This window comes from Podarcis vaucheri, assembly GCF_965113315.1.
Source record: "Podarcis vaucheri genome assembly, chromosome: 6".
NCBI classification, from domain to species: domain Eukaryota; kingdom Metazoa; phylum Chordata; class Lepidosauria; order Squamata; family Lacertidae; genus Podarcis; species Podarcis vaucheri.
Window position 1 is genome coordinate 49092208 of NC_138764.1, and position 576716 is coordinate 49668923.

The following is a 576716-nucleotide window of genomic DNA, read 5'->3' on the forward strand; positions in this document are numbered from 1 at the left end:
TACATGAAATTCATCACATCCACAAGCAAATTATAGCATTGCATACATTTAAAAAAGTGACCAGGAGGCTATGGTTCAGCAAAATAAAAGAGGAGAGAGAGAGAGAGAGAGCAGGACACGAGGTACCCAACAGAGTCTAACTATGCTTGTTAACAGAATGAATTCTCTTGTATAGCTTTTGCAAAATAAGTAACCAAAATGTCGTGACATATGCCTAACTCCCAGCATAAAATCACAATAGCGCTGCACTCTAGTTGGTAGCTGGTACTTCATTATTTTTAACAGGGAATATCCCTATTTCTCCTACACTTTATGAATAACAAGATTGTATTAATTATGCATATACAGTAGCTGCAAGCAGATTGCTAGTTTCTTCATCTCTAAGTACTTGATTAAAAAAAAGAGACAGAGAGAGCAAACAGACCATTCATACTCTTAAAAGAGCTTAGGCTTTTTCTGCAAACCACCAAAAAACTTCAAGGGCCCTACATTTTCCAAAGGGAAGGAACAAACATTTGTAGGATCTTTCACCCAGGCTGGAAAATGGCTGGGGCAAAAGAAAGGTTGAGGCAGTGGAAGAGGGGGGAGAGAAAAGATCAAAACTTGTTAGGTGCCTGCCTTGTGTTTACCATTCAGTGGCTTGACTTGCTTAATACACACACACCCTTTGTAATGCTCTCCATGCAGCTGCTCCAGTAAACAGGAAACTAGCAGTAGCTGGAGTGCCCAGCTTGCTGTTTTTTGTTTTAATTTCTGAGACAGACAGACAGACAGACAGACACACACACACACACACACACAAATTCTGACTGACTGCGATGTCTACTTTCCAGTCTTGACATTGAAAACACACACATAAGTTGTCTCATTTCTTGCACATTCCTTCCAAAATGACACACTACTGAAAACATCAAATGGGAACTTGCAGGGAACAGGGATTTTAGAACCAAGTAGATCAAGAAATTGATGCTTTTGAATTATGGTGCTGGAGGAGACTCTTGAGAGTCCCATGGACTGCAAGAAGATCAAACGTATCCATTCTTAAGGAAATCAGCCCTGAGTGCTTACTGGAAGGACAGATCGTGAAGCTGAGACTCCAATACTTTGGCCACCTCATGAGAAGAGAAGACTCCCTGGAAAAGACCCTGATGTTGGGAAAGATGGAGGGCACAAGGAGAAGGGGACGACAGAGGACGAGATGGTTGGACAGTGTTGTCAAAGCTGCCAGTATGAGTCTGACCAAACTGCAGGAGGCTGTGGAAGACAGAAGTGCCTGGCGTGCTCTGGTCCATGGGGTCACGAAGAGTCGGACATGACTAAACGACTAAACAACAACAACAACAGATCAAGAAAGGCATCTTCAGTGCACAGGGATTTTTTTTTAAAAGGTTAGTTGTGTTACTTACTTGAATTAAAGACAGCAGCCATCATCAACCTACACTGGTCACCTTTCCTGCATGCAGCAGCAACCAGTGCTATTTTTCTAGAAAAAGAGGTGCCGGAACTCACCAGGAACGCCTCCTTTGTTGTCTTATGATGGCAATGGCACCCACCTGAGAGGTGCCAGAACTGAGTTCCAGTGAGTTCCACCTGAGAAAACCCCACTGAACAGCACATAAAGGGGTGCACTGCTGGTAGAAAGCAACACAGTTCATACAGTGGGGTGGACTCTCCTCAGCCACCCTGGGAGGGTCGTAGCTCAATGGCAGAGCATCTGCTCTGCACACAGAAGGTCTCAGGTTCAATCCCTGACATCTCCAGCAAGTTTTGGGACCCTGTCCAAAACAGCTAGAGGGCTACTGCCAGTCATTATAAACAGAAAGGAGCTAGAAGGATCAGTAGCATGAGCATAGGGCAGCTTCCAATGTTGTTTCTGTGCCTTGCACAGTCATCTTTTATGCAAGGTCTTCTCAGACTTTCCTCCTTCCAATAGTGAACGAGGATGATGAGGTGACCGAGAAACAAGAGGGAGGCATTCACATGCTCAGGGGAAACTGGGCTGCCATGTACTGTTTACAGAATACAAACATACCTTAAGTGGATGCCGACACCACCCAAAAAAACTCACTGAAAACAGAGCATCCTAATTAGCCAAGTAATATTGCCATCCAGAAAAGAAGGAATGGGAACAGAGAAGGATGGGGCAGAATGGAGTATCCTGAAGCAAGGCATGACTGGCCCCCTAAACTCCACAAGTTTAGTATACATGGCAACATTTCATTGCAGCCAACACTTATTTATGTTCAGTGCTAAACCACAACTCTGGAAAGAAATGCCATAAAGTTGCACCTTCGTATTTCCGTGGGTCTATACAGTGGTGGTGAGACATGGGTGGCGCTGTGGGTTAAACCACAGAGCCTAGGGCTTGCCGAATCCCCACGACGGGGTGAGCTCCCGTCGCTCGGTCCCAGCTCCTGCCCACCTAGCAGTTCGAAAGCACGTCAAAGTGCAAGTAGATAAATAGGTATCGCTCCATCGGGAAGGTAAACGGCGTTTCCGTGCACTGCTCTGGTTCGCCAGAAGTGGCTTAGTCATGCTAGCCACATGACCCGGAAGCTGTATGCCAGCTCCCTTGGCCAATAAAGTGAGATGAGCGCCGCAACCCCAGAGTCAGTCACGTCTGGCCCTAATGGTCAGGGGTCCCTTTACCCTTTACCTTTATACAGTGGTACCTTGGGTTGAGAACTTAATTTGTTCTGGAGGTCCGTTCTTAATCTGAAACTGTTCTTAACCCGAGGTACCACTTTAGCTAATGGGGCCTGCCACTGCTGCCGTGCCACCGCCGCACAATTTCTGTTCTCATCCTGAAGCAAAGTTCTTAACCTGAGGTACTATTTCTGGGTTAGCAGAGTCTGTAACCTGAAGCATCTGTAACCTGCAGCCTCTGTAATCCAAGGTACCACTGTATACCTATATGGATGGTTTATATGCCTACAATAGATGTTTTCTAACTGCATCCTTCTGAACCTTGGGAACTGGTTGCAGAACTGGGCATGGTAGAATCATCTGCTGACAGCAATACTGAGCAGAAGCGAGTTACAAAACAAACTGCAGACAACAATTAAAGTATCTCTGTATCTGTAGTGCTGCCTACCCCTTAGGGTTATAGCACTGTGGGACCCAGACTTTAAAGAAAGTAACAGGCTCGGCTGCTGGGCCTGTCCTGTGGCGTTAACTGGCGTCAAGATATTCCTCAGACATGCATCAGTAATTACGTTCTGTGCCGTAATGATGCTGAGGAATTGCTAGAGATGTGAGACTTCAGTCTTACAAAGCCTGTTTTACCACTTGGCTTCTAATTACTATTTGGGAGGCCATGAAATCAGGATGCAGATCTCTGTTTCAAGCTTTACTCTCAATTCTATGCATGCTTACTTGAGAAAGTAACCCCTTTAAATAGTATTTGCTTTTGAGTAAGTGTGCATATATGGTCATGCTGTCAAACTCCAAAACAGAATGATTACATTTGACAAATCAGCCCTTATTCCCAACCAGCAAATTACTCCAGCTACTGATATCAAAGACTGCAAAGTTCATTGAAAATTTGCACTTCCAGGTTCCAAATAAAAATGACAGTTCAGGAGAGTTCCATATCCCATTCAAAGATAGTCCCTTCCACTTTACAGTATAGTGGCTCAAATTCCCACTGAAACTGCTATGTGGACATAAAGTGCTAATGGCATTATCTGTATAGGATGACACCGTACACGATACACTGCGTGTGACTATAAGCACACAAGCTGCTGCAAAGACTGGTCAGTACCTGCCACTACTGTATGTCCAGCCGTCAAGAGGAGTCCCTTACCATCCAGCCTGATGCTATCCTGTAGGTGGCAGTCTCAGCAACAGGTGAAGAGTGGTGCTTAATTCAAGTCTCCATCTAAGGAAAAGCTTGCTGTATTACTCAGAAGTATACTACTTAAGGAAAGTTGCATCTCCATAGTTTCATTTTCAGGAGTTGAAATCTTCATGACGGACCCATTTTTTACTCTGTGCTTTCTTTGTGAGCAAAGTCAATAAACCCCGGATGCAAAACTATGTAGACAATCATAATGCATGTAACTGGTGTGTCCCAGAAAAAGACAGGCAAAGAATCCTATCCATAATAAGAGCCGCTGAGGAAGTGCTGCTGACCAGATCTGTGGGTTCATCTCACTTCCCTCCATGCAAATATATGTGTGTCAGGACATGAACAAGAAACCAAATACTGCCTAGAGCAGACATAAAATCAGCACTCTAATCTAGACTGTATAGTCTACAAACCATTTGAGGTTGGTTGGCTTGTCTGACGCATAGCTGTTGTGAATTTCAGAGCCAAACTACACATGACATTGAAACATGATGGTTGTCCCTGCCAATCATTTCCCCTTTTTTAAAAAAAGTGTAAATGCCAGCTGCTGGGGGACCCAATCAGGATTGACCATAGTGCAAAACTGGAGGGCAGGTTAACCCTTTTCTCCTGTGCCATGATCCCAATGTAGAAGCTATTGGTCATGAGGAGGAAACTCCCTCTTGCCACAATGGATTAAACACACACATACACACATTGCAGTCCCAGTCTTGATTAGACACTCCCACCTCAGTGGTGCAGCAATAAAACTGCTGCCACATTTGCAAAGCTAAGCAAGATCTGGTATGGTTTCAAACTGGATGGCGGACTGTGTTTAGATTCCTGCATTGCAGGGCGTTGGACGAGATCTTCCAACTCTACAATTCTATGATAATTCAGATACATGCATGCAATGTTAAATCATGTGATTTAATATTACAGGTATATTGGCTCCTTGTTAATATTTTCAGATATGCTTTTTGGAGGGAAGGGGGAATGATATTTTGCACATTCTCCACACTTTAACACAAGTGTTTTAATGAAGCAGGTTGCATATAGCACTCCATGTGAGCCACATAGCCCTTTAATAGTGATTTCAGGAAATTTAACTTGGCAAGCACACAGTTGTCTTTTTATATCTGCTACAAGCACTGGCACATTGATACGACTGGTGTTTTTGACCACTTGAAAGGCAGCAGCGTGCAGTGGACTGGACAAGTATACCCAGCAGAACGGCTCGCTCCAGAGGGTGCTCACATATTGCATGGTCACCTCACCTCAGAAGGGAAACTGTAGATCTAGAAAAGGTTCAGGAGAAAGGAGGCAAAGCGATCGAGGGGATGGAGCAGGAAAGGACACAACATTTGCGAAAAGAAAAGGAGGACATGCTAGAAGTGCATAAAATTATGAAAATTATGCATGGTGTGGAGGAAGTGGATGGAGTAGAGTTCTCCTCTCTCTCTCTCTCTCTCTCTCTCTCTCTGCTGGACAATTTAGGATGGACAAAAGAAAGAACTTCACACAACGCATAGTCATACTATGGAATCTGGTTGCCTATTGTGAGAAGAAGATGCTAGACTATCTAGACCTTTGGCCTCTTACCTCAGGACGCTTCTTAAGTTTTTTAATGCACCACTTGTGGTCCAGATTCCAGCTCTATTTTTCTATAGTCCTCCAGCAATTTGCTGATAAATCTCAAGAGGACAACCATTCCTCCTAAAAAGAAATGTGTCACTATAGGGAGGGCTTGGGAAGACCCCAAACCGGTATTGCTCCAAGGACTTCCACCATCCTAGTCTTACCTCATCAACCATGGTACCACAAATGTCACGTTGCCCAAAAGGGCATACTCCACAAGCAACATGCCTATGTATGGGGCCACAAGTGATAAAAGCACACTCACAAAGGTTTTACTTAGACATGGGCTACAAAATGCAGTTGTGTTGGTCTGCATGAAGATAGCAGAGGCTTTCGGTGGAGCCCCTAACAAAAAAAGTTTAACTTTAATATTACTAACATAAAATGGGTGTGTGTGTGTGTGTGTGTGTGTGTGTGTGTGAGAGAGAGAGAAAACCTAAAGGAAGATATTCTGGGTTCTGTATGTTTTACTCCTGAACTGTTTCTTCTGCCGGTCTTCCTTCTCCCTCTCTCTCTTCCAGTTCCCCAAAGCCATAAATCACATCCCTGCCCCCACCCCAGCTGCCCTCTACAGTCTTTCCCCCAACAAAGATGCAGGCTGCCTAAATGAAGAACAGTCTCTCTTTAACTCGGCTTGAATATTTGCAAGCGTTTTAGGGAATCAGGTAAAGATTTCAGCCTCTCCAGACAGTGTCTGGAACACCTCCTTTGCAAGACTTCATTTAAATGCAATCTGCGCTCAGCGTTTCCCACTGCCACTGAGGTGTGGAAGTCTCGCAGAAAGCAAAAAAACGGTCCAAGTAAATCCTTACCCCAAAAAGCAGAGTAGAAAGACGAACAGATGACACAGACAAGTTTTAAAATAAAATAAAAGCCAACTCATCTACATTGGGGTGGGGGGGTGAGAATGTCACAATTTGGAAAATGTTAAGCCTATGACATAGTGTGCATCACTGGATTCAGATTCATACAGAACATCATTCTGTGCAGCATTGGCAGAAATGCAGGTAACTGAGGTCCCTACATAAGGCTTAATCTGAATAATAGCCCCCCCTCCCCCCAAAACAGGACTCAATTTCATAGTGCCAGGACAGAATTTCTAGTGCCAGGTCAGAATCTGTGAACACGTGGTGTGCCTCTGAGCATGTTCAGAGTGTGCCCCCCCAAAAAAAACAGCAAACAAATGCAATTAGTGTTAAGGAACAGGCATTCCAAATGGTATGGCATTCTAATTTGCCTGAACCCTGGACTCTTTTAGAAATTCATCCCTGCTTTTAATGTGAACAGTGGAATGACAGCCTGCCCTAGTATGTCTGAATTAATGCCAGCTGTGACTCTTCCCCCTTAACCTATTGTTCTCCAGATTTGACCACAACAGTGTTTTAAGTAGATGCCCTGTTAGGAATAGGCAAGAGTGTTTAAATTCTAGCACTACTTTTCAGTGGTTTTTATTCCAAACAAACAATGAAACAAATAAAGATCAAGAACAAATGGGACAGAACTGGAATGCTCAGCTACTGCTTCTGGGTTTTGATTACTTAAATATTTAGATACTGATCATGGATATATATATATATATATATATATATATATATATATATATATGCAGGTTTTGGTGTCTTCGGGTGTCTTCCCGTGTAAGAGTCGGGGTGTCTGTGCGACGTTTCGACGAGGTCTCACTCGTCATCTTCAGGCTGGTGCTTTCGGCTTCTTGTTACTGGAACAGAGCAGAGTCTGGTGTTTGAGTTCCTATAAATACTGTTGAGGGGTGTGGTGTATAGCCTCCAACGTTCTGGGCAGAGAGGAAGTTCCTAGATTAGTGTGCCTTTTCTTCTTTTGTTCCTTAATTACTTGAGGGATATCTTGGGTGATTTCATGAGTGATATTCTGAATACCACTGGGTGGGTCATTAAGTGTAGATTAGTTGCTAAAGCTTTCGTGTCTTGACCTCTTGAGCTTGTGAAGAGTTTTTCTGAGAAGATGGCTGTGCTGCATTTAGTTGTGCTCTGGCTTGGCTTCGTGTATAGGGGCGAGCTGTGGTTTTGTGCCTTGTGCCAGCCAGATCTGTGTAGGGATTGCAGGGGGGTGCAGCATCCGGAGGTGCCACTATAGTTTGGCTACTGGATGGAGTCTGTAATATGTCTGTGGAGAGGGTCTGGGTTTGGGTCTGGTGTGGTTGATTGGTGACGGCGTTCTGTGTGCCTCTGGTTCTGGTGTCGGTTTTTGTGGGGAGGGCTAATTTCCAGATGTCTGGCAGGCGGGACGTGTCGTCACGCTTGTTCATGTTGTGAGGGTGTTTCTCTATCTCGATGGCTTCCATGATTATTCTCTTGTGGTGATGTTCCATGTTAAAGAGCAATTTGGAATCTGCAAAATTAATTTCGTGTCCTGTTTCTTTCATGTGTTGGAAAAGAGAGGAAGTTTTTTCTTCTTTTTTGACGGCATTCTTGTGTTCTGCGATACGTGCATTTATTCGTCTGTTTGTTTGTCCAATGTACGTGGCTGGGCAGACTTTGCAGGGTATTTCATAGACCCCTTGGTTTTCCAGCTGGATTTTGTCTTTTGGGTTTCTGAGGATATTGGCTATTTTTTGGTTGGTGCAGAAGGCTGTTTTGATATTGTGTTTATGGAGGATTTTGCTGATTTTGTCTGTAGTGCCCTTGATATAAGGAAGGAGGGCCATGCCATTGTTTTCTTCTGTGTCTTGGTTTTTGGGGGGTGTTTCTTTTTGGATTAGCTTCGTAACCCTGTTTTTCTGGTATCCATTGGCGATTAACACATTTGAGAGATTCTGTAACTCAGTTGTCAAGTGGTCTTTGTCAGCCAGGTGTTTGGTTCTGGAGATGAGAGTCTTGGCTACGGAGTTTATTTGTGCAGGGTGGTGGTGTGATTGTGCATGTAAGTAGCGGTTGGTGTGTGTTTTTTTCCGGTAGATAGTGTGTCCTAGGGAGCCATCAGGTTTTTTGTAGAACTCAAACACCAGACTCTGCTCTGTTCCAGTAACAAGAAGCCGAAAGCACCAGCCCGAAGATGACGAGTGAGACCTCGTCGAAACGTCGCACAGACACCCCGACTCTTACACGGGAAGACACCCGAAGACACCAAAACCTGCATTCCTGTACCCGTGAAAATCTACGAAAGCATATATATATATATATATATATATATATATATATATATATATATATATGAAATGCATTAAGGTTCCTGTAAGAAATTGCTTAAGAACAGGTATGCAACTATCTGAAAGATGTCCAAGGGATGGAAAAATAAAACTGTTGATACTGTAAATGGGGCACCACTCCCACTCTCTGTCTTGACCCATGTGGTCTTCCTGCTCTTTTCCTCTCTCTGCTGCCATCTAGCAAGAAGGTGGCGCAAGGTTCCCCCCACTTGCCTTGTGTTCCCTGCACCCTCCCAGGCAATTGTGTGGAATGGGCCAGAGAGACAGGACTAGTGGGCAAGGAAATTGGAAGCCCACAGAGGGAAGCTTCCCCCAAAGACCTCCAAAACCTGGAGTCAGCACTGCTGCATGCGTGGTGTGGGAAAATGATAGGGGAAGTCCCTCCCCCCCCCATAATAATACTAGAACTCAAAGGGACTTGCAATGAAACAGGCAGTGGCAGATGATTCAGGACAGACAGGCAAGAGACATGCAACACCAGATCATTCAGGATAGATGGAGAAAAGGATACAATTTTCATACACAGGGCATAGTTCATGTATGGAAGTCAAAGTAAGAAGATGACCACTAGAATGGATGCCCTTAGAGGATGTCATGGAGGAGAAACCCACGTTTTCAAGTTCTGATGGTCATGTAGAAACGCCAGGGTCAGAGGCAGGATGCCAGGGAATACCAATTGCCTGAGAGCAGAAGGAGGCTCTTGCCTTCATAGAGGCCCCTGGCTGGCCTCTGTAGAAAAGAGTGTTGCTGGATTAGGTGGACTCTTGACCAGATCCATCAGGCTTCTTCTCATGGCAGGAGGTGAGAGGAAAGCAGCAGCTCCAAGTGTACTGCCAGGAATCTAGGCTAACATAACCAGAAATACACCCCTGCTCAGTATTTGACTAATCTTCCTCAGGGCTTCATCATCATTTCAAACCCTAGTCCCCAGGCTTAGATGTAAGCCGGCAACCAATCCAGTGAGTTGGAAATATTAAACATTCATCCAGAGTTGCACATGATGCACTCCCTCATTAAGGTTCAAACACATGGCCTGTTAATATGTTTGGCCACGAATTTCATCCAATCTTAGTCATGAAGGTCCTAATACCCTTCCTTACTTTTGCTTTCTCATCCACTGCTATCTCACTACCTTGTCACTGGCTGATTTGCCCAAATATTGCAGAGAAGCTGCAAAATGTACCTTCTTTTTGAGAACTGTAACAGTCAATAAAGGTTTTTCTAGGTATGTCACTCAAATCACACAAAGGAGAGAACTACGTGCTACTATTTCCTCCGCAACTGGAACTTCTGGGGACTGACTGACTGTGTGGTAGAAACCTATACTGTACTATCTGACTAATGCTATAAAAAGCAATGGTTCCCAACCTTTTGGGTATGCTAACTCACAATCCAAACTTACTTGGTATGGCAACCCATTTATTATCAGATGATTTTTGGACCTTAGGAACAGATAGCTGGACTGAGCAAAGTGGGAAAGAAAGTTATGTATTGTTAGAAAGTTAAGTAATGCATTTTTGTCTTCATAGTTTGGATTCTGGGTAATCTTCCCCTATGTGCCTAAAGCATTTATTTATTCATCATACCACACAGGTCTTATAGTAGAATTTTAATATCATTTAAATAGCTAGTGGGTTCAGCAGACCACATCTTAACTGCAGCAGCCTTCCCAACAACCCTTTGGATGTAGGTGAACTCCAAATCCCATAAGCCAGCAAGGCCCATGATCACGGATGATGGGAGTTGGAGTCCAGCATTTGGGTGAGGAAGACTGAATTATGGCAACAGCCAATGAGTACCTGATGATATTAGCTTGCACACGATCCCATTCTCTGCATCAATCATCTTGGAATTAACTACCAAGTCCGCTGCTCACAACTTGCAACATGCACTTCATTCACTCAAAGGACTTGGAAGAGATTGGTGGTGGAGACTCAGATTTGAAAATCACAGACCACCTGTCCATTTCAAGGCAAGAAACATCATCTCTATCCAGACATCCATACTAACAAAGCAGGTTTGAGATATATTGCAAGAGCCTCAGAGCAGCACAGTGGTGATCGTGAAACTAAACGGCAAGTGCAAGCAATTCTGGTCTCAAGGCCACCAAATGCACCGCCTGAATGGCTGAGATTTGATCTTGTATCCATTTCCAAAACTTCTAGTCACTGCACCAGATGGATACTTGCCTATGGTTCACTGGTTTCCAAGAGCCTGCTCTGCATCATCTGAATTTGCTCAGGAATATGTTGCTTTAAATAGCAAATCTAGCTGCCTTTACTAGCACATGCATCATGGGACCGAAGCCTCAGCCGCAACACTTGGAACTGTGTAGCCAAGGAAGAAGTATACAGTTATGGGTCAGTAAGTACAGCCTCCCAGAGCTCTGATTTGCAAAGACTGCTCTAGTTTGACATAATAATTCCAGCTCCTTATTCAAAGCTGCCAGCCCCTCGCTGCTTCTCTCTTGGGCACACTTCCCGCTCTAGGATCTATGCAGAGCATTAGCTTTTGCTGTGAGGTAAGCAGCATTGTGTGATAAGCACAAACTCAACAGCCCTGGAGGCCAGTGGTGGGCAGTGGGGAGGGGAAAGGGCCCCCAAAACAGCACAGTTCAAAACTGCACGGTTCGGACAGAAGTCCAGCTCTCTTTTTGCAAAAGGGTGTGCTTCAGATATTCAAGTTAAAATAGAAATAAGCTCAATCCTTTAGCACTCCCACCATACTTTTAAAGCTGAATTCACAAACAGTGAAAGCTACGTGGAAAACCTTTACTACTATGACAATCAGTCTCAAGATGTTTGTTGTAAAGCGTGTTACTTTGCGTGTTTCCTTTGAAAATAATGAGGTTTATTATTATTGCTACCACAATTTTATTAGAAAAGTGCAAAGGGAAAGTTAGAATTTGCTCGTGTTCTGTCCAAGGCAGAATGTCAAGACAATTTGCTACAGGCAACACTCCGCTCTGGTGAGCCATGCTGCCGCTATGTATCTGTGTCTTTAAGTGCAGCTTTTGTTTTTTTCAGATTGCTCCCATGGGAGGCCTGATCTGGATTGATTTCCTAGCAAGCAGTAAAGGATTAAAGCTTCCTTACCTTCCCATGCTGGAGAGGTCCCAACTAGGACTGGGACTTTACTAAGCAGTTTAAGTGAAATGGTGGCATTTTTTTATTTTATTTTTAAAAGGCAGAGATATTAACTAATATCCTGTTGAAGGTAAAGGTACCTCTGCCCATACGGGCCAGTCGTGTCCGACTCTAGGGTTGTGCGCCCATCTCACTTAAGAGGCCGGGGGCCAGCGCTGTCTGTAGACACTTCCGGGTCACCTGGCCAGCGTGATGAAGCTGCTCTGGCGAACCGGCACCAGAGCAGCACACGGAAACGCCGTTTACCTTCCCGCTAGAAAGCGGTACCTATTTATCTACTTGCACTTTTAGGGGTGCTTTCGAACTGCTAGGTGGGCAGGAGCTGGGACCGAAAGACGGGAGCTCACCCCGCCGCGGGGAATCGAACTGCCAACCATGCGATCGGCAAGCCCTAGGCACTGAGGTTTTACCCACAGCGCCACCCGCGTATACTGTTGAACTTGATTCTAAATAGTTCATATATACAGCTCCGGTTATCATTCTGAGTCAAACTATGCATTAACAACATTTTTATCATCATCATAATCATTGTAACAATAACTTATAACCAAAGGTCTCAAGGTGACTTACACGGTAAACAAGCAAATCTTGAAAACAAACAACAACTAAAAGTGACCACACTATGTATCGACACACACCCATAAACTTATCACAAGTGGTCACCATAAAACAGCAATGAGTGAGGGACCAATAGCTATCAACATACAAGTGATTGAGGACATAGAAAAATGATGTTACACTTGGAGTTAGGTGTACCTTCCAGGTGGAGTTTGTTCCAGAGATGGGAAACCACTGTAGAAAAGGCAGTGTGGTGTAGTGGTTAAGAGTAGTGGACTCGTAATCTGGTGAACCGGGTTCACTTCCCCGCTCCTCCACATGCAGCTGCTGGGTGACCTTGGGCTAGTCACACTTCTCTGAAGTCTCTCAGCCCCACTCACCTCACAGAGTGTTTGTTGTGGGGGAGGAAGGGAAAGGAGAATGTTAGCCGCTTTGAGACTCCTTAGGCTAGTGATAAAGCAGGATATCTCCTCTTCCTCCTCCTCCTCCTCCTCCTCCTCTTCCTCTTCTTCTTCAATGGGAGCAGTAACAACTGTTCAATCATATGTCTTCCCTATTAATGTAAATATCCCTTCTTATTTTTAGATCATAGGGGAGCTGAACTGTCCCAGCCACTTCTTCATGCTCTGTCACCCCAAGCCAGCTCCTATATTAGAAGCTGGTCAGAATAGGAGAAACGTGCCTGGGATGATATATATTATTATTATTATTATTATTATTATTATTATTATTATTATTATTATTATTCACTTCTTCCCAAGTGACTCAAAGTGACTTACAATATAGAAACATATATTAAAACTAAGTTGAAGAAAAAACCTAAAATGTTCACAGAGAGAAAGAGAGGCAGATTCAACTCAACTGGTTGGATATTAGTGGAGTTGAAAGACTTTAGAGAAAAGGTGAGAGAGATGACATGAGAGACGTTTGTAACATCATGCATAGCATGAAGAAAGTGGATAGATAAAAGTTTTTCTGCCTGTCTTATAACACTAGAACTCGCAACATCCAATGAAGCTAAATGTTGGAAGATTCAGGACAGATAAAAGAAAGCTACTTCTTCCTGCAGTGCCTAGTTAAGCCTTGGAATCTCACTCTCACAGGACGCAGTGATGGCCACCAACCTGGACTGCTTTGAAAGAGGACTGGACAAATTCATGCCGGAAAGAGCTATTGATGGGTACTAGTCACAATGGCAGCGATGCTTCTGAATACCAGTTGCTTGAGATCACAGGAGGGGAGAACACTTCTGTGCTCAAATCCTGCTTGCAGGTTTCCCACAGGCATCTGGTCACGGTGAGAGCAGGATTCTGGACTAGATGGGCCACTGGCCTGATCCTGCAGGCTCTTAATATTGCCTTAACACACCCCACTAGAAATATGAGCAGAACAAGAGGCTACAAACATACTTAGGTACCCTCTAGATTAAGATCCAAAGGCCTAGGTGAATGGATATGTTTCTGCTGAGTGCCTTAAAACAGATAATGATGGCACTGGGCTTACGTCCCTGGAAATAGCATTTGATGAATGGGGAGCCACCAATGAGAAGGTTTATTCTTGTGCCACCACCCTCATATCTCCCGTAGAGGAAGGTACAGATGATAAACACAGGGTTGGGGCTCGCTCATGTAGGTAGAAGTTGTCCTTGAGGTACTGGGATCCTGAACCACAGGAAGCTTTTTAAGTCAAAACCAGTACTTGGAATTGAGCCCAGAAACCAATTGGCAGCCCATGCAGTTGTGCCAAGATTGGTGTTATAGGCTCAGAAAGCCTAGCTCATGTCGGCAATCTGGAAACTGCAGCTGGGGCAGCTGCCAATCAGTCTTCAAAGGCAGACCCACATGTTACACATTGCAGTAATCTAAACTAGAATATGGGAAGGTTAAGACTTCTGAGGGATGGTGAAATTCACCTGTTAATATCAAATTTCGAGATTCTTCATTCACATTCTCCAAATAAGTCAAGACACATTAACAAATTCCATTTCTTTTCCCCCAGTGTTTCCCATCAAATATGGACAAAATTTAAACACGCACCTACATTCCACATACAAATCCTCCTTCCTGTCTTTTTCAGACTTTGCATTTTGCGAGGAATTCCCCTTCTCCTCCCCCTTCATATTTCTTTAAAGTCACAGAATTCCACAGTTCAGCTCTTTTCTCCAGCCTACTGCCAGAGCCAGTTATCACACAATATCCAATCCATCAGGAAAGACTGGATACTCCTTTTTCTGCCAGAAAATTATCAGATGGAGACACACTGAGTTTTCCTGATAGGATAATCAGCAGACTGCTTAGTACCATGACCCACCTATGCCTTGGGGTGAATCCAGCTTGGATTTCCCCCCACCCTCCATCATATCCAATCTGGAATTTCTTACTCTGTCTCTCTTGCTGTTGTGCAGCAACAGAGAGAACTAGCTCCAGGAGTGTCAAAATTATACCTCTCCATGCTTTCCCAAGAAAACTCAAGGCTTGTAGTGAAAACGAATCACACACAGCTTGTGGAAAGTTGCTTATATCAGTGTTTCCCAACCGGTGTTCCGCGGCACACTACTGTGCCGTGAGACGTTGGCTGGTGTGCCGTGGGAGGGAGGCGGGCGAGTCGGGCGGTGAGAGGCGGCGGTGGCGAGGATCCGCGTCGAGCCGGGGGCGGCTCCGCGGTGGTGGTGCCGAGCGGCGGGGCAGCGCGTGCAAAAGGGAGGAGCGCGAGACAGCGGAGGAGGAGGAGGCCGGCATGTCCGGGCAGCAGCAGCAACAACAGCAGCAGCAACTCCCGGCGACGGCTCCTCAAGCCCCGCCTCCGCCCCCTCCTCCGCCCGCTATCGCCGCCACCACCACAACAGCCGCCGCCGCCGCCTCAGTTGCCGCCGTCCCTCAGTCCCTCGCTCTGCTGCCTCCTCCCACCCCCAAAGCTTGGAGGTTCCCCGGCAAGGGGGAGGGAAAAAACTTTCACTTTCGTGCGTCCCTCCCGGCGTGACGCTGCGCGCTGACGTCACGGGGCTGTAATGGTGGTGTGCCGCGAGATTTTTTTCATTAAACAGGTGTGCCGTTGCCCAAAAAAGTTTGGGAAACACTGGCTTATATGATAATATTGAATACAAAATGTAAGTTGTTTGATGGGTTTTTTGTTTTGTGCAAAAAATGTACTACTACACGTGAAAAGAAGTAGAGCAGTCCCACCAAGAAGTCAAATTGTCAGCCCCAGGCATTGAAGACAGCACTATCTACACAAGTAGCACTTTACAGCCATACCCTAGAAGCCAAATGGAATCTGTTCCGGATGTCCATTCGACTTCCAAAACATTCAGAAACCAAGGCACAGCTTCCAATTGGCTGCAGAAAACTCCTGCAGCCAATAGGAAGCCCTGCAAGCCGTGTCGGACGTTCGGCTTCCAAGGAACGTTCACAAACCAAAACACTCACTTCTGGGTTTGCAGCATTTGGGAGCCAAAATGTACAAGTGCCAAGGCATTTGGCTTCCAAGGTATGGCTGCAGTCGTTTCCCGGCTAAAACCGGATCCAAAGACAAAGGGTGGCATCTGACTAAGTTGTACTCAGAGTAGACCCATTGAAACCAATGGACTTAAAATTAGTCATAATAACTTATTAAGTAATTGGCTAGTCTATTCTGAGTATGATTTAGTCAGATACCACCAAAAATAGATGTTCCACAAGCATTCAGAAGATGAAAACATACCAGTTGCTGCCCTGCAAGCCATCATATGGTGATGTCCGGTTACATTTTGTGCCTTACCAGAATGCTGATTTTCTGAACTCTCAGTAATTTTGCACCTCCTGTGCCCCAGAACCACCCATGCTTCCTGCTGGAGTTTTTCTTTTGTGGCATTTTACTCATACTGTTTCCCAACTGATCACCTGTAGACAAGAGAGAGAGAGCGAGAGAGAGAGAGAGGGGAAGAAAGAACAAGGGAAAGGGTTTAGCACCATTTGGACGTTTGTAATTCATGGCTCAATTATCCTGGGTATTAGCCCTGCTTTTGCATCTGCCTGCTTTAACCGCAGCACCTCAACCCCAGTCTGGCTAGTTATTTTGCCAGGGTTATAAGGGAAAGCATGCTGCAGTTGCTAAGCAACTACCCGTCACTTCCTGCCATTGGAGAAAACAACAGCTTTGGGGCATGTAAACAGGGGGGTGTTGAAGCTAGAAGGCTGCCTCCTGTACTGAAGAAGCAAAGCCCATTTTCTCCTGTTCATGCACATCTGGTCAGCCTTCTCTGTTGACAGGTGGTGCCAAACAGGGTATGCAAATGACACACAGGCTTCCTGGGGCCATCTTGCACAATATGGCATCTGCTGGAACAATTGCACACCTGTATGCATGCAGATGCCTGGTGCCATTTTGCCTGCTGCTTCAAGACCCAAGCTTTGGGTCTAGGTGGAGCATATTTTGCTCCTGAGCCTCGCCCCAAATTCACCACTTGAGGTCACAATATGGCCATCCTTGCATTCACAGAACCAGATTACAAAGAAGATGCAGAACTGTCTCCTTACTAGAGTGAAGGCTCTTGTTTGTGTGACCTCTTGACAAACACAGGCTTCTGGGATTTAGCCCAGAATGGCTTCAACTTTTATATATATATATATATATAGAGAGAGAGAGAGAGAGAGAGGGAGAATCCTAAATATACATGCTCATGGTTTTCCATGGGCAGAACGAAAAGTTACAGCTGGTGCTATTAGCTAAGAGAGCCATTTGATTAGGCTCCAAACCTGCACTCACCACAGGCAACCCCTTTCCTACTGTGCAGGTTTTGAGAGAAGGAATAGAAAAACTCATGTGAAAGTCATGAGTCTGTATTTGGTTATGGTCTTTATATAAGAGGAAGCTTGCAAATGAGGCTCTATATTATTATTATTATTATTATTATTATTATTATTATTATTTATTTATATACCACCTTTCCAGACTGGAACTCGAGGCAGCTTGTACAAATTAAAATAACGCTGATAAAATACAAAAAGCTAAAAGCATATAGAAGACAATAGTTAATTAAATAAAGTTAATTAATAGAGTAATTAAACTCTAATAGAATCAAAACCACATAGAAACAAAACTATTAAAATGCAGATAGTAAAAACAGTGCAGACTATTAAAAAACTATTTAAAAACAGTCTGTTCCCCCAAAGGCCTGTTGGAGGAAAACACAATGGCAGACTCCCCCATTCCTAAAAAGAACAAAAAACAATTGTTACCCAGGTTAGTCTCCAAGCTTAGAAGAAACACAGTTTCTCTGGCAGATTGCAACAGAAATAAATAAAACTAGGCAGCCTTTCAGGTGTGTGTGCTGGGTAAAAAAACAATAGAAGACAAAGAGCCTCTGCATCTTAAAGCTGCAGGACCATGGCTTCACCACCAGCCTGCTTTTTTACACGGTGGTGTAGCCTGAGGAAGCATTATGGAGAACTCAAAAGCTTGCATACTTATTTTGTGACATTCTTCAAGCTGCTCTATGGAATATCCTTTGGAATATATTGTCTCTTGGTTCCATTTATCAAAAGGACAGGAAGCCTTGTTTCAAATACTCTTCATTTTAATTTGTCTGCAGCTCTTCAGTTGGGTGGGACATAGAGACAACACCGATAAAATAACAGAACTAGGAATGACGCTTTCCAAAACAGTTTCATTTTCTTAACTGATGGAATTAACAATGCTACTCCGTGCTGAAACTTGGAAGACAGGAAGTGTGTTTGTAGGCAGGAAAAGGGACCCCGAATACAAGGGGATATGCAATAAAAGCTTAGACCACCATCACTACTGCTTTGCTCACTACTCCTGCACTATAGTAGCAAATAATGTTTACCAAAAAACACACAACCCCCCCCCCCCCCCCGCAAATAGACGCTACACAGAGCACGCAAACTGCAGGGCTTTGGACCTTATTAAAAAGATCCTCTTCCGCAGCCTTGGTGGAGTCACCAATACCCACTTAACCCTCCACTGCTGGAATCTGGACATCCTAACAAGGGTCTGTTTCAAAGAAACGGAGCCAATCATGTTTACACACCTATAAAATACACAAAGCAAACAGTCAAAGCAAAGCCCCAGTTCACAGGGGCTAATCACAGAGCAGACCTGTGTTATTAAAAGACTACCTTCGGAGCTTTGGACAGCACTGCTGCTGACCACCCCTAAATGATTCCAGTCTACCGTCCAAATACAAGAGGAAAAGTCTTGTTCCAATTTTATCCTTCTCGCTCAACCATTTCTAAATTATAGCGAAGTGGAATGAGAACGTACTGACTTGTCTACATTCCAGCCTGCCACAGAACAATCTTGTGTGGTGTTGGTTCGCAGGGCTTTTCCTTGAAAGCTGTGGTCAAATTATAAGCAAATCTTCTTTAAAAATAAAAATAAAATAAGGAGGAATGGGTTTGAGCTACAGATATATAGATTTAGGACTTGGCTTGGGATGGGGAATGCGGAAAGGATGTTGATAGGCCAGATCAGTACAGGAACAGAAAAGTGTGTAGGGAAACATGGAATATTTGCTGTATGAGACCACAGTCATATACCAAAGTTGGGGTCCATCTTTTTTGTGGTTTTAGGACCAGCATGCATCATATCATACATGTGAGGCAGAGCCTTTTCATCTTTACGTTCCTGTAAGGGGCCATTCCTTGGCGGTAAAGCATCTGCTTTACATGCAAAAGATGCCAGGATCAATAACCAGCATCTTCTGGTAGAACTAGGAATGTCCCCCATCTGAAGTCCAGGAGAGCTGCTGGCTATCAGGGTAGACAATACTGAACTAGATGGACCAGCGACAGGCGGAGACCCACCAAAAACCACAGGCGGGAGAAGCCTGTGGACGTGGGATTCAGCTGCCACCTTTTGCGCCTCCCCTACTCGCGGGGAAACCCAGTTTTGGGGATCCGGAGCGACGTGGGGTGAGCGGCGCGGTGCTTCGAATCGACTGCTCTTTTCACGGAGTGAAGCCGCATTGCTGTTGCCGGAGAGCGCTGACTTTTTCCTGTGGACAATTGGACTTTAAACAACTACCCGTGAGTAGAACGAAAAATTGGACTTTGAAACATCTTAATTTGGCACCGAAGCGGGAAGGTTCTAAACAGGAAGTCCGCCTTCCGCTTTTGTAAATAGATTGAAGCAAAGACATTGCAAGCTAAAGTCTGGAAAATCTTTTGTAAAGGACTAAATCTCCATCGGCTAAAACTACTAAACCCCGCTTGGAAGCAGGAGAAGAGGGGGGAAAATCTTAAATTGTTTAAGCCTGTAGGAGAGAGAGTAAAGAAAGATAAATTTTCACCGTCTTGAACCTGGGAATGGGGTGCCAGGAAGATAGACGTTTTGGGAAAGTTCCCTGACTGAGAATAAAACGTTCTTTGACAGATAGTTAAAAAAGAGAAACATATTGATTCCAATGTTTCCTTTTGCACTTAAAAGGAACAAAAACGAAAGTAACTTTGTTGCTGGATCGGCTTTCAAAAGGACGGATACAAATAGAAAACGTTTTCCTCTAGAGGGAGCTTTTGAAACTGTTGTTGGAGTCGATCTGGGGAATTCTCCAGCTGCAGAGATTAAAGATCGTGAGAACCAGACATTGACCTTGAACAAGAATGTGGGCAGGAGAAGCCTTAGTGATTGCTTTTTGCAAGACAAGTGCTTTACTGGAACAGCTACATGAGAAGATGGATTTGATGACTGTTGCAGTTAATAATTTTGGACAAACAGTGAATACCTATATAGAACTCACTCAGGAACCGAACCAGGAATCTGCTTTGACAGGGCAAGTCGTGCAGAAGACAAAGGAGGAGGTTGTTGTTGAACCTCAAGTAATACAAGTGGAAAGAGTCGCGGCCTTGCAGGAACATAAGCAGGAACATAAGCTGTTGTCTTTGATGACTGAATCTGGAGAAAGTCAGATTTGGAGAGATGGAGTCTCGTTTGGTTTGGAGATGGGAAGTTGGATAGACCCCCCTATGCAGGGATGTTCTGGCTTCTGGGATCTGGTTTTGGGCCAGGGGGAGTCTGGAGTTGTGGGGGCCTTTAACTCTGGAGGGACTTTGAAACATGCCTTCAAATACCTTTTGGATTTTAGTGCTGACTATGGAGAATGGGCTGACCTGTCAAGAAGGGATAAACTCATTGTTAGGTTGGAGTTTCCCCAAGATCTACTCCTCAGCGATAAAGGAAGGAAATTGAGAACAAGACCAGCAGAAGACAAAGTAAAGTGCAGGTATAAATATGAAGAAGACCTGCAGAAGGGACATGGAAAAGAGTTAAGAGCCTCGGATAGAAGATCACCAGGTTAATGGACTAGATGGAATGGATAGAAAGGACTGACAGAACCCGAGACCAGGAAGATTGGAAGAAAGTTTAAAAATTCATTTAGAGAATTATTGTAAAATTAATGAGTATTAGGAAAAATGTTGGAATGAAAATATTTGGCTTTAGTAGAAATGCTATAAGGAGTTATGTATAAATAAGTTTTATGTTTTAGGGCTTTTTATGGTAAGATAAGGTTAAAATAAATCAAGACAATTTAATGACAGAATATAGTGAAAGATGGAAAGGATTTGCTGAGATAATTAATAACTAGAATACAAAAAGGGAGGTGCGAGGAGGTCGATGAAACAAGTTAACGAAAGATAAAGATTTGGGAATATTGGATTTGTTTTTAATTTTTTGTTTTTGGTTTTGATGTATTGTGTGTTCTGTTCTCTTTTTTCTTTTTATTGACTTGTACTGTTTAACTCCTTTTTTGTTTTTGTTTTTTTCCTTTTTCTTTTTTTCTCTGTAATTTTAAATTCTCAATAAATATCATTAAAAAAATAAAAAAAATAGATGGACCAGCGACAGCTTCCTTTACACAACTTAAATAAGAGATTACAATCCTGGCCAGACATGGGCTTCTTCTGGATTTGTTGGTGCATCTTCCTTCTGTTCCTTACTCACTTTGGTTGGCATTTTGCTGCTACTGAACACCACAATTTCCTCTCACACAAATTTCATTGGGAACATGGCCCATCTGAGAAAGGGAAGACAATGGAGAGAGTTTCCCCCTTATCTGGAGCCCCTCCAGACATCCTTTTCATTGCTCATTACCAGTGATTTGTGCTCTCTATACTACCATGGCCATCACACATGATCTCATTTTCAAAAGTATTTGAACCTGCAAAAAGTTTTGGGGGCAGTCATATTGTTCCATTTCCAAGTTAGTGCCTATTCTAAAAGTCCCTGCCGGAATTCCACAATTTCCCCTACCATAAATGTTCTGTTTGAGGCGGGGGTTAGTCAGGGCCGTCTTACCCATAGGCACTAGGGGTGCGGGGCACCCAGGCGCTGGGCTCTCAGGGGTGCCAGGCCGAGGGTCCGGGGCCCGAGAGTTGAGTCCGGGGATGAGCCCACCTGTCAGTTGCAGTGCCGCAGTGGGCTCTTCTGGGGCGACCAAGTCAGTGAGACGCTGAGGCGGCCAGCCGGCCAGCTCTGCCCTCCTGCGCGCCTGGGACTGGGCAACCTGGGGGGTTGCCTCATATGCTTAAGATAGCCCTGGGGTTAGTCCAACTTTTGTGGTGCTACAATCCCTCTGGACAGCAATAATACAGTCGAATTGGGGAAGCATCATAGAACAAGTAATAAAGCAGAATAAATCCACTGCTGGGGAAAAATGAAAACATTGTCCAGTAGCACCTTAGAGACCAACTAAGTTTGTTCTGGGTATAAGCTTTCGTGTGCATGCACACTTCTTCAGATTATTTTAAATCCACTGCTATTATTGTGTCAATCACACACCCGTCTGGAGGAGGCTCTGATCTTATCCAGGCAAATAATAGACAACAGCACCACTTAAAAAGGCAATGGTCAACTGGTGCAGGGCTGCAGGCCACATATTACAGCTGCTCTTTCTCTCGCTCCCCACTTTCCTCCCCGGCATTTACCACTATCTAAGCCAGCCACCTCAGGTTCATGACATGGGGAAGTACATACAGCTAACTTGTACTGTGAAATTCTCAAGGGAAATACAGCACACAATAAGGCCTCTGACCTTTACTGCATATTATAATCTGTGGGTGGGGAGTGGGAGTTGGGACCCAATTAATTTGCATTAATATAGACAACCAAGCACCCATGTGGTAGAAATCCTTACCATGTGGTAAGTGAACCACCCTGAAATCTGAGTGTGGGTATAGGGTGGTATACAAATTAATAATAATAATAATAATAATAATAATAATAATAATAATAATAATAATAATAGGATAATCTATATTTATCTATGGCTTCCAGTCAGGCAGATAGAAGCAATCTTTCCAGATGTGCTTTTGAGTCATGTCCTTGGGAAGTAGGGCTGCCATATGTCCGGACTTTCCCAGACATTACTGGAATTTCAAAGGCGGAATTGACATCCGGGGGCAATTTCCAAATGGGGGTGCTTTGTCCTGGATGGTAGGCAAGACAATCGCAAAATATTGTTTTTGTAAAAACAAGCTCAACAACTTTGGGGTTTGTGTTAAAAAAAGCTCAACAATTTTGGAGTCTTCCTTTAAAAAAAAACCAGGGTTCCTGGTTTTTACTTTTTGAAATATGGCAACCCTATTGGGAAGGTGTTTCTGGTTGTACCTTTTTGAATGGTTGGTGTTCAGGGTAGCTAAATTCTCCTTTGGGAGGAGAGAGTGATGCTATCATATGGCGCCTTTGTGATAACATTCTAAAACACGCATAGGTTTAGCAGCCATTATGCAGCCACAGAAGCAAGTGCACAGGTGACTGAAACTAGTCTCAAAAGCAGCCTGAGCACCACAAACTCTCCCTATAAATATCTTATTCCCCGGATCAGACAAAATGTGGTTTGAGGCTCCACCCTGCTCGGATGTCAGACTCTTGCTTCAGGAAGCTTGGACCTTTGTCCCCATATAACAAAGGGTTTAGGTTCTCCCCAGATTTTCATGGCCAAGGCCAACTTATGATCAGTTCAGGCTTCTCTGCTTGACATCTCTCCCACTCTCTTCTAGAAGAGCAGGACAAAACCCTAAAATTCAGGAACACAGAGCAAGTAATATGAGCTGCACTCTGTATGCTGATTCCCCAATTGCCCCTGGCTGTGCAACGTCTGTGGGCAGAGATCAATGCATAGTGAACACAGGCAATAAGACATGCCAGAAACAGATCCTTTAAAACACTCTGGGAATTGCAGGTGCACCATTAGTTACAACTTTCAAGCAACTTCTAGCAAGCATTAGCAATACAGTACTAAGAAGGGATCCCACACTGTACATTCAAACCACTCTTATACCATGTTGGCAGTCATGGCTTCCCACAAAGAACCCTGAGAACTTTAGTTTGTTAAGGGTATTTCTCCTAACAACTCTCAGTGCCCTGAAACTGCCGCTCCTGGGATTCTTTGTAGGAAGTCATGGCTGTTGATGTGGTAGTGCTTTAAATGTAAGGTGTGGATGTGACCTTTTGAATGTTCCTCATTCAGGCTGTGTGCACATTACTGCCTTAAAACATAGCTAGGGCATTCTCTATTCTCAATTTGGACAGCAGCTGGTTTGTGGGGAAACACAGTACTTAATAGGAAATGACAAGCTAGATATGGATTGTGGCTAATGCCATGCGCATGCTGCCTCCCAAACCAGTGGTGGGAGCATGTTGGATGCAGAGTAAATGCGAGTAGTGTACACAGCAGAAGAATTCTAGGAAAAAACCTGGAAGGGTTGGATATGGGCTGTGCATTCCCGATTCTGTGTGTGCTTTTCAGACCACATGCAATTATTCTTCAAGAGCTCCTCCAGCTATGAGGTTGCATTTAAATGCCACTTGTGCAAGTTTTCCCCTCCCCACCTTTTCCAGCTTATTATTGTTTGATACTCCTCCAAGTGGGAGGAGGTTCTGCAAACAACTTCTCACACAGCCAATTTCCTTGTAAGGGGAATAGTGGGGAGTTCCGATGATATTTTTTAATCTCCTGTTTTATTTAAGCATTGATCACACGAAGGCCACCTCAAAACCTTGGTTTATTACCCCTCTTAAGGCTCCCAAATTATTTGAATTCCTTAACTTCTTCGGCTCATAGATATGCCTTTATAAAGCCAAGATTCAACACCTTCCCATCGAACGTGCTGAGAAATAGATTTTCCAATGGACAGATATCGCTCTTATGTGATTGTAATTGTGGGGCACTGGAATCGTTGCATCACATAATCTTTGATTGTGCTTTTCACTCATCGGCCAGGAGCAAGTTTCTTGATCCATATCTAAAGGGAATCGCTGATGATTCGAATGAAGCCAAACTGAGATATCTACTAAATGATGAAGACCCCCTAAGATCACTCACGGTTGCCAGATTTCTGATCAGCGTCCTATCCCTAAAGAAGAAAAACAGCTCCTGTGCAGCTCGAATAACCCTTTTAAACCACGATCTATGTTTTAGGATGTAACTAGGTGATACCACCACTGATGTCTTTTATTAACTTATGAGCAGAGGGCGATGTTTATGTTGCAAATTTATTGTAATGTATGTTGTTGGTCTTTTGCTTATTTTGCCTTGGTTCTTGTCTGTTTTCTGTAAGTTTTCGGCTGTTTTAAATTTGGAGGTTTAAGTATATATATGTTGGTGGGAAACTGTCGTGTGACGGGCCAATGGCCGTAATAAATATCAATCAATCAATCAATCACACGAAGGAGGAAGCAGCCAGTCAGGCAGCACTAGATTTTTAAAGCACCCATCCGTTACACAACACACACACACACACACACACACACACACACACACTGCCCAAGCACCGGCCTACACCTGTGGACAGCCTCCCCTACCCACCACCGCAGTTTATCCTTGCTGTGCGGCTGCTTGGGGGTGGCAGGGGCAGGCACAGCACACATGAAAAGCAAAGCAGCCACATCAAATGCATTTATGGTTATTGGCTTTTCCACAAGATTGGCAAAGCGGCAACATATGCTAACAAGCCCAGCATCAGAAGCAAAAAGGCCTTATCACTTGAGTAAACTCATTCTGCTCTGTTCCAAAGCAAGGCTCCTTGTGTTCTGCTCCTCCCCGTTATTCAAAAGACTTCAGTTAAAGCAGCAACACCCCAAGTTCCCTGCTGGGTTAGCTTCCTGTATACCAAATAAATCAAGTCTGATCTGACCACTGTGACAAAGAACTACTGTTTCAATTTTAAAATGGGGGGGGGGGGCGTTGGAGAGAGAATAAACAGGCTAAGCGCCAATGCATTTTCCAGGGAACCCTTAACAAACAAACAAAGACATGAACTCAGGAGCATAGCTTTTCATACCGCTGCAACATGACTGTGACTGTCGTTATAATCTCAGATTTAAAAAGGGTACTGCAAATACAACGCTGGATTCAGCAATGGTCTAGCAAAGTATTGCAGCAGAATTAAAACAGAGAAGGGGTACGTCTCACATGAATAACAGCAACTGTTTGAAGCAGTTGGGCATATGGACTGAAAGCTGCAAAACTCTTCCCATGTTGGGAGGGGAGCTTTGGGTCAAATTAGATGCCACTGGGCAGCCAGGGATGATGTTTCTGTTGTGGAGGTTGGGGGTGATTAAAAAACACAATCCTCCTGTCAGACTGGGAATATCCCCTCCCTCACCCAGTTTAGGATATTCCACCATTCTTCAACAGAGTTTCTTTTCTTTCATCAAAGTAAGCGGCTCAGGTATATGTCAAACAAAGCTTCAATAATAATAAAGAAAATCATAACACAATGACATACTATCTGAGAGAAACTAAAACAACATCATGAGGCAAGAATGAGCCAAGAATGACAGTTGGCCTCTCTGACTGAAGTTAACTGAACACCCGAAGGGAGGGGCTAATTCCAGAGCACAACACAAAAGCCCTGCCCACCAGATGCCAGACATTCTACTATTCAAATTAGGCCGCAGTGTTTTCATAACAGTTTCATATGCAATGCCCATTCTGACATAAAAAGCCACAGTGGGCAAGGTGGTGGTGGGCCCTAATTATTATTTTTTAAACCCATGAAATGTATTGCATAGGTCTGGGTAAACCAGGCCATGCCTCTCCAACCACTTTAACCCACCACACTCTATTGCTTCAAGCAGTTTTACCCTCTTGCCTGGCACATGTCACAGCTGGGGAGAAAATTACCTGAAGTGACTGTATGCATAAGGTACATTTAAAGCACAGGGCTTCCCCCAAAGAATCACGGGGACTGTAGTTTACTCCTCACAGAGCCACAATACCTAGCATACAAACTACCATTCCCAGGATTCTTTAGGGGCAGTCATGTACTTTAAATGTATGGCAGGTATTGCAGTCTGGGCGGGGGGGGGGGAGAGAGAAGCCTTTGATTTGCTTCCTTCAGCCATGCAATCCACTCCACATTTTGAGGAAAGCAGTTACCAAAAATAGATGTAAGGGACTGGATGGAGCACAGCCTTGTTTCTCCTGGTTGCCTTGAGTTTGGTGCAGTGACTATGGCCATTGTAGGGAAGAAGCCCACCAGCTGCCCTGTATCTTAGCAGGGCAAGAAACTCAATTGTATCACCTGCAGTTTGAATTGGGATTACAGTTTTTTATCACTTTAGTTCACCAACACTTGCTTGACAATTGTTACTGTATCTATTGCTCTATGCAAAAATCACCAATGTATTTATTTTGACCTTATTCTTCTCTATTACTTACAGAGAGAGAGAGAGAGAGAGAGAGAGAGAGAGAGAGAGAGAGAGAGAGAGAGAGAAATAACTACAGTGGTACCTCGGGTTAAGTACTTAATTCGTTCCGGAGGTCCGTTCTTAACCTGAAACTGTTCTTAACCTGAAGCACCACTTCAGCTAATGGGGCCTCCTGCTGCCGCTGTGCCACCAGAGCCTGATCTCTGTTCTTATCCTGAAGCAAAGTTCTTAACCTGAAGCACTATTTCTGGGTTAGCAGAGTGTGTAACCTGAAGCGTATGTAACCTGAAGCGTATGTAACCCGAGGTATACACATACACACACACACTTGCCAATTCAGGATTACACTTTGTCCATTTGAAGGCGCAGGCCAACTCTGGTCCATAAAATGGCATTTGTCATAATACAGTCATACCTCGGGTTGAAGTAGCTTCGGGATGAATATTTTCAGGTTGTACTCTGCGGCGACCCGGAAGTAACGGAGCGTGTTACTTCTGGGTTTCGCTGCTCATGCATGCGCAGACACTGAAAATGGCATCACGTGCATGCGCGGAAGCAGCGAAACACGACCCACACACACGCAGACACGTCTTACGTTCGCTTCGGGATGCAAACGGGGCTCCGGAACGGATCCCGTTTGCATCCAAAGGTACCACTGTACATTTGTTAAGGTACCACAAGACTCCAGACTCCTTGCATCTCAGCCACCCCACCCTGCTGCTACCTTTCTATCATTAGAGAAGAATGTCAAATTATGAGGAGTGAGTGAATAGTTGGAGGAAAAACAGTTGTGTTATTACTTCTAATTGGCAGTGCTTCTGAACATCCCTGGTAATAAATATAGCATGGTCTGTGGCATAACCAGCCTCATATAACTAACATGCTTGACTAATTAATGCAAGAAGGGGTTAATGTCATAGAGTAGGCTAGGCTGGACCACTCCCCCTCATATTGGGAGGAAGGTAATCAAGCCTATTGTTGTAATTCAGTCTACCAGAAAAGCTCAACACGTGAAGAGATTTTGAGCTGGTTTCTGCAGCTCGGACTGCATGGCTCTTATAAGCCATTCTTGTGTTAGTATATCAATAATTTAGAACTTTCATTACTGTAACTAAGCCAGGTTTTACTGCCTGTGCAATGTTTTCTGAATGTTATATGGAAAAAGCACATGAACTTGACCTTTGGAGAGTTTGAAAGTAAACCAGGCTTAACTTACCAAATGTGGGGGGTTTTCTATACTAGGGAAAGAGGGAAACTTAGGAGCACATATTTAAAGGTCTAACATACTATATTTCCATGCTTTTGTGATTTTATATCTCTCCTGGGGTTCTCTCACCAAACAGTACTTGCCCAAATCTGGATCTTGGCATCCAGAAAGTCTCCTTTTTTAAAAAATAGAACTACCATATTTATTATTTGCCCACCAACAAATCCTAGGCACTCCCAAATTGCAATCAAAGCAGAAACCCCATATATTGGATTTAGAACAAGTATGTTTCCTGTTAGTAGGGTTACCAAAGTTGTAAGGCAGAACTGCAGAAAGTTTTGATATATTTCACCCATTTTGGATTGCCAGATGTAAGCTTGTAAACTGCAAGTGGTATGAGGACTGTCTGAACCCATCAGCTACCACTTGAATATAAAAGCAAGTCTGGAGTCTCCCAGTGAGAAAACTTTATTTCTTCATCTGAAAAAGCCTATATCCCCCATTTTCAGTTACATAGATCTGTTATGGGGTGGGGAACTATCTAGTTCCATTTCATCCTTGTTCTCCATCCATTAAAGGATGCTTCACCTAGAGAGGGAGAAAAACTGAGTATTAGCTAGTTGTTGTATTTTTAGAGATGGGAAACCATCCATTTTGTACTGCTTCTTCCCAGAAAGGCTGGGTTGCAATTTGAAACCCAAGTACTTGAAAGGGCCTCAGTTGAATGTCTGCTAACTCCTCATGCCCTCTACTTTAAGACTTTCAGCAAAGGCAGACAAGGGTTGCATCACCAACACCACCAGCCCTTCTCTCCCCCCCCGCCCCCCCATTTGCATTTTTACATCTGGCCTGATGGTGAATTCTGGGGAGCTCAAACTTTTTGGTTGGCCAACAAAAGATAATGTAGATTTCGTGGGGAAAGGGTACTTGGGTTTAGAAAGCATGATTCAACACCCCTCAAATGAGCCAGTTCAGAGCTAATTAACACACTGATTGACATCACTTGGTGTCTGTCCCATCATGTGATAGTTGCAACAAAATGTGTCAACCATCTCCATTTAAAAATCTGTTAGAGGCAATAGGATATGAAAGCTCCGCCTGCAGCTTCTCATCTGTAATGAACATTTCACACATGCAAGGCATCACGAGGCTGCAACCTCTGGTGAACATTCACATGCGATTTAGATCTCAGGTTGCAAACAAATGGAGTCCTCAAGCACAGAGAAACAGGATCTATAATAATTTCTGTTCTAATCTTCCACTTTCCTGTTGCTCAGTGCCATCGGATATTTTATCCTTCTACTAGACAGATTTCCAGGTTCCATAAACTTGTTAAAAAATAAATGATTGAGTAAAAGTTGTCGAGCAGAGGGAGGGAGAAGCTGTGTGTTTGTCATCCTCCTCCTATCCTACAAAATGAATTCATCTGACATTTTTTTCTGAACAGCTGTATGCAAGAGACATCTAGGGGGTAGAAAGGTTGTAGTTTGGCACAGTAATAACCATGCCTCTGTATTCCAGAGAAAACTGGTTTTGATTTGACTCTCAATTATGAGCCTTTAGAATTGCACTCCCATCACCCGCAGAGTATATTTTTGCCTGATCTTTTCCTAACCTCATAAAGTGCAGTTAAGGCAGGCTGTGCTACATAACTGTGCATATCCGTTTCAGCTGCATAATGAGAAACATACTGAAAGTCTATAGACCAAGGCAAGGAAAGCCTAACTTCAGGCTTTACACTCTGAGTAATGTTTGCATTACCTGGTACTGAGGCATTTAACAGGCTGGATTATGATGAAGCCTAGCTGGAAAACTTCTGAAGTAGTTCTCTCTCATCACCTCCACCCTCTGATGGAAAACAAAAGCCAGCAAGGATTTGTTGATTCCATGAAACCATACTTACTTGAAGCCAAAATGTGTGTGAGAGAAAGAGGAAAACCCAGTTGTTAGGCAAAAGATTTTAGAAGCTAAAAAAGCAACATGGCTGCAATAGAACCTCATCCAATAAATTAAGGCCTATGGAGCAAAGTGATGGATAGATTCTCTCTCCCATGATGCAGCTCGGTACATTCCTCAAGTACCATTACTGGTAAAGTTGAAATTCGTTTGTCAAAGGATTTTGCCAGAAATTGTAAAATGCCTTTTCTCCTGACCTTGGTGGAAAAGGCGCTGTAGGTACAAAGGCTAGAGACAGATTTAGGGGAGCGCAACAGCTTCAGCCGCACTGGGCGTGGAGCCACAACTATGAGGTGGAATGGAAGGCAAGTGTAATTACCAAATAAGCAGAGCCAATCAGAGAACAGACAAGCCTGCAAGCAAAGACACTTCTAATCTGGGTAACTGTGTGGCGGGGGTGGGGGTGGGGACTAAAGTTGCCACCAACAGGGGATGGAGGAAAACTTGATTCAAGCAATTAATTTATTTGTTTATTCCAAAATTCAAGTCTTCCCATTGCCTGTCATTAAACCATAGTTGTTGGTTTAAAAAAAAACCCACATACTGGTTGCAAAACAGAAAACAAAAACTCACAGGCATCATTAAGTTAGTTTATTTAAAATATTTGCTCAGCGCTCTTCATCAAAAGATTTTATGGCAATATACAAAAGTGTGACTAGAGGCTAACTTCAGTCAGGTGAGAGGCTTATAGTCTTCTATGCACTCTTTACATGCACCTACAGAATCATATAATTGTAGAGTTGTAAGGGACCTCCAGGGTCATCTACTCCAACCCCCTATGATACAGGAATCTTAACTAAATCATGCATGGCAGATGACCATCCAACCTCTGCTTAGAAATCTCCAGTGAAGGAGAGTCACCACCTCCCTAGGGAGTCAGTTCCACTGTCAAACAGCACTTGCTGTCAGAAAGTTCTACCTGCCTGATGTTTAGTTGGAATCTACTTTTTTGTAACTTGAATCCATTGGTTCAAAGTCCTACCTTCCAGAGCAGGAGAAAACAAGCTTGCTCCATCTTCCACGTGAAAGCCCTTTAGATATTGGAATAAGGCTATCATATCTCCTTTCAGTCTCCTCTTCTCCAGCCTAAACATACCCAACTCCCTCAACCATTCCTCATAATACTTGTTCCCCTGACATGTGATCATTTGGGTCACCCTCCTTCTTAAATTGTGGTGCCCAGAACTGGGCACAGGACTCCAGGTGTGGTCTGAGCAAGGCAGTTTAGAGCGGTACTCTTACTTCGGGACACTGAATTATATGACAGGCTGAACCTTTCAAAGCTGCACTGATTTTACCACTTATTTCAAAACCCGCTGATTTTTTTTCCTGGTTTCTTGGTGTCCGGCATTGCCTGGGAATTCTTTCTGCTAGTCAGTGTATAATTGGCAATAATATCAACACAAGCAGTGCCAACGCAACTTGGAATGTGGGTGTTTTATGGTGACAGTCCCTCCATATGAACACTGCCTAGTCTCTAGGACTTGTACTATTTGAAAGAATATTGGCACATCCTACCTATAGAGGATTACAGAACACTTTACATGCCATGTTTGAACAGAGAGAAGGGCTTTAGAATGCTGGATAAGCAAGATCATGCACAGGCTGAACAGGACAGTCAAGGTTCAAGGAGAGAGAGAGTGCAAGATTTAAGCCTGTAATCCATATTCTCACCTACCTACATACACGTCCCACTGAGACATTACTTTGGGTGTTATGAACTACATACATTTGCATGGAAAGCTGACCTAATAAAAAAGTTTTGCAATCTTTTCAAAATAAAGAAAATGTGTCATGATTTTTTATAAATTTTTATTTATAAAAATTTAAAGGAAAGCAAAGGGGTCGTTCAAGATTTTTGGGAGAGTTCCCAAGAAAGAAATACACACTCCCCAAACATACCACTTGTGTCATTTTTGCAAGCTTCAATGCAAACACTAGAATGACACAAGAATGGGGGAAGATTGGGATGGCAAACTCCCAGCTCATAGGCACGATGTGGCTCCCAAATTATTTCAGCTATTCAGCCAGAAGGAACTGAAAGTTATGTAGAGTATGCCTTTTTACATCACTTTTTGCTCTTTTGCTACTGTGGGTAAGGGATGGGAGTTTCTTGCTGTGGATGCTTGTGGGCAAAAAATTTATACTACTCAAGGTGAGTGCCTGGATGGTTTGGAAAATGGGGGTCAGTCCCACAGAGTCCTGTGGGCCCTACTCCCAGTTAAGTTTCTGCAGGATTGTATCTGAAGGCCAAGGCTACAGTCCTCCACACATTTACCTGAGAGTAAGCCCCAATGAACTCCATGGGACCAACATGAATAAAGATCCACAGGACTGCTCATTTTATGTTTACAAAGTTGTGTGTGTGTTTATTTTTATGGAAAGGTGGGAAAGGGGAAAATACTGTTCCACCCCCTTTGCCAGATGACAACTTGGAAGACTTCAACCCTCTGTTTTTGGTTGCCACCAATCCACAACCCACCAGGAAGATTGCTCTGCCTGCTGCTACCTTAGGATCCAAGCCATTCAGTTTTACCTAGCAATAGGGATTTGGTTCATGAATATGAGAGGGTTGACAAAACACAGTGATACCACAGACTATGCATATAGTTGAAGAAGAAGAAGAAGAGTTTGGATTTGATATCCCGCCTTTCACTCCCTTCAAGGAGTCTCAAAGCGGCTAACATTCTCCTTTCCCTTCCTCCCCCACAACAAACACTCTGTGAGGTGAGTGGGGCTGAGAGACTTCAAAGAAGTGTGACTGGCCCAAGGTCACCCAGCAGCTGCATGTGGAGGAGTGGAGACACGAACCCGGTTCCCCAGATTACGTGACTACCGCTCTTAACCACTACACCACACTGGCTCCTAGTTGGTGAAAAAGCAGGAGGGAAGAGCACTTCAAGATAATCAGCATTCGTGAAGTTTAGTAATACATTAGTAATCAGCCTTTGTGGACTAGGAACACGTGAGATTCGAGATATTTCTAGATCCCCAAAAGAGCAATTATGAGAGTTAAGATATATTCTTAGCTTGGATAATGGTTGCCTATCCCATGCTAAAGAAACTCTGAAGTTTGGAGAAGATATCTCCTTTTGGCCACTTGATGCTGACAATCCCTCGGGCAGCTCACCAGAATGTAGGAAGGACTGAAAATGCACAACTGTACCAATACCTCACACTAGGCAAAAAAAATTAATCTAGCCACGTCAAAAAATATAACCATTTTAGCATGACTTACAAGGGACTGGACAAATTCACGGAGGAGATGTTTGATCAATGGCTACTATTCACAATAGCTATATATTATATCTCTCGTATCAGTGTCATTATGACTGTGAATGCAGCAGAGGAGGGCGTCAAGGTAGCTACCGTTAAGTACCTAATGCTGAGTTAGGAACATCTTTGGTCTGATCTAGCAGGGCTCTTCCCTTCTTATTGACCTGGTTTAAGTGCATGAAAGCAAGCCCAATTGCTTTTGATAATGTTCGTATCTAAGGAAAAAACATTCTTAGGATCAGATCTTTGTGAATCATATCTCACCCCAATAGCCACCAGCGTCCAAAACAATAAACTTGAATCTAGCAGGAAGAGATGCTTGTGTATCTTCACATTGTTTGAGGTTCCTACATAGCAGCAGAAGATTTAAATTTACCCAAGACTCCTATAAAATACTTTTGCAGATAAGCATTACTTGCATTGCCTTAAAAACCTGCACAGGAAAGCTAGTTGAATTCTCTTTCTATAGTAACACATACACCATTGTTGTCACTTCAAGTGGAAATATACATTTACAGTAAGGTTATCTGTAAATATCCTTATACCCAGTCTCTTGAAAGTGATGGGGAAACTCCCAACAGCCCAACCCTCTGTATGCATCCTGGAAAGTCAGCTCTCCCAGGGATGACTCCCAGGTAAGTATAAGCAATTGATAGGTTGGGTGATTAACCTGGGAGTAATTACTTCAGTTATGTCAGGATGGTTCGTATCAAGAATAACGATTTCATCTTTTTTTCTGGTTCTGTGCCTTTAATCCTGCACAGGGGCGGAAATCAAATGGTGTTTCCCACTTGTCCCCATGGAATCTTCATGCCTGCAAAAGCTTTACCTGTTTGCTTTCTGCAGGCCTAAAAGACATAGACTTGGATCCTAAAATAAGCTAATTTAAAACTCTTAATGGAAAATCCATAGTTGTTTTTCTTTTTATTAACTGGTTGTTGTGAGTTTGGCTGGATCAGTGAGTGAATGAGCGGCCTGAGATTTTGATGAAAACAGCATTAACATTTTCTTAATGTCCGTGAAGGTAATTCACTTGCAGCGGTGGGGGCGGAGTCCTGGTGAGGAATGTTGCAATAAACAGCACTTTGCCATTGGAATGGGCAGGGGAGAGAGAACGGGAGTCAGTTGAAGCTGGCTATACCCTCTCAGGGGGCTGCCCAACCTGATATGGAGGAAATCTTCTGCCAGAAGTAGGAATGCCTATTTGCTATCACCTATGGTTATATATTTGAAAATAAATATTACAAAGGTTGGGTGAGTCTAGTACTTCTCGTCCATAGGAAACTATGGAGTCAATGGTAACCCATTTTACCTGGGAGTAAGCCCCATTGAATTATCTAGGACTGCCCTCTCAAATCCAGATTAGGCAATCACTATGTGTGGCTGGGGTCACCCAAGGCACCTGATGACAACCCACCATGATGGGGTGGATCCAAATGATCCCATTTGTTTAACTTGGGTCCCACTGAAAGTTAATTGTGATTTCATTTCAGTTCTATTGATTTCAGGAGGACCTAACTCATTCAGTTAGCCTGGACGCAGCCCAATGCATTGATACAGCTTGCACGATCTTCCATCGTCTTCTAAAGTAGATGGGAAGGGTGTGGGTGGGTGGTTGGAACTCAAAAACTGCTGGCACAATGTTCAGAAAGAATTCAGATCAGTTAATTAGAAATTGGCCTGTGTAGCTAGAGGTATTGAACACCACTCAGAAGAAATTATTCCAAAAGCTTTATGTAAGGAGCTTTTGAGATGGAACTTGGCTTCATGTAGCACGTTCCTCATCTCCTCCTAGGGAAAGTTAAAGGACCTTCAGAGAGAGATGGAGATGGCACAAGCAGATGGTGACCAGAATGAGTCAGGAACTTCAGGATGTAGCTGAAGCTGTACTAGTGTTTCTCTGCAAGAGTCAACGCTTCATATAGGACAACCTTTCTGAGTCCTGGAAGAAGGATGAGCTCCAGTTACAGTCTATATGCATTTCAAATCTTCTGCAAAACATGCTTCATGGACTCAGCGTCTGCCTGTTTAACTAGGGAAGCACCTATTTTCTCATAGAATCATAGAGTTGGAAGCGACCACAAGGGTATTTTAGTCTAGCCCTCTGCAATGCAGGAATATTTTGCCTAACATGGGGTTCAAAAGAATGACCCTGAAATTAAGAGCTCTACTGGGCTGATCTATCACAGCAGCATCTAGAGAACTGCAGGCTTCCAACCCCCTAGAGCAGGGGTCTGCAACCCGCGGCTCCGGAGCCGCATGTGGCTCTTTTACACCTTTGCTGCGGCTCCGGGGCGGATACTAGCGAGGGGAGGAGGCGCATTGTGCGCCCTGACACTCCCCACTGTGGCGGGGGCTGTACTGGCTGTGATGGGGGCGGTGCGTGCGTTAGTCACGCACCGTCCCGACGTCACCTTCCCGCCCGCCCGCTACATTGTAAGGGGCATGTACGCTGGTCACTGCATTGAAAGGGGGCATGTACGCTGGTCACTGTTTTGAAGGGGAGTGAAGAAAACACACACACACAAAAGGTAACTTGTTAATTTAACGTTTATTTCTATGAGGAGGAGTAATTCTGAGGGGTCAAACAAAGAAATAATAAAAAAGTTATTTTTATAATGACGAGTTTTGCGGCTCCCAGTTTTTTTCCTTCGGAAACAGGTCCGAGTGGCTCTTTTTGTCTTAAAGGTTGCAGACCCCTGCCCTAGAGTAAAGGAATGTATTTTTTGAAATATATTTACCGATAAGGTTTTAATACTTTACTCTACTGCCCAGCTATTCCTTCAATGCTAAGCAGCATGGAGGGAGCAATTTTGCCTGCCTTGAGAACATTTGAGGGTGGGCTGGGGGCATAAACATTTTGCCCTTATCAACTTTGGTACAAATGTTCACCTTTTAGGAATGTTGTTAGCTTGTTCCAGTGTCCTGGGAATTCTGCTATTTTTTTAGAAATCAAATTTTATTAAACCTTTTTATTAAATCTTACCAAAAACATGTGGAAAAATACAAAACAGCAAACAGTGTTGCAGATAGTTGCATGTGACGAAACTAGGCCAAGTTTAGGTTGACAAACCACAGTTCTGTTTCCACAAGGATAATAAAGTGCACATTTATTAACTGCAAATTAATACAGATAAAGTTATTTATGCAGAAATAATATACTTGCTGGATGCATTTCAGCCCTTATTTCAGCAGGAGCCATATTTACTTCTAAGTAAACATGTGTAGGATTGATTCTGCTGTTTGCAGAAGTCGGGGAGGATCCTGGGCCCAACTCAGGCAGGGTTTGGGCTAGCCAATGAGACGGCAGGGCAGAACTTATTTGAAAGTGAAACAGGACTCCATTAAAAAACACACGTTTATATCGTTTGAGAAATTCCTCCAGATTTACAAACAAGGGGTTGGATCCAGAACAAGATGGTTGCATTAGTTCCCATTGAAATAAATGGAACTTAAATTTAATTACACCATGACTATCTGGTTCCACTGATTTTAAAGGGATGTAAATTAATCTAATTTAAACTGCAATCTTATATTAAGTTACCTGGGATTAAGCTCCAATGGGATTAAACTCAATAGGATTTACATTAGTCTGTGTCTATAGGATTGTGGTGTTCATCTGGATCCTACCCAATGGTTGTTGAGTTAAATGTAAATTACACTAAGGCTGCATATATACACTGAAAGCAAGACTCTTGGGAACTGTAGTTTATGCCCACAGAACTACAACCCCAGCACCCTCAACAAACTACAGTTCCCAAGATTGCTGGGGGGGAATAATGTGCTCTAAATGTAGGGTATACATGCATCCTAGATACATCCGAAACTATCAATGGCTGAGTAAGGACATGTTGTCCTCTTGAACCAGCCTATTACAATATCAGGCGCAATTACTCTTAATTGAGCCAATCATTTCATACACACACATTGATACTGTTACATGCCACCCCAAGTGGTGTGATATTTGAGGAGTTCCAGGCACTTACCTGGGGTTGTATTTCCATTGGGAAGATCAAGGCACAGCAGAGACTAGTGTCTTTAAGAAATATGGTTTATTAACACACACTTACACCTGGAAGTCTGCAATGGAGGGGGTGCAGAACATTATACCCCAAGAGTGCTTCTTGTTGCCACTCTCCTAGCTTCAGAAAGCTGGGGTCCAATGCAGCAGTCTTTCAGGGTTCTGGGTCTCTTAGTACAGCCTCCTCCAACCAGCACCACATAGAATTCCGGCCTATGCAGCAGCTCATGGCAGTCTCACCTTTGTTCTCCTTCTTCCCAGCATACCTGGGAAAAACCCAATCCTCTGTCAGGAGTGGATGCAGGAGCCAGGCCCTGTGACCAGTACGGCTTCGCAGGACTGGGGCCTTCCTAAGTTTGTTCTGGAGAGGCAAGGCGTGGCCACACAGGTGAGGCTGCTTGGTAACTCACTGCTCCTGGTGGCAAGAGCCGGGAAGGGGTATAAGGTCAGCATTTCCCTTCGGCTCTTTGCCACAGCAACTCGTTTCCTGCCTTGCTGCGTTTGGCTTCTTGCTTCCTGATCCTCGGACCTCGGCTTCTTGACTCCTTGCTTCTCAACCCTCAGACCCCTGGCTTCTGGACTCTGGTTCCTGCTCCCACCCCCCCATTTTGCCCCCAGTCCCGATGTCCTCAGCCAGAACTTTGATTGCCTGTAGGCCAGACCATGACAGCCTCCTGCAAAAGGACACATTTTTCTGATGCTCTGATCCATGGGGTCATGAAGAGTCAGACACGACTAAACAACATAATAGGGGTATTTAAAATGATAGCATCCTCTTTTGCTCTTCAAAATATGGCAACCCTAGGGGAAAGCCCTGACTCACTGGGGTGTTGAGTTGGCTACCCTGACCTGGTTTAGCTGGCCAGTTGAAGCTGTTTCCCAGGGTGTGGCCATTGGCACATGCTGACAGCTTCTAGGAGCCACAAGTGAGAGACGAGAGCAGGGCCAAAGGCAAACAAACTGTGCCCCACCAGAAGCGCTACCCCTCCCCTAACACCCCATACATTATTGGGTTTAGGGGAGCCTCCCCTCCCCTCGGTTTATAACAATACATAAAGGACTTTGCTGAATAACTTAAACCAACAGGGAAATAGAGGCTCTCTGTAAAACTTTGCTGTGCGGTGGATTGTTCACATTCATGCAGCAGTGGGAAGGATTAAAAAAGTAACTATTTATAAAAGATGTAGTGGTTTTTCAAAGCCATTTAGTAACTATAGCCATGTAGTATTAAAGCAGTTATGCAATATTCAGGTGACTTTAAAAAAAAAGAAAAAGAAATGAATCCTGATTCTCTAAATGTTTTTGTAGATAGGATCATAGGAAGCTGCCTTAAACGTGTCCAGAGGAGGGCAACCAAAATGGTCAAAGGCCTGGAAACGATGCCTTATGAGGAACGGCTAAGGGAGCTGGGCATGTTTAGCCTGCAGAAGAGGAGGTTAAGGGGTGATATGATAGCCATGTTCAAATATATAAAAGGATGTCACATAGAGGAGGGAGAAAGGTTGTTTTCTGCTGCTCCAGAGAAGCGGACACGGAGCAATGGATCCAAACTACAAGAAAGAAGATTCCACCTAAACATTCGGAAGAACTTCCTGACAGTAAGAGCTGTTCGACAGTGGAATTTGCTGCCAAGGAGTGTGGTGGAGTCTCCTCCTTTGGAGGTCTTTAAGCAGAGGCTTGACAACCATATGTCAGGAGTGCTCTGATGGTGTTTCCTGCTTGGCAGGGGGTTGGACTCGATGGCCCTTGTGGTCTCTTCCAACTCTATGATTCTATGATTCTATGATTCTATTCTATGAAGTCAAACCAGTATTGTCTACACTGACTGGTAGCAGTTTTTCAGGATTTCAGACAGGGAGTCTCTCCCATGCATGTACACGAACATATTAACACACAGAGAGATCTGTTTTGAGACTCCCCCCACTACTAATGCTGACCAAACATCTGTTCTCATGGAAACTGTATCCAAAAGCCAATGGCTGTGATCAGGAGTTCTTGCTAGTTTCAGGAGCTGCCTCTCAGTTCCTACTTATGCTCCCGTTTCCATAGAAATGAATGTTAGAATGGCAAAGACAAGGAAAGGGAAAGGAAGTACAATACAGGTTTCACAAAGTTTGCCCTCTGGAGAACTGGCTGGAAACATAACAAGCTGATGAGTAGAACTGGGATGCCTGGAGTTGCCTTTCAAACAGAGCTAAAGCTTTCGTCTCCACTGTCACCACTTACCCAAACAACACAATATTGATATTATTTATTAAAAGATCTTCAGTCTTGACTCCTAAAACAGCAAGAGGTTTTTTAAAATCATCATCAACAACACACTAAATGTCATGAAACAACAATGGCAAATTGCTACAGCAGGAAAAAACTCAACAAATAACAAATGAAAAAGAAACCAAGAAATAGAAGCATTGGTGTAAAACACCCAGGCAAACGGAACAGTTTTTCACCAGGCAACCAAACGATAATAAATTGTTTGGGCAAGTCTGTGGAGGAGCAGGTGGTGGTTTAAGTGCCCACGTCCCACCCCAGTTCCAAGAGATGTTACCTGTGCAGAACTTATTTCTTGTCCAGACTACTTTGGCAATCATGCTTTGGAGATAGCTGAGAAATTCTATTTTTGTCCCTATTTTTGAAGCAGGGAGAGATGTTGAAATATCAACTGAGTAGTCAAAGATCTAGCCATTAGCATATGGTGTGTGTGTGGTGTGACAGTGGCATAGCATGGGTTGCCAGAGCCCAGGGCCATGTGGAGGGGGTGAGAGGTAGGGAAACGAAGTATGCATGTGCATTCAACTGTATTACCCAAGAGATTGCAGCCACAGAGGTAAGAAAAGAAGTGTTGTTCTGTTGTTTGGAGAGGTCACTTCCTGGTTCGCATGGAGAAGTTGTTTTCAATGGAGCCCAGTGATGGAAGTGCACAGTTGTATTCAGGCAGCACTGGGTGTTGAAATTTTGCACCGCTAACAATTTTGCACCTGGGGCAACCACCCCTTTGGGCCACCCTGATGCTACGCCATTGGATGATGATAATTTACCTTTGGCCTTGTCAAGAACAGTCAGCAGGGGGGAAATGTCTGTTGCTGGCCTTTGCCTGATTTCTGCCTATTTGCAGGAAGCTTTTGACTACTGAAAAATAAAATCGCCCATCTACCACCTCATTCTGCTGCACATATAAACAGGACTGAATCTGGCTGATCCCCACTGGTTACTCCTTTCTAGTATGAACTGTTTCCATTTTTATTCTGCTTAACTCCCCCTTCGCCTCAAGCAAACCAATCCTTTTATCCCATGGCTGCTGCTTTAGTTTAGGAACTATTAGTGTGGGTATTAGTCAGACTTTTTAAAGAATCCAAGTACCCCCATCTACATGCTTCTTGATCACCATCTGCAACATGCTTCTGGGAAACTTCCAATAATTCTACTGGGCTGATGAGTCATTGCTTGCTTTGATAAAGAATCCGGTTGATTTTCTTGCAATGCCAGATTTGCATGCACACAGTTTTTTTAAAATGGGACAACTCATAAACCCCCGATCTTCCATGCTAACATGCAAAGGTCACTAGGGTGACCAGGTGGGATTTCGGCAGCTGTAGCTTGCATAACATGTGGAAATTCTCTCTTCTGCACACCTTAAAGGTGCAGGAGCCCTCCTAGATGGAAAATGTGGCTCAGAAATTTTCAAAATTAGTCTTTAAAAAGCCATAGAAGCGATTGCATGAATCTTACCTTTAAAATATTGCATTTCACAATATAGTGCCATGGTTATTTTTGCTTTTCTACAGTTGGGCTTACTTCATAGAATCATAAAAGTGTAAGTTGGAAGGAACCATGAATGTCATCTATTCCAACCCCCTGCCATACAAGAATATTTTGCCCAATGTGGGGCTCGAACCCGCAACCCTGAGATTAAGAGTCTCATGCTCTACCAAGGGAGCTGCTGCTGCTGCTCAGTTTATTTATCTGTAGGCATTTATATCCAACTCTTCACCAGGCAGCGCCCCACCCCCGTGGCTTACATTCAGCATAATACAATTAAACCAGGCAATACAGAGGTTGGAAACCTTGGGGGGGGGGCTGGGCAAATTTGCAAACTGGAGAAACAGCTGGGAACATCATGCACGCACCACACTGCACTCATCATCATCATCATTTTATTTGTATGCAGCCTTTCCAGTTAAAACAATGCTCAAGGTGGCTTCCAATATGAAAAGATTTACATAGTTACAAAAACAGCAAAGCAGTCATAAAAATAAATAAAACACATCAAAACTGCATAACCTAACAGAACAGTTTCCACATAAAGATACAAAAAATAATGTCAATAACAGCAAAACTCCCAACAAAACTTTCCCCAAAATAACCCTTGCTGGGCGGCAGCAGCAGCAGCAGTTCTTATGAAGCCTGCCAGGCCCCGCCCTAAGCCAGGTGGAGAGAGGCAGGAATGGGGCCCTCAGGCTTCCAGCGGATAAGACCTCCCTCACACACATTCACCCCCCATTCCCAGCAGCGATGCGCCTCGAAAGCAATGTTTTCTCTTTGCCCCACAAGCCTCATTCTTGGCGAGTGCAGCTGGGGAGGCAAGAGTTAACCCCCACTTCCTACCTGTTAGCTCTAGGAATTGGAGGTCCACATTAGCCACTGAGAAAAATGGGAGGATGGACCAGATGGGCTGTTGGCCTGATCCAGGAGGCTCCTCTTAAGTTCTTAGGAAGGTCATCTCTCTTCTGCAGCCATTAGGCCTGGCAGTCTCTTCAAAGAGGAGTCTTCTTTGAAGCCCAGTTGCAAGGAGGGTGTTTTCAGCAGGCAGGGTGTGGTCATCCCTCCCAAACTCTCTCTCCTCTGTGGTAACTGTACTTGAAAGCAGCTTTCTATACAGGGGTCTTATGTGGTGTGTGTGTGTGTGTGTGTTAACTCTCCCCAGTTTTAAACACAACCTTGCACTGCAATTAGATTGGGAGGGGAGCTTTCTCTTTGTTAAGAAATGAGGAGAGGACCCCACAGTCACCAGGGAAGGTCTCTGTGGGTGCCATGTTGACATAACCAATGTATATAAAAAATGTGTGTCAATGAGACATCAAAATGGACTCAAGGACAAATGCACTGAGGGGAAGGCATTTCACACTGGGGGGTGGGTGGGAGCATGGCACAGAAAAGGCCTTCTCTTGTGCTGCCACCCCACAAGCTTCACAGAGTAGCTAGCAGCACCTTGCCTGCAGAATGTAACACCTGGGCAGGTCTACACACGAGGAAGTGCTCCTTCAGATATCTGAGGCCCACGAGGTTTGGGGGCTTGCGTGTCAACAGAAGCATCTTGAATTAATGTACAATTTTGTTTGTATAACGCAGCAATGCCTTAATGCAACCCCCTTTCATTTTTAACAAGTTTACCGTTACAGGTCCCATCAGATATGAAGTGCTATTTTTATTATGATCATCCCCATTTTACAGCTGTACAGCTGTGGCATGATACAGCCATATGCCCAGCGTTGCACAAGGATTTGGCAGCTGAGGTACGAAACCCCATCCATATTGTGCAAGTACCCAGAAAGTTTGCTCAGTATTTTTCCTCCCAGTGGAAGAGGAGTAGGCCAGCATGGCATTAAGGGGATTTAAAATGGAACAAGGCATGGCAAGATCGGGTTTCAGATAGACTTGAAAAATGTCCATCATATTTAGCCACATTTAATTAAGAGAATCTGCAGAAAGCTGGGGTTAGGTCTGTAAATATCCCAGTCCCAAACATGCATTCCTATCTTTCGGCAGTGATCTTCCTCCTCTTTCCACTTTGGGAAGCTGTTTATGTTGAAAGGGAAGGTTGGCTCCTTCCCAGCCCATCATGTGTATCCACTTGGTTCTCCTTGCAGTGAGCTCACAAGGCTGAATTTGGCACATCTCTTTAATCCTTCTGGTGGAGGCTGATGTCACCAATAAGGGCTTCTTTTTTTGATTTCACTGCAGCACCCGACCATAAGGGACGCGGAGCGCAGAGGAAGAGGAGGCCACGTATTGCCAAATACCTGGAAGGAAAGCAAACTAGCTAGCAAGAGAGATGCCTGGAACAGAGCTTCAAAACACAAATCATAGGCGTTGCAAATGTTCCCCTTTATGCAGGTTTCCAAGGAAGAAAAACGACCCTCTTCAAGGATTACACTTCAGGATAAGAAGGCTGGAGTGAGCTTTGTTTTCCTTCTCTGAAACTGCTGCTCTTGTGGGTTGCTGTTGTCATTTTTTTGCTTGCTCATGGTATCGATTGGCATTTCCAGGACAGAGAAGGAAACTGGTCAGTGCATGAAATGGTATCAGCTCGGGAAGGGGTCAAAGATCTGTTAGGAACAGACCCTCTTCAGTATTTCTGACTTGGAGAAAGCAGAAAAAGTACATCCAAAAATCCCACTTTGACCCTGAGATGCTGCAAAGGGGCACATGGACAGTGGAATTCTGTGACTCCTTGGATCCACATCCTCCTGCAAGCATTTGCTCCTCTGCAAACAGACCCTGGAATCCACAGCTGACAAGGATGTGGACAGGAAACTCCAGCAGCATAGTTTTTGCAGGGTTCACTACACTTAGCTCTGCCTCCTGCAAAGTGCTGCTTGCACACTTTGGCCCCAAAAGCGATATCCTGGCCCATCACGTACAAACCCCTTGTGGTAAAAAGCAGCTCTTGCTTGTCAGACATTTTCACAGAGCACAGAACCCTGCTGGGAGCAAACCACAGTGGCCGATGCAGCCTATTGCAAGACACGCTTCTCACTCTCTCTGGTTTCACATGCAAAGTTGCTATAATAAATGTTTTTAAAACACCCACCCATCCACCCCAAGTGAGGGAAACTGCAGAGTGCTTGTGCCTTTCCTATGGAGGAAGTTATTAAACAAGGAGTACGGTCCTCCCCCACCCTCTGTGATTTCCAATACAGTGGATGCTCGGGTTGCGAATGTGATCCATGCGGAATGCACCTTCGCAACCCGCAGCGGCGCATCTGTGCATGCGCAGGTTGCGATTCGGCGCTTCTGCGCATGCGTAAAGCGCGATTTAGTGCTTCTGCGCACGTGCGACTGCCGAAACCCGGAAGTAACCTGTTCCAGTACTTCCGGGTTTCGGCAGTCCGTAACCTAAAAAAACGCAACCTGAGGTATGACTGTAATTGTTAATGCCCTCATTGATTTCTTAGGTTCAAAGTAGAATTCTAGAATCACAGAATTAGAAAGGACCTCAAAGATCACCTAGCTCCAGGGTGGAGTGACCTTTTCTCAGCTGGGGGCCACATTTCCTTCTGCGCAACCTTCCAACGACCAGGTGACAGTGGCAGATGGAGCCAGAGGCAAAAGTGGGCAGATGGATGGATTTTACCTCTGTACAGCTAGCTACCTTCCACACCAGGTTTCCTCCACCTCAGCCCTCCAGAAGTTTTTGGCCTACAACTCCCATGATCCCTAGCTAGCAGGACCAGTGGTCAGGGATGATGGGAATTGTAGTCTCAAAACATCTGGAGGGCCAAGTTTGAGGAAGCCTGTTCTACACAAACTCAAACGCCCGCTTTGTCCTCCATCTAGACAAGGAAGAGGCATTGTCAGAATTCAAAGACACATTCCAGCGAAAGCCCCCAGGTTGTGAATCAGGACCAGTTAGTGGCCTGGGGAAAAGTGCTGAGGTTCCCTACCCCTGATGTGCCCCATCTCTCTGTTCACTCTTGAATCAAGCCAAAAGCCCATCTAGTCCAGCATCCCATGGCAAAAGGAAATCCTCCTTAACGCTTACTTGAAATCTCCTTTCTTGTAATTCTGACTTGATTGGTTGTAGCCCGACCCTCTGGAGCAACAGGAAACAAATTTGCTCTGTCATCTATGTGTGAACCCTACAAATATTTGACTATGGTTATCATATTGCCTCTTCATCATGTTTTCTCCAAGCTGTCAAACACATCCAACTCCTTTGACCTTTACTTGAGGTCCTACAAGGAAAGTTACTTTAACAATGCAGGCACTGCTGTAAATCAGAGAAAATGAAACTCCTCCTGTGTTTGAATTTTGTCCATCTACATCATGCATCTAAAAGTTGATCACCCAAACTACCCCATATGCTAATGATGATAAAAATAATAACATTGGAAATAAACACCAGGAAAGCAAAAGATTTATTTTGAGCAAGAAAACTGCCAGCCTTTACGGTTTTAAGGAATTTTGACCCCAACTGTACCAAACTAATTCAATTACTGATGGCTCACACAACTCCTAAATGTAATGTGTTGTGTTATATATATATATATATATACACACACATACACGGATGGAAACGCTTTTTTAAAGGGATCTGTGGTGGTGAGTATCTTTTTCCTTCTGTGAATTCCATGCCACCTACCGGGAAAAAAAAATTAAAACTTGCAAGTTTCCACCGCAGACAGAGTGCTCTGCAGCCTTTGAATGTTACCTTTCCCTGGAAGCCTCAGTAACCACGCATAGCACAGATTAAATCAAGGCGAGTACAAAGCTCCGGGCTGTATCGTTTCCTGGGGGCGGGGTGGGGGGAAGAGAAAGAGGAGGAAGGAAGGAACATTACTCCGAAAACGCACATAAATTCGCTTTCTAAAGATCCATAATACAGATCACTCAGGGGCTCTGTTCACGTTAAGAAGACTGCCCCCTTTTAAACAAATATACACCTTTGAACAATATCACCGAACTTTAATGGGCGTGTGCGCGCTTGTAGTTTATATTAACTCTGGGTTTGAGTTTTCCTTCTTCCACTGTTTTTTCCCCAGGACACTGACCTACCCTTTAATTGTTTGGTGATAGGCATGTAAGGGGGAGGGGCGTTACTTGTTTATTGGAACAGCACAGTTTAAAAAAAAAATCAACCCTGGCGAACAGTTTCTAGTCCCCCCTAAGGATGTATCCAAACAGGCAGCCAATCAGCGCTTACACAGCTTTTTCAGCTCGTCTTTTTTAAAGGGACAGTAGCAAACGGGTTATATCATATTTAAAGCGAAAGGCACCGACATTTGCGGGGTGGGGGGAAGCTGGAAAAAGCTCTCCCTCCCAGTTTCTCAGGAGGTTCTAACTTTAGGCTTCAGGAGAGAAACGGACCGCAAATGTGGGTCTTTAGCTGTTAACAGGGATGGGGAGATGGTGGCGAGTTATTGTTTGAAGGATACAAGGCGCCTTTTCCTGGATCATAGATAGCCCCCAGGCATCTCTGAGGTTTTTCTTCGGGGGTACGGGTATCATTTTAAAACCTGTGTTTCAAAGATCTCCTTAAACGCTGCCCCCTCTCCAAAACTTCCTCAAACCTCCATCCAATTCTCTGTGTCTCTCCCTCCCTTAAAAAAATAAATCTGGGGAGGTCGCGCTCCCTCCGTTTTGAGGCATTTTGAATAGGTCCTTATGTTAGGGCCATCCTGGTGTAAGAACATTTTTTTAAAAAACGGCTTTAGTCTGGTTTCTGCAAAGGTGGGTAAGACACGACACCCCCTTCTCTGCAAGGAGAAACAAAAATAGCCTCGAGCGGACCAAAGGATCTGGGCGGGAGGGTGGGTGGAAGAGATGGGGAACCGTAGGAGTATGCAAAGGTGGTCCAACCACGCCGCTCCTGTTCCTTTTTACTAGGACTGGGAGTTAAGTCCCGTTGAGCTCCGTACGGCTTACTTGCTAATAAAGGTGTTTAGAAGCGGGGTACAAAAGGTGAATGAATGAATGGACCCACGGCCATCAGGAGGCCCCGTTTTTAAGATTCCACTGGCGAAGCCCAGATCCCACTGCAAACCACAGATTCGCGCTTCCTTGGGAGTAAGCCCCACTGAGCAAGGTGGGAGTTACTTCTGAGTAAGTAGCACGCCTTGAGATGAGCCTCTCGCTTTGCGCACTTCTGTGCTGCGATCCAGCACAGTCCCAATCACACACACACAAATGTACTCGGGAGCTGAAGGGGCTTGAGGATCGCAGCTTCAGCCTGGGCAGCGCTATATGAAAGGTAATGGAGGCGGGAGGTCGGGAGGCAGAGGAAGGCGGAGAAACTGGGGCGGCCGAGAGCAAAGAGGATGGAGGGAGAAGCAAAGGGCAGGAGGAGAGCTAGGATAGGGATCGAGCGAGGAAGGTGCAGCCACGGGCGCAAAATGGGGCGCCGAGGGGGCTGCTGGCTGGTGCGGCGCGGGATCAAACGGCGCGCGGGGTGCAAACGGCGCGCGGGGAGGCTGGGGCGAGGAGTGCGAGCAGGGCGGCGCATGTGGGAAAGGTGAATGGTGCGAGCGAGACAGCGGGAGGGCGTCTGGTGGGAGGCTGGGATTAGGGGAGGGTACCTGGGTCGAGGAGGGAGCCGGGTAAGGAAGGCAGCTCAGCCCCTCGGCAGCGGCAGGAGGAGGAGGAGGCGGAGCCGCGGAGGCCCTCCCTCCAGCCAAGGGGACCCTTTAGGAAGCAGCCGGCGCGCGGTTCTCTCCACCTCGTCCTGCCCGGCAGCATCTCCCCCGGTGCCACCTTAAACTCGCCGTTCGGGGGCGGAGCAACCCTTCCCCCCGCAGACCGCCGATTGGCCGGGGAATGTATCCATTGTGGAACGTTGACGCCCGCCGCGTTCCATCCCTAGTGTAGCCACGTTCGGTTGAGCCGGGGGCAGCCGCGGTGGCGGCAGCAGCAGCAGCAGCAACAGCAGCAGGAGCAGCTGAGGAAGGAGCCGGAGCCGCGGAGAGGGGCAGGGCGATGGGGTCGAGGCCGGGGCTGGGGCTTTGACAGCTGAAACCGGGGAGATCGGCGCGGCGCCAGCGGCGGAGCCTGGGCGAGCCACAGCTGAGGGAAGGCGCGAGGCTTGGGAGACCGAACGGCAGCGGAGAGATCCAGGCGGCGGCGGCTTCGGTTTCGCCTCTTTCTTGCTGCGGACCATGTTCGCCAAAGGCAAAGGCTCGGCGGTGCCCTCGGATGGGCAGGCTCGGGAAAAGTAAGCGCCCAGGCACCGGAGGGGACTCCCGGGAGCAGCCGCGCATGGTTTCCTCCGACAGGCGTTCTCGCCGTCCCTTCATTGTCTTCGGGGAGCTCGGGCATCTGGAGGGGACGGGCATGGAGGCTGCGATCCAGGGGTGGAAGCGGGGTGGTTCGTGGCGGGGAAAGGATCTCTCCCTACCGCGGTCCCGCCGCTTCGTGGTGGAAGGGAGAGCGGAGGGTGCCGGATCGGAAAGCACGATGGAGGAACGCATGCACCGCGTCCTTTTGTCTGAAGTGTCTGTCCGTCTGTGCAAGTGGAAGGGGTGAAGGGCTTTGTCCAGGCGATGAGCGATGGGTAGGCTTCCCCTTGGCCCTCCCACTTCGCTTCTAGAGTTTGCAAGTTTGGGCAAATCGGGGGGTTGGGTAGAAGAGGATTTCGGGGTGGGGGGGAACCCCTCTTAGACCCAGCTGGCCTTCCCCCAAATCTGTCCAGGCACTAGTGGAGAAAGACCTCAAACCCCCCTCCCCACACCTCGCTTTGGGTTCCTGGAAGCTTTAATGGATGGCTGGGGGATGCTGCTGGCTGCCTTGCAAATGGGGCATGTGCCTGCAGAAGTTGCATTTTGTTTCCTGCCCTGAGCTAGTATCAACTTATCTCTGAGGTGGGATGGGGGCTGCGCGGGGCGGGAAGGAGAGCGCTCCTTGCTCTCTGCACTGGAGGCAGGAAGGAAGTGATATTTCTTCACTGCCCTGCTTTAAACCTGGGTTCATCCCCACTGAAGTGAGAGGAAGCTCAGCGTGGAAGTGGGACAATCCTATAAAGTCTTGTTCAGCACAGTAGCCGCTTGCTCCTTCTCTACCACTTTTTCTTTTCTTCCGTCCTTTTACAGGTTAGCTTTGTATGTGTATGAATACTTGCTGCATGTAGGAGCACAGAAATCAGCACAGACCTTTTTATCAGAGGTGAGTGGCTCTGTTTACTTTTGACCCTCTTCCCTCACCCCTTGTTTTAGATGGCCTTTGTTTTCAGAAGCAGGCACTGTAGCCTCCATTTTGAATTTTTTATCACCTTTTGCCATTTATTGCTAGTTGGGCCTCAGAGGCTGCTTGGGGAAAGGGGAGGTGAAGTGGGGGCTGGGGGCAGAGGAAGCATCTTTTTCTCCCAGTGTCTAACCTCTTTGCACCCTTTGCTGTTTACAGATCCGATGGGAAAAAAACATCACACTAGGAGAACCTCCTGGGTTTTTACATTCGTGGTGGTGGTAAGTGGGCTGCTGCTTTCTCTTCCCCAAAATAGAAACTCCTATGCTTAACTGGCTGTAAGTGGGAAAGAATGTCCCAGGCAAAAGTTTTGGAGTGATCTTGTGTTCCTGCGTTGAGAAATAGACATAGTTGAACTGTGAGCTCGTCTCTTCATCCTAGTTAGGATTTAGTTCAGCAAGTGTTGGAGAAAAAGGTACTGAAGAAAGTCTTGATCAGTCGTTGTACCTGTTTCCAAGTCATACAAAATAGATGTTGCTTGAACTTTCCTTTATCATTAAGCAAGGCAGAAGGGGAGGTCTAGCTCTAGCCTTTAGTTCCTTATGTATGGTGATTCAGAGTGCAGCCATAGGACAGTTATGTGTTGCTGTTTGTAAGAAAATATATGGAGTACTTCTGCAAGTTACACCTATTGCACTGTTTCTTCCCCCACTCTTGTTATGATGCTAAGATGTAAACGTGTGACAGGATAGATCAGGCGCTGATATTTTTTATAAATGTGTTTGCCTTCTCCTGAAACGTTTTCTTGGGAAGAGCTTTATTAGTCTTGCTGATAGATTTCTAGTTTTACTTAAAAAGTTTCAAAGAAACACTGGCACTTTCCCCTAGCTTCTGCACAGAGTTCCTCATCAATGCTACTTGCTATGAGGTTGTCTCTCCCTTGTGAATTTATCTCAGAGACGCAGATAGTCCAGTGGGCAGCTTCAACTTGACTGGAGCAGCTGTGCCATTGGTAGTGTGATGCTGGGTGATAGAAACATTTCTTACACCCCGGTTCTGAAGGGCAATTCTTGACAGTAAACCCCATTGATACCATTTGCATGTGACGAAGTTACTATGCGTCTGGGCAGTTTGCTAGTAATGCAGAACAGGACGCTTTCAATGTATGTGAGACAGGCTTGACGCCCAAAGATGGAGAGCTGAGGGACACATGTTGCTTAGGTAAGCGGTGCAGTTTTTGGATTAGGCTTGTGGGTTGGTTTGTAGTTTTATCTGAGTAGAAGAGGTTGAGGTAGCGCATGGAGTTGAAGGCTGCTTGCTTCTGAACCTGTAGAGCAGGAGAGCTAAAAGGTTTTTTATTTCTCTTTCTAGTGTGTAGTTAGCAGAAGCTTTTTTTTTTTTTGTCAGAACATTCTCTGTCAGCTGGCCCAGGTTAATGCTGTTTGGATTGTTTCCCAGTCTGTTACAGTGCTTGGGGTTTGTGCACAGTGTCAGGCGTCAGGCTATGCAGTCAGTACTGGTCAGAAGAAGTTGAGAAGAAAAATGTTAGCACCTGGAGTTTTTGATACTTGAAAAACAACCGCCGTGCAGGAGCGCTTTGGATATTTTCTGACACCCCACATTATTTACCTGAATGCCTGGGGAGACTGAAATTGTTCCGTTTTTTTAAAAAAAGATTTTATTAAAATATTTTTATGGACAACAGCATAACATCTGTTTTCAGTTCATAGAGTCCTTTCTACATGTTAGTTACATTCAATGTGAGAAATTTCTGTCAATATGCATTGTGAGGTTATGGGGGAGAGGGGAGAGAAAGTAAAGGGGGTGTTTATATTTTTATTCTATTCCACTCTTCCTCCAAAGAGCTCAAGGTAGTGTATGTGGTTGTCCCATTTCTCCCATGTGTTTCTCACAAGGACCCAGTGAGGTACGTTAGGCTGAGAGCCAGTGAGTGGCCATGGTAGTGGAGATTTTAAACCAGGGTCTCCTCATGACACTCTGCCCACTACATGGCACTAGATTAGTCAGCAATTGTATAAGTGACTGCAGCTAACATGGGGAGGACAGTGAGTTTTATTATCTAAGGGGCTTCCATTATGGCGGTGCTTATATATGTGCAACATCCAAGACAGAAGATGAAATCAATGTTGTATTGACAGTATGGCATTTAATGTCAAACTGAAACAGCTCTAATGGATTGCACTCTGGTTTGGAGGATGGCTTCATATGTAGAGGGAGATGTGTTCGGGTTTAATGGACCAACACAACAGCCGGAATTGGACGCATTCGGTTCTAGCAAGAGGGCGATTAAAAGTGCCGTTGAATGTGCAGTAAGTGTGTAAGAGGTCCAAAAGTAAAAGTTCAGCCTGAGCATAGAGGGGAAACAGCAGGATGGGCTAGCCCTGGCAAGATGAGCAAAAGTGAATGGTTGCAGAAAGAAATCTCTTGAAACAAAAGAGCGAGTCTAAATAATATAGGGAGCTTGAATGTCCCAAAGCTAGGAACACCGGTAGTTGTCTTATAGTGAGTCGGACCATTGGCCCATCTCTTCCAGTGTTCCAGAGCCACTAACTGAGACTCTCCAAGTTTTTGGAGGGGGGCATTCCCAGTCCTAATTAGAGGTGGCAGGAATTGAACCCAGAACATTCCTCGAGCAAAGCAGATGCTCTGCTAATGAGCCACGGCCCTTCCCCAAGTTCAGCTTGTCTTTGGACACTTTTGCAGGAATCTACACATTAATAACATTTGCATCCCCAAATGCACATCTTGCCTGCCTCTAGTTGGATGTTGTTGGAGGTGGAAGTCTCAAGTGGAACAAAGGTGATAGACTGAATGCTTCTCCTCCTCGCTGCTGAACTGTTGGCATGGCTAGACTTCCTACCAAACACTGTGTGGGGTGTTGTATATTGTACAGGTTCATAGTCATTGTCTCCTCTCTTTCTCTCTCTCTCTCTCTCCTTTGCCCTACAGTGTATTTTGGGACCTTTACTGTGCAGCTCCGGAAAGGCGAGATACTTGCGAACACTCGAGTGAAGCAAAAGCCTTTCATGATTATGTGAGTAACTTAATTTTTAATCCTTTTGACTAGAAACTCATGGGAATACGGCAAATGGGGAGAAAAGGGTGTTGCCACTGCTGCCATTCTGACTTGGTTGAATAATATTTTATAAAGTCACAGCTATGTGAATCTAGTTCAGATACTTATCTTGAGTACTTTAAGGTGGTGCATATTGATCTAGTTACATCGCCATGCATCTTCCTAGTGGCACGCAGGATAAGCAGGGTGAAGGAGAGATGCAGTGCCGATATTTATCATGTTGAAATCTCATTTGCAAACTTTCTGACATAAGTGAGTGGCTGTATTTGAATGTGGAATGCTCTTTCTCCAGGAGGAGAATGTCTCTGAAAGCTCATCGGGGCCTCTTTGTATTTATGAATCTGTCGTAAGGCTGCTGTGCAGGGCAATCCTGTGCGTTTTTACCTGGAAGTAAGCCCCACTTACTCCCAGGTAAGTGGGCCTAGAACTGTAGCCTTCGAGAGCCAATGGACTCGGTTCAAAATACCAATGCAAAGGTTTTCCCCTTAAGACTGCAATGCAGACTTCATTATTTCTTTAATTTTGAATTTTTGTATGGGCTGCGGGTACAAAATTGACTGTAAGAGGAAGAGTGAAGTATTGTATGCAGGGATTGAATCGAGGTGGAGAATCTTGCATTTTTGTTTTTCGATGTGATATTGATTACCCCCAAATAAATAGCAGGTGTATGTGATATGAGCATCTGGAGTTTGCTTTGTTATAGTGGAAGAGGTGGGGGAATTGTTGTGAGAGTAACTATAGAGCTACAAGCCCCACGGAGGATAACGTTAGAAGCTGTTTCTAGTGACCCTATCCTGTTAGAGGGGACATTGCCCCAAGCTAACTGTTCTGGATAAACTTTGACTTGTCAGCTTCTACCTGTGATGGCAGAGCATGGATTCCCAGGAGGATGTAGATTTTGATAGTTCATAAAAGGAAAGGCATCTTGTCCTTTTTCTTTTGCAACACACAGACTGAAGGATTTGTAAGGAGATGAGTGTCAATGGAGAAAAAGCAAGCTGCCGAATGTTGTCCACGTTTCCATTGAGCTGAGCCTCAAAATAATATGCAGGGTGAGAAGCTGTGGTCTATGGGGAAAGTGAGTCGGAAGTGAGCAGTCTGGTTAAAAAGTATTTACTTGGAAAGAGACCCCATTGGTTTTAATCAATTTCTCACATGATTCGTAAGTTAAGATCATTAGGGGAGCTGCTCCCTCCATAGCCTTCTGCCTCTCAGTTAATAGCTACAGTGTTGCCTGAATTATATGGTTCCTTCTCAGACCAGCTCCCTGGGAAAAAGGGTTCACTAACACAGGGAAGAGTGGGATAATTCGTCCATTGCTTATCTCTCTGGATGTTGCTGGAGCAGGGTAAGACCTGACAAAATAAATATGGTTTCAGAGTTGTTGTTCTGGTAACATATGAACTGGGTCCCTGGTTTCTGTACTGAGGATCACAAACTCCAGGACAATAGCTCTTCTTGATGATATCTAAAGCAGCTTTTAGTAAAAGGTTTGAGAGCTTACTGTAGGCAGATTTCCTAGGCTAGAAGAAAACTTCGAAAATGTGCATTGCTCTGTATTTATCATGGACATTCTTCTTCTGCAGAATCAACTTTTGAAAGGAGAGTTTCATATTAAATCCACAACCTACATTTTTAATTTTATCTCCTCCTGATGCAGCCATACCAGGAATATAGAACTATGTTTCCCAGAAAATTGGCAGATGGCCGGGCATTGATCTGGTTTTGTGTATTCGATTTGACCAAGTCCCCAAAGAGATCCTTTTGCCTAATGATGAACAATCTTTAGAAGATGTTTTTCTGACTTGTTGATGGAAAGCACTTGCTTTTGCGTGAAGAAGAGTAGGCTTCTTGACAGCATGAATTAGCAGGAAACTGTCTGTCTTGAAAGAAAAAAGCAAGGGAGAGGGCCACAAAAAACTTTAGCCGTAGTCTCTGTGGCTGGTTTCATTGCAACTCTGTGCTCTGATTTGTAGCCTTCCCATGGAAAAGCAGTTGTACTTAAAGGGGAATAAAATAATCTGGCATTTTTATTTATTTATTGGCCTGGTTTGTTTTCGACAAATGTTCTCTCCCCAAACAGTTTGCACCAATAAAAATAAAAAATAATGAGGAACAGGCTCTTACAAACTAAAAAGACAGGACACATAAGTGAAGGAGAGTGGAGAAGAAAAAAGATAGAGGAGGAAGATCAGCTGGACCATGCCAGAGGATAGTTGTGAGCTGTGAGCAGGTGGATGCATCTACCTAGTTGTGGCCAGGCTGATCCTCCCTTGATGCTCTCGCTCTTAGCCCTCTGGCTGGTAGCAGAAGCCAGATGGTTTCTCCCAAAATACTCTGGGATAGCTCAGTTGGTGGAGCATGAGACTCTTAATCTCAGGGTTGTGGGTTCAAGCCCCGCATTGGGCAAAAGACTCATGCATTGCAGGGGTTGGACTGGATGACCCTCGTGGTCCCTTCCAAGTCTATGATTCTATGAATTCTGCAGTCCTAGGGAACTTAACAGTTGGAGCAGAGCATTTCTGGCAGAAGAGGGCTGGGAAGCAAACTCCCTGCGCCTGCTTCTTCTTAGACCAATGGTTGGAGCCTGGCCCTGGTGCTCTTCTGGGGAGGGGGGAAGAGCGTACAAACTCTCTGCTTTCTTGTAGAATCCGTGGGCAACTAGACTGCAATTTAGGGACAGCCCCAGCACTGGTGATCCCAGTGGAGGTAGATTTCCTCCTCCTTCAATCAAAGTTAAGCCCTCTTAAGAGTAGTGAGAAATGAATGCCATTCACCTGAATGGGAAGAAGTACTCTGCTGCCATAAGGAATATGGCTCAGTTGGGGGCAAAAACCTGACTTTGCTCCTAACCCTGGGTCTGTTTTGTTTCCATCGTGTGCTCAGAAGCAGAAGTTTAATTTGCTTTTGTGGCAGAAACTTAAGAGGCCATGTTGTGCTATGGGGAGGAGCCCCGTATCCCTGCAGTTTGGTGGATGGGAAAGGAGTTTGCCCCTACTTGCTCCTCATTGGTAGCTCTCAAATAGGACTGTCGCCGTGAAAACTGAGGCGGAACACACAGCATCCCAGTTAGAGGTGGCCTCGCCATATTGCTCAGTGTGTGGCAACTTCGCCACAAGACACTGTTTAGATTTCAGAGGACTGCAAGTGTCAAGCCTGCTTCTGATTATTCTTGAAGTGTGTCTGTATTGTTTTGAGCCTCACTTCTAAAGGAATAGAACTTCCACTGACACCAGTGGGGACTTAAGCATGCGGGTGGATACATTCAGAATTAGGATCTTCATCGCTACACGTAGTGACAAATCAGTCGCTGGATTTGCCATTTTGGATTGCAGGTTCTTTCTTTACTTCTTCTCAGGTCTCTTTTTTGGTTGGGAAGTTGCTTCTGAGTTAAGGTTGTCCCCTATGAAATGTGGCTTAACGTAGTTTTCTAATGATGTTGGAATGCCCTCTGTAGGTCTTGGATGCAAAGCATAAGGTGTGGAGGGATACTGCTTGCATTCAAGATATAGTGCTGCTACATTAGCAGCAGCCTTATAATAGTGTCTGAGGATTTACGGTATTTAGAGAAATTAATCTTTTTTAGCTGGGTAATAATTCTAATAATAGGCATGAGTGCATTAGATGATTCGCATAAACTTCTTTAATACATGTTGCTTTAAGCTTACAGCAAATAGACGCAATCCTGATTGTTTTGTTTTGAAAAATCTTAGTGTAATACAGTTTCGTAACACTCCTGAGTAGTACTTTACCTTTTTAGTTTTACGTATTATGAAGACCAAAAAGATGTTCTGTTCCTCCCCCCCAGCTCCCCCCTTCTTTTCATTATACTCATTATTTGTAAAGGGCTGTTGGTTTTAAAGTAGTTGACTAATCTGTATTGTCATGACCATGTTGCTTTTAATCATAGATGTATCAAGCTTATAAACGTGGTTGTCCCCCCCCCCCGAAATCTGTAGCTCACTTCCTATAATGAACTTAGCAAGCCATCATGGATGAGATATTGGAGCGTGTTGTGGAGACGAAAAGGACAATTTCTCATGTATGGGAGCGTTTCGAAGAGGATTCATTGGACTGAGGCTATTAAAGAACATTGAACTAGTTTCCCCCTTTTCCTAATCTTCTGAATTACTGCCCCTGCGCAGAACATCTGGCGTTGAAGTTGGACCGAGTATCAAACATGGAAGGGCCTTGCCTAAGAAGTCTTGCTGATCAGTTTGCTTGTTGGCCTTGTTATATGTAGCCAGGATGTGTTCCCACCTTCTTCTTCTAAGCCTCTGCCTCCATGTAACATAGTTTAAACGACAAGCCTTCTTAACAGCTAATGAATGAACGGTGACTCATTCAGAAAGGCTCCCAACCAGACTACAGGATAGTTGGCTGCATGATTTGGATTGACACAGTATGGAGGTTTTAATGGAGACTCCAGGAAGAACATGCAGGATTGCGAGAACATGTTAATAGCTACTGCTGTTTACGTTCTAAAAAAGATTTTCACTCGGGGGGCCTGTGCAAATCATGATCAGAATGGACAGATGACTAATGTGGTAGATGGAGTAAAAATAAACTGCTATTCTAGGTTGTCGGTATGATTGGTAAAAATTCTCTTACGCTCTTGATGGCTTTTATATATATATAGATGTGCATGACTTGGATGCACGTATTTTGTGGATTCCTTTATTCTCTGCACCAGTAGAGACTCTGTACTGAGGTTGATCTTTCGTCTTGTGTCACAGGCCTGAAAGCAAAAATATTATCTTAAAATTTGGGAGAGTGCCTAACCTATTGTGTATAGAAGACAGTATTCTGCGCTTGGAGAAATGCATTTAAAAGCCTGGCATCATTTCCTTTGCATGCTTCTTTCCCATTGTTTATGGTTGAGGTGTGGCTACTTGGACGTATAAGAAGCAAATCTCTCCAGATCAGTAGGCTTGGTGAATACATGCTTCAGAGAATGGGAGACCATGCTTCATTAGCAGCCTGTATAACAGCACTTCCATGCTGTGTAACTTCCATTTCATTTCCCAATATAACTATATGATAATAGAAGCAGCAGGAGCAACAAGCAATTTCCCCAAAGAACATTTTTAATATTAAAAACAGCAAAAAGTGTTCGTTCTTCTTGGTTTTTCTGCGTCTTAATCGATTCATAAGAGTTCTGAGACGGTTGACCTGTACTGACTGCGAAAGGAATTCTTGAGATTGGGACGCTGTGTGCTGAATTCTTGCTAGCAGCAATGTAGAATGGTACTATGTAGACCCCGTACCAAGGGGATGGGTGAATAATCCTTACGCTTTAGAGACTGCACAAATGCTCCTCTTCCACATTTCCCTGTGAGCTGAACACCAAGGTATTTCTTTTTCCTGCAAATCACAAAATTTGCTCACCACAGGGGAACCTGGGACCAATTTTGGGGCACAAAGCAATTAATGCTGTGAAGATAGGACAATGGCAAGATAGGTACATTTGAAGGGGATTTTTGTGAGACGAGGAAAGGGGGCTATATCTTGTCTGGTTTGTGCCATTGTTCCACTTCTGTAAGAGAAAGTCCCAGGAAAACTTGTATTTCTTGGCTGACTTTGTGCAGAATTACGCTAATTTATGTTTTTGGTTGCAACATATTTTTGCAGAAGCACGCGTTAAAGTCACTCGTTAAAACTTGAGCTAATTTGAAGCTGTGTAAACTGGTACAAAGTTGACTTTAAAACAGAAAACAGCTTATTAATTTTATACACTTGGTTACATTTCTCCCCAAGTCTTGGGGTAGAGTAGAAATTTGATAAAACTGTGGTGCTTTTAATGTGGTGGTTCAGTGGTTTGAAATTTGAAAAAAGAAAAAAGAAATGTCTAGGGGGAAAGGAGAGAAGAGAAATCCAAAATGTGCTTCCAATTTCAGTGTTTCTGTGCGTTTCCAAACGAAAATGTTATACTCTCTCTAGAGGTTTACTGCTGTTGGCACGCTTGCCTTTATCTTGCTTCTAGGCAAAGCCCCTCCGTAGGCGCACTCATATTACATTGTGGCAGTGTTGCCAGACACTCTTGTTGCAGGTTTTATTGTGCATCTTCTGAGCTGGTGAGCTACAAAGGGATTGTACAGCATGACAGGGAATTTCAACCACCGCGTTATCTTGGAATTGGCCGATTGATGATTGCAGTTCAGCGTTTCAACACTGTGAAAGCCAATACAATTTGAGTTAGCTGTGATGACTGCCAGTTTAAATACCGCAGTGAATTTCTGTCAAATAGCTAATACACAGAATGGGGAATTGCAGAAAACTTGATCACTAGAACCAATTTAGTCGATTTTGGCCTCCAGCTACAGAAAATGAACTTAAATCTAGTTGACTGTCGCTACATACTTTTTGTGGCATTATTCTGTTTGCACATGCTCCTCTGAGTGTAACTTCAAGGGAGAGTGCAAAAATTCAGAAACTGTTTTCAACACAATCCCCTCCCATTTTTAAAGTTGCAAGCTGGCTGCTCCCTTGGTGATATTAGTCCTTTGGAACCACTCCCTAAAAACTTTAACATAATATTTTCAAAATTAAATATTTTAAGAATTACATTTTTAAAAGTTTTATACAGGGCATATTTTGGTCTGGCAGCATATGCTGTTTATCTGTTTGCTCTAGCAGAAACAACTCTTCTCTTAAAAAAATTCTAGACTTCTTTTCTCTCTTCTTTAAATACCTGCTAACTGTGTGTTGTGTCAAACAGTTAATTATAATCTAAATAATTCTTTGCTTCATTTATGCAAAAGCAGTAGGTGTAACATAAATATTTTTTTCTACATGACTTAACCTTAATTGCTGGGAGAATGTGACAAGAATCCATTTCTTCAAAGAGGTTCTTCTCCCTCATGACGTGAAGCCCATGTTCATTTTCAGATTCTCACAGCGGCCACAACTGTGGAGATCTGTTCCATTAGAAAGTGGCTTGGCAATCCTGACAACTAACAGGTATTAATTTCTTTTACCAAGAGTAGAAGGGTTTCTACATAGAGTATATTCTGCTTTGCTGGAGCATAATCTTACTTCAACATACCTGTATTATTTCTCATCGTTGTCAGCCTCCTCGTGGCCCACTAAATAGCTCTTACATTACTTTTTAAACTGAGATTTGCAGCCTTCTCCATGGCTTGATGGATAGTTTTTCGAAAGTTAAAACATTTGGTGCATAACTGGGGATGTTGGCTTGGGACTCCAAAACCAAAGAAGTGTCTCAGCTGTGCCTGTGCCTTAAGCTCTTTTCTCCATCTGCCTCTGCCTTGTGATTACATGTTCACAACAGAGAGAGCCTTCATGGTGGTGGCTCCTGCTTTTGGATTGCCTTCACAACAGGATCATGACAGATGCTGCCATAATCAATCTGGCGAAACGTCTGAACTTCTTCACCCAAGGTAGCATTTTTGTCTGGGAAAACACGATTCTCTCTCCAGATAGTGATGCCATTGCTAGCTGTTTGCAGCGTATTGAGGCTGTGTTTAATGTTTATGCACCAAGCCAGTGGTATTGATAAACTCTCACTTCTCCTTCCTTAATTTTTTAAAAACATGGTAGCTGAACATGGGAGTGCCTTCCTTTGACATGTGTCCTAATAAAAACCAACCTAGCAACAACTCCTGCACCAAACCTCCTTGCACTGCTGTGCACAACGTCTTACGTTTTAATTTTTGTGCAATATGAAAGGCTACTGTCAGATTATGCTCTTGCATTTTCCTTTAAGTTCAACAAAAGGGTTAAGGCATATGATGAGAAGACATTGTAACCTTCAGGTTTCTAGATCTCCTCAAGCCTTTAGGTTTTGCATTTGGTTGCTGGCTGGTGCTCGCTGTATTCACAATAAATTCATCAAGGCAGCATAGGATGGAAGGTTTTGAAGAATGGTACTTGAACATATCACTAAGGAAACTTTAACAATGGACTTTTGTAGGATGAGTATTTGAATGTAGAGCTCACCATTTCTTGTGGGGCATTTTCCCTTCAAACCTACTATTGCAAGTGCAGGGCACCTTTTTGGCTCCATGGGTCAGATCTTTATTTGGATCAGCCTCACAGGCCAAATTTGATGGGTGTGGGGAGTCACCCATGTGCCATTCAACTGACATCACAACAAGATCAGGAGCAAGGTGCTTTGAAATCCCAAAGTCAGGACTTCAAAGCACCTTGCATGCTGCTGCTGAAACAAAGTTAGTTCTCCCTTCATATTAGCAGGTGATTTCATGCAAACCCTTTCTGAGTCAGGAAGGTATCTTCATGGAAACCCCTGCTAAAAGTATTGGCACTCTTTTGGAAGTGGGCTCTTTCACCAAGTCTTCGGAAGGCCACTCCCCATATTGTTCTTTCTCCATGGAGAATAATTTCTACATCAGAAAAAGTAACCCGTGAGGCAACTCTTGTGCCCATTTGAAATTACTGACAAATAATTCTGAAAAGAAAACTGAATAGTGAGCGTGAAATAAATAAGTAAATAAATACAGAGCTGATGTTTATTATTCATAACGGAAGCCATTTGGTTAAATTAACAGGTCACAGGTTTATAACAAGCCAAAATAAGTACTTACAGAGCTTTATTATGGATGTCTTTGGTCTTATGTTGGCATCTTTGAATTTGCCCAGCCCTTACTTAAATTCCAAAGAGGAATAGATCGTGTAACGTGTTCCTTCACATGGCTGGAAGAGGTGGGTTGCATCCAAAACTATCAATATGTGAGTGAAATAAACATCTGTTTGCACGGTGAGACTTCACCTTTGTCTCCTCTTCACACTTTTACAACTTTCAAAATCTCCAACAAGTTGGGAGGACCCTCTGGAGCAGATTTTGGGGTCATATGAGGGACTGCTGATGTGAGGGAGGTGGAGCCCTGTTGCAGGAGCTGAAACTGGATCCATCAGTCTTGGATTCCACCATATGTGCAGAATATTTCCACTGCACTGATTACTGGGAACTCAGAGAAAACAGGTAGGAAAGAGCCCACTTAACCTGAAAACAGCCCTGTGAATTCTTAGAAGCTTTGGAAGCATCTGGGATTGTCTACTAAGAATATAGGGATCTATTTGCAATGTTTAGGTTACCCTCATCCTATTCAGATGTTTTCCCCCCTCACTTGATGTTGGGAGTAGGCTCCAGTTTTGCATTCTGCCTCTTCCTTATGCTTCCTCTGTTCACCGGATCACAGGGAGAAGCAATTTATTAGAACCAAAAAGGTATTATGTCAACAAAGACTGAACACACATTCCTGTGCATGTTTTTCTCAGAGATCACCCTTCATTTCAGTGGAACATACTTACACTATTAAGCCTTTTAAGGGACTGGGAACTGGTGGCTCACCAGGCATTCTTTAACTCCAGTTCCCATCAGCCCCAGCTGGCATGGCTAGTGGTCAGGGATGATGGGAGTTGGAGTCTAAGAACATTTGGAGGGCTACAGCTTCCCTGTCGCTAGGATACGTGGAGATATTTTTCAAGAGAGCATTGTTTTTCAGCTTAAGGTGCCTAAGGCTGCTTATACAACATACATTTTAAGCACATTACTTTCCCAAAGAATCCTGGGATCTGTAGCTAGTTAAGGGTGCTAGGAATTGTACCTGTGTGAGGGGTAAGCCATTGTTCCCAGGATTCTTTGGGGCAAGCCTTGTGGTTTTAAACGTATGCTGTGTGCACAGACTTAAGTTCTCATTGTGTTTAATTTTTTTCAGAAATACGTCCTAAACTTAAAAGCAACTGCGCAGTAAGACATACTACCAAAAAATGGAGCTATATACACACTGGCAGTTATTAAGCTATGACAGAAGTCTCTTCCAGGGGTAATATAGGTTGTCAACCCCACAGTAGCACTGGGTGTTGGATCTTATTAGTTAGAATACCAACCTTTCCCCCCTTCTAGCATATTAGGTTCCTGAATTATTTGCTTTTCCACTTCATTCTTATACAAATAGCGCTGGAGGTATTCACGCTCGCCATCCTCAGTATCCATTTGAAGCCCTGCTCCTATGACAAGTTCAAGGGGTTCGTCCTGATGTACAAAGCCTTATGCAACTTGCATACAGGGCACAAGAAGCTGCTTATACTGAGTCAGACCGTTGGTCCATCCACCTCAGTATTGTCTACACTGACTGGCAGGGGCTCTCCATGGTTTCAGACATTTTATCAGGAGGTCTATTCCTCACAGTGTAGGAACTGGGCCTTCAAGTGTGACAGTATCTCCCCTGGGGAATTCCACCCCACATCTCCATGGGGTGTCTTCTTCTCAATAATCTTTATGCATATTGAAGACCTTCCTTTTTCCAACAAGTTTTTTAAGTGAAGATTTTCATCCCAGTCCTTTTCGGTGCCACACCTGAAATTGTTTTTGTGCATGGTTGTTGCTGCTTTAATTGTTGATGAGTTTATTGTGAAATTGCTTTGGGATCTTTAATGGGAAGCGATTCGTAAATGAAGTAAACAGGAAAACATCAGGGAAAGTATTGAGTGTTTGTGTTGGCTGTTCTTACTGGTGGAATGCAGGAGGTACAACTTGACCTGAAAGGGTAGATAGATCCTTCTGCTGTAGAAGCTCTCTTGGGCTGCTTCAAACACTTCTTTTGGCAGGGTTAATTCTTGTGTAATAGAAAGCTATTTGGTATTTCAGTGGATTCCTCAATAGGCCCGTGAAATCTAAATGGCGTGATAGGCTTTTCCTAATCTAGAGTCATGGGAGCAGCTGTATTTGCAAATATATCTGAACTGGCTCATAGTCAGAGGCGGAATTCCCATCTTACCCCTGAGTGGGTCTATTCCACTCAAGGGATTATGGGGGTTGGACCTCCTTCCTGCTACAGTTCTTCTTGCTGTGTCCCTGAAGTAAATGTATTTGAAAACAGAGGCAATGGAAGGAGGGCAGTTGAGTGACCATAGATCAATGTTAAAGCTGAAGGGGAGGAGCTGTAGCTTAGCAGCGTTGAGCACTTGGTTTGCCAGCATCAAGTCTTTGGCATCTCAGGTTGAACTCTGCTGGCATGCTTGGAGAGCTCAAGGCCTTGAAACACTGCTGCCAATCAAAGTAGGCTGTTGTGAAAGGCCGACAGACACTATATTGGTCTACAGAGATATATGGGCTGACTCAGTACAAGAGAGCTGCATATGAATTCTTGAAGTGGTGCATTGTCAGGTTTCCTGTAAATTTACCCAAGGGGGGAGGAGCTGGCTGTATGCAGTTAATCCCAAAGGGGAACATGGGTCAGTGCTTGTCCCTTGGGTTGCAGAGGGCAAGTGCATTTTTGCGCTGTACTTTAAAACCTGACAATGAGAGAAAACCAAAGCTATCCGTTTCCTAGGAAGGAATTGTAGGAAAAACCAGTACTTTTTTTTTTAGCCAGAGTGCAGAACTGGCACCTCTCAGGTGGATGCTATTGTGAGCCAGGAGTTTCCCTGCCCACTTCTTGCCTTTATGTACTTATGAGAAGCCCAAAATTTCAAATCAAAACAAAAGCTGACCAGTGGGTGCAAGTCTACACTTTTCTTTTTTTAGATCTATGACTCCTCCTAGCTCCTAGCCACTACTAGCCACAATTGGTGGGGCCAATTCGTATTTCCTTTTCTTCAGTCCGCCTTGTGTGTAGTGGCAGCTGGCTTAAACTTTCCAGCCAGGCCTCTACTATTGCATGTGTGTGCATTTGCGCAAGGGCCATTCCGAGTTGCCTTACTCATCCGCCTGAATCTAAGAAAACGAGGGAGGTGGGGTGCATTTATTTGACCTTCACCAGAACCACGGGCGACCCCCTAATCAGCTAGGGAGACAGCTTGCTGTAGTTTTTAGCACCTCTATGGACTAGCTGTTGTCAAACCCGCATCTGTTGAGGGCTGTCCTGAGTCGCCTTACTTCGTGGTGAGTTCCAGCGCCTATTTTTCTTGAAAAAAAGCACTGGGGAAAACCTTCCTCAAAAATACCCTTTCAGTTTTGCTCACTTTTGCTATTTGAAATAATAGTTTTAGCAAATGAGCATTAAGCAGTGTTCCTCCAATATAGCAAATTTGAGGGTGCCCAGATACACTTAGTGGGGGGTTACAGCCCATCCCAAGCTCCATTGCTCAGGAGGAAACTGTGGTCTTCATTGTGGAAGTCTCACCTTTTTTTTGGGGGGGGGCGGACCCTCTTGTAATCCACTTATTCCAAGACAGGCACTTAAGTGCATTTGATTTTGTCCTTAAGAATGAACTTCTGATGACTCTATTTTCATTAATAATGATCCATGGCTGATAAACCAGTGGCAAGATAATGACTTTACTATGTAAAAATAAAAATGCATCATTAAAGCACACTCATTCATCTACATTCTTGGTATAAGGTTGGGCTGCTTTAAAATCTTTGATTGTCGCTTTAGAGGCAAGTACCTATTTGTCGTTTGAGTGAACTAATGTCCCTAAAGTAGGAGTTATTCTGGCATTCTGCAGTTGCATAGGAGCTACAAGAAGGGATGGCTGTTCAAAAGCAGTTCTTCCTTTTTTAAAGTTGATATTGACAAAACCCAGGAAGCATTAAACCAGAGGTCATGGCAAAACGCTTACGCTGTAGTCTCTGTGATTGGGGAGCCTAAATATTTATCCTGGTCTGTCCCTAATGAAAACAAATTGTCAACAGTTGTTCAGTAACTGACTAAATTAAAATCTGTAATTAGTCAATTAGATTAAAGAGTTGGCACAACCTGATTGTATCATGCTGGTTAGGTTATTAAGAGAAAGGGTGTGATTTTTAATTACTGCATGCTAATTTTGACAGTTTCAAATGGAAACAGACGTTCCCCCCCACTACCCCCACCCCACGATGTGCTGCGTTTTTGTGAAATAAGGCAACAAAATGTAGTTTACTCTCAACAAAAGACCTGAAGTTTCTTCTCTCTAAATTCAGTGAGAGCTGAATTTCAGCTGGGAAGACCCTTGGATAAGGAATGCAGAGTGGGGTTATTAAATTCTGCAATTCCTATTTTTAAAAAAGTCTATTGACAAATAGGGTATTTTTGCTGTAAGTGTGAGGGCTGGTACGTCTGTTTTTGCAGAGTTGGGATGTTTTTGTATTTGTCTTAAGGAAGTCTGGGCTGTAGACTTTGCAGATTGAAATCAGCAGTAACTGCTGAACTTATTTGGGGGCAGAAGAAGCACTGTTCTGGTGGGTATAGAGAGGTGTGGAAAAGTCGGGTGTCTGTGTATTGGAAGCTGTGTTTACGATAGATCCATACACTGCTTGCAATCTTGTGGGTGTTGCAAAGAGCACTTCCTGACACAATGACTAGAACTCTCTGGTCGACAGAGGTCTGCCTTGGCCGTTCCCTCTTTTTCCCTTTCTTTGTACTCTTTTGCTTGCTGAAATCACTTGTAATCTGCTCTTGGCATGGGCCGCTTGTTAAAGAGCCCCCCCCCCAACAGGCTAACGGATGTGTAGCTCTGAGATGCTAGTGACACAGAAGTGAGTCATCCCCCCTCCCAATTCTTCCTCCTCTTTACCTCCCCCCCTCCTTATTGTGCAGGCTTTGATCACCATTAGAAAAGGGAATGAAGGTGGTATTTATTTAGGGGGGGGGGCGGTGTTGGGAAACAGAGCCTTTTGCTGCAAGTGTAAAACGCTCTTTATTTTTCTTCAAGATATGCTGCTCGTCTGCTTCTCTCCATGCCCCGACATATGACTGCAAGCAAAATCTGGTGTCTGGACTGCATGGGTTGTGGATTGGCCTCCCGGGTGCACTGAGTGTGTTGGGGGTGGGGTGGGGGTTGGTGCCTTTGTGCTGTGACCCCCCCCTTCTTCCTCAGAAAGAATAAAGGAGGGGGGAGAGAGAGAGAGAAGTTTTGTCTTTGAAGGGGTGTGTATGTGTCTTTAAGGGGCTGACAGATTTGTAGCTCTGAGTAAATACAAACCTTGTAAACCTTCCTTCATTTCCTTTCTGTGGTCCTTTCTGAGGAACAAAGAAACTCAAAGCAGTTCACATACAAAAGCTAGGGGAGACTTCTCCCTCCACTGAGGAGCAGTCATAACAAGGGCTCCTACCCCAACAGCAAAGAGAGGAGAGATTTTTGTTAATAGGGAGAAGAATTCAGGAGAAATGGTTCTTTGCAGAAGCAGGCAATTAATGAATTTTGCTAGGCTGGTGCAACATGTGTGACTCTGAGTAGGGCTTTCCTGTTCGGTTGATCATTTCCTTCCTTACCTTGGAAGCTTGGGTTTTATCCTACCTTTTTGTAAAGTACTTTATGTGTCTCATTTAAAAGCAGTCTCTTTTGATCTCCAGATAACAACGGTTTATTCAGTTTTAGGAAAACTTGATATTTAAGTGCGCCTGCTTGCACTTCAGTAATGGCTGCTTTAGAGGGATGAAATGTAGTATTTGGGCAGATCAAACTTCAAATTAATCTAAAACTGTGCTTTGTTTACAGGAGTTTTCCAGGGTGGTGGGGTCTGCAACATGCTCTGTCGGTGGCATCATTTATCTTTTGGGTGGAGAGGGTGCAGTATTCAAATAGTCAGAAAATCTTGGCTTCATCCAAGGGGGTCATCTAGAAAGGAAATACTGATATTTGTAGTTTTAAGATGCAAATATTAAGGCATTGGTTGCTTAGATCTCTAGAACAATTTGGTTATACTTGGGGCCCACTGAGATGAACAAGGAAGATTAGATATTGACTAATTAAGGCCCACTGAGTCACACAACTTAGTCTGGATCCCATCCATCCATTGACACTTACAACTTTGAACTTTTGCAGCAGAAGTCAAGTTGTATATGTTGCAACTCACGGATGCAACAAGTAGTTGCTCATCTTCTTGGGGGACGTGGTAGTGGAGGAGGGAACACAACAATGTTAATATAATACACTAAGAAGCACTTTCTAAAACTGAGGAAAAATTACAAAACATACAAAAGTTAAAATACTAAAATAGTTGGTTTATAAAGTTAAAACTTTTAAAAAGATTATTAAAATTGTGTGGTCTGCGAAGCTCCGTGGCCAGCTGCCTGACCTACCACCATCATACTAAAATAGATTAAAATTACCTCAACCTTCTAAGCATTTGGGTAGGCTTGTCTAAAGAATGCTTTTAGCAGACATTGAAAAGAGTACAGGGAAAGGTGCCATCTTGATCTCAACAGGCAAGGAGTTCCAAAGTGCAGGTGCTGCCATACTAAACTATTGAATTCTTACAAATGTAGAACCAGTATTAAGTGGCACCTGTAGTAGTGGAAATACTTGGAAAAATATTAGTGAGATTGAGATTGCTAGCTCTTTCATCAGAAATCTTAGAGGACCCGTATGGGTCTTTAGGGCTTAAAGATCCATTTACTTAAATTTGCATATGAATAAAACCAAGCATTTTGAAGGGACAGCTTTTTTTAAGATGAAGCCTGCATGTGTCACCAAAGACACCATTTTAGGAGATGCATACCCTCTTTTTACTGTCAGAAACAAAGAAATAAAAAACAATGGTGCTTGCCACCTGTGATGTTTGTATTTGTTTTCAAACTAATTAAAAAAACACTACACACTTAGCTGAGGATACCATCTTAATTGACCAGAGATTGCGCATGTATTAATAATTGACCAATTAATTGGTTAAACGTTGCAAACCTATACATCGCATGTGAAATATCATTTTATAGAAAGAAAATGAGAGAGAGTGGGAGGAAGATAAATAAAGACAACCTCCTCCTGGAAGTGAAGTGGAGTGGTGAGGCACTACTGTCCACACGTGAGGTTTTGTGACTGAGTTTTCTAGGTCAGATTATCACATGTTGAGGGGCCAAGGGAATGAGCTGCAACATTTAAATGCAAACTCATTAAGTTTGTTTTTTAAGGGACAGATGGTACAATAACCAGTAGCTTTAGCTGTTGCCATTTGCAGCAAATGGTCTCCAAATTCTTGTCATGTATAAGCAGATAGCTTTGGTAAACACACACAGTGGACATGGGGCAGTCTTTCGCTGTTGTTGCGTTAGCCGAATATCTGAAAGGAAACGGTGTTAGAACCTGAAATTATTCACAGGAGGGTTTGGCTCCCGTCTTGGCTGCTTATGAAATAAGTTTTGGTTTGTTTACTTACTGACTCAGTATACAGTTTCTGAAAAGAGATAGCAAATTTGAAGCCATGCTCCTTTCCCATGAGTCAGCAAGTGTGTCATAGCTGCCATGGTTGGGGTAAGATTCAGATAACATCTGCTGCTGCTGGCTGGCTCCTTTTATCAGAGCTGGCTGCAAAACCTGCTCCTCAGGTTTTGAGTAAACAGACAACAAACACATGAATGTTGCAACCAGACAGCATTTCCAGGACCTGGAGCTGGCTTTCTAATTGGGTTGAAACCACCATCATGCCAGTAGCAGAATGCACCGAGAGAAACACCCAGGCCTTAATAAATATATTTTAATGGGGGGTGGGAAATGGGAGAGATTACAAATAGTCTTTGTCTAACAAGGCCGCTTTTCTGGAATTTGTGTGGCCAGGTGTCACAGCGGATCCAGAACCGAGGATGTGGGTGGAAAGAGAGAAATGTTGTCTGTGTGTGGCTTTCTCTCCCTCCCTCCTGTTTCAACCGGGGAAACACAAAAGACGAATGTGCTGGCGGACTCGGAAATGCGCTGCCTCTTTAAGCTGAAATGGCTGTTGGTTTACTGCTAACTGTGGGGGAGGGGAGATGCGTTATACCCTGGTGACTTGATGATAGGGAGGTCCGTGGCAAGCTCTCAGCTTAAGCCCTGACACAGCAGGCTGGGAGGAGCAAGGAGGAGAAGTAGCCGCTGCCTTGACAATTCTGCACACTTTGCAGCTAGCTCTTAGAGGCGGCCTCGGCTCTTTGTTGGCGGCAGCGGAGCTCGGGTTTCTTCCTTGACCAAGAAAGTGAAAAGATTTGGGCTGCAGTTCCCTGGGGAGGGAGAGATCAACCCTGTAGGAAACAAGCCTTTCGGGTTGCAAACAGGCCCCCCGAATGCCCCTGCTGGAAGGCAGCGAAAGCAGTTTTATTTCTGGGGTTTAGGGGCGAGGGTAAGCCCCCCCCGACCCCCTAATCCATTATGTCCTGTGCCTTCCTCCTCTTGCAGATGGGGCTGAGTGGGTTTTAGAGAGATCTAGGGGTGCTGCTGGTCAGTGCACGCTGAACCTGGCTCTCTTGAGGGTGCTTTTCTGCAGCCATGCAATTAAGCAGTAGCCTGGCAATTGTAGGTGACAAGGAGTTGACCTGAAGCATTCAGTATCCATGGGATTGTATGCAGGCGAGTGAGCTGGACGGTGGAAGATGGATGGAGGGCTCAGTCTCCCCACTGCACCCAGGGCTGACACTGGGCAGGGTAGGGGAGTTTCATCCTCTGCTTCATCCCAGTGTAGAAATCCGGGGTGTCGCTGTAGGAAGGATGGAGCCCCCCTCCCCCCCCACGAGGCTGATAATTTATAAAAAGAATTGTTTTATTCGCACAATAGTAACGTTTATTTACATGGTTGTCTTAGAGTCCTGTGCTCTTGTCTAATTGGTGGGTTTGGGTGAAGTAGCCACCCCGAACACTCTGTCTCCATGAAGGTCAGCCATGTGTCACTCTGCTCTTCCGGCTGCCACCGCTGCATAAAATTATGTCGACACACAACTAGCTAGATGAAAGCAGGCAGGTTTGGGCTGCCCCCCACAATTCCTTGCTATAGCAGGTTGGAGGCAAATTCCACAGGGGCTGCATTTTGTTGTGCCATTTAGAGGCTGAATTTTATATGGCTCCACAGTTGTGGCAGAGCAAAGCTTTTGACCGTTAAAACAAGTCTTCGTTGGTAACAACTGCAGAAACAAATCTTCATGTACCTTACCTGTTTTTAATCTAATTTTATTGAAATACAGAGATGAGGGACTTTGGTTCAAATCCTGGACTGGTGGCCTTCTGGGGAGATAGGGCAAGTTTTGAGTTTCCTTGGTGGCCTGTCAGCAAAATGGCAATAGCAATGCTTCACGGGAGTTCTTGTGGAGTTGAGTATAGATATATAGTAAGTCAGTGTAGGAATTAGAGTGTCAGACCCTGACTGTGAGACCTCGAGTTCGAAATGTCATGAAGTTCACCTGGGTGACTTCGCACTCTCGGACTAACCTACCTCCCAGAGTTGTTATGAGGATGAGATAGGTGTGAAGGAGAAACCATGCACATTTCCTTGAGCTCATTAGAGGAAAGGCAGGATATAAATGAATGAATGAATGAATGAAGACAGAAAGAAAACACAGATATTTTTAGTTTTCCATATAGTATTACTAGTTGACAGGGCAACCAAGGAATAGGAAAATATATATATATTTGTTCAGTATTTTTGTTGTCTTATGTTAAGCCCCCAAGGGGGCAAATAGGATGCTTAGCAGGGGAGTTCATATGTGCCCTTGAGCATTTGCCACTAAATAGCTGCAACCAGTATTCATGTAGCTGGGGTAAGGTACCCTTATGATCAGAATGCTTGGTGTCTGAACAAATGCTTATTTTAGAAATTTATGGTGAGGGACAGTTTTGGCACCTGTGTCTTCTTGGGCAGTTGCAGGGCCCTTTCACACCATAAGAGCTCACTACTGATGCGTGCCATGCTCCCCATCAATTCTCAGAGCGGTTTAATAATCCATCCCTCTTCGGGCATAACTCCCGAGGAACTGTAGCTCTGAGAGGGAGGAGGGGGTCTCCTAACTACTTTCATCAGACAGTGTTAGAAACTGAGATATGCAAGCTAAACTTAAACTTAGGTTATGGAGTGTCTAGGCGTGCTTTTTTATAACAAGCTGCAAATGAATGAATGCAACTAAAATCTTAGGTACATTTTTCACATGCTCCTAGTCCTCATCTTAAGACTGCAAAAACACCCAAAGCCATACTTCTCTTGCCCACCCCCCTAATATTCATATGAAGGTCACTTCTCCAGTCCTTAGAGAGAAGATGGAAGCGGGGAGGCAGAAAAAAGCCCTCCTTTCCTTCCAGCAGTGGCAGTTTTAATCTGAAATCTTGGGCGCAGTCCTGCGCTTAGAGCTCAGAAACTGCTCACACTAATGAAATTGCCTGTCACAAAGTGCACCTAGAATAATGGGAGTTTCGAACGCTGCTCTCAGAACCATAATAATAATAATAATATATTATTTATACCCCGCCCATGTGGCTGGGTTTCCTCAGCCACTCTTAACAAACTACGGTTCCCAGGATTTTTGAGGGGAGAAGCCATGACTGTTTAAAGTGGAAATGAGCACTAAACTTGTGGTAGATTTCCAGAAGTTACTTTTATGTTGTCTGAAATAGCACATAAAATATGGAAATCATCAGGTAAGGAAACACTGGAAAATGGAATAAAGTGTTGTCTGAATGCAGCCTATGTCTACAGAACCAGGCCTACAACTAGGTGGAGTGAGGCTGCCACCTGAGGCAGCAGGTCCTTGGCCTTAACCCCCAAGCCACCCCTCTATTTCCACCTCTGTTGGAGGAGAGGCCATTATATAATCTGCCCTAAAGAGCAGCAGAGGGTGGATGCTGTTCCATTGCCAGTGTTGAAATCGGGTTCAGCTGCTTCTGTGGGTGGAATGGGGAGGCGCCATTTTGCCCTTTGCCTCAGGCAAGCAAACTGTCCCTGCATTTTACACCACATAACTTTTTTTAGTTATCACCCTTGCTTTGAACCAGTGATCTGTTGTTCCCCTTCTGTTCTGGTTAATGTTCTAGTTTTTTTTGGGGGGGGGAGATAAAGGTTTGGGGTTTAATCTCTGATTTGGAACGGAATAGGGAGGGTAACTGATAGGGAAAGGAAGGTTTTGTACAGAGGCATTAAGCCCTCTTTGGATCTGTAGGACTGGCTGCCTTCGTTACTCTTTGTAATTCATGGAAATTGCCATGAAAAGACAGATGGTTTTTAAAAGTTGACTTCTGTCACTGCTTTATCTGTTGGGGCTCCGTCTCCCTTCTGGAGAGCAGCCTCAGCTGGTTATAGGCAGCGGTGATGGAAGCCGTAGCGGTACAAATTGAGGTTATTGACACTATAAGTCTTCACTCTTTTTATATCTCTAGATTTTCTTTTTGGCATATTGATGATTCAGTCCAGACACAGGTTACAGAATCTACATCCGTATACTGTTTGCTCTGAGGCAAAATGCCCAAGTGAGCAATGGGGTTTGTCAAACTGCTTGGTGTGTGTTTTTTTATTTTTTCCTTAAGAGATACAGTGCACAGTTGGTATGTTCAGCATGCAAATAGTTGTAATATGGTTTGGAAGGTAACTGCTTGGGGCATAAGGATTAGACTATAGAATCATAGGTCTTGTAGCTGGCAACATTTTTCTTGAACACGTTTTGAAAAATTTTGATGCATCGTTTATATAATGAAAGTTTGAAACTTTGCCATGACCATATTTTTGGAGGTACTTTGAAACCTCAGTCTCTGGTTTAGTTTAAAAATATGAATATTTAAATCTAGCTCCTCCCTTCCCAGTGAAAAGGCTTCATTATTTGACAGCCTTGATTCAGCAATGGTTTAATTCACTGATGTGTATGTGGTGTTTGGCACGTTATTTATGAACATAAATAGGGTTGTTTAGTTTACTTGAAAAAACCAAAACAAAACTAAAACTTCTGTTACACCTGCATAGGAGACTTGAGTTAGTTGTAAAAAAGCTAATTTGGCAGTCCTCTAGGAAGTAAGAGGCAAAACCATCCTGTGCAAAAGTGTTATGAATGTGCTTTGTCAGTGTAAGGGTGGCTTTTTTATAAAAAAATAAATCAGTGTTTTAAAAGTTTGTTTTTTTAAGAATAAGACTCCAAGATTCTGAATGTAAAATTCATTTTAGCGTGTAGATGTACATGTATGAGAGTTGGTGGAACGTACTGTGTGTGCTTTCTGCTTTGCTTGAACCCAAGGACCCTTCTCTGTGCCATCGGCCACCTCTTCCATTCCAAAAGAGAGAGAGAGCTCCATTTTGCACATGGTTTGATGGTACTGTTGGCGGCGACCGGCCATGGAGCATTTTTAATTTTAAGCGTGAGTGTGGCAATAAATCTATGCCTGCTATGCTTGTTAAAATAACCGCCTTGGCTTTAAAAGTAATATGAGGATGGGTATGAGGGTTGAAGAGAAGTGCTGATGAGAATAGTGCAAGTGTGTGTGTGCTCTCTCGTGTGTTTGCAGCAGCAGAATGGGGTTTTTTGTGGCATGGAGGGTTGCCTAGGCCTGAACAATAGAGAGGTAGCTGCAGCTTGGGGAGTGGAGGACCTAGAGCAGATGTAGAGCAGCCAGGCTAGAATGTGGAAGGAGGTGGGGGAGGGCTTATTTGCATAACTGATTGTTGCCCTGGGGATTAAGCAGGGGGAAGGGAGGCAGTGGGAGTACAAAGAAAAACACAGAAGATGAAGAATATTTCTCTCTCTTTCTCCCTCTCTCTCTCTCCCCCCTCCCCCATTTCCCTTTACAAGTGCTCTGTCAATTCTACTTTTGGGTGCTGGCTGTTGCCCACGCAGCTCACTCATGCCATCCTGCTGACATACACTTCTGCTGGGTGCATCACCAGGGTTGTATTCCATTCTTTTCCTTTCTCTCTTCCCCCCTTCTTTCCTCGCAAGAGAGGCAGGAGGGAGGTGCACGATGGGGATGGGTGTGTTTTTTTATTTAAAAAAAAACAGCTCCTGATGCCTGCTGTAAAGGCAATGACTCGGCAGCCTGTAATGTTAAGATAAAGTCCAAAGGAAGACCTCTGGCTGTGTCATGAGCGAACACTCTGTGCACCCTGCAATATTTGATCTTGTGCATTGAAAATTAGCTAGGCTTTTTTCTGTCGACACTCTTTCTTGCTTTTCACTTTTCTTGCTGTGCCTCTTTTTAATTGCGCGCGTGCATGTGTTTTTGTAAAATTGTTTGCGTTTTGGTTGAATGTAGACGTTTCTAATTTATAAAGAGTTACTGCTTTCTGCCCTCACGCCTTGGAGCAAAGTATATATATCTTTAAACTACCACTGTCTTGCCTGCTATGCTTGTATGTGAATCCTGCCTCACGGGGGTGCAAAAGCAAGCTCTATCATCCGGCTCCTTTAAAAAAAAACCTTAAATAAAGTCAAGCTGTCAACACAGCGCAATGTGGATGAACAGTGTTGCTTAACTTTGCTCGCACCCTGGTGTGTGGCTTCTGTATTTATTCTAAAAGATGCTTCTGAACTGTAGCTTAGTTGCACAGCAATTCATGGGGAAGTTGCAACCAATTGAACTTTGATGCTGGCGTTTTCTATTTATTTGCCTATCGGGCACAGGTGTTAAAAGTAAGAAACTTCCAGGTTTTCTGCTAGCAATTGTGCAAAAGGCCTAATAGGCTTCAGGCTATATATAGATGGCATATTGTTGGATTCTTATGAAAATGCTGAGCTCCATTTGCTGTGGGGTCTGCTGGCATGCATTTTTTTTTTTGGGGGGTGTAATTACCCAGGTGGCGCTGTGGGTAAAAGCCTCAGTGCCTAGGGCTTGCCGATCGAAAGGTCGGCGGTTCGAATCCCTGCGGCGGGGTGCGCTCCCGTCATTCGGTCCCAGCGTCTGCCAACCTAGCAGTTCGAAAGCACCCCCGGGTGCAAGTAGATAAATAGGGACCGCTTACAAGCAGGAAGGTAAACGGCGTTTCCGTGTGCGGCTCTGGTTCGCCAGAGCAGCGATGTCACGCTGGCCACGTGACCCGGAAGTGTCTTCGGACAGCGCTGGCCCCCGGCCTCTTGAGTGAGATGGGCGCACAACCCTAGAGTCTGGCAAGACTGGCCCGTACGGGCAGGGGTACCTTTACCTTTAATTATTTTTACACAGTCCAGTATGTAAGGGACTTGCATTGTAAATAGCCTATTCTTGGTACTTCGGCAGTTGGTAGGGCTGCTGTTGGAAATCAGTCCTGTGTCTCCCCATAGGTTTTCCTGCCCCATAAGCAGCAGGCACTCAAGTAGAGTGTCAGTGGAGAAACTTGAAGCAACACAGGACATGGGCACAAGGAGACTGGGTTAGTGTGCTGGATTCCCCAACTACAGCTCTGCTTCTGCTGCAACATCTTGTCCAGGGGAAGTTTTTTCAGCCTGGGGGCCACAATCCTTTTTTCAGCCTGGGGGCCACATGCCTGTGGTGGGTGGGGCCAGAGCTGAAAAGCGAGCCATGCAACAGTTGTGACTTTGGTACAGTGGGCTGTGCACCTGCCATACAAAGGCCAAAGGTTTCTACACACTGTATCTTCTCATTCTGCATTCAGACAAGCAAAAGGCTTAGTCACAGTTCAAGAGCACATTCCATCTGGACAAAAGCAGCTGAGGAGAGTGTATGCAGCATAGCTGGCGTCACATGGAGCAGGCTCTTGATTAGCAGAAACCAGGCCAGCTCAGGGGAACCAGGCCTATTGAGCACAGCAACTCTTCTCAATAGGTCTTGCCCCTATGAGGCAGCTGCAGAAACTGAAGGTCCCCTCTAACAATTCATCGTCATCCCACCACCACTCCCTGGGCTCTGATCCTTCATCCCTTGGGGGTTCCCTAGCTGGTGCCTTCCACATTCCTTTGTGTCCAGTCAGTCCATGACATCTGGTTGTGCGTGCTGGCCAGGACGGGAATGGAGGAGCCATATTTGGCCACTGCTCCTGAGGTTCCCCACTGCTGAAATAGCTTCACCTTAACATATATTGTGGTCCTTCCAGACCCTTCTCGAATGGTAGGATCTCCATTGGTCACACGACCCTGGAGCTCTAGTTCAGTGTTTCCCAACCACTGTTCCGCGGCACACTAGTGTGCCGCGAGATGTTGCCTGGTGTGCCGCGGGAAAAATTAAAAAATTCGAAAGATTTTTTTTTTAAAAAAAGTCAAATTTTCGATTGGGGCGCCGTCACTAGATGACCCCTGGGGTTCCCTCCCTCCCTCCCGCTCTGCGCCTCCCTCCTCCTCCTCCTCCGGGGAGGCCCTTCCTGGCTCTCGGCCAAGGCTTGGCAGCTGCCACTCACTCGCTCGCCCACCCGTCCCTCCATCCCTGCACCCGGCCTCTCCCCCTCCGTCCCCGGCGCGGGGGCTGCCGGGACCCGTAGTCCCCTCGCCCTTGGGCTCCGCGCCCGCGCGGGGTGCACGAACTACGTTTCCCAGCGTGGCCTGGCGGGCCGGGCGTTTTGTTTGAAGCACTCTTCTCCCGGCCATGGAATGAGCGCGGCGGCGGCGGCCGGGCGGGCAGGGGCTCTTCCGCGCAGACCCCGCGCAGCCTGCCTGCGCCCCCGCGGAGATCGGGCGGCAGGATGGAGCCCGGGGATCCCCGCGGAGGCGGAGCGGTGGAAGCGGAGGCTGCCCCCCAGGTAGGGCTGCGTCGGGTGTGTGTGTGTTTACTTTTGCAATGCTGCATCCGCGCCAGAGGGGACGCATCGGACCGCGGGGAGACCCCTTGGCGTGCGTGCAAGGCAATGCATGCGTGCAGGCGTTGCATGGAGTGCAGTGCAATGCAATGGCAACGCGGCGCCCTGCATGCATGCATGCAGCTTCCACCGGCGCTCCGGACTTGGCAGGTGAGGGGGGTCCCCAGCGGGCGGCAGAGAGAGCCGGGAGGGCGAAGGGGAGCCGGGGGGGAGCAGCGCTGCTCCCCGAGCCGAGCCCGGGGGGAAACTTCGGCGTCGTTGCGCCGGGTGTTGGAAGCGGAGGCTGGCGGGGGCCCCTCACCTGCAAAACCTGGTCGCCTCTCATATATTTCGTGCATTGCATTCATCGCCCGCTTTCTCCTCCAAGGAGCTCCCGGGGGCGCGCGTGGTTCTCCCCATGTTATCCTCGCAACAACAGCCCTGCGAGGTGGGTCAGGCGAGTGGCCCAAGGGAGCAACCAGGGATTGTCCTGGCCAGGTGGGGTGATTTGAACCCTGCTCTCTGCCCGGTCTTCGTCCTCATTTAGCCCCCACATGTGCATGACTGAGGTTTTCCCCCCTCGTCTTGGCTATGGTGTGAGTCTGTGCTGTTAATTAATGGGGTTCTGCCTTCGGAGAAGATGAGCCAGCCCTCAAGGAGGTGATTATGTAATTTGCTAGCAATTCATGTCCCTCCCGGCGTGACGCTGCGCGCTGATGTCACGGGGCTGTAATGGTGGTGTGCCTCGAGATTTTTTTCATGAAACAAGTGTGCCTTTGCCCAAAAAAGGTTGGGAAACACTGCTCTAGTTAATAGGGGTGATTGTTTCTGAGAATGGCGCCCTCTGTATTAACTTGTTCATATGCTGCTGCATTTTATGCTGACTTTGTGAAGGTCTGAAAAGCTGCTGTGATCAATTCCATGTAAGTGCCGTGTTGCTCAGCCCGTGCACCTCTGTATGAGTTGTGCTGAGCTAATGCATTGTAGACCACTTGGATAAACCGAATGAAAAGCAGTTCAGAAATCTTGAATAATAAGCACAGTGGCCCTTCATGAGCCTAAGCTGCATGCACATGGACTACTATTTGTCCAAACTGGGCTCCTGGCTTCTGGAATGTATACAAAATGACTGCAGGAGGCCACCTGCAATGACATTTGGCACCTCTTGTAATCACATGGAAATATTCTTCCAGTTAATGAGCCAGATCCTGCACCCTCCTTGCCTGGTATCTTCTCAACCTTTCCTGGTATCTTCTCAACCTTTCCTGGTATGCTCCTCAGTTTCAACAAATCATGACTCCCCTAGTTTATTTTGTTTGTTTTTGATGCTGTCTTGAGCTGTGGGAGCCAAATGTGGTTAGTCTTGAGTGGAACTCATGGGAATGGGCTTTATATAAGTTATTTGGTGAACTTTGTTGGCAGAAGAATGAAGTAAAAATATTTAAAGTAAATGTGTTGTTTGCAGTGAATATACCTGAGATTTTCTCCACAAACTACACAGTAGCCAAGAATGACATATATCTCCCTGGAAGATCCCAGTTAACTGAATGGAGAAAAGTTGTAGGGAAAGGCTGAGGAGAATAGAGGGGGTTCATTTTATGTCCTTGCAGATCTCTATTTGCATGTTTGTCATTCGCGCTATGTACACAGTTGAGCAGAAAAGGGAAAACTCTTATTTTTCATGAAAGTTTTTCAAGTGGCTTGTCTGTTTCTATTGTTCCTTTATCTAAACAGCAACCCTGAGTCCTTGGTGACACTTTATCTGTGTCCCAGGTTTGATGTTTCCTTGCTGGTGGAAGCATTAGGTGGGGATCAGCAGAAAACCATGTTTACTAAGATAGACAGATACTGATGCTGCTTATATGTATGCAAATAAACAAACTGAAAGTTTGTTTCTTGAGTTTCTTGACCGCATGGTAGGTAGAATACAAACAGCTTGCTTGCAGGAGTCAGTGTGTATCTGTAAGTGGGATTTTGAATATTGGTATGTTGTAGATTTTAATCCAGGGTTTTGGAAGCCTTTTTACCCCAAGGGCCACAGGGATAGTGGCCCAAATCTGCAGGTTGCTCACCTGTCCCATTAATCCCTTTTTCAGAGGTCAGGAATGATCAGCTGATAAAAGTTGCAAGATTTCTATCAGGGACCTCATTGAATGCAGTGGTTTCTTGTTACCTGATTATGCTGTGGTGGACCTGGCCTTAGGGAGTTGGCCAAACTTGTGAGTCAAGACACAGGATGGGTACCTGACCTATAGCGGTTCATACCAATGCTGAGAGAGAGGAGGAAATGGATGGGTGACAGGTTGGATAGGAAGCAAGGATGGGTAAGAGTAAAATTGTCTTCCATTTTTCAGGTTGAGGTTAAAGGTGTGTCCTGGACCCAAATAGGTTTAGGACTTCTGTTCCAGGCCATGAACACAATGACTTTTTGTTTTAGACTAGGTAAACATTTCACATGCCATTCCTGCCATAGTCTCCTACCTCTTCTGTTGACATCTGCTTCAGCTTTCCTTGTATTGCTTGCATGCTAAGGCACATGTCTGCACCAGGGGCACCATGGAGGATGTTTCTCTGATTTTCTTTTTACTGCTATGGCTTCCTTTTATTTGGCTCCAGAGAGAGTGTTATGCTCTAGGGAGAACCTCTAAGTGTTGCAGTATAGAGTTGTATAGAGGGATCCTTGCCAATGGAAGAAAGGTCCCTCTTTTCATCTTGGAATTTTAAGTAGGCCTGTTCTGAGGCCACATGTGTATTTAGCAGAGCATGTGGAAAAACAAGGCCCTGGAAAAGAGGCTTCATTGCCACCCCCCCAAGTTCTCCTGTTTGCAAATGCTATATGAGTAATAACCCAATTCCATGAGAATTGATGGAGGCACTGCTTGAAGCATCTGTTCAGACTTAACCAAGATTCTTTAGCTCTTCTGCTGTTGCCAGCTTTCTGTCAAACATGCTACCTTTGGGGTCAATTCATACTTCACATCTTTGCATGTGCACATGGGATATTATAAGGTATAGCATACAGTACTTAAAATATGTTTTCAGTCTTTTTGTAGAGAGGATTCATCAGTGACATTTTAGATTTATTGGGGACCTACTTGTTTGGTTCCAAACCACATATTGAAATTGAAGCTCTCTTTGATGTTAATGCTACAGGGTCTGAATCCTGCTTTTGGTAGCTTAGTGTCCTGACTCCTGATGCCCTCAAGCTTCTCCAGTTGTCTCAGTGTGCCAGTTGGGTGGCACTGCCAGATGATGGGCGCATAGCTGGTTCACAATAGGTTAAGCTGCAATAAAGCCCCGTAATCTGGTTTACTGTCATCGACACTTGCCAAACCAATCTTGTAATTACAGCAGAGTTGTTGCAAAGTACTTTCTGTAGTAGGACGCGGGTGGCGCTGTGGGTTAAAGCCTCAGCGCCTAGGGCTTGCCGATCGAAAGGTCGGCAGTTCGAATCCCCGCGGCAGGGTGCGCTCCCGTCGTTCGGTCCCAGCGCCTGCCAACCTAGCAGTTCGAAAGCACCCCCGGATGCAAGTAGATAAATAGGTACCGCTTACCAGCGGGAAGGTAAACGGCGTTCCGTGTGCTGCGCTGGCTCGCCAGATGCAGCTTTGTCACGCTGGCCACGTGACCCGGAAGTGTCTCCGGACAGCGCTGGCCCCCGGCCAATAGATGTGAGATGGGCGCACAAACCCCAGAGTCTGTCAAGACTGGCCCGTTCGGGCAGGGGTACCTTTACCTTTACCTTTACCTTTACCTTACTTTCTGTAGTACAGGAAGGGCCTTACAATAGCACCATCTCTGGATGAAAACCAAGTCTTCAATTTATAGATGTAAAAGTCTGACCACAAGAAATGACTATATCATTATCTTCCTGGGTCTTCAGAAAACTCTAACCCTGGATGGATTTGAAGTCCTTTTCTTCAGCCATAGCTGAAATCATGCCACCTTGAGGATTCCCCTTCTGAGACTTGCAGCAGGTAGTAAGTTGGTGATGTGTATCTCCTTCGCAGTATGCCGATATGGATTGTTGCTTAATTAGTGACACTGACAACAACCTCATTAGAGAGAAAGATACCCAATGCACTACCTAGGAAAGAACAAACTGCCATCTCTGTATACTTCTCCTGTATCAATTGCACATAGCGTGGGTTTTAAAATAGAGTGAACTGATGCAGATGCAATAATGCCAGACTTTGGTCACATATATATATATAGTGCTTTTTTTCTTTTAAAAATGTTTAGGGGTACTCTCATTTTCCTACTCCTATTGAAATACTGCCCCCAATGAGGCCAAGCTTAGATTCACAAAATGTTTGGGGGTATGTGTACCCCTCCGTCCCCTACCCCCTGAAAAAAGCACTGCATATATGTGTAGGGATAGCAACCTCATCTTCCATGATTTAAGTTTTAGGATTTAGTATCTTTGTCCATTGCCTTTTGCAAAACATCTCAAACTGACTCTCAGGATATCTCTCCCCTTCCCTTCCCTTCCCTTCCCTTCCCTTCCCTTCCCTTCCCCTCCCCTCCCCTCCCCTCCCCTCCCCTCACTTTGGCTTTGTACACCATTGTGTGGTATGTTAGCCCTGGTGTCAACTATGCTTAATGTAATTTGGATTTAACTTTAATGTAGGTCTGCAAACCACCCTTAAACTCTGATTTCAATTTCAAAGCATGGTTTAGAGCTATGTCTGTGCTGGGCCAATGTGTCTATAGTAGAAATACCTGTTTTTACTGCAGTGATGTTGAGAAACTGTTCTCTATATAGCAAGAGGTAGAGCTGTCTAATGCAGAAGAGTCATATATATATATGTCTGTGCACACGCTTGTGCTTAGGAAATTATATATTTAGAAAAGTAGAAGATGGGAAGCAGATTTAAATGCAAATGGCACTGAGCAAACAGTGGGACAGCTTGAACAACTGGACGCGATGATGTGAAGACATAGGATTGCTCAGCTTCTTTCTTTTTCTTTTAAAAATCGTTTTTATGGAAAGATTTTCATGGATAACAAAGGATTTGCCATGATATTTTATGCTGCCCTAGAATGCATCAGGTTGAAGTGTGTTTTAGAATTTTAAACAATAAATAAATACCTGTGGAGCTGAATTTTCAATACTTTACTTTTAGTGTTTTCCCTTCCCATCCCCATAACTTTCTGGATTACAATAATTTGTTCATTTGTTTATTAAATTTGTTACTAAATTTGTATATTGAAGATCACAGGGCAGTTGACAACGGAAAATACAAAATGAGAACACAAAATACATAATAAAACAGAAACAAGTCAATAACCCCCCCCCAAACTCTTACTCTATTTTAAGGGGAACCTAATGTTTTTGGATAAAGAAAAATGGGCTTCTTGCTTTCTGTTATTACTCCCTAATTTATTGAAGTCCATTTTTTTCAAAGCCAGAGTGTGCACCCAAGAACATCTTTTTACATGATACAGGAAATGAGTTGTATGAAGCCGCTCCCACGAACTGAAGATCCATGTGAGTTTATAACTTGAAGCCATAGTCTTGTAGGGAAGGTGGTACTGTGAACCAGAAGCTGCTTTCCTTTCTGAAATTTGGTCCTGTGTAGAGGTGGGACTGCAAGAAGCCATTGTGAGGAGAGGCAGCCAGGTGGTGGGAAAAGTGTCCCAACAGGAAATTAGCTAGTTAACTTATGCTAGACTCAGCTGGCCTCTGGACTTGATGATCACTTAGTTTCAGTGTAATAATAGCACTTCCCAGAGGCTCAGTGTGGTTAAACAAGGCAGCAGTGCACATCTTTGTTCATTTGTACAAGGTGTAATGGAGCGGATATTGATGGTGTCGAAGGCTACTTTCACATGGCTGAGATGAGCCCAATACAGGTGTCCCTGCTATGTTAATAAATTGCATGCCACAGTGGAGACTGGGTGGTGGATATGTGTTGGTGGCTGCTTCTGGTCCTCTCCTGTTAATTGTTTTCCCATTTTGTGCCCCTTTTTTTAAAAAAAACTTCATGACGTACGAAACGAGGAGATTCTTACATCAACATGGAATGAATTATACCTGAAAGTAATGCTACTTAAAAAACACACAATTGTCTTGATTAAGAAGTTTCTACCTTGGTTCTTCCATCTCCTTTTCTTTCCCCACCTCCACCCACAAACAGGAGTTGAATCCGGCAACCAGGCATAAATCACACTCATAGCATGCTAGCATCCTGCCCATCTGGCTTTGACGATCACAAGGTGTAGCAAAGTGGTTTTTTCATCCCAGATCCTCAACTGTGACTGAGTCACCTCTTTGAATTAGGTGAAGCCTTCTAGCACATGATAAAGCAGGCCTAAAATAGGCTTTGTTTGCTGGTTTCTTTACGTCCCCCTGTTTCTCTGCAGTGGGAGATCCAGTTGGGGCTCTTCAGAGGAACTTGCCGAAGTCTTGGTTCTGCTGTGTGATGCTGGAACAAGAATAGTTTATCATCCCCACCCACCCCAAATGCTCCTTCTTTGTGACACGATCACCCATTTAATTTTGTGTAGGAAACAAAGCACTAGACCAGGTTTTTGCCACATAATTCTAAACTCTCATAGAATATGTCTGCTCATAAGGTACATTTGGAGATAATGGGAGGAACTTCTAAAAAGAGCCTTGTGCTGCTTCCAGCAAGATAATGGTTTGGAATATGTGAGCCACAGTGGAAATTTGTCCTCTAAATTGTGTCTGGTAGAAGTCTTTGAGTATAAGTACAATGAGACCTATTGTTATGCACTGGATGATATTGAATTACGTATATTTGTTCTTTATTCTTGGAAGATGCAAACAACAACAACAACTTGTGTCTTTTCTCTTGGTATACTGTACAGTATATGCAAACAATTCTTTGTTACTCTGATGAAAATCATGACTCATAATCAGTGCTTTTTTCCAAAAAAAAAAAAAATGTTTAGGGGTACTCCCATTTTCCTACTCCTATTGAAATACTGCCCCTCAATGAGGCCAAACTTAGATTCACAGAATGTTTAGGGATATGTGTCCCCCCAGAAAAAAGCACTGCTCGTAATAATGCTGTATGTGACTGTCCCTCATATGTACATGTGTTTTATTTCTTTTTAGCTAATGTTCATTTTAAAAATCTTTCGAATATTCTTTGATACCGGTTTTAAACTGGTCTTTCCCCTGGTGATTTAAATTTTATATGTATGTAAACAGCTAAGAAAAAACAGTTTACATACATATTCTTACAATAAAGCAGCATATAAATTTACAGATGGGTAGCCGTGTTGGTCTGCCATAGTCAAAATAAAAAAATTCCTTCCTGTAGCACCTTAAAGACCAACTAAGTTAGTTCTTGGTATAAGCTTTCGTGTGCATGCACACTTCTTCAGATACACTGAAACAGAAGTTGCCAGATCCTTCTATATATAGAGAAGGTGGGGAGGGGTATAAATAAAAAAAAAGTCTGCTGAAAAGAGAGCTTGCCTTAGACATTTTTGTGTTTCGCATGGGAAATAATGTGCACGCATTTATACTTGTGTACACATACTCTCTTTAAAAATAAGACCAATGCGATGACCAGCAGTAGGAAGATTGTGCCCTGTGGAGTCTGCCACGCAGAACACCTCATCTTGTTCCAAGGTTAGGGCACCTCCAGCTATAAACCTAAATATGCTCTTGCACTGAGAAGTCACAAACTGTTCTTCAGAAATATTTTCTTAACCGCAACTGTACATGAGATCTTTCAGTCTGCAGGTGATTACCTAATCTATATTATGAAGGGGAAGTTCTTTAGGTTCCCCCTTTGGTATCTAATTAGAGGACCCAATTACCTACCTGTCTAGCTGAAGAGCATGGCCTACTTTGAATAGTTTGCATTTTAATCTGCCTTTTCAAATAAATGTTGTGATCAGACAGGTGCTTGATTCCATTGTGAAATCAATTAATGCCACGAACGTATTTGCAACATTGCTGCTCCATTTTTCTTTGCACATTGGGGCTGAATTTGCCACGGGCTTCAGAAGAATATCTCAGGTTTCCTATCTACATGCTGCTTCCTAGACCCACAGTGTAGATGAGGTGTTGCTGCTGTAGTAGCTTTGCCGCATGTTGATATTTCTGAGGAGCGAAAGGCAACTAAAGCTAGTTTTTTAAATAGATGTGTTGATGCAGGTTGATATGTTTGGAAGCTTTTTTTTTTTTGACCATCATTATTAAAATAAATTGCTGTACTGTAATTGATCTAGAACATTTGGTATTGGCAAACGTCTGGAGCCTGTGCTCTGTCTGTGTTCCTAGTGTTGTTCATCGCTGGATGTTTTCTTCAGAGTATTTTGGGACTCGGGCTTATGAGCTGCGTTGCAAAACCTTTTGCTGGAGCCAGGTTGGTGTTGTGGCATGTCCAACAGCATGTCTGTCCTTACCTGCAGCTATCAAGGAGTTTTTCAATATTACTTATATAAGGCTCTGAACTTTCGATTGCTTCACTGTACTGCACAATGGATTCTCTGTCAACGTGCCAGCTAATTAATTTTAACTTTTAATGTTGCTTCATCTCGGCATGCAGTTGGCGCTGTCCATTTTTAGTATTTGTGTGTTTCCTAGCTTCCATTCTCTCTGAAGTACTGGACTGCATGTTCCTCCTCCTTCTCCCACCTCCTTTGGCAACTTGTTGTTACACAAGCCAAATCCCTGTCCGTTCTTGGAAGTTTGTTTTATTTTTCTTTCAAAAGGGAGATTCGCTAAAAGTAACTGACGACTGCGGCACAGCCTGGTTTGTGTTGTGTTTTTTTTTACCCCAAAGCATTCAGGGTAAGCGAGTATTTTGGCTGCAATATGGAGAAGAGAGGAGGTGAAGCGTGCACTTAGCATCATCTGATGAAAATAACAGGCTATCGCTCCTCAGTTTGCTGCTTTGCGCTGTACGTGCCTTGCAGAGAATGATCAGGGAGGTGAAAACCATATTGTTTGGCTCTTCAGTGCAAAAGTGCTCATTCATCATTCTTGTGAGAAACACACAATATGATGTAAATGCAATTTTAGTCTTGGTTTTTTGGTGGAAGGGCCACGGAACATTTATTAACAGTTCTGAAAATTGAAGTATTTTGTCATCTTCTCTTCTGCTGTGCAGTATTTCACATGTGTTTGGGAAGAATAAGGACCTATAGAAATATTTCTACCTAATCTTATCTCCTGGTTTGTTTTTAAAGTACCATGGTTTTCATCTTGGCATAATGGAGTTTTCAAAATTTCTAGGGTCAGGGACAATGCTGAAGAGCTTTTCTATTATATGGGGTATTGCAGCTTTGTGCTAGCGGGTGTCGATATGCATTTGTAAACTTGGCAATATAACATTTGCACTTTCCCCTACACTTAATAAATCCACACTTGATTGGAGAGGGTTCATTGAAGAGGCTCTTCATGTATGTAGGAGATTAGGAATATAGGGCAAACAGAGGTGGTATGCTGTGTAAAGGCACACTGACACAACGAATACACTGGCAGTAACAATCTGCTTTGCTGGATGAACTTCAGTAAGTCCAAGGCAAGTGTTAGACTCGTGCACATGCAACCCCCCCCCCCACACCTCACCCCTCCAAAAAGAAATTGTGGCAGGAAAGAGGACAACAGCAGCTTTCCCTTTCCTAGGAAAGAGGAATATTGGTATATTACAAACTCCAGTAAATTTCAAAGCAAACAATCTACAAAGCATAAATTATGAAGCAGGATTGTTCAGCTAACCAGAGTTCATGGTGTGGCAGGATTCCTGGTTTGTGCAACATCATCATCATCATCAACAACAACAACAACAACAACAACAACAACAACTTTTTATTAATATACCCCCCAAAAAAAATCTGGTTGGGTTTCCCCAGACACTCTGGGCAGCTTCCAACAAAAGATTAAAAATACGTTAAAACAGTCATTAAAAACTTTCCTGAACAAATCAACGTTACTTTAAAAAGAAACTATTTTTTGCAGTGGTCCTCTTCTCTTTGGACTTGCTGCAGCTCACCACTATACAAGAGTTTTGTACTACTGATCCTGGTTTGGTCCTTACTGATTAGCACAATTTTTCACGTACTGTCAGTTAGATGTTTCTTTACTATCTGACTTTGCTCTTTTCTCAATGAGACCCCCCTCCAGTGAGTTGTGTGATCATTCCGTTGTTTCATAGCCTGTCTCTTATGTACTCAGTGTAGTAGTTCTGCTTGATATCTTCACTTTACGTAATGCTACAACACTTCTGTGAGGTAAGGAATGTACTGGTGCTGTCACGCCGAAAATGTTGCATCAAAGAGCAGAGACGGCAGTAGAACTTGTATTCAAAGTTGTAAAATAAATCTGCCTCAAAGCAAACCAAGCCAAAACAAAACATCCTGAGCCCATGGTACCTGCCTACCAAATCCATTTGGAGACGTGAAAAGTAGCAGTAGAGGAGCATTGAAGCATTCTTCCCAGTTTTACTGATGTATGTTTGGAAGCAGAGAAGTTTTTTATAACCAGGTCATCACTTAACCTTTACAGCATTAACTTACCCTATCATCCTATGTCCTTGATCACAAGCATACTCTTAAACATATAATCTATGCGCCAAGTTTGCCCAACAAGGACATGGAGAGAGCGATTCTCTGTAGTTGCTCCTTGGATTTAGAACACCCCTTGTCTCTGAATGCTGAAGCTTTAATAATATTCAGGTTCAATGGTTATCACTTGGTTAAAAGATGGTTGAGTAAGAATCTTGAATTACTGACAGTGTCAGTATTTGATGTTTTAGTTATATATGGTGCCATTATAGGGCTGGTTTTCAATTATAATAATTAATTTAAAAAAAAAACTAAATTGAGGGGGCTCATCTATTATTTTTATTATTCAGTAAAATAGTTTGTGCTAGTTTAAAATTAAGATGCATGTTCCCACTGGCAACCAAGATTCAGATCTAAACAATTTTTCATTTTTAGTGGGTTTTCTTAAGTCTTACTTCCCTCCTTTCCTTAGGACAGCCTTATTCTTAAGACAGCCAAATGCTGTACTGCTAACTGCTTTTGAAACTCATCTCTGATTCAAAAGTGGCTTGCCATGCGAGGAACCCCAAACTTCCTTGGTCAGTAAATTTCATGCAGAGTTCTTTGGATTCTGTCTACAATAGTTATGCCACATACCCAATCCATTTAAAATCCATAAATCCATGCCAGCACATTAATTCATTTTTTAAACTGGTGGTGGAGGTAAATTCCCATCTCTGAATGCTCTGCATTCTACTATAAAACCCTCAGGAATGTATCCATTGAGAACTGGAAAATGGCTACCATTGGACCATACACAGGCTGGGATTACAGCTTTATACCAACTTTAACAGCTTTTTAAAGTCCCTGCCAAGAATAAACTTAAGTTTTAAAAATTGAGAATATGTTGGGCTTGTCTGTGTAATACTGATTGGTCCAGGAACAATGACTTTTGTCAAATAATCCCTCTCATTGGTTTAGGTTGGAAGTAGCTGGCAGGTCAAAGGGATACAGAATTGATGCCTTTTGTGTTTTAATCAGGTTACAAGGGGAAGCTATTACAGATAATGAATTTTGCCTGTCCACATGGTTGTAATACAAGAACCTAAATGTCTGTCAATGTAGTGAAGGTCAGTCTTCTTTATTTCTGGTTGTAAATTTTGCCAGTTACAGATGTTTAGTGTTGATATACATAGCTAATCAAGTTCCAAAGCCAGTTGGCAGGGTTCAAAAACGAGGGTCTCTGTTTGAAGGAAGAGAGAGAATAACTATAAAACCATCATCTAGGTACACGATATATGTAATTACTAGCAACTAATGGAATAAGAGCGGAAGGGTCTCTTTCAGAAAGCATGTATTGGTAAAAAGGCCCAACAGCATTGCATCTGCATCCAACTTTGTCTATGGTGTTGATTTTGCCAGGGTACTTTTGGCAGATTTCCCTCAAAATTTATGTGCATTGGGGATGGAGATATATTGCTGAGGGAAAGAATGGGAAATTAAGCCTTAAGTGTTTCTTATCTTGTGTCTAAACGTCTTGCCTTTTAAAACCACCCTTGCGGAAACATGAAATATTTACCTCCCCCCAAAATTCCCTGTGCTCTCGTGTGTGCTTATGAGAGAGAGAGAGAGAGAGAGAGAGAGAGAGAGAGAGAGAGAAATGAGTAGTTCCATTTTCAGGATCTTAGACCTTTCCAAGTGGGCCCCCTCCACTGCTGTTCCAGTTACTATGGGCAGTTCTACACGTCACAAGGTAAATGTTTGGTCTGTACAGGTGTTAACAGTGGTGTTTCCTGGAGCAAACACAGAGTGTAGATGACATATAAATGCATCTGGGAATCGTTATGATCATGACATGTTCACATTTGCATGTTCACATTTGCTGGTATATGCAGAGCAAACACATTTGTCTCTTAAATATGGAGCTTATTTTGCACCACAGGCACAAGTTGTTTCTGTATCCTGAGATGTATTAAATGGTAAGAATTTTCATCCGTACCTCGGGACAATCTGTCTCCTGTGCAGTCTCTTTTTCTATAGTAATAAACTGATGGGAGCTGCTTCTTTTTCACATCTATGATCATTTCCTATTTGCCTTGCTGAGTTCTAACCTGTGTGTCTTCCGCTTATTTACAGCTAGAGGACATAATAAACTTTTCAGTGATATGAGAGAATGGTGCAGGAGAGGAGGTTGGTTGCAAAAGTTGAAGCTTGCTCTGAAGTGAAATTGTCCAGTGAACAATGGAGTAATGATGAAAGCAATTTAAAGAAAAGGGATCCTTAATTGACACAAAGAATGGATTCACTGTATACCCTGGAATGTACAATCCGTTCCACTCACTCATGGTTATAGTTTAAATGGGAATCTTACTGACCACCCCTGTAAATTTACTTGTCCTTGTGGCTAACATCTTAACACTCCTCCCTTCTAAATCCCCAGTGATGTCGAGCAATGGAACCTCTTCATCATCAACACCACTTGTTGACTAGGTACTTTGGGTCCTTTCTGCTTTAACCTTTTGCCCCAAATGACCACATTTGATGATGGGGAGTGGATAGGACAAAGGGGCATGGCAAGAGCCAGTGGTGGGTGGAAACTGGGCTGACCATTCTTTCCCTCTCATGGAAAGGAAAGGCTTAATTTTCATAGGAATGACAAGAATGTGGTGCCGACTCTGCACATGAGCTGTCACCCCCATCACAGTTGCATGCTCCCCCAACAGTTGTCTGGCCAGCTGAGGGAGCGTGATTCATACAAAGGTGATGGTGTGTAGGGGCGGCCCTACCTGTGCATCCTTCCCCCTTGTAAATGGATGCCTGACGATCGCGCGTGCCAGGGAGACCACCAAGTAGATGCTCTGCCCAATGGACTCTGTGGTCAGGAGCAGGAAATGGTCTGTTAGATGAGTGCAAGATCAAAATTTGTCAGGCAAGTGTGGCAGACCAGATTGGTGGGGTGGGTAATCTCCCAGTGGTGGCGAAATCAATAACAGGTGACAGTTTGGCAGCAAAATACCTGTTGGGGGGGACATTCAAGGGGGCTGAATGGAAGATGCAGGACTGTATGTTGGCTGCAAGTCCACCTCTATGTGAATTTACAACAATACTGGCTTTCCTGTCTTGCGTGCTTTTTTGGCACTTTGCTCCTTGACTGCTTAGTCCTTGCCGAAACAAAACAAAATACAAATTGGTGGCAAGATAGTTCAGAATCTATGGCTGGAATTGCCTGGTATTTACGATTCCAGAACTCTCAATTTTGTTTTGTGTAGTCTGTGGAATTTGAAGTGTATTGGAGGTTTTTGTGTGTGTGCAGAATTCACAGGGGTCTACTTGGAACTGAAGAGTATGCATGCCTTGCCAAGGCACTAACATGCCTAGGAGAAAGGGTAGCTTGGCTTCCTTTTTGCTTTTTCAATGAAAGCACTGCACCGTTGGCTTGTTCACTAAAGCAACTGTGCATCCTTCATATGCTGCTGATTGCATTGGGTTTCCTTTTGGCCCCCAAACTGGCTTGTGTGTGAAAACACCAGAGCTGTACACAAAAGAAAGATGACTGGATCTGATCAAGTGGTTTTAAAAACCACCACTTGCACGTAATGATTACATGCTTTCAAACCTTTGATGAAAATCCTCTTAGTGACGGAGGGAGCAGGAGGAAGGCCAAAAGTGAGCCTGGTTTGCACATCAAACTAAGCCCTGCTTTGGCTTTGCACGAAGAAGCAAATATGCAGACTGTCAGACAGGAGGTTGTGGCCACTTTGCTCCTCTGGTCATACCACCACTCTACTGAGCTAAGTCATCCAAACCCAGGCATGTGGTTTAGCTCTCTCCAGACGAATCACGCTATGTAACCAAGGCATCCGAGAGAGCTAAACCCACAAGCCTCAGTTCTGATGACATACGAAGCCAAATTGTGGCTTGGCTCAGCTCGGCAGGAGAGTGACCATGGAGGAAGGAAGCAGCAGCAATCTCCTTCTCCCCAGGAATTCATGTATTTGAGCTAGGCTATAGTTTGTCTGAACTTGATGTGTGAACCAAAGGAAAGAGTGTGTGTGGCACATTGTGGTGATGTGTGTGTTCTTGTTCTCTGGTGTCCTGTTTCTAATGGGAGGGATTGTGGCATAGGAAACACCAGTCTTCACAAGGAAAAGCTGCCAGGGTAGCAGTCCCTAGGAGAGGGCATTGGAGCTATGAATCCTGGGTTCAAGTCCATCTCAGCCACAGAGTCATGTTGCTTTGGATAAGTCACCAGCTCAGCTCAAGCTTCTGTAAAATTGGAGCAAAGATTTCAGGGGCCTACCTTTTTATGAAGCTGTTATAAAGCCCTCTAAATAAAATGTAGTAGGAGTATTAAACTCTCCAGAATATTTCTTGTAAGCAAACAACCTGCATGTTTATGAAAATATTTCACTTTGATAAGCTGGTACTTCCAGGGATGAAACAACCAGCATATGTGTCCCCTACATTTCTTTTACAGTGTGGGAGACAGCATCTATTGACCATAGCAAGGGAACTGTATATCCTGCCAGAATGGGCCAGGGCTCCGTTATTGATTGCTTTACTCATGGGAGCCTAGATGTTTGGTTACTGCTGCACAGCTTTAAGGCTTATTTAATGCGTGTGCAGCCTAAGCCAAGGCAAGTTTACTTGGACATAGCCCTGTTGAACTCTGTTACTATCAAGGAAGCATGCATAGGATTGCAGCCTTAATGTACAATTATAATTGGAACAGTCTGCCTTGTTTAAAGATTTCAGTTTTCCCCACTTTTTGGGGGAAGGAGTGAGTATAACCAGGGAACAATGTGGCATTTGAAATACTTTCTAGACAGTTGCTTAAAGTTGCATGATAAATTTATTTGGAAATGGAACTGCCTATTCTTTCAAAATATTTCAAGTCAGGCAATTGCATGGTTAATTTTAGCAGTGTATTTTGTCTTACGTGTGGCTGCTGGTTGAAGGCCCTCCCCCTCCCCACCTGCCTTGTGTATGTGCCCCCTCTCAAGCCCTTTCTAAAGAGATTTTACTCTGGGAATACAAGAGTATTAAATTGCCTTGTCTGCAGACCAAATGCTGTTCAAACACCAGTGTCAAATTAGCACATGAAGTTGGGGATAGAAGGCCGTTATCTCTCCTGTCCTGTATCCTCTCCCCCCCCCCGCCACCCCAAAAAGTGTAACTTTATTCAATATTAAGTGGATTTTTCTTACTGAGTACTAAAGGATCTTGCAATAGGAGGGTTGCCTTGTTAAAATCTGCCGGGCAATTTCTCGAAACATTCCGTATCTGTATCCCTTACATAATACAGTTTGGCAGATGACCAAGTTCAGGTTAAGTGTGCAGTTCAGTGATAAAATTCTAGAAAACACAGGCTGCAGTAGCAGATGCCCCACACCACTTCTTTTGAAAGCTTGATTCCAGTATCTCCTCCCCGCCCCTGTTCTATCACGCATTCTTTTTATTATTTTACTTAATAATGATAGAAATCCCTTCATAATTCTCCGTGTAGTACTGCCACATTGTTTGCTAGCCAAAGAGATATTACCTAAGGAACCTCTAGTTCAAGAAGCTTCCTGCAACGTGGGAAAAGAAGACGGATGCAGATTCCTGTTCCAAACTTTGGAATTCTGCTGTCTGGATTTTATTGTCTCTTTCCATCTTGGAAACCTGAGGAGCTTCTGCATGGAAGCTTCTTGTGGTCTCAATGCAACACATGCATGCAGGATTTTGTTCTCATCAAAATTCTGTCCCATATCCCCTCCTCCCAAAATTTAATCTAGATTTACTGGGTTGTATTCAGTGTAGGAAAACACTCTCCCGCTCTCCTCTACACTGCACACCCCCTAAGCCTGTTATGGAAGCTTCATCAACCCTCCAGAGCAAATTTGGGAATGGTGGGAGGAAGACAGTGGGCAAGCCCCATTGCGCTAGCGCTAATCCTTTCGCTAGTGCTAATATTTGGGGAATGTCGTTTGTTGCTCCTGCAGGTTTTTTAAACTTGCTGGATTTTTCATGGAAAGTATAAGTCCACGTTAAATGGGAAAATAATATGGGACAGCATTTTGATGAGGCCAATGTCTTGCGGATGCTGCACAAAAGTTGCATGTGTAAGCAGCACTAATAAACTGCAACATGGAAGCATCCCTGGTGTCAACCCAGGAGCTCCTCAGAGTGACTGGGAGAACAGATTCTCATCAATTACATATTATCACACATTGATGACTATCATTAGTTCAGACTTTTCTGAATATCACTGCTTATTGGCTTGGCTGCACCTAGCATAAGCACCAAGATTGCAGGATTGGTAAATGCAAAAAAAAGAAAGGGGGGGGGAGAGAAGGTCTTGTGTGCAGACAGGAAGGAATCCTGTGCAGGCATCTCAGAAAAGGTTCCACTGCACAGAGGTCAATGCGCCATCAACTGCCGCTGTTTGGTAACTGCCAGGAGTCAGCAGAATGATTTCAAGAAAGGTCAAATGAGCAATTGTGCTGTCGCACACCACCCAAACCCTACCAGAATCCATTTCTTCTGTAGGAAGAAGCAACGTCTGTTGATCTGTTTCAGCCAAAGGCATTCATCCACGTTTGTGGACACACCATACAGTTAAAGCACATAGCTTACCCTCAAGGGTATTTAGAACTGTACTTTCTTTAGGTACTGGGAATTGCAGCTCTGTGTGTAGCTCTGTACTGTTCTCAGTGTTCCAATGTGCTTTAAATGTGTGGTGCTTGCACAACCAAGTCCCCCAGTAGTATTCCAGTATTGGGTCCAACAGTACAGATGGGGGTTTGTTTGTGTGTGTGTGTGTTAGTCTTAATATTTAGATACTGCTGATCAGAATGTCTACCTCAAACTACCAGGGGAAATATCAACCCAAGACGTTTCATGCATCTGCTTCATAGTGATGCGTATGAGATCTGCTTGCCCTTTATATTTATTGACCACTGACCTTGCGCTGAAAATCTATGCTGGAAAATGAGGTTCCAAAGCAACTTAGGAACAGCGAGAATAGGAGAGTGGGAACAAGCACAGCTTATCTGACCCCTGGTGCTAATTTTACTTTCTCCTTCTACCCACATCCTCTTCTGCTGGCATTCAGGATATAGGCCAAGGATGTCTTTCACTTGCACTGTTTCCATGTTGGCGTTTTCTTTCTTGAGGTGTGACAAGTTGCCTCAGCTTTTTAAAATTGGCTGTTGTGAAGTAGGAATTCTTATTCATCCTTGCTCCTTGCTTTTTCAGTTCTGCTTTTATTCCTGACTGTCCATTCCTCAGTGCTGCTTAAGCGCAAAGCAGTCTATACACTTTGAGACCAAGGTAGTTCAAGAACCCCTTCTATAAAATCCTCATTCCCTATGTGCCTTTAAAAACATGTGATGAAGCTCTGCCTAGACTTGACCCTGCTTCTTGAGGAAAGGCAGGTATCCACAAGAAATGGGGGTATTTCCTTGGTTACGACTATTCAGGTAGGACTTTTCCCAATTCCAGTATTGTAATTTCTTCTTTCTAGATAGTTGGTTTTAACTTCTTTAACTTTTTGGTGGTTCGATAGTAATTCGTTGGCCAGCTGCTTGAGAGCTCTGGCACTACAATATAACATGTTAAGCTTCTGAATTGGCAATTTGAGAACAAACATGGTGGTGGTGGGGAATAATCCCACATGTAGTCATGGTTTGGGACCCGACAGGAAGGATCCAAGTCTGGGACACAAGTCACGCTGCTTCATTATTGGTCTTAGCAAGCAATTTCTCTTAAATCCTTAAGATGCACTGTTTGTGGAGGCTGTTGTGGTACCATCACCGATCCCCAATTGCTCGTTTTTGAGCATGGAAGCCGCAGGGTTTTGCAGTGGTTTTGATTTTAATAATTTGCGCTGCCTGATCATGCTTTCACAAATGGTCAACCTTTTGGATGCTGAGCAGCTCTTTGCCACACATAAGAGTAACTCGCCTTGAGTTTGGAGTGTGCTGCCTTGCGTGACCCTTTATGAAGATATTTGGAGATAGGAAGAGAAGGGGGTGGGGGGGTGTCACTTGGCAGTGGGTCCCTTTTAGGCAACTGGAAGGTGTTAGTGTACAGCTGACCATCTGTCCCACTCAGCATAGCTTTTCTCTGCCTTCTGTTTACCACAGAAGGGCTTACCCATGCTCTGTAATATGCAGACACGAAATTCTGACCACAAAGAATAATAACATCCCATTTTTTGCTTTGTTCCTATTTCATATTCACAGCAGACTCTTCTCTCTCCCTCCCCCCCAGCCTGTCCTCTCCCCCCCCCCCAATATTGGCAGGTGCATGTAAAAGTTTGTTGGCTGTATATTTCTTTTATCCGTCAGTAATTTTCTGTTAAATTCTAGGAAAGCAGCCAGAGAGTTTTAGATCAAATGCAGAAGGATGGTCTCCCCCCCCCCTTCATTTTGTTAAGCAGACAATAAATCCAACTTTCTCCGAGCTGCATTATTATTAGCATAACCTTCCTGAGATAGTTAAAGGGTTAAAATTATGGGGAAGTTCAGCTAGCACTTGCAAGATATGGTTGCCTTAGCAACAGGCCTTCTAATCTGGTAGGTGACCTGAGAGACTGTGGAAGATGCAGGGGTTGGTTTGGCATTTCATTATTTCATGAGGGCTGCAGCTCTCCAGCTGGCTCATTTCTGAACATAAAGCTGCTGTTCTTGCCACTAGAATTACTGGCATTCCAAAACAAAATCTTCCAAAGAGAGGGAAAAACCTGTTTTGGATTTCACAGACCAGTGTGGAGAAAGTCCAGCTAGGCTTGTGGCTCAAGCCACTATCCTTTTTTGCAAACCAGATTCCTCTCACCCCCTCTTCCCCACCTCTCAAAAGGTGTGAATTTCTCAGTTTCTGCCAAAGATTCTTCCTTATTATCACAGAGTGACAGCCTGGAGAAGGAAGGGAGGTTTTATTCCTTGTTGCCATTTTATTTATTTTTTGGTTGCTCTTAAATGAAATGTTAACAGTCAAAATGCCAAACAGTTTGCCTGACGGTGCCAGTCATTTACGCTTGCATGCATGGTTCTTCTGAGCTGATGGTCATTCCTTTGAGTTGATAGGGACAGCGCTTGGGCGGATAAGGGTATGTGCATTTCGATCACAACGTTCAGTGATAAGTATTTATCCCGTCAGGTTGTCGGATATAAGAAATAGGTAAAAGGTAAAGGGACCATTAGATCCAGTTGCGGACGACCCTGGGGTTGCGGCGCTCATCTCGCTTTACTGGCCGAGGGAGCCGGCGTACAGCTTCCAGGTCATGTGGCCAGCATGACTAAGCCGCTTCTGGCGAACCAGAGCAGTGCACAGAAATGCTGTTTACCTTCCCGCCAGAGCGGTACCTATTTATCTATTTGCGCTTTGACGTGCTTTTGAACTGATAGGTTGGCAGGAGCAGGGACCGAGCAACGGGAGCTCACCCCATCACGGGGATTCGAACCGCCAACCTTCTGATCTTCAAGCCCTAGGCTCTGTGGTTTAACCCACAGCGCCAGCCGCGTCCGTATAATAGAAATAGGAGAGCCACATAAACTTCTGTGGGAGTGCAGTTGAGAAAGAAGGAAAGAGGAACCTGGTTCATTTAGAGGGTGTTCACACGAAATGACCATCCCCTCTCCATAGTGAACAATGGAGTGAGAAGGACCATGTGGATTGGCCCAGCCACTGACATGCCACGTGCTCCTCATGCATGTGGTGGAAGCACCTGCTTGCCCATCTGTGCATCCTAACAGTGTTCAAAAGGGTTGTCCTTGCTTATACAGGGAGAGAACTCCTTCTGGTGGGGAGGAACACTCATTGGGCTAGAGTCCCTCCCTGCATGGAGGAGTTTTCCCTGCATACTGTCAGGGCTAGAGTCAGATGTCGGTCAGGATGGAGAAGCAGAGTCAGGTGTCAGTGAAGTTGTTGTGTACAACTCAGCAGCACTTCCCAGCAGGTCTTGCCCCTACAGAATAGTTGCCAGGGCTGAAGGTCCCTGCCTTCCACCCTTTCTAAGGCTCCTCCTGTCCTGGATGTTTCCCAAGCAGTAGCAAACTGTTTCTGCCCACCTATGATCCAAGCCTGCTCTCCTCATTATCCTGTGTGTTGTTGGAGACTAGAGGGAAGGGAAGCTTGTTGCAGCCAGAGATTCTTCAGCAGTCTCTTGACCCCCACCTCTCTGCTTCAGTCTCAGAGTTTGAACTATTCCTCCTCACAGGTTCCTCCTGCTCACTAAACCCTGTTGTCCCTTCAGTATCCAGCTCCTCCTGCCAATCTTCCCACTCTCCTCAGCATCCCATCATCAAACCCTGGGCTCTGGGATTTCCTTTGGGGGTTCCTGACTGTTGCCTTCCACCATTCTTCTTCTTCGTCCAGTCCCTGACACATACATCGCTACCCAAGGAGAACCCCTTCCCACACCATTCCTACCAAGTGTGCTGATGGTGACACACGTCAACAGTGGAGGATGAGCTAAGCCGCATTTCTTTGCCACCACTGGAGAGGTGTGTATTTGTGTGTGTGTGTGTGTGTGAGAGAGAGAGAGAGAGAGAGAGGTGTGAATCGTGTGTATTGCTTTCTAGCAAAATGGGATTTGGTGAACTCCCAAATGGTTAAGCCATTTCCACTAGAAAGGAGGAAGACAACATTCGGTACAGTGGTACCTCAGGTTAAGAACTTAATTCGTTCTGGAGGTCTGTTCTTAACCTGAAACTGTTCTTAACCTGAAGCACCACTTTAGCTAATGGGGCCTCCTGCTGCCGCTGCACGATTTCTGTTCTCATCCTGAAGCAAAGTTCTTAACCCGAGGTACTATTTCTGGGTTAGCAGAGTTTGTAACCTGAAGCGTATGTAACCCGAGGTACCACTGTATATGGATATTGTTGGAACTCGTTGCTGTGAAGTGTTTCAATGCAGAAACTTAGATCTCATATTGATAGTCAGAGTGTCCTTTAGGACTGGGGAAATAATTTTATGATTGGACAGATTGGCTGGCAAACATGTCATGTCCATCTCTCATTTTGTTCCCTTCCTATCCAGCTTAGAGGAGTGGCATTTATCAACTTTCAAAGGGTTATTTAATATGTTGGCGTGATCTCTTGGCAATTAAATTCACCTGGTGCAGCCTTCCCCAAGCTGGTGCCCTCCAGATATTGTTGGGACTCCCAACTCCCGTCAGCCTCAGCCAGCATGGCCAATGGTCAGGGATGATGGGAGTTGCAGTCCCAACAGTACCTGAAGGACAGCACTTTGGGAAAGGTGGTCCTATTGTATGTATCTGCTGTCAAGCTCCTTTAAACAGGATTCTACTGGGGAAGGGGCAGTTCAGAATCAGGCTGTAGAGTTGCCCCCAATATTATGTCAGATATTTTTCTTATACACATATTCGTCCTTTGAACTATTCTTCCACGGACCAAAAATCTTGGAATTGGCCCTTCATGCAAGCTATAGTGATCGTGCTGCTATTCAGTTTCTCCCAAATGGTATTCAAGTAACCCTGGAATGGCTCTGGTCCTTTGATGGCTGCTTGTGTGGAGAAACGGAAAGGCACTTCTGATTTTTCAGCTACTTCAAGTAGCTGTGAATTTCTGGTGACAGGGTCGGTCCTTAAATGAGTAAGTAGATGGAATTTGCCTTAAAGTATTCTTCCCATACATCAAGCACTTTCTCATTTTCTACATAGGTTGTGCCTTTTGCCAGTTGCTCCTAACTTCTACAAGGCTGTTGTTGAGGATTCTTATATAAAGAATATCCCCAGTGCTGCTTTGTCAAGTTTGCTTGTCGTGAGAATAAGAATCAATATTCATACTAATGTGCCTATTGGTTTATTACACCCGATCCTTAATTTAATTTCCTCCAGGCCAGCTTTGAGGGTTACCACTTTGGGATTTACTAACAATATCAATAACAATAACAATAAAAGTAATATATTATTATTTATACCCCACCCATCTGGCTGGCTTTCCCCAGCCACTCTGGGCGGCTTCCAACCGAATATTAAAAACAATACAGCATCACACTTAAGCTGCTCGCACTTTCTTGCTTTGTGCACCTACACCTTGCAAAGGTAAGTTGTGTAATTCTAAAGCTCGCACTTGTAGCATTCGGAATATTGACTGACTCCGAAAGGACTTTCCTCATTTGTTCTTTATTTTCCAAATCAGATATTTTAAGTAGAGCTGCAACATTTTGTTGTGTAGATTATTTCAGTTGACTTAAAGTTAATCCTATTGGACATGATATAGTACAGTGGTGCCTCGCAAGACGAAATTAATCCGTTCCGCGAGTCTCTTCGTCTTGCGGTTTTTTCGTCTTGCGAAGCACGGCTATTAGCGGCTATTAACGGCTTAGCGGCTTTTAAAAAAAGGAAACAAACTCGCAAGAACTCGCAAGACGTTTCGTCTTACGAAGCAAGCCCATAGGGAAATTCGTCTTGCGGAACGACTCAAAAAACGGAAAACTCTTTCGTCTTGCACGTTTTTCGTCTTGCGAGGCATTCGTCTTGCGAGGTACCACTGTAGTAGTAGTAGTAGTAGTAGTAGTAGTAGTAATAATAATAATAATAATAATAATAATAATAATAATACTGTCTTTAAATATAAGTATTTTTAAAATCTGCAAGTACCTTCGTAAAAGACGCAATCTTTTCCAGTGGTCCAGAAGGTCACCAAAAGGAAAGAGGGAGGGAGGTCAGAGCCAAGTGAGTGCATCCCTGAATGAGACCCCCTAGCCTGACAGAGGCTGTATCGCCTTCCTCCCTTGCCTGGCACTTCCAAGGTCTAGGCAGCTGGGTGCAGGAGGCAACGCTGCACGGGCTGGCGCTGGCACTAAGAAGCTGAGTCGAGGGGGCTTGCCAGGGGATGGCGGGGGGGCTCATGGGGAGCTGAGTCCAGACCAAGGCCACCAGAGGGGAGGAGAGAAGGGAGGACAGCCAGGGAGAGAGGGAGGGTGGTAGGCCATTGGGTGCCTTACGTGCGTTCTCATGTGGTGGAGAAGGAGACTGGGGCAGCTCAGAACAGTCAGTTGGGGCCCCCCAAACTGAAGGGATCTTGGCCCCTTAGAGTTGGTGCCTGTTATCTTCCTTCTCTCATGCAGGAGGAACTCCTCTTCTAAGATGCTTACTAACACACACTTGTTCACCACCTAGAAACAGAAATCATGCTTACTGATTCCAAAATGCCATATGCAGATTTATGCAAATGTAATTGATTGACTAATTGAGCAACTAACACTCCTACAGTTAATCAATTAACATTCTTTAGTTAATTTTTAGCTTTGCACCAGATTTGCATGTCTTTGCTGGTGCCCAGTTGGCCACTGGTTGTTGTTTTTAATGACTTGGTTTTGACCTATAAATCTCTGGATGGCAGCTCCTTGGCTCCTTGAGATAGTGAGGGACAGGGTTTTCGCCGTCAGAAGAGCTTGAGCTTTTAGTCCTAAAGTTTAATTGAGAGCTGTTACTGGCAAGGGTCTGGGGCAGTAAGTTCTGGGAATCGTCTTGAGCTTGGCAGAGCCTGGCCTTGCGGCTCCTCAAAGCAGACTGAAAGCCGCCAGCCAGCTCTGGAGTCCAAGAAGTTTAATTCTGTATCTGTTTGGGTTTGAATGGAGACAATGGCTTCCTAACCCACTAAAGGGGGTTAATTAACGCAACCACCCAACTACTGCTGTTGCGAATGGTCACTCTGTTAATTTTGCATACATTTAGGCTTCAGTTGAATTTTAGCTACTCCTTGATATTTCATGACTATTTGACTCTACAATTCTCCCTCCATTACTCGTGAACATATAATATAGACGCGAGGACACTTTGTGTATTGGATGAAGTGGACGAGCTCACAAAAGCTTGTGCCTCAGTAAATCTGTAAGTCTTTAAGGTTCCACAAGACTGTTTTACTGCAACATGCTAACACGATAATCCCTCTGGATTCTGACATGTGTAAATCTTTCAAATTAAGCATGTCTGCATATTTTCTTATTGGGAGTAGTTCTCTCTTTGCAACTCATGGGTAGGCATGAGGACGAAACCCCCCCCCCCATTTGCCATTGCCCCTGCGTTTAAAGTTACACCTGCAGGTTTAAGGGACATAAACGTAACAACAGCTAAAATTTGCAGGATATTGATTTGTGTCCCTAAATATTTTTTGCACAAGTGTGTTTCAGTCACTTAATATGTGTCTTAATATTTATGTTGAAGGTTTAGTAATCTATAGAGTTATTTTTGATTTGAAACAAGTTGGAACTTTGAATGTGCATAATGTTTGTGAAATTTAGAATGTTTTTATCAGGGTATGGCAGCTAGATGGATATCAATAAGCAATATTTTGCCTTATAGTTGTGTGCAAACCCAGGTTTGTGGTGTTTATCACTTCAAACAAACCATGAACTGTAAGCCAAGAACAAACCTTAGTTGCAGTTTGTAGCTTGTAGCTTGTTTGGAGTGAGCTTGTAGTGCTAAGCCCAAACCATGCCTTGGCCCCTAATAGCACAGTAGTAACAGGATCAGGGGGAGGAGAGAAACAGCCACAATTTTAACTAAATGCACCAGTACATTGGTTGGTTCATGTTTTGCATTTTGCAGGCCTTTGATTATGAAGTTTCTGGTAGATTTTTCAGATTTAAGTTAGCCTGTCCACTAAACTTCTGCTAGGTTTTTCAGTGATGTGGGTAAGGGTTTTAGAGAAGCTGCAGTAAATCTAGGTACAATTATCTTGCAGCCCAGTGCCAAACAGCTTGTGATGCAAAAATCTGTAATCTTGACTCAAGAAAAAAGAATAAATTTCTATAGAGGAAAAACTTGCATCACCAAGTTTTGTTTCGTTGGAGGTCACAGCTGAAATTTACAGCCAGTCCTGAAATGTTACCCATTTCAGTACCAATGAATATGATGTCAGCAAAAGCCACTGGCTGAAATGCTGCAGTGGGACAAACTGCAGCAGTGAGACCTGTAGCCAAACTGCAGCAAGGTGGACAATTGCAGTGTGTGTGTTATTTAAAGTGCCAATGTGCCAAATCATGTTGCAGCTGTACATGCATGAAAATAAGCAGACCACTCCCTCTCTCCCTACATATTGTAATAGTAGTAGTAATTATTATTATTATTTATTATTATTAATTGCAGTTATCATCTCCATACCACATTGCTCACTTTTATTTTGATTCATTTAGCCCCTCCCCCAAAAGTCATATCTTCTGATTAGTAGCAATATGTCCTTAAGGGGTCTGCTTTTAATAGTATCTATCTGAAGGCTGAGAAGTACCAGATAGTACCTGTTGGCTATCCCAGTCAGACCCTGTCTGCCCTACTAAGGCTGAAATAATAACTCAACTTAAGTTAAGGTTACCAGACGTCCCCGATTCCCGGGGACAGTCCCCGGATTTACAAATCAGTCCCCTGACAAAATCCATCTATTTAGTAGGAAGTTGAAAACTGTCCCCGGATTCATTGAAAAAAATCTGGTAACCTTAACTTATGTGGGAGTAAGTCCTATTAAATTCAGTAGGACTGATTTCTGACTAGACGTGGTTAGAATTGTTCTCTGTGTGTAATGTCATTGGCTCAACGGTTTCTTGCTAGTTGACCCATGCAAATAGACATTCCATATCTTTAAAAGTATCTTGCTGGAAAGTTTGGGTCAGGGTTCCTCCTCACCCCAGGATATTATTAGTGTTCAAGAGTTATGATGTGCTCTTCTCTGTAACAGAAGGGAACCCATCTTAGATAACCCACATGCCAGTTACCGTATTTTTCGCTCTATAACACGCAGATTTTTTCTCCTAAAAAGGAAGGGGAAATGTCTGTGCGTGTTATGCAGCGAATGTGTGGTCCCTGGAGCCGAAAAATAAGGCAAAAATCAAACCGCGCTTCAGGGAGAAGGGAGCTCCGTGAGACAGGAAGTTGCTGCTTTCCTGCATTCTGCCTCAGGGTCTTACTGCCCACCCTCCTCTGTTTCGTTACTGTGTTTGCTCAAACGGAACAAAGAGCAGGGAAAGCCCCTCCCCTCCAGGCAAGCAGAGGGGAAAAGCAGACTGTCGCTCCTTCCTCTCTGTGCTCCGCTCCTTCCTCTCTGTGCTCCGGTGCTGCTGAAAACATGCAGGTGGGAGAGAGAGAGAGAGAGAGAGAGAGAGAGAGAGAGAGAGAGAGAGCTGGCTGGCTTGGGTGGGTGCGTGGGGGAAACTTTTGCCTTCCTTTCCTCCCTCCCGTTATACCCCACTCCTGCATTCTTAGCCCTTCTGTGTTTTTCCTTCCCTCCCCACTTAAAATGTGGTTAAAAAGCATGGATCCACATGGATCCTAAGGATTTTTGCACTGGGTCACCCCAAATTCACCATCAGAGCACATAGCATGTCCATGGCTGCAGCCTGCCCCCCCAAATCATGCACCCACTGTTGCCTGGGGCTGCAACGGTGCAAAAATGTGGTTAAAAAGCATGGATCCTCAGGATCTTTGCATTGGGTCACCCCCAAATTCACCACCAGAGAACATAGCATGTCCATGGCTACAGCCTGCCCCCCCCCCAAATCACGCACCCACTGTTGTCTGGGGCTGCAATGGTGCAAAAACGTGGTTACAAAGCATGGATCCACATGGATCCTCAGGATCTTTGCATTGGGTCAGCCCAAATTCACCATCAGATCACATGTCTGTGGCCACAGCATGAAGCACAAAAATGATACATCCACTGTTTCGTTCAGAATATTTTTTCCCTTGTTTTCCTCCTCTAAAAACGATGTGCGTGTTATGGTCAGGTGCGTGTTATAGAGCGAAAAATACGGTATTTCCTGGTCGGAATGAAGTTGTTAACCCCTCCCCCCTATTGTCTACCAGTTTCCTACACGGAGCCCAAATTTGGTTCTTCAGTCCCTTTTAAACCTTTAGCCCAGTTTTCTATGATGTTGCTGCTTCTCCATAGTCCAGAATTCAGCAAGATTTTTCTTTGTCCCTGTGGACATTGCAGAGTGTTTTAGCTATAATAAAATTGTGGTTTGCCTTGTCCCATTTAACTAACCTTTTCACAGGTCTCAGGAGCTTTCCCTATTTAATGTTTGCCCAGATCCAAAGCACACCCGAGTAAAGGGTTTGGTGTCCTTTGAATATTTGGAAGGCTCATAAGCATTCATTGGTCATACCAATGAGTTTTGAAGTCTTATTTGTATTTCTCTGGCATAAACCCTTGCAAAGAATTGAAGTCTGCCCTGGTTAGGTGGCCAATAGCTGACATAACTGAAGCATCAGGGAACCATGTCCATAGAGTTTATGGTCCAGACTCTTATGAGAGCAGACTCTTTTGGGGGACATTTCTAGGACATCAGCCAAGACAACAGTCAGCACCAAGCACTGCTAGGTGGAAAGTTAGGTTTCTACGGACACAGTCTTTTAGTTTTGGTTTGAAGTACCTTCCTGATGGTGGAGGTTCTCCATCCCAGACCTGCCTTGTGTCTAGTGTTTTGCTTTAGTATGTGAACTTCAGTCATCAGCGCTCCGCTTCCTTGGAAGAAAGGCAGGAAACAAACAATAAATAAATTGGAGGTGGTGGTTGTTGTTGTTTTGTTTCTGCCGCCTGGCATCCCAGAGAAGAAATTTTTTTTAAGGGTTTTGCAAAATGAACAACAGCACTTATATTTCACAAACAACATGAATAAGCAACAAAGGAAAATAAATAGTGTTCCATCCTTCAAACATGGAAAGCCACTGCTGAAATGTCTATGTTGTTCTGAGAAGAGGATTTCTCAGTACTTTTAGGATTCTTCCTCGTTCAGATTAGAACAAATCTACTTTTCTCTTTAAAATCTCATCTCGGCCAAGAAATCACTCAGGTGATCTTAAGCCATTCTCTCTCAGCTTTTCACCTGCAGTATAGGGATAATAATACTGATCTACTTTGCAGGGAATAATTCAGCTGATCTACAACTGAATGCTTAAAGCACTTTACAGTGTATTCAAAGTACTATATAAATATTAAGAATTATTACAAGAGTAGACTCAATGCACAAATTTCATTTTGTGATTTATTTCAAACAATAATAATTAAACTATTCTTTCCCTTCAAGTGGTTTTTTAGTTTATTGGCTTGGGCAGTACAGAAGCATAACAGTAAGCATACTGTAAGGGTTGATATTACCCCACCCAAAAAATAATAATTCTCAGCCACTGCAAATGGCTTTTCTAATAAAAAAGACATGTATAAACTTTAAAGAACTTGACTTGAGCTCATACTCACCACAACATTCACTAATAATGTGAAGCAGGGAAGCTGAAGAGGAAAATCCCCTTTCTGTGCCCTGCAAACCCCAGGTTAAATAGTTCATGACCTAATTATTTTTCCAAATCGCGCATATAGCATGATTTGCTTGCTTTGGGCTATGTCATTGACCTACTCATATGTGTTCATTGGTTTTGCTGTTTGCGGCATCTAAGTAATAATGTGTTATTTTGAGTAATGGGTTAAATGAGGAGTTGAAACATGGAGTTTAGTGCAGCATGGTAACTCATCAACAGGGTAGGTTAGACTCAGAAATGTTTAGTTGTCCAAAAACAAGAATGAAGCTTAGAAGCTGCACAGGGATTACAAGCTCACCGTTCAAACCCAATACTTCAACCTAGTAGCAATGCATATGGTAAGTGTGCCATTGTTAAAGTCAACAGTTTGAAGTCGTACCATACACCTAAGTTCTATTCTGCCTTTGGTCCACGGAGTCAGGGAGCAGAGAGCTGTTACAGCGCTGGAGAGGCAATGGGAGTGCAGTCCTCAGCATCCCTGTTTCTGAAGAAGCCTCCTTTTACAGCAGTGGAGTCTCTAAGGCATGAGTATTCACTCTGCCTTCCATCTTATTATATGCTATTTCCCACTAAGCAGGCAAGTGTACAATGCACAAGTCCACTGCTAGTGGGAGCAGTCACCCTCAAATTCATATTCTTCCTGCTTCCTACAGGCCATTTTCGCTCCCAGTGTTATCTGTTACATAAAGCCTTGAAAGGATTAAAATTTTATGAGTAAACCCTGTTTCATCATGCGAGCACACACAGCCTAGTTAAAAACAAAATTATCGGAGCACGGAACAGAAATAAAGCACATTCCCGTTACACTGGGTTTGTTCCTGCAAAACTAATTTTCTGCCCCAGTATAAAATACGTAATCAATAGTCAGTATAAATTGAGTATGCTATATAAAGCTAGGCAAAGTAAGTGAATGTTACCAAAAGCGTGCATGGCTGAGCCATAATAGTACCTATTTTTACAAGACAAGTGTCACTGGTACAACACCCTATATAAACTATATACCATATGGTGTTGTGCAATGATACTTGTCTTTTGAAACTAGGGACCAATATTTTATCAGGTCCTTGTGGATGGGAGTGGGGAGTGTGAATATGCTTCTATCATTTGGATTCAAGAGTTGGTGTGCCTTTCAGTCTTAGCTTCAAAATTTGTGCTTCCTTGTTGCTAAAAAGCACACTTGTAAAATGTCAGAAGATCTTCCTCCCAAATACTAATTTTAAGAATCTCAAGCAGTATATGCTAGCAAAAGTTGTATCATGTACTAAAGGAAAATATAAGGTATTCTGCTAGCCAAAGAAGTTATTCTGAGGGGTACGTTCTAACAGCAAGCACACGCAGAAGATAGGAACTCACCTTACAAACTAGGTGCCGTTCGAGTGTTTGTGCAGATTTAAATACGTTTATTGGTGCATATCACTGACGTTCCATGCATGTTACCTTGACATCTGCTGCCATTAAAACAATTTATTTCCCACAACTCTGGAAAATTTTAACTTGATGAAAGTAGAACTTCACCCTATACACTAGCAGAAAAACTCACGAGTTAGTTGGGGGAAATGGGAGAAAGAATACCTTTCAAATTCTGCACTGGCTGAGCCTTGTTAGTAGAAAAGATTAAAAATGAAAAGTATTGCTACTGTTCCTGGGGCCCTGTAAACATCTGCTGTGTTCTGCAAATGAACAGATTGATTGCTGACTTCACCTGGCTAGCCGAGTCTCTTGGTAAAGACTGAGTCAGACTCATTATTATGCTTTCATGCATTGACGTAAGAACCTCTGAGTTATGAATGTGGTGGGACCAAGCCCATTGGCTAGGGCCAGGCTGCAAGACAACAATGAGGCGACCATATGCAACGCTCCAAGCCCATTTGAATTCCCAGTCACTCTGTGGGTGGGTGTTTCCCAAATATATGCAGTCCTTTTAACTCACAGTTTTATTATTCTGAGGCGAGTGACACTTGGATTTACAAAGAGCTGTATTCAGTCCTTTTGCGGAAGCATCTGTGTTGAACCTTACAGTTTCAGCTAATGTCCCATTCCTATAAAAATATTTCAGGGAGATGAAATCAACTGTTTAGGTAGGGCTGAAGAAAACAGCAATGCCAGCAGCTGACCATTCGGAAATCCTAAGCACATGTCATAAAGAAGCTCCGCTTAAAAAAATTGGTAACCCAAATGGACTGGGTCAGACAATAATGGACACCATCTCACTAAGTCATACTCTGAGTATGACTAATGCTGCATTCAAACATGGGGTGTATTAAATTTAATTCACACCACTGGGCGTGGTGTGGCACAAGGACTCAATGTCATTGGGGATATTGCTACTCCCTCACCCTTTGGGGGCATGGGTGCTTCTGTTCTCCCATGATTCACTGCCTGGAATGCCAAAATTCTGCCCAAAATTTCATTATTTGAACAAAGCTCCTGCAATATTAGGAGTCCCTAGGGTTTCCCCCACCCCTCGGAAACAGTTCACACAAGTGAGTACTAAGCTTTCACTAGATTTTGCCAGATTTCCAGACGTAGGGTTTTTTGTTGCTGCTGCTGCATGAAAGACCACGTAGAACAGACATTAACAGGCAAGGAAACATTGGGGAAAGGAAAGGAAGTGTTGTCTGAATGCAGCCTAAGTTAGGTCTAGTGGGCCTACCAATGTTAGTGGATCTTCTCAAGAGTATGATACTTGGATTTCAGCATTGCTTATTAAGCTGAGAATGAGTGTCATCTTTCCATTGAGTTACAAGTTTTGGTGCTTCTATCAGAGCTTGTGGAAGCCACAATTTCCATCTGCATCTGAGCAGGAAACTGATTTTATTTCCTGGTAAGTAAGCCGTATTAAACCACACTTTTCTTGTTTGGATATAAATAATATGGGTAGCAATATGATTCTGCTGTATCAATCCTGTGGGACCTTTTCAAAACCAACAAATTTATTATGACATATGCTTCTGTGGCTGAGTAATCCACTAAATAGTGGACTACATTTTGTAATCCATGAAAACTTGTGTCCTAATAAAAATTAGTCCCCAAGGCGCCACAGAATTATTTGTCATATAAATAGTATTAGTAATATTATTAGTGTCCTCCATTCAAAACAGATGCCTGGTTATTGGAAGGTTTTCTTGAAGAATAATGTGCACTGGGCTAAAACCCGTGGAGAGTGTGTGTGTGTGTGTGTGTGTGTGTGTGTGTGTATGTTTGTGCTGTGTAAGGACTCTGAGTTTGGGGTAATCATTTAGTCCTCTGTATGGTTTTTGTATGAAATACTTAACACTGCATTTGCCTGAAGTGCAGAGAGTTAATAGGAGGATCATGTGTGAAAAGGGCTCGGTAGATGCATCTTTGTGAAGGGAATAGGATTTATGATGGAGATGGAGAACCTGTTGACAGACTGTCCAGATCAAATGCATGACAAACATGGTGAAGAAAGAACCCTTTGTTCTCAGCGTCCTGCATTTTTTACCGAATACAGTTCAGAACACAAACTGCTTACTGAAGCAGACATTGAAGCTATAGAGCATGTGCTTGCACACACACACACACACACACACACACACACACAGTGATCACTGTTCTTCCTGGTGAAAGTTACCTGGAAAAAAGAATTAACTACAGCATTTGGTGGCAGGGTGTGTGTGCAGGGAGAGAAGAAATTAAATCTTGTATGCCCTCCTTTTTAAATATCTCTGTTCTAAGTAATGCTTATTTACCAGGTGTCTTTTAACTGGCCGTAACAGTTCAGATGGGTCAAATAACGCTGAGCTGTCAGTGTGAGAAGTTAGGTGTTGCATATCAGGCTCAGAGTGCTACTCGGTGACATGCTTTGTCTCTGGCTATTTGCAGGAGTGGCAGTAATTCAGGACAAATGCCCTCCTGGGACTCCATCTGAGACCACCAAGCTTGTTTTCCCAGCAACCTCTGTCCCTGAAAGGGGAAAAGGTAGAGCATTGTTAAGCCACAGCAATCCATAGCCCTCTAGGTACTTGCTAATTTCAGTGTTTGTGTTCTGGCTGTCAGGACCAGAAGCACAACAGTAAGTTGATTTGTTTTATTCCCGGTTATTGGAAAAGATGAATGGTAGCATGTCACCGAAACAAGGGAGGATCGTGACGTTAGATATTATCTGCTGGGGAAGCTGAGGGAGAATTGAGTAAAAATGAACTTGGCACATCTGAACGCTACAGGACTTTTTCTTGCGCCACGGAATAAGGTTCCAAATGACTGAAATGAACCACCATAAAATCAACAGAATGCAGCAGTGTGCCAGACATCAAAGCAGCTGCATACAGTTTTAGCACATCATGCCCTAGGTGCCATTAAGTTCTTAATGTACCAGCTCTACCTACCTTGATTGACTGCAGGTAGATGTTGCTCAAGGCCCTTTTCACACACCACATTCACCTGTTTTAAGGCCAGTGCAGGGATAGGAGAGTGCAGAGAAGATCTAAATATGTGCTGCTTTGGGTGGGGTCATATCTGAATCTGCGCCAAGCAGTGTTAGAAACTCAGATATATCAGCTAGGCACCAAATGACTCCCTATTATAGTTGCCAAAATGGAATGCCTCGCTGCCATTTTGGGGCCAGACTACTCGAAGGTCATATTTTTAAATACGACTTTTTGGTTCCTGAAATGCGTTTTGATTGTGGAGATAAAATATAATGGATAGAATTCTACAGGATGTGTTGCTAGTGTGTGAAAACAGTCCAGATCCAAGCATCCCCAGGCAAGTGGCTGATAAAGTAAAGGTAAAGGGACCCCTGACCATTAGATCCAGTCATGACCGACTCTGGGGTTGCGGCGCTCATCTTGCTTTATTGACCGAGGGAGCTGGCGTGCAGTTTCTGGGTCATGTGGCCAGCATGACTAAGCCGCTTCTGACGAACCAGAGCAGCACACGGAAACGGCGTTTACCTTCCCCTTGGAGCGGTACCTATTTATCTACTTGCACTTTGACGTGCTTTCAAACTGGTAGGTTGGCAGGAGCAGGGACCGAGCAACGGGAGCTCACCCCGCCGCGGGGATTCGAACTGCCGACTTTCTGATCAGCAAGTCCTAGGCTCTGGTTTAACCCACAGCGCCACCCGCATCCCTAAGTGGCTGATAGCTGGATGCAAAATGTTCCTGGCGCCTGGCAGATTTTGAATGCTGGTGGCAAGTGAACCTGAAAGAGGCAAGTTTGGGAGCATTGTGCTTAGACATGTCTCAGATCCTCCTTCTGGTGTTACAAAGGGGTTTATCTGAGTTTTTGACCGCTGTTAGTTTTTGAAAACCACAAATCCAGAGGAGCTACCCGAACAACATTAGTAGGGAATTGCCGCATGGGAAATAGTTTCATTACTGAATGCAGCAAACACTTGGCAAGATGAAGCACAGTGAATGGGCAGTTGTCCTGAAGCGGACTCTTAATAAGGATCTTCAAATTACTTTTTGTAGAAGCTACGGTTCATCTTCTCTAACAGAGCAGTATTGTGGCATATGAAAAGCCTTGCTCTTTGATGACCAGACTTGGGAGGTTGCTCCAGAAGAATGCTGAAAGTCTGCTAGCTGAGGTTATGTGCATTTTCTGCATGTATATAAAGTGGTGGGTTCTTACAGATATAGTAGAAGGGGCCTGAAAGCATACTTCATGCCATTGTCACCCAGTCTACTGACAGGCGTTGTGCTACATTCGTCTTTTCCCTATTAAAAATGGGCATATTGTGCCAATAGCAGGAACTTATTCCATGCAATTAAGTCTGGGAGTGTGGCTGTCGAAAGATTGCCTGGAAGGTTCTTCCCCTGTGAGGTTATAGTCCCCCACATTCTGTGATTTCCACCATAAAAAGCTATATTTTGTGAGATAGATGGCATGATCTCAGCCACAGAATTGTACAGTTGGAAGGGACCCCAAGGAATCCTGCGCACAGCCATCCCTGGGTGGGCTTGAACCACCAACCTTCCGGTTAACAACCAGTCACATTGACCCACTAAGCCACAGAGATCATCCATCTCCACGTGGAATCTGAGACTCCAGTTTAGTAGGATATAGCTTTCCATTTAGAACCAGGGCCTCCACTGTAAAGAAGCCACATTATACAGAAGCTGGAAAAGAAGAAGCATTTCTTGCTGTTTTTGTCTGTAGTTCTGTGTTAATGTGTTATGTGAATTGCGGCTCTCATGACACTGCAACACAGACAGTACAGAAAATGAAGAGGAGCAACACGCCCCCCTCCTTCCCCATTTATATGTAATACACAGACATAAGACGCATGATGGAGGACTTGGATATTGATAAACACTATTTATGTGACTGAATTCCCCCCTCACTTCAGATTAATAAACTTTCTACCAGTTCTATACGAGTGCTCAATTGCCCTTAGTTCTGTCCTGTATTTGAGTTTCAATTTATTCTCCTGGAATTGAGAGGTAGGTGTTAATATGGAGACTAGCTGGCTAGATTTTTGGCAACTCTGAGGCACTGAGGTCTTGTCTGTATGCTACCTTTTTACAGTCTTTTTTCCATGTCCCCTTCAAAACCTGAGTTAACCTGGTGAACTACAAGCCTCTTGAGTTCCATATACTTCAATAAAAGCCTGACGTTTTTAGCATTGAGACTTGCCTGAATATCCCAAGAGTTAAAAGCAGCATGTTCAAAATTGCTTTCTGATTTATTATGAGCTGGTAGATCACACCGTTTAGCTAATCATAAGGACTAACGTGACGCTCCCTCCCATGAAGAGATTCTGATTTCTGACCCAGTGGCAGCTGACGCCTGGCAGTCCTGCAGGCAGCAAACTCCACCAGGCTCTGGCCGGATACAGTTAATGGCCACTTTGCTCATGAGATGTGGTCCAGCTTTGTGCTGCAAAGTACATGTAGGCATTTTTGTATTGCCCCTTTGACACTTGAAGGAGTTCACCGGGTTTCAGTTGCGAAAGGGGAGTATTAATCCATGCGAGACATAATGCTAGCCAAACCGGTGTACCTGCTTAATAGGGCCTAGCAGAACCCCAAGGAAGTTACTGCTTTAACAATTTATCCAATGGACTTATTACAGGTGCTCAACTGTACTTGATTCACCCTCCGTGTAGCTCTTCTAAAAATAAATAAATCAGAAACTATCTTCAAGCACCTTTGTCAACTGGAATTCAATTGTATCTGGGATATAGTAGACAGTTGCTTTTGAAGAGCAAATGGCAACACTTTTGAAACATGAACAGAAAGATGAAGATCACTTTTTCAATTAGGGTGTAATTGAAAATATATAAGGAAGCTTAAGTGCAACTTGAACCGCCTTTATTGGAGTTTAGCCAAGACGGATGGAGAGGGGTGCGCGCGCGCGCACACACACACACGCACGCATAGCCACAAAAGTGAAGCAATAAAAGAGTAAAAACATAGATTCTCTCTCCTAGCAGAGATTTGTCACCATACAATCTTAACATCATCACATGGCTTACTGCTTCTGAACTTGGTGCCTATTTACATGTTTTTGTATCAATTGCCGTTTCAGATTAAGACTACCTGTCCAAACCTCAGGAAAAAGGATATAGGATTGTTGTTCTATCAAGTGTCGAAACTGAAGCAGGCATCCAGTTTTGCTCATTTACCAATGAGGATTTTGCTTGTTCATTGAAGAGGTGTGTGTGTGTGTGCATGTCTCCAAAGCCTCTTCACAGGACACATGCAAATATTTCAAACTACTCCCATGGGTAGTTTCACATGCATTATCTAGTTGTAATCTTTACAACAACCTTGCAAGGTAAAAAACCTAATTATTCTCCATATTGTATGTGGTGTAGGCGTGGGAACTGGTGCTGAGAAAGTAGCTTGCCTGGTGTGTTCATGGTGGAGATGTGATTGAACCAGAGACTTCTTGATTCATAGAATTCTAGAGTTGGAAGGGACCACGAGGGTCAACTAGTCCAATCCCCAGTGCAGGGATCTTTTGCCCAGCGTGGGGCTTGAACCTGACCTGAAATCAAGAGTCTCATGCTCTTTTCCATTTGTCTCCTGCAGGAGGAGCAAGAGCAGTAGCAGCTCTGCACCATCCGTTTGGACGCAACCTGCTTTTCGGTGCTATCTGGTTAGAGAGAGCATGTGTTGTGTGCAGCGCCCTGTGCACAGCAGCCTCGACTTTGTGGGTTGCCAGATTGTTCTTCTAATTGTGCTGCTCAAGATTTAAACGAGAGGGTTTGTGCAAGGACTTGCTGACAGGCATTCTCCCTGCAGCAAAGGGGCGCCGGGTGCAGTGTTTAAGCCCGTCCGTACCTTCTCAGCTCCTTTCGACAGCCGAACAGCTTCCAGACTGTAAAGCCTTCTCAGTCATCATGGAGCTGGGCGATATTTCGAGCAGAGGGTGACCTGGAGGTGAAAGTCTCAGTATCCCATTACCAATCCCATGAGCCGCCCGACCACCCATTCTAATAAGGTCTAATACACTTGAGAGTCAAATTGCGGCAGACAGAGCTGGAGCAGCTTTGCTTTCTGAAAACCTCTGAATCATACCTAAAATAATTATGCATCCAAAATTGACCGTTCTTCTTCAGAGCATTTTTTTTTTTACATAAAGCCTCGAGGCAGTGAACATATGTGGAATGTAAATCTGAGCTAGTCTTTAGTAGTAGTGAAAGTAGTACAGTTTTTCCACTACATGCTCTTTCATACAGATTATTTAATGGTTTCAGCGCAGGCAGCTTCTGAGCCAAAACGATGATTTCCCTTTTTCGCAAAGGGGAAGCTGGCCTATAAAAGGCCAAATGTATCAGAACAAAGTTAACACGGAAAAGTGTCATCCCTGAGTTGGCAGACCATGGACCTCCCTGAGGACTGATTTTGGCTGGAAGCCTGTACTCATTTACCCGGGAGTAAGTCACATTGAACTCGGCCCGAATTAATTCTTAGTCAACATGTACAGGCTGTACTGTTATTCCTGCTTTGATAAAACCACCTTCCTTTTCAGTAGCAGATGAAGTGACTCCCCTTGTCTTTCAACTGGCCATCCTTTCCCTTTAAACACTTAATTGCTATCTACAGGGGAGGCAGAGAAATTGCACTTCTGTTGTAATGAAGGCATCCAAGAGGACAGAATTAATGTAGGGTGTTGAACCTTAAACCCCTCGCATTTGCTAACAAGCAGGCTTCCCTATAGCCTTGCCTGTGTTTATGTGTAACGTGTGTTCAGAGGTTAAAAGGAGTTTGTTCTATGGCTAATGTCAGGGAAAAGATTACCTCTTATTCGTGTAGTCTTATCTTTAAAGGAGAGCTTCTCCATGCAGTTCTAGACGTAGGACTATCCAGAAAACTAGGTTGAGGGCTTTCTAGGAATCTCATTAAGGCAAGAGACTTTAATTGATCCCTAAACAATATCCTAGTGTTTGGGCACTAGAACAAAAGGCCCTCTTTGCACGTTAAAGTGAAATTAATATCACCATGTTGCAGTAGCATGAAGCTAATGACTGTCTATGTATTTGCATCCATGGTTGGATCCTGGTGTGATGTTTCTTCACCCAATCACCCACACTGTAAAATGCTTAACTGGAAGGAACTTTCCTGTCAATTGAATTAATCTTCTGCTCCAGGATACTCAACACGCCTACTGTGAAAGGGCATTTGCAAGGCCCAAGGGATTGTGCTTTTTCCTCTCTCCTCAATTGAAGATGCGGAAATTAAAATGTGTTACTAGAGGCTTGGCCTTGGGTATGCCCATCAAGAGGAAGATGCAGACAAGGAGGAGGTCCTCCTGCTCACAATGTCAAATGGATTATCTCTCTGCAGGAAAATGGGGGCAGCAGTGGCAAACGATGTTGAAAGGGTGAATATGTATCTTGGTGTAAAAACACATTCAGCAAACACAGTTGCCAAAAACGGCACAGAATCTAAACAAATGCCCATTGGGGCTCTGTTTATAAAAAAAGATCAATTACTGTAGGCATGGATGTGGTACATGCTCATAATGTAGATAACAGGAGAAGTGGTAACTAGGGTTCAGGTGAGAGGTTCTCTGGTATACGGTGTCCACAGTGTCAAGCTCAAAGCAAAGGCTTGCTGTTGTATGGGGTGTACTTTGTAAGCTGTCAGTAGAAGTATGGCTATAAAACCGTCAGCTAACAGGTAATTTTAAACAGACTTGCATTTGCAGCTTTTTTTGAGGTGAGGCAAGTAGAATGATTGACCACTTTTCTGTTGCACAGAAAGCTCACCTGATGGCAGGTGTTGTTCTTTTACTCTCCCAATGTAACCAGTCAAAGGCTAATTGTAAGCCTTCGTACATTTGTGTTGAGTGGTCGCAGCTACTGACAGGACCCTTTTCGGTTGCTAATTTTAGGAACGTTGTCTAGGAAGATGGGTAAAAGCTGTCACCTCCAATTACACAGAACTTCCCTACTAGGTGCCAGTGGTTTGAAGTTCTTGTCAACTGACCACAGGTGCCATTTGGGGGGGGGGGGATAATACTCTGAGGCACAGCATTCCCAGGCCTTTGGGGATGGGGATGGGAAAAAGAAATGATGACAAGACCCAAGCACGGGATCAAAACGGCCACAATGATTACAGACGTCAGTAGGCTTTGGCGTAGCCATTGGGTGTGTATCCTGAATCGGCCAGCCCATTTGCTGGGTGGTTATTCCTTCAGGGTTGATCCTGGGTTTCTTTGTCTGTCAGGAGAGAGCGAGAGCGACCACACCGCCTTGCTCTGTGTCACTATACAGAAATGCTCCTGGCTCATTTTTTAAATGAACAGAACCATTCTTTTAAACGATTCCTTTGTTCATTTGCATGCTGCTATTTGTTTCTAAATTATATTTAATAATGCAAGCTCCTCCAGTGTAACTTGCTTTGACATCTTGAAGTGTGATGAAGGGATTGGAGGGGCTGGATGAAGAACTGGTAGACTAGGTTCAAATTTCTATTCTCCTCTGAAGCTCACTACGTGATCTTAGGCCAGTCACCATCTGTCAGCCTAACCAACCTCTCTCGGTGCTGTTGTGAACATACAAGGGAGAAGAGAATCATATCTACAGTCCTAACCTTTTTGGAGGAAAAGGTGGAATTAAAATGTAATGAATAAATATAAATCCGATTTAGCACTTTATTTAAATTTGTTATTGGTAATTTAGGGCAGTATTCAACTAACATGTTCCATCAATGCAAGGATTTCTGCTTATGCAGCTTCGACCCCTCACGCCCCACACATACCCCCACCCAATCCACATCCTAGAACAGATTTAAGGGTTGTACGGGGGTAGGGGGGGGGAGAGTGTCCCGTGGTGCAAGCAGAAATCCCTTTGCTGAAGGATCATTTGTGCAGAACTACACTGTATAAAACCCATTAAGGGAAAACTGGCTTTCCTCAATAATGATACATAACTTCTTTATTTCTATCAGGGTCTGGAACAAGGAGCCCAGTTTAGGGAACATAAATATATGATAAATCCAGAATCAGGCACCAAGGGGCGAAAAACAGGAACCTGGTCCTTCTGTTAGGGTGCTGTGATGGGTGCACAGTTCCCATCTCTTTACAGCCACTGAATCTGAAGGGCTTTTCCACACAGCTGGCACTTTTAAGAAGTTGCACAATAAATTCATGCTTTTCTCATCAGTTGAGCACAACCTGGGCCTAAGGTTGTTCTTCTGCTCCAGAAATATTGCAGCTTGGGCAGCATTTAACTGCAGTTGTCATCTGGGAAAAGGTGATATTTATCATGCTCACTACTGTTACTAGCAATAACATTGACAGAGTATTTCTAAAGAGAACAAGCGAGGTGACTCTGTGGTGTTCTACATGTTTTGAAAAATGTGCACGTGATCAGAGAGCACTGAGAGCCAGCCTGGATGGCCAGAGTTTGGCCATTGAGACCAAGCCTCAGGCTAATTGAACTTCCTTCTGCCTCTGATATTTGCACATTCTGATTCCTTGTGAATTTGCAGGTTACCAGCAAGCCATAGTTTTGCCTGTTTGGGATTTAACAGTAAATTGTAGTGTGCTGTGAACAAGAGAGACTTTTGGGGGGTGGGGAATTGAAGCACATGAGAGAGGGCAGAGGGAGGACATGAGTCTGAGGCGCTAGATTCTGTTACGTACGAACCAAGCTATAATCACTGAAAAACACCAGACTTTTTTTTAAAAAGGGAGTTCACCATTTTGCTTCATCATATTTATATACTGCTTAATATGCAAAGTCCCTAAGCAGTTTACATTAAACACGGAAAGATAAGGAAAATAAAAATGTGAATGGTATAAGAAAAATGGTGATTCTGTTGAAAGGTCGGTTTCATAAGTTTAATTCTGGAAGCTGTGTGTTGCTTTCTCTTACATGGGAACACACTTCTTGACATGTGGAATAACTCAGTTGGAAGAGCATGAGACTCTTAATCTCAGTGGTAGGTTCAAGTCCCATGTTGGGCAAGTTTCCTGCATTGGGTTGGACTAGATGACCCTTGCGGTCCCTTCCAACTCTATGATTGTATGTTTTACTTACCGCCCGCCCCCCCAACATACAGGGAAGAAGGCTCTTCTCTCCCTCAAAGACAGTACAGTGGTACCTCGGGTTAAGCACTTAATTTGTTCCGGAGGTCCGTTCTTAACCTGAAACTGTTCTTAACCTGAAGACCACTTTAGCTAATGGGGCCTCCTGTTGCTGCCGCGCCGCTGAAGCAGGATTTCTGTTCTTATCCTGAAGCAAAGTTCTTAACCTGAAGCACTATTTCTGGGTTAGCGGAGTCTGTAACCTGAAGCATATGTAACCTGAGGTACCACTGTATCAGTGTGTGTTAACTTTTGCTCTCTGCAACCTTGAAAGCCAGAAACTTGTTATGTCTTGGAACCATAAACGGGGGTTCTGGGGAGTCTAAGGGAGTCTATAGAGGCTAATCTTAACAATTACAGGCAAGCAGATTGCTAGATACCAGAGGACCTCATTGGCCTTAATTTGCCCTTTTTAATGAGACTTTGGTATGTTGACCTCATTTTGTTTCTGTCATATAACTGTTCTGCCATTTGACAGCAGATTGGGCAAGATAAGAATATGTAAGCAGCCTCCCTGTTCTGATGACAGTTTTCTGAGACTTTGCACTTCCCTTTGTGTGCTGTGAGCTTGCTTTTCTTTAGTGGTTTTTAGAGCGCTGTTTTTCTGTTTATCCTCACTCATATTGCATTGGTGTGTTGCCTGCATGTTGCAGTTAGGACAGGTAATGAAACTAACAAAAATGTGCCAAAGTTACAATTATAAGGTGTATTTGCATGCAGGCCACAAGGTACTGGCTTGATGCTTATATTGATAATAGTTTAGTATTTACGTTTGTGTGTGTGTGTATATGTATACGTGTGTGTGTGTGTGTGAGAGAGAGAGAGAGAGAGAGAGAGAGAGCGCGCACTTTTGGGTTTCTAGGAACATTCATTCTGCAGTATACAGACTCTAGTTTTTCTAGCTCTTTTGAACTGCTCTTTATGTGAAGCCCTAGCAGCAACTCTTGAGTTCTGACTCAATGCGCATGCCAGAGATGTGTGCATAGAATCATAGAATTGTAGAGTTGGATCTAGGAATCTAAACACACAGCCCCCCCATCCAATTTGAAGCAATACAGGACCCTGCTTAGCTTTGCAAATGTGCTAGCAGTTTCATTGCTGCACCACTAGGAACGCTTCGATGTGCCCAAGCCTCCTTCATAGTTCCCAGCATAATGTCACACCTTGGCAGACAGACTCAGGCTGTGGGAGATATGAGTGGGGCGAGGGGTTTAAGTGCGTGATTAGTTTTATTTTAAAATAGCAGATTAAGAGGACTTGAACATTTACCTATGTGCTTAAGCTTCATTGTTTTCAATAGGGTTTGGGCAGGTCTGACTTCATTTTGATTGTATTCACAAATCAGACATAGAAGCAAGCAAATTGCATCGTGGGCACCATTCAGAGAAAAATCATCTTGACAGCATGCTTATGTTTTCGGTTGTATCACCTGCTTAGGCTTACTCTGAGTAGACTCGTTGAAATGAATCAACCTGAGTTAGCCATGTCCATTGAATTCAATAAGTCTACTCTGAGTAGTACTAGCATAGGCTCCAACCTTTTGGGCGGAATTTCAGAGTAATGAGCGTTCCATCTACACAAGCATTACCCCTCCCTTCCCCCATATGCTGCTCGGGGGGGGGGGGTGTCTCCTGACCCAGATACCCAGAGTCTCTTTTGGGGTATGTGGGGGAGCAGAGGTGATTGCACAGGGCTTCCGCTCAGGGTTCGAAATCCCCCAGGTGCCAAGCGCACCTCGCTACTGGCTCAGGTCCAATTGCGACTACATGGAGGTTTCCGGGCCCCTGGTTGGCGACTGATATCTCCATCGAGATAACTGACTCACTCGCAGCCCTCCATCATCTCATCGAGGAAAGTTAGTGCAGGGCTGAGTATATTTGACTCTGTTTCAGCCTCTCCATCGGCCACCCAAATGGAACTGAAAAATCAGTTTGAAAAGCTCTGCTATAGTTAATTAGTTAATACCTATAATTAGCTATAGTCCATAGCTAATACCTCTTCCATTTCCACTGTGTGTGTGTGTTTCTCCTCCTTGCATATTGGGACAAGTGAATTGTTGTAAGAGCAAGCTACAGTGAAGCAGTGTAGTTGGAAGTCATAGAATTGTAGAATTGTCCCGTTGGAAAGGGACCCCTATGGTCATCTAGTCCAACCCCCTGGCAAATAGACATCCTGTTGTGGCAACCATAGCCCAGGGCTCCTTGTTTGAATCCGACCATACGTTTTCTACTTATTGATTCTATTTCTATCACACACACTCCTCCCGAAAGAGCCCAGGCACTACACTATGGAGATGGCAGAGGTGAGATGTGAACTAAGGCTTCCTGAGTCATAGCTAGTTTCAAAGCCGTCACACTGCAACAATTCTTAGTAAGTCCAAAGCGGAAGTTCAAAGTATCCAGAGTGGGGTACGCAGGCCTTCAAGGTGGCTTAGTTGTGGCTGACTGTCAGGATGAAATAGCTGTCAATCCTGCTCAAACCTGTCACCTCTTTCCCCGGGGACAGACTCAGCACAGGATTACTGGTACTTAAAAATTCATGGAAAAACGGTTCTTATCACAACGTCATAATTGTTATGACTCAGAGGAGCAGAATTGCCATTCTGTCCTGCCTATTTTTCTTACTTTTTATTGCATACAGAGTTCTTAGCAGCAGCTGCAGAATCATTGGGGGGGGGAGCACACACACACACACACACACACACACACACACACACACAGCAGTGCTTTATTTATGCTAACTGCTGCATTTGACTTGGAAAATGGTGTCCCACCGGGTCCTGTGGTCAGCATATTATTGCTTGATTGATGGCTGTCGAACTGGCAGTTCTGGGCAGATTGCAGTGGGTGGAGGAGAACAGATGCTCATTGACTTTAGGGGCTTAGTGTCACCCAAGTCTCAAGACCACATCTGGGGGAGGGGGGAGCAGATGGGAGTACTCTGTTGACACCAGCTATTCTTCTCTGCCTTTTTTGCCCGAAAAGAACCCCAGCACCCCCCCTCCAAGATGCATAATGTCGCCTTTTGTGATGCTTTAAAAGTGGAATGCTGTAGCCCAGAGAAAATGAAGGTGACGCCCACCCACACCCCACTTGACACAAGCTTAGCTTGAACATCATTGTGTTCAGCAGTCGTTAAGGCAGTCACTTTATGAAAAACCATTAGTACAGATCTCTAAGGGATATCGGTCTCCAAAAAGCATGACTGCATTGGTTTCAGTGATTATGACGGGGGTCCAGAATTCGAGGTGGGAAAATATACAATACCAGGTTCAGCTGTTACAGAGAACCAAATGTTGTCATTGGAATGCTCATTCAAATTAGATAAATACCCAGAATCTGTTTTGTGTTGAGGTGGGTTTTTTCCCCTGCCATCTTGTTGTCATCGCCATGATAAAGGGCAGTATCAGAGAGCATTTTCAATTAATGGAACCTGGATGGCGAAAGGTGTTGGCACTGATTAGCAGCTAAGGCCCTGATCTTCCAGCAGGTTGGGTCGGGACCATGGGATGGGTTGTGGCTGAATCACAGCTGGTTGAGGCAAACACTGCCACTGCCATTTTGTTTTATGAGGGAGAACTTCCTTTGCTCTTTCTAAGATAAAAACAGAGCATGCACTGCTTTGCCACCTCCTTTTGGCATGGAGGGGAAAGGGAGGGTGAGGTAGAGCAGCACACATTTGGAAGGAGTGGAGAGCATGAAGTAGTGACTGCTTTTTAGCTAAAAAGGAGCTCTGTGTGTTCTTGCCATAATTGATCCTCTAATGCACATGGTTGCTTTCACTTTTCCTTTGCCCTTCACCCAACATAAGCTTTGGCTGTAGGCTAGCGCATGGCACTCTGTACTTGCCCAGAGATCCCCAGATCCCTGTCCTTGGTTCCGAGTCACGAGGGGAGGCAGGCGGAGGCACTTGTGCCATGGCCCTTCCACCGTTTCTCCTTGATAAGCATGATGTTATAGGGAAAGATGGGAAGAGATACATATCAGGGAGTGGGTAGAGGGAAGTCAAGCTATTGTGGGAGCTTTGGAATCCCCTTCCTCACTGGTTACTGAAGGCCAGCTGTGTGTCCCGATCATGTCTCTTGCCTGATGCCAAGAGCCTTCCTTTGTATCGGTCCCCCGAAACAAGGTGAGTGAAAAAGCCTCTGTGGTGCAGAAGGAGGCCCAAGGACAAACCTGTCCCATCTTTTGACAGGTTGAAATCTACTGAACAAAGTGGTGTGCTTAGTGTTCAAGTTCCTTTCTCTGACAATTTCTGTTCTCAGCCTGAAGCAAAGTTCCTAACCCGAGGTACTATTTCTGGGTATGTAACCTGACACGTCTGTAACCCAAGGCATCTGTAACCTGAGGTCCCACTGTACTCACATGGGGATACGGTTCACTGGTAACAATAAACCATGATTGTCACTGAGTTGTGACAGTACTCAGACTCACAGTCTCCCTGTTCTTCTCTTTCACATACCAAAGGAGGTGATTGGACATACCTGGTTCCTGCTCTTAAACTATAGTTTCCCATGGCATCTGAACTTACTGTGGTTTGTTTAAACCAGGTATTGTCAAACTGGTCCCTACCACCCGCTAGTGGGCTTTTCAGGATTCCAGGTGGGGCAGTAGGGGGTTCTATGGCACAAGCTGAATCCTCCTTCCATTGAGCACTGGTGGGTGGTAAGGAAATTTTGCCATCAAGAAAGATGCATTAGGGGGCGGTAGGTATAAAAAGGTTGACTACCCCTGGTTTAAACTATAGCTAGTGAGAACAAGCCAGGATCAAACTGGTTTCAGGTGCTCATTCATTCTGAAATGGTCATAGTTCCTAAGTTTGGAAGTCATGGGAAACCGATTAGTTTTAAAACATGAAGCAGATTCTTCTGATCTTGTGCTCTGTTGAGAGGAAGTCTGTGGTTGGCTGTAACTCAATTTACATAGCAGGAAGCCATCATTTCCCATTAGGCCTGGACTAAGCTATTCTCATCTAGCAAGCGTTCAGCGGGTGAGACTTTCCCTGCATAGTCTTCAGTCCAAGCATTTTCCTTCTTGTATAGTGCTGTTGGGAAATATTGTGTGTGCTGGGCTCTGTACATGCAAATTCGTAGATTTGATCTGCTGTATCACAGTTTTGATTGCCATGCAAAGGTTCCTGTTATTCTCATTTTACCGCATCGAGATTGGAAGGGGGAGCACAAAGGTGTTAAGGAGGTTCTTGGCAGAGTACAGATTTCTATAAAGCTCTCCCAGGTACAAACTAGTTACACACAGTTGATGAAATGTGGTTGAGTTTTAAAGCCATAGCAAATATTTTGTATAATGCCTTCTAAAATGACCACAGCACCCCCTCCCAAATTCTTGCATTTATAGCATAAATCATACGTCCTTCATATATATGAGTTTTTGCTAGCACAGGGATTCCCATGTATTCAGCGTGCTCACATGTTTGTTCTGGCTATTGTGGGCCACTGTAGTTTCTTGGCTGCCTGCACCTGTATACTTGCTGGTTGTATTTTGTAAACAAATTGATAGTTTCATGATTGCCTCTGTGTTCTGTGCTAGGTTGTTGATGTACAGTTCTGCGATATAGTTAGTAAATAGCTTGGTAGTTAATGGCACTTTGAATTTATATATCTTCTGCTGGGGAACGATGTTACTGTCTTTCTCATATAGAGCCAGTGCAGATGTAATACCACATTTTTCCGTCTTTAAGATGCCCCCATGTATGAGACGCCCCCTATTTTTGTGGACTCCAATTTAAGAAAAAAATGTGTATTTTACTATCTGTGTATAAGACGGCCCCAGATTTTTGACATTATTTTTTTAGGGGAAAAACCTAGTTTTATACACAGAAAAATACGGTACTCCTGATCTCTTAATTGTGCTTAAATGATCCGGAGCAGATGGAAGGATAGTTGGTGATCAGCAGCTCCTGATTTCCCTGTTCTTCCCTTGTTTAGACTCTGCATCCAGGCAGAGTATAGCATTCTAGTAAATAGCCAAAAATGCTGCAAGCCAGGCTTTTGTTTGCTTTGTATTAAATCATCTATTCACCAGCTAGTATTTGATTTAGTACAACAGTGCAGGAAGTATTCATTTCTAGATTATTCAATGAACAGCAATTTTCTACTAGTACATTCCCTTGGTACTTTTTACCCAGCCATGCATATACATCTGTTGCTTCAGTCTTCTCCTTCTCAACTTTTCTCTTCTTTTCCTGTAATAGATCAATGAAAGTTGTTCTCGCTCTGCGTGTGTGTTTGTGTGTGTTCTTTTCCCCCCTTAGTCAACATTTTTGTTATATAATATTTTCCACTATGTACTAGGGGCTTGACTTTCAGTCCCAGTTATATCCTGGGTTTACAAGTAAGGCCCTAATTAATCATGGAAGACTCCTGCACACAAGAGACCTTTTTAGCATCCCGTCCGATATCCCATTTTGTTAGTTTGGGGAACTGAATTTTCACTGCTATTCTTAGGGACGTGAATCATTACTGTCTATAGTTTGAAACAGTGCAGTCATCATATGAGTCAGCATTTTCTGCAAGCTGACTCCTTCAGTTATCACAAACGCCTCTATTGCATGTACATCAGTGGCCATGAAACGTGTGCTACTTTAGGCTAGGTGAACAGCAACATTTTTATCTCATGGGCCCTTTTGCTGGCACGGAAATGTCAGTTGATAAAGGTGACCTCAGGCTAAGTCGCTGATGCTTTTAATACTTGGGGCAATTGCAGCCATCACCCACGCCTGTTATAATAGCCTGGGCAAAAATGTTTAGCACTAAGCAGCCCAAATACTGCTTTTACTCTACACAGATTCAGTTTTAGGAGTTTCTTCTATAAGTGCCAGGGCTTGCCCCTCTAATGCTGACCCAGAGAGAGAGAGGCGGGGAAGCACTTCACTTTTCTCCTTAGGACTGAATTATAGTTGTTTCCCAGTCTAGGAGAAAGCAAAGGCATGGTCTAAGGCAGGGATGGAGTGAGAACCTGTGTTCTGTTAGATGTTGTTGGACTCCAGCTCCCATTAGTCCCAGCCAGTATGGCCAATTGTCAGGAATTATGGGAGTTGGAGTCCAGCAACCAAGGATAGCTCAGATTCTTTTTCTCAGGATTGTGGGTTTAAGCCCCACATTGGGCAAAATATCCCTGCATTGGTGGGGGTTGGACTATATGACCCTTGTTGTCCCTTCCCACTCTACAGTTCTTTGATTCTATGGACATATGGAGAGCCGCAGGTTCTTCACCACTGCTCTAAGGGACGCTGTTGGAGTGTGGGCTAAATTTGTGTACTACTCCTGGCAATCCCAGAATTGCCCTCCTCCCAGATTGCAGCCCATTGATTTTGTCACACACAAGACGCACGAGAAGATACTGAGAACCAAGCCACTCATGATCTGTGTAGCTGCCCCCTCTCTTATGTTTCCAGGTCACTGTGTGGCAGACCGTTAGAGAGAGGAGCACAAGGTCTTCAGAACTGGATCTTAGAGAGATGTGGTGTGTGCTTTTGTAGAAGTTTCAAAATCAGAACCCCCCTCCCCACCTTGTCTGTCTAGCCTTTTCATATTTGGGGCTAAGTGATAAAATTTGGCACAGTTTCAGATCATCCATCATAGAAATCGCCATCAAGAAACTGCCTCATTTAGTAGATTTACTGACATATTGGAGACATTAGTTCTTAGGAGCTGGAGGTGCTAAATCACAGCAAATCCATGGACTTCATCATCTGCTCAATGCAGAACTTTTCAAACTATGAAGCAGGATATATGACTGCTACATTAACGTTGTATCATTAATCAGTCCTTAAAAACTGGAGTTTCCCCAAAGGACTGGGAGAGAGAGCTCAGGTGCTTTCACTCTATAAATCTGACGTGCCCAGCAGCTGTGGACCTGAACCCTTCCATCCCTATAGTATGCAAAATTATGGGACCATGGCATGATGAATAGTCTGGTTCTGAAGCTATTAGTTTCACTGGGGCTGTCTGTGTATAAACAGGAGGTATAGAAACTTGCTGCATTACAGTTGTTCTGCATTATCTTATATTCTCAAATAGACTGTTTTTGGAATGTTGGGGAGTGGGGTGAAACTATGTTTCTGGTCCTCATGGGTTGCAAAGAAAAGGTTTGTTGTTTTTTTTAAAAAAATGCAATTTATTTCTTCTCATGTTCCTCTGCCTCTTCCCCTTTTCTCTTTTCCACTGACACTCCATCCTGTGCATGTTGTGACATTAGAAGTACATAGATTAGCTTTATAAGGGATGGTGTCTGTGGACACAGTGGTACCCTTTGAGGTCTCTCCCTGGTGCCCATGAAGCCTCTGAACTCCTACTCAGCCAACTCAGTGTCTGCTTGATCATGGGGTAGTTAGTGATGGATACCTTTTTCTAATAGTGGTGCTCTTTCTCACTTCCTTTAGTAGCTCTAGGTCCCTTAGATTAACTTCAGTGGAAATGACCGGAGGGAGACGTACCCATTTCACTTGTTCAAGAATCCGAATGTTATATTTAAATATCAAGATCAGCTTCAAACACAGAACCTTTCCTCCTAAAGGTCATGTATGTCGTTGACTTAAAAGTTGACTTTCCACTCTTTCTCCTCCCCCCCACCCACTGGTGGACCTTTTTGGTCCTCTAAACAGTAAGGTAAAGGTAAAGGGACCCCTGACCATTAGGTCCAGTCGTGGCCGACTCTGGGGTTGCGGCACTCATCTCACTTTATTGGCCGAGGGAGCCGGCATACAGCTTCTGGGTTATGTGGCCAGCATGACTAAGCCGCTTCTGGCGAACCAGAGCAGCACACGGAAATGCTGTTTACCTTCCCGCTGGAGTGGTACCTATTTATCTACTTGCACTTTGAGGTGCTTTTGAACTGCTAGGTGGACAGGAGCAGGGACCGAGCAACGGGAGCTCACCCTGTCGCGGGGATTCGAACCACTGACCTTCTGATCAGCAAGCCCTAGGCTCTGTGGTTTAACCCACAGCACCACCAGCATCCCTTTTTCTAAACAGTAGTTCATTGCTAATACAGTAAGAGCTTGGGTCTGATTTTGCTCACAGCTTAGAGTGGAGATTGTGATGAAGGAGGGACAGGCGTGTTGATTGCTGCCTGCTTGAGCCTGCAAACATAAGATTTCATATATTGCTTACATATGTCAACACTGCATTTATGTACAAACCATATGTACACCATCATGTTTGTTGCATATATGTACATGGGAAACCATAGTCCCTCCATAGTCCCCATGATTAATGCCTCATGGTGTAGGAAGCAAGAACAGCCTCCTCTGTCACCATTACTCTCTACAAGACACCCATGGGTGCACTTGAGCCCTTACTGTAGTTGCTTGCTGTCTGTATAACATTTCTGAGCTCCCTGCTCACTGCCCTCCTTACTTGAAAATCTAAATGTGTCCACGAACCCGAACCTTGAGTTGGGAGCAATTGCTGCAGGGGCCCCATTCTCTTTAGGTGGACTCCCCATACACCCAAGAACCCTGGTTTTCCAGGCTTCTAAAACACATGGGAATCTTACACTAATAGAGCAGGTTGACTGCTGCAGACAGCCGGCCTCGACTCACAGGCAGTGGCATGGAGTGAGTGTGCCCACCCCTGCTTCCTCCTCTTCTGTGCAATGTTAATCATGCAGAGAGGGCTCATGCGCACATGTTAATAGACATTTTAACACGTATCACAGTCTGCTGTTTTTTCCTACATGGAAATAACCACACGTGAAATGGTCTTTTCAGGAATTGACTGGTGAACCTGCCACCTGCTCTTTGCAGATGCTAATTAGTTGTATCATATTCTGTACAGAACCTGCTGGTGGCTTTTGCCCAAGCAAGATAAACTTTTACATGTACTCTGTGATAGAATCTCTCTGTGTCTCTCTGCTCCAAAGACTCCAGTCCTTCCGAGGGCATCTGGATAGTGTTCTGTCATATCGCCATCGGTGCACTTCAAGGCAAAATATCAAGGCTGTTCAACGAAGGAAAGCATATTAGACACGTCTAGCCGAGAATATTCTGCTCTTAACGTTGAACTCTGCTTCACCCAAATTTTTAATGTCGCAAATGTTGAGCCCCCCAAGTTGTCATGGGTATGATGTTGCTTTCACTTTTACAATTCTTAATAGCCGATTTTTAAATGTGCCTTTCCATTGAAACCTGTTCTCTGAAATCGACAAAGATGCTGTCACCCCTACCCGCTGTTTCCACTGATGCACCACAAAACAGTAGCTGCAGTGCATCCAGAAATGTATTACTGCAGCACATCTGAAATACACGAACTGATCTGTTAAAGATAATGTAATCTCAGACTCTGTGATAGTCTTAACCTTATGCTTGACCTCTGCACTTGGTTTGTTTTCAGCTGAACTGTTCACTTCTCACTAAAGGGCTATCTGACCTGTCATCTGCTGCATGGAAATAATAAATAGAAGAAAATATTGTTGGGGGAAGCAGCTAGGAGTTGGGTCTTAAGAAAATTCCTTGCAGATCCAAATGCTACTCTGCATTTTTTAGGACAGAAACTTGGTTTTAGACAATGAAGTTTTAAAAGTTACGCAGAACTTTAGCATTCATTTTGTACTTTCCAGGTGTCTTAGTAGAAACACATAATATATTGCATATTGTTCTCCCAGGCCAGCGAGGGAATAAAAAATGTGATTCATATACAGGCAATCTCTCTAATACAGATATGTAAAAAAGTCTCCTCCTTCCCTACTGCTTTACCCAGTAAATTAATTTGGTGGTCCATTCCCCTTGCTGTGCAGCTAACTATAATGCGTGGCTCCTCCAAACCTTCTGACCTCAGTAGCAATTCAAAGTGCACAAATATTTACATACAGCAGAGAAGACCACTGTTGTGTGGTTAAACTCATTTTACCATGAAAGCTCGCTTGCGCTCTCTAGATCTATAGTATATCATGATGAATACAGCATACTGTGACAGTTTTGACTGAAGAAGAACCTAAAAGCTGAATAGCCAGGATATTTTTTGCTGCTCCCTTTTGGTGTCTGGCAACTTTCTATTTCTAAAGTTGTTCATTTTATCTCTTGCTCATTATTTCTGCACCTCAACAGCTGATCACAGACCTGTTCCGCATTATATCCCAGGGAGAACACTCAACCGGTTATGAGTCTTGGACATGAGTTTGTTCTTTCTACTCATCTGGCAGGGGGAGTTGAGCTACAAACTGGGCTGAACTACAGTGGTGCCTCGCAAGACGAAATTAATTCATTCCGCGAATTTTTTCGTCTAGCAAATTTTTCGTCTTGCGAAGCACGGTTTCCCATAGGAATGCATTGAAAATCAATTAATGTGTTCCTATGGTCAAAAAAAGTCCAAACAAAGCCAAATTTGGTACAACAAGAGTTTATTAAGTGCTCTTTAAAGTCACACATACTGTAAAGAGCATTTCAAAATTCAAACCCAGATTTTTTTTTAAAAAAACAGCAGAGTGGCCCAATGGTCACAGAAAATCATAAAAATGCAGAAAAAAAACACACAAGCTTCCAGATTCTTGCAAACCCCTTCCCAACACCAAGTCCTTGAATTCCAAACACCCCAACCCAAAATCCAACCCCCCCCAAAAAAAGTTTTAAAACTTAACTTACCAAATGGCTGCAAAAGAAGTTTTGGAAAAGCTTCAAAAATCACCAAAGTCTTTAAAAACCTCAAAAAAGGCTACTATGTACACTGCGTTCTATGAGTTGCTCCTCGAAGTCAAGTCGCAACTGTATTAACGGTGTTAAGAAAAAGGAAACAAACTTGCAAGACGTTTTCATCTTGCAAAGCAAGCCCGTAGGGAAATTCGTCTTGTGAAGCAGCTCAAAAACGGGAAACCCTTTCGTCTAGCGAGTTTTCCGTCTTGCGAGGCATTCGTCTTGCGGGGCACCACTGTACACTTGAATGTGCCATCTCATGGGATGCCCAGTCAAAAACCTAAAACAACTTTCTTCTCCTGTTAATGGAGACGATTGTTCATGTATCCAAGATACATACTGGTCTGAGTCTTCCGTGAACTTGCTTCCCTACTGGTTTGTGTATTTCTTCTTAATATTATGAGAATGTGCACCGTCTTGTTCAAGGCAGTAGTCCTAGAAGCACAACCTGATTTAGCATCTGGGGTGTAGTACAGTGGTACCTTGGGTTACATACACTTCAGGTTACATACACTTCAGATTACAGACTCCGCTAACCCAGAAATAGTACCTCGGGTTAAGAACTTTGCTTCAGGATAAGAACAGAAATCGTGCTCGGGCGGTGCAGCAGCAGCAGGAGGCCCCATTAGCTACAGTGGTGCTTCAGGTTAAGAACAGTTTCAGGTTAAGAATGGACCTCCGGAACAAATTATCAGAAGCACTGATTTATGCAAAAATGTCCTTTTGCTGTATACTCACAGGGTAGATTGATACAATCAAATTCTGGCTTAAGAAGCAATATCTGCATATCCTGCGTTATTAAGTCAAGAACTGATCCTACAAGCCATTGTTTTCTCTGTGCTGTGTGTGCTTTTGCACCTGGAAATGGCAGTTATTCCTGGTGCAATGGTGCTGACCCTCAGAAGATTTCTCTTAATCAGCATCTTAATTAGTGATTTGTTGTGTGTGTGGTGATAATTGCATCTTCTTTCCTTAACTATGGTTTATAGGGTTGCAATGTTACGCTGTGATCTTAAAGTTCACTTAAAATCCCTTCTGCGGGTATCTAAGACTTCCTTCCAAATAAAAAAAAGTATAAACGGTTGCAGTATTATAATTAAAGATGGCTTTGCATTTACTTTCCTGCATAGAAGTATAAATGTTAAGACAGTGGTAGGTTTTCCACCAGCCCTTTGGAGTTCAAAGAGGTCAGCTCGGATTAATTAATAGCAAAAATTGATAAAGGGAAACAAACACATGCTTAATTAAAGTTGTCCTGATAGCATGACTGGTATGGTGCAGAAAAGGCTAAGAGAGTGAACCAAGGAATGTCTGTTCAGATTTCCCCTTGGCCCTACTCTGCCTTCATCCCCGTATAACACTGGTTGCCAATGCATCACCCACACAGGTCTTATCTGGCACCTACAGGATTCCTCCCTCCCTCTGAAATTAATCTTGAAAGAAGCATCTTGTTGTATCCAGTAGTGTAAGTTGTGCTCTCTCTGTGTGTGGTGCCCATGACTGTTTCTCCAATATGCATATGTGTCCATGGGCTGGCCACTCTTGTACTACAATGTGGGTATTATAATACTGATTCACTTTGCAGGGTTGTTGCAAGGATCACCTATATGCATTTGATGCGCTAAATAAATACCTATTATTACTGCTATTGTAGATAGGTTGATGGTTTATGAGTTGTATATCTACATTATGGCAAGTCCATCAAAGAAATGCAGTTCCATTTAAGACCTAGATTATGTTATGATTTCATTCAGATCAGATTAGGTAAAACTAGCTGTAGCATGGTGCTGATAACACCAAGGTTGCAGGTTCGATCCCCCTACGGAACAGCTGCATGGCACTGGCTAGATGATTTCCAGGGTGCTTTCCATCTCTATGATTCTGTGATATTTCTTGAATGAGGGTGTTGGTGGACTGGGAAGTGATATTTCTTGAATGAGGGTGTTGGTGGACTGGGAACTGAAACTACGTATTAGACTAGATCAGGCATGGCCAAACTTGGCCCTCCAGATGTTTTTTGGGACTACAATTCCCATCAACCCCGACCACTGGTCCTGTTAGCTAGGGATGATGGGAGTTGTAGTCCCAAAACACCTGGAGGGCCAAGTGTGGCCATGCCTGGACTAAATAGTGGCATCAGGGTGGAAAGGGCCTGGGACCCTATCACAACTAGGGATGCTTCTTGTGTCCTGGTGCCGAAAATCGTTTTGGCTACTGTTAGGAGTTTATTGATGATCCACCATTGCAGCCAAATCTGCAAAGGAAGAGAAAACGTTTGAGAAAGCAGCATCAATGTTGTAACTGATTGTTCACTACCCATAAGAATGTGAAAGCAACTTGTGTGTTTTTTAAATAAACTTTTACTTTTTAATAAATTAGTTTTCAAGAGAAGCACCCAAAGTGAGGGTGTGATTGATTTCAAAATGAACAAGTTTCCTAAGCCGTTGACTCAGACCAGTTTTCCACATACTAGCACATCCTCATATACTGAATGGCTTGGGGACATCCATGTCATACTTAAATCCAAAAGTGATAAATTTATGATAGGGAAACCTCCACCTCTATACAGAAAGTAAATCCAATAATAATTTCATGTGCTTAAATTATTTGCTCAGATCATAGCTCTCTACTTAGTAGTGACACACTGCAGACTTGTTTATCCTGCGGAAAAACTTTGAAGCTGGGTAGACTCACGCTTGATCCCTTGCCAACTTACGCTTTGCAGAACAGTTTTGTTGAGGCTAGTAGTTTAGTTCATGCAAAGCTTATCTTGATCTCCAGGAATATTGTTTAGGAAGAAACAATGAACCAACTAAATCAGCCATATAATTTGAAAGGAAATTTGCCAGCTTGTTTTCTGCTCTTAACTTCTTCACCACCTTTTTTCCTTGCTAGTAACTCATTTACTGATTCTTGAATGTAAGATGAGAGATTTCTACATAAATGCCTGCACGTGCTTTTGCTTACACTCTCTTTTTCTAGCATTAAAGGGCCAATAGGCTTTTTATCCCCTTTCCAAAAGAGGACTTGTGCAGCTTCTTATCGTGGCATTGTATGCCAAATATAACAGTACCATTGTGCCATTAGACTCTTTGGCTGGGACATTGGTTAGGGTTTTTTGTTGCTGTTATTGATATTAATTTGTTGTATCTTTATAATTACGATTATAAATATAAAGATATTATTGATGTGGAAATCGTTTAATTTGGTTGTGTACTTTTTGATGTGTTTTATTTATTGTTTATGACTACTTTCATTATATTTGTAATTATGCAAGCCTTTTCATATCATAGGCCGACTTGAGCATGGTTTTAACTATGGAAATGTGTCATACAAATATTATTAGTTAATAAATTAATTTATTAAATTTGTATATCACCCTTCATCCAGAGATCTCAGGGCGGTTCACAACATAAAATTACAATATAAAAACCACAAAATACATAGTAAAAGATAACAGCAACAACAAACCAATAATACACCCTCCCACGACGCATTTAGAAGGGCATCAGATGTCAGTCAACCAAAGGCTTAGGTGAAGAGAAACTTTTTTTGCCTGGCACCTAGAGGTGTATAATGGAGGTGCCAGCCGAACCTCCCTGGGGAGAGCATTCCACAAATGGTGGAGCCACTGCAGAAAAGGCCTGTTCTCATGTTACCCTCTGGACCTCTCATGGAGGGGGCACAGGCCACAGGTGATGGCCACAGGGTCCAGGTGGGTTCATATGGAGAGCGACAGTCCTTAGGTATTGTTGACCTAAGCAGTTTAAGGCTTTATGAAATGATCATGACAGGTACAGGTTGTCGCTTGAGAGTTTGCACAGCAACAATAGTGCCACAGCAAGTGTCAGATCGGGCAAAAATCACAGTAGCCCTTCAGTTGCATGTAACCTGAATATAAGCAAGTTAGGAGGTGGTGGCAGGTAAGATTTTAGCTGCCTATAGTCCAAATAGCTACCATATTGGTAGCCTGTTACTCAAAAGTGACTCTGATTGATTGAATTATTCGTATTAATAGAGGTTTTGACAAATGAGGCGACCTGATTACTGAAAGTTTGCTAACGTAGGGCTGACTACATTTTTTCAAATAATAAAAGATTCAAAACTGGGTGTTTTGGAAACACGATTTCTCCTTTTTTTTTCCTTTTTTTTTTTGGGAGTACAGTGGTACCTTGGGTTACATATGCTTCAGGTTACATATGCTTCAGGTTACAGACTCCACTAACCCAGAAATATTACCTCGGGTTAAGAACTTTGCTTCAGGATGAGAACAGAAATCGTGCTCCAGCGGCGTGGCAGCAGCGGGAGGCCCCATTAGCTAAAGTGGTGCTTCAGGTTAAGAACAGTTTCAGGTTAACAAACCTCTGTACTTAAGTACAGTACTTAACCCGAGGTACCACTGTGAATTAAGTACTTAACCCGAGGTACCACTGTAGTTGTCAAAAATTTCCCAAAACATATTTTAAGATGAGGAACTCATAGCAAGTGTTGTTTCTTTACATGCCCTATTGCTCTCGAAGAAGTGTGTGATATACATGGTTTCTGGGATTTTCTAGTTTCTGTTTTGTGGTGGCAGTGGGGCTTGGTTTGTTCGGTGGTTGTCTTAAGGTACAATCTGCAGCAATTCCTTTTGGGGGGCTTAAATGATCATTAACAAATCCAGACAAGGCTGTTGTGGTAAAGGCAATACAAAAGCTGCAGCCTGAGGGAAGATTGAAGGGCTCTTCTCTGCAATAAGAGAGTCTTTAGAATTCACACTGCCCCTTTTGTAAAGCTTAGCAGGGTGCTGTACTAATAAAAAGCCCCTGGCTTCTGATGTCACTTCCTTTTGCTGTGTGAAAAACTTTTTCCCATGATGGGAGATGCTGGCTTTGCAGTTGCATGTAGGCTTTTTGCTGAAATTTGCTTCTGCTCAGGTTCGTACCATCCCTCCCCACCCCTTCTAAACTAAAGACTTATTTTGATTTGATTTAAAAACCAAACATAAATAAAAGGACTTTTCTCAGAACACATTCAGGTCCAGTTTATTGAGCAATTTATACAAATGGTGTTGAAACACGTGAAAGGGGGGTGTTTTATTGGGGATCCAGTTGCCCCCTTCCATTGACTTCACATCTTCTGAAGAAGCAAGGTTGATGAAGGGATGTAGATAAAACATTTCTTTTCTAGGTAGTGGTTGCTGTTGCAGTACTTGTCTTATTTTTTTTGGGGGGGGGGGATATGTGTCTTGATAAATGACATCCTTCAAAGATGTGGCCTCTTCTCCTGTGGCCTCTGTATGATTGCCAGATGTTGTGGGACAATTCTGCCCTATTTTAATTTGAGTTTCTGAGAGCTATCCTGATACCATTTACATTCTTCCTTGGTTCATTTCCTTAATTAAGATGGCCCCAGACCTTGGTGAAGTGCGAGGCGCAGTCAGTGGAAAGTGCTTGAGTTGTATTCTAACCCCCCCCCCAAAAAAAAAAAATTGTATACTGCTTCATCACGGTCATAGCTAAGCACTGTACAAAAGACCCAATATGATAAGACTGAAAATGACTAAAAACTATAAAATCAGAATTCAATTGAAAAGCCTGCTGGAATATTTTTTTTTAAAGTCTTCTTGTCCAACAAATTGGGCCAACAATTAAAGATGCATTGCTCCTTATACATCTGAGCAGCAAGGGACCATTAACATTGACTTCCCCAAAGACGTCTGTGGTCAAGCAGGGATCAGTCTGTCCCTGACTTTGTTAACTTACCCATTTACCTGTCACACTCATTTGATTTCTCTTCATCCCAAATCAGGGCTGATAATCCTGAGAATTGGTTTTTTGGGGGATTTCAGAGATGCAGTTGTCCTCTTGCCTTGCTTGTCATCATCTTTGGGCCATAAATGGAACATTCCCACTGAACATACAGCTTCATATTCAGGGTTTCTCTGCCCTTCTTAACATCATCCAGAATGGTAGGGTAGGGGTATCTCATATTCCTTGTGTGGTGAACTTTCCTGATTCTCTGACAGGGTGGACAGAAGACATTGTAGTGGGCAGAAGGGGCAGAGGTACCTCTTAATGTTCCACAAACACTAGCTTCCAAAAAGGTACTTCTAGCATAACCAGATAAATATAATGCAAGACCACCTTTTTAGATGAACATATCTGGGTATACTAGTTATCCTTCCCACCTAGATTTAGGTATTGGATGCTGACTGTAGATCACCATATCTACTAGGTGACATATCTTTGTAGTTTAGCTTTATGACCAACATCAGAAGCTGGTACTGTAATAGGAACATGGAATTAAAAATTAGCAGTTGAATGTTTCCTGCCCAGGCAAGCCTTATACCAAACTCTCCTCCTAGCTGAAAGTATTTTGTTTATGACACCCCTAAATTGAAAATGAGGAAAACCTATGAATGCTAACCGATCCCTCTCCCCTTCCCTCTTCCCTCAGTTGTTGTTGTTGTTATTTCAGTTTGCTGCTGCTGTGTTTGTTTTGGTATAAACTAAAACCAGATCTCAATGAAATATTTTTTTAAAAATATCTCATTCAGTCTCGTTCAGTCAGCTTCTGAGGCGACCACTAATGACCTGAGGTGACCCTGCTTTTGTTTTTCAAGTATTTTAAATTGTAAACAGCTTTAGGTGCCTTGGCAGAAAGGTGGCATATAAATGCAATCATTCAGCAAAAATAATTTTGACTTGATCTGTTTCGGAGCTTTCGGAGGGCAGGGTGTGTGGCTAGGATAGTAAAAGTGCGACCAGTTTTGTGTGTGTGTGATTCTTCAGGCGGCATCTAAATGCGATTGTTTGTGGGAGCTTACAGGATTTGGAAGAGTTTTGTTCCCTGTTTGTTTAATTCATCCTATTTCATCCACCTCTAAATGTGCTATACTGTGTGGAATTGCGATAACATCACTTAGACTTTCGCTTGCTTGAAATATCCAGGTGTCAATTTCTACAACAAACAACAAAATTTTAGTCCTTGTGGTCATGAAAAAAAGTTCTGAAAAGGTACACTTTAGAAGTTATGTCACTTTAAAAGTTCAGAAGGTGGGGGAGGGGAAGCAAGACTGGGCATTGATGGGAAGTGATAATGTGCAGCTTTCTTGGTCATGGCTCCTTGCGCTTGTCTCTCATAAGAAAAGTCTTCCCTTTGCCTTTGACCTCTTACACCCAGCCAGCCACCCTGCACCTTAGCGAAACCAACCTTAGTACTGCAAACCCTCCCCGGCAATGTAAACTAAATGTACTCATGCGTTAGGATTTGTGCCAGTTCATGCTATTTCTTTCATCACACAGGTAAATCGTTGGCTGCATGTGTGATGCTTAGTGAGTTTGATACTGAAATCTCCCCTTGAATGACGGCCACACACCCTTGTAGTACTACAGATTGCTTGCTAGGGTGAGAACTTAGCAGAAACAGTAGTGGAAGCCTTGAGCTACAAGATGCCTTTTGAAAAAGGAAACAAGACGTCCTTGGCTAGTACAAGCTGGAGGGGAAAATGTAATTGTTTGTCCTTGGAAGCCTTATATTGCGTGTGTGTTGCATAGATGAATCTGTACAGACTTCCCCTCTCCATTGTAACCATAAATTTGACATAATTCATCCTATTTTTCTTCCAAGTGTGCAGACTCCCTATCCTCCTTGAGTCCGCTGAAGAGTTAATCCAGCTTGTGAATTGTACTGCTCTATTTCATCTGTCTTATTGTGAAAGCACCTATATCCTCCTACCAGTTGTCTGAAATCTGCCCATCCTCCATGCCAAATTAGTTTCTTGCTTTCACCAGGCATGAAGAAAGCATCCAGTTTATTGCAGATAGCACTGAATTACATGGTAGCTTACATCAGATTTACCCCCGTGGCCCTTTGCTCTGGTTGACCTACTTCAAAAGGTCTTGAGCTCTTGGAGACTGGCACTTCAGTTTCTGCCTAGAAATCAAGCTGGGCTGCTGAAGCAGGAATGTTTCTTTCTTAGGAGAATGAGTCAAATTGTGCCTGTTCTCTTTCCCCATGTGGTGGTTTATGACTGCACATTTTATGTAGGAAGTGTGCATAGGTGATCTTACAACTATGCCTAATCTGAAGTGCCCTCTGTTTTTGTTTTCTCTGGTCTGGATAACGAACAACTTTATATAAACAACCAAACCTGGACAAGATGTTATGATTCATGGCGCTCTTTCCTGTGGCCCTTGGGAAACCTGTGGCCCTCCAAATGTTGTTGGACTCCAACCCCCATCAACCTTGACCTTTGGCCACGCTGGCTGGAACTGATGGGAGTCCAACATCTGGAGGAGTATTGGTTTCCACTCTCAGCCCTAGTGGATTTCCATGTTACAGCATTTGCAGTTGTGTATCAGGTCCATCAGCTGGAAGATTATGATGCTTGGCAGGCTGTGTAGTGAAACATGAGGCTATGGCAGATGTGCCGAAACCGAACCACTCCCTAGATCAGTGGCAGGCAGACTTCAGGCTTATGGGATGTACTTTGGTTGGGTTTTGTTTGTTTGTTTGTTTGTTTGTTTGTTTGTTTGCTTGCTTGCTTGCTTGCTTGCTTGCTTGCTTGCTTGTTTACCAGAATCCCAAAATCACCAGCTCGAGTCAGGTGCTTTAGTGGCTTGTGGTGAGATAGGGACATATCCCTATAATTAAGGAACAGAATGTATTTGAGCAGAAATTTGTTTTCATAGGTTAAATGAGCTCACAGTCCTATCACCCCAAAACCTACTCCTGGTATTACTCCTAAACTTTCTTCAGCATCCTAAATTAGCAGGAGAGGGGTGGCTTTTTGCTGTTGCCGCTTAAACAGTTGAGAGTCTGAGTTCTTGCTGACCTACTGCAGATCACTCCAGATCTACCAGTAGATCCTGAGCTACCTACTGCCCACCCCTGCCCTAGAGCAATCCTTCTCAAATATTTTGAAGTGGGACCCACCCATACACTTACTGAACCTTATGGGACTCACTTGTAAACTAACTTGACCTTTGGGTCTTCCCTTCCCCTCCTACCACAGAAAATTCAAGATTATCATACGAGAAGTTAACAAAATATTCTTGTTTTCCATGTTTAATGTTAATATAGCTGTGTGCACGTGCAGATATACAAATAGATATACAGCTGGAGGAGGCATAAATGTCATGGACTCCTCGTCCCCAAATATATGTCTGCTCCCCACCATATTGCAGTGGTCACTCTGAACTGTACATACCCTTAGCTCGTTCTGGGAATTAAGGACAAGATAAACTTTTGTTCCAAAATAAACACGTGTATTTGATTCCACCTCAGTCTTTCCATATAGTCGTTGTTGTTTAGTCGTTTAGTCATGTCCGACTCTTCGTGACCCCATGGACCAGAGCACGCCAGGCACTCCTGTCTTTCCATATAGTACATAAGAGCCTTCTGGATCAGACCAATGTCCCATCTGATCCAGCATCCTGTTCTCACAGATGCCTGCGGGAAACTTGTAAGCAGGATTCGAGCCCGAGAGCACTCTCTCATTGGGTGAGTTTTCAGTAACTGGTATTCAGAAGCATGGCAGCTTCTGACCATTGGAGACGGTCCACAATCATCATAGCTAGTGGCCATCAATAAAGTTAACCAGAAGACTTTGCATATAGGAGCAGCCCGGTCCTTTGACACTTTGTGCTGTTCTGATTCTGGTGCTCTTCTAGACTATTTCTCCTTTGGCAAAGAGCACCCCGTTCCCGTCATACCTGTTTAGAGCAGCTTTCCGTTCTCCTCTTGGAACTGCCAGGTTCGAATGCTGCATTCTGGAGTGCTTTGTGCCAGCTGCTGCTGCAGCGCTTATAAGGTACTGCCTAAGGCAGAGCTAAATATTCTGGGGGCATAGTTGAGATCTCAGTGGTTCAAGCTCCATATGGCTCAAAGGGATTAGTCAAGACTGGTCTCAGGGATTAACTGGGAGGGGGGGGAGGGGAGCGGGCATGTGGAAGGAGGGGAAAGTTGCTGAGACATTAGAGAGATTTAGAAATCTTGGTTTAGGAGCCACATTGAAGCAAATCTGGTAAAAGAGCCATACATGGCAGGAAAGGAAATCTCTGGAGGTGAAAGGGAAGCAAACTACAGCACAGCGCCTTGTGCTAAGCTGCATCCCAAGTGAACATTTCTGCCAGGAAATACTTGCACAACTGTTTCTTACTTAATTACAGAATATGAAAAAGAGAGAGTTAGGCACACTGATAGGAATAATATCCAGCACTAGTGTAGCCCATGGCAAATGCTTCTCTTCTAATGTTTTTTCTAAACATTGTCATTTTTTTGGCTGGTGTACTGTTTTCCAAATTCCTGATACATGGGGCACAATGTTATTTTCTGGATTAAAATTGGAGGCATGCTACTTGATTCGACTAAAAATAAATGTGTGCGTGTGCATGCACATGTGCGTACACACACACACACACACCAACAATAGACAGGCATTATCTTTCAGCTGAGAGATAGCCAATTCATTTTACCTTCTGGGGTCATCCAGTCCCTTTCACCAGTCAGTCCAGGACTCTGGATGTGGCCATAGTTCATGGGCAGCAGTGATGCTTAAGGGATTTTCCCCATACCTCTCACCTCTAGGCCAAATTGCTTCCAAAAATAAAAATCCTGATGCATGTTACTCCCTCCCACAGAATATGATCACTGCCCCATATATTGTGAGTGGGAAGGAAATGGTTGGTGCACAGGCCCTGCCTGCTCTGAGGGATATAGAGTGTTGAGAACATCTAAGACCTCTGACTTCTATAAACCCCTGTTCATATTTCCATGGCACACCTTGGGAGAATAACTGTGCCAGTGACATTGTGAGGGATTCCTGTTCCACCATTTCCCACCTATCCTTTCCTTGTATTTTGAGGAGCTTCTCAGTTTTCAACCAAACATAAACCCATTTCATAATCTTGCTCAGTTTTTGTTCTTATTCCTGTAAGATTCCTTTCTTCATTTTCTCTTTTACTGAAAACATAGTAGAGTCACTGAGAGCTTTCTAGGAATGGAACCGATAATAAAAGTGCACTCCCTTGGCGATTATGAAACTCGCAAATTCTTTCACTCTTAATTTGTGAAGATTACAATATTTGTGAAGAACCAAGATGATCTTGGTTTCAAGAAGCTTTCCTTCCTCTTTTAGGAAGCTATTCAAACTCACCTCTTAAATGAATGTAAATCCCCCTTTGCTCTTTAAATTAAAGAAGAAGAAGAGAGAGTTTCATAATATCTCATTGTCTCCAAAGATCCTCTCAGATCTCTGCACAGCAGTGGGCCTTTTCTGAAACGTACAACCAAAAAAATCCCATGCACCACTTCTAAGGCAGTAGGACCTTTTAAAGTGTGTGGTGTGAAGAACTAAGGCACGGGACCACCAAAGAAAGAGCTCAATCTGCCATTCTGAAAGAGATTCCTTTGCCCTTAGTTCACTTGCAGCACTTCTAAAACAAGTTCTTTTGTTGTTTGCCCTTTCTTGCCCGGTCCTGACTAGTCCCACAAATGACCATCTGGTACACCTCATGACTTAACCTTAGCACCGTCTCAAAGGATTTGTACCATGTCCTGGATAGAAATAGAAAATGCTGGCCTTTGGTGGGTGAAGGATTTGATTGTGCTGCAATCATGCTGCTCTTATAGGACAGTTCTTCTGTGTGTCACAGCCAGTCCTGCTTATAACTCTTCCTCCTCAGTCATGTTCTCCTTACAGATTTAAAGCAAGGATGCAGCATCAAGTTGTGTCAAAGCTTTCTACTCATTTTGTAGTCTGAAAGCAAGTGAAGTCAGGAGTTCATGAAGTCATTCAGTTAAGCACTCAGCACCCCAGTTAACTGTCAAGAACCACATTGCCACAGCCATAAAAGCTGACTTTGCAGTGAGGTATGGATTTACATCCCTTGGTCTTTTTGTGCACATAGTGCTGTATCCCAGTCGACTTTGAAAAATGTGGAGTATTGCTGGTCTAAGAAAGAAACGAGCAAATACAGAGATGTTCTTTCCTTTCCAAAAGAGCAGAATAGGGAATGCATAGGTGAGTTTTTGAAGGAGGTTCATTCCTTGGATTCAGAATATCATGCCCTGTAAATCTCTTTCTTGGTGCCTAAGTAGTTGCAAGAAGAGCTGGATGTTGTTGCAATGTGATGGAGCACTAACAAAAGATTTTCATTGCTGATTTTTTGCATGGTTTGTTTGTAAACACTGCTGACAAGGATCCTGGGAAGATCTAAATATTTTTTGTCCCCACCTCTAATATAAGGTGGGCAACCCCGGATCTCAGCCTGCGACTTCCGAGTTAAAATGTGACGGACCCCATGTGGAGGCTGCCAGAAAATGGATCTGTGTAGGAGAACTTGGTGTGTTGCTTGTAACATTTGTATGGTGCTCCGTGAATTTTAGATGGACATGTATTGAAACTTGTCACTGTAATATCTATCTATATAAACAGTTTGCAATATGGTGGCCACTTGTACATCATCAAAAAAGGGACAAAATACTATACAGTACGTATTTGCATAAAATGTTGCTTATGCTGATTCATATGTATAGATGCAGATTTAGAAATAATTACTATAAATACAATGCATCTTGCCATATTGGGAATGACTTATGACCAGGTGACCTGTGCAACTTCAAAGTGTCCCCTTCCCCTTCTTACGATTTTGATCCTTAAAACAGACTTGGAATGGACAGCCTTTCATATAGAGGACTATCCTCTGTAAAGTGGGATATTTATGATGACCTTAGCTTACCAATATTTATGGGTACTACAGAGGGGAGAAGAATTGCCACAAAATGGCCTCCCATCGTACTGACGGATTACATTCAGTCAGCTTATACTCATTATCTGGTATTACCTTTGACTTCTGTGTGCTGCCAGCTACTACCATATTTTAGTGGCCTTGATGTGGAAACTTTAAAAGTTTGAATTGGCCCTTAGACTGTCAAGAGATGTTTTCAGCCAATGAGACTGCTTTATCATTCATTTGGCTTTTCTGTAAGCTTCATCTAGAACTTGGATTGATAGACAGTCTTCTGAATACTCTTCGTTTATTTTAAGTGTTGCCATACCAGATGAGGAGAAAAAGACACACGTTGTGACCACCATTTTTCGGGGGGCTGAGGGAACTTTTAAAGAAAGGAAGAATAATAGGAAACAGCTGAGAGCTGCCAGCAGTTAATGCAGTGGCCATATTGACCCTTTTCACCTCAATTTAAGGCCTTTCCCTCTTGTTGGTGTATTTAATACTTATCAGCTGTGTTTTGTAGACTATATTACAAAACCACTTGCTAAAAATGGTAATTTTGTGTTAGCTTGACACACGTTTTTGTTCGAGGACAGGGAGATCCCCTCCTCCTCTTAAAGAAGGGGTAGCGGGGAGAGAGCTTTTGTAGAAAATGTACTCTTCACAGATCAGTAGGCAAGCCAATTATGGGTCTTTCTGAAAGCATGCTCACCAGTGTGCCTGAGAGGGGATTTATTTAAACATGGAGAGGCTGGAGGGGGAAGGGGGCGGATTGGGGGAGACGTGTTACTGCTTCTCTAGGTATACAATGCCTATTTGAATATCTGTGAAAGGTTACAGCAGCATTTGAGAAAAGGGTTTTTATATTATTGCGTGAAGATGGTGGCCATGTAGCTGTCAGCTTTTTGTCTAAATGAAATGGGCATCTTGTCAGGGGCAGGCAGATGGTGCTCACCTGCTCTTGGGCGAGCTCTCCAGCAGTCACCATATAACAGACAGCTGCTAGCAGTAAAATAGGCTTAAGCAAATGTGATATTTTGGCATTCAAGTGCAATAAGAATGAGTGAAAGTCTTTAGTATATGTATTCCCCTTCATCCCCCCCCCCCTCTTTTTTAAATTCGGGAAACAGTATATAAAGTACTCACCCCTTGGCAGAATATTTCATGTTTTCTATTTTTTTGTTAACATGCTGGTATACTTACAGAATAGGGACCCCCCCCAATTATATCTTTTCCTCTTCATTTTTATGCACCCCACCCTTCCAGAACCTAGCTGACCAAGATTTTCCTCCCCTCATCCAGCCACCAAGTAATCACACCTAACTGAAAAGTCAGAGGAAATAGCTGGCTAAATACAAAGACAGCAAAAGATATCACTGAAGCTTACTTTTCTAAACCTAATTCATATTTTTCATCTCCCGCCCTTCTCAGCTTTTCCCAAAAGAATTCCCCTTTCAGAATGATAGGGTTTATTTTTAATGCTGACAATTCCTCCTGCTGCAGCTTCTGTAGTGCCTTGCCTAGTTTCCACTCAGCATGTCTCTCACACCTTCTTCTACCCTGAGGACACAGAACACAGCATAATTTATCAAAGCAACTTGGGGCATTCCATTATGTGACAATTTTAGAAGTTTAGGTGAGCAAATAGGACGTTTTTCTATTGAGCTCCCCTTGTGTGGCATGGGTCATACTGGAGTGAGCTCATCCAAAGTTTTGGATAATCAAGAGTTCATAGGAAGGGGTGTGTGAGAGAGGCAGCTATCTGCCTGAAAGACACCCAATGTCAGCCCCCTGCCCAATTTCAAAGAAGTGAATGGAGGATACAACCAGCTCAGCCCTTGCCAAGCAATAAGCAGAAACAACAGACACTCCATAATAATTCCCTCACAAAGGGTGGTGGAACAGCAGCAGAAGTACTGGTCACTACAACCAGAAATTGTGTGTGTGTGTGTGTGTGTGTGTGTGTGAGAGAGAGAGAGAGAGAGAGAGAGAGAGAGAGCAATGCACAGTATGTATGTATGTATGTATGTATGTATGTATGTGTATTGAGAGGGGATATTGTAAACAATCGGGGCAAATGACTATAAAATGCAAGAGGTATAGTCTTTGGCAAAGCTTAAATATGTACAAGGTAAGTACAGTAACCATTAACAGCAGCAGTAACAACAACAATTTATTATTTATACCCCGCCCATCTGGCTGGGTTTCCCAGTGCCAATTATTGGTGAATGGCTATACTGTGTTTATTTTGTATATATTTAAACAAGACATAAGAATTGTCATCTGCTCCACTTCACAACCATTTAGCCCAAATATTTACATTTTTCTTTCTATATACATGTGTGTGTACAATATGCACTTTATCAACTGAAGAAAACACACCATCAATCCAGTTAAGTGAATATTAGATTGTTACCGTATTTTTCGCTCTATAACACGCACCCGACCATAACACACATGTAGTTTTTAGAGGAGGAAAATCCGTAGGCATGCCACCCATAGGCATTCCCTCCATAACACGCACAGACATTTCCCCTTACTTTCTAGGAGGAAAAAAGTGAGTGTTATGGTGCAAAAAATACGGTAGTTTGTTCCTGCAAAACTGCAAATACTTTTTGCCTTTCAAAAACTGCAAATACTTTATGCCTTTCAATGACTAGCATGATCAACCTTTAATAGCTGAATTGTGACTCTTAGAGCATGCCTTTCCCAATGAAGCTTGGTTCGGGGTTTGGGACGGGTACAGATTCTTCACAGCCTCTGTGCAGTCCTGCAAATGCAAATTCAAGCTGCGAATTGGAACCTTTTGGAGGGTTGGTGAAGGCATATTCAATGCATCCTTCTTGATTTTAATACCTTCAGTTGGGGCCACTTTGCATTGCTTTTAAAGCCTTGTATTCTGTGTATTCTCCATAAGGGAATCAGCCTCCCTTTTTCTATGGTTGCCTCCCAAAGCCCAGTTGAGTGTATTGCCCATTTGTGTTTAACTTTGTGTTGTGTTGGCTGTTTTGTTGTTTTCTTTTCTTCAGAGGAGTGGTATTTTACACCCCCCCTTATATATATTGTTTCGAATGTCGGGGGTGGGGGTGGATTTTGAAGAGCTTCGTCATCTAGATTCCTCTTATGATGCCTTTTATCTTTAAACATAAAGAGAGATGAAATGCAAGTACATGTGCGTGTCCAGACGGGAGGTATACTGATCAGCCATGTGGCAGAGTGACCCTTGGTAATTGCAACATGGTGGTTATAGCACATGAAGTGAGAAGTGTTGCAGCGAGTAAACACCCATCTGCTTTAATGCTCACAACTTTGCAGAAACTCTGGCAATTTACCTCTCCCAACAGCTTTGTTGCCTCGCTTTTTTCTTTTGTTTTAAAAACTCTGAAGATTGAGCTGTAAGCTTTTTCTTTAAAGCGTGTGTAAGTAACAGAAGATACAGGCCCAGAGGGAGCCACTACAGCAGTAAAATGAGGCATAATTTCTCTCTTGGAGTAGCATGGGAGTGAAGCTATAGTGTAGGGTGTGAAGAAATATTGATGGTGTCAATTGTCATGCCAATAAAACCAAACAATATCGCCTGATACATTAATGGTAGATTAATTGTTCTAAAGCCATTGCAGAATCTAATGAAAGTTTTATGTATTTATTTTATATAACTTTTTTGGCAGGTGGAGCCTTTAAATGGCTAGTATTGATTGTTGGATCAGAGCCTAGTGTTTGCTGCTGGTGGAATTACTAGACGAAAATTTATAGTTAATTAATACCTGTGTATGTACATCATTTTTAAGCCTGCTAATTGCATGCGCCTTTGGTGAAAACCTTTTTGAGTCCTTCTGGCAGTGTTGGGAGCTCATAAACTTTTAAAAATTGTTTAGATTGGAGATGGATGTTGTACTGGTGGGTTGGCGTGGCTGAAAACCATAACCCACGCCTAGCAAGCTAGATCGGCAGAGTGATGTTTCTGCTCGTTTGCAATTGTCCAAGGTTTGGGAGCAAAAGTAATCATCCTAGATGGTTCTGGTACCGGGTGGTTGCGGTTTCTTTGGGAATGTAGTCTTTGGGTGCTTCTAGATGGGTGGGGCAGGCCTTGGGCCCTTTTTGCCTCAGCCAGAGAAAGAGGGCAGAGTGCATCCCTCTCCTTCACCTGTGCCTACGAAGAGTTCCCTTCCCCCATCTCCCTGTTCTTTTGTCTTTTTACCTTTCAAGCCACACCAACTTCCTGCCGCTGTTGCTTTGCTTGTGAGTAGGCCCTTACTCCCAAGCAGGCAATAATTTATGAGGAGGCCTCTCTCTTGTTGAATGGGATTGGCCCTGTGGAATAGCAGACTTCCCAAAGGGCTGTCTTCCGCCACTCAGCCTTGTACCTTCCCATTCCACCAGTGGCGTAGCATGGGTTGTCAGCACCCGGGGCAAGGCAAGTAATTTGCGCCCCCTAACCCGTGGATTTTAGAGCTGTGAGTGCGAGCGGCCCTCCCCCCAGATGTTGCGTCCGGTGCAGCCGGCCCCCACGCTACGCCACTGCATTCCCCCCCTATATCTCGGGTAATTGAGTAAGGAGTATGTGCTCCTGGAAGCCCAAGTAGGATGGCTTTGTGAAAAAATAAATTTGTACTTGCCGCTCTTGCCCTATTGCACTGCCTTGTGCTTCCTTTCTACAGAGATTCTGTTGTCTCTGCTTCTGGATAACTTCATCATCTCCAAGTATAGTTCTTTAATAGTTATTATTCCACCAACACTGCTGGAGAATTTGAACATATACCTGTTCAGCTTGCGTAGTACTGATGGCCCTGGAAAACGGATGGTTGCTGGCATATACTGTACTGAAATTTGAAGTCTTTAAAACTGCAGTGTTTGGCCTTAGAGGCATCGTGACATGGCAGAAATGCTCAAATACAAGGCACTAAATGCTGAGTATAGTTTTTCTGTGCTTTAGGAAAAAGATGCTTTGAAGCTGACATGCTGTCGTATGTCATGCCACCCATCTCCCAAGTATTTTATGTGGCTTGATTACTGACATACTATTAAATCCCTTTGTTGACGTAACACAAAATGAGCACACTTGTTTTCCTCTGCCAAATGTATACATCTTGCGTTCTTACGCTTGGGAGCATTATCCATCCATGGAGGGTGGGGGTGGAGGGGGAAGGAAACAATCAGCTGCTGAATAGCTTGAATGATCTCTAAAAACACTTCTCTACCACCAGCTTTTATGACAAATAGATAAAGATGCTAAAAGTTGTAAGGGGAGCTAAGCAGCTTAACTGAGTTGAATTTTCTAGTCAGCTGGCTAGCATTATGAATGACTGAAGATGGCAATATGAAGCTGTTGCTCATACTCCCTTTTTAGAATACTACTAGTTTGAAAGAACACCCTGGTCAGTATGAAAGCAAACTTTAGAAAGTTAGAAAAACTATCTTTGGCAAGAGTATTCTGTCTTGCCATGTTTTTAGGGTGTATGTCTGCATGACCTGGTTTTTGGTATGATACGTCGTGAACGTACAGGCAGTACAGTCAGCATTTAATTCTTTGTCATGATCCTGAATAATATTCCACTTTCAGCTTTCATGTGGGTGGGGGAGAGGACAGCTGAAGAGAAACGCTACAGGGGATGCTGCTAAAGACCTAACCTGTTATGTTTCTTATTCCAGAACACGGCAGCTCTGTTGAATAGAGCACATCAAAACTTAAATTCCATAGAATGCAAGTTGCAGCAAATTTCTTTGTAATGTTTTGGATTTTGATGTGCTAACATGACTTAACAAGCAAGTGGTTTCCTCAAAGCTTTCAAACACTGCATGGCTACAATGCCTTAAATTTCTCTCCGTGTGTGTGTGTGTGTGTGTGTGTGTGTGTGTGTGTACATGTGTGCAGGCTTCCTTTTTTCTTTTCCTGTTGTTTTACACTTGTTCATGTTCATTCCCCCTTTTAATTTGGTTGCTGTGAAGTTTTACAACCCTGCCAAGCTATTTCCTTGGGATATATTTAGACAAAGCAAGATCAGCAGAGAGTCTCAGTATGTTTGTACAAGGATGTTTGTAAATGTTAGCAAGTAACCACTGCCAGGCTTTTGAACGTGTATGTCCATGAGATACCACCAAGAGCCATTGACAAAACTGTGAATGACTGGAGAGGTTTCCTAATGGTGAAGAGGGAAGCCTGTGTGTGTGTGTGTTTTTGTGTGTGAGTGTGTGAAAACTGAAGCTGTACTGGTGTAGCTGCCTTGTCAGATTACTCTTTACAAGAGAAACAGGAAAATAGGCCTTGTATTAGCATGAGGTACTATGAAATTGTTAGCTTTCTAAAAATGTATTGGTTAGTGTATTTGTAACAGAATAAAATCAGAGCTCTAACTGACTTGAGGGACAAGCCTTTGACTTGACTCTGGAATGGCTGCTTAGGTCTGTGACTGTCGGGGAAGGAAAATTGTAAATCTGATAAAATTGTAAATCATTAGAAAATTCAAGATGGAATTTATATTCGTCAGTAATCTTCCCCCTCAGTAAAACCTTCTTAACCCTTCCCTCATAAGCCCCTGCAGGAAAGTTCCAGATCAGGAAGACAGACACACACACAAATTTACAGTGTTGGTACTGAAAAATCCACACTGCTTTTATTATTTATTCATTTATTAAATTTATCGGTCGCTTTTTTGCCACGGCAACTCAAAGCCCCTCATAGACTCATAGAGTCATCTACTCCAACGCCCTGCAGTTCAGGAATTTTTTCCCTAACATGGGGCTCGAATTTAGGACCATGAGATTAAGAGTCTCGTGCTCTACCAACTGAGCTATTTCATATCGGTAAACCACATCAACTACAGGCATATTACAGTATCTTTAAGCAAAAAGGGGTGGGGCTGTAAGCAACAGTCTCCCACCCGCAATAATGGACACACACACATACATCAGAGGTACTAGAAAATAATCACACATCTCTTTTTTCTAAGCATTAGATCAGTGTTTCTAAAAGCTACTGTGTGCTCAAAAGAACCACTAAGATAAATATTTTGCTGGTAACAAAGGCACCGTTGTTTATAATCATGTTCAATATTTAACAGTGTTTTGACCTGGAACATAAGGGTGGGTGGGTGAGTGAGTGAGTGAGTGAGTAAATGAATGAATGTTATATATAAAATTTATCTATGTGGATGGTTCAGGTACCCCTGCCCACCCATACTTGAATTGTACAGAAGGCATAACACGAAAGAAACTGTTCCAGCTGTAACTATGAAACTTTAAACTTTCATCAGAGCACTGGTTTTGTTGTATGATGTGGTGGAGGCACCAGGAGACCTACCATCATCCAAGATGCAAAATGGATCACTTGCACCTTGTGTTACCTTGACTGCTAACATATGGTGCTTGTTTTGGGTACTAAATCTGTCCCATGCATGTAATGCTGGACCTTATAGCTCAGCATAGAGAGACTTTGCCATAATTCTATAAACTTCCCAATGTATAATTCTATACACTTCTATACATATCAATATACTGGTGCTGTGGGTGGAGCTTTTGTGGCAAAAAGTTGTATTTTTTCTTGGAGTTTTATGTCTGGACAGGCCTGTAGTGGTGGCTGAGCAGATGACTCTCACTGCTGAAATTTGGTCCAAACCCCTGTCCTTTCAAGTGCTGTTCCTATCTGATGCCTTAATTTGGGAACAATTCTTCTGACCTGGAATAGTCTTTCCAAAGGTATAATTTTGAACAAATTAGCCTTATACTGAGTCGGATATCCAGCTCATTTAGCCCAATAATGTCAGCTCTAAGCAGTAATATCTATTGCGAGTAGCAAATGGCTTTCCAAGCCCTGCTACCTGAGATTCATTTAAATAGGGACAACAGGAATCGAACCTGGAACCACTCTGAATGCTATGCACGTATGCTACCCCTGAATTATGGCTTCTTATACAAGTGCGTCATACGTATTTGTAAATTTAGATGCAGTTTTGAATGAAAACACCCTTCATGCGCTTGGCTTCTTAAAGACTTTGGCAAAACCAATTTTGGTCATCTAGTTCCTCCTACAAGAGTAAATTTCAGCAAGAGGTAGATAGAGCAGTATGATTAATTAGACTGCTAGAACATTTAGGACTTGCATTTCAAATAGCTGTTCTTCATGTTTCCAGTGTGTTTCAGAAAGAGAGGATTAAGCTGTGTGTGTCAACAGTTGGCAGGGAAAGGGAGACTTATGTGTAACTTATGTGCGCACTATTCATAATTTATTGTAACACATGCTTTTAGATGTTAGTTGGAAAGAGTGTAGCAGTCTATTTTAATTATTATAGTTACAGGCTATTAGCACCACATCTAAGAGTAAAGCAGTATTGCCTCTAATGTGGAAATTATTCCAAAGTACCTGATATTTCATTCACAGCGTATCCCAGCCTGTCTTAAAGGAGTTCTGAAAACTCTGTGCAAAATTTTGTCGGGGGGGGGACCCCAACCCTTTATTTATATACAAGATCCTTCAACTGCGTGCTGATGAATGCCCTTGAAGTTTGGCCATAAAGGCCTGTCGGAGACATAATGGCTCGGGTTTAGACATTGTGGTCCGTGGTTGGGAACTTGCTTTGTGTTTGCACATTTCTTCCTTCCTGTCTTTTTTCACTTCTGAATCCATACAATATGATTCCATGGTTTTCATTTCTGGTTGGGAGGCCAATCATGGTTTGTGGGTAACTAGAGTTCGCTTTATTTCACATGCAAACTATGGTTATAGCAAAGCAGGAAGAGCAGAAAAAGAGGAGGAGGGAGTGGGAACAGAGCACATTACTGACAGCAAAACTGGACCAATGTTTCTGGACTTCTAACCACGGTTTAAGCAATTGGGAACTTGTTGTGAGGCTCTCCTGAACTCTTTTCATCTTCTCTCAACTGTTTCATGACACCCATATTTTCAGAATTAACCATGGTGAAGCGTGACATCTGTAATAAGGTGATCATTAACAAGCATTGCCTTTTTATCCCAGAATTTACAAACCAGCTTCAAACTGAACTTCTAAATTCTAGTTAAAGCTAACCATGGTTGACATTAATGTTTGTGCAGATATAATGCAATGCTCTGATTAATGCTGAAAATGGGAGAGTGGAACATGCCTAACTTTAACCATGGTTAGAAGATCAGGAGATATAAAAGTTTACCACGAATTAAGAATGTAGTGATAGGGAAATTATTCAGATCATCTTTGGGACTGGGGCCTGGTCTATCAACAGGTCTATGACTTCTACAACTAACCTTCGTGTTTGACCCTTAGAAATAAAATTATATTTTTAAAATTAGATTAAAACCTCCATTTGTGGGTACAGCAAGCAGTTGGCAACAGCTTTTACTCAATCGCTGTCCTTGCTGGGAGCCACAAAAGACCTAGAAATTGAAAAGTAGCAGGGATGTAGGCTTTTACTCTTGCTTTTGACTGTTTAAACGATGGTTATGCATAACTGCTGCTATATTGCACACACACACACATATATATATATATATATATGAATGAATTGTTTATATGCAGCAGCATAAGTACTCATTAGGCTTTTCAAGGAGTGAATGTTGCAAAAAAAAAAAGGGTTTTTTTTGGTAATTTCACAAGCGCAGCCCAGGCAGAAGTACGCTGGAACTATTAACCCAACAGGGCAGTGAGATGAATTTTGAAATAAAAACAAACAAACCCATCTCCTGCTTAGATCTGTATGAAATGGCCAAGATAGTGCTTTACTCTAAAGTTAATCGGGTTAGCATGAGGTGTGGTAGTGTTCTATTATTAAATTTAAAACCTCACTATATAAGATGAAGGCAGCTTTAATGAGATGAAAAGGCTTAACAGGAGTCCACTTAAATTCAGTCTTACCTGTTTGTGCAGTCTGTTTAAACCCTGACCCGTAGTGTTGTCGTTTCTTTTATGCTTTTGTAGTCTAGACTCTGGGAAGAAAACTGGGCAGAGATATTATCAATCTGACCCAGCCATCTCTGCTGGGGATGGTCTGTAGTAGTGTGTACCCTCAGGATATGTTTCTTGGACAAAAGCAGCCTCTGGTATTTTTGAAGAGCCAGTTGGATATTAGTCATTGCTGAGACAAATTTATGCTGATGAATACAAACACCCTTATCAGATATTTTGGACACTGTTGTCCTTCTTCCTGCTTACCTCTGCTGTACTATTGTAGGTTACTTTTAAATGTTCCATTTGCCTTATGTTGACTCTTTTAACTATTATACCACACTGGCTCTTTGCAGTAGCACCTAGTTTTTGCCTGGCATGTTATTTAATAGACTGCTCTTCTTCCGTATTATTTGACAATAAGGTCAGTGCTGAGCTTCCTTTGGAACATTAAAATCTGTCCCAGACATGAAGCACATGGCGGTGGGGTGGGGTGAGACAAAAGCCTACCAAACTTTGCTTGTCCAACCGGTCTGTGAGGTTGAGCAGAGAGACCCCAAGGGCCAAGAATTATGCTTGTGATTCAAGTGGGAATATATACCCATACTTTATGAGGTTAACTTCAATTTTCAGCACAGTGACCCATTAAGCTGCTTTGCTTTGTGCCACTTGTAACGGGGGAAAGAAGCAGTGGGGATGGCAGTTTGTGATTATCCTGACAGGGGGATTGAATGAAAGGGACGTGAGTGCTGAAATAAGCACTATTTGCCCCTTACTGTTCAAATAGGAGATTGAACGAAAGACCCTTGAGCGGAGCATTTTGAGCTAAAGGTGCAAATTCACAGACTGTCTTATCTAAACTGCTAAAGTACTTACTCTGTAAGCTTGTCAGCGTGTACAAAATAGTAGGAGGTTAAACAGTCAAGAGGCATGCTACCGCTTACACCTTCCTAGTTGTGTCAAGTCTTCTCTGGTGCACATCAGCGACTTGCGTTCCCTTTTGGCCAACATTTCTTTCATAAAATGAATTGCTGTTGTCATTGCTATTTGTCTCTTAGTTTGGGACAAAAGTGCTCATAATGCTGCAGGCCAAGCTAGTTCCCCCAATAAAACATACTTCCAAAAATGACCTCAAGGTAACCGAGTCCAGGCCCCCACACCCAACCCATACAGCAATCTCCTGCAGATAAAAATTCTGATATCCAGACTGCTGTGTACCACAGAGAGATGGCAGAACTGGCGTATGTTTGCCCATGTATAAGCCACTTCACAACCAACAGCTACTGAAATGGTGTACAATAAAGGTGCACTTGCTACAGCTTTCATCAGGAGTGTTGCTTGTTTTTCTCCTGGTCTTGCCTCTTTCTGTACCTGTGGGTACTAAAAGAGAGACTACAAAGCGCTATTGTTTTTAAGAGAGCAAGAAGAACATACCTTTAAAGAAGAGTGGAAAACATTTATTGAATATATGGAAAATAATTGTATACAGCTGAAAATGCTGGCAGCACTAAGATAAATTCAACAGAGTAAACTTTTTTTGATGGATGTAAAAGTGGAAAACTGATTTGAATGTTTATAGTAAAATATGCAGGGATGTATGATATGTAAAACGAGCCATGGAAGGTGAAGAAGGGAAGTCATTGGATATTTTAAAGTTTGTAAAATGTTTATTTGGAAATGGAAAATGGAAAATTTAATTTAAAAATTCATTTTAAAAAAAGAGAGAAAGTACTATTTAAGAGCTGCTTAGCAGGTCCTGCCAAAAGCGCACAGATTTATTGCATGACAGGGTTTGCCTTAAATGGGTGGACCAAGCCCAGGTGCCTCCTCATTTCCATTGCGGCCTGTTTTGCAAAAAGACTTGCATCTGATGCTTGAAAGAGATGCAGAATTGTTTTTCACACTGTAAGATGAGAAGAAATGCCAGTCGATGTTGAGGGCGAAGAGAGGAGGTACAGGAAAATTTCCTTTGGCCAGGTTAAGGATTTGAACTATAGGGTCTCCATTATCAAGTGCGTGCTTTCCCCTCAAACCGATTTAAATGGGCTGCCTTATGGGTTGATACCTAATGTAGCTGTCTGCATTTCTTCACTCACAAATATTGTGACTGACAGCAAACCATCCCAGCTGCAGGGCGGAGGTCAAGGGTTAAATGAGTGTAGAGACTGAGCTGCTCTCCCCTGCCCCAACCAAGAAGTTATTCCAGAACAGAACTGAAGCTGGAGAAAGCTCTCACATGGCTGCTTGGAATACATTGACTAATCCACAGCTTTTGTCTTTAGTCACATTCTCTTGGAAGCATGTTTGGGGAGGGGGGTGTTTGCATGAGTAAAACAAGTTCTTAATAACACATGTGTGGTTCTAGACTTGAATTCAGACCTGTTGGTAATAAGAGGCTTCATAGGTAAGGAGAACCTTGTCAGCCCTCTGTTAATACCTGATTCAGTTAATGTGGTTAAGGTTGCATTTAAGACATAGCAGAAACCGTTCAGGTTGTGCTAGGTACAGGTCTGTAAATGCTTACCTTTCAATAAACAGGTCACTGACCTGGGGAGCTGGCCTAAAAGGTCACAATTGGCAAATGTAGAGTTACCTGTCTGGTACCTTAAAAAATTAAAAAATAAAGCGGTTTTAGGTATCCTAAAACTGTTAGGCCTAGGTAGCCTCTGTTTAGTCTTCTCAGACTGCTTTACTGATGGCTTAGAGTTACCACTATTACCTAGAAGTATTATGTAGCTCAATAAAAAGATGCATGTAGTGAATTTACTAAACAACTTGTTTCATTAAGTGGCTTATTGCCTGGCAAAATACTGCTGTTGCTTGTTTCAGACAGGACAAGAGGTAATGAAACTGAAGACTCCAGTAAATTATCAAAATAACAAGCAGGCATCTTTCAGTGACTCTTTTTTAAATAGAGGGACAGTTAATCAATCTGCTACTAGAAGCCTTTAATCCTGTAAATATATCTGGGATAGTTTTTGCCAAACAGACCAATTATTTACTTATTAATGCTGCTCAGAACTGTAAGACAGCTCAAGCCATTATTTGTGGGTTGATTAAATGTGACTTGGTACCATAGGATTACAACTAGCGTTGCCAGGTACTGTAGACCCAAACCTTGACTGGATTTTCTGCCTTTTACATTTCATAGTAACAAAGATGGCATGAAATTTAAACTGCACAGATTAACCCTGAGCATGTGAAAGTTTAATTACAGTGCTTCAGTAAATTGAATCAATCCTTGTACCTTTTGGGAAAGTAGCACAATAATGAACTCCACTTTACAGGTGGATAGAGGTGAAGTGATATGACAAAGGTTTTGTCACATGCTGCAGAACCAGAAATGAAATTTTCTGTATTCTGTATTTCTACCAGTACCCGTAATAGGCTTTGCATTGCACAAGTATTCTCTTCTGCTTTATTAATGGATGCTGTGTTTGTTGTTGGATGGCATGAAAAGCCTTCCTTTAAAAAACTTCCTTATTGACTGCCAATTTGTTCTTTTAACCATTATATTGTAGGTTGGGGCACATTTTCCAAACAGTAATATTGTTGTTATAAGGACTATATGTTTGTCTTTAGCCTCTTTAGCCTGGGACCATGGATGTAAAATTATTGGGCCATGGATTTAACCCTGCTGTATACTTTTTGGTGGTTAGTTGTCAGGTGGGCATCCTACTCTGTCTAAAGTACAGTGGTACCTCAGGTTAAGAACTTAATTCGTTCCGGAGGTCCATTCTTAACCTGAAACTGTTCTTAACCTGAAGCACCACTTTAGCTAATGGGGCCTCCTCCTGCTGCCGCTGCGCCGCCACCACGTGATTTCTGTTCTCATCCTGAAGCAAAGTTCTTAACCCGAGGTACTATTTCTGGGTTAGCGGAGTCTGTAACCTGAAGCGTATGTAACCTGAAGCGTATGTAACCCGAGGTACCACTGTAATTGTTACTTTCCATAAGCGCTCTGACCATGTTTCTGTACACTGCATTTCCTTTTTGAAAAGCAAGTGTAGAAACCATGTCACTGCAGTGCATAACTCTGTTTGCCTGGTCCTATTTGTTACTTTGTCATATAATCCAAATGCTGAATATATATTTTTTTAGCTCAAGCTAACCCAGAAGAGTAAACACAGTTCAGATAACTGTCGGGTTTCTTCCTGCTTTCCTCCGTATCACTGACTCCAATCAATGCACCTAGGCTAAGTTTATTGAAGGCACCAGGGAGGTTCCACATGTGTAACCAAGAGCAGAATGTGGCTTGAACAACCTTTCTTCCTGGAGGTGATACGTGAAGAGGCACACGAATTGGATCTGATCTCAGGTTGAGCAAAGCAGGTGGTTAGGAGATAAAACTCCCCACCACCCCCAAACCGTTAGCTGAGCACATTTTCTTAAAGAAAGCACTAGCATTCCAACACAAGCTCTTCCGTACTATAGTTTTAAAAAGTCTGTTTTCACAGTATGACTGTATAATTCTTGCTTGGTCCCTGAGAACTTATAAAATATGGTTAGGCTGGCATATGAAAAGGATGATATTTAAATACCGATCATTTTCACAGATGGGGCTTAAAGCTTTATGCATCGGATTAGACCTCTTCTTTGACCTCTTGGTGGCTTTTGATACCATTGACCACTGTTTCCTTCTGGTGTGGCTCAGGGGGGTGGGGGTGGGGGACACTGTATTGCAGTGGCTCTGTTCCTACCTCCAGAGTAATTTCCAGAAAGTAGTTATGGGAGGGGGCACTGTTCAATGCAAAGGGAGCTTTCCTATGGTGTCATGCAGAGTTCCATCTTGTACCCCATGCTATTAACGTCTATATGTTGAGAGTCTTTGAGTGCAGGGTCACCAATATGTGGATGACACCCATCTCAATCAGAAGAGGTTGTTGAGGTGCTAGACAGGTGTTTGGAGGCAGAGATAGGCTTGATGTCAGCCAACAAATTGAAACTGAATCCTGGAAAGACGTGACGTTTTATATGTTCAGGTCCAGGAGGTGGGAAGACAGCCTGTTCTGAATGTAGCTTGGGGGTACTCCTGGATCTAACATTGTTACTTGAGGCACCTCTTATTCCAGATTGGAATAATAATAATAATAATAATAATGGTGATGATCATGTAGGGCCCCAAACTGCTTCAGGCAAAAAATGTCTAAGTTAATTCTGCTCACAGTGTGTATAAAAATACTGCTTTCTCATGGACTGGTACACATTATAGTTAGATTTGGAAGTTACTTTCTGCTCATATTTTTATAAATTATACAATGGATGAAGGAAATTTGTGTGTTTTTTACCTGTTTCTCAGCATAATTAAGGATACAAGTTCGTGGTAATCCTGTGGATACCCACCTCTTATTTGTTACATTTTCAATTCTTTCTGCAGCAGTATTGTTCTTTGCAGGGCTAACACAGCCACAAGGCCATCTTACTGCTTTCTTGTTACGCTGCTGAGAGGCTTGAAGAAAAGCTCGTTTTCTTTTGCCTGCTGGCTTAATATATTGTATTGTGCTTAGGTTGTAAGATCTTTGCAGTCCCATTTTGTTTGTCTGTATAACACCTAGCACAACATTGCAGTTTAATTATTCCGTCTATGTATTAGTACCCTTCACTAAAAAAGGGTGGTGTCCAATTTAAAAACAAATGCAATTAAACAATGAAAAAAATCACTGAGACCTCATCAAAACCCAGGAAAGCTATAAAAAATATGCTTAAATACATAAATGTTGCTCCAGGCAACGTTTCTGGTGCCATCGCCAAGATGACACACTCACTTCAGTAACCATTCACCTAAATTTTGGGTGGTTGTGTGTGGAGATTGGGGGTCTTACCTGAAGAAAAAATTGAGTTAAACCAAGTCATCTGAAAGCAATTGAAACTAATTATGGCTTGCCAGATTCTGTATCCCCGGAACTTTCTAAAACAGTGATGGCCAAATTGGTCCTCCAGCTGTTTTGGGACTACTGGTCCTGTTAGCTAGGGATGATGGGAATTGTAGTCCCAAAACAGCTGGAGGCTGAGTATGGCCATCACATCTCTAAAAGAAGGTGCCTCTATAAACAACCATGGATAGGAAGTCTCTGCCAAGACTTGGAGCGTCCAGTCAGTGTAGGGTCCCAGCAAGCTCTGCAGAAAGCAAAGGAGAGCAAGTGGACCACAGCAACAAAATGCCAGGAGGAAAGGGCCAGAGACTTGTAAACTCAGTGTATCATTTTCTCCTTCCACAAAGGTGTTTAGTTGTGCCTTTTGATAGTAGTGGGATCTTCTGATAGTAGAATTGCTGGCAAAATATGAGCCAGCGGTGCAGCAGGCTAATATTAGTGTGATTTTTCTACACACTGTTAATAGGGGGGGGACGACTATATTATGAAAAATTCAGGGGGAGGTGGGGGGGGAGGAGGCAACTCGCTATCTGGCCTCTGACGAGTCACTATTCCTAACATACCTTACAAAGTTGTTACAAGGATTAAATTAAACGTGCCATTGTAAAGCAACCCGAACTCTAGAAATGATAGATAAGCTGCAGGTGAACAATTTCTAGAGAACTGAGCTTTCAGTTTTCATATGATCCATCCAAATCCTCCCTTCTATTCAAGTGAGGCAGGGACAGAGCTTATATTCAGTCGGTGGTTCTGTATGTCAGAGCTCCTCCTCTTCTTCCTTGGATTAAAATCACAGAACTATTAGCTTGCCGCTGAAATGCAGGGCACCGAAATCCTCCCATTTCATAATAGTTTAAAGGCTAGATGGGCCTTGTTTAATTCCCTCCCCCAAGCCTGGCTGGTTTCCAGAGAGTAGGGCTTCTGTGTAAGCACAGGCAAATTGTTTTCATAGCTAATCTGGAGTTGGAGAGTGAACTGCTGTTTGTCTTCCACGGAGCAGGCCCCAGTCTGCCTATGTGTAAATCACACCAGGAGTGAGGTGCGAGATAAAAGAACAGAATAACCATTCCTGTGGAGATTACATCACTGCCTTCTGGTGGAATGACACACTCCAGATACTCTACCAAAACATTGTCAGGACTGGGTGAGGATGGCTGTGTTGTACCTCCGGAAGTTTTTAAGAGAATGTTTAGCAGTGAGGGCACCTCCGTCTCTGCACCGCACGCCGCCCCCCCCCCCCGGCCTTTTAAGCAGCCAACATTTAATTCAAACCAGAGAGCCATAGAAATTCCTGTTTTGTGGAAGTTATTACAAATGGCAGGCTGGGGGAAGTATAATTTGTGTTCCACTTGTATGGCTCTTGACTAATTATTTCTGAGGCCTGCGGAAGAATCAAGTGGTAGAGTCCTAAGCTGGTACGAGTGGACTGTACCGCTTCAGACCGCAGGTGCCAGAAGCTGCTCTGAGTGCATCTTAGAAAAACAAACAAACAGACAAATCCCAGCAAGTTGACAAAGGCAGGGCTGGACTAAAATCCTTCTGTATGATGTGCTAGGGTTTTTTTGTTTTTGCTTGTAGGAAAGCGTGTTTTTAATGCAGTGGAGTGTTCAAAAGTGGTATTGCTCCACCTGCAGCCTGAAGTGGTACCGTCCATAGCACCGCCTCAAAGTAACACCTTGTTTTGTCATGTGTGTAAACTACGCCTGAGTGTAAGCAGTATGAGGTTTGAGAAATCCAATGGTGGTCCAAGTACGAGTTCTTGGAACTGGAGTCTAGCATCAGTGTTGCAGCCTCACATGGAAACCTCTGAAAAGTTTCCTTTTTCCCCTGCAGCAGCACCCTCTGCAATAAATGTAATGTTGAAAACCTTACAGTGTTCTTCCATTCTAATTGCATGCAGTATCTTAAGCCACTGCTGTCTTAGACCTGCAGTGCTGACATGCAAGTACTTTGTTTTGTGCTTTGACTCTCTGATCTTACTTTATTTAAATGGATTTTACTGTTGTTTTGAAACTTACTCATAACCCCACCTGTCTGTAGCTGGTGTGTAGTAGTTTAGGAGCCTGAACTATGAACTGGGGAATTCCCCATTTTAAATCTTGCTTCATTAAAGGCCTTTAGGCAAGTGACTTCATCTCAGCCCCTTCTCCATGCCTGCCCCCCCCCCCAAAATCTGCAATGTGGGGATTATAATACTGACCAACCTTACAGGCTTGTTACAAAGATTAATGGAAAGCACTTTCAATGCTCTTTAAAACAGTCGTCTTCAACCTTCTCATACCCAGCACCCACCTTTAACCCAAACATGCATTTGGGGACCCATTTCTCCATCTTTTACCAGATATTTGCATGGCAGCAGTGCTCCTGTTGTGACCCACCTCAGATCAGTCCATGACCCCACTTGTGGGTCCCGACCCACCAGTTGAAGACCAGTGCTCTAAAATGTTATGCAAATTGCTGTTGCTTTTAGTCTTTAATGCACAAAAATAAATAAAAAGAGGCTGCAGTGCAGCCCTTGGGGTGGAATGAATTGTCCATTTGTGTAAAGCTGTATATGAATATCCTAAATTAAAAGGTTGGGTGGGACCTCAGCTCTCATCTAGTGCAACCTCTTGCCAATGCAGGCAACCTACTACTACAAAATCCCTGGCTGGTGGCAACACTCAACCTCTGCTTGAAAACCTTTAACTTTCCAAGACGGTTTCTTCCACTGTTGTACAACTCATGCCATCACAAAGTTCTTCCTAATGTTCAGTCTAAATTCCTTTTCTTGTAATTTGAACCCTTTGGATCAGGTCCTACCCTCCAGAGCAACATACAGTTAATTTGGTCCCTCTATCTGACAGCCCTTCAGATATCTAACGATGACTGTTACATCTCTTCTCCAAGTTAAACATACCCATCTCCTTCCACTTTTCCTCAAATGACATGATCTTCCTTGTTACCATCTTTATCACTTTCTTCTGTCTGCAGTCCATTTTGTCCATACCCATCTTAAACTGTGCAGCCCAGAAGTATGACCAAAGCAGAATAGAGTAGATACTACCAATACTCCGGACATTACTGTGGACATTCTACTTCTGGTGACACAACCTAGAATTCTATTCTACTCTTTCTACTCAGATGAAAAACTTTATATTAATCCCTGTTTAAAAATCATTTTGTTAATTTTGGGCCAGTTTTCCATCTTGCTGCAATCATCTTGGATCCAGATTCTGCTTCTGAAAGTATTAGTTGCTCAATTGGGTGATGTCTGCAGATCTTCATGAGCATCTCCTCCACTTCTTTGTCCAAGTTGATTATAAATACCTTCACTTTGCATTAGATCAAAATCAGCACAAGATTCCTACTATAACTATCTTATAGGTTGAGGGCACAAAAAGAAAGCTGTGTAATGGGTTCATAGTCTGGACTCTGCATCTAATTACAAAGGCTTCAGATTTACTAGTGTCAGAATGCAGACAGAGTTGTGTTTTGTGTTTCTCAGCCAGAGAATGCCCAGGTTGCTCTGACTGGGTCTTGAATTAGGAGGAGCCCTGCTCTTAATAAATGAGGCTCTTTAGCCTGCTGCATGTAACCACTGTCTGCAGTCTTCATGATGAATTAGTCAGCTGTGAAAGCACCACAGAAATGGAATCATTTTTTTCTTTTCTTTTTTAGTATGCATGTCTGAAACCTGGTTTTGTGGTCCTTTCACATCAAACCATCTTCAGCTGTTGTGGAATCCTTTTGACTTTGTTTCCAGCTTTGGATCATTTAACAGAAGAAAATGATCACTTCTTTGGATGGCTATGGGCTCTCGCGACAGCTCATGATGCCTTTTGCATGCAGCTGAAGGTTAGAGTTGGGTAGCTGAGTAGATTCCATCATGCTGGAGTCAAACAGTGGCGCATCTTTCCTCTCCTCCACTTAACTCCCTTTGCCCCCATAACTTTTTAAAAAAATCTCTGTGTGGGATTCCTACAGATTATTTAAGCATCCAGTTCCTCGCTGTGTTGTTTTGTTCAATTTCTTTTGCATTCTGACCTACATCATTCTTTATTTGCAAAGCTATACTTGCAGGCAGCAGTAATAAATCAATTAATGACTCTGATGAATCATTTAATGGCTGACAAAATAACACTAAAGCCAACAGCTTGGATCTCTGTAGCAGTACCAGAAGACGCTGGTTGACTCAGGGCTGGGAGACGAAACAGCGACTGTTAGCTCAATTAGCACAATTAGTGTGCGATTTAAAGGCTTAGACGGCATCTGCTGGAGTGTACTGAGCCGGTGTGTTGACTGCATGTCTAAGTTTGGAAGCAGAACTCATCCATCCAGATTTTCATCATTATCTGTGCTGGTTCATTTTTAAAATATAATTAATGAATGTCAGAAACTGCCCCATAATTTACTTTGCATTTACAGCTAAGTAGAAATTCTGAACCTTGTCTCCCATCCTGCAGAAATCTGTCAGACCTCCCACAAATGCAGATGTTAAGCTCTGCCCCAAAGTAATGATGTTTCCCAGAAGTCTTGTAACTCCACCAGGTGCACCAAATGGCTCAAGCCGTTGCAATCGCTGCTGAACATTTTTTCGGGGCACGGTGTTTTTAATAATGAGATCATTTATTGGGCACAGTTAACCCTCTTTACAGGAGCTTTGCCTCCTCCCCCACCCCCACCCCATTTTTAAAATCATATTCTGTTACAAAAATATTCATATTATATCACAGTAGTGTGAATTTTGGGGGCGGACATTTGGCAGACCATGTGGCATGGTAGTACTGAGCCTGTTCAGGCCTTTACTCTAGAGATTTAGCAAAGAAGTATCCTCAAGGGTCTTGCACTGTCTTCTTATGAGCTAAATTGTTAGAATAATGCCTGGATATCCCTGCTACAGGCATGTTGAAGAGCATTCAGGGTGCAAAGAGAGAAGTCATCAACACAAATTCTCTCCAGCCTGTGAAGTGCAGGATGGCTTGGTGGTGCAAGTTCATTTAGAGAATTGGCAAAGAACTTTCAAAGTAACAAGTTCAATAACATCTCATGCAATCTCATAATGATCATAGAATCATAGAATCATAGAGTTGGAATAGACCACAAGGGCCATCGAGTCCAACCCCCTGCCAAGCAGGAAACACCACCAGAGCACTCCTGACATATGGTTGTCAAGCCTCTGCTTAGAGACCTCCAAAGAAGGAGACTCCACCACACTCCTTGGCAGCAAATTCCACTGTCGAACAGCTCTTACTGTCAGGAAGTTCTTCCTAATGTTTAGGTGGAATCTTCTTTCTTGTAGTTTGGATCCATTGCTCTGATGGATCCAAATGGATTTGAGCTGATCAAGATGGATTTGAGCTGATCAAGCAGCTCAAGAGACTTGCTAAGCTTACTGCAACTGTTTACCTGCTAGTCCCCATCATAACCCTGTGATTTGCATACAGTAATACTATAGCCAGACCTGATGTCTACTCCCAGTTAAGGAATTATATTATGTAAGGAGAGAAAAATGCGTGGAAAGGATACAGGTTGGCTGCTACTTTACTACCGTTATAAAATATAACATGTATACGGTATAACTCTTCCAACCCATTATTGCGACACTCTGTTCTTGGCATCACTTCTCTTAGATGTGACCCAACTCTCTCCCTTCCAAGCTTTAAACAAGGACTCCGCTAGATTGGCAAAGAAAAAGCAACTTATATGTGTTGTACATGCGATATAACATTGTGCCACCAGGCGCTGCTGTGGAGTCTTGTTTTTCTCTACCTGTTTTCCCTGCTTAAATTTGCAACGCATTTAACTGAAACACTTCTTTGATGTGATCCAGCTAAAATCTTCTCTACTGGCTTGACCTTTTTTTCATCCCGTTGCTCTCATCCTTCCGTCTTTGTTCACTACATTCTGCATGATTTATTTAATAAAATACATTGCTCTTTCACTTTTCTGACCTCAGATCACTTAGCTAGTTAACTGTTTGTTACCTCTTTCTAGGATTTTCTCTGCCTTGGCCATTTATCCCCATTCTCCACCTTTGCAGCCTCTAGTATGAAGGGTGTCAGACAAAAGTCAAGAATTGCCTAATCAGGTTCTTTTTTGATTCTGGCCCTATTTCTAAGAAGGCTTTTCAACCCTGTCCCTCCTATACAGCATCCTGGTTGCTGTGTGAACCTTACGAAGGGAAATTGTCCACTCATATGATGATAAGGTGACCAGTGGAATGGAGCATGACTTCTTTCCCCCTAGTTATCTTATGACATTAGTGATAAAGACTGTTTCTTTCAGAAACATGTCACAATCCCAAATCTTAGTGCAGCACTTTGTACATAGGAATCATCCTCACAGGATCTGTTGCTGGTGTGTTTTAATTTATTTATTAAATTTATATACTGCCTTTTGTCAGAAAACCACAGGGCGGTTTGCAACATAAAACATAAACAGGCAATATATGTCAACGTGGGAGATTTCAAGGGGTCAAAAAAATGGATGTACCGTGCTATATTAGAAGCAAAAAAACTTGTTTTGATTAATTGGAAGAGCTGCAAAAAAATTTCATTGAGCACATGGGTTGATAGTATGGACAGATTAGCTACATACGAACGAATTGCATGTCAACGCAAAATAAGAATGGATAAATATGAAGAAATCTGGAACAAATATTTAAGTGATAAGGTGGATAGTGGTGGGAAGTAGGGGGAAGTAGGGGGAGGAGAGAGAGGTGTGAAAATATTGTTTAGAAAGGTGTAGTCGTAGGTATATCAGTGTATTCAAATCTGAACTGTCAAATTGTGTTGTTATTGTTATTATGGTTTTTGTTGTATGTGTCTTTTGCGGCTGATGTTTGTATCGAAAAAACAATTAAACAAATTTAAAAAACAGGCGGTATATGTCAGAGGATATTATCTATCCAATACAAAAATTAACACAGTTACATAAATGTGGTTATAATACACGTGTGTGTGTGAGAGAGAGAGAAAGAGAGAGATAGCGCGAGTGAGCGAGCGATTCTCACAACATAAATTACTACCTACTTATCTCAGGTACAACTGTGAAACAGTGTACATATCTAGCAGCAAAAGCCTGAAAATAAGGGTGAAGGTGTCTAAAGTACAAAAGCAGTGCACAAGAGTGCTGTACAAAAGTAGCTCTTAATCCCCTCCCCTACAGAAAATGACAGTTCCAGCTTTCACCTGGTAACTTTCAATTTCTCTCCCAGTCTCTCCCAGTGGGAGATCCTTCACTTACGCCCTCTGTTGGCCACTTTCAGGTGAGTGTAGTCTTGGCCCTCAGCTACATGCAGGAGTGATAATCCCTTGTGGTGTCTTCCCTTCAAAGTGACTGGCATTGGTTGCCTGCAGCACGCCCGGCTTCTATCTCCTTATCCAGAAAAGCACTTTCAGGGTGGGTAGGATCCAGTTTGTCTGCTTCGATGTAGCTGCCGCCGCCGCCAATTAACACTGTCCTGTGCACCCGGTTGCTGGTGAGTTTTATGCAGGAGAGAAGCCTAATCCAGGGTAAATGGATGATTCCTTCAAGTAACACGGAACGGGAAAGTTCAGTGATCTTGTGAAGATCCATCCTTGCCATGTTAGATGTAACACTAACATGTGGTTGGTACCCACTGATACGAGTTTCTCCCTCACTTGCTACCTTGGCCTTCCTGACACTTTCCATCCAGAGCCCATAGATTTGGAGGTTTGCTCTTGCTATTGTAGATGAACTGCCATTTGGAGGATGGGGGTACCGGGCGGGGGGGAGAGGTAGGGAGGGAGAGAGAAAATGCCACACTCCATCCTTCTGAATAATGCATCAGGTCTCTTAGATGCGATTCTTGCTTTTGCATTCTGTTCAGGGCACTGGTGGGCCCTTTAATTATTAAGTCCCAACCAAGTGCCACAATGCGTATTGAATTGACATGTGTGTATCTTGGAAAAATAACTCCCACGATTTGATGGGAGGTATGCCTGTGCTAGCAGAAGAGGTTTTCATTGTACCCTGCATTCCAACTGGCAGCTGTGCAGGGCATTCCAGGCCAGCCAGGAAATGTAACAGATGCCTTGCTGCGTCTGCAATATGTCCAAGCCGAGAGGTTGTGCACACCACACAAAGGGACCATGATACCTGGCGATCCGTTTTCCATGACTTGGCTGCATATCCGGGGTGCTTTTCATGCCATTGTAGATGAAGAACATTAACTGTAGATCTATACATTTGACTTCTCCTTCTTCTGCCCAGCAGTACGTTGAATACTATATTCTTTGCTAGTTTACACTGGCAAACTTTGCATTATAAATAGCACTGCTAAATACAGTGTGCAGGATTCTGTCCCCCACCCCCGATGTTTAGATGGTTTGTGGAACTCTAGAGTCTCTGAACTGCATTATTCTAAGCTGTTTTGGGGATCTATTTAACTCTGGGAGGCTCACCAGCAAGGGATTATAGTATGCTGGAAATCTCCTGAAACAATAAAATATTGGCTGGCAGCTTTATTGCGATGCCTGCTGTCTTTGGAAGAGCAGCACTTTGTGTGATAGAGAGCTTTTATTAAAAAAATGTAATTGAGTATACTGCAGTTTGGAGTTGGATCCTGGACATACTTTCATTAAGACCATTCATTCACTTTACAGAGAAGTTACACTATGTTTAGTGGCCTTAGAATAAAATTTCTGCTTGCTCTTTTAAGATGGCCTACAAAGGAATGAGAAATTATGCTTGTTTCCCTGTCTTTCCAACTTTATGATGTAAAAAGAGTGCCTGCTTTATTATTTTACTGTCCCCCAGCTGGTTTACAACCTTTTCCCCCTACCCTTCCCTTTTCTTAAAACACATACAAATATGCACACTTGGGGTAATAATTTTTCTTGGCCATTAATTTAGTCTAGGAGTTTTTGCATGCATCCCTACCCCACCAGAAGATCACTTCTTCCAGGTGTTTCTGAAATCACCATTGATTTTTAAAACCCTTTCCCTTCTTGATCAGTATTCCTGTACTTTGTGCTTCTGATATTCCACTAGATTATTCACTATCCATTAGCATTCCAAAACCAGTAATACTTGAATTTATAATAAAGCTTTAAAAAACATATTTTTCCCCTCTACTCCATCTCCCATCCCCAGCTGAAAGAACCTCCTCTATACCTGGTAAGGAAGAAGGAAAAAGGTGTACAGGAAATATATAGAAAGTCTTGCAGATTTCCTTTAAATCAAGCTTACAGTTAATGGTTCAAAAGTGTCTTGTGTACAACTTGTCAGCAGATTTGATCAGTCCTTTGGGAGGAAAAATACTTTTGGGGACAGCAGAGATGGTTGTATTGGATTAGTATTGAAAGTGTCTATGGACTCAGCTATACAGCTGCAAATAAAAACGTTTTAAGTGTGTTGTAAAGTGCAGTATACAAATGTGGCACTAGATGGCGACAGTGAGCCATGACAAATTCAATGTGTTTTTCAAAACTTTTTTCAAAAAGCATTTTCACAACATTTTTTATGTGTGTGTAGATTCCGCCTATCTTAGTATGGTGATTAGAATTGTTCTATTTGTAATACAAGGGCACCTATTCGGATCCCATTGTGCCACAGTAAAGGCATTCCTTCTTTTCCTAGTAGCTTTTGGTGTGGAACTGAAAATAGAAAGGACAAACTTTTCTGACACTTTGCTGCTACTCCATCCTAGCAGGATGAGGCAAAGGAGCTACAAATGACCCTGTTGAAAGGTTTTTTTTGTTTTAAGATTTTAAATAATGGATTTTTAAAAACAAATTTAAAAACACAAGAAAAAATTAATAACTACACAATTGGAGAGATGAACCTGGACAAGCAAAAACAAGGATTCAATATTTCAAATAGTGCATAATTATTTGGTAAATATTAGTCAAGCTAAATTCAGGAGTGACCTCCCTGCATTTATTATACATGGATACCAGGGGTCAATACTATTGATTTAAACCATTCTTAGAAAATCTTACTTGGTGTGCCAGTTTGCCCAAGATGAGATGTTCCCATATCTTTCTGTACCAAAATTTAACATTGAGTAGTTTTTGACTTTGGCAGTATATAGCTATTTCTACTTTGGCAACTGTCGAAAGGTGATGAGTAGTTGATTGCATACTGCTTCTGCTTGGTGCCCTGGGAGGATATCCTGTAATGTTGCTCCAGGGTCCTATGATTGTCTGGCGAAGGTGTTTGCAACATCAAACACGTTTTATCCAAAAATGTAAACAGCCAAACATGACCACCATGTATTTGTGGTTTGTTACAGCTCTGCCAGCATTAGTTAGATATTAAACTGAAATGTTTGCACTACCTGGACAGGACTTTCAGTATACAAGCACATAAATGGTAAATGTGTGCACTTTAATGAATGTCAAATGTTATTTTTATTGACAAAAATACTGCACCTGTTGGACTGGAATAACTGATACCAATACACCTTGAATCCCAGAATTTTGGTCATAAGTTGTTGAAGAGAAAGAAAATGGCTATGCTTAATTATGTCTATAAAGCAGAATATGTCTCTTTCTAAGGAATAAAGACCTTCTGTCAATTACTTAGGGTGGTCAACAAATGCTGTAAGGAGAGGCTTTCTTTCAGACAAATGTTACCAGTGTATAAGAATTACTGATCTGGTGTGTAAGGACGATAGTAAAAAATGGAATCCCATACATTTTAATGCTTTTTGCATTCAGCCTTTCCATTTCTTCTACCCAGTGGAAGTCTGAACCATGTGATATATTGGAACTTTGCATCTCCTCCTGAGCTAAATTATTTTTCCTCTTGTGTGTATGTAAAAATCTCCCCCCACCCCCAATACAGAGACAGACAGACACAGACAGAGACAGAATACAGGTGATGACCGATTAATTTCTGTCTGAAAGTCAGTAATGGTGCATTTTGAGGGAAGGATTCTTTATCCTCTTTTAGAGCAAAAAACTGGCAAACACCCAAGTTTGCACAAACATGGTTTAGCATATGAAGTTGAGCTGCAGCTGCCTGAGGAGGATGGGGAGTGCACAAGTCTGTGGCTCACTGTTGCTTATCCTCATAATGCGAAACCATTCTTTAATGCTTTGTGCAAGCACAAGAGTCATGAGCTAGTTAAGGGTGCACAAATCTGTGGTGTTTTTAACTCCATAGATGAAAAGCTGAAGCTGATTGGTGGCTTAGAAATGGCAAATAGGTTCTTATTTCCATAGTTATGCTGCTGTCGATTATGTAAAAATTACATTCTGTGCCCTCAACTACACTAGCTTTCGTTTCATGCCTTTTCCTTTATGGCTCAAATATTGTCTTGCTACTTGGCATCCTTTTCACTTTCAAAAATAGAAAGTGAAATAGTCAATGCTAACAGTTGTGCTGACTATATACACAATATGGGTGATGGGTGATGATTCATCTTTGGTATAGACTTCACTTTGTTTAGTAAAAGTGGGGGGAGGGAACAAGCAAAACCAAACTTTTGCCGTTACTTTTGCTTTAACTAGGAAGCTGCTAGGCTTGTTCTTTACAAAATTACTTGGTTTGGTTAGTATAATTCCAGATATGATTAAGAAATTACATTGGGGTCTATTAATGGGCAAGCCTTTACCCCCAAATCCCATATAAACCTCATAAAATAGTGCCAAAGATCAAATGAGGACAATCTGGGGAATTAAAGTAAAGGTCAGAATTTGTGGGAGGAGAAGGAAACTTGAGTGCCAGAGTGTGGTGAAGTGGCTAGAATGTTGGCTTTGGATGTGGGAAACTCGGATTCATATTCCCTGCTCAGCTATGAAGCTTTCTGGGTGGCCTTGGGCATACCTCAAAACCTACCTGGTAGGGTGATTTTGAGGCAAAAAGCCTGCCCTGTGCTGCTTTGGAAGGAAGGAAGAGGTATGAAGTTAACAATTACATGGCACCCATAGCTTGACACTAGAGAGACCACCATAAAGTACTGGTCCCATATAATATGGGATATAGTTTTACTGGAAAAATGGACTTGCAAACTAAATGTTTTGAAAGGCCAGAATAAGATAGATAAATTTATTTCTGTTTGGTATGATTTTGTGGTTTATACAAATATTAAATAACATGGGCAGTGCCCATTGCCAGCGTACAAATGGATCTGGTTGATTTATACCTTATTTATTCTCTCCGGGCCCCCCCATATTTTTTAACATTGTGATTGTTTTATTAAAAGTTTGATTTTATATATTGATCACTTGCCAATATACATATCTGGAAAACAATTTAAGTTATTTTGATTTGTATTTATTCTAAATCTGGATTGTTTATTTTTAAAATTGTGCTTCTGAATGGGAATACTTGCTGTTTGCATTGTCATACTGTACAATGAAAGCATATCTTAAATCTCCAATAAAAAAATTAATTAATAAAAAACCAACACATAACACTTTTTTTTTGCTTTGCTTGAAATATTCACTACAAAATCTCATATTTTATGAAGCAGAAATGAACATTTCCAGCTTCTGATACATTTAGATGAGATTGCGAATTGTGGGGGTTAGTATATTTTTCCAGAGCAGGAAATGTCTGCAGGGGCTTTTACTCACATTTGCTTGAGCATGAGCACATGAGAACATCAGCACAGGAGAGGCTAGGAACTGAGTGGACAGGACAGCCCACACTGGGACAGTGCGGATGGGACTTTCATATGTGCCCCAGTCCACAGATACACATTCATATGTTTAAGCAGACATCTAGACACTTCTCAGGATGTTGGCAACTGGAATTTATATTCATGAAGTTTTTTAATTATAACAAGAACAAGTGGGATGGCTGATAACTCATTATTTATTGGATGAATAACCATGTCTTACACTGAAGAAGACCCCAGATGTAACAGAAGTATCAGATTGTGTTTGTGCACACCCTCTGCTCAAAACATAGGAGTTTGCCACCTCCATTGACTGTGGGTGCGCTTTGGGAATTTCAGTATGGTGGCTTAGCTTTGAAACCTGCTGCAGTTACTGCCATTAACAGCGCCTTAAAAGTGTTTTTTTTGCACAAGTTTGCTTGATGACAGAACCAGACTCCCAGTTGCACATTAATCTGAATGGCAGCCATTGGCATTCTATTAGTCTTAATGGCACATTCTTACAATGCGAAGTGTTTGATTTCCTTTGGGTAGGCTTGATGATGATGGTATTGGTTATTGGTTATGTGCTAATTGATGGAGCCGTGAGATGTGTGTTGACTTCCTTTTCAGCTGACCTGAAATCAGTGCTGTTTATCTATATGTATATATTTTTTGTTTTGTACAGAGTGCAGCTGCAGCACCAAGTCCAGTACTTGGAAACATTCCTCCAAATGATGGAATGCCAGGGGGACCCATTCCTCCAGGTTTCTTTCAGGTAAGAATTGGCTCTCCTGACTTTTGTTGCTGTTTGCTGCATGCATGAGCATGAATGGATTCTTAAGTAGTTTACAGATGCATCATAGTCTCAGAGACACTTTTTAAACAAAACTGCCAGAAGTACCCAATTAGCTGTAATATTCTGCTTGGTTTCCCTTAACCTTTGTTTTTGCAGTGTGTATGTGTTAGCTTTCTCTGGTCTGGAAAGCAAGATTCGTTTTGTTTTGTTTTTTTACAATTCAGTATTTTCCAAATCTGCTTTTTAAAAAAATTATTTATTTGTTGGTCATGGTCATGACAAGCTTGTGTGTAATTCAAAACATTCAGGATTTGGATTCTTCTTCTTTTCCTTCTGGTTAACCACTTGATTTTTTCCAACTGCCATCACTGAAATCTTTTAACAAAACCAGCTTTAAGCTCTCGCCACAGGCAGAAACCCATCCAGCCTGTCATGGCAATGAAAGAGAAAGCCAGTATCTCAATATCTGCCTGTTGGAGTTGAGTTCATTTCCCCTTGAAATTTCCCTTCTTTTAGCAAAGTTTCCCTTTAGCCTTATGTGATTTCCGAGTAATAGTTTTGTGAGCAACACCTAAGGTGAAGGACATTTATGGTTGAAACAAGAGAACGGGGTTTAACAGTGATTTTCAAGCAATCAGGATTTTTAACAGGTTTTAATTCTTCAAAATGCCTCCTCTCTGTGTTATGTTATGGCTGGGCAAATTGAGCTTCCTTCATGGGCCATGTTGGATACATTGGGGAGCTGCAGGATGCAGTTAATATAAGCCACACATTGATGGTGGTGGTTTTGTTGTTACACATAGGCACAGGATTTCCAGCACTTACATGATCTAAGTTTGCAACTGCTAATCCCCAATATTTGTAAACTTCTGGCAACTCATTAAAAATATTTTTAAAGCAATAGAATTCATAAGATCTAATAAGTAGCAAGTTTAGTTTGTTGCCGTTTTATTTCTTGTAACCTGGCATATTGTGACTAGTATGTATACATTTTAATCTCTGTAACCATGAAGGATAGCACCTTCTTAAATTCACAAACACTGGGATACCTCATCCTAATGAGTGGCAATAGTCAATTAAAAAGGGACACGTGAATATTAAGCCATAGGTTTAATTGATTACCAGTGTCATCAGTAGTTACGTTCATTTTAGTATTTCAGAGCTACATATCAGCAAGAATCTTTTATGAAAAGTTATGAATATTGGTTGTAGTCTGGAAGTATGTCTTACCTTATTTGAGTTACTGACTGTGTGCAAGAAAAAAGTATTGAGCGATGAATACTTTTATCAAAGTTATATGGTCTGGATTACGATGCTAAAACTACTAATTCTGTGGATGGGGCTTGTTAGCCTGCTGTATTAATTTTTTTAAAAAAATGAGTAATATATTTGTAGGACATGTGCGTACTTGGAAAAAGAGAATCTCTTGGTTCTGAGATACTAAAAGAGGCTTAAGCGAGTTTTTTATATTGGTGGAAATAAGTGAAAGAAGATGTGAGATGGGAACATCTGCCAGCAATTCAAGTTTCGTATGCCTTGGGTACAGCATACATAGATTTTTATTTCAGTCTGTTTGATAGAAAGAATCCTCTTTTGTCAATGTTTTTCAGAGGATTTTTGTTTGTTTGGGGGCAAGTATTCCAAACTTAACAGTTCAACAAGCTGACACTGTGCTGAACCTTTAAGCAGTAAATCAATTAGATGGTACAGTATTGGCCATTTTGATTTGGGATATATATAAATTCACTAAAGGTATTTATAATCTGCCCCTCTGTCTGAATGTGCTGGGGCAGAGATACATAGTACAAATAAAAAAATCAGCAATAAGATTTAGAAAGTATAAATCTAAATTCAGGGTTCAACCAGACACACTTTTGAGCCTGCTTTCATCTGCGCAGAGATGATGACATGATTTCAGCACCATAGAAGTCCTCTGCAGACACATAGAAGCCCATGGGCACCATATTGGGAGCCCTGTATTAACCTATAGTTAAAGTAAACTATAGTTTAATGTAAATGAGCAGTGTGCTGGTACATGCTGCTGAGATCACGGGTGCTTAACTCCTCCTCCTCCTCCGCTGCTGCTGCTGCTGCTGCTGTGTTGCCCCCAAATGTGACTCATTGTGAACCCAGACTTGTGAATTGTTTGCCTCCAAACAAACATACAGGAAGTGATAAGCCAAGAGCAAACCTTGGTTTAACATGACATGCACACCACACCAATGTGGTCCTTTCCAGGTTACGAAGGATATTGCTTGAACTTCTGTATTTGTAACTAGGGCAGGAGAAAAGAGCAACTGCTCGGCTGACAATGCCTGCTCTTGTGTCTGGCCTGAGGTCAAGCGGGTCTGCAGACCAGTGACAGAGAATACAGCTATAACTATCTATGTTTCCCTTTGCAGTTTCTTTGCCGGGGGGGGGGGTCACAAAGAAAACCCATTTTTTAAATAAAAGGAAGTCAGAAGCTGCACCCTTTGGCTTCAAAACATTTGCAAATCAAAATGTCCAAAAGACAGAAATATAACAAACAATTCAACTTTTTATCACCTTTAGTTTAGTTTTCCAAATTCACAAATGGAGGGTTTCAGTATATGGCGGAGCCTCCCCAGCCCTGTTAGCCTGAGAGTGTTGATAGCGGAGGCTGCTTCTCTCCTTTCTCTTTGCCCCCAGCTAGAAAAGGCAGGTGAACGGGCTGGTAGTGAAGGAGAAGGAAGTGTATCAGCCACCAAGTACTGGCCACTTGCTCGCCCGACTACCTCCCTCCCATTTCCCCAGAAGAACAGGGCAGGCTGCTAGATGGCCAACTGCTCCGCTTCCTCCCTGGAAAAGTGGTCACTTCAGGGTTTTGTCAGCCATCATCCGTGGACTGCTTGCCAGCCCATGGGCCCTAGCAAATGCCCAACAGTGCCAGCTGCCGATACTGGGCCTTCCTTAGTAACCAGTCCGCACCTCCTCCAGAGATAAGGCAGGCTTTTGCAGCAGTTAAAGATGGGCATGTGTTGTCTTTTACATTATGGTGTAAGGTGCACTGAACGCTCCAGACTCTTATCTAGTTGCCTAACCCTGCTCTGGAGAGGGTGGCGAGGATTGGAAATTGAGATTCTATATGTGCTTTGAGTTTTCTAGCAATGCTCAGTTACCTTATGTGTTCTTTCAGGCTCTTTGTGTACGGCTATTGCTGTACACTTGGTGGCCGTGTATTTTCCTGCTGATTTTTGAACTCTGTGTGTAGCATTTTGAAAAATCTCTCTGATGAAATGGAAAGTTGAACATAAATCAATGTCTGTTGCTGTTTTAGCTATGCATCAGCAGTTAGCGAGGGATGCACCATAACAAAGCACTATCAAGTTTGTGTTCCTACACTGCCCCCTAATGCATTGAGACCTTGGGAGCCAGCCGATGATGGTGTTCCTCAGCACTTTTGCATTTTATTGAGCTTTGACTCCCTGCATTTTCCCATGCTAACTAGCTACATTTGTTTACTAGTTTATAATCCTGTTGGTAAAGCAGAAATGAAATTAATGTGGGGGGAAAGGCAAGATTAAGAGCTGAATTGCATAAGCCTGATCCTCTACATGGATACAGATCACGCCCCTGCCGGAAATGACATTCAGGGAGGTACATGCAGTTACACATGATGTGTGCACAGTTGTTAGTCACCCTGGGAACCTGCCAGAAATTGGTGCTTCCTGCCACATGTATACACACTGAAATGGAACAAGTGTGTATCATACCTGAGTGAAATTCACATGATTTCTTCAATGGAACTGATATTCAGCTTGGACATTAATTCTAAGTGTGTGTTCTTGCTTGTAATTTTCAAGCGGCCCGTCTTTAGAAATCGAGTTTCACATAGGTTGTTTTATAATGGTGACTGGCTTGATCTAGTTTAAGGAACTGATGTGCAGAGAATAATTTTATTTGGGGGATTTAAACACTGTATGATTATTTCAATTTTGTTTCTGCTACTTTAGCCTTTTGGGGTCTGATGGACCACATCACCATAGAATGAAATGCCAGTCCTTGCTATTTAACACTTGAAAAATTGTTGCAGTATCTCAACAGGGGAGAAACAAGAAAATGCAGCTGAAATTGAAAATATTGTTGGGCTATACCCTTCCAGCCTCTCCTATGTAAACACTCTTGGAAGTGCTGTTGACAGACACATCTTCACCATCTTCATTTGGCAGGATTTCCTTTCTTACCACAGTGGCTGTAGATAATTGCCTGCTTAACAATTCTGACTGGAAGGAGGGATGGTTGTTTCCCCAAACTTACAATGGAGCACAAAAGCCTTCCCTTCTAGGCTTTGGGGTCTTTCAGACCCAGTGGGGGGGGGGAGTCCTCTTTATTTACCAAGATGTCACACATTCGCACCAGTTTTTCAAATCTTTCCTTGGGAGTTGCCACAAAGGGTGTTCCGCAGCCTTGCAAATAAATTCCCAGGTGGTATCCCAGAATGCAGCAGGGTCACAAAGGGGGGACGGGGCGGACGGCAGGACTGTTGTAGCACTTTGGTTCACTTATGCATGGCTGTTTAGAATACTGGAAATGGTGGGGAGCAGGGACAGCCCTTTGGCATTATGAGGGGTATCGCCATTGCCTTTACTTGCATGTTTTCGTGAGCTACTACTCTGGAGATTCTCCATGCATTTGGGAGCGAACCTCAGAAGGTTGTGGCTGCCTGCATGAAGTGTCGCCATACAGATGCAGTTTTTTAATTGGCCCTGGCTTACTTGGATTGCTGCCCACAACAAATGTTGAATTAGAGCCCAATCAGAGACATCTGCACAGCATTGGGAGTTAGGAAAACCACCCCTCTGGCCTGAAAGCAGGTTGCTCTGTGAAGGCAGTGTGGCTTGAAAGATGAGCCTTTCTGATTATTGGCTTGGGAAGCATCACTTTCTGAGGTTTCAGAACACTTCTAATGGGTGTTTTGTGAGGAGGCTATGGATGTCAACACTACATTGGAGTCATTAAACCATTTCTTAGTCTCTAAACGAAATAAGCTGTATGTTTAGCAGTACCTGAATAAAACCAGTCAGCTAACGTGAATCAGTAGACATCGTGACATTGTTTACTCATAAGCTTCTGCAGTACAGTACATTAGTGGACCAGTAATAGTAGTTACCGTGTTTTTTCTCAATCTGCCACATTTTTTAAAAAAAATAATGCTTATCATCAATGGCACGTGCTTCACATGCAGAAAGTCCCAGGTTGAAACCTCAGCCACTTCAGGTACGCCGGGGAATGCTGACCACCTGAAATTCAGGCGCATTGCTGCCACTCAGTGTAGTAGGCAGTAGTGACCAAATGCACCAATGGCCTGACAGTGTAAAACAGCTTTCTTTGTTTGAATGCTGGGCCCTTACAATAACATATCAGGATATTGTATAAACTTGTATTATTTAAGTAAAATCAATACAGTTGAGATAGACAGACAGACAGACACTCATACATACACATACACATACACATACACATACACATACTCACACTCCATAACTTTAGATGTTTATTATTGCAAGACTCCTTTAAACATGTGTATTGACTTTCAAATGGCTTCTAAAAAAAATAAACAATTTACATAGATTAAAATGTTTTCCCATCTTTAATCAGCTGCAGAAGTATTTCCCCCCTTCAACCTAATTCCTATTTATAGGGAAATGTGAAATTATAAATCTTTCCAGTGTCCTCTTGACAATGCACTTGCTTCTGTTTGTTGTGGGTGAGCTGAATAGCTTCTAAAGTCAAGTCCCAGTTGTGCTTAAGAAATTCAGCAGAATGGATCTGCTTGGGACTCACACATACCGCTTTCAGCAGGTGATCTGCTAGTAAAATAGTTTCATTCAAGCACCTGTTCTAACCCAGGTTCTTTGCTACCTTTGAAGTACCCTTCTCAATCTATCTGTTCTTAGGTTTTTTCAAAGTCAAACCCTTTCTGTGCCTTTTTCTATAATAATAACACTTAGGAATACTGCACATTTCAAATTACTGCCCATTTCATTTCCTTAGCTTAATCATCTTTACAGCAGCCTGTAAAAAAAGGTAAAGGTAAAGGACCCCTGACAGTTAAGTCCAGTCACAGACGACTCTGGGGTTGCGGCACTCATCTTGCTTTGCAGGCCGAGGGAGCCGGCGTTTGTCCACAGACAGTTTTTCCAGGTCATGTGACTAGCATGACTAAGCCGCTTCTGGCGCAACAGAACACCGAAACCAAAGCAGCACACCGAAATGGTGTTTACCTTCCCGCCGGAGTGGTTCCTATTTATCTACTTGCACTTTGATGTGCTTTCGAACTGCTAGGTTGGCAGGAGCTGGGACCAAACAACGGGAGCTCACCCCATCGCGGGGATTCAAACCGCCGACCTTCTGATCGGCAAGCCCAAGAGGCTCAGTGTAAACTGCAGCGCCACCCACATCCTCAGCAGCCTGAGGGCAATAAATACTATGAATGAAAAGGTTGGTGGTTATGCTTTGTGTTCATTCATCTTCTAGGACAGCTTGCTGTAGCAAGACCCCTGATTTCCTATCCTGTCAATGTGACCGTTTTTTTGAAAGTTAGCTTTATTAAATAAAATTTTGTCTGCCACCTTGAAAGATGTTTGTGACAAGGTACCTGAGACTTGCAAAGCTTCTCATTATCTCCTAGATTCTTAAAGTGAGCAGTTGGAGGCAAAATAATTTCCAACGCCATTACTTTGTATCACCTTCTTTCCTCCAAAATTAGGAATCTTCACTAGACAGCCTGAAGTGGAAAAACGACTTTGCTCCGGGAAGGAGAACAAAGTTATGAGGTCCCAACAAGAAATTGTTGGTTTAGATTTAGATGCAACTCATCAACTGGTTTCCCAAACTTTTAAAGCAGAATGTTGATTTCGTTAAGAGCTTTTCTTCTTGATCTAGAGCAAACTTCCCCAACCTCGTGCCCTCCAGGGATTTTGGACTACAACTCCCATCAGTTGCAGTCAGCATGGCAAATGGTTAGAGATGATAGGAGTTGTAGTAAAAAATATCTTGAGGGCACCAGGTGGAGAATGCTGGTCTAGTTCCATGGCACAAAGTCTAGTGTCGTTCCCAATATCTACTGTGGACACCCCACACTCAGCCAACAGATAGTCCTGTCCTATCATTTTGGTATCACTGTGATGGTCTGAGCTGAAGGAAACACCATGCAGGTAGAATATCTTGAGTTTTTAAGAATAAGGCTGTAACTGATTCTGCTAAGCAAAATTTATGCTTTTAGCAGCAGAGCAACCTTATTTTATAGAATCCCTCTCCCAGCATGGACAACCTTGTAGCTTTGATCAACATGTTGGGATTTCCCTTATTCTTATGGGTATCTATTATTAGCTGAGTGGTAATTAAGGTATGATCAGCTGAATTCCATTAATGCCTTGTGTTTGCTACTGGTTCCTCTGTAAGAGCTAAACCTGGAGGCAGAGGCACGACAAACCACAGACTTCTATATTTTCCTTCTTAGTTGCCTGTCATTTTAGGACTCTAAAATGTGTTTGCATTCCTAGTGTCGTGTATGTGGTTTGAGAGCAAAACATTAATCCTTGGGAAAGCAATGCAAGGGCCTGGTGCTTTTTAATATTCATCTCACCTACTGCTAATGTTGTCATGATTAACTGTGGAGTTCTTAAGTAGGGGGGAGATGATGCTATCTTCTGGTGTAGAAAATACCTCTTTAATCTTAGTTGTGTTTCCTACTAAAGTACAGAAGTCTCTTGAATGCAACCCTGTATGCTTTTATGAAGGATTCTAGAATTTCTCCAATAAAGTATTAGTAGTATAATTTTCCATTAGCATCTGAAAATTACATCAGATTAAAATTTGAATGCATTTTCTCCTTCTGGAATGTGTAGCAAACAACAACAAAAAATAATGGAGCATATTCGTCTTGCAAAGTTTATGTTGTCAATACCTCATTGGGCCCATGCAACGGGGTGAGGATTGCTCCATGTTGGTGTTCTCACAATCTTCTTTGGCTGTGCTTGAAAAATTATGGAAAGCCCACCATTTCCCCCTAAAACATGATCTATTGTGGCAAAATTGCACCTGAAATATATAAATGTAGCCACATGTGTGATTGTGACCTGTGTATTCGCTTTCCCGATAATGGCAACTATTTTTAATAGCTTTGTGTTGAGCTGCATAATGGGGGGGAACTTTAATTTAGTTAAGTGACAATAACAAATAATATACAGATCTATGGTATTTGTTAAAGGGATGCTCATGTGTTTTTCTTTATATCCCCTCTAATTAAGGTTACTAAAACCATCCAGGCTGAAAGGAAAAAAAAATCTAGAAAAAATATTAGTAGCTAAATGATATATGACCAAATAACACTTGGGTGTGGGGGTGTGTTAAAAAATAAATGTAATTCAAACTCCTCCCTTTGGTGGCTATGCCACTATTGAGTATCTTAGCACTAATGGTATTAGACATATGCACTGCCAGATCCTCATTAGATTAACCCTTTCCTATCAGTATTATTCCTTGAAGAAAATAAAATGCTATTGTTTCCTTGTTTAGCTATTCGGCTACACTATGGTCACACACACCAGAGCAGCTGAGAAGAAGGTACATATGGTAGGGGTGGAATCCAGTTATTTTTCAGAAAGAAGCAGCCGTTTTGCCATGAGCACCAAACATTTGAAATCAAAACAATATGAGCTATTTAAAATATGGTGAATTGGTCACTTGAGTTCAGAGTGCAAACCGCTTTCCCTTTTATTTGGAGAAACCGCCAATAACACACTGTTGACCTAAGAATATTATTGGGTTATACAGTTGGACGCCATTGTGGTCAGTGTTACCCAGTGGACTCTGTCACAAAGTCACAAATCTCTGTGGCTGCTGCTTTCTGCACAATTATTATGGTAGTGTGGCTGGATTTCACGCTGTTGTGAAATGATAGAATCATACAATAGAATTGTAGAGTTGGAAGTTGACCCAGAGGGTCATCTAGTTCAGCCCCCTGCAATACAAGAATCTCAACTTGCTAAGCTTGATAAATTATTTGAAAATAATATGCAACAAAAGAAATATGAAGTCAAAGCTATTTTCGTAGCAAGGTGAACATAAAGCTTAAAGCAATATATATTCCGGATTGTATTCAAAACTTCAGGTAGTGCTGGGATATTCCTCTTATTTTATTTTAAATTTTAGGATTACCTCCTCACCCACTTTTTTCTTAGCACAGCTCCTATAGTGGCTTTCAAAAGAAATAAAACATGAATTAAAAGCACATAAAATTCATAAAAACACTGCAACAGTAAAAACTTAATGAAAATAAGCAGCAGAGAGTAATAAAATCATTGGGTAGAGTTTCTAGTTCAAGAACAACCTAATCAGGAGGGAAAGGCCTGCTTTTTGTTTCTCCAGTTAACAAAAAAGCGCAACAATCTACTCTTGATTCTTCCTTGTTGGCCTAAATATAATCCAGTTTCTTCTAAATTGCCTGATTGTAGTGTTGTTTTGCTGTGTTATAATTTTATTTTCTGTAATTTTACTAGTCAACAAATTATTTTACTTTCTTTAACTAATTAAACTAATTTTCCTTTATCTGTTATTCTTCTTGATCTTCCTCCTCCATTGCTATTGATTATTTCTTCATTGAACGGTATCCTTGTTTTTGCAGTCATTATCTTCTCTTGTTTTCATCTTTGTGTACTAATTCCACTAGAACCTGTGGCCCTCCAGATGTTGAACTCCAACTCTAATGCCAGCCTAGGCAACAACCATGAATGATGGGAGTTATAATAAAACAATATCGGTTCTCCATCTCTGACTTAATAGTTCTTTTTCTTCACCTCACCAACCAATATATGCGGATACCTCAAATTTCTGGTTTTTTAGGCTGGGATTCACCTAGGAATTGTAGTCCCAAAACATCATGGGGATGCCTGAAAGCAGTCCCATCAGTAGAAGCCCAGTATACAGACTTCAGTTTGCACAATAGGGCTTTCTCCTTCTCCTTCCCCCTGCATGCCCCCTAAATTGGCTCAGGCAGGGGTCAGGAGAGCCCCCAGAACAGAGCAAAGGGGAAAGATTTAGTCATTTACCTTAATTATCAGGTCTATTGTGACAGTATCCCAAATAATAACAACAGAGTCGAAGAGGCGTCACCTCTTGCACAAGAGAGTAGTATTAGCAGGCTCAGGGAAACACCAGTTTGCAGAAATAGGGTTTTTTTACTTTAAAAAAAACCCTACTAATTATTATTTTGTTTTTTTATTAAATTTATATACTACCTTTCATTTGAAAATCTCAGGGTGGTTCACAATATAAAGGAAGGGAAGCCCCAGAATAGCCCATTGAGGACTCTGTCTGCCCAGTGGCCACAGAATGCTGACTACTGGTGGTAGTGGAATGGAGTGCCCTAGGAAAGGGTATGGCTGGCTGGCTGGCTGGCTGGCTGGCTGGCTAAAACACTGCAACATTTTTGTTGCACATTCCACTCATTCTTTTCTATCTCTGATCTGTTGTCATTTCTTATTAATCTTTTGGTGCTTCCTCATAGCCTCTGCTCAAGTCAGACTCTTCTCTTGTTCCTTTGTTTACGGGTGGTGTTAGCACCTCTTGTTTTGCCACAAGCTGCAGAACTTGCCATTTAATTTTTATTCCTTTATTCCCCTTTTCCTTGTTTGCTTATTTATCATTAAAAATATTTGTGTTTCGCGAACTCATATAGAAAACATCTAAGCAGTGTACAGCAAATATATTAAGAAATATAGGGGAGCAAAAACTTTCATAAAGAACTGGCCAGTCACATAACAAATATTCATCCAACTGAAAAGGCCTTCGAAATGTAACTCAGAATAACAAGCATGGATTTCCACCAGCAGCACAGTCCACATTGCTGGCCCAGCCACACTCAGGGCCCCTTTTCCTCTAGATGCCAAGTGGGCCTTGTTCACACAGTTGAACATAACAGGATTCCTCCGGCAATGCTGCCACTGAAGGGCTCAGGCATGGTTGTTTGGCCTCCATCTGTCTCAGGCAGACTTTAAGGTATCCTGGTCTATCCTTTCGTTGATTCTACTTGTACCTCGGTGGGTTCTCTAATTTGGTCCTGGTTGGATTATCTATCATATTACTCTTTTTGGCTGTGGTACTGTACAGCTTGCATTGAATACAGTGGCATTGACTTCTGAATAAATATGCAAAGGGTTAGACAAAGGGACGCGGGTGGCACTGTGGGTTAAACCACAGAGCCTAGGACTTGCCGATCAGAAGGTCGGCGGTTCGAATCCCCACGACGGGGTGAGTTCCCGTTGCTCGGTCCCTGCTCCTGCCAACTTAGCAGTTCGAAAGCACGTCAAAGTGCAAGTAGATAAATTGGTACTGCTCTGGTGGGAAAGTAAATGGTGTTTCCGTGCACTGCTCTTGTTCGCCAGAAGCGGCTTAGTCATGCTGACCACATGACCCGGAAGCTGTACGCCGACTCCCTCGGCCATTAAAGCGAGATGAGCGCCACAACCCCAGAGTCAGCCACGACTGGACCTAATGGTCAGGGATCCCTTTATCTTTATGCTACAAATATACATAGTATATTAAACTTGTTGTTTGCACTCTGTCACCCCTTTTATTTTTATGCATGTAAATATGATCATGATTCTTTGCTTTTCTCTCTTCTTCACATGGAGTTCCTGTTCACAAGAATCTGTTGTTTCATATGAATTTGTTCTCTTTATCTCCTGCTTATCTTTGATATCTCTATATACTCCGCTTTAGTCTTTGCATTCTTCCGTTTTTGTTCTTGTTGCTTGTTAAACCCTGTATCTGTTTCTAAGTTTCGTATCTTTATGCTCTGTATCTTATCAATAGAACTCTTTACCTAGCTGATATTCATTTAATTGGATCTCTTCCTCCTTTTTTAAAAAAGCTTCATTTATTTTAGATAGCCTATGGTTGCAACTATACTTAAAACGATAGATTAATGATTATGATTTTAGGCCTTTTTAAAACATATTAATATTAGACATGGGGTGGGGAAGGGGACAGGTTGTGAATGCATTGAGTTTAAACTCTGCTCCTCCTGTATAATTTTCCAGATTCAAATTGCACTCCCTGAAGCTGTTACTTGCTCTACAGGGGACTTTGTGGTACCTACGTGGTTCATCTCTTTGGGGGGAAGGCTTCAGGGAAGCACGGTGGCTTCATTGGGGGAATATCATGAGGAAGCACAGTTAACACCCCCACTCTCTCAACACAGTCCTAATCAAATCTGGAGGGTCCCACAATTGCTAGGTCCTTTTTAAACAAACAAACAAACAAACAAACAGGGACATCCTTGTTTATCTTGATCACAGAACTCCCTGTTGAGTTGCATCCTGCATTTAATTGTGTTTGGCTTCCTTCCCTGTGTTTCCTTGTTCTTTTGTTGTCTAATTTAGATTATGAACCCATTGAGTAGGACTGTTGCTTTATGGGTTCTGTGCAGCACCCCATTTTTAGGCACTTCACAACTAATAATACTTACTATAAGAAGAGTCATCTTCATCTGCCTCCTGAAAGGTGACCAAGAAGAGAAGTCTTCCCTAGGCAGGGCCTGCCTAAATGCTGGAAGCCTTACCCAGAAGTCTCTGCTCCTAGATGACATCTCTTTTATCTGCCGGATGGCAGAACCTCCATGGAAGTGCCAGGGTCATGGGGGTGGATATATAGGAACCCTAAGTTTCTGAAGTTTTCAAGCGGCCAAGCTGTTGCTTTTTGGAGTGTTGCTTTTAAGAACATGGGATTTAAAAAAAAACTATAAAACTTTCAATAATTACAAGAGAGACTGCATAACTGAGCTGTCTTTGTGTATTTGTAAAGTAACTTTAAAAAAAATATCTGAGGTGTACATTTCAGTGTTCTAACCCCAAGTAAAAGCAGAACAGAAAGTGCTTGCTAACCATTTAAAATCAGTATTGAACAGTTTGGTATCTTGTGCTCTCTGCATCTAATCATCTGGGACTGGCAGGATTTATAACTCCACTAATGCATAACAGTGGCTTGTGGGGGGAAAGTTAAGTTTCTTTTCTTTCTTTTTTAATACCCCTCTGCTTTTTTCAAAGTTTAGTGAATGGTGGTTTTTACAAGGAAGCAAAAAATGTATTGAAATTATCTTGAAGTGCTCTATTAAGATTTGTTCATTCTCTCAGCTTCATGAAAGCCGAAACCCAGTATTTAAACAACCACATTGCATCTAAATACACCATCATTTTTGAGAAAGTAAAAAGTTCTATAGAAATGCATATTTAAAAATTTCTGTTTGGTCCCATCCAATGTAGTACAGTAAGTTCTGAGCTAGTTAATGAGGGTGACTCAGTCCAAGGCCACCTCCTGCATTACTGAAAGTTTATGATCACCTATTACACCTTGTGAGCCCAGCAGCCTATCTTCTTATAAGCTTAGTATTGCTGCTGAACTGTGGAGATAATTTCTTTGGGTTAACGCCAATGAAGTCAATGTGTGACAAGAACAATTTCTGTGAATAGAACAAAACTTCTCATTCTCCCCCACAACCGGTGTGCCCCCCTCAACTCCCCCCAATCTACTCTGGAGAGTTGGGGAAACCACAGAGCAGATTGGAGGGTGATGGGGGAGGTGGCGGGACAAAGCTCTACCCACACAGCGGCTTTGTGGAATACAACCCCTCTCCCCATCTCTGTAGAAAATTGGGAATACAGGGGGGGGGAGTATTACTATTACTCCCAGTATGAACAGGCTATTTCCTTTCATATGAAACCCCTTTACTCCTCCCATCACAACACAACCAGACAAACCAGGAAGACTTCAATTGAACATAGTTTCTTCTTTTTGTACCAACTGAGAAACTATGCTTACCAGCTTGGAAGCAAGCCAGGATATTAAGACCGCTTTAAATCATGGTTTAACATCCTGTCTTGTATTAAAGCTTGTAACCATAGTTTCCAAGTTTGAATGGAATGGGAAACTCTGGTTAATTACAGACTTCCTGGTTTAATCCGATCTCACATAAAGGGAGGGCCTATTTGGCTGCACGTGAGGCAGGGGGAGCTTCTTCGTTTATTGATTACGCCATGATAAAACCATCCAAAGTAGCTCATTGCATGATAGTGCACAGTTGCTTGTTCTTCTCTCACCATTCCTTTGGTGGTTAGGGTATTGGACTAGGACAGGGGTCTGCAACCTTTAAGACAAAAAGAGCCACTTGGACCCATTTCCGAAGAAAAAAAAACTGGGAGCCGCAAAACCGGGAAGGTGACGTCGGGACTAACGCACGCACCGCCCCCATGTGACGTCACAGCCAGTACAGCGCCCGCCACAGTGGGGAGTCTCGGGGCGCACAATGCGCCTCCTCCCCTCGCTAGTATCCGCCCCGGAGCTGCGGCAAAGGTGTAAAAGAGCCACATGCGGCTCCGGAGCCGTGGGTTGCAGACCCCTGGACTAGGACCTGAGAGACCATGGCTCAAATCCTCACTCATGAATCTCCCTGGGTGACCCCGAGCCACGGATGGCCTCTCAGCCTAACCTTCCTCATAGGGTTGTGGTGAGAATTAAATGGGAAGGTGGAGAACCATGTATGCTACCTTGAGGTCCTTTGGGTGGGAGATAAATGCACTGAGTGAATGAATAAATGAATGAATGAATACTCCAGTGTCTTAAGTGTGCATTTTACGTCAGGACAAATTAAGTGCACCAAATAAAACATAGTGGGGGGGGGAGCGGGCCAGAAATGTGTATATGCATGTTGTATCTGTCATGAAGAATGGCTAGAAAGTGTTTGTAGCAATTGTGCGACTATATTCCCCACAGAAATCACAGCTGCAAGCAACTGTGCTTGAAGAATTCCATTTTCCCAGGTACATAATATTGTGGCTCAAACGCTTGGAATATAGAATATCTCTTCAAGCAAAGTGCATTTGTGAAGGATCACATACACCTTGTGCAGAGCAAACATGAAACTAATTCATAGTTTGCTGTGCCTCCAACATTTCTCTGATGAAAATAGGGACATTCCATTCCATCACGATAATTTTACTATTTCTACCCCACACATCTTACTGGGTTGCCCCAGCTACTCTGGGCAGCTTCCAACATGTATAAAAACATAATAAAACATTAAACATTAAAAAACAAACGATTGCCTTCAGGTGGCAGATAATTCCATACCCTCCAACATTTCTCCAATAAAAATAGGGAGATCCTAAGAAAAAGTGGGATATACTGGAATCAAATCAGAAACTGGGGTGGCTTCTCTAAATCAGGGATGCCCCTGGAAAATAGGGACCCTTGGAGGGTCTGCAATGATCTGATTATATGCAAAGGCCCTGGGATACTTTGGCTGCATTCATCTCCTTCCCAAAGATTCCAGTTTGGCTTCCCTTGGCTCTTTGTATTCTGTATCTTTAAAACCAGCATTAGCAGGCAGTTCATTTCAGTCCTTGATTTATAACCGAGTGTATGTAAGGGGGGAGGGGAAAGAGAGAGCACTCCAGCATTCACTCTCTGCTGAATTGCAGTTCTCCATGGTCCTACAACATCTGCAAATATTTACAGAGATAACAATATCCAGAGGTCTGGCTTTTTTTGCTTTGTTTTTTCCTAAGAGAAGGTAGAAAATGAATCTTGAGCTGGGCTGTAAAAGGTAGAAGGTGGGGGTCGTCTGGTGATGGGGCACCAGAAGAGAGGGGGTTGTAAGACCGCAGTTTTTTTATATCCAAGCAAGGCAGTTTTAGTGGCCCCAGGGTAGCAGACAGGAAGTAGCAAATGTTTTCAGATCCTTGTTGTTGCCGTTTCTCGGCCAGCCCCAAGCCACCAGCTCCTCCCACTGCTGCATAACAAGTTGAAAGAAAGAGCATGCAGCACTTTTGCAGAGATGCTTGCCTTCACTGTAGATCTGCAGTTATATTATCCAGAGATACCTGTCATGAGCATGACTCTTGCAAGCTAATGTGGCCATGAGGATTCAATTTACTGCTGTGTGTCATTTGCCAACAAAATGCTTCGCAAAGTCTTGAATTTCCTGGGAGTGTCATACAATGTCTCGCAATTTTTTTTCATTTTTTTTTTTTGCAGCATGCACTCAGCTGTTGTTCCAGCACACCCCTGTCTTCCAGCACGTACGCACACACACACACACACACACACACACACACATGCATCTTGGAAGTGGATTAAATTAACCACTGGGATTCCCTGCCCAAACCATTATTTTTTGATCTCCTGTGGGGAAAAGTGTGTGTTTAAAGCGGGCGTTATCATATAAAGGACCATGGGTGTCTTGATGCTTAGATGAATGCCCTTCCAACGCCAGTCGCTTTCGTTTAAAGAATTAGGGAAAGCTCTGCTGCTGTGAATTGCAATAACCTACTTGCTAATCAGTTTTGTTTAAAAGCAGAAATTGATTTTCGACCCCTTTTTAATTAAAACTGGTAATTTGAGTGGAATCACTCTAATGTCTCTCCAGGAGGCACAGGACAACATTTTCTGAGTCTAAAGAAAGGGTCTTCATGCTTGAGATGATACACTTGAGTGTGGGCATGCTTGAATCTCTTTGCAACTTCCTGGATATGGGCAGAGGGACATTCTGGAAATGAGGTGTCCCCTACCTGGGATCTTGGAGGCAAGAAGTAGAAAATGACTTACTTGGAGGAGGGGACCCCCTGCTCTTAGCCTCTTCCTGCCTAGGGCTACTAGGCAATTCTTGGCAGCAATTTCTACTTAGCTCTGCATCGGCATACATCTTACCTTAGCTAATTTTCTTCATTTTGTTTTTAGCTTCTTGGTTCTTCCTCTGTCTCTTAGCTACTCTCCCTTGGGTTTTTTTCGTCAAGTAGCAGGAAGTAGTTGTCTCAATGTGGCTTCTGGGCCTGAGATGTTGGCTTAGGGAGAGGAGCACTTTCTCCTGGAACTGCAGAAATTGCTCAGTGTAGGTCCAACTCCTCTCTCCTAGAAGAAACAAGATGTGAAGGTCCAACTCATCCATAGGTGCCATGGGAACTGCATGGATAGCCATTGCTTCGCCATCACATGGCAGCAGGAATGGAGGAGCCTCACTGCCATTTTGCTTCCATCTTCCCAACAGAATACAGATTCTGAAGCTGCAATGGAATTCCCACATGGGGACCAAAACCACTAGCAATTTCTCACACTGTATTCTCTCCTAAAAATACATTGCTGATGATGACGGAGGTATACCTAAATTTGACACCCTTGTGGCTGCCTTCTCTTCTGTGGAAAAACTAATAACTGAAGAAAGGAATTGGCTCTCAGAGCTTTGAAGCTAAGGTTATAACCATTCAGGTTTCAAAAGCTGTTTTCATCTTTTGCTCAAGCAACCTTGCTGTGTGCCAGCCTTTTCCTCCGGAGGTTTTCAGCTACAGCTCCCATTGGCCCCCAGCAGCATGGCCAAAAGCCAAGGATGATGGTCCAACCACATCTGTGGAGCACCAGGGTCCTTTCCGACTCTACAATTCTCTGATTGTATTATTCATAGGTGGTTAAGAGAGGGCATGGCCCAAGATAGATGTGAGAACATGTTTGAAAGCTTATGTGCAGAAAACCAAGACGTCAAGGTCCAGAACTCTTTTTGTTTCCTATAAGTTGGGATCCTTTGAGGTCAGAGTTTTGAAGGCTTTCTTAATACATTAATACTTAATATATTAAGTATTCCTTAATACTTCCTCTTATGTATTAGGGAACGTACACATTAGTGGCTTAAAATGCAGCAGGGTCATTCCCCCCCCCCCCGCTGTGTTTGAAGTCGCATTTGCTGTTACTCTACACACTTGTGAGGGGGTGGAGATGTCTTCATCCAATAGGCATTATAATATTTTGTTCCCTGCGACTGCAAACCCCTGTCATCTACACATGTGCAACAGTTGCCTGAACTGTGCATACTTCAGTGTAACTTCAGCCTGCGTTTTCAAATTGGATAGAAGCTGGTTCGAGGGGAAACACATCAAACAACAGTCTTTCTCAACAAACTACAGAATTGTGGCCACCATCATGTGAACTCTGCTTCAGACACCAGTGGGAGTGCACAGAGTAAATGACAATGTGTGCTTAGCCTTTGTTTGGCCTGTGGGTCATCTGGTGAGCGGTCCCTAAAAACAAGCTTTTTGTCCAATGCTGCTTATGACAACAGGGTCATAGAATTGTGGAGTTGGAAGGGATCCTGAGGGTCACCTAGTCCAACCCCCTGCAATGCAGGAATCTCAACTAAATCATACATGACAGGTGACCATCCAACCCCTGCTTAAAAACCTCCAAGGAAGAGGTTCCACCACCTCCCAAGGGAGACCAAACGTTGCTTCCTGCACTTCAGCTTTTGTATACCACTTCCGAGATGTGCCTCTATCCTTACCCAGAAGATAATATGATGCATGAATCTTGTTTCTGGATAAGAGCAGACGGACATTGCATCCCCCCCCCCCTTTCTGGTTTCCAACTGGTTTGGGTTTCTAAGAAATATCACTTATTCTTTAACTAATTGATTGCCTGTTTTTATGTTTTTATGTTCTTTGTTTACTGTCTTAGTTTTATAATGTTAGCCGGCCAGGGAGGGTGGGGTACAAATAAATAAATAAATAATAATAATAATAATAATAATAATAATAATAATAATAATAATAGTTTTGTTGGTTCCCTAGTTTCAAATTCCAGTTCTAAGCTTTTGTTGTATCAGTCCTCAGAAGGAGAGAGCCCCGTTCTGTGTTTCCAGTTCCCAGGCGTCTAAGAAAGAGGCTGTACCTCTTTCAGAATGCCACTGTTCTCAGAGTGTAAGGTCTGTGGGAACAGGGGCTGCCTCCCCATCCTGCTTATGCAACTTTCTAAAGTGCTATGTATAATGATGGTGCTCCAGAAAGGAGATACACCATGTAATGGGAATTGGGGTTGCTTGTGCGTAAACTGCAAACTGCTCCAAGCAGTATAGCTGAACCTTTCCCTGGTTTGACAGCCCTTACAACGCGACTGTCTTAGTCACTGGCAGAATCCGTGAGTGGGCGTCTCCTAAACTTCCTCCAACATAGAAATTCTTTGACGCCAAGTCTCCGCCTAGATTCTCTGCGTGGAAGCCTTCTGCACAGCGTGGGCGTGCCAAGCGGAGGTCCTGTGCTCTCTCCGCTGATTTCACTGGAAGAGTCTCAGAGCCTCTCCTCTGCAGTACTCTCAGCTTCCCCTTTCTCCCTGGTGTCCCCTGGATTTCCTTCCCCAGCGGAAGCTCTCTCTCTCTCCTTGCTAGTTCCCTCCCCTGCATCACTGGAGCGTCTTACCTCTCCTCTTGCCTCTGATGGCAGTTCCCTGACACACCACGAAAGGCAAAATCTCCTTTTTGCTTTGACTCAAGGGGTTGTGGGTTTCTTAGGGGAGGGCGGTGTGCTGCTGATAATGCCAAGGTTGCAGGTTCAGTCTCCGTATGGGACAACTGCATATTCCTCCATTGCAGGGGGTTCGACTGGATGATCCTTAGCTTCCCTTCCAACTCTACAATTCTATGATTGTGTAAGGGTAAAAATATGGGTGTGCTAGTTGTTCCTATGTTAATCAACCCATGTTTTTAAAAGCAGCACAAGAATCCATCTAATCCAGCCTCCTCTTCTCGGTAGTGCAGAGATGGAGAATATGTAGCTTTCTACAAGTTGTGTTCCAGCCTGAGCCAGTAGTCCAACAACATAATGGGCCACAGGTTCCCCATCCTTGCAGTTGTAGTTAGGCAGGTGCCTTTGAAAATGCACAGGCAGAGCTTGTTGATGAGCTTTTTTGTCCCCAGCCCCTAAAACCTGTTCATGAGGAAGCCCAGTCGTAACTAGGGCTAGTAAAACTGACATCTGTGAGGAACGCTTTTAAAAAGCGTTTTTGCTAGTGGTCATCGTTGCATCCTGTGGAAAAACAGTTCTAAGTTTAGATAAAGATCAGTAGTTTTATATTGTGTAGTTGGTGCACAAAGGGGGTTCTTAACTGAGGCAGGGATGTTTGCGTTCTGTTTTGGATCTTTTCACTTGACATTTTTAAGAAATTGGGCATAACATGGACATCTTGACCGGCCTGTTAAGGTGCTCTGCCATTCACTACTCCTATGCATGTGATAATCGGCAGCGGCTTGCCACTGTCCTTGAGGCTAATGCCAAATAGTGTGAAATAGTGAGTGGCTGTGTGGGAAAAGTCCCTATGTACATTAGACTCCCTTCCCTTCTCTCTAATGAATGAGATTATCCTCCTCCCCACTGCCCTCCAGAAAAAGTCACATAATACTTGCCAACTTTGCCGTTCAAGTACCGTTCCATTGCCTGTTCCCAGTGTTATGGGATCCTCCCTAATATGCTTCTCAATCTGCTATGAGTTTCAATATTTTGAATATTTAGAAAAGTATTCTGCAGATTTCATCCATTGGTTATTTGTACCATTTCCAAGTAATTGATTGTGTTTAAAAACCACACATCTTATCCAAGCTCCAGATCTCCTGCAATTTTTCAACTAGCTGATCTTACAGTGGTGTCTGGTTGCTTTTTTCTTTTTCTTTTTAAGACATGTGGGTCTGCCATTAACCGTTATGTAGCTTACTGACATAAAGAAAGACAGTTTTGCCAGGTTTTTTTTTTCTCTTTTGCAGAATTTTTATTAGGCTTGCTTTGTTTATCCATGGTATTCTTCTGGGGTCCCCAGGTGGCACTTGTGGGCATGGTGGTATTCTCAAATCCCCTCCAAGGCCACCAAACACCCCCCAAATTTAAAGAAATTGCATTTGGTTTGGTTAGTTGGTAGCTTTTGGAGAAGGGTCTGGGGCTTGGGGTTTTTTGTGGGGAGGTTATAGGGTCTCTCTGCATGTTGCTTGTGGAGGGAGTTCTGAGCAGCACCAGTGCCTTCTGTAAAATGGATGTTTTATTAGATTTCCAATTGTGCCTCCAAGCCAAAAATGTTTGCGATTTCTGTTATAATCGTCCTTTTCTTTAGCTAATTTGGAAATACCGATGCATAAAAATGTACAGTGGCCAAACTGGCAAAGTGCTACTTCTCAACCATTTTCTAAGTGACATTTTGCTACAAATGGAATTTGGTTGCCATACATACTTCTGCAATTGCAAAAGAAACATCTCAATGTGGATGCTTATTAGTAGCATATACATCAAGTAATGGGACACCTAAGGGATGGTTCAGATATAAAGGGCTATCTTAAACTGTGGTAAAGAAATAGAGAACAGGCCATGAATTCACTTTGTCCCTTGCCTTAACCTCCCTCCTGTCTAAAACAAATTTGTCCTACACACCTTGATCATAGTTTTAAGCATTACTTTGGTATCAATATTACATGGTGATTGGGGCTGTCCTCTTAACAAGGATTTAAAAAGTGCATAATCCTGTGACTTACTCCTAGTCAAGAAAGGTTTTTCATTATGTCTGCAGGCATTAATGCAGAAATAACACATCTGTGTTACTACTCTATGGAATCAATATGTCGTTCCATGATGGAAGAAAGGCAGGATAAATATAAGGAAATAAATACTTCATTCTGTATTGGCCATGTTCATTAACGGAGACTAGTGGGCACTTCAGCAATGGTAAATCTGTGATGTCTACTTAATTGATGAAGGTTGGCACTGGCTTCTTAAAATCCTGAGGTTCATCTCTCAACATTTATTATGTGGAGAGGCAGGATTCCTGATTTAGGCAAGCTTATTTTAGATTTATGTTTTAGCCTTTAATTATTTCAATATAGGAGAACCACAAAATAATTTGCTCATAAGTTCAAGGAAGGAGAGGTTGATAACTGAAGGCAAAGAAGCTTCTACATTATAGTAATATGGCAAGTGGTGGCTCTGTAAGATCAGTGGTGAAGGTTTTGAAAGGGATTATTGGCGTGAGTTTCCTCTGGAACTTTTATTCTTGTGTTTGGTGAATACCTATGAGAATGTAAATCCTGTAGGTCACGACTTGCTGTTCTGTAGTTGCAATGAAGTAGTGGGAACAGCATTAAGTATTCTTAACTTCCTTGAGGTGTTTCCCCGCCCCCCAGTCCTATGAACATTTTATCTTAAAAACCAATTTACTTGATTGTTGCCATTAATGAATGTGTGTAAAGTAGTTGAATAGTTGGGTAGTCGCTCTGAGCTTTCCAAAAACGGTTCTTATTTGGAACTGCTGGATTTCCTTTAGTACTTGGCTAATGATACAGTTGGGAAAGATAATGGTTTTGTCGTTTTCTTTTCACTACCCTTTTCAATTAACAGCAGATTATTTCTGCTTGCAAACTACAGTGTGTCAGAAAAAGAAGTTATCTCTTTAGGTGACATGGGTGAAGCAAAGGACTATAATCTTTTAGGTTATGTCTTTAGTAGAAAATATTCCATGTTCTCAGACTTCTTATAGGGGAAACTAGCGTGGGGTAATGGATAGCATTGGACTTCAACCAAAGAGATTCATTTTGCAGTGAGCTTTGCACCAGACACCTCTCCTCTGAATGTACTTTGCCCTGAGCTCAGTGTAAGAAAGGTGGGATTAAGACAGGGGTCGGCCACCTAAGGCCCGTGGGCTGGATGTGGCCCAATCGCCTTCTCAATCCCGCCCACGGATGGTCTGGGAATCAGCTTGTTTTTACATGAGTAGAATGTGTGTTTTTATTTAAAATGCATCTCTGGTTTATTTGTGGGGCATAGGAATTTGTTCATATTTTTCCCCCAAAATATAGTCCGGCCTGCCACATGGTCTGAGGGATGGTGGACCGGCCCACGGCTGAAAAAGGTTGCTGACCCCTGGATTAAGATGTAAATAAAATAAACTTGCATATAAACTATGCTATAAAATAAATTAGATTGATGAAGTGGGGGTAATTCTTTTGTTCCATGGAGACTTAGGTAGATCATATTAGCTACATGGCTTCTTGGTCAAAGCTACTTCAAATATGATGTTAATAAACCTAAAATAAGAGTTTCTTTCTGAGGTTACCATTGACATGTTTGATAGAAATGTGGGAGTCTTGAAGCAAGGCATTTCAGGGGTATATGTTAATATATCTGGCACAAGGAGCAATTGTTATGCATTTGAATGAATCCAACCCAGGTTCTAGGCTGCCTTCTGTTATGTTGCTGTTGCGTATAACCCCAGTGCTGACTTTTCCTGCTCTAAAAGAACCTTGATGCTTCCCATCCTCCTATACCATGAAAGTCATACCCAAGCCTCATTGGGATTCTGCAGTCATGAAGACCTTGACATTGTTCTTCCAGACAGAGTGGAAATGTTAAGCTCTAGGACTCATATGCAGCTCCTGCTTAGAGGCGATCAGAGAGGGCTTAGGCAGTCTCAATGGCTGAAAGCAAGCTACCATTGATAGCAGCAACAGTTGCCTACTCATTGCCATTTCATTGGGTTGGGCACGGACACCTCACACAGAGAATTACTCAGTAGAAGTTTCATTTAAAGTGGGAGTTTCTTTGGTCTAGACTATAAAGTGTTTACATGAAGGTAGCACATTTACGGACAGAGGTTACAGAGTGCTCTGATCGAAGCATCTCAAAGGGCATCCACATAGCAGCCGACTTTTTCTGTTCCAATTTAAATTGTGCAAACTTTATGTGTTTACCATCCCAGAGACCATTTTCAGTTGACTTTAAAATAATTGTATTACTTGCAGTATGCTCCTGACAACTCCTTCCTTTAATTGTGTGTACAGTGGTGCCCCGCAAGACGAATGCCTCGCAAGACAAAAAACTCGCTAGACGAAAGGTTTTTTCATTCGCGATTTGCCTCGCAAGACGAATTCCCCTATGGGCTTGCTTCGCAAGACGAAAACGTCTTGCGACTTTGTTAAACCGTTTAAACCGTGCTTCGCAAGAAGAAAAATTCGCTAGACAGCAAAAATTGCGGAACGAATTAATTTCGTCTTGCGGGGCACCACTGTAATTGAAAACATTGTTTTTGATTTTCTGGAACCTAAAAGAGGCACAAGGACTTTTTGTGGTTTTGTGAAGAGGTCAAAGCACGTGATAAGCTGAGAACAAATTCTCCTTGCTGCACAGTGATTGCTTCTTAAAAGTTGATTTTGTTAGGTGCAAAGGTTTCCCATGCATTTCAAAATACTTGATGGCGGGGGTCTAATTCTCTGCTTTTAAGTCTTTGAGATGGGGGGAAAGCTACATTTGAAACATACTTCATACCTAACACTATATTCACATATTTTGTATATAGATATCAGTACTAGAGAAAAAAATAACCTGCGAGAAGCAACCCTTAATTCTCAGTTAAAGGAGTTAATGAGCAAATATTAGCACCCTATGTACAATGGATCGTATTAATTCAAAGGAAAATCAGTTTCTACGATCCCGTAAACATAACCTGGAGGATCAGCAGAGTGTCTGCTTCTGTTTAGAGCTCTGTTTGCATCTTTCCGTGTTAACTCTTTAACAATTTCTCCCCCTCTTTTATTTACATTGCACTCAAGTTTCCCTGGTACAAAAGATTTGCAGGTGCAAATATGTCCTGCCTTCATTAACTTCCCCTCCCCTTTTAAATTTATGTGATTTCAATTTTCCTTCCCTGTACTGTTAATTAGGGGATCCTCTAATCAGTACCATTATCACAGTGGTATTCATGTTTAGGAAAGCTGCTAAACAAATGCTTGCAAAATTGCTAAATGGCTAATTAATGTCTGTTAATTAAGAAAATTGCTCATGGTAACAAACCGTGCCATTGCTGGCAGCAGCTAGAAGGCGAACACTTGTTGAAATTACTAACATGGCAGGTATAGAACATCTGTTCCTCTGCTTTTCCTGAAGTGTGTAGCTGATTCTCATAATGTACTTACAAGTCTTGTTTGCTTTCCAGACCAATTACAATTTTGTGTTTGTTTGAGAGAGAAAAAATTACACAGGGAACATGTGTACATCATAGTGCGAATTTGGTTATTCATGTTCAAGAACTCACTTTTTTTGAAATAAACTTCTTGTTTTCTGGGATTCCAGGAATGGAGGGAATTAAAATTATGTTTAATCCTACAGCCCTGCATTGCAGGGTTGAAACTATACAAATGAATCTTTTTCTTCTCAGGCGCATATAAGCTCCCCCCCCCCCAGGTAAAATCCTATCTGCATGCAAGATTAATTGTTGCCTCAATAGATAGTTAATCTTGGTGAAGGACCGCAGTTCCGGTCTCCAAAATGTGACACTATAGTCTTGTGTGTAGAAATGATAAGTTATTGCTGCTGCTACAAACTTCCTAGAATTGGAAGTCTAGGTAAAGCATAGAAACATGTTATTAAGCATTTTTATTTTTATTCTTATCATCATCATAAACCTTCTTGTTAACTTTCTCTTGTTCTAAATTCTTAACCCAAGTGGCAAATGAAAACACAGAAAAGTACTATTGCTAAACTAATAGGAATATATTGTGGGTGAGCTAGTTTTGTATGTGTTCTTCAAGCACTTATCCAGATGCATTTAATAGTGCAGGCTTGTGGAAGACTGAAACAGTACAGTGCAGTACACCTGGGGGGGCTTTTTGTTCAGCTTGTATAAGTTGTATTGCCCAGACCAATATCATGATCCATACAGCCAACGCAGATTTGCATTTTGTTTTGTTTTGTTTTTTGTTTACCCAAATCTGCTGAATTACATAATTTGAATAAAGCGTGCCTGAATGCGGGCAGATGCCAGGGCACAGTTGGCTGACATGTTGCATTTCTGTGGTGCCATGTGTGCAATTTCCAGTGTGAGACTAGACGAGGCAGGTTTTTCCCCACCCCCACTCCAGATATTTTGGAGACTTTTTTGTGTTAATTGAGATCACAGTTTGCATTTATTAAGGTTCGGCAATGAAAACATTTGCTTGCAGGTTATGTGCTGCCACACATTGCACCTATTTTAGTCTGTCCGCACAGCAGTAAAATTCCAGCACCGAGCAGCAATTCCAGCGTTGGACTCACTAGCGATCCCATCACAAATGTCAGAGGGCACAAGCTGTGTCGCTCACTCAGAATTAACAGCTCATTTGATGTGCTTTGACAGTTATTGGTTCTTTGCCCACATTCTCCCCCCCCCCCCGCCCCCCAATTTCTATTTCTTTTTCTTTTGGAAGTTTGCGATGTTCAGAAACAAAACATTCATTCCCTGTGAAGATTCGCCAGCTTCTCCTGTTAAGCCAGCTCTTTTCCTGCACATTCATGTGCCTGACCTATAACCACCTTCTGCTATCTAACCTCACAGGGACCGCCTGGCTCTCAGCCCTCGCCACACGCACAGCCTCCACCTCACAACCCCAACAGCATGATGGGACCCCACAGTCAGGTAAAGACATCGCAGGGCACTGCTGTGATATGTGTGTTCTGTGTGAACTCTCAAAGCATGTGGGAGCCACACCCTTCCGCTAACTTAACCAGCGAGCAGCTCCAGGGTAGTTTGCGGAGCGTTGTGAATTTACATCCACTCAAGATCCCGGGACCCCAAAATCGTTTTCATTCCACCTCATCTCACCTCCGCTAGGAAGTCTGTTCCTCTTGGCTGCATTTGTTCCATTGACATCAGATTACAAAGTAGCTTTCGATTTTCAGACATGCTAATTTACATACAAATATCATTATTTTTTAATCCTCCCCCCCCCAACCCCGACCAGCATTAAGACAATCATTGTACGGTTTAAGTGCTTGTTTTCACTACTTGTCATTGAAATGTTTTAAACTCTTCTCCCCAAACCGCACTTTCATTTGCCAGTCTGTTTAAAAAGTATCTTAATATTCGCTTGGTACTTTCATTTGTGCTAATTTTAATTCTTGTCAAAAATTATTAAAACCATCCTAACCTTAAACAAATAAATACAGTAAAGCACAACAAATGTCAAAGACTTAAGAGTCTAAATATTTCTTATCAGCAGGGTTTTGTTTTGTTTTTTTAAAAAATGCTTCTGTGTGTATATGTGTCAAGTCTAATTACAAGTTGAATGGAATGCAGTATATTAAATCTTTCATTCATTTGGCCTGGAATTCACCTCAGAAATGTTCTGCTAATCAAATGCTCGGTTTGGGGAGTTTGTGTGTACGTGTGTAGAATAAGGGAAATACAATCAATTTTGGTATTTTAAAGAGCAGTTGTGAAGGAAGTGGTTATAATGTTTACTTCCACTTTTGAGCGTTCATTGCCACTGAACTAATTTTATATGCTTACAGCCTTTTATGTCACCAAGATACGCAGGAGGTCCCCGGCCCCCAATCAGAATGGGAAATCAGGTATTGTATTTCTTCAGTATTCACAGCTAAAGCACGATTGAGGCTTTAGATGTTTATTCTTTCATTCATGTACTTTTTAACACTGGGGTTGCAATGAGTTACCACACACAGACAAACATACACTCATTTCTTAAAGGGGGGGGGGTTGTAAAGCTCTCAGATGATCTTTTGCCCACAAGATAATAAATGCATATATGTAGTAAATAGTGGGAGCTTGAGGGCAGAAGGATGTCCTGTCTGTAGCCAGCTTGTCATTTGTAAGTGGAGTTCATGCAAACCAGATTGTAAGATGTGCACAGAAGATTTACCGACTCTCAAAAAAAATCTGCCATCCTATTGAGTGTCATGCTTTTCTGGCCTTTCTTGACCAATGATCACATTAAATTCCTCTTTGAAATTGCTGCAGGAGGCTAGAACATAACAAGAACTCTGTTGGATTAGACCAAAGGCTTATCTAGTTTCAGCATCCTGTTTCCCACAGCAGCCAACTAGAGATGCCTCTTGGGGAAACCCACAAGGAGGACATGAGGGCAGAAACTCTCCCTCCTGCTGCGGTTTCCCAGCAACTAGAATTCAGAGACATTGTGCCTCCGTTCCTGGAGGTAGCATAAAGCCATCACGACTAGGTATCCCTTGAAAGCTTTGTCCTCCATATACACTAACCACCTGCACATTTCCAAAACAATAACAATAATAAGGAATCTTGTATGCAGTTTAAATTCCTTTTTATAACTCTGTGCAGGATTAAAAAAAAATTTATATATATAATTGTGGTTTACGTGTTGTTGTTTTTGAAAAATGTACATCCAGTGCCATCACACTCACTTATTGCTTTGTAAGTGGACTTGCCAAAACTGGAGCAGAGAGTTATCATGTTCTTGGCTGTGTTGGATCTCACCTACCTCAGTTGCAGAGGTCCTCTGTCTATTTTGTTTGAACTGTGCATAGCTCCTTAAGGGACCCATAAAGTTATGCAGGAGTTTCACGGCACCTTAGGAGTTTCACGGCACGTTTTATGCATCACATATTTCTAAGTTTTATATCAATATATCCATTTTGGAATACCAGTTCTCTGTCTAAGTTACAGCCAACAACTCCTTTTAAGTAGTGAGGTTAAGAGGGATCTGGACTATTTTTTTTAAAAAAAATTTTTTTAAAGAAAATGTCCAAATCGCAAACTTGCTTATAGCTAGAGAGAGAGACGATATCTGTCTTTTCTCTCCAGCTTTATCAAAATATGGAAGGCACATTATGAAGTTGAAAGGATTTGTTGCCCAAGAAAAAAGGAATCTTCATAATCTGTTCACTTCTGTTAAGTAAGGAAGGAAGGAGAAACACTATCACCCTTGTTGATGAAATGTCATCTATGTTGGCAAACAGATAACTTTCTTTAACGCAGTGCATTTCCCAAATGTATACCCTAAAATTGCACTGGCATCAGTAGCATTTCATTCAAGGACCTTCACTGTGAGACTCAGGCTGCATATGGATGACAGCTTTTAAAAAAATGAAGATATATGATAGATTCATAAGGAATGGGATTTGCACATGTGGGCATCTGCAGGGAGGATAAGGAGAGTATCAAACCCCCCACCCACCCACCTGATAAGCCTTCTTCCCTGGATTCCAAGTTTTCATTACAAAAAGAAGTGGAGGGGAAGCAAGTCTTCAGCCCTTGTTGAACCTGAAATATGAGGCAAAATATGCAGGTGCTACTCTGCTCATTTGTTTTGTTAAAAAAATATATGAGCCTGTTCCTCTTTCTGTATTTTTAGCCAATGAATGAAGGCATAGCAATGACTGATGTTTAGGAAAGCAGATCTAGCCAATTAGGCAAGAGAGAAATGGTATATTTAAGAAACTTCCTGGCTTATTTTAAAGCTTTTGTTTTTCTCCAGTGAGGAAGTCATTGTTGTCGAATTGGGGGGGGGGTCAGGTACCTAGGCGTTAATGTAGCTGAGACTGGAGTAAAGGTACCCCAAACCAAAAGGTAGCAGCAAAGATGGAAGTTCATGATCTTTCTAACTTGGGTCTTATTTCACCCCCCCCCCAAAAAAAAGTGATACCCCGTGAGTTTGTAACCCGTAGACTCAGCTATGCAGCTGCAAATGTGTTGGGAAGTGCAATACACTAGACACTAGATGACAACTGTGAGCTATAGCAAATTCAATGTATTTTTCAAAAGGATTTTTTTTTTTAAAAAAAGCAACATTTTCACAACATTTAAAAAATGCATGCAGATTCTACCCTGATCAAAACTTACCCTGCCAGTGCAGATAAACTCCATCACCGTTGTAGCTATATATGTTTATTTATAAAGATTTAAATATAACTTTTCACTTCCAAAGTGGTCCCAAAGCAGTTTACAGTAAAAATAAATATAAACCTAGTGATAAAACAAAGCAGTCCACACACTAAAACCTGCAGTAATGGAGGCTATAGTGTACTAAAACTCCAGAGCAGATTCAACCAAGCCCTCCAAAAACCTGGGAGGGCAGTTGTTTATGTCAAAGAAGGCCCTGAATGGCATGGCTTCTAAGTGATGGTGCCATTACTGATAAGGCCCTACCCTATATCCCCACACTGTGAACAAGAAGGAGCCCCCTGAGACAATCCAAGAGCCCAGGCTGGGTGGTGTGGGTAGAAGTGCTCCATAAGATACCTAGGTCCCCATCCATTGAGGGGCTTTTGTAAGTTAGCTAGTCTCCAGTGTATGCATTTTCAATATGCTTGTGGAATATATAGGTGCTTATATAAGGATGCTTATATTTAGCAGGTAACTGGAGGGGGGTGTTTGCAAAACACCCACAAACCAGATAAACACAGATGAACTTAAGGACCAAACCTAGAAGAATATTTAGCATCAAAAGAGTTGCCACAGTCAGTTAGCCCACTCAAACACCTGGAGCTATTTTACTCTGGCTTTACGGCATGAAAAGCATGATTTTTGAAAGCGCTATAGAAAAGGAGGCTTGTTTTCTGAAGAAGGCCAGGAGTGGACAAAATTACAAATTGTGTCAGTAAGCCCATTTGGCCAAGGTAATGTAAAGGTGAAAGGCATTTCTAGAAGACCGTCAACAACTGGAAGGAAAGGACTGCTTAATCCTTCCTTCTGATTCTCCCCTAGAAATCCCCTTTTTTCAATGGGGTTGTAGCATTCAACTATGCACACGTGAGACTCTAGGAACTGATGATAGATGAACTGGGATAAATAAGAGATATCACATACCCATTCAGGGAATGAAGCGGAGGCCATTCTCCACCTACATGTGTATTGTGAAAATGATGTCCCATCTGTTACATTTTTCTCATACAAATAAATGGTACTTTTAAAAATGCTGCTTTTTTCATTCTGCTCCCTCTGCCATACCTACCTTTCACTGTTGGCTTAGGGGAAAGTCGGCCAAGAATAACTGGAATGGGGGGGGGGAGTTTTCCTGTTCCTTTTTGAAGGAGGATTTCTAGGGAAGATTAAGCCTATCCTCGAATCAACCAGGTTTCCTCTGCAGACAACCACACAATGGCAATATGAGACAAATGCAGGGCTTATAGCATAAGGGGGCTGTTCTACCCTCACCCTTGTCGGTAAATTGACCCATTTCCTTGAAGTCTAATGCTTTTGGGTATAGATATAAAAGCAGCTGAGCCAAAAGGGCCTTCAGCCCATGACTGGTTTTTCTAATTGCAGCAGCAAATGTAACAAAGCAATATTGATAATTGTACTGTGCATCTCCCAAGTATTTGATTTCCTCAAAATTGTTTCATTTCCCCCCATAGCCTCCAGGGGGTGTTCCTGGTACACAGCCCTTGCTGCCCAACTCAATGGACCCCACACGACAACAAGGTAAATGTGATTCGGCTTGTCTGCAGGTGCTCTTTCCCCTTGGCCTATCCTTTCACCAAGTGCATTACTCTCCAGTAATAAAGTAACATCTTCCTGTCTCTCTTCTCTCGCTAGGGCATCCCAACATGGGAGGGCCAATGCAAAGGATGAATCCTCCACGAGGAATGGGGCCCATGGGTCCAGGTCCACAGGTAAAACCTGGGCAGAGCATTTCCTACCCTGTCCAGTGCCAAACAATAGCTTTGCTACTTTATGAAGTTAGCGAGCAAAACATCATAAAAGCAGCCTCTGGGAGCTTGAAGAGCTAGGAGCACTTCCATTCCTCCCAAACCTTTTCTTCCTCACCATTAGCGATAATGCATTTTACATTAGTGTGTTTACATGTGTCTGGATGGGGGCGGGGGGGGGGGAATCCCACCTTCCAACATCTAGTTATGGCTTCAGAAGTGAACATCCTCATATCACGTACTTCACGTGCTCACCTGCTCCCACCTTCCATCTTTGCTCTTTTCATCCAAATGGGCAAACTCCGGTTTAATTGGACTCTGGTCAGGAAAGAATCTTACAACTTGAGATGCTAACCCTTAGGTGGGGTGGGGGTTTTGTGGGTACAATGCTGAATTTATTTCACTTAATTGTGTTGTTGTTGTTGTTTTTTTTGAATAATAAAATTTGCTGCAGTTTATTCTGCGCTTTATAGCACCGGCAGACACCCTATCGACTATGCAGGTCGACCCAAAAGGTGCTGGCTTTTTCTTTTCTTTTTTGCTGCACAGCAAAGTGTACATGATGTCCATACTTCGCATTTACTACATACTGCAGGAGGAATGATGGAGGGAAGAGGAGGGCTGACAAGTTACTTCTCAGATGCATGCCATGGGCCAATCATGGCCCGTATCTGCTTTTATACAGCTCTGCTTCAGTCTTGGATCCCAGCATTGCTACCTCTGGTGGTAGCATCCCCTCAGCAGAACTCCACTCAGGGAATGCTCCCGACGTTGTAGGAGGTGGCATTCACCTACTCACCCCTTCCTTCTGCAGCCCCTTGCATCTCCCTAAAATCGGCTCTGGAGGGTTGGAGGCTCTCTGGGACAGGGGGAAAGGGTTGTGGGGGAGAGAGAGAACACAGCAAAAAGCTCCTTCCCCACTTCCTCTTCTGGATCAAGTACCTTCTGAGGACGGAAGGAACAATTCAGTTAGTGGGAACAATTCTGTTAGTTGAATCCGTACCTCAGGGTTTGACCCTTAAGGATCTGGACAACTTCGTAGGCTGCCTAGAAAGCCATTGCTCCTAGATACCTAATTCTGTTGCAATATGTCTGTTTTGTGGGTTCTGTTGGGACTGAGCCAACAGATCAGTGTGAGAAGCTTCCAAGGGGACAGATGGAGTCAGATGGTGAAGAGAGAGAGATACAAGGTCCTCTCTCCAGTCTCTCGGCTGGTCCACTTTTTGTGCCATGGTTGGATCAGGTTATTGAGGTGCATGATGCATATTTACTTGTTATAAATAAGTGTTGATGGATGGTACTGAGGAATGTGCATCTCTTCTTTCACAGGCTTGCCGCTTCCCTGTGGAGCTTCCTTTGCAATCCTGCTCTCTCCTTGTTCTCTTAGCATGCATCTTCCTGAAACCTGACAAGCTCAGATACCTCTCTTTGCTTTCTCATATTAAACTTTAGGGACATTCAGGCCAGATTTTCCTTGACTTGGGGTAGTTACAGATGATCATTTAACTCATGGTCTCTTAAAGCATTGCTCATGTAACCATATGGAAAGCCTGGTCATTAGTAATACTCAGCTATACAGTGAGGCTTTTCTGTAGCGTCCAATCCAATAGACTGAGGCACCCGTATCACATGGTTTGATACTAGAGATGACCAGCTTGCCACATGTGCACTTCAGAAAACAGTTGCAGGGGAACCATAACCAGTGGCCACATTTTAGTGAGGTCCCTTGCACTTTCTGAAACTTCTTTTGGGATTAGCTATCTGTGCAGTGGCTCAGTTCAGACAGCCTTCCAAGCCATGATTATGGTTCAGTGTTTGAAGGAACAGCATAGAAAACCAACTACAGATTCGACACCAGAACCCCAGCACACCATGAGTCCCTCACTAAAACTGATACTAAGAAAATGTCAGCATACCAAGGGATGTATTAACAGGGCCTAGTACACGTCAGAAAAGCGGCTTGCTTCTTTCCCTCCCATCTCCCCTGTCATTTTTACTAATACTATCAGGTTTGTCAATTTCAGCAACTGTGAAATCGTAATCATTTAAAGTGTTGAACTACCACTTTAAAAGGGGGGACGTGCATAAAACGTTTCCTTGGGTTTCCTTGCAAATCACTTTCATCCAGTAATACCCTGTGAAGTTCTTTGGATCTGCAGCTGCAGCAAAAGTGTTGACCCTTACAAACACCATTCCTAGGGAGCCACCTGTGATAAGTCAGCCCAGCACTTAAGGTTCTGCTGCTATTACCAGATTAACCTCAGGGTCAGCAAGTGTAAGGAGAAGGCTTTAAGTCAGACCATCTGTTTTCAGGCTAGGACTGCCAATAGCTGAGCAGGAGGCATACGCAAGTGCAGAAGGAGGGCTTAGACTTGGAGAAAGTGGGCAGAATAATAGTTGCCTGCTATTAGGAACAACTTTACTCGAAGGGTCTTGATAACTCTGTGACAGCATCGTTGCAAAGAAAACAATTGGAACAGGTGCAGTATGAGCCCACGTTTCAATCTTCTGCATCTAATTTACACAAATTAATCCTGTTTATCATAATACATCAGCCTTCGTCTACCCAGGAACTTCAAGTTGTTGTCCATTTGCCCCGGCCAGCATGACCAATGATCAGGAATGGCCGAAATTGTAGTCTGGAGACCCCCAGGTTTGGAAAGGCTGTGCAGCATAGCATCTGAAGGAGAGTGCAAAAGAGGAAGATAAATACCGTATTTTTCGCTCTATAAGACACACTTTTTTCCCTCCTAAAAAGTAAGGGTAAATGTGTGTGCATCTTATGGAGCGAATGCAGGCTGCACGGCTATCCCTGAAGCCAGAACAGCAAGAGGGATTGCTGTGCAGCAATCCCTCTTGCTGTTCTGGCTTCAGGGATAGCTGCGCAAAGCCTCTTAAACAACATTTGATTCAGAATTTTTTCTTCTTCTTGTTTTCCTCCTCTAAAAACTAGGTGCATCTTATGGTCCGTCTTATAGAGCGAAAAAATATGGTAACTGAACTTCTTGATACTGGTGCAAAGTATGAACTTGTCCATTAGAACGCCAGTTGAAGCCACACACCTCCAGGAAAGCAAGAGAAAAAAGAAAGAAAGTTGCTTGCATCACATAATCATTCCGGCAAGCTTAGATTCCAATAGCTTTGTTATCTATTTTAATGGTCTGGCACTGTTAGTGATGGGTACAAAGCTCTTAATAGTCCCTGATGTGTTATTATAACAGCTTGCATCTGTTATAGTTGTGTCAGCCAAACAAAGACTGCTTCAAAACTTTTGGATGTGCTGTACATCTTGGACAAGCCATGTGCTTGCCATCCCCACCAAGGGGCGTACTTAAGAGTGATTTCATTCCATTGGCGTTGTAGTTACGTAGGCATCTGCCGTGGTTGAATTTGCAGCTGTTGTTAAGTTGTAGGTGCATGGAGTCTTTCTAAAGCCACACATGAAATGTGTGTAGATGAGCATTCCCTGTGTCTAGCTCTTGTTTACCTTGCTGTGGGTGCGGAGTTGTGGGGGGGGGGAGTCATTTTTCGTCCCTTTGGTGCTTGCTTCTCATTCCAAAATAGCATTGGTCCCTGTTCCCAGCCAATAAGAGTTTAAACATGTCATTAATGAAAGTGTGGGGAAGGAGCTGTCCCACTTGTCCTGTGTTACCTGAAGTTAGCGAGGCAGGTGAAGCTCTTTGATTTGCTTTTTTTTTTTTTAATGGGGATTGTGACTATCCAGGTTGCCTAGCATTCAGCCAAGCAGTCTGTTTGCTTGCCAGGAGTATGGACTGTACTGATCGGCTAATGATCAGCAGATCCGTTGCCAGCTGTGGCTGCCCTCTGTCAGGAGAAATGGAAGGCGCCAAAGTGTTCCATTCAAGAGTTGAGGGTTCCTGAGAAACCCTTGCAACAAAATCACAGCAGAGCTCTGCCTCGTGTTCAGCGAGCAGCTCTTCCGAGAGGGTATAAACAGTATGTAAGCCAGTTGCCATTTTGCTTTAAACTCTTTTCAAAGAGGAACCCGCTTTGAACCACCTCTCTGCTTTGTGCAGTCTACATCAGGCCCTGCAGGGCAGCCATGTTTGGAGGGGAGCCAATCAGCCAGCCAAGTGTCAGCTGTCTTTCAGGAACCAAGAAAATCGGAATCCATAGCCGCCGACTTTAGATCTAGATTTATGACTTCAGAGAGGTGGGAAGGAAGCGGCTTCTTCAGGTGTTTCAGCAAGTGCTCACATGTAGACTTCCACAATAAGCTGCCTTTTCATCCCCAGCCCTTAATCGTTAGCTTTCCGTGGGCTTCGCAGCTGTGACAGATTGGCGCCCTTTCTGTCAGATTTCATCTTTTAGATCTCCTTTGCGAAACAAGTGGGACCTAGTACAGTTCTGTAGTATCTCTCTGGTGCACAGAAGTGAATTTGTGCTCTAACTTTGGTCTGTGTTGGGGGAACCGAAAGTGTTTGCCAGCCGTGCTTAATGGGAGAGAAATGACATTTTCTAGCCTAAGAATTGTCTTCTCTTTCTTGTGCATGAACACCAGTAAAGATTTGCGCCGTTTTGTGACTGGCCAGCTTTGCTGTTTTGTAACCGAATGCTCTTTACTTAGAAGCTGTTGCAAACCTTTGTGCTGTCACTATTCCCCTTTCTGAACACCCCATCACGTGCTCATTGCCTTGTCTTCCTTAAAGCAGAATCTTTCTCTCTTCTGCCCACCCCACCCTACATTTTCTCCTGCTTCTTTCCATGCAATTCTCCCACCACAACACTAAGCAAGGAATCTTAATTCTTTCATGTCTACCTCCCCCGTTTGGCTTCCTGTGACAAGCCTCTCTTTTTTGGTTTTGTTTGTTTGTGTTTATTACCTTTCAAGATAACCATCTTACATACCCTTTAGGTGCAGCTACTGCTTCCTTGATGACCAGCATTGGCCAGTGCTAGAAGCCTTAGCCCACTGGGCATTCCTGGTACACTCCTACCATGAGATGGGAATTTGGGTGGCTTCTAAGATTTTCTTCCCCACTCCCTCTTTAAAAAATAATCCTTTGCCTGGTCAAAGAGCAAATTGAGAGATACCGCCGTCCTGTTTTACTTTTTCAAAGTAAACAATTTTGCCTATATGTTCATTATCATCATCTTTTCTTTTCTTTTTTAATTAAAGTTCATTTTCACAAACTAACCCTCTCGTTTTTGTTTGTTTTTTTCCTTTCTCTTTTCTTCTCCGGTTTCCCTTCTCGTTATGGTAGACTGATCCTTGGTTATCATTGCAGAACTATGGCGGCGGAATGAGACCTCCACCCAACTCTCTAGGGCCCGGCATGCCTGGGATTAACATGTAAGGCACCTGCCACGCTGCTGGCTTTCTGTTGACGTTCTTACAATTCTAGATGTGGAAATCATTTTGGTTTCACGTTGTCACTCTGTACATGCTGAAGGCTTGTTTTCTCTCAAACTCCAGGGGTCCAGGAGCTGGTAGACCATGGCCCAATCCCAACAGCGCTAATTCAGTAAGTGTCCATTTATTTGAATGCCTTTGTTCTTGCAAACTTGGCCCTCATAATTTAGATTTCCTGTAGGACTTGAATTCCTCTCATTTGCCGTCTTCTGGCATTCTTCTGTAGGGGTGAGATGGGACATCCAAACTAACTAGGCCCACACTGCAGCCACCATTCCAGTCTCCTTTCATGAGTTGGAGGGAGTCTCCTGTACACATGGGTCCCGCTTTCCAACCATAATGTGTTGCTGAGAAATGGCTTGTTAGGCGAGCATTCGCATAATGAGCCAATCATTTCCTTTGTTTTCTATTGGGAAATCCCATTGCATTCCCTGATAAAACAAGGCAACAGGAGAAACACCACATTTTCCTACTGTATATCTACACCAGCATGGTCTCTCCACCCCGTCACCCTCCCCCAGTTCTTCCTCTATCTCTGATAAGTTCTACCGGCCTGCCCCTTTTCTTCCCGTTTTTGAACCAGTTCCACTCCCCTTGCCTGAATCTAACCAGTGAGTTAGTTGGTCAACAAAGTCACTGCATGAGCCCGCGAGGACAGCCAAGGGAAGGCCTGTGGGGCTGAGCTGAGGAGCTTCCTTCGCTGGTACAGCCGCCACCTCTTTCTCCTCCTTTTTTCACCCTCCTCTGGCACTGAGGCCTAGGCCAAGAGTGAAGCCTATGATGAGGCTGAGGCTGGCATCAGCACCAACTCCTCTTCTTCCTCCACCAGCTACTGCAGTGACAAAACTCACTCGCTCAGCCCTGGAGGAAGCCAAGGTCCTCCTCTCTTTCTTCATCCTTGGTGTCTCCCTCATTGTCCCAGCCACCAACCTGGCTGGAACTCTGTGGGCTTGGCACTGAAATGTTCTTCACAGCTCAGGGACTGCGACTTTGCCCCCATCTCAACGACTGAGGAAGAGGCTTTGCTTGTGGGCTCGGATACACAGTAGGAAAATGTCAGGCTCACCATTGAAAATAAAGCTCACGATCAAGCAACACCATTCTCTCAAGTCCAGCTGTTCAGATATCTGAATCAGCCGTTTGTATAGCAAAGTTTCGGCACAACTAAGCAAATTTTTGCATAACAAGCGTTCAGTTAGCGGGACCTGCGTGTGCTGGTAGAGACTCTTGCTTGTTTTCCAACCCCAGAATATCAGGCTTCTAAAATGGTTGGGGAACTGCCGCAAGTACAGGAATCTCCCGGCTTCAGACATTTGCCATCCAATGGCGGCCAGGGGACAGAGCTAGTGTGCTCGTTCCCACTGCCCTCCCTTGTGTGCAATCTTTTAAGAGGGTTCCTGAATCTCTGTTGAAATGTGTTGATTCCCCTTCCCAGCATAGCTGTCAACGTTTCCCTTTTTTTAAGGGAAATTCCCTTATTCCGAATAGGACTCCTCGCAAGAAAAGGGATAAGTTGACCGCTATGCCCTCTCAGTGGGATGGTGGGATGTGCTCCAGTGTCCCTCTGCTCCTATCTTGGGTTCTCTGAACATTTTTTTTAAAAAAGAAAGACTGAAATTATGTTATCTGGGTTGTATGTATTGCGTCTGTCTCCTGGACACAGGTAACAGTTGTTGAGACCTCCAGGTATAGGGGGGTATATAAATTCAATAATAATAATAATAATAATAATAATAATAATAATAATATTTGTATGGACTCTTGGCCTACAGTAATCACCTGTAGGATTCATTTCCCTGTACAGTTGGTATATTTCATCAAGTAATGCCTATGCTCTGATCTTCTTGCAGATTCCATACTCTTCTTCATCGCCTGGTACATACGTGGTAGGTTTATATTTCTTTATGGGTAGTGATGTGCCGGTCCACCATACGATTCGATATTTTGGTGTTTGCGTGCACACAAATAGGAATCCTGGCTCAGGATACAAGTTCCTGCAGGGACTTGGTGCTGTGTCTTGTGTATTCGCTTCTGCGGTGAGGCCAAGAATTCTAAGAAGTCTGAGCTACATGCTTTCTGAGGAAGCCCCTTTCTGTTCCTCCAGACAATGTGAATAAAGCATGTCTGAAGCCCCCCCCCCCAGTCTTGAACATGCCTCAAAAGTAGGGAAAGAAATCCCTTAGTGACTCCAGCTGTGCGAATGATGCAGTGGTGGCGTAACTGCGTTTAAGGGGTCTTGAGAACGTATTTCTGAAGTTTCGCACGGTGATTACAATTCGCGTGTTGGCGGAGAACTTTGAATGCATACTCCTCTAATTGTTCTGGAATGAGAACGTCCCAGTGGCACATCCAAGAAGTACGTTGCAGCGTTCTAAGTTGCCCGTTTCTGTTTGCACCTTCTGCAGATGTGAAGGTTATAGAAAGACTGCCCCCTGTTAACTACCCTGGCAGATAGACTTGGTATGTGGTCCTTGCACAGATGTGCCCCCTCCCCCCGCTCCTCAGTAAAACCTTCATTTTTCCCGAGGCTTAAACAAAGAAATTGCACTTTGGCTACAAGAGTGCATCAAAGGTTTTAGCAGGAGATTAATGCTTGGCTGAATACCAAGGTGAGACATTGTTGCTGACAGCAGCAGGATCTGGCTGACCTATTGCAGGCTGTGTTATCACAGTGGTTCCTGATGTGTATTTAATCTTGTCAACAGGGGCCCCCTGGTGGCGGAGGTCCTCCTGGAACACCTATCATGCCTAGCCCCGCAGGTAAGGGTGAAAGAAAGCAGCACTAATTTCCCCCCATTTTTTATTTTTTATTTAAAGAGAATTGAGAGCCCGGTAACGGTTGGGTTAGCTTAGCAGGTTTCCTTTGCTGCTGGATTTTATTTAAGGTCGCAACAGCAACAATCTGCATGCCACCGATGCACTGTTTGGCTATTGATTGGGCGCAGCTGCTGTAAAGCAACCCGACTCTTTTCAAAGGGAGAGGTTTTGTCTTCCGTTCCTCTTTCCCTGCCCTCGCTGCCAGCCACGTGCTGATGGCTTTTATTCTGCCAGGGCTTAAAACATGAGGGAGCCCCGCAAGAGGGGTATGAGAAATGGGGTTAGTGGGAGATTTGGCTGCACCAAAAGCCTTTCCTGAGGGGTGGGAGGCGGCATGTACCATACTTCGGCCTTGAGCTCCCAGTAAGCCATGTGAAAGAGGTCGCTGCGTCCCTTGATGAATTATCCATGTGAAATTTGACACGTTGGGAGAGGTGTCGGGAATTTTTTAAAAACCTATTTTTATGTTGGTAGATAAGGAAAAATCATTTGTGGGAGGGGTGGATTTGTAGAAGTTAACTAGGAACATTCTCCAGATATCCAAAAGAAGTTTAAAGAGGGTTATTGTTGTTGTTTTTAAGCCAGTCCCACCCACCTTTTTTTTTTTAAAAAAAAAAAACCAACTTCTTTAGGGCTGTTCTGTTTTTGGGTTGCCCAGTATTAGCACCAGGAAGGCCTACACAAATCTCTTTTTGTTGTCCGGGTCAGTGTTGTCGTGTTGCCATATTTGTACTGGGAGTAAATTCCACTTTGTAAAACAGTGCTCACTCCCCAGGAGGCTGAGTAAAATTCCCTTCGCCCTTCGTGTATTTCCCTCGTAGTAAAGTGGGAGGGGAGGAAGAGAGAGTGTGTGTCAGTGCTGGGGCTGGTGAATATTCCTGATAGGCCTGCAAGGGTGATTTACTATACATTGCATGTGTTGGTGGCAAGAATAAAAGCAGGGGGAGTGGTGGCTCTGGGGAGGTAAGCCATGCCGCGTGTAACTCTCGTGTACCACAGCTGCAGGGGTGGAGCTTCAGTGTAGTATTACCACTGCCTTCCTGCTCTTGCATTTATATGAGAACTCTGACCTACATTTCAGACTAGGTCATAATAAAACAATCCATATGTTAATGTAGGCACCACTCCTCTCTCTCCCTCTCTCCCTCGTCACCATGGCCTGCTTGTAATTTGTGTATTTTTGTTTGTACTCTGCCCCTCAATTAAACACTTGTCTCATAGTGCTTTCATTATTAAGAAAAATATTGGGTTTTTTGTTGTTGTTGTTTTAAAAAAATATTGTGACTAAATGTCATCCATGTGTTTTGTTATTTTTTTAAAGATGAAATATGATGTTGTAGTAAGATAATTGCATCAGCTAATTTTGAGGTGTTATGCGACACATGGCAGCAAATTATCTTTCTACACCTCTCCTGGCAAGAAAGCCCCAATATTCTTGGTTAGTAGCAGAATTCTTTTCACAGTTGAATTTCTGTGATTAAAAACTTTGTGAATCTTCATTAAATACAAATTAGCCAGAAAATGGTGGTACTTAGAGAGAATTTTAGGTGATAAAATACAAAAGAATGAGTTCAAGTGGCATGAGTTTGTTTTAATTAAGAAATGAATTAATCACCCTGACTTAGTGGGTTTCACTGTTCTACAGATTCGACAAATTCAAGTGACAACATCTACACAATGATTAATCCCGTACCGCCTGGAGGCAGTCGGTCGAATGTAAGTCTGCTTTCTAATAATTTACATATCAGATACCATAACAAATCATAATTAACTTCATCAGTTGAGGGTAAAGCAGTTTAATTGATTTCAGCCATTTGTTACAAAACAGAAATAAAACAAACCATCAAAAAGTGATTAACTCTTCAGCGACTTTGTTAATTTTTTACGCTTATTAAAACAGCGGCGTTCACGCAGCTCTGGTCAAGATTGTCACGCACATTGCTGGTTAGCGGGGTTGCATTTAAAGGAGACACAGCTGATGCCCAGGCCTTTCTTCACCTTTTACTCAAGCTGATCTCAAAGAGATTCTGTTAAGATTACCTGCCAGATTTTTGTCTTCAGGACAATGCCAGCCCAATATTTCCGATAAGCAGCTCTTATTGGGGAAGGGCAGCTCTTTCCTGAATACTTCTATGTTCAGACCCAGTTTTTCAGACTGAACTAGTCTAAACTCCAGTAGCTGGATGATTGCTTAAAGTGTGTCCTGTCCATTTCTCAGAAAACATTGTCCAAAGAGAATGGAATACAGAACAGAGAGGAGGCAGAGGAGGAGCAAACACTTAAATCTCAGGGTTTTAATTCATGGGATGTTAGGAGAAGCAAACTGATGATTGCAAGAATAAAAAACAACTGGGGTCTAAATACAGGTGTTGTGGCTTAATCCATTGACGCTAAATAAATCTGGTCCTAGCCAGTATTTGGATAGAAAACTGTCAAGGAATCCAGTGTGTGCTTCTCTATGTAACTTGGATGAAAGGCAGGGGTACAATTAGATGACATGGAGCCTAAAGAAATCTTGACTGGCAACTGAAACATTTTGGCAGATGAGATTTCAGAGGCCCGGATTAGTCATGTTATTAGAACTTTCAGCTCTTGCACTACTTCTGTCACTTAAGGGCAGGATTCAGCAAATGGGCCCCACCAGCAGAAGCCCATGCATGGACTTCCGCTAGCTTTCCTCCCTCTCCTCCTCCCATGCCCACAAAACTGGCTCTGTTGGGATCAGGAAAACACCCAGAAGTACCTGCAGGGTGAAGAGAGGACAAAGCATTCATTATACCACACAAGCAGAAAGATTTGTGCTAACGGAACAATTTGCTTAATGCTATGTTGAATTCCTCCCTTGGTTTGCACATCACAAGTTGGAGATGGCTTTTATATGGACCCTGCATATAGTAGTAGTTTGTGGTTGAAGGGTTCCAGACTGCCCACACATGGTGCTGAAGTAGAGGGGGGCAGCAAAATTTCTGCCCAGCTGAAAAGCACAGTAGTTGTGGCATGGCCGGGCATAGGCCATCCAACAGTATCAGATGCCCAGACAACCATGTCTTAAGCTGGACAGCAGCTGCTCCATTTGGCTATCCACTTTGATCCAAAAGAGAAGAGCAGAGTTCCCTGCAACTTCCTTTCAGGATTGAGTCTGCCTACAGGAGTGGTACAAGATGCAATAGATCAATGGCTTCTTCGAAGAGAGAGGGTGTGTATCAAACCTCCTCAATTTGGAAGACACATACCCAGTGGGCGATGGTGGGTTTTCAGTGCAAACTGTTGTTTCCTAAAGAGCTTTTCATTATTTTGTGTTTTAAACAGAATTCAGAAACCTCAGTTTGCAGAGCATTGCTGCCATTGGTGTTCTGAAGCATCTAGCTGCCAATAGACATACAAGCTAATATATTGTACTGTATGTTGGATATTTTATAATATGAGTGATGTGTGGTAACTGACAGCTCTTTCTTTCTTTCTTTCTTTCTCAGTTCCCCATGGGACCTGGCTCAGATGGCCCAATGGGGGGCATGGGTGGGATGGAGCCGCATCACATGAATGGCTCATTAGGTAAGACTTCAGCAATATTCAGCGTTTTTGGACTATCTTCTCACGGGACATCCCAGAACCAGCAGTGATAAAATGAGTTCTAGTTGCGCACTTTGTCATTTTAACTGTATAGGATGTGCAATCACAAACACATTTTAACATTCTTCATGTACTTGTTCCTGGCTGAAAACATTGCTTTATGTTAATGTGGGAATGCAGAATTTTTGATTGGAGGATCAACACCAGGCAGTGGAATAGTTGTTTAAGATATGTTATAATCTGTTTGGGTCCAGAATTAGAGTGCCCTTGGTACAGAACCTTGGGAGGACATGCAGTGAGCCACAAATTGCTTTGATTGTTGCTTTTTGCAGTGACCCTGGTGTAGGGTTACTTCGGGTGTATTCCCCCCTGCAGTCTAGGGGGGAAATGTTTGAATCAGGGATTAGTACAGGTATCAGTTCTTGCAAGGACCCTTTGCAAGGTGGTGGGGTGACCCTAGTCCTAGCTAGACTCGCCACCCAGGGCCTTTGTCCTGATAAAAACTCTGCAAAATCCTGTAGCAGATGCTTTCTGACCTCAGAGCTCCTAGGGCTGGGCCTGTTGGCTGATGTGTGCTTTCGGCATTTGTTTTTGTGGTGCGGATCCTGTTTGTTTCCAGAGCTTTGGGGACTTGCTCAGTCAGTGCTGGTAATCTGCAAAGCCCAGTCTTGTGAGGGCTTGGCCATTCCTGACACACTCAGCGTAGGAAAGTAGCCAGGGAGCAGGGATAGCTGGTCACAGGCTTTGCCAGGCTCCTGTTGATGGATAAAGGCGAAGCGGCAGCATCAACCTAACCGTGGCACGAGTGTTTTAATTAAAGCAGCAGAAAGACCCATTAACCTCCTCTGTTTGCCTTATACATCTTGCTGAAGTAGAGGTGCTATACTCCATCTTGATCAGTGTCACGAAGCTCGCGGGAGGGAGCCGAGGCCGTAGCAACTCGATTAGGCCATTACTCTAGTGCCGTGCAGGAAGGTGAGCCGGGGCTCTGCTCCCGGGAGTTCTGCATGCAAAGGAATGGCAGCTGAGGCAACCCCAGCATGTCCCTTTCTGGAGGCAAATGTTAAGAGGTTTGCATTAGCCCAGCTGTGACCTGCAGCTCACTAATGTACTGCCAGCTGCTTCCGGGAAGGCCAAGGCGGAGCTTTTTGCAGCCGCGTCTTATTTCTGGATGATGGTTCAGGAGCCGGACACTTCGGTGCAGAACGGGGGTGGGGGGAGTGGGGAGAGCTGATTTGGGGGGGGACCCTAATTGAGAGCAAGGAAATCAGCTATCCCCCACTAACAGCCTACCGTTCTTTTCTTTCTTTTGTTCTTCTTTCGCAAGGGTCAGGAGACATAGATGGACTTCCAAAAGTAAGTCTGCATTCTTAGACTGGGCCGTGTTCTTTTGTTCTTGCTTTCATGGACAAAATAACAACTATGTTGTGGGGTTAATATGGGACCCTGGGGGTAGGGGCAGGGAGGGAGTACTGAAGCTCTACCCTTCTTTTCTGCCCTCTGCTCACCAGCGCAAGGACATTTTCTCCTTCTTCTCCCCCCCTCTTTTGCTCTTAGCCCTGTGAGGGAGTCATCAAACACAAGTCATTTTCTCATATATATTTAGCTATCCGTGTGATCTTTTTTTCCATTGTAGAACAATATGTTTTTGTTGCAGTTGCTAGTACGCAGCATACTCGAAAAGGCACACACTCACTTCTTGCATGTGTATCTCTGTGTGGTCTGTTGTTTCTTTTTAAAACAAAAAAAACCTGCAGAATTCTCCAAACAACATAAGTGGCATTAGCAATCCTCCCGGCACTCCACGAGATGATGGTGAACTGGGAGGCAACTTCCTCCATTCCTTCCAGAATGACAATGTGAGTCATCCTTACACCAACTCTTCATGCTAACCGGGGTTTGAATCACAGAGCCTGTTAGGCTCTTTCAAGCTATTTCTGGGAAGGAATCATTGATATGTGCAGAGAGGGGAGAGGGAGGAGGTGCTATGTGATCATAAAAGGGTGGGGGGAGGGAACTAGACATAGAGAAATGGCAGCTTTGGAGCTGACAAAACTTGGAAAAGGTACACAGTACAGCATATTGAGACCTGACATACCTTTCAAAGACAAAAGGTATAAATGGTTCCAAACCGAGGTGATTAAAATAGAGAAAAGAAACCATGGTTCACTTGTCTTGCTAAACCATGATTTGCTTAGCTTAACTGCTGTGCTTTGCTTGCATCTCTGAACCACCCACTCCAGCCAACTAATTATGGTTTGCCCGTGGACAACAAACCAGACTGTGAAACCATGGCTTTAAGCTGGTTTATGAAGCTATGCCTACAAAACAAGAGACAGGAGCAGTCAGAAAATGAAGCCAACATTGGACAGCACAAGCCATGGTTACTTGACTCATTTGTGAGGGTCATCCTGGTTTGATCAGCAAGCCATGGGTTATTAAGTTGGACCACCCAGCAATGTAGTTACCACTTCGATACATGATTACAGTCAGCAGGCAAGCAGCAAATTAATATGTATGGCTTCCAAGCACTGTATATGTGAGTGAGTGAGATCACATCTGGCAGTCTACATGTCCATTTCATGCTGTTTCCATAACAGTGATTTCAGTGAATGTGAAGCATCTAAATAGAAGGATTCCTCCTGCTCACTAGAGGAAGGCCTCATCCTGCCCTCCCCCTTGTTCTGGAGTGTCATCTGGCGCTTTGGAGAAACTTTCCAGGGTGGGAGGGGGAGAGGAAGAATCTGCAATGGCTTCCCTCCTTTCCTCCTGTGAGGGGTCCTGTGGGGACAGAATTCTACCCAGGAGTAGTCTCAGTTGATAGTTATTGCACCAGCCATGTATATCCATGTTTTGCATAGTAGCATATGCCAAAGACTGAGCCCTGCCCTGCCCTTCAGAATTCCCAGTCAAAATTTAGATGAGCAAAGGGGAAGGGCTAGGAAAGCTGCCTGCCTCCTTGAGTTGAATACGTCCATACATGAGGTCCTAATGCTCCTGCGTTTCACTCCAGATGTTAGTTTTACCAGTGGTACTTCATTACATGCAGTGGCGCCTTGAAATGAAACACAGTATGTTTCCTATAAAAGACTGTAAACTGGCACTATATTTATCATTATATACATTGGGGGGATTTTTTTTTTTAAATTGTGTTCTGCCACATACTGTTTAGGCTTTTTTATTATTATTAAACTCTCCTTTACCCCCCAGTTTGGCAAACTGTGGTTTGGGGAAATGGGAGCGATTATGTCCTGATAAATTAGTCTTTAGCATATTCTAGCCCTCCTGATTTATTGAAGCCAATTACGTTGCTTTATAGTTTTCATAAGCCCACATCTCTTTCATATCTCATTTCCTCAGCTTCCGCAACATTTAGCATTTTGGTCTTGTTCTTGCCTCACTCTAACGCTGTGATTTCTCTCTTTCTCCGCCCCCTCCCCGTTTCCCTCCCAACCGCCCAGTATTCTCCCAGCATGACGATGAGTGTGTGATTTCCCTCCTCCCTCACCCCGCATCCTCTTCTCCAGGATAAAGAAAAAGTCGGCTGCCATTTGGAGGATCTCAAGAAATTATGCAAGAAGAGAATCTAGGTGTGTTTGGCAGGGAGACATGCAGAGAGCCGGGGGGAGACCCACCCCTGATTTTTAGTTTCATGCAATAAAAAGGCTGAACTTTTTATTCCATAAAACAATGAAGGACAAATCTTTAAAATATTTCAAGACATGACCAGATCCTTCTGCAGAGGAAGGGTTTATTCTATGTACATGACACTTTTTCGTTGATTTTTTTTTTTTTTGGAAACAAAACAAAAGCCTCTAGCACCCGATTTCCAACCTCCTTTGCTTGATTATTCTTTTAAACCTGTTGTATGTTTGTGCTGTGCTACGCAAGGAAGCTAGTCTAGATATGAAATCTCATGTTGTCTCTGTAGCCATTTTAAAATAATTAATAAAACTGGAGAGTTTGGTTTTTTTATATATATAAATTGGTGGGTTTTGTTCGGAAGACCACTTCCTCCCTCTCCCCCCCCCCTCACCCCAACTTCTTTTTGTTTTGGTTGGTTTTTGTTCCCCCCCCCCCCCCCGCATTTGATGTTTTGCAGCACAAAACATTCTCCAGCAAGGAAGATCCAAGTGGAACAGATTTCTTCTGCCTCATTCTCAGTTGCGTAATGCAGCTTGGCCCCCTTGTAGGATCACATCCTCCAAAACTTTTAATTGTGATCTTGGTATCTGTGACTGTGGCATGCACTGTATTAGCCCCCTCCCTCCCTTGTCCTTCTCCCCAAATTACAAAGAAATGTTATTAACTCCCCTTTTGCAAATTTTTTGAAGTGTCAAAAATTCCGGGGGTGGGTGGGTAGGTGGGGTTAGGGTACGTGGCATTTTATTTTTTATGTTGGGGAGGTGTTGGTCCACCGGAATTGAAAGGGAAAGGGGTTAAAAACTTGACCTGGGACACGAAAACTGTGAGCGCAAACTTCTTAACATTTGTTTTTTGTTTTAATGAAATGATGTGATCTTATTAGGGTTTCACTGTATATGCTCTGAAACTGGATGGAGATATTTTTAAGTAATTATTGTTGTTAAAATGTATACTTGCTATTCTGTAGGCTCTCTCTCTCTCTTACTCTGTAATTAAAAGCAAAATTAAAAAAAAAACCCTTACCTTCTCATGGTAGAGGTGACTACAGAAAAGCATACAATGTATAGTGAAACTCGCAAGTCTTGGGATCTCTGTACATTACACTCCCTTGTAGCTGGTCTTTGTTTTATATAAAAAGAAGAAAAAACTTCACTTCTGATCTATGTATTTCATATTATGTAAAATATTATCTTCCCCTGGATTTACCTACCTTTGTGCGGATTCTTGAGAACATTGTATCTTGTTTCAGTGTTTTTTCTTACCTTGTAGTCTGGTTCTAAAATTAAGCGAGGGAAAAGAAAAGTAATTATTATACATTGTAGTTTGTGTACGATATTTGTTGATAATGTTTTATTAAAGGGATGTCTTTTTTCCGCACCCCTTAACGAAATGTTTTTTTTTTTTTTGTTTGGTTTTTTGGGGGGGAAACATTGGCTTTTTATTATTCTGACTGAAAACAAAAACTATGTGAATTGACAAACTTTTTTAGTAGTACAATGACTTTTTTTAATGTTTGCCTTTTTCTTAGGCATTTTAATTGTGTTTTCTCTGTAGAAATATGATGGGGGGGTGGGGTTGACAAATGGTTGGTCTCTCAGTCAAGAAAATATTTAAAAGCGGGGTGGCGGGGGGGATAAACCGGCAAACCAATTTGTCCCATTGCTAATGCAGCACCCTTTCTATTTTTTTTAAAGGATAACTGACAGGTTTCATTGTATTAAAGTGATAGCTAAATTATTGTCTTCATTGGTTCGGGGTGGTTTTTAAAAGATGAATCAAGACCCTCTCCTCTCCCTTTCCCCCCATGCTGTAATAAATATAAACATTTGATTTCAGTCCCTTGCTGTTTGTTACTGTTGTAGCAGCTGTCTTCTGACTCTCGTGCCTGCAGTGGTTCCAGAAGAGATGGCTTGGGGTGTGGTCTATGGTCATCGGCTGAATTCGTTATTCTGAAGACACAGCTAACTGCTTGTCACAAAGGTTATAGGTGTGTTGGATTCCAGGCTCCTGCCACCACATTCGTTTTTAAGACATTATTATCCTGTTCAGTCAATATTGAAAATGCATAGGAAAAGTAGCTTGAGAACAGTATAATATCAGACAATGGAGGAACAACAAATCCAGCCCTACTATTAGACAGAGTGAGACAGCTGCCTCAGGTGGCAGATCTTTGGGGGCAGCAGCTCTCTAAGCTGTTTCCTTCTGTTGGAAGTAACCCAAACTCCTGCCCTCAAGAGAAGGACACTGTCCCACTGGCAGTGTTGAGATAACATTCAGCTGCTTGTGAACGGGGAGTGGAGTGCTTGTTTGTCCTTTGCTTTAGGCAGAAAAAAAGGCCATTCAAGATGGTGGCAGCAGTTCTAAAGCTCTTGAAATAAGGGTTATAAGCAGACCTCCAGAAAAACTACTGTGTGTTTTTAAAACAGCAGAAGTCCTCAGTGATCCTTCCTGCTAGCTGCTCACAAGAAGCAGAAAATGAACCCGCAGTGGTGTTGAGTTTGACACCGTTCGCCCGAAAAGGCTTGTGCTGTTGTGATCTGTGAGGTATGGCTGTACCCATGTGATTGTCAGTGGAGGAAGCCTGGATTACTGCCTTCAGGGTGGCGTCGTCATACTTGTGGAAGAAGTTGCTATCTAAGGTTGTTGTGACCTACTTTTGCTCACCTCTGGGAGCTTTGGACTTCTCCAACGACACAGCTCCTTTCTAAATGGCAAGCCATTCCTGAAAGAGAGTTTCATTAAGCTGCTTTTGAAACGAAGGAAACTATACCAGCCTGTGGTATAGTTCTGCGAATCCTGGCCCAGGAATCTCTGTGCGGGATATTGTTTCAGCTATACAAGTTGCAAATATATGCAGGGAAGGTGCCAGTCCTGTCTAGCCATTCCTAATTATGTTGGTAGTTATTTTGTAGTACAGTGGTACCTCGGGTTACATACGCTTCAGGTTACATATGCTTCAGGTTACAGACTCCGCTAACCCAGAAATAGTGCTTCAGGTTAAGAATTTTGCTTCAGGACAAGAACAGAAATCGTGCTCTGGCGGCGCGGCGTCAGCAGGAGGCCCCATTAGCTAAAGTGGTGCTTCAGGTTAAGAACAGTTTCAGGTTAAGAACGGACCTCCAGAATGAATTAAGTACTTAACCCGAGGTACCACTGTACATGGGAAAGCTGACAGAAGAAGAAAAAATTATTCCAGTTCACAAGAGTTCCACTACCTGGTCAGTTGAAGCTATTTTTTGCATAGGCTGTTTAGTCGCTCCCAGGCCTTTGCAGGGGAGATTGTGAAGAGGTCCCTCTAGCCGTATGTGGTGCCACAGGGGTGGGGGTGGGGACCCCAAGGGCTGCATCCTCTTCTGGGTCGCCTTCCAAAGGGCCACATGGTAATGGTGGGTGGAGCCAGAGGAAAAAGTAGGTGGAGCAATGGGTGTGAACCTTTGTATACTGGGCTAGTTTCTACACATGCTCACACACAATTCTCTGTTGTCCATCAAAGCGAGCAGGAGATATGATCAGAGTTCAAGGACACCTTCCAGCCAGGCATAACCACTCAAAAGAGGATATGAAGAAAGGCCAGAGGCTGCTGTGCCTATAGGTTGATGTGGAGGAGCAGATCCACCTTTATAGTGGGCTGCTCCCACAGCAGTTACTTCTCAGCTCGCTTCTCTCTGGTGTGGAGAAACATTACGGAGATGAAGAGTAATTTTTGCAGCAGTGGTCTTTGATACTCGTCTCATCGTGTGAGGAGGAAGTCCTTGTGCCGTTATAGTATGAGCACATCCAACAGCTGCTGACCATCTGAGAACGCTGACTATGGATGGTCCACATCAGGATTAGTTGGATAAGTAAACACAGCACCCACCGTTCAAGCAACGTAGTGGTGTGGTTGTACAAAACTCCGTGCACTTTTGCAATCTTGTTTTGAAAGCAGTGTTGATCTTTCCACTTGCAGTTCAGAGCTCAGTCACGCAACCGGCAGTGTGGAAAACTGCCCAGTGCATGTAACAAAAACCTGGGCAATGTCTTGCAGCACTAGAATTCATCTTAAGCAGCAGCTGCTAGTCATAGAATCTTTAAAGTTGGAAGGGACCCCAAGGGTCATCAAGCATCCATGACAGATGGCCATCCAACCTCTGCTTAAAAACCTGCAAGGAGGAAGAGTCCACCACCTCTCGTGCGAGTCTGTTCCACTGCCAAACAGCTCTTACTGTCAGAAAGTTTAGTCGGATGTTTAGTCGGAATCTCCTTGCTTGTAGCAATTGGTTTGAGTCCTACCCTCCAGAGCAGGAGAAAACAAGCTTGCTCCCCCTTCCATGTGACAGCCCTTAAGATATTTGAAGATGACTTTTATATCTCCTCTCAGTCTCCTCTTTTCCAGAATAAACATACCTAGCTCCTTCAAACGCTCATCGTAAGGCTTGGTCTCCAGGTCCTTTATCATCTTGGTTGCCCTCCTCTGCACATGTTGCAGCTTGTCAACATCCCTCTTAAATTGTGGTGCCCAGAATTGGACACAGTATTCCAGGTGGGGGTCTGACCAAGGCAGAATAGAGTAGGACTATTACTTCCCTTGATGTGGACACTATACTTCTGTTGATGCAGCCTAGAATAGAATTAGCTTTTTTGCTTCTGCATCACACTGTTGACTCATGTTAAGCTTGTGGTCTACCAAGACCCCTAGATCCTTTTCACATGTACTGCTAGTAAGTGAGGTGTCCCCCATCCTATATTTGTCTGGTTCTTCCAGCCTAAGTGCAGCCATCTGATTAAAAGCAGAAAAGGCCCGCAACACTCTGCTTCCTCCCTCCTGGTTCTCTAGCATAATGACTACCAGAATGGTCTGACTTCTCCAAAGTTTCCCCCCCCGCCCCCAGAGAGCAATACAGGGAGGAATTCAAAATGGTGCTAATTGCTCTTGTCAGCTCAGCTCAAAGCATTTTTGCTTGCCTGGTAGAACAATCTCCTGCATGCTGTTGTGGTGATTCTCGCAGAAAAAACCTCCAGGCAATTTGGGGGGCATATGGGGGAGCAGCCCCGCTGTAGTAGCAGTAGACCTTGCATGGGCTTCTGCTAGTGAGACCTGTTGAATCCAGCCCTCCATGTATTACCTTTTCACATCTAAACAACACGGCACTTGGACTCAGCAACACTTAAATCCTGATTCATCCCAGGGACAGGGAGCAAGGCAGTTGATGAATACTCATGCAATAGTATTGTGGGACACGGGGGGCGCTGTGGGTTAAACCACAGAGTCTAGGGCTTGCCGATCAGAAGGTTGGCGGTTCAAATCCCCGCGATGGGATAAGCTCCTGTTGCTTCGTCCCAGCTCCTGCCAACCCAGCAGTTCGAAAGAACATCAGTGCAAGTAGATAAATAGGTACTGCTCTGGCGGGAAGGTAAACGGTGTTTCCGTGCACTGCTCTGGTTCGTCGGAAGCGGCTTAGTCATGCTGGCCACATGACCCAGAAGCTGTACGCCGGCTCCCTCAGCCAATAAAAGCGAGATGAGCGCCGCAACCCCAGAGTCGGTCACGACTGGACATAATGGTCAGGGGTCTCTTTACTTTTTACCATGCAATAGAGTTACAGCTTCTCTTGGGGCCAGCATTTCAAGTATTTTGCTCACAAGCTGTATGGAGGGCCTTCTTTTAAAATGTACCAAAATATTTCACTAAGCTGTGTTTCGCAAAATTTATTCATAGATAATTTATTCTGATCCTATTAGGGATCAGAGAGGGACAAAGCATTGCAAGCTCTGGGCAGTATCTGACTACCATGCTTGCGCAACAGAAGTGCCCCCCCCATCCTCCCTATATCTGTTCTGAGGCATGTGGAGAAAGGGATGGGGGAAGTTCTACTGCGCAAGCGAATACCGCATTGTGATGGCAGCCTGCTGCGCTTCTCTATTTGTAAGATTTAAACAGGCATTGCCTGAGGACTATCAAGCCTATCTTTTTAACTACATGAGCAAAAAGTACCTACATGAGTACTACATGAGCAAAAGTACTACATGAGCAAAAAGTACCGAAAGACTGACATTTTCTGAATGCTAAATACGATGCCCACTTCTGCATCCTATGCTTTGTAGTGATAAAACTTGATAATCACTGGCATGTGTTATCTAGGCATGCCACATGCATGGAGCCACTTTTTTTTTTTTTTTCAAATTCTTTTTATTATTCTTTCCATAAAGAAAATAAAAACAGACATGCGCATAGATAAAGCAGAACATAGTAAAGAAAAAAAAAAAGGAGAAAAGAAAGAAAAGAATTACAAACGGATTAAATAGAAAAAATACACAAGTTTTCTTATTTTCATAGTTCTCCTATAACTTAGTTGTTTCTTTGAGGACTTCCTTCAACTTAGCCGCGAATCATACAAAATACATAAATAAAGTTACACGTTTCCTCGTTCTTATTGTCGTTGTGTCCAATTTTGTTCTCTATTTTCCTTACACAATAACCATAGTCTGTCACAGTACATCTCTAAATCCCTCTAGCGTTATTTGTCCCTCACTAATAACTTCCAGATAATCAACGTACTTTCCCCAGTCCTTGATGAACACTTGGTCTTTTAAGTATCTGATTTTCCCCGTTAGTTTATCGAGTTCTGCATATTCTGATAATTTAGATCTCCACTCCTCCACCGTTGGGGTTTCCTGCTGTTTCCACCTCTGGGCTATTAAGATCCTTGCAGCCGTGACTGCATAATATACCAATCTACAATCCTCCTTCTTTATCTGTTGCAATATCCCTAGCAGAAAGATTTCTGGTCTCTTTATGAACGTGTACTTTAATATCTTTTTCAATTCTGTGTATACCTTCTCCCAAAATTGTTTTACCTTTCCACACTCCCACCACATGTGGTAGAAGGAACCCTCTGCCTCTTTACACCTCCAACACTTGTTGTTTACCTTATACATTTTTGAAAGTTTCATAGGTGTTAGATGCCACCTATAGAACATCTTCATGACATTTTCTTTTATCGCGGTACACGCTGTAAAATTCAACCCATCACTCCATAATCTTTCCCAATCCTCATATTGTATGCTGTGACCTATGTCTTTTGCCCAGCGAATCATTACTGATTTAATTTCCTCCTCCCCTAAATTCCAGTCAAGGAGCATCCTATACGTTTTAGATATATTTTTCACCTTACTGTTTATTATTTCCATTTGGAATTTCGAATCTTTATCTGCGTAGCCTCTTTCTTTGATATAAATTAGAACCCAAAACACCACACTGGTTATCACCCCTTGAACTAATCAGCAGGAAAACTACCAACATGGGAGGAAACTGGGCAACATACAATCAGTTAGTGACTAAAGTAGACGGGAAATGGAGAACCAAACCTTACGAGCAGATAAAAGAATATGTTTACGATTGGCTTAATCACCAGCAGGTTAATCAGATGCTTAGTAAGGACATGCATGGAGCCACTTTGTACATTTGTGGCATAATCCAGGGGTTCTCAAACTTCCTTCCCCCAGAGCCCACTTGAGGTGTTTGACCACGGCCCCCCACTCTCAAAATGGTGGTGCAAGGGCAGTGCCAGTCATAAAATGGAGACAGGTGGCTTCTGATATAATCAGCCAGCAATTACTGACATCATTTTCAGCTAAGAGCTAATCTAGCATTGGATACTTTGCCACTGCAATCTTTACCACTGTTTTCCTTGTGGCAAGGAGTTCCACAGCTCTGTCTTGCTCTGGAGCTATTAACAGCCTCTCCATTTTAGTCAGAATCTGCTGATCCAGAGGTTCTAAAAGGCATGTGTCCATCTCATCCCCGCATGCATTTCAATGAATTTTTACCCATCTCTCATCCCCTACCCCATCTTCCCTTCATGCTCGGCTTTGTACCTTATCCACCCCCCTCAACTGCCAGGGTTTTTTTCATTCCTCCTCCCTGTTTCTTAGACATTCACTACTTTCTACCTATAACAATTTTTCCAATAACATCATATTTTCAGTTTGTTTTAGTAATCTTTTGTTCCATTTTCTTATTTCTTTTAAGAACCTCTTCTGGCCCTTTCTCCTCGCAGAAGGGAGACTTCCTCTCCTGCTCCAGCCCAATGCCTGTCTCAGCTGCCCCTTATTATTGATGCTGGCATTGGTCAAACCAAAAGCCCATTGCATGGCTGATAAAAGTTTGGAGCCCAGCAGAATCCTGAGGGACAGATATGTTCTGCCTTCACCTCCCAGGTAGAGGCTATAGGAGTAAAGGGAGAACTGCCTGAGACCCTAGGTTTGATAGCTAATGCCTTTCTCCCTATTTCACTCTAGATACTGGCCTCCACCAAACAATCAGCTTGCTTAAGGCTATTATCCCTGGGGCATGTTTGCCTATTTAGCACTTTGTGGAAGCCATAGAACTAGGCTCCATTTAAACATGGTAGACTTTGTTTTATATAGACACACAAACACATGCATCACAGCAAATTCCACTGATGGCTACAGGTATTAACCATTTGCTTGTTATAATCCTGTCTTCCTCCAAATAACATAATAGCAGCTTCTCTAAATTTAAGATTAAATAGCAGGATTTGGACTTTGTATTTGTTCTGGTAACTGGATCAAATATCTGCTGATCTGTTACAGAAGACAGGCTTCCAATTATCTCATTACTGAAGATATGTCGTCCCCCCCACAGTAGAAATGAAATGAAATGAAATGAAATGTATTAATCCAGCTGTTTCTTCAAAGTCCCCAGTTAAGAGAGCCAGATGACTTTAAATGGTTGGGTCTTCTGGCTTTTGTTGTAGTAGTAGTAGTAGTAGTAGTAGTAGTAGTAGTAATTTATTATTTATACCCCAACCATCTGGCTGGGTAGCCACAAATGTTCTCCTCCCCTACGGTGGAAGCATTGTGGGAAGTTACAACTTAATATTCATTAGGATTATTAACCATAGGATCACATGCTTTGCTGACTTGCACTTTGACACTGTTTGTCCAGCCTTAAGCAATGGTTTGCTTAAGACTGGGCACCTGCAGAGACTATAGAAACAACCCAAGAGATGTGATGTGCTGCTCCCCACAGCTGCTTTTTATTCTTAAAGCTGCTGACAGGCCCTAAGCCCTGCCTCAACCCTTGGACTACTTGCGAAGGCTAAATGCACTTGCAGGTGTTTTCAGTGAACCCCCAAGGCAGCTCTCCGATTCCTTACGCTTAATCTCTTAATCCAGGACCACCGGTTCAGTGGCCCTAGGGGAGCCACTCATTGGTTCTGCTGCTCTCTTGCACTTTCATTTCTACGCAGCATCTCCTTTGTACCAGCCAGCGTGCAGCTGTTGGAATTGCCACCGGCCAGCTGTTCAGCAGGGTCCCTATGGCCAATCCTGCATCTTGCCAGCGCTCTTGTAGCTGTTGCTCTTCTTGCTTCCTTCTGTAATAGTTTGGGACGAGGTTGTTTAAGTCATTAACAAACAAAGAGAATGGATTTAAAGTTATCCCAATTCCCCACCTCTACCCCACTGTAGTAAAAGCTATACACTAAAAAACTTTTTTTTTAAAAAAAAAGTGTCATCAGAAATCTGACTTTACATCCCTTCCTATGATATAAATTGCAGAATTTTTTAATGTAGTGTTTTGCTGTGAAACTGGGAATTTTGTTTAGATTCGTTTTTGCAGTGAAGGTGTTTGCTGGGTTTTAGAATACTTTAGCTAAAGCATATTAGAAGTTTATAGTATAAAAACCTGCTGGTTTATGGTTCTAGAGCATACGGAACAACAAATACTACTTGGTCATAACACTGGCTGCAAGTTAAGGTAGCTATTCTGATGTGTGGGTGGTGGTGGTGGGAATTATACATCATGAATGTCTATTATCTGGTTATGCTAATTCTATTTCAGAACACCCAGGGGGATCATTGTCCTGTCTAGCGCTGGACTACAAATGATAGGTGGCAAGAGCCTGTCCCAAGCTGGCCTTAGATGAGATAAAAATGAAACGCCAATTGTGCAATGCATTCATTTCCCATTTTCCTTTTTCCCTGTTAGGGAGTACAGGAAGAATGTGTGCAACTGAAGTCTAAGATTGAGTTGTTTGTGGGCACATGCAAACCCCTGGTAGAGCTATTAGCACAGCCTGCAGAGTTTGATTTCATACTAGCTTCACATCAAGGGAACATGCTGTTTTAAGAAACAATTCTCCCCTTGAACAGCATACAGGCTTCATCATGCACTGTGTTTTATCTGAGCCATGCATACCTGTTGAAACAGTTCAGACAAAGAGATCAACGAGTGGGAGCAACTTCAAAAGCCTATCACAAACACTCTGGCAGGTCCCTGGGGCCTAGCCTTAGAATTGTCACCGTAGTATAGAAACTGTAGGAGGAGAGAGCATTTGTCTGTGCTCATAACAGAGGGAAACAAGAGGGTGGAAAGGCGTGTTGAGAATACAGATTGTTCCTGGTGGTTTTGTTGATGCGTTTTCTTTTCATATCTAAGAGACACAAACCGCTCAGCCAGGTCTCCCTGTATAGCACTAGGCCTTGTGTAGCCATTGTCTGATGGCTTGCTCACTGTGGCTGAGGAGCTGCCGAGTGCTACCATCGTGCTAGCTGAAAATCTCTGGTATCGGATAGCTCCCCTACATCACAAGTCAGTTCTACATCTGTCAAAATCCATCCAGTCCTGAAGTGGCAACGAGATGCCAGTTTTGAGGGCCTGTGGCGTGTTAAGATGATGTATCCAGCATCACACAGGCAATTGCTGTTGACATCCCTAGCAAGACCTGACAGTAACATGTTGGAAAGCCTCCTGCAGCTAGTATATTATTAGCTACATAAAGATGAGGTTGTAAAATAGATTTTCTCCTCAGTTCTATGCAAATAATAGAATTCAACCAAGCCGAAAAGAATTTTCTGTTTCTTGGACAAGCACAAATTAAGAAGCTCACAATGTTTCAGTTGGAAATATTTTTTTCTACAACTAGCTTTCTGGTAGAGCAGAATTGCTTTGTCAAAGTTTTGCTGCTTCTTGCTTGATCAGAAGCAAACTGCAGCTATGCAGTAGGGTGGTTCAGCCTCTCTTGCTTAGGGAGCTCTGTCCCCTTTGGGTGCATGCCATTATCTTTTCAAAAGATTTACATTCTTCTACAGAAAAGATGGGGAATGTGCCAGCAGATGCAGCACAGTAGCATGGCAAGCCTCTACATCCTCTTGTTTCCTCTTACCCCATAAGAAGTTCTCAGGAGCTGATTGGTCCCCTCTTTCCCAGTGACCAATCAAAAGCCTCTGGCTAGACCTTAAGCATATGAAAGCAGTCCTCTCTACTGTTGTTACTCTCTAGCAACTGTTCCTTGGAGGCATTTGAACCTAGAGCAGAGCTTTTCAAACTCTGACTCACAACACGTTAGTGTGTCAGCTGAATGCTCCCTGCACTCCCCAAGGGGCTGGAAAGGGGTTAGTTTAACCTCCGGTTTGCCAGCAAAACTGAATTACCATAGTCACAAAATGATGCATGTCTAAAATTTATGTCACCAACAATAAAAGTGTGGAAAGCTCTGACCTAGAGATTGACTATAGCCATCATCACTAGTAATTGTTCACAGAGTTATTCTACAGTGGTCTGTCTAATCTTTTAAAGCCATCTAAGTTAGCGCTTGTTGCATCTTGTCAACGAATTCCAAAAGTTATTCTTTATGAGAAGAACTTTCTTTTGTCTGTCCTGGACCAACTGCTAATGGGTCTCTTTGCTGAATCCCAATAAGCAGGAAACTAGCTACTTTCTCCCCACCAAGCACAAATCTTACATCCTATTTTTTTTCATTAAAGGACCCCAAATGCTAGATCATTTGTTGGGAACATGTTTCATCTTTAGCAGCACTGTGGTTGTACTTAGTTAAGCTCAAAAAATATAATTCAGCTGGTAACTGCATATCATTGCAGATATGGAGAGCTCTATTTCTTTCTTCCCTCCAACATGAGGACCATTCACTTATTCTCGCTCTCAGTGTCCTGGGGATACCCAGCCCGATGGGAGGGGTATAAATAATGTTGTTGTTGTTGTTATCAACCAGTTACCCATCCATGAGGACTTGTCCTTTTATCCCATAGCAGTGAAGTTTGTTCAGGAAAGAACTATCTGTGGCAGAAACCATGTTGATTCTTAAATGATCTTTTAATAATGCTCTCTACCAGTTGACCTGGCCCAGATGATAAGCTAACTAACTTGCAATTTGCATGATCCTGCTCCCTTTTTAAAAGTGCTACATTAGACTAGAGTAGGAAATAGCTAATGCCATCTAACTTTACAAGAACATTGAGTCAATATGGCACTCTCCAGAGGTTTCTATCAGCCCTAGCCAGAGTGGCTAATGGTTAGGGAACGTTGGAAGCGCAGTACACAACAACTACCCCTTCCCAAGCACTTCATTTCTTGGTCACTCTTGAGTTCTTTACACTCCCTCCCTGGAAGTTCAGGCACAAGTCTCTGTCCTACATCTTCCACTGTTGACTATATACAGTGAATTTATTCAATTTTGCTGCTTTATCTTCACCCATTTGTTTTCTAGCAACCCAAATAGCTTTGTTCAGTTTCCTGATGAATTTTAGAGATTTTTTTAAAAACTTTGTTTCACTTAGCTTATTGTCAAGTTAGATTTGAGCAAGTTAGATTCCTTTTCTAAAGGAAGCTTACTTTTTTTTTACAACTTCCTGAATGTATCAATGACACAAACCTTTATAGACATAATAATATACATAATACTACTATTGGTATATATTCTAGCTATGTGTATCATTATGGTCTAAATGAAAATTCAAAACATTTGAGAGATTTGATCTTCTTAAATCTCAACTAGTCCTCTCATTGTTTAGAATTCTTCCTCTGCAACTAAGACACTATATACAGTAGTTGTTTGGAATAACAACTTTCAACTTGGCTGTTTGAAGCCCTAGAATGTCACCTACTCCCTAATGACTGAACAAATGCAACTGAAGATGTTTCGTAAAAGTGCATTACTTGATTGCTGCCACCCCAGAACTTGTATTAATATTGTCACTCAACCTAAGTTGGGTTTTTTTTGGGGGGGGGTGAGCTGCTATGAGGATGAAAGACAGGATTATGGCCCAAGTATAGCTAGCCTTAAGTGCAGAACTAGATTTTGCTTTCCATTCTTTCTTGTAAAAGTAGAACACTGGCACTTAATGATTCAAAATGAACGCCAATATTAAGGTGTTAAATGTTATGACAACAGATTGAAACAATATTATTTACATGTGACACTTATATATAAAGAAACTTTATTTTTTTTAAAAAAAATTAAATAGTCTCTAACCCTTAACTGCACCGTAAGCATATGCATTACAGGAGGAAACAAAGGCAGAGCTCTGCTCACACGACACCATGCAAGTACAATGCCAGGAACTTCTTGAATGTGTCCGGTTGATAGCCATGTATTCCAGCTGGAATCTGTAGGGGGGAAATTTTGGATTTTCAATGTCTGTCATACACATTAATACAGCAATACATTTCACTGTGCTCAAATACCATCTTAAGTTTATTCTCATCCTGTCCCTTCCCTGAAACAAAGGAAAGGAAGCAATTTCTTGAAGAGGATATAAAAAGGATTCAAACAACTTAAGGTTTTGTGTTTGTTTTTTTTACTTTTGGATATCCTGAAGAGATGCTGTCAGAACCAGGCTCTAATCAGCCAACATGCACTTGAGTATGGCATTATCATTAAGGCATCTGTGCATGCCTGTTACGTGTACTTTTACAATGTTACACACTGGTCATTTCTGCTTCTAATGCACTCTAAGTAATCACATGGGTGCTAGGCATGAAGCACCTCAGTGCTACTGAGAGTCTTAACTTAATGATGTTCAGGATGCCCGCTATTCTAGTTTCAGAGAATTAATATGTTGCCTTTTAGTCTCCAAGCTTTTCTGTCTAAACTATAAAGCTAGACCGAGTTCCTGCGGCAGCAAGTCATTCTATCTTCATCAGCATACCCGGACAACTTTCTTCTTGATTACTGGACGACTCCTGAAATCCTCATACAGAAGATGATCTGCATCCATCCAGGCCAGGTTTTTAACACCATTGCTAGAGTCTAGGTCTGTTGTATTCAACTGGAACACCAGGAAATGGAAGCGTTGGCCATCTGTAGCCACAGTCTGCACAACAATGGGGTTCTCCAGGACCCTGGGCTCATCCTGGAAATCGGCATGAGAGGGAAGTGTGAAATAAGAAGCCATAGGATAAGCTCCGTTGGTCAAGAGAAATGCTGTACAGTAGTAAAAAGAAGAATACTGCCTATTTTATAACTGGGTGAAACCGTGAATGGGTTCAATTCTTAATTTGTTAATGAAATAAAGATAAAAAGGCACACAGTGTGGCTGTATCAGAGGTGGTTAACTTGTGGCCCTTCAGGTGCAGTTGCACTGCAGTTCCCATCATCCTTACCAGCGGAGTCCAACCACCCTTAATGAGCCACGGATTCCCCCATCCCTGATTTACTCTTAAGCTTTGCCACCCGAATGTACTTGAAAACATGTAAAGTTGTCTGTCCACATGTGGATAACTGGGGATAGAAGGTAGCGCAGGAAAGGGTCACAATGGATGGTAGAAAGATGCTAGACAGCAGCGCAAACATCTGGCCAGGAAAACATTTTGAGTTGATAAGACAGGCTAGCAAGACAGAGAACTACAATTATGTCTGATTTTAGTTTGGGGGAAGAAGTGGCACCTACTTGGAGGGTTTGCCAGAGGCCAAGCCAAACCTCAACAAAAGCTGCAGGACTTGAGGACAATCTGTGACAGCTCTCCATGCTCATAAGTTCAAATACCAACTATCAGCTAAAAAAGCTGCTTCAATCCCATTGGGCTTTTTTCCTCTTCTGTTCAGGTACCAGACATTTACCAGACTATTATTTATTCGGTATTTTATATGAGAAAACCATGTTGAATAGAGTACCATGACGCCCACAACTGACCTAGAATTCAACCAAGGCTTTTCAGTTAGACTCCTGGATGACAAGGACCATACAACTTAGCAACAAGAATTTGTTTTCCTACATCAGTCAGTCCCCAACAATCCCACACTCCGTGTGGACAGCAGAAATGGAAAGTGCCAGCTTTTTAGGGGTTTTTTAAATGCAACTTATGGGTCACAATACCACAGTGTCCTAGCACTGCCAAAACACCAACTCTGAAACACACCAAGCTTCCATGTGGATTTGCCCATGGAAGGTTAGAGAGCAAAGCACAGAAGGAGCTTCAGCAAACTTTTGCCTCTGAGTTAGGATCAGCAGCTAGCGTGGTGACCATTACTGGAATGATTGGACGAATAGAAGCAACTAACTGCCATCTCCTAATTTGGAAAGCATATGCCATAGTTTTCCTGCAAAAATCTTAATACTCACCCCATATAGCTCCTTTGCTTTGGCCAGAGCATTCCCAAAAGCAAACATTATCATTTTCGCCTGAAGCTGTGGTGGCCTCATTTTACGTACGGTGTCATACTGAGCAATGTACACAGTGTGAGGATAAGGGTATGGGTACCCTTCTCGGAAACCTAAAGCACAAATCAGGTGATAGTTAGATCTCACAACTCATTGCTCAAGAAGAAGACAATTTCTAAAGTACAATTAAGAAACCTGACATTTTAGTGTATTGACTTCAACCCCCTATTCTCACATATGCCATCTGATACAATCTCATCCATAACAAATTAACTTCTGTGAAAATGATTTTTTTCCCTTAATCCTCCAAGCTCTAGGAAACTCACCTGTATCATTTTTAATGTCATATGCATTAATTTCTTGAAGGTCAATTGTAGGCAAAACAGGGTAGAAGGTTTCTAAAGTGTGGTTTTCAGTGGCTAATATCTCATCTTTGGAGGCTATAGGCCGTAGAAGGTTCGTTGCATTCAAAATCTTCCCGTGGGGACCACGAACCTGAAGTAGAACAGATTCTGTAAAGGAAAACAGTGGACTGTAAATAGATCCTTCCTCAATAGAACTATGCTGAAGCTATCAGCTGACCCATATAAATACCATTCCAAAAATGCTCTTGTAATCCACTAGCACAGGGGGCAATCTCCTTTTCTGTTTGGACAGCAGGTACTAGCACTCTCCTATTCATGCTCCCTCCCATGTTGAGCAAAAGAAGACCTTCACGACTTCCCATGAATATGCATAGCTAAATGTACAAGTCCTCATTGATTGTGGATACTTCCCATATACTTACTTAGGGGAGCTTACTGTTGTTGTATTATTGGAACCATCAATTTCCAGAAAATGTAATGGCACGCCCTTGGCTAGGAAGGGCACCTAGGCTAGTGTGGATGTCAATGAAACATGGTATATTTTCTATAAAGGGTTTCTGCCCTCCAAGACTGAGAGCAAGTGGAATCAGTCACTACAGGAACTGGGTAGGTGGTCAGCAGATCAAGCTAATGAAATCATTTGGTTCATGGCCAAAATTAAGATCATATTTTTCGATCAAGCTCTATTATTTTCAGGAACACAAGTCCCAAATGCTTTGAGAACATAAACTACCAATACGTATTTTACAGAAATGTCCTGCTAAAGATCCAGCATTTATATCAAATGTGCACATTTTGCAAGTTTACAGTAAAGAACAGTCCCCTCTAATTTCAGGAGAGCTATAAAAGCCATTTCTTTACCAATAAAATTCCATAAGCTTCAGAGCAAACGGATCATATGCCTTTATTTCTTAATGGTGAGGGCTGACCATATTTCCCCAAGGAGGAGCCACCACTGCCCTGTCCCACCACACTCCTAGCATCTCCCAGGGGTGTGGCCATAAGCAGGGCTTCTCCAGCTGACCTTAAGGCAATATGGTGGACAGAACAGGGAGAGGTGTTCTTTTAGACAATTCTACTGGGATAAAGAGACATACCTCGTTCCCATGCAGCTGCCACTCTGTGGTCTTGAGCAAACATTCTTTTACCCAATAAGGGGAATTTGGCTGTCATCGTCCTGCATAAGTGAAGCAAGTCTTCTAAAAGTACAGGGCTTCAGAACAAAAAAATAACTAATTTACTGACAGTGCCCAAATCACAAATTATTACATAGCAGGATTTTCATGGATATTGGTTTGTAAATATTATAGCATTTGCAATGGCTAAAGGCATGTTCAGGCTCAAATGTGTGTTACACTTTACACTATGTTTCCAACTAGTGTTCAGAATTTGCTATGTGTATTTTGCACCTGACTATTGGCCACTTGTGACTAAGTGAAGGTGTCAGGTGCCATCCTGGTGCCCAGTCATCTCCCTCATCAGGCGGTGGATGCCTGGGGATCCTCGGATCTGGACTGTTTTCACACACTAGCAACATATCCTGCAGAATTCTACCCATTATATTTTATCTGCACAATCAGAATGAATTTCAGAAACCAAAAAGTTGTATTGAAAAATACAACTTTTGAGTCGTCTGGCCCCCAAATGGCAACCAGACATTCCGTTTTGGCAAACGGAACGCTGCTTTAAGGAGTCATTTGGTGCCTAGCTTATGTATCTGAGTTTCTAACACTGTTCCCAACCACCCACGTTGAGCTGGAAGGTCTGCAGCAGGCTCCTACTCACCCTCACTTGCACATGAGTGGAAATTCCCTGTACTTGAACACGTTAATGGTCAGGGACTAGGGGGAGTGCTATGCAGGCAAATACACTGAAGACCATTCATGTGTTCAGCCAAATGCCTTAACACAACTTCAAATTATAGTTACAGTTAATTATACATAGGATAGTACACCAGGTATTCATTATTAAGAATGCCAGGAATCAATAATTAAGCCAATCAGTGTTACCGGCAATCATCTGGAAACAATATTGTGCAAAGGCATAAGCAGAGCTACATTAAAATAGTTCTGTGCAAAAGGTAACCCAAATTCTATAGCAAGTCTCCTTTTGCATAATTTATTCTACTTCTAGTCATGGGTGATGACTGGAGGTGCGAATGCAGGTGGAGAGAGTTAATTTTTATTATTAGATATTTATCAGCAGTAGATTCAAAACAGTAATTCTTCTTACAAGGTGTAATTAATTTATGGAATCCATAGCCATTAAGACCACTAGCCAAATTAATGAAGGCTAGGTTAGGTCTATCAGCAGCTAGTGGCAAGGCAAGCAGGCTAGATCCCTATCTCCCCCACCCCTCCAATCACCAAATTTGACAGGCAGGAGCAGTGGCAGCACTTTGAAGCCCCAATGATCCAAAACACCACACATGGCTCTCTGCATGCACTGGTGATCAGATGTGCTTGCACAGAACCAGTGGTCTTTAAAGGTGTCTCTGCAAGCACCTAAGATCAGCTGCTTGTTGAAACTTGAAAAGAGCCACACAGGCTTTGCAGGAGCTGCCAATGATGAAAATCAGTAGAGCCTGCAACCCCCTTTTTTGGCACAGTCACATCTTTACTGACCAACAGGACATAGCTTGGCTAAAAGTCTTGCAGGGCAAATGGAGAGGCTAAACTCAGTCTTAAGCCAACCACTGACTTAAGAAAACCTCCTGATTCATAGCCAATGTACCTCCAAAGCTAGTTGCTGGGGGAGTGGCATCCCCTTTATGCTGAGTTTGTGAGCTTCCCAGAGGCATCTGATTGGCCAGAGTAAATAGCAGGACATTGGACTAGTTGGATTTTGGGTGTGATTTTCTTATGTCCTTAAGTGTGGTTAATAACCTACACTACTGCCCTATAGATTCTGAATGTTTTAGCAGTCATTCCTCAATCTTTCTTAGCCAGTCACTAGAAACTCATTTAAATTCATGTCAAGATTCTAAAGTGAATTCTGCACTTATACAGAATCAAAGAACATACACAACCTTATCTATAAGCTGTTCTCATTCAGAACAAAGGTGCAGAAGTAATTATTCTTCAAATCCCTCCTTAACACACAGATTTTCTATAAAGCCTTTGGCACAACCCCTTCAATGTTTTACTGTAACAAACCCAACTGCATGCAACCAAAATCATCATCCATTCCAGTCTCCCCTTCCTCTGTTGCTTCCCCATGTCAGATTTTTGACTGTAAGCTAAATAGGGCAGAAACCTGTCCTTATGTACTCTGTAGAATACCTCACACACCATCTGAGGTGCAGTAATAAAAAAGTAAACTTCCTAGTTTTTAATTTAAACACATACAAAGGCCAAGAGTACAGAATCAGTCTCCATGGAACATCTCAGGACAGTTCCCCAAACACTTGATAGTGAAAGCATGCTTTTTCTGAATTAAAACTGGACAGCACATTTGATTCTTACAGCCCCAAAAGTTGACTTTTTAGGGTGTATGAAAAACTAACTGCCTGTATCTCTGCAGGAATCACTACTCTGCAAGGAGGCATAAACTGATCCAGGCTATTAGTTCTGCTGTATTAGTCACCACACTGTTTGCTAACTGTCTTATTAAAAGAATAAAATATATAAGCTGTTATGACAATTTCAGAAATGGTCCCAAACAATGGAACAACAAAAAAGGAAACTTGAACCAAAGACTTACCAATAGGTTTCTTTAGGTACATCCTCCTCACTGCTACCCCAGAGGCGTGCATGATAAATGGCATTCTGGACTCTCTCATCCTGGTTTTCACATTGATTAGCTGGGTCATTGATTATGCTAAGTATTCGTGGAGGTAAACCTTGTGTCAGCTTTGTCTTGGTTAGCCACAATGCTTGCTTTACACCTTCAAGTAAAATAATATATTACCAGTGAGCATCTTTAGTACTGCACCTTGCACTTCAACCACTCTTACACGAGAACAAGGACTTTTCCACCATTCTTTTTAAGATTTGGAGCGGGTTGGGGAGAGCTATTCTAGAGACAAAATGGAGCAGAAAACCAAGACCACCTTAGAAATGCTGCATGCATTGCAGTTAATTACTTAACAAAACCTGGACAAGTCTAGATAAGCTGGCACAATGTGGCCCAACAAGTTTGTGCCCACTAATTTGCAGTTCCCACCTTCTTATAACTACCACCTTTAACAGTATTTATGCTTTCCAAATACTGGGCTTTTCTTTGAAAATAACGATTATGATGCTGGGCAAGATAAAGCAAGTAACAAATTTATTAAATAATTTTACATTGGGGCAGCTGCCTGAGAGAAGAGCCATGTGCCTGTGCTAGCCTCCTAGGCTGGCCATTGTCACCTGCTCTGCTCCGATGTGGAGTGCTTCTGGGAAAGGCCTGCTCTTTAGCAAGAGCCAGACAGACAGCAGTGCCACATCAGCGAGGAGACGGCTTGTCACCTAGGAAGCCAAAATCTCCATAAAGGCAGAGCTATAGAACTGTGCCATTAAGAACAGCCCCTTTAAAAACTTCTACACAAGCTCCCTTTCCCCTCAGGTGCTGTTGCTGCATGCCTTTTTTTAAACTGAGACTGTCCACTCCGAGAGCCTTTTCTAAGCTGCAGGACTGGGTGTCCATGCCATTAATAATGCCTGATCTGCATTAATGTCCATGCCATTAATAATGCCTGATCTGCATTAATGTCCATGCCATTAATAATGCCTGACCTGCATAACCCAAGCTCAGCTTGTCACTTCGCAGGCACCAACCTCTGGCCGGTCTCTTCCTTCCACCGCCCCCTGCATCGCCTGCCCTCGAGGACTCCCTCAGAGCTCAAGCCATCTTGACACGAAACACCCCGAAGCTGGACGGCCTTCCCCGCCCACCAGCCTCCGTCAGCGCGGGCCCCGCAGGCAGCCCTCACCTTCCAGCACGCGAGTCCGCTGGTGGAAGATGTAGCAGGGCCGCTGCTTGTAAGTGGGCATCTCCTCCAAGCGGGGGCCGCCGTCGTGCCAGGGGTCGTGCCACCCGCGCTCCCACTTGGGGTGACGAGGCTTGGCCAGCCATGGCACGCGGTGCAGCTTCCCCTCGTACGTCACCACGTCGAGCTCGGGAAACTGCTCCCGCACCGGAGGCACTTTGCGTAAGTACCAAGGCAACGGCGCGCCCGGCGGCGGCCCGCGCACCGTCCACGGGGTGCGGGGCAGCGGCTCCCGAGGACGCTTCGGCCCGTAGGTGAATTTGGCGCGGCGCTGCCCGCAAAGCGCCCAGCACTGCGCCCGCTGGGCGGGCAGCCGTACGGCCAGCATCGCTGCCTCCGCTCCACGTCGCCGAGTCCCCTCACAGACACCTCACCGCCCGCTGGCGGCCGCAGCCATTTTCTTTCCGCCTCCGAAGCGCATGCCGGGTAGAGGGGCGGGGCTATGTTGTGATGGACAGCGGGCCGCTTCCCCACCGCGCAAACTCGGCGCTCGTCTGGGCCCGGCGTGGGAAGGAAGCGGGTCGGTGGTTCGCCGTTGAGGGGACCGGCGGTGGCTTTCCCTGCCCATGACGCAGCCGGTGGAAGCGCCTCCAGTTCCCTCAAGGGCAGAAGAACAGCGTCCCGCCTCGCAAAGTGGCGACTAATCCTGCCCTTTTCTCCAGGAGACGCGGCGCTTTCGCAACGGAGGGGCATTGCCATTGCACGGCGCTTGTTGCACTTGGAGCCCCCCAGCTCCGGGCTGTGTGCGTGGTTCTCCCGCGTCCTCATTTAACCCCCGTAACAACCCCCCCCCTGCTCTGCTGCGATTAAAGCACCTTTGACTGTCCACGTTTTGCATGCGAAAGGTCTTGGTTTCACTCCTTGCCGTCTCCAGGTAGGGCATCGCTGCTGGAAGCGCTGGAGGGTGGCAGCAGGGGCTGAGCTTGGTGGCCCCCCATGGCCCGGCTTGGTGTAGAGCAGCTTCCATACGGGGGAGATCGAGGGGCGCTGAGCCTGCAGAGAGAGAGAGAGAGGCAGAGGCTCCTTGTTCATGGGCTGCCAATGCAAGCCAAAGTCCAAATAATTCGATTAGTTTCTCCTGCCCCTCATGTCATTATTTATTGCATTTATACCCCCCCCCCAAGTATCTCAAGGCGGCACACACAGTTCTACTCATTTAATCCCCACAACAACCCAAGGTAACAAAATATAAAAAATCCATCTAGTAGCACCTTAGAGACAGTTGGTTCTTCAGAAGTGTGCATGCGCATGAAAGCTCATACCAATAACAAACTTAGTTGGTCTCTAAGGTGCTACGGGAAGGAATTTTTTTATTTTTTTTCAACTACGGCAGACCAACATGGCTACCTACCTGTAACTAGAACCTCTAAGGTAAATTAGGCTGAGAGGCAGTGACAGGCCTACAGACATGTACACTACGGTGCATCGTATCTTTCTCATTATTTCATTTATACCCTATCCCTCTTCTAGAGCAGCATATATAATATGCTCACAACAGCCACTGTCTCCTCACAACAGCCCTGTAAGGTTGGTGGCAGGGAGGGTGATGGGGCCAAGATCACCCAGTGAGCTTTGTGAATAAGCAGCAATTTGAACCTGGGTGTCCCTTCCCGGTCTCATTACCTTATACAAAGCCAGCCCACGCCACACACCTTTAGGTAGTTTTGCCTCTGACCTACCAAGCAAGGGCAGAGGCAGCAGCACAACACAGGAAAGTAGGCAGGAGTGTGGACCTGAATTTAAGCTGTAGTCAGAACCACACAACTTTCTGTTCTTGATGTGCCACCGCCATCGATGTTTGTAGCATTAATGGGACTGGTCAAATAATAGCCCTCCTAGCACTGCTTAGTGGAAAACGGGACATAGAAAACTGCCTTACAAGTCAGAGCCATTGGTCCATCTAGTTCAATATCTTTTGCACTGAGCATCGCTCCAGTGTTCCAGACAAGGGACTTTCTCAGCTTACCAGTAAATGCCAATGGCTGAACTTGGGATCATTTGCAAACAGCTCTTGTCCCTCCCTCACATTAACATTCTGACTAGAAATCTCAAGAACGGCTTACCTTGTGCATATGTGCTAATGAAAATATTAATTGATTCTATCCATTTCCTGCCTTTTTGTTTAAAAAGCTGATAATGTTAATATGGACTGTAATTGATCAAGGGTGTAATTTATCAAGACTGTACCTGGAAAATATGGGAAGTTGGCATATATTGTTAATGGTGCTTAATACAACTCCCAGAATCCTCCTGGCCTGTGCATTTTGATCTTAAGAACATAAAGAAGAGCTGTACTGGATGAAATGAAGGTCATCATCCTGTTCTCACAGTGGCCAGCCAAATGTCTTTGGAAAGGACATGAGTGCCACAATACTCCTTGCTCATGTTTCCCAGCAAGTGCTATTTAGAGATATGCAGCCTGTGATACTGGAGCCATCATGATTAGTGGCAATCGATAGTCTTATCCCGCATGAGTTTGTCTAAACCTATTTGTAAAGTTGGTGGCCATTACTGTACTCATTTTTATGTAAGGCAAGGTACATAGACATCTGTAGCCACAACCCCAATATGGCTCTTAGCTAGTTTGTGAATGCATCCAGATTGGATTTTTTAATGTAAATGTGTACATGTAAAACTGTCAGCCTCCCCTGATTATGTAACTTCAGAAGAGTCCAGCAAGATAGTTTTTCCTAAAACAACCACATTATACGAAAGGATGACATACTGAACTCTGATCAGGTTTACAGAGGTTTAGCTCCTAAAACATACTGGGGACAGGATCCACAGCCTCGACATTTTCGTTGTTGGGACAACAGATTTTACATTCTCTTTGACACCTTTGCTTCTGTAGAGAGTTGGAAGGGGGAAAAATGACCTGTTTAACCTGTTTCTAAGGGGTAGGACCTGCACCATCAATCCAAAGTAAAGTATGATGCTGTAGAAGGTTACAGTTGATTACATGTGTATATCATGAAGCAAAATAACAAATACTGTAGTAATATACCAAAACCTAAAAATAACAATATTCCAAAAATAGATTAAAAACAGATATAAGTGTTAAATTTAACAAGATTTATTTACTACTTGGTCGTAACAAAATTTCTTAAGAGGTTTACAAGCAATATTAACGTTATCAATAAAAAATGAAGTGCTTCCAAGCAAGGAATTCAGCTAGAATGTGCTAAAATACATGCTGGTTGTGGTAGGGACAGATCATCTCCATCCAACAGTTTGAAACTGAGTGTTATATTTTCTAGATAATGGATGATAGTGAAGATGACTGGCTGTCTCTCAAGCCCAAAGAGCCATTGCCATCCCAGTGCTGTGGTAGCGGCTGCAAACCTTGTGTCTATGACACATATCAGGACGAGCTGGAGCAGTGGGAAAAGGCCAAGGCAAAAAAAGACAGAAGCCTCCTGACAAGGAAGAAACAGCAAGTAGAAATCTTAAAATTATGTTAATATTTCATCTGGGTCCTATTCCCCCCCCCCTTGTAAATAGATCCCATTGATTTCAAATTGATCTACTGTACGTTCAGGTATATCTATTTAGGCTGCAATCCTAACCCCACACACCTGGGAGTAAGTCCCACTGAATTCAGTAGGCCTTATTTCTGAGGAGACATGGTTACTTTGCAGTTACTTTCCAAAACAGTATTTTGTCCTTTTTATATCTAATTAGAAGTTTAATATGAGTATGTTTCAAAAAGTTTATGTCTTTGACTTGTTTCTCTCCTGTCAGTCTCTTGAATGCAGAATTATTAGAAAAAGTGTTTTATAACACTCATCAAATTTCCCACTTTAATATTTGTAATTATAGTTTGCTGCCATATTGTCTTCCCAATAAATCTTGCAAGTATTTTTGCTCCAATAAAAAGCAGTAAAATATGTAAGCTTAATTAACATTACATTTTAAATGCAAGAAAATATATAGTAATCCATGCAGGAGAATACATTCCTTTCTAGCATCTCTCATATTGATGAACATCACAACTTACTCATAATTCAGTTTTATCCCATTGTGCCATCTGGGCTTTCTCCAATTCTGTTAACGCACCTCAAGCACCCAACAACTGAGGGCAAGCACAAATCCCTTTAAAATATGATGTTGCTTATTGGAGTAATACCTGAGAAAGGATGCTAGGAACTGAGGTGCCGATCCCATTGAGACTAAGCCCCATTGAACGCAATGGGTCCTACTTCAGACTAAAAACGCATAGGGTTGTGAAATGCATGCTGGGAAAATGAGAACAAGGAAATGAAGAAACAAAGAGAAATGCTTTTTTATATTTGAAATGATAGGTATTAAGGTTCAAGCCTGCTTGGAAGCCCTTTCCATTGGCCTGGAAGCCATTTTGATGTGCCAGGGCTAAGGCTGAGGCACATGCTCAGAGGTGCTTTTCTTTATTATTCCTTGTTCCAAATCTGAAGTCTTGAGACTTCAATCAAATTCAGGGGCCACACAATGAATGGCTCACGTGCCCTGAAAAAGATAAAACATGTCTTGAACAAATTGGTAATGCAAAATTTGCTTCTAAAGATTGCCTGGAGGCCCGAATAAGCTATTCTCTTCCCTGGATCTTTGTACTGTGAGAAGCTTCGCTCATGTAATTCTTGCAGACATGGAGCTGTTAAAAGCGCTGGAGTTTTGCAAAGGAAGAAAGACGGCAGCCCTAGTGGGAGGTCTGGAGAAAAATAAGAAATTGCTTTTGAGAGAGACTGCAAACTAAGGAGGAATGCCCATCCGTTCCTTGAGATAGGTAGAAAATTACCTCCTAGATGGCCTTCCATCATCTTTTGGGAGTGCTATTACTATTTCTGTGTGGACATACCTTTAGTTTCTCACCTTCCAAAATCATTATCAGCATATTGTTATGGTCATAATTGTAAAAAAGGCAAGCAGATTAAAATGGGACTTCACAAATAATTACTTACTGAATTAACACTTTATTGAGACCAGATGTATTCAGTCTTTAAAATTTGTGTGTGTGGCAGGCTCTTTGTGTGTGTTTTGCAGTAACATGTTTCACCATGGCAGAATTCACTCATTTTTTTAAAAAAAAAAGAAAAGAGGGTGGCATTGCTTAACCTTGTAATTATTTATTGTTGCTTTTGCAGTGTAGTAATTCAGAACTAACTCCAGAAACGTTTACAGCTTTCATCATAAGCTCTGTGGATCAGCTGACAGAGGACACCTACCAGTATAAATTTGAATTGCCTGGAAATAGCAGCCTAGGGTTGAGTTTGGGACAACATATTGTGCTAAGGTACTGTACTAAGTCTCTAGTTAAACAGGCCTCAGTATGTGATTTAACTTTCTTTTTGTTGTTGTTGAGCTACAAAGATTTCATGCCAAGTAAATCATAATTTCTGTGCTCCCAGATTGGCTCTGTTGAAAGAACTTGTGAGCTCACTGAGCTTATTAACCTTGTTAATTTTATGGTATATGCTAACCTACACTTGCTTTCCCTTCCATTTTAGTTGTATTGGAGGCAGAAAAATTAAGTGTGGGTAAGAAAGCCAATTTACAGAAAGGGAAAAGGTGAAAAGCAAATGTGTATTGGAATGATCGTCACGTACCAACACATAGGGAAAGTATATTAACTTTTCCCCCTGAGGAAGTTATGCCCATTGCAGTACAGAGCCACCTTTCATATTATTTATGTTATGAGTTACCTTTGTATCCCACCCTTCCTGTAAGACAGGCATGGCCAAACTCGGCTCTCCAGATGTTTTGGGACTACACTTCCCATCATCCCTGACCACTGATCCTGTTAACTAGGGATGGTGGGAGTTGTAGTCCCAAAACATCTGGAGGGCCGAGTTTGGCCATGCCTGCTCTAAGGTATGTGGGAACATTTTGCCCTCCCAGGAACTCTGTGAAATAAGTTAGCGTGACTGATCAAAGTTTCCCAAGTGAACCTTATAACTGAATGATGGTGCAGTCTCTAGATTCTGTGGTCCAACACCAACACCCTGACCATAATATCTTTCTTTTTAAAAATTTGTTTATTTGGCTTTTCAGATTAAAATTTTACAATCACGTATGCAACATACAACATAAAATCAAGATTCCAAAGAATCTCCTGGACCTTTGTGGGAGGACCATAATATCACACTGAGCATCTATCCGAAAGGCCTGACGTCCACTGAAAACAGATTAATAAAGCTGCTGTTGGAAACTTTTAGAGTTCACTATATATCCTCCATGTCACTGTAACAGCTAGATGCCTCACAAAACTTCATTAAGGATAAAAGAATTGACTATTCTGAGTTGAAAAGTTGTCTGTTGTTGATGTGCAATTGATTGGCAGTGGAAGCCAAGAGGTACATTGCTTCCCAAGTCATTTTTGGACTTTTAAGATGACTGTGATTAAGTCAGTTTCTATAAACTGGGTGAAGTTGCCAGCACCACGACAGCAGCATGGTTCATTCCGGGCTCCTTCCAACACATGTAGGAATACAATGGATTAAGCCTAGGAGTAGTATCATTGACCTCTGTGCAACCTTTGTGAGATAGGTCTGATTTTGCATGACTGTTTAAGTTATTCTTTCTGCACATTCAGTTGGGAGCATTCCCAAATTCAAAATTTTATGAGTGTGGGATATTGTTTGTTAATATTATTTCCATGTATTCACTGTCTGTCCAAGACTATTTATAATCCCCCCCTTAGTATAGTTCTATAATTCCCTTACTCTGTGAGCAACATAGCTATATTTCACAAAATAGCTAGGCTGGCCATGTAGCTCATCTGGCCCCAGGAAAGGGAAGGATTGTTAAGGGAGGTGTGTGACAGAGAAATCTGAGGTTATTTCAATGCCTTGAATCTCTGTGATTTCACTGCAAAATGGGAGGGAATGATCTATTGTCTGGCTTGGCAAAGGACAGCCCATGGGGAAGGAGGAAGGATACCTGCAGTGCTTTTCAGGCAGCAGCCTTTGCTGAGAGAGCAGTACTTTGCTGACAGGAATTGTAAGGGATTCAGATCAGGGTTCTCTTCCTCTATCTTTCTTTCTCTCTCTTTTTTTTCCTTCCTCAGAGGACTAGTGAATGGTTTGGAGGTTCAGAGAGCCTATACTCCAATTACTCCTGTGAATGCTGAAGGGTACTTTGAAGTTTTAATAAAGGTAAATAGTGGCCTTTGTTCTATAGATTAACAGCTTGACGTAGGAATCATGTCATCTTCTAGGCCAGCTGAGTGCTTAGCTTTGTACTTTAATAACTAGAGGCCTGCAGTCAAAGATTTGGCTTGTTAGTCCTAATCAATATGTGGAATTCTGCCCCCCTCCCCTCGCTCTGAAGTAAAGACGGGGCTACTCATGCAGTGAGATGAGGTGGTAGACTGGGCTGACGGGATTCTGGGTAGTACCATTTCAGAAACTTCCTGCAAGTAAAAAAAATGACATGTACTACATGTAGCACTGCCTTTTGAGGCACATGCAAGAGGGCTTTTCCTGTGGCAGTGTGCCACATATGGAACTCCCTGCCTCAAGAGATTAGGTTATCTTCCTCTCTGTTTGTGTTCTGCTGGCATTTTATGCCTTTTTTTAGAGAAACAACAGCACCACAAGGCTTTGGTTCTGCTGTTGCTTAATTTAGTTTATTTATTGTTAGCTCTGGCTCTCCGTGCTTCCCTGTTTCATGACGCTGTGTTTAGACCTAGTTGGTTTTGGTATTTGTTTTAATAACATGTTATTTTACTGTTGTTGTTATTTTTATGGCTGTTTACACCTTGTTAACATCTTGGAGCAACTCCATTTCCGAAGGGGAAAGCAGAACGCAAGGGTTCCCCCCCCCCAATAAATAAGTACAACTTTCCCTAATCCATAGTTTTCTACCTGCAGTGAGCTTTCAACACAAGGGAGAATTTCAAAATGTGTTCCCATCCTACCTCCCATCTGAATTGTTTCTGTCCATTTTACCCCGTCATTCTGCCGTATGTATAGACTGCACCCAAGTCAATCGAGTTGACAGCTCAACAGGCTTTACTTCATGGTTAAGCCAAGTTGTTCTTAGAGAAGGGCATCTACTTGGTGCATGTTGGGCTGCAGCACTTTGTCATTGTGAAGGGTTTTGTGATGATGAGGTGGGGGAGTAAAAGGGTTGAGGATGGCTCATCTGTCATTTTGGACAATATGGAGTCATCTATATAGGATCCATCTTTGTGCCTATATTAGTAGTCATCTGTTACATTGCTATGGTATGTTACAGACAGTGTAGCCAGAATGACCACAGCAGGAAACTGTAGTAACTACAGTACCTGCCATTCCATGCTGTAAGACAGCTGTAATGTTTTTAGGATCAGTGTCAATCACTGCATAAGGCAATTCTCCTGAGTAAATTCAATGATTTCTCTATGGGATTAAGAGATTTATTGATTGCAGCCTTTGAGTCCTTATGTTCAGAAGGAATGTTGGCTAAGCCTAACAAGGATCAGTGCAAACATAAATAATTATGAGCCTAGGAATATCAAAATCATGTCTATCTTTTTAATCTGTCTTTACACCTTCTCAGGGGAAGATAGATTTCACTGTAAATCTCAAACCTCAAGCACTAGATCTTCCAGGCGGGTCACAGGGACCCATCATTTTGCCCTCTGCTCACCCTCCAGGAATGTGTGCTTTTCAGGGTTTTATCATTGATTGCGTGATAGTTTGAGCATGAATTATACTCCTTTTGAGGTGTGTATAGCTTTTATAAGACACTTGTGGGTGGATCATTTCACCATTATTGTGGCAATTGGAGGGGGAAATGCTACATTTGAGCTGCATTAATAGGTTACCTTTATAGGCTGACTGTGAAATTTTATATATACTTGCTTATTACACACAAGTTTTGCATTTCAATAATAGTAGTAATGATTGTAATAACACCTTCCCTTTATATAGAACCTTTCATCCCAAAAGGAACCATAGTTATTCTCTGGCAGTAACAAAAGAGATGGAACACCCATCGTAAAGCACCCATTTGTATAACTTGGCTTTGTAGATTGTAGTGTATTTCTCACTATTCAGGCAATTTTTGGAAGTACTATATTATTATTATTATTACTATACAATCCAAGTGCTGTTCAGACACCCCTGTGTCCCATGATTATGGCACTGCATTTGTGATACTACAGTTAAGTGCAAGTGAGTGGCGATTTTCTGCGCTTAACCCTCCCTTTGAGTGATTCTATAATGTTATGGTGTTTTTTGGTGTAAAACCTGGCATAGAGGTTTTCTCTTCAGGAGTTTCTCCTGCTCTTCTATTTACAAGAATTCATTACAAACCAGTTTGGTCATTTCCCCATTAGAACGAGGAAGGAACCTATTCGATTCCAAATACATTCTGTCTCCTGCAACCAATCTCTCACCAAATGGGAAACGTAACTGAAGTCTTCTCTCTCTCCACACCTTGAATTTAACATCCTCTTCTGCCTTCTTCTCACTATGGCTAGAGATATACCAGCAACTCCACCCTGCCACAGCTCCTAAAGTTTTAACAGCAGCCTGGCATGCAGACATTTATCAGCAATGTTTCCTGAGATGAAGATACGTGATAAGAAAAGCTCCATCTGCTAAATGGCAATTGTAAAACCAGCAAAGACCACCTGTAGCAGCTTGAATCATAGCTGTCAACTTTTCCCTTTTCTTGCGAGGAATCCTATTCGGAATAAGGGAATTTCCCTTTAAAAAAGGGACACGTTGACAGCTATGCCTTGAAGGCTAACGCATATATTGTGGCATAAGCTTTCATGGACTAGAGTCCACTGCAGTGGATGAAGGTGACTTTAATCCATGAAATCTTATGCCATGATAAATTCTTAAGTCTTTAAGGTGCTGCAACACACTGTGTTGCTTTTGCTGCAATAGACTCTCCCTCTGGGAATTTTTTTCCTGTGTGTCATGCCAGAGGCATAGGAGCAGAGTCTGTGTAAAGCTGGCCACCTTAAGCATAACTATCTCTCTTCTTAGAATCATAGAACTGTAGAGCTGGAAGGGACGACAAGTGTCATCTAGTCCAACCCCCTTCAACGCAAGAATCTTTTGTCCAGTGTGGGGCTTGAACCCCTGACCCTGAGATTAAGAGTCTCATGCTCTACTGACTGAGCCAACTCGGTTTTTTCCTAGATGCAGATGCTTTTTACAGTCATTATTGTAGAGGAAGTATAAGGCCTGGTGGTATGATCAGATTTTTGTGTGATACATTGTCTTAGCTTGAACTACTTTCACTCCAAACTCATAGATGAAGGAAGCATTAAAAAGGCAGAATATACAAGTCCTGGAACAAATGACCAAAGAGGCATTGTGCACTTGAATTTCACTACTCAGAAAGCTCCCTTTTTCCTATAAATGCACAGAGATCCACAATGAATAAATGATTGCATGTGTTAGGTGCTATTTTGTGTATCTGTTAGTCAGTATCGGGTGCAAAGGCTATTTGCAGTCAGAGCAGGTTTTAAAATACCTGAGTAGTTTTATCTGCCACCCAGCTTAGTCAGCACAATCACAATACAAGCAATAGACAATCTTTATTTTGCATACACTTGAGCGAATTAACAAATAATAATGCTAGATTTGTAACTCATGTCCCAGATTAATTTAAATCTCTTTGTGCTAGAACTTTAATATATATTTTAAGCGATTAAAAAAAATGCATAGAAGACTTTCTGTTCTAGTTTATGAAATTTTATTTGTCGAATATAAACGTGAGGCTTTCCTCTCAAAAATGTTTTTGTTTGTTTTGTGTTTTCTTTACAAGTGCTATGAAGATGGACTCATGTCACAATATGTAAAGTCCTGGAAAGAAGGAGATTCGGTTTGTTGGAGAGGACCATTTGGAGGTTTTCCTTATTCAGCCAATCAAGTAAAGCCATATATATACTTTTACAGACACACACACACACAACCCCCCTCTCAACCCCTTCACTACATAGCAATCACAGGGGAGTTAACAACACAATATTTAAAAATGTAATATAAAATAAAATGGACAATATAATACCAATGAGATACAATCAGATGACAAGTAGTCAAATGCCAAATAGTTGGTTTCCTATTTTTGGTTTCAGGAAATGAGGGGAAAACCATTAGGGTTTAAGGATCAGGGTAGGGTTCTTCAGATTTTCACCACAGTGCTTCAGAGCTTTGACATGGATCTGTTTAGGATGCAATTTCTTTTAAAAAGAACAAGAGGAGAAAATATAGCAGATGATCAAGAATAGCAGTCGAGTCAGATTTCGTATACATTTCTTTTATATTTGATAATTAAGGCTGTAATCCTAAATAGGAGGCACTCCCCACTGAAGAAAATAGAATTCCATCCCAAGTCAACATACTTTGAATTGTCCTGTTAATATTGCAAACCACAAGAGACAGAAAAGATAAACGGTGAAGTCTGAGTCCTTTCTGAGCACTGTCCTCCTACCATGTTTGTTTCATTCCCTCTTGAAGCTTCCTTCTCATCTGAATTTCAATACTGACCATGATTTAGCATGACATGCACTTTCTGGAACAAGCTCGTGTCTCTTCAAAAAGTTCATTGGGACTTATTGCCAAGTAAAGCTTTCTCAGTTGATCACAGTGGACATGATTGCCAAAGGAGAAAAGATAATCCCCGAGTTACGGAGTGTTCACACTTTTTTTATAGGATGAAATGATGAATTGGCGCTGAAATTCAGTTTCTGTTGTAGTGTTTTTCAGTTCCAGTGACTCAGATGTATTTGGCATCTTCTGCTTCATTTTCAGTATGGAGAACTTCTCATGCTTGCTTCTGGTACTGGTCTAGCACCAATGCTTCCTATTCTTCAGTACATAACAGAGAATGAGGATGATGAAACATTTGTAACTCTACTGGGCTGCTTCAGGAACTTTGAAAATATCTACATGAAGCTTCTTCTTCAAGAGCAATCTCGATTCTGGAACATAAGGGCATTTTATGTATTAAGCCAGGTAATATTCTACTAGGCAATTTTTCCTTCTCATGGGACAGTGTGACAACCTTCCCCTCAGTTGATGCATGAACCTTCATGCTATATGTATTGCAAGTGGTTCAGTCCCGCACTGAAAACCTTGTCATGTCTAGCCTTCCTAGCTGGGAAAAGGACCATCGCTAGGTAGTTAAGCCCATGTTTGCATGTAGAGCCTTTTGCAGCCCAAGAGCCACATCCCCTCATATACAGTGTTCCAGGGGCCACATGCCAGGGCTGAGTGGATCCGGAAGCGAAAGCAGGCAGAACAATGAGTGTGACTCTTATCTTTGTACAGAAGGCTACATCCCGGCCCGACAAAAGCCAGTGGTCTCTACATCCCACCTCTTCTCCTTCCATCCAGGAGAGAAAAACGGGCTTAATATAGCTCAAAGCTAATTTGGTATTGGCCGTCTGTTTCTCTGAGATGATTTTAAAGTGTCTTATACTTTTGCCTCTTCAGGAACATTCACTTGAAAATCTGCCTTGGAGCTTTCAAAAAAACACTTACCTTGGTCGGATAAACGAGGACGTGATTAAGAGTATGGTGAACACATGCAGAAGACAACCTTACGTATTGATATGTGGCTCTGTGACATTTAGTGAAGAGATGGAGAGATCTTTGAAAGCCATTGGGCTTAAAGAAGATTCTTATTTTATATTTTAACGGACTTTAAACAAACAAGGTATCTTTGCTACGAATAATCTTAATCTGCCTTTGGTCAGATTGGATTTTTAAAAAATGTTTGGCTGTGCCAATCCATCCAAATGTATGCCTTCTGTGTCCTAAGAGTTGGCTAAACAATCCCATGAAAGAGCAGATACCACAGCTAGTGATAAAAGCCTGGTTCCACTTGCAGCCAGTTATTCTTGACTGTTTCCAGAAAGTAATTATGGGGAAGCTGTTGCTCAGCACCATGGGAATTGTCCTGTGGCATCCCACAGAGCTCCATCTTGTCCCCCATGGCATTTAACATCTGTTTGAAGCTGCTGAGAGCTGTCATCAGGAGATTTGGAGAGAGATGTTATCAGTATGCAGGTGATGCCCAGCTCTATCTCTGTTCCATCTGAATCAGGAGAGCACCTCAGGACTCACACTTAGAAGCAGTGATGGGCTGGATATGAACCAATACACTGAAGCTGAATCCTGATTGCCCATCCCTAGGTGCCCAGGTGCCCTAGGCACAGTCCAGCAAGAGACTTGTCATATTTAAGCCCCATTGAGAGTGATAACATGGGATTTAGTCATGACTAAGTTTTGCTGAACTGTGGCCAGACTCCACTGCCCACCATTCAAGTTCAGAGGGCAGAATCTGCAGTACAATAAGGAACCAAAAAGCTTCAACTTCACTTTGTAACAAAAGGCCTAAATTTGATCTATTTCAGAGCTGGGAGGATATTGATCTGTAGACTGAGGAAACCGGAAACCTTAGCCTGATGTAATTAATACACATAATGGAAAATTGCATTGGGTTTGTGTTGTTAGTCATAGAAGCCTCTTTGAGGGGGAAATACCCCATGAAGTTCCACTTTTCTCAGCACAGATCTGAAAAATGAATACATCTACAAAGCTTTGCTTCCAGCGTAGGGAGGGGTTATAGCTTGGTGGTAGCTACATGCTCTGCATACACAAGTTCCCAGCACCAGTCTCTGGCATCTTCTCTTAAAAGGAGGAACAATGGTCTGCCTCAGTACCATGCAGATTTATGTTCATATGTGTACATAATGTATGTATCTGTGGTTACGTTTTAGTCTGTAAAGAATTTACAGTCAAATAAGCTACTGAAAGCTGTTCATGTTAAAAATCATGACCAATCTACACAGTGCTCAGAAATATAGCACACTACTCCCATCATTTCTTGTGGCATTTAAAATGCTTCCGTAATATGTAAAAATGTCTTCATATACTGTGCAATTCAATTTATCTAAATAGCCTCAGGAGCACAGAAAACATTTGAGTAATCAGACAGCAGATAAAAGAGGATATCATTTCCATAAGGTTACACTGATGTGGAGTCACAAGAGAGATGGGTGAACTCAAAACTGAATTAGTAGTATCTGAAGGTGGGAGGATAGGGAGAGGTTCCACCGTATTTAGAAAAATGTAAAGCTTTAGCTATGTCACCTTGATTATTTCCAAATAGACAGTCCTGGATCTTTGGGAAATAATATGATAAGAATCAAGATAATCAATTGCTCCTCTTTATTTCTCTGTTCACATGGAGAACTTGAATCGTACAACCTGACTCTATCCTCTGGCAAGACTGCTTGAACAGGACAGGATGGTATCTCACTCTCCTTGCGCTAGTGCAAAACAGTCACTTAAGGGTTGTAGCCTGTTAACTAAATCCCTACTCAAGTGTTCCTACTAAATTGTATAATCTGGCATCTCAATGATTGGTATTATTAATTGTATTATAATTTGGCATTGTTATAATGAGGTTGTTATTGGATTGGATTGTTGTAATAGAAAACCACCTGAAGGTCTGTCATGGAAGGTGGTGCAAGGTTGTCTTCTCGAGCTCCACAGGGTAGAACTCGAACCAATGGTTTCAAGTTACAAGAAAGGAGAATCCGACTAAACATCTGGAAAAACTTTCTGACAGGAAGAGCTGTTAGACATTGGAATGGACTCCCTTGGGAAGCTGTGGACTCTCCTTCCTTGGAGGTTTTTAAGAAGAGGTTGGGTGGCCACCTGCCATGGATGCTTTAGTTGAGATTCCTGCATTGCAGGGGGTTGGACTAGGTGACCCCCAGGGTCCCTTCCAACTCTACAATTCTATTATTCTATGACATGTATGCATCTACGTTTAACAGGGAAAAGAACATTGTCATTATCACTGAAATCCCCTATCCCCTGTGGTTGCTGCTTGCTAAAGTTTTAGGAGACAGGAGATACAATTTCAGAGCCATACTTGTCAGTTCTTTCCTTGCTTAAGCACTGGAGGTATTTTTTTGGTACAGTATAATGTTATGCTTCATGGAGGCATTAAGCAGTTGTTTGGGACTCTGTGGTGGGAATGTCATATAATTCTTCTAGCTTTGCTCCTGTGTTGATTTAATAATAGTTATGGGTAGATAGTAATTAGCTTGTGTTGGCACAAGCAGCGGTAAGCATTTAGGTACACTATAGGATTTTGTTGTAAGAAATAGAAACTTGTCCATCAAATGTGTTTTTGCACTACATAATATGTGAGATAGCAGTAGTTATTCTCGAATGATTCAGACTGCCATTCTAAATACATCTGCTGGAGAGTAAGTCCCACTGAATTTAGATTGACTTCTGAGTAAACATGTTTCAGATTTCACTGTCAAAGAAATGATACTGACTTGAGTTCTTTGACACACAAGATTGTGTTTAGCTTTAAATTCATAGAATTAGATGTGTCATTTCCATTATGCTTTTAACTGAATGGGACTATTAATAAGTTAGTCAAACATGCCTAAAAAGCTTCTTCTTCTTTTTTTAGTCATACAGGAAAGATATGAAAGGTGTAATTTTTTCAGCAGTCAGTCAAAAGTATATGGCATGCACCGAAACAACAAAAATGAGTATTTGATTTCCATACTGTTAAGGAAGTGAATTTGTCTGAACAGGGACCCCAGAGACACTGGCTTATCACCACTGTATCAGTAGTGTCATCTCTGTCTTTGCTGCCAGTGACAACATTGACAATTAGCTTATACTGTGGATGGGCAAACTTCTTAAAATGTGTCTTATTTCATCACTGAAGGTTGTGATGAGAATGACACATTTTACTGGTTCATAAGTGACATGAGCAAATTCTGCTGGTAAACACTCCCTGCTTGAGCTCTCCTGTGCAGGTGAATCAGAAATCTGTAACTTGAGGTTCTTCCAGACTCTCACTATTTTGGGGTGGAATTCAATCAAGTACAGGCAAATACAGGTGACACATTGGTAGTTGACTCACTGAGGGAGTTGGGTATGTTTTTAGCCTGGTAAAGAGGATACTGAGAGGAGATATGATAGCCATCTTCAAATATCTAAAGGGCTGTCACATGGAAGATGGAGCAAACTTGTTTTCTCCCGCTCCGGAGGCTAGAAGCTGAACCAATGAATTCAAGTTACAAGAAAGGACATTCCGACTGAACATCAGGAATAAATTTCTGACAGTAAAAGCTGCCTGACAGTGGAACAGACTCCCTAGGGAAGTGGTGGACTCTCCTTCCTTCCAGGTTTTAAAGCAGAGCTTAGATGGTCGTCTTCCATGTAGTCTTTAATTGAGATTCCTGCATTGCAGGTGGTTGAACTAGATGATTCTCAGGGTCCCTTCCAACTCTACAGTTCTGTGATACTTCTCCAGAAAAAAATCATGGTCGAAACAGCTTATAACAAACAGCAAAACATCTCAGGATCAACCATCACAAGAGCAGTAATAGTAAAATGACAACATAACAGCAAATATAGCATACAAAAAAACCAACTTCTCTGTGCTGTATATAACAATATTACATCAACAACATTAGAAATAACCAGGGAGCTTGAGAGTTTCACCTTGGTCCTAGAAATGCTTCTCCCACACAGTTCCTCCTGCAGCAGCTTATAAGGCTTCTAAAGGCTGGGATAGCTGGAAACGCTCCTCCCATGATGTTGCTCACAATCCTTGACTAGAAGGTCTTGTGCAACAAATCCACTTCGCCCCAGAAAATAGACGTTTTTCAATAAGGAACATGATGCAAAAATGCAATGGAACCTAAGAGAGAATACCTGTTTTGATGCAATGTCATCTAACCTCCCAGCAAACAAATGAATGCTCAATCGATTTTTTTTAAAGCACACCTTGAAGCACCCCAAAAGGCAGGGATGGGTAACAACCGTGCTTTGTTTGACAGGCTTGTCTTGCATTGGCTATGGCAGGTCTATGACAGGTCCTTAACTGGAATTAAAGCCTATTTCGATGAAAGACACGCTGTGTGTACATACAGTGGCAGCTGGCGGGGGTCTATCTGAAAGGCCATTGCCCCACTATACTGCTGCTCCTTCTCACAATGCACAGTCCTGCCGTTCCTCTACAGCAGGAAATTTAATTTAATTTGAATTTGTTGACCCTCCTAGATAGAGAGAAGGTGGGCTCATCTAGTTGCAGAAGCCTACATATGCTTCCTGTTCCATGCAGAAACCTACACACACTGTACCTTCTATGTGGAACAGGCCATGTTTTTCAGGTAGATGGAAGTTATGCTTACCTAATACTTGAAAACTGGAGTGAGAAGCTGTCCATGTCAGGTCTTAAGAATACATCAGCTCTTCTACTTGGTTGCTAAGAAGTGAAGGTAAGGGAACATATGCTTAGATATCATAGCAACCTTTATATTCTTGCAGAGCTCTGTGTTTTTTATGGCTGCATGACTAGCAGACATTTAGCGGGTATATTTGTGTGCCTGGAAAAGCATCCCTTCCTGAATTTGTGCTTTCCATGCAGCAATTAAAGACCCTAAAACCCTTCTGGGCAAAGAGGTCAAAGCAATGGTGAGGATACGATTCTCTGGTAAAGAATGATGAGGATTGCTGGGGTCACTCTGGAGAGAAGTAGTTGAGAAAGCTACAAGTGGATCACAGGTGGGATCTGGCCTGAAGAAAAGCGAAAAGAAGGCTTAGGGAGGGGGGGAATAGTCAGCTGGGAAAACTGACTGTGATTCAGATTCACAGCCAAGCACTCAGCCCCTCCACAGGTGATCTGAAAAAAAGAAAAGCCAGAGGTAATATATAGATAAGGCCAGAAACCAGGAGGCTCTAATACCCTTAACAAGTGATAAACGCATCAGTGGGACTTTTACACTTTTAGTTAGTAGCTTCCATATATTAATCAAAAACAGTATGCTCAGTGCATTGGATGATTCTAAGCTTTTAGATATCTCCCAGACAATTGTAAGGATGATGCCATATGACATACTGTTTTTAAAACAATGTCTGTTTTTTGGGGGGGGCTGTGGGAGGAGAGAAGCTGAGTTAGGGGTTGCTAAAACATATGAACAGACTTTCGAAATTCCCTTTCTGCCCTCCCCATTTTCATTCTTTATTCCACCAAGGTGTAGAGGCTGAAGTAGACACCTTCCTTGCAATGGTGCCCCGGTAGTTCCTCTGTGTGACCCCCCCCCTTTTCCTTTCCTTTCCTTCCCTCCCCCTCAATCTCCATCTGACTGACAAATGACAATTCTGCCATTTCAGACACAGCTTGTGCAGCGCAGGCACCAGGTCACGAGAGGGTGAAATGTGTCACAAGGCTGAAATACGATGTCTCCTGGGCTCAGGTCACAGCTGGCGCCTCTTTGCAGTCCTTCTGCCCCCCCTCCTGGCTAAGCAAAGCCATTGTGTCCATTGTGTGCACGGCAAATGGCAAAACGGGGGGTGGGGCGGGGCTGCGAAACAAGCCAGAAAGGAATGAAGAAAAACCAGGCAAATAGAATTGAGTCCTTCACTGAGAGAGGCTAGGGCAAGGGATACCATTGCTGCATGCCCAATTTCCTCAGAAGAATGCAGGGGCAAAAATGGAATGCTATAAAATGGTATCGAATGACTGTAATGCTTTAGTCAGTCAAAACTGATTGCTTAAAAGTAAGGCGATTGAACTTAACGGCAATTAAAAATCACAACCACAATTGCTGTATTATTCCTTGGTTAACGGTGTCAATAAGGAGGAGGAATAGGACTCAGAACTAACTAATGGGCTCTAAGCAACTACATACAGTTACCTGCCACCCTTTTGAACACATTTCGCCATCTATGCACGTTCATGCTACAGCCACACATCAGGAAGAAGCACATGTTGGTGCTGCTGGACATCACAATATTATGGCAAGAAACAACTTCTTAGCTTACATGCAAGCGTTTCCAAGTATAAAATGAGATTCCCATTCACAAAAACAAACCTGTACTGAGTTGAGCAGAGTTGTGCAGCATTTGACATGTGCTGAGCGGGTATTGGCTCGTTTCAGTACACAAGCGGCTTGCAGCGCAGTGTACAGACAATGCCTCATAAAGCACAATGCAGCAAATACAGATGGATTTCTGAATTCGGTTTGTTCTGAAGTAATCCACTGGCCATTACAGCAAATGCCAAGCACTGTGGAGATGCAATAAAGCTATACTGTATTCACCATGATTGTATCCGTTGGCATTATGCGTGGTAGCCCAGAGAGTGGCCAGCAACGTCCTGAGAGAGTTTTGTTTTTTTAGTTTTTAGTTTTTTTAAAAAAATATTTTATTAAAGTTTTCTTGGTTTACAAAGGTATGCACAATGTCTCTTTTTTCAAGTTACATTTTCCATAGGTCAGTTTCATTTGCTGAGACATTAGGGTTACATTAAGAAGAAAAAAGGGGAGAAGAGGTAGAGGGGACCATGGGGGGGGGGTCGGGAGGCAATATTTCTATTTTGCTTAATGTATGTGTGGGTTTTTGAGTCAGTGTCATTTGTGCAGGTTCTCTTTGCTATCGCTTGTGTTTCTTTGGTGGTGAGAGAAATTGTGGTTGGCCTAGAGTGCGGTTGCTTGTTTGTAATTGGCTGTGTTGAGCTTTGTTTTCGTGTGTTGAGTGGGGTGTGTGCATGTGTTTGAATCAGGTTAGCCATATTGATTCATATGCTGTTGGTGGATTCTTGTCATTGTCCTGAGAGTGTTGATAATAGAATTGGTGTGCACTTTTGCTGAGTCCTTTTGCTGAGCATTCCCTGAGTCTGGAGGCTGCACCATGGAGCTCCGTAATGCTCATTCAGATATACTTATGCTGATCATAATAGCATGATGTTGATTTTCACCCATAGTGTCCAACTGTGGAGATGTGGGTTCAAATCCCCATTTGCCCACTTATTACCTTGTAAACCGCCTGAGACCTGCGGGTTTAGGGCAGTATACAAATTTTAATAACAACGACAAGCATCACCACCATGCAGCACAGAGAGTGGAGTGTTTTCTTGTTTTAACCCAGCTTGAAAAAGAAGACCCTACACCCACACACACAGTGTCCCCCAAAGTACTCTGGGAAAGCACAAAATGGAGGGTGCTACAATTTATGCCTGAGGATAAGTTGGGGGGAATCATGTAAACACTGCAGTACTTCAAATGGAAATCATACACCATTTCACTTCATATTTTCATTTTGCGAGAACTGCCTCAAACAGACATGGCTTGTGACTTGTCTACAAGGTCAAATAAGCGAGCGGCCATGTTAGGAATAGACCCCAGATTTCTTTTCACAACTGTTTGGTGTTTTTAACCACAAGCCTGATTCCTTCGGAAGGGTAAAAAAAAGGCAGAGGGAGTTTAGATAGAATGTCATTACTCGAGTTGGAATTTGTCCCGGACACTGTGGTTAACACTTCATCTAATGCTGGAGAGGTTTTTTTTTTATAATTGGTCCTCAGGGCTTTGTAACAGTTCCCTGTTTGCTTAAGTAAACGTAGTAGTCAGCCCTTTAATACACTGTGCGGACGAGACAGGAGCTATTCCACATTAGTCTTCATTAGGTGGACAGCACTGGCTAGGCTGTGAAATGCTGGTAGTTGACCACAACCTCCTGTAGAAAGCACCTTTTACCCCAGTGTTAAGCTTTATGCATTTTACATGAGCACTTAACACCAGAAAACACTGGATGTCACTGAACCATAAATGTTAATGCTCAGTTTCCATCCGGCGCAACTGACACGCCCAACAGTTGGCTGGAAAAGGGTGGAGGGGTCTAAAGCTAACTATATTGATTCCTCCATTGAGTAATAGATTTAATTCTAGGACTAATAGCGTTAGCAAAGACAAGTTTCAGTGGGCCAGATGAGGTGTTTGGGGGTTTTTTTTAAAAAAAAAAAGCTCACCATCTTTCCTTAAGGAATTTCTCCTTGGAAAAGAAGCTTTTCCAGACATGAATGGAGAAAGACTCACATGTCATAATTATTTGCATTAATTGAGATCGGGAGCTGGGAAACACCACATTGGGCTTCTATGAAGCTTAAGTTATAAGGAAGACAAGTTTCCTGCACTTCTAATAGTTGCATAACTGAGAATTTCATCAGGTACAGCTTTTAAAATTTTATTTATTAATTAAACAAAATAGTTATAATTATTAAATAAAATATTATTATCAAATAAAATACTGTTTATTAAGTAAAATTTGTTTATTAATTTATAAAATAAATAAATACAGCTTGCATGCTGTTCAATCTTCTACACAACTTTTAATGTTTCAGAAGCCATGCCACCTTTTACATCTAATTTGGAGGCCAAATCAGAATCCAAAACATTTATTCTTCTATAGGCCGGATGCCGTTTGATAATGCTTTATGCTCTTAACAAATACTAAATAAACATTTTAAATGTTTGCTTATCACATTCTTATTCCACTCAGGCACCAGGCCCGTTGTTGGCAGACCAACTCTGTGTTACAAAGATGTCTGCAAGCATGACATGAAGGCTGGCAACATCAAGCCTGCCATGTGAGAATCCCTTGCAGATGACCACAGCGCCTGGAAACAGTCAAGTTACGCACCCACAGCCATGACCAGAGGAAGAAATATCCTATGCATATTGACTTGGAGGCAGTGCTATTTTTCTAGAAAAAGAGGTGCTGGAACTCACCATGAAATCCTCTCTTTCTCTTAGATATGGTTACCAGATTTTTTTCAATGAATCCGGGGACACTCCCCCCTCCCCCAAAGCTGAGTAGCAACAGGGAGTCAGTAGTGGGGATGGTGAGGCAAAAGACCCTGGGCCCAAGCACACATGCATATTGTATAAAGGTGCAAAACCCTTCTTTCACACCCTGTGAAACATAAATGCGCAGAGTTTTTTAAAAACTGGGCAATGACTCCTGAGCCTCCCCCGATCTCCTGCCCCCTTCCTCCTCTGTTTTGACTGATCAGGGGAGGCTATTGCCCAGTTTTTTTTAAAAAAAAAGCCTGCATATTTATGTTTCACAGGGTGCAAAAGAAGGGCTTTGCACCTTGCCTGGCAGAGAAACCACGCGCCTGGCACCCCTCCTGGGCAGTGCCCGCCCTCCCGTGACTCCCGAGCCTCCCCCAATCTGTCAAAACAAAGGGGGAAGGGGGCAGGAGATCTGAACCGCCGGACGTCCCTGGTTCCCCTTCGGCAGTGGCGGTGGCAGCGAGCAGTTTTTGAAGCCAGCCAGAGCCAACTGAGCTGCCAGGCTGGCTCTGGGCTGCTCAGGCTGCCACTGCCACGTTTCCCGGGGACAGATTTGCAAATCCGGGGACTGTCCCTGGGAACCGGGGACGTCTGGTAACCCTTATCTTAGAACGGCAATGATGTCCACCTGAGAGGTGCCAGAACTGAGTTCAGGTGAGTTCCCCCTGAAAAAAGCCCTAGTTAGAGGTAAGTCTTATTGTGCTCATTTAGGCTTACTCCCATGAAAGTGTGCAAAGGACTGTAGCCTCAGCCACTGTGATACACCAGCTCACATGGTGGTAACTGTACCCCCATTTACTTGCTGAGGCAGCAGGCCATAACATTTGTCCTTCGAAATCAACCCTGCCAGCTTTGAGTAAATTAGCATGCCCATGAGGTGTTTTGCAAAGGAGCAATTTTTGCATCACTATGGGGTCCTGCAGTTATTAACAATTTCTTACCACAAAGGAGCAAAAGAAAACCCTCCATATACTTTTACCAAGTGTGTGTAAGAGAACATCTCTCTGTGTGTGTTTCTTTTTCATAGAATTTCTAGAATATGTACGACTTTGAACTCATTCTGTTGCATAAAAATGAGAATCGTTTGGTTCAGGAAGCGAGTGAGAGGAGACGAACTAAATATTATTATTGTTATCATTGCCCATAAAATAAATCTAGTCACTTAGTGACCTTGGCACGAGGTATTTCCTGGGAATTGATGACTGATTGGTGTTAATGGCCCTCATCTGTACCTCAGGCCATCAGCTCCTCCCAGCTGGTCATTAATCCACAGGAAATGTCTCAGGTATCGATCCTTATAGCTTAATTAATAAATGCAACGTGTCTTATGGTCTTAGATTTAGAGATGGACCTTTCTTTTTCTGCTGCTTTGAAGGTGACATTTTTACCTCCAGCCTCTCTGGAAGTATTTCCTTTGGAAGCTTTTGTTTCATTTTGTCTCTCAGAATTCATCTCTGCGAGGAGGCAGCAGAGAATTTCACCCTAAGTCAGAGAAGAAGAGAAAGGAGTGGTGTGTGTGTGTGTGCACGCACAGGAAACTTAAATACCTATTTAAATTGGAAGCACACACCAAACGATCAGATCTGTGTGGCTGACATGCACATTAACACGCTGGTGTGCACATAACCTTAGTCTCATGGTTTGTAATTAAGTGCTACTCAGAGTAAACCCATTTAAATCAATGGAACTAAGTTGACAACATTCATTTCAATGGGTCTGTTCTCAGTCGGACTAGCAATGGATACAACCCATTAAGCATAAGAATATGCCAGCATCATGTACCCATCCTATGGTTATTGTTATGCCATCTTATGTTTAGATGGGTCGGCTACAAACATCCATACCTTCACCCTTTGGCTAGCCCCTTAGCAACCGCCCCTCCCCCCGATACAGAGATAGGACAACATCATTGCTCTCTAGATTCCTTTCTCCTCTCCTGTTGGACAACATTTAGAGTCCTGCTGGCTGCACAGTGGTACCTCGGGTTACATATGCTTCAGGTTACAGACTCCGCTAACCCAGAAATAGTACCTCGGATTAAGAACTTTGCTTCAGGATGAGAACAGAAATCGTGCTCCGGCGGCGCGGCGGCAGCAGGAGGCCCCATTAGCTAAAGTGGTGTTTCAGGTTAAGAACAGTTTCAGGTTAAGAACGGACCTCCGGAACGAATTAAGTACTTAACCTGAGGTAGCACTGTAGAGGAGAATGGCCTACAGTGGATACTCTCCTCAAATCACCACAGCTTATTGAAAATATTGTAGTTCAATCGTACTCATTGTTACTCAGAAATAGGTCCCCCTATGTTTACTGGGGCTTACTTTTGGATTAAGTGTATGTAGGACTGCAGATTACTTTTATATTCGTTTTAGATTCAAATGATTTTTCGAAATTGCTTTCCTATTTCCTTCTGGATAGCATATGCTCTCCTACTGCATCAGTGCAGAAAACCCTGTGCAACAGCTCCAAAGGCCATCATTTGTACGCAGTACGCATTTTCTATAGGTAGTGACTGGACCAAGTTAAATCCAACATAAGTTAGGGATTCATCAAAGCACTGCTACTCCTGCGTTGTTGTTTTTCAGGTGTGGTCCCACAAATCCTCTAAATATTTAGCCCAAATCTACACTGTAGAGCCCGAGTATAATAATTATTCCAAAGATGTAAATTTAAAACCGCGTCAGTCAAATTCAAGTCTTTTCCTGGTTGAGCAGATCAACTTGAATCTTACCCTAAATCTTGAATGAACACTGCATTAATCATGGTACAGTAAATGCAACAATACATTTGGGATAGAGGAAAACAGTAAATGTTACAGGTTAACACTCACGGCAAAAGACTGAGGTCTCCATCTTAGCTAAAGCTAGTTGTGTTTAAGTAAAATTGAAATCAATGGGATTTAAATTAACCACTAACATGTAATTGAGGCTTAAGCATAAACTAAATTTAGTTAGCTCAATTAGGGTCTGATTATCTAAAAATCCTTATGCCTACACAGTGAGTCTACACTCCTTCTTCTAGATAGTTTCTTTTAAAATGCTCCCAACTTACAGTTAATTAAAGAAGAGAAGGCTGTCAAACCGAAACATTTCCTTGGTAGTGCCTCTTAAAGATGGTGTGAGCACTTTGGAAAAGTAGATGTTAAATATTGATCAGTGCTGCATGTATTTCACATGAGTCCTTCCAGCATGTACAAACAGGTTGCTGTCACTCTACCAGCTATTTATTTTGACTTCAATGTTGATTTATCCCGCTCTCCATAAATCCAAAGGTAAATAAGACTTGTATTTAATTTTATTTTTCACAACAGAGGAGGCAGAGAGAAAGACAGAAGGAAATAGTTTTAATTCTACCTTCTTTGTTCAAAATGTAAGCCTGCTAGTCAATAGTTACATTCCTTCTCACCAGTATACAGTAGTACCTCGGGTTACATACGCTTCAGTTTACAGATTCCACTAACCCAGAAATAGTACCTCGGGTTAAGAACTTTGCTTCAGGATGAGAACAGAAATCGTGCAGCGGCAGTGCAGCAGCAGCAGGAGGCCCCATTAGCTAAAGTGGTGCTTCAGGTTAAGAACAGTTTCAGGTTAAGAACGGACCTCTGGAACGAATTAAGTACATAACCATAGGTACTACTGTAAAACTTGCCCAGTGGTCTTACTGCCATGTTCCCCTTTCTAAGCTTAAATTTCAGACAATAGGCATAAATTCCTGAGAGTTTAAGGTAGTGCCAGTGGGGAACCAATAGTAATGGGGTAAGGACATTGATGACATTATTCACATTTAGTGTTTAAAGCCCTAAACAACTTTGGCCCCAAACTTCCTGTAGGCCCACCTGGTTGTTAAGATCTCAGAGGGGCCCGTCTTGGTAGCCCCTTCTGCCTTATTAGATGTATGGGGTGGTGGCAATGTGGGAGAGGGCATTCTCTGTGGCAATCCCTAAGTTGTGGAATTTCTTCCTCGTGAGGTGCATCTGGCATCTACACAATGCAGTTTTTGAATAATGCTGAAGACACACCTCTTTACCCTGGCCTTTGACACCTGAGGCAGCTTAGGTCCAAGTCATCTGAAAGATCATATTCTCCAATGCGAATTTGCTTGGGTTTTGAGATCTTTAAGGAAAGCTCTTCTCTCAGTCCCACCATCCTCATAGGCACACTTGGTGTGGACACCAGAGAAGGCCTTCTCGGTGGCTGCTCCCAGACTCTGAAACTCCCTCCCTACAGAGAAGCTAGACTGACTAGCTTTTGTTGCACTATAGTACCACTGCGAACATGACAATAACGCAATAACACTGCGGAAGCATCACAGAACAATGAACAAAGTGGAATGATGTGTGGATGATCCCACTACTAATGCACAATTATTGTGTCAATGAGATGCTGCAGAATATATCTGCGAAAACAAACATGCCCACCAGTCTGAAGAGACCCTTTAAAGGGTTGTGATATGCAGTTCACCATCCAAACAGTAATTAGGGAACTAAAAAGCACCTCGATCCTTTAGTATGGTTCAGCTCATCAAAATCTAAAAATCTGTCCCATATTTCTCTTTCTTTTATCAGCTACTGGCTTTGTACAGCAGGCCCCATATTTTAAAATCAAGCTAATTCCCCAGATACATTTCCATGTAAAATCTGAAATTCCTAATTTGGTTCCCTATCTTGCGTGGTGAACTAAATTATTTTCACGAGCCCTTCAGGGCATATTGTCAGCACTGACTTACTGCAGTTATGCACCATATTCCAACCATTAACATCACTTCCAAATATAGTGTATTGACAAGGTACCTGGTACAGTGTAAATCCTAGGGACATTTGATCCAGATCGTTAAAACCGAGTGAAGGAAGCAAAGAACAGATCAGGTTACTAATTCAAACAAGCAATGAATTATTCATTCCATTATTAATTCGACAGGCCTCCAGCTATTTTTTCCCTCTCAGATAGGCTGCATTGAGTATACTTCTGCTGTTTTCTGGCACTGGGTCCATTTGTCTCTTCATAGCTGTGTCAAAGGATGCAGCAGATGCTTCTCCAACACCTTGTGACAATAACTTTCTTGTGCGCAGCGAATGGGATAAACGCCAAGAAAGGTAAGGTAAGGCATTTGGGGGGCTGTGTTCTGGGCCCATTTGCAAAATCGTGCTTCTTTTTTAAATGGACTGCCATTGCTTTGCTTCCCATGATCATGTAGGGTGCTAACTCTAGAACATTAGTTGTCATGGTGCACTTGCAATGTGCTGTGTACTGATGGTGCTTCTTTTACAAATCTTTCCGTAATCTGCTCCCTGTATACACTGCACATTTTTTTTAAGCTAGCACTTCCTTGTATCCATACCTCAATCAGATGCATACATGGATCTCTTGTACGTAGGATGCCCATAACTCATGTAATGGAGGCAGCGGGTCCAAGTGGGCAAAGGAAGTGTGGGTTCAAGCTTCCTCCACTGGAATTAACATAGAACTGTATACATCTCTGAACTCTTGCATCCACAAGTATTTTCTGGATCAGGTTGACAGGGTGGAAGCTTCAAGTCACCCAATAGTCCTACTGAGAAGAATGGGTCTGCTGCAGCAGTGTATGTGCTTTGAGAACAACAACAAGAGGGCAAAGATTTGCTGATTTCAATAGAGCTGTTTTTGTGTGCTTAGAACCATGTTTATAGCGATGTGCTAGAACAGTATTTTTCATTCTTTTCAATTATCACTGTAGGCATATAAACAGGTTTAGGGTAACTAGCAGGCCGAGTTGAGTAGGGTTAAAGTTCTTAGTGAGAAGCTGAAATTGTGTGAAGAAAGACAGTGTGACTAATACTTTCCAATGGATTCTATTTCTAAATTCTATGGACCTGCAGCTGCATTTGAGAAGAAGATACTCAGTTTTGAAGTAGACCTTCCTCCTCCTTACCACTTAATTTCAGATTTTATAACAATGCTATTGTCAATTTAGGTACGCTTCCCCCAATCTTGACCAAAGTTTTTGTTTTCTTCCATTCAACTCCATAGCTCTCTGCAGCTATGATCTTCACCACACGCCCAGATTCCCTCCAAAATGAGCTGGGCAACAGAACCTTGCTAGATATGCTGCATATTCCAGTGAAAGATAATATGAAATTATTCATTCTCTTAGATTTATGCAGGAATGAGATGCTTTCCACTGTGTTTAACCGTGGTCTAAACCACAGAGCCTCTTGGGTTGGCGGTTCGAATCCCCGCAATAGGGGGAGCTCCCGTTGTTCAGTCTCAACTCCTGCCAACCTAGCAGTTCAAAAGCACATCAAAGTACAAGTAGATAAATAGGTACCGCTCCAGCAGGAAGGTAAACAGAGTTTCTGTGCGCTGTGTGCCGGAAGCTCCTTAGTCATGCTGGCCACATGACCTGGAAGCTGTCTGCAGACAAACACCAGCTCCCTCAGCCTATAGAGCAAGATGAGTGCCACAACCGCAGAGTTGTCCATGACTGGACCTAACGGTCAGGGGTACCTTTACCTTTAAACTTTATGTAGTAAAGGAATGTATATGATGCTGGCTTATACTATCTATCTATCTACTAGCTGTAGATCTTGCCCTGTGGTCTATTATAGTGTCTGATAACAATGCATTACACACTGATTGTAAAAGGTTAGGAAGGACAGAGGATTTCTTTGCCTGTGGCAGTTATTTAGATTTTATTTGAGTTTGCCTAGTCTCAGAAATTCTTGAGCGGATTACAGTTCATGTAAAGCATGTAAAATAACCAACTAATATTAGCAAAATGGGCAATAATACTACATTGTAGTGTGTTGAGTCACTATCTGGACACACATCAAACTGTTCACAAGATTGGTTCAATATGTCTTAATTGACTTCAACAAGCAAAGATGGTCAAATGAATGCTCCTTGGGTAAGCAGGAGAAAGGCATTAGGGAGAACGGCATTGTGCAGAAGAAGAAAAGACAAAGCCACATTCAGAAATACATTTTGGAGTTTTGGGGTGGGGACTTACACCGCTATATATTTCTTCAAGTTGTTGCTTATAAGCTACAGTGTTGCTTAAGTAAGCTACAGTGGCTGCTTAGTCAAAGTTGACCTTCAAATATTTATGTTTTCTCTAGGCATCAAATGTGGTGGTGTCCTCTCAGCGCCACATGGCAACGTCTCAAGCCCGAATTTCCCTGGACTCTACCCGTACGATACAGATTGCATGTGGCTCATAGTGGTAACAGAAGGATCCTCTGTTCTGCTCACCTTTCATCACTTTGACCTGGAATACCATGACAACTGTGAATTTGACTACCTCATGATTTACAACGGGATCTCGGAAGACCAAGGCAACCTCCTAGGAAAATTCTGTGGCACCAGTTTTCCTCCACCATTTACCTCATCTTGGAACATCATGACTGTAATATTCCACTCGGATAACCATGTGGCCAGCCAGGGATTCTCTGCAGTTTACCAAAAAGGTTAGAATGGGATTCAGTTGCAGCTTCTCTACAAAAGAGAGAATTGTTTATTTATTCGAACTATTTCTATGACGTCTTTCGGGGGGGGGGGGCGGCCGCCGAGACCACATAACACCGGTCTTGAAAGACCTACATTGGCTCCCAGTACATTTCCGAGCACAATTCAAAGTGTTGGTGCTGACCTTTAAAGCCCTAAACGGCCTCGGCCCAGTATACCTGAAGGAGCGTCTCCACCCCCATCGTTCTGCCCGGACGCTGAGGTCCAGCGCCGAGGGCCTTCTGGCGGTTCCCTCGTTGCAAGAAGCAAAGCTACAGGGAACCAGGCAGAGGGCCTTCTCGGTAGTGGCGCCCGCCCTGTGGAACGCCCTCCCATCAGATGTCAAAGCGATAAATAACTACCTGACATTTAGAAGACATCTTAAGCCAGCCCTGTTCAGGGAAGTTTTTAATCTGTGATATTTTACTGTATTTTTGGTTTCTATGGAAGCCGCCCAGAGTGGCTGGGGAGGCCCAGTCAGATGGGCAGGGTACAAATAAATTAATTATTATTATTATTATTATTATTATTATTATTATTATTATTATTATTATTACAACCTTCACAAAGTGATATACAAAAAATACATCAACATTACATTAAAACATATTTACAGAAAAGAAATGTCAGTCAACATTAGGCCAGACCATGTGTATTTCATGCTGTGTTGTACATCAGGGGACACAGCACCACCTTACAGATTCAGAGCCTCTTAGGAGGAATAAGCCTTTACAAGAGTGGAGCTCTAGGGAAAATTCAGCAGCAAGTACAATGTCTAAGCCGGCCAATAGAACTGAAGCTACTCATTAAGGCACAAGGCAAATCTGTGATTATAAAGACAGGCGGGGGTCAATACCACTTTAGGCAATCAAAACAAACAACGTGAGAGCTAGTGAAGGAAAAGAACAGGTAAAACAGAGGAGAAAAGAGGAGTCAAAAGTGAAGTAGCAAGCAAACAACGATTGGGAAGTGTAATAGGCCTATAAAGAACAAACACAGTGTGCCTTACTGTACAAACAGAGTCAGCAAGCATGAAGAGCCAGATATAGAGGAGAAAACATGCCTCGTCGTGTAGAGTGGTGAGAGAGTGAAGCAAGGCAAGAAACTGGCTAATATACTGAGAGGGTACTTGAGCTCAGAGAGCAAAAATAAAAGTGCACAGGCTGTAGGGGGAAGGTGGTGGCTGCCAGGGACACAAGTTCTTTTCTGGGACCTACCCCAGAGAACTTCTGAGGTCTGTAGATGCTCAGGTCTCAAAGTTTCATTCTGGTGCAGAAGAAAAGAGGTGTGCAGCATCAGTTCCTGTGACTGGCAGGCATTACAAAGTCTCTGTGTTGACCTGGCCTGCCTGGTATACATATTTAGGAGCCTAGATTTCTACCTTGGTGTAGTCAATGGAGCAGTGCATCGACCTGGCTGTATCTCCAGTTTCTCCAGCTCAGGCAACTGTCCTTGCAGACCTTGAAAGTGCACCTTGCATGTCTGGACTTGGTGTGACTGAGTTGGTCTATATGAGAGTGAGTGACTAGATCAACGTCATTCAGCTTCATGGCTGAGTGGGGAACTTAGTGTGGTTCTCTGCAGACAGAACCCAATATATTACACTGCAGTGGTATACCACACTTCCCCAATCAGTTACGTACTACCAGGTGCAGGTGAGGCGTAACTGAAGAAGGGCAGTTTAAAATTTAGTTTAAATTTTGCTTATCAATTATCTTTAGATACAGATTTCCAGAGCATTTAGAAATCCTTGCTTAGACTTCCTTTAAAAGCTCTTACATTTCCCTTTTCATATTAAACTGTAATCAAGCTACAGGATGGGTCTATAAAAGTGGCATCATGGAGCACCTGAGATTTATTATGCTTACTCCTGGTGATTTCAAGAAAATAATGTGCAGAGATTGCAAGTAGAAATGCATTTTCTTCTCAAGGGTTTTTCCTGAACAGCCACGGAAGGATTCAGGAGTAGTAACATTGGATTCTTTCCGTCTCAGGGGCCTGCACTGGCAGGAAAGGGTTTGCAAACTTAATTCTGCTCTCTCTTTACAGTTTTATTGCTTCTTGGCGTAATTGGAAGCAGAAATTGACCTCACAATGGGAACCTAGGCTGTGATTTGCAGACCAGTTCCAACTTAGAAAACCCTGTTGGTTTCAGTAAGGCTACCCCAGAGTAAGCAGTTCCAAAACAGCAACCTATGTCAGCAAGCACAAAGTGCCTGTGGCTTTTGTTAAGAGTGTTTTGTTTTGTAAAATGACGGTGAATGACCACCATTCAAAGCAATGTTTCTCAAACTTCATGGAGTCACGAGGCCTCCTCCTTTATATGTGTGAGATCTTCTAGGCCTCCCACAACCTGGAAACTCATTTGATCTGAGAAATCCAAGGGACCACCCACACTTACATCTTGTCCCCATGCATTTTAGGTACAAGTCTGCACGTCAAAGTGCTGTAACCAAGTGCTTGTTATTTTGCCCCAGTGCTTTCCACACGAAATCCTGCTCTTTAACGCCGAGTCAGAAGAAGCAGCAGTTTGAGACCTGTGCCTAGAAACATGGCGGAAAAGGAAGCCCGTACACCCCGTGCATGCTGATTCTTTTTCATCTCATTCTTCTCATTCATTTCATTTCCTTCTTCAATACCTACATACCCACATATGCATTGGATCTAGTCTTCTCTACTAGCTCCAGACTGTCACTTTTGGAGGCTAAAGGGCAGATTCAGGTTGGACAATTACAGTTGATTGGGGGGAGTCTTGCATAACAAACCCGCTTCCCCTAAAGATCAGATTTTTTTTCCTGTAAGGAAAGTGAGGGGAAATGCACTGGGAAGTGTAGGTTGACACTTGCGTTGATACAATGTCATCTAACCCTTCTGCAATGAAATCAGAATGAATGCTCATTAAATAAACTTGTCTAATCTCCCTGCAAACAAATCAACAAATCAACAGTGAAGATACAATGAAGGTAGTCTGGGAGCACTCACTGTGTCTCCTCTCACCTCATCACTTTCTCATTTGAAATGGCAGGGCCTATAACCTTACTTCTCTCTTTGGAACCACTATCTGTCCTCATTTTCTATACTTTTCCAGTTTTCACGTGCCATGTTTTGGTCCTTTTTATTGCTTGGAGAGATGGAGATATGTATGACATAATTTATGTCCCTTTTCTGGGCAGGGGCGTAGGATGGGGGCGCGGGTGTCATCCCTGAGGGGGTGACAAAATGGCACACCACGGGGGTGGCACTTACCGCGGGGCCTGGCCTGCAGTGCACCTGAACCACTTGTCTCTCCTGAGAGTGGCACAGTGGCTCAGGCCCCGCATTGCCTGAAACAGCCGCTGTTTCTGGGTCTGCATACACACCATATACGGTATTTAAAACGCACTTAAAGCACATGGCTTTTCCCAAGGAATCCTGGGAACTTTCATTGGTTAAGAGTGCTGGGAATTTTACCTCTGTGAGAGGTAAACTACACTTCCTAAGATGCTTTCAGGAAAGTCATGTGATGTAAAAGCAACTTGAATTGTAACCTCTCTCTCATGTTAATATGTTATGCTTTCTTGCTTCCAGATGTTTGTGGGGGGGTGCTCACCGGCCTCTCAGGATCAATAACAAGCCCTGATTACCCCGAGAATTACCCCAACAATGCCGAATGCCATTGGGTCATCCAGGCAACTTCAAATTCTGTCATCAAACTGATTTTTGTGGACTTCCAGATGGAAAACAGTGAGCAGTGCAATTTTGATTATGTGGCCATCTTTGATGGGCCAACTATGGGGGATACACTCCTTGGTCACTTTTGTGGGCATGTGAAGCCTCCGGACATCTCTTCTGCACAGGAACTGCTGGTTGTGTTCAAATCAGACTTTAACATTGCAGGCAGAGGCTTCAAAGCATATTTCTTTTCAGGTATGGTATGCAAGACAATTTTACCTTTACCTTATGCCAATATCAAGTGAGCAGAGGCATGGCAATTTTTGTGGAGTCTCTGTTAGCACAGGAAGTCATCCTGGGGTCCTTCCAGACATGGAAATTTTAGCAGCACCTAAATATTGCTGGTTCTACTTTAAGCTGGAAGTGGAATGCCAACTCGGCTTCTAAACCTCTGGAATCCAAATAACATTGTGTGAGCAAGAGGGAAGCCTCCCTTAATTCGGCCCCAAATGTTTCAGGACATGATTATCATTGGGATTCTGGTATGGGCAAAAGGGCTAAATGCTTCTTCTTCCCTCACTCCAGCACCACTACAATGCAAAGAGGGGAAGAACAAAATATGGATGCAGTATAGTGACAATGCTCTTCAGAAAGGGAAAGGTTAAAGTGGCAGAGTTGATTTCTAGAGAGGAAAGACAGACCATAGAGAAGGAAATGGCTAGAGAAACGCAAGGAGGCCATAACTGGCTCCAAAACTGACTGAACAGCTGTGTGATAGGCCATTTGCACCATGGGAGATTCTGCAGCTATCCCACTGTTTGTTTGTTTTATAGTCAATTTCTGAGCTCTGGAAGCAAAATGGTAGCTGAACAGGGAAAATATGGGAAGAGTCTGCTTTGGTCCTGACTTTTATGCAGATGCATCTTAAGAGGAGAATGAACAAGTGCAGCTTTTCTCAGAAAATGCTTGGTGTGGAAGCAGCCTAGGGAAAAATGGGATATATCTACTCATTCCTCCAAAAACCTTAGCTTTTGTATAAATTGAGAGATGGATCCTGACCTCAGTAAAGCAAACAAACTAGCATTGCTTAAAAACTGAAGTTAGTATTTCAGCCTTTGCAAATCTTAAACCTTTTATGATATGTTCCTAATCAATAGGGTCCACCCTATGCTAAGTTTTGGCAATATTGCATCAGTTTCTAATGTTCATTTTGAAGATATGTTTGCTTGTTGAGTATTTCTTCTGAATGCAATCCCACATCATGAAATCTGAGATTTACCACATCCTGGAGAACCTTGGTGTTTGACCAGCCTCCAGGATGTGGCAAATCTGAGATCTCACCACACTGATGCATATTCAGAAGAAATGTTAACCACAGAAAATGATTAGTAAAAATCACATTGTGGCAACTTCACCACATTCAAAAGGAGCGTGAGAATTAAGGCATAGAACTAATCTACACATTTAAAAAAGGGCACAACCTGCAGGAGCTATAAAACGTCCAGGAGAGGGTTGCATGTTTTCTGCCCTCACATTAAACACAAACATACAAAACTTTATTCCTAAGGGCAGCTAGCCTGTCAGGGAGAAAAGGTATGCCTTGGTGTCCTCCCAGATGCACTACCTTTCTGTGTACAGGGGTTTCCCCATCTTTATCTGTATTATGAAGTTTTTTAGCCCCAGGACAGCTTTACAATGTGCATTTTCCCAGAAGAGCTTGCCAGCTCTACATCAGACTTGGGGATTTTGCTATAGGGCTTGGACAAAGGTCTCCCATTGGACACGTGGGCTAGGGAATATGCTGTTAGGTTATTCTATGTCAGTAGGTATATATCAAACTCACTAATGCATACATTTATATGGACACCTTATCCTGGTGGTCGCATGCATTTCTGTGTTCAGCTGCTGGGTGACCTTGGGCCAGTCACACTTCTTTGAAGTCTCTCAGCCCCACTCACCTCACAGAGTGTTTGTTGTGGGGGAGGAAGGGAAAGGAGAATGTTAGCCGCTTTGAGACTCCTTAAAGGGAGTGAAAGGCGGGATATCAAATCCAAACTCTTCTTCTTCTTCTTCTACTTGTTTGTAGGACTGCATTGCAAAACTTGGAGAAGTGTGAATTTTGGAGGATGGCTACAGTTCGGTTCTTGTATTGTTTAAATGTGAACTGAATCCAATTTCTCCCCATCCCTAATCTATACATACACATCAGCATATGCAGATTTTATGCAAACCTCTTCTTTAGATGATGCATTTCCTCTTTAGGGTGATGAGCAAGTGGCTACCCTACAGCCAAGGGACGGGGGGGAGGTTAAGAAGTTGAAATTGCATTTCCCATTGGGTTGGGGAGAGGGATGTGGGAGAGAGAGAAGTGTTTAGGAATGTCTTACACAGCACTACAAGAAATTAAAGTTCATTCTTTGGGCTGTCTGAATTGTATCACACTCTCTTTGTTCTGTAACCAGGTGCATGTCAGGAGGTGTACACAGCCGTCAAAGGAAATTTCTCCAGTCCTCAGTATCCCAACTATTACCCCAATAATATCAAATGTCACTGGGCCATCCAGCTGCCCCCAGGATATCGAATCAAAGTCTTCTTCCTGGACTTGGATCTGGAGGGGCGGAACAGCCTGACAGATGGCTGTGATTATGACCATCTGGCTGCGTTTGATGGAGGCACCGAGAAGGCGTCTCTGCTGGGGAAGTGGTGTGGGAGAGAAATGCTGTCTCCTATTATATCCAGTAGAAACAAGCTGCTATTGGTCCTTCACACAGACAGGAACACAGCCAACCGAGGTTTCTCTGTTGCATACATCGGAGGTATGGCCCACCATCTGATCTCTTTCACCCAGCTTTTCTGTTGTGTGGAATATTTGTGTGTGGGGGGGGGGGATGTTTATGAACAAGAGAATCCAGAACAAGCCTGAAGATAATAATCATGAGCCTGACACACAAATGATAAGTTTTCAGAAAGTACTTGCATTTATGTGTTGGGAGAAAATACCAAAATTATTAATGCAGTGGCATACAAATTATATAAAATTTTGCGGGAAAGCTATGCAATCAGTGGTTTTCTGTTTTGCGTGCAGTTCCCCAAACTGTGTCATTATTAAATGCACATGGTCAGGAAGTATTTGGTAGTTCATACTTCGTTTCAGGAGAAATATGGGTAATTTTTCAACCCTTGCTTTGCTATTTCTTTACTCTAATATTTACTTATCACAGGTTGTATTTCTGTGATGAGCTTTGCAAGAGGCCAGCTGCATAACAGCTAAAATTGGAAGTCTTGTTTAAGTCATCTAGAGTGAAGTCATCCAAGATGGATTTTCTGCAGTATACTTGCTCTGTCTTGTGTCATATTGGTTTATATTGTGTAGGCTGAAATCTGGTAGGCTGGTATTAGTCAACACCTGGTCCAATCCTTGGCAGAATGGGTTGGACATTTTATTTTGAATATTCTCAGTTGTTTGGTTCTGTTCATTTTAGTGCTGCAAAGTGCACACTTCTTCACTTCTTCACTACAGTCAAATAAACAAAATGAGAGAAGCTTTAGAAGAATTGAGGTACTAGATCAGACCAGAGCTACCTTGACTCTTGGTACCAGCTAAGATATACAGGATAAAGAGGTCAGCTGCAAGGACAAAGATAAACACCTGTATGTATGTATGCATGTACGTTTATTAGACCAACACTTCACCTTCTCAAATGACTTCGGGTGCTTCCAGACATGGACAATGTAGTAAGGGCCAACCCAATACATTTTGCCTCTGTAAGCAAAATGGCTAACAATGCCCCTGCCCCCATGACACATCCCTCCGCAAATCCAGGTCCCAATCCTGCCCGCTCCCTGCTCTGGGTGTCATGCCTGTGCTGCTGCCAGCCCCGTCACTGCAACTGTACCCTCACCTGCGACTACGCCCATGCTGCTGCCACAACACAACAGTGCAGTACAAGCTGCAAAAATAATTGGGGATGCATAGATGGATGTGTACAGTGCTGAAAGGGAGGGCGCAGGATCTCAGACAAGAACTCCCAACAGTCATGATCAGGGGCTTCACATCCTGTGTCACCAGTAGCATAAACCCACTACACTGGGTTTTGATGTGCCATCTAGACAGTAATACCAGCCTGTTCAGCACCCAGTCAGCTGACCCCCCAACAACCAATCCCAGGACGCCATGTCCTATAAAGGTTTTGCCTCAGAGCTTGCTTGTCTTTGGCAGTCTGAATGGCTTCCCTCAGAAGTGAGCTTAAGCTCCTGCTCCCTTTCTCTGATTTTTCTCTTGGATATTGGGTTTGACTAAATGTATGCTTCTGCTTTGGACCTTGACTTCTGCCTGTTTTGGACAGGACACCTGCTTCTGGCTCACATGGGCTGACAACAAGCTCCATTGGGTCCCAGAATCTTATTGCCTGGAGCCTAACTTTTGCTGAAGTCATACATAATAAGCATCACTCCACACACACACACACACACACACACACACCCTAAAGCTGGGCAGCAAACAGTCTTGCTATTGACTAATAGTGTCTCAGGGATGTGTGAGGGATGATTTCTATCTTATTTCTGCATGGGACATTCCTTCCTGCATAGTACCAAAGACCAGCCTTGTATGTGTTTGCTGAACTGCACAGCAGGAACTGGTTTCTTTGTCCCAGGTCAGAGCCAGTGGTGTCAGTCTCCTGTGGTGGATATTAGGAAATGAACAGCAGTTAAGAGCTGCGCCTTCTGTTTCACATTGCTGTTGTTAAGCTGGAAGTAGGGTTTTAAATTACCAACCTAATGTATTTGAGGATTTCTCAGTGAGCTTTGAAAAAATGAACCCAGGAGTGAAAAGGCGTGATGAACCTTCCCAAACACTAAACTGTATGCTGCCCAGAGTCACATCTACGATCACTGTGGTGGTGTCGATTATTATCTAGTTTCAAATCTGTGCTTTAGCTCATACTATTATTTTCTGCACAAAGATAATATTATTTTCTGTATGAAATACTGTGTACCAATAAAGCAAATGTTTCAGTTCGCTTAAAATTTTGAGCCTGTGGCCTTTACCACTGGTTATTTCTTATTCCCTGATTCACTTGGTAAAGTGCAACTTCATACTCAGGTTAGATCACTAACAAACATTAGCCGGGTGGCTCTTTGAGGCTCTGCTTTCTGTTAAGCACTGTCAGGGGCGAACGAAGGGGGGGGGGCGGGCCGCCCCAGGTGCCATTGCGGACAAAATTATCAAGAACAATTACTGCCCTACCCTCCAAGAGGTGGTTTGGGACCTGGCGCTGGAAGCCTGCAGCCAAATATCTGGTCAGGCAATGCATATATGCCCATATAGGACTTCAGAATACAGGACATAAACTTCCCTTTAGACAGCACTGTATCAGGTCCACTGACATATCTGGCTAAGACAGTGTGATTCATCTGTGGGAATGCTGCCAGCTATTTGTTATTAACCTCCAGTGATTTCAGGGAAGGTTCTTCCTTTCTTTTGTTTCCCCTCTCGCAGTTGTCCTCATGAATGTCAGCTGCACACGGACAGAGTTTCAGATCCAGATTCCCACACAGTCACTGGCTCAGTTGGAGAGGAATAAGATATATTTAGGAATCCCGTCCTGCCCTGCACAAGTGGTCGGCTTGAATTTTAGGATACATGCAAGGTTTGAAACCTGTGGTACAGAACCGCAGGTAAGTGATTGGTGGTTTTTTGGTTTTTTAAAAGGTAAAGGTACCCCTGCCTGTACGGGCCAGTCTTGGCAGACTCTAGGGTTGTGCGCTCATCTCACTCTAGAGGCCGGGAGCCAGCACTGTCTGCAGACACTTCCGGGTCGCGTGGCCAGCGTAACGAAGCTGCTCCGGCGAACCGGCACCAGAGCAGCACACGGAAACGCATTTACCTTCCCGCTATAAAGCGGTACCTATTTATCTACTTGCACTTAAGAGTGCTTTCAAACTGATAGGTGGGCAGGAGCTGGGACTGAACGACGGGAGCTCACCTTACCGCGGGGATTCGAACCACCGACCATGCGATCGGCAAGTCCTAGGCACTGAGGTTTTACCCACAGTGCCACCCACTTTTAAAAGTTAGGCTTGTATAAATTAAGGCCATGTCCAAGTAAAATATGTTCGCTGCCTGGGCCTTGTATTCTGCATCAGCAGGAGGCACAATTATTATCATTTGTTGCCCCTGGACGAATCCTCAGAGCATCTGCTCCTGGATTTGTTCCCATGGCCGAATGACAGTGTTACCTCGGGTTACATAAGCTTCAGGTTACATACGCTTCAGGTTACAGACTCCGCTAACCCAGAAATAGTACCTTGGGTTAAGAACTTTGCTTCAGGATGAGAACAGAAATCGCGCGGTGGCGCCGCAGTGGGCCCCATTAGCTAAAGTGATGCTTCATGTTAAGAACAGTTTCAGGTTAAGAATGGACCTCCGGAACAAATGAAGTACGTAACCAGAGGTACCACTGTAGTGAAGTTTTCCTGTGTGGATTACTTGCTGCCTCTTACTACTGGCTGCTTCCTTTGCTTGTTCAGCATAAATAACAGGGAACTCCAAGGCCAACACACCGTTGTGTTATTGAATGGATAAGAGGAGAAGAAGAATTACTACTGGAGGAGTGAAGATGAGGCAATGCAGATGCAGTTATTATTTATCTTGTACATTTTATATGCCAGCTTTCTTCCCCCATGGAACTCAAGGAAGTGTACATGGGGGTTCCCATGGGAGTCTCCCATCCTGGGTCTCTCACCCCACCTTCTCTCTGTTTCTGTCTCTCTCGCACACACATACTCTCACATTTCTCCACACCACCTCTGAGATGTTATACACAAACACACAGGGGAAATGTTACATCTATGGGTGCGTATTTGAAGGAATGAAAAGAACTATTTGGGGTAAAGCACATTCTAACGTTTGGTATTGGTTCTCCCCTTTCCCCCTTTTTTATCCTCACTACAGCCCTGTGAGGTAGGTCAGGCTGAGAAGCATCTGTCTAAGATAAAATTATCCTCCATTATACTCTGAAGTAAGCGGCCTGTGAAGTGATGCCTGGATAAAAGTTTGTGGTGTAAATGTGGTGTTTTGTTCGAACTGTACCTCATGTGGCATCCAAGCATAGGCAGAAAGCTCATCATGACTCAGTTTTTGTTCTAAGAAGGTTTTCCAACACTCTGGCTGATTAGCCTGGTCTAATGATTTTTTGGAGGAAGGCTTCATGATAATCAGAATTCATACCGACCACTGTGAATGGGGAACACAGATCTGGGGTTTTTTTTACTAAGCAAAATCCTTCCAGATGTTCAGCATGTGTTAAATTATCCTCAGGTTGCACAAAGAAAAACTTAAAGCTAAACCAGAGTAACATTAAAGGTGGAGTTTCACACATTTATAGGGCACATTTCCTTTAAAAATGCAAATAGCAGCCTCTGCTAGGGGGTGTTAAATATCAGGATCAAAGCAAGGAGAATTTAACTCCTTCCACACTTCTGCAGACCTTAGAAAAATATCTCATTTTAAGCATTGGGATGCAAGGAAAAGGTTAAAACACCACAGCACCAATAACACCTTCAATTACCACTGCTGCTTTGGGGTGGTTGTTGTGTGTGTGTTTTTTTAACTACTGAAAAACTGCTCCTAAGTCCCACATTTTGTTTTAATATAATTTAGTATAATTTTTATCGATTTATCATAAATGTATGTACAAACTGACGCATAATCATACAAACCATAACAGAACCATAAGCTGAGTATATTCTGTATTAAAAAAACACATTACAGAGGTGCAGTTACATATAGCCAAGATTTTAAGATGAGTCTGTATAGTGGCGCTGTGGTCTAAACCACAGAGCCTAGGGCTTGCCGATCAGAAGGTCGGCAGTTCGAATTCCCGCAATGGGGTGAGCTCCCGTTACTCTGTCCCAGCTCCTGCCAACCCAGCAGTTCAAAAGCACGTCAAAGTGCAAATAGATAAATAAGTACCGCTCCGGTGGGAAGGTGAATGGCGTTTCCATGTGCTGCTCTGGTTTCACCAGAGGTGGCTTAGTCATGCTGGCCACATGACCCAGAAGCTGTCTGCAGACAAACACCGGCTCCCTCGGCCTATAGAGCGAGATGAGCACCACAACCCCAGAGTCGTCCACATCTGGACCTAATGGTCAGGGGTCCCTTTACCTTATATAGTCCAACCACGAGGAGTCATGGGAGGAGTACTTATATGACTCTCCATATATATATAATTTAAAAAATGGAGACAGATCCACTTCAGAACTGTCTGATTTGGCTTCACCCCAAACAACATGTCTAAGTCTGACCAGATATTCAGATAAAGCTGTGTTCCATACATTAGGAAAACATACCTCTCTCATAGGAATATTAGATGATTTCCAGTATAGGGCTATCTGGCTACTGATAGTAACACAAGCACTATATTTTTATAAGTTATAGGTGATTGACATGAATCCCACATTTTTGAAAGTAACCATTGCTTTGGGGTGCAGTTATTGTCTGATTCCTGGGAAATTTCATTTTAGGTCCCTGTCATCTGTGAAGCTGTTGATGTGCAGGTGGCAAGGCTCACGTTAAAGACCCTAGATGAAATAACTTGTCTATGGCCACCCAGTGAGCAGAGAAAGAAAGAGAAAATGAGGGGTGCTCATTCCTCGGTCAATGGCTTGGCAGTCAAAGGTGCTGAGCATCCAAACGACATTGAAATGAGGCTATGCACTGCTGGGGAATACTAGATAACTTGTAAATTATTCATAATATTTTCATGTATTTATTTTCAACATATTTTCATAACCATGGGAGCTAAGCCAAGCTTCCACATGACATAGTTTTGACTTGTCATGATCAAAGAACTGGTAGTCATAAGTTCAACTTGTTTCCCTTTATTGTACCATTTTGTGATTCCATGAGGTGTGTGTAAAAGAAGAGAGGAGAGGCCTTTTGCTCCATTCATTCCTCGCCTGCCAGTCTAGGTAGGTCAGTCATGCCAGGCCTGAGGTTCTCTGGTCGCTCTGCCTCCAGATGAGAGTGATTTCTGTGGATCCAAGGGACATATTTATGAGGGGAAATGAGAGATTATCAAGCCTTCCCAGCTCTTCCCTGAACCCCAGAGACTTTACTTTTCTCTGTCAGATCCAACTTGTACAGCCCTGTGAGGGTGGGAAATACCCCTTTGAGTCCAGCAGAAATTCACCCAAGTCCCCAACAGCCAATTTTATTAAGTTTATTTAGAATAAAAAGGCAAGGTAAAAGCAGAATGGTACATCAAAAAGAAAACGTTTCAAGTCGATTTCTCTTATTGCAGCTACTTATAAACATGCTCCTGCCCTCCTCAGATAGATGGTCGGCTGAGGGACCTATTTGGCAACAGTCATCTTTTAAAGAGTTTCTGGCCCAGGTGGGTCTTGATTGACAGGTGGCTATGTCCCGCCAATCACAAGGCAGTCACTCACATAGGCAGACAACACCCAGGGGCTAAAACAGTCAAGGTGGCAATAAGTTGGAGATGGAGGCTTTTAAGGTGCCTTTCCTGGACTGTGAGCATGACTTCTCTGCTATGATAGAGAACAAGCAATACCAGGGAATCTTAAGGTGATGGGAAGGAGCCATAGCTCCGTGGCAGAGCATATCAGCTGTACATACGACAGTTCCTAGGTTCCATCCTCAGCATCTCTAAGTAGGTCTGGGAAAGATTCCCTGCCTCAGACGCTGGTGAATTACTGGCAGTCACCATGAATGAGGCTTTATGGGGCTAAATGAGGCCACAGTATGAAATAAACCACTTTTAAAAAATACGTCCAGAACAAGGGTTTAATAACCATGTGCATTTGTTGCTTTATTTTTGGCAATGATGTCACAGCAGGTCAGATGTCCAGCGGCACGATGGGATGAAAATCCAATGAGTAATCCAATTTTGCTTTCTCTAGTTTCATGGAGTTTGAGAAGGACTTTTTTTCTGGCAGCAGATCCGTCTGCTTCCTTTGTGCACTATTCCCTCTTTGAAAGGGGAAGCTCTACAAGCATTTTAATGCATGTTCTTCTGATAAAGGCGTACATTGATTGACTGATTTACTGTGGCTGGAAGGAAGGGTATGGCCTACCAGTAGAATAAAAAAAAAGGATTATTCACCAGCTGTGAGTAGCTCATAATCAGGCCAATCGTATTGATTTTCTTCCCGTCTGCTCTGCATCCATAGCATATGCAAGTCAGATAGTGGTACCAAAGATTCCATCACAGAAATATAAAAATCAGTACACGTACTGAATGTCAAAGACAAAATGCACATAACTTCCCTCTGCTCTATTCAAAGCTTGCTCCAGTTTGACACTAGTACAAACTGTAATCCACCTAATCATCTCGCTGTGTAAATATACTGTGTCTTCCTGACCCAAAACTGTACCTGTAAACCTACCAAGTTATGTTGCCACCTATCTTTTCTCCGTATAGCCCTGCATAATACTGCGATCCACAAAACAGTGGTGGTGGCCCAACAGGGGCCTCTCAGTAAGTATCTGGTTTTGCCTGGCACTGCAGAAACCCAAAAAGATATTGAGCATATGGCAACCGCAATATGTTGCTTGAGAGCTGTGTTCAGCTTGGTCGTTGTGGAGTCGGTCAGGCCCACCTGGATTCTGTTGCCTTGCATGGCATCATGCATCTTGTTTTATCTAGAAAACAAAGAGGATTAAAAATAAAATTATTTACATATATAAAAATTTATTTATTTGGTTTTTCAGATTAAAATTTTACAGTCACATATCAAACATACAACATAAAAACAATATTTCAAGGAATCTCCTCGACTTCCCTCCTCCCCTTTGTGGGTCTTATTGTTAATCATTTCCTCCTGCATCTTTTATGATAATCCAAATCTTTTACATCTCCATTGTGTCCAAAACTCACCATTAAGCTACAAGTGATATCCCAAACCTACTAACGATTTTAACTGTTTACAATGCTTTTTAAGGTTATAATTTCCCCCCCATTCCTTATTAAAATTTTGGTCTTCCTGATTTCTGATTCTTCCGGTCATTTTAGCCATTTCGGCATAATCCATCAACTTGATCTGCCATTCTTCTCTAGTAGGTAAAGTCCATACCAGATTAAAAATAAATTAGTAGCTCACAAAGTAAACCTTGGACAGCCTTACTTCTTTAGAAGATTTACTACTAATGTAGAAAAGGAATATGTTCACTGGCTTGTATTTATTTCTTCTTTTATAGAAAAGAAACAACACGTCTGTGATTGTCAGCATCCTGTATATTGACTTTTCAGATGGAAATCAGGAAGACATTCACCAGTATGAAGTGCAGTGCGAACCCAAAAGGAAAGAGGCCTCTGTGAATCTTATCTCTGGCTCTGAGCCCTACAGACTGAACCAGTATGCAGAGAACCTGGTGGAGTCCCAACAGCAGGATATGGAGGCAGCAGAAGTCTACGAGAGCAAAGGCCAGGACACCAGTGACATTGTCTTCATCAGCATCTGTATTCTTGCTGGGGTTCTCATGATCATTGCTATTGTCGGGTTAGTCTTGCTATAGGGATCCAGCCTTTCGAACACCTATCCTCTTGGCATTCCTTCCGTGTCAGTTACTCAATGAGACTCACATGAGAGGCAGCTTGTTCTGGAGCTGGGTTAAAATGCTCACTTATAGTGGCAACTCACCACATCAGGCTAGCTAGCCTTGTCCCATGCCAGTTTAGATCTGAACAGGACTCCTGAGGTTTTGCTCAAAATCACATGCTTAGAGTGTATCTGAGTCAGCACACCTTCTTAATACTCGTTTTCATTTAATGTAAATTTGCCCCTCATTTCCCCAGTACTAATCTTTGTTGGTGGCAAGAGGAAATTATAGGTATAAAAGGAGAATTCCTGGATGCCAAGATCGAAGTTTGGGGCAAGTGTTTTTTGGTGAGAGAATCTCAGCAGAGATTTATAATCACAAAACATGCAGCAAAGTGGGGGGGGGGAAGGCTGTTAAATATTTAAAATAACCCTTGTGAGTTCCAAAATAGTCCCTTTTCTCTCAGCATAGAAAAAGAGCACACGTTTGGTACATTAAAAATGGGTTTACTTACAAACACTTCAATTGGTTTACTTACAAACATGTCAGGTTCATGTGCTTTTCCATACATCTTTCGGAAAACATAGGCAGTAAAACTTGACTTAATTACAGTGATGAAAGTTCTTAAATTATTGGTACAGGAACACAAGAATGGCTTGTTAGAGCCATGCAGTCTGCGCTTGGAGCAACCAGCTCAGACCTCACACGTTGAGGTTCTCAGGCAGGTTGGGAGAGAACAATAGGTTTGATTACCTTCCTCCCGAGGTGAGGGGGTGTGACCTAGCTAAGCCTGGCATGTCGGGTTGCTCTGTGGTTTTAACACCTTTGTGCATTAATTAGACTTAAGCATGTCGATTATATGAGGCTGAGAAATTTTGTATGTATATGTGATCACCTCTCTTAGAATAATTGTGGGTTTCTGGGGACTTCAAAAAAATAGTACTGCTTATGTGTGATTACTTATACGCACTCCTGTCATCATGCAAATCAATAACTTTGAAGCAGTATGCAGAAGAGATGGGTGTGAAGAGGTATACTTTAACACTGAAAAAGGCAATCTCAATATTAGGAATAGGATATGAAAATCAAACAGCAAGTAATGTGTATGCCTTCACATAAACTGCCCTATGGCGTGTCCCTGTTTAAAATTCTATGTTCAGTTCTCTCACCCCATCTCTAAAAGGGTATGGTAGCGGTGGAAAAGATACAAAATGGAGAAACTAAAATGATTAGGAGAGATGGAGCACCTTCCCTTATGGAGAAAAGCTTAAGAAGATGAAGAATCTTAATGTTGCTTTAAAGAGTGGTGTGACACTTGAACTGCTCTTTAACCCTCCTGCTTGTGTGAAGAAACTAGTGATTAAAGAACATTAACAAGTAACTAATCCACATTAAGAGATCTTGAGTGTGTACTCTTGTCTCCTTTGAGAAGATATCACACTGCTTATGGAATAGTGGAAAAATCACAGCAGCCTGTAAGAGACATTGCAGCAGAAGTATTATAGTTCCTTAGCATCTTGATAACCTATAAGCCAGATGCTTTTGTACCCATTAGGAGCAGAGGGTTGGTGTGTTCATATGCCAAGGGTAGGGTGAGGAACCCACAGTTTGTTCACACTACATATTGCCCTTTAGACTTAAGAAGTCAGCCTCTGGCATGTTAAAAACTTTTAGAGTCCTGAATTAATTCAGAGCTAGTATTCCATCTCTCTTCTTAAAGAAAAAAAGATACACATCAGTTCTTCCCTTTCTTAATAAAAAAAAATCTAGCTTTGTTTTTTTGAAAAATGTTTTTTTCTAACAATCTAGCTGGTCTTCCATTTAAAACCATAAAGCAAATTTAAATATTCCTGGGACAAATCCAAAAGCTAGTTTTTAAAGTAACAAGTTTATGAGTACAAATCACCTGGGGCAGAACTACACTTGTGGTTTATAACGTTAAGGAATGATTTTCATAATGTAGATGGACACATTACATTTTGCTTGCAATGTTCATAATGTGTTATTAAAATTTGACACCAGAGGACGCTGCAGAGCAACCAGGAACTAGCAGTAGGGAAACTGCATTTTGACGGATAAAAACAAGGTAAGGAACATTTTTTATTTACCAGCATGCCCCGTGACGTTTTAGAATTATCTATCTAATACCGTTCCAATAACGGTTAAAAGGTCAGTGTGGATCCAGCCCTGGAATCCTATACCCTGATGAAAGAAATAAGTGATGATCAAGTGTGTAGATCCCCTTATGGGATTTTAGCATACGTACATGTAAAACAGGAGCAGACAGAAGTTAAGCCTTCTTAATATTTTTGTCCTGGTAGTGATTTTGCCTTGCATGGGCAATGTTAACAAACATAATTTTTGTTTTAAGCTTCAAAAGGTCTGATAGTTCATGAGTTCACAATTCTCTGATTACATGTGATACTCAGATATTTAAATAACCACTTCTTAGCACATGATATTTCATGATAAATTCATGAAGTTCTACTTAAATGATTTCCACAGAGTGCCTATTTGAGCAAGTCGGTTTCACTTTTAAATGACCAAGAGAGACAGCTATGGCAAGCCTTCAAGCGCTTTATTTCTGAAATGTTGCACATACAGTGCTTTGCCACCTTCAGTCTCTTGATGCTGCTCATAGCTTCTTAAACCTAGCAAGGGAAACCAATAACCATTGTACTAACAGTGGGGGACTGGCTATGGCATAATTACAAGTGATAGGTTCCCCCATTCTGCTCCTTGAAAATTCTGTACTACAGAAAATCTCAGGGACAGGACAGAATAAGTTGAATGCTGTCTGAATTTGTATGAGAGTGCATGAATTGTAGAGAAGAGATAGCTGTTTCTGGATCAAAAGCATGGGACACCTAAATATAATTCATTGTCCTTTAATCTGGCTGCACCAAGAAAGCCACATCAGACACAACAATATTCCTCTACTTGCCTATACCAAAACTCTTAACTTCCGTTTACTCCTTTTAAGTCACGAAGAATATTAGGTTTCATGAATACAGTAGCTGACTTCTTGATTCCCTATTCTTAGTTGTAAAGCCACTTCAGGGTCCTTTCCCAAAATTCTCAAAAGTTTATTTCCAAAAGTTACATATATGTGATCCTACTATGATGTAAAAACATCTCAAAATAAACCTTGTGTCCAAACATGGTCCTGATTCTCCAGGATGGAGGATATTTATTTGGGTAGCAATATTCCCCCCCCCCCAAGAATGAACTATCCTTGAATGCAGAATCTTCACTAAAGAAGATGAGCCTTCTCCACAATAGTTTCAGAATAATGTCCTTGTGTTTTCAGTGGCAGCATTATTAGCAGATTCTGAAGGACTCCTCTAACACAACGAGAGCAAACACACAAGTCCCCCACCTGACAAAAGTGAAAAGAAACCGAGACTTGCAGGAGCTTAGACAATGAATCAGAGAGACACAGGTATGACAAGCTGCTTTTCGGATTCCTGATGTACATGTGACTCATGAGTACACAAGACAGTTTTCATAGTGGGAGCAAGTGCCAGTACACTGCTGAGAACAAAACTGGCAACAGCAAAAGAGTTTCACAGGAGGGATGGGAATGGAGATAGGCAAATGCATTAAATCCACTGTTTCACTGCCTAATTTGCCCTGTTGTTGTGTTTTCCAAATCATGCTCATGCTAAAGTCCTGGTCCATTTTCCTGTCACCTTGGAACTCCTTGAGAATGTTCTTCGCTTTGTCCTCCAATTAGCTTGTTGAGCCACCAGTTTTTCTGTTTTCTTATCCAATTCTCCCAAACCTTCTAATGGACACAGATCAGAGCTGTGACAGCAAATTTACTGAGCAGGACTGCAAAATAATATGAGAAAGTGCTCAACAAAACATTGTTTCTCTTCTACAAGGCAAAGTCAAGTGGGATGACCATGCATCCTACTTTACAGAGGATTGTCCTCTGAAGCACTGTCCAGTCCAAATACATTTTAAAGTTAAAAAACAACAAGAAGTGAAAGTAGAAGTCTTGAAGTTATCTATCATCACAATACATGGGCAGCAGGTGCATGTCACCTGGTCACAGTCTTTGTCACTATAGTGAAATGTATTGCATTTCCACTGGAATTATGGTAATTATTTTTAATTTTGCAATTGTACATATAATTTAGCATATTCACATTTTATGTAAACGTGTTTCCTCTTTTTTTAGTGCAGAAGTGGCCATCTACATACACTGTTTTCTGGTCTGCAGATGGGCACTTTCCAATTGTATTCAATGGAACCTTCTTTGATTTCCTTGGAATAATGTCAGGAGTTTCTCCATGAGAGCAGTAATGATGGACAAGTTTCCCTGAAAAACACTTCGTACACCACTTCCAATTTTCTCTGAAAATGTAACAGTGTGTTCCAGGCTGTACTTTTAGTTATCACAATACAACAATAATGTCCAATATGCCTAGCTATATCAACTGACTGGGGTCCAGAAGGTGACCCAGAATTGGCTATAATGGACTGAGGTTTTGCAGGACTGCCATGACAGAGCAGTTAACACGGAAATGGCTTCCTGAATACAGAAAGCCTCAAAACTAGGACTGCTCCTGTGAGAAGGTAGCATTTTTTGTACACATTACCTGGCCAGAGAACTGCCTGGCAAAATTCAGATAAGTGCAAATTTCAAATGATGGCTGTGTTTCAGTTCATGGATGGTTTCAGAAAGTGCAAATCAGGGAGGCTCTCCCTTAAATGTGAACTGCATCAAACTTCTTCCCCATCCCTGACCAGAAAAAAGATCCAGATTCACAATGCAAACTAATTTAAACAAGCCAGTTGGCCCTCGCGAAACCTGTGAAGTAGCACGGACTTTGTGCAGGTTGATATATTGATATCTGAAGCTGTAGAGATAAAAGGAACAGTTGGGTTATTTTTGAAAAAGAAGCAACCTGCACTTCTCCTCTCATAAAAAGAAACTTTGTTATCAGGGTCTTGATTTGAGTCAATGTTTGTTGAACTGACACGTTGGTAAATGAAATATTTATGAGCGAAATATTTGCCATCTATGTTAAGCTCCATTAAAGAAACATTTTATGTGTGCGTGCCCACGCTTTGGAAAAGAAGGCCAAGCCTCTCCCCATCGCCACAAATCCTTTATGTTGGTTAATTGCTATGTATATAACTGTCAGCTTGGGACTAGTATCAAGGGCTGACAACTGAGGCAACTTAAAAGATATAATTAACCTTCTTCTGCTGGGGCCAACTACACAGCGACATCAGAATATGTCTGTCAGTACTTGCTGGTTGTATAATTGCACCGACGCGTGCATAGTGTCCACGTTCACACGTGCTGTTTCATTTGACAAAAAGTGCATTAGTCAGGATCATGCAATCCTGTCCCACACTTCATCTGGTTGTGTAAGTAGATGCAACATGTTGAAAATCAAATGTGCACAGCAGCTAATCACCCAGTACTGTGGAGATTGTAGTGATGAGTGTCCTAATCACACTTCCTTCATGCATTCTGCTCACCTTCAACAGACTCCTCCTTTGGTTGTTAGTTACAGCCTACTGAAGAATTGTGGGACAATGGGGGGGGAGAGTCAGCCCCCACCCTCATCTAATATAGCATACATGTCAACAATTTGGCATCTGGCATTGCAAACAAGAGCAACTGTACTCTAAAAAGCACAGGAACTGACTAATTGATTGCCAGTTAAATAAACGGACAAGGACTAGCTGAACGTACTAGCTGAAATGCCATTAACTCTGAAAAGCTTCAGCAGCACTTTGGCAGTCTACATTGGACAGACTTATTCCACAATAAGTGGGGCAAGAGAGGATCCCCACTAATTACATTTGGGGTGGGCAGGAATGAGAAGACACAATAGAATACCACAGGAGTTCAACAGACAGGCAACTATGGGCACTTCCAGACAGAGACTTCGTGGCACCAACAGATGATTCAGATCCAGTTTTTCTGTATGCAACCAGAGGTGGAAATTGGGTTGTGTACACTGCCCTATATCCCAGGTTCCTGTCCTCTTAAGTGCCTAATTTCAGATGCACTTACACTAGTACTGTTTTCGACCCAAAACCTCATGCCAGGAACACCAACCTGAACACCCCCTTATCATCTGCAGAAACTGTTTTCCATTACACCAGCAGCAGGCTGGCTACAGAGTGCCTCTGACCCTGTGCAGAGTATTTCAAATGTGTAACTATTAAGGTTATGGTACAAGAACTAAAATTGCCAGTTATCTGAACCGCCACGCATCCAGGGAGGTACCAATATCAACTCCCTGACATGGCCATTGTCAGTTTAATTTAGCAAGACCTCTTCTCATCAGAACATGATGATGAGCAGCATTTTCCCACCGTGCGGCTCCTCCAGCGTCAACAGAGCAATTTACCCTGCATGAGGACCTGCTACTGTCCATCTCTGACCTTCTAGCCAGGTGCTCTAACCGCAGACAGCATGATTAATGTAATTTTAAACACGAGTTACATTTCAGGACAGGCGGAGGCTGTGCAACGCTGCTCCCCTTTCCTACTCAATGTTTGCATCCTGTCATGTTTCCTTCTTGTAAGTGCTTGTCGGGCTTGCTCTGGCCTATGTTCTCATCTGTGTCTGCGATTACTAGCTATTAACGATCTATCCAGCTCATCCACTCAGTGCCTCCTGAGTAAAGAGTAGTGTCTTTGCACTTCCTCCGTGATTGGTCGTTTGCTGGTTCCTGCACTGAAGTGTTCGAGCCTCTCATTTCCACCAGGAAGTTTTGGGATCCATTTTCTCCCTGTCTTTAAACATTCCACAGGCATTCCTGCCCAGGTCCCCTTTTTAACACACACACACACACACACACACACACACACACCCCTTCTCTCTTAATGAATGTAGGCCTCATATTCTTAACCCCAAAGGAACTCCTCTTCCAAAATGCCACCGTAATATTGTCAGGATAATCGACAGTAATTCACCTCGCCACCCTTACTTAGGAGGCTAATAGCTGAAGTTTCCTTCCGCATTTATAAGGAGCCTCCCACCTAGAAGACCTTAAAAGAGCCTTGTAGCGATGAATATGTATGTACAAGCTAGTCACAAGTCAGAGTGTCCACACACACTAGAAAACCACTGCTGGAATGGCACCATATATTGAGGCTTTGTGGCATTCAAAACATGTTAGCATGAGGCAGGGTGATGGCAACCGGATGGCTGGATTCTTAAAAACAGATTCAGCTGCTTTTGTGTTGTCTGATTACTATTTTGCTTCCTGTTTATTGAACCCACGCCCTGCAAAACTATCCACATGAGCCGATTTTGTAGCATGCCTTTCTTCCTTAGTAGTCGCTGGTAGACTAAGGCAGGGTATTGCTGGACTCCAACTTCCATCAGCCCTAGCCAGCATGACCAATGATCAGGGCTGATGGGAGTTGTAGGCCAACAACATCTTGTCAGTGTAGACAATACTGAACTTATTGGGCCAATGGTCTGAGTCAGGATAAGGTAGGTTCCTATGATCCAAGAAACTCATATGAAAACAACTGATTCAGAGCAATAATAGCAACAATAAACTCTACAACAGAGTGTTGTATTTAAGTAATAAGATTTACTAGACCGGTTGAGGTTGTTGGCAGTCTAGGAAAATGATACCTAGAACAGAATATATGTGTGATGGTTTCAAATTCTTTTAGCTGTGTACTCCCTTTGCTTTCTGTGTCTTCAAGAAAATTAAAGAGTGAGGAATGCAAGTACAGTGGTACCTCAGGTTAAGTACTTAATTCATTCCGGAGGTCCATTCTTAACCTGAAACTGTTCTTAACCTGAAGCACCACTTTAGCTAATGGGGCCTCCTGCTGCTGCTGCGCTGCCAGAGCCCGATTTCTGTTCTCATCCTGAAGCAAAGTTCCTAACCTGAAGCACTATTTCTGGGTTAGTGGAGTCTGTAACCTGAAGCGTATGTAACCTGAGGTACCACTGTATATGAACAAGACTTTCAATTAGGCTGCACAGAACTACAGTAATGAGATCAGTGGGGGAAGCTGGGGCCTGTGTTCAAATCTTAACTCAAACAAGAAGCTCATTGGAAGGCTATGGTAAGCTGCATTCCCTACTTACAAAAGAGGACAACTTAACAACAACTCTCACATGATGAAGGCAGTGAGGATCATAACACTCTTTCCACACACTAAGGTTTTGGTCCTTCGCGTATTTACTTCTGACTAAATGAGCTTCGCCTCAGGCTATACAAGTGCTATATGATAAATGAGAGTGTCAAAATATTCCTTCCCAGTGTTTGGGGGTGGTTTGGGGGGGGAAATCTCTCTTTGGAGCCCAGATTTTATATGGGTTGTATGGGGGGGGGGAATGCTTGCTTTTTTATGGCAAGGCCTCTAAGCTGCCCATAGCATCATGGCTGCTGTCACCGTATCAACATGCTGATGGATCCAGTGCCTGCTTAATGTTTGCTTGTCATGCGGTGTTAAAGGCACAGAAAAGTACTGCCGAAAAGGGGGGCAATCCTGGCAGCATATTTTTAAAAGGGTTATTTATTAAACAATAGAAGGGCGTGCATATGGCTACTTGGTGGCGAAGGAAATGCTTTCTGCAGGTGCTTGGAGGTACCCTTTTATCTATTATTGCATTACACATTCCAAGGGAGACGCCATAACTCAGCAGTGCAGTACGTGTTTTGCATGCAAAAACCCCAGATTCTATCCCTAGCAATTCTGATTAAAGAATCTCAGACAGCAGAGCTGGGAAAGACCTCTGCTTGGATACCCATTGCTAGCCAGGGTAGACAATTCCGATCTAAAGTCTAGACGGAGATTTGGAGTAACTGAGGCTGGGAATACATTACACAATAAACAGAGGCTTCCCAAATCCTGTGTTTTCTGGGTAATATGGGGTTATTTGCAGGGGAAGAATCAGCAGGAAAAAGCGGGATGGCTTAATCCTAACCCCACCCCACTTCGCTAGCAGTTTGGACTTTGAGAAGCTGGGGATAAAATGCCCAGGAGGAGGAAGGGCTGTAGGAGGAAAGAGGTAGGTGGAGAAATTGTTTAGGCAGTCTATTCCTCCTGTTTAATCCTCCCATGTTCTCACATTTGTGTTATCCAACAAACTGAGACTGGTCACATTTAAAGTGAATTTAAGACACATGACTTTCCCCCAAGCATCCTGGGTAGTGTAATACTGGCGCCCCCGTGACAGAAGCTCAGGAAAGCTTTGCATACTCTTCCTTGCACAACGGCCTGGCGAAGTTGCATCTTAACAACCCAGTAACAGCTGCCACCACTTCCCTATGATCTCACAGCTGTTCCCCGCTCCATAAGAAGAAATCTGGGGTGCACAAGGAAATATAAGAGCCCCAAGATCCTAGGACAACACGTTCTCCATTTCCCAGCCGGGTCCCTCACAGTTTATCTAGGGCATAAATCCAGCCCCTCAGCTTTCTATCTCTCCTATTGCAACTTGCTGGTCTTTTAACAATGCAATCCTATACTCCAAGCAATCTAGACTTTGGGGAGATTCCTAGAATCCTTGAGCTTGGCAAACATACAATCCAGCAGTCAAATTATACAAAGCCTTATCAAGGATAGAAGGGAAGAAGGCAAATGGACAAAAAAGCATAGAAGCAAAAGGAGCTCTGTGGTTCAAACATGACTGATCCGAAGCTGTACAATTCAGTGCTCTGGTCTCCTCAAAACGTGACTGATCCGCAGCTGTACAATTCAGTGCTCTGGTCTCCTCAAAACAGCAAGGATAGCCAGTTGCAGGTTTCCCCGAAGGTCAGTTATGGACTCCAGTGGAAGGGAGGGGACAAAGACTGCACAGGACCACTCACTTTTTAAGGGCTCTTGATCCAACCTTGGTTTGTGTGACTCCTGGCTCCTTTGGACCAATCATAGCCTAAGTGATGTTTTGCAGGTGGAGACCCTGCATTGCAGGTGGTTTGGTCCTTATAGGATAAAGATTTACAGCTCAATGCAGCCATAGTCTTTTTCAGTGTACATACTGTGTGGGTGAATGTAAGCACCACTGGGTAGGTCATTGCTAGCATGAGGTTTGTGAGAGAGAAGTGTGGATGCAAGGAACTCTCTCTAGTGGTTATTCTATTATAGACTTCCATTTGGAGTGCCTTTCACTTCTCGATGTCCAGGCATGTTTGGGAGCCCTGATAGCTGTGAGTCACACACAGACTTCTATTCCTGGAATGTTTTATGAGTTACAGGTTCCCTCACTAACCTAGCCATAAAAACAAGGTCCCCGCTCACTTATAACCAGAGGTGTAGATCTTCCAGCCTTACTGATGTTTATTTGGCCCATAAGGCTTAGTCATATTCTACCAATTGTCTGCTTTATAGCCTTTTTTTTAAAAAAAAAACCAAGAACTCTAGCCCTCATGATGTCAAGAATATCTATGAAGTCTGTGTTAATTTTTCTTTGCTTCTTTCAGGGCTGTACTAATAACCTAAGTCATTAAGATGAAAATGTGACACCTAGGACATTTATATGCAATAGGAAGGAAAGGAAAAGGTCTGCAGAAAATATAAAGAGCAGCTTCGGAAGGCTTGAAATATCATTACAGGCTTTATTTGTACAGGTGCAAGGGAGGGCTATGGCTTAGTGGCAGGACATCTGCTCTGCATGCAGAGGTTAAGTCCCTGGCATCTCCACATAGTACCCTGTCTGGAACCCTGGTGTCAGCATTGGGCCAGCAATAAATCACACAGAGAAAGTGAAGTTAGCTTTATTAGAAGCAAGGTCAGCTCTGGAGTGCCAGGTCAAATGAGCACAGCAACTCTTCTCTGTAGGTCTTACCCCTATGAGGCAGTTGTGGAGACTGAAGGTCCCTGCTTTCCCACAACTGCCTAAGTGTCGTCCTCTCCTGGATCTTTCCCAAGCAATCTGAGACTATGCCGGCATGCTGCTTCATGACTCTCCTGGTCCTGGGAAACCAGCAGGGAGGGGAGCTTGTTGCAGTAGGAGCAGGAGACCCCTGCGCTTCTTCACCAGCCTGTCTCCGCTCTGCCTCTTGGCCTCCCTCCTCTCCTGCTTCTGGACTGCTCTCTGCCGCAGACTCTCCCCGCTCACTAAACCCTGCTCCCTCTTCAGCTTCCAACACTTCTCCTCCCAGTCTTCTCCTTCTCGCCCTCTGACCATTCATTGTGTCCCACCACCAATCCCCAGTCTTTGAGCCTTCTTCCCTTGGGGATTGTCTAGCTGGTGCCTCCCACCACTCCTCTGCTAGTCACTGCAAGTCACTGCAAACAATACTGAACTAGATAGACCAATGTTCTTCTGACTCAGTATAAAGCAGCTTCCTCTGTTCCTATGTGTGAATACTAAATCCTTCCAAAGACACACACATGTTGGTATGAGCATATGTGTACATACTTCCTTCAAGCAGGAGGGAGATTGCCTGCTTTGCAGCTGTCGGCTGTCACTGTCTCTTTAAATTCAAGAGAAGCTTGATGTGCAAACATTAGCAGGTAGTAATGTTTATCTCCATGTTATGTAAACTTCACCTGCTGATTGCTGTTCCACCAACCTGCTGCTGAATGCACAAGAGAGAGGCCAGGTTAGGCAGGGGGTGGGGGCTTGCAGCAGGTTTAGATGTCAGAAGTAAAGCCCATTTAGAGGAAGTGCAGAAAAAGATGGCCATTGCCTTTTAAAATTGAAGGGGGAGTACTCAGTGTACACAGAAGCCCAAACTCCTTTGCAGCATCACCTTAACAATACGATCAGCTGTGTTCCCCCAAGATCTCATCTTCCATTAGAAGTGTGACTTTGACTGGATATAGCCTGCGGGCTTTAGGGCACCTATCCCAACATAACTGGCTTCTTAGCCAAAACAGCTCTTACTAATCAAGGAGAGATTAAGCCAAATTTAGATCATTTTGATCCTTTCCCCCCCAAAGTTCAAAGGCAGATTATGTTATGGATTACTGGCAGCAATTCTAACAGAAAACTAGTGATGTACATTTAATTTCACTTTGAACTGTGGATAGGCACACTTTGCATGCAGAGTTTTTTTATATTATTTATCAGGCTCTTCCTTATACACTGTAGCCCCAGGTAGTCTAAAATAGCCTGCCTGGATTAAATGAGGGGAGATGAACGGAATGGTATTTTGATGACAACAACAATGTCATAGGGACGCTGCGGAAAAGTTGCAGGCAGGATTGGCTTCACAATAAGCAGGTGTGTGGAGGTGCCCATAATAAACCAAAGAACATGGCGGCATGTTGGTGGGGAAAAGCGTGGCAACCCCCATCAGACAACGAATGTTCACTGATTCAGAGGTCACCAACGTGGTGCCTGTGGGCACAGGTGCACTCACAAAGGCCTCCTCTGGTGCCCCCAAGGTCCACTCTCCCCACTGATCTCCCACTTTAAATCAATTATTTTAATGTCATCACGCTACTTAACAGAATTTGAGATGACTGACAATTCTAGGCTGCATCAAGAAAAGTATGGTGTTCAGATCAAGGGAAGCAATAGTACCACTCTATTCTGCCTTGGGCACGCCACACCTGGAGTACTGTGTCCAGTGCTGTGCGCCACAGTTTCAGAAGGATGTTGACAAGCTGGAACGTGTGCACTGGAGGGCTACCAAAATGTTTAAGGGTCTGGGAACCAAGCCTTGTGACAGAGCTGGGTATGTTTAGCCTGGAAGAGTGGAGGCTGAGAGGAGATATGGTAGCCATCTTCCATATCTAAAGAGCTGTCACAGTGAAGATGGAGCAAACTTAATTTCTGCTGCCCTAAAGGAAAGGACTCAAACCAATGGATTCAAATTAGAAGAAAGGAGATTCCCACTAAAAGTTAGGAAGAACCTTCTGGTGGTAAGAGCTGTTTGACAGTGGAATGGACCACCTCAGAAGGTGGTGGACTCTGCTTCACTGGAGGCTTTTCAACAGAGGTCAGATGGCCATCGGCCAGGGATTCTTTAGCTGTGGTTCCTGCAGTGCAGAGGGTTGGACTAGATGACCCAAGGGGGTCCCTTTCAACTCCATAATTCAGTGGTTCTATGATAGTGGGTTGCATTCTATGCTCATCCTACTCAGGTAGACCCATTGAAATTAATGGACATGACAACCAAACGCCCATTGATTTCAGTAGGGCTGCTCTCAGAAAAACCAGCCTCCATGCTGCAAGTATTGTATATTACGGTATTGCATTTGGGCAAAGCAGCCTTGATACAGTGATGCACAAGATATATGCTTATTTCCTTGCTGTTCACAAATCCAAAGCTGGCAGATTTTAGGTCATTTCCACAAGGGTCATTATGAAACACTGCTTAGCTTCCCGGCTGGCAGGGTGGCACTTTAGCGCGCTGGTGTAATGTGTGCTACAGATTCATTCTCCGTTCAGTTGAGGTTCATACTAGAAGATGGACTGACATTTGCATTTCATGCTTGATGTGCTCTTCCGGTCACTTGTGAAAGGATGCCCTCGCAAACGGCGGCAGCTTCACCAGCAATGAAGTGTGCAGTCTGTGTTCCTGTGTGGCCTTGCCTTGGTGCCCTCCCTGGCAGCAACTGTCACTTTTCCTGGTCTCCCACACCATGCAGGGGCGCTGCCAGGTAGGACTGCTCACTTGTGAAGAGGACAGGGATGAGGTGGGGCACTGGGCACCCACCATTTCCCCCTTACCTGCTCACTCATGGGCCTAACCTGTGGTGGTAGGAATGGGCGAATCTCTCCATTTTGGATTCTCTCCCCCCCCCCCCATTTTAGTTCTCCATATTTCTGCATCAATTTGCAAACTCCTCAAGGAGATTCATCGGCACTTTGATGCCAATCCCTCCTAATATACTCATTTTTTGCTAAGAAATTTTCCAAATGGCGATGCATTTTTGTATGTTATTTTCAGTGACTCCATGCAAAGGTGGTGGCTGTCATTGCCAGGAGCTGAGCAAGTGCCATTGCAGCACCAATGCCAGGTAAGCCCATGAACCACGGAATGAGGCAGCGGCTCCCCCCATCAGACTCGAAACTCAAACTATTACCCAGGTTTGGAGCTTTAACAGTTGTATTCAGGAATTCAGTACAACAGCCCAACATGGGTCTACTGATTACACAGGTACACAGCTCTACAATACGTGCTAGGCATAAGCTAAGACTTTGTTCCAACAACTGGCACACACCCTGTGCTCCCCTTTTGAAGTGCAAAGTCTGTTCCTGCAGCCACATCCATGGAGGCAGAGGGGGAGTCAACTTGCTGTCAGATTTGTCCCTAAGTGCCTCCCTCCTCAATGATAGGGGAGGCACCAGTGCTCCCTGATATTGCACTTGATGTATATCATAGCATGGAGACAGACAACCCACATTTATCCTGGGTTCAGGCCTCCACCTTCCAGGTCACTGGGCTCTCCCTGGGGTCATGCGCCTCTCAGGATCCTAGATCCCCATGCCCCAACCCATGGGTGTAGCCAAGGGGGGGCAGGGAGGGACAGCTGCTCCCCCAAATCAATAAAAATACATAGCTAGCTGAGGTTCTGCCCCCCCAACAAAAGGCCTGCCCCCCTCCTAACAAAAGGCCCATGCCCCAACCCCCTAGGACAGGCTTCCTCAACCTCGACCCTCCAGATGTTTTTTTGGCCTACAACTCCCATGATCCCTAGCTAGCAGGACCAGTGGTCAGGGATGATGGGAATTGTAGTCTCAAAACATCTGGAGGGCCGAGGCTGAGGAAGCCTGCACTAGGACCTTCCCCTAGGTCAAACACTCTAACTCCCTGCTCTCCTCTTGCTCGTCATCTGACCACCTTCTCCATGACATCTCCACGGGGTTCGTGGAGGCTAGGGCACCTGTGACAGAGTATATACCCCATTATGCCAGGTGTTTGTGCTTGGCCAGGAGACAGTCTGGCTTCACAGTAGCTCATGAATCCCCCTGTGGCATCTGTAGATGGAGAGTCTTGGCCATCTTCAACAACACTACATGATCTGTGCATGCCCCGTGGTTTGCTGTTCTTTTCGCTTCACACCCTCAAGAGTTGGCAGCCCCGTTTTATAAGCTGTGGCATATGGAATCACTCTGCAAGCTTCAGGCGCAAGCAAACAGGCTTCCACGCAGCCCAGGGTCCAGCTTTGTCTTCTCTTCTCCATGACACAGAAGAGACACCACCGCCAGTCACTCTGTGAGCGTAGCATGCAGAGACATCTAGTGGCCGTCTAATTTATTGCAAGGAGGAAAAGCGATAAAGCCAGTCAAAGGGTACGCCGGACAAGTGTATTTAATTTCCACCCCCCTTTTATAATAAAATAAAATAATGAGTGCAAGAAATCAAGTGGGGAAATAGTGCCTTTTGATGCTATAAGCCCTACCTATAGATACAGATCACATTAGTGCAAAGTGTGTTTCATTCACTACTTGCTACGTGCCTGAGCTTCAGAATGAGGTGGAATGATGGGGAGTTTCATTTTCTCAAGGACGGAGTTAAATATTGTAGCTTTAATGCTGAGTATTTCACTGCAGCTACAGTTTTCTCTTGCATGGAAGCACTGAGATCCTCTTTGCAAAAAATGTGAAAACACGAGAGATTTCCAACATTTGTAAGGATTCAAATAGACACAATGTGCTCAGTCAAAGAGGTTGTAAGTGTTAATTTTCATCTCAAAGTAACTGCCATATAAAGAAAAACAGGATTTCCAGAGTACCATTTCACTGGCAACATCACAGGCAAGGTGTGGGATCACAGTCTGCTTTTTGGGGAATATCTCTGTGTACTGCAATGCCAGCTCCAAGTTTTGAGGGGCACTTGGGCTAGAAGACCTGAGTGGTCCCATCCCTGTCCTCCCAGTATGAGGTTCCCAGTCTGTCCTCCCATTTCCTTCTTACCAGTGGCCACTCCCCTGCCCTCTACCTCTGAGCCTACAACCACTCAGAAGAAAAATACAAAAGGAGGAGTTTCCATCTCCTCATCCTGATCATTGTTTGCATGTCTGGAGAAGGAAGAGGAAGAAGAAGAAGAAGAGTTTGGATTTGATATCCCGCTTCATCACTACCTGAAGGAGTCTCAAAGCGGCTAACATTCTCCTTTCCCCTTCCTCCCCCACAACAAACACTCTGTGAGGTGAGTGAGGCTGAGAGACTTCAGAGAAGTGTGACTGGCCCAAGGTCACCCAGCAGCTGCATGTGGAGGAGCGGAGACGCGAATCCGGTTCCCCAGATTACAAGACTACCGCTCTTAACCACTACACCACACTGGCTCTGGGAGCAGCAGAAGGGGCAGGAAGCTTTGAGAGTCAGCTCTAGAGCCCCAGGAGGGTTGTGGACTTTGGCAAGAGCCCAACCATGCCAACGCCTGCTGCCAGCTCTGCCTGAAAGGCATAGAAATGTGGGTGGTTGTGAACATCAGAGGAGCTGGCCTTGCCTTGCAGGACTGTTTATGTGTCTCTCACTCAGCTATGATCAGCAGGGCTCCTGCTTTTTCCAGTGTCTGCAGCTTAACGGCAAAAGAGGGTAAATGGTAAAGATTCATTAAACAATGGGAACAGGAAATTCCCCATCTTGGCAGCCTGACTATAGCCTGCCCCAAAGAGGGGCTCTGCTCCTCTCCCCACCAAAGAAAGCCAAGGGAGGCTTTCCGTATTGTTGCTGCTTCTTTAATTGGCCTGCTTTTTTTGAAATTGTTGTTGCCACCATGAATTATCTGTCAGATTGTTCCTCCTGTCAGAAAGCTGTTGGGGAAAATGGGAAAACATGCCTAATGACATCCTGCTTTGGGAAACAGGATTCTTAACACAAGATGTTGCTCAAACATCTGCCTGCCTCATGGCTCACCCTCCTCCCGTCAATGCCTGTCAAGCACATACAAAGCCAAACAGAACACGTTTCTCTGCAAGCCCTTCCTTACCTGGGGGTCTCTTCGATTGAACTTTCTCCTCCCGCCACGTCTCTGACTCCTGCGGTCTGGAACAGAAGGTGATCCTGCAACAAAGAGAAGCTGGAGATGGGAAGGTCTTAAGGAATGGGCACAAATCCCAAGCTCCTGGCGCTTGTGCCATAGGCTGCTCCACATCATGCTTTAGGACAGGTGATTGCGTGAATGGCCCATGGGATGACAGGTTTAGGTTAACTTCAGCTGGCTGCCAGTTTGATTCCAGGATCAATTCAAGGTGCTGGCATTAGTCTTTAAAGCCCTAAACTCAGTGGAGGCAGGTCCATTAAGGGCCTCACCAACCCCAGTCTCTCTGTCATCCCTTCCTGCTTTCCTTCCTTGCCAGTCCAGCCTGCCAGCTTCCTTCTCCTTAGTCTCAGTATTGCCCTTGTAGAACTCAGCAGGGAGATGGACAAGGACAAAACCAGTCTGTTCTGCCTGTCCTTGGCACTTATGCTGCCTATTGTCTGGGCTCCCACCAGTCTCAATGGGCTCCAGCCACCACCGCCTAAACTGTTTGGGGACAGGCTATCTCATGAACCTCCCACCACCTCTCATATGAGCCTGCTTGAGAACTATGTTCAACTGAGGCTCTTCTGGCAAGAGTTATGTTGCTGAGGACAAGAGAAAGGATCGTTTCTATCATAGTTCCCAGATTATGGAATATTATCTGCACACACAAAATTGCCTGCTTTTCAGTGGGAATTGAAAACTATTATTTCAAAATACATTTTAAAAATGTCCCTCTGACTGTTGTTCTCCTCTGGTTCTTTTAGTTTATTGCTTAGTTATACTGTTTTGCTATAGTGCTTCATTTTAATATACTGTAACAAGGGTTGCCAACCTTTTTGGACTAGCAGGCACATTTTGAGAAAGTCTTGTGGGTGCCAGTCATAAAATGGCTGTCTTGGAGGGCAGGGTATAACATAACATGGCTGCCATGAGGTTGTGGCATAACACAAAACTAGAGAGAGTGCAGTCATTGCTGCTCCCTCCCCTCCCCTGGACAACCTCATGCTTACCATGGGAAGTCAGCTGGTCCTAATTGTGGTGATAGCACAATATTGATACATGCCTACAATGATGCTATTGTTGTCCTACAACAACAGGGAGCATTGCCCAGTCTCCAGAAAATATGCAAGGTGGCCACACCATTCTCACTCTCATGCACACTCACCACAGACACACGTGAATCTCACTCGCTCACTCATATACCTATTTCACATATACAGTGGTACCTCGGTTTAAGAACAGTCCTGTTTAAGAACAATTTGGTTTATGAACTCCGCAAAACCGGAAATAGTGTCCCAGTTTGCCAACTTTACCTCAGTCTGAGAACGGAATCCGAATGGTGGAAGGGCACCAGCAGCAGGAGGCCTCATTAGGGAAAGCACGCCTTGGTTTAAGAACGGTTTCGGTTTAAGAACGGACTTCCGGAATGGATTAAGTTTGTAACTACTGGTGTGTACCTCTCCTCCTCTCACACAAATCACACATACACATAGACCACACATTCATTCATTCTCTCCCACCATACCTCTCTTCATCTCTCGCAGACCACACACACCCCTGGAGACCCAAGTTTTGGAAAGCTTGGTCTACACTGGCTGGTAGCAGCTCTCCAGGGATCCAGGTGTTCCCTGCCCTACCTGGAGGCAGCAGAGATTGAACCAGGTGTCTTCTGTATGCTAGAGTATGGGCTCCACCTCTTAGCCACAGCTCCTCAACCAGGAACATTTCACGCCCTTGCTCCAAGCAGCATCTCATTTCCCATGTGCAAATTATTGCAGGCCAAGTCCTGGAAAAATGGATCATCCCCGCCACCTCGAGGGGAGCATGTGTGGCTTGGGCAAGCATCATGGTGCTGAAACATTATCCCTTGAAATAGTATTTTGTGGAACTTTTCTGCAGATCCTGTTCACAGCATTAGAGTCCTCTGCTCTGAGCATAAAGCCCTAGCTCTTTGCTGTTCTTTGTTGAAAATCACAATCTGAATTGTGATTGGTTCTCCTTCCGGCTCTGCATACCAGCATTATATATGGTCCTGGATCTTACATTCTGAAATTGCTTGTCCTTTTGACCTTGCCTGAAGTCTGGACTCAAGATTTATGTATTGTTTTACCTTGTTTTCTGTTGTATGCCCTGCGAGACTGGACAATTGCTACAGACAGTCCATAGCAACCAACATCACACATCCAAACAGAAGAGGTCACAGTTGTTTTCACTAAATGGTTCTGTCCAGTCAGGCCCACGTGTAGTGGCCTGATTCACCACAAACCATGGCTTAGTGTGAATGAGATCATGGCAGCTTTCGTTCTCCCTGGTTGTTTTGCTCCCGAGCTAAACCATGGTGTGTTGTCCAAGATCATGGCTTAGTTCTCCCAGGCAAATCACAAGCTGCAGCCAAGCTTTGTCTGGGAGAGCTAAACCGTGAGCCAAACCATGGTTTAGCGCAGTGCAGCATGGGAGGTAGCAGATGCCCAGCAAAGCGGATGCCCGATCCCCAATTCAGGAGCCTGCATGCTTGCTCCTTCACATTAAACCATGGTTTGTCTTAGTGTTACATGCAAACAAGGACAATGGCTTATGCTAAGCTATTGGCATCCGGCATGCAGCTATTTCCCTGCTAAGGACCCCCTTAGAAAATCAGAGAGACCAATGAAATGGTTAAATGGACAAATCCTTGCAGTGATTCCAGAATCCAGTTTAAAAGGGAAGGTTTAGAAATGTAAGGTCAGCAAAGCAAAAACAGACCATTATGTCTTCAGCTGATTTTTGCATGATTAGGATTTTAAAGACTGGTGGGCTGTGTCTCGTTTCAATTCCAGGTATATCTGCCCATCCACTTCTGCTTGTGAGCTTGTTTCACAGCCTGCCTTGTCGAGTGGAGTTGGGGGTTGGGGAGGGAAGGCGAGGAGAGGAGAGGAAGGAGCGGCTGCATGCTGTTGATGGGCTAGAACTCAGCGAGGAGTTTATTGTCTGCTAAGGACGTAGACTCCTTCCTCCTGGGATGCACAAAGAAGCTGGTCTCAAGGCAGAAGTAACCATCATCAGTCCCCAAGGAGCGGCGCGCTGCCGCTGCTGCTTTCTCTGCCTCTCTGGTTCTATGGGAACGCCGCCTGTGCCCCCCTCCTTTGCTCTGGCATTGAATCAAGTCAGTGACACCACCAGCCTCGGAAACGTCTGAGCTGCTTCCCTCTGAGGCGGCAGGGGGGGAGGGGTGGCACCAGATCACATTGCTGTGGGCTGAACAACAACAAAAAACGAGGACAAAACAGGCGGGGGGGGAGGAGGGATGTGTGAGCGGGGAAGGAAGGAAGCCAGAGCCCATGCCAGGACATTTAACTGCCACTGCCTTCAAAACAAGACCATTATATTCATGGGCCCCCAGAGCAGCCAGGTAACGTGCTGTGAGGAGGAGGAGAAATAATAATAGGATTTTTGAAAAGGAAAGGAAAGCTTAACCACAGGTGCTTTGGCCTGTCTTAAGAGCTGTGGCACCTGCAGAAACATCTTCATCTAAATCAGCCTTCTTCAGCTGGGTGCTCCTTCCAGAAATCTTGGACCACAACTCTCTCATCGTCCCAGACCATGCTGGCTAGGGCTGATGGGAGCGGGAGTCCAACATCTGGAGGCCACCAGGTTGAATAAGGTAGATTTTAAAGGCTTTGCCTATGCCACATACCTGCAGCAGAGGCCTTGTGGCAAGCCCTTTTCCTTCTCCTGTCCCTGTGGACCATGAAATCTCAGCTAGATCCTGACAGGTCCATCTCCTGTGCCTAGTGGCTGCTTCCCACTGCTGGAATTTCTGAGTCAGTCTCCGTGTTGAAAGCAATTATAGGATCAGCAAAATGTTCTGGACTTCCAGTGAACTCTTTCATGCACATTTAGCAGTGAATCAGGGCCGGTCCAAGCATTAGGGCGGTGTGAGGTGGCCTCAGGCAGCAGGTACTGAGCTGCAGGGAATTGTGACGAGGTGTTGGAGGCCAGAGCTATGTGTGCCACAGGCTCTGACCCTGCACTCACTTTGCCACTTCTGCCTTTTGAGATCCTTGTAATGAGACACACTGGGGACTGAACCATGAGCCTGTATTTATGAAAGGACTTGCCATTGTGGTTTTGGCTGTACACAGGACCCGTTTACTTAGATGTAAAGTCCACATTAGGATCTCATCCCAGCACATTTGTTTCAATGTAGAGAATTTATTTATTTGGCTAGGGTGGGGGAATAGTTGTTTCACAACACACACATTGTGTCCTTTTGACATTGTCACACATATAAGAAAACAGATCAGTGTAATTACCAGGAGAAATAAGGTGTGGTGTGGCTCTCTTGCCTAATGGTGGTCTTCAGGGGGCCGGCAGCCCAAAGAGACCGCCTACTCCACATGCGATGGGTTAATCTTTGCTTTCTTGAGGATTTCTTCTGCCCATATGCAAAGTAAATGAACTACTAAAGGCTTTTATTGTTGAAAAATAGAGTCTTACATTTCTTTATATTTCCAATATGATTATTCTTTAAAATTGATACTTCTTAAGGGTTATAAGCAAATTTATATCCCCCCTCCTGTTCAAGTTGGCATACCACTGATGGAGCACATTTGTTCATTTAAGGCCCAGGCGAGATGTTTAAAGGAGGAAGTCACTTCCCTTGGGAGTTTTTGGGAGTGGAGATGCATTTAACTGGTTCCCTGCCCACCACTGCCCACCCACTATAAAAACATCCACCCCCCACCCCATGGCTTTAAACTCCACGTTAGTGATGGGAAACACACAGTTGTCCTTGAGAATGTGTGGTCAAAACTCCACAAGGGAAAAAACTTCTTGGGGTGGGGGCAATTTGGAGATGGGAAAGTACCAAGTACCTCTTCCCAAGAGTTCCTCTGCAAAACGTATTAGACCACTGTTGTGCAGGCTAGCATGGAAAGTGCAGTTAGCCCTTCATTCGGCTGATTAGCGAATACAGTGGTACCTCAGGTTAAGAACTTAATTTGTTCTGGAGGTCCGTTCTTAACCTGAAACTGTTCTTAACCTGAGGTACCACTTTAGCTAATGGGGCCTCCCGCTGCCACCGCGCCGCCACCATGCAATTTCTGTTCTCTTTTTTTAAAAATAATATTTTATTAAGTTTTATCAATAGAAAAGTTTAGAAATGTTTAGAAAAATACATAGAGCAAAAAAAGATACAAATTACAAAATACAAAGATACAGACATTAAACACAAAAATAGAGAGAGAGAAAAAACACATATACAAAAAAAACAAGAATCCCTCTTTCTTAGTTTCTCATCTTTCATTAACTTATTTTCCTGACTTCCTCACGTCTCCCATTTTTGTATCCCTTTTAGAAATTGTTTCAGCAAATTCATGACCTATTAGTTTATCTATTATTAATCCCATCTTACATTTTACCTTGTTGCTAGAACCTCTTCAATTCATTTCAATGTCATCAGCATTCAAAAATTTTACAACATTTCTGCAAATAAGTTTTAAATTTCCTCCAATCTTCTTCCACCAACTCTTCTCCCTGGTCTCGGATTCTGCCAGTCATTTCCGCCATCATGCAATTTCTGTTCTCATCCTGAAGCAAAGTTCTTAACCTGAGGTACTATTTCTGGGTTAGCGGAGTCTGTAACCTGAAGCGTCTGTAACCTGAAGCCTCTGTAACCCGAGGTACCACTGTAATAATAGCACAGGGACAATGAAAAAAGGTATATATTACTCTGCTAGTGCTGCCCCAGAAAGTACATTAAGGTGGGCAGACTTTTTAGCTACTGTTTTTAATAAGTCTTTAGGTAGCCCTAAAATGGTAAAACTTATGTTTGGGGCTTGTGGATTTCATTCAGCAGCAGCAGCACCTTTCCTCCTGCCATAATTTAAGCACAGCCCTCACCTTACAAAAGATGGATATCTTTCTAATATAATCCTTCAGTCACCTAGTACCCATGAATCAGTGTCAGTCCATGGGTACAGAATACATATTGGTGCTCTTTAATCTCCATCGGTGTGGATGGAGCCCTACATTTGGGTATCCCTGTGTGCGAAGGCCTCCTTCAGACTAACAGTGACCATGTATCAGCCAGGACGTGGTCAATGCATCCATCAGTGTCTGCACATTTTAGAAAGCCTGCACACAACCTGGGTCATCTGCTCTTCTAGAGACTGAGCACGGCACGCTCCCACATTATTAGCTTTCACCTGTGTGGCTCAGAGCTCTCCTTAAGAGCCTTTTGCACCTGTCAACATCCTCCTTGACTTGTGGGTGGCCAGGACTGAACACAGCACTCCGAATCAGACCAGAGCCGAGTAGTAAGGAAAACCACAGCAGCAGGACTGTTGCTTCCCAAGACTGGGCAGTGGATGGTACATTGTATTAATAATGCAGCCTGAAATAGAATTGACCTTTTGGGCCTCACCGTCACATTGTTGACTCACGATTGGTTTGTCATCCACTGAGTGGTAAAGACCACTCATCATGAATTTCTGAAGATTTTGTAGGTGTGAGGGCAGCTTGTTCTCTCACTATAAATCTGCTTCCCATTATCACAGCTGTAAGTGGGCATCTGATTATCTATTAGTACATTAGGTAGTCTTTGCTGCATCACTTCCATTTGTACACAGCAAAAAAAAGCTGAAGTATTTTCTTTGCCATGGCAATGGATCAACTTTTGAGCAACGCATTAAAATGTGAAGGCAGCATCTGCTAAGGCTCTGAGGCTACAGGGGATTCTGTGAGGCCTGGTCAAGGGGAGGATGAGAGAAACTTTTTTTTACTGTTCCCTGAGCCTCCTTTTATACCCCAGCCTCAAATCCCTTACCCACTGCCCATCAATAAGTGCATTTTATTTTTATGACTTCTGTCTCTCCTTCCCACTTGTTCTTTAGTGGCCCATGCTGTAATTAGGGCACAGTAAGAAACCACCCTGGAGGTGGATATATCAAATGCATTGTTACTAATTCTGCTTTAATTCTGCTTGAAAGGTACTTTCACACAAGTCTGCTTAAAATCAGAGAGATAACCGAGATTTGCCAGTGAATTAAAGCACATTCATTTCAAAGTTGCTACATTTTTATTAGTGTTACAACGGACTTTTATTAAGGAAAGGCTATTAATTGTGTTATAACTGTCTTAATGTATTCAAATTTACCTATCACCTAGTTTTCTTTTTATCATTTTCTTGGTCTTTTGTAATAGCTAAAAAACTAAACTGAATAGTTTGTTAATTTCAAAGATATTTAGATGTGAGTAACTTGCTTTGGATCCCATCATTTGCATCTCATATACAAAACTTAAGTCTGAGATTCAATGTCCAGTATATGTGTGTGTACAAATACTCCTTAGGAACTTGTAAAATTGCTTTGGGCTGAATTAACCTAAGGCACTTTCCTCTATGAATTGGCCGCTCTACACACTCTTAATCTATGTTGGGTAGTTTCATGATAATTACCCACAAGAGGTATGGTTTTAGACAGCTTGATATATGAAGGAATTGGTACTGAGGACATTTAAGAAGAGAATTTAACACTCACTTTTTTAAAAAAAGATGGTTAATTTGGTTGGACATGACACAACCAAAGTTAGGCGCTTGTTAAAGTCCCATTGATTTCACTGGGAGTTATTTAAGCATATGCTTAACTTTCTTTTAAAGTACTTAATTTAATGTGGATTGTGCACCCAACCAATGCATGAGAATGGTTTTACACAGGATCAACAATCTCCCCCTTCAGATATCTCTAGCAATTTCTCAAAGCACTACCCTGAACATGCATTTTCCACACTTAGCCTTGGTGATCCTGTCTAATAGCCACTGACTGGCATTCTTCTCCTAAGAGAGGAAACAGTACAAAGACAAAGAGTTAAGACTTTGGTGAGGTAGGTTTCAGTATATATTTCCTAAAATGGAATGAATAACCTAGCTATAAGAAGTGAATGTTTCAGGAAACATTGCTGTAGTATTCAAAAAGATTGCCACTGTATTCTGCTATAGGCCTGTGTGCTACATGCTCCGGAAGATTATGTACCTTAGCTCTGTTAAGTTTCTATCTACCCAGCTTTATTTCATGCTACAACAGAGTTGGTATGTTTGGTTGTACAGGGCACCCTCCTGTGGTAGCCGCTGGCATGGCACAAAGTTTGGATATGGAGAAAAATGTAATATAATACTGAGAGCACAAAGGGAGAATGGACTCATGGAAGGCAAATGCCTGATCCAGTTCTACTCATGCACAGATAGCTGTGTGGGAATATCTGCACTAAAAGACAGATGAGGACACAATATTTTTAGCTTACATATCTTTGAAAGCATCAGGAGTTTCTTTCCATCTAGAGAGTTGCACATTGTCCCAATAGGCAGAATTATAATTCAAGAGAGAAGGATTTTACAATGCTATCATTATAACTTGCCACTGTCTCTCGAGAAAAACAGGTGCCAACAACACTAACTGCTGAGAGGGAGTGCAAATGTAGGTGTAAGTTGGCCCGAGGTATAGCTATACAGTGGTACCTTGGGTTACAGACGCTTCAGGTTACAGACGCTTCAGGTTACAGACTCCGCTAACCCAGAAATAGGACCTCGGGTTAAGAACTTTGCTTCAGGATGAGAACAGAAACGTGGTCGGCAGAGGGAGGCCCCATTAGCTAAAGTGGTACCTCTGGTTAAGAACAGTTTCAGGTTAAGAACAGACCTCCAGAAGGAATTAGGTTCTTAACCAGAGGTACCACTGTATACTGTATTAATTCTGATTTCCTTGTAAACTAATTTACAATCTTTTTCGATCAAAAAAATTATAAAGAAATACTTGAAATATAAATAAATTAGAAGGGGGTTTCCTGTTAGGCCCCCAAGAAGTCCAAAGGCTAAGAGAATCTACAGCACTAAACAGGCACATGACATTAGCTGCGGAAAGATGACTGAATCCTTGTTGTCTGTTATATTGACCCAACATTACAATTTAGCTGTGCTGCTTCTTCATTTTTTGCAGGGGGTGGGGTGGGGAGATTACTGTAGGGAACAGTTCATTAACAATGCTGACCCTAGACTTTTGAGACCATTGGGCACTGCACCCTCAATCTGTAGGGTTGGAAGGGACCATGAGGGTCATCTAGTCCAACCGCCTACCAGGTAGGAATCTTTTGCCCAACATGTGACTCTAACTCAGGACCTTGAGATCAAACACCTCAAGCTCTACCAACGGAGCTACTCTCCCTAACAAAGATATGGGATATGCAAACTTATAATTCTATCAGGCTCCAACTGAGCTTGGATACTCAGTGCAAAATGGAAATGGTGGCTGTTACAGAAATGAACCTTCTGCTGGTCTTGGGAGCCTGGGCAAATGCCCATTGTAGCCACCTTCAAGAGCAGCTTATCCGTGAATGGCTATAAAGCAGTGTTATAGTGGAATTCTCTCTCTCATGTTTGCTTTTCGAAATTGTCATTTTAAGAACCAGCCCATGTCAAACACTATCTTTTAGCTTCTTGTATGTTATGTGCATGGGACGCGGGTGGCGCTGTGGGTAAAACCTCAGTGCCTAGGACTTGCTGATCGTATGGTCGGCGGTTCAAATCCCCGCAGCGGGGTGAGCTCCCGTCGTTCGGTCCCAGCTCCTGCCCACCTAGCAGTTCGAAAGCACCCCCAGGTGCAAGTAGATAAATAGGGACCACTTTATAGCGGGAAGGTAAACGGTGTTTCCGTGTGCTGCGCTGGTGCTGGCTCACCAGTTGCAGCTTCATCACGCTGGGGACGTGACCCAGAAGTGTCTTCGGACAGCGCCGGCTCACGGCCTCTAGAGTGAGATGAGCGCGCAACCCGAGTCGGTCACAACTGGCCGGTACGGGCAGGGGTACCTTTACCTTTATGTTATGTGTAGGTACATGGGCATGTTATTTATTTATTCTTACTGCTTATGTTTGCACTCTGTCCTTCTTGCCAGAGAACTCAAGAGCAACTTATATACGGTTCCCGGGATAAGATCAGTTTTGCAGAATGCAGGGCCAGAAATTGCCCTGCTTGGCTTCAGGAGTAGAACTGCATCATGGGCCTTTGTATCATTATTTTGAATAGAAAGTGGAAGAGTCTTATTTTGAAATCAAATGTGCAGGTCAGCCAATGCAGACTTTACACCCACATTACAGGTGTGGGAAAAGCAGTGCCTTTATTTTGCAACAGAGCAAGGAAGCACCAGAAAAGCCACTTAACACTTTGTTCACATTGATTTCAAATGACCTTGTTCCAATATGTACATTTCAAAACTGTGTTCTTCTATCTGTTAAGGAAACAAACTATTTATGGGATTTTTTTTAGATATGGTGCCCTACATTCTGAGTTATATGGCTTCTTGTATCACGGCCTGAATTTAGACATTGTATCTATTTTTACCCTTCCAAAATATAACAATATTTCCTGAAGAGTCATTGTCTGGTTATATTCTAGCCAGGAAGAATTCTGAAAACATCCTTCTTCTTAACTTTTATTATAACCAAGCTGTTCTTTCCAACATACTCCAAATTGGGGTAATATTGTAAAACTATTTTCAGGTGGTTTTTATTAAGCAGTAATATTTGTTCCAAGGGATGTGGGTGGTGCTGTGGGTTAAACCACAGAGCCTAGGACTTGCCGATCAGAAGGTCAGCAGTTCAAATCCCCGTGACGGGGTGAGCTCCCATTGATCGGTCCCTGCTCCTGCCCACCTAGCAGTTCAAAAGCATGTCAAAGTGCAAGTAGATAAATAGGTACCGTTCTGGCGGGAAGGTAAACGGCGTTTCCGTGCGCTGCTCTGGTTCGCCAGAAGTGGCTTAGTCATGCTGGCCACATGACCCAGAAGCGGTATGCCGGCTCCCTTGGCCAATAAAGCGAGATGAGTGCTGCAAGCCCCGAGTCAGTCACGACTGAACCTTTGGGTCCCTTTACCTTTTTAATATTTGTTCCAACTCTCATCTCAACAGGGGCAGTTTTGTCTTATCTTAAATATACTGCAGTTTTGTAGACTGAAAATCACCAACTGAGGAACAGGCATAGAAACGGTATGCATAGAACTAGTGTAGGGAACCTTAGACCCACCTGATGTTGCTGGACTACACAACTCCCATAATCTCTACCTAGCATGGCCAATAGCCAGGGACAATGGGAGTTGTACTTCAGCAACATCTGGAGGACCAAAGGCTCCCCACACCTGATATTTTTAAAATGCCTTATTTCATGTTTGTTTTCATATTAGTTTTACTGCAACGTGCTCACATCTTTCTTCCAACAGTCCATATGTGCGCTTAGGAAAACAACTTGTGCTGAATTTAACTCCCACCTCCCCCTTAGCCAGGCATTTATGGACATCAAGTCTTCCTGGGACGGCTTTTGACAGAAGGAATCTAAATGAGAAGTGCTAGCAGAACTCCCTTTGCGCTTTGTCCTAATTGTTTTCATACTATCTTGCTCTGCTTTAAAGCAAAATCGTTCACAGAGTAACTTGTATAAACACACTCTGAATGTAAATATACACTTAAAAGACTTAATTCCCACTTACCGTCTGATGATATACTTTGGTTTTCTAGCCTCCCACTTTCTTTCAGTGTGTCATTGACTCCTCTGTTCTCCACTATAATGTTCAGAGCTTATCTGCTATTTGTTCTTAAATTCAGTGCTGCCTTGACCGCACACAGTATGTTACATTATAGTAGGAGACTTAATACCAAGATGAAGCTCTTTTGAACTGTGTTAAAACTTTTCAAGTACACGCAGTTGATCCGGATTGTTTTAATTTCTGTGGGGGAAAGCGTTCCAACACGGCTCATGCATGAGTGTAAAGGACTTCTGCAACTGGACTCTTATCTCCTACAGCACCATCTCCGCAGATTCTCCAGAACAGATTTTTTGGAGGTGTAGGTGGATGGAGACTAAGATTATGCCACCTTGTGAAATACTGAATTTCACCCAACATTTTTTGAAAAGGCCATTTCTCCCCTTAGAAGATTATAGTTCAATATCTCACAACATTCTTGTTTGTATCAGTCTGAAGGTGAGGCAGGGGAGTTGTCATTGGGTTTGGTTTTTTTTAAAAAAAAGACCAACTGGTGAGGATGAGGTAGTAACATTTTAGGGCAAGGTAAAGTACTGGAAAAGGAAGTAGGAAGGTTCAGGACATATTTAGGTAGATGGCTTGAAAGCATTGGTACCTGCAATTTACACTGATTTTCCTTACGCAATCACAGCTTTAGGCAGTTTATTATGCATATATGAATAGAAAGGGACTCTTACTTACTGGGCTCTGGAAGCCCTTGTAAGATTTTGCAGGGCCATCCAAAGGCTTTTCCTTTGCAGAAACAGCTTTTCAAGCTCTGCACCTTGCTTACAGGGTCCTGGGAATGTTGCACAAAGCCTCTGGTAGGCTGCAGAGAAATCTTGGACGCCAGAGGCTGCTCCTTGGATTGTTCTGATTTCATGCTATTTTTCCTTTGCATATGGACCCCTAGAACCTCAGTGTACATTATACAGCAGAACTGTTTTCATACCCACCCATAACAGTGCACAGAAAAAGGTCTACTTGCCCTTTCAGACCAATTAGGTATCATAATCCCATGGCATTATTGATGTAAAACGTAACCTATGCCACCACAGGCTCTTGCTGGTCTTGTTGGCCAAGTGCATCAAATGTTATTTCCTCCTCAATGTAAACTCACAGTTCTTAAAAGCCACTGCAGAATGCAATTCTTCAGAGCAGGGTAGGGATCCTGCCCCCCCACCTAGATGTTATCTGGCTACGACCCCATTACTGAAAATGCTGGCTGGGGCTGATGGACGGGCCACAGGTTCCTTACCCCTGCTTCGAAGTACATAGATGTGAAGGTGACTTGATGCTGGAGGATGGCAGGCAGCGCAAGCTTCAGCTTACAAACTAACTACATCTGGTCACCAGAGTTTCTTTGAAGCATACTAGCCAGTCCCTGTGATGAAGCCCACAAAGGTTTGTGCCATACACTCTTGGGAAGAGAATATCACAAAGACCTGGTCTCTTACCAGCTGAAATTACCTTCCAAGCTGCTTAAAGGTAAAGTAATTTCCTTTCCCGTTCCTCTTAACTCTCTGAACTGCAAACCGCCCTTTGCATCAACTGAGAACTTGACATTGAAGGGATATCCTGAAACACTCTTTGATAGTACTGAACAATTATGTGGTTAATGTATTCACTAATATTCAAAGAAATGGAAGTGATTCCCTCCATTATTTCATAATGCAGTTATGCCTATCCCCACTGTTGCACCCCTTCTGCAAAAGGCCTTTGAGTCACTTTTTGTAGCTTTGCACAAGCACGCTAGGTGACAGCACACCACTTTGCACTTGTGTCCGCGTCTCAGGCTTGTGCTTTAAAGCGAATACGAGGGCTCGCACAGTCCTGCGGTAGGGCGCGCTAATGAGACGGGATGAGAGATGAAAAGCTTCTCGCTCAATATTTTCCGCCAGCGGGTGACCAATCTGAAAACAGAAAGTAAGAAATGAGATCCTTACATTTAATAAGGAGACTAACTGTTTGAAATTGGAGGCTGGTTTCTTAATCAGCTCAAATTCAAGGAAATCCACTTCACATCACAAGTAAAACAGGAAGAGCAATTTAATTTCACTCCAGCAATTAAAGAACAAGGCAGTGTGGTCAGTCGCTTTCTTTGCCAGCCCAACAGGAAACTAATCTGCAGCCAACCTGGGGTATCAGGTTCAAGTGCAATTACGAACAGGGTAATACTGCCTCCGATAACATTCAGTGATACAAGACACTTTTGATAGCATTTCAAACTCAACTCCAAAACCAAAACCTGGATGTTTTAAATACTTGGCAGGGCCGACTGGCAGGGCTGTAAAGGGAAATGCAGACTCTGTGAGCAAGTGTAAGGAGGTGTAATTAAGAAAACAGAAAGGGATTTGCTAAATGTTAATTATGAAGTTATTGCTTCAACATGTGCCAAGCTATGTAATTTGGCACAGCTGAGACATCTAAATAAATTATATAGAAATAAATGAAAAGCGACTATTGCCTACCAAGAAAGGGTTTATTTCTCTTTTGGCCATTAGTGCTGAGGAATTCTGTATTTGGGGAGAATCCAGAATGTTCAATTGTTACTATCTTCAGGCTTATTTTCACCTCTGCTGTGGTATAACCACTTCCCACTCTTTGCTGAATCTTATATCTAAATTTTAGTACTCTGCTGAAATCACTGACCCTCCTCATCACCCATAAGATTATTGATCTTTGCAGGGTTGTGGATCTAAAACACACTGTCCAAAGCTCAGTGCTCCAATTATTTTGAATAGCTTCTAATGCTAACTCTTGCCTCTCATATTTTGCTCACAGCTCACCTCTGGTGGTTCATGAAAATGCATATGGCACTTCTTTGTGTGAGTAACAATGGCTCTTGTGGGGAAGATTCAAATAGTAGGACAGGGAGTTTTGATTATACTGGTGAATACACAGAACAGGACCTTCTCAGCGGTGGCTTCCCCATTCTTGCAATTAGATTCCATGTGAGATAAGGCTAGCCCCATCACTTGTTAACTTTAAATTGGCCTTAAAAACTTACTTTTAAAAACATGGCCTCTGGAGGCCATTTTTGTTTTACTGTATGTTGGCTAGTGTACATTGCATCGTACTGGATATTTAAGTGCTTAATGATTTTATTTTTGGATTTGCATTGCATACAGTTCTAAACTGCTTTGAGAAGCATTTTAGCCTGAAAAGCGGTCTAAAAGTCTAATAACTACATTTACTAGCCCTTGGGTTCCAATTAGAAAAGAATGGCATCGGCTGCCAATTAGCTTCCGGGCTAAGTGTGAGGTGCTGGTTCTAGTGTACAAAGTCCTATACAGCTTGGGATCAGGATACAATAGTCTCAACCCTTTATATATTCTACTGATCATTATGTCCTTCAGGAGAAGGACTGTTCCCATACTATATAGGAATCAGGCCTTTAATGTGGCAGCTCCTACTTACTGGAATCCTGCCCCGCTCCTACATCCCAGCAATTAAATACTGGACAGGCTCCATCTCCATTGTTTTATTATTTATTTAATAAATTGAAAGAATGATCTTATGCTTTGCCAGGGATCATAATGATTTAATCCAACACTGATGGGGGATGGCCAGAAGGGGTTCAACAGAAGAAGATACTCTGTGTTTTAAACTATAACCACCCTGGCCTTTGAAGTTCTCAGCATGAGTAGGGATGTCACATTCCCTCCCCCCCCCCCAAAAAATAGGCTCCTTTGCCCAACAGCCAACTTGCTAGTAGGCAGAAGCAAGTTCAGCAAGTATATTATTCCCCAACACTGTGGTGTCACTGGAAAAGACTGCAAATAGTTTGCATTATATATGAATCTTATACAGTGGTACCTCAGGTTACATACGCTTCAGGTTACATACGCTTCAGGTTACAGACTCCACTAACCCAGAAATAGTGGTTCAGGTTAAGAACTTTGCTTCAGGATAAGAACAGAAATTGGGCTCCGGTGGCGCAGCGGCAGCAGGAGGCCCCATTAGCTAAAGTGGTGCTTCAGGTTAAGAACAGCTTCAGGTTAAGAACGGACCTCTGGAACAAATTAAGTACTTAACCCGAGGTACCACTGTATTAGATAAGCATTTCCCATGAAGAACAGTTAAGTTGCTACCTTGCACACCTAGTTTCCCCATTTGTACATTGCAGCAAAAGGCAATTTACCAGCCCTTCAGCAGCAATGAATTTCAGAGTGACCCACACTCAATTAAAAATAAAAAAATTATATAATAATGATTAAAACTGAAATGATTGGTTAGCAGATGGATGCTATAAAGACAACTTGTTTCACAATTAGGCAGATGTAGGCAGTCACTAAGAGTAGTAGGGAGATAGTAGGGGTCGTTATTATTTCAACTGTCTGCTTGTTATGGCACTGAGGAGTTGCTAGGTTGTATTTCCTCCTAATCTTGCTTTGCATTGGTTAAAAAAGATTCTCATTCAGCAGCTATCTTAACATCTGCACAAATACAAGGTGAAGGAGAGTGACAGCAGTGACCAGCCAGATGCAACAAGAGTAACGGATGGAAAAAGAAGGTAGAGGCAGCATATCAATCAGGTGCAGGGAAGCTCTGGCTCTCCAGATGTTGCCGAACTACAACTCCCATCATCCTTGGCCATGCTTGCTAGAGCTGGTGCGAAATTTAGTTCAGCAACATCTGGCAGGCAAAAGGCTCTTCGTACCCAATATATATGTTTGCACGAGGTGGAAATAAAAGAGCCCTGAATATGCAGACCCAGCCTTTTGGCAAAAGTGGAGAAGCACATATATGAATAGTAATGAGCCAGGAAAACAATCCCAATTAAAACTGGCTTCTGGCTACTGACTGCTCCAGATCAGCAACATCAAGCATGTATCTGAAGAGTTACATACATGGCAGAGTTGAAGCTGAGCGCTCCAGCTTCAGGACCCAACATTAGCTCCTTAGCAGAAATGGTGCATGATTTTCTGGCCAGAGTTGACAAGGACTGTAAACACTGCTTCTAAATTTTGCACTGCAATTCCTGAGGGCCTTGACGTGCCATTTAAAGGATAATTAATGAATACATTAAAAGGATAATTATTATGGAGTTTAATATAGCAGGCAAACTGATCATTAAGGCTTAGAGAGAATTCTTGTTGTGTTCATTACTTAAGAATACCACAGGGATCTGATATTTACCACCACTTTGTACACTATTGACCCTCTCTGTAGGTTCTCACAATAAACTTTGATTTACAAACACTTAATTACGGATATAAAGTTTGCCTGAAATACAGAGCATCCAAAGGGCTTTAGCACAGATTTAGTGCATTAAAATATTGTGTGATCTCCAGTGTTGCACAAGCAGGCTTTTGCTCACACTATGGGACTTTGCTCCCCCCCCTTGCAGCTCCTTGAGGACCCCCAAAATTTGCTCCAGAGTCCCAATCCATGGGAACTGAAGGGGGGGAGGAGAAGGGAAAGCCAGTTCTGCTGCTGTGCTAATACCATGCGGTACTGTCCATTGAGATTAACAACCCATTTCCATGCTTTCCTTTCTTTGAATTATTGGAATGATATGTACATGCTGGCTATGCAAAAGCAAATGTTTTTTCTACTCCTCCTACCCGTCAGTTAGAGTCCAGGGTCATGCAGAGTCCATGGTCTTCTAACACATGACTCTGCTCAACTTTATAATCATAGTAAGATTATAGTAGTATATTATGATTATATAATCATATTAAGATTTCCTAGTTCCACCCCATACCTTCTGCAGTTAGGCAGGTAACAACTAGGGAGGGAGCTTTCTCAGTTGTAGTGCCCATACACAGAATGTCCCTCCCAGGTGCCAAATCTGATGTCTTTTCCAGCACCAAGTCAAGAGCTTTTCATTTGCCCAGGCCGTTCTGCAGGCCACGGAACTGAATTCCAACTGAAAATGTTTTCTAATTCTGCTGCTTCTATCGTTCTGCACACTTTTCTCATTTCTGCTGATTGTATACAGTGCCTTATTTTATTTGATCTTGTTCATAGGACCTTTGAGAGCTACTCTCAAGCTTTGCGAATTTGGGAAGGGTGTCAGTATTTTAAATAAGTTATTGTTGTTGCAGATCCTGTACACGAGCTTTTTTCTATACCCTCCTCATTACAAAGAATATATTTGGGGGGAAAGGACAGTGAAAATTCCTAACAATAGATTTCAGTCTTAGGATCAGACGGTACTTTTGCAGCCACCTACAGAAAGGTTTTCTCATTCTACAACACCAAAAGATGAATTTCCATGTAATTTCTCACAATGCTGCAAAAACCTTTTAAAAATTATTTATTTCTTTATTTAACTATTGCTTTCTTCCTTCCCCGCTGATTGAAGAGGTGAAGACAGATGGAACATTTTTAGAGCACTGGGGATGGGTTGGAAACACACCCATTGCATTCAATATAAAATCTACATTAGTTTTATTTCTAGGAAGAAAGATCCTGCTCTGTAAATTGAGGGTGTCTCAGTTTCATTGAGAAAAAGCCAGCTATAGATAGTGCTGACTAGATATCTCCTATGATGCTAATCAGCACACACAATCTCTGGCGCAGCTTTGAAACTTAAAAAAATTCAGGGGAAAAACATATAAGTGAACACACTTACGTATAGGGCTTAAAACCTTTTTTAAAAATCAGATAGTCTTGCTGGCACATGACATTCTGTACAATTCTATGCAGCAGAATTCCTGCATCAGCAAGGGGTTGGACTAGATGACCCTTGGAGTGCTTTCCACCACCATGATTCTCTGAGAAGAGCAAGAAATCTGCTGCACAGACTCATGGAGAGAATAATAACGTCTCCTCATATTTCAGCAGGCTGCCTGTCTTTAATACCATCTGATGACTGAAGGACACTGTTCCTGACAACCCTGAAATCACTGGATGAGATTATGTTTCAACTGTTTCAGAATATTTTTTGTTTTGTTTTGCTGTTGCAACGGGCTCCTTTGGGAGAAAGAGGCAAGGTGTAAATAAAATAACATGATGTCACATAAATAATAGTTAAATCACTATAGGCAAGGTTACACATTGTTCCCCTTATTTTAAAAAAAAAGTAAGTTGCAAATCATTCAGTTTGTTGTTATGTGTACAACATGCAAATTATAAATACAGACTCATATCCACTATAAAGTTCAACTAGAATTTAAACCTTATGCCTCTCATCATTAAGATCAGCACTTTTCCGTTTTGAATTCCTGGCATCTGTCCTAAATCCGTAACAGAACCACCCCAACTTTGTAAATAAAAATGCTTCTCATTCAAAGCCATTTTCAGAAAATGAGTAATAAAAAACACAGTACCTCCAGCTCTAGAGCTTCAGCAAGTAGCTTCCGTGCATTCTGCCTAAGCTTCTCTGTCCTGGGATTACTCCTCACTTCTATTGAGGGTCTATTTGAATGGTCTTTGATGAATGTTCGCCACTCAGTATACACTTCTTTGGCAAGAGCGGCCACATCCTGATCTGAATGCTTGCGCATCTTGTTCACTGTATGACCTTGCAGAAGATGAAAGCAACACAAGGTCTTAGCACACATTAATACATACTAGTATGAATGAAACTTCTATAAACTGAGGGCAAGCTTGGAAGCACCTGGAATCAGTAACATGGGTGAAAAAGACTTGCCATGAGATGGACTGGCATTTGGCTGCTTCGCCAGCAGTTTCCAGGCCAGTGTTATTTCCACCAAAGCCTGCTATTAAGCCCAGAGATTTAGCACAGCAGTTATGACAGCTGGAACATCTGTATACATCTTCACTTCTCTATACAAGTTCTTGACTAATTCATTGTATTTAAATATATTTAAAGCTGCCTTGGTAACTTTGGTTATTGCTAGAGGTATAATGACCAACTAAGAAGCTAACATAAGATCAGCGAGGGCAAAGAGTGGGGAAAGGTCTTTAACATGGACACTTAAAATGCCAGTCAGGTTTAAGTTCACATTATTTATATATATATATATATTCAACATGCCAAGCATTTTTAAAATAAACACAACAGATAGGTCTCAGTTTATTCAAATGAACCACATACATATTTCCAATGGAAACTTTAAAAAAGAATGTTACCTATTTTTGTTGAAAGTAAAACTTCTTTGGAGGGTATTTTCTTCTTTAATTCCATTAAGGCTTCAATTAGATTCTCCTTAGACTGAACTGAAAGCTCTAGCATAGATTTCCATCTTTTTATATCTTCTATAACCACAACTCTCTGCAAAGAACAATCATCATTAGGAGACAGAAAGAGGCACACATAACTTATTTCAGATAAATGTACTGTATTCTGTGTCAGCTAATATGATTGCTATTGACTTATGAATTATTAAATATGACAGGTAGACTAAGTGCAGGAAACCTAGGTAATCCAAACAGACGAATACTTGTTTCACAGTAAGTCCCTGATGTGAAGCAAATGAGAGAAAACTAGAAAGCAAAATAAACTCATTAGACTGCCATCTTCAATCCACTTACTATTCTGAAGTGAGTGTTTTAAGCAGGGTTTTTTAAAACAAAACAAAACATGAAAACACCTCATTGTATTGTCAACTACCAGCTCTTATTTTTCATCTCATCCCAATGTAAGGTCATCCCTGCACTTACCAAATATTTTTTTCAAGCCACAGCCCATCATCCAAATTCTTCATTTCAAATCTCAGTAGGCCAAACCCCTCAAGCAAATATAACCCCCCCCTCCTGACTTGGTCCACTGTAAGCTAACTTTTTGCTTCACTGATGCAGTGCTTTTTATTGTCAGCCTTTACATTGACTTCTTGCAGTTTCTTCACCACTTTGGACCCACTCCTTCTACCAGGGGAGGGGAACCTGTGGCCCTCTGGCACCTGCTGGACCCTTAACTCCCATCAGCCCTAGACAGCATGGCCAATAATCAAGAGATGATAGATGCTGTAGTCCAGCTCATCAAAGTAAAGTGCATCATCAAAGCAGTTTCACTGAAGCTTTTGAACTACCGCATTAGGACCTCTCTAGCAGGAACGGTTTGTAAACTGCATGCACAGTGTCAGATCCATCCCCACAGCACCCTCAAGCCTCTCCTGAAGGTGGGGGGGGGAGTCACCCTGCTGAATGTGGTGAGTTAAGGCATATAAGGCTAAAGGGAAAGGGAGAAGAAAGGGCAGGGAAGTCATCTTGCAACCAACCACTTCTGCCCACATTTCTCTGGATCAAACCCATACTATAAAAGATGCGTTTCTGACTACTTTAGGGAACCTTAATAGTTCACTGTGCAACATGTTAATTAATTATTTTGTTCCAACAACTGAGAAGGGACTAACCACACCCACCCAGACCCAAGTACTTATTGCCCTATAGGATTTTGTACCTACCTATCTCTCAAAATAACTTCTGCTTTGCTAGTATTTATTTATTTTGTATACTGCCCTTCATCTGAAGATCACAAGGTGGTTCACAACATCAAGAAATGAAAGGAGAACACAAAATAAAACAAAAACAAACCAATAATCCTCGTCCTTTGCTTGACTAAGTTTCGCCTTCCCTATTTGTACGCTCAGAAACACTGTCAATCTATCTGAAACAAAAGGACGGCCATAACATATTACAGTAGACATTTAATGAAATTAGAATAATTTGGGCATATCCAATATCTTACCTTCAGAGATTCTATAGTAGCTTGCTTGTAAATCTTTTCTCCGGGATCTTTTTCCTTAGGGTGTCCTTCAGTTCTGGGTTTTCGTATAACAAACTTATCCATAATACAGTCCTTAAAGAGACATAAGTCACTGAATGGAGCAAAAAGACAATTCTGTTTCAAAGGCCGGGTGCGCACGCACTGTACAATTATCTTCTTCAGTAGAACATCTGGGGTTGATACAGAACTTGCAGCTATAACGAACACAGCACAGTGCCCATTAATATGAAGAAAATGGTGATAGCAGGAAAGGAGTGGGGGAGGAAAGAGACTTTCATACTCTAACTGGCAGCTTGGAATAAAATCACAGCATCTGAGTTAATAATGTGTAACAACAGAAGACAGAGAAGAAAATTGGGTATCAGACCACAAGTACTCAAACCTCTCAGAAGCAACAATGGTTTGATGGAGACCAGGGGTTAATATCCTTCAAAGATGGGACTGTTTGGAGTCATGCCCTCTGTTTTGGATGTTATTCCTCAACTACAGATTTGAGAGGAACGCCTATTAGCACCCAGGGTAAGAGGGCGATCGGTTAGCTATTATTCTTTCCTATATTGCAAGCCGACCAGACAATAGAGAAAGGACGAAGAACATTCACAATGCAGGCTTGATGATCAAAGCGAGTTAAAAGGCAGGCAATGCTGTGAAACCCTGAGAAACATTATGTCCGAGAAGGATGGGGAGAGAGACCGCGGTCTGAATGGTGGTGGACTTGCGGTGGACTCACCTGGGAAGGAACAGCACTCGCCCAAGATGCTTCCCGGCTGCCTATTAGCTTCCGGTATTGCAGCTCCCATCCCGCCTCCAGCCTCCCCGAACTACATTTCCCAGCAGGTCTTGCGGCGCGCTCTCACGATGTCTCCTCTTCCAATCATGCGCCACTAAGTCATTCATGCAGGCAGCCTATTGTTTTTTTAAGGGCGATGGCTACTCAGAAGCACGTCCTGTTGAATTTAGTGGGGCTTACTCCCATGTAAGTAGAGTGGGGATTGCAGTTTAAGCAGCACAACACCCATCCTGGAGATGGAAGCTGCATGGTTCCTTAGAACCCCCCCCCCCAAGGGAGAGAGAAAGAGAGAGCGCCGTTCACAGGAAACTGGGGAAATCTAGGATTTTTAGCGTAGTTGTGGTTGGACAGCGATCATGTTCATACTGTTTCTAACGTAAAGCTTCTGTCGCGTGGAAAGTGTCCTAAAATTGCTCTAAAATCATCAATTCCAATTTGATTTTATTACCTCCAAACCAGAGGCAGGAAGGACCCAGACGGGTGTGGATTTGTGTTTAACGCCCCACCACCACCACCCATCAGCCCTCATATTGCAGGAAGCAATGTCGGCCTCAGTTCAGTTGCCTCCTCAGAGCCAAAATCCAGCGCGCTCATCTGCATTGAGAAGCCTCGCTCCCTTGAACGTTCACGCAGAAACCTTATGGCTTCCAAGTTTTAAAATCTTTTTATCATTATTTTTAACACCCCAAATTATCGAATTCTTCATATGAAACTAAGTTGCAAATAGTACGACATCCTCTCTTGGTTGCTTTCTCCAGTGAATGCACCGCGGAACAAATACTCTTGTACTAAAAACCGTGTGTATCCCCGCAACCCGCTTCCTTTATACGGGCAGCTCTCCCTTCTGCCTAGGGAGGGGGTGTGAACCGCACAAAGAAACCCGGAAGTCCGCATCCTCCGTCCAGTCTAACCCATTTAAGCCCGCAGAGCTGTTCGGCGGGTGCCGGAAACCGGAAGCGCGAAAGGGGCGGTTAACAAAAATAAACAACCGTCTGGCTGGGGGTTGGCGACTCAAGATGGCGGCGCTGCGGCCGAGCCGTTTGGGGCTGGGGTCTCTTCTCCTGCTGCTGCTGCTCGCTGTGGGCGACGAGGCGGCCCGGCCCGAATTAGAGCCCGTTCCGGAGTCCCTCTCCGAGTCTTTCGAGCCGGCGCTGGGGAACACCGCCCCTTGCCAGCGGACGTGCCAGAGCACCTACCCGCTCCATACTTACCCCAAGGTAACAAGCGGCGGGCGGGGGGGGGGGGCGCCCCACCTTCCCTACTGAAAGATTCCGCCACCCCCCAAGAACCACGTCACGATAGCAGCCAGTTAGTGGGACCTTCTCTACATTTCCCCCTTTTCATCCTGCCACCTGCATTTAAGCCCCGGGAGCTCCTGGTTTCTTAAATAAAAAAATTAGAATCTGACCCCAGAAGGGGCAGCCCCTGTGGCATCGCTGCTTATATTTAAGATCTCCCCACCACCACCCTCAGTGTAGGGATGTGACCATGGCTTGTTCTCCTTTTGCTATGCAGCCCTCGGGGCAACTGGCAGCCGGGGCTTAATATTCTTCCTGGCAAGGAGAGGGAATGGGAAGGAAGCCACACTCCCTGCGGCTGCTGCTGCTCCTCCTTTGGCCGGTGGATGGGGCCTGACTGGTTTTGCCAGTGCTGTGATGCCCTTCCTGGGGTTGCAACCGCCAAGTGGCTATGAGAGCGCGGACCCGTGGATGGATTTCTCACCTGGTAGTCTTTGACTGCCTGAGGTGGGGCCTCGCAGCTTGGCTGGGTGCAAGTGGGAGTCTCTCTACAGTTGCTGTCCGCTAAGTTCTGTGCGATCAGCTCTCCTCCACTTTCCTCTCCTCAGCTTGTTGGGCTGGCTAGTACACAAAGGAAGTGTGCAAAAATAAATCCTTCACGTGTACCAAAATGCAAAGTGGCATGATTTATTGTTGTTACCTGTTAGCTGCATTCCTCATAGAAGTGGCCCGAAGAGACTCACAAAATGCTAGCATAGGTCTCAGCTGTCACCTGCACAGCTACAGCATATCTGCAAAAGGCTGTCAACTTTAAGGAAAAGGAAAACTGCTAAGAAAAGGTATCTGAAACTGCCTTCAGATTCTGGTTTCTATGCAAGCACTTTTGTCAGCTGGTCTGAAGGCCAAATAATGGTTGGGCTAATGATTTTCAGATTGATTGACATATGGAAACGGAAACTTTTCTATGTTTCCCCATGAGATACTAAGGCTGCAATTTTAGGTGCATTACCTGAAATTAAACTCTAGCTAATTCAATGGAATCTGCTTTTCAATAGGCATGCATGGGATTGCACTCTTATTTCTCAGCAAACTGCAAAGTAAATTGTATTGTGTCTATATCATCTACAGGATTTGATCTCTACATTTTTATTACAAAAATATAGTTGTCATTATAGCCCACTTTCCAGCCTATATAACTCCCCCAGTTCCACATCTAGAACCAAAATAGTGACACTTTGCTGATTTTTATACTACTGTAAATTCACTAAGAGTGTTTGTTCAGTATCTGTCCTGATATCTTTCCTAACTCTCTTCTTCCCAGTGCACACATGGAGCTGAGAAAATTATTATTTAATTTCACCCACCCAGCCCAGTATTTGTGTAGCTTCTTGTAGCTACCTGCTCCTTACCAAACAAGATAATAGGTTTCTCCTCAATGTTAGATCTTTACCTGTCATGATGATTATGCCAAGCTGTTAACATAATGACACATCAGACCAGGGCTTCTCAGCAAACATGCTCCTTCATATCTCTGCCAAAATTCCTCCTTTCACATCCATATTATTGTTAGCTACTGTATGTCTTCCATGCCGTTGTTTGTTCACCATTGCACCCATCAGTGTAATCAATACTGCTTTAAGACATTGACACTGTTACTTTCCTTGATAGATACCTATGGCACTGTTACTACACAGGAAATACATAGTTACACAATACATTGTCATTTGATTGTTGAACCGCATAAGAATTACCATTTTGGAGCATGTGTGTTACACCTGCTTTCAGGATCCTGATTAAGATTGAAATTTTCATAATAGATAAATATCTAGCTTATAGGAGAAGGGGTCCATATGTTGACTGGGGAGAAAGGTAAAGGAACCCCTGACCGTTAGGTCCAGTTGCGCGCTTATCTCACTCTATAGGCCGAGGGAGCCAGCATTTGTCTGCAAACAGCTTCCGGGTCATGTGGCCAGCATGACTAAACCACTTCTGGCGAACCAGAGCAGTGCACGGAAACACCGTTTACCTTCCCACCGGAGCGATACCTATTTATCTACTTGCACTTGATGTGCTTTTGAACTGCTAGGTGGGCAGGAGCTGGGACCGAACAATGGGAGCTCACCCCATCGTGGGGATTCGAACTGCCAACCTTCTGATCGGCAAACCCTAGGCTCTGTGGTTTAGACCACAGCGCCACCCGCGTCCCTAGACTGGGGAGAAAGGATACATCAAATACAGTTTGGTCAAAAGCAGTGCCACCCATCCCTAACTCGGGACAGCCACTCCAGAAGGATATCATGGTCAGTGGTATCAAAAACTGCTGAGAGGTTGAGGAGAATTAACCAGGACCTATTTCCTCTGTCTCTCTCCCAACAGAGGTCCTCATACAGGGCAATCAAAGCAGTTTCTGTGCCAAAACAGAGCCTAAACCCTGATTGAAATGGATCTAGAAAATAAATTTCCATCAAGGGCACCTGGATCTGGTCCACCCACTCAAGATAGTTTATATTTGTGCAGCTTGTTCCAAAGTAAACTAAATAATAATATTTTATTCAACATCTTGGTTTCATATTTGTATAAGGTGTTTTTTTAAGGCTCAGATACAAGACTTGTATTAAAGCCTACTTTTACTAACCTCAGTAGTCTGCTGAAGTCTCAGTGAAAAATCTTGGCTCACTCTTGTAGCTCTGTGAAATAATAAAAGCAAAAGATTTTTGAAGTTAAATTGTGCAGCACATTGTGTATGTCTTTGTGGTATGAGTAGGGTTAGAGTAGGACGATTATGAAAGAGTGATACTGACCTCTTAGGTTTTCATTACCAGGAAGAAGAGCTCTATGCATGTCAAAGGGGCTGCAGACTCTTCTCCATTTGTCAGTTTGTGGATGATGGGATTGATTTGAATCGGACCAAGTTGGAATGTGACTCTGGTAAGATAAGCTAGCCTCTTTTTCAGCTTGTAATATATGGGTGGTCACCACTTTTCTTCCCACTCAGAGTAGGCTTATTGAACTATATTGACCAGTAACTTTATTTCAGTCAGTCTACCCAAAGTGTGACTTAGTTGGATATCTCCCTAGGAGAAGAATTAACACCTTGATGTTAATTGATTAACATCAAGAGAGTTCAGCAAGGAGGAAGCTTCCAAAATCATGCCACAAAATAAGTGTCCACATAAGGGCATGAAATCTGATTTATTACAAAGTCAAAAAAGTAAATTTGGCTTAACGTCAACATGTGTCAGCCACAGATACCCTGTCATCAGGGAAATCTAAAACAAAATATTAAGCCTTAAAGCATGCACCTTGTCACATTTTGTTATCATAAAGTATGTCTTTGCAAGCTTAAAAATAACATGAGAAATTAAAATAAACAAAAGTTTGCAACGTAAGAGAATGTTGTGATATAAAATATAATAATAGTGTTGATACTTTAAGATTTTTGTAATTGTAGCTTCTTCTTTGAAAGAGAATTTTTCTGAAACAAAGAGGAGTTTTCTGAGATGAAAGAAAGTGTAATTAAGAAGTTTTCAGTCACAAAGTTGCTTGCAGCTGGGATGGGAATCTCTCAGTCCCAAAGCTATTTGCAGTTTTGTTGAGACAGTATGGGTCTTGCTTCTACCGTATGAGATAGATTGAGCCTGTCATGGAAGAGAAAGTTCTGTTTCCGTGCTGAATTGGACTTTAAATGTAAACATGCATGAATAATAATCTTGTAAGCTTTGATTGGAAGTAGATCCATTGATTTGAGTAGTGCTCACTTCAAGTAAGCGCACATAGCATTGCAGCCCTAATTGGCTTGCTGAGTATACAGTTCTGGGAAGAGTTTGTTTTCCCTCTGCAGTTTCTCTGTATACAATTGTTATTTTCACTCTGCGGTGCTATTATTTTGCCTGTCTCCTATCTAAAATGTTGGAACTGGAGCCTTTTAGAAGTTGCATCCTGACAGAGTTGGCAAAACTGAAAGCTAAGCATATAGCTCAGGGGACATACTGAAAGTGAGTGGGTATTCTGGTTTTACCCTGCCCCTCTTTGGTATTTCTGTCACTTGGGGAGGGTGTGTGGGTGTTTTTACAGATCCTGAATGCTGAAGTGTAGTTCAATTTTGCCTCTCTCTTATCTCACCACTGACATAATTTGATTGGAAAGATGAGCGTCAGGAAGGGAAGTCCAACATTAGCAGCAATATGTGTGGTGTTGCACCCTAATATTCAAGTGTGCTTTAGCTGCTTATGTGGAAGGTGTGACCATTTAAACTGAAAGAATGTGTCTTTTACAGCATGTTCTGAGGCATATACCTCTCAGTCAGATGAACAATATGCCTGCCGTCTTGGATGCCAGAATCAATTACCATATGCTGAACTGAGACGAGACCATGTAAGTATTTATATTAAAGTGAGTGAATACATTTTCACTGCTTGTATTCCCATTCTTCAACTATTTTAAAAGTAAATTGTGGAGAGAGGCTCTGTGACATGTTTGAAATTGTTGCTTTTATATTAATATGTGAATCACCATTTATTTGCAGCTCATGTCCTTAATGCCAAGAATGCACCTTCTATTCCCCCTTACACTTGTGAGATCATTCTGGAGTGATATGATGGAAACAGCCCATAGCTTCATCACCTCCTCATGGACTTTCTACCTTCAAGCTGATGATGGCAAAATAGTAATATTCCAGGTACTTGCTAACCTGTTCTTACCTGTTCTGACATAATAAGGGAGGGTGTTTTTGTTATTCTGTTTTAGATCAAATAACTCCATGTTGAATGTCTGGGAGTGTTTTGTTTTATTGAGTTTGCTCTGCTTAAAAATGGTAAAAATATAATGTGTCTATTTAAATTACAGTTTGTGTCATTATGTAGGTAAATATGTTAGGTATGTTTCACTAATTTGAAGGTTTTGTTATTATTTCAGTCAAAGCCAGAAGTTCAGTTCATTGAAAGTCCTGGTCGGGAAACACAGGATTTAAAAGAACCATCATTTCGCAAAGCATCTTGTAAGTTGTTTTAGGGAACTTCAAGGAATATAATATGGTTTGCCAAACAGTAAGGATGTACTGTCAGTGTCTAACCAATAATTTGTATCCATGATTAGATAACTGTGGAAGCCAGTAGCTTATTTTTTAAGATGCTTACTGTTTGGAATTTGCTTGATGACACAATCTTTGTCTGATGTTTAAACATGGCAACTGAAACAGTTGCTTCATTGGCTCTGGTTCAGCAAGACACTGCGTATTGCAAATGTAAGAAACAAACCCACAAGATATTTTTTAGCTGTTCGCTTTTTCCTAGGACTTCCTTCCAGTTAAAAAAAAGGGCACTGCTCAGTCTTAACATTTATTTAAAGAGCTTGCTGTGTCTAGCAGGAGGATTTACCGAAAGGAAAAGGGGTTGGGTAGACATTCATAGCGTACAGAGAGATTGGACACTTGAGCATATGTGTATTGGATTCTGTGATAAAATTAAACAAAAATGTACTATGATTTTCAGTAGATCTGCAGCCAGGAGGTCCACAGACACACAAGGGATTCTTCGACGAAGATGAAAGTGATAACTTCTTCAAATGTGTTTCAATGTATGTACATTTTAGCATATGAAGTAATTGCTTAAGGGAGAGACATGTTTCATTCCCTAATCACATGTAGTTCAACTACCAAAACAATCATGTGAAATGTTTTCACAAAACATTTTCTTAAAATTAACATTCTGACCATTTATGCTGTATCTAATTGAATGCTCTCTAAAAACAAGAAATGCCCATAGTGGCACAACTTTTACTACAAACATTGCTGTCATGCTGCTTGCATTGAACATTGTTTCCAAACTGAGACCATTCTTTAATATTACTATGTTAGGTCTATTTATAAGTAAAACAAAGTTCTGAGCAAAGCTGTGGGCTCACATAATACTGAGGGTCAGTTTGAGTATGAAAGGTGCTAAAGTAGTTATGCTTTTAGGCTTGTGGCAGTGATTGTTAACAGCTTTGGATCTTAAACCAACTTCGAAAGGTCTTTAGTTCTTCTGAACCTAGTAACCGTAGTTCCTGGTTCGGATGAAATTGAAAACTGGTTAATTGAAAAAGATTTCTGTATTTCATTCAGGCACACCATGAAAGGAAATCACTGTATTTCACAGGCATACTGTCTGTACATATCTCGGCTTATTAAGCTGAGACATGATCATGTGATCATTTTCACTGAAGGTAAATGGTAATGGAGAACAATAACCTCATATTAGATCCTGAAAGCTCAAAGACAGTAGCTTTTGCTTATTTTCTGGGACCAGATAGGTACAGTAGTTGACTGTGATGGCATCTAAGTCTGCCTATTTTGGATTGTGTGTGTGTAGAAACAATATTTAGGGGGGATACAATTTTCAGTATACCTCAAGCTTGTCTTTATGGCTCATCTGTTTTCTTATATTCCAGAAATTCTGGCTGGATACTGACAACCACACTTGTCCTTTCTGTACTGGTGTTGCTCTGGATATGTTGTGCAACTGTTACTACTGCTGTGGAGCAATATGTTCCATCTGAGGTAACTTAATTCCTAATCTTTCCAGCATCCTACCACGTTATATTCTGTGATATCAGAATGCTTTGGGTTTGATTAGAGCCCTTTTGTGCAGAAGAGAGTATCTAATGATTCTCTTGTTAATGAAACAGGATTGTGAACATATATATTGATTATATATTGTAAGAGGTCTCACTTGCTTGTAGCTAACCTCCAATGAAATTGCCAACTTAATCAGCTGATGTGATCACTGGGGCAAATACAGTATGGAATATGTAAACTGGTAGTGACAGTTCATGCTAGCTTTTTCAGGGAAACAAAAGATAACAAGGGTGGTTTCATGGGATGAGTTTTGACATCTCCCAGCAGAAGCAAAGCATGCACGTGATTTTTGCTTAGCAATATGACATTCTCTAGATTTGGTGGGCATTTCTGTGAGGTTGCAGTACTGAAGCCATTTCAGTTCATAAAAGTTATAGTACAGTTAGGCCAGAATGCAAAAAAAGGGGGAGGCATTTCTGGTAGCAAATATGCCTGAAAATGTTAATGTAAATAAAATACCATTGTAGAAGTCATATTGATAGCCATTCATATATTATGTAACATACAAAATGCTATGCAAGATTAGATCAAGATCTATCATCGAGTAGTTTTGTGGAGCCATATGCAGCCATTTTAAAAAGTGGTGCTCAGCTAAAGGGCTAATTATGTTTCAGATGTAATGTCCAAAATCTTTATTAAAATTTGAAGTCTTCCATTGCTACTTCCTACTGATGCACAATTTAATTGTGCCTTTTCTGTGCCAGTGTCTCAAAGCCTTGATAATTTCACTCATAAAGACTTGTTTAATATCTTCTACTCCTCACCCTTACCCCCCCCCCAACCCTGTGTTTCTGGAGAGTGAACTAAAAGTGCTGTTTAACCCTGTTTAACAGTATAATCCTAAACATGTTTACTTGAATGTAAGTCCCACTGACTTCCGTAGGAGTTATTCTCCAGTAAGTGTGCATAAGATTTTAGTCATGATATCCATGCACCAAGATGTACTGGAATAAAACTTACTGTGTGAAATGATTTCCATCTAATATCATTTTGTTGTTGTTGTTGTTATTTTAGAAGCTGAGTATCTATGGGGATTTGGAATACATGAATGAACAAAAACTGAATCGATACCCAACTTCTGCTCTCATTGTGGTTAAATGCAAGGCTGATGAAGAAGAAGCTGGACCTCTACCTACGAAAGTTAACTTGACTCAGTCAGCAATATAGATTTAAAAAAAGAAATTCATTATCTTATTCTAAGACTTCTGTTAACTTTGGTGACTTTTTCCAATGAAGAGGCTTTTGCAGGGGTAGTCAAAATTCAGATTCAAATAAAGTTACATAATTGATTACTGTTCTACTGTCATGGAATTCAATCTCATTTTCCACCAGTAAAGGAAATTGTGTTGAGCAAATGGGGTTTGTAGAGAATTTACATTTATTTGCATCTTTTTTTTTTTTTTTTTTGCTTACCAAAAATCATAACTATTGTCTATACATTAAGGTTGTGGTATTTTCAAATTATGAACATCTGTTGGTATCAGAGTGTGTATTTGGAATCTTGTTTCTAATAGTGTAAGGATTTTTTTGTGGTCAAAGATGCCTTTTAAGTTGTCTTCTCAGCTGTGGATAAATGAAACTAACATGTAGAATTGCTTAGAAATCCTTATTGCTTCAAATGGCTCATTTTCCACAATAAGAGTACATTTTTGTTGACCTTTGTGCCAGTTTCTGGCACTGAAGTACTGTGGGTCAAAAATAAAACTTTAATGTATAGAGGAATCTATTATGGTGTCACTTCTGTATCCTAAAACAAATAAGCTTCCCTGGCTTTCATTTGCTACACTTGTCGGCTCAGAGAAATGGCTAATTTAAACAACAACAACCTTTCCCTAAAAAACAGGCAACATTGGGGGCAGACAAAAAAATTTATTGGACATTGGTATATTTGACATTGACTTGTTCACAATAAGTCTCTTGACTCTCACACTCCTTCACACACCAGTTGAAATTGATAAATGCTACTTTCAATTTTAAACTAGCCACACTTCCCTCTTATGCAGATGCCAGCCAAGATCTGAAACCATGGTTTGATCCTGGCTTGTGTTCGCTATACAGAGCTGCTGTTAGGATCTGTTAGTTCAAAATTGAAATAAAAAGTTTTCAATTTCTTCCTCTGGGGCACAAAGCAGGGAAGATACTCACAAGCCCAAGGATGTTGAAACTCATGCTTGGAATAGATAATCATGGTTTCCCACTATGCATAAACCCAGACACAGTTTACACTTAACCCTATCTGGGACATGGCCAGCTTTTAAAAACCTAATGAATAAGAATAAATCGTTATGTTGAGGCTTGTGACCAAACAAACGTCTAATACAGTTTTATAAATCAGTACTTTCCAGGGGAGTTTGCAAGTTCTAATTTATTCTTAATATAATTCAAAATGTGTTGAATTGGGAATTTTATTTCAGTATTTTTTTACAAGTGCTCTAAAAATCTTTAATGTTTTAAATTTTATTTAACCCTTGCTAATTGGTAAAAAATGTTCTGAAAAATAATAAGCATCTTTATTCGGTTTACTGAAGTGTCCATGCTTCAAATGACGAACAACAGAAGAGGCAACTATTGTAAACTCTACAGTGAAGTAACAAGCCAATAAAATTGGTATGCCATTCTCTATAAATATCACTATTGACAGCATCTCTGCATAATTATAAAGTTGATGATTCTCTAATACAGTGGTGTTAGAAAACGAGGTTTTCTGTCTAAAAGTTGATCAATGGGAGCCTAATAGAATAACTTACAAGGCAATCATTAAGCAAGTTATATCACTGTGGTTTCATCTAGTCAATACAAATTCTGAAGTTTAAAACTTGCCCTATTTCTTAAAGCGAGAAACCATGGACACTCCTTTATCTGTGAAATAGTTACTTTCAAGCAACTTTTGCAGCTTAGTTGCTGTTTGTGTTGTACGATAACTTCTGCAATATCAGTTGTCTTGATTTTTCACTTGCTGTGCTAAAATACTGTTGTATTATGCACCAATTATTTCAATTACATTTGCTTTAACTTATACATTTGTTTTTCATTTGGAGTCTTGTTTTTGGAGATGCCTTTGCAAAATAATCCAGACTATATACAGTAAAGGTTAAATGGACTGAAATGTAGTACCCTTTCTTTGAAGGTTCAGTATTGTTGAACTAAGGATTGCTAAGGATTGCCATATTGCTATGATGTTACTGGATTCTTCTCTCACTGTGACAACTTGAGCTGAAATCTGTTTAAAGGTCTACAATAAATCAATGGCTAAAAGAACTAGTTCTACTTAATTTACTACTATTTTTAGGAGGAGAAGTCAGTGGTCCCCTATTAGCAACCGTGTCAGTCTACCAAACTTCAGTTGTGGTTGGTGCGAAAAGCAACACTGAAAGCTCTCTTCCGGTGATTCAGATCAGCCAGTTGAAAAATACTTGTCCATTAAATATAAAACATTGATCTTGTTTCATACTTCATTTCACAGGACTGAACTGTTCTGCTCTAGCTTTGGAGATCAGTAAAATCCATTGTGTTCAGTAACAAAGATAATTGATGTCTTAATAGTGCTTAAACATTGTTGTGCCTAATAAGTCTACAAAAGCCTATATTATGAACACGCCTCAAAATTAACGGTGGCTGAACTGAATATTGGGCTACCCGATCAGTTTTGCCTTGCTAATTTTTTCCGAAAATATCCATTTATTTTCTGGACCATTTTCAAGCTTGGCTCCTAGCTCCTTATCTTAGGTAGACTTGATGGTGAAACTTAAGGAGCTTTGTGTATTTATTGAAAGAGGGGAGTTGGCCAAGGCAAGGTTCCTTGGCAGAATTGATTGACATGCCTTACATTAGAGATGGAAATATGTGGCATTTCAGGATTTGTTGGGGCTACATCTTCCCATCAGCTTTGACCACTGGTCATGGTGGCTGGGACTAATGGAAGCTGATCTCTAGCAACAGCCCCAGCCCCTCCCACCCTTGACTTGGGTCAGTTCTAAACTCTGCCTTTTTCTGGAAACCCAAATGTTGTGGTAATGAGACTTAATTCTAGCTCCAGAATGAGCTCTACAGCAGGGGAAGACAATATTTTTGGCTTGAGGGCCACATTTCCCTCTGGGCAAAAGTCAGAGGGCTGCCTGCCAGAGGTGGGTGGTACAAGAAGCAAAAGTGGTTGGAGCAACAAATGTACAGTAGAGATATTCAGTTTCTATACACATTTACACCCTTTCCATTCAAGCAAGAGGCATCGGAGTCTACAGGCACATTCCAACTGGGCAAAAATACCGTATTTATGGTATGAAGCAGGGCTAATGAGGGGTGTTGCCTGAGGAGAGGGGCTGTGGCCTGGCAAAGTTCTGAGGGCCAGACATAAGCTGGAAAGGGGTTGCATTTGGCCCCACTTCTGCTCTACAGGTTCCTGCAAGGGCCTTATTGAACCCCAGTTTTTTGTTTCCTTTGAATAGCTGAGCTTTAACGTATTGGAAGGTTCTTCCTCAAAATCTTCAGTCCACTGCATCAAAAGATCAGTGCTTTATAAGCTGTGATCATAAAACAAAGTTCAGTCATTAGTACAGACATATTTTTGTTCGTTCGGTAGGGTTTGATCCTTTCCGCACTTCCATCTAAACATCGTAACTTGTCAATTGAAAGAAAAGAAAGAAAAGTTGCTTTATAAATTATAAACCCCCACATTTAATTATTGTGAGAGTGTATTTAAAGAAGGAAATAAGCACTACAATCATGAAACAACTTGTGTAAACAGAAGATTTACAGTTATAATCTACATTGGTGCCTCGCAAGACGAAATTAATTCGTTCCGCGAGTTTTTTCGTCTAGCGAATTTTTCGTCTTGCGAAGCACGGTGTCGGAAAAGTTTTGGAAAAGCTTCAAAAATCGCCAAAAACCTAAAAAAAGGCTACCACACCGCGTTCTATGAGTTGCTCCTCGAAGTCAAGTCGCAACTGTATTAACGGTGTTAAGAAAAAGGAAACAAAGTTGCCAAAAATGCAAGACGTTTTCGTCTTGCGAAGCCCATAGGGAAATTTGTCTTGCGAAGCAGCTCAAAAACTGCAAAACCCTTTCGTCTAGCAAGTTTTTCGTCTTGCGAGGCATTCGTCTTGCGGGGCACCACTGTACTTTGTGATATCAGCTAAAACGGAACACTTCCTAAACCAGGTTAGTAGAAAAGAAACCAAAGGGTTGGCACCTGTATCAAAATACTTTAAAGTTAAGAACATGAAACTAGCAATTTATTCCCTAAAGTTTGGAAAGGGCAGCATTCATGCCTGTAGTGTATTTCCAGTGTTACTCAGTGCTACCTGTGTGTGACGTTTAGTAATATGCCCAGTAGGGGCTGAGACATTTTTTATTATATGTGGCACTAGCCAGAGGAAAAGCTAATGGGGATTCTTGAGTTTATGCTTGCTCTGTTTCATAGGTATGAATGGGATTAGAATGACTTTCTACTTCCTACCTCTGTTTCTCTTAGTAGCCAGGTAACGTTACCCCAGGAATGTATTTAGTGGCTTGGTGAGCTAATAAAGCAAGGCAGCTTGAAAGAGGCTAGTTCCTCCTTTCATACCTAAGCAACACAGTTTGAAGGGAACATTGATGGAAACATTGCCAGAACAACTCTGCCTATTAATTAGCATAATCCTGCAGCAGTCAGGGGGGAAATGAACAGAATTCATCCTCAGGTAATAGCATCCATTCTATGGCGGGGGGGGGGCAGGTAATTATTACTTTTAATACAGTTGATCAACTAGCTCTTATTGCTATTAGAAAGTAGACATGCTGGAAACCTCTGTGTCTCTATTTTACCAATAGGAAACTGGAATCAAAAATCAAAATTATAGTTTTAATTAAATCTCTGTATGTTAGTTACATGTTTTTGAATGTATGGAGGTAGGGATTCTATCTGAATACTGAATGTACCGTAATTACAGACAATGTAATGCCTTGTGTTTCCTTAAAAACAATCTTCTCCCTAACAATGAAGGCAATATAATTTTATTTTATTTCTGTTAATTACAGAATATTGAAGGAGCTTCATTTGGTTCAACAAAATCTCTCTTTACTGCTAACAGAGGTAATTGGTACTCTTACTAACAAAAAGCAGTTCGAAAATGCTGGGAACTGATTAGTTTATGAACTAAAGTTGTCCTTTCAAAAAGAGGAAATCTCTGCTTATATACTTCTTGGCTCATATACTTCTTGACAATTGATGTTTCTATAGCTTACAGTATTTGAAATTTGTTTCATTTTCAGTAGTGTATAATTTGGCTACAAAATGAAAAATGCATTTAGTTCATTCAAATGCAGTATCCTATAGGCAGTGGTCTGTTGTTAGAAAACATACACGTATAACTCATCAGGTATGTCTTCAAAACAATAAGAGTCTTCTTAATTGTTGGTATAGTTTTATTACATTTTACAGTGGTACCTCGCAAGACGAATGCCTCGCAAGACGGAAAATTCACAAAACGAAAGGGTTTTTGGTTTTTTGAGTTGCTCCACAAGTCGATTTTCCCTATGGGCTTGCTTCGCAAGACGGAAATGTCTTGCAAGTTTGTTTCCTTTTTCTTAAAACCGTTAATACAGTTGCGACTTGACTTCGAGGAGCAACTCATAGCACCTTTTTTGAGGTTTTTGAAGACTTTGGTGATTTTTGAAGCTTTTCCAAAACTTATCCGACACCGTGCTTCGCAAGACGAAAAAAACCGCAAGACGAAAAAACTCGCAGAACAAATTAATTTCGTCTTGCGAGGCACCACTGTATTGGCATTATACCCCAGTTTGGAATTAAATTATAATGAACAGTGGGTAACAAATTGCATTTTAAAAAATACATTAAAATATTTTAGTTGCAGCATTTCCTGCATTCTTTTCTTCTTACTAGAGTGATGGATTAAGCAAAAAAATAAAAATAAAAACAAATATTTTTTGTGGGGGACAGGAAGAGGGAGATCATCCCCCACACACTCCATTTCAACTTTTCTAGCTTTTCTGCCTATGCAACTTCTGTCTTGTACCCTAGGTGGATTCTAGGACAAAAGCTTTGAGGGAAGACATTGCAATGATTCAAGGCAGTTGCAGCTAATTCTTAAGTACCTTGTGAAAGGAAGGCAGTTAATCACCTAAAGGCAGGTTATGAGCACTGGGAGTGAGATTACACAATACATTAGTCAGCTAATTTTTACTATTTATACCCCACACATCTTGCTGGATTGCCCCAATCACTCTGGGCAACTTCCAACATATATAAAAACATAAAAGATTAAAGATTAAAAAACCCCACCTCTATACAGGATTGCCTTCAGACGGCTCGGAGGTCGGATAACTCCATACCCTCCAACATTTCTCCAATGAAAATAGGGACACCCTAAGGAAATGTGGGGGGGTGCGGGTGGCGCTGTGGGTAAAATCTCAGTGCCTAGGACTTGCTGATCGCATGGTCGGCAGTTCGAATCCCCGCGGCGGGGTGAGCTCCCGTCGTTCGGTCCCAGCTACTGCCCACCTAGCAGTTCGAAAGCACTCTTAAGTGCAAGTAGATAAATAGGTACCACTTTATAGCGGGAAGGTAACGGCGTTTCCGTGCACTGCGCTGGTGCTGGCTCGCCAGAGCAGCTTCGGCACGCTGGCCACATGACCCGGAAGTGTCTTCGGACAGCGCTGGCTCCCAGCCTCTTATGCGAGATGAGCACGCAACCCCAGAGTCAGACACGACCGGCTCACACGGGCAGGGGTACCTTTACCTTTACCTTTACCTTTAAGGAAAAGTGGGACATTCCGGGATCAAATCAGAAACCGGGACAGCTTCTCTAAATCAGGGACGTCCCTGGAAAATAGGGACACTTGGAGGGTCTGGTAGAGCACATGCTTTGTCCCAGATTCAATCTTTTTGACATCTCAAATTAAGAAGACACTTTGGTGAGCCATTGCCAGTCAGAGTAGAGAACACTGGACCAAATAAATAAATGGTCTGACAGCAGCTTCGTATGTTCATAAAGTGCTACCACGTAATTTAGCTTTGAACAGGGATAGGAAACCTTAGGCCCAGATACCAAATGTGACCATCCAGTACTCTGTCTGGCCCATAACTGTCAACTTTCCCCTTTACTTGCAAGGAATCCTTTTCGGAATAAGGGAATTTCCCTTTAAAAAAGGGAAATGTTGACAGCTATGGTCTGGCCCTCAAGACTCTCCTTAGGCTACACTGTCCCTCCTCTGCACTCTCCTCTGGTGTCCTTTCCTTCCTTCCTTCCTTCCTTTCTTCCTTCCTTCCTTCCTTCCTTTATTTCTTCCTTTCTTTCCTGGAGGATGGGCAGGTGTGGGTGTGTAAAGCCTCTGACTTTGCTTACCTAGAAAGTAACTGCCTATACAAAGGTAAGCATTGTATCTGTTGCTCCACCTGCCTTTTCCTCTGGCCTTGCCCACCAGTGGCATGCGACCTCCACCCCTGAAGGGAACGCAACCCTCAGACCGGAAAAAAGTACTAGAACCAGAGGTGGAGCTAGCTGCTCCAGCTCCCAGAGCGGCAGTGCACACAGGGGCAGGGCTAGCTGCCCACAGAGGTGGGGCGAGCATCCCAGGGGTGTGGGGCGTGTGCACCGGCCACCACAAGCCTCCTGGAGGGTGTACCAGTCGGCATGAGTCTCCTGGGGGGTGTCACAAGCCTCCTGGGGGGTGCAGCCTGCGGCGAGCATTGGTGGTGGGGCAGCGATGTCAACCCCCCTCAGGGATGGCACCCAGGGCAGACCACACCCACCTTTCTTCGTCTCTGCCTAGAACATACATTGGCTCTTGACGAGCAACAAGATGAGCTTTGCAGAAGGTCAGCTGCTAGCACTTAAGGCAACAGGAAGCCTCTGGATTATTGTGCAGAAACATATTTTTAGATATGTGAAGAAATGCAAATATTAGGACATGACCTACGTGTTACCAGCATTATTTTTTAGCATAAATGGGACAGGTGTGTGCGTTAAGTGTGGTACGAGTTGAAACCTTTGGGTATAAAGTCTTGTACAGTTATGTTCTATATAACACTACAGTAGAATTAAAAACCCATGGGATAATTTCAATATGGGTTAATTAGTAGGGAGTAGAGGAAGCCCATGTCCTCAGTGTGGATTTTCGTACAAATTCAGTGTGAGGTAATATTTGGAATTGGTCTTTAAGTCTTCTCTCTGTGACAGGTACTGTACAGGGCCTGCAAGGTTGCTGCAAGGATTGCTGTGCATGCATCCCTTGCACCCAACAATGTATCTGTGTGTCTGCCATTGGTCTTGGTATACTTGGTGTCATCGCTACTGTCATTGCATTGGTGGTCACAATTGGCATCCCTCCACATACACCAGGTCAGTCATTGCTAGCTTTCGTTATTATGATGGTGACCAAACTACTGCCAACTAGAGTAATACTTTCAATGGGGCTGTGTCCAGTGTTTCTTCTACTCAGAGTAGACCCATTGGAAATAATGGGCAAGACTAAGGCAACACATGCACAATACCACCTTAAACAGTCATGGCTTTGTTGAGAATCTGTGGTGAGGCAGAAGACACAATCCATTCAGAAATTCTCACCTGCAAACTCTATTGCAATCAATATGAACAATGCAAAAGCTTCCATGTATTTGCAAACTCATTCATGGCCATTATTTATGTGTGATGCATCCCAACATGGCTATAGGTCAAAACTGAATTATTTGAATGTGTATTGGTGGTTGGGGTCTGATTAGGTCTGATCATTTCTTTGTCAGTATCCTCCATTTTTGTCCATCCTCCATTGTTTCATCTCAATTTTATTTTTCAGTAAATCGTTTATGTGTGACCTCTGGTAATCAGACAGGCTTTTTATGTGACAACAGAGCTAGCTGCATTCCAGCCAGCCAGGTCTGTGATGCAAGACAAAATTGTGCAAATGGAGAGGATGAGCAAGGATCACTATGTGGTAAGAATATTTGCTTAAATCTCCCCCTTACCATGTCCAGTTAATGCCACATGCTTTTTCCCACCATACCTCAGCCATTTTATAAAGCTTCAAGCTATAGCAAGTTAGGTGGTGAGGAAAACAGAAGCAGACTGAGGATGAGATCACACATACATGTTCTGCAATCAGTCAATACAGCATCTAGTGATTATTTCCATGTGTGAATAGGCAAGAGAACAGAACAGCAGCATCAGGATTCAGGACAGACTCCTCTTCAAGTGGACTGATGCAGCCTGAATTGAAGTTGTAGGTTGAAGACAAGTCGTGAACTCTGCCAGGAGTTCTCACATATCAATGAAAATATACCTGCAGCCCAGTCATAGAAGACTATTTCAGTTTCTACTTTAATACTTTAAATACTACTTTAATAAATCCTCAAAATGTGATTTGATTTTGATTATTTAATTTCTATGTTGTTGTTGCTGGCATCCGTCTGTCTTAAGAGACACTGGAGTGCGCCTCTGGGGGTTAAGTCAAACCACTGTGTTAGCAGCACTGAAGTGGCCTCAAAATATCTCTCAGCAGTGTAAAAAATACCTGAAGCAACAATGGATAACTTAAACAAGTTACATATAAAAAGTTACATTAACACAAAATTGCATGCATATATATATATATATATATATATATATATATATGGTTTCGTAGATTTTCACGGGTACAGGAATGCAGGTTTTGGTGTCTTCGGGTGTCTTCCCGTGTAAGAGTCGGGGTGTCTGGGCGACGTTTCGACGAGGTCTCACTCGTCATCTTCAGGCTGGTGCTTTCGGCTTCTTGTTACTGGAACAGTTACTGAAGACACCAAAACCTGCATATATATATATATATATATATATATGTCTGTGCGAGTAACAAGAAGCCGAAAGCACCAGCCTGAAGATGACGAGTGAGACCTCGTCGAAACGTCGCACAGACACCCCGACTCTTACACGGGAAGACACCCGAAGACACCAAAACCTGCATATATATATATATATATATATATATATATTCATTTTCCTTCTGACACACCCTTCCTCTCAGCCTCTGAATTCTCACCCAGGGTCCAAACAAACTTTCAGCTCAAGCCGAAAAGTCTCAAAACAATAAGAGTTCTAGAAACACCAAACATCACCCTAGTCTCTTACTCCAAACTTGTTTTTGTTTTGGAGGAGCAGGCCTAAGGTGGATTGTACTTCCTCAGGCTGCCCACAGCTGTGTCCTATTCAACTGCACTCTCCATAGTTGCAGGTACAGCAGGTTTGTTGAGTTTCCCAGAGGGTCCAGTGCATGTGAAAAGGGCCCCCCTGCACACACTGCTCCTTCATCCTCTGTCCTCTCCTCCTCCTCCAGCTGCTATTTGGTAGTCTGTATATTTAAGCAAAGCCTTTAACAACATCCTTTATTATTGTTTTTAAAAGTCCTTTTAAAGAAAGAGATGGTAACTAAATAAATGTAGTTGCTTCAACAGAAATAGTGTGAATATTGCCTTAGTAATTGAACTTCTGAATGACTTTCATTTTCCACCTGCAAAGTAAGGAGAGGGATGTTCTCTTCACATACCATGTTTCTGGAATGTACCTAAACCCCACCCCCACCCCCATGTATGCTGTTTTACTTTGAGGATCTATGCAGCTTACGATGCAAACTTGTACTTGTCTGTTCAGAAGTAAGCCCCATTGAGTTCAGTGAGAGTATTAACATTGCCTTAGTTGTATTGTTATTTATTACTAATTACCACATTTTAAGCCACTGCTGTTTTTACCCAGTATATATTTTGTGCAGTACAGCATTTTCTCCCCTCGCCGCTTCTGCTTCTTTCTTTATTTTTTTGTAGATGATTTGCCCAACAACCTTCCAGGATACTTGATATTTTATTGCAGCAACCGCAAGGTTTGGGTCTATGCAGACAAAAGATGTAATGGAATCAATGACTGCGGTGACTGTTCTGATGAAGTAGGAGCTTGTAAGTCTTTTCTTACAAAGTTCTGCTTGTAGTTAATGGATAAATGGGAGCAGTGCCCAGGCAAAGCAAGGATTGCACCCCCATAACCTCCTTGTGGGTGTTGCACATGAGGCAACACAGCAGGCACACTTCACTGTGCCTCTGCTGCAACGGCTCCTCATGGAGGTTACCTGCGGGTTGCCGCATTTGCCCTCTCCGCTTGTCAAACTCCCGGCGTGAGTGGTGGCTTGTGCTCCTTGGTGGGCTTGGTGGCGTCCCTGCAGCGCCAGAGCCAAGTTGGCTGCACTTCTCTCCATGCCCCTCACCCAAGGACACATGGGAGGAAGGCCTGAGGGAAGGGCCGGTGCTGGCCGGGAAAAGTCCAGGCTCCGGCTGGTGGGATTTCCGCCCTGAGGCAGATGTCTCTTCACTGGCCATTTTTTTGTGTGTGTTTTTAATACCCTGTTGGAAGCTGCCCAGAGTGGCTGGAGAGGCCCAGCCAGATGGGAGGTGTATAATAAATTAGGAGGAGGAGGTGCCACAGCCCTGAAGGCCTGGCCTGGGCACAACTCGCTTCCCCACAACTCCGTAAGGCAGTAGCCATGAGGCCTTGGCACGGGAGCCTGTCATGGGCGTGCTAGGTTGCACCCCCTCAGAATTCTGTGCCCAAGGCCATGACCCTCCTCCGCTCCCCAACGCTGTACCACTTTGTGTGAAATATGCTGGATTGTAAGTCTACCAGGATATCCTCTTTTGCATAGTGTCATTCTCTAGTTTAGGGACATGGGATTTTGCACTAGTTCCCAACATCCCTGACCACTGTGGCCATGCTGGCTGGGGCTGATGGGAGCTGGAGCCCAGCATCTGGACCCCATCTCTGCTGAGTACATCTGTTTTGCTTCTTTTTTATTCCAGGGGCCAGCTGCCCTCCTTGTGGGCCTCAATGGTGGGGATGCACCATGGTTGTCTTCCATATGTACTGTAGCTGCATTCCCAGACGTCTTTGCCGAGATGGAATACAGCACTGCAGTGACTGGTCTGATGAATACGTCTGCACAAGATGAGCACTCCAGGACTGTAACCTTCAGAAAATAATGGGAGCTATCCATCAAATACCGCTGTTGGGGAATTGCCATACGTATTTCTCAGAGGGCCTTGTGACGGATGCATTGTGTAGTGTTAGATGTGCTGCTCCTAGACCAGTGATCTTTCACCTTTTGAGCTCAGTAAAGTGTGTCTGCGTGTGCGTATAACACCCTTGGCTTCCTCAAAACCCACTGCTACAAAAAGCGAAAGGAGGAAAAGAACGCTTGCTACCAAAAAATCTGGCTCAGACTTCCACACGTACTGGAAGCTGCGAAATCTTGCTTTGTAACAGGGTAAAGGACCAGGGACTCAGCTATACAGCTGCAAATAAAATGTTTTAAGTGTGTTTTAAGTGCAATATACACTAGATGGCAATGGTGAGCCTTATGGGAAATTCAATGTATTTTTAAAAATGCTTAAAAAAAAAAAAAAGGTTTCCACAACGATTTTTATATGTGTGTAGAACTCAGTTCAGGCAGAATCCTTCTCACAATTGCGGACTGATCAATGCCAGCTATTGCACAAGCACTTATAGTGATGGAAACTAATTGGTATCTTATTCCAAGATGACATTTAAGAAGTCAGTAATTACCTGCCATGTGAACTCTCTATTTCTCCCCTCTCCTTTTCTCTGTTATTTTCCCTTAGCTATGGGCATTTGGGTGTTGGATGAGTAAAAGATCATTGATTTCAAACCATGCTGCTGTATTTGATACATTGCACTTCAGTCTACAATATTATTGTATCTCAAAGCCCTCACCCTTTTATACCTCTAACATGCCTGGTGTGACCTGCAGCTATTAGAGTGGAATGAACCCTTAAAAGTGAGAGCATTAGCTGTCAGTTGTAACTAGGATAAAGTGGCCTCAGAATAGTCTTCTCAGGAAGAGGTTTGTGTGACTTTCATACTCTTATGTAGAAGTAGACATCATCTTATATAATGAAACGGGTACTACAAACAGACCTTTAAGTCAATATTCGTATCTGATAATCCGATTTCTACCAACATATACCATCGGACTAAAACGAATGACTCTTATTTCCTATTGTGACAAGTCATGCAATATAGATGGTGCAATAAACAAACATTTACAAGTTGTTAGTTGCCCAACTAAATCTTTTTCGCTTCACAGCACATCATTAAATGGTAAGTGTTTAAACACTAATGGCAGATGAATGGGGTTAGGAGTCATGCTTATCTGTTTTTCGTTTGACAGTCACTTTAATTTACATATTGTATTAAATACGTTACTGCTTGAGTAAATAAAACTTGATTTTAGTATGTTTTATTACACTGTGCTAGCATGTGTTCCTTGGCAAAATTTGAAAACTCAGTCTCAGCTTGAAAGGAAACAACACACACAAAAATCCACAGCAATGAAGTGGAACAGTACCATGTAACAACACAGTAGGATACAAAAGTACCACGTGTTTGCTCTCATTTAATTCATCTAGGGATCTATATAGTATAGTAAAGGTAAAGGGACCCCTGACCATTAGGTCCAGTCGTGGCCGACTCTAGGGTTGCGGCGCTCATCTCACTTTATTGGCCGAGGGAGCCGGTGTACAGCTTCTGGGTCATGTGGCCAGCATGACTAAGTCGCTTCTGGCGAACCAGAGCAGCGCACGGAAACGCCGTTTACCTTCCCGCCAGAGCGGTACCTATTTATCTACTTGCACTTTGACGTGCTTTCGAACTGTTAGGTTGGCAGGAGCTGGGACCGAGCAACGGGAGCTCACCCCGTCGTGGGGATTCGAACTGCCAACCTTCTGATCAGCAAGTCCTAGGCTCTGTGGTTTAACCCACAGCACCACCCGTGTCCCTATATAGTATAGTACAGTATTCCAAATTTACTTCCTTCAGATCTACAAGCCAACAGAAACAAGTCAGGCTCAAATCCCCACTGTGGCTGATCTTGAGCGAACTACTTACAGGTTAACCTACTTCACAGGCTTGATAAAATATCCGCCTGGGATTGCAGGGGGAAAGTCTGGAGATAACTGTGATAATTTCTTCAACATGATTAGGTCCCCAAGTCAGGGCTTCTCAAGCTTCCTCTTTAGCAGGGCCCACCTAAGGGCTGGAAATTGCTGAAGCCCACTACTCACAATACAGGGGCAGAGCCAGCCACAAAATGATGGCAGACTGATGCAGAGTTTGGCAGAATCAGTTGGCAAGCAGGGCTATCTGACCCTTCCTTGGAAATTGCTTCTCTTGTTCAGTCCCTTTTGCCTTGTTTCTGTATTTTCTCAACTTTCCCTCACACACTGCTGACTACTCTGTTCATTTCTTCCCTTTAATCCACTCCAAATTAGCATGCAGTAGGCTCATTGTCTGACTCCTATACCTATAGTAGATAGGTAGCCGTGTTGGTCTGCCATAGTCAAAATAAAAAAAATTCCTTCCAGTAGCACCTTAAAGACCAACTAAGTTAGTTCTTGGTATGAGCTTTCGTGTGCATGCACACTTCTTAAGATACACTGGATACCAGTGTATCTTAAGAAGTGTGCATGCACACGAAAGCTCATACCAAGAACTAACTTAGTTGGTCTTTAAGGTGCTACTGGAAGGAATTTCCTATACCTATGTGTGCCTATGAAATGGACATCCAGAGATCCTGATGGTCCAACCAAAAGGCTACAGCACACCTAGATGAACATAGGCTATGGCAACTGAGGCCTACAGCTTGGAGAGAGAAAAAAGCACCCACTTTGTAAATCTATGACGTAACCTATGATTAGTCAAGCCGCATGGTATTACCGTATTTTGAAATTCTTTATGCTGGAAAATGTGTAGTGTTTTGTGTACCTTTGGTGCTCACTAGTTGAAACCACTGAAACATGTTTAAGCATGACAACTAATACCCAGTTTGTTTATAATGTACAAGAGTCAACAGTGGTTTGGGTGTGCTCTGAACAATCAAAATCAGTTCAAACAGATATTCCACTTCAAAAAGGATAAAATATTTAAAACATATTGTGGATGTATTTATACTACCGGCTTTTATTGTTTAATTCCTTGACTCCTATGTTTATTTTGTTAAATCCTATTATCTGTGGTTAAGTCTCACACTGTTCCTTTGACTACGGCACACAAAATACAAGCACAAACACATAGCGATGACTTGCTTTAAGAGAGAAAAAGTCACTCAAGATCAGTCACCACTAAGAGGCTCATATCTAACACCACCTCAAGCAGTTTCTCAAACCTTAGGGTTTATAGCTAAACATGTCTTGTCCTTTTGTAAATGAGCCCTTTGAAAATGAAACAGTGGAGGGTGCTCACCAAAATTTAATCTATCCCACATTAGGCATTAGTTGAAAGGTCATCAGTTGTTTTCTCTGATTAATTCAGAACCGGAACAAGTCATTGCTTTTTTTGAGGCCACTGTGTTTTGATGGAAAGCAGAAAATTCAGCTGTGCCATTTTTTTTCTTTTAAAAGTGTTTATTTGCATGCAACTCATACTCCGTAAGAATTTAGTAGGTCCCAGTCTGCCACTGAAAAGCTCAGCTGCTTTGATTTAAAACGCTGTTCTTTGTGCTCAGCTGAAGCTCTCTTTTTCTTCTTCTGTAATTCTTCACTCTTCCCTATTAGTACAGGCAAATTTAACATTTCTGCTCTTGGCCTGTAGAATTGCAGGTTCTCAGAAGTCTCTATTTCAAGAGGTTCTTCTATCCTGGCTCTTTTTCCATCTGCAAGACAAATTTTATGAAATAACTTCACATAATTTTGAATATAGCTTAATTTTGCACTGTTCAGTTTGGGTCAGTTGCACTAACAGAAGAGTTAACCTAGAGGCAGTTTCCAAATACAGTCGTATCTTGGAAGTCGAACGGAATCCGTTCTGGAAGTCCATTTGACTTCCAAAACATTCAGAAACCAAAACGCTGCTTCCAAAAATAGTTTGTAAACTGGAACAGTCACTTCTGGGTTTGCGGCATTCAGGAGCCAAAATGTTTGAGAACTAAGCTTTTCAAAAACCAAGGTATGACTGTAGTCAAAATATTTTAAGGGTTCAAAGTTTCTCAAGAATTGCTATTGTGACCTCTCTTATCATTTTAAAATAGAACATAAATGTGGTGATGGCGGAGGTTACCTGCAGCTTCTATGCAAAGGAACACATTTGCAGAAGCAACGTTACACAGAATTCTGAATGTAGCTGCATGTTACTTGCATCTCAAAATCTAGACCTTTATACTTAAATGATCTAGTATTACATGTTACAAATTGAATGATATTTTCAGCTGTCTTTTTAATTCTCTCCTAACCTGTTTCTAATTAATTGCTACGGTCTAAGCGCTTTGCTCTGACCACAGAGAAGCATGGCGATAATGCTACTTTCTTTGTCTGCAGCTATAAGCTCCTAATGTCAAAGACACAAGCCACTGCTCATGTTTCAAAACTAGCTTGCCTCTTCAGTTCTTGGAGCTACTATGAGGGGTGACTCTGTGGAAAGCTCCACTGGCATTCGCTGTTTTCCAGCGGTGCTTCAATCATCTTTAGCTCAGTTTACAAAAATGCACTCTAGCTCTAATCCCAAGTTTAGAAATTTGTATCTTCATGCAAGTTGCTTACAGAAAAGCTGAGCTGCGGTTCGAGATTTCAGGCTTTCTTGTGGTTTAATTGCTTCTTGCACTGCATGCTCCCATTGCAAGATGGTCTGAGGAAAGTAGAATTGCAAAACAGTTTCAGTAGGCAGCACACTTATTCAAAGCTAATAGGTCACCACTATAACTTGACATTCAGTGTGAATATGAGTTTACAGTTTTTCAAGTGTTGTTTGTTAATGCATGGCAGTTCCCCTGTGATTCAACAGTATTCATCCTAGTGCTGAGTGATATACAGTTGACTGAGCCATATGGAGTTTGCATAACAACTCACACAGTCTTAAAAGGAAAACTAGATTTCTGTTAAAAAGCGTATACAAGCCATAATCTACTAATGGAGTATTAATGAGAGGAAGGCAGATAGGGAGATAGAGAGGTAATTCTCTAGGTTCTGAGTCATTTAGAAAATCCCCCTCCCCTTTTTACCACACAGGAAAATCATTTTTTACCACATAGGAAGATGCTTGCTAAATGAAGTCAAGAAATAGTTCAAGAAGGTACATTAAGACTTACCTGCTCTGCCCATCCCTCTGTTTTGCAGCTATTATGATCAAATTCTTTCAAGGGCACCTCTGAATGAGCGAGACCTATTCGTGTCTGGATCAAGCAAACAACAGCATTTGTGTCCTAGGTAAAAAGAAAAACCAAAACAAATCCCCTTAAAGAAATAATTGTCAACCAAAGTCTGACTTTATAGAAAGACAAAATTTTGACTTTTCTTTGAAACCGCGGTAAATATAACATGAGTTGCATTTCATTTCTGTGCTAAAAATGCTCCAGATATTCAGCAGAGCAGGAAAATATGTTCACCTTGAGGCAAGTTCCAGAAAGATCCAAACAGTTCAGCTTTTTGAAAGGAAGCAGATACCTGAGTCCCAAACGGGTGATTCCTGGATTACCTATATAAAATCAAGAATATTGTATTAAATCTAAAATTAAGCTAAATTACAAAATATTCAAGTTGGGCATAAATGATAAAGCAGATTAAGCAAAAGGACTGTTTGTAGTATAGATACGGCCCAGTAATTCAGAATAAATCTGCATATACTTTACATGAGTAGGGGTGGTAAAAAGTTAACTGGTTTCTTTCTGGTAAACACAGCTCTACCTTAATATCTAGATATGGTTTGTTAGTTCCCAGGGACTGGAAGAAAATAAAAAAATACATAAATGCCTACAATATAAAATAGGTACTAATGGTTAAGTCAATATGGAAAGTCAATGTTAATGATATCCAATACCTTCGTTTGTAATACAGGCAGCAATCATTTCGCATTGGGGTTCCTTTCCGGGTTCCCATGAGCATCGGTGGAGTGCATATAAACTTGCCCCTTTCCACCCTGCCCCCATTCTGCCTTCTTTCAGGTCCATAAGGACCCACACATCGGTGGTCACATGTCAATTGGATGTGCCTAAAATGGTCAGCACCTGTAATAGGGTTCTGCACACTTGGATGAAAACCAAGTTCTGATAGTATATAGTAACTTTGCACCCGAAACTCTCCCAAACCACAGACTCATTGTGTCTAAAGTCTTGGCAGAAAAGACGACTGTCATTTTTCTGGTGTCAAGTGAAAATGGTTTTATGCCCCCAAGCCTTTGGTGGCAAATGGTGGTGATCCTGTATGAAGGGAGTGGTTATTTTGTGCTGTTCTAATTACATTTTCTTTGAATGAACACTCAATGTTTTATGTTTTGTATTGTTTTGTGGAATTTATGCATTTTGCACTCTGTTATTCTAAATTACTTTGGGCCTCCTTTTGATGTGCAAAGCAATCTATGCAAACTAACCCTTCCACAGCCATATACAGCTCAGCCTTTCTAAGCTCTACTTGACAGAGCCTTGCATGTAATCACTACCTTTGTTTCAATTGGTTTATCAAAGAAGTAGCTCAAGTCCAAGGCTGGGTTCTGGTAGCTGACATAGAACTATATCAGATATTTGCTATGATGTAAATCTAGGATTAGCCCATACAATAGCTACTAAAATGTATGGTTCCCATATTAAACTGTGCAGCAGAAAATTGGCTATTTCTGTTGTAGAATACACAGCACATTTTGACCATCTCTTGTGTAAACTGGACAGCAGCCGGTTTTAATCAACAATATTGAACAGCAGCTATTCTGGTTTCTATCTCTCTCTTGTAATGGGTACTCAATAGTGATTAATTTTTATTTATTAAATTCTTCTGATACTGGCAAGGATGAATGCTGGATTACAATGCATATACCCTGTTTCCAAACCTGAAGCTATACTTACAAGACAAATCCAATACTGAGAGATTTTCAAGGCCCCTTTTCATCACTCGGACAGGCGCTGTCATTTTGCGAAGACCAGCATCTGACAAGCAGTTATCTTTCAGGAAAAGCCGAGTTAAACTAAGGTAAATGTAAAAGCTACAATTACACATTTATTTATTTATTTAATAAAATTTACCGTATTTTTCGCTCTATAACACGCACCCGACCATAACACGCACATAGTTTTTAGAGGAGGAATATCTGTAGGCATGCCACCCGTAGGCATTCCCTCCATAACAAGCACAGACATTTCCCCTTACTTTTTAGGAGGAAAAAAGTGAGTGTTATGGTGCAAAAAATACGGTACATACTGTTTTATTTTCTTTCTTTAAAAAACCAAAAACCCTCAGAAGCTCTTGGTAAGTAGACGGGAGTTTTGCAAAGCCAAATGGAAAGTTCTAAAACTAAGCCAGCTGTGAGATATACAATGAGTAAAATTTGCTGAGTTTCAGACTTTCTGCATTTCAGACTGATTTATATTGCCAGAGTTTTTTCAACAACAAACCAAATGTTCACTTCCTCTGCAGCAAACTGGTACCTAGATAGTGTCCTGTTGGTGATATGGTCTAGCAGCTCATGCTCATCTCCAAGTTTACAGAAGGACAAATCCAAGCATGTCAGATCCCGGAAAGATTTAATTTCTTCAAGTTTTTCAGAAATAACTAGGTAACTGTAAAAGAGCAAACACAACTGTAAGATTCTGCACCCTTTCATTCCCATAGATTTAGCACAACCAACCAACTCTGTCAATGGGGGAAACGCCTATGAGATTAGTTTAGTCCAGTTGAGATATATATGTATTTTACAAAGCAACCAAGAATCTCCTCAATGCCCTGATCCAATATTCTGTTTCTGATTATGCTCTATTCTACAGTAAACCTGGAGTGAGGAACCTTTATCAGCACCAACAGATACAATTCCTCATGGGCAGCCTCCTAAGAATGGGTGGGCCAGAGGGAAAACTGCACAGAGCCCCCAGTATGGATTTTGCCTTTGTACCAGTAGGCTAGTTTCTACACATGCTCACACATCCCTTTCTATCCCCCATCCAAGCAAGCAAGAAACATCATCAGAATTCAGGGACACATTCCACTCAAGCAAAAAACATCTGAGGGGAGTGCAAAGCAGAACTGGTGAGGGAGGTGATCTGGGGAGAGGCCAGACAGAAAGAGTGCATTTGGCCCCCAAGCCTAAGGTTCCCGGCCCCTGTGCTAAATAATCAGCTATGAGAAAGCCCGATACGAGAAACAATAACAGTCCTAGTAAGCCATATATATAACAGAAACTTGTAAAAGAGCATCTCTTCTAGGAAAAATATATTTGGTGCAGATAAGACTATGAAGAAGCAGCCAGTGTTCATTCCTAGATTTGCTGTGAAGAGTACCACACTGAATTTGCTGAATTTGCTTCACAGATTTGCTGTGAAGAACCACACTGAGCCTAAATTTAGTTGTTTGGAAGCAATGTTCAAGAAAGCTTATTTTCAACTAATTGCACTTAGGAAAGATAAAAGGGTTTACATTTAAAGGCCAATACCGAAACTTATTTGTAAGGTGTAAAGCAATGCTATTGCTCCATTACTCCACACAGAAAAAAGTAAAGCTGCCAAAACAATAAAAAAGATAAAATAAAGTTTTTAGTTGGATGCATTTGGATTCAAATGCTATGAAGCACTAGGAACAGCCAGAACAGACCACACAACAGTATTCTACCTTATTCACTTTGTATCCTTTTAATTTAGTTCTAGGCAGTGTGATTTGCTACTTTATTGAGGACTCCTTTAATGGGGGTGCAGATGTGCTACTATGAACAAGTTATGCATGCTTACCCATTTTTCAAGCATAGAGTCTGAAGCACTAAACTTCCATAAGCATCAATAAATTTTTGCAAAGCACAGAGTCCTGTTCTTGGTTCTGTAAATTTCTGTCTAGCATCTGCTGCATAGAAAAGCTTTTCGGCTATCTGTTCTGGAAAGTCAACCAGTGAATCAACATGATGAATGTTGTCAGCAATGTAACTCAGAACTAGGCTGAAGAGAGATTTGGCAGAATAGCGAAGATTTCCCTTCTTTGTGTAAGTGAAGATGAAGTGATCTGTCCTTCCATTGTCATTTTCCCTATTCACATAGAGCTCAACAGAAAATCCTTTGGAAAAAAGTCTTGAAGGCCTTGGCTTTGGATCACTGTTGTTTACTCTTCCTGATGCTTGATTTGCCTTATATAGCTGTCCATTTTCCCGAACATATACAGATCCTCTATCTGGAAAGTTTTCCGCATAGAGATAGCATGACATTCCTCTTTGAAGTTTCTGAGAGAGGAAACAAACAAGAGAAAGCATAAAATAAAGCAAAAAGGGTTTTAATCTTGGAAACGTGTGTGATTTCTACAGTGTCACAAATGTGCTAGAGTTTACACTTTTTAAAACAAAACAAGCAAGCAAACAAAAAACAAGTTCTCAGTGGCTGATATGGATAGGCAAAGAGGATACTTGAGACAGAATTCCCTTCCTTTGGATATATATATATATATATATGAAGAGATAAAAAGGCCATTTTCCCCTCACTCCTTGGTTGCACAGAATTTTCAGTTGCATCCTCCAAAATAGAGACAGGATTGTATCTATGACTGAGCAGAGAATGAAATCAACCACCACCCCTAGCCTCTAAAGGCTACAATCCAGCAAATCTTGACCCTGAGGGAGTCACACCCATTATCAGTAGCAGGATCTCTATTACCCACATTATGTACTAAGAATGCCTTCCAAACATTCTGGATAATGTATTTTTATCCTACCATCCCCATCAAAGGAGCCCAAGGCCACAAACGGCAAAGTAACAAAACAGCACAAGTAAAAACAAAATCAAAACATTTAAAAACTAAGAACAACTAAAAGCACACCCACCCACACGCGGTACTGTGTGTGTGCAAGGGTGGTGCAATATTTCTATATATTCTTCCAAGTTAAAAACCTCCCTGCACTTCAGTTAACTGGGGAGAGGGCGCTAAATCCTTTCTCCCAGTTCTATTAAACGCGACGAGTTTTTGTTTGGGGTGCGGGGGAGGGGGGGCCATTCAAATACGTGACACCGAGACTTCCCCGCCTCGTCCTGCACGTCTGAATGCAGAATGCCCACAACTCCACCCCGCAAACTCGTGCTGCATAACGCGCAGACCGTTTCGCGACTATAGACATAATAAAGACAAACTACCGAGGTGGGGGGGGGGATCTGCGCCACTGGAGCCTCAGTCCTTCAGGCTAGCGGGCAATATTGCACCTTGGGAGCCTCGAGTGCTTTCGGCGACGAGGCGACACCTGCGCGGCTTCCCTTGAATGCAGGCAAAGAGCCCGAAGAAGTCTCGGAAGTAACGCGCCCGAAGACCACAAATATAGGAAGGAAGATGAGAGTCACACCCTCTCATTTGCTGCGTGATTTTGGGTCTCGTCTCCTATTATTTTGTATGGTCGGGCTGCAATCCTACCTTACCTTGCATTAAGGCCACTGAGGTCGGGGGGGGCTCACACCTAAGCAGACATATGCATAGGATTGCAGAGTTAGAGAGGTAAAAAGCTCGGTGCTATTGCACGAAAGCTGCACGAGGGGAGGCTTTGAGAAAGGGCTGGCGAATTTAACTTGAGCTGGTTTGGCTGCACACTCAAGTCAGTTCAGGTTTGTGACTGGGAAGTGTGTGTGTGATATGCCGCTGTCACAGCCCTACGCCTGCAAGTTGCAATACAGGGATAATGGTAGGATTCAGACGACGAGAGTCCCTCTTAACAGCGCAATCTTCTTATGTATGCACGACTTAGAAGTAAAGCCTCGATGAACTCAGTGGGACTTACTGCAGCAATGGACGTACCCAGGATCTGTTCTCAGCAGGTAAGGGTGCCTAGGAGTGCAGCCTTCGCTGAAATCTGTGGGACTTCAGTTAGTCGCCGCGGCTAACTTTAGACCCTGATTTCAACGCAAGGATGGCTGCAATCCTAAACCAACTTAATTGGGGAGCAAAGCCCATTGGATTCCCTAGGACTTACTGCTGCATAGGCACCATTAGGACTGCGTTGTTCATCTGGATCCAAACCAACAACTTCGAACTGTTGTCTGCATTTGTAGCATACAATTTTCAGATGCCTCTCTGGGGGGGGGTGGAGGGGGATCGCATTTTCCACGAGAGCTGTCCCCCGAGTCAGAGAAAACACATGCTCCACCATTATTTGCTTATATACCTTTTGAGGGGCCGGGGTGCTCGTTGCAGCAGCAGCTGCTTGCCGCCGTTTCGGCCTCCTCCTAGGTAGGGATTTCTCCGTTATTTCCTAGGATCACTCATCCGTTTTGCCCCGGAGACGAGAGAAAACATGGCGCCAAAAGCAACCAGGAAGCAGCCGAGGTAGAAATGGCTGGTCACGCCTCTTCCTGGGTTTTCCCTTCGAGTCGGGATGGGCTGCTAGGCAACCGGGCAACGTTTCTCCGTAGATGCAAGAGGCCTTTTAGGAAGCGACTCTTCCCGAGGGTGGAGGAAAACATGAAATTCACGGACTACTGCCTTAGCTCCGAAGGAACCGATGTGATTCAAGCAACATCAAGTGATGAAAAATACCCGCCAGAAAATATCACGGATGGGTGAGATCTTGATCCTGATGAAGTAGCAGGCTCTTTCCTTGTAGCGCCTGAATATTGCTATTATATATCATGAGCTTTCGTGGACTAAAGTTCACTTTTTGGTATACTGTATATATAAAAAGGTTTACTTTCAGGTTTTATGAATGGTTTTTTACATCCTCAACTCGCATAATTATTTCCTTTGGGTTGGAAGTAAAACCCATCCATTTGGTTTCCGAAATGCTTTTAAATATGAACTTGAGCGTCATGGAAGAATATAGTATTTGTAGCCAGTGGTTTTTTTCCTTTAAAAAATGTTTAGGGGTACTTTCATTTTCCTACTCATATTGAAATACTGCCCCTCAATGAGGCCAAACTTAGATTCACAAAATGTTTAGGGGTATGCGTACCCCTGTGTCCCCCCCCCTGGAAAAAAGCACTCTTTGTAGCATTTGTGTCACACATTCAAATAACCTAAGGCGCAGTATAGTTGTAATAGACTGCCATACTGTAGAATATAGGCTGAAGGAATTGTTCATGGATTTTTCACTTGTAAGAAAATATCAGCCCTTAGCTGGGGGTGAGAGACTAGGTCATTTGAAGGTTGGATTTTTTGTTTAATTTATTAACGGGTAAATCTAAATTGTTTTTCTACCGTGATGGATTTGAACTCTAAGGTTTAATGAAGATAAGGTCAGAAGTGTACCTTTTGAAAAGCCATGTGTCTACTCAATAGTAAGCCCGATTGGGTACAATGAATGTTATTTCAATGGCAGATATATTTAGCTTGTCATTATGACATATAATAATATTTCATATTAAGTTGTACCTTGTCTCAAAAAGTGTAACATATCTATAATCCTGTTCTGGTACCATGTAAAATATAATATGATTCCCCCCTCTATCATTTAAGGTCCTTGATATCGCTGTTTAGGGACCTTCCATAGAATATCATGGAAGAATTCCAAATATATGGTGAAAACAGTAATACAGTTAATGTTAACGTTTACTATGTTAAAATGCAACATTGGTATTGGAATGTTGGATGTCTTTATTATTGTAAATTGAATAAAATTTCTCTGTTACAGATATATCTACAATATATTTCTAACATTTTGCATTCATACAGGTTATTTCACTCTCTCTTAACAGAAAATCTGAAACCTTTTGGACAACAACTGGGATGTTTCCACAGGAATTTATTATTTGTTTTCATAAATGTGTAACCATTAGCAAACTCACAATCCAGTGTTATTGTGGTAAGTTGATGTTATACAGCTAGGTTTACATTTCTGAATTAGCATCTTTTCCTGCAAAAATATGTGTTATTTTTGCTTTAGGGCACAATCCAAGCCCTCTCTCCTGCTGGTGGGCTTTTGTGTAGCAGTGGATCTGTATTCCTGCTTCTTGTGGCCATAGCGAATGGTGGGGAGAGGCAGATGATCAGGCCCAAATTGGACTAGATCACTGTGCCAGCTCCAGGTCCCAGTGCTGTTGCATGACATCAATGATTCTGGCTTGGTATCCATAATATTTATGGCTGATTTAGCCCTGCCCCAGCCCACCATTTGAAGGCCCTTTTTGAGTGCCTTCCAGAGGTTACTGCCAGAAGTCAGCTCTCCACCTGTCCACCCATTTTTGGGGGGCGTGGGGAGTGGGAAATTGCTTCTCACAGCAGCCCTATCCACCTGCACATTTGGCAACTAGCAGGGGCCCGCACAACTAGCAAAGCTGAGGAACACTGATCAGTGAGGTTTTGTGTAAGGTTCTGTGCTTGTGGTTCTATATAGGTTAGAGCAGCTGTGTAGAAAACTGTGTGAATGTGGGTGCTAGTTTGTGTATGAAAGTACAATGGATAAAGTACAGTCACTTGTGGGGTTTTTTCACATGCAGAGGGGATTCAACTGATCACAAGGTTATAGATACTTCCCAAATGCAACTCAGCCTAGATTTTCTGTGTCTTTTAACAGTTCTGTATTTGATACTATCTGTAAATTGTCATAATTAATGAAATCTTAGGCATGATTGAACATTAATATTCTAATGTAAAGGCTAAGTACTACTTTGTTGATGAATTTTGTGTGAAACTAGGCAGCGTTAACCGAGAATTTCTTAACACTGTCCTTAGTGCAGACATTACGGATTGAAAAAAGCGTGTCTAAAGATCCAGTTGATTTTGAAGAATGCATTGAAAAAGGTAATTCTTTACTTGATGTAAGAGTTCTAATTAGGTGGATGATTGCAATTTGATGTACAAATCAGTTAAGGCTGCAATCCTATACAGTGGTGCCCCACAAGACGAATGCCTTGCAAGACGAAAAACTCGCTAGACGAAAGGGTTTTGCGGTTTTTGAGCTGCTTCACAAGACAAAAACGTCTTGCGTTTTTTGCAAGTTTGTTTCCTTTTTCTTAACACCGTTAATACAGTTGTGACTTGACTTCGAGGAGCAACTCATAGAATGCGGTGTGGTAGCCTTTTTTGAGGTTTTTGGTGATTTTTGAAGCTTTTCCAAAACTTTTCCGACACCGTGCTTCGCAAGACGAAAAATTTGCTAGACGAAAAAACTCGCGGAACGAATTAATTTCGTCTTGCGAGGCACCACTGTATCTCTTATTAGAAGGAAGTCCTATTGAACTCATTTGGAATAAGTTTGCATATACGAAGCAGGACTAGGATCAAAGCACACTTCTGTGATATCTAAGGAACCAATGGCTGGTTCTCCACAACTTCCAGATGCTGACTTGTTGCTGTTGCCTGCTTATAATTTGTTTTGTGCCATTCATTGAACAATTTAGTGCGTTTTGTATTACCCCATCTTATAGGGTTGTTGGTTGCTATGATTATTCAGATATTGTATATGAAGTGCTTGGAGCGCTTAGCAAAAGTGATCTATAAATATCTGTTACTATTTGGAACCCAGATGGTAATTTCTTATCTTCCATGACAATATTTTTCTGGGAAGCTATTAAATGTTTCCTTTATCTATGTCTGCAATTGGTCTAAGAGTATTTTTTAAAAATAATATAGCAGTGAAAATAGAGTTTATTTTGAAGGGTCTTTGATAACCTTGGGTAGATTATTATGGGAGAAGTTGCTAATTTTAAACTATTTTTAAGTGGATTACATTGTGGCCCTAATGAAGCTTGTGACATACAATCTACGGAGTGTGTTAACTTTATTGGAGTTAATTTAGCTCTTTACTAGGATTATCAGTTTTTACGCGCCAGTGAATTTTCAGATCCAGAATCCAAGCATCATGTTACATATTAAGGTGCTGCTTGTTTGTTTTATGTTCAGAGCTGCAACATAAAGAAGGAGAACTTCAAACAGAAGAATTTTCAGTAAGTATATGCCATCTAGCATTAATGCAGTGTATGCAAAAAGTGTATAATGAATTTGTGGGGAAATCTTTAGTTAGCAAGGTAATGTAGACATTAGTAGGAGCTCGATAAAATCTGAAGCAATGTTTTCATGTTCCTACTATTTTATATATATATATATATATATATATATATATATATATATATATATATATGCTTTCGTAGATTTTCACGGGTACAGGAATGCAGGTTTTGGTGTCTTCGGGTGTCTTCCCGTGTAAGAGTCGGGGTGTCTGTGCGACGTTTCGACGAGGTCTCACTCGTCATCTTCAGGCTGGTGCTTTCGGCTTCTTGTTACTGGAACAGAGCAGAGTCTGGTGTTTGAGTTCCTATAAATACTGTTGAGGGGTGTGGTGTATAGCCTCCAACGTTCTGGGCAGAGAGGAAGTTCCTAGATTAGTGTGCCTTTTCTTCTTTTGTTCCTTAATTACTTGAGGGATATCTTGGGTGATTTCATGAGTGATATTCTGAATACCACTGGGTGGGTCATTGAGTGTAGATTAGTTGCTAAAGCTTTCGTGTCTTGACCTCTTGAGCTTGTGAAGAGTTTTTCTGAGAAGATGGCTGTGCTGCATTTAGTTGTGCTCTGGCTTGGCTTCGTGTATAGGGGCGAGCTGTGGTTTTGTGCCTTGTGCCAGCCAGATCTGTGTAGGGATTGCAGGGGGGTGCAGCATCCGGAGGTGCCACTATAGTTTGGCTACTGGATGGAGTCTGTAATATGTCTGTGGAGAGGGTCTGGGTTTGGGTCTGGTGTGGTTGATTGGTGACGGCGTTCTGTGTGCCTCTGGTTCTGGTGTCGGTTTTTGTGGGGAGGGCTAATTTCCAGATGTCTGGCAGGCGGGACGTGTCGTCACGCTTGTTCATGTTGTGAGGGTGTTTCTCTATCTCGATGGCTTCCATGATTATTCTCTTGTGGTGATGTTCCATGTTAAAGAGCAATTTGGAATCTGCAAAATTAATTTCGTGTCCTGTTTCTTTCATGTGTTGGAAAAGAGAGGAAGTTTTTTCTTCTTTTTTGACGGCATTCTTGTGTTCTGCGATACGTGCATTTATTCGTCTGTTTGTTTGTCCAATGTACGTGGCTGGGCAGACTTTGCAGGGTATTTCATAGACCCCTTGGTTTTCCAGCTGGATTTTGTCTTTTGGGTTTCTGAGGATATTGGCTATTTTTTGGTTGGTGCAGAAGGCTGTTTTGATATTGTGTTTATGGAGGATTTTGCTGATTTTGTCTGTAGTGCCCTTGATATAAGGAAGGAGGGCCATGCCATTGTTTTCTTCTGTGTCTTGGTTTTTGGGGGGTGTTTCTTTTTGGATTAGCTTCGTAACCCTGTTTTTCTGGTATCCATTGGCGATTAACACATTTGAGAGATTCTGTAACTCAGTTGTCAAGTGGTCTTTGTCAGCCAGGCGTTTGGTTCTGGAGATGAGAGTCTTGGCTACGGAGTTTATTTGTGCAGGGTGGTGGTGTGATTGTGCATGTAAGTAGCGGTTGGTGTGTGTTTTTTTCCGGTAGATAGTGTGTCCTAGGGAGCCATCAGGTTTTTTGTAGATTAGGACGTCAAGAAAGGGGAGTTGGTTGTTGTCTTCTATTTCCATAGACATATTACATTCTATTCTCCACAGACATATTACAGACTCCATCCAGTAGCCAAACTATAGTGGCACCTCCGGATGCTGCACCCCCCTGCAATCCCTACACAGATCTGGCTGGCACAAGGCACAAAACCACAGCTCGCCCCTATACACGAAGCCAAGCCAGAGCACAACTAAATGCAGCACAGCCATCTTCTCAGAAAAACTCTTCACAAGCTCAAGAGATCAAGACACAAAAGCTTTAGCAACTAATCTACACTTAATGACCCACCCAGTGGTATTCAGAATATCACTCATGAAATCACTCAAGATATCCCTCAAGTAATTAAGGAACAAAAGAAGAAAAGGCACACTAATCTAGGAACTTCCTCTCTGCCCAGAACGTTGGAGGCTATACACCACACCCCTCAACAGTATTTATAGGAACTCAAACACCAGATTCTGCTCTGTTCCAGTAACAAGAAGCCGAAAGCACCAGCCTGAAGATGACGAGTGAGACCTCGTCGAAACGTCGCACAGACACCCCGACTCTTACACGGGAAGACACCCGAAGACACCAAAACCTGCATTCCTGTACCCGTGAAAATCTACGAAAGCAATATATATATATATATATATATATATATATATATATATATATATATATATATATATATATGCCTATGTTACGGTTAACTGCTAAAACATAGAGGCCTTTGACAGTCCCATATCTGAACCAAAGTACTTTATACTTTTGAGTGATGACAGTTACCATTAGGGATTATGAACACTGACTGGTTTATGTATTTTTGCACATTTGCAGTGCAATCCTAAGCATGTTTGCCAAGAAGTAAGTCCCATTAAGCTCAATGGAGCTTACACATCAGTAAATGTATTTAGGATTGCACCCCCTGTAATGTGCAGGATTGTCAATATTCATCATTTTTTACATTAACTGTATTATATGTGTATATGTGTGAAAAGGAATAGTCATAATTATATCTATAGCTATATCTTAACACTAAATGTGTAGTAATTTCTCATGATACAACTTCTATCATCATAGTTTGCTAAATTCCTAAGCCTCTTAAATATTAAGCAAAAAGCAGCAATATAGAGGATCAAATTTTAAAAAATCAATTTGAAATTTACTTAGTAGCCTGATCTTGACCATACCTGTCATCAGCTCACTCCTGTAACCTGATTGTAATTTGGGGAGTTTTATACTATGTCTTTATTATAGCAAGATTTAGATTCGAATTCTTTCTAGCATACAATGGTTTATTTTTCAATTAACTAAGTATTCCCATGCTGAGTATCAAACAATTACAGAATACATTTCATCTAAAACTAAGCGATTTCAAGTCATATTGATTTCAGTTTTCGTAAATTAAAAAAGCTCTTAAATCTCTCACATTGAAATTATTGCTATTGAAAAATGCTTCATTTGCACTGAATTGTGCCCATAGTTCTATAACTATTGATGTTGTTATTCTTATTCTTATTTCTTTTTGGCAGTTTCCTGAGATCCAAGCGACATACTTGCGATTCATTATTTTGTCTGGCTTTGATGCTTTTGTGTCAGTTCATAGGGTGATAGCAGAAGGAATAACACAAGATAGTGAAAACCAAACTTAATGTGCTTCAATCACAACTGTATAAATATTGTACTGATATGTGTATTATAGATTATGTAATCCAAGCATTAAAGTATGCTTTCTAAACTGTGTCTTTTGTATATCTTTGTCACAGACTTTTTTGTTGTTGGTAAATTCTGTTAAACTATGTAGTAAATATGATACCTCTATTCCACTAGAACTCACCACTTCCTTCATCTAGGTTTATAAATGGAGAGTTCCTATTCACTCATGTCCTGACCCCATTTGAGGGACATTCCTGACAACCTCTATTAATCTGAGACTATTTGAAATATTCCCTGCATTTTGGCCACTTCAGTGCTGGAGTGTTAGCCACTGTTATGCATCAAGAGGTCCTCTGACACAAAGAAATTTTACAGTACTGTCAGAGCATTCAAAGTGGAGTGAACCACTTGTGTAAAAATGTTTAGCTATCTGTTTCAGAGGTATCCCTGACAGTTTTGATATCCCCTTTTATGAGTACGTGAAGTTCAAGCTTCTTGACAGAAAGATCAAATCAACATCCGAGCACACCATGCCAAACCCTGGCCAATGCACTTACATCCATTGGATCCCAGTCAAGGTTTGATTTTGCTCAGGATAGCAACCCAGAGGGACAGGGAATAAATTACAAACACCCAAGAAAAACCACAAACTGCTGAATGTAACTGAAACTAATTACTTGGTTTATTTGATATATAAACAATAATAGAGATGAAAAATTGGAGATGATGTGAAATAGAATTATAAATGATACAGAATGCATACAGAAAATAGAATATATAGTAATGAATACAACATATGATTAAATATTTAGGCATTGGATATGATTTGCATATTGATTAACAAATGGCATGCACTGACAAAGCAATCAATCCAAGTGAATAACATAATAGCTATCTCTCTCCAATCGATCTGTTGTAAATAATTCTACGTTCCTAGCATATTAGAGCAATGAAATTCATAGTTCCCAAACAAACAGCAGTAGACCTGATCCTGTAGACCAGACTGTGAAGCAAGGTGGAAAGCAGCAGGAAAGGATAAAACCATAAACCGTGCAACCTTCCCCTCCCCAAATAAAAGATGTAGAAGAACTGAGCATGCCTTTTATATCAATCAGCAAAGGGACTATGGGGCTGGATCTTTCCATTATTTTTTTTTCTTTCAGTTTTACTGTTTGCATGGACAGACTCCCATAAACATGGACTATGTATTACCATAATCCATATGGGAGAAGGAAGAAAGATGAACAAACGGGACCCTGTTGTACAAGTGGTTCTTCATGAAGGGACCTTTGACACACTACCAGCATCAGTTTGCCAAAACATGTTAGGCTCTCACTTTGTTTAGGTGTTGTGGTTGCTTTTCTGCCACTCTGCAGAATGCCAAGTCACTGGAAGCCTTGATTGAAAACAGCAAAAATGTGCACTCAGATTCAAGCAGCTTTCATAGGAAAGAGCCAGGCATGGTACAATGTCCATTTTACTCCATCATGGCTGTTCTACTGTATGCACAGAACATATCGTCATGGTTGGGTGCGATGCACATGTAGGCCAAGCAAGACCCAGATAAGCAATATTTAGGATCAAAAGGACCATATGACTAGTCTCAGATACACAAAGGGCCTTTGAGCTTGCAGTTTCTCGAAGAGTAGCTTTTCACTTCACATGCCATACTGCTTTTGAAACGGGAGATTTCAAGTGTATTTTGGTAATTATGGCAAGGGTGGAGAACCTGTAGCCCTCGACATATTGTTGGAGTCCAGGTCCTATCAGGCTAAGGCAGCATGTTCAACTAAGCATGCTATATGGCATGGGGTTCCCAGTTTGCTTTTTTTAAGCCAAATGTAAAATAATTGCAACAGGTACATTTGTATACTTGGGAATGCTTAGAATATCTTAAGAAGACAGATTCATAGGTAGTGTTAACAACAGCAAATTTATCTACTTGCACTTTGACATGCTTTTGAACTGCTAGGTTGGCAGGAGCTGTGACCGAGCAACGGGCGCTCACCCCGTTGCAGGGATTCGAACCGCCGACCTTATGATCGGCAAGTCCTAGGCTCTGTGGTTTAACCCACAGCGCCACCCGTGTCCCACCAACAACAACAAATAGTGTGCTATAATTGCACACTAGCAAACAACTAGTACACTAACATTGCTAGCTGGACAGATCCACCTAAAATTACAGTATTCCTTCCAAGGCATTTGTTCTAGCAAAGGTCTGAGTTGGATGAATATTCAGGAATCTTCTGGCTTCAAAATCTCTCCTGCATATTATCTATCCAATATAGCATTAGAAAACAGAGAACTTAAAGTGATCTGTTATGGAATAAGCCTCCGTCTTTTACCAATGTAACCACCACCATCCAGCATTCTGTAGTTGGTGTTTCTCCTTTGCTCCTTTTGACAACCACAATATCAAACGATGACACTTAAAAACAACAAGCCTGGAAAGATGGTATGAGACAGATTGATCATAATAATTTAGTATATTGTTTCTGTTAATATTTTTTTTTGTAAATCAAGTCACAGCCCCTTGTTTTAAGCTATGACCATCATAAACAAATATTAATAGAAACAAGACTAACAAACCATTACAATATCTCAGAAATTTTCTATAACCTCCTCGAATAAACATTACAAACGTTAGACATGCTACCCATACCACTGCTCTGTTTTGACTGAGAAAGATAATCTGATCTCCTGCAGAAATAGTCCGTTCTAGCAGAGGAAGCAGCTGCAAGGCAGATGTCCATGCACTAGTGGGATGACATCATGGGTTGTATGTAACCTTTAATCAACAGACTATGATGTTACTGTATTGTTCACATATGAGATTGTTATTAGGCCTGTTTTATAGTTCTAAAGCAGTTTTTCCAAGACTTCACGTACTTCTTCTGGGTGATAATTCCAGGGTCCCACTCCACCCTGTAAAAGAAGAAATACCATTATGTCTCTGAGCAATTTCTAGGGAGGAGGATGCAGGTTGTACAAAAGTGATGAAATTAATTACAGATATTCCTCATCTTCATGAAAAGATATTCCTCATCTTCACTTCATTTAGTGAGACAATATTTGGCATCAGCCAATTATTTAACAATTAGACGTCAAAAATAGAATTCAAAATGGTTTGCAATTATACAAATACTGTATCTCCCAACTAAGTTATTGTTTTCCATCTCCTGTGAGATGAGAGGCAAAATTACACAAGTGATTACACTGGGAGAAAGGGTGAGAAATAAATTCAAGGAACTAAATAAATGCATGCAGTGTTTTTTTGTTAAGAAAAGCAGACTTGGACAGCTGTTGCTCTGAACACATAAGCAGACACATCACCCTCCTGCATTTCCTTCAGGTTCAAGTCACTCCCAAACTGCTTTTTCTCCCACAAGGTCCCAGGTGCTTGTTCATCCTTACAAACAAGTACATGGAATCCCACAGGGAAAGGGGGAAAGGAACTAGGTTTGGAAATCTTAAGCTGGAAGAGGGTTAAACACCCCTTTATCTCTCGTCTGCTCAGCTCAGAATGGCAACCCTCCAAAGCTGATTTCCTTCACACATTTTCCTGCACATATTTACACGTAATGCATATTTTGCAACTGCAGTGGTGCCTCGCAAGACGAAAAGAATCCGTTCTGTGATTCTCTTCATCTAGCGGTTTTTTCGTCTTGCGAAGCAAGCCCATTGACGGATTAGCGGATTAGCGCTATTAGCGGCTTATCAGCTTATCGGATCAGCTGATAAGCAGCTTAGCGGCTTAGAAAAGGGGGGGGAGGAAAGGGAAAAAAACCCGCAAGAACTCGCAAGACATTTTCGTCTTGCGAAGCAAGCCCGTAGGAGATTCGTTTTGCGAAGCACCTCCAAAACGGAAAACTCTTTCGTCTAGCAAGTTTTCTGCCTTGCGAGGCATTCGTCTTGCGGGGCACCACTGTATACAAGCACGAGAGAAACACAGTGTAGTTGCCAGGGTAGCTAATAGAGTGCCCTCCAGATTTTATTGGACTAAAACTGCTGGAGTAAAACTTCTGGAGTCTTTTCTTGAAGGCACTACTCTGGTTACCCCTGCAGTAGATTACTGTATCTCTTTCTCTTTAAGGCGATTCAAGCTGCAGTTCTCATAGGATCAAATCTTGGTAAAGTTAATGACATTTAGAAACAGATTGATAAATTCAGGAGGCCTGCTAAGTCAAGGCGGATTCCAAGTTAACTCTAAAAGAAGACAATGCAGTGGACGTAGTCTCAACTTTCATGAGAAGGTTCTTGGTTGACTGATACAAGGGTAGGAATTATTCCATACTTTTTCTTAATATGATCTAAGGCACTCAGGCTACCCAGACCAACTCTCATGTTGTGATACATGCTGTGCTGATTGCAAGGGTCCTACCAAACTAATAACATTTTTATTACCTTGTAGATAATATTTCCTTTTTGAAGGACATAAAGCCTTTCTGGTAGAGCTGCATACTTGGAACTGCTTAGGTTCTCCATTGTGTCTACAACCACTGGACATGAGGGATTCTCTTTCAGTAGGATCTGTGCAGCCTGGATACGATCTTGGAGGGTTTGATGACTTTTAATTGCAATATTGTTCTTAAAAGCCCATCCATCTAAAGCAAACAGCATGATTAGGCAAATCATATAGCATCTAGACATAGCAACATTTATTAATATCCTTCAGAATTGTAATTGTATGTCGGAGTATTAAGTTGGATAATAAAATTTATATTTTAATCTAGTTTTTACTGATTTATAAATGAGGCAAGCTTGGCAAAAGGTGGTATTCAACTTAAGTTTTCTTCAGAGTAGATCTATTAAAATTATTGAACCTAACTTTGCCATGTTTATTAATTTCAGTGGGTGCATTCTCAGTGAAACTTAGTTGAATACCACCCAAAGTATTTAAGTCCTCATTTTTAAAATTGATGTGGCTAACCAAGCACCCTAGTTTTGAAGCATTTGTTTTGATTTTCAATACTGAGACCAAAAGGTTAACATATTTAGAGGCATACAAACACTTTCTTGCATCTTCTAATCCCTTGTAAGAAATTAACAATTAAAACAGATATGGGGAATCTGTGACCTTCCAGATATTGTTGGACTACAACTCCCATCATCCCTGACCATTGACCATGGTTGGCTATGGCTGATGGGAGTAGGAATCCAACAACATCTGGAGGATCACTTGTTCCCTGTTCCTGAATTTAAAATATGCTATAGTAGTTTAGTTACTGTCTATGTGCTATGACAGTAATGGGGCACCTGAGGCCCAGGGGTGAGGGCAAATGTGGCCTTCCAGGCCTCTCTATCTTACCCTTAAAACTATCCCCAAGTGATACGCCCTCCTCAGCCATGCTCCTCACCAGCCCTGATTTGTACCCTCCTTGAGTGTTTTTGCTTGACAGGATAGAGGATAGAGAGGGATGTGTGAATGTGTGTAAAAATTACCCATAGTAATCTTACTTTACCTGAGGCATGAGCTTCTTCAATGTAGATTATAAGGAAATCTGCTGCAAATCTGAAGTCTTCGATGAGCTTCTTGAATTTGCCAAATTTGAACATAAATGAAGGTCAGGTACAGCTTCCAAATGCCAAGACCAAAGGCCTCGTTTCTGCAACAGACATAAGCAGTCTTCAAAGTGTAATGAAACTAGAATTATAGTGTTTCCCTTAAAAAGTACCAGTCAAGAATTCTTCCACATTCCTTGTACGCAGTGTGGTGTAGTGGTTAAGAGCGGTAGTCACGTAATCTGGGGAACCGGGTTCGCTTCCCCGCTCCTCCACCTGCAGCTGCTGGGTGACCTTGGGCCAGTCACACTTCTCTGAAGTCTCTCAGCCCCACTCACCTCACAGAGTGTTTGTTGTGGGGGAGGAAGGGAAAGGAGAATGTTAGCCGCTTTGAGACTCCTGAAGGGGAGTGAAAGGCGGGATATCAAATCCAAACTCTTCTTCTTCTTCTTCTTCCTATGGGGACGCAAACCTTGGGAGACAAGCAGGATGGCGTTCTACTAATGTATCCCATTACAGCAAGGATTTCTGCTTGCACAATGGGACTTCCTCTGCTCCTCTGTGCACACCCTGCACCCTCCTCAAATCTGTTCCATTGGATTAGGGAAACCCATAGAATGCATTTAATGGGAGAGGGGGAGGAGAAGCGGATGGAACAATTGCCTTAGCTCTATGCCGGATTCCACACATACACTTTCCAGTATGCTAAGGGTGCTTCCATTTATCCTGCAACTCAAATGGGCCACCTACAACCTCATAGAATCATATAACTGAAGAGCTGGAAAGGACCACAAGGGTCATCTAGTCCAACCCCAGAAATGCAGGAATCTTTTCACCAATGTGAGGCTTGAACCCATGACCCTGAGATTAAGCGTATCATGCTCTACTGGCTGAGCTAGCCATTATGATCTTCATGGTATCTATTAAGTTGTGGGTGAACATATCAGACGACACAGAGATTCTTCAAACAGCTCTTGTTTATTCACAGGCCAGGCCAGAACTGAAGGGTTCAGCCATCTTGCTTATATAGAGCTCCACTACAATGCAACAGTAACAACTTTCTGTAACTATCCAATCACTGAACGTCACTTTCAATTCCTTATTTGCATATGTGGACCTGAGTGAAAACTATCTACAGTATCCCCCTACTGGCTCAGGGTGAGAACTTCAGTACAGTGGTACCTCGGCTTACATACGCTTCAGGTTACATATGCTTCAGGTTACAGACTCCGCTAACCCAGAAATAGTACCTCAGGTTAAGAACTTTGCTTCAGGATGAGAACAGAAATTATGCTCTGGAGGCGCGGCGGCAGTGGGAGGCCCCATAGGCTAAAGTGCTTCAGGTTAAGAATAGTTTTGGGTTAAGAACGGACCTCTCCAGAACGAATTAAATACTTAACCTGAGGTACCACTGTACATAACAGTATCACCCTTTCATGACAGTCTATGAAATATCTTTCTTTGGTTCTTATTCCAAAACACATTTTGCCTCAGTCATACTCAACAGCCAAGAATGCACAGACCATACAGTGTAAGTTTTGAGAATGCGCATATGCATGCTTTGACTTTTCTGTGCATTTTAAAGACAGTGCAGTTACTTATTAGAAAGTGCAGCTTAATGATTGAAGAGTATGTTGTAAGAGAGAGCAAAGTCTGTTTGTTCTTTCTCCTGACAGTCCATTTGGGCAACCTGGAGCTTTAGTAATCACTGCCTCTTTTCTAAACCCACATCATGTACTTAAAACAAATTCAATGCATTTTCAAAGCACATGGTTACCGGAAACTGTCATTTTCTCTCCTCCCTCTTGCCAGAACTACAATTCCTTACACCCTTACCAGTCCCCATAATTCTTTGAGGGAAGTTATGTGCTTTGAATGTATGGTCTAGATCTGACCAGGGAGAAGAGAGTCTGAGATCTGCTGCTTACTTACTGGAGTTCTTCTCAAGTCATTAATATGCACATGAATGAAAGACCTTGCCATTTCACCACCCAATTTGTTCACAGTTAATTCCAGATAGTTATATCTGGCCTGAGTTGTTTTGTGCCTTTTGTAACCTTCCCCAATTTTCTCAATATGTTCTGGCTCAATTCAGGCTGCACACCAACCCACTTAATTATTGTTTAATGTGGTGTCTAAATTGTCAAACCATGGTTCACGATAAGCTAACAGTACAGAATCAGAAACCATGTTTTGAAATGAGTTGCCAAACGGCAGTTTGTGTTAACAAATACCAGGAGACCTTTAAAAATATTCAACTTACCATGCATGAAGTCCCGTATGTGACGTATTTCCCCTGTAAAATCTACTAGAGGGGTGTTAGGAGCAGGACACCCTTGAGACACTTCGTCTTCTAGCCTTTGCCATCTGACTTTCAAGACGAAGAGTAAGTACTGGAAACTGAAGAAAGTTGGACCCCAGTTTTCATAGTCGAAATTGGGGTTTCTTGCCATGCTGCTCTTTCCCCCTTGTTTCAAAATATATCTCTTCGCGGTAGCTGGGAATAAGATCAAGCAGATTTTACCAACAGCCGTAAAGAAGCACACTTCAAAGAGAATCCAGAACTTTTGCACCAATGTCCTGATTTTGAACATCTTGCCAGAAAGAGAGACTGCTGTGTTGTGCAAAGTTGAGAGAGAGGGAAAGTAGATGAAATAGCTTAGCTTTTGAACATGCATATGCAAGACTTCTGCTATTGGCTCACCAACTGCCAACTGCCATTCTAAAGGTTACGGTAAATGAAATGTTAATCAGAATAAATCATTTGTAGTTTCCAGGAATCAAGGGTGTATCCCTTCTGCTGTGCTGTGGGGTTTGTACTTGTTCCAATAGTATTTGGTGCACCAATTATTACTGCTGGAGGATTCAGAACCAGGATCACATTTTAGAATTATTTAATTTGTTTGAACTGAGAAATATGAACAGGAATTACATTTTTTTGTTTGTTTTTTTTAATCAGAATTCCTGACCCCCCCCCCACTTGACTTCTTTTTAAAAGTAAGTGTGGCCCTTGTGCATATCAGCTGTATGGATAATTCCCATCTCCCTTTAATATCCTATTGTTATTTGTATTGTTCATGTACTGCTGCACTTGCTCTCACAACAGCCACTGTTCCCATTTCACATATACAGTAAAAGCAGAATGCTTGAGGCTGTGTGGCAGCCGAGGACTTCTGTTTACTTTTAACAGCTGGGCAATCCAACAAGCATAAAGATTACGGTAAGTAACAGGTAGAGTTTGGTCTATTCATTGCGTCTCTTAACAACACGGTTGTGAAAGACGAGAGAGCTGCCGGGAAGAAAACAAACCTGTTTATCGGCGTCGCCCTCCTCAGTTCCCACACACCTCTTTTGGAGCGAGCGTTTCTTCATCACTTTAAGGGAAGATGTAACAGTTTGCTCCGCCTTCAGGGGCTGAAAGCTTCCTAGCGAGATCATTAAGGAGGGTCGTGTGAAGGCGGTACTGCGTGAAATCATGGTGCGAGAAGGAGGGAAAGAGGCTGTCTGAATGAGTAACCAGTTCAAGAACCTGCAGGCAGGCAGCCCTTGGAGCTTACTCCCAAGGGAGCATGCATAGGATTGCAGTTTGTCCTTTACAAGCAGCTCTGCAAAAGGCAGAGCTGCAGCTTGGAAGGTTAACAGTTACATTTATCGCGGCATAAGCTTCCGCACCCCTAATCTCATCTGCCACGACAAATCTGCTGGGCTTTATAAGGCGCCCGGTGCCAACTGGAGGCGCTGCTCGCTTTCTCTTTAAAGGGAGGGGACAGGAGAGCGACAGAGAGACGCGCCGGTCGGCTCGGGCCTCTTAAAGGGCGCCCTGTCTCTTTAAGGAGGAGAGAAGTTAAGGCAGCCGCCGAGCCCTTGCCGTTTCCGGCAACACAGGCCCTCGGTACGTAGCGTCCCTTTTTTGGCACCGGGAGGTAGTGGCCGCGGCGCCGCCTCGTGGAGTGGGTGGGTGGGAGGGAGGGAGAGGGTCCATCCTGCGGCCTGGCCTAAAGGGAGGCTTCACACGTTAGGGGGAAAAGGAAAGAGAAAGACCCGTGTCGGCTCCCTGGTGCGCAGACCCCACGTTCGAATGATGCAGCCGGGGGCTTATTCATTGCGCCCAAATAGGACCGCAGGGAAGGGAAGCGATGGCTGCTGCCCCTCTCTTCCCGCCATAAGAGGCATCTCTTAATACAGATGGGTCCCTCCTTCGTGTCCTTTAACCGCCTTAGCAGTGCCAAGGGTGGGTTTTCTCCCTCGAAGCCACCTTTATGGCATTAAATATGGAAGCGGCGGTGATTTGCATGGAACCGGGAAGTGATTTTGGGCTGACACATAGATAGGTAACGAGCGCAAGGCTCCTGGTTACATCAAGGCTTGTCTCTTGCTACGTCTTCAGTCTCCATGTAATAAAAGCGTATTTGCTTGGAAGTTAGCTTCATGGGTTCCCCAAAAGCACTGCAGGGTTGGGTATTTTTTTTTGGGGGGGGGGCGCTGTTAGGCACTGGGTAGTTTTTTCTTTCCCTGCTGGAAGACTGCAGTGGCCAGAATACCTGCCTGCCTGCTTTCCCATACCTTGGCCACTACAGATTTCCAGTATGATATTCCGTCAGCAACCTTAGGACTTGAAAGATAAAGCAGCACGAAACTGCTTCTAAGGAAGTGCCCCTAGATTTTGTGTATGTGGTGTAAGAAGCAGCAAGAGCACCAGGAAAGATACTGGGGGGCTAATGCTACTGTAAAGGTACCTCTGGGGCTGTGACCACATAGTAAGACAGCCATCCAGGGCAACCGCCGCTGTATGGATCTGGCAGCTTTTCACCATACCACAGTAAATCACCAAAGAGAATCATTGGCAGTGGTGCAGATTTTGACATGCTTACAGATACAGTGCAGCCTTCATCCTGTGTGTTTGTGACTTTTTGTTGCCTTGCACAAGGCAAAGATGACTAATATATTATTTAAAAAGTACAGTAGGAATCACATTTGGATTTCTAGCAGACATCAGGTTGCTTTTTTGTTTGTGTGATTAAGGCCTTAGACTTTTGAGTTTGCTTTTTGTAATCTAGTTTATTATATTAATTGCCAGAAAGGTATTTGCACCCAGGTCAGTTGGCTTGTATGTTTCTATTTAAAAAGCTGTAGTAAGGAGGGATTGCTTTCCTTTCCCCCTATTATAGTCTGCCTGAGCCGTTTATTTGCGATCCTCGGATGAAGGGTGGTATAGAAATTTAGCAAATAATAATAATTCTGCCCGTTATATCCATATTTATATCATTCTCCTTATTGCTTGTAGCAATCTAGATGAAGTGGACTAATCTTGTTGGGAGTCTATCTGAAGGTTTCTTCAGATTTCCAGGATGTTTCATAGATTCTAAAGCTCTGTGATTCAGTTTTGTCAATATGTGAATAATAAAGTTCCATTTTTAATTTGAAATTGTATTTAATCTGCTTCATGTTTTCCAGCTATTTTTCACTTCTGAGCACTTCGTTGGGACATTGGTGCATGAATGGCAACTGTGGATGACCTAAAGTTTCATGGTAACTTATAAAATTACACTTAAAGTCTCTGAATTATTCTGCAGTATGTGCATGGAGCCATTGCATTAATGCCACTTATATAATTAATCCATGTTTCATAATGCACAGTCTTGTGAGCTCAACATTACTGCTGATTGTTTTAAAAGCAGCATTTATCAGTTATGGAACTGAGCTCAGTTGTCTCTACATAATGGGAATAGTGATAGAGCATTTTGCACACGAAGAGTGCATTAAGTAATAGCTTAAAGTTCTGCCAGTTTGCTAGGTGCTTATTCTAATTAGGACTGAAAGCCCAGTTACAGTTCCTACAGTTAGGTAGTATGCCACTGGTTCAAATGTACAGAAAGCCGACAGTTACAGCAGACAAGTAGGAGGAGTGACTCCTTTTGGAGCTTGCCATTGGTGAAAATTGCAGTAGATGTGAACTGTTTCTGTTCTGGCAATCTACTGCAGTTCTAATTACTTAAAATGTGTGTGGGTTTATACCATTAGTATTAATTAATTGCACCTATTGATTTATGTTTCTGTGCTGCTCCCCTTTCAATATGCACTAGTTCAAATAGCCTTTCTGTCTAGTGAACTCAACCCTAGGGTGTAGATTCAGGTCTGCCATCAGCTAGTGGGCAGGAGGTAGACCAGCAGCACATCTTACTCGGAAAAAACAAAATCTTTTTAACTGAGCGCCAACACAAGCTTTGCAACATATTGATGGGAGAGCCCTACTAATTTCACACAGTTGCATGCCCTGACAGTTAGCAATGTGAAAATCTAAACTTTATTGGAATGATTTGTTTTTCAGAATTTGATGATGCAGCCAATTTGTTGGCAGCAAATCCGGATGCTGTCACAATAAGCATTGATGAACCAGCTGAGAAACCAAAAACAAAGCACGGACATCTGCAAGATTCTGGGAGAGAGGAGGATGATGAGCTATTGGGGACAGATGATTCTGATAAGACTGAGGTTAGAGGACAATGTAAAGATGTTTTCTGACAAACTGATTTTCCTCCTCAAGCTTTTAATTAGTATTTTAAATAAATTGAATATGTTGTGTGTAAATAGCAGCAGAAGCCACTCGAGGTAGTCATCTGTGAGAAGGAGAAAACATAGGATAGTCCTTGACCAGGCTGCTCTGTAGCAAAAAGATTGTATTCCTGAGAAGTTTAATACCCCAGACAGGGTGTTCGATGGGTAGGCACAGTATTGGAAGATATCTCATGGGGTGTAGGTTGGAATGGGGATAGGAGAGCTTTTTTGTTATCATTATTCACTTGCTGTTTCTCTCTGTTAGCCCTGAGCTGGTTTGTGAAAGTGCTCTTGTACTTCTTACAATCTCAGGTGGTAAGCACTACATTAATGGTTTGGGGCACTTGTATATGGAAGCAGATATCGAAGAAAAATAAGTAACTTCAGAATATTCCCTGTGAAAACTGTTCTACGTGGCTTGTTGGTACCCTTTTATTGAATTGCTTTCTACTGAATTGCTTTCTTTCTAGCCACTGGAAGATTTGTTCAGTGGCAATACTTTCCCTGCTTTGACCAGAAGTGTGGGAATCCTCTGTAGTGCTGTGTGTGGTTTTCCCACAGGACTGCAAATTGGAAGAGATTATATACAACACATATAACAGGCAGTGATGAAATAGATACTTCCTGAGTGGAGTGGCTAGAGTTGACTGAAGGACATGTTGTTGGTACCAGCTTGTCTGAACTTGTGGCCTGACAATACCACACACACTGGTTCAGAAAGATGGGCTTGGAGAATTAGCAGGGTGGTAACAATAATATATTTGGCATACATTTTGCTGAAAATTCTTCTTCTAAGTTGAAATGTCTTTTCCCACTTTGTTCAAAGATATTTGCAATTCCCATGAGTTAAAAAGACCTGCCTGTTAAAATGACACGCTAATACTGAATTAGCAATCTTTTTCTTTTCTTCTAAAATTTCAGTTGCTTGCCGGACAGAAGAAAAGCGCCCCATTCTGGACATTTGAGTATTACCAAACATTTTTTGATGTCGATACATACCAGGTTTGTAATCTGCAGTAATGTCTCTATTTAGGCACCATGCAAAAGTGATCTTCAGCTTGCTTTTTTGTGCATAACAGAGTTGGTGGTGGATACTATCTGTAACTGTTCAGAGTTTATCATGTTTCCATATTCACAGGTCTCCAAACAAAAAAAAGTGCAAATGAGTCATTCTTTTTGAAAATGTATCTGGCCTGTTGCCTCTCCCTGCCACTTGAAATTGCCAATACCAAATCAATGCATGTGTGATTACTACTTTTGTAGCACTATTATAATAATTATCAGCAGAGTTTGCTGTGCACTTCAGTCTCTGGAGTTCTGTCCACAAATGCAACCTGTTATTCACAGTGCCACATGCTTGCACCCTTTACTACCATGTGCTGAGTCATCAAATTTCAATGGCAGCTTAACTGTGGATGTTAACTATGGAAATAATAGGACAAGTGTTATGCAGCAGTATAGCAAGCAGGCGGGGAGGAGGGTTAAGCAAACCATTCTTACAACTGAAGCAAGAAGAAAATACAGAGGGGATATGCAGACAACTGTGCCATTTCAAGCACTCAAAGCAATTATCTAGTTCAGATGTCACAATAATTTAATTAAATAATTTAATAAAAATCATTTATCTCCAGTCAAATGTTTTCTATTACTTTTATTAGGTCCTCGACAGAATCAAAGGTTCTGTTTTTCCAGTACCAGGGAAAAACTTTGTAAGACTGTATATTCGAAGTAATCCAGATCTTTATGGTACGTGCAAATGCTAAAATTGTCATAAAGGAACTTAATTTTTTCCCAACACTGGGTCAGCCAGTCAGAATAAATGATCTTTTGCTTTTGTTTCCACTAAGGTCCCTTTTGGATATGTGCCACGTTAGTCTTTGCCATTGCTATCAGTGGCAACCTTTCAAAATTTTTCATTCATCTGGGCAAACCTGATTTCCATTATGTGCCTGAATTCCGAAAAGGTTTGTGTTAAAAGCTGTATTCCAAATACATTTGAATTCCTGATGGTTCACTGTTCTAGCTAAGATAACATAAGAAGAAATTTAAGATAGTTTGCCACCATATAAAAGGTTTTGTTCCAAAGTACATGGCAGTTCAAGATGCTAAGTTCACCACCAAACTAGAACCAAGGAAGAGGCTGTAGATATGGTGTGTATAATATTGCCTGACCTAGACTGAGAGCTTAGGCAAGTGAAGACAGGAATGGCTTAGGGAGCAGCCAGGCAGATCTGGGTGACTGTAGGAGAAAGCATGTATCAGGTAATTGCTCTTAGTTATGTATGGGTGTTGTGTTATAGAGGCTCAGTAACTTTGGCAGCCTAATTCAGTGTTCAATTTCTCTTACTGAGTGACAGAGATAACAGAGGCATTTTTTAAGGTGTAGCCTGTGAGACCTGATTTCAAAAGGTTAACTGCTGCCAGATGATTATCAATCAAACACAGAGTAATGCAGCCAACTGTTATATAGTTTTAATTTACATCCTTTGAGGTCAGTATTTCTATGATGTGATAGCCTTGATTATTTTGCTGTGATTCTGAATGCTGAAATAAATCTCTTTACAGTGTCCATAGCTGCTACAGCCATCTATGCATATGCTTGGCTAGTTCCTCTAGCTCTCTGGGGATTTCTTATGTGGAGAAACAGTAAAGTTGTGAACATTGTATCCTACTCATTTCTTGAGATTGTCTGCGTTTATGGCTATTCACTTTTCATTTATATTCCAACAGCGGTAAGTTCAATTTAAAGAATTCCTGAGTATATGAAGAGAGTCTTGAGGAAGTGCTGAATAAATTGTTTTGATTTATTTATAATATGAACAGATCAATACGGATTGTTGACATTTTATATGGGAAGTTTAGATGAGAAGTCCATGCATGGCCTGCTTAATTCACCTTGGAAATACTGGACAAAATTCACTGAGATTTGCCCTAAACTGCAGAAATGTGCATACATAATTTAATCTGAACTAAGGAAGGGATGCTTCTTGCTGTTCCCTCCAGCTGTTATGCGCATGGATTCCATGCACTATGCTGTTTCAAGTGGCTACACTGCGGAACACTTTTCTGTAGGGCTGCTGCTTGAACATGGGTGCCATCTGAGATGCTGTTGGAATCTTTTGACAGATCTTTTTTTTTTTTTGAGACCCCCTTAGTTGACAAATGAAACAAAAAAATTGTGTATAGAGTATCATCACTATCTTAACTTGTTGAAGGAAGGGAGGGGTTGATGGTGGATTTTGGACAGTAGCAATGCAGAGTATTTTCCTGGAAATAGCCATTGCCTACTGTTCAATACAGGGACGCGGGTGGCACTGTGGATTAAACCACAGAGCCTAGGGCTTGCCGATCAGTAGGTTGGCGGTTCGAATCCCCATGACAGGGTGAGCTCCCGTTGCTCGGTCCCTGCTCCTACCAACCTAGCAGTTCGAAAGCACGTCAAAGTGCAAGTAGATAAATAGGTACCACTCCAGCGGGAAGGTAAATGGCGTTTCTGTGTGCTGCTCTGGTTCGCTTAGTCATGCTGGCCACGTGACCTGGAAGCTGTATGCCGGCTCCCTCGGCCAATAAAACGAGATGAGTGCCGCAACCCCAGAGTTGGCCATGACTGGACCTAATGGTCAGGGGTCCCTTTACCTTTACCCTTGCTGTTCACTACACAGCTAAGTGCCACGTAAGTGCCATTTACATGTAATGTATTCCAATATGCATCATTGTGCACTGTGTTGTGGGCCACAGTTCTAGATTATGTCTTGAAGAGCAGCCAGTTTATAAGTTTACTCAGTATTGAGTTCAAGACATTGGTTATATATAGAAACCGTTTGTGGGTGCTCTTACTAATTTTCTCATTAAAATCTAGAAAATTGTTTTTCTGTAAGATTTTATCTGATTCAAACCAGCAAAAACTGGAACTGCATTTCCTTTCTTTTTCTTTACAGATATTGTGGATTATTCCGCAGAAAGCTCTCAGATGGGTTTTGGTGGTATTTGCTTTGTGCCTTTCAGGATCTGTCTTAGTGATGACATTTTGGCCTGCTGTTAGAGATGACAACCGAAGAGTTGCAGTGGCTACAATTGTGACGGTGGTGCTTCTCAATGCCTTGCTTGCTGTTGGTTGCTTGGTATGACAGTTGTTTCCTAACTTTTCAGTAGTTTTTTCTTAGGTCAGTTTTCATGAACAGTTAAAAGCTTCACCTATGGAGACCTTTATTCATGGAGAAAATCTGCAATCCTCACAAATAAATGTGGTTGTACTTACTGTAAATAACTCTAGAAATGGGTAGGATTTTAAAAATAGGATTTCTGTACCAAGTCATGTCTACAAATGCCTATCAGTGACTGGCTTAAACGCTGTTTAAGTGGCTAAGTGTTCCTATATTGGAGTAGGGATAAAACCAGTAGGTTGAACATGCTTAAATCCCATGCCTTGAGCACTTACTTGCTTGTGTAAACTTTTTTGGCTTTTTTTCATATAATTAATTGATGCTATAATCTGTTTTTGTTTCATTTGTTCACTAAATCAATATAGTCAGTATTGCAGTCATCTTTTAAAATCCAGTGGTAAAGCTAATGGTTGTATTAAATCTTCCCTGCCCACATAAGCAATACAAATGTAAAAACTACAGTATAAAGGTTAACCTGTGATATTCGTAATATACTATTGTCCCTTCTTCTCACCTTCCCCAATAATGTAGGCATACTTTTTTGATGCCCCTGAACTGGATCTTGTTATGCCAACTACTGCGCTTCCACAAAATGTAACAATAAGAGCAATAAAGGAACAGTAACAAAGGTAAGCATTTCAAAAGTTACGCCCTGTGTTGGTGGTCTTGCTATAACTCGCTTCAACTTAAGCAGTGATGCTTGTTGGGTCGAATTCTATGTTAAGTGTGCTTGGGTTCTCAGGTGGGTCTTCTAATTACATCCTTGCTTGATGTGCTTGTGCCACAGCAGCTGTGATGACACACTGCACAAGGCAAGTGTGGCACTGCTGGACAAATTAAGCAGCCTTTTAATTCCCCTCGCCATCATGAATGAATTTCAGCAACTCACCTATGCAGGGAAAACTCAATATATGAGCCTGGAGACACCAGTAGGATAGAGGCAAAATGCCCCTAGTAGCCCTGAACCTTAAAAATCAATTTTGCTTACAACTGCATAGTATCTTGTGATGATTCTTGGTCACAGTGAAGTGTGAGAAAATGCTGTAAACCCACTTATCACTCCCCACCCTCCCATTTAGACAAAGTATATCTGACAGTTCTCTACATGATAGCATACCGAGGCAGTCACGTTTAATTAGCCAACAGGCTTGCTTCAGTGTTTATCTGTATCCTTCTGGGTGCATTTCATGGATATGATCATTTTTTGTTACTGGGTGAATATTTCTACAGATTAGAATTAGAACTGGAATACATGAGGGCCCACATCCAAAATCTGAATATGTTCTATTAAAATAAAAATGGACCTTTGCAACGTATCTGGTACAATTAAAACACATTAACAAACCTGCAACAAAACTAAGAAGTGCTTCAGAACAAGGACAAATGCAAGTTTACAGGTTTTTCTCTTCTTTCTAAGTTTTTTATTCTGGACAAATTGTGTAGACAGTAGCAAAGATGCTCTAGAACTTGATATCTTCAGCATTCTGTATTTTAGATTCATAATACTAGCTTGCTTGTCTTTCCCTCCTCAGATATATATTTCTTCATCTGTGGGATATTGCTTTATTGGGGCTTTCCCATATTGAAAAAAAGAAAACCCAAAAGATCTGAAAAGAAGTATCAGCGAAAGCCAGAAGTTCTTAATGACACATCAGCAGAACCATCTAAATTCATAGTACCTCACCCTTGAATGATCAACTAGTAATGGACTTAGCTGAAATTCTGCTCTGTTGAAGCAAAAGATAAAAAAAGGTTTCAGTTCAGTGGAATCAATTTCACCTGGAGATTTGAATCCTAAAAATTTCAGCGGTAGATTTAAACCCTAATAATTTATTATTTTTTTATCTTCTGTATAAGTCTTGTTTTGTCCTCAAATAAAAATGACTCAAAATGCCACCATTTCTAAATATTTCTTCCCAAAAGCCTGTATATTTTGCTGTATTTAGAATACATCATCAGCATCCACAGGATTTTGGGGGGGAGGATGGGAGCATATGCATACAAACATAGTTATAGCTGACCAAGTTTTGCTCAGAAAAGACCAATTTAAATTAGTGGACCCAAGTTAGTCATGTTCATTCATTTCAGAACGTCTACTCTAAGTGAGACTAGCATTAGATACAAACCATAATATTTTTATGAGTTTGTGGATCCCAGCCCTCTATAATCCCTGGACCTAGGAGGTGTTAGATTTAATCAAGGCTTGTGCGTTAAGCTGAGTGCTAGACACTTCTGATTCCTGGATGCAGCAAGTGTCAACAGCTAATTAAGCCAGGCTAGCATCCTGGGCGATGGGCCATTAAGAGGACCAAGGATCAAAGTGCTTGTTGTGCTAGATTGGCAAAAGGCGGGCCTTCCCTCCATCAACAGATAAAGGCAGAGTTTAGAGAAGAGGAGTTAGGAAAACTGTAAGCTGGAGAGACAGCGAGGTGGGTGGGAGAGCAATGTTTGATGTCTGTCTGAATCCAAGGCTGTGACTATGAGAGAAGACCCTTTTGGGGGGTCTGCTGTGAGCCCTTCCATCGTAGGCTCAGGTTGTATATATGTGTAAATAAACCATACTATCATAAAGACACCACAGTCTCTGCTGTGTCTCATTTCCAAAAGGAAACATGGACCCCGGGTAAGCGCATGGAACCCTTGGGATCTTCCACCGCTCAGAGATTGGGGTGGCATGCAACTATATATACCAGGGCCAGCCCACCCATGAGACCAGGTGAAGCAACCAGTTTGTTGACTGCAAGGGTGACAGTCAACCTAGCAGTTCGAAAGCACGTCAAAAGTGCAAGTAGATAAATAGGTACCGCTCCGGCGGGAAGGTAAACGGCGTTTCTGTGCACTGCTCTGGTTCGCCAGAAGCAGCTTAGTCATGCTGGCCACATGACCCGGAAGCTGTACGCCGGCTCCCTCGGCCAATAAAGCGAGATGAGCGCCGCAACCCTAGAGTCGGCCACGACTGGACCTAATGGTCAGGGGTCCCTTTACCTTTAAGGGTGACAGAACCAGCACATGAAGGTCGCAGACTGGGCTCGTATTAAACAAGAAATTGGACATTCACTGCTAATACTGTAGCCTTATCTTTGCCATATCAGAACTAGTGGGGCAGTTAATGGGGGGGTTTATAGTGAAAGAAATCATAATCATAATCACCATCATTTTATTATTTTTATTATTTATATCCTGCCCATCTGGCTGGGTTTCCAGCACAAATAAAAACGCCAAACATTAAAAACTTCCTGATACTGGGCTGCTTCAGATGTCTTTGAAAAGTTGTGTAGTGTCATTTGCTCTGCCTCCATCCATTGCCCCCCCCCCCATTTAATGGGTTGACTCCATGAGCCAAAGGCGTTAAATTTCTGCAATAGGATTTTCAGGCTAGTCCATAACATCTCCATACTTGTTCCTTTTTGCACGGGCCTCTGTCTCCTTCTGGGGGTCCAAATGGGGCACTTTCTCTTTGGCTACATCTGGGACACTGGGTTGTTTGTTTTCCAGAAAGATCCATAAGTCAGAACACCTCTGTGTCTCCCATCGAGTCACTGTATAGCTTGCAACTGAACCTGCAACAAAGGAGAGCATGATGTTCCACTGGAGCGGGTAGTGAATCTTCCGGATGAATTTTTGAAGAGCAAAAGCCATCCCGGAGACTGTAATAAATGCCCCCATGCCCTTCATGAATGCATAAGACTGGCAGGCAGTATATTCTTGTAGCCCCGGGTGCTTGGCTGCCACCGCTTCGTCCACGCGAGACAACCCCACGTTCACCATCTCTGCTGCAGACTCCAAGCTGCACACTCCCTCCTCCACCTGTGCCTTGGGCCCCCGAGATCCTCTGAGGTGCTAAAATGAGAAATAAGAGTTCAGAGAGAAGACCATTAGCAATCACATATTTTTCAAAAGCTTATTTTTCATTGGCATGGTTCACTCAAAGATTTATTGCTAATCAGTAGAGACATGGGAAACTAAGAAGTTCCAATAAACCTTAATTGTTTTTCCATCCATCTGGCAGTAGCCTTGCTCTACTATCATATTCCGTGTGCTGAAACCAAACTGCATTCCTCCTGCTGGGAGTAAACCTTGAGGAATAATCTCTGTCCACTGCCTTGCGGGAACAACCAGGAGCGGAGTGCCTAAGACGGTTTGACGGTGCCTTGTAGACCTCCTTCCGTCAACTCCTGCAGCCACCCTGGTGTCAAATGTACTGTTTTGCTTTCCTCTGGACCACATGCAGCGAGGCCCGGGAGGGGCGGTTGTATTTTCTGGGCAGCCCAGGACTTCCATAAACGCTCCTCAGACTTGCGTCCTGGGAAGGTCACTTTTGTGCTGCTATTGTCTTCACCACCGGAGGAGCACGCCATTGTCTCTCGAGACGAAGGAAAGCGAGGCCGGGGGGGGGGTCTTGTCATCTAGGCAGCCCAGCACCTCCATGTACACTGCCCAGGCTTGCGCTCTTCCATTGTCTCTCGAGAGGGACGGGTACCAACATTATATAATATATACTATATCGTATATATTAAATATTTAATGATTTTTTTAAAAAAAATATTTTAAAATATATCGGAAATCTGCACAAAGAATACACAGGCACATCTCACTTACTTCCTCCCCCTTTTCTACCGGGACTCCGTAAGAAACTAAACTTCCGCTTAGAAAACGGTGGACTGAAGCGCCACACCGACGACGGACGCGCTAAATTAACGTCACTGAAGCTATTCCCTGCTCTTGGCAACGGGAGCAGGGCTCCCTGGGATAGCATCCGGGAACTGAAGCAGTTCCTATCCGCGAGCGGCATGGGAGGGCGAGGGATGATGTTTCATTCAACGCGGGAACAGCTAAATGTATGTATGAATGCTCGCGCATTAAGCACATGTGCACGAACACCCGAATAAAGCTAATGCGTGTTTGCGCAACGCCACTTCATGCTTCAGAGGTATCAGTGGGTTCCCAATTCCTCCCTTTGGCAAGTGGGCGGGGGACTCTCGCTTTGGATTGGCTCCAATAAACCCATAGTTTTTAAGCACAGCCTTGTAAAACTGCCAAGATTCATTCAGTTTTATCATTTGGGGAGAACTGAAGAGAACTGCAGGCAAGTTAAACTGGAGTAGGGTGTTGTTTTTTTATGAGAACATAGCCCAGTAGAATTGCCATTACTTTCCAGTACTGTATCGGGTTGCCAGTTCTCCTACCCAAGGTTCCTGCCTTAGACTGAAGCAGAAGTTGCTGCCCAAGAGGTCGGTCGGCCCTTTTCATCCTGGGAAAGGCTGTCTTCGTTGAACCTCTGCATGCATGCTGCTATAACAGCAGAGGAATGCTGCCAGGAAAAGGTGGCACCAACGTTTTCTAGGTGGGAGTGGAGCTGGGGTTGTTTGCTCCCCACCGCCAGCCCCACAAGCTTGGGGACAGCGGGGAGGCGGAGCGCGCCTTTCCGCTGTTCCCCGACCTGGTTTGGAGGCTGGCGGTGGGAGCTGCCCGCCCCGTGCTTTGGGCAGATATCCGCAAGCCTGGGGAGACTGGCGCGACATCCTGCCGGGCTCCCTAGGCTTGCGGATAGCAGCCTGTTCTGGGGGCTGGGGTCGGGGGAAGCTTGGCCTTCCCCCACCCCAGCCCTGCGCCCGGGGGGGGGGAGAAATAAAAATGTTTTTCTTTATCCCCCCCCCAAGAAAACCCTAGGTGCGCCCTATGGGCCGGTGCGCCCTATGGGGCAAAAAATACAGTAAATCATTTTGACTTAAAGTTTTCCAAAAGTTCTATTTCTCTTTCCCCCACCTCTCTCCACCAGTCTTGAGAGAGGTTCACCTTGAGTAACTGTTTAAATGGGCAATTTGTCTACATCTACATCCTGGTTTATGGAGTCTCTGTTTGGATACGTTTTTCCTTCCTTTCCAGATCTTGGGATGGAGAGCAGCTGCAAGCCTTGCTTGGTCGGTGCTGCTGCTTCCTCTGTGTATTGCAGCCTTCATCAGCATCAGCAGCATTGACTTCTTCCACCCGGTACAATGGATCACAAGTATGTCAGTGCCCTGCCTGAGACAAATGTTACAGAGCAGTATTTATGCAGTTTTTTTATTCAACATTATTTGGGCATATTATCACAGCAATCCTTACAACAGCCCTAACATTTAGGCCAGTGTTCTCGTATTACATGTAGAGCAAGGATGGGGATCATTTTTTTCAGCCTGAGGGCCCCATGCCAATGGTGGGGGGGGGGCAGAAGCAAAAGTAGGTAGAGCAACAAATGTAAATGGTGCCTTTGTACAGTAGGCTGGTTGCTACACACACTCACACACCCCTCTGTATCCTCCATCCAGACATGCCAGAGGTATTATCAGAGTTACCTCTGGAATTACAATTTCTGGACTGGGAGGAAGGCAGGGTAATAACAGTAACAACAGCAACAATGGTTTAGCGTGATGTGTGAATGTGATCGCTGACTTTATGGCCGAGGTGAGAGAGACACCAAAGACCACCTAGGTCTCAGCCCAACCTTGTAGGCACTAAGATCTAGTAGCAGAGCTGTTGTATAGTACTTCTGATTCATATTTTTCCCCCTGTCTTAGGCTCATTCAATGACCTGTATACCTCCTACGTTATTTTCTGCATACTGCTAATGTCTGTGGTCATACTGGTAATAAGCATCTTCAACGTTGAGTTTCATGCAGGTTGGTGTTGAAAGCTGCATAAACTTAAAAAGTGCCGTTTGATTTGCTGATTTGTGCTTAACTCTTCCATAACTCTGAAGAAGTGTGCATGCACATGAAAGCTCATACCAAGAACTAACTTAGTTGGTTTTTAAGGTGCTACTGGAAGGAATTTTTTTATTTTGTCTATGCATAACGTTAGGCTTTGTTTTAAACTTTGGAATCTGTTTCTTTGTGTGTCAGTAGAAACTTAGTTTCCTACCTTTGCTCTTAAAACTCTCCATTAATAAATGTGCAATAACTCTAAATGCTGTGCTAAATCCTTAAAGACCATTCTCCACTACTGAAGGTCTGATTTGGCTTTTTTAAAGAACTCACTATCCTACACTGAACTCATGAGTGGATCAGTGATTGCCTGAATGTAGTGTCTTGAAATGTGACACAAAGTATGTATGTAATGTGATACCCTTTAAGTTAGGAGGTGGTTAAACGTTCTTATTTGCCTTCTTACTTTGCAGTTGTGCCTTCTATTCCTTGCTCCCGGTTAGCTCTGATAAGCAAGATTATCCACCCGCAGCAAGTGATCCATTCCGTTGCTCATGCTGTAATGGGAATGCTGGTAGCTTGGTGTGCAGCAGTTATGACGAAGGGGAAGTTTCTCTTTTTATCTGTACCCTGCACAGCTACAGAAAGGTAACCCTGGGGGTGGTTCAAGAGCTGTTTATTAAAATGTAACTTCTTGCGAATGCTAATAATGAAATGCTGCCAGATAGTTCACATTAGGTGATTCTCATTTTGCTGCAAGTATAGAAAGGTGGTAGGAAGATGTGTGCAAGCAAATGTTTCCTGAGAAATAAATTGCTGTGTACTTGTGACCCTTTGGGTGCAGAAGATAAAAGTAGCCTTGTAGCGACAGGTGAGGCAAGGAGAGACTTGGTGGAGGAGGGAATGTTTGCTCCATCTCTCCTCTTCTAAGCTCCTCAGTATAAGGGTTTTTGTTGACAACTAGCCTGCCAAATGGCTAGAAGCTTGCATTTCCATGAAGTCCATAGAGGACAGGGCTTCCCCTATACTGTAGCTTCTATAGGAAGTTAGTAACATTTTTGCAGACTAAAAATAATACATGTAATTATTTACAAACCTGGATTAAAATTCTCCAAAGAGGCTGCACCTTTTTCTGTAGCCTTTTCCCTATTTTTAGAACGCAAGTCAAGGTTGCTGAGAAAATGCAATTCTCACACTAGCTAACTCCAGCCAGTGATCCCACAAGGATTATACAGTGGTACCTCGGGTTACATATGCTTCAGGTTACATACACTTCAGGTTACAGACTCCGCTAACCCAGAAATATTACCTCAGGTTAAGAACTTTGCTTCAGGATGAGAACAGAAATTGTGCTTCAGGTTAAGAACAGTGCTTCAGGTAAAGATCAGTTTCAGGTTAAGAACGTACCTCCGGAACGAATTAAGTACAGTGGTACCTCGCAAGACGAATGCCTCGCAAGACAAAAAACTCGCTAGACGAAAGGTTTTTCCGTTTTCGATTTGCCTCGCAAGACGAATTTCACCTATGGGCTTGCTTCGCAAGACGAAAACGTCTCGCGACTTGGTTTCCTTTGTCTAAAAACAAAGACATGTTTTGTTTATAAAGTTAATTTATTTTCCCTTCAATTTTTGAACTGCTCTTTACAGTATGTGTGACTTTAAAGAGCAGTTAATAAACTGTTGTTGTACCAAATTTGGCTTTGTTTGGACTTTTTTTGACCATAGGAACGCATTAATTGATTTTCAATGCATTCCTATGGGATTTCGTGATTCGCAAGACGAAAAATTCGCTAGACGACAAAACTTGCGGAACGAATTAATTTCGTCTTGCTGGGCACCACTGTATTTAACCCAAGGTACCACTGTAGTCGGTTGCAGTTATCTGTTGGATAGTGCTCAGGATGCTGCCACTGCCCCCCAATATTTGTGCAATTTTTATCATTTTTTTAAAAGTCAGTAGTTAAAAACGAGCACCTCCTTGCAGTACCATATGAGTACCTATGTATATCTACAAGGCGAATGGAATATAAAGTTGGGGAATGTGTGTTTCAGTCTGTTTATTATGTAATAGATAAACGAGAGTAAAACTTTTTTTCCATAGTTGCTGGACAGTGTTTTGGAATGAGTCCTCCGACACCTTGATTTTTCAAAATTGGATAACATTTCCTTAAAAGCAGAATTAAGTATAGAGTTATTATCTTCCTGTGCAACTAAAGGCTAAATTTACTGCTTTGCTTCAGTGTAGCTGATGCTGATCTGCCCATGTGCCTGAATGAGTACCACCTCTTCCTCTTGCTTCTTGGAGCTTTTATGGGTTACAGCTATAGCCTTCGGTATCTTGTTAACAATTTGAACTACCTTCCATTTCCAGTTATACAGGTAAGTGCGCAAGTAACAGCAGGAATAGAATTCAAACACTGGGCCACCTGTAGTGCTTTTGCTTTTATGTGATCATGAAGGTCAGCGGTTTGAATCCGTGTGACAGGGTGAACTCCCATTGCTCTGTCCCATTGCTTCTGCCAACCTAGCAGTTCGAAAGTACACCAGTGTAAGTAGATAAATAGGTATCATTGTGGCGGGAAGATAAACAGCTTTTCCGTGCACTCTGGCTTCCCTCACAGTGTTCTGTTGTGCCAGAAGCGTTTTAGTCATGCTGGCCACATGAGCAGAGCTTCCTTCTTTCAACGATCTCTTATATCTGCTTGCAGTTCTCAGGATCCAAACGAATGATTCTTGAGATTGTCTGTCACCCTGTTATAGTTGGGCTTTGATGCCATGTGACAGTAATTCAGTTTATTGTAGCCATTTTACCACAGTACAGTGGGTTGGATCCAAAGAACTCTGCTTTTCCCATAGTGTTTTCTAGGCTGCTCCCCCTTTACAAGCCCTTGTGTTCCATATGCAAAGGATGCCCTTGAGGATTTTGGGGACTCCCTAGAATCCAGCAGAGTGGAGCTGTGGCAGGATGGTGAAATCAGAATAATTTGGTTTGGCTGCCATGCACACACAGAAGTGCCTTTCCACTCATGTAGGACACCTTTGGATCCAAGCCAGTAACCTATAGTAATAAAATATTTGGGAAGAGAGTAATTCTAAAATAGAAGAAAACGTACTCTTAATATCTATCAGGATCTTGCAGTATCTGAAATCATTTCTGAGTTTAAAATGTGACATATTTTTAACTCCAAAGTCTGATATATGGTATGTGGATAAGAATATTCTGCTGTTAAACATTTGCCCAATCTTTTTCAGCAATACAAGTACCTGCGCTTCAGGAGATCACTTCCGTTGCTTGCAAAGCATAGTTGTGTGGAGTCGCTTTATATGGTCAGAAACTTTTGTGCTGCTTACTATTTCTTTGGTAAGAATTTTTGGTAATTTTACTTCTCTCCCCCTGCCCCCTTTTCTGTAAATGATACGAGTGGGAAGTAAGGCAGCGTTTCCCTGATAACAAGCTGCTGAATTGGGGGGGGGGCCTTTACATAAGAGTTGGCTGCCATAGTCATGCCCAACTTGTGGGGTTAACAGAGGCCAGTATAGGGGAGGGGGAAAACGTTCTGCGTAGCGGAGTTTTGCCCCAATTTATCACCATTTCTTTTCCTTAAAACTTTCAAATTTCTGTTGGTAATATATTTTTATGCCAGAAATACATTTCCTCTATGGAAGTGTTAATACACCTGTGTTTTTACAGCTTGATTTCACCCCCCCCCCCCATTTGTGGCATTTTAGGTTATATTCCAAGGGCATGGATAATTACCACAATGAACCTTCAGACCGATAGGTTAGTACCTATAATAAATAAATAAATAAATTGAATTTCTAACTCTTCATCTTGTAATAGAGGAACTCCTTGTACATTTTGCAGGTTGTCAGATTCCTACCCCATGCTTTAGGAAATGAGACTCCCAGAGCAGCTAAGAAAACAACACCAAGCTAGCAAGACTGTCCCCACTTTCAGGCGTATAACGTGACACACAAGGAAGAAGGAATGGGGAAGGAAGAGGGGGGAGGAAACGAGCTCAGACTTCATGTTTTAAAATTGCAGTTCTCCTAGAATTCAGTTGGGGTAGAAACATTTCAGGTAGGCTGATGGAGTTTAGCCACTTAGATATTAAAACCAACACTTTTAAATGAGCCCAGAACACAATAGGAATGCTTATGCAAATACTAGAGTAGTGCTATAGTAATTCCCCTAGCAACCTACTCCTGTCAGTGAAAAGTGATGCATTTAATTGGAGTTTCTGGATTCTTACTGAGGGTGGTCTAGCACAGATGTTTCTTTCTAACAAGATGTGCTAAGTAAAAAAGAAACCTGGCCTCCCCCACCACCCTGGTATGGGCGTCCTTCCTGCAATTGATGGCCACTCAAGGTCACATGCAGCTTTGATGTCGTACAGAGCTTCAAAACTAACTTTCCAGCTCCACCCCACCAGTCTGATGGTGCCCACAGGAGAATAATATTCTTCCATGGAGTAGGATAAATAGACTGAACACTAAAGCTTTCCACCAGGGATAGTTCTTACAGTGTTGGGAGATTTTAAAGATGTTTGAGGCTCATTGGGGAATGATGGTGACCTTATCCTCTCTGGCAGTGGGAAGTAACAAAGAACAGACTTCTCAGGCATCCTTGGTGGACTCACTGAGTCTGTTTGATTCTGTGTCAGTGGAGAATGTCCTAAATGTCTTCCACTATGCCCTGAGCAATCGTATGGGAAACACTTTCACAACAGAAGTATTAGAATCACATCTCCACTTGCATAGTTCATTTGTTGTGTTGTGTGAGCGTATATCAAAAGCGACCCTTTTGATATAGACCAGCTTGTTTTTATATACTGCTCATTGCAAAAAACACCATGTAATGGAGTTGGCTTTCCTCCCCCGGCCTTCCAGTAAACTTCATCCTCTGGACACGATGGCTGGTCTCTTGGATTTGTCCCTTCTGAACCACAGCTGGCTATGTGGCATGTTTCTTCTGATGACTTGGTACATTGCATGGCTGCTCTTCAGAATCTATGCCACTGAGGTTGGTGCTGTATGTCTGATACATACAATCTTACTATCTCTTCCATTTTTAAAGCAATGCATGAATGCTCTTATACTTTTTGTATAGCACAGCAGGAACTCTTGAGATCAGATTAATCGGTTTTCAGTTGGGTAATTTTACATTCCTTTCCCCTGCTTTCTTGTCAGGGCTGGGTTGGGTTGACAGCCTGTCTGTTTTACTGGTTTGACCAGGCTTGCAAATGATCACAGTATATATTCTTATTAATTTTGACAAAGGGGTGTTTCTCATGGCAAGCTTCAGCTACGGTGTGCGTTCCATTTTCAGGCACATCACTTTCCTGTCCAGCCGACATTTGCGGAAGAAACCGACCAGTGTTTACCTAAAATTTTAAGCAGCAACCCCCCGCCTCTTATAAAGGTATGAGTTTGGTTAAATACACAAACTTGTCAAATTGCCTCTTGCGTAATCTTTGTTATAGTAGAAGCAATTTGAGTAAAATTTAAGTGATAAAGCATGGGGTTTCATGCAAGGTATTTTTCAATCTACCAATAAAATTCACACTAGAAGCTTGCAGCCAAGGATTTGACTGGTTTTTCAGATCACTATGGGAATGTAATCTTTTCTCACCTCTGTAACGTCTAGCCATAAGTTTCTTTTGCCCATGTTCCTGGTTTTCCTTCCCCTGTCACATTCCTCCCCACCCCCCATTCCTCTGGATCATTTCTTTCTCCCTCCCCTTTCTGAAGTCACTGTGCTTCTGTTTCGGGATCCGAACCTCTCTTTCCCTAGGTCCCTAATGCTTCTATTGTCTCCTTCCGTAGGCCATTCTTTCTGGCTTGCCTTATCAGCTTAGCAAATGGCAGCCATAAATCCACTTCCATTCTCCATCCATTTTCATAACTCTAGCAGCTCAATCAGATCCTGCCAAATGCTTCACCAGTGCAACATTTTAGTGCAAAAATTTGTCTGCGTATCAGAGTAATTTCTTATACGTTTGCTTGCATACCTAAAATGGCTGAAGCTCTTTGTCCCTTATCTAGCACTTAATGAAAATGCAGTTCTCAGGTGTGTCTGGAAAAAAGCAATAATTTGAAAATAATTTATTTTGAGGGTTCAGGTAGATAGCCGTGTTGGTCTGATGCAGTCGAAATAAATTTAAAATTTAAAAATGTCCAGTAGCACATTAGAGACCAACTAAGTTTGTTCTGGGTATAAGCTTTTCGTGTGCATGCACAGTTCTTCAGATACCTGTATCTGAAGAAGTATCTCAAGAAGTGTGCATGCACATGAAGGCTTATACAGTGGTGCCTCGTAAGACGAAAAGAATCCGTTCTGTGATTCTCTTCGTCTAGCGGTTTTTTCGTCTTGCGAAGCAAGCCCATTGACGGATTAGCGCTATTAGTGGCTTTTAGCGGCTTATCTGCTGATCGGATCAGCTGATAAGCGGCTTAGAAAATGGGGGTGGGGAGGAAAAAAACCCAGCAGGAACTCGCAAGACATTGTCGTCTTGCGAAGCAAGCCCATAGGAAATTCGTTTTGCGAAGCACCTCCAAAACGGAAAACTATTTCGTCTAGCGAGTTTTCCGTCTTGCGAGGCATTCGTCTTGCAGGGCACCACTGTACCCAGAACAAACTTAGTTGGTCTCTAAGGTGCTACTGGACATTTTTATAATTTCTAATTTATTTTGAGGGGGCAGAGTGAAGGGAATTTTAGTGATAAAATCTGAGTAAAAACGTTACAGCTGTTAATACTTCTAAACATTTCCCCCTGCAGTTCTTGGCTTTACAGGACTTGATGTTCCTTTCCCAGTATTCTTCTGTGCGGCGTCAAGAGGTCTTCAGCCTTAGTCAGCCAGGTATTTGGGAAAAAAATATCTACGACCCATTAAGTCAGAAAGGGAAAGTGAGAAGTACTCTGCAAGAAGCTGACTTTGAGGAGAGTTGTTCTGTTTTCATTGTTGTAATTAGCAAATACTAGTGTGAGTAAACGTAGGTTTTTATACAGAGCATCTTATGCTGACCACCATTGTGTCCAAAACAAGGTATGAGGAGGTCCAAGATGGATTGTGTACAAACAGCATTTCCCCTCTGCATTGGCAAAGCAGACGGTGCTTGTCGCATGCATTAAAAGTAATGCAGCTATGCATATTTTATTTGGGCTTTTTGGACCCCAATACAATTTTGTGAAATATGTTGGAAATGCCTCACTCCACTGCCTGATGTTCCAGTGTTTATTGACTTAGCTTCTGATGGCTATATGATGTCGCTATATTCATGGCCTAACAGTTTGACCACAACTTTGGGCATTTAAAGGGTTGATGTTTGGAGTTGATTTTTTTTTTTTTTTTACTTCACATACTTCACTGTGATATAAGGGCTTGTGTAATAGCCTGACCCCTGTTTTGGGCTACTTCATGCTATGTAAATTGGCTAGATTTTTTTGGGTTGTAAGTTGCTCTGAGTTGCCTTGGGCAAGATAAAGTGACTAACAAATGTAATTAATATTAATAATAAGTTTTTAAGTCTAGACATTTTGCTTGTCTGTAAAAGGTGGACACCCTCACAACTGGACTTCAATCTCCCAGGAGTGCTTGAAACTTTTAAGTGATCTGACACAGAGACTGATAACGCACCAGGAGGCCGCAGCTGCAAACGGGAGGCTGAAACAGCAGTCTGTGGGGGACATGAGACAGCCCTCTAGCCCTCCAGGTACTGGACGAATCAGTTGCAATGCTGCAGTTCTTGAGTCTCCAAATCACAGCTGGGCCAGCCAATGGGTGTTTGGGGAGAATCTTATTTCAAAAAGGGGTAGGACAGCTGATTTATTGTTTCAGTTGCATTTGGAGCTTTTGCTGATTTTTTCTTTCTTTAAAAAACACACATTCCAGTGGGTGTTCGTAAAGAGCGGCTTCAGACTTTATGTGGGAATGCTGCCTTGCCAAGGTTGTGCTGGTGTTTTCTTACAGTAAACCCATGTTCACAGGCACACATTGCTCAGCCTGCAGTGAAAATGTACTACGGAACTCCCCGTGGTTTCTGTCCACTTTATGTCATGAGATATGCATCTGCCCTTCATGCTTTGCTTGTGTTACAGCAGTGTCTCCACCCCCCCCCAGTAAACAATTATAAGGTAAAGGTAAAGGATCCCTGGACGGTTAAGTCCAGTCAAAGGCGACTGTGGGGTTGCGGCGCTCATCTTGCTTTCAGGCCGAGGGAGCCGGCGTTTGTCCACAGACAGTTTTCCCCAGCATGACTAAACCGCTACTGGCGCATGGAGGACCGTGACAGAAGCCAGAGCACACAGAAACACTCTTTAATCAGAGTGCATGGAAACACCGTTTACCTTCCCGCCACAGCGGTACCTATTTGTCTATTTGCACTGGCATGCTTTCAAACTGCTAGGTTGGCAGGAGCTGGGACAGAGTAACGGGAGCTCACCCCGTCACGGGGATTCGAACCGCCGACTTTCCATTCGGCAAGCCCAAGAGGCCCAGTGGTTTAGACCACAGCCGATACAATTGAAGTATAATAAAGTATGAAGCAGCCCTAAGGAATATATCGCCTCCTGTTGCTGCCCAGCTGGGATTTGGATCGCTGTCAGTAACTAAAACATTAGGTTTGCAAAGTGCATGACTTAGTGAATGCTACCTGTTGGTATAAACCATTTTGAGTTCTTCTTGTAAAATATTCTTATTTGCCAGGAGCAGCTGCTGAAGAAACATCATTTCACACTCCAAGGTCCATTATGCTTCCTCGAACCCAAATGCCTTCTCTGGTCAAATCATCTCTGTTGCCTTTGAAAACATCCCCTTCTTCTGACACCAGAAGCAATTTAGGGTCACCTTTCACTCCTCAGAGTCGCAAGGCTGGCATGCTGGATTTAAACTCTCCTTGGAATGGATCTGTCCAAAGTCCCCATATTATGAGGAGAGGACCAAAATTATGGACAACAAGTTCAGGTAGAATTTTTTCTCTCCCAACCTTAGTTTGAGCATTTGGCTACTTATTACTGGGACACCCAGTTGGACTTTAAAAAAAAAAAAGGGGGGTGGGGGAACCAACAGTTTGGATTTCTCTTGTAGATCTGCAGTGGACAGCCTCTTCTCCTGAACCCTACCCAATGAGTGCTGTTGCAGGCGGTGCAAATGTAGCAGTACAACCAAGTTTTATCTATACGTGGCTGCAGAGCAAGAAAGAGCAGGTATACAAAATCAAGCAATTAATGAGTCAATACTTCCACCAGCGTTATTTTCTTGTACATTTCCCCAGTGCTTTGTAATGTAGTTTAGTGCATTTCCCAAAGCAATCTGTAAACTTTCAGCAATGACCACTTGATAGCAACTCCTATCCCTGCAATGAAGCAGCACATTTTTGTTCTGATCATTGACACAACTCTAAAGATTAAAGCTTCTACTCTACTGAAGCTCTTGATTAAAATAAATGTGGGTTGCAGAACATAAACCACTGTCAAATGCAGTGCTTGCAGTTCAGAATATCTAGACCGTGGAGAGAGACTAAGATAAAACCTGAAATGCATTTATTTGGACCTGCATACTGTTTTAAATTGTTGGGAATTAGTTCCAACAAACTCATTTTAGGATTGGGGTGTCAACCAGTGAAGCTTAAAAGTTTTGGATTACTTTTAAACTGAGAGTAAATATCATTTTGATCTGCTAAATATGTTCCGTTGTCTTTTCATTGATATTTTCTTCTTCCAGATCAAAAGCTTCTTATCAAAACGAGTACTGATAATGTATTTTTTCAGCAAGGTAAGGATGAGGACATGACTTAGTGATCGAAACTAACTGGGCAGCAAAGAATTATTGTTGTTACTACCTTTTGAACTACTCCTATGAAACCTATGCTCATAACTATTGAACTCAAACAAGATAGGGGAAACTGTTGCCCTGAAAGCAACTCTCATCATCCCTGACCATTGGCCCTGCTGGCTGGGGCTGATAGGACATTTGCAGGGGGACAGGTCCCTCATCCCTGAATTAGGACTTGGTACATTGATCCTTGAAACAAATGCTGTGTAAACTGAAAAATTAGCTTCAAAATACTAATCTTCATAGGGTTAACACACTGAGCACTGAAACTATTTTCAGATTAACTTTTCATACAGAGCTCGTGATGGCTAAACTTTGGTTAGTTCATTTTATTTCTGTATTTGAAACGTTCTGTATATATGGTTGGCTAAAGGGTTTGCAAAAACACCTCTCTTTCTCTCTCTCTCTCTCTCTTTCTCTTTCTCTCTTTTCCAGAACCCAGAGGCTTCAATTCAGGCTCTCTTTTCTGATACCCAAATGCATATTTGGGCTTTGGAAGGTAAGCACTTTCTTCATATTGGAAATGGCTCTCAGGTGAATATTTATGCTGCTCCCTTTGATTTATGTGGTAACCTTGCAGTGAAATTCACTCAGAAATATCAATTCATTTTTCTTTTGGCACACCCTCCCTCTCAGTTTCTGGGTTCTCACCCAGGGTTGAAACAAACTCTCAGCTCACCCACAAAAGCCTCACAACCAGAAGAGTTTCTGGAAACATCAGACATCACCCTGGTTGCATACTCTAGACTTGCTTTTTATGGGCAGGGCCAAGGTAGATGGCATTTCCTCAGGCTGCCTACAGCTCTAGTTCCAGGTACAGCTGGCTTGTAGAGTTCCCAGGGGGTCCAAAGGGTGGGAAAGGGGGCCTCCTCCACCCCAGCTTTTTCTTCACCCTCTGCCCTCTCCTCTGCTTCCCACTGTGTTATAATCCCAGACTAAGCAACTAGTCTATAATAATACCAGACTACAAATTATTCCTTTCTTTAGGTTTGTCGCATCTCATAGCAGCTTCATTTACCGAAGACAGATACGGAGTTGTCCAAACAACACTGCCTTCTATTCTGAATACGTTGCTAACTCTTCAAGAGGTGAGATTTACTTTTTTATTTGAAAAAAAAGTGATATGAACTCATAACGTGTTTAAAAGATTGGTTTTGGTTTTGCCATGACTTTTTTCAAGGAAATTTTAACCATAGAAGAAAGGTCTAATAAGGTAAGGAGGATATTGGTGCTTAAGTTTCCTGTTGGTTTATTTTCATCCTAGGTGGTAGACAAGCAGTTCAAGCTTCCTCATGTTTCCAGCAAACCCCCCCGGATTTCAGGAAGTCTGGCAGACACTTCCTACAAAACCCTTCGATTTGCCTTAAGAGCGTCACTGAAAACTGCAATCTATCGGATCATCACCACTTTTGGAGAGCACTTAAAGTGAGGTTTGGGCTCATGAAGTTGCCTTAATCTTCATTTCTAAATATAATGAGATGTACCATAGGCTTCCATCTCTTTTCACAAATGAATGAAAATTAAAGGTTAGCAGGAACCATGCTCTACTCTGTAGAGAAAATAAAATAACTCTCTGCCAGGGATTTTACAAATTGTTATGCACAGCAATCTGTGTAGCTTTGTACAGAAATGTGCTTCTAAGGCAGCATACACACTATACCTTGAAAGCACATTCAGAGCACATTTGCCCCCTCAAATAATTCTAGGCACTGTAGTTGGTTAAGGATTACAGTGGTACCTTGGGTTACATACGCTTCAGGTTACATACGCTTCAGGTTACAGACTCTGCTAACCCAGAAATAGTACCTCAGGTTAAGAACTTTGCTTCAGGATGAGAACAGGAGTCATGCTCTGGCGGCGCGGCAGCAGCAGGAGGCCCCATTAGCTAAAGTGGTGCTTCAGGTTAAGAACAGTTTCAGGTTATGAACGGACCTCCGGAACGAATTAAGTACTTAACCCGAGGTACCACTGTACTAAGAATTCTAACTCTGAGAGGTAAACTACAGTGTTGTAGGGGGGAAATGTGCTTTGAAAGTATAATGCGTACGCAGCCTAATGGTGCTTTGAAGAAACCAGGAGCTGCATGATGGCAACTGAAAAGCCTTTTATCATGTCACTACCCTCCTAGACCATGAGTTGACCCCAGCATTACCATCCTTCCATTTCCTTGAATTTCCAAGTGATAGCAGAGGGATGATAATGTTGAGCTACATTTATTTGCCCGGGTGGTTTAGGCTTCACATTTTTTTTAAGAAAGTCATCAAACCCTTTCCGAACTTTGTATATTGAAGTGTTTGGGGAGCAGGTCTGCAAAATATGTTTTGTGTTTTTTCTGTTCTCCAGTGCTGTGCAAGTATCTGCAGAAGTCAAGAAAAGACTCCAGCAGTTCCTGGAGTTCAAGGAATAGTTGAAGTCAAACTGCCTGTGCTGTTAACAGGTGAATAATGCTGCCTCAAATCAAAAGAAATTGAAACTGATTTGATCTGTCCTACTGACTTTCCAGAGGTGTACTTTAATTGCAAGTCACGGGGTGACTAAACTGTCAACAGAAGTACTTGAAACACTTGGAATACGTTATTTGACATTTTGTATAATAAAGTGTTTTGGTTTTTTTAAATGAATGATGGTCTGCAGTAGTTGAATGCTATTATGATTTATGTATGGCAGATAATGGGAACCTGTGTCCTTCCAGATATTTTGGGCAACACCTCCACACATCCCTGATTGTTGGTCATGCTGGCTGGGGCTGATGGGACTTGGAGTCCAACGACATCTGAAAGGCCATTAGTTCCACACCCCTGATATATGAGATTGCTCTGATTTGAAGGAGGGTATGGTTTTTTCTACATGATCTTTACTGATATGGCACTTTTCTTCTCATAATAAGTGGCTTTCCCCAGCCACTCTGGGCGGCTTCCAACCGAATATTAAAAACAATACAGCATCAGATATTAAAAACTTTTCTAAACAGGGCCGCCTTCAGTTGTCTTTTAAAAGTAAAATAGTTGTTTATTGCCTTGACATCTGCTGGGAGGGCGTTCCATAGGGCAGGCGCCACTACCGAGAAGGCCCTCTGCCTGGTTCCCTGTAACCTCACTTCTCACAGCGAGGGAACTGCCAGGGAAAGCAGGTTGAATTCACTATTTAAGCTGAGGGGCCCATAAATCAATTGAAGAGCCACTGTGCGGATGCAGAGGATTCTAATGCTGAATCATCCAGTATAAAACGTTATCTTGTGGCTGGCCTGTTCAATGAAGACGTCAGACAAACATGCTATTCTTTGCTTTACAGATTGGAGAATAAGTAGAAATTTACATACATTTGAGCGATTGTTTTTGTGCTGCACACCATCCTGATGTTGCAGTTTCTAAATGGTGGTAAATATACTGTATAAACTTTTATAAATAAAGAAATAAAAAAGGTCTGGCTATATCTTTGGTTCACCACCAGAGGTCACTGTTCTACATGTAAATAGTATGCATTGCCTCCTTTCATCCAAAGAGTCTTGCTTTGCCCTTAATGACAAGCTGATCTGCAATACAACCTAGTTTCTCAAACTTTGTTGAGGGCTTAGCATGATGTGACAGGAAAGGGATCCTGAGGCTGGAAGTCAGATCAGTCGGAACACCCCATCAATTCTCGTTCATCCACTTTAGGGTTCTGTGAGTGACTGCTCACCAGATTTAGTAGCTCAGGAGGACCAGCTGCTTTATTTCAATTATGTCTCCATGGTGGGTGTAGTTTCAGGAAGAGCCAGAAATACAATGGTTCTATTCTTTTATCATTTTTGAGATTGTTTTAATTTTCTAATACAGTGGTACCTCGGGTTACAGACGCTTCGGGTTACAAACTCTGTTAACCAGGAAGTGGTTGCTCCAGATTAAGAACTTTGCCCCAGGATAAGAACGGAAATCGTGCGCCAGTGGCAGCAGGAGACCCCATTAGTGAAAGTTCGCCTCAGGTTAAGAACCATTTCAGGTTAAGAACGGACCTCTGGAACGAATTAAGTTCTTAACCCGAGGTACCACTGTACACAGCAAGCAATAACAACAACAACAATAAAGAAAAGATGATCAAAGCAAGATCATGATTCCATTATTTTCAATGTGAGTCTGAGATACACTGAGGGACCAACACAAGAGATGGAAGGCAAATGAATTGCGCCTCAATCCCCAAGTGCCTTCTCTAACTAGGGTTAACACATGGAAGTTTCTGAAAAGCCCTAATCCTAGCAACAAGGCCAGTGCACAGGGACTAGCTGTGAAGGAAAGAGCCAGTTTAATTGTGATTGTTTTGGTTGACGTGCGCTTTTGAGGAAAAAGGGGGAAAGGCACACTAAAATCTATGCACAAATTACTGTCTGTGCAACTGAATGTGTGTGTGTGTGTGTGTGTGTGTGTGTGTGTCCTTTCAAACACCATCCATTTCCTCTTCAATTAAAACAACAAGAATGTGTGGTGCTGGGTTGTGTGATAATGACAACACAGGACACACAGGACTTAAGAATCTGCCAGTTTTTATTATACTTTCTCGTGGCTTTTAGCATGAAATCGCTTTATAAACATGGGAGATAAAGGGTTGTATTCCATACAGTCTGACTCCTGAGGAACAATTGCATTTGCAAAAAATAAAGTAACACTTTGCAAAGCAAGGGCAATTCAGGGTAGATTGTATCCAGGTTGCCTTAAACCAAGTCATCTCATGGGTCTATCTAGCGCAGTATTGTCTGCTGACTAGCAACAGCTCTATAGATTTTTAGACTACTGAACCATAGATCTTCCCAGCCGTACCGGGATTTGCTGGGGAAATGTCCTATGCCTCTTGGCATGTGATAGGGCTTTCAAAGGCAGAATTAACATCCGGGGTTAGGGTTGGATTAAGAAAGCTCAACAACTTTTGGGTTTGAGCTTTCTGTTTTCTGTAAGAAAGAGAAGCTGTATTTGGAAAACAACTCTTGTCTGTTATCTCAATCCAAAGCCATTCTTTCCCAAAACAACTGTTTGGGAGGGAGGGTTTTGTGGCTCCTTGTGTAGCCTTTGGTATGTATAGCCATTTCTGTCACATCCGATCCTGCAATTATGGTCACATGCACATTTTTTGACCCACCTGCCTATTTTCCTTCATATGCTATGGTTAGCGTTGCAGAGGACAACTTCCTCTGTGAGAGCTCCCTGATTCCAGTGCATTTGAAATAACAAAGCTTGTCCTTAAGCAAATACACAATTGCCCTTATCAGTCTTGAAGACAACTGGAATCTCTGTACATCCAGTCTGGAGAGCTCTGTCCATGTTGAGATTTGCTGTTATATTGCACTGGGTGCTACCAGGGCAAATTATAATTTAATTGCTGGTTTAAAATAAGTTGCATTATATTTTAATTATTGGTTTAACTAATTTGATTTTATTATTACTGTATTTTTCCATGTATAAGATGTCCCATGTATAAGATGCCCCCTATTTTGGGGGACTCCAAATTAAGAAAACACCCCTCAGCTGTGTAAGACGAGCCCCAATTTTAAACCTAATTTTTTGCTTAAAAAACCTAGTCTTATTCACAGAAAAATACAGTATGTATTTTAATAATTAAAGTTTTTAATGTCGTAAGCTACCTTGAATCCCAACTTGGGAGAAAGGCAGAATGTAAATATATTAAATAAAAAATAAATCATAATTCTATTGTTTAATTATTGGGTGTCTCTGCCTGTTATGAGAAATTGGCCCTGCTTCATATACCTAGAGAGTGTAGTCTAGAAGAGGCCAGAGGGACCACATATGTATTACTTCTGTTTTAGCTAATAAAAGCTAAGCTCAGGCTGCTATATCAACAGTACCTCTGGCATGGGTTACCGGAGAGAAAAGGACAAACGGCTCCTGTAACTTTTATATTATTTTATTATTTTTACTGTCTAGAACTAAGGAAGAGTTCTCCAGTCATTTAACCTAGTTATACTCTGGATAAGCAGCCAAGCTTAGAGAAAATTCAGCTAGCCATAATGATGGACTATAGTTTTGAAAAACTGGCTAAATTAATACACCCCCCCCCCGAAGCTAAGAGGTTAATGCATCTAATTAGGTTGTTTTCTGCTGGAAAAAAACTTTCTACTTGTTGAGAGACTACATTGTTCACAAGTATGATGTTGTCTCTTTAGATTCATGATTATAAACAGGCTCAAGGCTGGCAGCCAAACACTTGGCTGGCAAATTCCAATAAATATGTAAGATTCAGCTCCTCCAGATGCAGTCTGCCTATTTGGTCTAAGGCTGAGGGGAAATGGCCTCCCCAAATTCTGCACACTCTTTGTGAGTGGTGAAACTGAGGGGAGGCATTTTGCTGAATATTTTTTTTGCAGGTGAGCTGGGGATGTGAAGCCCTCAAACAGTATTTCTCGGAAAATTATCTTCAGAAAATTTTGGCTCACTTCATGCTGAATGAAACTTTGTTTAGAACTCCCTTATAGGAAGGCAAATTTCAGTCTTCGTTTAAGGCCTGCCTCAGGTAACATTGGGAATGGATGGGTTTGAATAGATGAAAGTGAGGAAAGGTAAAGGTAAAGGTACCCCTGCCCGTACGGGCCAGTCGTGTCCGACTCTAGGGTTGTGCGCTCATCTCACTCTATAGGTCGGGAGCCAGTGCTGTCCGGAGACACTTCTGGGTCACCTGGCCAGCGTGACGAAGCTGCATCTGGCGAGCCAGCGCAGAACACGGAACGCCGTTTACCTTCCCGCTGGTAAGCGGTCCCTATTTATCTACTTGCACCCGGAGGTGCTTTCGAACTGCTAGGTTGGCAGGCGATGGGAGCGCACCCCGCTGCGGGGATTCGAACCGCCAACCATGGGATCGGCAAGTCCTAGGCGCTGAGGTTTTACCCACAGCGCCACCTGCGTCCCTCGAAAGTGAGGAACTGGTACCTTAAAAATGCAGCAAGACTTTTAAAATGTTGATCCTTGTTTGAGGGTGATGGTGTTGGTTTGAGATCTTCTTAGCATCCTAAGTGACATTTTTGTGGGGATTGCCATTTGTCTTTTGGCAAAAACGTGGATGTGTTGGACTTTTAGTCTACAGTATTTTAAAGCGTTTGGATTTTTTTTTTGTTCTAAAAATTTGACATGAATTTTAATGTGAACCTTTGTAAGCTGTCTCAGGCAGCTATTTGGCTGAAAGTCATCATAAAAAATGTCTAACACTAACAAAACTTTACCTCAGGAAAAGGCCTGGGAGGAAGAAACATGGCTGTCATATACCTCAGTGTTCTCTCCCTCACACAGCAGTGACCATGTGCATTTAAGTTATCCCTTGTGGTTAAGTTTAAGAGGGTATAGAGGTCCTCTCTTCACTTGTCATTTGCTTTCTTGTAACAAGCCCCCACTAAAAAAAAAAGGAGCATTCATCATCCATTTTTCCTACTAACACTGGTAGAAAACTTTATTTTACCCATTTAGCACAGTGAGTGGCAGTCAACTAAGTTTTACTCAAAGTAGACCTGTTGAAATGAATGAACCTAATTTAGGTATGTTTGTTAATTTAATTGGGTCTACTCTGAGTAAAACTTTGTTGAATACCATCGGGGCGGGGGGAGAGACAGCTATGACTCGGCTGCAAATTGTTGCTGCAGCTTTTGGCACAGAAAAGAAGGTGAAAAGTGCTGATTCTCTTATATGTACAAACACCAACACACACCATGTGCACTTGCTGCCTCATTGTGTACTCCTGCTGATGGGTGTGAACATATAATAACAACCTAGGACAGTCAAGCTGCCTCAGTTCTTCCACATCTGAAGCAAAGCACATCCACCTAGAACGGGCAGCAAGGATGACTTTTGTGCTTAACTCTTCTAGAATGTACAAAACATCTCCACCCCTTTGCCACTGTCACAGATACACTGTATGTCATAAGGTTCCCCTGCCACAAGTGCAGTACAGTGTAGACTGCAGGTTGAGATAGACACCACCAGCTATCATGGTCAGTTTGACCTATACAAAATGGCACCACCAGTTATCATGGTCAGTTTGACCTAAATTCTGTCTAGGGATAAAACACACACTGAGGGGTTTTAGCTTCAAAGGAACTGGTCAGAATAATCTTTAATCTATATCTCTCTCTCCTGAAAAAGGATGTTGATGAATACCTGGCCTTTGTATGGCATTGGGTGAATTCAGTTTGAAAGTTCTCCAGTTACTTTCAGTTATTCATAATATAATACCTCTTATCACAGAATCTTCCTCTCAGCAAAAATCTTCAGACATTCTTTAGACTGTTTTTTGCCAAAAGCAGAGGGATGTTAAGATCACCGTCTAGAACTTCTCTAAAAGAAGTGGCAAATTTGTTTATCATAAAGAGTTGCCCCAGAAACATCTAAAGATCTGGAAGATCGCGTGCTCCTATCTTGAACGTTTTATTAACCCATCTGGTGCAGATATTGTTGACAGTGACACCAGACCAGGCTTGCACTACTTGTGACCCCATCAAAACAAAAGGCAGCCCAGTATCCATGGATTGTTGTTGGCCAGATATTTGACAATCTATTTTTACAGTCTCAGGCAGGCACCAAGGTGTGTTCTCTCTCTCTCTCTCTCTCTCTCTCTCTCTCACACACACACACACACACACACACACACACTGGACCATAATTGGCTGATGAGCTACATTTGGCAACCACAAGTTGTCAAGGCCAGGCAGGACAGGGCGTACTGTTAGGCAGTCAGTTGGCTGCCACAGGCAAGTGACTGCGGGTGTCATTAAAGGGATGCAAATTGTTATTTATTATTCTTGTATTTTTACTGCCAGGAATGGGAGAGATGGTTTTTGGAATTGTCTGCTCCAGAATTACTTGGCTGGCTTTGAGTGCTATGCAGTTTGGGATGATGGTGGTGGCGATTACCATTTGCTGTTGAACCTCAGACAGCAAAATGTCTTGGGCTGCCCTAAGAGCATGGCTAATACTGTGGCCCTATTATGTGGTCTCCTCTTAGCAATTTGTACCGTTTTTCAGAGCTACTTCCCAAATTACTATTTGACATGAAAATTAATCCTAGTGTTGAGAGAAAAGTGTATATTTACATTTGAATGAAGGGATATGTGTCTCTTATTTTTCAGCAACCTGAGTTGTGAAGGTGCCAGACGCATGTATCAACTTTCTGAACCAGGTACACTCAACTGGACAGAAACTCCATAGTTAGACCTTTCATGCACATTGCTATTTTAGCACAGAGGTTAATTTTTATGCCCCAAAATTTAATATGCGAAGTGGCCTTCACTGAGAAACTAAAGACCATTTTGTTATAAGTAAGAGATAAACATTGCATTGAGAGGCAAATGATTAAAGTCCCTCTCAACCAGAGTCCCAGCATGGATTTGTGCACCTGCAATTTACTTTAACAAAAATAATACAATTGTTAATGGATGTGGCATCTTCCATTAACCCATTAGCCCTAAGAGTGTTAGCTGGCTGCCAGGAAACTCCTGCTCAAACCTCTACGTAAGTCATGCACTCACTACATGGCCTGATGTAAAACATTATTCCCTCAATCTCATTTTGTTTGTACCATAGTGATAATAATACCGACCCATCTTATAGGGACTGTAAGTCATGTTTATGGTGTTAGGCATGCTACTCATGAGCAAATCCCACTGATTATATGGGACCTTGCAAACATGCATCAGGGAAGAAAGCTTATTGGGGTAATGTCTGTGGAGCACTTGAACTTGTTTGGAACCCTATGGAGTGGGGTGAGAGTGATTTGGAGTATTATAACAGATATATTATAACAGCAGGTAAATGCTTGCCCACCCTTCCCTTTTCCACTTTTCTCATCCCAGTTCATTGCTCCCTAAACTGCTTCAGGGTTTTTTTTTTGTTTTTTAAGCTGCACTGGAGTTTTTGTAATGTATAATTAGGCTTTCTGAAAAACGACCATCCAATCATCATTATCATCATCTTATTAAATAAATAAGCATTTCATTGTAATTTTAAAAGACAGTCTACCTTATTAAGATTATTTTTGTAGATATTCTCCTTCCCTTCTGATCATGCAACATGTGTGATAGCTGATGACTAGGAAAGATAAGTTGGCATGTGTAACTAAGAGTGGCTACAGGTTGTCCACACTTTTCGAAATATGTTCTGTTGATATGGGGAAGAGCAATTTGGTTCCCAGCTGTAAAACAGGACCATACTAATCAAATAGGGGGAAACTTAGAGGTAAAGTCAAATTGCTGCATAATGGATTTCACCAGTTCTAATGTGTTTTGAACCTCTGTTGTGGTTCCTCCAGGACAATTGCTCCCAAGCTTATTAAGTTAATAGTTATTAAGCAACTAGAAACAAGCCCAGAAAATAAGTCTCTAAAAAGAAAATGGTAGCATTCTTTTGATTCCTTGCTGGACAAGCCATCTCTTTTTGGGAGGATGAGATTATTTAAAGCAATTAAAAAAACCCTCTTTTCTTTCTGTTTCATAGCCCAATTTTTATGTAGAATGGTGCTTAAAGCCACTTCTTATACCAGGGAACCAGTGGGGACCTTGGAGGCAAAGTATGTAACATTGGGGGGGAAATGGCAAAAATTGGGCAAGTTGGTATAATGGGTGCTGAATGTGTAGGTGATATCCATAGCTAATTTAATTACTTTAATATAACCTGGCTATTGTTATTATTTAATGTACTTATATCCTGACTTTCTCCCAAGCCACTTTATAAAATACAAAGTAAACAGGTTAAAAGCAATAATTAAAATACATCAGAACTCATTTAGAACCAGCAATTAAAATACAGTTTGCCCTGACAGCAGCCCAGTCACCAGCATCATTTGTACCTTAGTTTTCAGAGGCCTGCCTTTAATAGGAAGGTCTTAGCCTGTTAGCTGAAAGAAAACATAGCCAATCTAGTCTTTCTTGGGAGGGAATTCTACAATATGGAAGCAGCTACAGAAAAGGCTCTCTCTCTCTCTCTCTCTCTCTCTCTCTCTCTCTCTCCCCCTCTCCCTCTCTCATGTCAATGTCAACTGTACTTATGATGTTGATGGGACCAAGACAATATGCTCACTTGAGGATCTTAGCCCCCAGGTGGGTTAATATAGGGAGATACAATCATTTGGGTAGCCTGGGCCCAAGCCATATACTGTTTTGCCTCAAGCTCAGTGGTATTATATGTCACAAAATGTACCACAACATTTCCTTGTTGGACTAAATTGGACCTAAATTTGATTAACATGCTCACACGATCACTCTGCCAAAATTAATTATTAAGCAGTATCGATAGCATTATGGTATCTAGCCCCAAGCTACGCTCCCAATTGCATTGTTGCCTTCCTCTGTTTAGAGATAGCTGCTCCCTTGAGAAAGGGCTCTAGCTCAGGCATAGGCAAACTCGGCCCTCCAGATGTTTTTGGGACTACAACTCCCATGATCCCTAGCTAACAGGACCAGTGGTCAGGGATGATGGGAATTGCAGTCTCAAAACATCTGGAGGGCTGAGTTTGCCTATGCTCTAGCTCATTGCAGGGCAATTACTTTGCGTGCAGAAGGTCCCAGGTTCAAGCCCTGCCATCACCAGATAGGGCTGGGAATGTAACATCTGAAACCCTAGATAGTCACTGTGATCAGTAAATAAAATACTGAGATAGGAACAGCTATCTTTTGCTAAGTCAAACCATTGATTCATCTATCTATTGACTGGGTGTCTTTGATTTTGAAATAATATATTTATAGATGCTAGATATGCTCATTTCTCTCTCTCTCTCCACAACCCTTTTTATATCCAGCCGTTATCTTTATGTATTGGCTTTGGTTAGCTTCCCTTAGCTGTACAGAGATTTAAGTGAAGCTTGATGAAAATGCATACAGCCTGCTTTTGTGAAGACCTGTTCTTTACAGTGAATTGACAAAGGGGTCAGTGCCAGCCTACCCATGAGCAAGGTGAAGCAGTCATCTCAGGTGGAGGAAGCTCACAAGGTGTTTCCGACCTGGGCTCCCCACCCCACTACCAATTTCAGCTGAGATCTCGCTGGTGCCCCTTCCCTGCCATGCAAAGCATGTTCTCTACCTTTCCCAAGTAAAGCAAGTTTTAAAAGGATCCTTAAGAATATTGTAATCAGTTATTTATTGAAAAGGTCTTAATACTTGTCTCCATAATGCAAACTACATAATGCAACCCTTAACGAAGAAATCAGCATGGTGCTTTACTAAGAGTACAAAATGTGAGCTTTCCAGTCTTTCTTGAAAGACAATGAATGGAACAATGGGTTGTAAACAACCCAAGTGCTCCTCAGACTAGTCCCACTGAAGTTAATGAGCCTAAACTAGTCATGTTTAGTAACTTCAATGGGTCTACTTGGAGTAGGACTGGCACTGAATACCACCTCATTTTGCCTAGGTCCAGGATATACTCCCCGTGGGGCTACAAAATCCATATATGATGATTTTGTTCTGCTTCATGCATCAAAGTAGTCTGTGATCTACATAAGCTTCTTTTGCAATATACGCTGTTTTCCATAAACATTGTGGCAAACTCTGCTGGTGTTCAGGAACAGCGCGTGAGTGTTTTGTTCAGTGTAGTGAGAAATTCCAGAGAAGTAGCTTGTTACTCTGTTTCAGCAAAATTCAGTCCTCTGCTATTTTAAAGTTTATGTATATTTATGCCAACTCTGCCCACAAAATACCAATCCCATTGTGTGTGTAGCTGCGATCTGTGCTACTATAATTACAAAGGCTATTTGGGAAATGACGAATCGCATTTTCCAGTGGAACAAAATGCAGGTACTGTAGTTGGAAACGGCGATACCGCTGCAACATGAATCAAAACAAGTGTGATGCAGATGCTCAGTTTCTTCCGTAAAAAGAGAGCAGAAACGAAAGAAAGAAGAGAAACAATTACAGCTGCATTTTAGGGGCGTAATTCCGATATCCTGCAGATCACCTTGATAGGCATGTCTGGATAGCTCAGTTGGACCGGCACTAAGCTGTCCACTGATGCACTCACAAACCCGGGCAAGAAGGAGCGAGCGAGGATAGTTTTGCGCCGCCACGTGCCGGCGTGCGCTCCTTTGCACCCGCGTGTCCCTTCGCTGGCCCTTGTACGCTCGCCGCCCATCCCAGCCCCGAAGGGGCGGTTCCTCTCCGCCCGATCTGACTCAGGGGCTGGGCTTCCTCAGCCACCGGCGCCTTGGAAGGGCAATGACCGCGGCTGCCTTCAATCAGGCGCCCGGCGTTAGAGGCAACGCCGAGCGGCTGGAGAAGCTACGGCGGCGCAAGGCGGAGAGGAGCGATCGCCGTCGGAGCTCTTCCAGCGATGCAGTTGTTGAGACGGCAGCGTCGTCTCCCGCGACAGACTCCGGCAGGTAGGGGGCATGGGGAGGGTCCGGCTTTTCACCTGCAGGGGAGTGGGCATGCCTGCCTAATTGAGATGCTCTCCACCTGGCGTGGGTTGCAAAGGCAGAGTTCTGGTCTCTTTAGCTAATCCCCGGCGGGGAACCTCTCTTTCTGCCCTTGGCTGCTTGGAGGAGTTGGGCGTTAAGAGCTCCCTGAAGTACCTACGGCGAGGCTGCCCTGGAAACATGCGGACCCGTGCAGTGAATATTGCCTGCAGGCATCCCCCCCGCCCCCACTTTAGCGAGGCTAAATTTTGTTATATCGCTCTAAAATGCAGGTAGCAAGTTTTCGGCTGCAGCAGAACTCCTCGTTCAGCAGTTCAGGCGCTTAGGATTCCCCGCAAAAGTTAAGAGCGCCCAAAGGCAGCGGGAAGGCAGTTCTGCATTCTGAGAGAGTGATGCGTTGTTCGCTAATCGTGCTGTTTCAACAAATTCAGAAATGCAACTTGCTGCTTTTTTAAAAAATAAATAAACGAAGTTCTGCTGCAGTCTTGGCCATTGCGCTTTGTCAGGCAGAAGTGAAAGAATCAGCAGGAGCAAAACATTAAGAGTCCCTCCCCCCTTCCCCCCCATGAGAAGACCAAGGGTAGCGTTGTAGGGAAACTTACATTCATCTATTAGCAAAACCTAACAAATCCTCAAACTTCCCATTGCTTCCAAGCTTCTAGCCACAACAAAATACTTTGCAGTCTTTCCTGCCTGGTATTTATTGTTCTCTTAAAAAAAATAAGCATCTGATTTACACTTCATTGGACAATAGGCTGAATGCACTAGCCAATGCACAAGTCAATACGCTGCATAGATGTTATTTACGGATCCCCATGGATTTTAAGATTTATAAAGGAATTCTTCTTTTGGAATGTTTGACTGGAATGTGTACTGGGGTGTGAGATCAAGAAGGGCACATGCTGCTAAATGACGCTTTCCATGGCTGTAAATATTTAATTGCCACATTCTATTGGGGTTGAAAGGATTAATTTGATTTTGGAATTCCCATCTCCAAAGACTGGCTATTGGTGAGACTTTGCTAGCCACAATCTATGCAAATCTGAGTTTGCCTAGTTGAGGCTAAGGATCATCCCATGGTCTAAATGGTCAGTCTTTCAGTGACACCTCTTGATAAACTTATCCCATGCATGATCAATATTTTTTCTGGTACTGAGTGACAGAATTATGGTAAAATGTTAAAAATGAATAAATGAAATATTTTGGAAACAGACATCTTATTTCTTTATTTAAATTAGTTAGAAAATAGGATTTGCTTTTGTTTATAAATCTGTATCTTGTAGTGGGCTCTGCCCTATAAAAGCTGATGCCACAATACATTACACATCTATTGTGGAGAATATTTTGACTACAGAATGACACTGTAATCCCATAGATGTCTACTCATAATTCAATCCTATGGAGTACGGTGTGTTCCTCAGAGTAGGTGCAGGATTGCAGCCTCATATGCATACTCCTCTGGAAGCCCACACATTTTACTGCCCACAGAAGTGCTACTGTCAGTTTGCTTACTTGCATTCTAGTCTGCTAGTCATTTATGCTAGACTGATGGTCCAAAATTGAAATCAACCAGTCAGCTGTCTTCTAGATTAGTAAATTTGTACTTCCTGATCATCTAGAGGTGATTTGTTGCTTGCTATAGGCAATTGTGTCTGTTTCCATATCTGAAGTAAATAAAGAATGCTAATCAACATTTAATTTGTTGACAGACTTCAACATTTCTTGCTCCACTTGATGTAGGAGACTTGGAAGGGAGCCCCTCCAGTAGAGGGGCATCAATATGCACTATGAAGTGGCAGATTATCCGAAGTCCAGCAGCAGCAGCAGTGCCGCATTCTTTGAAGTCCTTGACAAACGCCAAGTCATGCCTATGAAGGAGCTGCCCCAAGGTAGCTGTTCAAATAGCAGTCGAGCTTTTTTGAATTCCCAGATGTCCTTTAAAATAACTGTCAGCAATGGTGGTGACAGCACTGAAGCTCAGCAGATCCAACCTGAACTGCCAGTGCCTCTGCTAGATCTCTTTCCCAAAAGACCTAGCATATTTGAGAGACTTCCTATTCTGCAAAGGACACAAGAGACACGATGCCCTAAAACTGGCAGAGAGTATTTCCAGCAAAAGGGTGAGTAATAAAGTGCATGAACTGTAAAATATTTCATCTGTGGTCTCCTTTTCCTTCCTTGTTTCTCAGGATGCTATTTGCTTTTTTTATTCACTTAATTTATTTGTTAGCTTGGCAGCTTTCCTTCACCTTCTCACCACAAGACAATTTAAACCAGACTTCCCTTGTAGATGGCCTAGTTAGTCATCAATACTTGAAAGAAATAGCAAGACCAAGTTCTGAAAAATATGTGCAGACAATGCTGTATAGGCACCGTGTCAGAAAAGAGAGAAAACACTCTTATTTCTTCTTTGTTCCGTATTTGTGGGTGTAGTAAGGTTAGTTTAGTTATTGCCCTCTCTCTTGATTTCAAGAGAAAACGAAACTGTCGCCATCTTAGGTGTCTGGTAGGGTTTTTGGTGTTTGAAAACTAAGCATGTTATAGCCAGTATTGTTTACTTGAGAGACAAATATGGCCATGCAAACTTGTTTCCTATTTGGCTTGTAAAGTTTCTGCTTTCAAAATGCCTCACTTAAGCTTCATTAATAATAGTTTTGTGTCATCCTTCGTTGCAAGGTGCTGAACATATTTATTATTATAAGTTATTGTTTAAATCTTGTGAGTAGATGAGCAATTTTTTCATTCTACAAATGTGGAAGTGAGTCTGAGTGATGAGGACTATAGTACAATGGGATTTGAAAGAAAGATTTTCCAGTAGGAGGTCTGATAACATGTAAACGCGTTGGGGCTTTTCAAATGTGTACATGGGCTGACTCTAATATGCTAATTCAGTGTGTACCAACTCTGAAATCTAGGATGAAAGAAAGCAGTCTGATTTATCCCATGGAAATCTTCATAGCAAGAATGGGGAGTACTGTACATAATTTGCAATGGAAAACAGTAGTACCCAGAGTGGTAGCATTTGTCAGTGCTTCCTTCCTTTTTCGTACTAAAACGGCTGAAACTGAAGGGTGAGAACTCTTTGTTTCATCTCAAAAGAGATGGCCAATAGTATGCAATTCAGGATAAAGTATTAGAAAAATGAAACACAATTTAAAACCTTCCAGAAAGATCCTTAAAAAGCAGCAAGAAAAACAAGACATCAGTTTTGTCTCCTTCAAGTGCCTGCTGAAATAAAAAGGTTTTCTTTCTAAAAATTTAATTATATGTCAGGTCTCAGGTTTATCTGCTGGCGCACACAGACTTATCGAAAATGAAACTGTTTGGTGGGAGATAATATCTGTCCTCTAAGAAGTGATGTTTTGAAGTGATGCAGCAAAACGTAGCAGAGATGATAGCATCTAACATCTTCACATGGGTATCCTGTTTTTTCTTCTTAAAAAAGCACAATGGCAATGTTCTTCATAAAGGACTGCTTGAGCGAGAGGAGAGTTGGGACAGAGGTGTAAAGGATCTGGAGTAGGAGCCTCAAAGTATTCATGTGGTGGCTTTGAACTGGTGATTTACAATGGCTTGGCTCAGGAGGTTTTCAGCTGTCTTTCTGGGCAGAAGGCTTAACTTCTGCAGTGGGTTTACCACAGGTGTTTCAAGAATCGGTGCACTAGCCAGAAAAATTCTAAAGGATGCTGTCATTGTATCCATTTTCTTTCTTTCTGTTACAGTATATAAATCTAAATCCATCAACTTCCCTTTGAATGTTTTGCTCAGAGTATAGCATCTAGGTCCCAGAGGAAGAGAAGTAGGTACCTAAATGACTTGCCATGAAATTAAGTAAATTTGCACCTAATTCTACATAACTAATCTGCAGCTGAACAATCAAGAACAAGCCTTGGCTACAGATCATAGTTAAGGAGGGGAGAGAGCTTAAGCATGATCCTGTGTTTGGCGATAACACTAAGCCCAAACCTTAGTGTAATTGCTTAGTGCTTATGTGAATGTGGTTTGACTTAGTGCTTGTGTGAATGTGGCTATTAATGGTCCTAAAATAATGTGTGAGCCAGTGAATGTTTATGGATAGAATTATTTCAGGTGGGTATTCACACCATTTTGCATATTCTAGCTCAATAACCATTACAGTAGCTTGTAAAGCTAAATATTATTTATTCATTTAAAAGCATTGATGAACTGAATATTTCAAAAATTCTAAGCAGTGTACAGTCTAAAAACAAAATATGATTAAAACATTAAAATTATAAACTGTTCTTAATATTGTGTTGTAATGTTCTGTTTTAATATTGTAAGCTGTCTTGGCACCTTAGGGTAAAGGGTGGGTAATAAATCAAATAATAATAATATAATACTAACCCACATAAAACATATTAAAGTGAATAAAACAGCAGTCCAGAGGATTCAGATGTGTAAGGCAGGGTCCAATCTTATGGGTCAGGAAAAGATATGTGAAGCAGTTGTTGGCTCCTGCTCACATATGGCAGAGGGAAGGGCATTACACAGTGCAGGGATAGTAGCAAAAAATTATTGTTTTCCGGTCACTGCCCTGTGATATTCTGACACTCTCACTCTCAGCTACTACACTATACAGTATGAGCTTTGTGCTATGAAATCAAGGTGATTAGGGTGATATGCAAGCAGCTTCTCACCTTCTAAAATTAAAAATAAAATAAATATCTACACATTAAATTAACAAGCTCGTTTCAGCAAGCTGAAGTTCAGCTATGAGTGCTGAAATCCAGTTGTGGCTCACACGGACATTTACTGCCGAGGTACAGATTGTCCTGGAAAATTCACAGCAAAGGTTTGCTGATACCTCAAGCTTGTTGGAGCTAAAACATTTTGGGCAAATCCTGGGAGTCACAATATTTTGCTTGGCGTGCCTGTAAATATTTGAAGTTATATGTTAATAATAAAAGCAGTTGGTCTGCTAAGCTTTCTCATTTCTGAGTATTTGGCTATTTATGAGGACTTGCTCAGAAATGCTATTCACTGTGGAAAAGAAGATTCTGAACTTTCTAAAACGAAAACAAAAAAACCAGCCTGGCTGTTCTTGATGTCAGACTTACTCAGCATATAGGCTGCCTACCTTTTCTCTTCACCTGTGTAGGTGTGCCACCTTGTAGCATCAGAGAATATGCCTTCTTTCAATTGTCTTGTACAATTTCTTCATAATAGTGTTTACGAAAATAAAGATATAGCCACATTAATTAGAAGAAGCAACTCCTGTCATTTGTAGGAGATAATCTACCTTTTGTACGGGCTGTTGTTGAAATTTATCCTATTATGGTGTTTTCTGATTAGAATAGATAATACTCTTCTGAGGTCTTGCAAGTATATGCCCTCTGTGCTCTTACAGTACATAGACCGCCATCACACCTGTCCACTGTCCTTTCATTGTCTAAACTTAGTGAAGACACTGAGTACAATGACATGGATGGAGAGAGATATTTTACAAATAGAAATGGGACTCCTGGAGCAGACTGGTGTCATTTGCAGATAGTCCACTCATCCTTCAGCTAATCTCACACAGCCTTGGTGGAGGGAGACTGATACCATTTTAAGGTAGGGGTGTGTATGTGTGTGATTTCTCCAGTACAGTGGTACCTTGGGTTAAGTACTTAATTCGTTCTGGAGGTCCATTCTTAACCTGAAACTGTTCTTAACCTGAAGCACCACTTTAGCTAATAGGGCCTCCTGCTGTCGCCGTGCCGCCAGAGCACGATTTCTGTTCTCATCCTGAAGCAAAGTTCTTAACCCGAAGTACTATTTCTGGGTATAGCGGAGTCTGTAACCTGAAGCGTATGTAACCCGAGGTACCACTGTACTCAGAAAGGTGGTGTAAACTGAGAGTATTCCTTCATAGATTGATCCATCCTTTCTGCGACTTGTTACATTTGATTTCTCAGTGTTAGTTTCTGAAGCTCCATTTCAATAATGTTGCTGGCCAGTTGGCAGTCTGTTTTTTAACCAGCTGTGCCACACTAGGTGCTATTTCAAAAACAGGACCAGCTAGGTAGGGGGTTGATTCAAGTGTTCCTATTGGATCAAACTCCCTCTACACTTGCAGTTACTGGACGACTTGCTCAGAAATGGGCATAATCTACCAACTGTCTAACTGACAATAAACTCTAGGTCGTGGGCTGCAGCCAACCACACCATAATCTTCCTCTTTCTTCAAACCTGAATTTGATTTTCCAGAATTTCTCATTATCCAAAGCTTGCTGGGACTGTCAGTCTAAGCAAATAATACTGTTTTATTGAATTTCAAGTAATTGAGCTTTGTGGATCCTGCCAGCAATCCATAGTATAACCCATGTAGGGAAGCCTCAGAGATGTAAAATCATTAGTCTTATCATAGCTGCTGATTGTAAGATGATCTAATGAACAAACTCACAGAAGTTAGCACGTGAAAATGTTTTACTAGCCTGTGTGTCTATGCAGACGCGCAGGAAGGTATTACAGTATTTCTAAATAATAGACATTCATAAAATGATGGAGAGCTGGGGATCAGGGAGAATGTTGCTTGTACTAATGCAGCAGTTCCCAAATGTTTATGTCCACAGAGCTCTTGAAAATTACTATGGGTCCCAATGGACCACTTAATAATTTTTCTTCATGTTGTAGCAATTATAATGTGCTGTGCTAGATGCTGCATGATTTTTAATTGTATTTTTACAGATTGCAGATCACCTGAATGAAGTGGTCTGTGGAATAAAGTTTGGGAACCTGTGCACTAATGGATATGTGGCTAATATAATAGTTAGTCCCTACAGTCATGCGAGCCATATGCAGCCTGACAATTGCTGTTGCAATGGATGCGGTGATGGAGTTTGCATTTCGGAAAATGCATTCCTTTCCCACAATCCCAAAGATGGTGTATAAAAATTGTGTGCCACAAATTATTTTAAAATATGCATTTATTGCATTAAAATTGATTGGGTTTAAAGGCGTCCAATTTCCCCCCTTAATGTAATGAAATAGCAAGAGTTCTCCCACTACCCTTTTTGGCATGTGAAAAGCCAAAGACCATTTAATCTAAATTCAATTCCAGTTTTGCCTTTAGGTTTGGACTTAAATACCTTTGAAGACTAGCTGCCAAGTTTTCTGCCCACTCTCTTACACTCTTAAGGCATCCAGTATGTGTGAATGCTTTCTTATTTGTACGACACATGCTTCACTGGTAAGCTGGCAAAAGGATTCCCCCCCTTTTTTCTGTGGTTTAATTTGTGTTTTATTAAATGATGATTCATCACTGACAGTTACTGGGAAAAATACTGCTGTACGAAACAGCTCCAACTTATGCTGTTTCAATTTTCATGTGGTTTTGTGTATTTACGAATTGCAAGAACTTATTCAAACCATTGCAAAGTAATGAGCCAAGCTCTATCTGGCCAATCAGTACATTAAAATAAATATTGTAAAGTTTGATGTTACTGGTTGATGTCGACTGACCTTTTATATTGCTATGCTTGAATAGGTCTTTGATAGTTTTACATGATTTCCTAATAAAAAGCACAGCAGTGGAATAAATCTGATTTGTAAATTTGTTTCAAGGATTAGGCAAATGATTTTTTTTTAAAAAAATCAAAGGGATACCTGATTATGAAGGATTTACAGATAATAGCAAGAATCTTGATGTAAGAAGAAAAATAATGTAATTCTTGTGTGCATTTGCATGTTTTACTTTGGGGAGGGAGGGTGGCCCTAAGAAGACATCAGCAAATACCATAAAACTAACTTTTTAATGCATATTTCAATTGCTGTTATTTTAAGCTCTTAAGGGGTTGAAGACTTGGTTTATTCTGGAACATTGCTGAACTATATGAAATGTGACTCTTGGGATCTGGTATTTTAATACTTAGTAGAAATATGTATAATAGTAGATGATGTATTTTGCCTGCCTTCCAGGTCTGAATAAGTTAGGCATACTGGATAAGACAAAGAGAATCCAATGTGTAAATCAATGACTAACCTTTCATAAAATAGTAATCTTTATGTAATCATACAGTTTTACAAGTTATGGTACGTACAAGAGGATTAATATATGGTGCAACAGTGAAGCCAAGTAACTTCCCAGTGCATACCGTAAGGCCTAAACTTTACAGCCAATGTGTTCCAGTGATTCACTGCTATTTCATGTTTTATGGAAGTGAAGTAGCTTAAAAACTAAAGCCGCCAATCCTTGGGGGAAAACAACAACAACCCAACAACAATTAGAGTGAAATGAAATTTAATCATACCCACTATCAAAGCCTAGGTTGCTTTTGGTTGCTTCAAGTAAAAGATCCCAATTGGTTTTGTTGCGAATATATTTTTCCTTGTTTAAGATTGACAGTGGCATAACTGCCAAATAAGAAATGAAACGCTTCTCTAGATGGATGTGCACTTAAGTTCTTCATGCTTAACGTGGTCCAGGTTTCTTTATAATACGTTTAAATTCTTTGGAATGTTGGATGCCTAAAGCTAAGCGCTTAATGATGTGTCGTTTCAGATATCTAGGAACAGGTTTATGAAATGGGATATTTTGCTGGGAGGGATGAGTGGCACACTTCAGAGCTATCGGACCAAAGGAAGCAGAGCAGGGTGGTGCAGTTTTCTTTTAAAAAATTATAATAATAAACATCTCACATTGACTTACATCAAAAAATATAATGCTTTTGAAAGTGATTTACATGAGAATAGGACCAATTCTGTACACATTTTAAAGTTCTTGGATTTTCGGCTCTTCCTCTATCCTATTGCTGCAGCAGCTGGGTTTAATTTAATCTGACTCCTGCACTGAGGGCAAGGCATCGGTGAACCCCTGATAGAATTTGCTCTTTCCTGGAATTGTCCCATGTATGGTGAGTAACCCCAAAGGGAAACAGAAAATGGTATTGGAATAGCATTTGAACAAGGCAAGTTGTTCCTTAGCTTCTGCTAAAATAGACCACCCAACCTCCTTAACCCTTTTTTATGGAAACCTTGGTTTGCCCTGTGTGTGCCAGGCAGATGACTTTGTGGTTTGTGTGGATTACAAAGAAGAGGGAGATGGATGGATTTCTTACTGTTTCCCCAGGAGAGTTTCTTACAGTAGTATTTATGCACGTGCTCAGGGTTGCTGCAACTGCTTCCATTTTAAATCAAAGGGAATTGTTGTTGTCTTCAAAGAGGAGAATTGAGCTCCGAGCACTTTGCGAAATCCTCACCCCTGATGGACTGGGGAACATTGGCAGCAAATATGACTTAATTTTGTTTCTACTGTCCATGGGTTCACGAAGAGTCGGGCATGACTACACAACAACAACTGAAATAAAGAGTGACTTTGCCATTGACGTCAGTGAGACAACAATATGGACCGTGGGTTGACATCACCGGTTTCTTCACATTCAGCTTTGTTTTCATATTGCTTAATAACTTCCTTGAAATTTTGCTAGTGCAAAAGTTGTTTTATATGCCACTCTAGTTTAGATTAGACTTGTAAAAAAAAAATCACTTGGACACCCCCACCTCAAAAATATACTCCCAGTTAGTGGATTATACTGGGTGATATTCATAGGAAGGATTTCTAGCTGGAGAATTTCCACGCACCCACTTTTTCTCTTGGTGTTTCAACCTAAAGCTAAAATTGAGGGAGCAATGAGAAGAGTCTGCGTAGCTTCTATGATACCACATTATCCTTGCCCTTTTTTTTTACTAACAAAGAGGATATATCAGAAACTACCTTCTTCCCTATAGACCCTACGGTCCTGTTTTCATAGTTCCATCTCCCTCAGAAGTTTGGGGGGGGGGTGCAGGCCTAGGAGAGAGCATTCTCTGTGGCTGCCCCTGGTGTGAAATTCCCACAGAAGTGTGCATAGACTCTTCAATCTATAACTTTTGGTAACTCCTTTTTACCCTGGTCTTTGACACCCGAGAGGTGTGTTTTTAGGATCCACCCTATTCTTCTTAGGTAATAACTATTATTATTATTATTATTATTATTTATTGGTTGGGTAAACTAGTCCCATGCATCTTTGAAGCCTCTGCACAACCAAGTTACCTGCTATATGGGCTGCCACCTCTGTAGCGGTCCTCCCTATATCTGACGGAAATACCTTAACACGAAAGCAATTCATCACGTGATATGATTTCCTTGTCCCCCCACAAAAACATCATTGGCCATGGCTTAGTGTGAATATTCTGGCTCCCAAGGAGGAAATTGTAGTTGCTTTGCTCTTCCTGGTTTTTTTAGGTAACCATGGCAGCTAAGTCAAGGTTTGGTCGAACCTGGGATAATCATTAAAGTTGCTCCTCCCTAACCAAGATCTGAAGCCAAGGAAGAGAGACCATGATCTCTGGGTTGGATGGCACACTAATACAAACTTTGACTTAGCAGCTGTGCTGTGCTGTGTTGACGTAAAGGCCAGGGAGAAGCAAAGGGATACGAGTTCCTGCCTAGGAGCCAGCATGTTTGTGTGGTCACAGTGAGCCATTTTCTGATGCTGGCAGTGTGAGTTTCCTAAGGACAACCAATAGTATGATGATACACATGACTTTACTGTGGGACAGATGTGTGGAACTTCACTGGGATGCTTGTTCTTAGTGGCATCACCATGGCATGGCGTATAAAACTCAGTTTCTAAGAAGCTGCACTGCAGGTGGTGGTTGTCCCATGTCAGGCAGTTTTCCCATTTCTATGCTCAGTTAGGCCTCATCAGATGTTTTTTCCTCAAGCCTGGCTTTTCTATGAGTCACAGCAATGCTACTTTTGCAAGGCCTTATGTACCTCAGGGAGAGAGAAAGAGAAAGAGCCTTCTATCTACTTGGGCATGGACAGGGACATATTGAACTTTTTACTACAAGCAAAGCTTGGGCTTCTTAGGTGAGAAGTTGCTGATCATCTTTCCATTCCTTTTCCTAATGCTTTAAAAGTCAACAAAAGCTGATTCCCCCTCCATTGTCTCTTTAAATTGTAAAGATGTTCCTGTTGCAACAACTTTTTACCTTGCCACCAACATCACAGCCTGCAATTTACTCCAATGGTGTTTTTTTTCCTGTGGGGAGACCAAAAATCTAACGCGCAAATAACCTCTTTAGAAGTTGAGTTAGTCACACATTTTTAAGACATTCCAAAAATCCTGCTAAGCTCCATTTGAGCTTGCTCTGTTGACTGCTAAGTGAATCAGATGTTTGAAACTTTTTATTTTAGGTTTGATTTTACATTTTGGTCACCAGAGAAACATTGGTTTTCCTGGCAAAATGCAGAGTTGGTTTCATCAAAGAAAAATAAATCAGTTTTACAGATATGAGGTACTTCTTATTTCCTGAGATATTAAAAAAGCTCAATTCTACAAAAGCAGAGCAGAAAGGATGTGCGGGAAAACTATATGAATAGATTCACTCTGAAGGGAAAACTGGCTGCAATAGGATGAAGGAGAGAAAGGGATCCATGATGCATTGGGGTAGGGAAGAGAGAAAGAGGTAATACCAGAAATAGTATATGACAGTATGTGATAAAGCAGTGTCAGGTGCGCAGAAAATATATGCATGACCACCAATGTATGTGGAATGCAGTTACCACGTCCAGTCTATGATTCTGTATAGGTCATTTATTAATAGCAAATTGCAGTTATGGTATATAGATGTGGGTGTGAGCTTACACCCAAGAAATGCCAAGCCTAGGAAGGAAACAAATATATTATTTAATCCTATGGCAGGGATACACTTTCTTGTGGCTCCCATGGAAGCATTTCTTGATTTGGGGGGGGGGGGTTCTTTGAAGTTTGAATTTGGTTTAGGGTCCTGGCATGTTCTGAAGCTGGTAACCATCGTTCGGATGAAACGTGAAACTATGGGTAATTAGAGGCTTCCTGGTTTGATTGCTTGTACTAGGAAAGGAGGAGCAAAGGGTCCGCACTTTCAGTTATGTTTAACGGAGATAGGGTAGACCGAAGCAGCTCTATAAGATCTTTCTTTCTTATGCAGTATAGTATGTCAGGCCATGCATTCACTGCTGCGAAAAGTTTCAACCAGATTTCAAGTCAGTAAGATTAACTTGCCTCCCACCCACCCACCATCTCTCTTAATTGCTACGTGTAAGGGGTTTTCAGAGTTCCAAGGGTATTTTATACCAGAGTTGCCTAGTGGAGGGAACTGGTTTTCATTGTGCAGTTCCTGCTATCGGTATCAACCCCAGAAGCATTGATGTGATTTAGCAGGTACCTTGCAGGCATGGTTCTTGGGTAATCACCATCTACATATCAACATTATGTAAATCGAGGTTGCTTAGGTATGCAATTTAATTGTGAACACTTAAAACATTTCTGAAGGTATAAAACAATACCTAGAGTTCCCATCTTTAAAACGTTTCAGGTCAAAGGACACACGTGTTTTTATTTTCTTATTTGTGGTATAATGTGTTCAAGGCAGATTTATGGCACAACCTTTGTTTATTGACTTGTACTTTTTCTGCATGAAACTAATGGAACATGACAGATGATATTTATGAGGCATGTGTTTCTGATTAAATTGCATTGGACATTAAAACCTGATAAAAGAACACATTTTAAAGGCCAGGTAAATGGAAAAGGACTCGCACTGCCTTAATTGGAAAGTTTACACAGAAAAAGGCACTGCCTTTTGATGGACTATACCTGCTTGTAAAATTAGAATTGTTTCTAGTCAAGAAGGTGAATATGCATTTGTATGAAATGTTAGACAATCAATTGATTGCCTTTTTGATAGTCAAGTTTTAATTGAAGCAGATGATCTAAATTGGACCATGAGTACAACAATGTTGTCCGGTGATTTAATGAGGCTCTCTTGCTTAATATGTTGTTTTCCTTTTGTGGAAGGGCTCTCCAGGTGGAGCAGTGGGTCAGTGCATCTGGCTGTTAACTAGAAGGTTGGTGGTTGGAAGGTTGGGACAGTTGCACAAGGCCTCTGGGATGTTCCCGTGGATGGTCCCAATCTCACGAGATTTCAGGCAGCAGGGGTGATTCCAGGGGTCATTCTGACTTTACTTTTGTACTGTTTTATTGTTGATAGCCGCCCTGAGCCCGGCTTCGGCTGGGGAGGGCGGGATATAAATAAAATTTATTATTATTATTATTATTACATGATTCTGCCTTTATGCGCACCCCCAGGAACACAGTTGTCATGTAAGTTGTGATTGCTCTGTACAAGAAAGTTTTCTAAGGTGGGGAAAACCATGGAGTTTTAAGGAAAATACGTTACAAGGCAAAAAACATAAGAATCCAGCCAATTCCCGAGTGGAGCAAAATTAGGCAGCAGCAAACCTGGGTCTGCCAATTGGTCAAGAACCAATCCAATCCAGAATGAATGTATCAGAAATAGTGCTACTTCCCAGTGTTGTGGACTATAGCTCCCATCATCCTTGACCATGCTGAAAGGGGCTGATGGAGGTTTTGTGTCAAAGTACTCTTGCAGCCCACTTAGTATGAAAGGCTGGACTTCCCTGATCTAAAGGGTACCACACTGTCTACACTATCCTATATGATACAGAAGTTTGGTGCATTCAGAGGTCTCAAGACAAATAACCTAGTGAATTTAGGCTGCACCCACTTACCTGGCAGTAACTCGATGGAATTTACTTCCAAGAAGGTATGTATAAGATTGCACTTTTAGCGCCAGCCACAGTTCTTTATCCCTATGGAACTGAATTTGCTGAGATTGAATCTTTAGATCTCAGTCTTAAGAGATTTATAAGCTTACTGGAACAAGGAGGCTGTTTTGTATCCAGAGAATGTTTGTTTGTTTAACTCTGGTAAAGTTATCTGTTTTGTATTAGTGCTTATTGTAAGCTTAAGAAGAAGTCAAATACAAAATAAAAATAAAATAGGCAAGCCTACTTATATGTAGCATTTAATGTAACACGTAATGTAGCACTTAATTTAACACTTAAAAAAATACAGAAGAGAATGGTCTTAAATTTTTCTTTTAGTCCAGATTGCTTCCTGTAAAACAGAATTCCTTGGTTTTATTCACAAACTCACTAACCTAAGTTTGAACTGAAATATTTGATTGTTATACACCAAGGTTTGTTTGATTGTTGACGGCTTTACACTGTGTTGTTATTTTTCTAAAGATGATATAAAAACATTTAAAATTAAAAATAATAATTTCCTAATGAAGCAGCAGGAGCATGAAATAAATCTGGGACAGAACTTGACAGCACAGAAAATATGCATTGTTCTCATCAAGGGCTTCCTCCAATATATAAAGTTTATCCCTCTATCGAGAGTCTAGACTATTGACCTCATTTTACTAGTTTATGATAGATAGATACATAGATAAAAAGTTCAATACTCTTAGATAATCAGTTTTAAAATGATTATCTTTCCTCTCTTCTCTCTTCTATCTCTGTGGACTCTCTTCTTACTGTGCTTTATTTGCATTTAATTTTCTTTACTTTTCTTGTGTAAATCTTGTGTTTTTAATACTGTAACCTGACCCAGGATCTTTGGATGCAGGGCAGGTAATACATAAATCAATAATGATAGGATTCCCACAGAGGTGTACCTGGCCACTTCACTGTACAGTTTTTGGTAAACCCTGAAATTGTATGTGTTCAATGTGGCCTTTGACACTTGAGGTGTATACTTTTAGGAGCTTCTCCATCTTTTAAATTGTTTATCATGTAGTATTTCAAATTCTTGTAACCCATCCTGGGACCTTAGGGTGAAGGGAAGATAATAAATTAAAACCATCGTAATCATCCTCATCTAGCTCAGACCAGTAAAAGTGATTAGATTGGCAAGGAAATTTAGCAGGGCCTTCTCAACAGCAACTGTGCAATTATGATATATAACCGTATACCTGTAGAGATCAGGCAGGCCCCAACTGTTGTTTTGTTTAAGATGACTGAAAAACAACATAACTAGGAACTTAACTAATGCATGGTTGAGTTACTACTACTTTGTGCTGGTGATTCTAATACTGTTTATCATGAGTTATGTTAAAAGGTTATATTAAATGAATTTGTATCTTGCAATATTTTAAGCAGCTTCATGAAATATTTATTCAAAAATGATAAACCTCTAAAGATAAAATCTTTTTAAAAAAAGTTGTTTCTTCTGTATCTTTATCATACAGTGCAATGTTAATATACTTGTTGCATAATGAGTGCTGTTATGTTGTAATCCCTACACCTGTATCTCTGGAATATGGGATCACTTTGAGATAGAGTATCTTTGGTGTTCAATAAACATTATTAAATGTTGTGGCCTTTTATTTGCCATATTAAGATACCATCTTTCAGTAACCCGTTTTTGAAATATTTTACAACTTATAGATGTGCCTTATACTACAAATAATAACCCCCTTTTTAATAGCACTATTCATTTAGAAATTCATACTCCACTTTTCTTAAAATACTCAGCAGGTTATGAAAAAGTTCATAAAATATATTAAAGAGAAGTCAATATCAGTAATCAATAATATTTTATATTATCCAGTGCCTCATTAGTAAAATGAATTCCCCAGGCACAAGAGATTTGATTTGTAGTGTCTAGTTTGAGCAGAGCTGTGTTTTCTGTAATTTGCTGTATTTCCACACGACTTTTGAATGTGTGTACAGTACTGCTGAGTTTGTAATAATTGTGCCTCTTCTACTGAAGCCTTATATTCCAAAATAGTAATAATCACCCACCCATAGTCAAGAAAAATAGTTGGCGCTTCCTAAGTGAAATTTGGAGTGTTTCTTACCCTATAGATAGGTTCACACATGTATACATGGCTGACTGAAAATTGTGTTTACATTTGTATTTTATGTGTGCCCTTAGGCAAAGTGGTGTTTTTAGCAGATGGCCACTTTATTTTTGTGAGTCTGCAGTTAGCGTGGGTGAATAAATTTTCAATAACCTTCAGCTTGCTGTTGCTTCATCAAAGAAAAAACTTGGTGACTGCATTAAATAAAGGTTTTGAGATGACTGTTCTACCCACGCTTGCATTACAGTTGTAAATGCAAACTGTTTCAGGCCAATGCTAATTAATTTTATTCCTGTGGTTCTTTCCAAGCATGCAGTGTGCTAAATAAGCATTTTTATGAATCCAAAGAGGGTTTGTTTAATAAGTTGGTACAGTTTGACTAGCTTCATAGCTGTCTGAAGCCTGCTGGGAAAAAGTAACCAAAACTATCTGCTTTGTAGTCCCAAGACAAATCCCTTCTCTACTACAATTTGTCATTAAACTTATTGAGTTCTTGCAGATTAAGGCATGAAGTTGTAATTCACAGTTTATAGAACATTTCACAGATTTCATTCCGACTTTTGGAGTGATGCTGACTCAAGTTCCAAGTGAGGAGAAAGATTAAAGGTCATCAGGAATACTGTTTTGAGGATGGAACTGTGACCAGAACTCATAAAATAAAACCAGGCAGTAGGATTTATATATTTTTTCAAGGCATTCTCCAGCCTGACAAATGTTTCCTGTAAATAGGTCACTGTGTTCTGTGTGATGAGGTTTGTGAACTGAAAAGAAAAAAGAAAAAACCAAAATTAATCCTGCATAACTGAGAACTTGTTGCTGTAGAATAGCGTAGGCTATTTCCTTTTAGTAAGTAGTCTCATTCCCATTCAGCTGTACTTTTTCATGATGCATAGGAAAATGTGGAAAGAAAAATCTGTGTGAAAGAGGCGGTAGTTTTAAAAAAAAGCAAAAGAAATTAATCTTGAACCTGTCAAAATATATGTGTAAGTTATGTTTTTGAGAGCATTCAATATTCATTAAATTGTAATAGTAATTTTTACATTATGGGATTTCCTCTGAATGCAAGGGAAAAGTCACAGGGTTGGACTTGAGAGTAAAGTGTGTGGATGAGGTTTGGCAAAAGCGGATTTTGCTGCCCTGTGACAGCCCTCTTCTGAAAGCCTTCCCCAATGATTGGGGAAGGATTGTGGTACTGGGGACTGAGAGGAAGTGGGGAATCAATGAAAATTGAGTAGAGACATCTTCCATAGCTTTACATGTTCATCTGGAGATGAATTGTGGGGGCTGGGAGGGCTTCTGGGGAAGGAGTGGGCAGGAGAGTCAGCATCTGCCAGCCTCCCTCTGCTTTCAATGCCAAAGCTAGGGGTTCCATGGCCAGGGCAAAAAGCAGGAAAGACAATGGGCAGCCCTGCTTCATGCCCTGGCCAATGGGAAATATTGAACAGCATTCCTCAGTCATCAAAACTTGGGCCAGTGCCACATAATCTAAATTATAAAGCATCTCAACCCAGGGTGTGCTAACACCAAAGGAATGTAGACTTGTAGATATTGCTAGTTTAAATGATCAGTTGCTTTGACTGTGTTCAGCATCAGGAGAACAGTAGGTTCTGGATATGATTGACTAAAAATAAAATTGTATTGAGAACCCTTCTAATAGGGAAGGCTGTGAATCTTTGTCTTATGAATCTGACTTGGTCATGGTGGACAAAGTTGGGTAAAATTTTTGAAAGTCTGCTGATCACTATGCCTGTAAATAATTTAGCAACCACATTAATCAGTGAATTAGGGCTATATGATTCAACTTGCTCAAGATCTTTCTGTGATTTGGGTATAGCTGTGATAACAGAGCTACTCCAGGTTTCAGGAATTTGGCCTCTATTCTGTATGTCAAGAAACAATTTCAGAAAACTTTTAATAAAATGATTCCTGGTGAGTCTGGTTAAATTTTTGCATTTTATTTTATTCAAATAATTTTATGAAGAGTTGGGAGTCCAATGTTTATAAAAAAAATAAATTCCCCCAAAATGTCTTTTCGTCTATCTATTTTTTCACCTTCCTGCACTTTAAGAGATGTGATTGTTAGTAATGTAAAGGTCATACTATGTCAAATGTTCTTTTTAAAGTTAACCAAGTTTGTGTACACACTCCTGCATACACAAGGACTTCAGGCACATACTTTATAAGGCTGCCAACACTTTTATAAAATCTTCATTTTTCATTAACTTGTTGCCTTAGGGTCTGTATACTAATGCAATTCCTCTAAAACAGGAAGCTAGGACTCTGTTTCCTCTGTGGTTTCACATTGGAGGGGTAGGAGTATGACAGGGTAAGAAGAAAAATTGACATCAAGGAATTGTCCCCCCCCCCTCTTGGGCATGGAAGGGACGTCCTGTGCCAAGGAACAGACTGTTTTAAGGTAACAAGTCTTTCTTTTTCTTTGTTCACTTTGGGAAACAGTGCAAAAGCTATCTCCCTTCACCCCACAATTTCCCCCCTTCTGCAGGTACTGCCGCAGATCAGGGGAACCCTTTTCATAACATGCTGCAAACTTATCAAAGCCAACTGTCCATTTGAAATTGTGCTAAATTGTAACAGTAATGCAAGAAGCTTAGCCCAAAAATAGAGCATTAGCAGAGTGGTAACATGATATTTGAAACTATAAAAGAGATTTTAGCATTTAATGAGTTGAGCAGTATTTCATCGGTAGTAACGAAGGTCTGCTTCAAAGCTGTATAAGTGAAACACTTAATTTTATTTCTTATGTTGACTTGTTCATGGGCCCAAAGGACCAGACAGGAAGAAGTTAGAAAGCCTTATATTACAGTATAATTGCTTGGAGAAAGAATTCCATTATTTCTTGTTATCCATTAGCTACTTCCAGTGTTAATAAGCTCATACGACCCCCTTCTACAGCATAACCCATTCAGATATTAGTTATTTTATTTTAGGACACGCCCCCCACTTTTATACTATTTCATAATGGCTAAATGTTTAAGAACCATGGCGTATTAGCAGAATGGGTATATGGACTAGGATGGTGTGGCTGGGTGGGATGGTCTATATTGTAGGCCAGAGGTGGGGAACTTTTGACACTCAAAATGTTGCTGAACTACAACTCCCCAGGACAATGGAGTGTAAAGGTAAAGGTACCCCTGCCCGTACGGGCCAGTCGTGTCTGACTCTAGTGTTGTGCGCTCATCTCACTTAAGAGGCCGGGAGCCAGCGCTGTCCGCAGACACTTCCGGGTCACGTGGCCAGCGTGACGAAGCTGCTCTGGTGAGCCAGCACCAGCGCAGCACACGTAAACACTGTTTACCTTCCCACTATAAAGCGGTACCTATTTATCTACTTGCACTTAGAGGTGCTTTCGAACTGCTAGGTGGGCAGGAGCTGGGACCGAAAGACGGGAGCTCACCCTGCCACGGGGATTCGAACCGCCAACCATACGATCGGCAAGTCCTAGGCACTGAGGTTTTACCCACAGCGCCACCCGCGTCCACAATGGAGTGTAGATGGGCGGCAACTGGAGGGCAAAAGGTGCCCCATCCATGTTGCAAGTGGTGTGGCAGTGATGCGCAGCTTATCATTGTGTACTCTGTACATTTGATACCATAGCGTTTTGCCCTGTGTAGGCCACCACTCCCCTGCTTCCTCTTTGGTTAGTGGTAGAGAATTTGAACAACCATGTGCCTAATTGCTCCTGATGCTAATATTTACATGTAAGCAGGGATTGCTACTTTGGCTCTTAGCTCTGCAGCTCATCCTGTGAATGTCCAATTAGTAAAGGTCTGAGAACAAGCATTTTTCCATTAATGTAGCAAACACTAAATAATATGTTGGATTCATGCTGAAATTTATCTCAAACCCTTTTGTAGTCATGGCAATGACTTCTGTAGCAAGAATTGGATGAGGTTATGTTTCTTAGAACTGCTACTAAAAGCAGTGTGTGCAAAGGTGTTGTGAAGTAGCCATTTGAGTTTCACAGTGTTTTTCTGATTATGAAATATGAATGAGTGAAAACGCCCTCTGTACCTTCACAGGAATTATTTCCCTCACCACTGAATACAGAACCACCACCACACAACCAGGTCTTTGCGTCAGAGGATGATGTTTTTAGACAGGTCTCGGAGCCCTGGCATACCTTTTTCTAAAAATTAAACACTGATTGCAGAGGAAAATCAGCTGGAAGCAAGGAAGGGCATAAGTGCCAACCACTTCCATTGAAAAATAGTGTTTGTTTTTTTTTTTTTAAAGTGGCTAGCCTTTGAGGGCACAGGTTTGAGGCCGAATCTGTCTTTTTGCCCATAATTTTTCTTTGAAAGCTTTTTTCTTTTTATGGCTGCAGTCTTAAAAGCAGTGGCCTCAATCCAAAATGAGTTAGTTCCGCTTCATTTCCCTCACAATCAACATGACTTGTTACAATTAACTTACTCATTAATTTCAGTAAGCTATAGGGTGGAACAGCTGGAGAAGGAAGGGTTAAAGCTCATCTCTTACCCCTCCCCCACATACCTGATACTAAGGTTGGAATCCAATGATACTTTTAGCATTGTGTCTAGTTCAATCCTCCCCCCACCTGCTATTAAATTTATAATGAAATGTGATTTTGCATCCGATCTGCTTAGAAAATGAAACAAAAAGCACAGCGTGGGGAAAACATTTTGGACCACTCCACTTTCATCAAGGAAATTCAGATACACAGAAGTGCCATGTACTTCCTTGTACTATTATATACTGTACCATGTATATTGAACTTCTATATATCTGAATTTCCCTGATGAAGGACCATAGTGGTCTAAAAATGCGTTGGACAATAAGGGTATATGCAGACATGGGAAATTTTTCATTAGTTTTCCTGGTTATTTACCTATATATTAATTTTGTTTCATAAGATTTATATACTTCTTGATTGTAATAAAACCTCAAAGTGGCTTACAAAAAGAATAAAGCAAGATTTCGGTGAAAAACAGCATTTAAAACATAAACAAATTAATTAAAATCATGGATAAGTTAAAAACCAGATTAAAATGCATGTCAACATTCAACATGTCTGAATATGCTTGTACAAACAAAAATATTTCTAGCAGGTGCTTAATGCACTATAATTCCCAGGAAAGAGGAACGGACTGGCAAAGAGTTTAAGTTTGTAGTGTAGATATTGCCATAACTCTCACATTTAACTGCCAAAAAATATTTTTGTGAGTCAGGTGAATCTTATATATATCACTAGACACTGTATATACAAAGGGCAACATTAATTCAGTGTTCATCTTTTAATTTAATTGATATTTATACTCCACCTCTTCTGCCTAACTGTGGTGCTTAGAGTAGCTATTTGCTCTTCACATATAGATTATCACATTTGCCCCACTAGAACTAGCCATCAGTTCTTCATTCCCAAGTTTAGCAACATATTTTGCCTGTTGCTTTCTTACCTAGCTTTCTGTGACTAGACACAAGTACCCTACGTGTGGGTATCCCATCAAATCTCTACAGCCTTATTTATCATTTTATTAATTCCATTTTATGTTCAAAGAGCTTTTATAACCCATTTTATCCACACTTGAAATCCTGGAGAGATTATGACAAGCCCAAGGCTACCCAGTCACTCTGAGCTGGGATTTGAATTAAGTCCAATACTCTCCATGCCCTGGACCTTTGAGGATGTAGAAGTTAGATGGTTCCCACGGTCCCTTCGTTTACCTCACTGAAAACTGAGTGGAGTCTATGCTGCTCTGACGTGCTGTCACAACCATTATTTAAAGTTTGTTTTATATATATATATATATATATATATATATATATATATATATATATGCAGGTTTTGGTGTCTTCGGGTGTCTTCCCGTGTAAGAGTCGGGGTGTCTGTGCGACGTTTCGACGAGGTCTCACTCGTCATCTTCAGGCTGGTGCTTTCGGCTTCTTGTTACTGGAACAGAGCAGAGTCTGGTGTTTGAGTTCCTATAAATACTGTTGAGGGGTGTGGTGTATAGCCTCCAACGTTCTGGGCAGAGAGGAAGTTCCTAGATTAGTGTGCCTTTTCTTCTTTTGTTCCTTAATTACTTGAGGGATATCTTGGGTGATTTCATGAGTGATATCACTGGGTGGGTCATTAATTACTTGAGGGATATCTTGGGTGATTTCATGAGTGATATTCTGAATATCACTGGGTGGGTCATTAAGTGTAGATTAGTTGCTAAAGCTCTCGTGTCTTGACCTCTTGAGCTTGTGAAGAGTTTTTCTGAGAAGATGGCTGTGTTGCATTTAGTTGTGCTCTGGCTTGGCTTCGTGTATAGGGGCGAGCTATGGTTTTGTGTCTTGTGCCAGCCAGATCTGTGTAGGGATTGCAGGGGGGTGCAGCATCCGGAGGTGCCACTATAGTTTGGTTGCTGGATGGAGTCTGTAATATGTCTGTGGAGAGGGTCTGGGTTTGGGTCTGGTGTGGTTGATTGGTGACGGCGTTCTGTGTGCCTCTGGTTCTGGTGTCGGTTTTTGTGGGGAGGGCTAATTTCCAGATGTCTGGCAGGCGGGACGTGTCGTCACGCTTGTTCATGTTGTGAGGGTGTTTCTCTATCTCGATGGCTTCCATGATTATTCTCTTGTGGTGATGTTCCATGTTAAAGAGCAATTTGGAATCTGCAAAATTAATTTCGTGTCCTGTTTCTTTCATGTGTTGGAAAAGAGAGGAAGTTTTTTCTTCTTTTTTGACGGCATTCTTGTGTTCTGCGATACGTGCATTTATTCGTCTGTTTGTTTGTCCAATGTACGTGGCTGGGCAGATTTTGCAGGGTATTTCATAGACCCCTTGGTTTTCCAGCTGGATTTTGTCTTTTGGGTTTCTGAGGATATTGGCTATTTTTTGGTTGGTGCAGAAGGCTGTTTTGATATTGTGTTTATGGAGGATTTTGCTGATTTTGTCTGTAGTGCCCTTGATATAAGGAAGGAGGGCCATGCCATTGTTTTCTTCTGTGTCTTGGTTTTTGGGGGGTGTTTCTTTTTGGATTAGCTTCGTAACCCTGTTTTTCTGGTATCCATTGGCGATTAACACATTTGAGAGATTCTGTAGCTCAGTTGTCAAGTGGTCTTTGTCAGCCAGGCGTTTGGTTCTGGAGATGAGAGTCTTGGCTACGGAGTTTATTTGTGCAGGGTGGTGGTGTGATTGTGCATGTAAGTAACGGTTGGTGTGTGTTTTTTTCCGGTAGATAGTGTGTCCTAGGGAGCCATCAGGTTTTTTGTAGATTAGGACGTCAAGAAAGGGGAGTTGGTTGTTGTCTTCTATTTCCATAGTGAATTGTATTTTGGGGTGTAGGCTGTTGAGATGTGTGAGGAAGCTATCTAGTTTTTCTTTCCCGTGTGGCCAAATTACAAAGGTGTCGTCAACATATCTGAGCCAAAGTTTGGGTTTGTGTTCTGACTTGTCTAAAGCATTGGTTTCAAAGTGTTCCATGTACAGATTTGCGATGACCGGTGAGAGGGGTGATCCCATGGGTGCTCCTTCTATCTGTTTGTATCTTTGTCCATTGTGGATGAAGTACGTGTTGGTTAGGCAGTGGTTGGTTAGGCAGTGGCAAGTACCAACACGTACTTCATCCACAATGGACAAAGATACAAACAGATAGAAGGAGCACCCATGGGATCACCCCTCTCACCGGTCATCGCAAATCTGTACATGGAACACTTTGAAACCAATGCTTTAGACAAGTCAGAACACAAACCCAAACTTTGGCTCAGATATGTTGACGACACCTTTGTAATTTGGCCACACGGGAAAGAAAAACTAGATAGCTTCCTCACACATCTCAACAGCCTACACCCCAAAATACAATTCACTATGGAAATAGAAGACAACAACCAACTCCCCTTTCTTGACGTCCTAATCTACAAAAAACCTGATGGCTCCCTAGGACACACTATCTACCGGAAAAAAAACACACACCAACCGTTACTTACATGCACAATCACACCACCACCCTGCACAAATAAACTCCGTAGCCAAGACTCTCATCTCCAGAACCAAACGCCTGGCTGACAAAGACCACTTGACAACTGAGCTACAGAATCTCTCAAATGTGTTAATCGCCAATGGATACCAGAAAAACAGGGTTACGAAGCTAATCCAAAAAGAAACACCCCCCAAAAACCAAGACACAGAAGAAAACAATGGCATGGCCCTCCTTCCTTATATCAAGGGCACTACAGACAAAATCAGCAAAATCCTCCATAAACACAATATCAAAACAGCCTTCTGCACCAACCAAAAAATAGCCAATATCCTCAGAAACCCAAAAGACAAAATCCAGCTGGAAAACCAAGGGGTCTATGAAATACCCTGCAAAATCTGCCCAGCCACGTACATTGGACAAACAAACAGACGAATAAATGCACGTATCGCAGAACACAAGAATGCCGTCAAAAAAGAAGAAAAAACTTCCTCTCTTTTCCAACACATGAAAGAAACAGGACACGAAATTAATTTTGCAGATTCCAAATTGCTCTTTAACATGGAACATCACCACAAGAGAATAATCATGGAAGCCATCGAGATAGAGAAACACCCTCACAACATGAACAAGCGTGACGACACGTCCCGCCTGCCAGACATCTGGAAATTAGCCCTCCCCACAAAAACCGACACCAGAACCAGAGGCACACAGAACGCCGTCACCAATCAACCACACCAGACCCAAACCCAGACCCTCTCCACAGACATATTACAGACTCCATCCAGCAACCAAACTATAGTGGCACCTCCGGATGCTGCACCCCCCTGCAATCCCTACACAGATCTGGCTGGCACAAGACACAAAACCATAGCTCGCCCCTATACACGAAGCCAAGCCAGAGCACAACTAAATGCAACACAGCCATCTTCTCAGAAAAACTCTTCACAAGCTCAAGAGGTCAAGACACGAGAGCTTTAGCAACTAATCTACACTTAATGACCCACCCAGTGATATTCAGAATATCACTCATGAAATCACCCAAGATATCCCTCAAGTAATTAATGACCCACCCAGTGATATCACTCATGAAATCACCCAAGATATCCCTCAAGTAATTAAGGAACAAAAGAAGAAAAGGCACACTAATCTAGGAACTTCCTCTCTGCCCAGAACGTTGGAGGCTATACACCACACCCCTCAACAGTATTTATAGGAACTCAAACACCAGACTCTGCTCTGTTCCAGTAACAAGAAGCCGAAAGCACCAGCCTGAAGATGACGAGTGAGACCTCGTCGAAACGTCGCACAGACACCCCGACTCTTACACGGGAAGACACCCGAAGACACCAAAACCTGCATTCCTATACCCGTGAAAATCTACGAAAGCAAATATATATATATATATATATATATGCTTTCGTAGATTATATATAGTGAGTAATTAACAAGACCTAATGCTTCCTTACCTTGTGTGTATTTGATTTAGTTTTTCATATGAGAAAGAACGTCCAGTTAGTTATGATGTCATGGTCTACTGCTAATATCACTACACCAGGTGGTGTTACTGTTTCACAACCGAAATTCTATCATGGTCATAGGGCAATCCTTTTGGTATGAACTAATACAGCACCATTGTCTCACCTTGCTTGTGTGGAGGGTGTGGCTTGTGATAGATATGCTGGTGATAGATGCAATCCTTCCCCATAATCCTCTGTTATATGAGACATTGTAAACCTGCATTTCATTGGTTTGAAAACTGTGTATAGCAATTGCTATATCTCAGATGGAAGAATATATCAAATAATAACACTGATGAAGAACAGTCAGTTAACAATAATTGTAAAGGGTAGAAATACCATAACATCTGTCTATGGACTACAGAGACAGATGAAGGATTCCCCCCCCCCCACCTACTAAATATCAAACTTCCATATCCCTTGGTTCTGACTTATTGGCAGCAGGTTTCATAGCTAGTTTTGGCCATGACTTTTGGTGGTTGAACTATAATGTCCCAGTACAGAATATAACAACAAATACATCACATTACTAACATACATCTATCTTTCTGTGACAGATGGTAATCACAGTGTGCTTTGATCTGCTTTTAAAACATATATCCAAGAGTTCTTTTTGAAAATGTAGCCTAGATGCTTCGGCACAGGCCATTTCCCCCAATCTTGAGCTGCTTGACTGGAGGTGAGCTAACATTAAATCTGTTTTAGAAAGGAAGTGGTTGTTCATGATGGATCTACTGCATTACTGAAGTAATAGTATGCCTAGCAACTTTGTAAATTAATGCAATTTTTAAAAACGATCCTTAACGTGCCCACAACAGGGACAACCCTGCTTTTCTGTGTATTTTCAAATTAAAGCAAACTATTTCCTATGAATACTTTTATTGTTTGCTTGAGGAGCTGTGGAGTGTAAGTTTGGCCTTGCTTCCTATCCTTTGATGCTTTCATTTTTGTCTCTACCATCCACGCCATCCAATATCCATGCCAGCCAGCTGTACTGTGCTGAATGTGATTTTTAAAAAATCAAGCTTCTCTTTTAATTTGTAATGTAACAAGTCCTCAAATGTGTTCACCGCTCCTCCACAAAGGACGATTATTTTGGCACAGGCTTTCCAAAAGACCCATCCTGCTGCCAAAACAACTCTTAAAGATGAAGCAATGATTTCTTGTGCATTGATGGGCATGGGACCCCATATGTTCTGTACCATAGACAGGAACTGTGCTCTAAATATTGCTTTAAGGTGAGCTAAATATAGTTTAGACTTGATTCCTGCAGCGTTTACCCCTCTGTAGTCCATCTGGCTAGCCAGACTTTGTACTTGGTCCTTGAATCAACAAAGACAGCGTTGAGATGGATGTGTGGGGAGACTTAAAAAGGTAAAGGTAAAGGACCCCTGACAGTTAAGTCCAGTCACGAATGACTCTGGGGCTGCGGCGCTCATCTTGCTTTACTGGCCGAGGGAGCCAACGTTTGTCCGCAGACAGTTTTTTGGGGTCATGTGGCTAGCATGACTAAGCCACTTCTGGCGAAACCAGAGCAGCGCACAGAAACGCCATTTACCTTCCTGCTGGAGCAGTACCTATTTATCTACTTGCACTTTGACGTGCTTTCAAACTGCTAGGTTGGCAGGAGCTGGGACTGAACAATGGGAGCTCACCCCGTCGCAGGGATTCAAAGCGCCGACCTTCCGATCAGTAAGCCCTAGGCTCAGTGGTTTAGATCACAGCGCCACCCGTGTCTGCGGGGAGACTTAGGCACCAACTAAAATAAACACTTGTCCTGAGCAGGTACAATGATGTAACTTAACATACACAATGGTTGTAAATGGTGGGAACTCCCTTCTGTAGTAGTGATGTTGGCTTAAGGTCTTTTTGTATCTTTTGCCATTGACACACACCATTGTTTTCACTATGTTAGTGCAGCATTTACTAACAATCTTTATCCGTATATTGTCATGCCACTTAATCAACATAGGTTTCTACAAGTGAGTAAGGATGCTGCTGCTGATTGTTTAGATTTCTCAGCATCATGTGGGCATTAATTTGTGAGAATAACAAGCTGCATTTGAGGACGCCATTAATAAATATTTGGCAGTGTTGACTTAGCTAAGACATGCAATGGCTATTACAGTGGTGCCTCGCAAGACGAAAAGAATTCGTTCCGCGAGTCTTTTCGTCTTGCGATGTTTTTCGTCTTGCGAAGCACGGTCCGTCGCAACTGCGCCTCTTCAAGCGGCTTTAAAAAAAAAGCACAAGACGTTTTCGTCTTGCGAAGCAAGCCCATAGGGAAATTCATCTAGCGAAGCAACGCGAAAATGGAAAACCCTTTCGTCTAGCGAGTTTTTCGTCTTGCGAGGCATTCGTCTTGCGGGGCACCACTGTAGTAGTCTAGGATGCCACAATATTGCTCTCAGTTCTTCTGTGGCATCTTCCTGTTCCTGCTCTCCACCTCATTCTATAGTCTTTCCATTTTCTTTCTGATAGGTTGAACGTCATAGCAGAACACTAGTTGTCTTAAATGAATGTGGATGTTGATGATGCGACTCTGGCTCATACTTCCATGACTCTGGTTGAGACAGAGCCTTCTGTATTTCTGATACAGGGGCTAGTAGGGACAAATAAAATAATAGGACACTCTTTGGCTCTTCTATTGTAGCATCTCAAATACACTTTCTTGTGGTCAAGCTAAATAGCATAATATTCAAGGGCTAGTCACTTAGGTTGCACAATCATGTGGTTACTTTCTATGAGAGGAGCACACTTTGGTTGGGCTGTGGGAAGCAACCACCAGTGATCTGGTTGATGGTTGATCCTCACATGTTATCTGTCATGATGTGGAATTCAACAGCATGGTTGTGCCAGTAAAGCAATAGGTGTTTGGCAAATGTAGTGGTAGGAGGCTAAGCTAGGTTCCTTCATGTTGACAGAAGTGTATATATAGACAAATTGGCTTCAAACTACCATTGTGGTCATGTGGTATGTATTCTGCATTCAAAGCATTTTGCCTCTGGAATATTTTTTAGGGATACTCACGTGTCAGCACTGCCCTGTTTCTGATCAAAGTATATACTATGCCTGGAGAAAGAAATTACAGCTGGCAGGAGGTGTCTATTCCATAATAATAGTCACTGTTATTTACAACACATCTGTCTTGTTATACTTAAAGTTTATTTCCTTTGGAAAAATGAGAAAATCCAGGAAAATTGAAGGATAGCTTGAAGAATAAAGCCTATAAAACCACTAGGGCATGAAATGTTGGATTTAAATAGCATAGTGGTTTATTCCCCACCCCTCATCTTCTATTTATCATTTTAATCGGTTAAAGCATGTTTCTTAGAAATAGTCAAAATACAGACCCAGACATATTTTGTATTTTATGCATCCCCACTGGTACATTTTTTTGGATGCAGAATGGCTCTGCAAAACCTGTGGAGGTGTTTGAATAGAAAACATGGTGTAATGAAAGTCTTGCTGTGTATTCAGTTTTGAGAGAAGCGGCAGTAAATTAGAAGAGCCAATTGCTTTATGTTGCTCCCTACGCAGTGACAGCTTGTCATATTGCATGAAAATGTTACTGATCAGCTCATTGTACATGTGCCAGTTGTTGTTTAGGCTCCACATAAGAGATTTTTTTTTGCAGATCTTAGTACTATATGGGTTAGTGGGTAAAGACCTGAATTCCTGACAATCATGCACATGGGTGGATATAACCATAGCATACACATCAGAACAGGAAAGTCCTGTTCAAGTCAAAATAGTATTGGGGCAGAAAAAGTCAAAATCTAAACTGGCAAATCTTAGCACTATGCCCAGTGTGGTACCTTTAACTCAGCACTGTTGTGTAGAAGAATCTGACATGTCCAAAACTGAAACAGCATTTGTGTAACAACCACTGCTTCTAAATCATTATTTTGTTAAATCATGTGCTTGGACATATTATTAAAATATGTTCATAGAAAAGGATCAGAGAGAAAGGCTGTTGTTAATTATGACAGCACACAATTATAACAATTGATTATTATACAACTTGTTTATAGATGTGTATGCCCACCCAGCTCCTGGTAACCTTGTTTGCCTAACTGAGAAACATCTGCAGCAAAGACAGCTCATTTGGGCAGTTGTCACTCTTTCAAGTGCTTCAAAAAGCTGCAAAACATGTTTGACCAGAGATGATAGCAAGACAAAAGGAATGTATATACCACAAGCAGTGATGGGTCTATCATACCATTATCAACTCTTCTAAACTTATCTGTCTGTATGAATGTAATGGAAAGTGAATGAATTTCTTATGAGAGTTCCAGTTGATTTAAACAGTATCAGATCCCATGCTGGAAATAGCATCCAGACTCTTGTGTTGATCTTAATATTGGAAACCTGTACTCTCTTTTGCCCCTCAATTTGGGTCTTTTCCATCTTATAACAAACCGAGAAGAGCATTTGGGGGAGCCCCTTCAAGGGTAGGCAGATCAAGTTGAGGCACCACAATGAAATTGTTCCTTTTATACTACCCACTGACTTAACTATAATTTTGTGAGAAGTTGGGAATAAGACATATAAGTGAAAATAAACCAGGATGTGAGTTTGTTTTAGCTGCATTGTAGGTAAAGTGGCAAGGGTAGAGTGGATTTAGCATGCAACAAATAATTAATGGAGGAGGCTTGAGAGTACCAGATGTTGCAGCATTACTGCACCTAAGTAGCTGTGGAACAGGTCAGAAATGTGGAGGTGAGATCACTGGGAAACTTGTGTAGTAGTAAGATAGAAGGTCCCCACCCCCACCCCAGGGATATCATTCATAAAGGATTAGATTAGGTTCCACTAACTATGGCAGGTGTAGCCAATGTACTCTCAAGATGTCATTGGACTCCAACTCCCATCATCTTCAGCCAGCATGGCCAATGGAGAGGAATTTGTAATCCAGCATGAGGAAGGCACCACTGGTCAGTTTGAAGAAAATGCATGACTAGTTTCATGTGCCTACAGGGGCTTGTGTTATTCAATCAACAGCTGCCTATGCTGCATAGTCAGCTATTTTTGTATCTCAGGAATGTCATTTGTGATGCAGGATGTAGGGGCATACTCTCGAATGCAAATTCCAAACAGCTCACTGGATGTACCCAAACCATGTTGGGCATGCCTAAAGTATCTCTTTGGGTCCTGCCCTACATATCGTTTACAATTGTTATATTGTGATATAATGCAACTATGAAATACAATGTTTCTTTTCAAAAAGGGGAAAAAGCAGACATTATCTAATTTCAAGAGACACATAAGAAGGAAGTGGTGAACCTGAACGTAGGTTTAGCTGTTTGTTATTCCTCTTGCTGAGTTTCTGAAAGCCAAACAGGGAAATCAATGTGTTTTGCTAAATATGCATTCCTAAAATAAAACTTAAATGGCAATGAGATGATTATATTGTTACAGGCTTCTTCTTTTTTTTTACATGTACTTATAAAAATTCGATGGATTCACAACAAATGTTCATTTTCAGCTATAGATGTTACACAGCTGCATACACCAGGAAACACTGGCTAGCTCATTGGTGCAGTTAACTACTGTGGCAAATGTGCATATACCACCACATCTTGTGTAATAGAGTTTTATTTGTGAATTTTAAACAAATATTTAATTAAAACATGTTTCATTTTATGTAGTATTAATATTAATAATTTTACACATATGCCTGGTAGGTTTGCAAACAGTTAGACCTCACATTACATCATCATCTTGTGCTTTAATTCCAGTTTAGTTGTCCAACTACCACTGCTTATGAAGCCAAAATGGCAACAACTGTGCAAAAGAACGAGGTATCAGCATATTTGGGGTTGGGGTGTCTAGAATCCTGAACAAAAGCACTCTGCTCTGCGTTACTCAGCCATGAGCCCCAAAGCGCTGTTGAAATGGGTTTCGATTGGCAGGATATCCCCTTTCCACCCCAATTTCAGTTGTTACAGAATGGGGAGCATGGATGCCCTTGAATCTTCCTGCAGAGTGGAAAGACTTAGTGGAGGCTGGCAAGGGCTTTGAGTAGCCAAGATGTCAGTGACTAAACAGGAGCCTAAACAGGAGACCCAGCTTCTCAATGGATCATGCGCTAGCAATCCTGTCATTCCCTATGATGAGCAAATATTGTCAGTAAGCACACCATGTAATAATAATATAATAATTAATTATTTGTACCCCGCCCATCTGGCTGGGTTTCCCCAGCCACTCTGGGCGGCTTCTAACAAAGATTAAAAATACATCAAAATGTCACACATTAAAAACTTCCCTGTATTGCCTTTAAAAGTTTAGTGGATGTGGTACGGAAACCTGTTGGGACATCGTTGTCACTTCCTTTGTTCTGAACTTCTTGCTATGCTCTTGAACTCCTGAACTGAGACGCCTCAGCTCTGTGTCTGCTGCTGAGTCTGTGTTGAATAAAGATCTCTTTCTTACAAGAGCCTCTCTCTGCTTGTGTGTTTTGGGGCAAAAGTCAGGACAGTTCCACTTGTTGTTTGTCTCATTTGGAATGAGTAGCATTTGCTCACTAGGAAAGTTGTCACTGTGAAAAATTGTGATCTGTTGAGGCAGTATGTTGACAGCATACAAGGCAGTTTGTCAACATCTCTAATTTTAGTGATGAATTTACGATGTTATTGGCTAATAGGTAATCCAAGGCGACAACCTATAAATCTTCCATTTGTGTGTATTTTTCTCACCTGCACATTTGGCTTTTCATTGAAGCGCATAGCTGTTTACATAATAATATTTTTTAGCTATTAGCAATTGATGGAAGAATGAATTTAAACTGATCTCTTTCAGATTAAATTGGTATAAAACTGAATTGTAAAATTTATGTGTATTATGAAATTAGAGTTTTGTGAAGTATCCACAGTAATGCACACATGAAAGTTGAAGCCAATGTAGAAGCATCCCCCGTCTTACATATAAGGTTTAGAAATGTGTCCTGGAAATGACTCCATGGTAGTCTTCCAGGTTTTGTATTTGTGTAAGATCCAATGTAAAGAGTTGGTGAATCAGACCTAAATGCTTGTGGGTTTGAGATCTGACTGACTTTGGTTCAAGTTCATATTTAAAGCTTATGTGCATCTTTGTTCCAGAGCCAAACATTCATTAACTTAGTATGGGCAAACTAGACATGATACCATTTGCCCAATTAACAATTGCATGAATTATTTATAAAAATAAGTAGTAGAGACATGGGACAGGGCTAATACAGATAGGTATCTTGGTGGGTGGTAAGAACCTTCAGATGGTAAGACTTTAGCCTTATGTCTCTTGTTACAATTATGATTTGGATTGTACCCCCTGCCCCTGCTAGTTTCATTGGAAGAAAACTAAATTAAAATTCCCTACATGTTCCCAGGTTCCCAGTTTGGATTAGGGATCCCACACCTTATGTTGATTGTCAAATAAATATACATGTTACTGCCAACTGCATCAGCGGCTTTATGTCTAGTTTAAATACTGTCACAGTCAGACATTAGCCAGAGTTATTGACTAATTTGGCCAGGGAGAAGTCTTTCTTTCTTTCTTTCTTTCTTTCTTTCTTTCTTTCTTTCTTTCATGGCAGTTAGACAGACTGACTGACACCTACAGGCCCACAGGTGCCCAAGGTGGTTTTCCATGGTGCCCACAAGATCTTGTCCCGTCCACCTGTCCTTGCTGAAATTAGTCTTGAAAGAAGTTTTTGGCTGTAACCAGTAGATTTTTTTTTTGCAAGCTTAATTGTTGCACTATACATTTAAAGCACATTGTTTGCCCCCAAAGATTCATGGGAACTATAGTTTACCATTCACAGAGATATAATTCCCAGCACCCTTAACAAACAACATTTCCCAGGATTCTTTGGGGGAAGCCATGCACTTTAAGTATGTTGTGAATGTATGGTGTGGATGTGATCTCTCTGTGTGATTATTTTCTTGGAGTTTGCAACTGGGAAAGGAAGGTTGACTCTTGCTTCTCCAGTTGTACTCTTTAGGAAACTCCCTCTCCCAAAAAGTTAGGCTTGGCTTGGGGAGGTGGGAAGTGAAAATGCTTTTCTGGTGGGAGGGGGATATTGAGTGCTCATGGTAATTTAACTGGTTTGGAAAGGTGTGCGCAGACCAAAAAAGTTGGCGACCTGGTACAACTTGTCTCCTGATCCTTCCCTGGCAACAAACCTCTTTATCTAATTGGCAGGTATCAGTTGTGACCAGCATTTTCATTTCTTGTAGTGTTTAGGGTAGCACCTGGTTTGGATGGTTATCCCTGTGCCAGTGATACCTTGTCAGCTGTGCTTTTCACTAGAGGAGGATGGAGTGGGCAGGGGCCTGTGTCTCGGTTGCAAAATGTCTTAAGAAATCCAAGTCTATTTCTGGCCTTAGAATATGAAATGTTTAGCAAATGAAAACTGGTATCCATAGCACAGGCTTTAGGAGAGAATGAGACAATTTTGAAAGGATTTATTATTTCATCTGGGAATACCATGATATGATGGGAAATAAGAAAAGTCTGGGGAAGGTATGAAGGGGAGGTATTAAAAATATGAGCAGCAAATGGCCTTTGTTTTTTTAATTCTGTGTTTGGTTCACAGATTTATTCTAACCTCTGGCTTCTCTATCACTTTCATCTCAAGTCTGCCAGATTTTCTTGGTAAACAAACAGTGAAATCAACAAATACCCTTCTTACATAGCTTTGGATGATCCTTTAAAGATATTGTGAGGGTTTTATTTTAATTGCACAATGAGATTTCCACACACAACCCAAGGCTATCTGCTTAGGTCAGCTTCCCCCAACCTGGTACCCTCCCCATGTTTTGGACTATGACTGCCGTCAGCTTCAGCCATCTTGACCATGCTGGATGGGGCAGATGGGAATTAAAATCCAAAACATCTGGAGAGCACTAACTTGGAGAAGGCTGAGTTAGGTTGTCATAGACTGTTTTTTGTTGTGAAAATAATGCTCCACAAACTATCTACCAATAGGGATCAATTAGAAATATGTTATTGGGTTTTTTCCTCCAAGATCTTTATTCAGCGCTGGATGCATCTTGATTCCATTTCTGCTGAATGGTGGGAAAGCACTTTGGAACATCTTGAATTTTTTAAAAATAGTTCTTATGATGTGAAGTTGATTTATTGCTGACCTGTACCGGCTTTCAGTGTTGTGTCTGCAGGTTTTGAGAAAGCATGATGTAGAAAATTATTGCTTCCCCTGTTGTTTGGAAGAATGACTCCCTAATGGAGTCTTCTAGGCTTTACTGTCTTTTATCACTAAAGCGGATCTTACCTTGGTGTATGAATGCACCTCACAAAGGATATCTGTTGCCTTTGCTGTGTGGTGGTAAGTCTTTCTTTTGTCTCCATGAAGCCACTTTGTTACTGGTTTCTTCCTTTCTACATTTTTTTCTTCAGGGCGTGATGGATTAATCTTGGAAGACTGAGATCCATAGGCATGAAGAGGCTTGTCAATTGAACTCTTGGTAAAGGACCTTGATGATAAAATTCAATTATAAATTATAAATCTATTTGTGAATTAGATTTACAGGGGAGTTTGAGTCAAAGATTTTAGAAATACACATTTTTTTTCTGATCAAAAGATCTCTGAGGCTGGAAGCTACTCTGAGAGTTACATGCTAGTGATCACAATAAAGTCTCATGTCAGTGTTTTACAAAAGTATTGTGATTGTCCTTACTGTGTCTATAATAAGTGAACAAACTTTGTATGTTGTCCCTGTATAGTGCTGCCGTTGCCCAGTGAGTCCCAACTGAGGGCACAAAGAGACACAACAGGGAGGATCTGCAATTGAATCTCCCAACTATTCTTCCACCACCACCACCACATCAGTTTAATAGTACCATGAAGGACAACAGCTGCTTAAAAAAAAAAAAACTTGGAGCAGAACTAGTTGAAGGAGGGTATTTATCAAAATAGACCTGAAGCTGCTTCCCATTACAGAAAAAAGATGGATGTGATACTCCCCTGCCCTGCTCCAATCTAATAGCCATTTCCAGGGGGGCAATTTAGATTGGGATATGAGTGAAGTTTATAATCACAATGGGGTGGCCAACCTTGTACTGTCCAGTTGTTGTAGGATTCAGATTCCTAACAGCCACAGCCAGCAAGATAGATCATAAGAAAAAGGTCTGTTTGCATATGTAAAAATAAAAACAATTAGAAACCCACTATAAAACCACCAATATATATCAATAGAGTAATACAACAGGTCTCTTTTTGAGACCTAATGTACCAGGCTAAAAACCTATCTAGACCTGCATCCTGCTTACCACAGTGACCAATCAGATGCCTAAAGGAAGCTTAGAAGCAGGACCTTGGTGCAATAACTGCCGCACACTGTTGCTCCCCAACAACTGATATGCAGAGGCATGCTGCCTCCAATCGTGGCAGCAGTAGTCAGCCATCATGCCAGGTAGCTGTTGAAGAGTTTATGACTTAAACTGGAATTTAGGATGCTTCCCAACGTGATCTGGAGCAGTCAGGTAAGAGAAACACATTAAAATTTCTACACTGATGCAAAGAGATATGCTAAGAAAAGGCATGAGGTATCACTAAAAGTCGGAATGAATTGGGAAGGCTGAACCAGGAACCAGCCTTGTAAGTTCTTCCTTTCTCTGCCTCCTTCACCCTCTAATCTGTGAATTTGGAAAGAGATGCGTGAGACACAGAGGCAAGCAGCACGTCCTGTTCTTGAATGGTCCTGTTGGGAGGAAAAGAAAGGGAACAGATGTGCGGTCTGAGGCAAAACAAAGCGTTGAGGTCAAAGAGCATCACTGAGGGATCCAAACCCTGGGAGACCTGTCTAGTCAAAGGAGCAGAGCCCAAAATTAACTGTATTTTGTTTATTCCCATGTCATAATCTGTTTAGTCAGAAAAACAAATTCTGATTAGACTCTAAACAAGCAATTCTCCTTGCTACAGAGCCGGCTTGTATCATTTGTGCCAAGGAGAGTGTCTCAAGAATACTTAAAGATGAAGAATTGTGGCATTTCCTTTCCTTTTGTATTTCTTTTTCTTTTTTTAAAGGTCCACTTCATTTTGCTTAACTTGGGAATAGGTCAGTAAGCAAGGTTTTTAAGTGGAAAGAAGAATAGGTTGGGCTGCATTGTGGTAGTCCTCAGAGCCTTCCACAAGGTCCCTGTCCCCTTTAGCATCCAACATAAACACCTTGTTCTAGCTGTCAATCTTCATGGCCTCACTGATATAACAGTGCTGATATAACAGTGCTTGTTCCTTTTGTCCACCCATCTCTACCTCTTATGGAAGGTCTACTGTTCCATCCACAAACATTGGATTTTGCAGTCTATATATCTAGACAAAGACTTGGAAAACAGTGATTTCTCAATGGTGCTGCACAATATGCTACAAGTCACTGAGTGATGGCCAAGGAGACAGGAGGGGACCTAGTTTATGCCTCCCAATTTCAGTGGCTGTTATAAATCCCTCTGTAAATAACTGGTTCTAAAGCAGTGTCTACCATGAGTGATGGACTGGATGAGGGTGAACAGAAGGTGAACAAACCTAATCCAGACAAGACAAAGGTGCTCTTGAATAGGCAGAAAGTAGAACAAGAATAGGGATTCAGTCTGTACTGGATGGGGATATACTTCCCCTGAAGATGCATGTTTGCAGTTAGGGTGTGCGCCTAGATTCAACCCTGAGCAAGGGATGCTCAGGTTTCTGTGGTGGTCAGGAGTGCATTTGCACAGTTAAAGCTAGTGTGCCAGCTTCATCAGTTCCAAGAGATGTCTGATCTGGCCACAGGAACACATACCTTAGTTATATCCCATTTGAATTACTGCATGTAGGGCTGCCTTTTAAAAGTGCTTGGGAATTTTAGTTGACCAAAGAGCTACAACCAGTCTATTGACTGGGGATGGTTATAGGGAGCATGTTACTTCCTTGTTACAACAACTCCACTGGTTGCCAGTCTGTTTCTGGGCACAGTTTGAAATGCTGGTTATGACCCATGAAGCTGAGTCTACACAGCTTAAAGGTAAAGGTAAAGGTAAAGGGACCCCTGACTATTAGGTCCAGTCATGACCAATTCTGGGGTTGCAGTGCTCATCTCGCTTTATTGGCCAAAGGAGCCGGCGTAGAGCTTCCTGGTCCTGTGGCCAGCATGACTAAGCCGCTTCTGGCGAACCAGAGCAGCGCACAGAAACACTGTTTACCTTCCCGCCGGAGTAGTACCTATTTATCTACTTGCACTTTGACGTGCTTTCGAACTGCTAGGTTGGCAGGAGCAGGGACCGAGCAGCGGGAGCTCACCCCGTCACAGGGATTCGAACCGCCGACCTTCTGATCAGCAAGTCCTAGGCTCTGTGGTTTAACCCACAGCGCCACCCACGTCCCTCTACACAGCTTAGGCCCAGGCTATTTGAAGGACTGTATGAACCTGCCCAGGCTCTTAGATCTTTGGGAGAGGCCTTCCTGCTCTCAATCTCACCACCCTCACAGACCAGGCTGCCAACTTGAATGAAATATTGTGGGGGCCCAGATAAGCCCCCTCCCGCTTAATCAATTACATGACACAGTGCACACACACCATATGAATGGCAGTGCCCATCAACTCTGAGGTAGCTCATCCTCTTCAAATATTTTATTGTGGGGGACGAAGCCCCTGCAGCCCCTAGGAGTTGGCTCCTATGTCACAGGCATATTTTGTGGAAACACAGGAGAGGGCCTTTTTAGTGACTTCTCCCAGACTTCGGAACTCCCTTCCTAGAGAGACTAGACTGACTCCCTCTCTGTTGTCCTTCTGCTGGCAGATGAAGACTGATTTATTCCAGTAGGGAACTGACTGCTTTCAAGGAAAGTGCTTTTAAATAGTGTGTTGTTTATAGTGTTTTTACTATCTACACTTGAATAGATTTGTTTTTACATCATTTAAATTCCATTATAGTTTAATTACTTTTTAATTATGTATAATCTTTTATATGTTTTCAGCTACCTGTGGTTTATCTCTTTTTGTTTCAATTTTTGTGAGCTGCCTTGAGTTCCTGTTTTTGGGGGAAAGGAGGAATATAATATAAAACAAATATAGCATGGCAAAGTTCACTGTGTGATCCAGGCCTTCCTAAGTTCTTAGCATGCTCAAATGCTTTGTGTCCAAAATAGACGCTTCTATGTGGCACAATTATAGACTAGCTTTGACTGTACCATAAAACCTCCTAGTTACCTACCCTTCTTGGTGGTTCTTCAGTAGTGCCAGTTAGGTATGTATGCAAACTGCCTTGGATGCTGCTTAACAGTGATTGCCGAAATTCTGTGGTTGCAGTGGTTGCAGATTCTGTATCTACATGGCTTCCTGCTGGTTTCAGAATGTTGGGAGCACCAGATGAAAAAGTGTTCTACAGATGCAGTAGTACCAAGAGAATGCCCCTCACATCCAGTATAAACCTGCCCACCTCCTTAAGTAGATCAAGGGGAAAGGGCATAAATCAAACATGACAGGGCTGCTTCATGATAGTTAAACTAAGCCACAGGCGAGGTACATAATCCTTTTTCAAAAGCCCATGTTGCAGTTAGTGAACAAAGAAGACGTTTGGTTCTGCTGCCACAAGTCCTGTAATATTATACTCGAAGGCTGCATTTCTGCACGCACTTAGTTGTCTCCTTGAACTCTGCACAGGATTGTGTTGCAAGCTTCTTAATGATGAATGTATGCAATATATGTTGCTGGGACTCCTGTAGCTGCCAGCTCACCACTGGCTGCAGTTGATCAGTTGTTTCCATTGTGAGTTGCATGCCCTCTCATAATGTGTCCTCTACTGCTTCATTCATCAGAGGTTCCCTGCTGCAGTGGTAGAAAAGAATGCTGTTAGTAATTGGCAGAGTACCAAGCAAACTCAATGGATTATTTTCCTGTGTGCATTCAGGAACTGGTTTGGTTCCATGTGTCTAGGAATGGATGGGCCTCTTTGTTGGCCTGATAGAAAGGTAGTTACCTATATTTTTAGAAAGTAATTATTAGGTCATGATGGTGTGGTTGTGTCTTCCCTTGACCCTCAGTTATTAGCATCTATTTCTAGGCCAGTACAAAACGTTAAATCCAGTGCAGCCTAGTTGAATTCATTTGCTGAAAACAAACATTAGGGAAAAGGTAGAGTATTTTAATCCTTTGTAATGGTTTATAATTAATGAGGGAATTAAAGTGTGTGGCATGTTCAATGCTGAAGCCCTCAAATTGCTTTGGAAAATGTACTATGGAGGTAAATGAGATGCCTGTGGGTGAGACACTATGAGACTTCATGTAAGGCTAAAGAACAAGATAACAGATAAGAGAGTAGGAATATGATACTTTGAGCTGAGTTGCTCTACAATGCAACTGACATCTCAGAACAAGAAGAAATGCTGGGTTTGTAAAGCTCTTTATTCCAAGATACACTGAACATAATAAACAAAGGATTTGATAATCCTTCCTGGACATTTTCTTTAGTGAGAATGAAAGTAATGTTTATATTTAAGGGTACGTTTGTTTGTGTGTGTGTGTGTGTGTGTGCTTTTTACACTCCATCATTTCAGTGTCCATACCATCAGTTCTCAATGGATAATTTTATCAGTGTTACTCCTGTTACTACTTGCAGATTTTCTAGGCATGTGGACTTGTCCTCCTGGCTTTGTGCATTGTTTTTTGAAATTGAAAATAAAACATCCCCACTGAATAAATAAAAATAAAGGTTCTTACAAACATACATTTAATAAGTTAAGTCTACAAATAATAGGGGTCCACTGTTATTCCTTTCTGCTCCCTGCTATGGCAGTTTGCATGAGTGTTGAACTAACTTTTCATGTAAAGATCTGTTTTTGTGCATTGATCTTCCTTATTGAATTGTAACTTGTATGTGTACAAGAATCAAGCTCAAACCTAGCCACTCGGCTCGTGATCTTTAACATTTTAAAGTTCTGTAATACAAACTAACAGTAACATGAGCCAGAATGATTGTTGGCACCAAAGAGAAAAGGGCAAGAATGATGGTAAACTGGGATTAATGTTGCAATTTTAAAAGCCTTATATTTGTTTATATATTTATTATTTAATTTCTATACCATTTTTTATATTAACACTATCTCTAAGCAATGTACAAAAAAGCTGAAGCAACAACAGACAACTTAAACAAAATACAGAGTTACATATAAAAATGGTAAATTAATACAAAAATTACTCATATACTGTATATAAATCAATATCAATTCATTTTCTGTCTAATTCTCTCTTATTCTTCTTAACTGCCAGGTTTCTCACCTAGTGTCCAACTCTTAAGTTCACCCACAAAGGTCTCACAATGAGAAGAGTTCCTTGCCATCACCCTAGTCTCTCACTCTAGACTTGCTTTTTATGGGCAGGCCCAAGGTAGATGGTGCTTTCTCTGGCTGCCCACAGCTGTGTCCCATTGAGCTGCACTCTCCACACCCAGTTCCAGCAGGTTTGTTTAGTTTCCCAGGGGGTCCAAAGGATGGGGAAAGGGCCTCCCTCCATTCACAGCTCTTTCTTCACCCTCTTCTCCAGCTGCTTTTGGGGAAGTGGTGTGTATCTATATCTATATCTCTATGATCAGTGTCATTCTGTTGCATTCAGTGTACCTTTTTGGGAGGACATGATTTAAGAGGTTGTGGTTCTTTACCCAGCAATAAGCAATTGCAATAATACTTGTAAAAAGTAACTTTTTAATTTACCTTTTCATCTAAGCACCACTAGGGGGAATTCAAATCACTACACTAATTCAGCAGCTGCCTCTAGCTGATGTATTTATCAAGTGGATAAGGGAATCTGCTGCTGTACCCATCATGATTGTTTCTCTACGGTTTAATGTGGAAAATTCTTAAAGACTAATATTTATTGTTTCATGAGCTTTCATGTGTTAGAGCCCACTTCATTATATGCATGAAATGCTCCCCTAAATTGGGGATTGTGTATAACACATTGGCTGCATATCTAATTTCTCCCCCCCCCCCCACGTGTAAAAAGAGAAAATAAAGTTTTACATTATGGAGCCAAAAGACCAAGAAAATGCAAGAGCCATGGAATACTAGGTTTCATGGGAACCAAAGCAAACTGCAAAGCAATAAAGATTACTTATCACTCATTTTATGTTTCATTAACTCCACTCATATACTGAACTATATCTCACACATTGTAATAAACCCTGCTTTCATTGAGTGATTATAAAATGAAGTGTGGGAAGTCTGCGATCATAGAATTGTGACTGAAATTGCAACTGAAAGCAGAAGGGAGATTCTGCAGCACAGAGACCCCCAAATATGCTCTGGAGGGTTCTGCAGCTCTTTACATCAGTTTTTTTTTTGGAGGGGTGGGGGTTGCAGAGAAAGGAGTACCATAATTATCCAAGTGGCTTCTCTGTTGTCCATGGACAGATGCCTTCCTTCAGTGGACCAACACTAGCTTGATTCCATCCCATATCAAAGTGCGCTGCAAAAGATGGCCTCCTGTATTGGGGTAAATCGTTGTTCATTTGCGTAGGATATGTAGGAAAAGCAGCAGTATGGCTTTTCTTCTAGAGAAGAACACTTATTTGAGTTCTCCCAGAGATCTGAGGGTGTTGTCTTTTGCAACACCTGAAGTAACTACTATGAGCTTGCTGCTGGAGGTTGTTAACCTGGGGTTGGTATACTTAACCTCCCGGAAATTCGCCGAGGTGAGGTGAGGTGAGGCAGTTGCCTCAGGGCAGCAGACTTCCAACAACTGGGAGGGGTGGCAAATCTAGCCTCTGTGGAGCAAACTCTGCACTTGTCAGCCTCCTCTTCTGCACATTCACTGCCCTCCGCCACGTGCCTTTAAAATATATATATATATGCAAGAGCCAAACATAGAAATGAGCAGCACTGGACAGAATGAAGGAAGATCTGGGTAGAATTACAAGCAGGGAAATTTTTTACTGGTACCTTACTGCCAATGATGGAATAATAATTGTCCTGCAAAGCTGCTTGCTTGATGCCAAAAGAGAAGATGCCACAATGAGTAATGATAAAGGAATGTACATTTGTCTTGAACATTCACACAGGTTCTTTTTATTAGCAGTCTAAAGTAAAATAAAGTACCTTAGTTATTACAGTGGCCATGCACATGAAAAGATGAGCTGGTGAATGAGCCAATTCAGTGACCCCAACCTGCACAAATATGAAAGTTAAAAACAGATTAGATTTTCCAGAACTGGTGTTTTGAAAACAGTATCCATCTCAGCAGAAGACAGAGTAGCACAACCCCAAGGGCTAGTCATTTGCTGGGCAAAGAGAATTAAACTCATTTGTTGAGCATGCATATATACAAACACATGCTTTATTGAAATTTTATTTTATTTATTATTTTGATAGAGAGAGAGAGAGAGAGAGAGAGAGAGAGAGAGAGAGAGAGAGAGAACAGTTTTCAAAAAAGATACTGTGGGGTGGGGAAAGATGCCAACGAGGGCAACCAAAATGATCAAGGGGATGGAGGTGTCTACCCTATGATGAAAGGCTGCAATATTTTGGGCTTGTTAGTTTAGAAAAATGGCGATTTGGGGAACATAATATCAGGAGCTGGGTCATCCTATAAAGCGGAATCCTGAAATCTTCAGGAAAGGCAAAAGGAAAGACTTATTCACACCATGCAGTGTCTTTAATGCCGTTGAATTGCTGGAGACTTGCTTGAAGCTTAATGTGGATGTGCACATGTGTGTTTTGAAAGAAACCCAACTGCATACCAGATCCCATGCTGTGCAATACGTATGTAAGTGTGGGAAAAGTATACGTGTCTGTGTATACCTGGCCTTGTTTCACTGAAGTGAACTTGCCATTTTCCTAGCATTGCATTATGTGTCAGAACCGCCTCTCCACTCTTCTAATCCGTTTCTCAACCACGGATGGTTTAATTGTTGCAAATGGAATACTTGTTCTACAGAAGTCCAATAAATCTGCAGCCCGTCTTCCCGGTAATCAATCACAGATTGCGAATTGCATGAGGAAAAAATCTATAAGCTATGTTCTTCATGTCTAGTATGTTGGGTTATTTTCATGTCTTGTGGTTTGCATTTGGCCACTGTCATTTTGGAGGAATTTCCTGCCATCTGCGTTCAATTGAATTTTCTCACAGATTTGGACTTGCTTGTAAATACTGTGATCTGGCAAAGGGAGAATCTTTGTTTGTCAGGGGCATTTCTTGAAAACCATTATTATGGGATTGGCAGTGTGCCGGACTAGGAAAAATGCAGAAGGTAAAAAAGGTGCAGGCTGTTCTTTCTTTTTCTTAAATGGGTGAAACAACCAACACTTTTATCAGCTACTGTTGATGGCTCATTGCATCCTTCTGCCTGTTCAGGTTGTCCTTGTATTTCATATTTTCTCATTAGTGGACTGCAAGCCAGGATACAGCAGCAAACCAAGCAGTCCTTAGAATTATATTTCTTTCCCAAGGAATGTCATTGCACTGCACCAATCACATCAGGACTTTATTTACTACCATCCCTAATGAAGTGTATTTGGTGGCTGGATTTGTTCTGCAAATTAATATTCTAACAGCAAACATCGGTGCCAGCCAATTCTTAGAAATGAAGTTGGGTGGGATTTAATTCTGCTGTGCAAAACATTTTCTTTAATTTGGCAATGGTTTCACAGCTGAGCTGACTATTGCCAGAGTAATATCTTTTGCTTTATCTCTGAGACAGAAAATATAGTTCAACCACTGTATTAGTACTCAAAATTAAGCAAAAAAAAAAAAAAAAAAAAAAAAAAGAAAAGAAAAGAAAAGAAAAGGAAAAAAAGCTTTTTGGCCCTTTTATGTGTCTTCAAGGACACACTGCATGGGCTTCTTGCAAAGACTGTCACAGTCTCTACTGCACTCCCTCTCCCACAGTGCACAGTTGTTACTGTTTTACTTTTTGGGGTTATAAACAAGTTTACCAGGTTAGCCATTATTTTGTAAACAAACCATTAATGCTTCAGATTTTTTTCTAGGAGACATACATATCCCAGAGTCTTAGAAATCCATCTTTGAAGGTTTTTTGTGTTTTTTTTAGCCTGAGCTGTATGGCTTGATTTTTGGGTTGCTATGACTTGAACTTTGACTTGCCAGATGTCTGCATTTGATCATGGTCATAATGCTTGTGCAGATTGTCTGGGTACAGGCCAGAAGCCACTTTAATATTTGTGTTCTACAGCCAGTGGCAACTCCACACATAAAGATCCTTCACCTTCTCCCTCTGTAACATTATCCTCCTTACCTAATTATTGACCTCCCTAATTGCAAGGTGTGTAAAGCAATAACTTTGCCCAAACAATATTCGCTTTGGGTTGTTCCCTATGCAGTGGAAGACTCAGTTATAAAATTCCTAAACAAATCCACATATTGTGAATTGGTAGCTTTCGCCTGCCATTCCTAGAGACAAGGAGGTAGGAAAACAAAATAGCCTCTCTAGCACTTCTGCTGTAATCTATCATAAAATGAAAGTGAAACAGGTGCTTCCAGTAGTGAGAACTGACCATGTCCCCACATTTTCAGAATACAAGTAGCTTTGAATTATATAGTGTTCTATTTTCACTTCTTAATTTTTTTATTTACTTTATTTATCTTCTGCTGTTTTTGACTTACCTCATTTTTGTCTGTTGAAATCATAAAATACTTATTGCTTCAATAGTGTGGTGATGATATGAAATAATATTGTGAATTTAGGTTGGATTCCAATGTGGTTGCTTGCCAGCACAACAAGCAGATTTGGAGTGTGTGCAGAGGAGTTTGAAGGGGGAAAGGCTCTCTGGAGCAGATTTTTGAAGGTGCTGAAGGGCTGCTTGGGGGGAGGAGAGAAAGGTGAAGTTCCATTGTGTGAATGAGAGTTCATTCTACTTGTGCACAGTGTGTGTGTATTGCTTTTTTATGTTATTGTTGGTGGTTTCCATGCAGCTTGGGCTTTCCACAGAAGGGAAAAGTGGGATGTTAATGCTGAAGTGAATAAATGAGTGCCTGTGTGTTGACCTCTGTCTAAAGACAGAGTGCTAGAAGCCTTTGCTTCTATTTGTATAGAAAAATGTATAGACCACCTAATCAGAAAACTTATAGCAAGCATCTTATTTCATCATCTCCCCAGAACTTCCAAATAATGTCATTTTAACACTCTGACAGCTTTGTCTGTGTTTCTTATCTTTCACTTTAATGGACTTCATTTTATTCTGGCTCAGTCGAATGCCAGGTATTTTGTTTTCTTAGCTTTAAGAACAGCTTTTCTGTTTGTGTTTTTAATCATATACTGCTTCATCATGAACCTCTTGAGGGTGGGATGGTAAAAGGACACAAAGGAAACAAATTAATTCATTCTCCTTCAGCCTTTTACATAAGGCATGGCCAAGAAAATAGAGATTACCTCTCTGCATGACAACAGCATATCCATGATACAGCATCTGGACTGCAATACCTTTTTAAAGACTCCAGTTCTCAAAGAAAGGAGCTCTTTGATTTCAGCAGAGTTTCCAAGATTCTTTGGGTCACTGGTTTATAGTTTATTTGTTTACCAGAGAAAGAGCTGTGTTTTGCGCAAGCCAAACAAGGCTGGCACCACAAATAGAAAACAGATTACACTCATTGCCATTAGTCAGCTCTTCTTTGAAAAGGAACAACTGTGTACAAATGGCACAAGCTTTTCTGTTTTGCTTTCTTGCAGGCACTGAAAAGGTGCTGGTTCTGACAACAAAACTATAGCCCCTACCTGCTTTGCATTTGCTGTCAGGTACCCAAGGCTCATGTCACGAGGCTCCTGCCCCTCTTGATCATAATCCATGTTTGTTGTTTAGTCGTGTCCGACTCTTCGTGACCCCATGGATCAGAGCACGCCAGGCACTCCTGTCTTCCACTGCCTCCCAGAGTTTGGTCAAACTCATGTTCATAGCTTTGAGAACACTGTCCAACCATCTCGTCCTCTGTTGTCCCTTTCTCCTTGTGCCCTCCATCTTTCCCAACATCAGGGTCTTTTCCAGGGAGTCTTCTCTTCTCATGAGGCCCAAAGTATTGGAGTCTCAGCTTCAGGATCTGTCCTTCCAGTGAGCACTCAGGGATGATTTCTTTAAAAATGGGTAGGTTTGATCTTCTTGCAGTCCATGGGACTCTCAAGAGTCTCCTCCAGCACCATAATTCAAAAACATCAATTCTTTGGCGATCAGCCTTCTTTATCCCCTAAACCTAGCCACTGTTAAATGAGCTGTCATCAATAAATATGCTATCAATTCTTTAATTTTTAGATCTCTATTTTATCTGGTAAATGTATTCAAACACGGGAACTTTTGTAATGTATGAAGAGGCCATTATGTCTAATAATTGAGACAGAAATTAGAGAAAAGGTCATGAATTTTGAAGAAGATTGGGAGGGGAGTGTCAGGTGACATCAGAACAGCAGGTAAGATGAGGCTAGGATAATTAGAAACTATCTGTTACCAGAGATACGGGCCTTGTTCCAGGCGTTGGGATCACAGTAGAAGAGCAAAGGACAGGAAGGAAATAAGGGGAGAAGGCAACAGTTGAAGCTTTTTTGTATGTATGGGACTCCAGATCCATTGTTCTTTCAGATATACTGTTGTTGCCTAGCAGCAGCCCTTCACTTGCCAATAGAATATGCCATGTAAGAGGCATTAGAGAGGGAGATAGCCACCCATCTCCCATCTATGCCTTTAAAAACCAGCACCAGTATAAAAGTGAAACAGTATTTGCCTCTGCTGTGTGAAGAATACATTATTGTGTCTGTTTTCTTTAGAAAAGAAAACCCATAATGTCTTCTTAGAAGCGAAGAAGGCATAGGTTACCAAAGCCAGTAGGACAGCAATAGCAAAAGTAGTAGTAGTAGTAGTAATAGTAGTAGTAATAGTATGTAATAGTAATAGTAATAGAATGGGTTCCCTGGCTCATATTTCTATTAGTGGCTCTTCCTCATTCAGTTGCACTTTACAAATGATGGGGCTTCTTATTCTTTGTGCTGGGTGAGGTGTACAACCCATCATTTGTGGCATCACACAATTGTCATGGGTCTGGTTAAGAAAAACCTCCTTTTGGCATGTTGTGAGTTACATTGTAGAACAGAAGTTGGAGACCTGAGTTCCTAAAGGAAAATTAATGCTTTAATAGCCAGCCTTTGTGCAACTAAGAACCAGGCTGCCAAACCATAATTAAAGTACATGTAGAGATGTGGGTTGGAACTGTGCATGCACCAACCAAGTTGTAGATGATGCCTGAGCAGTAAAGACTGAGAACAGCTGTCTCTGTGTGTATATACTCACTTAGCATATTCTTAATGCGCAGCAAGCTATGTATGAAGTTGTTAGTGTTTAATTCTAAAAAGAGAATTCACACCCATTTAACTGCAAGCAGTTGTAGGTGGGTGGGCTATTATGATAATCCCCCTTTGAAGAGATGGCACTGCATGTGTTCAAAGACAATGAGCCCTGCTTTTGCTAGTAGGAGACTGGAGTGTGTAGGTTTGATCCAGAGGTGCCTTTTGTGAGTAGATAGGGATTTCTGCTTGTGGTCATGACCACTGTTGACTTCCTTTGGCCCACTGCACCATATCCCTCACTCTTTTCAAGGGGGCACTGACAAATTCTGTGTGGAGAAACCCCAGTTGTGTATGTGGGAAACTGCTCACAGTTCACTGGATCCAACCCTATTTTCCATTGAGCAAGGGAAGTTGTAAATTACTGGATTCATTGTATTACAGTGGTACCTCGGGTTATAGATGCTTCAGGTTACAGACTCCACTAACCCAGAAATAGTACCTCGGGTTAAGAACTTTGCTTCAGGATGAGAACAGAAATCGTGTGGTGGCGGTGCAGCAGCAGCGGAAGGCCCCATTAGCTAAAGTGGTACCTCAGGTTAAGAACAGTTTCAGGTTAAGAACGGATGGATTTATTTTTTGTTTTGAGCGTAGCTAGATTCCCCTTAATCTTCCTTTCCCTGAGCCTAGAAGAACTCTAAACGGCCCAACTTCATCATTTGATAAATCAAGCTGTTAGTACAAAAAAGCCCCAACCATTTCTGAGATGTGGTTGGAAATTATGCAGTGAACAATGTGTTTATTTAAAGGCAAATGGGGAAAAGCAGACCTATTAGTATTAGGGTGTATGTGTGTGTGTGTGTGTGTGTGTGTGAGAGAGAGAGAGAGAGAGAGAGAGAGAGAGAGAGAGAGAGAGAGAGAGACAGAGAGAGAGAGTGTTGAAAGCATTGTGCACATAAAATCCCCAAAATATTTTGTGGCCGACTACTTAATAGTTTTACTGAATTTATTTAAAAATAGGAGGCTTTGTTTCCTTTCTATAATAAAACCAAACGACTTCCATATTCTTGCCCATAACCAAGAAAGTTATATAGCATTCTGCAAACAAAGTGAGTATTAAAAAGTTTCTTTTCTTCCTACATGCTGAATTAATAATTTTGTGCAAGGTATTTTATAATAAACAGCTCACTTCATTTTTTCTAACAATCGCGGTGATAGATCCTTCACAGATCCGAATTGTTAAGTAGTGTATGACTATTGTTTAAGCTTTATAAAAGTTTACTTATATTTTTTAAGTTTTTGGAGTTTTAAAAAAGCTAGCCCATTTCTTTAAATTTTCAGTCTTTCAATATTTTAAGAGAGCTTAAAGGATGATGACATTGTTCAGTCTTGAGAACAAATGAGCTAAGGAACCATTTGGTGTGTCCACATAACTGCAATGAATCCTTGCCTGACTCTGTGGCCCCTGAATGATGTCACCACTTTATTTGCAATGGTTCTGTGGTTGGAACTATCTTTGACTCAAAAGCCTAATTATCTTTGAGGCTGACATTTTGGTAAGGGCTGGAGTTGAATCAATATTTTTCCATTTATTTAATAATTTTGCCTTATGCAAACCATTTTTTGTATTTATTTATGGCTTTAGTTTGCCCTTAGTTTTTCTTGCAATAGCAATCCCAAAGTGAAATAATACTAGCAAAGGGGGGGGGGGCAATGTATATATAGAGACCTTCAGATTTTCTCCTCTCCTGGGTTTATAAATTTGTTAGTATGTTTTTAATTGGCATGGATCACACAACTGAGGGGAAATAGCATTTGCATATTTTTGAGTTTCAATGTTCTGGGGAGGAAAATAATTGCAATTGTGGAGTAGAAAGTAGAGGCCATACTAAAGGCAATGGGGCAGGGCAGAGGGTTGAAGAGAGGAACAGAAAGCTTGGTATGGCGTTTGGCAATTCTGTTTAACACCCTGCTTGTTCCTCTTCTACTCTCAAATTTCCTTGGAAAGTTCATTGTATTATTGGAAGTAGATTCAGGTTGTATCCCATGTCATTTATGACTGTCTATTATGTCAGCTCAAATGTGACCTGGATGTGCACTACAAGAGAAATGGATTACTTGGATGTCACTGTCATGTTTGGATGTAGTCCATGTCACACTATTCCTTTGTATGCTGTAGGCCTTTGGAACAGCTGCCCCTTTGACTACTGTGGCCAAGCATAGCAGAATCTTCAGAATGAACTTTGACTTAGGCAAAACATGCTGTTGGCAACTCTGATGGATTTCTGGTGCTGAGGAAAAGGAGATTCAAGAAAGATAAAGGAGAAAAAAGTGAGCTAACCTTTATGTGTATCACAGGTAAAGAATTCTAGCAACACATGCTTTCTGAAACTTTGGAAGAAACTGTTTCACCCATCTTTCTAATCATAGGAACAGAAAAAAATTAAATGAAAAATTGTGGACCCAAGAATGTGTAATTTTACCTATAGGAAAAAGAACTGGTCTCCAGATTTTGAGCAGCAGAGTTTCACATCTGTTCTCATCATGAGCTCTAGATTTGCTATCTGTCATATTTTTCTACAAAGATGCTTATGGTTCACGATAACATGTTGATAGATGCAAAGCTTTTCCTCTGTGAACTAGTCATGGTGTGTTTGATATCATGCGTGGAAACATTGTACAAGTGGTGACTGGTGATTTCCGATTTATATTGAGACTTGCACCTGATCCAACTTGAGTTTTGAATTTATGATCCTTCTATCAAGAAGAAACCTGACTGTAAATCATGGTTTATAGTCCTGATAATATAATGTCTGCTGCAACTGATATTTTATTTCTTCAGCTTTTTGATTCTTTCCATATGAAAGGCGGTTGTCCATTGGGATGCTTTTGTTGTTCTTTTCTTTAGAGGTTGAATACTTTTAGCATGGATTGAAGAACGGATTCCTTGAAATTTGCATATATAAATCAAAATTGTAGTTGTATGGTCTTCTGTTTCTTGGTGTCCTTAATATTAGATGATTAAAAGATACTGCAATTTACTAATGAAAAGATGCATTTTTGAAGAGTAAAGGTCAGAGCCATACTTGAAGACTTCCATTGCCTGAAATGTCAACAGTAATTTTAATCAAGGAATTTTCTAGTCCATCATCAAAGTGCATTCCCTTTCATGATTCAAAAAAGCCATACTGCTGATGTTTATAATTATGGTACACTGCCATCAAAATCTTTGTTCATCAAACTTCATTACAATGATTTATTTGACATGCTGTAATACTGTTAATGCAGAACAGAAATGAAGCTATTAGTTTACCAGCAAATTCATTAAAATGGTGTAAGTATTATTGTCAATAGATACACCAGGAACATAAATTATCCTGTTCTGCCTATTGGTTTTATAGTTTTTTTGTGTTTTTGCTTTTGCTGTTGAACAGTTCTCTATAAAGCAGCATAGGATGCCAGAGTTTTCTCCCATTAGCAAATAATTCTGCAGCCGTTTTGTATATGTTCTGTTGAATGGTTGAGTATCACCTAAGGAAATATTCTAAATCAGGCACTCTTTTCGAAAGGAGAAACAGTTTTTCTTACTATACAGAAAGTCACAATGTGTTGAATGTGACATAAAAATGTTTTTGTAATAGAGGACTTGTCAGACTTCACAAAGATAAATTCATGATAGCCCAACATGAAGCCTGTTGGCCCTGACTTTTTAAAAAAATATATTTCTGTTAGCTAAAAACAACATGAGAAGACATTTCTAATCTGCCTGTCACCTCAGTATCATTTTGTTGATATGCTGGAGATCCAGATAACCCAGTTTCTCCTTTATGAAAGCTATCAGAGTATTTTTTTCTTATTTTTTGTAAACAATAAAAAAATAATGTCCAAGATTGCAATGGGCTTGAATGTTCATCTGCTCATTTTTTGGGGCGCTCACTACAAGAAGAATATACAGTGGTACCTCAGTTTACCAACGTAATCTGTTCTGGAAGTCTGTTCTTGAACCGAAACTGTTCTTAAACCGAGGCACGCTTTCCGTAATGAGGCCTCCCACTATCGGTGCCCTTCCACTGTTCGGCTTCTGTTCTTATACCAAGGTAAAGACATTACTTCCGGTTTTGCGGAATTTGTAAACTGAATAGTTTGTAAACAGGGTTGTTTTTAAACCGAGGTACCACTGTACTATGATGAATCCATGGAACATAATGTGAATGTTTCTTAAATTGCAACATGATAGCTTTGTGTTCAAAATTGGAAGACTCAAATGGCTGCATGCCCTTTCATGCTGTGCACTTAGCAAACAAATAACTTTTCTCAGTTCCTGGACCTAAGACCTGTATAATGTTGTAAATTGTCTGTATTTAGCCTAACATTTTAATGATGAATATGGATCAAAAATTTCCTTACGGATACAAGAAGCAGAACATCTGGAGTTATGAAATTGATTCCATTTCATTTGCTTCAAGGGACAGATTATGTGCCTTTGGACAGGTTTCTCTCCCCCCCTCCAGTTTTACTCACTTTACTTTTCCATTTTCCTTAGCAGTTGTATGCTTTACTTCCTGTGGTTTGCCAGCTGCTAGCGCTAACCATATACAGTCATACCTCTGGTTGAATGTGCTTTGGGTTGAGCGCATTTAAGTTGCGCTCCGCGGCAACCCGGAAGTAATACTTCCAGGTTTCATCGCTCGTGCATGCGCAGACACTCAAAATGACATCACGTGCATGCGCGGGAGCAGCAAAACACGACCTGCGCACGTGCAGACGCGCCATTGCTTGTTATATTTGCTTCAGGATGCAAACGGGGCTCTGGAATGGATCCCGTTTGCATCCCAGGATACCACTGTAGTACATCTTCTTCTGTGGCATGGATTCTATCATTATTAGGTTTTACTTTCCAATCCTGGAGGATTGTCTGTTTACATATTTATTCCCTATCCCCTTTTATGGACATAAGTCAAGTAGCTAAGTGCAGTGCCAAAAGAGTGTGTCCTCTTACGGTCATGACAGATTTTTTAAATGCAAAAACAAATAATTGATATTTCAGTGGACCAAGGGGTTGAGTACAAGATGTCACAAAATGACTGTTTTAATAAGGTGCATTGGTGAAAATGATGTCACTGTGGGGTATTTAATGGGAAAACATAACATTTTAAAATTTAATTGTTATATTTGACAAGGCAGATTTTAATGGGCTTAGGCTCTATGCAAGGGTACCAGTCTCTTCTGGTTCTGTCACTTTACCCAGTTAAACATTCTCACAAAACCATAGAACTCAGATAGCCCAGAAGTCCATCTGGACACATCATTTTCATTTAATTCTAGCCATGCTTTAAAAACGTCTTCACATAATATTAGCTTGCCCCTAAATTGAATGAGTACAGTATGTGCATTCAGATGCACACCACATCGAAAGGATTGTGGTGCAAATAGATAACATTTATCTGCAAAGTACATTTTGATGAACATCCTCATTTATGTGCATGGTTCATGATCCAGCAAGTGATATGTGCACAGAAGTTTGTTTTAATGCACAGCTCATCCTGGCTAGATTGGTATTCAAGAAATTCTGAATTGAATTATTAATTGGGCTTAGCGCTGCAGTTCCTTTCAAAGGACTGGAGTTAATTAATGGGGAAAGGAACTGGAATTAGCAAAAGCATTTCTTCCCTCAAACTTTAAAATGTGTTTTGTGTCAGGGACTTAAGGAATTAACAAGAAGGTAATTCACACACAGAGAGAGAATTTGTTTTTGTTTTTTGTTTTATTTTCGAAATCTTTTAATCAAAAGATCCCTAGCATCAGGTGGTCATAGGGAACAGAATTTCTGTCTTTGTCCATGGAATTGCATGGATCATTGACTTTGATTGGTAGTGTATCAGAATCAGTTGAGTTAGACATTTTATGCTGAAATTCAGAGCCATCTGAAATTACTTGAAGATGAAAGAAAAAATTCTCTGTTCCAGGAGGGAAATATGATGATAAGAAGAAATACTTAACTTTCTCAGAGTTTGCTCCTGGAACAGGAAGGAACACAAATTATACCCTTTCCAGCAAACAGTACGTGTCCTACCATTCTTGATTGCTTTTGGAAATGTCATGTACCACTGTCCAGATTCCATAGTCTTCTCATTACGTAGTCAATACGAGGTGGTCTTATTGAATATAGGCGTTTGACATGTGCCATTTGGTCATATGTGGTTGACTATTTGAACATTAATCAGCTAAATATAATATTAATTAATTAATTAACCCGATGATATAATTAACCTTATGATTGTTATGCATGGTTGGTTGGTTTTATTTTGTTGTAGTTTTTGTTCATGTTACCTTTCCTGGGATTTTATGGTGAAGGGCAGGCAAGAAATCTAATAAACAATAACAATTAAACTATTCTGGATGCCTAAATGCATTTTTTAAAACTATGCATCGGAATAGATGCTACTTGAAGTAAGAGCCTGTTGGTCTGCTGCTGAGGCTATTTCCAGATGGGTTGTTGAGATGCTGCAAATGGGTAGTTGGTAACTGGATTTTTCCAGCTTTTCGGCTTATTATTATTATTATTATTATTATTATTATTATTACTACTACTATTATTATATTTCTATACTGTCCTTCATCCAAGATTCACAGGCTGGTTTGCTATATAAAAATACAAAAATGCACAACATACTTGTAGTAAGAAAAGCAATCCCCCAACCTGCAGTTTAAAAGACCCATAGAGCTTCAAGCAACAGCAGAGGATCCATAAATACCCCTAAGCTGCATATCTGCTTCTTCAGAAAGAGTTTATCCCATCAAGAGCAGGCAACCTCTCATCCATCTGGTCTAGGGAAGCACCCACTAACAGTGCTTTGGTCTTATCTGACAGAGGGCCTTCTCAGTAGTGGCTCCCTGTGGAACGCTTTTCCATCAGATGTCAAGCAGATAACTAGCTACAGTCATAGTTCATGTTACGGACGCTTCAGGTTACATGTTTCCGGGTTTTGGACCGCGGGAAACCCAGAAGTACTGGAACGGATTACTTCCAGGTTTCGCCGCTTGTGCATGCGCAGATGTGCTAAATTGCGCTTCAGGATGCGAACGCTGCAGGTTGCAGACGTGCCTCCGTCATGGATTATGTCTGCAACTTGAGGTTCCACTGTATATGACTTTTAGAAGACTTGTAAAGGTAGTCCTGTACAGGGAAGGTTTTAATGGTTGATGTTTTATTGTGCTTTTAATATTTTGTTGTGAGCAGCACAAAGTGGCTGGGGCAACTCAGTGTTGTTTGGATTGGTCTTCAGTTTATTGGCTCCCATCTAGTCCAGTACTGAGGCAAGACAAGGAGAAGTAGAGCTGTGTGTCATCAGCATATATATGTATCGGGAAGTTTTTTAATGGTTGATGTTTTATTATGTTTTTATATGTGTTGGAAGCCACCCAGAGTGACTGGGACAACCCAGCCAGATGGGCAGGGTATTTTGTTGTTGTTGTTGTTGTTGATGATGATGATGATGACAATGTGCTCCAAAACTCTGGATGTCCCCACTCAACAGTTTCATGTAGATGTAAAACAGCATGGGGGATAAAATTGAACCCCGAGGAACCCCACACTGAAGGCTCCTTGGAGCTGAAGAGCACTCCCAAGTATCACCCTCTGGAAAGGACCATTCAAGTAGGACTAGAATGACTGCAAAGTGGTGCCACTCAACCCTATCAGGGAAAGCTGCTCCAGAAGGATACCATGGTTTCTGATGTCAAAAGCTGCTGAGACGTCAAGGAACATTAGCAAGGGCACGGTTTCCCTTCTCTCTTTCCTGACAAATGTCATCATACAGGGTGACCAAAGCAGTTTCTGTACCAAAATGGGACCTAAACCCCGATTGTAATGGGTCTAGAAAACCAGATTTCTCCCCAGATGGCTATATCTGGCTTAAAAGAGGAAAAACATAACGATGACAAAACACTTGCATGCATGAGGAGCACCTGTCTGGCAGTGCCTTGAATCCTTATGTCCTATACCATAGGAAGCACATGTTGTAGGAAAGCACTGCAGGCAGTTTTAGACAACAGAACTGGTTCTGCAAATCAGGTAATTGTAGAATGCATCACTTCAGACTATTACCTACTACAAAGTTAGTACAAAGGAGATCTGCTAAACTCCCTCAGTCTGGGGAACTGACTGCTGTAGATTGCTACCAGACTATCCCCCTGTGCCTCCAAATTTCTTGATTGCCTGTATTCTGCTAGTGTTTGTCAGAATTTGATAAATTTTTTCCGCATTGCATCTGAAAAAAACCAATATTTGTTGCTCTATTGCTCCTTTACAAAATCCTAATGAATAGTTTTAAACCATCTCTAATCCCCCCATAAGACTATTCTTTGCGCTTCATTATGAGTACTTATTCTTGATAAAGAATGTTGACACTTACATGTTCTTTTCCAGTAATTTCTAGTCTGGTTTTGGATTATTCTTGTCCATTGTTGGAGGAGCAGATAGCATGCTGCTTATATTACAAAATATTGACCACTCACAGCTGAAGGTAGAAACTGGTTGTAGTGCTGAGGTTTTTATAATGGAAATCCTGGCTTAGACTGAGGAGTATTTTAAAAACATTCAGAGAATGCCTGTCACTTTTATCCATAAAATATATTTCCCAAAAATTATTGGAGACATTAAAAAAGCATTGGCTTCTGGTGAGCTTCAACTGATGTTCATAAAAAAGAAATTCTAAAGCCCATCCAATCTAATAAAAATTTTTTGGCAACGTGGCAATTGATGGAGGAAAAATGCACAGTGTTTTCTATTCCTTTTTCTAGGGCCTTTGTTTTAACATATTCTAGCTCAAAACAGGGTTTTTTTTGTAAATAATTTTTATTAGTTTCCCAATATTTCCCAAATAATAGCAGATTATAACAATGTCAATTAAACAGTATGGAACTTCTCAACATTCCAGAAAACTCTCTATACTATTCCAAGAAGGCAACCATTTTGAAAATATTTGGTTGCCATGGCTAGTTCATAATTACTTGAAGATCCAGATCAAACAGTGCTTGAGATACTAAGCTGTGTATCGTGAGAGTCTGAGTTGCACAACATATTTCAGAGTGCAATGATGTTTTCTTCATTTATTATTTGTGCTTAGTTTCTGCATAGTTTGGACAAATGTGTCCTTTTTGGGGACATTGCAGTGCAATGCACCCTTAATTTATTTCTGCTGTTTGTTCATGTTCCTTCTATGCCATGATTCTGAAAAAAATAGATCTTTGCTAAGAAGTACTTAGGGTATAGGCTAGTACTGACAAACATGGAAGTCAGGTCCTGCCATTATAAGCCTATAAAAATTATACATGAGCTACCTGATGAGGTCTATGTATATGGAAAATTTCAAACTGATACATGAAATTTGCCAGAGGTACAGCAAGTCAAAAGTGCTGATAATTTACACATTTACTTTTACTCCAATTTTTGAAAAGGCATATCATATTGTTACACGCCCCTCAATCTTCACAAAGGGTGCAAGTTTCCAGGGGTTGAAGGCACACTTTATCCTGTGTCTGTGTTTCCTTTTGGATGATGAGGCACAGTGGAGACTGTGGTGTTTTTATGATGTGTGGATTTTTTAAAACACATATATACAACCTCAGCCTACGATGGAGAGAGTATGGAGCATTCAGATTCCAAGAGGGTCTCTTGCTTCTAGGTTTGCCACCTGTCCCTAGAAAAAATGGATTGGCCAGTTTTTGGACAAAAGTGCCCCCTGTCGAATTGAACGTCAACTGTCCCGTTTTCTACTTCCCATATTTGAGCTTGGCTGGCCCAAAATGGCGGTTGTGTCTCTGTTGGTGCAGCTCACAAGGAGCCTGGCCAACTGACAATAGAGAGAAGTGGAAGGAGTGACCTCCTCTCCCTCCCTCACCCCATCCTTCCTTCCCTTTTGCTGGTGCCCCTCCTCAGCCATCACCCACTGGTTTAGCATGGCATGAGTCCGCCGTCGCATAGCCCTCTCTGCCACCCTGACCTGACCTCTCCTCCCTCCTCCTCCCTTCTATGTGCTTGAGTGTCTTCCAACACCAACATGGGTGAGAGGCTGGAGCTGCGGCTCAAGTCGCCCATGGGAGCCGGCCATCTACCCCTGGCCCCTGCCCATCTATGTGGTGAGGAGACAGGAGGTTGAATACAGGGAACACCCCTCCACAAAGGAGGGTAGGATTGGGTGTCATGAGAGTGTGTGTGCCCCCCAATCCCCACTCTGACCTGTCCTTTATTTTGCCCAACCTGCCCTGTATTTTACCTTGCAAAAGGTGGCAACCCTACTTGCTTCTCCCATAGGTGCAGCAGACTGGGATCTCAGAACTGAGAAATCAGCAGTGCTCTCTTTCTCTTTGTTACAGCCTGTCCTGCTCAGCTCACAAGGTGTTCTTCACCCCCTTCCTCTTCCTTGTTCCTGCTAACAGACTGGAAAAGGTTTTTCCTAGTTTACACAATCCATACTGAAATGTAACATCATTTAAACCCCTTTGTCTCTGCCCACTAACACACAGCTGGAGAAAGAGCTCCCCCTTCCTTTGGCATATTCTTCACCCTCCTAATGGCTTCTCTTGATGGGTTAATGACTCAGCCATTATTAGCTTTGTTCCTCTTGACACCTCCTCTTCCAGGTGGCTTCCTGGACAGGGAAAACTGAGTCCAGCTACTTAAAGGCTAACTTTCAGCTTAACCCTCCAAGCACTGATTAATTCTAACTTTTATTAGACCCAGGAATTTAGAGGGATCTGGCCTTACACAAACTCATATATATTTCTTCCCGATTTTTATTTTTCATCATTTTGCTGAAGTTCTGAGCAGTAGTTTAAAGTTTTCAAGATTTTATTGTCTCATTAAAGCCTGTGTCAGCAACTCTGGCAAAATAAGGTAATGCTTAACACAGTTTCATGTTTGAAGCAAGAATTCTGCCAGTACTGCAGTGTTTGCAGAGAGAGTCACCTAGTGGATACTATAAGCAATGCCTATTACTTAAGTTACAGAACAGAATATTGTGGTATGGGATCATGAACATTTTTGGACTCATGGGCACATTTGGAAACCTGATATACTGTTGTTGAGACACACATGCATGCTGTAGCCATACGTGGGTGCAGGCACCCACACTCTGAAAATACATGTGTGTACAATTGTGTAGCCCCCCCACACACCATAGTGTATCCAACCACACACACACACCCTACCCCAAACTGCAAGAACACATACATACAGGCACTGCACATCCCAGCTACTGTTTAACCTGTCCTGCTAGCACTGATGTAAGCAATAAAGAAGCATGGGTCAACTCACAGAAGGTTTCCTCTAGCAATACAACAAGGCTTAGATGCTTTATGACACAATGCAGGACTAGGACAAATCGCAAAATATTTGTTGGTTCTTGGTACTCCATCCTTCCCATCCAGATTTGTGCTTGAAAAGTGTGGGTGTATGGAGAGTATCCTGCACAGTTTGTGACATTGTATAAACCATTACTGATGATGGGACACATCTATTAAGCCTTAGCTTCTAAGTTCATGACTTTGTGGAGCTTGAGCCAATAACTCTGGTTTTGAACAAGCAGGTGTTGTTATATTTTTAGACTGAAAAAGCTGAATACTGTACTATTTCTCAAATGTGCAGAATGTGATTTTGATCAATTAAGGACATCATAAATTTTCTGGATTACTGGCAGATTCTGAAAATGTCATTAGATTTGTTTTTCTGCATCTTTTTATCTTATGCATGCTGCACATGCAATTCCAGGGCAACAAGCATTGCACTCAGCACAGGGTGTCACACATTGGCCAGATTTGCCTCAGCATGTTGGCTTTCAATCCCATGCCAACAGGCAACACTGATTTCAGAGTACTGAGTTATTAAAAAAATACAGTGTATCTAAGCAACAGTGTTCTTATAATGTTCATTCCTTTCCCTCAGCTTTGCATGTCACCACTGCATCTATTTAAAAAACCCTTTAAATTAAACTAACATAATTTGGAAAAAAAATCTTTTCTTTTGTTATGATATTATTAGATTTGAATCAAATGAAATGGAGTTTCTGCTTGCCAGGCTCTTTGTAGAACTTTTCAACATAACTTTTCCTGTTAAAGCTATTACATTACTAAGATTAGTTTGTCTTTAGATAGAGTATTGTATTAAATGTTGATTTCCTGAATAGGGATTTACTGAGATGGGCTTAAAAATCTTTGAATATAATCTCTGAAATAAGTTGATGATGGTAAATTGCAGAAGACTACTTACTGCATCTAAAATGGTGGCAACTGTCATCAAATCCAAATCCAATAACTTTATTCCCTCTTGCATCTGACTTCCACTTTTTTTGCAGATGGAAAAGTCACTGAGTATCACAGTTTTACCATTTTTGTAAATGATGTAGATGGGTTGGTGGGGAAGAACCATAGCTTGGTGGTGGTTTGCGTGCAATATGTAATAGTTTCAATATTCAGCATCTCAAGGTAAGGCTGGAAAAGACTTACTGTATGTCTAAAATCATGAGGAGCCAGTGTAAGGCTTGATTCATAGTTCACCTTAAGCCATACTTAATGGTTTAATGTGAATAAACAGTGTGTGAGTGCATGCTATTCAAAAGTTCCTGCTTTGTCCTTCCCTTGCTGCTGCTGTGCTTGAGGCGAAACAAACCAGGAGCAGAAGTTAAGGTTTGTTATTGGCTTACCACTTGTGTTTTATTTGGGGGAAACAAACCACAAGCTTCAGTTTGCATGTGCAAAGCCAGCCTCTGGTTTGCTTTCTTTCTGGAGGGGCAGCAGATGAAGTGGGGTGGGTTGGGGGTAGGGAAGTACAAGGATTTTTGAGCAGCATGCACTGAAACATTCATTCACATTAAACTCATTCACATTAAACTAGGGTGGGGAACTTCAGGCCCAGTGGTCGTTATCCAGTCATTGAGACCCCAACCCAGTCCTTGTTTTGCACCCTGCTTAAGTGCATTTGGGACGCGGGTGGCGCTGTGGGTTAAACCACTGAGCCTAGGACTTGCCGATCAGAAGGTCGGCGGTTCGAATCCGCGTGATGGGGTGAGCTCCCGTTACTTGGTCCCTGCTCCTGCCCACCTAGCAGTTCGAAAGCACATCAAAGTAGATAAATAGGTACCGCTCCAGTGGGAAGGTAAACGGCGGGAAGGTAAACATGCGCTGCTCTGGTTCGCCAGAAGTGGCTTAGTCATGCTGGCCACATGACCCGGAAGCTGTACGCCAGCTGCCTCGGCCAATAAAGCAAGATGAGCGCCGCAACCCCAGAGTCGGTCACGACTGGACCTAATGGTCAGGGGTCCCTTTACCTTTACAGGAAGGGGAGAGTGTTATCGCTCTCAGTTTTTGCTTGCATGCTTTTCATGGGAATTTGGTTGGACATAGTGAGAACAGGATGCTGGGCTGGATATACCATGGGCCTGATCCTGCAGGGCTTCCCTGCAGGGGTCCCTTTACCTTTACTAAGTGCATTTGTCTGGCTGGAACGTGTTCTTAAATGCCTCTTGCTTGCCTGGATGGAGGAAGTGTGTGTGTGTGTGTGTATGGTGGGGGGATGGTTGGAATACAGCCTATTATTTAGCCTAAAGGAAAGTCACATCTTCTGGTCCTTCCACTTTTTGCCTCTGGCTCAGCATAACACTGTTATATGGTCCCCAAAAGATTACCCATGAAGGATTGTGACCTTTGGGCTTAAGAAATGTCTCCACCTATGCATTAAAGCATAGTTTATTTTTAGCTATGCTTTAATGTGGTGCCCAAACCACACCTAATTCATAATGAGCTAGATTTTTTTAAAAAAATATTTAAATATTTTAAGCTGATTTACTGGGCAATTTGTTACCCAAAGCAGCTTAAAATCAAAACATCTGCCTCTGTCCCAGAACTACAACTAGGCACTGGTTTCGGATTCTGAGAACGGACAGGAAAGGTGAAGTTGAATATCATTAGCATACCGATGTAGCCAAACTTTTGGATGGCTTCCTAGTGGTTTCATATTGAAGTTGAACAGCATGGGGAACAAAACAGACTGCCGTGGGAACCTGCAAGCAGGGGCAGAGCAAAAGTCCTTCAGCATCACCTTTTAAATCCTTCCTGGATGGTTGCACCCTTATCACTGTAATACACAGATGGACCAACATCCTGATAGTTTAAACCCTATGATCCTAAGGATGATCTTGTTAAATGCTGTGTATTTTTGTTAAATGCTAAGTATTTTTCCAGGGTAGGAAAAAAAGTCTGCATATCACTAAGTTGTGGTGATTCTGAATAGCCATTCTTTGGCTTTAGGCTGCTTGGGGACTTATAGAGATTTGTCACCTTGTTCTAATAACTGAGATTTGGAAAATGGGGGTTGTAATCTATTAAAAAATATTTTTTTGTGGTTTAGGTTGTTCGTAAATTAGAGATTCTATTTCTGTATTGAAATTTCAGAAAGTTAGTGTGTGTTTGTGTAGGGGAAGGCCCTCAATACACATTAGACTAGTGTTATGTTTTCCCTAAGCTACCAGATATTTTCATGATGCTAATCTCTATGGAGACCTCTAAATCCATATAACATTATTGAATGCAAATGTTTGCTTTGGCACAGTTATTTAACAGTTGTGTGTGTAAATTTAGCATTTTCTCTAGTACTGTATTTTCTCTAGTGGCTCAAAGTGTATTTTATCCTCTAAAGTTTCTACCAAGACTTGGTCCTTCATAATGTGTTTTGGTGCAAAAATGGATTATCAATTTTCATTTTGATTTCTGGACTATGCTGTCCACTAACGCCTGCAAATGTACACCTCTCTCAACATGCTATCTTGGTTCCTCCAGTCTTTGTCCTAAAAGTGAGTTTCTTGAACAGTTTATGGAAATACAGGATTTTATACTAGAGCTGTTATTTTAAAAACACTTGGCAAATACCACTGAAGTCAGTGGAATTTTCTTTCCAGTAAAGATGCATAGGATTGTACTGTAAGACAGTCTACCTATTTTGGATTCTGTACATGGGGGTGATTTTACCATTCATCTGAAAGTACAAAAAAGGCAATCAGTGGTATTTCAGAGCCTTGCCTTCCTTCTGTATCCAACTTGGTACAAGTAAAGAACACACCGAGATTCACAGCTTGGATAATTGCATTGACAATTAGGTTTTAGGCTCTCTAAGAAATATACCTTTAAACTTTTAAAATTAATTACATTTTATGTATCAGCCATTTGATTTATGGCTTCATAATATCTCCATGTTAATCTTTCAAAACTGATTATCAGTTCCATCTGCTTTCTACTTCCTTGACAGCTTCCTTTGCCTTGAATTCAGTTGTTGACATCCATGTCATTGTTTGACATTCATTGTACCAAACTCTAATTCTAAAAAATATTTACAGTATAGTAAAAAAGGAAAGAAAAGAAGTATCATTGGCACATGTGCATTTAATGATGTTCATTGTACTAAGTGGAACCAGCATGCATATTGGCATAAAAGAAGTTCAGCTGGAGTTGTGAGCTCTGTATTTTTAGGTAATAGCTAAAAGAAACAGAGTAATGAAGCTAGCAGCAGTGGAATAAAATAAATTGTCACAATTTTGTTTAAGTTTTGATTATTGTCTGTCATGGAGAATGGGGATAGGCATAACAATACACAGAATAGCCTATCTCCTTCAGGTCTATAGTATCTTTTTGAGATGGAACAGCCTGACTTGCACACAAAATTATCTACATCTAGATGTGCCACAGACTTGTGATGTTTGCTGTTATATTTTTTTAGATATATTGCCAGTTCCTAAGTTTTAGTGACCTTTTCATTATGAAGCCCTGATTTGTTTGCCAAGTACTTGCAGTTAATGGCAGCAGTGAGATGGAGGGTAATAAGAGACCACCACTGACCACCAGCTGAGGAGAAGGGGGCCCCAAGGTCTCCAATTGCCAGCAGTTTGCCTCCACATGACTGCTTCAGTTTCTAGTGCTTGCACCTTTGCCATGCAATGCCTGCCAGTATGGATGTGAGGCTCCCCTTTAGCTTAGGCAGTATCTTAACACCTTACAGCAGAGTTTTCCAAACTGTGTATCACAACATGTTAGTGTGCCAGCTGTACTGTGTAGGTATGTTGTGTGAACACTCCCTACACTCCTCCCGGGTCTGGAAAGCAGTTAGTTTAACCTCCAGTTTGCTACTAAAACTGAATTACTTTGTCGTGAAGTGATGCACATATGAAAAGTGTGTAACCAACATGAAAAGTTTGGAAAGCTCTGCTTTTCAGTTTCTGAATCTTGGAGGCTATCAGTATATTTTTGCCTTTGGAGCACCCCCCCCCCCACACACACACCGACAATATGCATTTATTTTTGGTTGCAGATTGTAGTTAGTGAGGTCAGAACTTAAACCACAAGGCAGGGTTTGGATGATACCCTGAGCCAAAACCTGGCTTAGCTCACAGTGGTGCAGGAGTGAAAAAAGGTGGGGGAGGAGCAAAGCAGTTGTGACGTCTTCTCTGGGAGGTGTCACACACTTATGCATAAGCCTTGGTTCCGCTTACTATGACATGTTACCTGGCCAGTTCTTCCATACTAATTTTAGAATCCAAGAGTTCAACGATATGAACAGAGCTCGGTTACTGCTCCAATTATACAGCTGCAATATTGTTTCCAGTCACTCAGCTGCAGTTAACAAACAGCTCCTTTTCCTGCCAGTGTGTGTATTCTAGGAAGTGAATGACTGCAGACTTGTTCCATTAGAAGTAACATGCAAGTCTTGTTCCTACCATTCTTTGGCAATCATTTCAAAGCCAAAACGTTGTCTTCTCTCTTCTGCTCAATGTTAGAATCTGTTCAGAAGGGCAATATGACAACAGAAAATATTTTTCTACTTATTTCCCTGAACTTTCCTTTTATCATCTGATTTGAAAATAGGGAGGGGCCATTGTGGTGACCTCTAGATGCTGTTGGACGCCAGTTCTCATCAGCCCTAGAAAATATGACCCATGGTCAGGGGAGATGGGATCTGTAGTCCAACAAATTGCTGGAGGGTCACAGGTTCCTCCACCCTGTTTTGATGTATGTTTTTCATTTTCATCTTCCTAACTCACTCTGCCTCAACCCTACTGTGGACCTACTACTTGTTTCACAGCCACCATAATGACTCTGCCCATGTGATTTTTCTGCAGGATATGTGATACTCACCTGTGATCCCTATTCTGTTCTTTTGGTTCTGCAATACAACAGACAACTCATGCACACCCAGTTCCAGATCTTTTATTAGGGTTCAGCTGGGGGTCTGTATTTGAACTGTCATTCAAATATTCAAGTGGTTTTAAAAAAAAGACGGGAGGTATCAGGCAATCCTTATTTTGTGCAGGGGTTACATCCCGAACCCCCACATGCATTGGCAGGTCCCAAATAAAGCATCCCACATCTCCCCCATTCACTCTTTTTTGTGACATTTTGGTAATGTTTTAGGGTCACTTCTGGGTTCAGTGCCATCCGTGCATGCACAATTGTGTGTCAATCGGATGCATGTAAATTGGTTGTTGCCTGTACTTAGTTTTTTTAAAAAAGGAGTATTGAAAATATTTTAGCTACTTAAATTGGAGGTGCTTCATCCTTAAAAAAAATAGTAGGATTTGGATTCAGACTACCACCAGCTGAGCTTTACTTTTGCAAGGGGGCTTTCCCCCTTCTCTCCTCTGAGACCTCCTGTGCAAGGTATCCATGCACATTTTCCACCAAGCCGACTTTACACTGCAGGTCTGCACTCCAGCCCAGTCAGGAGTAGCTTTTACTGGATACAGGAAGAGAGAAAATTCCATTGTGTGTGCCACTCCAGATCTAGATATTTGTAAATATACACTGAGAGTCATTTATTTTTTTAATTCTTTTATTTTAAAAAAGTATCATCCATCTTTCCAGAAAAATTGCCCATTGGTTGTATACAATAAAATGTATGAAGCCAAATTCAATAAAAGCATAAATATTCAGCAGCAGAGAACAGGAATGCACACCAGCTCACAGCCTAAATGCCAGCCTGAAGAGGAAAGTTTTCACATGCCAAAAGTTAAAGCCAAGCTAGCAGCCAAACTATGAATAACCACTCAGTTCTGGGCACCACAATTTAAGGATATTGACGAGCTGGAACATGTGCAGAGAGGAGAGCAACCAAGATGATCAGGGGTCTGGAAACAAAGCCTTACGAGGAAAGGTTGAGGGAATTGGGCATGTTTAGCATGGTAAAGAGGAGACTGAGAGGAGATAGGATAGCCATCTGCAAATATATAAAGGGCTGTCACATGGAGGACTGAGTAAGCTACCGTAGTTTTCTCCCGACCTGGAGGGTAGGACCCGAATCAACAAATTCATGTTACAAGAAAGATTCTAACAAAACAGCAGGAGTAACTTTTGACAGTAAGAGCTGACAGTGAAACAGACTTCCATGAGAGGTGGTGAACTCTCCTTCCCTGGAGGTTTTTAAACAGAGGCTGTCTGGCCATCTGTCATGTATGATCGTGTTGAGATTCCTGCATTGCAGAGGGTTGGACTAGATAACCCTTGGGGTCCCTTCCAGCTCTCCATCTCTCCAATTCTATGATTCTAGAATAACTTCTGCCCAATCCAAAACCACCTTTCCTGTAGCAAAACGTAACCACTGAATTGTATTAGTCTCACTCCTATCCTTCACTTTGTGAAACTGGACACTACAACTTGTTCAGCCAGGAACCTTTTGATGGGTGAACAAGTGTTGCATCCCAGTGGGAAATCGCCCAAGCTATCATTTGTTCTCCCTGTCTCTCAAGCTCATTCTGTGACAGCAGCCAACCCACAGGAATAGTTTTAGCAGGAACAGGCCCCCCCCCCACTTCTCAGCTGTTTTTGATACAGTAAACAACTCATTACGTATTAAGATGGTTAGCTTTTATTAAGACGTATTGACAATGTGTAACTGCAATTTCATGAAATCTCAGTAGTTGCTATTTTGAGAATCAATTATCAACCAATTTAATAGAATGGATCCAAGATTTAGGTATATATTATTTGAGATGATTCAATATCTTTACATGTTTTATAACTGTAAAGGTTTTACTTGTTTTTAGAGTTGTATTTTCTATTGTTGTTACCTGCCCTAAGACCCTTATAAACAAACAAGCAAACAAACAAATGTAAAGCTCTTCTTTTGTATTGCTTCTGCCATTTTGTCTTGTCCTCCTCTATTTATTAACATTTCACATAGTAGGGTTTGTTTGTTAAAAAAATTGCAGTTCAAATGAAATCTAGAAATATGTGCATATATATACTTTCCCAAAACTAAGAAGACGGTAGAATATGTCTAACTGTTGCAGGATTTTATTGGGTGATACTAAGGAGGTTATTCAGCATGTTTTCTCTAACGGTTCTAAATTCTTGAGTTTGTCAGTCATCAGTCCTGCATTACTTTAAGTCAAATGTGTCTTAGAGCTGCAAAGATTAAGATATTTTTGCTGTCTTAATTTCCTCTTGTTTCCAGTGACACTGAGATCACCATTAACAGCAAGCAAAAATCTGCAAAATTGTTGTCACCCCACTTTTGGATCTACAAAAATGGTGTAATTTTCCAAATTGTAGACATGACTTCATTTTGACATTCTTTCCTCACTCTTGCACACAGTGACTATATAAACAAGCATTTGGTGGATTTTTGAAGGAATGACTAAAATCGTCATCAAAATGTTAGGTTTTTAGCTCTTTTAAATTCTTGTGCTGCGGTAGCTTCTCCAGCAATTCTTCATGTTTAATATCAGTATTCTCCGCAATACTAATGCCTTTCCTTAAAACGAGTCCCTGATGCAATGCTACCAGTTTTCATTCTGACCTACTTTGTGTATCCAGTCCTCTGTCAGAATTATGCCATTGTTTAGGGAATACAGAAAAGCATCAATTGTGAAACTTTGTTAAAGCAATGATTCCAAATCAATGATTTAAATCAGTTGTGTGTTTTTAAAGATCATGTTTTGAATTACCTTGATTTAAATCAATCCACATTGGCAAGTGGTCCTGAACCAGGGCCATCTGAATTAAATGGTAGCACCCACACCAACATTCCACCTTTCTGAATTGCTGGCCTGCTGCTATTGGTTTCTGCCATGTGTTTTAACTTACCATGGTATCTAGCACGAGGTTCAGTCAAGCCATTCCACATGGGAAGCAATTTTGACAATATCTGGACCTCAGTCACATGGAAGAACGTTTTTGCAGAATCCAAAATCCTGCCATAAGTCATGCAACAGCTGGGGGCAAAGCTAAGAAGTTGAATATTTGAATTGTCACCATCAAAATATAGGTGACACTTCCCCCGCCAGCTGATCCAGCCTTTTCCTGATGTAGATATTCAGTGATAGGCAAGGTTTCACATATTGAATGCCTGCCTTTTCAGCACCGAAGTCCTAAAAAGGCAGTGAGACATATTGTCAGGGAACTGCCATCAGAGGCAAGAGGAGAGGTAAGACTCTCCAATGATGCAGCGGAGGGAACTAGCAAGGAGAGAGAGAGAGAGCTTCCGCTGGGGAAGGAAATCCAGGGGACACCAGGGAGAAAGGGGAGGCTGAGAGTACTGCGGAGGGGAGGCTCCGAGACTCTTCCAGTGAGATCAGCGGAGAGAGCACAGGACCTCCGCTTGGCACGCCTATGCTGCGCAGAAAGCTTCTGCGCAGAGAATCTAGGAGGAGACTTGGAGTCAAGGAATTTTTATGTTGGAAGAAGTTTAGGAAACGCCCACTGATGGATTCTGCTAGTGACTGAGACAGTCGCGTTGTAAGGGCTGTCAAACCAGGGAAAGGTTTAGCTATACAACCAGCTTGGAGCAGTTTGCAGTTTACGCACAAGCAACCCCAATTCCCATTACACATATCACTAATTAAACCAGCTTTCGCCAGCCTGGTACCCTCTGATGTTTTGAATTTCAGCTCACTTCATCCCTGGCCAATGGCCACCCTGGCTTGGGCTGATGTGAGTTGTACCTCAAAGCACCTGGTGGCACCAGGTTGGGGGACGCTCATGCAGAAGTAATTTTACAGTTGCCCTGGGTAGTTTTTTTTAAAAAATCCTTTCTACAAATGGATAAATTCAATTGAATAAAAATAAGTGATACTTAAAGTCTTGTTCTGAAAGGACACTGCAGTGCAAGTTCCCAGTAAAAACGTTATTTTCTTTAGACATGTCATAGGTGCATTCTGTATGATGTCTCAAAGCAGCAAGAATAAGCAAATGACCTAGTTTGGCAGACACCACAAAAGCCACAAAAGCTCTGGGGATAGTTTAGTATGTTAGGCAAATATTTCAAACATATCTTTGTTTTGAGTGTGAGTCACTGCAGTTTTATGTGTCATTAAAGCTATTTCTTCATTGTTCTTAATTAGGTAAAGTTCTAAAGCACTACAGCAAACTCTTGTCGAATCATCACCCTTTCCATTCAGCCTTATCTCATTGTGAAGCCCCAGTGGGTGCTTTTTATCAGAAACAACAGGACCTCTGTACAACACAGTATCCACTATGAATGAAAAACTGAAACATCCTTGGGAAGTTGGAGTTATCGCTATAGAGATTAGTGTCAGACTGCAACCCAACATTGCCTTTTGGAGACAAACCGCACATTTATGTGAAAATGCATGTAATAAAGCTCTCATTAGCATTCACTCACACAGTACGGACGCGGGAGGTGCTGTGGGTTAAACCACAGAGCCTAGGGCTTGCAGATCAGAAGGTCGGCAGTTCGAATCCCCACGACGGAGTGAGTTCCCGTTGTTTAGTCCCTGCTCCTGCCAACCTAGCAGTTTGAAAGCACATCAAAGTGCAAGTAGATAAATAGGTAGCGCTCCAGCGGGAAGGTAAACGGCATTTGCGTGCGCTGCTCTGGTTCACCAGAAGAGACTTAGTCATGCTGGCCACATGACCCGGAAGCTGTATGCCGGCTCCCTCAGCCAGTAAAGCGAGATGAGCACCGCAACCCCAGAGTCGGCCATGACTGGACCTAATGGTCAGGGATCCCTTTTTACTCACACACTCACACAGTGGGACTTCCTTTCCTGTACTCCTTCCTGCAACCTCCCATGCCCCTGCAATTCTGCTCTGGAACAGGCTGGGGGAAGGATGTGGGATGGCAGCAGTGGGGGGTGGTGGTAATCTGTTCTACAAATAATAAGGCAGATGGACATTACTGGATATCACCCAGTGTTTTTAAATATGAAAAGCAGACTCAGGAAGCTGCAGTTTTGAGTGAAAGAGCAATAGCACGATATTTAACCCTTTCCAGTGGTTTATCTTTCCTCTTGCAATCCCCCATTCCCTGGCAACTTGATTAGTAATTACCCAAATTGTGTTTCTGGTGCACAAAGACTCAAGAACCAAACTTTTCTCAAAACAAGTCCCTGAAGGGTGCTTTTCTTTTCTTTTTTAAATGAAGCTTTGTTACATATGTATTAAAATGTAACATATAGTTTGTACCTTTGTAGTCTCAGGTACTATTGATTGTGAATGAATGAGACACATTTCAGTGGCTAGATTTATGCACAATAACTATAGAATTGGGAGCACAGACCTCATGCTATGTTTGCTGCAGGGAAACCTAGCTATTTAACCTATTGCTCACCATTCATGGTAGATAACAACATACAGTCAAACCTCGGCTGACACACGTAATCCATTCCGGAAGACGGTTCAACTTCTGAAATGTTCGACCCCCGAGCATCAAAGGCGATTGGCAAAGTCAGTGGAGAAGAAAGAAGAAAACTCTGGGTTTTCAGCGTTTGGGAGCCAAAACGTTCCAAAATGGAGCTGTTTGGGAACCGAGGTTTAACTGTATTTGCATTATTTTGCCCAGGTCCAAAAGTATGAATAAGCTCCTGTGACTTGCAAGAAATGTGTGCCTTTTGTGTATAGACTTTCCTAGACATGTGCCTCTATTAGGCCTGCAACCTGTGTTTGTTGTGGGGGAGGAAGGAAAAGGAGAATGTTAGCCGCTTTGAGACTCCTTTGGGTAGTGATAAAGCGGGATATCAAATCCAAACTCTTCTTCTTCTTCTTCTTTGGGGGGGGGGCAGCTCAGAGACCAGGGGGCAGCAGCAGTGGCTGCCCAGAGGACTCCAAAGGAGAAGAGGATGAGGGTACACAAGGGAGGCTGTTCAAAAAAGGGTGAGAGCCTGCCAGCTCTGCAGGCAAGGGGTGAGATTACTGGGCTCCTGAGCCCCACAGGGGTGCTGCATGGTCAAGAGAGCCATGGAGTCAAAAAGGTTGAAAACCCCTCCTTTATTGCCATGGCTTGTCTGTTATTGTTACGGCTGCATTTTTTAAAAAAATGGGAATTTGGCATGAAGATGATCTGACATTTTATTAGAAAGTCTATCTACATTAAACTTGTGTTGTAAACATATGCATATTGCCTATTGGCCTCAGCTTTTTAATACTTCTCTGGCTTTAGTTTTGGTACCCGCTGGGGAACTAAATGTTGCTAACATTATGAAGATTGTGTTGATACTTCTCTTTAAAATTGTTCCCCAATAGCATCTATGTTTTCTGTATGCATGTTGTAAATAGTCCAGTTCAAGCCTTTGGTTTCTGTGTCATGATATCATGGTAAAAGTGCTAAAATGGTTGCTAATGAATTTCAGAATTGTATTGCCCAAGCAATGAAAGAGTGCAGATGTACACCCACAGGGATTTTCCTGGTACTAAACCCATCCCATATGTGAAAAACAGTTTAGCACTTTGATGTTGGGTGAGATACTTGGGAGAGGGAGAGAAATCTGATGGGTTACAAAATGTAACCACTCTACCACCATTTTAAATGAGAAAAATGTACCCATGCAGTACTTCCATAGCTTTATGAGAAAGTGGATCTATGTATAAATTGTAGTCATTACTTCTAGAATTGTAGTCGTTACTTCTAGAAACCGAAACAACTTACAAAACTGTGGCTCCCATCCTATGTATGCTTACCTGGGAGTAAGCTCTGTTGAACAAAGTGGGACTTCCAGGTAAATATGTTCATTAAAAATACCGTGGCATTGACAAGCTACCAAGGAATTTACAGATCTCACTACCTCAAAGAAGCAATCTCCCCAAAGCTACATGCATCAAAGAGGAATTGTGGCTATTTCATTGGGCAGGATCCAGTGTTAAGCGTATGTGTCAGGACTAGCAGACACTTTTCTCTGCTTCTTCCTAATGACAGCTCTCCTACAAGATACCCAGCTGGATGAGGTGGGCTGAGGTGTGGGAAACTGTGTGGCAAGTGAGGATCCTTGAAAACCATGGGAAGCTTCTATGAGGAGCTCATCTCCCATAGAATTCAGTGCTACTCGTTCAGCCCACCCATTCATCAGGGTTTCTGAGCCTTGGAGGAGTGTGACAAGGCAAGGAAGTCAACTTCCACCAGCCTTGCTATGCACATTTAACTCTGGATCTGATCCACAGCTTTTAAAAAACTATTTTGATAAGGAGTACTGTATGCTTTCTGAAATATATTTGTTATTATTGTGATTTTTAAAAAGACATTTAGGGTCGCTGTATTTCTCATGGTCTGATAGTATAATGTTTTGAAACTGAAATGGATATGGCTGTTAAAACATTGCACATGGGCACATTTCCAGGACTTTTTGTGTCCTTCAAGACTAGCATGTTATCCAGTTGAACTGTCTAACAGGCTACAATTCAAACTCTAAATTGCGTGTGGCAAAGAAATAGGAACTTGTGATTTTGACTAGCATCTCATTAGAAGCCAGCTCATATACACTATCCTATAATGAGTCAAAAGTCAGGCAGCTGGTACATTAGAAAGAGCGTTTCTGAAGGCCATCTATTCTTATATTTGTGCAATGAAAATGGGTCAGTGTTCAGGTGTAAAAGAAAATCAGTAAAAATGGAGGCTGCAATTTAGCACGTAAGCGAGAGCTCTCAGTTCACACACATTTTAATTATTTCAGTTAAAGGCAGGAAGAGTGAAGCACAGTTATGTATGCTACTTTTTCAGTGTTGCATAAATAATCTTTACATTCTTATATTTCCTCATTTCACTTTTTTTTTAAAAAGAGTAATGTGTTGCCCTTGTCTTACATAGTATTGCTTGGTAAAGACTTGAATGGCTGAATAGAAGCAAAATGCAACCTGGACCGGCAAGAATTTGGTATCCAATGTTTATGTTTCAGAAGATCATTTCAGGGCCTATGTTCAAAGTGCCACTTCCCATCCCCCCTCAACCTACAAGACTCCCCCAAAAGAAATAATAACTAAAAACAAAAACTGTTGTTTCACCTCCTCCCGTAGTAAAAGAAAATGTTCTTAGAGATATTATCATTTATTCAGGTCTCAATATAAGGTGGTGGTAGGGAAAGCAACAATCAGTGTCATTGGTTAATTCCTTAGGAATTGGATCTTGATTACTTTGAAACTTTTTTTTCATTCTCTCCTGATTTCTTGAGGCAGACTGCCAGTAGTAGGTGGATCATGCTGACGGGAACAAGTAAGATACAGCACCACTCTTGTTGAGGAGCTCATCATTATGTTTTTCTCTTCCTCCTCTCCTTTCTTTAACAGTGAATGGTGCCTACAATCATTGTAATTTGATATCTGAGAAGAATAACTTGATGGATGTGGAGATGACAAATAGCTTGGGGCCCGTGTGTAGACAGAACCTGCTCATCCACTCAGGAAGCTCGCTTACCCGAGACCACCCGTTGCCTTGTGAAAGACTCCTACATGTTAGTCAGCTGAACTTGTCTCGCTCAGATACAAGGTATCGTTTTCAATTTTGACTGCCTTATGTGCTCTTATCATTTCAGAAGTTGTCACAGGTCTGAAAACTTCAGCAGTTACACACTATGCTATTTTGCCAACTTGAGTTATTAATCTTTTTATTTATTAACTGTCTGTACTGCCCTTCATCCAAGGATCACAGGGTGGTTTACAATATACATACAAAAATAACATTACAAAACATAACATTACAAAAATACATAACATAGTAACAAACAACAACAACACCCCCTAGTTTAAAATGCCATAGATTGTTTAATTAGCTGAAGGCCTGGGAGAAAGACTGTTTACCATAACTCTGATGGTGGTGACATTTGCAGCTTTTCCCGGCCTAGAGTGGGAAGCAGTAGCCCTGCACAGCCCTCTGCTTTGGCCTTGGCTGGCCACAGGGGCTAGCGGATTGCCCGCCAATAATGAAAAAATAATAATGGGCCACTCAGGGGCCCGAAAAAGTGGGGATGCCCCACCTGCGGACCTGGCTAGGTCTGTCTTCAGTCTGGTTTGCCTGCAGGGCACAAAAGCAGGGTGTGCTGTTGTCTGTGCACAGTCCGGAATGGGCATCATGGGCATCAGCAGACAAGCAGAGATGAAGGAGCAGTTGTTGACATTCTTGGATCCATGGAGTTCGGGAAAAAGCAAGGATCCCCTACTCCACATCCTCCTCAGGATTTCCTTCCCTCAGGTTTCAGTACCAACTTTATTTCCTCCCATTTTCCTTTTATTTTAGTCTGGTTTACTTTCACCCTGACAGGCAAATGCTTTAGAGCACCAGGAGTCTTGGAGGCTGCAGAACATTTCCTTCCCTCCCCCTACCCCTGTATTCTTCTACAAGAGGAATGTTTTTGCTTGGTGCCTAAATATATGTAAGGAAGGCGCTGAGCAAGCCTCCCAGGGGAGAGCGTTCCATCTTGTACCTTCAAGTATGCCCTTCTTTTGTGTTCCAGTTCTAAGAATCAAAAGGGGGGGCAATAGTTTCCTCTTGGCTTCTTGAAATAGGCTTTATCCATTGCCACAATCTCTGATATGGTTTCCTGTAGTCAAAATGAGATCAAGATTTGCCATTCCAAGAGATGGTTTGTTGCTCATCCCCCTTAGCCAAACATGCAGCATGAATAGCTAATGACTGGATGGTAAGTAAAGAAGAGGATTTTTGCTCAACAAACATGTGGATGAGACATTGGTCTCCTTCCCCCCCTCCTCTCCAATTGCTTATTTCAAGGGTAGCCCTGCAAATGTTGTTGGACTACAACTTCCATTGGTCCCAGCCGGCTTGGCCAATTGTTATGGATGATGTGGAAGGCACCTCAGTTATGGAGTGCATTAATTCCATGTATGAGGCTTGATCCCATCTTCAGTAAAGAATTTGTTGTAGATCCAAAGAAAATAATTGCTGGGTTCTGGACAAGCTGCTGACTTGAGTTTAGAATGAATCAGGGATCTGGCCTCAACTACTAGAAAAAGGGTGCTTTCAAGCTACAACTTGAAGGAAGGTATAAAATAATAAAACAATCCCCATAGCAGTATTTCCCATAAGAGGATATCATAAGTTTCATCTAGTCAACAGGACATTTGTATCTCTATCTCTGTCCCTCCCCCCCCCTTATTAAAAAAATCCTTTAAGACTTTTGTGCTTTTTTAAGGATAGAAAACTAAAAACAACAACCATTTTTTATCCTACTTACATAAGGTAACATTATTACAAAGTTTGAATCTGGTACCCTTCTAAGAAGATGTCAATTGTTGAGAGAAACTTGCTGTGAATTTTTATTTTTTTAAAGTGATCTATGAGCTACTCTGCTTTTTCGCTGAACAATATTGACCTTTTTGAGAATCTTGAGGGGGAAAAAATACCCTTCAAAGTAGAAACTTTTATATGAGATACTTTAATTCATAAATGCTCCATGTCTAGAACCATCTTATTCAAATTTCCATATACATGGCATGAGGAAACAAGGGCTCTTAACTTATTCATGGCAATTTAGCTGCTTTTGATTTTGTTATATATGTTTGTTAACTCCATCTTGACCCTGTTATGAATCCACATGGTACTTACTGCTAACAATCTGGTTTTATTCTTTCACTGAATACAATTATGATGCAAAGATAATTGGGGTTGTAGCAAACAAAAGGAGGAAGAGAAGACCTTGCTTAGATCTTTTCAGGAGCTTTTTGAAAAATCCATAATGAGGAAATGACAGATGCCTGTATACAGGGGATCATAGTATTCCCTTACGAAATATGAACTCCTTACAACTCTGTCTCAGGGAAGATTCCCAGAACAACACAGGATTATGTGCCATAGAACTTGAGAGAGCCACTATTGTGATATAAAGCAGCAGGTGACTGGGGTAATTCCCTTTACTCCTAAAGCTTGGCTTGGGCTCTGTAGGCTTTGCCTTTTTCTCAGAAACTGGAAGAATGTAGAATGAATGCCAGTGTTTCTCAGGGGTTCCATGGTTTGTTTGTTTTCTTGCTTACTTTTGGCACTTCAGGTCCCACATAATTTTATGTTTCTGTAGATGTATTAAGAGCCCCTTGCTGTGATGTCATCCCACAATCTTGTGGTATTTTTAAAAGTTCACACACACACACACACCCCCCAACCAGCAATTAGCTTTGCAAATTTCTGACTGCTGATACTTCACTAAGCTTCAGCCTTTCTAAATCTGGTGAGTACCGTGGATAGGATTCCTCCAAATGCCACTATAGCTGTTAAACAGGAGTTTTCCTCCTACACTGGCAAATATTTAATATAGCCCAATATTTTGTCAGTGGATTCTCTGTTCACTGGTAACTAGGAGATCATATATGCAATTTTGGGGGGGGAGGGGATTAGTTTTACAATTTATTTTTCAGTGACCAGCTTAATTTCTGATCCCCTCATCTCCATTCATACAGACACCAATGTGGATTCTAGATACTTTCTTATTCAAATGAAACTTTGAATTAAGTCTCCCAGTGCTACACTCAGAGCACGACTTTGTAGGTAGGAACAGAACCACTGTAAAACAGTGCCCACATTGCAATTTTCCCTCTATCCACCACTTTCCTGCTTTATACATGCTGATTTACTCTTGCAATCAACACTCAGTGACGTGGGTCTGCTGCCATCACATGTAGTTTTGCTGGTAGTTTGGATTTTGGAGTTTCCATCACCTGCCAATATAGTGTGCAACTTGAGCATCTATTTTCCCGATTTTGGTCTCGAGTCAAAAGCCATTTGTGGGGAAAGGCTGTCCTTGTGTTCATGTGTGCTACCATGCTTTCTTCACGTAGCACCATTTAAAAGTTCAGTGTATAAATTCTATGAAAATGAATCCAAGAGAAAGGTCCTGTCTGAGGTTAAAAACTTAAGCATGTGGTGTCCATTATCCTTAACCTCCATTAAAGTTACAGTTTCACTAGGGTTTGAGACTACCGGGCAATAGAGGGGAAGAACTGTGATAACAGTATACTGGAAGCTTCCTTTGCTGTGGTCATTTTGGCTATTCCTGCTTCCCAGTCCATAAATAACAGAAAAGAGAATTTCTGTGGTTCTGTCTTTAATTCCTAGATTTGCAGCCACAAAGAAAACCCCAATAAAAGCTTATACCATCTGTGCTATCAGCAAAAAACATGTTCTAGACAACTGACCGTTGCAAATAAAATGTCCATTTAACCTAATATGCTGAAATCCTTTATCTTCTTCCGGTCCACCTTGACTTATTTAAGAGCTGTATTCCAGAGAGAACCTTTTCTTCATCTTCTCCAACCCACAAGTTCATCTCATGGCTTTGAAAGCTATGCAGTACATTTTCACTACATAGAATAGATAAATGAGATACATATGTTTTGATAGAAAAATCTTAATCGTTTATTCACTGCAACTGGTCCTGATAAACTTTTTCAGATAATCCATTATTAGGCACAGAAAATAACGCTTTCGCTGGATTCAGTCATAAAAGCAGAAAAAGGAGCATGTTGCAGAACTGTGAAAACATAGCAAAAAACTTTCAAAACTTGCAGTGGAGTGATCTAGGAAATTTATATATGTGTGTAAAAAAATCTGAAGAAAATTGAATGAAGTTATGTTAGGAAGACGTATCTTGTTTCTTTCAGTTATTATCTTAAGTAGCAGAGCTGGAAATCTTTTAAGAAACCTCACATCTCTTGCCTTGCCTCAGTGCCTGTGAGTGTATGAGGATGTGTATTATCTTTATAAATAGAAGCATTCTAAACAAGTAGGCCAAGCCATAATAAATGTCTCTTATGTGTGACAGTTAAAAATATTTGATAACAAGCTTAACTGCATGAGTCTAATTGACCCATAACACCTTATTTAATCACAAATTGTAAAATCCAATTACAAATTAATTTGGAATAACCAGATACATTTTCTAGATGCCTGGAAGTTTATCTAGGCTCCAAACTAAGCCCTGATCCTGCCTCTTGGCCTTCTCAGAGATCTGTAAGCTTGAGAGCAATGGGCGTAATTGCTAGGAGTGAGTATCTACAGGTCTCAGATGCCTCAGTGACAGGAACTGGACCATCCTAACCACTCCTTTCATACTCAAGAAATGGAGGCAGAACAGCCAGTGGGTCTATGGTCTTCCAAATGCAACACACCAAGAGGGGGATACAAAAGGTGGTAGATATTGGTGTAGTGTAGGCACTGAGTCAGAGCCAATCCACTGCTTTTGCCACTGTGTTTGTACTGTGCCTGCATTGCACCAAGCTCCCACTCTCTTGCCCCTCTCCCTCTCAGTAAGTGGCAGTGATGTGTCATGTTTGGAAGGAGTCATAAAAGCTATAGAAGTCATACAGTGATAGAGTTGGAAGGGACCCAGAGGGTCATCTACTCTAATCCTGCACACAGAGCAGTGCAGCCACACCTGTGCAGTGACACCTGCTGCTAATGAATGGAGGGAATGATCACAAGCACCTAGTCCATAACAGAACCATCTTAAAGGTGGACCCATCAAACTCCAGGAATATCTAACATCAATCCAATCCTGTTTAGGATTGGGCTTGGGGGATCTGATTTTTACCTCCAGGATCCAGCAAGACATATCTAGTTTACCAAAGACAAATTAACTTAAGCAACAGTCTTAATTATAGTTGTTAAGATTTATAGAAATGCTTTAAAATAAATAAATAATGGTATTTGTTCATTTTCATTCAGCTATTGCTAGTGGTTTAAATAGAATCTGCTTAGCTCTATTACCTAGAATAGGGTTTGCCAACATCTTCAGAATTAAAATAATTATATTGTCAATGGACCAAAAACTCTTAAAACTATAGGTTGCCTATGCCTAACTTCAGAAATTTTGCTCAGAAATAGGACAACTTTGATACCTTGTAGCAGATTTAGATACTGTGAAAATGCAGGGTTTTCTTGCATGGAAAACACAAATCATTGTAAAGCTATGAGTAAGCTGTGTTGGTTGTTCCAAATGAATGTCAGGTAAAGATTTTATACCACATCATTTTTCATTTTACTGGTGTGCCTCATATTTTATAGACAATCTGTTAAGATGTGTTAATAAATGTGTATTTACTATTCTACCTGTAAAAACCAGGTGTGTTGGTTATTATCAGATGAAATGTAAAAGATTAAGATATTATAAACAATAAGTCATAAACATGATTTGAAATAGAATTTCTACGTCATGGTAGAGATGAAAGGTTTGAAAGTGGAGTTTCAATGGAAAGAGAGGGAAGTTTCCAGTGTGATAAAAAACCCTAAGCCTAGCTCTGATGGTTCAGAAGATATTGGATAGTAAACCTGCCACAAAGAAATGACTAAATCTTGCCAAACCAGCATCCCAGACAAATGTGATTTTATGAGAAGTCAACATTTTCTGTTATTTTTAATGTGACATTTTGGAGTCACTGGGATGCGTTAGAAAGGTGGTAAGCAGGTGGGGTAGAACTATTTTTAAAATAAATTCATTCCATCCCATGCTTCTGATACTTACTATATAGCTCTTTCTCATAGAACATTATGCAGGACATATGCATAGAACTAACTAAGTGGTGGGATACATGCTTAGCCTGCTTAGCTTTGGGCAAAGCCAAAACAAGTGGCATAGGGTGGGTGGGAGGAAAAATCCAACACCAAATGAACTTCTGGTTCCAGGCATGCCCTACTTATATGGGAAGGGTGTGGACCAGAAGGAAGAGTATGGCTTGCAGTCTCCACTCTGGTCCGACCCTTATGCCACACCCCCTGACTCGCCTGAGATTTATGGCTTGCAGTCTCCACTCTGGTCCGACCCTGATGCCACACCCCCTGACTTGCCTGAGATTGGTGGAATTGAGGGCGGTTCCCAACAGCCTGCGCAACCAGTGGAGGGGGAAGTGACGTCTTCCCCTGAGTCTGCGGAACAGAGGAGACTGGTGTAGCTGCCGCTCACCACCATTGAAGACAACAAGCGGCCATTCCATTCCCCTTCTTAAAAAACTCATTAGCTATATTTATTCTGTCTTTACAATCACATTTAGTTTGTTACTCATTCAATACTGTTGTATCTGTTTTTGTAACTGTCATTTGTACGAGTTGCCCATTGCTGTCTACAGAAGACCAGAACTGCTAGGGTAAGCAAAAGCATTCATCGAGAGTCTTTTGCACTTTGAAACTATGGGCATTCATTTTGGAAAGAATGAAGAATTAACTACGTAGTTAATTTTTTTCTGTTGTCCCAAACAAATGCACACCTCTACAAAGCATATATCATTGACATTAAAAATGCAACTGTAAATTGTTCTATCCCCTCCTCAGCAAAGCTACTGCCCCCTTATTTTGTAGGAATGGGCTACTGAGCTGTTAACAACAGAAACTGTGAAAACACATGAGTAAAGCAAAACAGGGTTAGTAAGCCATCTCTAGGACTCATTAGTCTCATTCTTCTAAAGGGAAGAGTTGAATTCTGTCCTGTATGCCATCATTCTATACATGCAGCAGAATGAAGTGGGAATGTCCAGAGTTGGTAGAATGGACTGCACTACATCATACTACACTTAAAAGACCATATTTTAAATGCTGCTTCTTCTTCTTCCTTGCTTCAAAGAGAAACAGAAAAGGCTGGTCCCTGTATAATTGTTAGTTGGTCTTACTTGCAGCAAGTTTTTTTTTTTAAAATGTGCAGCCTGAAGTCCATTCCATCTCCCACCTCAGGATTCTACCACCTCCTTTTACTACATCTGTACACCAAACCAACCCCATTAGATAAATTATCTCAGTGTTCAAGTTCGGATTCCAATGTGGAGTAGATTATAAATCATTGCTCAGTGGGAAGGATGTGCATTTTCCATCTGGAAATAACATATTTCAAGGCAAATATCTTGAAAGTATTCAGGTAGGTAGCCATGTTGGTCTGATGCAGTCAAAATAAATAAAATAAATAAAATGTTTAAAAGTTGTATATCTGAAAGAAGTGTGCATGCACATGAAAGCTTATACTAAGGTGCTACTGGACAATTTTTTAATATATATTTTTAGTCTTGAAAGTATGTTATTTTCATTTTTCTGGACAGACAGGTGAGCAAAATCCACAACTATCTTGATTTGTTGTGTTTAAACTGCTCTATATACAACTAGTGGGGGAGGAATGGAATTAGAAATAAATAATGCTCTAATACATTTTGTCTGCAATGCCCACTGAATAAGATATGTAGAGGTTATTGAGGTGCTGCCATTTTGAAAACAGCTGTAACAGTACTTTGCTCTTTATGTGTGAAACCAACACTATACGAGATGCTACTGCTTTTCCAGAGAAAGCAGCTAAATAATTTTCAAATGCAGTTATTATAAGATGATGTACACAGAAAGATGAACTCTATTGTCCCTTGCTAAGGAGCTTAATAAACATTGCATCTTGAATGAAATGCTACAATTCTCTGCCACTTAGTGATGATAAATGAAACTGTGTTTCAGGCCTCCCGCATTTCAAGAATCAACAGATTCTACGACTCTGTGCATGAATGGAAGCCACACTACTCAGCATATAAAACAGGAGTGCCGGAGCGATTACAAGGGCCTTTCTGAGGTTTCCACACATAGAGGGATTACCGAAGGAATGGAACTGAGAAGCTCAGGCAGCTTTCATCCTGAAATAGACCTAATGAACAATGGCCTTACAAATTCACTTTCATCATACTTGTTTAATAATGAACATAGCTCCTCCCTGGGCTCATTGTCAGTCAGCAGCCCTCAGCATCCAAGCAGGCACCAGGCAAGCAACCTGAAGAAGAGATGCATCTCCATGTTGCCGTCTTCCGCTGATGGGATAGATATTACAACTATCATCCGCACGTCACAAACGTCACTGGTTACCTGCGTGAATGGACTGCGGACTAATTCAGCTGGCGTTTCCCCTTCTCCCGGAGAGATCGCTCTCCACAGTACACAGAAAGCCTCTCGTCCCCAGTCTTGTTCCCAACCTGGGAACCATTGTCATCTTCCTTCCCCTTCGGTATGCCTTGTACCAGTTTCCACTGAAATTGTCCGAGGTGACTGTGATCATTCGCAAATGCAGCAAACAGGAGAAAATGCAAGCCTCTGTCTTATAATGAACAGTGCTAGTGTTCCTCATCAAGACACTTCACATAGCAGTCAGAAGTTGAATTTTTTAAAACAAGAACCACTTGATGAATATTCTTCCACTTCAGATCTTTTTCAGCATAACCAAGAGCTGCCGCCACCTTATCATTTGCACCAGCAGCGAAGCCAAACTCAAGGGACACTGTCTCATTTACACGCTTCCATGTCTCCAAAGACAAACGAATGCAATGAGCAGGAGACCAGCAATGGCAAGCAGGCCTGTCGGTGGATTGACTGTAGTGCTGCCTATGATCAACAAGATGAACTGGTCCGGCACATAGAAAAAACACACATTGATCAAAGGAAAGGAGAGGACTTTACTTGCTTCTGGACAGGCTGTGTCCGTCGGTATAAACCTTTCAATGCTCGTTATAAACTGCTGATTCACATGAGGGTTCATTCCGGAGAAAAACCAAACAAGTGCATGGTAAGTCTGGAATATATTTATTTGACTAGAAACATGCTAATGTCTCTGGACTTCTTCCTCCTCTTAAAAATCCTCTTCCAGCATTATCAGGGTGCTTTTCCTGTAACTTATTTCCAAGCAGGATTTGACTAAAAACATATACTCTGAGTTCTTTGCACTCTTCCTTCCTTCACAATATCATTCCAGCACAGTAATGTTTTCTGGCAGTTTGGTCTGTAATGCTTCCAAGATGATTCTGTGTTGTGAGGGGCACGGAATATATACATATTGGGGTGGGGGAAGTGTCTGAGATAGAAATGTTGTAATGTCAAAGAATAATATTTTGTTGCCCTCTGCAAAAGCTTGACTCCTAATACAGTTGTTTATTTTTGAAATGGCCATTGGAACATTAATATGATGATTAAAGCAGCCTGCAGCAATTTGACATGAAGGAAGGGTCATTGTGCCTCTGGTGACATTTAAATCAAACATGAAGTACATTTAATGAAAATTATTTTCATTCTGCCTTTTGAACAGTATTCCAACTGAGCAGAAGCCTTTATAATTATAGATGGCAGAAAAGGAAGGGAATCCTAGTAGTAGTAGTAATTATTATTATCATTCACAATTGCAGTTGAGCATGTCATAAAACTTTTAGGATGGCTTTCATTTAACTTTCAAAAGAAGAGTTTTGAAATAAAGCTGTTTTCTTCTGATCAGGCAGATCTAAGCCACATTATAATTCCAAAGAGAGCATCTTGGAACAGTGTTGTTTCTGCCTGTGTTATCGCAATAATGTGGGCAATTAAAATAAAAGCTAATGACTTGCAGTTGGCTTTCCACATGCTGAAAGCAGCAATAATATGAAACCCTGAATAGAATAGATAACAACAAGGAAAGATTGGTCAGAACTTCCAAACCCAGCAGTGAAATATGAAACTTTTGTTTGCAACCCCAAATGTATTGCTTACAAAGGAATAACCACACCAGCAGATTGGGTTGCCTCATCAAAACATCAGCAAGTAGAAGCACTTTGGAGATTTGGTGCGGGGGGTGGGGTGGGGGAGAGGTTTCAGTGTAGTACAGTGGAGATGTGCTCTGAAAAAATGAACACTCGCTACATACTATGGCTTTGATATTCTGGAATGGCAAGCATTCCCTTTAAACTAAGATGTCCTTTTACATTAAAAAAGAGCAAGAAGACTTTAGAGCAAGCATTGGGGAATATTGGAGCTAATACCAAGCACAGTCATAGGGTAAGGAATAATAACATAGGTCTAGTTATACTTCCTTATGATGGTGATACATTCCTCATACATCACAGTCATAAGCATATCTAGGTATACATGAATGGTTGTCTGAGGAAGTTAAACAATATAGTGAAATACTAGATAGTCTGCTCTAGTTTCTTCTATGCATAGGCCATAGGGCATCCACTATGTCCCATATTATGCTTTCTGTCTTTCTCTATAATTTCTATGGTTTTACTTTATTTAATCTCAATACTCTGTTCAATTTATTATTTAATATTTTGAAATATCAAGACAACAAAGAATCTGCTTTATAGTACTTCTTATCCTCCTTATCTGAAACTATATTATATATATATTATGGCACCCTTTAAATATTTCCATTAAGCTAAAAATGGTAAATAATGGTGTCTCTGTTTGTATATTCATGACCAGACATCTAAAACCAATTAAATAGTATTCACAGCTTTCCTAAAAAAGCACATTGTTTTCTAGATACTAACTGTGAACAAATAAGATTTACCCGAAAGTTAGTTTATTGAAAAAACCATCACTAGTTAACATGCCAATTAGAACAGATAATTTATGTAGTAATAGAGGGAAGCATCATGTAGAAATTTAAACCTCCAGTTTGCATCTTCTAAAGACACACTGTGCTGCGTTGGAGTTAGAAATTTGAAACTATGAAAATATCTGGATTACTCAGCAGAGTTGGCTATATAATTTTGTAAGTTGTTTTTAAAAAGGTGGTTAAAACCAATGTACTGGCTTCACTTTTCTCTTTGTCTCTTTTATAAAAGTTTGTTTTAAAATTAGAAAAGCTTGGTTAGTTGCTTTTTTATAGTGATGAAAGATGTGGTGTAGAAATCTAGATTTACTCGCCAGCAAGAAATACCCTCTCCGTATTTTCTTTGAAGTGTGTGTTTGACAGCTATTTTATCCAGTATAGCAGTTTTCTTATGTTACCTTCCCAGTTAACATTTCACACAAACCAGCTGTTGTAATTCAGGGTAAGGAAAACTGTGAGATTCCTGTCTTTATGTTGCTGTGTTAATCTGTATTAAATAATGAGCAACACTGGAAGAATATTGAGTTGCAAATAGGCCATGAAATAGTTGCATACGCTTTAAATAATTAATCTATTTTTCATGTATAACAGAAGACTTTCAGTACTGGTGACAGAGCAATATTTTGAATGTGCTTTTGTGACCCAGACAGAATGAAAGAACCTAGCATAACAAAACCAGTTGTGATGCCCGGGCAGACTGTTAACAACTGTTTAGTAACTGTGAGTAAAGGAAAAGAGAGTTAAATATTTGAAGTAAAAAATGCATCTTTAGGATTATGACTCTGAAGGGACTGTTAAAATGTATATTTCTCGCCAACGTTGGTTTTAAAATGTTAGAAGGTTAAGATCTTAAGGAAACATATCCTCAAAATCATTGCTGTACTAGGACTATATGCATTTGTTCTTTTTGCTGCAATATTACTGTAAAAAATGTGTTATCTTTGGAAAAAGTTAATAACGACGAGTTCGAAGTATGAATTATTTTGTGCGCATTGATGCCCTGCGTAAATTTAGAAACAATTAGCAGATTGTTTCTAAAGCCAAGATCAGTAACAACAACCAGAGATCATTGTTGGGTGGTTGCCGTGGCCCTGTACTTCTCCCTACGCCCCCCCCCCCAAGTGATTCCTTTTTCTCTTGATGTCCTTCCAAAGCACATTTTTATTTTCTTTGATTATGGGTATCTTTCCAGTCTGTTCAGCAAAATTTCTTGGCTAAATATGCATTGAACGTGTTCACAGGAGGCTGGCAACAAGTAGCTCCCTGTCTATATGCATAAAAGCTCCTGTCCATGTAAAATTATTAATTTCTTATGACAGGCTTTGCTACTATGTACTGTAATAGACAAAGGAATTTTGGAATTCAGGCTACTTGAGAACAGGAAATACATGAGACATTTTGATTGAAAAGTAAATGGTCCACTAAAATGGCAGTTAATCCTTTTATTATCTTTCCAACAGCAGTTTCCACAATACTTTCATGAGGTAAGCTTCCTTTCAGTCCAACTGTAACACTCATCATTACAGCTGGTTTAAATTTAGCCAGTGTGCTCTTTTCTCAGCAGCAGACAGAGGAAAAGTAAAGTTCTATCTTCTGTAAAGGAATTACTGATATATATTTTTTGGGTGGGGGCAGGTTCATTTTTGCATTTGGTGCCAAAATCTTTATGAGTCCTGTTGTATTATCTGCTAGAATATTCTAATTAATTGATTCCTTTTCTACGTTGTGTCCTTCATTTGCGTGTGGGTATGCGCTTTCTCCTGGTCTTCTTCTCTTTTTATTCTTTGGGCTGTGTAAGTAGTCTGAAGGAAACTACCTAATCTCCTTGCAATATCCTGTTATGTTTCATACTTAACTTGTGTTATTTTAGTTTTATTAAATTTGGTGCTCATCTGCATTATGATCAGAAATATATCCAACAAAAATAATGATGCAATGCCTCTAAGACTTGAACTTTTGAAGATTAATTTCAAGCTTTTGTAGATTTGGTGTCCCAGACAATTGGAATTTTGATTGTCTGAGAGCAAAAAATTATCCAACTTAAATGTTTTCAGTTTAAAGCCTCCCCGCCCAAGATTTATCATATCATCTTTTACTTTCACCACCATTTTGATTAACAATTAATAGTGATCCCAATCTTGTACAATAATCTTTAACTCCCTGTCTGCAAATGTAAATACGTTATTTCCACCAGAAGAGGTGTTGGGGTGGGGCTAGTGAGGTATAATTTATATTATATTATATTATATTATATTATATTATATTATATTATATTATAATATATTTAATAAAAGACAACTTCCAAGAAGCTTAAAGAAGTGTTGAAGAATATGTTTAAGTTGCAGAATTTTCTTATTTTAAACCTGAGTATCTATGTTTAAAAAATTTCACAAGGATGACAGCTGTCCAATTAATGATTCATGAATATATAAATTTCCAGAGTGGTAGCTGTGTTATTCTATTGTCACAAAAATAACAAAAGTGCCTTGTGAATCCTTAAAAGCTAAAAATATATGGCATAAGCTTTTGTGGACCAGGGTTCCCTTCATCAGGTGCATGAAGAGTTATCTAGAGCTGCTGATAAATACATGCATGCACCTTGTTCTGGTGTGGTAGTGGTGGTGGTGTTCATGTATGGCAATTGTAAATGGTGACATTAGAGAGGAAAGCACAGGCAGTGACCATTGCATTATTAACAACAATGTGTCATGAAATATAGTGTAGGTAGTATTCACCTATACTGCTTTATGCTCGTTTTCCTTTACCTAAATGAAGGCAAGACACCTTGCTTCGCTGGGGTTCTTTCAGTATTTACCTAGTTGAGTAGGAGCTGGTTTTGAAAAAGTGGGCTCTGCACTCGTTGAACCATTTGGCAGGGAATACTGGCATGGGTCTTCCCCACAGAATTGATGGCCTTCAACATGTTTCTGATTCATGGCTTGTTGATACCCTGGTTGACCTATGGAATGCAGAGATTAGTTTAATGGTTGACATTACGGCTCCTAGGTGTTCTATTTTAGATTGCAAAGTCTGCATTGCAACTCCTCTGCCCAGAATTGAGGGATGAAAGAGTTTCATAGATTACATCATAAGTGGCAAAAGACTTGATGTAAATGCTACCAAACACAGGCTAGAACTTATTGATGAATCTATTCTGTGGTGGTGATAATGGCAAAGAGGCATACTCTTTTGCCACTGCTGTATCCTTTGTTGTTTATGGTCCATTGCAACTACGCCCCCATACCAATGTAAAGGAAACTTTGGGAGACTGCTGTAACATGTTTGCTGTGAACATCAAAAAGAATGCTAAGCATATCCTTTTCTATGTGGATGCCACAGTTGGCGCAAGATAGTCCAGTGAGGAGTCTGGAGCACCATATAGTCGTCTTTTGTGGGATGGGCTTCATTTGTCGCAACCTGAGAATGGTGACAAGATGCTTGAAGGATTTTGGCCCACTTTTCAACTCTATCCTTGCCCTCTCAGGTTTTTTACTTCTAGCAGTAAGGGGTTGGCTGACTAAGTCCGAGGGGGTAATTCCAGCCATCTTTAAAGAGGTTAGTCCTAATTGTTGCTAAGGAGGTAGTTGCAGGACATTTCTAGAAGCTCTCTGAGGACACTGCTTGGATTTATTTCAGTTTGGTTTCAGAAACTTTCTTAGTCGGTCAGCTTAATGCAAGTGTGGGAAACCTCCAGATGTTGCTTAACTACAACTCACAGCATCCCTGGCCATAGGCCATGCCTGCTGGGGCTTATGGGAGCTGTAGTTCAGCAACATTGGGAGGGCCAAACATTTCTGTCACCTGCCCTAATGAATAATGTGTACTGGGAAAGGGTAAGAGGGAACCCTGCTTCTTCTAGATCTCTTTGTGGTGGTTGATACTATTGATCATGGTATCATTCTGTATAAGCTTTTTGGCATGGGTGTTTTGCTTGTTCCATTCCTAACCTGCAGGGCTGATCCCAGGTAGTAGTGGTGGAAGACTACAGTTTAACTCTGTGGCACTGATGCTTCAAAATCCCACAAGCATCTCTCTTGTTCCCCAGGCTATTAAACATCTGTTTATTGAATATTGTATTGTGTACATCTATGATTCTATAGAGATTTGTTTTTGTGAATTGTATCTTGACTTGATCAACATGAAGTAACTTATTGAAAAAAATATTTTTTTTTAAATCAAACAATTAAAAGAAATTATAAATAATAGTAATCATATACTTTTTGTGGTACTACTTTCTGTAAAGAACTGTTCTGCAAGCTTGAATTATTAGACTTACTCAGCAAAGTGGTCCAGACTCTCTGTGTTGTTTTATTCTTCCTATGTGTAGAGATAGCATGTCCACAAAGAAGTTCCTGTGTCCTGATACCATGCAACTTGCATTGGCCTTTGTTTTGAAATTGCACCCAAGGCATTTAAAAATGGGAAATGGAAAAAGCATGTTCTCATAATCCAACTCGGTAAAGTTTGCACAACTTGCTCTTTGTTTCATCATCCCAACAATAAATCTTTCATTTGTGTCAGCTGAGAGTGCCTACTAAGTCTGCAAGTGATTACTTCTATGAATTGTGTTGGTACCTTTGCAGTACATGAGTGAACGATAAAATGGGGAGTTGATCAAGACTCTTTTATGGTCTGGCAGGAAGCCTCTAACAAAACAGTCCTGATGCATGGAGTTTCATCCAAGTGTTTCTAATCTCTTACTCTGTTAACCTCTGTGTACAGGTTAAACAAGTTAAAATTATTCCTTTACACTGTGGAAATTAATATTATCTGATCAGAAATGGTTTTGAACATCCTTCAGAGGGCAAGTTGACACAGTAAAAAAATTTGACTTGTGCGTTGTCTGTTGAACCTTGAGAACAGAATTCCAATATTGTGACTGAAGTGAGGGAAGGTAAGTCATTTTCATCCTCATTCACAGAGAGAGGCCAGCAATGATTGAAGCCCACCGTATCCAGGATCCCCAACACTATCTCAAGACATTTTGCTGTCACACATTAAAAGCCAACTGGACCAGCAGTGGTTTTTTCCTTCAGCACTGGTAATAGGATGGTGTACTCCACTTCACCTAAGGCAGCAGACTAGCTTTGGGTATGCAGAGCAGACCACATGGCACACACACCTTTGTTCTCTTAGCAAGTTACTGCTGCTTGCTCACTGCTTTTCTTGGTACCTGCCTGCTGCTCACTCAAATATTGCAATGTAGTAGTGTCAGCATGCATCATGTGAGCAGAGCAACATGCATGTACACATGATCCATGTTGGAATGGATGGCTTGGGCTGGCTTCTTCTTTGCCTGCTCTCTCAGTCAGGGGCCTTTCCACACAGAATTGTTTGAGACATGTTGAGAGGGGGACTTGGCCAGACAGCCCAGAAAAGTAAGCATTGCTACCAAGGTGCCTGCTCAAAGGGGAGGGACTTAAGAAGAATGGCTGGAGGACCTGCTGTTCAGAACTTAAGAAGAGCCTTGCTCCAAAATGATCATTGGGATGGAGTAACACCCCTATGGGGAAAAGTCGCAGCATTTGGGACTTTTTAGTTTAGAGAAATAGTGAGTGAGAAGTGACATAATAGAAGTTTATAGAATTATGCATAGCACAGAGACAAAGGTTAGAGAATTTTTTTTGTCCCTCTCATAACCCTAGAACGCATAGGCATCCAGTGAAGTTGAACGTTGGAAGAATCAGGACAAATAGAAGAAAGTACTTATTTGCACAGTACATAAACTATGAAATTTGCTCTCACTCGAGGCAATGGTAACCACCAGCCTGGCTGGCTTTAAAAGAGGCTTTAAATTCATTGAGATTATCAATGGCTACTAGCCTTAGTAGCTCTGCTCTGTCTTCACAGTCAGGTCATAATGCTTCTGAATACTAATTGCTGGCGACCCCAGGCAAGTAGAGGGCTCTTGTGGTGGGGTCCTGTTTGCAGGTTTGCCACAGGTATCTGGGTGGACACTGTGAGAACAGGATACTGGACTATCATTGACCTGATCCAACAGACTGTTCTTGCATTGTTATGATGGCGAAGCTTACTCATGAGTCTTTTGCTATATACCTTGCCAAAACCTTTTTGAAAGTCCAAGTATGCTATGTTAACTGGATCACCTCTACCTATATGCTTGTTGACACTCTCAAAGGTTTGTGAGGGACTTGCCCTTGCAGAAGCCATGCTGCCTTTGCATCAGCCGTTATTGTTCTGTGTGCTTGGTTAGTTTATCTTTAACAATACTTTCTACTAGTTTCCCCAGAACCAACATTAAGCTAACCAGCCAGTAATTTCCAGGACCATCCTCATCCTGTATGGTGTTACGTTGACCATCTTCCAATCTTTATGTATGGAGGCTGATCTTAGGGACAAATTACTCTTTTTGTTAGAAGACCAGCAATTTCACATTTGAGTTATTTGAGTACTCTCCGGTGGATGCCATCAAGGCCCAGTGATCTGTCAGTTTTTATTTTGTCTGTTTGGCCTAGCTCTTAATCTCTCCTCCCTGCTAGGTACTTCAGTTCCTCAGACTCCCTTCCTACCAAAGTTAGTTCAGGCACTGGAACTTGCCCTATATCTTCCATTGTGAAGACAGATACAAATAATTAAATGAGCTTCTCAGCAGTCTCCTTATCTTACTTAGCACACCTTTGACTCCCTTGCCATCTAAGGGTCTCCTGCTACTAATATATTTAAAAAACTTCTTGTTCATCTGTACACTTTTAGCAATGTGCTTCTCAATTCTTTTTTAGCATCCCTTATTGTTTGCTTGCACTTCTTTTACCAAAGTTTGTGTTCCGTTTTGTTCTCTTCATTTGAACAAGACTTCAATTTTTCTTTTAAGAAAGCCAACGTCTTGAGATAAAAACTTGTTTGCCTGTGCCATTGCTAGGCCTTAATCCAAGCCCAAGTCATTAGGGGTCTAATGCTAATTTGTGTGTGACCAAACTCTGTTTTCCACGGTTGATTTTGCTCCCCGTAGTGGGGAAGGAGCAAGTTCCTTCCCTGCTTGCTCCCATCATATCACTTGGAAGCTGGTACAAATGTGTTCCAATAATACTTTGTATTATTTCATAGAATCATAGAATCATAGAGTTGGAAGAGACCACAAGGGCCATTGAGTCCAACCCCCTGCCAAGCAGGAAACACCATCAGAGCACTCCTGACATATGGTTGTCAAGCCTCTGCTTAAAGACCTCCAAAGAAGGAGACTCCACCACAATTTCCCTTGGATGTTATTTGTATTTGCAAATAGGACAAAGCTAAAAGTTTTACTTCCAAGTCGTTAGCAAGCAGGATCATGTCTAGGCTGAAACACTGCAAGTGACTACTTGTGCTTCTTTAGTCCATTGAGCCATCTGTCATGGATGCTTTAGTTTTGATTCCTGCATTGCAAGGAGTTGGACAGATGACCTTTGGGGTTCCTTCCAACACTATAATTCTATGATACTCTAACAATTGACTGCATTTTTATATAACATATGGGATCTGTGCTTTGCATATAAACAGTGACTGTAATATGTTCATGTTATGATTCACATTTCTAATCTTACAAGAGCAATCTATATTAGTAATGTTGTTGAGTTGTTGCTTTAAAAAAACACGTGCACATAACTGGTGGATTAGAGTTAATTAGTTAAAATGTTCTAGAGAGCTTATCCCCATATTAGAAGAACAGCCAGCTGACTTTCATGTCCGGAACTATAGGAGTTCCATTTTGTTGTGGCAAGTCTCCATCTCTCATTTTAGTGTCTTTGGCACTCACTAAGAGGATAGGAAATTAAAGAATTGTTTGAAAACATGGAACACTGGCTTTTAAGGGAAGATTAAAAGAGTGAATTGTGTCCAGCTTGCCCAAAGAAAGCACTAAGGGAGATGAGAAAGAAAAGGGAATATTTGCTTAGAAGGGTTCAGGAAGCGATAAGTAAGAGTTAACAGGATGAAAAAGAGCAAAGCCAAAATTGAAGAGGATCAAAAATAAACTTCGTTGTGAGGCCTCCTGTGCTATTAAATATTTTTTATGGAAGGCCCATCATTACTGGAAACAATTCTCAAACCACTTGCTTCAAAGTATTCACACTAGTATTAATGGGACTTCTTCGTTTTAGGTTAGTTTTTTGAATTAAAATCAAGAAGCCACACATTTTGGGTTAGTCACTGGAAGTTCTCCAGGTTAAACAGTTTGTTTATCTGCAGCCTGAAGCTCTAAAAAGCAGGAACTGCACATTTCCTCCTTCTCTTGACCCTCCTTCATTTCATTGGCTGCTGTTTACAAAACAGGAAAATGTCTAGTATGTGGTGATGTCATCTTTTGGTGAAGGGTATGTAAGAAATCTGATTGATGATGATATAGTTCACAAGACGTTGCTTGTGGAGAGAAGACGTGTGACTTCTGTTTTCAGCGGTAACCACATGATCTCCGTAACATTCCATAACATCTAGTTTCAGCCTGAGTTACCTATAATTGGATTTGAAAAAATAACTAGATATTGCTGACCTAGATAAGTAGAATCAGACAGAAAGAAAGTTTTACATGGATTTCATAGATTTCAAGGAAGATAGGAATGTAACACCTCCAGAGGAATAATATCCAAGGGAAGGTCAGAAGATCGCCCTTGGATTAATTTGCTCAAAGGAGGGTTATTTCCAGAAGAACTGCACCAGAGAGGGAAAGGGCAGAAATATAATTTCATTGTAATTCCTCTAGCAGGGTGGTGTAATTTTTTTTAAAAAAATCTAGAGAATTTGAGGGATAAATAAATTAACACCTCCAGGATAGTGTCATCCAAATATTTTGTTGTGGATACAATGTGTACTATAGGTAATTCAAACGGCATCATTTACTTGACGGAATTTACATTTTTATAATTTATTGCTTCCTATTTTTGTGTGCAGTTTTGATACAGTTTTAAAGATATTTCCATTGTTATGCATGTGTCAGTTTCTATAACAGGAACCCTATGTTAGCGTTCACTGTGCACACAGTTGGAATTGCATGACAGGATGGGACCACGCTTGTTGGCCCCACCTCCATCCCTGTAGTAGAAAGAACAATATCAAATATAGTTCAGGACACTGAGACCTAGTAATAGTGGACAAGGAGGTAGATCTTTTCTGGGCCTTGTCCTTATAGACTCTACATAAAGCATTTTGTTTTTTTTTTTTTATAATAATTTTTATTACATTTTTTACAGAAATAACAAAGAGATCAAAAAGTAAGAAGAGAAAAAAAAAAAGACCAGAAAAAAAAGGAAAAAGAAAAACACGACCATTTCGATAACTCATTTCAAATTTCCATTGGACTTCCCCCATCCCTCGCAGAATGCATTTCTTAACAATAAATTTATCAGCAAATTATATCCTTATTTCGTATGTTTCTTTCTATTTTCAATTACAGTTTAAATTTAAATCTCTTGATCAATATATACTCTGAGCAATATACCATAATATCGTTTTTACCCATTTAAACCTTGATTCTTTCATACATCTTGTCAAATTTCATAAATAATTAAGTTTTGTTACTGGGGCTAGATTCCCAATCACACGACATCTTATGTTTCATATAACTTATAATACTTTTGCAAATAGTCTTTAAATTTTTTCCAGTCCTCCTCCATTGCTTCTTCTCCCAAGTCTCGAATCCTTGCAGTCATCTCGGCTAATTCCATGTAATTCATCAGTTGCGTGTGCCAGTCCTCCAGTGTGGGCAAATCTTGGGTCTTCCAATGCTTAGCGATAAGAATTCTTGCTGCTGTTGTAGCATACATAAAAAAAGTTCTATCCTTTTTAGACACCTTCTGGCCGACAATGCCCAGAAGGAAGGCCTCTGGTTTCTTGGGAAAAGTGTACTTAAACACCTTTTTTAACTCATTATAGATCATTTCCCAGAAGGCCTTCAGTCTTGGGCAGGTCCACCAGAGGTGAAAGAATGTTCCCTCAGCTTCCTTGCATTTCCAACATTTGTTATCGGACAAATGGTAAATCTTAGCTAGCTTAACCGGGGTCATGTACCACCTGTATACCATTTTCATAATGTTTTCTTTCAAAGCATTACATGCAGTAAACTTCATACCGGTGGTCCATAACCTTTCCCAGTCATCAGACATAATATTATAACCAATGTCCTGAGCCCATTTTATCATTGCTGATTTAACTGTCTCATCTTGAGTGTTCCATTTAAGCAGCAAGTTATACATTCTCGATAATAACTTGGTCTTTGGTTCAAGCAACTCTGTCTCAAGTTTCGATTTTTCCACCTGGAAACCTGTTTTTTTGTCTAGCTTAAAAACCTCATTAATTTGGGCATAATGCAGCCAATTTTGCACCTTATCCTTTAGTTTTTCAAAGCTCTGCAATCTCCAGTTACCTTCAATATTTTCTATTATTTCCCAATATTTCGGCCAATAAGCCTCCATATTGGTTGTTTTCCGAGCTTTGGCCTCTATTGGTGAGATCCACCTCGGAGTTTTGCTTTCCAATAAGTCTTTGTATTTTTTCCAGACCATATATATTGCTTTTCTGACAATATGGTTTTTAAACATTCCATATGATTTACCCTTGTCATACCACAAGTACGCATGCCAACCTAACGAATTGTTGAAGCCTTCCAGATCTAGGACATCAGTGTTTTCTAATAGAATCCAATCTTTCATCCAGCAGAAGGCTGCCGCTTCATAGTATAGCCTTAGGTCCGGCAGGGCAAACCCCCCTCTCTCTTTTGCATCAGTTAATATCTTAAACTTTATTCGGGGCTTTTTGCCCTGCCAGACAAACCTAGAAATGTCCTTCTGCCACTTTCCAAAGCATTCCACTCTGTCCACAATCTGCAAGGCTTGAAACAAAAACAACATCTTTGGCAAAACGTTCATCTTTATAGCTGCAATTCGGCCTAACAAGGATAATTTCAGTCTTGACCAAATTTCTAAATCTTTTTTAACTTCTAACCAACATTTCTCATAATTATCTTTAAATAGATTCAAATTCTTGGAAGACAGATTGACCCCCAGGTATTTCACTTTCTTAACAATATTTAGTTCTGTCTCTTTCTGAAACCCTTCTGTTTCCATGGCCGTCAAGTTTTTCCCTAAGACTTTAGTTTTTTGCTTGTTCAACTTAAAACCCGCCACCCGACCAAATTTCTGGATCAGTTCTAAAACTCTTTTTGTACTGGGTTCTGGCTCCTGTAGTGTTAAAACCAGGTCATCTGCAAATGCTTTCAGTTTATATTGTTTCGCTCCGACCCGTATTCCTTGTACCTGCCGATCCTCCCTTATCATGTTCAGCAAAACCTCCAGGACTGAAATAAACAATAAGGGGGATAGGGGGCACCCCTGTCGTGTTCCTTTTTCAATATGAAGTTCTTCTGTCACCACATTGTTCACTATCAGCTTAGCTTTTTGTTCTGAATAGATTGCTTCTATTCCATTCTCAAACCCCCTTCCCACTCCCATCCCTTCCAAATTTTTCTTCATAAATTTCCAGGAAATGTTATCAAAGGCCTTCTCCGCATCAATAAAGATCAATACTGCTTTGGTGTTAATATTTGTTTGTAAAAGTTCCAAGATATCAATAATGTTCCTGGTATTGTCAAACAAATGTCTGCCTGGGAGAAAGCCGGCCTGGTCTTTATGGATTATCTCATTTAATACTTTTTTAAATCTGTTGGCCAGAATATCCGCAAATATTTTATAATCCACATTTAGGAGTGAGATGGGACGGTAGTTCTTGAGTTGAGTCTTTTCAGTTTCCACTTTAGGTATCAATGTGATGAATGCTTCTTTCCACGTATCTGGTGCCTTCCCTCCCCCCATAATCTGGTTACAAACCTCCTCTAGTGGTTGTATCAAATAGTCTTTTAACGTCCTATAATACTTGGAGGTAAGTCCATCAGGTCCTGGAGATTTGCCCAGCTGCATATTCTGAATGGCATCCTCGATTTCTTGTTGTGTTATTTTACAATTCAAGGTTGATCTCTTCTCTTGAGATATTTCTGGAAGACCATTTTCTTTCAAAAATTGTTCTATCTCGGTTACATCCTCGGGTCCTTGTGTATACAGCTTTTTAAAGTATTTCTGGAAACACTTTCTAATTTCTCCCGGTTTCTGAATGTTCTTTCCTTCAACTTCTAGATTGGTAACGTAATTTAATTTTTGTCTCTTTTTCAACTGCCAAGCTAGCAGTTTCCCACATTTATTCGCCGATTCAAATGATCTTTGTTTCATTTGTTTAATTCTCCATTCCACTTCTTGGTTAATCAGTTGCGCATATTGTGACTGGTGGAATTTAATTTCTCTTAAGGTCTCTTTGGATTTTGGGTTTAATCTTAATTTTTTCTCGCCGTCTCTTATCTTCTCCAATATCTTGTCCTTTTTACCATTCCAGAGTTTTTTCTTAATCGTATTCTGTTGTATCAGAAACCCTCTCATAACAGCTTTGCTCGCGTCCCAGATTGTTCTTTTTTCCACCGAGGTGTTCAAGTTGATTTCAAAATAGTCCTTTAAAGCTTTTTGGGCCTTCTTTACAATCTCTTGATCTCTTAGCAGGTTGTCATTCATTTTCCATCTGAAGGAGTCGGCAGTAGTAAATCTCATTTCCATTTTCAGAGCGTTATGGTCGGAGCAAGTCTTTGGGCAGATTTCTATTTTTGTGGTCTTAGGTGCCAGCCCTCTAGTTGTCCAAATTTGGTCGATCCTTGTCCATGACAGGTGGGCCTCAGAAAAGAAAGTTCCTTCTTTACCTAAGGGGTTTCTCGTCCTCCATGAGTCAATTAAATCCATATTGTCAGTTAGTTCAAAGAAAGTTTTTGGTAGTCTTCCATCTTTAGTCAAATTCTGGTTCTGTGACTTATCCATAAAAGTAGAGACAACCCCATTCATGTCTCCCATCATAATGATGTTAGAATAGTCCAGATAGTCCAATAATGTCTCATGCAGCTTCTTATAAAATTCTGATTTCCCCTCGTTTGGTGCATAAATTCCTAATATCAAAATTTTCTCTCCTTGGGTCGAAATCTCAATAGCCAGGATTCTTCCTTGTTCATCTTTAAACAAAAGTTTCGGTGAAAGAGTCTCTTTGGCGTAAATTACCACGCCTCTCTTCTTGACTCTGTCTGATGAGATGAATTCTTGGCCTAATCTTTTATTTGTTAACACCTTCCTGTGTACCCTTGTCACATGGGTTTCTTGCAAACATATTATATCCAAATTCTCTTTCTTTAGGATATGGAAGATCCGTTTGCGTTTTTCTGGGGAATTCGCGCCATTAATGTTCCAACTATACAGCTGCAGAGACATCTTGTATCAATCTGTTGTTACTCTTGTGGGGTGTCCTCTTTTTTGTCCGAGTCCGAAGGTGGTAACTCTTTCCCTAACTCTGGTGGTGGCCAAATAGCTGCTCCTTTCTGTAGGTCTTCTCCGTGATCGTGTAGGAACTTCTGGCAATCCTCTTTCGTTTTGATTTTTATCTTCTTTCCTTTGTATTTAAATAAGACACCTTGTGGGAACTCCCACCTGTAAGGTATTCCGTTACCTCTCAAAAGTCCAGTTAGGTCAGTGTAGTTGGCTCTTAGATCCAGTAATTGTTTAGGGATATCTTTGTAAATTTGTGCTCTTCTATCCTGGATCACAAGTGCTTTATTGAAGTGTAAATCAAGTAGCTTGTCTCTCTCCTGTTTAGTCCTTAAAATAATCAAACAGTCTCTAGGCCTGTCCTTCCCAACGACTCTTCCCAATCTAAATGCAGTCGTTATTTTGAAATCTGTGTCTTGGTTTATACCCCAGAATTTGGAAAATTCTGCCGTTAAAAAGCCGGTCAAATCCTCTTTCTCAATCTCTGGGATAGAGCGTAATCTCAGGTTATTTTCCCTGTTTCGCAGTTCCACCAAAGACAGGTAGGCCTGCTGGTCTGTAATATGTTTGTGGAGCGGTCTTACCTCTCCTTTCAGTTCCTCCACTCCTTTGGCTGCAGCCTCTGCTTTTCCAATCGCAGCCTCCGCCAATTTTCGATTTTCAGATGTTGCGTCGTTTAAGTTTCCAATATCTTGTGAATGCTTGGCCACCTGTTCCGAAAGTTTGGTAATTGAAGATGTGGCTAAGTCAATTTTTGCAGTTTGATCATCCACTTTTTTGTTCAAAATTGCGAATTGTTGTAACATTTCCTCTAAAAGAGTGTTAGATCCTCCAGATGCCATATCCTCACCTATTGGTTGTTCAGCTTCTTCAGCTGGTGTTGTTGGCGAGGGTGCAGTCTGTAAAACAGCAGGGACTGAAGATCTACGTCCCTGAGAAAACAGGGTTGTTTGTGTCAGTTTGCCTTTCCCTGCCTTCGACGCAGCTCTTGTTTTTACCCTGTCGCTCATTCCACACCTGTCTTTGGATTCAAGGTCAGACTGTCAAAAGTTTCATGAGAAAGGCAGGCGCAAGCGTAAACAATCTAACCACAGAAAGACAAAGCAAAGTTGGTTCTCAGGAAATTGTAAGTCCCAAGTTCCACTAGAGGGAGTAATGTTGCAATTCAGGGAAGAAGAAACAAAGTTTCAGACGCCATTAAAGTTCCTTAAGTTAAGTAAATTAACGATGATCCTTGGAAAAGACCTTTTCCCTCTAGCAGAGCTCTCACAGTGTTGCCATAAGTTTCTTAAAAGGTGCAAAGTACAGTTGTTTAATTGTATCCAACAGTAATGCCTCTAAGTATCCATTTCAAATTTATAAGTGTATCCGCAAAGTAGCCTTTTGTCCCACTGCAAGTCCGGGACTGGGGGTTTTAAAGTCTTTAGAATTTAGAAAAGTCCAGCAGAGGAGAAAGTCCCCAAATAAGGTACAGAAAATAGCAAGGAAATAAAAGTAACTTGCCTGCTTCAGTTTCCGACTTTTCCGAACGTATGATGTCTCACTTTAAAATCTCTCCGCACTGCTTCCAGCTTGTCAAATCTTTGCTTTTGATCACTAGCATCCTCGGGAGACGGACTTCCTTTTTCTCGCCTCCCGCTTTCAGCCAAATTCATAAATTTGTAATCCAATTTTGAGTAAATCTTACTCACGAGTAGTTGGTTTGTAATCCAATGTAAAAGGAAGAAAGGTCGGCGCTCATCCGCAACAGCCGCGCGGCTTCACTCCCGCAGAAAGAGCGATGAATCCACAGCACCGCTTCCCCTCCGCGCTTCCGGAGCCCCTTACGGGGTCCCTTCTTCGTTTTGGGGGTCGCTCTAGGTGCCCGCCGGATCCCACGGCCACGAGCTCACTCTGCTCGTGGTTTTTCTTAGTGGGTCGTCGCTTTGCCGCAGCGAACGACCCTTTTCTGCGGAGCCCCTCTTCGCAGCGCAAAGAGGACCGCCATTGCTTGCTTCGCGCCGCCTCCGGAAGTCCTCTACATAAAGCATTTTGGATGGCTAAAATTAAGCAGTCTAAAACAAGTTTGCCTCTATCTTGTCTTCTGCTGTATGTCACAACTGGTCTTGATTGCTGAGCACACTCAATGGCCACTGTGTCTCCAGTCTATTCCTCTTCTCATGTCTCATGAAAAATACTTCCATATAACTTAAATTTACACTGTGTCTCCACTCCTACTTACTATGCACTCATTGCATTTCCAGCCCTGGGATTTTAACTTCTAGTTACACAACATTATCCAAAGTGCATATGTATCTTGTGTTTTGTTAGAAGATGTCTTGTTTCTCAAACCAGCTTCACAATCAATGGCAAGGTGTGAACACATTTGCATAGGGTAAAGACATCCCTGGCCTATCAATGCCCCCTGGTATGTAAGCAAACAGAAACAAATTGAAGCTAGGGAGGAAAGAACTTTGAAACACTCCTACTTAATTGCATTCTATGAAATGCTCCTACTTAATTGCATTCTAAGGCAGTAATGTCAATGCACCCTGATTTGGAGAAGTACGGTACCCCCTTTTCTGTCATTTAACTTGAACCACCTCTTCAGGTTCCATAATGTCACCCTAGATTACCTGCTCTTGCACATTGACCTCTAATTTCTATCATGGCTGACTCAAGCTCACTTTAATACTATGTGGCCAGTGCAGTAGGTGATGTGAGACCTCTGTGACACAGTAGCAACTGGAGAATGGGTAAGGGTTTGAGTATCTACCTTTTCTCTTGGGATCAATCCAGAAAGTGTTAAGCTTTTTAGGTAGTAATTTATGCGTACATTCATACATTGGGTTGTATCCCATGCTGCACAAATGATGTTCTACTTGTGCAGTAGAACTTGCACTTCCTCTCCTCTCTCCTTGCTCTCCCAAAATCTGATCTGGAGGGTCCCTCAACTCGTTTGAGTGCTTGCAAAAGGCCGCCTCTGTCACCTCTGTCAAACCCTCCTCCCAGGGCCTCATCAACTTACCAGTTTGTAAGCATGCAACCCTGCTTTAAATGCTTGTGAAGTCTCTATCATCTATCACTGCTGTGCAAAAGCCTTCAACAGTGCAACATCAACTAATTTTAGCATTTGCCACTGCAGTACAGTATGAACTTTCCCACCAGCCACAATTGGTTTCATGGCATGTGAAAACCACTTCTATAAATCCCTATTGTTGTCCCTTATAGTTTGCCTTAGTGTGTACTTTGCTTCATTACCAAATGGAGTTTATTTAAGTTTATATTTAAGCAACTTACTCTTGGGTTTTAAAGTTCATTTTTCCAAGGACAATTTGTGAAAGCATCCATTGTAACATAAACAAAACCACATTTTTTTCTTTTTAAAAAACTGGCTCACTCTTACTTTAAATCCATGGTGTTATGCCCAGAAATTATTTGGAGTACACGAAACTAATGTGCAGCTCTGCCACCTTAGACAAAATAGACAGTTAAATCTGTAGCTTATATTGTGTGGTTTGGATTGAGATATTGTACCGACAACATTGTAATTGTTTTAATGCTGTTTTTCCTTGCCATCAATTGTACCATAATATAGGGAGAAAATGAAAATAAAGTCTGGAGCATTGGCTTAAATGTACTAACTGGTAAACTACAAAACTGCAAATTATAATTTTTTGGACTATTGCAAACCAATTTTAATTTTGATTGTGAAAGTGTCTTTAATCCTGATTTCTGATTTTCATGACTATTGGGAGCCTACAATAGTTGTATTCATGGCCTCAGTCTGGTTCTGATTATTTTTTATAAGCATTTTTCAACTTGGACACAGGCAGCACTCACTTTTAAGTTGCTTTAAAATGTAACCTTGTTACCAGATATTGTGATACTTCCCTCAAAAACATGACCTGGATGTAGAGAATGGAAATGCAGCTGAAACCTCTCATGGTCACAATAAAGGCACCATGAAGATATGGAGCTGTAAGTCATCACAAAATCTAAAGTGGTGTTTATCTGGTGTATTGGGTAAATGCTAGGTATTCATTTTGAGTCAGGACCAAGAACACATTTTCAGTGCCGGGAACCATGTGAAGTGAATGTTACAAAAATCCAGTGCAAAAGTATTTTTCATTCATAGGAAATAATGTTAAGACTGTGGGAGCAATTTAGCAGGTTGCACTAGTAGACTGTTTGTCCACCAGCCCATTGATTATTCCATTACAGTCTATATAAAAAGGCAGTGTACAGTGGTACCTCGGGTTAAGTACTTAATTCATTCCAGAGGTCCGTTCTTAACCTGAAACTGTTCTTAACCTGAAGCACCACTTTAGCTAATGGGGCCTCCTGCTGCCGCCGCGTCACCGGAGCCCTATTTCTGTTCTTATCCTGAAGCAAAGTTCTTAACCTGAAGTACTATTTCTGGCTTAGTGGAGTGTGTAACCTGAAGCGTATGTAAACTGCAGCATATGTAACCCAAGGTACCACTGTATATACAGTGCAGACAGGGCTCAACAACCTGGGAACACAGCCCATCTAGGAGAAGGAAAACTCTTATCCTAAACCTCTGCTGCCTTGTGGGATATCCTTGGGATAAGAAAAAGCTATGGAGTAAACCCTACAGAAATCCAGAGTGGAGTTCCTAAGATGGTTGGCACCTTGTACACCTCCTTCCAGCAAATCCTGCAACAAAGCTGATGCCAAACATATTGCTCTGCTTTCCTTTGGACCACATCAGCAAGGCCAGGAGGGGGCTCTTGTCATCTGAGCAGCCCAGGACCTCCATACACACTGCCCAGTCTTGCGCCCAGGGAGGTCACTTTGCTGCTGCTAATGCAGAAGTTGGACTTCATTTCTTGAGCCTCGCTCCATTGTCTCACGAGACAGATGGACGCCAACAACAATATACGGTGCCATAAACATGCATAAGTTATATGTTCACATATTGTACTAGTGTACCCGTGCGAACATTACTTACATCTATGAAATAAAATGTTGTTTTAAATTGAAGTATAATTGCCAATATCCTTTGTCAGGGTAATGCTTTTTTATCTGTCTTATTAAGACTTATAAACTAACACTAATAACTTAATTCAAACAGTTCTTCCAGAAATGCTATTCAAGTCTTGTGTTGTACTTTCCTTCGGTTTAATAATCCCCTTCCAAATTTATATTGGTTTCTGGAAAGAAGGACTTGTTAGGAGTGTTTTTCCAAATTGGCCACAATAATCCACTGAGATCTGCCAGCTGAATCATTGCTATGCTTGTGAAATTGCCAAGAGTGCTGTTGGGGAGGGGTTGAAATTTTCACAATACTGCACTGTTATTCATACCTCTTCTCTTACATTAGATCCAAAAGATGTTGACTGTGTAAAAAAGTATTTTAAAACAGTATTCACACATTGTCTGCAATATGTGGGAATTGTGCTGGTGTGTGTGTGTGTTTGGGGTGGGGTGAGGACCAAGTTCAAATCTGTATGGTCACAAATCTCATTAGGTTGACTTGGTTTATCTTCCAGTCCAATGTACTGGATTGTTGTGGATATCTCTGTTATAAAGCACTTAATCCATTATATGAAAAATGCCATTGTAAATAATAATGGAGACTTCAATGAGAGCCTAAATCTAGCTCATTTAAATTGGTTTGTGAATAAAGAAGACTATTGGTAGCATTGTATTACAAATAATACTGTATATATGTATGTGCTATTTACTGTATGATATCTAGAAGTTCATGTCCATTATTCACCTATACGTTTGCACAAACACCTCACATTTTATTTACCACTATATACCCATATTCCTCATAGCCTCTTCTCTTAGTTCTCTACCCCTTATATGTATAATGCTTTACCTTTTACCTATATGTATACAGTGGTACCTCGGGTTAAGAACTTAATTCCTTCTGGAGGTCTGTTCTTAACCTGAAACTGGTCTTAACCTGAAGCACCCCTTTAACTAATGGGGCCTACTGCTGCCACCACGCCGTTGCTGTGCAATTTCTGTTCTCATCCTGAAGCAAAGTTCTTAACCCGAGGTACTATTTCTGGGTTGGTGGAGTCTGTAACCTGAAGCGTCTGTAACCCGAGGTACTACTGTAATGCATATGCATACTGCTACGCAGCACACATGCACTGCTTTGAAATATGCCTCATCATTGACAAATGTGTGCAATTTCTTGTTGTACGTTCGCATCGTTGGTATATATGTGAGAAGGCTCCTAAGCCATTGATTTTTTTGTGATCTCTGGTTTTGTCAGGTCTAGGAGGCAAGGCAAGTGTTACTTCATTGATAGGAAACAAAGCCCACTTGTTTCTCAGATCAGAAAGCAGGTGTGACTGGGATTTTTCTGTATAGGTCAAATGCTACCACATGATTCTGCTCTGGCCTATTGGTGTTCTGAAACCTGATGACCTTGCTAATTACTCTGCATTTTTCACTTTTGGCTAGAGCTTGGTTGAATCTCTTTCTTAATAATTCCTTGGTTTTGGGGGATCACTGTGGGATTGAGTGCTAAAAGTATCTCCTTTAAGTGCCAGATAGTATGAAATGGCTAATGAAATAAAATGGACCTAGAACAGGCCTTAACCTGAAGCCTTTGAAATTCTGGACAAGAATTGAATTGTTGTTGCCATTATTTAGGGCTGGGCAGAAACTGGATATGAAGACAGATCATGCAATTTGAAGGTCTTCAGACTGAAAGTGGTTTCCTGGATGGAGGATAGAGAGCGATCTAGGAATGTGTGTAAAACCAGCACTTTGTACAAATGAAGCATTTATATTCATTGTGATGTCCATTTTTGCCTCTGGCCTCACTGGCGTAGGATGCCTGGAAGGTTGCCTAGAAGGGAATTCAGGCCTTCAGCGGAAAAGGTTTCCCCACCTCTGATTTTGGGTCATGCATATTTTTGGTTGTAGGAATCTGAATGACCATTGCATACTTGGGTCCAAGTGCTGGCAAGCAGACAAGCAGCAGTGTAGCAAAGGGACTGCCTAGTGGAGACACAGAAGTATTACCTGGTAGGCTTTCCTAATGCTGAGTTTCTCAATGATGGAGGGCGTAGATAACCATTGGGTGGCCCTCAGGATTACTGGTTCAAGTAGAGAGGCGTCCATTACAGATTTTATTTCACTACTGCTCAGGCTGCACTGGGTTTCTGCTTTCTATGTTGACCTCCTCTTTGTCCAGCCTGCTGCTTTCCTAACTTTCTTCCTTGGCTTATTCTCCTGGATTCTCAACCCTTGCTTGCCCTTATTAAAGCCTTTGTTGTAGATGCTCTTCTATTTTCTTTACCCAGCAGCCATCCAATATCAGTGATGCAGGAGAGCCATGATTATGGATCTGCCAAATATATGTGTTTTACTAAGTACCATATCCAGCTGTCTTTAGCCACTACTTTGAAGATCATGGAAGTGGCACCAGGGAAGTGGTGGATTTAACCCACTAGTGTTTTGCCATTTTTCTGTATGAAATTGCCCCTGGATATTTCTTTTAGCTTTGTTTTTCTGCCACAGAACTAGTAGCATATTGGGGGTTGATTACTTTTATGCTGTTCATCAGATCTTTTCCTCCAGCACCACTTCTCTAGTCTTCAAAGCGGCCACATGTGGGACTACTAATTGGAAAAAAAACACTGGAAGAGATCTTGACCACAGATCTCCTACATTTTCTATGGTTTGTCCCTTAGCTGTCACCTTGCAGTGGAGTCTGGTTGTCATTCTTATGTGGTTCAAAGGTCTTACTGTCAGTTCATGATGCCATGTTAAATCTAGTTTAAAGAGACAAATTTAACTTTAATGATTACTATACAAAACAAATACACATCTTTTTTCTGCCTGGCATTTCTTATGATTTCTCAGTTACTAGCCAACACACCCTCTGATTTAACTATTCCACATACTTATGGTAGGTTGACTCAATATTTTGTAACCAACTTGTACCCATTTAGCTCCTTTGCAATCAACATCTACTTCAGTTATCATTCATTAATTGGTTTATAGGAATACTGCACTATTTCACAGGCTTATAATTTGCAAGGCAATTTTTTCCTGCTCTCATTGGAACAGCAACAATAGTTTAAATGGATTTGTTTATGTCATTCTAAGATTATGTATAAATCTAATTTAGCTTTTGGAGGAAACTGTGGCTTTGGTGGTATGAATTATTCCCCCTCCCCCCAAAAAAATCTCTTCTAGGCAATATTCATTGAAACACAAATAAATCAGGACAAGAGGAGAAGATTGATTTCTTTGCAATTGTGTTTATTGTTGTCTCCTAATTTTAGACTGAAGCTTGTTTTGGTAGATGAACACAGAACATTGGAGGTAGATTTGGTAGGCTAATTTACACTGCTGTCATTATGAAAGCCATAATGATGGATGAAAATTTGCAACAGGGAAGGAATTGCAGCAGAATGCTCCCTAGGACTGTGTTAGTGGCTTAGGTCCCATTCTAAGAGATAATACCTCTTGTCCAAATTGGTATGCTGCTAGCCTGTTCTTGCATTTTTACAGCTAAAACAGCAGCATAGGGATTGGCTATTGAAGACTGGATCTTCTTGTGCCTAGAAGTAGACATTCTTTCCGTTCCCAAATGCAGAGTTTCTTAACATGTGGATTTATTTGTTCCTTGGAGTTGTGCACATTAAAAACAAATAAATTTAGAGGGGTTTTTTACCATGCAGATTTGACATATGAGGAGAATATAGTGCATCACATAGGAAGAGATTATAGTGCATGGACTTTGAAGGAAAAAAAAGATATGATTGTAATCAAGAAATACAGGTGATATCCATCTGTGGTTGCCCACTTGCACACTATACTTTTGCTCACACAACTCTCCTTCCCTTTCCCACTCCATGTGCTCCTTCCAAATCTAGAGGTGTGGGTCCCTCTGGAGCAGATTGGGAGGGGTTGGGGGGAAGAGAGGGAATGGTGGGTCCATTGTGTTTGCTGGTATTATGTTGGACATCACTGAGTGCCTGCAGCATTCTGAGTTTTTCACATACAAAATGCAATCTGCATTTGCAAGCTTTAAATACAACAAAAAACTGAAGAAAGTATCTGAAGAAGTGTGCATGCACACGAAAGCTCATACCAAGAACTAACTTAGTTGGTCTTTAAGGTGCTACTGGAAGGAATTTTTTTTTATTTTGACTATGGCAGACCAACATGGCTACCTATCTGTAACAAAAAACTCTTCATTCTGCTGTCTCTATAATGTAAGTGCTAATTACGCCACTGTTGAGATTCCCATGTGCGCAATTGTACTGGTTCTTTAACCAGTGCTTTTTTCCCTAGAAAAAGAGGTGCTGGTACTCACCATTAAGTTGTTGCAGTAAATGCCACACCTTTTAACAACAGAAAAAAGGTGTTTTCGGGACCCTTAAGTACCGCCTGAAAAAGTACCGTATTTAACACATACTGAAGAATGCCATCTCCCTCCCAGCAGGAGTCTGGTGGCTGCCACTCTGTAACCAGTTATTTATACTTTGGAAGAATAAAAGTAACCAGAATCTTCCAGATTTTTTTCTTTTCACTCTTGGGTCCCTGATATACCAAACTGTTTCTGTCGCTTCTAACTGTATTTAAACCCCAGCACTAAATTTGTTACATGGACAAAAGTTGGGTTGATTTCAGTGGGACTCACATCCATATAAAGGTGTTTAGGAGTGCAGCTTAAATCTAACACAGATGTACTGGGGAGGAAGTGCAAACCCTACAGTAGCAGGCATATATCTAGTGGTAGTTCTAGCAGTAAACTGGTTGTAAAAACGAATCCCTCGGCAAATGTGTGCGCAAATTGAGTATTAGAGGCCAAATCATGGTTCTCCTGAAATAGTTTTTTTCTGCTTGGGCTGTGTTCAACTCTCAATCCCGTAACCTCATTGAAACAACAATAATAAAAAGAGTTGTAATGAACTAAAATGTCAGCAAGATGATGTGTTTATAATAGAATAGTTTTATGCAAATTCTGGCTAGGCTCAGCAGTGAACAGTTGTTTACGTTTGTAGTCCCTTGCTTCAGTCCCTTGATTCAGTGGCATAAATAAGCAAGCCTATTTCCAACCTCTGCCTGTTGTGGACATTTTGCAGGAAAGGTGCAGTAGGCATTGTGCATGCATATCAACTCATGAAAGTGGTGCAGTGTTTCACTATAAGACAAAGCCTGGTGCCATTTTGTAATAGGTACTTTTTGCCTCCCCCTTTTCTATATTAAAAATAATAATATGTGATTCCTGTGGTGGAATACGCTGGAGCCTTTCTTTGCTGCTCATCAGGATTAAATTTCTGGTTGCCATTGGCAACCTAGCAGTCATATTTGTGGACCCCTATGCAGAATCTGACGCCTGTGGCTTATTATATGCAGTGCAAATACTACATACAGCATCAACTTTTGTCAGCAACTAATATTTGACAATTTAAAAGGGATTCCTTTTAGTGCAGGTTTTATGTAAAGCTGTTTACATTAAAGTAACAGCCAATTAAAATGTATTATGTAACCCACATCAGAGTTGAGTGCAGATTTTCTGTTTTAACTGACATATGGCCTTATTTATGAAAATAAAAATCATCATGTTTTGATGATATGTTCACATAATTTATGTGGAAAACCATGGGGGAATGCTTTTACTGAGTAAACTATTATTTTCTGGGATTCATTAAGTTCCTTTTAACCCATGTGCACAGCTTCCCTCCCCCACCCAATTCTTTATCCTGGAACAAAGGGGCCAATATCGAATATGAAAAGAGATTGGGAACAGGAAAGAACAAGTTGTTCTATACCATCCCATGCCATCAGTAGTCTGTGTTTAGAAGTGCATATTCGTTTGACTCATTAAATAACAAAACTTTTAAATAAATCCCAGACCTGATGTTCCAGGCAGCAATCCAAAAACTCATATATTCAACTGGAGTACATTTTTACTCCTATTGAATTGGACCGTAATGCATTTACTTCACATTTGTTGCACAATAGGTCTGCTAAGAAAGGCATGCAATTTGCGTTTCTCTCCCAATAAAAGTAGTTTGGTTGATCAGTCAAGTCAATTGAACAAGGTTCAATTTGAGCATACATTTAATCTCATGTTCTTGTTAGGTTTATCTAATGCTGAGATGTTCTCCAGGTGCTCAAGTTAGATATTTGTAATGCCTGGGGTTACAAGAGGTTGAGAAGAATGTGTGCTGAGGGGCAGAGAACTGACAGCATAGTAAGAATTCACATTCTGACAGCATTTGCATGGATAAAAACCAGTACAGAGTGCAGAGAGTCACATGACAAAAATAGTCATATGAATATTTAATCTCACAGCCAGATCAGTTTCAATGTGTGATGAGATGAACAAGAAAAAATGACTCCTGATCACACACTGGAAATCAATGTAGCGGCAAAACAGCTGTTGGATAACCGCTGTTGGTTGGCCAATGAGTTTTCCTGTATTTATTTGATTTGATTTTTGGTCCACCATTCATTCAAAGCAATATATACTCTGTGAGGGCTGTGCCACTATTTCTTGGGTCTACTACTGAGAGCCTCAGTTTAATAACTTCAGGAACATCTGTGCAAGCTCTTTTGGATCCAGTGCACCTATGGTAGTTTTGAACACATACTCATGGTACGCCTTAAGAGTTTCATGAATTCTGGTGATGCACTTTGTTTCTGAAGAATTACTGACTTGTCATAATTATCAATTTAGAAGATTTGAATATCTTCAGTTGTGTACCCATTGCACACTGGAAACCAGTGAAATCCATTGCACTAATGTAATCCCAAAGTGACCCACTCCCCTCAGAAGATGGACATCTGCACAAGTTTCAAGTCAAACAAGTTTCAGTGGCAGCCTCCTGTATGTGATTTGCCTAGTCACATTCATAAGACTGCAAAAGGATAAATAGGTTGAGAAGAAATAGGTTGCATCCCTCTCAGAAAATTTAATAGGTGACATTAAGAGTAAGTGTGCTGTTAGTTCAGCTTAGATGTTTTAAGTGCTGTATTTTACCAGAAAGTATCTGAAACTGCAAAACTCATGACATACACTCTTGTGAAATTGATTATGCTGACTGTGATATTTGATTAATGAGTAAAGCATTCAAACACATATTTGGCTCAGGACTGTGATATTCAATGCTAAGTGAAATTTTAATGGATTTGTCATACTTGACTTTTGTCTTAATTGTGATGTGAGCTAAAGAAAATTAATCTCAGAGTACATCTTAATTATGAAAATGTGCGCCTTACAATTATGACAGTGTGTATTAAAACAGAGGGCTTCGCTTCTAGGGCAGAAAATGTTCTCCATATGCCCAATAGGGAATTCCTATATACCCAGTGCTTCCTTCATAGAAGAGTGTGTGGGGCTTTGAACTGTGACAGAATCTACAAAATTGTAACCAGCAGCAAATCTTACACTGTCAAAGTGTATCAAATATATATTCAGATAATAGGGGTGCCAAGCTGCATACAGTGTATTTGTCAGATACAATAACCTGCTTTGGTATCATCAAACTCTAATAATGTTGTAAATAAAGCCCACAACGCCCCTGGCTAATGCCAATGCATTGTGGGAGAGGCAAGTTATCTTCATTATACTGCCCATAGTGATTGGCTGTGCATTATGGGAAACATGTTGTCTTCATTTTGTTCTTGGATGACTTCTAGAATCATCACTCCCAAAGGAAGTTAGGTAAAACAAATTCAAGACCTATTTCCTTGCCAGAGTCTCTTTAACAATTGTGAAAGCTAATAAATGTATTAGTTACCATTTCAAATCTACTGAGACTTAATCCACATGATGGTAGTATTCATTTCTGAGAAACGTAATAGTACTTCCAACCAACTGTGGCAGCTGCTGGCAGCACCTCCTATTCCTAATGAAATTTGCTATTTTACATACTGTTGGATAGCTAAATCCAGCTAGGTTAACAAAGAGCTGTACACTCTGGTCTTGATTATTATTACTGAAATCCAATAGGCCAGGCGCCAGGTTGTGTGGAGCAAAATAACCTATGAACAAGATGGGAAACAAAAGGGATGCTGAATAGATTTTTATTACTTGGCTAAATAAGGTTAGCAGCTCTTTGAGTCAACACATGCCCCCTCCTTGTTTTGTTAACTGAATGACAATTAAACAATGACCCTTGTAATGAAAGATTGCCTCTGAATTCATGATGATAACTCTACTATAGCCCCTGCAAAGTGTGCCATTTGTCCCTAATACTCACCATATTTAGCAACGTGGAGAATAAATTTTGTGTTCCAAAATGTAAGGGCTCTTCTAGATTGTCAATATTTTCAGGTAGGACTCAGTCATATCCCGAGAAACTTCAGGCTGTGAAATTACAGGTGATTTTTTTGCTCTTGGAAAACAAATCTGCTTTCTCTAAAGACTGGATTTTTTGTGAGAAGGAAAGTTGATGAACAAATACTCTGAAAAGTGTGGGGTAACAGCTGCTTGAAGCAACATTGTCTAATCTCCCCAAAAACAAAGCAGGAAACATTAGGTGTCATTAAATCCTGGGGTGGGCAGCAGTTGCGGCACATCACCATCGCCCCCAGCTCCCTGGAGTGAAAACACTCCCATATGGTGGCCAACTGTTGAGGAATTCCCCTGGCTGGCTGCAAGGGATGGCAGGGCAACTTAACATCTTCATATTAAAAATGTCAAATCATGAGCAGGCTGGGGGGCAGAGTCTGGACAACAGACCAGAGTGGATCTGGATATATAAGGTGACTGTGCCTGAGTATTGGCACTGCAGTTGGCAATCGGAAGACAGAGACCACAACATTTTGAGGCCACTCTAAAAATTGCCAAATCCAGACTACTAAATCACAGTATGAATGAAGCCTGGGGATGTCTTTGCTTTAGCTGAATGCTTTCAGTGACTCTTTAAAGCAATCACATGAATGGCCCTACTGCAACATTTCATGGGTATATTCACAGACATGATCTAGAATTCAGAGGTTGCTAACCCTTTGGGGCCAGTGGACACATGTGAAAATTTGAGAAAGTGCCTTCAGTGCCAGTTACAGAACAGCTTCTGTGGGAGTATAGTATAACATAAAATGGCTGCCATGGGAACTGAACATAACACAAATGGCTGCTGAGGGGGCATGACAAAGGCTGAGCCTATGCAAAAGAGAACTGAGCAGGAAGACCAAACAGCCTCCCATATAGTGTCAGTTTTTGAAAGAATGTTAACTAAGACATTTTGCTGGTATTGGTGATCCCTGAACTCTCTCATTAACAACATCTCTGGAAAGGTTGCATGGATTATTAATCCTCACATAACATTCTACGAAGGCACTAATAATACCCCTGCCAAATCTAGCCACAAGCTGTTGTGTGTGAAGTTGGAAACAAGTGTGTAATACATCTGGCAATGGTATAATTGTCAGCACCATCGATGCATTCTTTTTTTCTGAGCTATACTACACTGGTATAATTATAGACCTGACTGTCAGCATCTTTAAGTTATCTAAGAGCTGGCACACAATTATGATTTCTGCAGGGATGACACCCAAAGCAGTATCTTCATAATGAACTCTCTGCTGTCACATATCAAATGGTTGCTGTGCCTATCGTTTTTTTTTTTCTTCATGTGGAGTCTTTACATCCTAGCTAGCTGCCACCAGGAATGTGTAGAGAAGACATGCAGACTCTGTACATCAGGGGTCGGCAACCTAAGGCCCATGGGCCACAAGCGGCCCATGGGGGTCATTTAACCACCACATGGACCCCCGCTGCCCACTTGGTCTGCTCCCGTGCACCGTGCTAAACCAGCACGGAGCAGAGTGGGGACTGCCTTCTTCAATGCTGGCCAGCTTCCTATTGGCTGCAGGAAGCTCCTGCAGCCAATGGGAAGCTGTGCACACCTTCTCCGCGCCAGAAGGAGCGCTGGAAATAGCATTTGTGCATGCATGCGTGTGTGCACTCCAGCCCACCGTGGCATCTGCGGGATCGTGAACTGGCCCAAGCCACAAAAACTTTGCCAACCCCTGCTGTACATGATCTTCACAGTGTATCAGCCTAGTTAGAAGTAGAAAACTTGTGTTGTTTCTCAGTATTTTCAAGTAACATTTAGGTTAATTTCTACCCCATATAACTCATCTAGCTCTTTGCCTCTCTAATCCATACATATAGTAACATACCTTTGTTGTACTCCAAAAGTCAATAACAGCCACCAAAGAACTGCTATCATTTTGTAGACCAATATTCTGCTCATTGGGATGCGGGTGGCACTGTGGGTAAAACCTCAGTGCCTAGGACTTGCTGACCGGAAGGTCAGCGGTGCGAATGCCCATGGCGGGGTGAGCTCCTGTCGTTCAGTCCCAGCTCCTGCCCACCTAGCAGTTCAAAAGCACCCTTAAGTGCAAGTAGATAAATAGGGACCGCTTTCTAGCGGGAAGGTAAACGGCGTTTCCGTGTGCTATGCTGGTGCTGGCTCGCCAGATGCAGCTTGTCACGCTGGCCACGTGACCCGGAAGTGTCTTCGGACGGCGCCGGCTCCCGGCTTCTTGAGCGAGATGAGCGCGCAACCCTAGAGTCGGTCACGACTGGCCCGTACGGGCAGGGGTACCTTTACCTTTACCTTTATTCTGCTCATTAATGTCATATGATTTGTTTTCCACCTAGGAGCATACAACATGGGGGCACAGATCTTAGAATTCTTATTTTCATATTTTACCACCATGCAAGTACAAGCACTCTTGTATTATAATGTTAGCTATTGTTAATTGTAGTAGCTGAAATCAAAGTTTAGTTAACATTACCCTGTGACAGCATTATGCTAGAATACTAGGTTTTCCTGTACGCATGTTAAAGAAGTAAAATAGATGCATGCAGTACCTGATGGTCAAAAGTATGACTTCAGTGAAGACATTCCTGCCCACAGTAGTTCTTTCCAGATGCTGTTCTCTAAAGAGAAGAATATTTGACAGCTGCATTAATATTGTTACCCTGGAGGGAAAAACTGGGCAGATGCTGAGGTAAGACATATCCACTGACCTGCTTCTAAATGGAATTTGAACAATATAGTCCTTCCTTTCAAGGTTCATATCTGATGTTTATATCCTGCAGAATTTAGGGGAATATGGCTAGCATATGTTCATGCTTCATACATGGAATGTGTTCTTTCTTATTGGTTATAAATATATCCATTTCTTGTGTACCTCTTGAGAAGTTCTTCACACTTTTGATTTATCCACGCACGTTGGTTTTGCCATTCATTGTTGAGGGATTGTTGCAGAAAGAGTCGGATGCTTTGTTCTTGTAATTTAAGGCTGATTTATAGCACTCAACTGTCACATTATGCTCCCATGTGGTGGCTTTCGTCTAGCCTTCGTCAACCTGGTGCCCCTCAGAGTTTTGGATTACAGCACCCATCGCTTCAGCAAGCAAGGTGAAGGCTTCACTGAGCAGTGTGACCATTGTGTTTTTAGCTGTATAATCAAGACATTGTATACTCCAGCAAATATTTCTGTTTGCTTTGATACAGAAAGAATTGTGCAGTTCATCCGGTGAGCTGTTACAGAAAAGGGGCTTAAATGTGATGTCAGGTGGGGCTCATAATATAGCCATAATTGTAAAATAGTGCTTGTTACATTATTTTGCTGTTAACCAAGTCTTGCTATGGCTGGAATTCTGACACAGCTATGTCCATTGTGCTTTATTCCATTCTAGAAACAGTATGGACTTCTGTGCTCTACTTCTACCTATATCTTTTATGGTCTGGAAACTTGTTAGATTCTCACCTTGCTGTATATAAATTTAATCCTTAAGGGTTGGGATAATTTCTAGCATTTAAAAGCCAACAGTATTTAAAAGAATTGAAATAATGATTTAAACAAGATCTCTCTCCAGTTATAGAATTTTAAGGTAAACCCATTTTTGGTACCTGTCTCCTCTTTATGAAGTACCTATGCATTTGTGGAGAGATGGATCCTCTCCCTAAAAAAAGTGTCTAGTAAAATAAAAAAAATAAAAGTCTGTTGCAGTCCTTGAGCAGTCAAAAGAGTACAGTGGAATCAGTGCTCAGGGGACAAGCTCATATCAATGAACTCAGGGCCAGTTTATAGAAATTAGAATATGTCACATTTTGCAACATTGTACTGGTGGAATTGTTTGTACATATATAAATCTAATAAAATAATTTCTGACATTAGATCCTAGGAATTGTAATTTATTTTTAACAGAGCAAAAATTAAAATTACCATATCTAATTAAAGATAATATTTTGAGATTATTTCAACAAATTGATTACTGTATAGCCCTTTCTAAAAAAATACATAGAAGTTGTATTGCTATTTTCCTCCACATCTTCATAACAACTTGAGAGGTAGACCATCATGAATCCAAATATTTCACATAGGCAATTGAGCTTAAGACGTAGTAATTTTGTCCTTGCGGTGCCTAAAGGAGTTGTGACTAAGCTGGGATTTAGACTCAAGTCTTCCAAGCTGAAATCCAAGATTCTCTCCATTGGACTATATTGGCTCACTATATAACACTTTCTTATAACTAAAGTAATTTCCCATTGGAAAATGCATGGGAAAATTCAAGATACATCTCTGTTTCAAATTGATGTTGACTGTTTTTGAGCAATATAACATGCGAATTGGAAACGGACTACAGTCATGGAGCTTGGCATGAATTGGGGCAGGGGTGGGGAGTCTATGGTCTTTCAGATGTTGCTGGACTACAGTTTCCATCAGCCCTGACCACTGGCCATGCTAATGGAGGCTGACAGCAGTTAGGAGTCCAACATTATCTGGAGGAGCAGAGGTTCCCCATCACTGCAGCAAGGGCTGGACTGTTTTGAGACAATATCCAACTGCAATTTTCTCCAATTCCTAGGCGCACAGTATTGCAGATCTAATGCTTTTATATATTCTAATTATCATAGAGTTCTACTTTATTGTATTCCATCTGTCTTACTTGTTGTAATTATGCTATATGGGCATTGCAGACTAGTCATTTGGAATTTTTAAAAAGAAAGTGGGACTTAAATGTTTTGTGTTCATAATTTTAATACAGTGAACCTTACCATCTAGAGCAGCCTTTCTCAATCTTAGGTTCCCAGATATTGTTGGACTACAATTCCCCTAATTCCTGACCACTGGTCCTGCTAGCCAGGAATGATGGGAATTGTAGTCCAACAATATCTGGGAACCCAAGGTTGAGAAAGATGGCTGTAGAAGGTATACTTTTATTTTTCTGCTGCAGAAATCTGCATGCTCTCAGGTTCTTCATCACACTGCTAGCAGGCCACAGTGTAAATAAAGACCTAAAGTGTGAACAAAATCTAACTGATAGAAAGATATTGTTATAGAAAGATATTGTTATTTTCCCCCTTTTTTTAGAGAACAGTAATAATTGACTGATGGGTATGTTCACTCGACTTCTTAATAATATGACTTCTTTCAGTGATAATAGGCTGGAGTTTGACCAGCGTATGCAATTTATTTGAACTGAATATATTTCATAGTATATTTAGAAAAGTCAGTTGGCTTATATTCCCTTTTGAGAAATTCATAGACAGCTTGATGGGATTTACCTTAACTGTACCCCGAAGAAACATGTTGAATACCTTAAGTGAGGTGGGAAGGGGAGTGGCGTGTTAGTTTATTTTGTGATATTAAGTACATTTTAAAAGTTTTCTTAAGAAGTAAGAAAATAAGCATGTTGAGTAGATTCTGAGAGCTGCCTTGAAAATGAATAGCTGCTGGAGCAAGAAAATAGAGCTTTTAAATAAGGAGCACATGGTCTAGGTCTTGATGCTGTCCAGGTTGACACTTGCATGGCCGCATCACTTCTCTGCAACTGTTGCTGTTGTTTAGAAAGCCGAAGGTCTTATTTTCTGGTAGAAAATACTGAGAGAACATTGAAAAGTTCTCAAAACATTTGCAGTACAATATTAACCTCCCAACAGTTTTTTCAAATAGATTTTAATTTCCTTTCATTTGGGCGGACAGTTCAGCACATTTGGTGTGCTAGGTAAGTCCTCAGTCTACCTGGCTAATGTTTTCTAGTTCCAGATATGGTCTTCCGGTCTTTTTGCCTTGATTTTACTTTTAGGTTCAATGTATGCCTTTAAGACAAAGGAAAGGGAGATTCATATGTGTATGTTTATTTTTTAAAGTTGCCATTTTGGTTCCACAAAAATTAGAGTAATATGAACAGTACTGTGAAATGAGGAGATAAGAGTTATAATATTTTACAAATTCAACCTTATGTCAGAAATTAGGTAATCATAGAGAAAAAATACAGAACTGCAGGGGGGGAAACTCGTATTTATTGAAGGATATTCTTCAGTATGTTGAAGGATATATACTCTTCTAAAGTTGAGTGGTTGAATTAGTTTGAGGTTTGGTAAACTATGTTATGTGGCCCACCATGTTTCAACGTTTGAAGAGATTTCATAAATTGTATGCTATAAAGACCCAGTTTACTTAGCCTGCAACCACTATTATCTCTGGTACACTTGTGCTACTCTAATTGCATTCCTGTCTATTCAGAATGGCTGAACCAGTGTCTTTGACTCCAGTGGGCTTGAATTTCCATATGATCCTGTCCTCTCTTGACTCATCCCAGACCTTGTCTACCTAAGCATGAAACAAGTTTTCTTACAAGACATAGCAATGTTGGAGGTAGAAAGAAACCACTGCCTGCCAGCACATCACTGTTGGTTATTACTGCATCAATGCAGAAAATGCAGTTAGCTACTGTAATAGTGACCCCTCCACACGACTTTGCTCCATTAGGAAGCAATGCATTTTGCTCTACACACAGTGATGGGACACAGGTGGCGCTGTGGGTTAAACCACAGAGCCTAGGGCTTGCCGATCAGAAGGTCGGCGGCTCGAATCCCCGCACCAGGGTGAGCTCCCGTTGCTTGGTACCTGCTCCTGCCAAACTACCAGTTTGAAAGCTCATCTAGGTGCAAGTACATAAATAGGTACCGCTCCAGTGGGAAGGTAAACAGTGTTTCCGTGGGCTGCTCTGGTTCACCAGAAGCGTCTTAGTCATGCTGGCCACATGACCCGGAAGCTGTATGCCAGCTCCCTCGGCCAGTAAAGCGAGATGAGCGCCGCAACCCCAGAGTCGGCCACAACTGGACCTAATGGTCAGGGGTCCCTTTACCTTTTTACTCACACAGTGGGACTTCCCTTCCTGTACTCCTTCCTTTACCTTTACCTTTACCTTTACCTTTACCACACAGTGTTATTGTCATCAAAATACCAGACTGTCAACACACTCCCATTTAATTGTTTGCAATATCTCAGTGACCAATTTCCAACATTAAACTCTCATCTGAAGCATTCTAATTGAGCAGCGCATACCTCCTTTGTGCAGGGGTGGATTAAACAGAGCTCTCCTCCTGGCTGTGTTGGCCTCCTGATGTCGGCCTCCCCCTTCCACCTGCCAAATGGGCAGGCAGAAGTGCTGCTGGCAGGATCGCTAATGGTGACAGCCAGCAAGAACCCCTTTCCAGTTGTGGGAGAGCGAAGGCTGAGCTGGTCCAGCATCCTTTGGAGATGTGGTGTTGGTCCCATCACTCCATAAACTCCACTGGGCTGGTAGGGAGGGGAGGTTAGGTCTGCACTCTTAGACTCCTCATGCTCACTGGCACTTCATCTTTCACTTTGGGAATCTATCACTCTAGTCCACTATTGATGTGCCAGATCAGAAATCTTGATGCTGACTGGGCAGAGGCCACACTTTTATTTTTAAAGCCAACATTGTTATTTCCTGGTGGCCAGCATCTCCTGGAAACTGCCCGGCTCTTGATGAGTTGTAGTAGAAGGATAAGATGGTACAACCATCTTATCCTTCTGTTGAAATGGGTACAACTGATTATTGCAAGATGGTGCTGGGAATGCTTTGAAAAATAAGTGTTAAAAAAGATTGTCGTATCTGTTTCAGATTTATGATCATAATAAGTTGGGTACAGTATAGTTTTCATGTATAAAATACCCAAAATATGGTTGCTTTCCATGCAGGAGCATAGCTGGAAGATATTGACAAAGATGCCAACAAACAAAGAAGCTTCCCCTAAGTTGTTTAAAATGTGGCAATCTGCAAGCCTGTTCCAGGGGATAATTCCAGACCCCAGCTTTTTACCTGCTCTTTGGCGTTGTCCCAGTTTGAGCCACTTATATACCCCTCTAACCTGATTTGCTGAAGAAGATGAGCTTGCCAAACCAGATATTTACCTTGGGAACACAAACTCTTATCCTGTAACATTTCATCAGGCACAGCTAAAGAAAAGATTTATAGGCTTTGTGGCACTGAAATAATTTCAGTTACTTTTTAGCCAAAAATAATGTAAAGTCATATAGTGCTTGTTTTTGTTATATACGTATATATAAAAGTTTGTAATTAGGAGACCATATTTTGGCTTGATTTACAATGTTAGCTTGGTATCCAATTAGCAATAATAGTGTTCTTTTAACTAAACACATATCCTTCCAGAATTATGCAGACTTTCCAATTACCATGCTCTGATGAAGTTATAGCTAGAGACTTGTAAAGTGGTGCATAGTTTATAAAGGCAATATATTCTTAACTACCTTGCCATACAGTATACTACTGAGCTTCATTTGCTCTCTGGGTTATAGAAGCTTGTTAAAAATAAAACATGTATAAGATGATTGAAAAAGTATGTCAGAGAATATTTATGTCTTTTTCCTGCTGTGCAATAGAGTTGGTCCTCCGAAACAGACAGAGAGGCAAACTTGTTTTCAAACTTTATTTACAATTGAGCTGCAGCTCCATATCCTTAAGTATGCCGGGCAGCATTGCTGGCCAAACTGACATGCTGCAAAGTGAAACCAAATGCATAGGAGTAGCATGCCGATACAGCTCCCTTGAGTGTGTTGCTTAATTTGCTTCAATTGTTGATTTCACTCAGAGAAACACAATTGTGTGCCCAGGTGCAGGGTGTGTGCGGCTGGGCAAAGGGCAGGCCAAGGGAAAACTATCAGACACAGGACCTCAATAAAGGGATAAAATAGGGCACAACTTTATGATACAGCAGCAAACTGAGCTAGGTGGCTCAGATGTGGCTTACTTAAATAAGTAATAGGCAGACCTGACTTGGAACCTCAGGCAGTCTGGACTACCAATGTCGCAACCCCCCCCCCAGCTCCACTGCCATTGGTCTGTTCAAACAGGCATCCCTTGGCACTCTGGGTGGTTTCAAGGGGAGACGGATGTTCCCCAATGGCTGTGTGGGGAAATGGCCCCAACCCAGAGTCGCAGCCCTGCTTTTATCACAAACCACTGCTCCCTTGCATTTGCAGGCAAGTAGCCATTGCATGGCATCTCATTTTGATAAAACCCTGGACTGCTCACTGAAGTGAGCAAAGTTGCATTTTCAAAGGAATTGTTACATGGATGAGGCTGCAATATAGATCTCTTTGACCTTGCATTGCTGCCAGATGTGTTGTTGTTTAGTCGTTTAGTCGTGTCCGACTCTTCGTGACCCCATGGGCCAGAGTATGCCAGATGTGTTAATGCATGCTAAATGCCACTCCATCCAAAACAAGTCCAGAGAGCTGAAGAAACAGGATGGAATAAGCCTTCGCTCAAACCTGTACTTAATTTCTAGGAAAAGAGATGTTGAACCTGTGGCAGCTGCTCAGGTGCCTTAGTTCTAGAATCTCTTCCACTGATTCCTGATGAGTTGCGGACTCCCTCTACTTAAAACTCAGCCAGTTGAAAGGGAAGACACCCAAAATGTGTTCTGTTTTATCTTCCTAGGATTAAGTCCTGACGTTAGAAAAAGATGCCTGGACGGAGCCCTGATGAGCTCTGACCAAAATCAAACCTATAAAGCCTTAAATGGCTCAGGACTGCAATGCCTCAAGGACTGCCTCTTTTCATATGAACCTATCTCAATCCTGAGATCATCTTCTGAGGCCCTTCTTCATGTGCCTCCTCTTTGAAAGGTCCAGAGGGTGGCAACACGGGAGCGGGCTTTCTCTGCAGTGGCTCCCCATCTATGGAATGTTCTCCCCAGGGAAGTTTGCCTGGTGCCTTCATTATACACCTTTAGGAGTCAGGCAAAAACATTCCTTTTTAACCAGGCATTTGCTTGATTTGATTGATATCCTCTGCCCTTTTAAAATGTGGGTTGTTTTTTTTTTGGGGGGGGGTTATTGGGTTGTTTTTATTTTGATTATGGATTTTGTGGTTTTATATTTTGATTTTATTCTGTAAACCACCCTGATACCTGCAGGTATAGGGTGGTTAATTAATTAATTAATTAATTCCATCTCCTGCTATGATCTAGTAATTCCCTTTCCATAGATGCCTGAGTTTGTTTGTACCCAGTAAGGTTTCCCTTTCCCTTTCCTCTTTTCTATCAATTGCAATACATTTTTTAATACAAGTAAGATTTAAAATACAATTTGCAATTACAGTGGTACCTCGGGTTAAGAACTTAATTCGTTCCGGAGGTCCATTCTTAACCTGAAACTGTTCTTAACCTGAGGTACCACTTTAGCTAATGGGGCCTCCCGCTGCCGCACGATTTCTGTTCTCATCCTAAAGCAGAGTTCTTAACCTGAGGTACTATTTCTGGGTTAGCGGAGTCTGTAACCTGAAGCGTCTGTAACCTGAAGTGTCTGTAACCCGAGGTATCACTGTATTATTTAGCACAATATCCTGTTGTTCAGAGCAAAAGTAGAAAAAGCCTGTACCTGTACCTGTACCTGTACCTGTACTTGTACTTGTACCTGTACCTGTACCTGTGCTTCTTCCTGTAATACAGCCTTCTGCAACCTAGTGTTTTTCATATGGTTTGGACTACAATTCCCATTAGTCCCAGCCAGCACAGTTGCCTTGTTCAGATAGGAGTTCTATCCCAAAAGATCTGGAGCACCCCAGATTGGGAAAGCTTCTGTAACAGATCATGGCCCATGCCTGAGGCACCCAATCAGCTTCACATGGGGCATGGCAATACAGATAAAGCACTGTACACCATCATGTGGGAAAAATGCAAGGCTGTGTCTTTTGCCATGATTAGAACATGTCTGGAAGTTGCAGCTTTACCTATGATGTTACGTGCAGGCGTTTACTTTCCCAGCTACTCTATATGGATAGGCAGCTGAATGTGAGGCTATCAGGGGTGAAGTCAGCAGACATTATCCCATTCCTTCTCTCAACACATTCATCAGAACATCTGCACAGATGTATTGGGTATCTTAATGCGTGTAACGCAGCCTCCCATTGATGTTTATATAAAAGCCCACATAAAGTATAGCATAATTTCTACTGAGTTTGATGCAAAAAACCCAGCTAATTAAGCATTTTAAATACACATGACCAGTACCTATTGGAACAAGGCATTTATATATCTCTTACTGAACGAGTTGCTTCCTTCTGCAATAAATAAAAAAAAATCTCATTCTATATGTGTAATGCCTGCCTCTGTTAAAGTTTGTTGTGGTTTTAAATGCCAGTGCAAAGAGGGTAAGATTAGCTTTAAAGTGAATGTGATCTTTAGAGATATCCACAATCTCCAGTTACCGCAGACTTCCTGCAGTACGGGCAGACTAGGTAAATATATATCTTTTCTAATGAGGCACGGTATAGTTTTTAAATGGTTTATATCTAAGTTGTTCCTAGTTTTTATGTACTGCTGATTTCTAAATATCCCATTATTTGTACCATATGCTCCTCTGAAGTCATTGTTTAGCAGCGCAGCAAAAGAAATACATAAATCTGGCAATGTAGCATGAGACTGTGATTTTATTTCAGTCACTGTCAATCAACTACCATTCATGTAAGTTGGAATCGGAGCCAAAACATGTAATTAAATCATGGATGATGTCCTGGGATGATGGGGGGAGGGGGAGGAAAATGGAATACTCCTGTAGACAGTGCCATGTACAGTTTACATTACACATATTACCAGATAAGCAGTAAAGGGGGGGGGGGACACTGTAGAAGGAATTTTCATGGCAGTGATGGTTCAAGGTACTGCATAACCAATTCTGTGTCTCCACTGTGGGGTGTGTGTGTTTTCCCCTCCCATTCAAACAGCAACCCACCATCCTTTCCCCCTAACAGTACATGGAGAAATCCACTTTTGGAATTCACTGGATGAGGAGCTTATACTCCTCCAGGTGTTGTTGAACTCCAACTTCCATCAGCTGCAGCCAGCATAGCCAGTGAACAGGGATAATGAGAGCTATAGTCCCTCAACATCTGGAGGACCAGAGATTACCCATCCCTGATATAAAGAAAAATACTCAATGATGCAACACCTTGTAGGAGCTCTGTACATTATGTCAATATGCAGTATAACAATAACAGTATCGTAGTTATGTAGTAATAATAAAAAACATTAAAATATTCTGTTATCTTTCCCTTGCAAACAATGACGGTATACAATAAACCACCAAAGGAAGCATAAAATGGGGGCTCAGGCAAGGGACACATACAAACACCAAAATGGTTGACGGAGCCACTAGCTGTTAGAAAAATGTTATGGTTATTACTGGGATATGTGAGAATGTGGTTTGTGTCGTCTAAAAACTACCGCCACGTATATATTCTTAAGCTAACTTTTTCTGTTCCAAATTGTCAGTTTGGAAACACAATACAGCCTTGTTTATCTTATAGTGTATGAGTCACATAAATCTCTTTGGTAAGCAGTAGCTCAATAAACAGTCCTTTTTGCTTTAGGGTAGGGGCCAGGTTGTAGGCTTGGAGTGGGAGAAGAGAGGGTTTGGTATGTGTGTTATTAATAGCAAATTGCTAATAAATTTGCTGGGGAGTGTGCACAGAGAGGATTCCCCCCCCCAAAAAAAAAATGTATGTGGAGTGCTCACAAGAGAAATTTGAAAAACCAAGAACATCTATGAATTGCTTAGTGGCTGCCCAGTTGGCAACTCACCTCTAATACACCTTGGTAAGTCCTTAGAGGGGAATTAGCTGTGAACCTCCAATACGCAGGCATCAATGCAGCCTGTCTCATGCCCTTAAGCAGATGATATTTGTTGCTGTAGGGCAGGTTTGGGCAGACTTTGGGTTTGCCATATTTGCTTTGTTTCCCCACTCTAGAACTCCTAGTATCTGTCATTCAGATCCAGGTGTAAAAGACATATTGTTAGGTGTACATTCCAAGCCCTGGGATTTATTTTAAGTACCAGAACTGAACTGAGCCTACATTCCTTTCACATCAAAGTCCACTCCTGGCTTTCTTTCTTAATTTCAAAAGCATAATCTAGGTGCAAAAATCATGTTGTTGTGGCTTTGTTAAACAATTGGGAGTCAGAAACTCTTAGTGATCTTCTATAAATACTAGTAGATTCCAGTCTAGGGCAGTATTCATTCATTCAGAGAGCCAGTGTGGTGTAGTGGTTAAGAGCGGTAGTCACGTAATCTGGGTAACCGGGTTCGCGTCTCCGCTCCTCCACATGCAGCTGCTGGGTGACCTTGGGCCAGTCACACTTCTGTGAAGTCTCTCAGCCCCACTCACCTCACAGAGTGTTTGTTGTGGGGGAGGAAGGGAAAGGAGATTGTTAGCCGCTTTGAGACTCCTGAAGGGGAGTGAAAGGCGGGATATCAAATCCAAACTCTTCTTCTTCTTCTTCTTCTTCATCTAAATATGTGCACAAGTAGAATGACTTCCGCTTGTGCAAGCGGATTCTCTGCCCCACCCCGATGCACCCTGAACCGCCCCCAAGGCTGGTAGAAAAAGATTCCATTGCAGAAGCAGAAGTCATTCCACTTGCCCAAAGTGCTACTTAGTGCTGCTTTGAACACAGCCCAAGGCCAACTGGTACATTCTGCCTCCCTGTTTGTGAGGGAGAACTAGAACTTGATCTTATTTTCCCCCTGCCTCTTTTGGTTTAATATGTATTACACATTTGATTTTAATATATTCTGCTCTGAGGTTGCTTCAACAATGAAGAGCAGGTAAGAAAAATTTTAAGTAAAAGAATTAAGAGAATTAACTCATAATCACAGTGTCTTCTAGGTTCAAAATATATTTGAATTTTGTATGCTTTTTTGAAGTTATGCATTAAGTTATGCATTAAAAATAAATCATTCCAATTGTTTCAATCACATTTTTTAAAGCTTCTGTAAATCCACAGGCAGTCTGCAAGGAGTGCTGGTGCTGTTTGATAGTAAGAGAGAGTGAATGAAATACATTTAAAACTATCATTTAAACAGTGGCTACTGTGCGTATAAAATAACATGCCTTTGCACCACATGGAGTTTTACAAAATATTCCCAAGCTGCCTTCCAGCTTTACACATGTGGCAGTCTCTTCGCTTGCAACCGAAATGGGGACACTACTGGAATGGAACAAAGTAGCTACTTAACACATAAGGCTTTTTACACATTGGGCTTGAGTGGAATTTGGCCAGGAAACTTGGGTTAATGCCTCTGCTCTCAGTAAAGTTTTCATGGGATCTTTAGCATCATATTTTTCAGCTTTTGCTCTGCATTTTATGTGGGTATAATTTCCAGGTGCAAATAAGTCTGTTACATTTTAATAGCCTAATAATACAATGCAACAGAAAGTTTAGCATTAATTCAATTAATTTCTACAGGAATTAGTTAGGACTTAACTTTGGCTGGGTTGTGCCTTAAGGCTACGGTCCACAAATTGCATTCTCTTGTATATTTGTGCAGTAGCCCTGCTGGTTTTAATGACACTTGTCAGCATGCAGCCTGGTGCTATGCGTGGGTATTCAGAAAGAAAGAAAGAAAGAAAGAAAGAAAGAAAGAAAGAAAGAAAGAAAGAAAGAAAGAAAGAAAGAAATCCTTCTGTGTACAGTGGGGCTTCCTTCCAAGTAAGTGTGAATAGGATTCCAGCCACATGCCTCAAATTGGACTCACATAGAACTGACAAGGGACCACCTAAGGGTTGCTTTCTCAGTACGTCTCAGGGGAGATGTAACACCAAACAGTGTTTTGGTGCTACATGTATAAGCTAGGAATAAACTTTGGGCTCATTCACACTGTCCTAGTTTGTGGCATAAGAAGAGCTAAAAGGCCCATATAGTCATTTACACATGATGTCTCTGGGGCAGATGTCTCTGGATACCCCAAAAGCAAAGTACGAAGGCATATGGGGTGAACTATGTAGCCATTGGTAGATTTATCATCTTGTGAATTTGTCTAATTCTCCTTTAAACCATCTAATCTAGTATCCGTTTGGTGACAGAAAATTCCATAAACGTATATATGTTGGGTAAAGTATTGCTTTCTTTGACCCTGAATCTACAGCCTAACCACTTGTACGTTTCACTGTATGACCCCAGAGATCTAGTATTATGAGAGAGAAAAGAATATTTCTCTCTACACTTTCTCTATATCGTAGATGTCTATAATTTTTTTTTTGTCATGTAAAATTTTATGTCTTTCATGTCCCCCTTTAGAAAAATGTGACTAGCTCGCCCTTCAGCACTGTAGCATTTCCTTGTAGAGGAAGCTTCAGCACCCAGAGTAGTCTGGTTGCGCTAGTGCAGCACTTCCCAAACTATGTTCTGTGGACCAACAGTGGCCCACAAGCTGAATTCAGGTGGTCCACAGCATGTCTGCATTCACTATTAATGTTGATTTCAAATGGTATATTATTGCTTGTTTTTTGAATCCCATAGAATTCAAATTGTGACCTGATAAAATTCAATATAAGAAATAAAAGAAGCAATGCAATACAATTAAAAAGCATACGGCATCTGGCACAGTGCATTATAATTGCTACAACAGGCAGAAAAATAATTAAGTGGTCCGTGAAAACCCTCAGCTATTTTCAAGTGGTCTGGGAGGGGGAGAATTTATGAACCACTGCAGTAAAGAATTAGGCTGGACCTACCCCGACCTTTTAAACATGATTAGAAATACTGTTCTAAAATGTCACAGGGCATACTGGTAAATTGAGAAACATTCCTTGCCTTGTTTTGTCAGTAACAAGCAGTTTCCCTATTGCTGGTTGCTCTGCAGCCCCCTCTGGTGTCACATTTTAGCGACGCGTTATTATCGTTACATGCAAAACGTCATATTTCTATCTACATTATGAAAATCGTTCCTTAACTCTATCTTAACGTTATAAATCGTGAGTGTAGATCCACCCTTAGTGAGGCAGGACTTCCCTTTGCAGAAGCCATTCTTCTGTGTGCTTGATAATCTCATATTTAGTAATGCTTTCCACCAATTTATGTGGAACAGATGTTAAGCTAATTTAGGGTTGCCATATTTCAAAAGTTAGAATCTGGACATAAAAGTTGTTGAGCTTTTTTATATATACCAATTTTCATTTATATTTTTCCCCCTTGTTTGTTTTAAGGCTTTTAGCAAGTCTCCCTCCCTCTTCCCCTTATTGTTGTTGTTGTATTGCCAGAGTTGTTATTCCCTTTGTTCCTTCCTTTTTTTGTTGTTTAAATTTACTGAAGGAGACATTCTTGCCTCATGTAGCTTTAAGCAATGCTCTTTGTGGGGCAGAAGAGTAAAAATGTGATTGCATATTTCAAGGAGCCTGCAAGGGTCTCTGCAGAGACCACTGCTATCTTTAAACTACAGCCTCCGGCTTGGTAAGGACCGCCCTTTCCACATCCTGCGTGCTCCTCAGCACCAGTTCCTGCCTTCTTCACTTGCTACTCTCCTCAGCAGCCCTTGCACCTTACACACTGTAAAAGGGTTTAGGTATAGGGTGAATGTTGTGGTGAATGTTGTCTGTATTATCCTCAAGGGTTTTTACTCCACAGCCCACACAACCCTTAATGTTAGCAGGGAAATAGCGTATCCAGGTTCAGTGAAGCCGCAGGTAGTGGAGCAAAGATATGGTGAAGTTGCAATGAGTACAATACAACCATATTGGGTTACAACAGACCACAACTTTATTGATTACAGATGTCAGCCGGTTTTGGCACAGGTATTGGGTCTGTATCCCGAATTAATCAGCCTGCTGCTGGTTGATTATTTAGCGGGGTTAACCAGGGTTAAGTATTGCCATTGACATACATCAAATTGGGGACCACCATTTTGGGAGTGCTATGGCCCATAAGCCCCTATCTGGACTTCTGGACAGAGACACCTCTCCCTGGATCCCTTTAACGGGATACCCCGATTTCTTGGACTGGGGCGTGGGGCTCCCGATCCCCCCCTTCATGCTGACTCGCTACCAAATTGCTCACATCTGCATCCAATCCCTAATGCAGTTGTGAATGCCCAACAATCAAACCTTGGTGACTGTTGATGACAATTTTAGCTCATTGGGTCTATACAGGGCCCCATTATCAAATTTGATACCCCCCCCCCGTTGCAACACTGTGTGCTGCATCGCTCTGCTCATTTTCTTCTGTGCACAGGTGGCTCATATGGACTCTGTGGTTCTGCCTTTCTAGCAGTTCTGACCACAAAATTGTCATCAGTGGGTGTGCTGCGTGCAGCACCTGAAGGTCCGCTGCTGCAGTAAAGTTTAGGTTGATGACTTTCCTGGTTCCCCGATCATTTTCTCTTAACTGAATGATCTGAGCATCCAGCAGGCCTACCACTGCGATGTGAGATGTCAGCCAAGGCGATGTGAGATGTCACATGTTATATGAGCCTGGGCATCCAAACCGAAGTTCATCTGCAGCTGGTCAGCAGTCCTTACCAAGCACAGTTAGCAGCGATGCCAACTTCAGGAAAAGCGTTAGTGATCAGAGCTGAGTGCTGAGAGTAGCTTTGTTTTCCAACAGCTCTTGCCTAGTGTCTCTGTTGTTTTGCAGATTTCGTTTGGGGGAGAAAACAAATCACAGTTAAGCCATAGCTGAGAAGATGCCTGCCTTCACAGTTAAAGTTAAACCATAGTCAGTGGATCAGCAACAAACCTTGACTTATTTTATGAACAAGCTCATAGTTAAGGCACTGTACTGGGCTCAGAGGTGGGACGCGGGTGGCGCTGTGGGTAAAACCGCAGTGCCTAGGACTTGCCGATCGCATGGTCGGCGGTTCAAATCCCCGCGGCGGGGTGAGCTCCCGTCTTTCAGTCCCAGCTCTTGCCCACCTAGCAGTTCGAAAGCATCCCTAAATGTGCAAGTAGATAAATAGGTACCGCTTTCTAGCGGGAAGGTAAACGGCATTTCTGTGTGCTGCGCTGGTGCTGGCTCGCCAGAACAGCTTTGTCACGCTGGCCACGTGACCCGGAAGTGTCTCCGGACGGTGCTAGCCCCCGGCCTCTTAAGTGAGATGGGCGCACAACCCTAGAGTCGGACACGACTGGCCCGTACGGGCAGGGGTACCTTTACCTTTACTGGGCTCAGATGTAATGCTAAGTCAGGGTTTATTAACTAAGGTTTATTTAACTGTGGCCTAACCTGATATGCAATCCAGGTATATTCGGGTTTAATTATAAAATTGTCTCTTCTGTGTTGTTAGCTGTTCCTTGAAACACTATTACTTAGCAATCTCTCTTCCATAGCATAAATGAAGAAATATGCTCCTTTTGTATCCACTCTTGTTAAAGCTACTCTGAGCATGCAACCATATCTGTCACCCCTAGTTCTGTGCTACTTATTACCTACGTATCTATTTTGATTCCATTGAAACAACCAAGTAAGATGTTTAGTATTTAATTGAAAGCATAAATTTGAGGCAACTAAAGGGGAGGAATGTGAAGCCCTAGGAATGGTGGCCAGACCTAAGCTTTTAACATACCATTTGAAAAATCTGACTTTACAGCAGCATCTGGGAACAGTCTTCATGTTTCCTTTATCACTTTAATTCCTTTTGTATGGAACAACACAATTTGGAAATGGGAAAAAAAAAACAATGGCATGTATTGTATTAGTCTAAAAAGCACTGTAATTGGAAATGCTTGCTTCACACTGGAACAGAATCACATCTCCTGCACTTATCTTTTGTGCACCAGCCTCCTGTTTTATCTGCATATGAGCTTGAACTTAGGAAAGTCGGATGAGTGCTTGTTTTTAACAAGGGCATCTTCATGTTTGCAATATTAATGTTTGGAAATCTTACTCTTCTGCTCGTTATGGCACTATCTAAAATGATAGTTCTTATCAGGGTGGTTGGATTCTTTCCCCTGTGTCCCTGTGGGGGGAAAGCTTAGTTACGCTTGATTTTGCGTGACTGGATAAATATGCACAAAGCACTCCTTTGAATGTTTAAAATATAAGCTGGTTAGTCATTGTGCAAGTTATGGTTCATGGTGGTACAGGTGGGAGGAATCTGTGGCCTTCCAGAAGATGTTGGACTCTGTCTCACATCCCCAGTTACCATAGCCAATGGCCAGGGATGATAGGAGTTGTAGTCTAACAATATATGGAGGGCCCAGGTTCCTCTGCCCCATTGCATCACTAGGGAATAATAGCCTAGGAAGGGCCAATCTGTGACCCTCAAATTGTGACCCTATCTGTGAGCTGTAGTTCCCATCAGCTCCAGCCAGCATGGTCAGTGATAGAGCATTATGGAAGTTGTATGTTGTATTTCATCAGCATCTGAAGGTTACCAGCTCTAGGCCTGTCTTGCCTTCTGTGAAATGATCCCGGAGAAGGCAGTGCATAGATGGACTAATAATTGTCAGTTCCATAATGAAAGGTCTGCTGCTGGGGGGAGAATAACATGAACATAAGGTGGATGATGGTGCATAGTTGAATGCCAGGAGTCACCCTTGGCACACTGAAACTCTTCAGAATTTAACATTTCGGGAAACATTTATTTAAATTAACCTGCATGACTTAATCCATTCAGTACATTGGCTAAATAGTAGAAACTTTTAAAGTTTGCTGTCCCCCTGGTAACCAAGAAAATAGAGCGCTTCATACACAATAGCAGATCAAAGAAACTGCAGCACTGTATGTTTCTACTGGGAACTGTTTCTGACAGAGCACAGATACACAGCAATGAGCTCCTTCCCTGCTAAATTACCAGCTGTTGAACTGTAGCCAACAGCAAAAATTGGGTCGTGGTGACATTTCTTTATTGTGCTAAATTAATGTTTCCATTATCTTATTTATGTTCTTTGTTATTATATTGCCTCTAAGGTCACTTCCCTGATTTTACAAGGACACAGACACTGTCAGGCGTTAAAGAATGGGATTGAGTGGCTAGCAATCAGCCTTTTGACCTTTTTCTCTGGTTCCTATTCCTCGCTTCAAATGTAGAAGGCATATTATTTGAAGCTGGCCATGTAGGCCTGACAAAGAGATAGCTCCAATGTTTATTTGTTTGTTTGTAGTTGTATTTAGATGATCAGATAAATAACCAGAGTGGGCTTACATCTGGGACATCTGTGTCAACATTGTATGTGCTGGAAACATTTCTTTTTTTCTGGTTAGACTTGCAAAGCAAATTCTAGTGGCTATCGTCATCTGTAATCTGTGGGCTGTATTCATATGGATAGGGAACATACACATGCAGGTGCTGGATTCCATGCTCCTATCCCTGACTGAAGGACCACGCATGCAAACAGGTGCTGTGTACGTAGTTCTTGGCTAGATTTAGCTGCATACCTGGAATTGCAAACATATAATTGGAAAGGGCATTAATGAGTTCTTTGGAAAGATAGGAGGGGGTTGAATTTAAACCATCCACTCTCTTCCCAAACAGCCAATCACAGCTATCACCACTTATCTATGCAGAACTATGTGTGCCTGAGCACTGCCTGGTGAGCATGTGTTTAACTGGATTGCTTCAAGTAAATTTCTGTCTGAAGTGGTTTTGTTATTCCTCCTAGCTCCCTTCCAAAAATAATATAAACACTAGTGTGGGCTTTTGTTCTCCAGAGTGGACAATATAAACAACATTCCTGATTGTAGGTACAATTAATATTTGTATTAATTTTGAGGTATTTTTCATTTTCTGGAAAATTATTTCTTCCATGTTGTGTGAGGGCCTCTGTTTTACCAGTATATACCAGGAATAAATAGTTCTTTTTCTTAGGAAGGTCATCTACCTACCTACTTAGCAATAGTTGAGCCAACTGAAATGACAACCATTAGGTTGAATGCATTAACCCAAGGTAGTACTTTTGTGTCCATAGCACACATACAAGATTTTCAGTAGATGCAGCTTCTCCCTCCATTACAGTTATATTGTATTTATTCATTATATTTATATCCCATTTTTCCTGCAAGTTGATCTGGGTGGTGAACATGGTTCTTCCTCTCCCCATTTTCCGCCTTCACAACAACCGTGTTATGGCTGGAGCCTAGAACCCCAGACTCCCTGGTCATAGTCTAACACTTGAACCACCAGCTGTGAGAGAAGAGGCTTCTAAAATCTTCTTTTCTGCATAACAATTAAAAGTACAGGCTCCTGACATATATTCTGCTTGAATGAGAATCATCTAATCCAGGCATGTCCAACTCCCAAGAGACTGTGATCTACTCACAGTGTAAAAATACTGACAGTAATCTACCCATTTTCATTGCCAGGAGTTGTTGAGCTTTTAACTAAGGCAATCACTAAACTTGTTGCCATGATCGACTGGGGGCACCTCCACGATTGACCATTCGATCGCGATCAATTCTAATCCAACCCCCTGCAATGCAGAAATATGCAGCTGTCCCATACAGGGATCGAAAATGCAATCTTGGTGTTATCAGCGCCACACTTTAACCTACTGAGCTATCTAGGCTCAGTTAAGATAGAACCAATTGCTGCAAGACAGATTTATTAACCAGCTGCCTTCTAATTTTCCCAGTGAGTTTTGAGTTTTCCCAGTGAGTTTTGTTAAGAGCGTAAGAAGTTACTGTGTGCCATATACTAAATCAGATGATGTAGCTTCAGTATTGTTTCTGCTACGATGAATGACAGTCGATTTCTAGACTTTCATTGCTCCTCCAGATGACCTTTTTATAGAGTATTCATCTTGGGAGGAATGTTTTTGCCAAAAATCTCAGAGACCTCATCAGGAGGGCTTTAAACTGACTAATGTGGGGGAGGGAGACAGTGCTCCTGAAGGTAGGAGTCTATCAATTGATGAAGATGATCATCCAAATGTCATAGACCAAATGGAGCAAACAGCACGCAGACCTAGTGGTGGGAGGAAAAAATCCTTAAATAAGAGACACGGGGGAATGATTAATGGACTTCAATGTCTGTACACTAATGCACAAAGTATGGGAAATAAACAAGATGAACTTGAGCTCTTGGTACAGCAAACTAAATATGACATAATAGGCATCACTGAAACCTGGTGGGTCAGACCTCACCTGGAGTACTGTGTCCAGTTCTGGGCACCACAGTTCAAGAAGGACACTGACAAACTGGAACGTGTCCAGAGGAGGGCAACCAAAATGGTCAAAGGCCTGGAAACGATGCCTTATGAGGAACGGCTAAGGGAGCTGGGCATGTTTAGCCTGGAGAAGAGGAGGTTAAGGGCTGATATGATAGCCATGTTCAAATATATAAAAGGATGTCATATAGAGGAGGGAGAAAGGTTGTTTTCTGCTGCTCCAGAGAAGCGGACACGGAGCAATGGATCCAAACTACAAGAAAGAAAATTCCACCTAAACATTAGGAAGAACTTCCTGACAGTAAGAGCTGTTCAACAGTGGAATTTGCTGCCAAGGAGTGTGGTGGAGTCTCCTTCTTTGGAGGTCTTTAAGCAGAGGCTTGACAGCCATATGTCGGGAGTGCTCTGATGGTGTTTCCTGCTTGGCAGGGGGTTGGACTTGATGGCCCTTGTGGTCTATTCCAACTCTATCATTCTATGATTCTCTATGATTCTATGATTTGCTTGCACAAAGCTTATGTTATATCTGGTCTTTATTGAGCATTCATTCAGCTTTGTTGTATGACAGTGAGCATTCATTCTGTAGAATAACTCCGTTTACTCCGGTTATTTAATTCAGACAGAATTTTGATTCCACATGTCATCAGACATGACCCTGAGACCTTTCTGATCTGCTGTGAAGTATCATTACACGCTCCCATCACAGCAGGGCTAGAATGACTATGGAATGTTCTTTTTGCCTTTCGAAATCAAGATGGGGTTATTTCAAATAGCTTCTATTTTTAGAGACTCTTTGCCCATGCTGCATTTTGCAAAGCATTTACAAGAGCAGAGGTGACTTTAGCCAGGCCTTTGAAACCTGATTATTATTTTTTAACCAACCAATATGCAATTGATATTTTTACAGCTGTCATTATAGTAGTAGTGTGTTTCTATGTTGTACAGCACATTTTCCTGTGAAAGTGTGGGTTGTAAATATTTGAATACAGTGGTACCTCGGGTTAAGTACTTAATTCGTTCTGGAGGTCTGTTCTTAACCTGAAACTGTTCTTAACCTGAAGCACCACTTTAGCTAATGGGGCCTCCCACTGCTGCCACGCCACCGGAGCACAATTTCTGTTCTCATCCTGAAGCAAAGTTCTTAACCCGAGGTAATATTTCTGGGTTAGTGGAGTCTGTAACCTGAAGTGTATGTAACCTGAAGTGTATGTAACCCGAGGTACCACTGTAAATAATTTTTTCCAACTTTGTATAAATTTTCATCCCTTTTAAATTTACTTTGGGCAGTTTTCGACCAAGTTTTATTCAGAGTAGACTTGGTGAAATCAATAGACCTATCCTAGTCAGGTTCGTTAATTTTAATGGGTCTAGTTTCGGTAAAACATGCTTGAATACCACTCTTTATCTTTCTTCACTCAGACACTGTTCTAACTCAGACCCAATTGGCAGTAGGAGTGAGGCAGACCTGCAGAGCTACCTTCCCAACACCAGCATTGGTCCAGCTTACTGGACAGGAGCTGGAGTAGGATAGGGTGGTGGTGAGTTTGGTCTACACAGATGAACCAATGGAGCCAATCCAGTGCTCCCCCTGGTGCATCTGCCTCTTAACCATTCTGCTTCACCCCAGCGCTGTCCAGGACAGCTGTAACAATACTGGTGTCCAGAGGTTGGGTCCACACCAGTAAATTAGTCATTGTTGCTAATCACTGGTTGAGTACATGAAGGTTCCTGCATACACCCTTGTGTATTCACATGATGCTGCAAAGAAGAATCCACGTACTGGACAAAGCCATATTGAAAAATATTTCAGCTGGAGTGTTTTTCCTTTTTTCTATCACCTGCCCTGCTTCTGTGTCCCACCAGGAAAGGAGTCTAGGCTGGTGGGCGCAAGGGATAGGGCTTCCTCAGCAATGGCCCCAAGATTTGGGATAACGCGAGTGGTGGTGGTTTCTCTCTCTCTTCAGTTTTGCAACTTCTCTCTCCAGCTTATCTGGAAGATGGCTCCATAGTAAGTCAATAAAAAGACATCCATTCTTTTGTTGTGATTCCTACATCACAGGGGATTGGATTAGATGACCCTATGATTCTCTGATGAGAAAATCACGGGCATAGAGCTTAATACTCTGGGTTCATGGGGGCTCACTACTTCAGATCTTAGCTCATCACTGATAGCAGTAACATTAAGCAGGAACACAGATGGTCCTTGCCCTGTTTTCCTTTTTAGTGGTGCGCAAGACATACAACACAAAAGCTCACACTCTGCCCATATATGATGAACTATTTCTTGTACACCCATTTTCCACACTAGTTTGAGGCATGTGGCTTTTGGGAGTGAATGCTGAGAGAAGAATGCTGCAATCTGATAGCAGAATCCTTTGTGGTTGTATTTGTCCTCTTAGCTTTTGTTCTCCATGGTTTTCTTTAACCCGAAGTGCCTGCAGGCTGCACTCTTGTTTAAGGGCTGTGATTTTGTCATGGTACATTCCTAGGGAAAATTATGGATTAGTCATGGTTGGGTTTTTTTGTTTTGGTTTTTGTTTAAGTTATGGTGAATTTTTAAAAAAGTTATCAGTATTCAACTTGTGGGTGCATGCATGCATGCACATTTCACACCAACAGACAGACAAGTATACGATGCATATTCCACCCACCATGTTTCTAGATTTCATTTCTAAACCAGGTTTGAGGTTCCACATTGCGTGTATTTGCTTCCTTTGCCCTCTTCTTTAAGATTGATCAGTAGAACAATATAACTTGACGTATTGGTCCAAATGTTAAGCTTGTTTTCTTGCTAGCTGTGTCTCTTATAAACCTATATCAGTGCTTATAATATTAGCACTTGAGCATCTTTCCAGTTGAAACTTTTATTTAGTTATTGTTTTATATAACATTTTATCCCCTATTTTATCCTCTTAACAACCCTGTGGGGTAGATTGGACTGACAGAAAGTTTACCCAGAATGCTTTATGACTTATTGGAGACGTGAATCTGAGTCACTATAGTGAGTCTAATCACTATACTTTTCTACCTTTATTTTGCCCTCAGTTTCCTTTGTTTATTTGGATAGCAGCCCAAAACATTGTATCCAGGGGAAATGATTTATTTAGGATATGTAGAACTCTTTTTCTTTGTCTCTGTCTTGCCAGTTCAGACACCTACATTATGCATGTTTGTAAGGAAACCATTTTTGCACATCTCAGTCCTCTTCTCCAGAAAATGCATGATTTAATTCTGGAGAGGCCACATTGTTAGAAGAAAAACTTGACGTTTCATGTTCAGCAGTGATGCTAACATTTAACTGGGATAGCATCATTCAAATGAAATCATTGATAGTTAAATAAAGTGATTGCCTTGGCACAGGGACCTGATGTTGAGGTTTCATCATGAAGGAGAATAGGACAAAGTGACCTCTGTGTATTATGTATCATTCTTGCTGTGGAACATCGACTGCATGTCTTTAAGCAAACGTAGGCTGCAGCTGGACGAGTTTGGCAATAGGAAAGCTTAGTTTTTGGCTTTGTGGGAAAGGATGGAGGGGCATAAAATGTTTGGGTGTGTGTTGTTTTTTGAAGAATATTGATAGTAGCGGATGGGAAGTATCATAATTACTTGTTGAATTATGTGAAGGTTTTGTTTCTCTTTACAAAGAGCCCATTGTGGTCATGTAAATGGCCATTATGACTAAGCAAATTAAACCCTGTAAGGCATCTGTACTTTTCAAAACAACAACAATCAAAACTGCTCTTCCTACATTTCTCGAAAGTATTGTAGACAATGATGAAGCCAATTAAGAAGAAAAAACTGGAGTGCAACTAAGCTTTGGAAGTTTAATGTGGTTTAAGTTGCACAGCACATTAAGGGCATAATTTTGCAATACTTGGGATACAATAAAACCATAAAACCCTGCCCAGCATTGTCCCTTGTTAGAGGTGTTTTTAAACATCTGTCACCAGAGAGCAATTGCGCAATTAAAAATGCCTTGGATCCAGTGTCCTTGCAATGAATGGAAGGGTTCCATCAATTTGAGGAAAAGGCTATGCAGTGGAGACTCTTACTGGAGGAAGGGAGGTGGTTTTTGCTTATCCCCTCTTCCCTGTCCAGCCTCCCCTGCCGCTTCCCAATGTTCCCAATGCTCTGGTTACATCTCACTTTTCAACTAGAGTTCTCAGAGTGGCTAAACACGGCAGATACACCAAGTCATGTGCTCAAAAAAGCCAGCCCCATAGGAGCAGGAGCTGGCATCCATTCCAGAGGGTCGTTGGCTCTATGAAGGTCATTGAGGAGACAGTTGAATTGAAGCAGGTCCTGATGTTACCTTTGCTCTCTTCTTCCTTTCCACAGGACAGTTGGGAGTTCTATGGAGATGGAGAGTTCTGGGGATTTGTAATGACCACTTCCAATACGAGTGAATGACAAATGCTTAGTACTTTTCCAGGTCTGGTTTCACAGACCACTGGAGAATTATTTTCTTTCTACCCCTTCCCATCCAAACCTCCAGTACCTCAACCAAATCCACCAACTATTCCTCCAACTGATACCCAAAATTCCTACCATCCCACCCATGCTGATCCTCCAGTGCCAATCCCTGACAAGTGGAAGAAGGGGAAAAAGGCAGAGTCCTCCATCAATTCCCTCCAATGACTGGTATGCTTCATGAATATACAGCATATCAGATACCACTAATGGGAGTGGGGGAAGACTTATTGCCAATCTCCTAACCCAGGCACTGACCAGACCAATACCCACTTAGCTTCAGCAAGGTTGCTGTATCATGTGCCTTGGATCACATCTCAGTTGCAGACTCTCCAGGCCATTATACCATATAAATGGGGGTTTGAAGCTGAGAGAATGATTGAGGCTTGCCTAATGATTTGGGTTATGTGTATGTGTATCTGAATCAGGGACTTCCCAGCTTACTGAACATTTTTGTAAAGTGAGGATGTAATCCAAGAGCCTAGCTTTGTCAGCATTGCTTAAACTTAAGTTTTTCTTCTCAAATAAACCCAGAAAGTAGAGTCAGAAATGTAGTAGTGAGTAAACAATTATCTGGGGTAATCTGTATCAATTACCTTTATGGTTTGGGTTTTATCCAGTTCCAGCTCTGACTCAGTTCATATATGCATGCATGTCATTACTTATATCCAGGGTACTTTGGCTTATCTGAAACTTTGACAATCATAATTCCAATAACTCATTCGTTTGCAAGATTCCCAGAGTTACATACAGCGATAATACTTAATATTAAAGCTGTTACCCTTATAAATACACTTAAAAGTATTGTGAACAAATCAGGACAAAAAGTCAATTTCTGTTGAAAAAATGAGTTAAGGTATCCAGTTCAACATCAGTCTCTGAGTTTTATATTTAATTTTAGAAGCCATAACTAAATGTTTTAATTTGACATTATTCTTAACATCATGCTAATTTGTTCCAGATGTCCCTACAGAGCCAAACGCTGCAATTTTTGCATAGAAAGTATGTGCATGGGTGATTTATTCCGAAAGAGCTTCTATTTTACTGCATTTTATTTCTTCTCAATGAAGCACTTAACAACATGGTTCTCTTTAAGGCTTTTACTTAATCATATGGATATAATTTTTTTCAATTTACATTTTTAGTTCTTTAGTGGTGGACACGGGACGTTTCTTAAACTGGTCAGATTAAATGCACATGTCAAAAGCATCTTGTATGCAAGTCTGAAGCACTTTCTGTTGCAAAAGCCTTCATAGAAGATATAGAAGTGATTGTGGTTTGCTGCTAGGTTGTGGAATAGAGGTAAAAGGACCATGAAAACGTCAATGATTCCTCCTCACCAAATATTACATAATCATATATGACAATAATGTAAGTTCACTCTTTTCATATAAAAAAAGCATAGTACATTGTGAACACTTAAGACATGGGGAAAGAAGGGCCAGAGAAAAGCACACTAATTTTTTTTGTCATTTCTGGGCTGATGTTCAACATTTCAATTTAAAACCTATTTCCGTTGGGTTACATTTCCAGTTTTTCTCTAATATGATCTTGGAAAACTTTGCAATTAAGCAGATATTTTTAGAGCTGCATACGAAATGTGAGATGCTTCCAATGTGAAACCTGCCACATTTGAACATATTGTACAGCTGTTACTATACCTAGAAACACCATTTCTGAAAAATTCCAAGAATGTCATCTGGCTCTGCTCTTTGGAAATGTGGCACTCATGTAATGCAGTTCATCACAAGAAATCACCACGGACTTGTGCGACTGTAGGAAGCTGAGGAACAACATCCAGGAGAGCTGCCTTTTCTCCCTTTCACTGTGTAGACAGTCAGCATGATTCTGAAATTGTTTAATGCTGTGCTGAAACCTGTCCCATAAGTTCTCAAAATGTTTTCACCTGCAAAAGAGGGATCTGTTTTTCTGCATCTTTTTTTTGGGGGGGGGCACATATTTACAAGTGCTCACATGAGACATAGGCGTTTCCTCAACACTGCTCCAGAGTTTCACTGTTATCCTTTATAGGGAACCATAGGTCATGGGTGTCATTGGGAAGCCACCTGATCAGGTCATACTGCGATGAGTGATACAGATACAGCTCATAACATTTGCAAGTACTTAATATGTGATTAATTTTTATAGTCCTTTCCAACAGCTCAAGGGAACGTGGAGGAGCGTTGGGGAAATTTGCATGTCATGTCAAAGTAGCTTGGCCAAGCGGTAGTTTCTCGCTGCAGACAGGCCATTTTTAAGCAACATGTGGTGAGAGACAGCTGGGATTGACAACAACAGGACTTGAACATTTGGTGGTAACCAGCTCTCATTGCTCTACCACAAGCTATGGAGGAGAACTTCAGTTCGGTTTTCAGTGGCAATGTATTTTCACTTTATCTTTATGACATCTATTCAGAACTGAATATAACTTCTTTATGCTGCCATGTCCTCAGTATCTCCAAACCCTCTTGTAGTTCCTCCCACATTTATTAAAAAGCTGTTCTTCATCACTTTCTGCTTTCTATGACAGGCAGAAATATTCAGAGTTCCCTAGGAATAGGCATTGCTAGTGAAACAATTCTGTGAATTGCAGCTCTCTGAGAGGAATAGGGGTCTTTTAACAACTCACAGCCCAATTAACGAACTACAGCTCCCATGATCCTTTTGGGGGGGGGGGAAGAGCCATGACTGTTTAAAGTGGTGTGATACTGCCTTAAATGTATAGTGTAGATGGACCCTAGGAAAAATTGCAGTTAAAAATGAAGAGATGTAGTTGGAGAATAGGTGCTAAAAAGCAACACTGTAATAATGTTAAGACAGGCAGGCCCTGTTCCAGAGTAAGAATAGCTTGCCAGTACTGTGTGACCCTTTGAAGAATGAATTCTGTTTCGAAAAAGAAAAAAAGTATAGCTACACTGACGAACTGAGAGTTACAGATAGTTACAGATAGGTAGCCGTGTTGGTCTGCCATAGTCAAAATAAAAAAATTCCTTCCAGTAGCACCTTAAAGACCAACTAAGTTAGTTCTTGGTATGAGCTTTCGTGTGCATGCACACTTCTTCAGATACCTGAATGCACACGAAAGCTCATACCAAGAACTAACTTAGTTGGTCTTTAAGGTGCTACTGGAAGGAATTTTTTTACCTTGAAAAACAGTTCTAGAAGGCCTTCAAAGGGCCCAAAATCTCTGGAGAATTTTTGGTGGGCTATAAGATGGAAGAGGGAAAAAGCAGGAGTGCTCTCCACTTGCTCAATAGGACATTTGGACTGAAGCAATTGTTTCCCATATGCCATGCTATAGAAGTTTCATCCAGTATTCGACATTGTGTAGGTACACGTTTTTTGGTATTTCTCCAGAGGATACAGATTTTATTATTTCAGAAATGACAAAGTCCCTTTTGCACAGAGAAATGAATGGAGAATATTGTATGGGAAGAAATGGGGCCTTTGAAGAAGGCAGTGGAGACAGGAATGTAAACACAGCTACTTGCATAAAACAGATTCTATTTTGAAGAAAACCATTAAACCTTGTCTGACACCTGTGGAATCAGATTCACAGAAAGACGCTGTATAGAGACAGAAAATTACTGAACTTCTTCAGTTCAGTATTTTCCAGAAAAACATATTGAATAGCATAGACATTGTAAGAATATTGCAAATGTAAAGCTCACTACAGGAGGAGTTTGCCTGACCTCCTATTCAAATTTATGTGGAAATCGTATCTGTGTCCACACTCATTTAAATTTTTGTCATGTTTATATTCCTCCCTTTCTTCCCAAAAGGTGCCCACACCTTATATGCATCCCAGCTTTATTTCTCTTTACACACATTTCTCTTTAACTTATAATGAGTTTGCATTTAAAAGCTAACTTACCAAATTCATACCTTCCAAAATTGAAACACAGGTTTCAAAATATGCACTTCTTTGAATTTTGTAGTGCAGCTACCCAGCCAAGTGACATGCACCAATTTCATATACTAGGATATATTGGTCATCTTACTCTTTCCCCCTTGGTTTGCTTTCATTTGCCCCTTTCTTCAGTTCTGTCAAGTTTCCTTGTATAAGAAAGTATTGCAGCAGCCCTTTTTCAATTAGGTTTTCCTCTTGCTTGCTGCAATAAAACTCCAGATGTTTTGGGACTTCATGGTTCTCTGGATATTCTTTTCCTTTATTTTAATTTTCTTTTGTAACATGCCACACATGTGGTATTTTGGCCTTTTAAGATGTTGTGCTATGCTAATCAGCCCATTTTTATTCTTTTTCTATTCCCTTTGTTGTCTTTATTTTGCCTTTGGTATATCGGTTACAATACTTTGGAAACTTTTCTTAATCAAATCAGATTTAAATTAATGGGAAGGAGGTGGGAAGAGATTTCAGAACTGTTAAGTTCTTTTAAAAGGAGCATGTGCTGGAGATTTTCCTTGTAGAAGGTCCATACTTTCCTTGCACAAGAAGGGAGGCATACCTGAGTGGTAGAACATGTGCATTGTTTTGATGAAGTCCCAGGTTCAAAGGTGCGTCTATGGTTCAAGGATCTCAGGTAGCAGAGCTGGAAAAGAATCTTGGTAGAACTACTTTCAGTTAGAGTATACAGAACTGAGACAAGCAAATGCTAGTTAGCTTTGTGTACACTCATAAGTCTATTCTGTTCCTGTATCTTAAGCAGAGCCTTTGATTCATGCTGGTAAGTCTTCTACCAAGTTTTGTGTCAAAACTTCTGTAACAATGGAGACATGACTTTTTAAGAGCCCATTCTTACAAATACTTCCATGAGCAGTTATAGAGATGCCAAAGGCAGCATTTTTTTCTTGCCATGGCTAGATAGGAGAAAATGGGATTTGGGTGCATCTAGTTGAAATTAGTAATATCAAGCAAACAAACATATGCTGTGTTGTTTTATTACAAGAATTAAAAGTCTACTGGATAGTCAGTCATTAATAAGCTGTTCTGTAATTTGCTGTTTACAAATGTATCCAAAGGCTTAGGTGATATAGAGGGTTTCCAAGTCATACTTATATTTTGTTCCAGACTTTCAACATAGTCTTGCAAACATCTGAGCCACATGAGCTGCCTGTTGAGTCCTGTTTGCAGACTTGGCGGTGGGGGTGGGGGTGGCCCATGTCCTTTAAAAAAAGAGATTCTAGCATTTGAATCAGTGGTGTATATATATTTAAAAATCTTTTGAATACTATTCATGCACACATTTTCCTGTATGTATGAGGAGTAGAATGTGTGCAGACCCTAGCCTTTTAATATTTATTGTGTATTGGAAGTTTCGCAATTGCTTTGGAAGAAGAAAAAACATTTCATAGTGCTCAGAAACAGCTTAGATATTTTGAGCAGACAGAAGACTTCCTATTGATAGCCATAAATGTTTTGGGAATGAAACATTTCAGGTTTTCCATCTGTAGGCTGTCTGAGATGTCAACAGCCAATATGACCTGGTGTTTCCCTTGTAGGTCTATAAATAAAAGGTAGCTTGTTTAACTGATCTTGCAGCTGAAAGCAGAGGTGTGTATTAATGAGCTTTCTCTAATGGCACACTGACTCTATTTACAACACCGCCACTGTGAAGCCTTCTCTCTTACAGTCATAACTCATTTCCGACGAAAATGTCAGTTATTGCTCCACCTTACAGCACAAGCTGTTTGGTTTCTAGTTGGTTTCTTCCCGTTCCCAACAACTGACAGCTATTCTAGTCATGACTGTGATTAAGTACCCTTAGGGAAGCAGTCAACGTTTGATAATATATTGGCTTATGCTCTCATTCCCACAGCATGCATTTATGATGTGGTATGGAAGCAAAGAAAAATGCATTTGAGCAATGATGATGTATCATATACAGATGATTGTGGCAGGCATAATGTTATGTCCTTAGAACCATTTTGGTATAATTTTGCTTCTAGCAATAGGATTTCTTAGGAAGTGCATGGCATGTTAAGTTTTTTAAAGAGGCATGTTGTCATAGAATCATAGAATTGTCAAGTTGGAAGGGAATCCCAAGAGTAATCTAGTCCAATCCCCCGCAATGCAGGAATCTCAACTAGATCGTACACGGCAGACAGCAAACCAACATCTGCTTAAAAACCTATATCCCACACAATATATTTCATATTATTTCTGCTAATGAGGAGAGGTCCTATCTGATGGCAGTTGTCCCCCCCACCCTTCCCCCCTTCACTCCCAAACACTTTTTCAGTTTTGGGATTGTTAAAAAGAAATGTTGTAGTAGTAGTAGTAGTAGTAGTAGTAGTAGTAGTAGTAATTTGTACCCCATCCATCTGACTGGGCTGCCCCAGCCGCTCTGGGTGGTTTCCAACAGAATATACAAAAACACAACAGAACGTTGTCACACATTAAAAGCTTTCCCATACAGGTCTGCCTTCAGGCGTCTACGGAAGGTTGTATAATTATTTATCTCTTTGACATCTGATGGGAGGGCGTTCCACAGTGCGGGCGCCACTATCAAGAAGGCCCTTTATCTGGTTCCCTGTAACTTCACTTCTCACAATGAGGGAACCACCAGAAGATCCTTGGAGTTGGAAGAGGAAAAAAATTAATAAGCTATTTTGTTGATGGGTGTTTTACACGTTATATTTTTCAGATTTAAGAGCTCTGGTATACAGGGGTCAATTTAGCCTGTGAATTGATGGTTTGAATTTGGTATGAAAACCCCAGCCCACTATGGAAATGGATACCAGTATCATAGGTATTCAGTTTTCATATACCATTGTCTAGGGTGGCTGACCTGTTTTGGTCCCAGAGCCAAATTGTCACCCACTCAAACCACCCAGGGGTTTCATCATGGCTACACATATCAGAGCACATATACAGCACATGCATTCTTGCACACACATACTCAGAGTACACAGACAAAAGGCTCCTTGAGAATGGGGGAAGGAGGAATCAAAAGGGTCTGGTCTCAGTGCAGACCTTCCTCCTGCTAAAGTGCTAAGCAATCTCAGTACTCCACATTGAGTGCTTCCCCTTTTGACTCAGCCCAGCACTGCAGTGGAGATTCAAATTGCTTATGTCCTCATGGGGTAATTTCTTCCCATTTTCTGGTACAACATCATTGTTCAGAGGTCTGACTTCCTAGGACTTCCTAACAATGGTGCCCTGGCAGCAGAAGAGATTGCCCAATTTTGCCAGGTTACAGCCAGATTGCTGTAAGTGGCTTGGTGATCCTTGATCTACGCTGCATATTGTCATGTTTTCATATGTATTATAACATGCAAGTGCTTTTTGCATCTGCAAAAAGTTAACACGTGGAATTGTACCCTGGGAGGAGCAGAACTATTGTATACAGTAGCAAAAGTTTTTTGGGATGCAAGGCTAATGTACAAAAAGCTATGTTGGCATTGTATTCACTGTTATTGCATGCAATGCCACGCAATGTATTTGTGAAGTGTGGTCGTTCCTAAATATGTGTACATTATGTCATAGAAGTGAAAATATATTTATTCAAGCTTTGATTTTTTTTTAAAAAAAGAATAACTCCATTTACAGCTGTTTTTTGCAGACACAAAAGATTGTTACTATTATCCCAGGTGTCAATCTTGAGAAAAATGTGTAAGGGAGTGAGATGAAAGAATGACAGATTAATACCAGATGTCTGGGAGATATGGCTAGAAGCCTTCTAAGTTGACTGAGTAGTTCTTATATTCCTACTGCTCTTTAGAAACTATATATTAACTCCTTGTAGAGATATCATATAATGTATGAAAATGACCAATAATTTCCATGATAAATAATTTGGAAGGAGCTAAAAATACCCAGATTTCAGCACTATTTTAGATTGTGTGAATGGTTTTAAGTAGGGCTGCACTGAAAAGAGGATGACATTTTCACCAAAGGTTTTAAGAGCACCTTGCATTCTAGGTAAAGGTTGGAAACATTTGCCCACACTCTGAAATAGTTATGTTTGCCCTCAATGACATCATCACACAGTTAAACCTGATTGTCTATGTGGTGTCATGTTGATTCATGATAGGCTCACAGAGTTGATATCAGCTAAGTCTGACTGACTGACGATATGAGTTAATCAAAACAAATGGCACTGAAACAGCAGCTTAAGACTGATCAGGGAACAGAATGTAAACAAGATGTAATAAAGAGAAGGATTGCATTTCATCCCCTCCTGCCTTCTTCAGTTGCTGCTGCTGTTTTTTAGGAAAGCAATAACTTTCTATTCAATATCCCACCTCAAACTTGATTTAGATTTTTTTTCTCAATCTTAGTGCCTGTGGGCTGTCGAAATTACCTATACTCTAAATTATTATTATTATAAATAATAATAATAATATAATAATAATTTTATTTATACCCTGCCCATCTGGCTGGGTTTCCCCAGCCATATCGTTCAAAATTTAATTCTGCTTTGGGAAGGTAGAGTAGAGGGTCATGGCAGGACATCTGTAAGCATTCTTAAATAATACTGTTTATTTAGAATGATACTGATTACCTAGACCCCTTCCAGTTTGGGTTTAGGCCTGGTCATGTGTATAAATCAACACTGGTCATCCTGATGGGTAACCTTTATTCAGAACAGGACAAACGGAGTGTGATGTTGTTCCTTCTTCTTGACCTGTCTATGTCTGTTGACACTATTGACCATAGTATACTGTAGCCTTATTAGACTTTACCGATTGGTAGGATGAGCATTGCTCCCAGAACAGGGAGAAAGGAGTCAAATGACACCGAGGTCAATTCCATGGTTTGGGTCCAGTGTCCGGAGAGGAGTGTTGGGAATTATGCTCGTTGTTAATTCTCCATAATAAGTGATTAAAAGAGGCTATGCAGGTTCCATAATGGTTGCAGTGGTGGTCTGGATGAGGGCAGTATTATTTTTACTGATAATTTTATAGTTTTATTCTCTTTGTAAATCACTTTTAGGGTGTGTGTTTTTTTACAATCAAGTGGTGTATAAATTTTAAGAAATAAAATAAATAAATAAATAAATAAATAAATAGAGTTTGAATCCCGCCTAGATGGAGGCTCTGTGGGTAAGCAATTCTTGTACCCAGAGTGGGATTTCACTCCTTCTGAAAGAGTAAGACACACAATCTGGGGGCCCTTCTGGATCCAGAGGCCCATGTGACCTTTGTGCTATGACTGCCTTCCAGTAGCTTCAACTGATGCAATATCTGCATCCATTCGCAGACCAGAATAGCTGTAGTTCAGGCACTGGTAACTTCAATATGGGATTATTGAAGTGCACTCTCTGTGGAGCATCTCTTGTGGTTGTTCGAGAAGCTGCAGAATGCTGTAACGTGATTCCTGACAAGAGTGAGATCCTACCAGCATATTACACCTCTGCTCATATCAAGCCCTTAACACCTTGGGAGCAGTTTCCTTGAGAGAAGTTTCCTTGCCTTGCTCTTTGCTTGACTACTTTGATCTGTGGAACTTGAACTCTTGCAAGTACTATACAATGTTCACTCCATAACTGCAAGGAGCTGAGCTTTCAGTGTAGCAGCACCAATGGTCTGAAACTGCCCCTGCTTATTAACATTAGGCAGCCATCCTTGTTGTGCTGTTCCAGATACCTGCTAAAAAAACATTTTGGTTTTGGCAAGCTTACCTGGAGGTAAACAAGTTATGCATTCTTGTTTCTAGTGATTTCATTTGTATATTTAAAAATTAGTTTAAATTGTTTTACATAGACCGTTTTTAGATATATTTTTAATTTAAGTGGTATATAAATTCTAATTAATTGGGGGTTTTTAAAGAACGAAACAGCCTACACTGAAAATGTACTGTTCAAAATGGAATAAAAAGAAGAAGGGGGAAAGAAGGAATTACCTACACTATGCAGAATGTAGAATTAAGTTCAAGAACTGCAGTCCTTAAAAACTTATCTTTCATTTCCATTCCAAATGATTCCCCAGAAAGTCTTGGAAATGTTCCTACCGCATGTGCCAAAGGCAGAAAATCCAGAACAGGCTGCATGGATCTTGGGGTTGGAACACCTACGTCAGAGGGGCTTCTCTGCAACATCTGTATTTCATGGCTTTCCTCTGATCCCCTGGTGTGTTGCTGCATTGTTTTCAATGGAATTGTGCCAGAGCCAGCAACATGTTCAGCAGCTAGGGAAAAATGATGCCCGTGCACTGCATAATTAGTTACCCTAAAGGAAACAGCAGCAAAATGGCTGTCATCAAATCTTAGAGTTGGAAACAACAAAGTGGATAATCTAGCCCAGAGATTGCCAACTGGTAATCCTTGAGCCAGATGTGGCCTACAAAGCACTTTTATCTCCTGGCCCTACCAAACAAGAAGTCATAACTTTTTTGCCTAGAGGTTTACTTACAAAGAACATAAAATTGCTTTCAAACATTGTGACAGCTAGAGATAATTCCACACTTTAAAAAAATTATATGTATTCATACAGTTTTAATCCCTGTGCCATTAGTTGCTCAGAAACAATAAGAGTCTGTGCATTTTTTATATTTGTTTTATTGTATTGCTATCCAATGTATTTTCCAGAAGGGCAAAAGAACACAGCCAATCTGTCTCTGGAGGAGATTTTTTGAGATGCACATTTGTTCCTCAGCTCTCCCACCCAAGTCAGGAAGCTCTACTACTGCTTAATTGCCAAAAACTTCTGTTCTGCAAAGTACAGGTCTAGCACCTGGGCAATGGTCTGGAGATTAGACAGCTAATTATACAAACACTGGCACTCCTAATCCATTCAAATTGCTCTCTCTGTGGGAGTACATACTGCATTAGAAAACCACCAACAGAAGCTTGTTGGGCATTTTTATAGCACTCTAAAAGAAAGACGGTTCCACTAGGTAGCTTGTCCCAATGCTTAATTTTAATAGCAGCCACCACATTTTTAGAGACTGAAATAAATTCCAGAGATTACCCCAAAAACCCTGGTTCCAGTCTGGAACCCTGATACTATCACTGAATGTACAACTAATTCCTCAGTTTTGTAAAACTGAATGGAAGGTGGCAGCAACAGAAAACAGAATTAAGGCTTCAATGCTACAAGCACGTTCACAGAAGTCCCACTGAAAGCAATAGGGCTGAGTAGACATGTAGACACTGTAAAAATGCTAAATTTGTGAGGGTGTTTAGAAAGGGGAAGGCTTAGTATAACAGAGTAAAAATGAGAGGGCTATAGACGGGAGTTGTGTGTTTTCAGAGTTCTGTCGTTCCCAAATGGACTTAGAAAATGTTGTGTTTGCCAAGGCTACTCTTAATTAAATGGACAGCTGCACAGTTGTTGGACAGTAAATTTAACAAAACTTAGATCTCAGGTTGCATTTTTCTTTTTTGAAGTTGTTTGCTAAAATATGTGCTCTAGTTTCTAGACCTTTAGCATTTATTTATTTACTTTTTATCTGGAATGACGAAATCTTCCAAACTTCATTTGCACCTAGAAAGACATCAAATATTCCAAGGGGGAATTCCCTAGTAGCCAAATAAAATTTCTGAGTCACAGGTCACTTATTTCTTCAGTTTTAAGGTGACTACTCTTGAGAAGAAAGTTGCCCGTCAATGCATATAACATTTCACTGTGCATTTATCCATAAAGCTAAGTCCAAATAACAAGTAACAGCAAAGGGCAGCAAAAATGTAACGGTCTCTCTATGGTATATATTGAGATTCTATTCTATGTAATTTTCTCTCCAATTTGAGGATCACTTCATGTGGACGAGGCTTCCTGAATAGGAGATTTACTACCTAGTCTTAAGAGAAGTGTAGGCACATCTGCTCAAGAAAAATTACCGTAGATGTTGGGGTGCTTACATTTTGCTTGATGAAGCTAAGAGGACTACTTTGGTTTCCCTTGCTGTAGGCATATTGTGTGATGGAATGCAACATGGGATAGGATGTTGATGATGCTATTGATTGATTGATTGATTGTATGAATATGGCATCTCTTTTTTTAAAAAAATAATTTTTATTAATCGGCCAATCAAATCAAATTAAATCTCATCACATGAATATGGCATCTCTTAAACCACATAGATTCACAAGGTAGCTAAAAATATATGATCACAATAAATGAGAGCAGTTAAAACAATGAGAACAATTAAAAAGTACAATTTAAAAGCCCTTCTTATAATCCCGCCACCCTCACAGACACACACAGGGAGGGACTTTTCAATGGATGCTCCCAGAATTTGGAACTCCATTCCTAGAGAAGCTAGACTGGCTCCATCCTTGTTGTCCTTCTGCTGGCAGGTTTTTTTCCTTGGAACACCCACTTTTCTCTGTTCACAGAAAGATCTTTAGAAAATGGGTTTTTGAGGTTGCTCTCAGGCATCTTTGTAACCAGCCAGCTCCAGCAACTTAAAACCTATGCCAACCAGCAGTTAAGAAGCTAATAACAATCACAACATATTTACAGCGTATTGGACAGAATGTAATAAAATATGATTTTTTTCACCAGTGTGCCTCTAGCTGGTGGATTATCTAAGAAAACTAAGAGTCTTGTTGGCACACTGAAAACAACCACCACTACCACAAATTCCTCCAGACTTATTTTCCCACAAATTCACTTGTAAGTTGCATGCCAAAGGAAGGGCAGTAGCCTTTCTTCATAGCTGAAGACATCAAGAAGCTTCAGAACTGGTAGGGGCTATCACTGCTCATACCAGGAAAAGCATCACCGTGGGTGACACAATGACAGAAAATCATAGAGGTCATGTGCTTCATATAACAATTCTGTCCTATATATGCAGTTGTGAAGTGTGATTGTGCATCTGCCACGCAAAGAGCAGGTGCTATAATTGCAGGGTCTGTGAGTTTTGCTGTTGTTGTTGTTACACATAACTCACAATGCAATTTAATTTTACTGTTGTACCTATGTGGCATTATTTTTTCGATTCACGTTTAGAAAACTGGAGGTCAGTTACACCCACACACTCTTGTTGTAGATTTATTTACATTACATTGTGGGGTATTATTGTTAACTCAAGTGATTATTGTGCAACTACTGTTTACTAGAAAAGCTAAGTTTGAAATGTAATCATTTATTATTATTTTTAAAAGCCTTGCAAATGGTTTTATGCTGAATACTTTCCACCAAGCATTTTATTTGTATAGCTTTCTCTGGGTACATTTGACACCAAAACCAGACTGAGACAGTCAGTTTTGCTATTGAAAAGTAATTTCTCTGTTTTGATTGTGGCAGCCAATGATCTGATCCTCACAGTAGCTCTTGTTCCAATACTTCATGCTGTTCATAACATTGAAGAGAACTCTTCCTACGCCGCTGAAAACTTGTTCTTTCTTATTGTTTAAGCTCCTTTACTTAAACAGTCTCTAGAAGCCTTAACACTGTGTACATAGAAGAATACAGTATTACCGACCCCTATGCCATGCATAATGATGGATTAAGACAGCGGAGCGAAATCTGTTTCATCCATAAACTTCAGCAGATGTTCTGAATTCTGGTTGATTTGTTACATGTCCAGTTTGGATTGTTTTTTCAAACACTGTACTCATTATAGCAGGATATGGTTTATTTAATAAAGCTTTACAGAGTTTTTTATGGCTTTATTGCAGTTTGAAGGGTGCAACAAAGCATTTTCTCGACTTGAAAACCTTAAGATTCACCTGCGGAGTCACACGGGTGAGAAGCCTTATCTTTGTCAGCATCCTGGCTGCCAGAAAGCTTTCAGCAACTCTAGCGACCGGGCTAAGCATCAGCGAACACACCTGGATACTGTAAGCATCACATTATTCTATATGACGCTATATATAGTGCATCCTTTGTAACAGGACCTTTCCTGAAACTAGCCTAGCCATAGAATCATAGAATTGTAGAGTTGGAAGGGACCCTGAGGATCATTTAGTCCAACCCCCTGCAATGCAGGAATATGCAGCTGTCCCGCATGGGGATCGAACCTAGAACGTTGGCATTATCAGCATGCGCTCAGTCTATTCCTGTGTGCTACAATGTGCTTTTTGAAAGAAAAGGGGGGAATTATTATTATCCTATCAAAAGGTTCTCCATGGGCTTTATTTTATTTATAAAAAATATTTTTATGTCACCCTTCATCAAAACTGACTTCAGGGTACTTTACAATAATTAAAAATATGAGGTCATCATTAAAATGCAACACAGAGAGCAACATTGGCACACAACAGATAAAGGAGCCAGCAGAAATATTTAAACTGCCTTAGAATTATTTTTGCTCTTTAAGGTTTTGCCTAGCACCTAAAAACAACTGTGTTGGTGCCTTGCATGTCTCCTTGTAGAGGGCATTCTACAACTGGGACATCACTGCCAAAATAGTTCTCTGTCTCGGAGGGATTTGGCAAATACTAAGGCTTGGCATAAGGGGTTGGCATCATCAGGCACTTGCCAGAACCTTGAGTCCTCTGAAGGGTCCACCAACCCCCTATCCCATCTTAAGGTAGGCTGGTGCTAGCAGCAATAGAAAAGCAGTAATATAATAGGAAACCACCCTTTTAATTCCCTCACACTGTCTTCGGGGCCTGACAGAGTGTTGTTCCAAAGGTATTGTGAGTAAATTAAAATGGCAGGCTCCAGCAGCTCAACGAGCTTCTTTGCTACTCGTGCCCACCAGCTTCAAGATAAGGAAGCCATAGCTTCCATCGCTTAAAGGGGGAAGACTTCACTGTCTGCTTCTACACTGCCAAAGGCCTCACCAAACTTGACATCAGCCATGTAGATCACCTTAAAGACAGGCAGGTTGCTACAAGAGTGAGCTACGCTTCAGGTTGTTGAGACCTAGTAAACAGCATGACTTTGAACTGGATTTGGAAGCGTGTTGGCTGGTAGTGAAGAAAGTTTTTTTTTTTTTTTTAAGATTGGACAGAAATGGTCTGAATGAACTGCCCTGGTCAAAATACTGGTAGTTCTGAACATAGCTGTCAACTCCCCCCCCCCTTTTTTTAAGGGAAATCGTATTCAGAATAAGGGAATTTCCCTTTAAAAAAGGGAAACGTTGACAGCTATGGTTCTGAACTATCTTCAAAGGCAGCTCCAGTGATTCATACTGGAGGCTACCAGGGCATGGATAACCATGGGCAGGGTATCTTTATCCTAGAGAGGTCACAACTGGCACACTGGCTGTAACTACTGAAAGGCACTTGGAGCTATTGAGGGCCTTTTAGGGGTTACTATTGCCCACCCGTTCCACAATCCCAACTGAAGCAGTCTTCAGAAGCAATTAACTTTTTTTTTTTAAAAAAAAAAGTCCTAAGATTTCATGTCAGCATTCCCCAACCTGGCACCATATGTTGTGGACTCCAATGCCTATCAACTCAGCCAGCATGACAAAAGATCAGGCCAGATGAGAGTTTTAGTCTAAAACATCTGGACAGCACCAAAATGTCATTAATGCATATAGCCCACAGTACTTCCAAGAGTATTTGGGACCCATCTGCACTATATGTTAAGGCGGTATCATACCACTTTAAACAATCATGGCTTCCTCCCAATAAGGTTGCTGAGAGTTGCTAGGACGCCCCCATTCCTGCCACAGAGCTGCAGAGTTAAATGTATTGTTTAAATGCATAGTGCAGATGGAGCCTTGGATAGTGATGAACAGATACAAACTAAATAGGAATTATATCGACTTCAGCAAACTACCACAAACTATTCAATTAATTAGAATTTCTAGAGATTTCTTACTACAGTTTGGATAATAGCTATTTTACTATACTGTCCAGATCATGTTAGCCTTTACTAGTGTCAACCAACCCATGAAAGCAAAGCAGACTCCTTAGGTCACCTAAGCTCCTGGGCCAAAGCTCACAAAGAATAACAGCAAGAGTCCTTCCTTTGTCTTTTTGAAAGAGGTGAATATGTGGTTTAACGTTTGGCCGGGTGTTTATGGGGCAGAAACCTGGCGGTTAATTGATATTTACTTTTAAAGCAGCTACACATTTCAGACAGTACAGCATTAAGGAATGTGTAATGTACATTATGCCCTCCAAAAACAAACAAGCCAGTCAGTCACATTTTCCAAACCCAAGCACACTTACAATAACAATGTTTTATTTATTTGAAAGTCAGCTTTAGATTTGAATTTGTAATTACTTCTAAAATGTGGCTCTTTTGAAATTTAATATGCTGTATAGGATGCACCTTTTTGAAGTTGTAACGGCTTGACGTTAATGTAAGTGGAATGAGGTGGAAGGGCAGACTAACTTGGCTTGCAGAAATAATTTTGTAGACTTCGTGGTACATACAGAACCAAGTCCCTCTCTGCCGCCTTGTTTTTTGTAGGGGTGTTGTTGCACATCATTTTGTAGATTTCATGGTACACCAGAACCAAGTCTCTCTCTGTCTCCTTATATCTTGTTACATGGGTGTTATTGCAAAGAGCTCCTTTAACCTTCTATTCTCTTTTTCCTTCCTTCTTTTTCTTTACTTTTTCTCCCATATCTGTCTTTACTCTCTGAAATATTCATAATCAGCAAAAAGGTACAGTAATAATTTTGACTAACCTTTTGTTAGTGCTGTAGCTTAGTTTTCTAGACATTCTTTAATTTTTTTGCTGCATTCACAACCTGCATACGGCGGCATTCATTTTCTTATATATTTTCACCTGATTATTTAATCAATAATTTTAGATTTGTTTTGTCTTTTGCTTTTTTAACATAGATCTAAGTAATTAGAATGTGTCTTGCATGCTGGTGTTTATGTTCCAAATGCATGAAACAGAAGATCTGCAGTTCGCGGAGCAAACTCTGATCCCTTTTAATATGCCTGCTGTGTAACTGAATCCTGTGTGAAAGTGAGATTGAAAAGGTTTGGACTAGTATGGATGGACTTTTTCTGATCTAGTTTCCCCCATCCTTAATAATGTGTTACTATAGCTGGGAAAATACTCTGCCTAGTTAATTCCACTAAGGAATTGTTTAATGGTTTCCATCATCCTTCCTCAAATTTCGGTTCTCTGTGTGTTCCAGGCACTTTCAATAAATTGACTTTCATATGAAAGTTTCTGGGTACGTATCAGGTTAGCCTTTGGAGCTTTGAGCTGGTGAATGATCTTATTATTCCTTTGGAAATTTCCTGCTGGTACAAGGAGCAGGACTACTTATTCCTCTGGAGGCGCCTACAAAGAAGAAGGATTTATATGGACTGCTTAGTTCTTATTGAATGCATGTGGAAGTGATTTGAGATTCCGAATGCAGGTCAATCTGTCATTTATCTTCTCTGAAAGGAGAATCTGTAAATAATTACGAAGACCTGTTAGAATGTGCTGGTTTGATCGAATAACAGATTATTAGGTTAGGGTTAGATCTAGGGCTGTCCTGGAAACTGGATTAGAATCTACCTTTTAAAGAAGAGATAAGATGACTGCTTTTATAGTGCTGGAAAGATTTACTACCAATGTTGTAAACCAGAATTGTTAAATTTTGCCAGAGCTTTGTCGTAGAGCAGGAGGAATCAATTTGGTGCCTGCCAGGTGTTTTAGACTACAATGCCCATGGTATCTGTTGGCCATGCTGGCTGGGGATGATGGTCGCCATAGCTCAAAACAGCTGGAGGGCACTGTGTTGACTGCTCCTGCAAATGAAAAGATTGTAGAATTGCACTGGATTGTCCTAATGTCATATTGTCCACCCATATTATACCTCTGATATGTCAACTCAGCCAGCTAGATTGTAGGATGATAAATGCACAGAGATCAGCAGTAAGCAAGGGATATCATAATACCAGAACTTTCAGCAGAGTAAAGAATAAATGAAATGGATAATAAAAGCCATGGATATGTGCAGGATAGTGCAGTGGAACACAAAGTTCCTTAGACTATAAGGCTACTCTGATATTTGAAATAAATCTTCAGAATGGTTGTGCCCATGTGAGCGCCTCTAGGATTGTGCAGTGTTTCTGATGGGCTGTTGGTCTGATGTGTTGTCACATAAGTATTATGTAGGGGTTGTCCACAGGGGCACAGCAGGATGTGTGGTTGTAAAGACTTGCAGGGGGAATGTTGGCAATACTGTATTTCTTCAGTAGTTGTGGGCACTGGACAGAGGAAGTGCCTCTTAAAATTAATAAAAAGGATGGACATGTAAAAAAAGTATCATTTAGTTGTTAGGCCTCATGGCATTTTCAAGACCTGATGTAATTTTCTCCATTGCAGTTTCATCTAGTACACCTTATCCAAAAACATTAAGTGCCCAGATGTGTAAAATGCTTCAAGCATTTGGACTAAGTCCAGAATAAAAGCGATTTCTGCAGCAGATCTGGATGTACTACCTCTGGTTCTTTGCCAGGCCTGTTACACACAGTTAGGCTTGCTCAAGTAGCATTTTCAAGCTGAGCAAAGCAACTAGAGGCTTCACAACATGTTTGCACATCACCAACAATCCCTGAATATTTCATGTTCTGAACATAACAGTTCATATCTTTAGGATAATGTTTCCAAAACAGGCATCCTTCCATGTTATCTTTTCCCCTCCCCTTTCCTCTCCACATGCTTACAGAAACCATATGCCTGCCAGATTCCCGGGTGCTCCAAGCGCTATACTGATCCAAGTTCCCTCCGAAAGCATGTGAAAGCTCATTCTGCCAAAGAACAACAGGTGCGCAAAAAGGTAAGACCATCAGCCCAAAAACGTGAACAATTCCAAATGAATGTTCACCTGAAGTGTTTCATTGAATGTCATAGGGCAATTCTTAGTTCACCCTGTCAAATAATCAACCAGCGTCAGGATATACACCCAATTCCTGTACCAAAATCTGCAATAAATAAAGTTGAGACCTGTTTAATCCCAAAATAGTTTTAATGTGTTTACTGCTACTTCATCATTTGTTGACCCCACTGTCCTCAGCTTCACTGCTCTTGGACCTGCAACTGAGAGGTCATGAGAAGCTACTTTATACCTGGGCTTAGTCTACCCAGCTTAGCATTGCCTATTGGCTGCAGCTTTCGAGTTTTTTAGGCAGGATTGAACCTGGAATCTTCTGCATGTGGCTTCAACATGCCACAACCTTTCCCCTGTGCATTCAATTCCTGCCTTTTTTCAGGCAATGGTACATCAATGAGCTCTAAAATTCTTTTAAGAGAACAAAATGAAGTAGTTATTTAGTAGTAGTTTAAACTTTTATTGGCTGCAGCTGCTGATTGTGATCCAGAATTCTCAATCTTTGTATGTGAAAAAACAAACTGCCTGCAGGATAGAAGGCTAAACTGATTTGCCTAGATCTTTTAGTTTAGAATAACTGAGCCCAAGGGAAGGCGGAATGCAAAACTGTAAACTTCAAAACAATAACCATTTATTAATGGTCACAACATACAATGGCTGTTTCTGTGTAATTTGAGCCTTGTGTTATGACAAAAGCTTGGCAACATCAGCATGTTTGAACGAGAATTAGAAATGCTTTTCTTTCTTAATTCTCTTCTCCTGCTGTTTTTAATATGATCAACATTGTGGTTTGCAAAGAGCATGCTTCGGACACTTTTGCCAGTGCATTAATTTACATGGAAAACAGCTGCCATATCAGCAGTACCTCTTGCACATTACTAACAGCCCGCCATTTTGTCAGCTCTAATCTGATAAGTGCAAACACTTTTCCTCCCCTATCAAATACCTTTCCAACCACTGCAGTTACAAAAGTGATGCAATCCTTTCAAGAGAAGGAACCCAAGATACTAGATACTAGAGGGGAATATGCAGCCAAATGACTCCATAAAATTGTGAGGAGCACAAGGGTACATTATGTTTCTGAGAAACAAGATGCTTCTGGTTTAAGATTAGCATGCTTAATTTCTGTGTGCAAGAAAACCCAAATGATTTCTAATTAGAAGCACTAAGCACCTAATATATCTTCAATTACTCTAGTCCTGGAAACAATGGCATTTTGTTTCTTCCTTATATAGGTAGGCGATAAGCAAAAAAGCATATGCATCCAATTAACTGCACTTTAGTTCTGCACTTTGAAATGAAAATCTCTTTGTTTTATCCTTCCCCTTTAGCTACACTCGTGCTCTGATGCTGAACAAGACATACTAAGTGAATGCTTAGCCATGCAGCAACTCCACCCTTCTTCACAACACATTTTGGATGGCAAGTGTGGGCGATCAATGGGCCACCATGATCTAATAACAGGTAGGAACATTTCTCAAAGATACATGATAGCATGCGCCATCCAGTCGGGTGCCCACAGAGCCAAGATTCAAATCCCCACCTAGCCACAAAGATTATCAGCTAGGCAAAGGCAAAGGCACTATCCCCTGGTCCACCTTGCCACACAAGGTTGTTGTAAGGCTGAAATAATACACTGAAGTTCATGGAGAGAGAATGTGACATAGCAAATAAATACAATTCTGAAATCTGAGGTTTTGAAAAAGTTTCCATACATTCAAAGTAGAACCAGTACTTTCCCCCCAGGGGGGTACTCAAGGGTACGCATTACTGACACCTCTCTTTTGTTTTGTTTTGTGTGACACTTACTGTAACAACTTCAAGCTGAGTACTGGCACCTATTTTTCTAGGGGGGGAAGCACTGATAGGACTAAATGCATTGGCTGATAACCATGCATTGTATCAAGTAAAATTTGCAGATAATTAGAAGTTGGCTCGAAATGAGTCTTCTCAAAGAGTGTTTACAGCTGGTGTGTATTTTTGGTTCAAACATGTTTGTGATTATTTTTCCAACAGTCCATAATTTGTCTGATGGGCAGTTCATGTTTATGGTACCCATGTTAATTGGCCATCAGACAAATTTTCTGCCATTGCCAGTCGAGCACCTAAGTAATTTTAGATCCTGGATTTAATGGGACATCCTTTCAGGCTGTCCTGTGTACCACTGCAGTTACAAAGCACACAATTAACATTTGTCTTCTCCTTGCTCCCCAAGCACCATATTAAGCTTTCCAACTGCTTCTACATTCCTGATGTGTTAGAGCACAAAAACTGTGTGCCAGCCCTGATTAAAATAAATATTTTGAGCATGTGCAGTTTTGCATTTTAAACTTGCTTAAATATTTTTTTTTAAAAAAGAATAATAAAAATTACCAGGCCTTTGGGTAATTAATACTCTATTGCCTTTTAAATGTGTTTTGGGGGAGCGGGGGTTATTGGTTTGTTTGTTTTTGTTTTAGTGTGTATTTTGTGTTCTCATTTTGTTTTTTTGTTGTGAACCATCCTGTGATCTTTGGATGAAGATTTACATTTAATAAATAATAATAGTAATAAATCATGGCACCATCATGACTACAAGGATAAAATGAAGTTTGTGTCTACTGCCATTGCTGTCATACATATTTATTTGTGAATAAGCACTATTCTGTTTTAGAAAAGGGTAATCTAAAAAATAATAAAATCAACACCTGTAACCATATGAATACTTAGACAACCACCCCGTGTATACAGTATGTGGGTGTGGGTGTATGTATGTGCGCGCACACACACACACACACACACACACACGGTGCCACAGTGACCAGTATCAGTCGTGGTGGGTCCTCCTGGAATAATTCATGACAGATCAAGTTGCTGATGCTGGGTCTGGTTGTCAATGTCTCCATCATCTGCCACTCTCCGGATTGTCATGGGGCTGGTCCTGGTTTTTGGCTTGGAAGTCCAGTCCTAGTGCAACACTGGCCATTATGCCATGTACTTAAGTAAAGGCTCCCTGGAGATGTGGAGCAGGGAGCTTTCAATTTGTAACTGTTTGCTTAAGAAACAGACTTATTCATTATTTATGTCATAAATTTTGATAGTGCTAAAACTGAAACCATAGTTTCTTTGTTCGTAGTGGTTTAGGCCTTCTCTCTCAGTAAGTTGTATCAGCAGAAAAACATGCCTTGTTTGTTTGTTTAAAGTTGATAACAAAATAGAAAAATAAATTTTCCAGAGTCTTCATTTCAAAGAAGCTGTTTATCTAGGACCTCATCTGCAACACTGTTATAATTAGTTTTGTTTTGGGGCACATCAGCCAGTCAATATTTTTTAAACATTACCCACAATATTTTTAAAATCAATATTTTTAAATTGATTTAAATGAGGTGCATCATTTAAGTCCTGATATTTTTTTTAAAAAAAACACCTCTTGTATGTCACATTGGCACAGTTTCTCATCACAAGTTGTTGTGACTATTATTTGTTGTTGTAGTAGTATTTCTATATTTAATGAGTCATAAGCAAACAAGAGAGATCCCTGCCCAAGGACCCTACTATGTGGAAGAGTCAAAGAGGTGAATAGGTAAGAAAGGCAGAGGTGGACATATCAGGGGATGGAAAGGTGCAAGTGGAGTTGTGCATGCTTAAGCTTAGTTTTAGGTTCAGGACATGACTAAGAGGCTACGTTAACACTTCAGCTAAATGAAGAACAGTGAGTTATAGCCTTGTAGGGTCCAGTGATACTATGGGTGGGATGCCAAGCTGCCAGTAAATGTATAAGATAGAGCACAAAGCACTAAAGACGTTCTTCTTCCAAGTTAGTAATTGGAACCAACAGGTGGGTCTCAAGCAGAGGTAGAATTCCATTGGTAGGAGCTTTAATAAAATGTTTGGGAATTGAAATTCCTGTGTAGTGTACATAGTAGACTACACATGCTTCAAAAAGTAACGTACAAGTCAAATTCACCATATAAAGCTTCCCTTTCTTCTGCTTGAAAATACTTGTTTATGCTGGGCTGTTCTGTCAAAGAAACCACAGCATTAAGGTACAGAGTGCTGTGCCACTGGGATTACTTGGATTACCAAGAACCTTTCCACCTAAACTAAGGCTGCAGCATATTTAAAATATGTCAAGGATGAAAGCGAACATACAGATATGAATCATTTTTCAAGCCTCCTATCCCTTGTGCCAAACTTCAAAGCAAGCCTGCCTGTGCTTGGGCTAGAAGTAGAGAATATCTGAGATGAATGCTCTCTGTAATCACAATACATGGGCATTACAATTCTGCATTTTTAAAAAGTCCTAATGTGGTGCTTTAGCATAATGTTGAAACCTCAATCTAATATCCACTATTTATGAAAATGATCAGGAACATAAGATCCTTGCTGAGTCAAACTGGGGGTCCTTCTAAACCAAGATGTCCCAGCCCTGTGGTATATGAACTCAAGTCTATCAGATCCAAGTGCAACAATCCTCTGGGCCACACTGACTTCTGTTGTGAGGCAGATGATGGACGAATCTGTAGGTCAAGTAGTGTCGTGCATGCAGAAGACTCTCTTGCTCACTCTCTTTTGGCATTTCTTCTAGCTCTGTATTTTCTGCACCTTTTTGGTTTTGTTTTTTGCTGCAGTTACTTGGCAGAAACCCCAAAAAGCCCTTATCCCAGATGGTCTGCAATGCTAGTTTAGTAACAGATGTTAGTGCTAAAGGTTAAACCATTTAGATTTTGATGGATGGCATGTATTTATAAACCGAAGTGGTTAATGTGTTAAGAAGCCCAAGGTACTCCCTTCCATGCTGAGGTACATAGTAGGAAGACAGCATTTATAGGGCTTATGTGCAGTACATTGCACCTTGGCGACCATTCCTCCCTTGAATGTACATTAAGGGACTGAAACAACTCAATGGTTTCATGCTTTAGGATCCGTCCAGGGAGACCTTTGCTTTTATGAAAGTGCACAGCTTTCCAGGATGTGCAAATAGGAATTTGTACAGAATGCAGGGTACAGTATTTTCTCATCAAACCAACAGGCACTTCACTGACTTCAGTGCACACACTATTCTGTGGCTATGGTGATGTTCTCCAAACAGACAACACCTCCTAAAATGTCTACTCTTTGGAGACTAGTTATCAATCAGTGATGGAATGTGAGAAAAAAGCCCAAGCTCATACTAGAGTTACATACAATTTTGAGAAACTTCTCCAACACTTTTCAGATGTGAATTTGCACAGAGCAATAGCATGGTGGTGGTAGTCTATACTCCATATCCAATGCATACTCGTTAAAATGTCTCAACAGAGCCTTCTGTATGCAGCTTCATGTGTAGAGGGCTCTATCCACATGCATGTGAGCTTTCAAAAGTTATTTTAATGCATGTAGGTAAGGGGTGAAGCTGCCACTGTGATGCCACCCCCAATCTCTTATTCATTCAGTGTACAAATTCATATCTGAAAAGGGCTCATGTGTCTTCCTTATACTCATGTCTCTTCCTTATACAGGTATATGCTACTACAGGAATCTGGAGTTCCCTACAGTGGGTACCCATATCAAACTTGGTACGTGTTTCAATGTTAAATGCTATGCAGTTGCAAAAGCACTACTCAAATCATATTACCCTCAATTGCTGTACAAAAATATGGAACAACTGCCTAGGACCAGTTGGGAAGAAGTAACTGAGTTCTCCTATTGAGCATCTGGTTTTAGATACCGTATATGTGCCAATTGCTAGGGATTAACACAAAATGGTAACCAATGGTACCTGTCTGGCTACTGGCCACAAATTCTTGGGGTAGATCATTGCTCTGTCACAGAATGGTGTTTCTGCGTTTAGACTTAAGTCATGTTTAGAACAGAGCCATTGAAACCAATGAAGCTTAAGTTAGTCTAACCGAAGTCCTATTGATTTCAGTGGGTCTAACCTAAGTCTGGATCCCAACCCTTAATGCTTATTCATGATAATTTTGTGATATCCAAAAGCAGAAAATGCATTTCACGCTGGAAAGGTCAAATTTGTCAACCTGTGCAGAATTAGTTGTGCTTAAGCCCATTGATTTAAATGGTATTAAAGCCAAATGTAATGTGACTTTAAATCACATGCTTTGCACTTGAGTATTATGCATATTGAATGTGTGGAGGCCCTGGTCTGAACTGAAGCAGCAGTGGCAGGAAAAGGAAAAGCCCCCTAACCTCATGTTAAGGTTATGAAAGAAAAACCTGATTGAGGATAATATAAATCTGTTGATGTAATCAAGCTGCTAAATCTAGATCCAAATAGAGCTTTTTGCTGCCTGAAATCAATAGTTATGTGATTTCATTTTGTGTTCTCCACATGAATACTGATAGTCCTTTCATCTACCCCAAATTGCAATATCCAAATGTTTGGACTTTGGGACAATACAGGTTCCCCTGAAAGGGAATAGCTCTTTCCATTACTCTTCCAGGAGACCTATTTTGTCTAAACATCAAACCAGTTGGATTTTTCTTCCTCTTCTCTCATATTAAATTAATAATACAATCTGAGTTCCAGTCAAATAATTAAAGTAGCAGCTATGTGGTGTCTAGCAATGGTGTGTTACATCTTTTTTAAATGTCATCTGAATGTCACTTGCATGAATTCAGCATCAAAAGAATGTGCCAAAAGGAAATTATAACACCCTGGAACCACACAGACATACAAATGAAAGCAGAGGTAGATCAATGATACTGTCTGCAGAGAATAAGTGATAGAACAATATTTACCCAACTGTTAGTAATAGGTTGTCATTATATTCCCCAGAGGGACTTTCACATAACATAAGATGGGTCTTGTGGTTTGGAGCCCTTCTTGTAAAAACATGGATATATGCAGTTAGCTCACTCAGTTTAAATACAAATCCTACATCAGCCTGTTCCAATATAACTGAAGTTAATGAGAAAGTAAAATTGTGGATAGTATCAAGCCAGACTAAAAGAGGTCATGAAGTTAAACAAGCCACCAGGACTGGTAGCAGACACAAGCATCCAACTCACACTCAAGGTCACCGTCAACTCAGATTGTTGCAGCCAACCAGATGCTGGGCTCTCCTTCTCCACCAGAAATGTGGTCTGCTTCATCTCATGCTCCGTTGGCCAATGTATCATGCTCGAGCTGCTCACCCTTGGCTGAGAGCTGTGGGATAAGAGCCCTTTTGCTCATGCCCTTGCCAGACATGAGGTTTAAGTATGATACATGGAGATCTGGGAGAAAGGGGAGGCTAGTCTTCCCTGCTGAATCTCTTTCTACTAACACACCAGCCCCACTTTCACTTATTCATGCGGATATAATTTATTTATTGGGCTCAGGAGTGTAACATGCTACATCACTGAAACTGCACCTGTCCTTCCTAACAGGAGTATATGTACATAATACATAGTACTTGAACAAAGTATTTGTTCTCTGCTGCCTGAAAGGATCTTTATGCAGATGGGGGTGGGGAAGAGAACAGCCATTGGTTCTATCTCACTGAGGCATTGTAAAGCTGGTGGGGAATACATTTGCAGAAAAAGATGTTGTGAAGTGCACAACTCCCCGAAACCAGGAAAAAGCCAGGGCACAGGCACCTTATTCTGTTCCCTACTGTTCTCCACCCACTTCACTTTCAGATCAAACAGTAATGTTTCTCAGGTATATGCATGACTGTGTGAAACTGCCTGGAAAATTCAGAGCTCATCTTACTTAGGAAATGGTCTGATGGGAGATGGCAAGAGCTGAAGGGATGCGTCTTAGGAAGAGACTCAGGCTACATATAAACATACATAAAAACAGGGATTGGGGTTTTTTGTTTTTACCCACTGTGGCATGAGCCCAGCTTTCCTCATCCTCCTTTCAGATGGTATACATTCCTGTCTCCACAATGAATGCTGATTTTTTCACAGGTTTGGTTTCTCCCCTCATGTTTCTTTGTTGTTATTGCTGTACAAAATGTTGTTTATATGGTTATACATTTATACAACCATATGGCATCTGAATTTGTTTCATTTGTATGTTGTTCCTTGCTCGTTTGTTCAGAAATGTGAAAAGCTGCTCCAGGGTGAGGTGTGCTTATTTACATTTCCTTTTGTTTCTACAGCTCGGTATGTTCACATGTCTCCTATGAATATAAATCTTAAAGCCTATACCTGAGAATGCCAATACTAGTACTACTTAAGAAAATAAAGTAGTATGAATATAGTAAAAAGATGATTGAATGCTCCTGTTCGTTGCCTGGCACTGATTAGCTAGCCCTGGAGGGACCATTGTCACGAGACAATTGCAGTGGTGCATGTGTTTCTAGATAAAGCAATTCATGGCAGGGACCTAGCCTGTCACATCTGTTTTGAGACATCTGCCCTAAGGAGAAGTTAGACAAAAGTTTACATTTTTCAGGGCTGAGCTTCTTCACTGGCAATTTTTCTCTTTCCTCCTTAGGCATGTACACAGGTTCCAGCACTAGCCACAATGGACCGTCACCTGGTCTCCTGCCACCATCCCATGATGTACCTGCAAAACAACATATGCTTGAGTCCGCCCTCACCAGTGCACACCATCATGTGTCACCCATAGAAGGCACCAGAGAAGGGTAGGTTGCCTAGGAATGTGTTTTTAATGCAGTCCAATGTTTGACAGATGAATGTGTGTTGATGCACGTATGCAGTTGTGTGCATACAGGCTCCAGTTGCAGGTAAAGATATTTGGATTGTGGAAATAGCCCCCCCGCTGGCATTAGAGCAGTGTGGAGTGTTTTTCTCTGGAGGGCTACAGCCCCTACGCTCCATTCTCCCTCCCCACAACAGTCTGCCAGCATTCTGTGCCCACTGAGCATGCTCTCCTCTTGGTGGGCTGTTTGCAGGCTCCTTTCTCCAGGTGGGTTTTTGAGGGAACATACTTGTGCACATTAGAATACAGTGGTACCTCAGGTTACAGACGCTTCAGGTTACAGACTCCACTAACCCAGAAATAGTACCTCAGGTTAACAACTTTGCTTCAGGATGAGAACAGAAATTGCACGGGGGCCCCATTAACTAAAGTGGTACCTCAGGTTAAGAACAGTTTCAGGTTAAGAATGGACCTCCAGAATGAATTAAGTTCTTAACCCAAGGTACCACTGTATTTATTATCTCCACTGATTTCTAGGTGCAGTTCTAACTTCCCCCCCGGGAATGTTTTAAAATGGCTTCTCGTGAAATGGCCTATCCAGACAATGAGACTGTCCTCTGTACCCTTTTTATATCCATGTGTTTCTCTCTTTGGCCTCCTTCTCCAGCCACCCACTTTCACTCCCCCTTCCACACAGTTTCCAGGGTTTACTCTCGCTCTGTCACCATTCCTTGGCATTGTTTTCATTGGGATGTTTTGGAGGCTTTCTCCCCTTTGTCCTCTCCCTGCAAACTCCTGATTTACCCTGAATCTGCTGGTACTTTGCCCTGGTAGGTGATGCTGTTTTGGGTACATACGCCAAGGTCTGAACTGGAAATAGAGGAAATGATCATAGAATCATAGTTGGAATGGATCTCAAGTGTCATCTAGTCCAACCCCCTGCAATGCAGGAATATTCAGCTGTCCCATATGGGGATCGAACATGCAACGTGGGCATTCTTAGGACCACACTGAATCAAACAGGATTGCTCTGACCCTTTCCTAAATTTAAGAAATTTAAGAACAAAGCAACTCTGTTTCCAGATCATTGGGAGGGCAGAGTGGGCTTGATGTTGCAATCATGTCCAGAAATCTAATATGGATCTATGAGAATCCACTGCCAGGCCACAGCTCTTGGGAGGATCCTGCCACTTGCCTCAGGATCCCAACCTGCGGCCCTCCAGATGTTTTGGCCTACAACTCCCATGATCCCTAGCTAACAGGACCAGTGGTCAGGGATTATGAGAATTGTAGTCCAAAACATCTGGAAGGCCGAAGGTGGGGGATGCCTGTATTGGTATTTACTGGCTTTGATCACAACTAGATTAAAAAGGGTTGTTGTTTTTACTAGCCATGTCATGGAAGAGCATGCTAATCTATTACATTCCAATGTTTGGGTACGTAAGCAAAGCAAACAGTATAATGAACAGTTACATCTCATCCATGTTTATTCATAAGTAAGTCACACCAAAGTCTGTTTAGGATTGCAGCCTATCATTAATCTAATACAAGAGTAGTAGCACAAGCCTTTGTGCATCTACTCAGAAGTAAACTCAACTATGTTCAATGGAACTTACTCCCAGGTGAATGTGTATAGGATTGAAACCTAAAATAATGAAAAGGCTCTAGCTAAGATGCAAACCTCTGAAAACTAACTATGAAATTTCAGCATAGTATGTTTACATGTTTATTTTAAAACAGTGTTACCTAATTTTGTCATATGGTGATTTGATTGTTGGTGGTATATTTTGACTAGCATTAAAACTGCAAAGTAATTGTAGTGTTAAATATTTTATCAGCAAATGTACTAAAATATACATTTTATTTTTTTTAATAGCCTTTAGTTTAATTGCAGGGTTTCAAATCTAAATAATATCTCTAATACATTGTGAGCTATATTATTGTGGAAAATCAAATTAGACTTGAATTGGCCTCAATATGGGACTACCCATATGTACTTAAGGACCCTATTTATTTTTGGCTAGGGGTTCTTGGCATTGGCAGATTGAAAAATATTGAATATTGGTTTTAAATGTTTTGCTACTTAAATTGTGTGTGTGGATTTTATTTTGTTCATGTTGCCTGTTGTTCTAACCCACCCTATGACCTACAGGCAAAGATCAGAATATAAATCTTAGTTTAATATAATGTAAATAAATCAGATCTTTGTGCATAGAGATTAAGTTTGGCTTGTGATGGGATGACTGTGTGTGCCAGCATTTATTTTGAGAGTATATGATAATCTTACACCTAATATTACTTATGCATACTAAGACTACATATACACCATACATTTAAGGTGCAATTCCCTCCCTCAAGAACCTTGGAAACCGTTGTTTGTCAAGGATAACAACAACTACTACTACTACTACTACTACTACTACTAGTACTTCATTATTTATATGCCAGCCAGCAAAATATAAAAACACAATGAAACATCAAAATCTTCCCTATACAGGGCTGCCTTCAATTGTTTTCTAACAGTCAAATAGTTATCTGATGCTGGGAAGTGTAGCTCTGTGAGGGATAAACTACAACTCCCAGGATTCTTTGGGGAGATGCTTTAAATATATGTGCACACACAATTGGCCTTGTTTGCTGGCTTATCAACAAAATAATACACATTCAGTGCAATTTGGCTACTGAAATTTTACACTTTTGTCAGTTAATTGTAGAGAAGGGAACATGAAGAACATGTGGCTCTCCATATCTTGCTGGACTGCAACTCCCATTCTCCTTCACCATTGGCCATGACAACTGTGGGTGATGGGAGTTGGAATGCAACATATGGAGGGCACAAGTTCCCCAGCCTTGCTGTAATGCACCTGTGTTCCCTCAGATAAAAATGAATATGGCACAAATTAAATAAAAACCCATCACTATCCTTTTTTATGCAAGCTGCCATACACTTCTGGCAAGCCTGCAATGTTTTGCCTCATTCATCACCTATCTCAGCCTCCATGTTTAAGTACATGTACAGAATTTCTACACTGTGAACCAATGTGATGACAAGGTTGGATTCCTGGGTTTAAGTCTTTGGGACGGACCAAAATGATTGCTATCAAAAAAACGTAATGATTGAGTCATCAAATATGGGAGAAGCCAAAAGCTACAAGAAGCAGAGCACAAGAAGTCTACTCACGTTTGACAGAAAGACTAAGATTTTGATTTAGAACCTTTTTAAAACAAAAAAAAGCCCTTGTTATACCATTCTTTGCCAAAGTCAATAACAAGTGCAGCTCTCAGTTTTCCCAAATGGTTTGCTAAGACATTTAAATAGTTTGACAAAAATTATTTAATTTACTTGAAAATGTTCTAACAAAATCTGACTTCATTACCAAATATATTTACCCTGGCTACATATGAGATGTATAATATTTTTTTCTCTTCAATAAAGAAGTGTGTGAAGTGTACAGAATGCTGGATCAAGTAATTTTATACTAATTTATATTAATATTAATTAAAGGAGAAGTGTTTGATTTAGAAATATTTTGGCATATAGAAAGTGGACCTTGTCATGATCCAGTTTTTTTAATGTTTCAGGTAGGGAAGTGTTATTTTAGCATTAGTTACAACACTCACCATAAATAATGACAAGCTCTGTTTAATTTCACCAGTTGTGAAGATAGTAAAATTTGATTTGTGGCAGCCTGAAGATGGAAAAACAACACTGCATCTTAAGAGTTGTCTGCACTAAAAAAAAGTTTACAGCTATATGTGTGGTGTAGAATGTGGTGTGTATGTACTAGTAAGTATATCTTGTGTCCACAAACTGTTATGTCTCCCACAGGTCTCAATGCTGGTCCCAGCTAGCTCATTTTGACTAGATATGTTGAACTGTTTTTATAGAACACTCTTCATAGAATAACAAGAGTTGGAAAGGGGCTAGATAGACATCTTTAGCAAGGAAGGAACCCGCCACATACCAACTTTTAGCATATCAATCCAGATATTCTAGGTCATAGCGTGTCATTGCCAAAGAGTGGGTGTGTTTCAAAAGGCATCTGCAAAGCAAATTTATGTAGGTGATTCCAGTAAGGAAGACAAATCTACTGGTTTTTTCTAGGGGACAAAAAACTTGTGTTAAATATCCATGTTATCTTGGCTATAATTGTGCTATTTTTCAATTGGTGGGTGACATTTGAATTTTTGCACTCTTGTATGTGGGATAGCCATTGAATAATATGAATATTAAGTACAGTACAGTGGTACCTCAGGTTACAAACACTTCGGGTTACAAACGCTTCAGGTTACAGACTCCACTAATCTGGAAGTAGTACCTCGGGTTAAGAACTTTACCTCAGGATGAGAATAGAAATTGTGTGGCGGCAGCGCAGCAGGCCCTATTAGCTAAAGTGGTACCTCAGGTTAAGAACCGTTTCTGGTTAAGAACGGACCTCCAGAACGAATTAAGTTCTTAACCAGAAGTACCACTGTATATTAATCTGCATTCTTCTACTAAAGGTTTGGCAGCAGCTTTGTACTGTAAGGTTCTTGTTTGTGTGGATAGTGTAAGAGTGGTTTGTGGAAAAAAACACATGTACTACTTTTAGGTACACAAATTTGATTTAGTGTAGTGTTAAATATTTATTGAGCTTTGGTGCACATCAACTATGCAGCATTTTGGAGAGATAAACCTTCTAGTTTCAAAGTTGGATTCTAATAAGAGGATTCAGGAATTTTTTTATCATGGAATGTTATTTCTACATTCGACACAGATGTGTGGAAGAGAGCAAAGTGTTGTAGGAGAGGACTAGTCTCAATAGTGAACAGCAATGCTGGATATTTTGGGGGGGGGAACCACAGAGTTGAAGGGGGCCTTGGCCTTGCAGCCATCTAACCCAACCCCCCCCCCAATTAATGCAGGAAATCCAGAGCGAGAAGCATCCTCAAAAGATGGTTGTCCACCTTTTGCTTGAAGACCTTCAGAGACAGAGCCTCACCTCTGGGGTAATGAGTGCTGCTATAGGCTAGACTGAGATAGTGACTGGCCCAGTGTTACCCTGTGAACTTCAATGCTCAACTACACCACACTGACTTTTTCACCTTATGTGGTTGCCCTTCTGGGTTCCACCGCTGCCCTCCCCCCATAAAATTATAGCCATAGTGAAATTTCCTGCATATAAAGGCCTGTCCCTGTGCAAAATAAACTACTTGTTTAATTTTTATTGGGTGCAGAATTTTGCTTTTAGGGCAGAATTTAGGTTATGTTGGTGTAGAGTTTTCCCTACAGACAACATGCAGTTCTGGCAACAAATATTGACAACATTCAATATTGCTAAAATTGAAGTGTCCCACTTTTTTGTAATAATAAAGTAAAAGGAAACTGTTGAAAAGTATAACTTTGGTGGCATCCAGCACCTTCTTTTAAGTTGCATTCATGTGTGAAAGATGTAGAACTGTTTCTGTTCCTCCTTCTACTTGAAAACCTCCCCCCCCCCCTTTAAAAGACAAACTTGTCAGACTAGTTTTGAGTTTTATTTCAAA

General features: G+C 42.0%; 15 protein-coding genes, 3 long non-coding RNA genes and 1 pseudogene across 49 annotated transcripts in view; 9 read left to right on the forward strand and 10 right to left on the reverse strand.

Moving 5' to 3' along the window:
• Positions 1-41601: 41601 nt before the first annotated feature.
• LOC309533990 lies at positions 41602-47898 on the reverse strand. The gene is made up of 3 exons (XR_014220579.1): positions 47760-47898; positions 45896-45974; positions 41602-43484 (listed from the first exon to the last, which is right to left on the reverse strand). It is a non-coding gene; the product is annotated as an uncharacterized lncRNA (long non-coding RNA).
• Positions 47899-48184: 286 nt separating this feature from the next.
• Positions 48185-219976, forward strand: SSBP3 (single stranded DNA binding protein 3). Of its 4 annotated transcripts, none has more exons than XM_082225679.1 (18): positions 48185-48391; positions 49266-49338; positions 49576-49637; positions 52327-52411; positions 171363-171452; positions 197649-197729; positions 198605-198664; positions 202442-202508; positions 202623-202699; positions 207961-208049; positions 208173-208221; positions 209960-209995; positions 210815-210869; positions 212572-212642; positions 214400-214478; positions 215824-215852; positions 216254-216355; positions 217958-219976. In XM_082225679.1, exons 1-18 carry the CDS (start codon positions 48336-48338, stop codon positions 217985-217987), a joined length of 1191 nt encoding a protein of 396 aa, XP_082081805.1. In that variant the 5' UTR covers positions 48185-48335; the 3' UTR covers positions 217988-219976. The 4 variants fall into 4 exon arrangements, with proteins under 4 accessions (XP_082081805.1, XP_082081806.1, XP_082081807.1 ...); XM_082225680.1 differs by having other exon boundaries at positions 207985-208049; XM_082225681.1 differs by lacking the exon at positions 197649-197729.
• Positions 219977-231366: 11390 nt separating this feature from the next.
• MRPL37 (mitochondrial ribosomal protein L37) lies at positions 231367-239288 on the reverse strand. Its single transcript, XM_082225678.1, has 7 exons — positions 238827-239288; positions 237614-237797; positions 235009-235124; positions 233873-234058; positions 233508-233659; positions 232095-232298; positions 231367-231552 (listed from the first exon to the last, which is right to left on the reverse strand). The coding sequence occupies exons 1-7, from the start codon at positions 239209-239211 to the stop codon at positions 231475-231477; spliced, it is 1305 nt and encodes a 434-aa protein (XP_082081804.1). The 5' UTR covers positions 239212-239288; the 3' UTR covers positions 231367-231474.
• A 79-nt stretch (positions 239289-239367) lies between these two features.
• Positions 239368-252299, forward strand: CYB5RL (cytochrome b5 reductase like). Its single transcript, XM_082225706.1, has 7 exons — positions 239368-239757; positions 242141-242320; positions 244001-244149; positions 245923-246010; positions 249627-249731; positions 250613-250816; positions 251297-252299. Exons 2-7 carry the CDS (start codon positions 242144-242146, stop codon positions 251498-251500), a joined length of 927 nt encoding a protein of 308 aa, XP_082081832.1. The 5' UTR covers positions 239368-239757; positions 242141-242143; the 3' UTR covers positions 251501-252299.
• Positions 251442-286317, forward strand: CDCP2 (CUB domain containing protein 2). 3 transcript variants are annotated; one of them, XM_082225670.1, is made up of 6 exons: positions 251442-251519; positions 267575-267922; positions 271527-271865; positions 274073-274426; positions 277111-277289; positions 282835-286317. In XM_082225670.1, exons 2-6 carry the CDS (start codon positions 267664-267666, stop codon positions 283150-283152), a joined length of 1449 nt encoding a protein of 482 aa, XP_082081796.1. In that variant the 5' UTR covers positions 251442-251519; positions 267575-267663; the 3' UTR covers positions 283153-286317. The 3 variants fall into 3 exon arrangements, with proteins under 3 accessions (XP_082081796.1, XP_082081795.1, XP_082081797.1); XM_082225669.1 differs by lacking the exon at positions 251442-251519 and adding an exon at positions 264772-265573; XM_082225671.1 differs by lacking the exon at positions 251442-251519 and adding an exon at positions 265497-265578.
• LOC309534723 lies at positions 251895-261936 on the reverse strand (annotated as a pseudogene). The gene is made up of 3 exons: positions 261805-261936; positions 256487-256532; positions 251895-254760 (listed from the first exon to the last, which is right to left on the reverse strand). The product of its transcript is annotated as an uncharacterized misc_RNA (transcript).
• Positions 281396-303290, reverse strand: LOC309533991. The gene is made up of 4 exons (XR_014220580.1): positions 302793-303290; positions 300015-300088; positions 282237-282279; positions 281396-281707 (listed from the first exon to the last, which is right to left on the reverse strand). It is a non-coding gene; the product is annotated as an uncharacterized lncRNA (long non-coding RNA).
• A 7930-nt stretch (positions 303291-311220) lies between these two features.
• Positions 311221-312872, reverse strand: LOC309534930. The gene is made up of 2 exons (XR_014220921.1): positions 311703-312872; positions 311221-311662 (listed from the first exon to the last, which is right to left on the reverse strand). It is a non-coding gene; the product is annotated as an uncharacterized lncRNA (long non-coding RNA).
• A 293-nt stretch (positions 312873-313165) lies between these two features.
• Positions 313166-322493, reverse strand: TCEANC2 (transcription elongation factor A N-terminal and central domain containing 2). Of its 3 annotated transcripts, none has more exons than XM_082227510.1 (5): positions 322473-322493; positions 321196-321306; positions 319638-319779; positions 318872-319065; positions 313166-313504 (listed from the first exon to the last, which is right to left on the reverse strand). In XM_082227510.1, the coding sequence occupies exons 2-5, from the start codon at positions 321295-321297 to the stop codon at positions 313316-313318; spliced, it is 627 nt and encodes a 208-aa protein (XP_082083636.1). In that variant the 5' UTR covers positions 321298-321306; positions 322473-322493; the 3' UTR covers positions 313166-313315. The 3 variants fall into 3 exon arrangements, with proteins under 3 accessions (XP_082083636.1, XP_082083638.1, XP_082083637.1); XM_082227512.1 differs by lacking the exon at positions 322473-322493 and adding an exon at positions 321965-322435 and having other exon boundaries at positions 321196-321325; XM_082227511.1 differs by lacking the exon at positions 322473-322493 and adding an exon at positions 321965-322434.
• Positions 322494-322993: 500 nt separating this feature from the next.
• Positions 322994-333133, forward strand: TMEM59 (transmembrane protein 59). Of its 2 annotated transcripts, none has more exons than XM_082227509.1 (8): positions 322994-323241; positions 326085-326190; positions 327539-327636; positions 327788-327940; positions 328177-328258; positions 328755-328836; positions 329689-329797; positions 330890-333133. In XM_082227509.1, the coding sequence occupies exons 1-8, from the start codon at positions 323041-323043 to the stop codon at positions 331040-331042; spliced, it is 984 nt and encodes a 327-aa protein (XP_082083635.1). In that variant the 5' UTR covers positions 322994-323040; the 3' UTR covers positions 331043-333133. The 2 variants fall into 2 exon arrangements, with proteins under 2 accessions (XP_082083635.1, XP_082083634.1); XM_082227508.1 differs by having other exon boundaries at positions 322995-323241; positions 328752-328836.
• Positions 333134-334993: 1860 nt separating this feature from the next.
• LDLRAD1 (low density lipoprotein receptor class A domain containing 1) lies at positions 334994-344143 on the forward strand. Its single transcript, XM_082225713.1, has 6 exons — positions 334994-335550; positions 335888-335942; positions 339049-339210; positions 339665-339802; positions 341658-341786; positions 342681-344143. Exons 1-6 carry the CDS (start codon positions 335530-335532, stop codon positions 342827-342829), a joined length of 654 nt encoding a protein of 217 aa, XP_082081839.1. The 5' UTR covers positions 334994-335529; the 3' UTR covers positions 342830-344143.
• On the reverse strand, positions 343277-354132 carry LRRC42 (leucine rich repeat containing 42). 4 transcript variants are annotated; one of them, XM_082225675.1, is made up of 9 exons: positions 353986-354132; positions 351590-352068; positions 350300-350431; positions 349721-349839; positions 348272-348360; positions 347975-348088; positions 347430-347514; positions 345436-346546; positions 343277-345199 (listed from the first exon to the last, which is right to left on the reverse strand). In XM_082225675.1, the coding sequence occupies exons 2-8, from the start codon at positions 352051-352053 to the stop codon at positions 346314-346316; spliced, it is 1236 nt and encodes a 411-aa protein (XP_082081801.1). In that variant the 5' UTR covers positions 352054-352068; positions 353986-354132; the 3' UTR covers positions 343277-345199; positions 345436-346313. The 4 variants fall into 4 exon arrangements, with proteins under 4 accessions (XP_082081801.1, XP_082081800.1, XP_082081802.1 ...); XM_082225674.1 differs by lacking the exon at positions 353986-354132 and adding an exon at positions 353794-353975; XM_082225676.1 differs by lacking the exon at positions 353986-354132 and adding an exon at positions 353036-353182.
• IFT25 (intraflagellar transport 25) lies at positions 353281-384683 on the forward strand. Of its 2 annotated transcripts, XM_082225716.1 has the most exons (6): positions 353281-353321; positions 354077-354379; positions 355511-355617; positions 356487-356555; positions 357657-357699; positions 384653-384683. In XM_082225716.1, exons 1-6 carry the CDS (start codon positions 353296-353298, stop codon positions 384666-384668), a joined length of 564 nt encoding a protein of 187 aa, XP_082081842.1. In that variant the 5' UTR covers positions 353281-353295; the 3' UTR covers positions 384669-384683. The 2 variants fall into 2 exon arrangements, with proteins under 2 accessions (XP_082081842.1, XP_082081841.1); XM_082225715.1 differs by lacking the exons at positions 353281-353321; positions 384653-384683 and adding an exon at positions 360830-361035 and having other exon boundaries at positions 354133-354379; positions 357657-357700.
• Positions 363068-369128, reverse strand: DIO1 (iodothyronine deiodinase 1). The gene is made up of 4 exons (XM_082225726.1): positions 368719-369128; positions 366416-366559; positions 365358-365557; positions 363068-363878 (listed from the first exon to the last, which is right to left on the reverse strand). Exons 1-4 carry the CDS (start codon positions 369047-369049, stop codon positions 363813-363815), a joined length of 741 nt encoding a protein of 246 aa, XP_082081852.1. The 5' UTR covers positions 369050-369128; the 3' UTR covers positions 363068-363812.
• On the forward strand, positions 369930-379069 carry YIPF1 (Yip1 domain family member 1). 3 transcript variants are annotated; one of them, XM_082225707.1, is made up of 10 exons: positions 369930-370347; positions 371910-371984; positions 372784-372947; positions 373932-374012; positions 374669-374756; positions 374858-374974; positions 375576-375742; positions 376949-377131; positions 377705-377802; positions 378706-379069. In XM_082225707.1, exons 2-9 carry the CDS (start codon positions 371954-371956, stop codon positions 377795-377797), a joined length of 924 nt encoding a protein of 307 aa, XP_082081833.1. In that variant the 5' UTR covers positions 369930-370347; positions 371910-371953; the 3' UTR covers positions 377798-377802; positions 378706-379069. The 3 variants fall into 3 exon arrangements, with proteins under 3 accessions (XP_082081833.1, XP_082081835.1, XP_082081834.1); XM_082225709.1 differs by lacking the exon at positions 369930-370347 and adding an exon at positions 370511-370686; XM_082225708.1 differs by lacking the exon at positions 369930-370347 and adding an exon at positions 370732-370786.
• Positions 380319-381846, reverse strand: TMEM141 (transmembrane protein 141). 2 transcript variants are annotated; one of them, XM_082225725.1, is made up of 2 exons: positions 381773-381846; positions 380319-381013 (listed from the first exon to the last, which is right to left on the reverse strand). In XM_082225725.1, the coding sequence occupies exon 2, from the start codon at positions 380939-380941 to the stop codon at positions 380549-380551; it is 393 nt and encodes a 130-aa protein (XP_082081851.1). In that variant the 5' UTR covers positions 380942-381013; positions 381773-381846; the 3' UTR covers positions 380319-380548. The 2 variants fall into 2 exon arrangements, with proteins under 2 accessions (XP_082081851.1, XP_082081850.1); XM_082225724.1 differs by lacking the exon at positions 381773-381846 and adding an exon at positions 381449-381584.
• Positions 381878-396300, forward strand: NDC1 (NDC1 transmembrane nucleoporin). Of its 3 annotated transcripts, none has more exons than XM_082225655.1 (18): positions 381878-382011; positions 383060-383180; positions 383731-383832; positions 384330-384504; positions 386096-386234; positions 387108-387216; positions 387585-387636; positions 388746-388878; positions 389185-389277; positions 390635-390716; positions 391411-391569; positions 392562-392819; positions 392943-393061; positions 393579-393629; positions 394125-394188; positions 394677-394777; positions 394954-395114; positions 396033-396300. In XM_082225655.1, the coding sequence occupies exons 1-18, from the start codon at positions 381964-381966 to the stop codon at positions 396094-396096; spliced, it is 2031 nt and encodes a 676-aa protein (XP_082081781.1). In that variant the 5' UTR covers positions 381878-381963; the 3' UTR covers positions 396097-396300. The 3 variants fall into 3 exon arrangements, with proteins under 3 accessions (XP_082081781.1, XP_082081782.1, XP_082081780.1); XM_082225656.1 differs by having other exon boundaries at positions 381987-382103; XM_082225654.1 differs by having other exon boundaries at positions 382001-382103; positions 392568-392819.
• Positions 396301-402800: 6500 nt separating this feature from the next.
• GLIS1 (GLIS family zinc finger 1) overlaps positions 402801-576716 on the forward strand; it is a 195195-nt gene continuing 21279 nt past the window's right edge. The window contains exons 1-9 of one of the 4 annotated variants that reach the window (XM_082225650.1): positions 402801-402833; positions 408767-409177; positions 480016-480214; positions 488150-489242; positions 557546-557707; positions 562454-562564; positions 563947-564079; positions 568096-568152; positions 571023-571173. In XM_082225650.1, the coding sequence (XP_082081776.1) occupies positions 408838-409177; positions 480016-480214; positions 488150-489242; positions 557546-557707; positions 562454-562564; positions 563947-564079; positions 568096-568152; positions 571023-571173 (2246 nt within the window). In that variant the 5' untranslated portion in view covers positions 402801-402833; positions 408767-408837. Of the gene's footprint in view, positions 402834-406731; positions 407022-408766; positions 409178-480015; positions 480215-488149; positions 489243-557545; positions 557708-562453; positions 562565-563946; positions 564080-568095; positions 568153-571022; positions 571174-576716 lie in introns of those variants that run through there. The other 3 variants (XM_082225649.1, XM_082225651.1, XM_082225652.1) reach the window with 3 other exon arrangements.
• LOC309533975 (doublesex- and mab-3-related transcription factor 2-like) overlaps positions 543386-576716 on the reverse strand; it is a gene marked incomplete at its 5' end in the record, with an annotated part of 76016 nt that continues 42685 nt past the window's right edge. For 3 of the 11 annotated variants that reach the window (XR_014220576.1, XR_014220577.1, XM_082225687.1), the window contains one exon: positions 570977-571094. Of the gene's footprint in view, positions 543903-547169; positions 548583-549109; positions 550554-552363; positions 554151-559584; positions 560413-570976; positions 571095-572032; positions 572056-574381; positions 574406-576716 lie in introns of those variants that run through there. The other 8 variants (XR_014220575.1, XM_082225689.1, XM_082225692.1 and 5 more) reach the window with 8 other exon arrangements.

What these genes read in the sequence shown, in the direction of transcription:
- SSBP3 (XM_082225679.1), top strand. Translation starts at nt 48,336, where the DNA reads ATGTTCGCCAAAGGCAAAGGCTCGGCGGTGCCCTCGGATGGGCAGGCT. An exon ending in TGATGGGACCCCACAGTCAG is followed by an intron (nt 197,730 to 198,604) that starts GTAAAGACATCG and finishes ATATGCTTACAG; the next exon opens with CCTTTTATGTCACCAAGATA. An exon ending in GGCATGCCTGGGATTAACAT is followed by an intron (nt 208,050 to 208,172) that starts GTAAGGCACCTG and finishes CTCAAACTCCAG; the next exon opens with GGGTCCAGGAGCTGGTAGAC.
- MRPL37 (XM_082225678.1), bottom strand. Translation starts at nt 239,211, where the DNA reads ATGCTGGCCGTACGGCTGCCCGCCCAGCGGGCGCAGTGCTGGGCGCTT. An exon ending in GCGGACTCGCGTGCTGGAAG is followed by an intron (nt 237,798 to 238,826) that starts GTGAGGGCTGCC and finishes TTTTACTTGAAG; the next exon opens with GTGTAAAGCAAGCATTGTGG. An exon ending in AAGCAAAGGAGCTATATGGG is followed by an intron (nt 232,299 to 233,507) that starts GTGAGTATTAAG and finishes GCCGATTTCCAG; the next exon opens with GATGAGCCCAGGGTCCTGGA.
- CYB5RL (XM_082225706.1), top strand. Translation starts at nt 242,144, where the DNA reads ATGGATGATAGTGAAGATGACTGGCTGTCTCTCAAGCCCAAAGAGCCA. An exon ending in GGACAACATATTGTGCTAAG is followed by an intron (nt 244,150 to 245,922) that starts GTACTGTACTAA and finishes TTCCTTCCTCAG; the next exon opens with AGGACTAGTGAATGGTTTGG. An exon ending in CATTTTATGTATTAAGCCAG is followed by an intron (nt 250,817 to 251,296) that starts GTAATATTCTAC and finishes TTGCCTCTTCAG; the next exon opens with GAACATTCACTTGAAAATCT.
- CDCP2 (XM_082225669.1), top strand. Translation starts at nt 265,498, where the DNA reads ATGCAGCAGATGCTTCTCCAACACCTTGTGACAATAACTTTCTTGTGC. An exon ending in TGGGATAAACGCCAAGAAAG is followed by an intron (nt 265,574 to 267,574) that starts GTAAGGTAAGGC and finishes TGTTTTCTCTAG; the next exon opens with GCATCAAATGTGGTGGTGTC. An exon ending in CTCTGTTGCATACATCGGAG is followed by an intron (nt 274,427 to 277,110) that starts GTATGGCCCACC and finishes CCCCTCTCGCAG; the next exon opens with TTGTCCTCATGAATGTCAGC.
- TCEANC2 (XM_082227510.1), bottom strand. Translation starts at nt 321,297, where the DNA reads ATGGATAAGTTTGTTATACGAAAACCCAGAACTGAAGGACACCCTAAG. An exon ending in CTACTATAGAATCTCTGAAG is followed by an intron (nt 319,780 to 321,195) that starts GTAAGATATTGG and finishes TGTTCTTTGCAG; the next exon opens with AGAGTTGTGGTTATAGAAGA. An exon ending in TTTACTTTCAACAAAAATAG is followed by an intron (nt 319,066 to 319,637) that starts GTAACATTCTTT and finishes ATCTTCTGCAAG; the next exon opens with GTCATACAGTGAACAAGATG.
- TMEM59 (XM_082227508.1), top strand. Translation starts at nt 323,041, where the DNA reads ATGGCGGCGCTGCGGCCGAGCCGTTTGGGGCTGGGGTCTCTTCTCCTG. An exon ending in CGCTCCATACTTACCCCAAG is followed by an intron (nt 323,242 to 326,084) that starts GTAACAAGCGGC and finishes TTTCATTACCAG; the next exon opens with GAAGAAGAGCTCTATGCATG. An exon ending in ATCATTTCGCAAAGCATCTT is followed by an intron (nt 328,259 to 328,751) that starts GTAAGTTGTTTT and finishes TATGATTTTCAG; the next exon opens with TAGATCTGCAGCCAGGAGGT.
- LDLRAD1 (XM_082225713.1), top strand. Translation starts at nt 335,530, where the DNA reads ATGAACAGAATTCATCCTCAG. An exon ending in TGAGCAAGGATCACTATGTG is followed by an intron (nt 339,803 to 341,657) that starts GTAAGAATATTT and finishes ATTTTTTTGTAG; the next exon opens with ATGATTTGCCCAACAACCTT. An exon ending in TTCTGATGAAGTAGGAGCTT is followed by an intron (nt 341,787 to 342,680) that starts GTAAGTCTTTTC and finishes TTTTTATTCCAG; the next exon opens with GGGCCAGCTGCCCTCCTTGT.
- LRRC42 (XM_082225674.1), bottom strand. Translation starts at nt 353,970, where the DNA reads ATGGTGGAGCATGTGTTTTCTCTGACTCGGGGGACAGCTCTCGTGGAA. An exon ending in CTCAGTATTGGATTTGTCTT is followed by an intron (nt 348,361 to 349,720) that starts GTAAGTATAGCT and finishes GATTTTATATAG; the next exon opens with GTAATCCAGGAATCACCCGT. An exon ending in CAGAGGGATGGGCAGAGCAG is followed by an intron (nt 347,515 to 347,974) that starts GTAAGTCTTAAT and finishes TACTTTCCTCAG; the next exon opens with ACCATCTTGCAATGGGAGCA.
- IFT25 (XM_082225715.1), top strand. Translation starts at nt 354,153, where the DNA reads ATGGCTGGTCACGCCTCTTCCTGGGTTTTCCCTTCGAGTCGGGATGGG. An exon ending in CACAATCCAGTGTTATTGTG is followed by an intron (nt 355,618 to 356,486) that starts GTAAGTTGATGT and finishes CACTGTCCTTAG; the next exon opens with TGCAGACATTACGGATTGAA. An exon ending in TTCAAACAGAAGAATTTTCA is followed by an intron (nt 357,701 to 360,829) that starts GTAAGTATATGC and finishes TCTTTTTGGCAG; the next exon opens with TTTCCTGAGATCCAAGCGAC.
- YIPF1 (XM_082225707.1), top strand. Translation starts at nt 371,954, where the DNA reads ATGGCAACTGTGGATGACCTAAAGTTTCATG. An exon ending in AAGTAATCCAGATCTTTATG is followed by an intron (nt 374,757 to 374,857) that starts GTACGTGCAAAT and finishes GTTTCCACTAAG; the next exon opens with GTCCCTTTTGGATATGTGCC. An exon ending in TGTGCCTGAATTCCGAAAAG is followed by an intron (nt 374,975 to 375,575) that starts GTTTGTGTTAAA and finishes ATCTCTTTACAG; the next exon opens with TGTCCATAGCTGCTACAGCC.
- NDC1 (XM_082225656.1), top strand. Translation starts at nt 382,014, where the DNA reads ATGTATGAATGCTCGCGCATTAAGCACATGTGCACGAACACCCGAATA. An exon ending in TCAGAATCTATGCCACTGAG is followed by an intron (nt 388,879 to 389,184) that starts GTTGGTGCTGTA and finishes TTCCATTTTCAG; the next exon opens with GCACATCACTTTCCTGTCCA. An exon ending in CGTTGCTAACTCTTCAAGAG is followed by an intron (nt 394,778 to 394,953) that starts GTGAGATTTACT and finishes TTTTCATCCTAG; the next exon opens with GTGGTAGACAAGCAGTTCAA.